Source organism: Macrosteles quadrilineatus, unplaced genomic scaffold (genome assembly GCF_028750875.1).
Source record: "Macrosteles quadrilineatus isolate MER2022 unplaced genomic scaffold, UCM_ALF_1.0 Scaffold_6__1_contigs__length_79288215, whole genome shotgun sequence".
Classification (NCBI taxonomy): domain Eukaryota; kingdom Metazoa; phylum Arthropoda; class Insecta; order Hemiptera; family Cicadellidae; genus Macrosteles; species Macrosteles quadrilineatus.
In genome coordinates, this window is record NW_026542599.1 from 64,501,560 (window position 1) to 65,062,055 (window position 560,496).

The window sequence follows — 560,496 nt, forward strand, 5'->3', positions numbered from 1 at the left end:
GCGGTGATCTTAGAATACGACGATTATCACGATATTACTTTGAGTTTTCTGGACTGAAAATATTAGGCGGGCACACCCACGGCCACCTTTAACTACAGGCCGCGGCCTTGTAGAATTGGCAACGTTGCAAGTGGTGTTGTTTAGTGTCAGACGTCCCATAAGATAACATGGCAGACAGGTGACATCAGCTCATTAATTTGCACTTTATTGATTTAAATTTAAATTTATGAACATAAATTTATCAAAATATTGAAAATAAAACATACAGAATTAAAAACCGAAACAATATGAATGAAAAATCTATATCTGTACATTATAAGCGGAGTCAAAATTGACAAAATTGCCATAGTCAAGTAACCAATCTTTTAGTAAATCCGCAAATACCATTAGCTGCTTCCAAACAAAACAGCTGTTACAACACCACTTGCGACGTTGCCACTTCGAAGGCCGCGGCCTGGAGTTAAAGGCGGCCGTGGCACACCTCTATATAGTACACGCGGCCGTGATATAGTACCTTAAAGGTAGTTATTGGATGTGATAAGAAGGGTAAACTTGGAAATTGGCTATTTAGAATGTTTCATTGCTGCATACATTTTTTACTTGAAAAACACCCTATTAGTCTACCTAAAACTTGGGTAAAACTATTGAGATTTTTTTTAGGTATCGGTATCGAGAATCGATAAATGTTGGTATCGACCCATCACAAATTTTATCAAATATCTGCTGCAATATATTTTTTTGATTTGAATGTGTAGTAGTATATACTTAAAATTTAAAATAAGGTGCCGATGGTACCGGAACCGAGAATCGATTTTGGCTAGGTACCGGACGACCTTCTAGTCGAAGGGGGAGGTGCAAATGTCGCGCATGCGCACAAGCTGTCACTGTTGTTATTTTCAAAGTAGCAGTAGCAGTTTTGAGAACCTATTGCGTTACTTCCCGTTCCCGGTCACTACACCTTGTAACGTTGTAACCGTTAACGGAGTTGCCACGCATACTCACTCAGTTTGACAGATATTTTGGTTTGTTTGTTTTGTTTCCTTTAACAACCTCGAACTTCTAGTTAAAGTTTGCACTAACTTAGACCAAGGATGAGTTGTGTTAACTTTGATTAATTTTTAAATATGGAATGTAAAACCTGTAATAAACTATTTTCTTCGGCGTATTCATTAAAAAGGCACCAAAGAAATGTGCACAGTGGTACTAACAAAAGACTTACCTCGTCCAAGTTGTTATGCCCCGAGAAAGAATGCAATCAACAATTTCTCTGGTGGTACAAACACCTTAGAAATCATATTCTACAAACTCACAATATCAACATCTCACTTGAAGCTGAAGAGTTTGTTTTTCAAACTGACGAATGTATGTAGATGTATCTCTTATAGGCCTACCGGTACTTCTAAGGCTAAATTAACTTGTATTTCCAGGACTTAGCACAGTGTTGGGACATCGAAACATCAGTAACGTCGATATTAGTATCGATCGACCTTTAAACATTGATGTCAAAAGAATATCGAAGTCAAAATATTGATAGATATTGGAGAAAAACATCGAGGTTTAGTAAAACAATAAAATGATGGTAAAAAATAAATATCTGAGTTAATATACTAATTTATGCGCTACTAAAAAAAAATATTGGAGTGAAATTTTGATAGTAGCAATATCGGAGTAAAATATCGATACTAAAAATAAATATGTGTACTAAGCTAAAAAGGGTGTAAAAGTGTATACCAACACATCCTATAGTAATATAGGCATAAACGAAAATAATAATAAAATCCACCACTTTTCATTTTCATTTTTATTAAACGGCAACACCATTTTACAAGTGGGTTTAACAAGATTACATTATACATTGTGCATTATACATACATACCAACGACAGAGCCATTTGAAAATGAGCGAAAAACAGTTTCCAGCTTAAACACAAAATCAATAGACAATCGATAAAAAAAATGGCTGCACTTTACTTGACGTCCTACACTCATTCAATTGTTTTTTTCGATTCGATATTTTCATTCGATTGTTTCATTTGATATATCGTTTGGTTAGTTAGGTTAGGTTAACCTTACCTAACTAACCAAACGATATATCGAATGAAGCAATCGATTAATCGATACATCGATCGATATTTTCATTCAAATTAGTGTAGGACGTCAAGTAAAGTGCAGCCTAACAATCTATCTATACTATTATAAAAAAGAGGTGGTGTCTGTGTGTGTGTATGGGAAAAGTAAACGCGAAAACTACTGGTCGGATCGGGCTGAAATTTGGCATGATGATAGCTCACATTCCCGATTAACATATAGGCATATTTTTATCCCAAACATCCTTTCGGGCTCCTCCCCAGTGGCTCTGGAGTTTCCCATGTTAACCTTATGAGAAATGAAATTATTGAATCTTAACAGCTGTTTCAATTAAACAAGTTGGTTCTGTTCTGTGATGTTCAATAGCATTAAAGTTACAAGGATTACCAACAGGGTGCAGCACTAGCACTATTATTTCTTTTACATTTATGACAACAGCAAAAGGTGAGTGAGCGTAGCGAACGAACTTCAACCTGGAGGCGAGTGAGCGTAGCGAACGAGCTAACCTGAAGGCAAGTGAGCGTAGCGAACGAGCTAACCTGAAGGAAAGTGAGCGCGGCGAACGAGCTCCAACCTAAAAATGAGTGAGCGTAGCGAACGAACTTCAAAAAGAACCGAAATTTCTTAAACCATGTCCTCACTCATAACTGCTATAAGCATTTGATACTTTTATGCCAACCCCGTACGAAGGACGGGTACTCTGCTAGTATAATATAATAAATAACCACTAAATGGTTAGCAATATAATTCTAGCCTAGCCCTAGAAAGAGACCTATGCTTCACGGATTTAGTCAGTGCCAGTGGTTTGGAGAACTTTACTTTTAACCCCTAACCCTGCAAACAGCTATAACGGTTACACGGTGGCCGTGGAACGGAACCAAAAGTTTACTACTGCTAAACTGTGCAATAACAGTGACATCATAGCAGTGCTTGTGCGCATGCGCGACAGCTGCACCTCCCCCTTCGACTAGAAGGTCGTGGAACCGGTACCGATACCGACTTTGAAAAAGTAAGTGGTACCGGACCCATTACTATTTCGAAGAATTAATGAAATAAAATTACTTATTTGGCCATTCATTCAATACAGAAATAAAACATACACAAATCAAACTAAACCAAACCACATAATAAAGTAAAGAAAATAATCAGCTGAATTAAAGCGGGGATCTTAGAGATAGATTTGGGAGGGAAGGGGTCTCTCCTGGATGTTGGCAAAACTGACTGGAGCCGACACGACACGACCTGGACCAACTGGACTGTGGACCGACTGGACTGGACCTGTTGTCGGCGTTGTCGGCTACGGTACGGCTATCATCAACATCAACTGTCACTGCAGACTCTACTGACTGCGACTGCTTTTGTCACTTTGTCAGTGTTTATCTTATGTGTATTTTCATTGGTCATTCGTTGTCAAGGACTAAGAATTTGAGGAATACTATTCACTATCAATAATTATACGTGTTATGCTTCAGTTAATTTATTAGTCAGTTTTCTACTTTAAATTAACAGTTACTGTACTAGGTCAATTACCAAAAATGTCTGAAAGCAAGGAACAATCAATCAATCAGTTATCAACTGAACCTCCTCCTCTCTTTGATAATGTAGATATTTTTGATAAAGACGAGGATAATGATGATTTGTTTGCCTCTGCCATGGATGTGAGTTTATAAACCTTCTAAGTTTAAGCCTATTTCGCATCTTATGACCACACAATAAAATTAACTAATTCTCTCATTTCAGCTTAGGCCTATTTCTCATACAGGCTAGACCTAGCCTATTTTGCTAGTTTGTTGAGTATTTAGGAATAGCGAAACATATTAATTAGATATAATATTCTATATTTTTATCCTGTTTACTTTGGAGGACACTCCGGAACTGCAACTCGGTGCTTATGAGAATATTAACCTACTGGAAACTAACTTAAGATTGACATCATCAACTTAGCCTAAGTTACAAAAAAAAGCTGTAACGCAATAGGTCCTCTCACTCTAGGAACCTAGATCGGTAGTCTTGGGATGATTTAAGTTAACTTAGGTGAGAATGGGTGATGCTATCGCTTGAAGTAATCCTTCAAATAATGATGATCTGTCTAATTTTACAGGATATTGGAACTCTGAACAACGAGAACAGTCACTCTCCTAAACCTTTATTGACAGAGCTACCCAAACTACAGTTGAACTTTGTAAGTTTTGAATAGGTACCGGTAGTTCACAGAGTAAGTTCTCATTTTCATTGATAGGCCTATATCCATTGAACTTTGCTACTGTCAACATTTGATTACTATATTCAGTTTTTAGGTTAGGCCTTATAAGTTACGCATTTAGTTTAATGTGGTGTACCTCCTCCGAAACTAAACAAAACATCTTTGTAAGTGTTGGTCTACATTTCAAAAATCTAAATTTTATTGACAAAGTTAGGGGCTGCATGGGCTGCACTGTAGTATCTGTCCTACACTCATTCAATTAATATAGCGATCGATATATCGGTTATTTCATTCAATCCCGGTGTATCAAGTTTGGTTAGTTAGGTTAACCTAACCTAAGTAACTAGATGAAATAATCGATATATCGAATACCTAATCTATATATCGATATTTTTCATTCGAATGAGTGTAGGACAGATACTAAAGTGAAGCCACTATATGTGCCTGTAATAAACATAAAGTAAGCACTAGGCATATGAAATAAATTTAAATTACAAAAGTTATATTGTATACAGTACCGTACTGTAAATACAGTGCTCTCTAGGCCTACATACTGTCCTAACTTATCTTTCCTAGTTACGGAATGGCGCACTTTATTCACATGCTTCCACTGTTGTTTTCTACTTATTAAAATATTTTTTTTACATCAATTTGATCCAGGATAAGTTAGTTGGAGTTCCCGGTTCGGATAGTTGGACTCACGTAGCCTACTTTGTTTAGGTCTATTATATTACTAACTGTAGGGCCTACCATACAAATTTTAATTTGAAAATTTAATATTTTTTACATTCAACGTAATTATTTTACCTGTATTAAGGACAAAGGAGAGCAGTCCACGCCAACTCCAGTCGATGAGTTTGATGAAGAAGTTAAGCTACAGAGTCCTGAACCTCCGAAAGCCACTAAAGCTTCGGCCGAAGAGGTAAGTGGCTGGAAATACTGTTTTATTTTAGTAATCAGCCTAATTCAAACAGACAAACCATTTAAAAATATACATAAACAAATACAAAATAAGAGGTAGTCATTAATTAAACATTTTCTGTGATTAGCCTAGGACATACTTATATAGCAAGGTGTTTCTTTCAACAGCGTAGAAGATTACAAGTGTAACGAGAAAACAGTGTGTGTATAAGCTGGAGAAAAGATGGATGGTTATTGAAAAAAACCTTAAAAAATATCCTTCAAGACTAAAGTAAAATTGTGTACATTCCAAGAAATAAAAAGGATGAGAGTCACTCTCAATTATACACTGACTTTTAAATGATTAACTCAACCCAGTATGGGCTTAGAAATCTTGTTGATTGTTCAGTAATACATTGGATATTGTGAATATGTTAACAGATTGAGAAAGATGGCAACGATCAGTTTATCGAAATCACCATCGGCGAGCCGAGTCGTGTGGGAGAAGGAATGGCTTCCTACGTCGCCTACCGAGTTCATACGCATACCAACATTCCATTGTTCAGAAAGAAAACCTTTGCGGTACATCGGCGATTTAGCGACTTCCTCGGACTCCACGACAAACTTGTGGACAAATATTTGCGGGCAGGAAGAATCATTCCTCCGGCTCCCGAGAAAAGCATGATGGGTAAAATAGACTAGTTACAAGGCTATCATTTTACAATGAAAAATTTTTAATGTGGCACAATGTAGAAGTGTTCTATACTTTAATATTACAATACCTTTAACATAAACTCATTCCTCTAACCGTTACTACTACCAAATATTACTCAAATAATACAAAAAAATATGTTTATTGAAAAAAAAAAATGTGGACAAAACATTGAATACCTTTGCAATCTTTTGCTGTAGCCGATGCTACTTTCTTGGTTGTTAAACCCTGCTGATTGACAAATGCTTAAACTGATGAAAGTTTGAAGCAATCAAGTGCATCTAGGAAACACTTGGCTCTTTTGCATTGAATATCAATACTGTTTTCAATGGTTACAATGGCTGAAAAAACATTACCACCAGTGTCACTTGATTGTTCGATAAAATTGCGAATGGTTTCTACCGCACGCCGCGCTTCCTTTATTGTAACGAAGTGAAGCTGGTCGTCTGTCCCCGTCTCGTCGTCTCCACCCAACCCATCGTCGTCTGCTTCTGCCTCGTCCCTGTCGGCCACTGCCGCCACTATCTCGTCTTCTGTCAACGTTCCGGCGACTGCTACATCGTTGTCGACTTCAACAAAATCTTCAAATGCTGTGTCATTTACATTACAGTGAGTCATTATGGCATTCCATTCGCTCTCGATTAGATCTTCAACAGGATCTGGTGTAACTGTGACGATTTCTGGTTCAGTTTCTCCATTTACAAATCCACACGTTTTAAAACAATTAGCAATTGTTTCTTGAGTTACATTTTCCCATGATTTGTTTGGCATTCTCATCGCTTGTAGGATATTGATTGGAACGATGGCTTTCTCTTCTTCGATATTTGATATATGTCTTACAACTTCTTTCCTGTAGAGAGTCTTGAAATTTTGTATTATTCCCTGTAAATAATAAAGAATAAATTCGAATTGTAGAGGCTTGAGTACGTGCAAATTCGAATTATAGAGGCTGCCTAAAGCGTAAAAATCACTTTGAATTATCGGTATATTATTTTTCGAATTTTAGAGGTTTTCTGATGGGAACAGACAAAAGTTTCTAATTATAGAGGTTTTCGAATTATCGAGGTTCGAATTAGCGAGGTTCTACTGTAGAAGGCACAGATTGTAATCTGTGATTCGCAGAGTTTATCTCCATTGCTAAATTAAACTAAATGTAATAATTCTACTTGATGATAAAGAAACTTGAAGCTAGTTTAATGAGTTTTGGGGCACCATAGTGTTTTGAAAAGACATTCACATGGCCGGCTAAAAGCAAGCGTTCACTTAGTCGAAGAAATCCGACAATTCTACATCAGAAGTCCGAAAAATTTGATTGGCGATTGAAGTGTTCAGCTGAACAAACCTAAATTGGTCACTTTATGATGTTATCTGTGAAAGAAAGAGTCTTTGTGCCTAAAAAGATTCAGTTAAAACATCAGATAAACCCGCCGATCGCCTTCAGCGTACAGACATTGCCAGTTTTTTGCTCATATAAGATTGATGAAAATCTGAATTTTACTAAATCATTCTGAATCGTAAAAAAGAATGAGAAAAAAACTTTGTTCTTTTTCCCTTCAATTTGACGTTTAAATCGTTTATTTATTTTGAATAGTCCCTGAGCAACGACCGTTTCAAATCCCGGCATTCTTTTAAAAACACCCTGTACTTTAAACAAATTTTATTGGACCTACTTCTATTCAAAGGCTTTATTTATTCTACCTAATAATATTTATTAGTTCTATTAAATAAATTTATGTGAAATCACTACCATGTGGTAGGAGTAGAAAAGAGAGTTCAAGGCCTGAAGAAAACTCTTTATAACCTTTCTCAGTTGAAAGTAGGCACTGTAAGTGACAATGAAGTATTTTAATGTTTTGTGTAAGTGTAAAGTTTTGTGTTTCTTGAGCCAGCTTAGACTCTTTTCCAGGAAAGCCTGTTATCCTAAAAAAATTTAATAGGCTACAGTAAGTCATTCGGTTTCTTTTCCTATGTAGGAACGACCAAGGTGAAGATGTCTGGGCAGAACGAGCAAGGCCCCTCGTCAGAGTTCATAGAGCGGAGACGTGCTGCGTTGGAGAGATATCTGCGGCGAACCGCAGAACATCCGACCTTCAGAGTAGACCCGGATTTCAGGGAGTTCCTGGAAGCGGGTAACTATACATCAGCAACTAACACCCCTTATAAATCATCCTTGTAGACGTCCAGAGGACGATTTAAAGTTAGTCCATGTGGTTTTTTGTGGAGAATGTTTTGTTGTTAATTTCTATTTTGCTAGTTAAATCAATTAGTGGTCTTCCACGATTGAAGAAAAAAAATGTTTTTACCTGAAATCAGGGCATTTGATAGAAAATAGGCCAAGCCCAGCATTTACTATTGCGATTGCAGAATGCTCCTACAAAGATTTTGCAGTAAAGAATTCACACTTATGATGTAATTGCAGAGGATGATGATTTTGTGACTGCAGGTGACTAAGATGATGTCTACACTACTGCGGGAGATATTCAAAATTTTGCCTCAATCACGGCTTTTGCCATTTTTATCAAGGATAGGCCTACTGTAGTTTTAGGTTTTTAAAAATTGTTTCTGTGAGCGATTCGGATAGTTGGAATAACAATCCATGCTGTACTACGGTGTCTAAAATAAGCTACAGATTTTACAATCAGACGAGAGATCTACTTGCGCTGTTCAAAGTCGGTATAGGTTTGGAAAGTAGGCTACTGGGGCTGTTAATGGTCAATTGTGAGACTGGGTTTAAAAGCTATCTGTAGTATGTAAATTTCTAGGTTTGAATTGAGAACCTTTACATTTTTAAAAGAGCTCTTGAAGAGGAATAAGAAAGAATTTTTAAAAGGATTATGTTAGAAAATTAAGATAATTTTTAAAAATTATCTTGTTTTATAGAAACTTTTTTGTCCAACCGTTTTACTAAATCAAATTTTTAGTGAATTGTTTGAGATTGATGAATTAGTTCAATTTTATTGTGTTGTGTAAACTCTAAGGTATTTTATTTAGGTTCTTGATTTTTACACCTGAGAAAATATTATGTACAGTATTAGATTACTCAATAAAAACAAAAAGCCTAGTGTACTAGTAAAACTGATGATTTTATATAGTTTGTTAAAGTTTAGTTTACCCTTCTTGTACTTCGTGATAAATTTAACTTTATCTATATAAAGTTTTGTATATCCCCTTATTACCTTTTATTCACCTGATTGTAAAAATAAGCTTTCACTGAAAGTCAGTTAAATGTTATCGACTCTTGGATAGGTTTAACCTTAAGGTTAGATTTTTTTAAATCCATCCAAACACTAGTTGTTTATGTATTGCTTGTTTGTTCAGATATGGAACTGCCTAAGGCCACAAATACATCGGCTTTGAGTGGTGCTGGCGTTATGAGGCTGTTCAACAAAGTTGGCGAAACTGTCAATAAAATAACTTACAAGATGGACGAGAATGATCCGGTAATCATTTCAGATTTGTCTTTGTTCAGATGGTACATTGAAAGCGAGGAAAAACAGCTCAGACAGTAACTGCAGCTTAGTTGGAAATTAGAGAAGTTAATAAACAGCTAAGCCTATCAAAAAAATATCAGCCTAATCAAAATATAACTGGATATTACAAAAAACACAATTTTATATTAAGAATCAAAATCTGGGTGATGTGAAAAACTTGTGCATTTTCAACCCAGTGAAAATGCAAAATAGGCATAAGGGTTACATTTGAAGGACTGTTGTTCAGATAGCAGCTAACCTAAATGAGGAAAAGTTTGTCCTGGTAATAAAAACTCACAACTGTTAAACACTATACACACACAACATTTTAAATATAATAAATCACTGAATTGAGGAAGGTCTGAGTTAGGAAGCTGGGTTTAGTATAAGACTGGTTAGAACTGGCCTTAATATCCGAGGATTGCCAGTTAAAGTCTGTGTGTAGGATAATTTTTTATCCTATCGTAATTAGTAATTTCTGATCAGAATTAATGCTGCCTTTTAACGTTGTAAACTAGTAACATCAAGGTTCAACTTCCTAAGTTAAGGAGTTGGTCGTATTGAAAACTGGTATCACATGAGTTGTAATTAAACTTTTAAATTCACAGTGGTTTGAAGAGAAGGTGCAGCAAGTAGAAAGTCTAGACGCTCAGTTGCGCAAACTATTGTTGAGTGTTGAGACGCTAGTGATGGGCCGCAGAGATCTGGCTCAACTCACATCTGCGTTCGCTAAGTCTGCGGCAATATTGAGCAACTGTGAGGAACACTCTTCGCTGTCTAGAGTCCTGGCTCAACTGACTGATGTGGAGGAAAAGGTACTGTAGATAAATGCGGGGTTTCCTAGCTACCGAATTTGGCTGCAGAATTGTAAAGGCCGTGAGAGGTTTTGGTGCCCGCATTTTGGGTGAAGCCCCTGCCGAATGTCGTCTTGTGAAGAGTTAGTGCTGAAACAGGCAACTGTATTTGGCAGCCGAATTCGCTAGCTAAGAAATCTCCCCTTCAGCTGCAGAAATGGGTAGAAATTACGAGAGCTGTGTAGTAAATAAAAGGCCTCCATCGAGTTTCTGTAGCGACCATGTGAGCTCAGATTCCCTTTGCCATGTGCTTTACTTTATTCACTACAGTTTTTGCTAGTTTCTACCCATGTACAACGATTAGTCTTGTTACAATAGAAAAATAATAAAATATATATGTATGAATTTTGTTTTGTGATTAGATTTCTGTAGTTCAAGACACCAATGGCTATTGAAGTCCATTGTCAGTTGAAGAATGAATGGAGCAAAGTGAAAATGTGCGTAGGGGTTCAGAATAATTGGTGGTCGTAAAATTTACACAATGTTTCAAATGTTTTACATAGTGTGAACCGGCTGCGATCATTCATCTATCTTGTTTGAGACAGTGACCAAAGTTAGAGGAATTTTGTGTGTGTGGATTGTCAAATTAGGGGATGTCTTTACGCAACCATCATGGGCAATGGTAAATTAAAGTGGAAATGTGCGTAGGGGGTTCATAATGTTTGGGGTTGGTCGTAAAATTTACCCAGTGATTAAAGTGTTTTTCATAATGTGAACCGGATGCGATCATTCATCATTGTCTTGTTTGAGGCAATGACAAAAGAGGAATTTTGGGTGTGTGGATTGCAAAATTAGGGGATGTCTTTATGCAACCATCATGGGCAATGGTAAACTCTGCTACGCAGATATCTTAAACACACTGATCGATCAGCAAGCAAATTTTTATCAATTCTAACCTGTCTTGATGGTAGCTGATAAACGCCCGCTGTCAGGAAATATGTGCCAATAATGTGATAATGTGTCCTTCTGCAAACGTAAGTCACTCATTTAATATGTTTAAACACTTAAATGCAAACATATCTGTCAAAAGGCAATGGGTTTCAACCTAATTGCAGAAGGTAGGCTATGCAGAAGCTAATTCCTGCATGGCAGAAGCCCCGATTTCTCCTCACTTCATTTTCAGCTACAATAACTAAAACTAATCTTCACATGTGTGGGAAATTTTTAGTGTTGTAGTGAAAGTTGTTTACTTCAAAGTAAACACAATGGTGATGTTTTTATATTTGAACTAACGTGCTCGGCTACAATGGGAGCTTAATGTAATTTACGAACAGCCCTAGGGTTAACATTTTTATAGAAGTTTTTACGGACAGACTCATTGTAGTTATTTGTTCCTCTATCACAATTTATCGTCTTTTATTGTAACTATACATATGCTTATAAATTTGATCTGAACACAGGTTGCCAAGACTTTACCAGTGGAGTTTTTTACCAGTACTTTGTTTGCAGGTTGAAGCGGTACATAACGATCAGTCCAACACCGACTTTGCGATTCTCTATGAGCTGCTCAGAGATTACGTAGCTCTAATCGGATCAGTCAAGGTGAGTTCAATATCAGAATCATTTATTGTTCTTTAGCAATAAACAGCAATTCATTGTTATACATGCAATAGACAGTGTCATTTTAACTTACAAAATAACATACAATACAATAATAGATAGGTTATGAGTAAAACACAGATTATTAAAAACTAACAGAATACACTTCATAAAATTCTTGTAGGCTGTAAAAAGGGGTTTGGTTCAGCCTTTCATTAAACAACAACACTCACAATCTTTCATTAAACACTTTAACCTCCGGAAATTTACAGCAATGATTTATCTTGAATAATTTCAATCTTACTGTATTAAAACTATCTTGACATAGAATATGGCAGGTCTAGCTTTAAATAGGCCCTAACTCGAGTCATTTTGGTCCAATTTTGATGAAATTTGGAAAGAAACTTGTAGTGCTGGATCCACTTAAATAAGTTGATGACCCGTCAAGATTGGGTCGTGGGAACCAGATGGTTTGAAATGCTTCAAAACAAATCCTAACCAAACAAATGTAATTCACTTAGTCTGTAGGTTTGCTGCAGCGGGAGTATTGTGTAATTTTAGCCTCTGGTCTGTAGTTCATAATGTTGTAATATTTTTTCTAGGACGTGTTTCATGAACGTGTAAAGGTTTACCAGAATTGGCAACATTCCCAGCTGATGCTCAACAAAAAGAGGGAACAGAAAGCAAAGCTGGACTTGGCAAATAAACCAGACAAGGCTACTGTGGCTCAGGAGATCGTTGAGGTAATGTTGGTATAACTGCTGTACTTCAGTGCTACTGCTAAAAAATAGATTTTGAACAGGTTATTTGTGCTAGTAGTTTGACTATAGACAAACAAATTAATTATAGACTGACAGCAGTGCTGTGTTAGCATTCTGGCTTTCACCTCTAGGAGTGCCGTGTAGTTTCGGCGCACACTGCTGCAGCATCAAGCGCTCGCGAGCTTTGCAATGACAAGTTGGTAGTTGGAGCCAGGTATGCCAATTTCTGGAGAATTCCCCGGAATCCGGGAAGTAGGAGTTTGTTCTGTTATATTTTTGTGTTTTAAAAACGTAGGGGATTTAAAACAAAATTTACTGTTTCCTTAAAATTACGGAATTTCAGAATTTTGTTCTTCAACCAAATCAAATCAAATCAAATATATTTATTTCCATTCGGTACAATAAAGTACAATAGGATAGGTCAGATTGCATTTTACAAATTGTCATGAAGCAAATTAAAGTAGATGTAAATATAAAATTAAACTTAAATTATATAGTATATAGAACAAAACAATTAAACAAACAATTTCTCCTTCAAGCTGGCCTGGAACATCAATAACAGATAAAATAGAAAATAATTTCTGATAACATCATATCTTAATAAAAAAAAGAGAGGATTAGTTTTCAATAATAGTTTTAATGTGAAGAATGATTTATAGAGACTATTAATTAATAGAGTGTGGGGATTTGTATTTAAGTGTATAGAACGATCTAGAAAGCAATTTTGCAAGAAAAAAACTCATTAAGTGAATAAAGTGGGTTTATTAATAACCAGTTATAAAACTTTCTCTTGAATTGTTTGACATCATATTTTGAGATAAGGCCAATGAGTTTATTGTAAACCTTTGGAGCTACAACAACATGGCTGTTTATAGATTTTGAGAGCCTGTGGTAGTCAATGGAAGTATGATTTTTATTTCAAGTATTATATCTGTGTTCATGGAATTTTAGTATTTGTGTGTTATTTATTACATATACAGTTAAATCAAAGATATACAGATTAATAATAGTAGGAATTTTCATTCAAACAAAAAGAGGTTTACAATGTTCATCAAGTTCAGATTCAGCGATAACCCTAACGGCTCTTTTTTGGAGAATTAAGATTTCATCCACTCTACTGCAGTTACCCCAGAGAATTAATCCATATCTAATTATTGATTGAAAGTAGGCAAAATAGGCAGTTCTAACAGAATTTGTTTCCAAGCAATGAACCAGGCGTCTTAGGAGAAATATTGTTCTTGATAGTTTTGGTGTTATATAATCAATGTGAGATCCCCAGGTAAGAGTACTATCTATTTTTATGCCCAAAAATTTCACCGAATTAACTGCGATATTAATATCAGTCCCGCTATTAGGGAGGGGTCTTAGGCTGAAAACAACATTCTGTGTTTTACTTTCATTTAAGAGAAACCAATTTGCTTTGAACCAGTCTGATGATGTGGTGAGGGTATTTTTTGATAATAAATTTAGCTGTTCAAAATCATTATTACTGTGGAAAAAGGTTGTATCATCTGCATAAAGAATAGTTGAGGAATTAACTGAATTTGGGAGATCATTAATGCATATTAAAAACAAAAGTGGACCCAGGACCGAACCCTGGGGCACACCCACATTTATTGATATTTCTTGAGACCAGAGACCATCAGTGTAAACCCTTTGTCTTTGTTTAGATAAGTAAGATTTTATGAGCTTTAGAGCAGAGCCTGTAATTCCATAGTAATTTAATTTTTTTATTAGGTCATTTGGATCAACACAATCAAATGCCTTGCTAAGATCACAGAAGGTGGCCTGGGCATATGACTTGGTCTCAAAGGAAGAAATAATTTCACGAACTAGTTTGTCTACAGCTTGGACTGTTGATTTGTCCCTTCGAAACCCGAATTGACAATGATTGAAAATTTTATTGTCTTCAAAAAAGGAATAGATTTGATCATGAACTATATTTTCATATATTTTTGAAATTACTGGAATTATTGAAATTGGGCGGTAGCTTAAAGGTTCGTTCCTTGGGCCCTTCTTATGAACTGGGCATATCCTGGATATTTTTAACTGATCTGGAAAGACTCCCTCAATCAATGAAAAATTTATGCAATATGCCAAGGGTACTGAAATACTAGGAATAATACTTTGTAGACAATTGTTACTCATATTATATACATCACAGCTGTCTGAATTACTAAGTCTTTTAGCAACCCGTATAATATCTTCAGGATTTACAAGTTTCCATTGGAAAATATGTGGGGTTATAACTGTATTTCTTAGAAAATCACTGGAAGTAAATTTAGTGTTACCAATTTGTTTTTTAATATTTGCTACACTTTCTACAAAAAAAGTATTAAAGACATCAGGTGCAATGTGATGGTTGTTTGCTTTATGTAAACCACAACTATGAGTTTTAATTATGTTCCAGGCCGCTTTACATTTATTTTTACTTTCTTCGATATATTTGGCATTATACACCTTTTTAGCCTTATACAAAGATTGCCTGTACTTTTTTGTTTTTTTTATAATCATTTAAATAATTCATAAGATTTAAAACTGGCTGGCTGGAAGTTTTCAGCAGGCTCTTCAGAAACACAATTCTTTCCTTCATAGCTTTTAAGTCCTTGGTGAACCAACCAGATTTTTTGTTTACTTTACTTTTATGAAGTTTATTTTTTTTTACAGAAAATTGCAATATGTTGTTAATTATTGTGTTAAAAAGCATATCAAAGGCTTGTTGTGAATTTGTGAAGCAGTTACCAAAGAACTGTTTTTCCCAATTATAAGACAAGAGGCTTAAGTTAATTTTTTCAAAAGCAGACTTAGGAACCACAAAATCTATACATTTACCTCTCTCATCATCGATTGGGTTGTCTCTAATTTTTTGAGATGGGGGTTTATTTTTCCTAAACTCCATTCCTACTAAAATACCATCATGATCAGAAAAGGGAAACTTAAATATCCTGGAAAACTTAACCTTAGGTTGTGGTTATTCAACCATATTAAAAAGTGGGTTTGATACGTTGGTAGAATTTCGTTTGCAAGGGTAATAGTACTGGTAACAGACAGTGAGTTGACGACAGCAGCGAATCAACGAACACTTGAGTACGCTCTAGCGGCACATCGTGGAACCTTCCTTGTCAGTCTACAAATGTATGTTAAATAATTTTTTTGTCCATGGTTTGACTTCCATAGTCTGCTGTCATAATAAAAAACTAAAGTCTTCAGGCACAGTATACTATCAAGTCATTAAAACTGCAAATTGTATCACATAACATGCAACGCGTTGCTTATTAATAAAAAAAATTAAAAGTATTGCAGTTTTATCGTTTGGATTTTTTCAGTGGGAAGCAAAGGTTGAAAGATGTCAAGAGGAGTTCACAAGCATTTCCAAAATGATCAAAAAAGAGCTGGAAAGATTCGACGTGTCTCGTGTGAAAGACTTTAAAGCCACCATAATCAAGTATATGGAGGAGCAAATGACGCATCAACAACAGGTAAACATATCTAACTTGTGGCTCAAAGCAGTAAAATATAAAAGAGACGTTGTATTAAACAATTGTGGATATTAGTAATGTGTCAAAACCGAATCTCAAATCTCAAAACCATCAGAACTTGGAATGGTTTTGGTTTTGAATTTCAATAGGCGAGTTTTGGCATTTAAAAGTTTCAAAATTGAAGGTATGGCCATTTTTGGTTTGGAACTGCTGACATTTTTTGTGTCATGATTAGTCACTTATTATTTCAGGGGGTGTCAATTTCTTTCAGTTTTGAATGCAAAATGAACATTTTATTAGCCTATCTGTATTTTTTAAGGCCTTGACTCGGCAATTATACAATTTTTACGTTTGGGTTTCGAGAATCAAAATTCGGGATTTGATTTTTCAAGTTTAGATTTTGTGATTCCAAAATTCTGGGTTTGACCATCAGTAATGAATATAGTTATAAATTGTATAAATAATATATTCATTCCAAAACTTAATGAAATGTTGTTAACCCTTCAGGTCCTAAATGCTTGTACATTAGTCATCTTGTATCATTATAAAACTTCCACTTCTATTTATGAATTTATGTGTGCCCATCAAAAACAGCCTAAAACTGCACTTGTCGTGTGTTCTAACCTGGGTGCCTAGAACACTGGGTGTTGGGATTTACCAGTTATGGAAGTGTCGCAGGCCGTTGGGTCTCATCAATGGCCAAATAATCATTGATCAATGATCAATGTCAGGCGTTTCCATCCAACCAGAGTAGCTCTAAAGATAAAGGGTTGAATCGTGTTACCATTATTAAATTGGACTTTTCCAACTTTTGTTGAATCATATCTCTATCAAATCTGGTGCAACTCATGAAGAGGTTACTATCTTCTGCTGAGGTTGGTGGAGACTTATCGTAAGTAAACAGGGGACGGCTTTGGTGAGGTTGAAGATGGATGTGGATTCCTTGTGAGTTGCACCATTGGCTTTGGTACGCTGAAGAATACATCCCAACATCCCATCTATATGGACCAGATACATCAGATACATCTATATGGACAAGATTTTTATTCAAAAAGAATGTAGCCTATAGTGAGCCATTCACAGAATGCACTAGTGTTTAAATTTCTACTTTCTACCTTATTTATTGGTAGTGAGATGATTGAGTTTACATAAACGATGCTATAGCTAGTAGTATTCCTATCAGGTTTGACTTGGTTAAAAAGTCTGCGTATGGGACAGAAATCAGTAATTTACATCAGAGCAATCTGTTGGTGGCTCACTTCAACTACATCCATTTTGATAAGAAAATTACAACAACTTTAATATAGGGATGGAACGTTTACGCAATCTATCATTCTGTTTTTAGGTTTACAGAAAACTTATTTTTGTAAGAATTGCGCTCATAAAATTTGGTACTAAGATGATAAATATAGGTGTAGCTAAATCAATTAATAATCCCTTTTACTCAAAGAGTATGGTACTTAATCTGTCTTATTGTTAATTGGCACAAGATGTAGGCCTATTCAATCATGCAAGTAAATCCCTGAAGAAAGCTGGACCCCCCCCCCCCCCCGCCCCAAGTTTTGGAGAAGTCACAGATGTTTAGATTTCCAACCCCTTAGAGTCAAAGTAAAAGAGTGACCCACTAAGCTAGTTGTGCTACCTGTGCAAATAACTAATTTATCAATATCATGAATAGTTTCTGGTTGATTTTGCTGTCATTTAACAGCTGTATTTACATGTTTCAGCTGATCAAGCACTGGGAAGCATTCCTGCCAGAGGCCAAAGCTATTGCATGAACAGTGTGGCACGTAAATTCTGCGACCATGTATTACTGAGTTTTGTAGCACTCGTTATATTGTGCTGCAACAAGTTGTTTTGAACGTTGAAGATACTTCCAAAACATTTATTAATCACACTCAAGATGTTGTGCAAAAACAAAAATTTTCCCCATTCTCGGTGATTTGTTAAAGATGTGTAAGTAATTTTGTAAATTAACATGATCCCAGAAAGGTAGATAAGTAATTTTGCTTATGCAATGTCTATATCATAAAACAAAATTGAAGATATACCTAAGATATACCTGACATTAAATGGCTTGCAACCTCTACAATCATTTCATGATTTACATGAAATGCTGAGTCCAAATATGTTTATTTGTGGAACGTCTTGAGAATTAAGACTGCTCAAAGCAGTTTTTTTGTATATAAGATTTCTATGATTTTGTCTTTTATTTACCCTTAATATAACACAATACTTCTGATAAGAGAATATCGAAACCTTGATTCTATGTTGAATATTTAATCAAAAACTAGAACATAATTATTGTTTTTTCAAAGATTACTTTATTTTTGTGTCTTGTAAAATCACATTACTAATGTTTGTTGTTTATTTTATTTGAGTTTAAGCTATGTTTATGCCTTTTGTAAAGTATGATAATTTTTCTGTGCTTATTATATCTTTGAACTTGATAATCAACTCGAGTTTTACCATAATATTATACTGTGAATTCAATAAAAGTGCATTATATTTAATAATTTGTATTCCTTACTGTGTTCACATTTTAAGACACAATAGTGTCAACAATATACTTTATTTGTACGTTATTTAAAATAAATGTATATCTTACCACAACATTATTTTTGTTTCTCAACCTGTCCAAATCAAACTCAAACCAACCTCAATGTCGTTGGATGATACTTTTAGTTACATTTGTGCATTTCTTTGCTTTTGAAATTTTGTGAAGGTCTTATTCTTAGAATACAATTGGTACACAAATCTATCTTTTATAAAACTTTTTACCTTGTAGTTCTTTAGGCTACACAGTCCAATATATTCTAACATGGAGTATATTACAGGCACAAAATCAGATGTGTATTTCAGAAAATTACTTGTAAGAGGAAAACACTTAGACACAAAACTTGGAAACAAGAAAGAGTTGAGGGCTGTGTTAAGAGTAGTCGGTTGAGTGGAAAGTTTAGCAAAACGGAATAAACAAAATTGTGAATGTCAGATTCATCTTGGGTAACGTCAGCAACAACAGGGGAATATTGAGTTGAGACACTTTGTCAGAATTAAACTGTGTCTTAGTTTAAGTTATACAAAGATATAAAGATGCCATTTTTCATTGGACTATTATATCAATTAATGATGCTTTCAACAAAAAATAATTTTATTGCAACAAGACCAGGGTTTGGGTTGTTCCCAGTGTTCCCCATACAAATAAACGGTTTCAGCAATCTGACACATACTTTCTCCCATTAGCAACCTTTATCATGGGTAAGCAAGCACCTATGATATTTTATAGGGGAAATCACAAAATTTGCAATTACTTTTGAACCATAATTTGTACAGCAATGGTGGGTTGCACTATGTTGTTTAGAATTATAAGGACCATCAAATACAAACTTCAAAACGGGAATTTTTTGAAAATCCTATTTTCTGTTAAATTTGATGTTACAATAACTTTTGAACCGTACTTTTTACAGAAATGGGAGTTATACAATTTTGTTCAGAATTTAAAGGGCTATAACATACCAAATTTGTATCAAAATTGGTCGTGCTATTTTTGAGAAAATCTAATATTTCCATTATTTTATGGGTTTTGATGGGAAAATCACCATTAAAAATCAAAATTTCACAAAAGTGAAAAAATGCCTGAAGATACCATAAATTAGTATCTACATGCCAAATTCCATCAACTTTGGACAACAGGTGTGGTCTTGGCAATGCCAGTCACAATCAAACTGATTAGATGGAATCAGATAAGATGGATTCAGATGTCTAACAACAAACAATCTCAACCCAAGATTAAACCGGAACTTATATAAACAGTATATAAAGTTGGGCTGAACGAGTTCTTTAGTTAATTTGTGCTTCCCGAAAGGTATTTATAATTTTTATATTGTTCTTTATCTGATTTTCTGTTTTTTTTTATGTTACAATAACTATTGAATCACAATTTTTACAGCACTAGGAGTTATACAATTTTGTTCAGAGTGTGAAGGAATTTAAAATACTAAATTTTTATCAAAATCGTTTGTGCTATTTTTGAGAAAATTGAACTTTTTAGTTGTTTTTATGAGAAAATCACCATTAAAAACACAAATTAAAAAAAGTTAAAAAAATACCTGGAGATACCATAAATTAGTATCTACATACCAAATTTCATCAACATCGGACAAAAGGTGTGGTCTCGGCAATACCAAATGTACCAATCAAACTGGACTAGATAGAATCAGATATCTAACAAGAAACAATCTCAACCTTTCCTTAAAATTTCAACAAGATCAGACCAGAACTAAACAGTATAAAAAAATCAATATTCAATTGAACTAGACTACACACGTGTTTTAACGTTTAACATCGTTTCCCTAAATTTACTGTTGTAAATGAAACCTAAAATAAGCCTTTGGTCTATTGATTTAAGTCAGAGTTTGTTACCTGCAGTTCAAGGTAGCACAGTCAAAAAAGTTTTACGAAGTTGAGTTTTTCCAAATAAAAAATTGACGAAAAAAGAAACCTGGATTTCATAAGTAGTCCAATATGTTAAAATGTTTGCATAAAATATAATATGCAAAATAACTTGTTGGCATAAATTCATCCAATACATCTCGAGACAATCAGCTGTTTGTCTATATCTAGAATATCTAGAAGGCTTTTGGCTTAGTCATTGTTGCAATGCCTTCTTCGTTTATAGTTTCGTTGGTTTCGTCATCTTCGGCAGTTATAAGCATGTTACTTCTTTGGTTCTTAGTTCGTCTGAATGAGTTCTTTAGTTAATTTGTGCTCCATGAAAGGTATTTATAAGTTTTACATTGTTCTTTACCTGAGGTTTTTTAATGTTGTTTTTTTTTTTATATTTAAAGCAAAGCAACAAAACTGTACCTTCCCAAAACAAATGAGGTTAGTTCCCCTAACATTCTTTTCTGTTGCAAGTGTAAATACAATACTGATAAAATAATATTGTCTGCAGCAGATGATAGCTAAATTAAATTTTAGGCTTAAGTATAAAACAAAACAGAAGGCAAGAGTTAACTACTATTTAGTGGAAATAGTTTAGATTTTCGGCTAAAAGGACTTGATAATGGTTTCGCTGTTGGTAAAACATTTTTGGTGTTCAGACGTGTGGCTTTTTGCTGCAGACCTGATATATATTGATTTAAACATAGATAAAACACACTCCCTTAGTAGATTTCTCATCCTTATGGAACAGTTGAAGCCAATTTTATTGGTAGATCTGTCTGTTTGCACTGTAGAGGTCGTGTTTGGTTTACCATTTGTTTCTTGTTATTTCAGTAATTTAAATCTCGTTTAACCAAATAAAACGATCTAATCAGAAAAATAACTCGTCTTCTAGTTATATAACCAAACAGTAAAGCAAAAATCATTAGATTTACCTTTAAAATAATACAAACAAATGTTTTCAACACTAGCGATCAGTGTCACCGTACATGAACTAGACACGAAAAACGAGTTTCAAAATTTAAAACGGGATTAGAAGTCTACTTGTGTTGGTTAGTCTATGATTTCACTCAGTATCTGGAGTATATTATCCAAGGTTAACCTCAACAGCAAATAATCTGCAATTTAACTGCTTTAACACAGTTTATTATTCTCGCACATTCTTATCAGCTGATTTGAAACTATAAGTTAATATTCACATATTGCTAGTAAACATCATCATAATCAGCTGATATTATTTCGAGCGCTGTGATTGGTCTACTAACACGTTCAACAATTCATTCCTGTTTATCATGACTCTACATGTCTGTTTAAATGTTTAGTGTTGGATATAAGGTCAATGAATTTAAACGCAATTTCGTGAAGGTATAGAAGTGTTTAAGCAATTCCCGTTGTGCGATTTTCCCCATGGGTTGAATCAAATCATATTAGTATGTCAACAATTCTATGTAACCAATTTGAATGAGGTAAGCCTAACCTTTTTTAAATAACATTTGTTTTCTGTATTATCTTACTTTTACTATAGGATATGGCTATTGAATGGATGTTATGGTATTTTTTTAAATTAATTGAAATTTAGGCAAGTACTAGAAGTGAAAAGTTATCAAAAGTTAGTGGTGTAGTTCTATTACAGAAATAGCATGTCTTTATTATGGTACTTTATTTATTTCAGTATTTTGTTGTACGACTGAGACAATTACTTGGAGCAATGGAAACCTTTTTTTAATAATTTTTCTAGCTAGTTATTTTAGTTTAATTATTTATATTCACAATTTTTTTCCCAAAGATAGCAAGCCTGAATAAAAATTACTATAAAAATTTACTAAGTGTATAATGCTTTTTGCAGTGTTATATTATTGATTGATAGGCCTATCGATTTCCAATATACTTACACACTACACTTTCCATACATAAACCACCATCTTAGTAATATATACAGTATATTTAGCACGTTATTTGATTGTTGCGGATATTTTTCATGACATTAAAAAAACAACAATCGAAACCGATTTTAGGTCCCTAAACGCGAAAATCCTTTTACGAACCGCGATGGCAAATTTCCACAATAACTCCTTGAATAGCATTAACCTATTATTGCCCAAAGATTGAACTTAAATTAACGTTACAGCTCCCCATGTTAGTTGTCCACTTCACAATTCACGTTGCCAACTAAAGTCAGACAGTCCAGTAGTGCAGGGTTGATCACGTTGTCAACTAAAGTCAGACAGTGCAGAAGTGCAGGGTTGATCACGATTCCAACTAAAGTCAGACAGTGCAGTAGTGCAGGGCTGATAACGTCGCCAACTAAAGTCAGCCTGTGCATTGTGCAGGGTTGATCACGTCGCTAACTAAAGTCATACAGTGCAGTAGTGAAGGGTTGATCACGTCACCAACTAAAAGTCAGCCAGTGCAGCAGTGCAGGGTTGATCACGTCGCCAACTAAAGTCAGACAGTGCAGTAGTGCAGGGTTGATCACGTCGCCAACTAAAGTCAGACAGTGCAGTAGTGCAGGGTTGATCACGTCGCCAACTAAAGATAGACAGTGCAGCAGTGCAGGGTTGATCACGTCGCCAACTAAAGTCAGACAGTGCAGCAGTGCAGGGTTGATCACGTCGCCAACTAAAGTCAGACAGTGCAGTAGTGCAGGGTTGATCACGTCGCCAACTAAAGTCAGACAGTGCAGTAGTGCAGGGTTGGTCACGTCACCAACTAAACTCAAGACAGTGCAGTAGTGCAGGGTTGATCACGTCGCCAACTAAAGTCAGACAGTGCAGTAGTGCAGGGTTGATCACGTCGCTATCTAAAGTCAGACAGTGCAGTAGTGCAGGGTTGATCACGTCGCCAACCAAAGTCAGACAGTGCAGTAGTGCAGGGTTGATCACGTCGCCAACTAAAGTCAGACAGTGTAGTAGTGAAGGGTTGATCACGTCGCTAACTAAAGTCAGACAGTGCAGTAGTGCAGGGTTGATCACGTCGCCAACTAAAGTCAGACAGTGTAGTAATGAAGGGTTGATCACGTCGCTAACTAAAGTCAGACAGTGCAGTAGTGCAGGATTGATCACGTCGCCAACTTAAGTCAGACAGTGCAATAGTGCAGGGTTGATCACGTCGCCAACTAAAGTCAGCCACTGCAGTAGTGCAGGGTTGATCACGTCACCAACTAAAGTCAGCCAGTGCAGTAGTGCAGGGCTGATCACGTCACCAACTAAAGTCAGACAGTGCAGTAGTGCAGGGTAGATCACGTCGCCAACTAAAGTCAGACAGTGCAGCAGTGCAGGGTTGATTAGAGGCCAGAGGCTATTTTAATCCCAGCCACGCTATTGTACTCAACTTTTCATTACGGACTATTTTATCGCTACAATTGTGCCTCTCCTAGTGCGCCACCTGATTCAAACTGCAAACTCTGCACTTGACGCAGATTGAAATGTCAAGATTGAAAGATTCACTTGTATGGGAAACGCAAAAAACGCCACGCAGTTTTGTAAAATGTGTTAAAAAATAATTGCGTCGTCTTCATAGTTGCAAAAGATTTTAGGAGCAATGAAAGATTTTTCTATGATTCAAAAGTAATCAATATGCTAATGTCCATTTTGTAAACTATTTATCTGTTTATTTTGTTGAAACTTCATTGTAATATTTGGTTTGTGTTTTTCTTTGAATACAAATCAATAACTTGAAACGCAATAAAGCATATCAGTTAGTAAAAATTCTGCCTTGTGTACGTTCTAAAACGGCTTTATATATTGAATGTACAGGATAAATTAATTAATGTAGGATTATAAGTTTTTATAAAAAAAAAAAAAAAAAACAGTTAAAACTTCTAAATTTTTGGGGTAAATAAAACTAAAATAATTAAACCTTGAAACTAGTTCACTTTTATCTGTAATCCTTAATTCTGTGTTATATTTTGTTGTTTAAACGTTAAAAGTACTCAAATTATTTATTGTATTGGAAATTTTTTATTTTATTTATGCTAAATATTGTAAAATATACATATTTAATTTTATAAGTCATTTTGTAAGATTTTAAATACAAATATTTCAAACCTTAAATTTTGTAATAGTTACGATTTTATTCAAATACATACACTTACTCACCAGTGTTTCATATAGCAATAGAAATATTATTGGAGGTTTGAAAATGCACGATATCGGTAAACATACTAACCTACTGTGAAAATTGAATAGATACATTCTCACGTTATACAATACCAAACATTATTTCGACAGTTTTGGGATTCACCTTCACAAAGTAGAGCAAGCCGCCTTCAATGCCAAGTTATGTGATATAGGTACAGTAGCTATATCACATCACTTCACAAAGTAGAGCAAGCCGCCTTCAATGCCAAGTTATGTGATATAGGTACAGTAGCTATATCACATCACTTCACAAAGTAGAGCAAGCCGCCTTCAATGCGAAGTTATGTGATATAGGTACAGTAGCTATATCACATCACTTCACAAAGTAGAGCAAGCCGCCTTCAATGCCAAGTTATGTGATATAGGTACAGTAGTCATATCACATCACTTCACAAAGTAGAGCAAGCCGCCTTCAATGCCAAGTTATGTGATATAGGTATAGTAGCCATATCACATCACTTCACAAAGTAGAGCAAGCCGCCTTCAATGCCAAGTTATGTGATATAGGTACAGTAGCTATATCACATCACTTCACAAAGTAGAGCAAGCCGCCTTCAATGCCAAGTTATGTGATATAGGTACAGTAGCTATATCACATCTTTCAGATTGAAGGCGCTCCCATACTTCGCGACCGCGATACGTTCTTACTATATGAATAACCTCTATCTTTGCAATACACAAGGTAATAAAAATTTAACTATTACGACAAACCTGCTTATACAGGGTGTTCTGTATGTAAAGAGCCAAACTGAGAAATGGTTCTATTGATTAAAATAAAAGAGACAATCTAAAATGTTTTTTTAAATCGCTTAACCAGATAATGTTTTATGCAATTTTTCACAATATAATTTTTATCCTTGACTTGTTATAGAACTTCGTATGTATGTTGAGTTAGAAGAGACCTATGTTACAAATAAATTCACTAGGTTCATTTAAAAATTGTGGCCATTTTAATTTAAATAAAAAATGGCTGAATTTATGAAAAATGTCAAGTACACTTTTGTTTAGGATTTAAAAATGTTCTTTAAAACAACACCAGGGTCAAAATGATTGAATGGAAGAAAATGAAATATTGCGACTTTTAGTGATGTAAAATAAGGTACAAAAGACTACTAAGTCTGGTTATAACTCAATTTATAACTAAAAATCATGATTTTTCAGTTATTTGTCATTCGATCTTTTTAAACTTTGTCGTTCGATAGGCAATTTAAAATACTAAATGAAAAGGTTCTTGAAATTTTTAAATATAATTATCCATCTTTTTTGGTAATTTAAGTTATAAATATTGACCTTAACTTGTATACCAAAAACATATTTTTTATAATAATTTGTTCGAAAACAGTTTAGTACTACTTTAAATCGTTTGCAAAATGTCATTAATACATCGTAAATAATTTTAGAAAAATAAATTTTAAATTGTAAAAAAACGAAGGGTCACTTGCGTCGATACAGCTAAAGCTATAAAAACTTTATTCAATTTATTAAAAAGTAAACTTTCTCAGTGCCAAAACCGTAGTTCTGAGTCGAGCAATTGATGCCTTCCTCACTAGTGTTGTTGCAGACAAGCATATTCTCAAGGGAAAGCTGTAGGATAGTAATCATCGACTGGCTATGTGCTCTCTTGGCCAGTCCGTTATAATACAAATACACATATACAAATATATCGTATACAGGGTGAATCAGATCACCCGTGCACAACGGTTTTGGCCCAACTAGCGTTAAAAAACGACAATTTTCCATTGAAAATATGCCGTTGAATTTTTTTGTAGGTTACAATATTTAAATGTTTCTTTAGGCACTTTTCATTCAATGATGGTATCATTAAAAGTACAAATATATTTCTGAAAAGTCATTTAAAAATAAAAAAAATACGTCGGAAATCCAAGTCATTTTACACATTTTAAAAGTAGGGCGTTTTTAAGGTGAAGCAGTGCGATTTCCGAAAAATGCCGTGGTGTGTCTTGTAGAAAATTTAATTCCTGACTGTGAAAATTCTTTCAAATGTTTGCTAGCTCTTACAGTTTTTGAGCTATAGCCGTTTAAAAACGCGTTTTTCTAAAAAAAGGGGTTTTAAGAGATTTGGGGGGGGGGGGTGGAATTTAAAAATGTAACTATTTGGGATTTTCTGTTTTCAACCGAGACGGACCTCCAAAAAAATCTTATTCCTAGCTATTCTAGAAGTGTGTATGTGTAGATGAGTGAGTCAGTGAGTTACACAAGCGGCTGTATATCCCGTTAAAGTATGTGCACGGGTGGTCTAATTCACCCTCTGTAATAATCTAATATATATAACCTTTTTTTCAGCTCGTATGCATCGCAGGGAAAATCTACGCCTGTGTCTACACTTACTTAAACCTAACTTGTTCCAACAGTACGTTGGAAAGAAATTTTCCTGTGTGCAGAATCCCTTTGTAAATTAAATTGGCTGAAAAATAAGCTAAAAATGGACCTTGTGGGTTGCCCTGCTGGCAGACGAAATAACAACGAAATATTTAAACAGAAGATCAAAACAAATGGAAGAAATTCCAATCACATGTTTTATTTACAGTGTGGGGTGAAAATAGGGATTTTTGCACATTAAATATTTTTGGTCAAGTTTTCGACCATTGGATGACCTCTAGTACGTATTACTCTATATTCATAAAGTTACAATATGTTTTTATATTAAGTATAACAATGACGTCTTATGCTTTTTTAATTTTCAGCCTAAAAAATAAAAAGTGAATATTCCAGTAAAGCAAATTTAATTCGCACAATGTTTTGCAATGACGTAATACCCTGACGATCAGCTGATTTCATTGTTGCGCGTATACGAACCAGCTGTGATCAGTGTTTTACTCGTGTAAGTGTATAGCTCATCGTGGATGTACATAGTCGAGGTACATAGGCGAGGTACATAGTGTCGTGGGGGGAAGGGGGGGGGGTCAAGAGACACTTCAACCTTCGAGTAATTGCAGAGGTCCCAAGCGTGCTCTTTGGGGTTTGTTTTAAATTTTAATTACCTGTCACATTTCTAAGGGACTCGAGACATACTAGGACAGAAAGCTAACTGAATTCATAATGAAATATCTCGCTGGTTTCTTCTTCATTCTTTTCTTACATTTTCCTGCGTCTGAACCATCTTTGAAGTATCTTTATGGGTTGATGACACGTAAAACGTATAACTTGATGGATATATATATTTTTATTAGGGTTGCAACTGTATTTTAAAAGTATTTGTGCTAAATTCTTGTGTTTATGGCTACCGATCTGCAGTCTACCTATGATTTATCACCTGATGAAGTATTAATTCAAAATTAATATCGACTAAACTATTTCAATCTATATTATTTAATGTAATTATTAATTTTCTGTTATGAAAATTGACTTCTTTGTAAAATGATAGCTTAAAAATGTTACACACTATATACACTTTTGGTTTTATAATTTTACCTTGTTTCTTATTCTTTAAAATAAGCTAAACTTAGCCAAACAGAAATTGATCCAACCAAAACTAGCCGCACCACAGCACAGTGTGAAAAAGTCTTGAAAACATACCATCGACATTTTTATATCGCGTGGAAACTATTATATATATCCAAAATGATATAAATATCGAACGTAGCCTATCTCTGATAATAAATATCATAATATAAAATCATCTGATAATACATATTAGGTCCTTTGCGATTTATTCGCGTTTGGTTAATTATAAATGCAAATTGACTGGATCAGTTCAAACGATTTTGTAATCTTATTGATAAAAGCTTTATATAATCATTTTGGTGAGTTGGTTGTCCAAGAAGCGTTAAGAAAAATAGCATTACAGCTTCAGAATTTAAAACACAAAAATTTTCTTCAAAGTACGGTTGAATTTTTTTCTGAAACCGTTAGCGGATGTGTAACTAACTTATACAACACATTTAAAAATGCATTTGGTTTTCTTTCACGTTCTGGTGTCTTAGGGAAGTAAAACGACAAACCCACTAGGGGTTGCGCAACAGGTTCACTAGCTGTAAGATTAATGAAGAGATTCATGACAGCGGCTGTTTCAACCCTAGGGGAGTGATTTAATCTTTCTGTTGCCTTTAAACCACCTCTTCATTTAGTAAATGCGCAGTTAAAAATAATTTGAACCGAGGTGACCGATAAAAACGGATTTATTTACTCTAAGTCTCCTTTGTTATATTGGTCTGACACAAGACAAATTGACTATTTATTTATCCATCCTGGCCGGGTTTGGGCCACAGGTCCACTCTTACACCATCATGTACATTGAAAACAAAACAATTAATTGTAATTATTTTTGATAATCACGAAACTAAAGTTAATTCGCATTTGAACACTAGTTAAACATCATAACCTCTTGATCTTGAGTTTAAGTACAGTTTAGTACAATTTAAAAGCTAAATACAGTGTGGTTGTGTATTTTGGCGCGTTGTGAGAACATCAAAAAACGACGATTGGGCGATTTCAGCTATCCTGTCGTTTCGAGATACTAACCTTCTCTACATGGATGGATGAAAAGTGAGGTTAACATGATACAGCACTGACTGTTTGTGATCCTAAAAATTGTTATTTTTCTAAGTTTTAAAGAGGTTTTATTTTAAAATTTGTGTTGTATAATCAAGTCTTACCAATTTATTGCAAATTGAATGGATAGACTGCATTTTTTAGTGAAAAGTTTTCTTTAGAAGCATGCAAATAACACCACATAACCTACAATGAAATTTAGGTAAATAATCTACATGTATGATATAACAGCTATAAACAAAAAGTGCACTTAACTGTCTCCAGTGAATATTAAGTGAACCACTGTAACTGAGATTATCAACTTACTAAAAGATAGGCAGAGAAATCAACATAAACTGCAAAGGTCATTGTGCCTAGGCCAACAGTGAAACAGAACTAAAAGGTCTTATCTCTTATCAGTGGGCATATTTTGTCAATTAGCAGGCAATATTCCTGAGTTTGTGTAAACCTATTGACCTCTTATTTTTTATTTAAGAGAATTTTAAGGAAAGGAACAATTTACAATAATTTACTTTGGTAAAATAAAAATATAACCCTATCACCCTACAACTATTTTAAGTGCGCTTCGTTTTTGTAAATTGATTATGTCTCTTTTATAATATTTGATTTCTAGAGAACTAAATATATGGTTAAAATATATGGATATTTGGTTTGCTTATTGTAAAACTGAATTGAACCATATAACTTATAATATTTTGGGGTACTGGTATATTTAACAATGCAGGGACAATAGTTATTATAATGGAGCACAAATTCCATAAAGGTGATAAAGTATTTGCTAAGGTCAGAGGACATTCACCCTGGCCTGCTCTGATAAAAAACATAGATACCAGCAATAAGTTACCTAAATATGAGGTGTACTTTTATGGAACCAAAGAAACAGCTACAGTCAAAGAAATTGACATTTGTTTATTTATAGAAAATAAATCACGCTTTGGTAAGAGAAAAAATCAAGATTACATACAAGCTCTAAAAGAAATTGAAACTAGTTTCAATAAATCACAAAATCAAAATAATTCTTACACCACTCTAGAAAAAAGCAATATTGAATTTGACACCACAGCACTTTCACTCTCAACAATGCCAGCAACTAGCAGTCCGATAATTTGCTCAAATCTACAGTCCCCAATAATCGTGGCTGATATGACCACAGATAAACACAAAATTGACATCAATGAGACTCAAGAAAAAATAGGCACTGGAAATGTTGTGAGCTTATTGGGACCTAACTGGATAGTTGACGATGTAATTAGACAGTATTATGAACTGTTAAGTAACAGTATAATAAAAAGCAATGAAATAATGTGCTTAAACCCTGTTATCTGCCAGGCCGTAAAAATGTTGGAAGATTATCAATTTGTTTTGGAACCACTGAATATCAAGCAAGCCAAATATATTTTTATTCCTGTTAATGATAGTACAGATGTAATGGACATAACAAACAATGAAACAACAGAACCATTGAAATGTGGATCACATTGGAGCCTCTTAGTTTTTGATAAAAATAATGCCAAGTTTTTTCACTATGACTCTATGAAGAATTATAATCTGAAATCTGCACAGACTCTTGCAAATAAGTTCTACAATTTTCTGTATCACACTCCAGGAGAGAAAGCTGATCTATTAGTAGTAAAGCAGTCACCCCAACAACAAAATAGCTACGACTGCGGTGTTTTCATTCTTGCGATTACTGACCTTGTCATTGGTCATCTACTTTATGGTGGCAATACAACAGTCAATCTAACCAACCTCAAATTTCCTACACATTTTACTGCAGTGGAACTAGTTACAAAAAGATCTCAAATTGCTTATCTTTTGGCAAACAGAAATAGCGTTTCTGAACAGCTGGTGAAATCTTTATTGACACAACATAAGGTTTCACTGAGTACACAAGCAAGCAACTGCCAAATCCCGAAAAATAACTGGGTATTAGTAGATAAAGGTCCTAAAGCCACTAAACTAAAGCAAAATGAAACCGTTAAGTGTTCCAACAGGTTCAGCGTTCTGAAAACTGTGGGTGAGGATAAATCGGAACTGCCATTTAGATCAGAAGCACTGCCCACGTCTCTCTCAAAAAAATCATTTGTTCCTCATAAGAAAAAGCATAGAGTACTGCTGTTGACTGATAGTCATGGACGCAAGTGCGGAGAGTTGCTTCAAGACCAGCTGGGTAGTGCTTATGGTGTTACATCTATAGTAAAGCCTAGCGCACCACTGAGAGAAATCACTTCAGATGCTGAGAAACTGTCAAAAGACTTCAGTACTAAAGATTATGTGGTGGTTGTCGGTGGTACAAATGACATTACAGATAAGAACAACCAATCTGTGAATTTGGACTTAACTTTTATCAATGAGGTCTCTAAGAAAACAAATATCTTAGTTCCAGGCATACCGAAAAGATTTGACAGGCCAGCACTGAACGGGACCATAATTGGAATCAATAAAAGTGTTAATAAACACATCCAACAGCTCACAACAACTAATGACAACATAATACCTGTTAACAATTTTAAATTGAATATTAAGGATCACACTAGGCATGGATTGCACTTTAATAGATCTGGGAAAGTCAAACTCTGCAAGGCAATCTCAGCAGCAATTTTAAATAATTCCAATCAGAGGCGAAGAAGAGCAAAGATGGACGAAAACAAAGAAGAGAAAATTATAAATAAGGTGGAAAATTTGCTCTCTGATCATATCCAGAACTCTAGTGAACAAAATAGTACCATTTTGCACCCTACACATTTCTCTACACAGGCACCAACACAACAGCAAGATGAATATGCAAAAGAAAAAAAGAATTGTTTTGAAAGAGACCACCTGACTGCCAACCTACCACTTGAAGGAATTCATGTTATTAAAGCTGACATGAGGGATTTTTTCTCTAAATTTAAAGACAATTCTCTCGTGGCATTTAGTCATTGCATTTCAGCAGATCTAAATTGCAACAAACAAATGAGTGCAGGTGTAGCGCAAGCCTTTAAAGAACAATTTGGGAAACCTTTAGCTTCCGACCGCCTGAGTAACCATTTGACATGCCAGAAAATCAGTGGAGGGACTACAGTATATGGGTTGGTAACCAAGTCTGTTTACAACGGCAAACCAAACTTAAAAGACTATGATTTAGCATTCAATGACTTATGTGAAGATTTCAGGACAAAAGGACTAAAATACCTATTTTGCTCCCCAATGGGATGTGTACGTGATGAGGTACCAGTACAACACTTCGCAGCTAAGCTGGAAGAATTTCAGCAGATCACAGGAGCAGTCATTCAAATAGTCACATGCGATGAACGTTCCAGCAGAAAACTGCGAGGAGGCCTGTCCCACCCAGACTTCATACATCACCTGCGAGACATCTTCTCAAACATTGCCAAGAGTAACCTGCCGTGTAATAATGTGTGTGGTGATAAAATCATGGTCAGTCCAGTGTCATGTGCGCAGGAGGGGGAAGCTTTGAAAGAAATGTCTGTAAATAGCTCTAACTTAGAAAAAAACCATAATAATAGTTTGAATAAGGGTATTTTTGATAACAACAGCAATAGTAATAGTCAGTCGGAAAAACCTCACCAGACCCAATCATGTAATTTAAACTCACAACTGACCAATGTCATCAATCTGACCTGAGCTCAAAAATTCATAATAGGTCTAAAAATTTAAATTCATCTGACAAAAATTCTAAATTCTCAAATTTTTTACAAATCTTTCACCAAAATATTCAACATTTGGATTCCCGAAAGGAATCTTTAGAGATCGTTCTAGAAGAAATTAAACCTAATATAATAGTATTAACTGAACATAATATGACAAAATGTGAAATGGAGAGATTTAATTTAAACAAATTTTCAGTAACTTCAGAATACAGTCGAACAACCACATCTGGGGGAGGAGTGGTGATATTGTCAGAGGTGGGTTTGAAAGCTAAATCATTGAACCTACAAAAAATAGATGATTTGACAGAGGATAAACTTTTTGAATGTTGTATAGCAAAATATAAGGTGAACAATTTTAAATTTGTACTTGTAGGAATTTATAGAAAACCTCAAATGCAAAATGTTGAATTTCTATCTAGATTAGATAGGCTATTAGAAATTTTACTTGATTTGAAGGATGAAACCAACTTTATAGTAGCTGGAGATTTTAATTTTGATGTTTTGAGTTCAAAAGCAGAGGTTAAAGATTTTAAAAATATTCTTTATGCGAATGGCTTTCATTATTTGGTTGATTTTCCTACTAGAATAACTCCCAATTCAGCAACTGCAATAGATAATTTTATTACTAACTTAGATAAATCTCAAACAAATGTAACAGGAATAATAACTGCTCTTTCCGATCATGATGGCCAGGTTTTAGAAGTAAATGTGCCCGTAGACCATAAGTTAAAAATTAATTTTAAGTATATTGAGAGGAGAGATTTCTCAGAAAGGAATATGAATGTTTTTAACACGTTGTTGCATAATGAAAACTGGTTACCTTTGTATATCGCCAATGTAGAAGATAAGTTTACAGTGTTTGACAACATATTTCAATATAATTTTAATTTAGTTTTCCCTAAAAAGTGTGTAAAAAGGTTTTCAAACAACAAAAATGACTGGATGGATTCAAATCTGATACATGAAAAAAATGAAATAGCGGAATTAAAAAAACAAGCCAGATGTACAGGTGATAATGAGCTTCTCCATATTTGTAAGCAGAGAAACAAAGATTATAAAAATAAGTTAATAAGACAGAAGAAAAGCTTTTATGATGGAAAAATTAAAAACTCTGACAATATTTCTAAGAAAACTTGGGAAATAATAAATAAGGAAACAGGAATAAATGCAAATAAGTCTAATAGTTCAATCACTGTTTTGAAAAAGGAGAATAATATTATAAATGATCCCTTAACCATCTCAAACACTTTTAATAATCATTTTATTGGAGCCATTGAAACATTGATACAAAAAACAGCATTAAATTCACACTCAGCTACAGGAACTAACCTACCCAAAAATGCAATAACAAAGCCATTTCGTTGTAGCCCAGTAAATGAAAATGAAATAAGTAAAATAATTTTATCTTTTAAAAATAAACTATCTTGTGGTCATGACGAGGTTCCACTAAAATTAATTAAATATGTCAGAAAATCTATTTTAAAACCTATTGTACACATAATTAACTGCTCTTTAATAACTGGAGTTTTTCCTGACAGTTTAAAAATTGCTAAAGTGATTCCAATTTTCAAGACAGGGGAAAAAACTGAGGTAAAAAATTATCGACCTGTGTCCTTGTTGACTTCCATATCTAAAATATATGAAAGAGTAATGTACAACCGTGTTGTGGATCATTTAGTAAATAACGATTTCTTTGATGATGAGCAACATGGTTTTCGAAAAGGCAAGTCCATAACTACTGCTTTAATGGATTTTACAGACACTATAATTGACGCAGTTGATAAAGGAAACAAAGTAGTTGGTATTTTTATGGACCTTACAAAAGCTTTCGACAGTATATCACACAAAATACTTTTAAATAAATTGCAAAATCTGGGTATAACAAATCGTTATATAGATTGGTTTGAATCATATCTCTCTAATAGAAGACAGTATGTTGAGATTGTGTCTGAAACAACTGGTAAAATCTTAAAACATAACTCAAAAATGATAAACATCAAACATGGAGTTCCACAAGGCTCTATTCTTGGGCCTTTGTTATTCTTGTGCTATGTGCAAGGAATGCCCTCTATATTAAAAAGCTTTAAAGGTAGCAATAGCAAGTTAGTTCTGTATGCTGACGATTCAAATTTAATAACATCATCTAAATCTTATAATGATCTTGAAATTGTGTGTAATGAACAATTAAAATGTTTTCAATCCTATTTCTCAGAAAACAGTTTATTTTTAAATCGTGGAAAAACAAATAAAATGTTCTTCTCAACAGTGCAAAATAAAGACAATCCGGAATTGTCCATATCAATAGAGCAAAGTCAAGTAGAGACAATAAAATTCACAAAATTCTTAGGTTTAATTGTGGATAACCATTTGAATTGGGATCTTCATGTTCTTCATTTAGTAAAAAAGATTTCTTCAGGATTATACGCCTTAAAAAGAATGTCATTTTTATGTAATCTAGAAACACTAAAATGTATTTATTTTGCTCATATACACTCACATCTGTCATATGGTCTAGCAATCTATGGGGGCACTAGTGCACAAAACCTAGATAAAATACTTAAACTTCAAAAAAAGGCTTTGCGAATAATGTTAAACCTGGAACCTAAAACATCTGTAAGAAACCACTTTTCACAATTAGATATACTAACTGTCTATGACCAGTATATTTTAGAATGCATTATCTCTGCCAAAAATAACATTCATAAGTATGTGTTTCGCAAAGATATACACGTATATAACACAAGAAACAGAGATCAAATAGATATACCCCGGCATAACCTCACTTTTTTCTCAAAGAAAGCAACACAAATCGGATGTAAATTTCTTAATAAATTACCATCAAATCTGAAAACTAATATACACACAAAGGGATTTAGGAAATTAGTAAGAAAATATCTCCAAGATAAAACTTGTTATTCTATAGAAGATTTCTTTTTATAGCTCTATTAATCCATCCTATAATCAAGCTTATTTGCTACCAGCAAACTAGAGCTGGTTGTAGGTATATATTTACAAAAACGATTTCAATGATAAAGAAGAAAAAATACAAATTGCAAGATCTAGTGACTGGTGAGCGAATTTAATAAATTTGTCTTTAGCCTTTTGTTATGTAGGACTAACCAAAAGAGTAAAAAATGTTTTAACTACATTCATAAATACACAGCATTAATAAAGGATTGTATTGCATAGATTTAGCAATGTATGTAAATAAAATAATGTTAAAATAAGAAACATAATGTACTTGTTAGTTCTTATTTCTGTGACTCTATTCATGTATGTATGTACAGTTTGAATAAAAAAAAAAAAAAAAAAAAAAAAAAAAAAAACACGTCTGAAGATGATATAAAAGGTACTGTACAAGTAGACGTTGGAACAAACACCGAATGATATACGCCTAGTATGTTTTGGATTTTAGTCGAGGCAGATCACTTGCGAGTTCACAACCATCAAGGTAAATAATGAATGACACTTAAAAATGCTACTTCGACTCACCAGGGATCATATTTTAAGGAAAATATGTGTAAAGGATGAGTATGACATCCTAAATATCTCAAGCAAAAGTTCCAGTCTATTAAAACCTGCGATTAAAACAAAATCTGGAAGACATGTACGCTTTCCCGTGCGATTTCAAGTTAAATCTTTAGCAGAGGAGTACTGTGAGTGCACCAAAATACTGTTTAAAACCAGCTGGACAATGGTTTATTTTGAATAATTTGTATTTGTTTGTTCTTCAACGTTTCCATAGTTACCTAACAGTTAATTCCTGACTTCTATAAATCCATCCCTATTAAATTCTATTTTATGTCAATTCTTTTAATAATTTGATCCAAAAAGGAACAAAGAAGAACTTACTTAACCCAACGATCAAGAATTGCTGGTTCCTGTTTACCATCAAAAAGCTACTGACTCCCTGAAGTTGGTGAAGTTAAAATCACAGGATTGAACTAGTGACCTTCTGATCAAAGGTGAACACTCGAGCTACCCAAGATGGATAACTATATTTCTACAGTTTTTGATCATATCAGGAATGTTTTGTCAAAAACAGCCGGGAAATCTGGATGTTCCCCGTCAGCTGGGTCGTGTGGCCGGGTCTGCGAGGGGAGGAAGCTGCCCAGCGAGGGGGTGGGGGGGAGGGGTGGCTGTGACGTCACTCCCGCTGCGGATCTCAGTGTAGCCCGTGCCGCGCCGTGTCTCACAGTGTATGTGTACAGAAGTCTTCTGGATTCAAAAATCTTTCCAAAATCACATCAGGTGAGTCAAAAACACACTCTGTAACTGTAGGAAATTTTAAAGTATTTTTACTCTGGGTAAGGCGATGTTGGTAGGACACCTGCAAAGTTTACGGGTAGAAATAATAGTGTTCCGTTAAAAAATACAAATCAAGTAGTAAGGAATAATATTTTAAATAGCCTAGTTTAGGATGTGTATTTTAAGAGATATAGAGCGTATCAGGTACTATATTAACCGGCGAAGTGAGCATGTCAACAAGTGTTTTCCGATCTGAATTCAGCAGTATTGACATCGTGAAACAATTTTCCTAAATTTTGTAAATTAATTATTAATGTAAATTAAATAAGCATAACCTATAGCATTTTGCGAGTAGGATTGGGGTTTGTTAGCAAAATTATAGCCTTAAAAATACTTGAAACGAAAAGTTCCAGGAATCTAAATAATTTTAATAACTATCCTATTTATTGGGTAAACATCGATGTGTACGAATGTTTCCACTAGTGGCAGTAATATTTTATACATTTCGTCCTCAACACAACTGTTCCCGCGACAGTTTGGACGTGTACCCTAACTACGTACTCAGTACCTAGAATGTGGTCGGGTCTGTCTGCAGTCAGTTGTGACGTCATGTATCGACCTCGGCTTCATGACGACCTCTGTGGTCGTGCTGGTGGCAACAAACTACCAATCCACCACTGTAAACTCCAACTCTATCATTGTTGATTCTAATTTTATCCTTACAAAATTCGGCTATGTCATTTTTAATTTTATTATTAAAAAAAATCTAAATTTCTGACATAACAACTGCTGATGTTAACATTTGTTAACCGTATAATTTAACCATATCACGAACTTTTGCTTCGTATTTAAAATACAACATTCTATAATTTTTCTTGTTTGCTATGTAGGCCTAAACATTTCCCCCCCCCCCCAAAAGTACTGCTTCTGCCACCGCTAAAAAGAACAAACCTTTGAACATCGCTACCTCTAGCATAGGATGCAAACTCAGATTCATAAAATGGATCATGAAAATTAATTATCTTTGAATTTTACCTAATTACTCTATTATCATCATCATATCAAAAACTGAATGGATGCACGGCTTGGCGTAGGATGTACTAAATGAATTTTAAACTTTGACCTAAGAAGACTTGGTAAAATACTGGGAAAGATCAATCGAATTGGTCGATAACGTTAGGTAAGATCGAATTAGGTTAGTTTGGTTTAGTTTTAAAACTATAAACGTTCGTATGGTATTTTATTTAGGCTTTTTAAGCGTTGGGCAACAAGTCTCAAGGGGGAAAAGGTAGAGAGACGTGATCTCAGACGACAATATTTTATAGCGGAAGGTTGATTTGTGGACCCGGGATTATATCCATTCTTTTAATGTCAGCACTTGACTTAGGTATATTCTATCTAGAGTAAAGTTTAAAAGATTACCTACCACTTCGATTGGAAGTAATGTAATGCCACAAAAGTGTTATTCTTCTAATTATTGTAATGAAGTTTTCCTCACTTCCAGGATTAAGAGTTAAAACTTTTTTTAACATTGCAATTTGAACAATCTACTTACTGCATCACTACTTTATCGATCGGTACTTGACCTTGAAATGATGGTGGATATTTATTTTAATTGCATCAGTAGGTACTTGAACTTTAAATTATGTTGGATATTATTTTACTTTGATCGGTAGGTACTTGAACTTGAAAATATGTTGGATATTCATTTCACTTGCATCGGTAGGCACTTTAAATTGAAATCATGGTGGATATTGATTTTACTTGGATCGGCAGGTACTTGAACTGGAAATGATGGTGGATATTTATTTTAATTGCATCAGTAGGTACTTGAACTTGAAATTATGTTGGATATTAATTTTACTTGGATCGGTAGGTAGTTGCACTTGAAATAATGGCTGATATTTATTTGAATTGCATCAGTAGGTACTTGAACTTGAAATTATGTTGGATATTAATTTTACTTGGATCGGTAGGTACTTGAACTTGAAATGATGGTGGATATTTATTTTAATTGCATCAGTAGGTACTTGAACTTGAAATTATGTTGGATATTAATTTTACTTGGATCGGTAGGTACTTGAACTTGAAATGATATAGGATATTCTTTCACATGGATCGGTAGGTACTTGAACTTGGAATGATTGTGGATATTTATTTTATTTGCATCGGTAGGCACTTGAACTTGAAATTATGTTGGATATTAATTTTACTTGGATCGGTAGGCACTTGAACTTGATAATATGGTGGGTATTCTCATTTAGTTTGCATCGGTAGGTACTTGAACTTGAAATGATGGTGGATATTTATTTTAATCGCATCAGTATGGTAGGTAATTGAACTTGAAATGATGAAAGTTACTGTTGAATGAACATAGTGTAATGATGAGCAATAGAACCTTAATTATAATTGTATTTGAGTAACTAAATTATAATTTTTAATAATTCAAAATTGATTTTAATTTCAAAACTACCATAAGTATATTTGAGTTTTCTTTGTTTTGACAAAATTATTAAAAGCCTAGATTCAGTTATCTCATGGGCCGCGCTAGTACAGAGGAAGTTCAGTTTCCTGTGAGGCCTCCCCACTGTTTGGGAAAGCCATGACCAATCAGAGCAATCCTTTTCAAGGATTCTCCTTATAAGGCATATTTTATTAATAAAATAATTGTAGTGGGGGATCCCATCGACGGACTCTCCTAAATGAATCTTACATGTCATTCTCACATTAGACTCTGATCTAGTAAGTAGTTCTCTCTCCAAACTCTCCAATCATTCTCTCTCTTGTTTAATTTTGAGACTTGTAAAATTTCTATCCTTTTAGAGATGAATTCACTTGCTTGAATTTAAATCTTAAGTTTTTGTAACTCAGTTTCTATTGCAATGTATTTGTCATATTTTATTTTGTGAACAATTAAAAACATGTAAGAGATTCTCGTTCTTTTCTATAAATCCTGATGTTTAGTTATCACACTATATACTCGGCCATGTCAGGCATAAAAATAGGCTACACAACAAAATGTTAAATGTAGGCTACATATTTTATGAGTCTCGCACGTCAATCAGCGTTTTTCAATTTATTTGTCGTAAAAGTTACAATGACAAGAGTACATTTGTTAATAATTTAAACCGTAATCACAGGGGTTGAGTTTATAAAGAGTTAGTAACATGTGAACACACGACTGAACATGTCGATAGCTGGAGTGTTCATAAGAAGCCAATACATCTTGTGACTCAATCCTCAAAACAGGTGTTGCTTTGCACGAATTATTTCGCCCTTCCATACTGCATTTTTGCTTCAAAAATGTACACCATAGGAATAACGTCTGAAGTTAGTTTGTAGAGTTGAATTGACCTTTCTTTTGGTTTAGAGCTTTTGAATTTGATCAGGAGTTTAAATATTGACTTTTATATGAAAACAGCAGTACAAATACCCTTTTCCCATACACTAATGTTTATTTGAATTATAAGTTATAGTTGTATAGTAAAATTTCCTGATGGACACGAGTCGTATATAATATATATGACTCGTGTCCATCAGGAAATTTTATTTTCATATTATGTTCTCCAGCTCTTCAGTCACTGTGATTGTGTGTTTCCCGTCCGGAGTACAGGTTTTCGTGGAATTATACTCGATAGTTAAGTAAAATTTTCCATGAATTTCAAGTCACCATTGCGCGTTTTTTACCATGAGGTTTTTATTAAAAATTGATAAGTAACCTATCAAAAAATTTGAATTTTTTGCGTATTTCGTACAGTAGGTGTGGTATATGTAGTAACCACGATTACTAGAAAAATACCGGTATGGATCATAAAAATAAACAAAATGACGTTGTTGGCCCGAATCCTATACTAATAGCATTGAACATATGTTTTGGCACTTCCATTTAAGCAATGTTAAATAATGTTTATTTTCGGTGGTAGTAACTAACCAGATCAATATAGCAGTCGAGGCATAGAACGACTTAGATTTAGATTTGTTGTCATGAGAGCCGAAGCCCCCTGACTGCTTACCCGGTACCTATCCTTCAGGACATACCCGGGCCCCATGATGTAGGCCGAAGCTTACGCATCAACCTTTAGCGCATCATGGGCGGATGACTTAAGGTCATCAGGCTCGCCGGCTGCCGAAGCAGACCCTTCGGAAAGAGGGTTGCCCCTCAATCCTAACCAGGGATTCCGGCTGCTTGTTTAAGCGTCACTCCACCTGGGTTCCACTAGGTCGGAACCTAGAGGTCCATAGTAGAGCGCCCCGACGCATTTAGTGCAAGCAACACTCGGGACCTATCTCATCCCTGACAGGCAGAACCCGCCATCAATAGCCAGGAGGAAGGGGACCATCAGCACGCTGACGGGGGGAACCCCAACCTCCCATTTACACCGCTGCCCGATCGAGGCCTGACCCATTGCTGGGAACCAGAGATATCCAGAGCGATAGATCCCCAGATACCCCTGGCGGGCTCGGACCCAGCACCCGATCTACTTCGTTTGCCCGTCAGACCCAACATCACTGCCAGGCCATCAGGGTTTCCCAAAAGGAGGCAGGTATAGAAGTGGGACCCACCCGGATGAACCTATCCACCAGAGGTGGCGACACCCTTGACTCAATTGAGGTTCCGGGAAGAACCCCCCACACTCAAGATAACCATACCGTCCGTGCTCAGAGACAGGGATAGGTTTGCATAAGTACCTACAAACCGTTGCCCTCACAACGGCATAGAACGACTACCATAAGGTTTTGGGTAGTTAAGGAAATTGAATTATTTGCTGACAAAAAAAAGCTTTTTCGAAAAATCAATGAGTAATGTTCCGCCAATTTAAAAAATCACCTTGATATCTTAGTACCAAGAACACAGCGTTGTGAATAATTGGTGAGGAAACTGTTCCATTACTTAAGTCACTGTGATTTTTCGCCGGAGGTGCAGTGTTGCGTGGAATCGCTAAGTAACCTGTTCCACGACTTGAATCGAACCTCGACTGCGTACTTAGTACTCCGAGTAGAGCGTTGTGTGAAATCTGTGATTAAACTGTTCCACCACTTAAGTCACTGTGATTTTTCGCCGGAAGTACAGTGTTGCGTAGAACCGCTAAGTAACATGTTCCACGACTTAAATCCCCTTGACTGCGTACTTAGTACTCCGAAAAGTGCGTTGTGTGAAATCGGTGATAAACTGTTCCACCACTTAAGTCACTGTGATTTCGCCGGAAGTACAGTGTTGTGTGGAATCGCTAAGTAACCTGTTCCACGACTTAAATCACCTCGACTGCGTTAGTACTCCGAGTAGAGCGTTGTGTGAAATCGGTGATTAAACTGTTCCACCAATTAAGTCACTGTGATTTTTCGCCGGAACCACAGCATTGGGTGGATTCGCTAAGTAACCGGTTCCACTTTAAAATCACTGTTTAGCACCAAGAGTGTGTTGAGTAATTGCTAAGTGACCTGTTCCACAATTTACAGTCACAGTGATCGAGTTCTATATTTAGTGGTACAGTTGTGTAAAATAAGTAACATTTTCCATCCAGTCACTGCGATTTGCGTGTCTGCAACGTTGCGTGGAATCAATAAGTAACCTGTTCCATGGAAGCAACTCAAAGCAATCCGGCAAATTGGCTTCTCATTGTCTTAATAGTGTAACAAAACTTGGCATCCATTAGTAACTTAGCTTGTGTAAGCTGTTACTTGTTGAAGCAAACGTGACTTGTTTACTGAATACAGATGACTTGAGGTAGAAAAATATTGTCAGTTGGATATTCTACTTTAGTACACGTTGGAAAACATATGCTTTATCGTTACTGTTCACATTATAAATTGTTGGATTGAATGGATATTGCACTGGATTTATTTTGCCTAGAAAAAAGTGTTGGACCCTGTTGAACTGCCCAATTTGCGCACGGACCTCCTCTTATTTTCTTAACTGTGTGAAATCAATTCCCTATGAAAATAAAATTAGGTTTCCTGATTCAGGTGAGAAAACGAGTGTTTAATGTGTAAAGTCTTGACCAAATTTGATCAAAATATGTTCATAAACAAGCCAAACTACAGTTTACTTTATTCTCCATAAAAATAGCATAACAATTTTAAATGCACAGTTTTTCCATTACCTTTTATCATGCTTCAATATGCAAAGTCGTTTGTTTTTAAGTTTGTGTTTTTTTTTGTTAAGTGTTGTTTTATACATGATGGCTATTAAGAAATTGGGCCTTTTTAAAGGGAAAACATTTGGGAAAACAATAATTATTGAATAATACTGTAAACCACATAACATCCGTCTAATCTTGCTGGTTCGCGAACTCATTAGGTTAAATCAAGCTCCACACATTCATGCAAAATTCCATAAAAATCAGAAAAAAATTATTTGAGCTATCGTTTTTTCAGACACACACACATTGGCCTCAAAACAAAAACGTAAATTGGTTCCAAGTCTAGGTTATACCACGAGGCCCATGGTAATAGCCATAACATAATATATGATACGTCTATTCCCATATTATAAGAAAACTAATAAGTACATGGGAAATTTTCTCAAACAAATTAAAACATGAAAGCCAGGGTCGCTGTAATGACTTCACTCAACTGATGATGTAGTCCACACTCGGGATTTTATAGTCTGTGCTCTAACTCCACTTCGGAATATAGGTCAAACGAGACGTGGGTTGGTTATTGAGAAGTTCTTACGATGAAAAATAAGATATTTCTGCAGCATGGTGATAAATATGTTGGTGTTTCCCGCATATCTTACAGTAGCTGTGAGGTTCGACTGGCTGGCATGAAGCCAAGCGACACTGCGATGAAAATGTATCCCTCAAGTTAGTGGAAAATCCCTCTTAACTCCACGGTTTAACATAAAAAAATATCCCTCAAGTTAGTGGAAAATCCCTCATAACCCCACGGTTTAACATAGAATAATGTATCCCTCAAGTTAGTGGAAAATCCCTCATAACCCCTTACGGTTTAACATACAAAAATGTATCCTTCAAGTTAGTGGAAAATCCCTCTTGACCCCACGGTTTAACATAAAAACTGTATCCCTCAAGCTAGTGAAAAATCCCTCATAAACCCACGGTTTAACATAAACATGTATCACTCAAGACATCTTAACCCCACGGTTTAACATAAAAAATGTATCCATAAAGTTGGTGGAAAATCCCTTTTGACCCCACGGTTTAACATAAAATCCCTCAAGTTGATAGAAAATCTCTCATGACCCCACGGTTTAACATAAAAAATGTATCCTTTGAAGTTAGTGGAAAATCCCTCTTGACCCCATGGTTTAACATAAAATGTATCCCTCAAGTTAGTAGAAAATCCCTCTAGACCCCACGGTTTAACATAAAAAATGTATCACTCAAGCCATCTTAGCCCCACGGTTTAACATAAAAAAATGTATCCTTCAAGTTAGTAGAAAATCCCTTCTAACCCCACGGTTTAACATAAAAAATGTACCCTTCAAGTTAGTGGAAAATCCCTCTTAACCCCACGGTTTAACGTAAAAATGTATTCCTCAAGTTAGTGGAAAATCCCTCATAACCCCACGGTTTAACATAAAAAATATATCCCTCAAGTTAGTGGTAAATCCCTCATAACCACACAATATAACATACAAATTTATCCCTCAAATTTGTGGAAAATCCCTCTCAACCCCATGGTTTAACATAAAAAATGTATCCATCATGGTAGTGGAAGATCCCTCTTAACCCCACGGTTTAACATAAAAAATGTATCCCTCAAGTTAGTGGAAAATCCCTTCAAACCCCATGGTTTAACATAAAAAAATGTATCCCTGAAGTTAGTGGAAAATCCCTCTTGACCCCACGGTTTAAGGTAAAAAATATATCCTTTAAGTTAGTGGAAAATCCCACTTAATGGTTTAACATAAAAAATGTATCCCTCAAGTTAGTGGAAAATATTTCTTTGCACCACGGTTTAACATAAACAATTTTATCCCTAAAGTTAATGGGAAATCCCTCTTGACCCCACGGGTTAACATCAAAAATATATCCCTCAAGTTAGTGGAAAATCTTTCTTTGCACCACGGTTTAACATAAAATAATGTATCCCTCAAGTTAGGGGAAAATCCCTCTTGACCCCACGGTTTAACATAAAACAATGTATCCCTCAAGTTAGTGGGAAATCCCTCTTGACCCCACGGTTTAAAATAAAAAATGTATCCCTCAAGTTGGTGGAAAATCCCTCTTAACCCCATGGTTTAACATAAAATCATAAAAAAAAACTCGTTTTACAAGGCTACAAGGATTATGATCTGTGATCTATATTATAGATCGTGGTATGCTGTCTTCCATAATAATTGGTATCTTAATCAAAATTTATATAAACTTGTCAATGACAGTATTAAATATACCAGCTTATTAATTTTATCCAAGAAAATTATTTTAAACTAGCCTATTCAATTCAGTTCTTAGGATTGAAAAGATTCACTTAACAGTATTGTTTACTTACTTTATCATTTTTTGTTACTTTACAGTACAAGTAAGGACCAATGAGGTTCGAGAGAAAATAAGTAAAATTGTAATACAGTACTTTGAACGTCAACTTATCAGCTGTTAAGACCAATTTAATTGATTATACAATGAGTGAGTGGTTGGGGAAATGAATCTTCACATCGTAATCAGTGGTTATGAGAGGTTATAAACGAAAACATAACCTCTCTTAGACGTTATAAGTAGGGACTGATAGTAATAATAAAAAAAAACAAAAAAAAAAAACTGTTGTAGGTGTGAGTAGAGTACGCTACGCAGCTCGCTTAATTAGCCTTTAAGGCACTCGTAGAAGCTTTAAAGACACTCTCCAAGGCTTGTACCTTAAATTTTCTTTTCCTTACACGATCGTTGCGTAAACTACTATAACAATATTGATAACCTATCTATCATTCCATTTGGAAACATGTAATAATTTAGCCAATGGATAGGTGAAAAACTAATGACCAAATACACGAAAACTCTTAGTGATTAAAGTACTTAACTTTCATAATCTAACTTTATAACTTTCATAAACATTTGTAATATTTAGTGACGAATGTTAGTTCGCTAAATGTTAAAGAGCGAGAGAATCTAAAGACGCTGCCATTTGGCGAGTGTCTCCTTACCTGTTGAAGTCAAGTTCTTTGAGTCTTCTGTCAAAGTAATGCTGAACATCTGCTTCGTCCGGGAATAATGTCCTTTTCAGAATGCTGCTTTGTACAGTTTAACGGTGAAATGTATTAAGTTAATTAATGTGTGTACTTTTTAATGATACATAAAATTTATCGTTTTTTGTCATTGCATACAAAATGGTTCAAATGGCGAATTTTCCATATGAGGAAGATGCTATTACCGTAGGTCTCATGGTAAGACCAGGGACCGATCTACCTTTTTGTTTTGATGTCCCAGAGAATTAAATGTTTTCTACGCCGATGGATTTTTTTACGTTTTGAAAGGGAACAGTTATAACCATGGTCTGTTACTATCCAACGACAATCTTTGTTAAAGAGTTACGTATATAAAACCCTTAAATTCCTTATATGATTATATTATACATATAGGCCTATGTTACTTTAACTTTTTTGAGAAAAAGTGAGTATAAAGCCTAAATCTGTATTCCAAATTGTTATTTTATCGCTACCGAATACTTTAAAAATTAAATGAAGAATAAATAAAATGTGCCATTTGAACATTTAAGCATGAAAGTTTGACTCTATGTTTTGCATAAACGTTTTATCAATAAAATTCCTCTCATCCAAGGTAAACCCGATAATGATTTGGAAAAAAAGAAGCATAACGAATGTTTTCGTCGTTAAACCAGCAATTGTATAATGAGTTCTAAAATCAGTTTATCTCTTTCGTAAATCATTATTTGACCAACGCAGTAGAGATCTATTAGTTTGGTCAGATAAAATAATTGATTAACGCTGAACATTGGGAGTTTATATTGATCGGATAGTGAGCGATGCAGCCTTGAATATACGTAAACTGTTTATACGTCCCCGTTTATACATTGTGATTAATTACACTACGCTTTCAGTACAAGATTCAATTATGTTTTGACGTATGCGCTATACAGAGTGTTCATTTGGAAACTTTCTATATCTGTTGTGTTGCTTTTAACGATTGTTCGTTCTCTTTTCTTCCTAATTTGGACATGCCGAATCGAATAAAACTATTTTAAATTTAAGAAATGTCCGAAAGGGCTCAATTTGAGGAGTAGGGGTGCTTTTTGAGAAATTTTTCAAATGTAAACATGGGATGTGTGATACATCAATTTAAAGGTCTAATCACCCCGATCATTTTGGTGCAAAAAATGTAATTATCTTTAACCGTATTTACAGGGTGGGTATAAAAGTAAAAAAGATTTTGAAGTTAGGCCTAAGTACCGTATTAACTTTGAACGGAACAGTGCCTAATTCCGTTCCAAGCTTATTCATGAGCTAGGTGTTGTTGCATCAGTTGGATAAAATCCATTGGTGATTGGCAGAATTTGAACCGGGAACTTTGTAATGCACAATGGTACACAAAATATGCTTACTTTACAACATATACACAAAAAATACAGAAAATTTTGAAGTTTTTCGCCCCTCCTAGAGTTAGCACAGGGTGCTAGAGGTTGAAAACCCAGGGTATACATCCCAGAGTACCCCAAGAAAACATGTAAAAATTCCATTAAGTTCGGAATACTTTCCAGCTACCCCCAATATTTTTCATTATATCGATCAGACTATTCAGTAACTATTACCATTGACTATATACAATGGTATTACTACAACTGTACACAACTGTTAAGGCGCTCAGAGAAGTGCTTCAAAGGACTCAAGTATCGTTACCGTGGCAAGCAGCCAATACACGAGCAAGGGACTTGGACGGAGAACAGTATTTGAATGTATTAACTACACACACATCTACAGCATCTTGGGAACAACATCGAGATGAATGTGAGAGTTTATACATATAGAATGTTGTTTTATCACTAATAATTCACAATTAATTAACTAAACGTTAGTAATTGTGTTAGTGTTTTAATTCTTTATGTGTTTGTAGATAGTAACTGTCGTGCTTTAATTTGTGGCTTTCGCTATATTGTAGTGAATTTTCCTTTGAAATATAACACTGAATAAGCAGAATGTTATTGCAACTGCAACCGAGATACTAGTAATTTACTTAGGTTCTCGTTGGCTTTGAGGTTGTATTATGTTGGGGTGGTCAGTTATTTTTGTAACGTATTTAAATATTTTCAAATTGTTTGTCAAATTTGGCCAGTGACTACGTAGGAAGAAAATGTTCATTGAATAGTAATATCTTTTACACATTACCTCAGATTACATCTCGAGGATCACAGAATTATTTTATAGCTAATAGGCATTGGTGACTAGTGGGATTCGAACCCGGGACCTGGACCACTAGACCAGCCTCCCTAGACTCTAAAAGTCTGTCTCTGAATTGTATCGTATTATATTGTAATGTATGATAAAGTATTTAGGATATCTTAGTGTTGTGGGTCTATTGATTTGTTTGTGTTTTTTAGCATGTAGATGACATTTCAAAGAGTTTGTGAGGTTAAATTTGTCTCAGTTGTGATGGTCATTAGGTTTTGTAAGAAGTCAAGAAGAGGATATATTTTTAGTCCGTTTCAATCCTTAATTTCTGGAGATAATTTTCTAAAGTGGGTTTCTCCGAACATATTCGGATATTTAACTCTTGAGAGAAGCCTGATCTAGGTGGCACATGTTGACGGAAGGAATTGTTTAGTGGAATTTCTATAGGTTTAGAATCTTGAAGAACCGTCAGTCTTTTACCTTCTGACTTGCCTCTAACAATTGAATTTGAATTAGTTTTATTTCAAATTCAAATAGATGTAATAGAAGAACTAGTAATAGTATGAATTTGGCAGATTTTGAATAAAATTAAACACACAAATATGTTTACAAATCAGCATACTAAATATCGTTCAAGTAATAGTCCTAATGCGAATTAATAGCGTCCGAAAAGTAATATGAAAGAGATTCCCGTTATATTTATTTGCAATTCATAGTTTTACATCCGTTCACATAATGGAAACGCGCAAAGATGAAAGCAAAACACCCAATGTAAAGTGCCGTTGGCTCACTCTCAAAATCAGTCAAAGGGTGAAAAGCAGGCTTGTATTTAATCCACGTTTTCGTCGTCGAGGCTATCACGTTTGACTATAACTGTGTCATGAAGTGTTATACTGTTACCATGTTTAAGTTTTGTCAGGTTATAAATTGAAAAAAAAAAACATTACAATTGATCCACCAATGCAATGCGCTGCAAAATGTTCATTTATAAACCTTCATTTTAACCATTACAAACTCAAAGGACAACTTGTAGATAGACAGCACATTTGTATCGCCAACACACAACAAACGTTTACTTAATAACCAAAATATTATACTTTAATCCAATGTGAAATGCTGCCCATACACGGGTAGGTATTTTAAGCCAAGTATAAATGGAGATGAGTTTAGGATGAGTGGTGATCTTCTAGTCTTGTTAGTGACTACGGCCGACATGTTCCTTAGACACAGCTGTTGAAAACAGCCAATGGCATCTAAGGGACCTACAGTTTTTGTGGAATCCGAACCACATGTTTGCCTTGTAATTAACAAATTGGTCTAATTATCAGGATAGTACTGCGGATAGTAGTACTCAGTAGTGTGGACGTTAATCCACACCAGGGAGTATCGCATCCACAGTGCATGCCTATAAATATCCACAATTCGTGATCTTCTAGTAGTTGGATTACAGGACGACGCCACCAGTCATAAAAATACAAAAGTGTAAAATTAAAAAATAAAACACTAAGGCATTCAACTGTGTTCTTTTGAATAACAAACAAGATGATCCATGAAAACCTCACAATCCATAGCTAATTGAAACCCATTGAACACCATATGGTTCTCAATATACTATAATTTGGCCGAGTTATTAAGCACAGAATGAAAAACAGTGGCACGCATAGCATTGATTTGAAGTATTATGAAGTCCTGACATGTGCTGGAATATCGCCAGCTGTTTAATTGCAGCATAAATCAAACGCCATGTTTGCGCTACAAGTATCGTCTGCGTCGACAATTCCCATAATGTCACGTGACCGTCAGATTAGCATATTTCAACATGTATCCGCATTGTAGTGGGTGTAACACAGTTTTGTTTTGTCTGGCGATTATTTGAAATAATAGCTATCACCATTGACTATTGGATAATAATAATAATCAAAGCTATCTCATGGCTTTAAAATTAAATTTGGCCACACGATGATTTTATTAATCAGCTCTATCATAGTTTTTTGTCTTAAGACGTTAGGCATGAGCCCGGGTTTGTTTTTCACACTACTTCAGGTTAGACATAGGGGTTGCGGCATTAACACTTAGATAAAATCCAATGGTGATTTGGCGGGATTTGAACCCGGGACCTGAGGCACCGAAGTCCCGCGCTCTAACCACTAGACCAGCTCACTACCCCCTCCTAGCTCCATCATAGTGCTAAGCAGTAATTTTATAAAAAAACTACATCAGCAGTATTTTATGAAAAGTATCATTTGGGAGACACATACTTTCTCCTATTGCCAACAACCCAATGGGTAGGTGGGAGTTTCACAGTTTCTATTGTGTTTATGAATATAATGAAAGAAATTGCTATAACATTTGAATCGTCATTTTACAGCATCGGAGGTTTACCATTTTATACAGAGTTTAAAGGACCATAACATACTAAATAATCATAACCATTCTTAATCTTTGAGATAGGCATGGTTAGTGTAACTTTTAAAACTCACTGTCGGGGAAATGAAACTAAGCTTTTGGATTATAAAACTGGCTAAAGCTCTAAATTGGAATTAAATGTGTAAATATCAGTCGTGTATTTATAGTCGATTACAAAATTTAAAATGCGAAAGTGATTTATTTTAAGGTAGCTGACCTTGAAAAATTGAATATAATTTTATGTAACACTCATGTCATCTGATTTAGTTGGGTTTAAGATAGCCCCAAATTTAGAGGCTCCAAAGATGAGTTTTAGTAATGCATTGCAAACTGTTAATGTACAGAATAATTTGCATGGTTATTAATTTTTATCTTTGCATGTTATATGCTTTAACACTGGACTATTTTATATTAAAATTGACCATGGACACATTGTCGAATAGCTATAGCTTATTATTTAAGCGAGTATTAAAGCGCGAGACCTCGCTCCCCAAGGCCACGGGTTCAAATCCGCCTAGTGACCAATGGATTTTATCCAAGTGATGCCACAACCCCTAAGCCAGAAGCAATGTCAAATGCGATCCTAGACTCGAAACTATCGTTTCATGACAAAAAATTGATCCAGTAGGTGATCACTCGCTGTCTGCTGGGAGGAACATCCATAAAGTTTGTCCTGGCGAAGTTATCACTTCTACATAAATACCAATCGCGAAACAAATCGTGGTCAATAAACATGTATGTCACATCGGAGGTGTATCTATCAATTTTGTCGTATCTATGTTGATAATATCTCACAGTTGGTTACTTTTGTTGGATTGTTTTCAATGTAGTATTTGTTACAAAACGGTATTCAAACATATAAAAAAGTCATAATGTATATAACTTGTGTTTCTGGTTTATCTTTAACCATTAAAACCGTTAATCATAAACTGATCATTATTGGTTTCAAATTAGTTTTACTCATAAGTATAAATAAGGATTTATTGACAGTGGTTTTCCTAAATATTGTATTTTAAGTATTTCCAAGAAAAGTTTTAATTTTATACAACAATTCCTCAAAATTTTGGTTGCAGGCTTTTAGCTCAATGACTAATCATTTTTAAATTAAATAGTAAATAAAACATTAAAAACGAATTTATTCTTAAATGCTAAAGTACTAAACTACATTGTGGTTTCGCAAAAGTTTGAATCAACAAAAGTGAGTGAGAAATTAAAGAGAAGTTTGTTCGTAAAATATTTGTAAAAGTATTTTATTTGAACGAAATTCCAGTTGTATATAAGCAAATCAGTGTTTTATCAGATCATCATTAACACTTAACAAAATAATTGTTCAGTGCACTTCTAGAAATACTGTACGATCCCAATAACTTTGGTTTAATGGATTTAGCAACGTTCGTTTTTGGTAAAAAGCTGGCTATCTTTTTTAAATAAAATTCTTAACCTATACTTCATTAATCATTGTAGACAGGACCCTCTTTACCCAAGGTAAACGATTCTATGTAAAAAATATATTGAGTTACAGAAAGTATTGCAGCGAAAACACGTTTGAGTACGGTGTCCAAGAAACATCGGCTTGCTTTATAACTTCATTTTGTTAAGTTGTTTTTACTTTATCTACTCTAGCAATGTCTCTGGCAGCTCTAGCATCTTATTTACGTTGGCAATCATACACTTTTAACATCAAAATATTAACTAAACAGCATATTAAACATACCTGATATATTGATCGTCATTATGTAGGATCGGATAAGGAGAATTGCAAGGAATGTACCCGGCAAAGTTTTGAGTACTGATGTACTTTACGTATGGACAATTTTACTGCATTTAAATGATTACCAAGCAAAATATTTTTTTGTAAAGTAGTGTTTTCCATTTTTCACTATATCCCCAGCAGTAAAACTCAACCCAAAATGATTGAGCAACATTTACTTGATATCGATGCACTTAAAATCGTTCTTAGGTGAAACGCACACTAACACAAGCAGATCAATCTGCTACAAACTGTTTGAAGTGTCAAAATTTGATTATTTTACAAAACAGAAAACCAACAATGTGTCTGATTGAATTTGTAAATAAACATTCACCTACAAAATACAATAAAAAGTTATATTCGGACTTTCGAAGAATGCGTGGCAGACGTTTAAGAGCCAAGAAAAGTCTAAGATTTCCATGTAAAGCTAGAGTCTCGTTACTTGCAAGTCGATAACTGTTTTAACCTGGGGGGGGGGGTAAAACAGAGGGGGGCTCTTACCCCCCCCCCCTTCACCTGTCATCCAGCAGCACGGTTACTATTGAGTCTTACGTATCCATTCATTGGGGCTCAACATCATTAGTGTCGCACGTGTAAAGAAAATCTCAAAATGCCTTTTTGGGAAATCAACCGTGTTCTTGTCCAATCTCTTCAGCTTGTATGTTTTAGTTGTGGAAATTCGGGAGTAGTTGCTGTGTTGTGTAACGAGTTAAGTCAATTTTTTATTCATTTTTTTTTAGGTAGGCTTTCTTGAATGGGAAAAACTTCTCTATGAGAAGGGGTGTTGATTTGTGAAAATTGGAGTAACTGTCTTAAAGAAACTCTTAAGACTGATCCTGCATTGAATTAAAGTTGGTAAAAAAATTACTTAAAGTACACGTTTTTAGGTAAAGCTATTTAATCCTAAGCACTTATCTTTACCTAGTCAATGTTTGTTGGAGTTAAGATACTAGGGTGAATTGAGCCTGCATTTCAAACACTTAGACAATTCTTTGAAGTTCATTGTTGGTGATGGGGTGGTGAGTTAATGTTGTTCAAAGGTTGAGGTTTGGATTGGTTCATTGGTGGAGTCATTGCGAAATGTGCGAATTAGTGTTCCATTGTGTGAGCTGTTTACCTTACACCTTTTATAGCCTATAGTATTTTGTGATTGGTTATTATTTGCATGTCGTATCATGACTTGACTGCTAAACTGTGCATCTTTTGACTTCTACTCTCTGAAGTGTATCCCAACTTAGGTTGGGCGTTTGTGTATTGTTAGTTGTAATGTGTTTAGTTTTTTCACCTGAGGACGGGATCAGATTCCAGATCCCGAAACGTTGGGTATTGTTTTTTACCTTCGTGATGGAAAATGTCCGCAATAAACCTTTGAAGAACTTAGACAATATTTCCATTATTAGATAATATTTCAGCAAAAAATCCATCAGTTTCATATTATGTTTGCCAAAATTATTTTCGATCTAATGTGGATTAGGTTTTTTTCTTTTATGCAAAGGCGTTTGGATAAAATATTAGGCATTTGTCAGTTAATTTTCCGTATTATATCTTAAAAAAGAATAATTACTTATGTGGGTTTAAACTTAAATAAACATTTTCAATAATTTAGAATGGTTATGAACAAAACGCTGCAGTTGAACTATTTTCATATATACTACGAGTATTGAATATCATGAAATCCTTCCTAGATGCCTCGAGTGGTTATCGTTTGCAGGCTATAAGTATAAGGGACGAGAGCCATAAAACCATATTCATAGTATATATAAGAAAATGGAATTGTGGGTTTAAAAGAAATGTCTCCTCGAGTCTGAATTCTCTATTCAACTGCTTATTTTTATAAAGTAAAGATTCATGCTTGGTTAGTAAGAGGAGGTATAGTAAATACCCTTGTTGTGAATATTTCTAATGGCTTTCTAAAAAAAATGTGTGGTTATTAATAAATTCAAAATCAAGTGTACGCACACCGCTGGATTTACTCAAATAAATACTCCCAGACAAAAATTCCTAATTATTGTAAATTATAACTACAAATTACAAAATTTATTTCATTTCAACGTTTCTTTGTTTTAGATACAATTTTTTACTGTTGGATAGCACAATCCAATAAATATTACTTAAGTTCTAGAGGTACAGATTTGATCATAAATAACATTTTGTTCGTTCAATTTTGTATTAAATATTGATAATGATGTGTATTCAATGATCAAAACCAATTCATTAAGCATGGCTTTTAAACCGAAAACAGATTTATGTCAAATGCTAGCAAAAGTTTTGATTTAAAACTGCACACACCTTTTAGACCAGGCTTGCCAATGGTTGTTGCACACTAGTTAGCATTTTTATTCAGTAAGATTTTAATAACTTTACATACATTTAGATTTTTTTTCTAATAGAGTACGACTTTAAGTCCTCATAATAGATTATTGTCTGAATGTTGAGTTCTAAATATTTACCTCTAGATCTTAGCCAATCTTGAATTAAAGCCCGATTGAAGATTTCTGATTGGTTTCCCCTAGGGCAATCTCGCTGCACTTCCGGTCATCTTTACAAAAAAATTAGTAAAGTTCTCAGATGAAGTTATAATTATATGATTCAATAATCTCAAACAATTCAGCACATTTGTTGGCAGCTTACGTATAACATCTTAAATCAACGTTAAAAACATCTTATATGCTGACATGTTGCATCTAAACGGTTCTCAATACGTCATTAACGAATTCCTGATAAATCGAAATTGATCACATTTTACTTGTTCTGTGATGGAAGAACGATCAACATAAATAATAACCACGAATATCAGATCAGAACGGTATGGATCATAAACATAAACAAATGACATCACAAGAATGTCTATACTAATAGCCGTAACAGCTGGTTTTGGACTTTTTTTTACAGGATTGTATGAAGTTCCAGATCCTGAAAAGCCGTGAACACTTTTTACTAATCGTGATATAAATTATCCTAAATATCCCCTTAAGCGATACAAACTACCAAGAATGAACTTGTCTTTTTATGTTAAAGTAAGAATACAAGGCAATTAAAACGATCGTCAATTATCATTCTACACCCCCCCCCCTTGTGATACAGATTTCATACAGGCAGTACGTGGACACTGATACCGATAACAGCTGGTTTATGAGGGTTTATTGGAACAGTTCTACCAACTGTTGGAATATTTCATCGCTCTGTATCAGTTGATAATGGTTGGGTGTCGATCAATGAACGCTTTTGTTGCTACAGAAAGGCTGCATTGATTGAAACAGTTTTGTAGACAGTGTTGAGCTGTAAACAACCTTTGGTGGATAAAAAACGCTTTCTAGCTTTGTGATACTAGTTAATGCATATTCAATCGTTCTTGCCACCACGACTGAGTGTCAGAAGTATATAAAAAGGTTACGAACCACGTATTACGATGTAAATAGTTTTATTCCCACTCAAATAATTTCGCCCAGTACTAATTAAGAGTTAAAACGGACCAGGTATAAAACCAGTTTTATATGCATCAAGATTTTTTACGATTAGATCTTTAAACTTTTGTAATTACAATTCTAAAGGCTGTAAAATGTGACACATACGGAAAACAAAACAGGATATCTTTCAGATACTTCCTTATTCCAAATGAATATTTTTTAAATTTTAAACTCTCCAAATATGTATTTTTGTATAATAAAGTTCTGTTCAATACGGGAATCATCTGGGCATTCGAGTTCTTTTAGTGCTCATCTCAAAATTTACAAGACAAAGATGTCATTTGTCACTGGGCAATTAAATGTCAAAACATAAACTAAAGACCTTCCCAGGAAAGTACGATTTTCGGACATCCACCTCATAAATAAACTTTAAAAGGGAACATAAAATATTTTGAATACTTTTAAATGAACAAACTAAAATTTATCTATATAAAAGATTTCATCCGCATCAATTTAGACATGCTACATCTTTAAACAGAGTTCTGTATCTCATAACAAAAGGCTAACCGCATCCAGAGATATTTATATAACATCACAAGAGTTATTAATAAGATTTATTGGGACAATTTAATGCTTGGAGAAAAAAAGTGGTTTATTTGGAAAACAGCTGATCCATGCTAATCTCACCATCACATGACATTACGGGAATGTCAACACAGATGTGTAGAACGTTTGATTTATGCAGCAATTAAATAGAAATACTGGCGATATGCCTGAAACATGTTGGCTTTGATTACAATAAAAGGGACCAGGGTGATTCTTTTATTCTATTATGCTAGATAAAATTGAAATACTCCAAATAACTTTGTACAATATGCATAGTTGTGTATACAAATAATGAATGTTGTGAAAACTATCGTGTAGATCATACAATGCTTAAAGAGCTGCATAACTAACTATTTTCTAAATAAGGCAAGATCCTTTACTATTGACTTTTTTGCTTCGTTTTAAGACTTGTCTTCACTAAATATGTGTGATATTTGCTAGTAAAAATAAACTGTTTACATACCAGTACATAATGGATATATTTTTATGTAGAAACATACGTAGAACTTACAGCTGTTTACTACTGTACAAAATTATTACTGTGCAATTCAAACAAATAAAATGACAGTAATAAAGTAAGGTTGAAAATTTGTTTGCTGGCGAAATCCAGGTGGGATTGGATCTTTGTGATTGACTCGAATCTTTCTCCCCTCTCTAACTCTCTAATCCTGATAATTCCTCGAGCAAACATTTCGGAAGGATCGACTTTACACTGTAAACCGTGTTGATCCTCTTTGCGGCCTTCTAAAGTAACATTTGTTTTTAAGAGAGCTTAAAGTTTAAAGACTAACCCAACCTAACCTAACCTAACCTAACCTAACCTAACCTAACCTGACCTAGCCTAACCTATCCTAACCTAACTTAAGCTAACCTAACCTGACCTAGCCTAACCTAACCTAACCTAACCTAACCTGACCTGACCTAACCTAACCTAACCTGACCTAACCTAACTTAACCTAACTTAACCTAACCTAACCTAACCATAAAGCCATAATATTGGTTTGCATATTTAGAAACTTGAATAGCTAATTAATCTGGAGGGAAAAGAATATTTTTTTGTTGTTTACGCGGGTAGTTTTTTTTACAGGAGGATTTATTTAAACATTTTCAAGGGAATGCGGTCCAAACCCATGTGTTTTTTTTGTCCTAGGACGCTAGGCACGAGCCTGGGATTGTTTTTCACATTAGTTCAGGCTAGACCTAGGGGTTGCGGCAATATCACTCAGATAAAATCCATTGGTGATATTGCGGGATATGAACCCGGGACCTTTTGGACCGAAGCCCCGTGCTCTAACCACTGTTTTGTGGATGTGTCGGGAATTGAACCCATTGCCCCCTTACCCGAGGTGCGAGACGATAACTACCAAGCAATCCACCCACAATTAAAATAAGAAATGATTCAAAATATAACTGTTTGCCTTGGTAATAATGTTTTTTAAAGCGTGCATGAGTAAAACCATTGACTATTGGATACACTCACATCAACTAAGACAAATTTTATTAAAAACCTGGCTACAACTTTAACATGGGGATGGAATGTCAAGTTGTTGTATTAATAGTCAAAGGTAAAACGAAGGTATGTGGTGATATTTATTTTTGATCTTTTAAAGAACATTTTGCGTTTATGATATTCTTAGTTTATGAAGGTAAAACCATAGACCAACCAACACTGGTAAAACATACTCCCATTGGAAATATATCCTATTGGATCAGCTGAAGACGATTTTCAGATGTTCTTAAGTATGAAAATCGCAACGAAAAACTGTTTTTAAAACAAAAAATATTAGCTTCTCCTCTAACTTAGTACTAAAACCAAAGAGTTCAGCTCTGACTTGAAAACCTCCACTCAAATAAAAGACCAGTTTACACGCGAAATAAATAAAAGAAGCTTCCAGCACATCATTGTCAAATTAATGCACTGTACTTATATCATACTATTGATGTACGTCCAGGAGCTCAAATGGTCATAACTAGGACGTTACTACACAAAAATAAAGATGAAAAAATTAGTTTTAAGGCGTAAAGTGTTCCCTGGTAGTAGCATACGGTGTTGCGTCTCAAATACGAGTCCTCCACTTGTCATAAATTTATAAATCCACTCTCAGTACTTGACTCCCCTGCTACAAACACAGCGCAACTTCTTGTATTTCCCAGAATGTAGAATACTAGTATCATTGACTATAGATAGAACTAGAACATTCATGCGTATGCTACAGAAATAGCCTGTAAAAGAAAATACCCCCGTCACTGCAAACCTACAAAGCTTTCGAATTTCATTTTACCTGGTTGGATGTTTACTAAAATATTTACTTAAAATTCACAGATTTGTTCCCTATTGAAATAAAGTTAATTTGTATGGGAAATTATGTATGTTGGTACAGGAAAGGTAATTAGGTGGGGGTTTAATTGAGATGTTGATATGAAATAAACAAAATTTCAAAATTTGATCAAAATATATCCTAAATAAGTAAATTAACACAGGTTATTTTACTTATCCTCCATTAGAATAACGTGAGAAAATTATGTATACAGTATTTTGCAATTAATCCCTATCCGGTAGGCATACAACACGATTCAGTATTCTTAATTAAGTTTTCCACCAATCGAGTATAATTTTAAACACACACAAAAAATTGTTTAATCAAAGTTGTTTGTTTACAAGTTTGTGTGTGTTTCGTACTTTAGTACTAAATTAACAGTACTACACATGATGACTGGACGACCAATACTAAAATAAAATAAAATGACAGGTTAAAATAATATATGACAAGTTAAATATAAAATTCGGTATCTCACATAACTGAGCTAATAAGATTACACATAATCCTATTAAAAACTAAACAATCAACATAAAAACAGGGTAAACTTATCTGGAGATTTTTAGGCTTTTATTTTTGACGAGGTTGAAAGGGCGGTTAGTGATCTACCGACTGGAAAAGCAGGAGGCTTGGATGAAGTTCCCTCTATATTGATGACGTCCCTGTTCATGAAAAGTGTTGGATTTTCTTAGCTATTAATACTGTAAAAAAACATACTATAAAAAACATGATCAAAATATTCCGTCTGAAAATTCAGTTTTAATAATGGGTTTTAGCCAAAAGTAGAATACACGGTATCAGCAATCTGACACATACTTTTTCCTATTACCTTATTTATAACCTTGCCCATGAGTTACTGATATTTTATGGGGAAAATTATAAAAAGCTGCAAGAACTGTTGAAACGTAATGTTTATAGCTAGGGAAAATGACAAACAACGTTTGAATCAAAATAGTTTTAGTCGTTATTGTGAAAATACAATTTCCCGTTATTTCAAGAACTTTTTATAAAAAAATCATAAAAATTAAAAACTAAAAAATGGAAAAAACCTCCTGAAGATGTCATACACTAATGCGCATATAGCAAATTTCATGAAAAGTCGTTTCAGCAAAGAGATTGCTTCAAAAACCCCTATTTTGGTTTCGGTTTTTCCGCAACTAATGCTTTCTTCATATATCAAACTGATTCCTATATACTTATTGAGATAGGGGGAGGAAGTAAGAAGAAGGTAAATCGGTAAACACATCTGGAGTTCATCAGGCCTTTATTTTTGATGAGGTTGAATCGGTGATCAGTGATCAACCGACTGGAAAAGCGGCAGCCTTGGATAAAGTTTTCCCTGAACCTGTTCGCGAAATGCGTTAGAATCTTTTTATCTATTACTGTTATCAATATGATGATCAATATATTATGTCTGAAAATGGCGAATTTATTTTTGACGATTATACACGGTGTCCCGGAACTATCTACCAAAATTTTAGAGCATTGTTCCTGAGTAAGAAACATATATAAATACCATATTTAAATTGTCCGGAAGTCCTTATTTACTCACATATCCGCAATTTTGTATTTTTTTAAACTTGTTAATTATATTCTAACGAATAGATAAACATACGAAATGGAAACTTTGCTCAAACATTTATATTATGAGATCTAGACAAAGCCACCAAAAACTTATGACAATCTGTCAAATTCATAAAACAAAATGGCAGCAATTAAAAGATATGTTTTTTTTTATGACTCAAAAACAGTTGAGTTTACAATAGATTTGTAATGAAATTGCCTTAAAAAAGTTATTCTTGTAAAACTTTTGAAAAAAATTAACGGGTTTTGAGCTATTTAAGAAACTAATGTTAAATGGCCGCCATATTGTTTTATGAATTTGAAATTTTTTTATAATTTTTTGGTAGCTTTGTCTAGCTGTCATAAATGTTTGTGCTAAGTTTCCATTTCGTATGTTTAACCAGTCTTTGAAAAATAATTTTTAAATGAAATAAATAAAATGCTGGCTGTTTGAGTAAATAATGACTTCCGGACAATTTAATATGGTATTTAGATATGTTTCTTACTAATGCTTCAAAATTTTGGTAGATAGTTCCGGGACATAATGTATAAACGAAGTCAAAAAAAAGAATTAAAATCGGAATACAGTACTAACATTTACCCTACACTGCAAATAAACAGTCATCATACTCTGATGCAGAGAGAAATGTATTGTGTATTCGATAATACAGTGAAAACTACATGACATGGTAGGTTGTGGTCCGTGTTTGCAATAGTTGCGGTGGATGTTATTGTTTAACGTGTCAATATTTTAGTCGCCCGATGACAGCGGTCGTCAACATTCGCGCGCAAACTGCTCCTATTCCCGCCAAAATCCCTTCCTGTTGAGTTTCGGGCAGTGTAGTGAACGCGGACAGAGTGTATGTAGGGTCGTGTAGGGTATGAAGGTAAGGTATAAGTGAGACAATGTGATGTGTTAATCGTGATGAGTCTTTAAAACAATTATACTGTATTTTATAAAAAATATTTTTTAGCAAATTTCTCATATAGGAAATAAGCTATTACCGAGGTACTCATGGTAAGACCTGGACCCGGGACGGATTTACTTTTTCGTTTTGAGGTCCCTAGAGGCCAAAAACACCATCAGTTCAATATATAATATATGTGTCCGTTTGCGTGATTTTTCGAGCAAAAATGATCCGATTTTAATGAAATTTGGTACAAACGTGTAAACTTATGTTTATTCGAACGAGTTCGCGAACCAGCATGATCGGACAATGGGAACGATAGGGGGTTTTTTCTAATTTTTCACCCTAAAAACATAAGATTTAGCAATTTCTTTCCAAACCATTTTGTAGAGGTTAAAGAAAACAAATAACTTATTATATTATGCGCCTAATGGTTACGGAGAATATTCAAAACAAAATTGTAAATTAAAAATTCCCATGTTATTCTTATGGATAATTAGTAAACTGTTTTTGTTTGCTTGCTTATGAACATATTTTGATCACATTTGGAAAATACATTCATTTCTTACTAAACTATTACAACAATAAAAACTTTTTACCCTCCCTCTTGCAGCAAACCTAGAGTACTCGTTAAATTAAAGCTATTTAAATTGGGATTCTAAATGTGATATTTTAAGGAGGCATTTTAGTAGAAATCCAGCAAGGTAAATGGGAATTTGCTTAGTCTGCAGGTTTGCTGCGGCGAGAGTATATATTTTGTATGCGGTTATAGTTACGGTTTCACTGTAACGAAGAGAAAACTCAAAACAACCAAAGCCAAGCCACGGATGTTATGAATGTTATGAATATATGACAAGAAGGCGTCATTTTGCTTTGCTGTGTATCCTCGTTGAGAAATCTCGTTTAAAATCTGTTATTTCATCCACCCTGTTGCGCGAGAAGTATTTGGCATCTTCTACGTGTTGTCGAATAGTAATATGTTGTTTAGATATTATAATCTGCTTGGAATATTTTCACCATGTTCATGTATATTATTGTGTATTTTTATTAATTTAATTTAAGTTCTTCTTTCAAATGGAATATATTTAAAAGTCTGATATATTTGGGTTAAAATACGCACCTAGGTGGCGTCCCCATCTATTAATTGTAATTGATAGTTAATTGCAACGGTTGGTTTATATTTGTCACTACGTTTGTACTATGTTTGAAGTCAATCTGTTAAGGAGATTCAAAAGTAATGGATGCAATCTAAACAATCTCAGACAGAGAAAACCAGGCATTTTAGACCCCTGTTTTTGGTCTAGGGAAAATAAACAGAATCTTTTAAGGGAGTTTTCATACACAATGTAAAACGGTGATCTTAGACATATCGACCGAGAAAGACAAAGGAAAAACTTCATGAATTGATAAAATACTCCGGTTTGAATTATGAAGTCACTCGTTATAAACGCCACCTGAACCATTGAAGATGGCTTGGATAGGTTAATATAGTTTAGAATGCTTTCCGTTCTCTGTGCCAATATACCTGTTGAACAAGCTAAACATAGACCTTGATGCATCCTTAGCGAGAAATGTCTCGTTTCATTATAGATTGAACTCTGGATCGTCTGAATTGACTAAGAGGTTTAAATTACCTGGTTACTGTCAAAACTATACTTGGTAGCCGTGCTGTCATAAAAGAAGCACATCTCCAGGCTCGAATGTCTTGCTTATTTGAATCTGAAGATGTCTTAAATGTTTAAGAGCACAAAACAGCTGTGCCGGTAGTAGCTGTGACAGTAACTGGGTTATTAAAACATTAATTCCTGTGATTTTTTCGACGATGGAGTATCAGGAGAGTATGAAAACATGTGCGTTTTAATTTTACATAACTGCCTAGATATCTGGACATCCATGAAGAGTAGCTACAAATGCATTTAAGTTCTTTCTAATTCCATTTTTATGGAAATAATTTATCGTTTCACACCATCTTACAGTTCTTTTCCGTCACACATATTCCATGTATATTGTTCAGATTATATATTTTTCGATACAAAAAGTTGTTTGGCTGTTTAAATTCTATGTGATGGAACCAAACAAGTAAATAGTATAAAAATTGCCAAAATATATGAAGCTAACAAGGATCTGAACTTTTGAGAATACCATAAGCAGCACACCAGTCAACCGCAAACTTGAATGAAAGGTGAAACCTGTGAAACCCTAACATCAAAGTTTTTCGATAAACCCTCTCCTAAAGACAGAAACCTTATTTTAAGTACTGTATTTATTCAATCACATTTAAACTATTAAAGATACATCAGCTGTTGGATTTGTTTGGTTTTAGTTTGTTAGTTTACTTTTCCTAGGGTTAACCTTTTCCTTTTGATTGTACCATAGATTTCTATATTGCATAAAGTGACGGTAAAGTTTTCTTATAACGTGGGATAGTGTTCAAATCTTTGAATTATGTTACAATTGTTTACTTATTAGTTCATTTTTTATATATTTTTAAATCAGTAACTGATGCTGGAGACAAATGTTGTGTAATCAAGTGACACAAGAACCATTGAGTTTGGACGGAGCCTTATGTGTTCCAACTGGCGAAAACGCACCTGTAGAGTATTTTTCTTGTGACATGGATATTAATAAAACTAATTTACACCAAGAACAAGCGCTTAATCAAGCAGCAGTTTGCATTGGATGAAGCGGTGAAGGATCACAATCTTCGTTGCGTTCTCTTCTCGTGGCGAGGCACAGAACAGCTAGTATACGGTAATTAGTTAAATTTCGTGTTTCGTTTGATAAGATTGCATTGAGTTACTTCGGTTCGGTCTTGGGGTACTGTAAAACATGGTAGTTATTTAAACCGAAGCACATAATGTGGTTTATGCAGAAGGTTCTGAGTATTGTTTTCGTTTCATCATTTCATAAATTATTAAGCGTCCATCTCGAGATTCGAAGGTCAAGATAGATAGAAATATTCGAAAAACTGAAGACAGATACCGTAGTTGGACAAATCTCAAACCAGTTTTAAGACAGTCTAAATATAAATAAATGTCACAACTTATACGTAATGATGTCTTAGCCTAAAAGATCTTGCTCAAGGGGTTTTTACTATCGAGGATTTTTAAACCACCACTTCGAGTGTGGAAACATTTCACTGTGTTTTTACGTGTAAAAGAGGGATTTGAGAGTTTGTTTCTTACAAAGGTCAGCAAATCCTAAAGACTTTAAGTATCCTTTAAAAGGCAAAGTCTGTTTGTAGCTAGGGTTTTAATACGACATTCTTTTACAATTACCTTCATTGTAGGTCCAGGGGAACGAGCTGGTCTAGTGGTAGAGCATGGGACTTAGGTATTGAGGCACAGGTTAAAATCCCGGCAATCAGAAATAAATTGGATCTAAATGATAATGCCGCAACCCCTATGTCTAGCCTGAAATAATGTTAACAACCATCTCCGGATAGAGCCTAGCGTAGAAAAAAATGAAAATGGCCAATGAAAATATTTTCGTAATTGTTTTTCGAAAAAAGAACAATTTAATCCCTGATTAGGTAATTATTGTTTGGAAACACAAATAGAAACGAACACTCAAGTTCCAGTAGAAATAAAACATTAGAAACTACACACAAATTATTATTACATCTAATTGAGACGGTGGTGCCATGTTGGTGCATAATTTAACCCGTGATGTGAGGATGAGTGTATAATACTGTTAATACTGTTCGATGAAATGGCGACCATAAGTGAGGTACCTTGTGTTCCTTCAACTTTTCTCAGGATCGAACCGGTGGCCTTTTGATTACGAGGTGAGCACCATGATCACTCAGCTGTATAAAAAATGTATTTTTGTGTAACGTGAGATCATAAAACTATAGGTCAGGTCAGATAGTGACCTGCACGGGATTTGTCCGACCTATACCTACTTAGGACAACAAATTTATGAAACACAAACAATTTAAGATTCAACAGATATGAGGTGTCATAGCCACCTCATAACTGTTTACAAAGGTAATATAAATTATACCATTGATATTGGTGAAACCCATGTTTGAATCAAAATAATTCCGCTATTATCTTGCTGTTCGGAGACCCATATATTATCCATTGTAGAGCTTTGGCCAATCCTGTAATAATTAAACGGAGGACGATATGAATCCGGTGGGAAATACAGAGCACAAAGCGAAGGATTAGGTGATATGATATGGACGATCCGAACGTTTACGGCACGAACAATTATAAATGAGTTTGGGTACAAATGGGTGCAGGACCGAGTGAAATTTGTCTAATTATTTTCAGTATAATGGTTGAGTGAAAAATGTAACAGTTAATGATTTAGAAAAATTTTAATATGCTAAATAATCTTCAGTATGGAAAGGATAGTTACTTCACAGTAAATATAAACACACTTAAAATACTCAATTAGGCCTAGTTTATGCCTATTTAGGGTGGTTTATAACCAGTTAAAACTAATACCGGAGTCATTAAAAAAAGATTTAAATATGGACCGACAGCAGGCAGTGATTCCTAGAGGGAAGTAGCTATTACCATAAATGGCATGGTAAAACCTAGGGCCGGGACCGATTTACTTTTTCAATTTGATGTCCCCAGAGGCCAAAAACACCATTTGTTCAAATTTTAAACGAATTTGAATTTTATATATTTTTTATATAGGTATAGGCCCTCAATATTACGTCCGTGAACGCGATAACTGGAGTAACTTTTGCCCGATGTTGATGAAATTTTGTTTAAGATAAAGTTGAATTAACTCGCAAACCAGCATGATCGGACCACGGGCACGAGGTTTTACAGGGGGTTTTATGGGGTAAATAACGGGTTTTCTTGACCCTCAAAAAACAATTTCTTTCTAGACATTTTTAAAGAGCTTTAAAAACAATTAATTTAGTATATCAAAGTGTTTTTGTACGGTTATTGGTAACAGAGAAAATTAAAAAAAATTGAAAATTAAAAATACCAATATTATTCTTATGGGGAATATTGTAAAAGGTTGTAGTTTGCTTGTTTATGGTTATATAATGATCAAACTTTGTGAAATTTGTTTAAATACTAAGCTAATAATATTTTACAAAAAATACACTTAATTAGTTTCCTTGTAGCAGCAAACCTAGGTACTCGTTAAACCTAATGTTATTTAAATAAATTTGAAAATCAATTCAGACAAATGGAAATTCGCGTAGTCGGCTGGTTTGCTGTGGTGGGGGTATTTTCTACAAAAACATTCATAACTCTTCGACGTTTTAAGCAATGGCGTTGAAATTCGTATACTAAAACGAAATCTTGACCTCGGCATGTTACGATTCAAGAGGCTTGCACAACGCGAGCAGAGCTGAGAGTGGAGTGGAATCATGAATTTATGACAAGTGAAATCCTCCGAGACTACACCGCAATACTCCGGCATTCGGCTGAACTTAAACCTCTACACACACAAACACACAAGCAGACGCATGCACATAGATATACAACATTGAATACAGTAAACATGCGTTTTGTCTCCCAATCACTGACATGAATGTGAACTTTTTTTGTGACTGAAGGTGAAATTTTTAACATTCCACTTTGCTCACTAAGTTTCCTCACTTCGGATGACAACTGAACAAAACAAAATTTAGTTTCTTTTATTGTACGGTTAGTTTACAATAGGAAGTATGTAGATTAAATTGATACTTACCTCTAAATGTTACAGATAAAATAGATATGGGATTTGGCATCGTTGTTAATAGCATCCTTCAGAACGACACAGACTTTGGATGGAATGGACACTCATCTACTAAGACAAACAATTGTATCTTGCTAAATAGCTCCAAAGCGTGTAAATGTAGATACCACAAATAAGATGATGAGTCTCAAACAAACCATTTTAAGAAAGACAAATTTTATTACTTAAAACAATAAACCATTTTCATTTAATTTACATTTCGTCGACAATAAGTCCTCAGCAGAAAAGCGGTATTTGAAAAGGGCAATGGTAAAACAAATAGGAAAGAATATTTTGAGAGTATTTAAATGTAGATTTAGGTCGCATTCGCATCTGAGTGGCGTTGCTAACGGCTTTTTAATCTTCTTCAGCTCTCTTGGTATATAAATACATGTCCATAAATGTTCCTCTTGGTATATAAATACACGTCCATGTGAATATTTCATGCTTACAAATATGTAGCCCTACAAATCTTTAACTTATGAAAAATTATTATAAATTATAGTAGGTTTTTTTAATTTTTATCTAGCCAATGAAAATGTTAATGTTTTAATGGAAGTTAATACTATTTTTTACTCAATGCTAAAGAAAATTTTAAACGCTGTGCGACATATTTACAATAAAAAAGGTATTCTACACAAGGAATTCATGTAAGAAACCCCATACTTATGGAATACTTAAAATCCAATAAATATTTGGTACTTACGTATTAAACGGAGGCCACATTTTGTCAGCGTGCTGCGGCGGTTATTTTAGGTTGGGTTATTATAATAGAAAGTATAACTCGTCTGGTATCGATTCATAACGAAGCGAGGAAAGTCCTACACACATAATATTTACGATAACCCAACCTAACATAACCGCCGCAGCGCGCTGACAAAATGTGGCCTCCGTTTAATACGTAAGTACCAAATATTTAAACACAACTTTTCATTGGACGGGATTTGTTATTCTAAATGGAGAAATGTTTGGAAAGTTTGAAACAGCACACCCATATACAACATAGTTAAAGAGTAGTTTCGGCCACCAAAAGTTTTTAAGTTATAAATGCCAGTGGGGCTTACAGATGCTCATTCATAATCCTAACCATAAATAAATACCCCCGCCACAGCAAACCTGCAGACTAAGTCAATTTCTATTAGTCTGAATTGATTATAATTAAATCTTTTTGAATAAATATATAGCTGTTAAACACACATAATCACAACTTATAATGGTTACCTAGGTGACATTTTCTTCCCGCTGAAAAGTACGGGTATAGCAGTTAACCATGTATAAATTCGCGAACACAATGATAAATCCATATTAAATTTATACAATTCTTTTGGATTCCAATTTTACACTAATAACCTGCCAAAAGCCAGTTAACCAAATGATTTAAGTTGACCTAATATAACTATGCACTGTGTTTGGTTACGTTTATTAGGTTAAATTATTAGTTCACCTGATCTAACTATGTGTTGGGTTGAATTGGTTAGGTTAGCTTACGTTAGTTTCGGTAAAATTATTAGTTTAACTAGAACCATTCTAGAACCTAACTTAATCCAAACAAACCTAACCCACTTCAGTGAACCTGTTAAAAACTATCTTTTCCGTCGAAAAAACAAAGAACAAAATTAAAGTTGATAACCCGGACTAGATCTTTTTTATCTTTGGGGGTTAAAAGAGCTACTTTAGCCCCAAAACGAATATACTAGAAACACGCGTTTTTGCTGCAGTATGACAAAAATAAATTCCACTCTGTTATTCAAACAGGACTTGTTTGGTGTTAGAGATAAACACAGTGTTGTCGTGAGTTAAGTCTCGAGCCGTGGAACTGGCTGAGGGCAAAACAGAGATCAATACACGAGGCGACCTTTGCCCTGTACCAGTGCGTGGCTAAATGAACACAATACAATAAATACAAGTGTATTGTGTATCGTGATACAATATATAATATACAATTATTGTATTGAACATCACTTGTTTAGTTGAAACAGCTGTTAAGATTCTTTAATTCCATTTAAATATGAGTACTCATAAGGTTAACATGGGTAACTCAAGAGCCACTGGGGCAGAGCCCTTTTGCCGGATCTGCACCAAACTTCACACAAACCATCCTTGAATAATGTTTAATAATGCCTGGAAGTTTCATTGCAATCTGTCGAGTGGTTTCGGAGTCCATCGGGTACATACATAGATACTTCCTCTTTTATAGATATCTATACAGGGTGATTGATATAAGTGTGCCAGCCGTTTTATTCGAAAACTATAAGAAATATTAAAAAAAGTTAAATGGTAAGTGCCTTGGATTTTTTATTTAAAAAATTATAGTCAAGTCCAAAAAATTATTTTAGCCGCCATTTTTCCAATATGGCCGCCAACTTTGATTTTTCTTACAGAATACCCTGTATTTTATGATGTATTCTGGTAGAAAAAGTAATTTTAAGACGATTTTATTCTTGTGATTTTTTTCATAAACCTAACCGTTTTAAAGATAATAATGGTTAAAGTTTTGAAATTTCTGCATGAGAAAGAGTTTCGAAGCAAGCATGCCAGCTGTTTTGCTCGAAAACCATTCAAAATTTCACAACTTAAACCATTATTATCTTTGAAACGGTTAGGTTTATGAAAAAAATCACAAGAATAAAATTGTCTTAAAATTACCTTTTCTACCAGAATACATCATAAAATACAGGGTGTTCCATAAGAAAAATCAAAGTTGGCGGCCATATTGGAAAAATGGCGGCTAAAATAATTTTTTTGACTTGACTATAATTTTTAAAATAAAAAATCCAAGGCACTTACCATTTAACTTTTTTTGATATCTCTTATAGTTTTCGAATAAAACGGCTGGCACACTTATATCAATCACCCTGTATATATAAAAGGCAAAGCCCTCACTGACTCACTCACTCACTCACTCATCACTAATTCTCCCACTTCCCATTTACCTAGGAGGCTGAAATTTGGCACACTGATTCTTTAGGCATTAAATAGGAAAACTAAGCTATTTTTATTCTGATCGGACTCTCGGGCTCCGCCCCAGTGGCTCTGGAGTTTCTCATGTTAACCTTATGAGTACTCATATTTAAATGGAATTAATGAATCTTAACAGCTGTTTCAATTAAACAAGTTGGTTCTGTTCTATGATGTGCAATAGCATTTAAGTTACAAGGATTACCAACAGGGTGCAGCACTATTATTTTTTTAAATTTATGACTACAGCTAATTTGCAACCAAAAGGTGAGTGAGCGTAGCGAACGAACTTCAACCTGGAGGCGAGTTAGCGTACCAAACGAGCTAACCTGAAGGCAAGTGAGCGCAGCGAACGAGCTCCAACCTAAAGGTGAGTGAGCGAAGCGAACGAACTTCAACCATGCTTCAACCAGGACGTGATTGAGCCATGCGAACGAGCTCACTTATGAAGTAAAACGGGGCAAAGCCCGCGGGTACAGCTAGTAGAAGATAAATGCAATTAATTAACTAATATAGTTAGCTGAGGAGTTAGGAAACGCTGCAACAACTGTTTATTTTAAAGGATAGGGTTTTACCCTGAGGCTGATAGTGTCTATTGCCGTAAACACCTTTTGATCAGCTGTGATTACCTTATTTATTACTTGAAAACCTTGGCTAAACCACCTGGAAATCTAAGAGCTGCGTTGATATGAATGACTAATAATGTGTAACTAACTATGGAGTACTTAAATGTTAATTGAGGTTATGTTATTAGGGAATAAATTACTCGGATTGAAAGTAGAGAACAACTGAACAGTTTAGTACTAAGTGATTTTGTTACACCGTTTCAACAAGTTCGTCTTAAAGTCCAAGACTACATCCTAAAGCCCCTGGTTTTCTCCCTGGCAACCCCAACCAGAAATATCAGAATAAACTATCAGTACAATTTGGTCCAAACTTAATACTTATCTCCTTTTATCGAAATACTTATCGAATATAGTTCCTAGATATTAAAGGTTGCCAACATTGGAGTGGGTAGAGGCCGAGAGAGGTTAGCCGTTTTAGTCCTATTATCTTCTGCAGCGCTTTTCAGTCTGACATTGGTTGTAGCACTGAATGAATGGGATTTTGGATTTTGGCGAATACTTTTTGCTTGCGCCTGGGTATATATGAAACGGTGACAAGTACGGCTCAGTGTATTTTAAGTAAGAGTAGTTTGAATTGTCGGTGCCGCAACGGTATATTTATCATTGCATTCCGAACCACTAATAACCTCGCAAAAGCCCTCCAAATGTCTTATAATCGAAAAAATTGTTAACAAAATGATTTAAGCTGACCTAATCTAATAATGCGTTAGTTTGGGTTGGATAGAGTAAGGTTAGGTTATTGCTATAAGTATAGGTAACTTACAGTAGACCTGTAGCTCACGTCTGCCAAGTGCATATGGAGGGACAGTAGTGTTTGCGTTGGCGGAGCCGCATAGCACGCCAGTATCGATGCAGTTAGCAAGATACTCTACTGCTATGTGTATAGGTAACGTACAGTAGACCTGTAGCTCACGTCTGCCAAGTGTATATGGAGGGACAGTAGTGTTTGCGTTGGCTGAGTCGCATAGCACGCCAGTGTCGATACAGTTAGCAAGATACTCTACTGCTATGTGTATAGGTAACGTACAGTAGACCTGTAGCTCACGTCTGCCAAGTGTATATGGAGGGACAGTAGTGTTTGCGTTGGCGGAGCCGCATAGCACGCCAGTATCGATACAGTTAGCAAGATACTCTACTGCTATGTGTATAGGTAACGTACAGTAGACCTGTAGCTCACGTCTGCCAAGTGTATATGGAGGGACAGTAGTGTTTGCGTTGGCGGGGCCGCATAGCACGCCAGTATCGATACAGTTAGCAAGATACTCTACTGCTATGTGTATAGGTAACGTACAGTAGACCTGTGGCTCACGTCTGCCAAGTGTATATGGAGGGACAGTAGTGTTTGCGTTGGCGGAGCCGCATAGCACGCCAGTATCGATACAGTTATCAAGATACTCTACTGTTATGTGTATAGGTAACGTACAGTAGACCTGTAGCTCACGTCTGCCAAGTGTATATGGAGGGACAGTAGTGTTTGCGTTGGCGGAGCCGCATAGCACGCCAGTATCGATACAGTTAGCAGGATACTCACTGCTATGTGTATAGGTAACGTATAGTAGACCTGTAGCTCACGTCTGACAAGTGTATATGGAGGGACAGTAGTGTTTGCGTTGGCGGAGCCGCCTAGCACACCAGTATCGATACAGTTAGCAGGATACTCACTGCTATGTGTATAGGTAACGTATAGTAGACCTGTAGCTCTTGTCTGACAAGTGTATATGGAGGGACAGTAGTGTTTGCGTTGGCGGAGCCGCCTAGCACACCAGTATCGATACAGTTAGCAGGATACTCACTGCTATGTGTATAGGTAACGTATAGTAGACCTGTAGCTCTTGTCTGACAAGTGTATATGGAGGGACAGTAGTGTTTGCGTTGGCGGAGCCGCCTAGCACACCAGTATCGATACAGTTAGCAGGATACTCACTGCTATGTGTATAGGTAACGTATAGTAGACCTGTAGCTCTTGTCTGACAAGTGTATATGGAGGGACAGTAGTGTTTGCGTTGGCGGAGCCGCCTAGCACACCAGTATCGATACAGTTAGCAGGATACTCTACTGCTATGTGTATAGGTAGTATAGTAGACCTGTAGCTCACGTCTGCCAAGTGTATATGGAGGGACAGTAGTGTTTGCGTTGGCGGAGCCGCCTAGCACACCAGTATCGATACAGTTAGCAAGATACTGCTATGTGTATAATAGGTAACGTACAGTAGACCTGTAGCTCACGTCTGCCAAGTGTATATGGAGGGACAGTAGTGTTTGCGTTGGTGGAGCCGCATAGCACGCCAGTATTGATACAGTTAGCAAGATACTCTACTGCTATGTGTATAGGTAACGTACAGTAGACCTGTAGCTCATGTCTGCCAAGTGTATGTGGAGGGACAGTAGTGTTTGCGTTGGCGGAGCCGCATAGCACGCCAGTATCGATACAGTTAGCAAGATACTCTACTGCTATGTGTATAGGTAACGTACAGTAGACCTGTGGCTCACGTCTGCCAAGTGTATATGGAGGGACAGTAGTGTTTGCGTTGGTGGAGCCGCATAGCACGCCAGTATTGATACAGTTAGCAAGATACTCTACTGCTATGTGTATAGGTAACGTACAGTAGACCTGTAGCTCATGTCTGCCAAGTGTATGTGGAGGGACAGTAGTGTTTGCGTTGGTGGAGCCGCATAGCACGCCAGTATTGATACAGTTAGCAAGATACTCTACTGCTATGTGTATAGGTAACGTACAGTAGACCTGTAGCTCACGTCTGCCAAGTGTATGTGGAGGGACAGTAGTGTTTGCGTTGGCGGAGCCGCATAGCACGCCAGTATCGATACAGTTAGCAAGATACTCTACTGCTATGTGTATAGGTAACGTACAGTAGACCTGTAGCTCATGTCTGCCAAGTGTATGTGGAGGGACAGTAGTGTTTGCGTTGGTGGAGCCGCATAGCACGCCAGTATTGATACAGTTAGCAAGATACTCTACTGCTATGTGTATAGGTAACGTACAGTAGACCTGTGGCTCACGTCTGCCAAGTGTATGTGGAGGGACAGTAGTGTTTGCGTTGGCGGAGCCGCATAGCACGCCAGTATCGATACAGTTAGCAAGATACTCTACTGCTATGTGTATAGGTAACGTACAGTAGACCTGTAGCTCATGTCTGCCAAGTGTATGTGGAGGGACAGTAGTGTTTGCGTTGGTGGAGCCGCATAGCACGCCAGTATTGATACAGTTAGCAAGATACTCTACTGCTATGTGTATAGGTAACGTACAGTAGACCTGTAGCTCACGTCTGCCAAGTGTATGTGGAGGGACAGTAGTGTTTGCGTTGGCGGAGCCGCATAGCACGCCAGTATCGATACAGTTAGCAAGATACTCTACTGCTATGTGTATAGGTAACGTACAGTAGACCTGTAGCTCATGTCTGCCAAGTGTATGTGGAGGGACAGTAGTGTTTGCGTTGGTGGAGCCGCATAGCACGCCAGTATTGATACAGTTAGCAAGATACTCTACTGCTATGTGTATAGGTAACGTACAGTAGACCTGTGGCTCACGTCTGCCAAGTGTATATGGAGGGACAGTAGTGTTTGCGTTGGTGGAGCCGCATAGCACGCCAGTATCGATACAGTTAGCAAGATACTCTACTGCTATGTGTATAGGTAACGTACAGTAGACCTGTGGCTCACGTCTGCCAAGTGTATATGGAGGGACAGTAGTGTTTGCGTTGGTGGAGCCGCATAGCACGCCAGTATTGATACAGTTAGCAAGATACTCTACTGCTATGTGTATAGGTAACGTACAGTAGACCTGTAGCTCACGTCTGCCAAGTGTATATGGAGGGACAGTAGTGTTTGCGTTGGTGGAGCCGCATAGCACGCCAGTATTGATACAGTTAGCAAGATACTCTACTGCTATGTGTATAGGTAACGTACAGTAGACCTGTAGCTCATGTCTGCCAAGTGTATGTGGAGGGACAGTAGTGTTTGCGTTGGCGGAGCCGCATAGCACGCCAGTATCGATACAGTTAGCAAGATACTCTACTGCTATGTGTATAGGTAACGTACAGTAGACCTGTGGCTCACGTCTGCCAAGTGTATATGGAGGGACAGTAGTGTTTGCGTTGGCGGGGCCGCATAGCACGCCAGTATCGATACAGTTATCAAGATACTTTACTGTTATGTGTATAGGTAACGTACAGTAGACCTGTAGCTCACGTCTGCCAAGTGTATATGGAGGGACAGTAGTGTTTGCGTTGGCGGAGCCGCCTAGCACACCAGTATCGATACAGTTAGCAGGATACTCACTGCTATGTGTATAGGTAACGTATAGTAGACCTGTAGCTCTTGTCTGACAAGTGTATATGGAGGGACAGTAGTGTTTGCGTTGGCGGAGCCGCCTAGCACACCAGTATCGATACAGTTAGCAAGATACTGCTATGTGTATAATAGGTAACGTACAGTAGACCTGTAGCTCACGTCTGCCAAGTGTATATGGAGGGACAGTAGTGTTTGCGTTGGTGGAGCCGCATAGCACGCCAGTATTGATACAGTTAGCAAGATACTCTACTGCTATGTGTATAGGTAACGTACAGTAGACCTGTAGCTCATGTCTGCCAAGTGTATGTGGAGGGACAGTAGTGTTTGCGTTGGCGGAGCCGCATAGCACGCCAGTATCGATACAGTTAGCAAGATACTCTACTGCTATGTGTATAGGTAACATACAGTAGACCTGTAGCTCACGTCTGCCAAGTGTATATGGAGGGACAGTAGTGTTTGCGTTGTCGGAGCCGCATAGCACGCCAGTATCGATACAGTTAGCAAGATACTCTACTGCTATGTGTATAGGTAACGTAGAGTAGACCTGTAGCTTTTGTCTGCCAAGTGTATATGGAGGGACAGTAGTGTTTGCGTTGGCGGAGCCGCATAGCACGCCAGTATCGATACAGTTAGCAAGATACTCTACTGCTATGTGTATAGGTAACGTACAGTAGACCTGTAGCTCATGTCCGCCAAGTGTACATGGAGGGACAGTAGTGTTTGCGTTGGCGGAGCCGCATAGCACGCCAGTATCGATACAGTTAGCAGGATACTCTACTGCTATGTGTATAGGTAACGTACAGTAGACCTGTAGCTCACGTCTGCCAAGTGTATATGGAGGGACAGTAGTGTTTGCGTTGGCGGAGCCGCATAGCACGCCAGTATCAAAACAGATACTGTAGCAAGATACTCTACTGCTATGTGTATAGGTAACGTACAGTAGACCTGTAGCTCACGTCTGCCAAGTGTATATGGAGGGACAGTAGTGTTTGCGTTGGCGGAGCCGCATAGCACGCCAGTATCGATTCACTTCGCGTGATACTTCGCTGCTAACTCATTGCAGGAAATGTGTTTCAATGCACAACAGATTCCAACACTTGTGTTGTAGCGATCATGTAGCTCCATATAGCTGATGGCACTACGATCAGCTGTTGTGAGTGTCATCATTAAACTCTTCTAGACACATTTTAACACAGGGGCTGGCGTGTATCTAATCCATTGTTGATGCGGGGTTGGAAAATTTACTAGGAGTATGATTTCGTATAGGTTGTCACGCCAACAAGTTATTTGGATCTCGTGCTATGCATCTTATTTGCACCTGTTTTGTGGCTGGTAAGTTTATTTTTGTTTAATTGAACAATGATTTGCTAGTTAAGTTTTATTTTGAATTCAAATAATTAGTACAACCTAGGAAAGTGTCAATTTTAATGTTTAATCGTCCCTGTTCACAAGCTGTTGTCCTATTCATTGAATCGTGAAGTATTTTTCCCAATTGATTCTGATACAACTATAGTTCGGCCGCTTAGAAAGCGACCTCCTCCAGCATTGGTTTAGCATTAGCGCGCAGGTCGTTTTCTAAGCGGCCGAACTATACTTGACGGGTTTTTATGATTCTTCTTTTGAAGGAAACATAGTTTTGAAATAAGGACATTTTGAAGCTATAGTTTTTATTCTGTAATTTTATAAGCTATTTTAAAAATGCAACTAGTGGCCCATGGCAGCAATTGCTGCCCTTCACCTCCGTTGTAATTTGGCCTAAAACCATTCCCTATGCTGTGCACCATTCTTTAATACTCTCCTTCGTAGTCGCGGTCTTCCCCTAAAGATACATTTCACTGCATCACCATTCTAAGCTAAAAGCAAAACACTTTAACAAACAAATACGCAATGTTTACATCAGCTGGTATTTAAAACAGCTTATAGAAACAATGTTGCAGTACTTCCATTAGAAAAATGACTGGATCTTTGACAGCCTGTGGAGAAAAGGGTTAATTTTGGACACTTCTGATATTTTTCCCACCGTCCTTGGACCTTAAGCTTTAAAATGAATCCTCAACAGCCATGCTACCTTATTCCTAGCTCGAGATTTTTCGTGGGGACCGATCCGCTTACGGAATTAAATATATAGAATTTTTTTAAGTCTAGCAGCCGACGCTAACATTTTTAATTAGTTATTGGCACAAAACCATGTGGTTTAATTTCATAACTGCAAATATTCAGGAAATGTGAAAGAAATTCTACGGTTAAATATGAAATATGTAGCGTTAATTTACGCACTGATACTATAAATTCTCCGATGTAACGGCCAATTATTTATGTATATAAAAGGCAAAGCCCTCACTGACTGACTGACTGACTGACTGACTCACTCACTCATCACTAATTCTCCCACTTCCCACTTACCTAGGAGGCTGAAATTTGGTACACTGATTCTTTAGGCATTAAATAGGAAAACTAAGTTGTTTTTATTCTGATCAGACTTTCGGGCTCCACCCCAGTGGGTCTGGAGTTTCCCATGTTAACCTTATGAGTACTCATATTTAAATGGAATTAATGAACCTTAAGAGTCTTCAATAGCAAAGTGGCAACTCAAACGCGACCCTGCGACCCAATTCTGGTGGCGCTCTGTAGAACTACCTGAAAGTTTTTGCCGGTATTACGCGTGCCGCATCACACAAGTAGTTCTCCCGCGCCCCTATTCAAACGCTTGTAGGCGAAGAAAAAGAAAGCGAGTTGACGACCGAGGCTAGGTCGACCCGATCGACTTGGACAGCTGTTTTACTGTCTCTCTTTCTTTGCATGCGTAGGGGTGGCGAGGGTTGTAAAATTGCTGAAAGTGAAAGGGACGTCGCTGGCGCTACATTCCTAGTGTTTGGCCCCTTGTTGCTAACACTGGGTCGGCTACTCGAGATCATACAACAGTGTGTGTTTCGTACAAAATTGGGCCCACAGTCACATTAAACTATTATTTTGAGAGAACAGCTGGGCGTAAAAACTTGATAGAGGTGTCCAAAGAAAGGTCTTGGTCAGTAGATGAGTTATCAAAAGAAAAACTAAGTAAAATTGCTACGGGCTCTGCCCCAGAAGCCTTTTAAGTAGGCCAATGCTCAACACAGATTTGTTTACGTTTTGGCCATGTGGATAATACTTTTTAATGAAACGGTTGTTAATTTTAAAATTGTATTTTAATAAACACACATTTATTGCGAGTTACTAAATTGCCCAAAAGAAGTATTTGCAATTTTATTTTCTGATTTTAAAATTAATTTTCTTCTGTATCATGTCATGTTTTGCAATATAACGTGTTCCATTACGAAATCAGTGGAAAATCCTTTTAACACAGTAACTACAATTATTTCTCATTGAACTATCTTATATCTATTTTACGGGTTTGTTTCTACCTTTTTCACCGCTTTTGCCTATAGTTTATCATATTATTCTAGACAGATCATCATAGGTTCATGAGATTATTGTCATACATGTTTTCAATCATTGGAAAAATCTTTGATTGTGTAATACAATACAAAATAATACAAGTGCAGAAGGGCACGGTGCACATTTGGGCCGTCTCCATATTTTATTAAATTTATAGTAGTTTACAGCAACTGGATAAACATTTTACAATATTTATGTAGAGATATGTGCATGACTTAGAAAGTCATTAAGCTGGAAAACTGCAATATACTGCAGACTTTTCAGAGAGGTTGTATTCATTCAGCTTAGTGAAAACATAATATAGATATGTGTACAAATAAGAACTTGAACTCTTTGAGAGCCATTGAATGTTATTAGACGAAAAGGGTTGTGCATGTTTACTATTAGCGCTACTCAGCAACAAAAACCATTTAATTTATCTCAAAAATGTATATTCTTAAAGTACACTGAGCAGCAGCCTAAAAAAATCCATGTAACTTACCCATATAGTTCCACAATGCTCAAACTCGCATTGTGACATTATGATTCGGCTTATATTTCTACAACAGATAATTCACCTGCAGAGAATAATTTGATTGTACTCTTACCGTGTCTAATAACATCCAAACACAGAAACCTTGCCTAAAAATAGCACCTATCTTGACAAATTATTTGCAGTGGCCTATATTACGGACCGTGGCTCACTGGGTTGGTAACATTATTGAAAATAACACAACATTTTGGCTGTAAAAATGGCCCAATTAGTAAATACTATTTAAGCAGCTACTGTCATGACAGAAAGGTCATATTCCTTTTAAACTAAATCACACCATCCTTTATAAGATACGTTGATTAACAATGCATGTAAACGTCAATAAATTACGTAACAGCCAATTTATTTTTTTGCTTTTTGGAAATGCCAAATTGCTATGTCATTTCCATTATTTCTTGTTAATGAAGCCGCACACCCATATAAATGAGGAGGCCCCTAACAGTTCAAGAATAAAAGCCAACTTCACTTCAAGTATATTCCACTACACCTAACATTCCGTAGAGAGATTATATTGACAACTTTATGTAATTGATAAGGCTGAGACAATTAACTGACATCCCTTATGTCAAGGAATTCCAGCTTTAACAGTAACCCCACAACCAATTTCTCAAAACTGTGCTAGAGGGTTATCCATTGGCACAGATGGATATGCGACGTGACGAAGGAAAAATCAAACTTAGCCTACGCTGTAACTGTTAAACCTTTGAAGTTAAAACATGTCATCCCAACAAACAGATATTTTTTTCAAATAAAATCATAGATTAATCTGCATTAGGCTACACTGATGAAATACGGAAGTGTTTAACTACAAAACATCCACAATACGATTTTAACACTATTTAAAGGTTCTTTCCAGATAACATACTAATAAAAACTCCGATGACGTACAATATGGGAAATATTTTATTCATTGAATGATCTTATGATGATTGATATTTGGTAACTAACGCAATTAATATCATTATTGTTTTTACACTTATTACTCTTTAAACAATGCTAAATGCTCAAAATATGTATAATTTCACTCAATTTATCGCAGTTAGATGACTTAGCCTTGAAAGTAACCGTCAATTTCGACGGGTTTCACCTAGTTGCAACAAATACAGAGTAAACACGACATAACAATGGAACAGTGTTCGAACATTTATGAACTGGATTACAAATATGATATAATTTTATACTGTGTATACAATTTAAGTTTGTATTGGTTTCTCTATGAAAATAATTTGAACAACACATAAAACAGTATAATAAGGCCTTACAAAAGAACAGAAAGCATTAAAAGATTATAATAAGCAAAATCAGAATGATTAAATTCTTAGTAACGACAAAAATCCCTACAAAAAGTTAACATAAAACAATATAACGAATAGAGACTAAACACACTATAACAATGGAACAGTTCCAACATTTGTGTAAAACTGGTTTACAAATTGTTATCTTCTATATAAATAAAATTAGAGTTTTGTCTGTACATTGGTCAGAATCATAAATTTTAATAAAATTATTTTTACGTTTTATACATTAAAGAAGCCGAAACAAGTCTCATCTCAATTTCTGTCTGTCTGTCTGTTACGGCCAAAGAGCCATTTTACGCGGTCTTCTCTTGAACAACTAGAATACCTATCAAGATACACCGTGTTTCCTTACATAACGGATTTAATTATTCGTAAGTGCAATAATTTTTAGGGTAAACGTACATGAAAATAGAGAGTCTTTGTGTATAAAATTGTTCTTGAGTTATGATAACCGGGAAAAATACCATGAATCAGTGTTGCGTATATGGCCTGGAAACTTACATTTTTTTAAATTAGCGTTACCAATATCAGTTTACAAAAAAAGTTTTCAACTCATTGACGGCACTTCAATTGCGGCTGTGTAAAGTGTAAATGTAAAGTGACAACTGCAGTGGATGATTGTAACAGAGGTTTACGAATTATGCTCAACTCACTTTTCCAATGTGTCTTCTCACCACTATGTGCTGCAATCGCTGGACCATACAGCCAATAGACCAATTGCCCATCTCTTGGGTTCGTAGGACTAAACAATTATTCATAACCAAATTCGACGACAATCCTTGATACCAGTACTTTTATCTAGAATACATGGCCTATCTACTTAGGAAATAAACTTAAAACGTTCAAAAACCCAACATTGTGTTATTTTTTCACATTTCCTTCTAATGTTTACTAAGATTTTTACTTTCTCCCCCTATACCATAGTATATGGAGAAAGTATTGTTTTCGTCAAAATTTTCGAGTTTGAGTTTTGAGTGGATATATTCATTTTGGGTCCCCCTGGACCCAAAAAAGTGGTTTTCGAAGTGATGTCTGTGTGTGTGTGTGTGTGTGTGTGTGTGTGTGTGTCTGTGTGTCTGGATGTGTACAGAGCTAGAGACTACACCTGTGGTCCGATTTCGATGAAATTTGGTATGTAGATTCTAATTCATGGTATCTCCAGGCGTTTTTTTCATTTTTTTGAAATTTTGATTTTTAATGGGGATTTTCCCATAAAAACCCATAAAAAACCGGAAAAATCGAATTTTCTCAAAAATGGCCCGAACGATTTTGATAAAAATTTAGTATGTTGTAGCCCTTTAAATTCTGAACAAACTGGTGAAAATCCCATTTCTCTAAAAATTACGGTTCAAAAGTTATGGTAAATTATGTTATTTTCCCATAAAAACCCCATAAAATGACGAAAAATAGGATTTAAAAAAAATCCGGTTTTTATTCAACATAGTATGTTCTGGTCCTTACAATTTTGATAGTTTTTTTTTCAATTTTTTAGAACTTTTGATTTTTAATGGGGATTTTCCCATAAATCCCCATAAAATAACGGAAAATAGGTTTTTCCCAAAAACGGCCCGAACGATTTTGACAAAAATGTAGTATGTTATGGTCTTTTATGTTGTAAACAAAATGGTGCAAATCCCATTTCTATAAAAATTACGGTTTAAAAGTAATTTTAAATTATGTTATTTTCCCATAAAAACCCCATAAAATGACGGAAAAATCGGATTTTTCAAAAATAGCCCGAACGATTTTGATAAAAATTTGGTATGTTATGGTTTTTTAAATTCTGAACAAAATAGTACAAATTCCATTTTCGTATATTTACTCTCACCGCTTACACATAATAAAGGTTGTTGACAAACTTATGGGAGAAAGTATGTGTCAGAATGCTGACACCGTTTATTTTACTTGAAACTGTCAGATACTGTATTAGTTTATATATGATAGTTTCGCCAGCATATCTGAAAATATGCAAACCAACTGCTGTTCTTTATATAAGACTAGCTGTTTGCCCGTTCTACGTACGGGAATCTTGTAGTAAGTTGAAACCTTATATTCAGAACAGGAGTTGGTTTGCATATTTAGTGTGCATTTTTCCAGATATGCTGGCAAAACTATTACTGTATAGGAATACATATAAACCTTCGCAAATACAATATCTGACAGTTTCAAAGCCAAAACGAATGCTTCGCAATTAAATGTCACCCGTTCGTGTTAGTCCATATTTTATATCTAATGATAAAAGGAATTGTTTTATAGATCTATGAGGCATATCCCTAAGGTAGGCCTGTAATTGAAAGTTACTTTTCACACTGGTTAAAAGTAGTTAAAAAACTACCTCAACCTCACTACTGCACACTTTATTCGGGTTGAAATTTTCATTAACAAAGGTGCTCTTATCGTTTCCAAGAAACACTGAGAAATAAGGACATTAATGCGTTACCAACAGACATACACACACAATAGCAGAATTGAATTAGGGGTTTTGTTACGCTTTCACCAAAGCAAATTACAAACAAAATAATTATTTGAAAGTTTTGATAGTGTAATCTATAATGTTATGATAATCGTTTTTAGGCCTAATCAAACTGTAAAATTTGTGTAAATTCGTTGGCAAATATATAAATAAGTAAATAAATATACAGTCCACAAAAAAATTATTCGTTAACAACGCCAAGCTTTAAAAATTCATGATGGGCACACAGCTAGTATATAAGGTTTGAATATAAGGCTAGTATATAGGCCTACAACTTTATTTTACTTGGGGTTTTCTACGAAATAAACTAAAACAAAACCATAATGCGACAAGATGGTAAGGCCATAAGAATGCTAGAATGATAACATCATCAACAACTACCAATAAAAATATTAAAATCAGTGTAATAACAGTGTAACAGTGGCCTAAGCCGTTTGAGTTCCAGTAGGGGATGGGACTGGTTCTGAAGACTAGGAGTTTCCTTATTTGTTAGGCATTTCTAGGAAGAGGCACTTTCTAGTTTACAGCCCCAATGTGCGGCTGTTTAGTTTGATCACATTGTTGCCACCCTTTTCGGGACACTAAATCATAATCTCCACAAAGGCAACACAAAACACTACCATAGATAAAACATACTCCCTTAGTATATTTCTCATCCTTATGGAACATCTGAAGACAATTTTATTGTTTTTATAGCACTCACAGACTCTGCTGATTTGGGTATAATAACTATACTGGTCAGCGATCCAGTGTTGTATATATATGCATATGGTATTGCCGCGATCACGGCGTCCAGTTGTCAGTATAAGAAATCTGATTCTATCTTGCCTTGCAAAGCAATGCAAGGTGCGATTAAAGCTAAAAATGTTATACTAGTACGTTATCTTCAATCTTATAAGTAATTACACATTATCAATGTGTACATTTAGATTTTGCAGTTTTTGATGTTTTTTTGTGGGATGTGTATTCTGTAACTTGATTTTCTGTCTTGAAATTAGTTAAGACTCCTTGTTTGAAAAAAAATATTGGGATTTGTTCAAATCTGCAGTAGGCTACGTAAAACTAACAACTACAATCTTCGCGAATGTAAAACACTCTATATTATTTATCACACACGATATAGTACTTCTAACTACTATATTCAGTAAGATATATTCAGCTACACAGAATTCATTAGGGGATAAGACTGGTCCAGACGACTTGGAGTTTCCTGTTTGTTATTCATTTCTATGTAGAAGAAGCGCTTTTTAGTTCACTGCCCCCTGTGCCGTTATGTCGTTGGCTTACATTGTTTGTGTGCCCCTTTCCGGATTACTAAATCATAGTCTTCACAAAGGCAAAACAATACATTACATCATTAAATTTACTCATACACTACATACGTAGAAGAATTCTCGCATAAGTACTTCCTGTGGCTTTCAAAATCAATCCGCCTAATCGAAAGAAAAATTAATATTCATTACAGTATTTTGAAGCACAATCATCTGATTGCTTAAAGCAGCATCAATCACGTCTAATAAGTAGTACCAAGAGTTCTGGATACATAAAAAAGTGGTAATACAGCAAACGATTGCCCAATAATTTGTAGTTTTTAAATTATATGGGCTCGCGCCACTCTCTCCGAAACTTCAGTGTATCACTCCGCCTTCACGAGTTTCCCCGCTTGGCCACTCTGCTGCGCTCCGATCAGTAAACTCAACGTAATTACTTGTCACAAAATTACACAGTTATTTATGGAAATAAAAATTCCAAAATTTAGTATTATGATTATAAGGCACGTTTCTAGCTAATGTATTAGTTATTTTTTGAAAATATGGTTTAGTTTGTAGTTAAAAAATATTTGATTTATAGCTCACTAATTTATTCATATTTCAAAATTTAGCCTCGTAATGAACAATTTACGCAATACATTAGCTAGAGGACTACCATACCTTTAATTTGACATAAAAATTATATCTTTACAACAATCGGAAGAGACGTAATACCGCCACCAAGTTAACATTAGTCTTATGGGACTAAGATTCAAGATGGCTACCACTGATGAAGACTCTTAACAGCTGTTTCAATTAAACAAGTTGGTTCTGTTCTATGATGTTCAATAGCATTAAAGTTACAAGGATTACCAACAGAGTGCAGCACTATTATTTTTTTTTTAATATTTGACAACAGCTAATTTGAAACCAAAAGGTGAGTGAGCGTAGCGAACGAACTTCAACCCGGAGGCGAGGTAGCGTAGCGAACGAGCTAACCTGAAGGCAAGTGAGCGCAGCGAACGAGCTCCAACCGTAAAGGTGAGTGAGCGTAGCGAACGAACTTCAACCAGGACGTGATTGAGCCATGCGAACGAGCTCACATATGAAGTTAAACGGGGCAAAGCCCGCGGGTACAGCTAGTTATTTATATTACCAAGAAAGATTAGATGTTCTAAATTCATTATGAAAAATTCTAGATAGTTAATTATAAGGGTGTAGTTTTTAATCAACTTTTAATTCAACCACGAGTAGCTTAAACAACACTTTGTAATAAACCTTCTACGCCACGCTACACAGAATCTTTGTAAGTAATGCGAGTTATTGAAGTTATTAGTTAATAAACAATACCTACGTATACTACAGTGCTTTGTTTTACGTTCTTTTTCGTGATGGTGGGCTTTTGGTGTTTTGGAGGCTTATTGCGGACTTTTATATCACTATTGGTATAAAAAAAAAACAAGTTTTAACGTTTCGGGATGTGGAATCAGATCGAATCAGAGAGATTACCTAAATACCCCGCCCCAGCAAACCTGCAGACTAAGCGAATTTCCATTTACCTGGCTGTATTTCTACTAAAATATTCCCTAGGAATTGTCAGATTGATTTCCTAATTCAAAAAAACATTAGGTAATTTTAGTAAGTACTTAGGTTTGCTGCTGCAGGGAAGATATTGAGGTGTGTTTTTTTTTATTGTAATGTTGATAGGTATGAAATAAACCAAATTTCTAAATAACTTAAATTAAATTATATCCATAAACAAGCAAACTACAACCGTGTATTTATTCTTTATAAGAATAACATGGGAATTTTAAATTTACAATTTTTGTAGTTATCTCCGTTGGGCATACAACAACGCTTCAATACCTATACAAAATTATTTCTTTTTTAAGGTTTACACGTTTGTACCAAATTTCATTAAAATTGGATCATTTTTGCTCGAGTTATCGTGCTAATGGACATATTGTGAATTTAAAAGGATGGTGTTTTTGGTCTCTGGGGATCTCAAAACGAAAAAGTAAATCGGCCCCGGGTCTAGGTCTTACCACCCTACCTACTGTAACAGCTTATATGGGAAATTCGCTAAAACCACACCGTAATAGTAAACAAGCTCAGCTAGAGCTGAAAAATCACATAACAGTTTTCTGTACGGCTACTCGCTACTCTACGTTAGTTAGCCAATGTTAGGTGATTACAATGCATTAAATGAGAACGATGGCTGGCTCCATCAGCGTTGTTTCTGAACAGAATATATTGAACATCGCGGTTGATTCAACCCTAATTAACAATTCATGCTGAACATCACAGTTAAACAAACGGATTAGCTTTATAAATTAGCGGTGCGGGCGATTTATAGCTTTGTTCTATATTTGAATCGGATTTATAGATTTTGTTTTGCCTTTTTTTTTCACCAAAGCTTTGCTTCTCAATTAATACAACATAAATATCTTTTCCTACAGTCACCCGACAAAGTTGGCTTCCTTGTACTGTTTATAGTACAAGGAAGCTGCTAATTGCTGCATATTTGCGGAGTGATACGGACCACGGGTACTACTTTCTCTAGGGCACCTATTTGTATTGCCAGCTGAACCTAAAAACGTGTTGTATAGTGTTTGAAAGACTAATTATTTATATGCTTTATAGTGACTGTAGGAAAAATATAATGTGTAACACGAGTGAAAAAGGCCTTTGCTGCACTCCAGATCATTCCTCAACACACAGGACACGGGACAGGTTGATCACTCGTAACCATTGCTCTCGTGTGCAGCAAAGTGCCACTTTCACCACTAGTTACACAAATAACTATTTCGTACGGAATACGGTCGAACTCGGATGATATTTTTATTGAGTAGTAACTTTGTTGATAGTTTAAGTTTAAGTTTAAGAGGGAAATGTGCAAAGAAATACCGTAAAATTGCTAATATGAGGTGAATCATAGAGTTAATTTTTTGCTTGGAAGTTTAACCTAAGAAAATACAATAAAAAATAATCAACAAATTACTTTTCTGAACGTAAATAAAATACGTCAAATAACACTTGTAATACTATATTTACATTTATACTGTTCACTCACAAGACGGTAAATGCATATAAAAATGGTAAGTGGTAATCGATTTCGATTGGACACTCCAATCATAATCAGACCCATGGGGCGAATGGGATTCGCCAATTGGGTCTCATGATGATTGGAGCGTCCAATCAAAATCGTTCACCACTTAGGCTACCATTTTTCATAACATATATACCGTTTTGTGAGTAAACAGTGTAAGTGTCAATATATTATTACAAATGTTATTTTACGTATTTTTGGTAATTAGAGATATTTTAATAGCACGTACGATGCTAACAAGAAGTTATTTAAATCATTTTAAAAATCACAATACATCTGGTGGTATAGTGGTCAATAGGTTGTTGACATTTTCCTGTACAAACATCTTTAATCTGCGTTTAGTCATGTGGGAGCGAACTAAACAATACGAGGCTTTGGTCTCGGAAGTACCGTGTTCAATTCCAGCCAATGGATAGATTTTAGTTTATGCCACAACCATCTAGGCTTTTCCCAACGTTTAAAAACGGATCCGGAGAGCTGGCATCCTAATACGCGAAGGTGAACATAAAAAAAAGAAAAGTCTAGACGTGGTTGATACAGCAATGTTGGCAGGAGTGCCGTGCTCAAAGGCTATATAGCACGCCAGCAATGCCGGCCGAATATCGTGCTGCCCGCATGCACTGCAGGCTCATTCCTCGTCAAATATATCCAGCTTAATTTCCTTTTCACACCAATCATTCACTTTTCACATTTGTTTTTACGATACAACAGATTGTGTGTTGTGTTCTTGAGAGTTCGAAGAGACACGTTATTTAATATTGAAATTAAACACTCAATGTCGTGCTATTTTTTAAAAACTTTTGACAATGAGATAGTATTTGTATTAATTCATTTTAAATCCAGGGTCACCAGGTTCTATCCCAGACCATACACATTATTCAGGCTTGGCATAGAAATTTGTAGCATTATCACAGGAGTAAAATATTGGTGATTGGTGGGATTCAAACTCGCGACCTCAAGAACTAAGGCCCCTGCTTCTGCCAGTAGGACAGCTATCTCCTAGTAACCTTTATCTTTTTCATTCAAGTGTATCTGCTACATATAGTGTTAAGTAGATATACTTTATTCGCATCATTATTCACACAAAATGTTATTTGTGGGATTTTTCTCCACTACTTTATTTGGGGGGGGGGGGGGGAATTTTTGATATATCTATTACACATCTCTGTCGATCAAGAAGAGAGGCTTCTGTTCTTTTAATGTTTTTAGACAAAGTTTTAAAAGCTCTGAAATGTTTGAAAAATTACTTTTGGTATTCTAAACAACTAAATAGTGCATTTTGTGTATTACCCTACACATACTTATTTCCGATTGTTGTAACTGTAGATGGTGGGGTATTGGTCCGTGAGGTCTTGGGTTCAAATCATCAATGTCTCGAGTAATTTTATAATAATTTAATAATTCAGCGAATCTTTAACCTTGCATGTTGAAGCAACTAGCATCCTAAGGTGTGAAGATGTAATATAAACAAATATAAAAACCCCATATTTAAAATTTGTCTCAAAGTGTTGATGACTCCTAATACAATATAATTCTCAAAGTATTGACCGATGTCTATCTTATCAAATGTCATCAGATATGGTTTGCACAAGCAATGCGAATGATTATAGTTTAACAATGATTCGATCGTATTAAGTCAGCAACTCCAATAACCGTTCAAAGCCGCTTAAAGGCGGATTACGCCAAGTAATCAGTTATGATTAATTCATACCTATTTTGGAGGTGAGCAGAATGCTAAGCGGGGCACAGATCAATGCAATGGGGTATAACACATTTTTAAAGCGTTACTGTAATAAAAAAATGAACAGCAAAAATATAGTAGGCACAATATAGTAAGCTAAAGTTGTATTATTCTCTAATGTCTGAATTAGTAATTAGGTTTTCCACCAGAATCTCAACTCTCGCATTTGTTTATACTTAAACTTATGATGTGTTAAAGAATTAAACTTATGAGTGTTAATTCTTTCGTGTAATACTATTCATTCACATTTCTAATGACAACGTCTTTTAAGTTAGAGTTTTCATACAAATACTAACATTTTTCTGTTACCGCTTCCGGAAATGATTTCACAAGTGTGTAAGGATAGATCCTAGGGTTGAATTTTATATGAATTACGATCAGCTGATTTATCGCAGAAAAAAAGCTACATTCTGCAATGATAGAAAGCGAGCAAGACTAGTGTTTAACTATATTGGCCTTTGGGCGTTAGAAGTCTGTTTCAAGTGATATATGACTATTGTTCTCGCTGTATTTCAACGTTTAACATACCAGAGCTAAATAGAGAATGGACCACTTTGCAAGGGTAGTTAAAATACACCCATTAAGCTTTCGAGCACGTTAAAGATGCTTACAAGGGGTGATGCCATTTATTATAGTCTGTATTACGGAACCTGTCTAATGACCCTTCGTCCATTGACCAACCCCTAGTTAGACAGAGGGCTAGGAGAGAGGTTCAATCATACAGAGTATATGCTTGATGATAAATAGTTAGCGTACACTATTAAAGTTTACTTTACATATACTATTTGAATTACAGTAAATAGTTATTTGTGCAACTAGTGAGAAAAGTGAGCAATTGACTCACTCGAGAGAAATCCTTACTCACGAGCCGTAGGCGAGTGAGGAATGGTTTCTCGAGTGAGGCAATTGTACTTTGAACTCGAGTTGCACATTATACTTTTCCTACAGTTACCATAAAACAAATAAATTGGTGAAGGAACATAACCTATTTTTACACAGAAGTGAACTTTTAATATAACATTTAATGTGAAGTGACAAATACAACAGTACAACAGCTGACCAGCTGATTTACAGCCAGTGCTGCCAACGTATTTCGCGCGCATACGACGTTGCCTGCATGTTACGCGCTCACTATTTCGTGGCTTCTCGTTGCAAATATGGAGTGAGACAAAGTAATTAGAGTGAGACAATGTTAACATTGTCTCACTGATGAGCGAATTGGCCACTTTGCTTTCTCAAATCAGTGAGAGAACATGTACATTGTTAGGTAACTGCAGGAAAAGTATATAAACGTTATGTTGGGGATACAACTGAGTATTGTAAAGAACGAAGATGAAAATGAAGTATTTGTTTAGATTGGTCCAAATGATTGTAAGACTGAAGTAATCCATTTTTATTCCTAGAAAAAATATCATCTTAGCTATATTGGTTCTTGTTTGTATAATGTCAAACAAGTCTGACCCAGCGTTTTTAGAAAACCCCTTATATCATATACCACCATGTAACATTATAAAGACGTTAAAGTAAAGGATGGAAAAGGATTTGAGTTTGTTAAGTCCTTTAAGTTTGTTAAGTCCACATGCAAGATAGATTGTTGCTGGCAGAATAACCTACAAGTCTAAATAATGATGGTCCTTCTGGCAGCATTACGCGTCCGAAACAAATATTTGTATTACTTGACCCATGTAATCTTGTTAAAGGGTTTTATTTTTTGTACCTTTCTGTGTGTGCGTGTGTGAGTGTTTTTGACAACTCTTCTCAATCCTTATAAGGAAAGGCTTGTTAGCGTATCATTATGCTTGACGATGGGCTTTAGGTCAAAACCAAACCTCTCAACCAAAGCTAGGATTTACTCCCCCTAATTAGTGTAACCATCCAAACTAACACTCAGCTGTTTTGTTACAGGTGCTATTGGCCGGGCCAGGCTCAACAGTGACGTCACCATGACGGAGGGAGGGACCAGTGTGACGTAATGTTTCCCGTCAGACTGCCTGGGGCGTTACCGCCTCAAGTGCAGGCGAACCAGCGTGCCGTCCAGGCACAACGGGCGGGGGCCGGGGCCGGGGCCTTGCACGGGGCCCCACCGGGGGCTACGCCGGGCCCCTCGGGCGCCCCCAAGCCCCAAGTGAAAGTGCAAGTGAAGCCGTTCACCCGGGAGAGCCTGGACAAGCATGAGAGTAAGACGATTCAGCTGGTGCGAGACTATGGGTTCCAGCCGCGTCGCAAACTCAGCGTGGAGGACGGGAGTGTACTTCCGGGCAAGTTCGAGCCGTTCCCGACCAGACTGTACGGCCGTCCTCTGGAGGAGATCGACAACTTCATCTATGACGAGGTAAGTGCCTTGAAATGTCTGTAGGTATTACTGATAGGATGACTTCATAGATCTGCTTTGGGGTACGATGGCAACCATGTGATTCGAAAGAACGTGGGCCAATAGTCTGCCAAGTTACTATGCTACTATATAGTCTGTATGATGGAACCTGGCTCTCGATCCTCTGTCTACCAGTCCCAGGTGGACGGTGGGTTGAGAGCCAGGTTCCAGCATACAGACTCAAACTCGAAATGAACAAAAAGGGGAGGAAATGAAAAGCCGTTGTGAGGGAACTCCCTATACAATCCTAAGACTTTATAAACAATGTAGTTTAAAATCCTTCTTCCTGCTGTGCCAGCACCTTATCGATATTCAAATATTTAAATTACTTGACGGAATGTTGGTAAAATGGGTCCTATCTTTGTTCCTAACTGTAAATACGTTTGCTCTTGCTCATGGCTATACACTTTTGGACTGAAAGTTAGGTTAAGGTGCACAATTCAGGGGGAAGGTCAAAGTCTTGGAAATGTTATTGATTGATTTCATATGTATTCATATGATTAATAATATTGAGGACTGTCATTGACTATACACAGAATAGTCAATGGTACTGTTAAACCCGTGTCCAATAACGTATACATTGTGTAATCGCTTGCTTTGTAGTTGTTTCACTTGATGAGTACTCCACTTGTCCAAAACTAATGTGAACAAGCAAATGTATGTCTGATATTGGCCGCCGACCTCTAAAAATTTAAAATAAAAATTGAAATCTACTCATACGACGTATGCGAGCAATCAAACTTATCACTATGAATTGTGAATAAACTTAAATAGATTTTATATGTTGGTAGTGCAGTTAGGATTAAAATTTATTTACTATCGTCTTCGTACCAGGATAAATTAGAAATTCGTAACACCATTTTATGTACAGTTATTCTTTTGAGGTAGCTGAAGACTTAATTTCACAATATTAGGAACATTCTGTTGAATAACACATGGCGTACAACAGGTTCCTCAGAAATTGTAATATCAGAGACCATCCATAAAGGCTGACGTCATAGAGAGGGTTATTGGCTCATTGGTGATATTGTGCTTGTATACGTACTGAGGGAACAATGATAAGTTGTTTATCATTATCCGAAAAAATAAGAAAGCGCTATAGAATTAACACTCAACAGACATAGATGGGTTTTTTGCTGTCTTTCCTGTAGTAACCTATCTTACCTCGAGGGTTCTAGTCCGAACCCGTTTTACGTATTACTTCATGCTAGGTCTATATGGTTGCGGCATAACAACATAGAGCTATTGGCCATCGGTGTGATTTGAACCAGGGATCTTGGAGACCGAAATTCTGTGCTAAACCACTAAATCAGCTTGCCCCCATTAGTTGAGGGGAGAAATTTTGTTGTCTATATAAAACCCAGTTAATTTGGTATCGCTTTTGGTTAGGGAATGCGCTGGTTTTGTACTTCTATTGGATGGAACATTAGAACAGAAACATTAGAGTACTTTATATAAATTTGATATAAAAAAATCACAAATACTTTAAGAATTTTTAAATAAAATTAAAAATTCTTAAAATATTGGTGAAATTTTTATTTCAAATTTATATTCACTCCAATATTACCAGTTCTCCTTGAAGATAGAGTACTTTATGTTTAAGTTATTTATTTGATATGGTGATTAAAAGGCATGATATGATAGGAAATGATTTTTCAGAAAACTTACTCCCATAGTGATATGTTATAATCACTTTAGCTACACACTGTGTGTATAGCTAAAGTGATTATAACATGGGTGGAGTGAATTTTACATAGTTAACATACATAAAGAACATTGAGTTTTAAAATAAACCTTAAAATCTATAAATCATGTTAGTATTGCACCTTGGATGTTAAATTATATTATCAAAGCAGAAATTGAACAGTAAAGTTAAATAAAACACATTGAAAATATTTATGAAGTAGTAGCTTAAAAAAGGGACCTTTAAAATGGAAAGCAATTTATTTTACTTTTTGAAAATATCGTATAATTTGCAGTGTTCACTGAAACTCCGTCTAAAGGTTTGGTGTTCTGAAGAATAAAGATATCAGAAAAATATAACAATAATCCTGTCGAGATGAAAGAGAAATCTAGAATCTTGGCTATGTTCCAACCTTGGGTTCAACAATATACTTACTTCTGTTCTGGCTCTGGTCAGTAAATTCAACGTGTACTTGATGTATGGAGTTTATCTAGTTTCTTGAGAATTCTCTTAAATAAATTGGATTCAGGATTATTTCCAGCTTCGTGGCCACTAAATGATAACAGCAGAAAATATTTCAACATGTAAAACCCAAAAACTAAAGTATCCATTTTTCAAAACCTATTCAAACATCAAAGTAAAGTATAAAATATGGAAATCGTCTTAATGGTTATGGTTGGAAATTATTGCACAGGAGTTTTTATACTTAATAGTAAATTTTGATGATTGACTAGGTTGATTGAGACCGTTAGATGATTTATAAGGGGATGGAAAATGCAATTACAATGTTTAGTATAAAAGTCTACGCACAAAGCCATTATATTGTTCTTTATTAATTACTTACGGAGGATAATATCTTCACATTTAAAACCCAGAACTATCCATTCTGCCAAAACTTGTATATTAATCAAAGGGAATTAGAAACTAAAGGAATCGTGAAAATAATATAATTTGAATAAATTGAGTTTGTACACAAAATAGTGTAAGCTGTAATAAGCTAAACAATTTTTAAACGCTAGTAGACTAAATAGGATATTCTTTCAGAGTTAAGACAAGATGATTTATTTATTAAGGGATAGTTATGATCATACAATGTTTAATTGTTACAGTTGTAGCATTGAACCAATATTTTACTGAATTGCACGAAAGGTTTACGTTTTTTAAGTTAATTTTGTAAACAATACTAACACTCGTTGATTAAAATTTGTAGCCTAATTCGAATACACTTATAACAAGTGGTGTGGAATCAAGCACTGAAAAAATATGATCATAAATATTACAATATATTCCTAACTAAATTTAATTGAACACAAACTCAACTGCCGATACAAAACACTTAAATAAAATCTTTCACCGACAAAAATATTCGTTCTCGCTCTAAAAGTTAAACGATAAAGCCAGTTTAAATGTTGATACAAGTTAGTAGAATAGAAAACAGTTTATAAATCATTGGCAAAATTGTTTCCAATAACCTAAAAGCAATAACGTGCTTTTGAAAGCCGACAATATCAGAGTATAACCCAGTCTCCAACGCTCTGATACGCTTCTATACCCCGATCACTTATATAATAAAATGCAACTGGTTTTCTATTTATTTTTTGTTAGTCCCAGTTCTAGCTGGGAACTGTTTTACACTTTAAAACTTACTACTGAATATTAAATGAAGGGAAACATATTTTGTAGGCTTAAATTGGATAGCAATTCAGGGGTTTTCAGTCTAATTATTCAGATTAAAAATTGTTAATGTTAAAATTGGAATTCGCACTTAATTTATTGCTGGTTTCTCTGTTTATAAGTTGTTTTGGATAGGACGTCTTTCTCCATACCTGGATTCAAATCTTGCCAGCCACAATTCGTTTTTAACCAACGTTGCCAATACCGTAATTAGTTAGGGAAGCGAGCTGGTCTGGTAGAGAAATTAACTTAGGTCCCAAGGATTCCTGGTTCAAATCCCGCCGATCACTAATGAATTGGCATCTTGGAGATAATGCTACGATCCCCTAGATATAGCATGAAGTACAGTGATATAGAAAACAATTCCGAGTTAGAATGTAGAGGGGAAAAATACAAATGCAGTGTCATGGTGTCCCTAGCGAACCCATCTTAATTTGTGAGTCGACCTATCTTGAAAACAGAAAAAAGACCCCTCCACCTAAAACACATGATAACCATAATCATTTCCTTTATAATTCTAAAATAACAATAACATCTATAAAAAGTTCAGAACTAGAAAAATTGGGTGCGAGCTGGTCTCGTAGAGCGTTAAGTTTCGGTCCTTGATGTCCTGGGTTCAAATCCCGCCAATCACTGATTGATTTAGTAATGCCACGAGTCTAAAGATCTAGTCTTTATTGTGTAAAACTGTTACGGATTTGAGTCTAGCATGCGACGCTGCTTTTCTGCACTGGAAAAATAATTATTAACAGTGCGTGCAGTCGCAACCGTTTGCCGGGAATAGCTCAGCCTACAATGGCTGGGTAAAGTTCCAGGGTCTGCGACAAGGTCAGGGAAACCACTAGGCCAAAAGCCGGGTCTAACCGGTATAGGACTGGCTCATACACGGGCACTGTGAACAAGTCAAAAACAAGTCACCAAAACAAACGTGCAATAATCACTACCAGGCCTACGCCGATTCTCCACACTCCTAGGGGGTCGTTGCTGACTACGCAACTCGGGCTTCGTCCTAACTATCCAATAGTTAAGCCCAGAGTGCCTAAAACACGGTGAGTTACACGACGACTTGCCAATAAAAACCACAACGCGTGTTATCACCAGGCGGGGTCTACTAGGCCACTATAATCCAATACACAACTCTATTGCCCAAGCTAACAATCAAACAGTTCACTCAATAATAATACCAGATAACAATACAAGTGCACTATAGGTAGAGTGACTACACCACTAATAGCTGGTCTCAATAAATACCAAGCCAAACAAGCAAAATTAAATGGCAATTGCACTATTAAAATATTGAGCTACTTAGTAGCAGATAAATAAATATTAAATACGTTCCAAACACTAGATAAATATATTATCTGATAGCCGGTACTCCGCTATCCAAGCTACCAAGCTAACGTGTTGGATTACTAAGCAAGCTGTTCAGGTTAAATTAAAATAATTAAATGATTAATCAATACCAACCCTACTGCTATTACCACTACTGCTACTATATCAACGTTATATTGCTTAGCCGGGCTTCTGTTAATAGGCTAATAAAACTAGCTACTAGCCTACTGGCCTCGTGCTTCCAACTACGCACGCTAAATCGTGCAGCCTAGGTTTGTCGGGCCTCAGAGTTATTAGTAATATAACTAACTCTAGGTACAACGCAAAATAATATCTACTACAGGCAATTAAATTATATTATTTGCGCTCTAGCACCTGCCCAGAACCGCCAGGAATACACTTTTTATTCCTGACACCTGTAAATAAATCCTAACTACCGTCAGGCTTTGACCAGCACGGTTACAACTCTAACTCTCTAACTCTCTTAAACCAAAATACAATAAAACGTCGTCCACTCACCCCAAGTGGGTCACTGTCTCACTACCCAACTTGAATGCCGACACTGTTCACCGGTATCACCACACTCCGATGTACCACCAACGTACGCCAGCCGTCTCCACAGGCACAGGACACCAACCGTCACGTACACTCCTCTCTACGTACACCGTACACCCGTCGTCTCCTAGTCGTCCACAAGACACCACACGATCCTCACTGTCCGGGATCCACGACTCGAATGTTCGTCCTAGGCTATCCTGAACATCTAGGATATCCCAGGCTTATCGGCACTGATAAGCCGGGTCAAAGGGCGCTTGCTAGCTTCGCCGCCGCCGCTAGCTGATGCCAGCAATAGGTGCGCGGCCAAAAAGCAAATATTTACCCCCCTAGGAAAAATAACTCGTTACAAGCATCCCAGAAAGTGAAGCGCATAAAACAATAGAAACACGTGTAAAACAATGTAAAAAATATACAATATTGTTTTGACAAAATCTTATGCTTAAAGTGAAGGAGACAAGAAAGATGTTCCGTTTAGAATAATTTGCAGTAAAATTATGAAAGTGAGCGGCAAATTGTCGGAGTATCAGGAGCAGATGAGGATGGTAATTTAAACGAGTCTCAACTTAACAACAGCTGGTGCTTGTTTACCTTTGAGCGACTTAATTAAATGAAAGTCGAAACTGTGCTAAGGATCTATACTGAGTACTGCTTACTTCTACTCTTAATCGTAAATATTATTTACCATACTAGCTACTGTACCCGTGCTTCGCAACGGGAAGGAAAATCAGTTTCATAAACATTGAAATAGATTTAGGATAAATAATGAATCATACAGTTTTAGATTAAATAATCATACCACAATATATTTAATTTCTTTGGATCAGCTGTCTGAAATTGTGAATGAGCATTTTGACAGTTTAATTGTTTAAATTTAAATGTCAACGCAAAGGTTAACATTGTGATTTTTTCATACTTCCATGGAGACCAATAACTAGGCTATTTACTTTTGAAAACCTCACCTAAAAACTTTGGAAATACAAGGGGAGTAGCCCGAAAGGAACTCAGGGAAGTGAAAAGGCCGATGACATTCCTAGATATGTGGACCATCTTTATGCTTAGTTTTTGCTGTATCGTATTTTAGTCGTGACAGCTGCCCAGACAGACAGACACCACCTCAATTTTATAATTGTATAGATAATGGTTAATTCGGAATTTTAGACACCAAATATTGAATTAATTGATTCCCAAATTGTTAATTATAATAGTTGAGTGCGGAATGAGTAAGTCTCTTTCAGGACAAAAAATTCTCTTTATTGCGTCTAAAAAAAGAGTACATGGTTGCACTACACTTGCTAATAGGGAACTCGCCATATTAAATCTCTATGATTTAAATGTTTTTCCTGAAATGCAAAACAACTACTAGAATTCAATCCAAGATTAATATTAGGATCTCAAATATGACTAATGTGGGTTTGAAATATTTTAGATTGTAGTAAACATATAGGGGGTTTCTATGCATGCAAAGTAAAATTTATGTACGTATTGGACTCAGAAAACTTCAAACGTCATCAGTTAACCAATTATTGAAAACAGAGAAAATCGAGTGAAACATAGTTAAAAAAAAACGTGATTTTTCGAAACAAAGTTATGTAATTTATAAGGATTTATGTGAAGTTTAGCTACATATTGTGTATCGTAGAATAGAATAATTATTTTATGTTATATTCTTTCAAATATATAACACTGGCTAAGTAAAAGTTCAAATGCTTCACTTGACGTTTTAAGAAAACTAACAGAAATTAAGTACTCTAGCTAAGGAATTAGTATTCAAAGGAGCAGGAATATTTTTTTTGAATCTACCTATTTTACTGCAGTTGGTGCAAAAATATCGTGTTTGAAAATTTGAGCCACAAAAGAAAGATGGATAATTCGATAAATTCATTCATGCATTTTTTACGGTTGTAATTTTAAACAAACCGTTTCGAATTTCTGTTCCTATAAAATCGTGACCGTGTTATATCGGGACAAAATTATTTTTGTACTAACTTATTCAAAACATGACTGTACAAAGCTGGAGCTCTAACAATGTAGAGAGCAGCCAAAACACAACTTGTAGTGGAAGATCCTCTCGAGTAGCTCTCTAATTAATGTAGCTGCTGCAGCTTCGTCTTTGAGCTCGTCAGCGTTCATAATATTATCAAACAAATTTATCTTCATGACTTTACAAAAGGTAATAATAATCTATTTTAGTAACTTATGTTTACAGCTATGAATTGTATTTAACTATAAAAACAGGTTTTAAAGGTTTTACTATCTAATCATATCGTCAACCTCATATTAAAATAAAATATTAAGAAATGCGTTTAAGGTTTAAGTTGTGTATTTTAGGCCACTACTTGTAGGTTAGGTTAGGAAATTCACGAACTTTGATAGTTTTGATGGACTTACAAGTCTTTACGTTGGGGAAAAATTGAAGCTGAAAATAATAACAAGTCTTATGACGAGGAATAATCAGCAATCCATAATTTTTCTCTGAAACTCTATGATAAACCAAGATGTTTGTTAAAGTGGACAGTTTTAGTAAGACTTTTCCTTTGAATATAACTTAAATAACTATGACTTGCTATATAACCTAGCATCAGCGTTGGAAATATGAAGTAATGAACGTGTCTTAAATGAAAATCCTTCTCCTAATTCTTTACGTATACTTAAATTTTTATAAAGATTTATATTGTGATAATATTGCATAAAACGCTCTATTGTTTTTGTTCTAAATTTATTATAAGATAAACGCTCTCTAGAGCTCAAGTACCGTAACGTATATCATAAACAACATAGTTGATTGAGTTGATGTTTCAGAATGGTTTTTGTGTTAAATATAAATAATTTTGTATTTAATTCACCGTTTATAAATAGCTGGTGCCTTTTGCATATTTTCCCAGCAAGAAATAAACAGTCGTACTGTATCTCGAAGACCTCAAATGTACAGCGCGGCTACATGAGATACAACGGCGCTGCCTAGCAATATAGAGCCATGCGTGTGCTGCGGGTGTTGCGTCAGTAGGATGTCACGGCGCAGTCGGCAAATAATGCTTCACCTACATAGCTCAATGAAAACACTATTAGACTGGTGTAAAATCTCACCAGAATGACTTACACAAGTAACTGAATGAAAACCTAATAAATGAACATATTGTTCTTAATTAAATAAATAGATCATTTACATAGGACATTTGATTGTATAAATCAATTTGTGAATTCTTCAAGTTAAACTTAAATCCATAAAGCGTTTGATATATTGGTACAATACATATTTTTCTAGAGGAAACCAAAACAAAGTTGAAGGATATTATTAGAGCTACCTTGTATAATATTGGTATTATATTGAATTGCCTATAGCATTATGATATCGATAACTTATAATATTGTATTCTACCATGGACTATTGGATACAGACTGTTGTATTAGTAGTCAATGATTCTATACAGTATTGGAAAATTATTGAAACCTCTTTATAGCCAAATGTTAATACTTACTTTTAATTGAAATGGTGACCATGCGATGATAGGTATTATAAGCCAAGTATGAATGAAGATGAGTGGGGTGATCTTGTAGGCTTGTTAGTGACTAAGGAAATAGACAAAAATAATTAAATATAGACCGTCAGCTGTGCTGCGTTTACCATAGGTTCTAGCGCACACCGCTGGGAGCGCCATGTAGTTACGGCCTACTCGCTACGTAACTACACGGAGCTCCCAGCGGTGTGCGCCACTACCTATGGTAGCCATGGTAACTACAGCACGGCTGACAGTCTATATTTAATTCTTTTAGTCTATGCTAAAACCGACATGTTCCTTAGAAATAGCTGTTAATTAATAGTGAATAAAAACAATAGCAACTAACGTACACACAGTTTATAGTGGAATCCGAACCACAGTTTCGCCTTGTAATTTACGAATTGGTCTAATGATCAGAAAATTACTATAAAATATTTTTTTTACAAAACACAAAATAGTCTATAACCGTCATATTATCGTTCTATATAAAAAATATTAAAATAAATTGTATAGACTCTTATACTATCATCTACTCTATTTGTTGGTCAATTTAATGTATACATTTAAATGATAATATAAATCAATAAATTCGTGTATAAAATGAAACGAAATGTTGACAAAACAGCGTATAAATGGCAATCACATGATTGTGTGACATTACCCGGCTCGGACGCTTTGTTTACCTCAGGGACTTGACTTGATTGGATGGAAGTTAAAGCCCTGTTAACAAACTTATAATGCTTAGCTGACTTTGGTCTTTGGCAATATTTGTAACGGATTCAGGGATTAGCTTTATTGAGACCATTATAGAAACAGTTTAAAACTAAACACTTTTTGTGAGAATCGTCGGTGGACGAACACAAAGATTTTACCTACACATTGTTTGTAAATAATGTTTTATGAACATTAAAAATATACATGGGTGCTTACTAAAGCTCCAAAGCTCACTTTGTCTGCTGGTTAAAGTGAGAGAACTACTGGATTTTTTTTAAAATTTTACATTGATATTTTTTCCGCTTATAGTTTTTCACTGCATAATACCAATTTAATGACCGATTTTCAAAAATTCCGTTGGTATCCTAGATCTGATTAGGTTTTGTTGAGGAAAATAAAATAAATGATTATGTCCAAAATGGTGGTGTTAATAAAGGACTCCTCATCCATTTAATACTGATTGCTAATTTTCACATTGAACTACGCCTCTACATAGTTCAAGTCAAGTAAAATAATTAATTAGCAACAATAATTGCCTATTTAAAAAATAAAAATAATATTTATGAAACCCAATTTCGTGGAAAATTTAACATTAGTTTCTGGGTGATTTACAATTTGGCATTGTGTAAACCTGGACATGTTTTGTTTTTGACATAAAACATAGCATTTGGCTTATAAAATAATGTTTAGTAAAATGGTTGGTCCATAAAGGTTTATTTAGGGAAACATTAGACCTACACAAGCCAGCAGCTATAACAATGCAGATTGCTGCCAAAACAGAACTAGTGGAAAGTTAATTAGGTTAATTAGGTTTAATTAGGGTGTATCCCAATTTTGATCCTCAAAACATAAAATTTCGCAGTTTCTTTAGAACAGTTTTGTAGAGCTTAAAAAACTTAGTACATTATATTAAATTAAGTGTCGTTGTACGGTTAATGGTTACGGATAAAATAACAGAAAGGTATAAATTTTTATTTTCTTTTTTGGTTTTAGGGAAAATAAATAAACTGTTATTATATACTGTAGTTAACGTGCTAATGAATATATTTTAGGCAAATTCAGTTTATTAATTTATTTTTTATCAAGCTATTTACATTTGAATAACAAGTACACTTTATGACATTTCTTGTGGCAAAAAACCTAAGTAGGTACTCAATAAACCTAATGTTATTTAAAGGGGAATAAATCTAATCTGTTTTAGGGAATATTGTAGTGGAAATCGGATCAATTAAATGGAAATTCGTTTGGGCAACAGGTTTTCTGTGGTTCGGCTATTTACATTAATCTACAATTCTCTGATAAAGTGTTTTGGAATCTAGTTACTTTACCAATTAATAGTTACTAGAGGTAGTCCAGTGGTCGAAAACTCGACCAAAAAATATCTAATGTACAGACTTCTTTATTTCTACCCCACGCTGTAAATAAAACATACGATTGGAATTTCTTCAATTTGTTTTTATTTGTTGTTTATATGTTCTTGTTATTTCGTCACCAGCATGGCAACCCATATGGCTCACGGTATGTTTTTCAAATTTCAAATTTTGTGCTTTTTTAGCCTATTTTAATTTATAAAGGGATTCCGCACATCAGGAAAATATATTTCTAACAGTATGCTTAGATTTTCCCTGCGATGCACACGAGCCGAGAGAAAAGGTTTTAAAGAAACATGCTCGCCTATAATATATAGATTTTGAAAAGGATGAATTTTCAAGTATCTCCATTGAAAAACCCATCTAAAATTGCAAACCCATCTGTAAAACGATTGTCGCAGCGTATTGTATAACGCACTTTTATACTATACCTCTAAATTGACTATGCCCTATATTATAGCAGTCAACTGTAAAAAAAGGACCATTTTTTTCTTTTTCATTTCTTTTCTGTAAAAAATATCACTCGATTAAAAACCATCTAAATTTGTTTTATATTACGATCCACCAGAAAATTTAGAACTAATACAGCGTGAACAATATTTCTAAGTTATCTGGTTCCATAGTTAATTGTGTGGCTTAATAAGATTGAAGACATTTGTGGTTTGACAAAAGTTTCAAGTAGACCAATGTCTGGAGCTTCGCCAAGCCCTCACTGTACTTGGCGTTTCAGCCATCAGAACAAGTAAAGTAGGTTGCACTTGATTATAAACAACTCTATTATGACCGACAAGACAGCGCTGTAGGTAATTCAATTGCTGGGATAAATATTATTTCCTATCGATACAAATAAAAATTGTTATCCATTTTTATTTATGAAACGTTGAAGTTAGATTAAATTCTCTGCATGGTTTGTTTCTAGTCTAAGTCTAGGAGTTGGTGTAGTATTAGCGTGAGACTTCGTTACCTGAGGTTCTGGGTCCGAATCTTGGAAATCAGCAATGTCAACAATGTACGAAAGTAGGTATCTTAAGCCAAGTATAAATGGATATGAGTGTAGGATGAGTGGCGCGCTCTTGTAGTCTTGTTAGTGACTAGGACTAACAATTTGATCATTCAATTCACAATAGGTGAGAAAGGCCGACATATTGTTTAGACACTGTTAATTAATAACTCAGATAGTTAATGGCAACTAAGGGACCTACAGTTTATAGTGGAATCGAACCACATTGTTGCCTTGTAATTAACGAATAGGTCTAATTATCAGGATAGTACTGCGGACAGTCGTAGTACCCACTAGTGCGGACGTTAATCCACACCAGGAAGTATCGCATCCACTACTATGTCTAGTGCCTCGGCCCTCTGTTTCTAGTCAGAGTTAATATGTAAAGCGGTTCCAGCCTACAGCCTGGCGTCCTAGGATTTGAATGTGGAACAAAAAGATGAGGATGGATCGTGAAAGAGATGGACTAATGTTTATAAAGTTTAGGGAATTCAAAATATAAAGCAATAAGAAAATGAACGAAAAGTAAAACTTTGTTTGTTAATTTTTGACCAAGAATGACTATTCGAGTATTAATGTGGTATTTCCGTTGTTTGGCAGATATTCTCTTGCGATGATAAGTCTAAACGGAAATTAACCTTGAATAAGATACGACAAGGCGATGGTTCTTACTGTAGTTGCCAACCACCAAAATGTAAAATACCCCCGCCGCAGCATACCTGCAGACTAAGCGTATTTCCATTTACATGGCTGGATTTGTACTAAAATATTCCCTAAATATGGTCAGATTTTTTCCTATTTAAATAACAATGAATACCTAGGTTTGTGCTACAGGGAAGGTAGTTTTTTTATTTAAATTTTGATAGCTTAGTATGAAATAACAAAACTGCCAAATTTGATTAAAATATATTTATAAACAAGCAAACTACAACAGTTTATTTATTCTCCATGAGAATAACATGCGAGTTTTAAATTTAAGGTTTTTTTATTTTCTCCGTAACCGTTAGGCATACAGCAACATTTCAATATGCAAAATTATTTTCTTTTTTCAAGCTCTACAAAATGTTTTGGAGAGAAATTATGACATTTTGTGTAGTGTCAAAAATGGGAAAAATATATTTTTACCCCATAAAACATCCCATAAACCCCCATTACCATAGTCCGATTATGCTGGTTCGCGAACTCGTTCGGAAAAAATATAGGTTTAAGTGATTGTACCAAATTTCATTGAAATCGGATCATGTTTGCTCGAATTATCGTGCTAATGGACATATTACCAACATATGAATTTGAACGGTTGGTGTTTTTAGCCTCAAAACGAAAAAGTAAATAGGTCCCGGGTCGAGATCTTACCATTAGTACTACGGTAATAGCTTATTTCATATATGGGAAATTCGCTAAAAGTACTCAGTACTTGTATTGCAATGTTTTAAAATAAAAAAAGTCCTTCGAAAGTGCTTTACTCACTCCAGTCTTTCACATTACCTCTGAAATTCTTGCTTTGCGAACACATGTTTCAACTCCGAATCTTCTCACGAAACTCACACACAGACTGTATGTACATTTCACTAACTGTTCCAGGCTGTTACATGAAGTCCACACATTTGAAATTACAGTAAATTAGAAATGAGAGACAAATTTGTAGACTCAAATATATGTTTTGACATATTTAGTTGCCACATATACAATACAATATTATTTTTACCGAATGAAGTGTGGTCCACATTGAAGTCTAAAATTCCGATAAAAAAACCCCAAAAAACAATGAAATTGGACTTGGGAAGGATATGTAAATTTTTAATAAATATCGATCTCCAAAGCTTTAAAATATTGTATCTCATAATCTGAACAAAGGATTAAAAAAGTGTATATAGCCTGTTACGTTTATTTATATTTTTGAAAAATAATCACTTTTAACGTGTGTTTTAAGAGAGTCACAAAGCCTAAACGTATTGCCTGTGTAGAGAAGTAATTTGTCCTTTAATTTGAAATAACAATATTCTTTGTTTATAAGTGTAAAAAAGATATTTAATAAATATTTAAAACAGTCGAAAAATAATGTCAAAACATTTTGAGAAGGATAAATATAATTTAAGCCATTTTGAGGTTATCAATTCAACATTTCTGAAAATATCCCTCCGATATAAGAGTAAGCTTTCATTCAATTTGCAAACCAAACTGAGTCAAAGAGAGCCTTCGTCTTCTAGAACCGAATCTTATTGCTTCTCTTGAAGAATCTATTGAAAATCGCGTAGTCTTTAAAATTAGAATTTGTATTTTGTCACAATTTTTTGCCTAAAGGTTGAAACCTAATTTCACAAAAGGGAAAATGTAGTTTACTTCAAAATCTTTTTCTAAGCTCTTCAGAAGAAATTCAACTGTGTGATGTTTATTAAAATTGAAACACTAAGGAAATACTCTGCGGACAGTGTTCTGAAACTCGCAGTTTTAATTATTAAAAGGAAAAGTTTTGAAGAAGACCAAAGCTTTATTCCTTAGATGGGCAGCTTAGACTTGTGAAACATTGCAAAATATCTTACAGTTTTATTTTTACACCACTTTATTAATTTATCAAACACTTAACATTCCTTTGACATAATCTCGTAAAGAGGAACTATATATGTATGTATGTATATATGTATGTACCTTATGGACTCCGAAAACACTCGAAAGATTGTAATGAAACTTTCAGCAATTATTAAGTAATAAAATACTGAAGGGGAAAAAACTGCGTCCTATTCTAGTAAAAAATAATATAAAGTTCTGTTACTAACTGTTCAATGAATATTAATTGGTTGGTAATTGTATATTTTGTTTAAATGTGTTATTAGCTGCTCGTAACTATTTTACAATAAAACTATATAAGTTTTCACACTGTATATTTTCCCGTACAAACGGAGAAGAACAAAAAGAATTACAACGAACACCATAGCAACTGCTGTGTATGTGAGCCAATTCCGTACCGTATTATTATGTGATATGAACGTTATGGGAGAATTTGTAGATTGTAAAGTGGCAACTGTTAAGTTTACAATGGGACCTGAATTGATAATTCTTACAGTTTAGAATCCACATATTGTTATGGTTTTCTTTTATACTCATGTTTGGACATGAATCAAAACCACATTTGAGTTATTACACTACACTGGAATACACACAATGATTTTGATTAGTGCCATTATTCTTTGATATAAACACCTACTTCATTATTGAACTGAACCTTTCAATGGTATTGTGAAGGTACGCGATTATTAAAATGATTCACAATGACTTAGGCGTTATTAAAGTAAGATAGTTGCAGAAATGTCCTATACTATGTAAAACCAGGGGTTGTGCTTTTAGCGAATTTCCCATATAGGGTACAAACTATTACTGCAGGTCTCATGGTAACACCTGGACCTGGGACCGATTTACTTTTTCGTTTTGAGGTTCCCAGTAGTCAGAAACACCAACTCATACAACCTAACGTAATTTAAATAGAGAATATATTATTTGAAAGGAAATACTTATAATTGAATCAGTAATATGCAAATTCGGCCAGTCTGTAGGTTTGCAGAGGGGTTATTGTTACATAATCAACATTTCAAACCTTGTTTCGTTAAGTACCACGGATGAAAATGTCAAGTGAATACGTATGTGTTTATACATGTAAAACACACTAAATAAATCTTTATAGTTAGCAAATTTTAACTAAATATCTTAACTTTACTGAAACTGTGAACGTCTAAAACTTTGACTCCTTGTGTTGAAAACCTCAAATAAACACTTGGCAATACAATAAACAGGAAGAGAGCTAGTGGATGAGGGAAAGGAAGAGGGGAAAGAGAGGGCAGTAGAGAGAAGGAGAGAGAATGATTGTTTGAAGGGGGGGGGGAGGATGTGGTGGAGAGGATATAAGTTTGGCTACGGTCCACACATACAACAATGTATCTCCTACACTGCTACAAGAGACTAGTAGAAGTGCTGGCTGTTTATAACTAGACCCTACAGTGTCTAACATAACTCTTACATTCTAAATCATGTGGTGTTTTATGGTGTGTTGAACCAGTTGAACATTCTTTATGAATGAAACACACTACTTTTGAAGCCAATTATTTACTTAAATCTTCTAACAATAGAAAAAATATGTAGAATTTATTTATACAATTTTTCAAAACATTTTTGTGTGTTTATACGCAAATTTTTACGTTTTGATAGGGAACGGTCCAAACCATGGTCTTTTACTACCCAACGTCCATTGAATTCCATTGAAAAATGTCATCTGGATCTGAAAATGATCTCACCAAGGCAAAATAAAAATAAAATATTTTAATCATAGGTAGGTAAAGTTATCCAATTAAATTAACAGTTCAATAACTCTTATATTCACAAACACGATACAGTTTGCAGGTAAGCTTGAAAAACAATTAAAATGAATGTAGAAGTGTCAATTGAGAGTTGGTTATGTGTAGAGTTTTGTGGATTTGAACGACTCAGATAGTTGAATTTGAATACAATAATGAAATTGGGTTCGTTTTCGCAGAGTATCAGAGAATTCGGAAGGAAGCTTATTTAAATCTAACTCTATATCAAGCCAGCGAGATTATCAGCTGATTGATTTTCTTGGGTTTCAAAGTTACATTGAAATAAATCTATTATATATTGTGATAATAGAGGTATTAACAATTAAGTAGGATTTTAAACCAAATTCAAAGCCACTATACAAATTATTTACAAGTAGTCAGCGAAGGCGTCTTTCGACCAATAAATAAATAAATATTAAGTGGTAATCTGTTTAAATTTTTCAGAATCGATCATGACTACTAAATCAGCCAATTACTATATTGACCAAATATAATCAATCATTCTTTAAATAAATGGGACACACTGGTCTAGCCTTATATCGATTTATATAAGGATATATATAGATTTATATTGATGAAATTCATTGATCCATTGGAATTAATCAGTTGTTAAGGCAAATTCATACGTAATTTGGTTGTATGTAACAAACCCATTATTGTGATGGAGTATATAGTAATATACTCCATCATAATAATGCATCGATATAAGGCTGACTATTACTTCTGGATAGTCATCTAGAAGTAATAGTCACAGATAATCTCATAAACATGTTTAATCATTAAACCGTAAATAATAAAACATTCCTGTCGTAGCTGAATGCAATTTGACTATTTTGGTCCATTTTCATGTCCTAGGAACTTAGCTCTGTCCCGGCACAGTTTTACACATTACTTCAGCATAGTTACAACACAACAGTCCCTGAGGTCCCGGGTTCGATCCCCGCTAAGTCACCAATGGATTTCATCTAAATAGTGTAACTTTAAGAAGATAAACACAATTGTACGACCTATTTAATAATGGGAAAGTACATAAACGTTTTTTGTGCATTGTTTTTTACACAACATACATTTTTCATCGTTGAAATTCACACGTTTTGCTACTAAGACAACTCGGTCTTGTGTTGAGTCGTAACAGGGTCAAGAGGTTGTGTAGTTTTCCTCTTTGCCAAGACAGATGTTGTGTTTTGTGTACAACTCCACACAACTCCGCATGCAGTTGCTCTTACAATGTTCACAAACTTCATTCGGTGAGTGGCCGCCGGCCATAGCAACGTTAATGAGTTTTACAACAGAAATGAGGTTACGTTCTCATTGTGAGTTTAAATGAGTAGAAACTTTTACAAAAAATAGTATTAGTTTATGTTGTTATTTGCAGACATTTTCTATCGGAATGGTAAAAAACAATACATGACTTATGACTCAGTTAATATGTTAATACCGTTGAGTTGAGTTTTGAAAGATGTAGTAAAAAATACCCCCGCCGCAGCAAACCTGCCGACTAAGCGAATTTCCATTTGTCTGAATAGATTTTTAATCAAACCTATTTAAATAACATTAGGTTTAATGAGTACCTAGGTTTGCTGCCAAAAGAAAACTAATAAAGTGTATTTTTTTTGAAAATATTAATAACTTAGTATGAAATAAATAATTTGCCAAGTTTGATCAAAATATATCCATAAACAAGCAAACTACAACATTTTACAGTATACTCCATAAGAATGGCATAGGAATTTTAAATTTACAATTTTTTTAATTTTCTCCGTTACCAATAACCGTACAAAAACACCTTGATATACTAAATAATTTGTTTTTTAAGCTCTTTAAAAAGGTTTGGAGAGAAATAAGAAAATTTTGTGTTTTGAGGGTCAAAAATTAGAAAACCATATTTTACACCATAAAACCCCCCGTAAAACCCCGTTCCCATGGTCCAATCATGCTGGTTCGCGAACTCATTCAAGTTTATCCCGCCTTACACCTTTAAACCAAATTTCATCAAAATCGGACAAAAATTACTCAAGTTATCGCGTTCACGGTCATATATAAAATTTGAACGAATGGTGTTTTTGGCCTCTGGGGACATCAAAATGAAAAAGTAAATCGGTCCCGGGCCTAGGTCTTAAAGTGCCACCTACTTTAATAGCTACTTCCTTATAGGGAAATTCGCTAACAGGTTGTATCTCAAGTTTTAAAATTGTATTTTAAATGTTGTGTCACTCCTTCTTATAGCTTATTTTTTACTTGTTGTTCACAAGTAAGTTAGTTATTAACTTCTATTGAGCTAATAAGGTTTTTTTGCAGCTCCTAGTGACTTAAAGTTTTTATATAATAATGAAAGAGGCAAAGAATAAAGTATGAATGAATGCAAAATACAGGTGCAAATTTTGGTGTAGTTCATGTTTACAACAGACAATAATTGAACCAAAATAAAAGTATAAACACAAAAATAAACATAAACAGAACTGTACTTGCATTTTTAATTAAAATTTACGATCACGTACAGACTGATAAAATAAAAGAACGAGAAAATTATAACTTAAAAATTGTCCTTATCCACGTTTTACTGTATAGTTTATTTAATCTTATTAACTTTTTTAGACAAATGATATTTCAAATTTGGTGTATACATATCATGTTTATATTTCAAATTATTTTAACCATTTTCCATATATACTGTATATATATATTGAAATGCAGGTATGTCCTTAAATCGTTTAAAAGAGAAAGTCAAAAATAATTCCGTAATAATGTGGAATAGCAATGTCCATTAAATGTCAGTGCAGTCTAGATTCGGTGCAGAATTAAGCCATTTTACGCTTGCTAACCTGGAACTAAAGCTCCAAACTTTTACCAAAACATATTCTAGACTCGTTTTAAGAGCTATTACTCTCTTCACGATGTAGAAAAATAAACAAATTAAATAATGAAAGATAATACCTGGAATTATTATTATAAATAGGCCTAATGCAAAGTTAGGATTATATAGTTTTGTTATTTTTTTTTATGGTGAACAATTCTATTTATTGTAATTGACTATCGTTACAACTGCTATAATGTGTTATCAGTACTAAATAAAATATGCAGAGACTTTAAATACTTCGTAGTAAGTTTATATTGTATAAAATAAAATCATCACATTTAAATCGATGCTTTTTATAGTCCTTTATTTTCTTTAGATTCTTATTGACATGTAAAAGTATTACTAGCATTACAGCTTTTAAAAACAATAAAATGAGTGAAAGAAGCACACAACCAAAGCACACCGAATCAGCGAAAGCCTGTTTTTTCAATGCTGTATATTTAATGTACAAAGTTGGCAGATTATTTATCGGTGAACATTTTCAGACCACATATTTCCTATATCAGTGGAATAATAAAAATTGATGAGCCAGGCCTGATTGTTTATCAGTTAGCCGGAAATGTAATATATCCATTATCCCTATCCTTTTTTGCCCCTCGTTTCTCCCGATATTTTACAGAGCTTAACTTTTAGTGACATGTTTTATACATTAAAGATTAACTGTCAAACCGTGTATTAGAGAAAGAATTCATGTAAACATTTTGATAAATTACTACAATCGTATGCTTCATCATTGTCATGGTGAACATAAATTTTTGCGTTGAACTTTTCATCACTGCGTTGAACTTAAGGTTAGAGAACGACTTAAAGCCGAAAATGAAAAAAGAGCGATAGTCAACCTACCAAATTGAAGCTGTACCTTATAAAATATATTTAGTATACTTCCTCACTAGGGCGTAAAGTGACTCTTTTTGACCTCAGCTCAAGTTTTACGACCGAGGCGAAGGCGAGGCTATTGCGGTGTTTTTTCGCTAAACTATAAATCGAAAACAAATCGATAAATAATTTCGATCCATACGAATGCTACAAACAAAATTAACAACTATTTACAACAGCTGATGTTTACACCTTAAGGACTAAAAAGGTGAGGGAGTAAAAATGCTACTTTAGCATGTGTAAAGGCATGTATAAATAAACGGTATCAGCATTCTGACACATACTTTCTCCCATAAGTTTGTCAACAACCTTTATCATCTGTAAGCGGAGAGAGTAAATATACGGAATTGGGATACTCTTTTTTGGGATTAGTACAATTTTGTTCAGAATTTAAAGGACTACATACAACATTTTTATCAAAATTGGTCGGGCCATTTTTGTGAAAATCCGATTTTTTCGTTATTTTATGGGAAAATAACATAATTTACAATAACTTTTGAACCATAATTTTTACAGAAATGGGGTTTGTACCATTTTCTTCAGAATATAAAGGACTATAACAAACAACATTTTTTATCAAAATCGTTCGGGCCGTTTTTGGAAAAATCCTATTTTCCCGTTATTTTATGGGGTTTTATGGGAAAATTCCCATTAAAAATTAAATTTTTTTTTAATAAAAAAAAACTTTAAGGACCATAACATACTATGTTAAATTAAAAAAGGATTTTTTTCTAAAATCCTATTTTTTGTTATTTTATGGGGTTTTTATAAGGAAATAACATAATTTACCATAACTTTTGAACCGTAATTTTTAGAGAAATGGGGTTTGTACCATTTTGTTCAGAATTTTAAGGGCTACAAAATACTAAATTTTCATCAAAATCGTTCGGTCAATCTTTGAGAAAAATTGATTTTTCCGGATTTTTATGGGTTTTTATGGGAAAATCCCCATTAAAAATCAAAATTTCAAAAAAATGAAAAAAACACCTGGAGATACCATGGATTAGAACCTACATACCAAATTTCATCGAAATCGGACCACAGGTGTAGTCTCTAGCTCTGTACACATCCAGACACACAGACACACAGACACACGGACACACACACAAACACACACACACAGACATCACTTCGAAAACCACTTTTTTGGGTCCAGGGGGACCCAAAACGAATATATCCACTCAAAACTCAAACTCGAAAATTTTGACGAAAACAATACTTTCTCCATATACTATGGTATAGGGGGAGAAAGTAAAAAACGTTTTTTTGCTGCAGTATGGCGAAAATTTATTTTTATATAATGGCGAAATCTATATCCAACAAAGTGTAGCAATTTCATTCTCACAGTAATTATTTGTTTAAAATCTATATATTAATTTGAAACTGTTTTTCTTTGTCATAGCTAAATTGAGAGATCGGCTGGGCGTAGAAATTCGGTAGAGGTGTCTAAAGAAAGGTCTTGGTCTGTAGATGAGCTATCAAAAGAGAAACGTGGTAAATTCCCTCGGGGCTCTGCCCCAGTGGCCTTTGAATTCCTATCCCATGTTATTCTTATGGAGGAAAAACTGGGTTTTTGTCCCAGCTAATTTGAGAGAACGGCTGGGCGTAGAAACTTGGTAGGGGTCTCTAAAGAAAGGTCTTGGTCTATAGATGAGCCATCAAAAGAGGAACGAGGTAAATTCCCTCGGGGCTCTGCCCCAGAAGCCTTTAAAGTTGCCTCTTCAAATTTGTTTACCATCTATATATTAATAGGCAAGCATGTTTCTTTAAAACCTTTTTTCTCAGCTCGTGTGTATCGCAGCGAAAATCTACGCATACCGTTAGAAAGATATTTTTCTGTAGGTGTGCAGAAACCCTTTAAAAATTAAAATAGGCTCAGAAATAAGCACAAAAAATGAATTTGAAACTTGAATAAAATTAACATGGGCTTTATGGGTTGTCATGCTGGTGACGAAATAACAACGAAATATAAACAGAAAATCAAAACAAATAGAAGAAATGCCAATCACATGTTTTATTTACAGTGTGGGGTGAAAATAGAGAAGTATGTACATTATATATTTTTGGTCGAGTTTCGACCACTGGACGACCTCTAGTATGAATAATTCTACACTACTTTTTAATGAAACAGCTGTTAATATTTAAATTGTGATTTATTGAATTTTTTAAAATGAAGAGTATTTGCAATGGGTTTTTCTGATTTTAAAATCGATTTTATTCTGCATCGTGTCATGTTTTGCAATATGTTCTATTACCAAATCAGTGGAAAATCCTAATATCACAGTAACTCTTTAAACTATTTCTTAAGGAGTTAACTTATATCTATTGTATTGCTTGGTTTCTGCCTTTTTTTACCACTTCTTGGAGATTGTACGTAGGTGATATTCTTTGGCGTATTGCATCTGTAGACGAAACTTGGGTTGGTGAAATTATTACGATGAAAAAAAGCGAGAAATCCTGGACAATTTGATATGGACTAAAAAAAAAACTGAATGAACAATATCCTACATTTCTTGAGCAATCATTGAAATAACCGATTTGCAAACAAAGGAAACATAGAAAAAGTCATAGAACACAACCAAGTAGAAGAAAAGAAATATTTTTTTTCATTTATAATCGTTATTATAGACAACCTAATGCGGCTATGAGAGGGAAAAATTTGTAGAAACACTAAAAAACAAGATCAGCTTTTTGAGAAAAGATAAGATATTTACAAAAGATTTTGATTATATCTAACTGTTGTGTATATCGTGAGTATTTCCATAATCTTCGTGAGTCGCCTGTAATGCTTCGCAATTGCTCGAATTCGAGCAACAGGTACACTTGTATTTTACTACTTGTATTGTTAGATCTGGATAGGATTGATTAGTATATAACCAATATTCATTAATTTCACAACCAAGGAAAATAAGGTTGGGGAGAGGTGAAGGGACTGTCTGTGTTTTGTGTCAATTTATCTTTATTAAGAAGACGACAATCTAAAGCTGATCAGTCTTCATTGAGTTTATTATTTTCTTTATAAAGATTGATTAAAATGCTAAAAAAATGACAAATAGCCTAGACTAACCCTATCTGGTTATCACTCATAACAATATAAAATATTTAATCGCTAAATTATCTTTTTTAAAAAGGAAACCTCCTTTGTTTTAAATGTAAAAGTATAAATATGTATTTTAATTTATATTTTAAATTTGAGCCACTGATAAATTGGAAATGTTTTGTTTGAGTGACGTACACACTTAAAATTAAGATTTTAACAGATTATCCATAAAAGTGCAATCCTTGCAAATAAAAGAAAATTTAAGTGAAAAAAGATATAAATACTCAATGCAAAATTGATTGGAAATATAAATTCAGAATCTTTTTCAATTTCACTTCTTAAGATCAGACAAAGACACCTAAGAACACACTCCAAACTTGTAACACTCCCAGTTTACTGATTATTTCCTCATTTAAAGGTAAGAAGGAAGAATTTTTGAAACGAATACTAAAGCTGTATACTCTTGCTTAAAAATTTAAAACACTCTGGCCCAAACACTATATAAACGAGCAAACGTATAGTTTAAAAGAGGCCACCAACTTTTTATAAAACTTACTTTCTCCCAACCTCGCCAACAATCCACCTCCATTTTCTCTATCTTCTGGCATTTCCTCTCTTACTCCCAATCTTTATACATCTTTCAGTACTTGGTCACTCCACTGCAGTCTTGGTCTTCCTAAAGGTCTTCTACCATTGGGTTTACCATTATAAGTCCATTTTATCAAGCTGGAGCTATCCCTAAGGGACGGTGACGTTGTCCTGTAATTCAGCTACTAGATCACGAATTGTGGTTCCTATAGGCGTGCACTGTGGATGCGATACTCTCTGGTGTGGATTAACGTCCACACTAGTGAGTACTACGACTATCCGCAGTACTATCCTGATAATTAGACCAATTCGTTAATTACAAGGGGAAAATGTGGTTCGGATTCCACTATAAACTGTAGGTCGCTTAGTTGGCATTGGCTGTATGGGGTATTAATTATCAGCTTTTAAGACTACAACATCGCACCACTCATTCTACACTCATCCTTTGATTTAAAAGCCACCAAAGACGTTTACTTGTTATTATTGCATACACATCTCTCTAAGTTCTCTATTTCATCTCATCTAATCCTTTTTACTCCTCCAAATATTTTTCTTATCACATTGTTTTCAAAAGTTCTGAGTTTTCTTTCTGAATAGTTTTTTAATGTCCACAACAAGTGTTAATAACATGCATTTTTATATTGATAAATAAAATAACTTAATACTGTACAAACTCCATTTCGTTATGTAATTCCAGTAATTTTGGGTGCTACGGGTGGAGACTGATCAATCCAATAACACTTTAAGGTTTATGGTTATAACATTTTTGAGAGTACTTACGTGGGATGAATCCTGAATTCATATTACGAAAACTCTGTTTGAATATAAAATTTATAAACATGTATAATCCCCCAGACATTGGCGTGTTTCTGTGAGACTGTTCAGTAGTTTGCGTGTGAAGACTCCTACTTCGCCCGGATATTCTAACATTTTTATTTATTTTTAAACGGTTCACTGCAGTTCTAGTCGTCTTTGTTTTCTTGCCTGAACGCGATACAATCTGATACCAACATCTGTTTCGTTATTTCCTTTTTGTTCGAGTTACTTTCTCGGATATTAAAATTGGAAAAGTAAGTATAGCATTTTGTTTAATTTTACCAGTTGAAGTTTTTAAAAAGTTTTATTTGTATTTTATAAAAATTAATGTGAGATAAAATTTAATAATGTGGATAGAATTCCATTATGGTTTTAGCATAGATAAAACATACTCCCTTAGTAGATTCTTCATCCTTATGGATTAGCTGAAGACAATTTTATTGTTAGTTGCGTCCGGTGCCATTGGGATCGTGTTTAGTTAAAAATACAATTTCTTGTTAATTCAGAACCTCGTTATTCAAAACCTCGATTCACCAAATAAAACGATCTAACTATAAACAATAACTCGTAAAACAGTAAAGTACAATCAATTCATGAAATTAACCCTAAAAACTACGTTACGTCGACAATAGCGCTCAGTGTCACCAGCATGAACCAGACACAAAAAATAAACTTATTTTACAATGGGGTGGGAGGTCCTTTTGTGTTGGTTAGTCTATGGTTTTATTCAGCTTCAGTTGTAGCTGTATCTATCTACCGACAGTGTGTGCAGTTGCCAGCCAATGATTGCAGTCGTATGCAAAGACCACTAATTTAATGGCGGCCTATTTAAAGTTCAAACATGTGTAAAACTAGGAAGGAAAATGCGATATTTAGAATAGTACACTCCGTGAGCTGCTTGAGGGAAGGATTTGGTATATTTGGTCTACATAGTTGGTACTGCTCTCCACTAGTATAATATAAAGTCAATTGTATAGCAACCTTTTAGATAATTCATTAGTTCTCTGGTTGACGTAAAACACCAAAAAGTCCCAAATCATAATAATCTATCTATCCATACTATACTATTATAAAATTGTGGTGTCTGTCTGTCTGTGTAACTGTCACGACTAAAATACTAAACCGATAAAGCCAAAATGGTTGACGCATAAAGATGGTCTACATATCTAGGAATGTCATAAACATATTCACTTCCCTGAGTTCTTCTCGGGCTACGCCCCTTGGGTGTCCAAAGTTTTGAGGTGATGTTTTCAAAGTAAATATTAATTAGTCTCCATGGAAGCATGAGAAAATTCACAAGGTTTATGTTAGTACATAATCAGAACTGCAAAAATGCTTATTTCATAATTTCAGACAGATGATCCAAACAAATTAAATATAATATTTCACACAACTATGTGGTAGGTTGATTTATTCAAAAATTAAGCCATTGATTATGGAAATAAAATAAATTCTTTTCTATAACCGTTGCTGTACCAACCCAGGCTCTGATTTCAATTTATTGAAGCGTCTAATGTAATTGATATATTTTCATGTAAACAGTAGAACAATTACGATGTAGGTTATACTTTTTTGTATATATTTGGTGGCTTTTTGTTTATAAATTCGAACTATTTAACAAGTGTTTAGGTGGTATAGTACATCTCTCCATTGCGAAGCACGGATAACAGCTAGTCGAAGTTAAAATCATAATTTTGAAAGAAAACCACACTTTACAATCGACACTGAAACATCGTAAGCTGTAACCAGTGGATCAGAACAAATTAACAAAGATTATGTGGGTGTTACTCAAATTAATATCCACACCAGTAGCAAGTGAAGGCCAGGCAGCCGCAAGTCTAAATGCCACAACCACTTCCCACCTCTGTACATGCGGGTAATGGTTAGCTGGTCCCGTAATCCGAGGGTCGAAAAAGGTTGGGGCAATAAAACGACTCCACTGGTCCCAAGAGGTCCAGGTAGTTTTGGGGCGGCTAATCCAGTGGGGCAATGAGGCATGAAGCGTGATGCAAACAAACAATAAATACTTGCAGTCCTGACCTCGGCAATGAATGGGGCGAATTTGGGAATTCCCTCGACAGGTCATCATCCCATCGCGAAGCTCTAAACAAAGCACCACTTTACTCTACACGTCAACAACAGCAAATACTTGCAGCGCTCTCGGCATCAAAGAATGTTGCGAATTTGGGGTTTTGTAGCACTCACCTACCATAAGGGGAAGTTGATAAATATACCTTTAAACATCTATGAGAGAAGTAAACAAAATTGAGTAAATTGAGGTAGTACTGTAATAAGAAAAGTTAGTAGGGATATTTATGTTCAAAATCAAATGTTAAGGGGAGAGAAGGAACGTGGAGGAAAAAGAAGACTGTAGCAATGAAATACTTCATCGACAAAAAGATAGAATCTCTTTCAACAGGGGAGATCGACCTGGTCACTTTTAGCGAATTTCCCCTATAGGGAATAAGCTATTACCGTAGTACTCATGGTGAGACCTGGACCCGGGACCGATTTATTTTTTGTTTTGAGGTCCCTAGGGGCAAAAAACACCATCCGTTCAAATTCATATATAACACCACACCCGTCCGTTAGCGTGATAACTCGAGCAAAAATGTCCCGATTTTGATGAAATTTGGTAAAAACGTGTAAACTTATGTGTATTCGAATGAGTTCGCGAACCAGCATGATCGGACTATGGGAACAGGGGTTTATGGGGGGTTTTATGGTGTTTTCCCATTTTTGACCCTAAAAACTTAAAATTTAGCAATTTCTTTTAAACCCATTTTGTAGAGCTTAAACACAAATTATTAGTATATTTAAGCGTTATTATGCGCCTAATTTTTACGGAGAAAATTCCAAAAATCTGTTATTTTAAAATTCTCATGTTATTCTTATAGAGAATAAGTTAACTGTTGTAGTTTGCTTGTTTATGAACATATTTTGATCAAATTTGGAAAATGCATTAATTTCATACTAAACTATTAACATTTTACAAAAAAAAATTGTTACCCTCCCTGTTGCAGCAAACCTAAGTAGGCATACTCGTTAAACTAATGTTGTTTAAATAGGGAATAAATGTGAAATTTTTAAGGATACATTTTAGTGTAAAACCAATCAGGCGAATGGGAAATCGCTTAGTCTGCAGGTTTGCTGCAGCGGGGTGTTTAAAAATGTGTATCAAACGTTTCCTTACCCAGAGTGGTTTAGTCGAGGGAAATAGAGTCTGTAAATATAGTTTTTAGTCATTTGTAATATGGTAGTTTGTTTGTAAAATCTTTGTAAGCATTCAGTTTGTCGTATTTTTCGTTTTTTCGTATATTTTATGAGTTTTTTGTTTTGTTATCAATTGTAAATATATCTTTTCCGCAATTTAATTTCATATATCATCGTATTTGATCTGGTTTTTGATCAATGTTTATGTCAATTTTTGTGAAATATGTTTTAAAATGTACTTAGTTCTTATTAAATCGTAAATATTCATCTTTTAGCTGTGTGCCCGTTCTACGCACCGGGATCTTATAGTGGTCAGTTGAAACCTTCCTATATAAAGAACAGCAGTTGGTTTGCATATTTTCAAATATGCTGGCCAAACTATTATACATACACAAATACAGTAGGCTATCCTACAGTTTCAAGTAAAAAAAAAAAAAAAATGCGTAATAGAACTATAAGGGGTACACTTCCATATCTGTTGGCACAAACAACCAAATGAGTAATATTGATTATTCGATTGTTTAATTCGATATATCGTTTGGTTAGTTAGGTTAGGTTAACCTTACCTAACTAACCAAACGATATTTAGTTAAAATACTATACCTCAACCTCGCTATTAAACATTCAGGTTGGAAATATCACTATCAAAGGTGTTCTTGTCCTGTCCGTACGGAACAGTGAGTAATATAATATGCGCTACCAACTTATGAATAATTGTTTAGTCCTACGATCCCAAGAGATAGGCAATTGGTCTATTGGCTGTATGGTCCATCGAGCAGCACATAGCGTTGAGAAGACACGTTGGAAAAGCGATTTGAGCATAATCCGTAAACCTCTGTTACAATCACCCACTGCAGTTGTCACTTTACACTTTACACAACCACCATTGAATTGCCATCAATGAGTTTAAACCTTTTATGTAAGCTATTGGTAATGCTTATGTAAAAAATGTAAGTTTCCCAGCCATATAAAACACTGATTCAAGGTCTTTTTCCCGGTTATCAAAACTAAAAAATCAAAACTCAAGAAAACTTTTATACACAAAGAATCTCTATTTTCATTTACGGTTACCCCACAAATTATTTAACTTGCGATTAATTAAATCCGTTATGTAAGGAAAAACTGTTTTAATCCAACTTGGTTTGGATTTGCTTTTGAAACGTGATCGGAAATGATTGCGGTATTTGTAAATAACATTAAATGTAAACATATCAGTGACATCTAGAGAAAAATAATCTTGATCCGAACAGCTGTTCGCTATTTCATAGATGATTATGTGATAAAAATTGGGAGAAAACTTGACAAAAATCGCACAAAATTGGGTTTTTAAACGTCCGTAAGTTTATTTAAAAAGTAGTGAGGCCATATTTTAATAGCTAAAGACACTCTCGCCAATCCAGTGAATACATTAAAATGATTCGGATCTTGATAGGTACTCTAGTTTTTCAGGAGAAGGCCGCGTAAATGGCTCTTGGGCCGTGATAGACGGAAGACAGGCAGACAGAAATTGAGATGAGACTTGTTTCGGCTTCTTTAATGTATAAAACGTAAAAATAACCTAACAATGTATGATTCTGAGCAATGTACATACAAAACTCTAGTTTTATTTATATAGATTGTTTTAAACACATGTCTTTGTATATTTTTTCAGTTCTTTTCTTAACGCATTTGTATTTTATAATAAATATTTTCAGCATGAAATAATCGAAAATTATTCACAACACTGTGTATTAGTATCCTTAGGAATTAAAACCCAATGAATTCTATAACATGCCATATTACTGATACTCATTCGCTGAATCACCTTTTAAACACTTGAAAGTATATAAACATTAATGATGTACTTTTTAATGTTACTGGTAAGTGGTAACACTATCTAAATCTATCAAACACTCTCCAAACATGTGTTTTTAGAGACAACGAAACGCCTCAGGCTGCTTCCTCCTACTGATGAATGGGCATTGATAGCTATACACACACTAGCCGTAATCCTGTTAGACAAATTACAAAGGGGCTGCCGACGGGACCAGTGGAAGTGTGGATTAAGAGACCTTACTTGAGACTGGGACCAGTAGAAGTAGGGTACCTGGCTTACGGGACCAGTTGAGTCTGCCCCGTACATGCGAGATGGCGAGGTGGGATCGATATAAACATACCGTGACTAGGGACTACCCTTGCTGAACCCTCACTGTATAACTTGCAGTCTGACGTCATAGTGGTGCTACCAGCTGGTGTCGGTGTTGCAGTTCGCCCGTTCGATGTTACAAAATCGATTTTCTTTACCATCATAGTAGATTTCTCATCCTAGCCTCGGCCACACTGTTTAATGCTAAGAGGGCCGTGATTTGATTGTAAATAAAAACCTTTGGTTATGTTGGGTTTGAACCCGCGTCCTCGGGGACCAAAACCCCGTGTTTTACAAGTCCAACTCACTCCCTAATGGTTTGATTCTGCACCCAACTGACGTTAGATTAACTATTGATGTTATCTACAGTTTGAGTGTATCTACAGTTCCTTAAAACGTGTTTTATAATACATACAAATTACGTGGTTAAGGTTTGATTTTAAAGGGTGTTATACCCTGAAGAGTATTAATAGAACTTCGTGGTCATGATGGTTTTATCTTAGCAATACAGCATCCACTTAACGTAACCATGTTCTAATAAAGTAATATTCAAATACCTTTAGTTATCTAGTAGTTTTAGTACGTGTTTTTCTTCCAGCACTACTCTCGCCTTCAAAATCAAATCAAATAATAGTAAATATAATAATGAACAAATAAAAAATACCCCCGCCGCAGCAAACCTGCCGACTAAGCGAATTTCCATTTGTCTGAATTGATTTTCAGTTAAATATATTTTAATAACATTAGGTTTAACGAGTACCTAGGTTTGCTGCTACAAGGAAACTAATAAAGTGTGTTTTTGAGTAAAATATTAATAGCTTAGTAGAAAATAAATAAATTTGCCAAGTTTGATCAAAATATATTCATAAACAAGCAAACTACAACATTTGACAATATTCTCCATAAGAATAACATGGGAATTTTAAATTTAAAATTTTTAAAATTTTCTCCGTTACTAATAATCGAACAAAAATACTTTCATATACTAAATTATTTGTTTTTTTAAGCTCTTTAAAAAGGTCTAAAGAGAAGTTGGAAAATTTTGTGTTTTGAGGGTCAACAGTGAGAAAAACCAATTTTTACCCCATAAAACCCCCCGTAAAGCCCCGTTCCCATGGTCCGATCATGCTGGTTCGCGAACTCATTCAAGTTTATCCCGCTTTACACCTTTAAACCAAATTTCATCAAAATCGGACAAAAATTACTCAAGTTATCGCGTTCACGGACGTATATACATATATAAAAATTTGAACGAATAGTGTTTTTGGCCTCTGGGGACATCAAAATGAAAAAGTAAATCGGTCCCGGGTCTAGGTCTTACCGTGCCACCTACGGTAATAGCTACTTCCCTATAGGGAAATTCGCTAAAAACGAAATTAACAACAATTACCCTTTACCTAAATAATCAGAGAACGATTACCTATTATTTACAACCTGAAAAAATGTGCTAGCATAAACTTCGAGGCCAATGGGGGAAGTGGTTAGAAATCTTTGGACGAAGTACAAGAAGTTACTTCTTCAAAACTAAGCAAAAAGGAACAGCCCAAACCTGGTCCTTTGGAAATTTACAACTGCTTCTTGTTAGATAACAGCTTTAAAAAATCACAACGGAGTGTAGAATCAGTCGCACCGGGTATTGAATTAGCAGCCTTCACATTTGAAGGTAAATTGTAGTTGGTTACTTAACAATGTGTTGATTTTAAGGTTATGTTCTAGGCTTACGTCATTGTCAGACCCAAGGTGTTATGCACGATGTGGCTCGTCATATGGTAATACACCGGTGACGTAGTGCTCTCTGACGTCATATACTGAATATTATCTACGCTAATTAGTCGAATAGCTCAACTAATTATCAAACTACCGTATAATATGTTGATATTAATAGCATTGCAGGTGCAGAGCATATTAACAGGAAGGTATGTGGCGATGATTTTCCCGATGACGAAATTGGATATAATTACAAGCAATTACTAGGGAAAGAAAATAAATACTAATTAACTTTTACTTACTAAATACAGTTTCAACCGCTTTCTTTTACTTTCTTCCATAATAAATAGTGTATTTTTTTGTAAATAACCGTATCAGGTCCCCCTGAACATAAAAAGTGGTTTTTGAGGTGATGGCTGTGTGTGTATGGATGAGTACTAAGCTACATATTATAACTGTTGTCTGATTTTGAAATTTTGTCTGTAGGTCTTTTATGATACCTCCAGGCCTCCTGGGGGTTTTTTGTAACGTAAAAAAGGATTTTCACAAGAACGGCTCAAACGGGCTTGATTCAAATTCAGTATCATATGGTCTTTTTTATCTAAACAAAAACGTACAACCCCAATGCTGTAAATTATGGTTAAAAAGTGATTAAAGTGTTTGAGATTTTACCTATACAATTGTATAGTTTATTTCACAATTTATATGATAATTATTTATTGTTGACAAACTAATGGAGAATGTATTTTGGTGTTCGTATGCTGATACTGTTTATTTTCCCTTTTTAAACGTTATTGGAATTAATTAGTATTTTTCATGGAACCAATCGAACCCTTGTTTGTTTTTAAGTATCTAACTTCGAATTGTAAGACCATCATGATTTGAAAACCCAATGGCAAAAAGCATCCAGAAGTATACATTATAGAATCCAGTATTGTTCTCTCGTGGTGTTCAGAATTGAAATTGAGTAATATAAACACTCCGATATGAGATTTTCGATTTTTTTCATTTCAAAAATTGCTATTTCGTGTGTCACATAATCCTTTTTGTAAATAAACAAGAAGCAGACAGTATTGAGCTAAGTAGGCCACACATGTCAACCCCGGATGTCGGGTTTAACACGCACCACTTTACATCCCCTTGATTATACAACTTTCACTGTGACTAATTTCAGAGGAGTAAGTAAACCTGAAGGTCATACTTTAATAATAACTGAAGGCAAGGTTTACAAGCTACAATAGTATAAAAATCTACCTAGAACAGAAAATAAATTGTATTAAAAATAAAATAAATTAATAGTTGTATTTACTATCGCTCAAATCAAAATACCTCTTTAAGTTCAAGGGAAAATTTTGTGTCTTTTTGTATTAACACACAATTATATCATACATAGATATTCTCACATAAGTTTTTTTAGCGAATTCCTCATATCGGGAATAAGCTATTACCGTAGTACTCGAGGTAAGACCGGAACCCGGGACCCATTTACTTTTTCATTTTGAGGTCCCTAGCATTGTAACTCGAGCAAAAATGATCCGATTTGGATGAAATTTTGTATGAACGTGTAAACCTACATTATTCGAACGAGTTCGTGAACTAGCATCATCGGACTATGGGGCCGGGGATTTATGAGGGGTATTATGGTGTTAAAGTTGGTTTTTCCAACTTTTGACAAAAAAAACATAACATTTAGCAATTTCTTTCCAAACCATTTTGTAGAGTTTAAAAAATAGATATTTATTTAGTATATTGAAGCGTTGTTAAACTAATTCTATTTAGGGAATAAATGTGATATTTTTAAGGAGACATGTTGGTGTAAATCCTATCAGGCAAATGACAATTCGCTTAGTCCGCATGATTGCTGTGGTGGGGGTAAACCAACGAATGGAATCAAAATAACCAACGCTACAAAAGGTCAATAAATGCATCGATTTCTTTTGAGTTGTTTTGATAATGATTAAAATTATACCAAAAGCTTTTGTTTAAGCCGAGGATCTTTTATACATGAAGTGTCTGGGGAATTGAATAAAAGGTTTCTCTTATATTGGATGAACATCTTGAGTGGTTTTTTACTAAAACTCGTTGAAAAGATTACTCCTGAGTTGTGGCGGATCTCTTTTAAAATAATGTTAGGAGTTTTCTTAAAAAATCATGTATAATTAATTCAAACCCAATTTATTTTAAATTTGGTATATAATTATCATATACATAACGATGATACTTTTAAAGTTGTCAATAGAGAAGGTATTTAAAAAATATATTTCTTTCATAGGTGCGTTTAACTCACCTATAAAGTTTATATTAGATGTACTGATATAACCATGGCATATAGAAGTACTAAAACTTTTATTACAACATTGGAAACAATAAGTAATGTGTACAATATACATATTAATACACCCTGACATACAAACACAATTGATAAAACAATTGGTAGCGTTATGAGTCCTGTCTTACCATCACATGTTGATGTCATAACAATGTAAACGAGTATTGAGCATTGCAGCACCAACATGTTCTGTATATTGACACATTGTTGTTTATTTATTTATTCTTCCAACGGTACATGCTAGTAAAAAAAATATTGTATTTAAGAGAAAAAAGAAAAATACAATAATTAACAATTGAAACACAACAAAACAATAATAATATATGAAGCTGAAGTAACAATAGTCAGACTATATTTATGATATAGAAATCAATGACAAGGAAATACAAACAGTACCCCCGCCGCAGCAAACCTGCAGACTAAGCGAATTTCCATTTGACTGATTGGATTTACACTGAAATGTCTACTTAAAGATATAACATTTATTCCCTATTTAAATATAATTAGTTTAACAAGTACTTAGGTTTGCTGCATCAGGGAGGGTAAAACTGTTTTTTTTTGTAAAATGTTAATAGTTAGTAAGAAATAAAAACATTTTCCAAATTTGATCAAAATATGTTCATAAACGAGCAAACTACAACAGTTTACTTATTCTCCATAAGAATAACATGGGAATTTTTAATTTACAATTTTTTGGAATTTTCTCCGTAACCATTAGGCGCATAATAACGCTTCAATATACTAAATTATTTGTTTTTTTAAGCTCTACAAAATGGTTTGAAAAGAAATTGCTAAAATTTATGTTTTTTGGGTCAAAAATGGGAAAAACCTATTTTTACCCCATAAAATCCCCCGTAAACCCCCGTTCCCATGGTCCGATCATGCTGGATTGCGAACTCGTTCGAATAAACGTAGGTTTACACGTTTGTACCAAATTTCATCAAAATCGGATCATTTTTGCTCGAGTTATCGTGCTAACGGACACATATATATATATATATATATATAAATATATATATATATATATGAATTTGAACGGATGGTGTTTTTGGCCTCTAGGGACCTCAAAACAAACAAAAAATCGGTCCCGCGTCCAGGTCTTACCATGAGTACTACGGTAATAGCTTATTCCCTATATGGGAAATTCGCTAAAAGCAATACATATCATAACTATATAAATAACATCAATAAAATCAGAATGAGCAATTATAATCAACTGAATAAATATCTAAGAACAATAAAGTAACAACAACAATAAATGGCTCTAATAACATTCAACGTATAACAAGAAAGAGAAGAGGAACAAAGACAATTTTCTAGGAACTACTATTACTACTACTAATACAGTAGAGTCCCGCAAACTCGGCACTCGATAACCCGGCAGTCTGGATAACTCGGCCATCACCTGGCTCAGAAAATTAGTGATATTTTGAGTCCGAGTTAAACATGGACTCAAGCCAGCTCAAGTAAAATCATTCACAACTCGTACCAAGGATTTTTTGTACTATATCTGATTACTTAATACTGACTTGTAATACAAAAAAAGGAGGTTAAAAAGCTTAAAAATTGTATTGTCCTTATTTTTAACCCTAGTTCCCGATAACCTGGCATTTCACAAACTCAGCACCCTTCCAGTCCACATTACGCCGAGTTTGCGGGACTCTACTGTACTACTGATATAGCTGGTTGAAGGAGTTTCTAACTGTCTTTAGAGAGCCGGAGAAGAAGACGACAGAAGCTGCAGTCTCTCCACTAACCTATAAAAGTCTATTGTCGGGACCACGTAAGTTTGCAGTTGAGGGAGGAGCCTATTTACCATATGGTTTTGAATAAACCAATAAGAACCGTGCGGTGTTGCCAAATCTAATAATACCAGCTGATTTGAAAATATTGCTTAGTATATTTTATTAGTGTTGTCAACGGGCGATGTGGCAACGTCGCACTAGCCTTGTCTTGTGATTGGCTGCCACCAACTGCAAACTTACGTGGTCCTGACAATAGTCAACCATTGTTGTAGGCATTATTTGTTGACTCAAACCTCCTACCGAAAATATCAATCTGGTAACTCTTGGGATGTGGAAGCTGATCATTCTCAGGAGTTTGGAGCACTCAAACTTGACTAGACTTGTAAAGAAATAGCAGGGCAAGCATTACTCTTATGTTGTTGAGAGATGGAACATTAAAGTTGGTTTCCAATTTCTTGATGGGTGTAGAACGATAATCAAAACCAATTCAAGTCAACATGTTGACAAAATGTTACAACGTGTTGTCAACATATTTGACCAGCACTACATGTTGATGTCATAACAACGTATATGAGCTGAGCTGTTCTATGGTGGTAGGAAAAATCTGGAAACATATGGCCATCTGCTGTTTTACAGTTCTTCTACAGCCAATGACGTACTTTGCACTTAATTCACAAATACCAATAGCTAAGATAAACACAAACTAAAACAATAAAAAAAGAATTAAATATAGGGTACAAGAATCGAATTTATACTAAAATTGTTAGTTAAAAACAGAAATTGACAAGTTCTATAAGGTTACGATTGTAGAGAAGCTATGGGCTGCTTAAATTACCGAACCAATCAGGATTTTCCATGAAAACAGTTAGTGCTGTGATTGATTCAAATTGAATGTAAAGTTCCATCAGAACGATTCAATTGACATGTAATTCCATTCCATTGATGGTCGGGTTGAAGAAATTTACTGTCGCTTGTGTTAGTTCGTCAGTACTTAGTTCTCTTGCAGATCCCTTCACTATCGCTTATCTTTAGTACAATGATAAATTAAACTATACTTACGTAATCGCAGCTTACGTTACAATTACGTTGGGAGCCTATTGTACGTTGATAAATAAAATAATTACCTTCAAAATTGATCCGTAAACGCATACACACAATATTACGCATGACTAGTGTAAAGAATCACGTAGACTAGAATTGTGATCGGTGGGTGCACGATCAATATTAAAAATTGTATTTTGCATGATATTAACAGAAAATCTACTTTTAATATCTAAATTCGTCGAACAAACAATGTATGGAAATAATTAACAATGGTAACTTAAAAAAACATTTTTAGACCTATTTCACTCGATATTTCAGAATTTTTCACGTTAAAAGACATAATTTTAACTCAGTAAGAATTTAACTTCATTACGTAGTTATTTGGGCTATAACCTTTACTTGTATACTTTCAAAGTTGAAAAACACGAACATCGATTTGGTTTAGTCACGATACTGTTAGTAAATAAAGTGGGAGTAAATAGTATCACTATTAAACCGTATGATAATGTTGGAGCGGGCAGTGGAGATAGCAACCGTCATTCGGCTTTATAGCTACGACCAACTGTTTACTTTTGATACCCTTAACCAACCAACACTGTGGAAATTAACACCGCAGTCTAGTAACCTAGCAAAAATATAAATTTATTTCATATACATTTAAATATTTTAATGGAAATGTTTATAGAAATATTTTAATGGATTTATGTTGAAACTACGAGAATATTTTTTTTTTTATTTTTCTAATGGATGTTATAATGGGAGGTAAAATTTTATTGTTGGTAAACCTGCAATAACACACAATTTGTGAGTTTCTTAAGAATGAGTTAGTCTTGCAGTAGGGTGTGAGGCCGCGGGTTCAAATCCCGTCAAACCAAAGGCTTTGAGCCCTGTGATAACTTTGTGTCCTACTAGCTCTAGCCAAATAAAATTTGTATCATAACAGTTACGAAATTGGGCCTTAGGTTGTGAATGTAAAACATTAAAAATCTTAATGTTAAAACAGCTGTTTCAATACGAGCGTTGCACGAAAGACAATTGTAGAGAAGCTATGGGCTGCTTAAAATTACTTACTTACTCTTAAAGTACCGGTAGCTCTTTTAAACCATATGGAGTACTGTAAAAGCCTTTTTAGCCCCTGAAAAGTAAAAGTCAGCTATTGTTGACTCTCTTTTAAACTTCGATTGTAAACAATCGCACGTATCGAAATGGCGTATAGATCGATTTAATCGGTTGTAGGTTATTTGCATTCTTGTCAATGGTTCGACAGATTGATAACTATTGTAATAAACGAAATTTAAAATAGGTGATTCGGTGGCTCAGTTGGTAGCATCACGGACTTCGGGCCTTAGGCAGCGATTTCGGGTTCGGATCCTGGTCACTGCCCTTACTTTTTATCAGCACAGTTCACCTTTGTACTGCACCGGCTCACCCCTTGCATTGCTGGGAACGTTCCACGCACATACCCATAGCCCATGTGGACGGGCAAATGCAAGGTAGAGCTGCCAACCTCTAAAATAAAGATTGAATCATTCACTAAACATCTGCTCGTTTACATTAGCAAAGTAAAAAAATAGTTTAAAATTGTGTTGAGAGGTTATCTTTACATAAAGTATTTTTGTTTTCTAACTCAATATTTTAAATCAATATAACAAAAAAAAATAGTTCATCACAAAAGCAAAACATTTTATTTTCAACACGAGTACAAACATTCGGAATATGAAGAAAACGGGAAAAGAGTAATTTTGCGCCCTAGTGATGAAATATACTATTTACACGACTGCATCACGAGATTAAACATAAGCGTTGCCTTTTCTAAATTGAAAAACTTAAAATAAATATATATATATATATACATATATATATATATATACATATATACATATATATATATATATATATATATATATATATATATATATATATATATACAGTGGCTAAGCCGAAAAAGTCACCAGACATATTGATTGGTCACCCGGGCCGTACTAAATTGCAAAATTGCAAAACAGCTAAATAAGTCCACCTCTGATCTCACGCCTAACAGCGTGTTAGCGTGCTTATCTCGTAATCTGACCTACTTAAACTTCCTACTGCCTGCTTCTCATTTGTATGGGTAAGGGTGGAAAATGTGGTTTGTATACGTAACACCTCTCAAATGTGAACAACAATATTGTGAAAAAGAAAGTGCCCCTTATTACATAAATTTGTTTGTGTAAGTTTATGGTATTTAAAGGGACTGTTTCGGAAATATTCAATCGAAATGGTAAAATATTGAAGTTTCAGGGTCTGGAATCTAATCGTGCTTAGAGAGTACGTTACATGTCAAACATAATTAGCACACTAACCCAGTCAAAGGTGGAAATTACGAAAGATAGCCTACGTAGAATATTGTATAGGACTGGAAATGAAAATATACACCCCCGTCACAGCAAACCTGCATACTAAGCAAATTTCAAAATTTCACACATTTCCCCTTAAAACTGCCCGGTTTATTTAATATTTGAAGAAACATAAATTTGATTGAGTACTTATTTTGTGCTACAGGGAAGTATGTACAGTGTGTTTTATAGAAGTGTTAATATCAATAAGTTAATGTTTATTGTGTGGAAAAGTTTTGCCAAATTTGATCATACAATAAAACTTAACCGGCCAACTACAATATGTTATTCTTTATAGGAAATAACATAATAATTTTGAACTTGCATTTACGTAATAATTAATTGTTCAACAACGCTTCGATATGCAGACTTATGTGTTTATCGGTCCCGGGTCCAGGTCTTACCATGATACCTACAGTAATAGCTTATTCCCTATATGGGAAATTCTCTGAAATGTTTGGTACAAAGCTCGGGCTTGAAATTAGTTCCCAAACAGAAGTTGTATGACCATCTCAGTCTAAATAATAGAGGCCGAGTTTTAAGGTCCAGGGTTATGTCTGGTTTATATCTGAACTTAATGTAGCCACTTTATAGAGGCTCTAGACGTCCTTGAATTATACACATTCCTAGGATTGTTAGATCTATATATTTTTTAGCTTGTTTGTCTTAACAAGTTTCTTTATGCAAGAACTGTTTTTACACATCTCTTCAGGCTAGACGTAGAGGGTCCAACCATTATCACATGGATAAAATCCATTGGTGATTGGCAGGATTTGAACCAAAGACCTCTGGGACCAAACTCCACGACCCAGGATCTGTCTATTCCCACTATACGTTATATATATGTCGGTGGTGAAATACATGGACAATTTAAATTTATTTCAACTTAAAGCTTGGAAAAAACAAATGTCTGCTTCCACGTTAAAAAATATCCCATGGATTCACAGTTACTCTAGTTTGTCTTAGGAATTGCATTTCCATTTTGAAACTTGTTTTTAACGTAGATTTTTTTCTTTTCCTAGTCTATGTTCAATATCTTACTTTCTAAAGAAAACTTTATTTAGAAAAACTTCATTCAGAATATTAATTTATATGACTAATCGGATTAGCGTCTTTTTTCTAGAATGAAACTTCAACCTCTAGATAAGACTTCTACCATCAGGTTAATTAATGGAATATTTATTTATGTTTTAACAAAGAATATTTCCACATACAACTCATTATGTTAACAATGGATTATGATTATTACTATGTTTAAATTGCATAACCTCTTCCTAATATTATGTACTCAATTTTCATCGAAGTTTAAACAGTCTATACTGATAATTTTACTGCCGTTAATCAAAGTACATATCCATCGAAGGAGTGCTATTATTTTTATAGAAAGAAATGCCCATCTTATTACAGCACAGCACTGTTTGAGGTTAAGATGAACGAAGCAATACAAACCACAGCTTGGTTCTGTTTAGTTTCATGAATACATTTGTCGGCCTGACGTACACTTCCCTAGAATCCACACCCACAATCAACTATGTGTGCTTATGCCTACTACTTTGTTTTATTGAAATTTGCTACACAATATTGAGTTAATATACATACTACTGTAAAAATTGACTAGTGATTCGTGAAATAACACTAGTTTTCTCTGTGCAAATATTACGATTTCTAATTGTAACTTATTGAAGATATAAAAAAATCCTTTTACTCAATTATTGAATGTTGTATAGCAACCGATTCTAGTACAATTGGTGTAAATCATCTGTCAAATCTTACTTAAATGTTGGCCAGGTCGATTATAGTAGTTTACGCAACGATTGCGTAAATATAGTGATAATGAAACAAGTAGAAAATTGAAGAGCCTTAAAAACTTCTACGAGTGTTGTTATTACTATTTACGTGAGTTGCGTACACTACTTTACCTACAGTGTTTAAATTACTAAAAGTCACTACTCATAACTTCCAAGAGAGGTTTACCTTTTCGTTTATATTCTCATTGCCAATGAAAGTGATGCAACGAACATTGTACAAAACACTAATTTTACCACTCATCAATTAAATAAGAGTGAACAGCTGATTAGTTGAAGTTCGAATTACAATTTTACTTATTCTCTCTCAATCCTTGAATCTCATTGGTCCGTTACCCGTGTTATGAAAAACTATGCTGTTTTGAAAGTAAACAATGATGTAATGAGAAACTTTTCAATTCTAAGAACTGAACTGAAATACTTTAAAAAACGGTCGTAGGTAAACGTATTTATGAAACGGTGAAACAGAACCAGCCTTTGTTGTGGTTTGTATTGGTTTTCACAAAACAAGTTGTAATGTTGGCAACCCTGTGTTTCCATCATTAAATATGTGTTTCACTGTCAGAAATGTTGGGGCGCCGGAGTAATAAAAATAACAGTTAACGATGCAAAGTCCAGTGTTAAACCGAAATTGGATCATTAAAGGGATAAAACAAGTGGTCCGGCCGTAAAGTTGGCCAGTAAAACAAGTTGTTGAGGGCCAGTCATTTGTACGTCCCGTGCGAGAGATTTGTAAGAAACTTTATCACTTTGGGAACCAATCTGTTGCAAAAATGTATTTAGTTTTGACAAATCAAAAGCCCCTAAACGTTTCTTTATATAAACAACTAGAGTTATTTCATGATGTATTTTCAACGAGTGTTTTTTGGTTTTGGAGAATATCCCATTCATGGAATATTACCGTCATGGTAAGATCTGTCCCCGGCATCGATTTAATACTTTTTTTGTCAAAAACACAATCCGTTCAGATTCCATATATATTTATGTCTCGATTACACAACCCGAGTAAAAAGGATCCGATATTGATTGAATATGGTCAATACGGTTAAGCCTGTGTTTGATTAAATGAGTTCGCTAATTAGAATGATCGGATTATGGAAACGAGGTTTTATGGGCTATAAATTGGGTTTTCCCATTTTCAACCCTCAAATATACAATTTAGCAATTTCAATAAAAAAAATCTTTTAGATCTTAGAAAAAAAAATAGTATGTTGAATAGTTGTTGCACTGGTATGATTAATAGGTTCGCATAAAAAAACTTTGAATCTAAAAAAATCCCACATTATTCACTAGGAGTTTCACTAGGAATTCACACTATTCTTAAAATGTTTTTCTTGTTTATGGGCTATCATTTAATAATGCTACCTAACAAATGTTGACGTTAGATATTAAAAACACCAGTGCCTCCTCTGTATCCTTGCAAAACCTTCAAGGTGCAACGGGCGTGACAAAAAAAAATTAACGATACAAAATATTTAAAAATGCATAAAAAGAATAAATAAAATTGCTCTGAAGTACTCAGTTGTCTTTACAATACAGATTGTATGGAAACTAAAATATATTTCACTATAAACTAACGTTTCAAGAATGTTTATGGAGGCAAAACAATACAATAATTAGCCCAGAACGTAACACTTCGTACAGTCAGGTTGGTACGACTGAGTCAGTAGTCACGAAACTGTAACTACGACTGAATTCATTACTGTCACAATAGTCCGTTAATTAATTGTCTCTAAAGCTGCAATTCCGTGAAACTCCTCGCCTGACGAAGCTCGACACTTGGAAAATTAGGTTCAGTTCTTCACCTGAACTTCACTATCTTGTTAGGACTTGATGTACTTAAGTTTCGGGGTTTGGTGTGTACCAACGATTATTTGGGAGAATGGTCTTAATAAATGTTAATTTATACAGTAAGTGTGAATGTAAATTATCCAACGTGTCTGTAGGGTTCGCTGTTTGATTTGAGGAAAACCAAAACTGAAAGATAAATTAAGAAGTATATTTTGAGTTGTATGCAAATGAAATTTTAAGTTTGTGAATTCCTTTTTTGAGCCTTTGAAACATATTTAGTAGTTTTACGTTCATTAAGGTCTTATTAGGGGGTGGTACAGCTAAATCCCACTATATCGCCAATGGATTTGATTTAAGAGTCCTTGGAACCTAGACGTTCTAACTCATAAAACAATCTAAGAACTACATAGAACATTTCCAATCCCACAGCATACTAGATATTTAAATTATAATCACTTGTTTATAATTTATAAAAAAAAATTGGACGATAAATAACACTTCAGTAGATGTTTGAAATTATCCAAGATGACTGCTAGCCTCCAAGGACTCTTAAGTGATAATGCCGTATCCACTAGGTCTAGCCTGAAGTAATGTGAAAAACGATCCCAGACTAGAGCCTACCAAAAAGGGTCTCGAAAAGAAAAAGTTAATCCTGACGATGTTATTTGAGTAAAGTGTTTTTTTTGTAAAAGAATTTGTATATTGGTTCAGAGTAAAATTATTCATTGGAGTATTTATATTAATCCGTACTATTTTATCGTAATTTTTACACAGCTCACATTTTCTTAAAGGTGATACTCTACGCATTCAAAGTTAAACGGTTCACAAAAATATATTTTATTTTATGCATCGTGTATTTAATCAGTCTTGCTACCACTCGAGTTCTAGACGCTGTTCAGTCTATTTGTTTTATGGATTAGCAACGTACCTTCAATGTTAACTGGACAGGTATAGTTGGTTTTAGGGTTAAAATAGTCTATTTGGACTTTTAGTTCGGTTCAAATCGATGGTCCAGTATCGACAAGTTTGGTCGAATCCTGCAACAGAACTAACATAAAATAAAATGAGGTTCAATGCAGTGAAATGTTTTCACATCGTGATTAATGGTTTTATTTGTCAGTGAGTGAAACATCGGTTAACAAATTGTCAATAATTTATTCTGAGGCTAGCCAGAAGAAGCTTTGTCTACAAAAACCGCAAGGTCAAACTCATGTTGAGTAAAAAATACAATAAAATTAGGGTGTTTGTATTTAAGATTTAATGTAACTTATAAGTGTTGAGTGATGATATATTAGCAGCATTCAACTTTTTTTATGATATAAATAATAATGTAATGTTATAAATGTCTCTTTGTGCTTTTCACGTAATTTCACCTCTACAATTACTTTATTGAATGAGAAAACAAAACGAAACATAAGATAGTATCGTGCAATACGTTACATATGAGTACATAGTACAGTACTGAATATGTTTTCATGAGAATTTTAAAAGAATTATTGGAGATAGTGGTAAATTAATGCCTTTTGTACCTTCAAGTTTAGTATTATATTATAATTATTTTTTAGCTTAGAAAAAAAAATCACCATTACATTTTTTTCAAGGTACGTGACCTTTTAAATGTTGCATTGGAAATAACTCGTGAAATGAATAGTCTATGTTACTTTTGATGAACGAAAGGTATACAATCTGTAAAGTTGGTTGGTTAGTTAGTTTGTTCAAACTCAAAAATTATTTTATGGACATATACTTATATCATACTTGTTAATTTTAATCATTTCATATTCAGTATATCATTTACATGTTTTTAACGTGTATTGTTTTTGCAGGTATGTAGTGATGAGTCAATCCCATGTAGTAAGTATATTATATTTATTTAATTGTAATTTTGATATATTGACAAGGGTTTTTACTACCATTTTTAGTATTTTTGACTATTAGAATTATTTCAATAGGATTTATAAGTAGAAAAAGTGTTTCAGTACATCTTAAGAGGTTTCTGATAAAACGTGGATTGCTTGTAAGAGAGTTGAGTTTAGGTAGTCAAACTTGGTAAAAAATAACAAATCTATAATTGTAATTTAATGGATAACAAAATGCAAATACATAAGTTGATTAATTAATATTCCCTCTTTGGTTACCACAAATTTATTGTTAAGCTGTTCTATTGACATTCGTCGATTAGAATGTATTTTTAGACCAAAAGTTACCGAACCAAACTTCTCTCACAAGCAGTTTTCAAAACAAATATTTCATGGATAATATATACAGTCTAGCGAAGGGACCGAGATGATCTATGTGAAGTCAAAAGTTATAAGTCTAAAGATAGATTGGAAGGATTGTATATCAAAGTTGTCCCAACACAAGTGATTCAACTTCGCCCTCAGTTGTAACTCGGTTCTGTAACTCGGTTCTATAACTCGGTTCTGTAACTCAGTTCTTTAACTCGGTTCTTCAACTCGGTTCTGTAACTCGGTTCTGTAACTTGGTTCTTTAACTCGGTTCTGTAACTTGGTTCTGTAACTTGGTTCTGTAACTTGGTTCTTTAACTCGGTTATTTAACTCGGTTATTTAACTCGATTCTGTAACTCGGTTCTGTAACTCGGTTATTTAACTCGGATCTGTTACTCGGTTCTATAACTCGGTTCTGTAACTCGGTTCTGTAACTCGGTACTGTAACTTTACGAGTCTCGTTGTTTATAATTTCAATCTGTGTATAATTTCAATCTAAGTGTATTTATTTATAATAATATTCATATTTAGAAGTTCATAAGTGATACATAGCAATTTAGTTTTGTTTCTAAGGTTTTAAGATTAACAATAATTACTACGCCTTAATTGATCAACTACAGTGACCTTTCAGTTCTGCTTGTTTGGCTTGGTTTTAGTGTTTCTACATTTTAACCTACTAAAATATCCCGTAGCACCTCTTGACTAAGAGAATTTTAATTTGCCTGGTTGAGTAATATATCTGTGAAAATCATTTTCACTTATCTATATATAATTCTGTAAGACAAAATTTTTACCAGAAAATTGTGGACGTCTGGTAGGTCGCAGAAAAGTGGGAGGGGTCTTAAATTAAAGGTCTTGACCCCAAGGACTCGGGAAAAATAGCAGAATTCCCATAAAGTTACCATAAAACGAGATATAACGTAAAATGTTCTTCATAAGAAAAGCATTAGAAGCCATTTTCTGCTGATTTTTGTTTACTTCAATACAGCTGATCGTGATTTATCATCAAGCCAGTATAAGCAATGATAACATTAATTTGGATTACTTATTTGCCAGTCAATTCTGCAATGTAACCAAGGATAACGTTACCTGTAAGAATCAAGACTTTTTAGTTACGTTATGGAATGGGGAAATAAATAATTTTACTGTGAATCTTTTCAAATTTGTGTATTTTTAAAGTTTAACATTAAATAACCACATTGACTAAATAATTAACGATTCAAGATTAAATGAAAAACTTCTGCTTTGTTTTTATTTCAAAACATATGTTCTAGATTTATTCTACACTTTCTTTCTTTTAAATTTGAGATATATTGTAGTGTTTAATCAATACTTTGTATGACGTGGAGGCTTTAGAAAATAACCTGGAAATAAAGATTGAATAGGTTCGTACAGGAAATATATATTTGTTAATTAAGTAAGTACTATGACAAGTTCAAATGGGAGGAAAAGCAATATGCTTGGAGATTTTAAACAGGTACTGTCTGTTGCTCGCAAAAGAGTTAAGAATCAGCCAATGATTAGGCCTAATTTGATAGAATATGTAACGTCAATCGCACCTTAAAGAGGAATACCACCACATAAACTTTCACTAATTGTAGTTTTTTATGTTCATCTGAAGAAATCTAGGGTTAAGTTTGGTCATAGGGATGCTTTTATTTTACACTAATAAACCTTAACAAAAGATGTATAAACTTAGAATTATAAACACGTTTATTATTAAACACCTTTATTTGCCTTTTCTTATTTGACGAAGACAATTTCCAAAGTTCCAATAAGGGAGGTCTTTTTTATCACAATCAACCACAAGACCAAAGCTACCTTAATAAACCAGTATTTATTCACAAACAATTATATGTTTGCTGTCTTTATCAGAGTTAAAAGCTATGTAGTTATTCAAAAGATTTATTGAAAATAACATCATCAAAGGCAAACAAAGACAAACAACAAACTGTTTTTTACACAAAAGATATGGCGTACAAGGATATTTATTCTGACACAGCGATAATATATTTCTTAGTTTGTTAAAATATTGGAATAATTTGTTTTATATTATTGAGCTTTCTAGGGACTTATGTCCCTACAAGCCACTAGTATACTAATATGTACTTAAACAAGTCACATTAATACGCTATTTGTTGAAATACAACATTAGTTTTAACGAGTACTTTGGTTTTCTGCTACGGGGAGGGCTTATAATGTTTATTTTTTTGTAAAATGTTAACAGCTTGGTATGTAATAAATAAATTTGCCATATTTCATCAAATCACTATTGGGAAAGGAGTTTATACTTATATTCTCAGTCAAAGAGCTGTACAGTACTGTACTTCATAGTGCTAAGAAAATTATATTTAAAGACACAACTGGAAATAATTTGAAGTTATACTATTTCGGTAGTTGATTCGAAAGAATCCTTTAACTCCAGCACCACCGAAGGCTACTCAAAACTACTTCGTTTCGATTTCCAACCTAGTTTTCTTCAAGTTCCGGCAAACGGCTGCAACAGAAACTGTGGAGGTAGTTTACACGTAGAGAAATCAATAGGCAGTTTGTCGGCGGCGGTTTTAACTGCTTTCCGATACCAGCATTATCCTTCAGCCACCTGTTAACCGGCTTGGAAAACGTGGGTAGGTTAGTGTTTGCAGCCGTACTCACTTTGGTTATAACCTTTGATATTTTGTTGCATATTCACATCAAAGGACAGTAGGATTTTGGTTGGTATCGTCTCACATTACTTCAGACTAGGCCTAGGAGAAATTGTTAAAATCCATTGGTGATTGGCGAGATTTGAACCCGAGACCTCAGGGAATGAAGTCCCGTGATATGACCATAAAACCAACTCGCTCCCCATAGCTTTGATTGGGACTCTATAGTCCGTATGATGGAACCTGTCTCCAAACCCTGCGGTCTCAGATGGATGGAGGGTCAGAAGACAGGTTCCATAATACAGACGCTTTTCAAAAAGAAGTATGTTAGTAGCGATTTTATAATTTTTCACTGCTACATATGTTGTATCACTTCCAAAATAACTGACGGAATGTTAAGCTAGTGATTTAAAAAAAATGGGGTTTACCCAGCAGCCTGAAGTTCAATTCAAGACGACGGATTATGGATTGAAATATCATTCGGGATTGAACATGCCTCTATTGTACAAGCTCTCCACATTCTAAAACTAATTTATTGCAAGTGTTTTTTGTGCTCCTAACATATGAGAGCTTGAAATGGATGGGGGAAATTTATATTAACTATTATTTATCAGTAAAAATAAATTGTAAAAAGACTAATATATGGGTATTCAAAATGTTTTTGTAAATACTTAAAGGCAAACTACGAAGTTTACGTTCAGCCGCATAGTTTGGATCTTTGTGAATATTTTACAGTTTATTTCAACTCGATAAACACTTTAATAATGCCAAGAGGTTTTTTTTTTTGTTGGACCGTGTTCACGTGGTAACCAGCCGGTGGTTGTGGAACCCTTTTAAAGCACCTTTTGGATTCATAAATGCCATATAAAAGAGCAACAAGTTTTAAATGTATTTTTATGTTTATCATTATGTTCTTTATTTTACGAAGGAATATTATAATCGAAGTCGGTTGTTTTCGCTTAATAGACATACTTTATATGATAGACACCACTCGTTGAAGACTCAATTACATAGATAACGGCTATTGGAGGAAAGCCAAGAGGCATAAAAGGTTATTGGTAAATCCATAATCCGGGCTTCATAATCCTCGTTTGAGGTTCCCCTACTACCACATTTAAATTTTTTCTACTGAAATAAATGTTTGCGTGAGGTAGACAAGAAAAATAAGAATCCGTAGGCTGTTCAAAAGTTCCCAATGTAGTTTTTTGAATGTACATATCGGCTTAAAAGTCTTGTGGAACATTGTATCTCAAATGTATCTTTATACTTTGTGTATCAGGCATGCCATGTATATGTGCATACATATAACTACGTCTGAGTTAATTTAACAAGAATTCTCCCTTCAAACCTCACAAAATAGTATCACGTCAGTGAAAACTAACATTGCATTAGCTTTAGGAAGATTGGGTTCTAGTGTGCCTTGAAAATAGTGAAAATTTGTAATGTATACGTTTCATTCATGGGTACTTTGGTATTATACCGACTACACCTAAATACCATACCTAATAATTATAACCTAATCTAACCTAACCTAAGGGTGGCTAGGTTTTTAGGTTAGGTTAGGAAGTTTTTGTTATTTAAATTAATTAAAATCTTATTTGGAAGTCGATCCATCGATGCGGTCGGTATAATACCAAAGTACATACATTATATACAATTATACATAATTAGCTTGAAAGTGCTAAAAACTTAGATAAACATGGTTTAAAGTCGTGAAAACTTTGTTTTTTTACTGATCGTAATGAGAAATATCCCCAATTTGTCAGATAATTATTTTTGAACCAAATGAAACGAAACTATTAAAGATAAACAACTCGTAAGCAAGGAAATATTTTGTGTACGGAAAATGAAACAACACAGAAGATTGGTGAACAAAACACAGCTTGTAAGTTTGTAAAAGACATCAGAGGAACGTAAATCAAAGTTGTCCAGCGGAGTCCGACTGCTTGACTTTGAGTTTGCAGATGAAATAACAAGGAAGAAATACATTCTGTTCTGTCTCCACTTTTAGAAGTACTTTATGATTTCTTGTTTCAAATTTACTAAATTAATAGTCTATTGTCTTTGACTATTAATACAACTAGACATTACATCCCCATGTTAAAGTTGTCGCCTGTGTTTCTTAACCAACATTGTCGTAGTTTAATGTGAGCCCCCGACAGATTGTGCTGATCTAAATTACAGATTTTTGTCGAATACACAATATTTTTTACCAATTCAAACTAATGGAATGACTTATTGTGAGCTATAGCAACTGTTATGACCCATCAACTTGGCCAGCAACCAAAAATTAGGTAGAAAATAGAGTTTTAGTCACTAGCGCATTCTGTGACTGGCTTACACAACTACGTTCTGTTTTAACAAAAATTGGCTACAGCTGGTCCGTATAGATGGGACGTCTACTTCTGTATCCAATAGTCAATGCTATTATTTTATGGTTGAAATATGTTAAAAACAACACAATTTTCAGATTATACTTCTGTCAACTAACAGTTTGTTTTAAAATCAAAATAAATAACAGTTATGTAAAAAAAGTATTTGGTATTCTTCCATAATCAAAGTAGGTTGGTAATAGCCATAGGAACGGTTGTGTCATTGAACTGAAAAAACTACATTTCAAAAACATTGAGTCATCCATTTTTACTTCAATTGTCACTTATATTCGATTGTATTAGTTTTATATCAATTGACCGTGTTTATTCTCTGGACTTGTATCGTAAGTGTATTTAGTGAACATAATTTAATGATGTTCCAAGTGTTCAGCGGTCCAAAAAAGTTTTCCGATGCAATTGGTTGGGTCCTCATTGAATCGTATTTATTTCTTACACAAATGTATTTTGTTCACACACCGCTGGGAGCACCATGTAATTACGGTACGGCGTACGCGCTACGTAACTACACGGCGCTCCCAGTGGTGTGCGCCAGAAACTATGGTAACCATGGTAACAACTGCACGGCCGACAGTCTATGTTTAATTCTTTTTGTCTATGCTATTAGTCTAATACGATTGATGGTTGAGTGTTGAATTGATATGGCTACCTTGTAACTGTCTCGATCAGCTGGACCTTGAGCAAATACCATCGGTTGAAAGATCAATAATGCAGTACAGCTGTATCCATTTTGAAACTAAAGCTTACTCTCAGAGGTAAACGGAAGAAGTTCAAATTAGAAGTGAAGCACTATATCCACTCATCCATAGAAATTGAAAATTAGAGTGGCAAACGGGATGAGAATGAGTACAGAAACCCTCACAACCGTCTCTTTTGTTATTTTGTATAAATAGTTTAATAGTACACTTAGTGAACTATATATAAGATGTTGTTTGAAACCTTTTTCCTCGTCCCTCTTTCACGAATAGTTATCGAGACAGTATTTAATTTCCTAAACCAAAATTCAAAATTTTCTCTGTTGTATCGTACCTATCCAAAAGAAAGAACATACTATTGTGTTACAAATACTAAACACACCTAAGCAGCTTGTATGTTAAACATTACAGCCGGTATTTTTGACTTGCTATATTAAGTAAGCGTAGGAGAAACACGTCAAGTTTCCTATCGTTAACGATATTCACGTAACGAGTCAAACCTCGTATCACAGCGGCTTCTGTAAACGTATGTTTAATACATGAACGGACAAAGCGACTAATGTATTCATGAAACAGAAACGGAACATTCTGTGGTCTCTGCTGAGAAGGTTTATCTTAGTTCCCCGCTCTGCTAGTGCTCATTTCTAACCTACTAACCCATCTGGTTTTAATTAAAAACTGAAACTTGTGTGGTTGATTCTATATAGTCATAATATCTATATGAGACACTATTGGTTTTAAAATATACTTGATTATAAAGTAACTATTTCTAGTAGTTTTTCTCCGCTAACTTTTGCAATGAAACACTCTAACCCCTTACATGTTCTCTATCAGTAAACACAGCTACTGTTTTTATTCGAGGTGGCAGCTGTTTCTTGCACTTTCTATCTCTCCGGAAACGAACCCTTTACCCTGATCTATGTTACTGAGCCGTGACTTGTCCACCAAGCGTCCCACCAATGTCACGCCTCAGTGTTTTTTGTATAGTGCGAGTACTGGCTTTGCGCCGGAACTCAGTCGGTTTGGGTCGGGCAGCAAACCTGCAACCCAGAGTCAATGTCCGCCTGACGTTTGGGGGTCAGAAGGCGTGCGACTGTCAACCATCTCAGACTTGGTGATTGTTTGCATAAAAAAATTGTATCCGTGTAAATCGTTTTTATGCCGTTGTTCCTCATGTTGTTTTATTCAACTTTACAACGTTTTGATCCAGTCATGTAGATAAGTGTTTTGCCAGTCGTCAGATGAGGTCCCGGATGGAGGGTTTTCAATCGGCTGCTGTCCTCAGAGAGGGTCGCCCGGGGGGACACTCTACCTTCTCCCTCCGCTGCCTACAGCCCTGCTTCTCTGGGGACCATTATGTCGTCTTCCGCCATCCACTTTCCAAGATGGATCACCGCCGCCCACCACTAGTGTGATGTGACAAAAATGTGCCACCATAACCGCAAGTTGCCTTGAACTTTATGAACTTTTTTTAATAAGAAAAAAGGATTGTTTTTTAAATGGGCCCCAAAATAATTTATTATTCCATTATTGAATTTTGATAGTCAACGTTATTTATTTAATTGTTATTTCTTTATTGTTAATCTTTTTAAAGTTTAATACGTCATAGTTACCATCCTATTTATTTAGTTAGACCAATTTTTTTGTTACTGGTACCAGTTTTGTAAATTCAGAAGGGTAGACATAAATTGATATTTTATTTAACTTTAAAAGAAATTCTTTGGATGGATGGAATTTGTTGTTTGTTGTTATTGTTGAATTCATTGAAATATTATAGGCCTTGTTGACAACTGTTTGTTTGTTCTTATATTCACCCACGGCCTTTCACTTTTGTTAGGGTTGTGGGGCGACCACTCGCACTGTCACTATGGGGGGCATGCTTCCTTTAGTTGTTCGTCTGGGGGCGGTGCGAGGGGTCGGCTCAGATGGTAGCAGAGCGTGGTTTTTTGTGCTCTATCCACGAAGGGCCGTGGTTGGATTTGATTTTTGGGTGATTCTGGTCTGGCAGTCTTAGGAATTTTTTGAAGAAAGGTTGTTGTGGTGGGGTAAGCACACTGTTGTAGTTTTTTATTAGGAGCTCGCCCTTGGCCGAGTCACCGGGTGGAATCTGGTTAATGACTTGCATCCTTTGGGAGCAAGAGTGTCAAAAGCATGGCCAAACCCTAAATTGAAACTGTGTGTGTGTGTTTACCTCATCACACAAATGTTAGGTGTTGTTGTTTAGTGTATGTATGTATGTGTGTATGTCGTGAGTGTAAGGTCCGTGTTTTTGTTTTGGTGGCTTAGGCGGTGTGTATGGGCAGGTTCTTCTGTTTGGGACCTCATCTGACTGTAGGCATTTCAGTCCAGAGTCTTTAGTTAGTTAAGTTTGTGAATTGTTTGTTGTAAAATTTTTTGTGTGTGTTTTGGAAGGTAGGCCGACTGACTGAGAACAAAATGGGTTTGTTTGCTCCACTGCCCAATCCCATTGCTGGGGTTTTGAGCGACATTCGCCCAGTTGATGGTTTAGAGGTGGAACCTTTGTTAGAGTTTTTGGGAAAGGTGTTGCACCTGAAGGAGTTCCCAGGCATGGAGGACTCAGTAGTGTTGGAACTGCTGGTTCCACTCTGCCTGAGACCTCTTGGTGACAAATTGTTAGACTATTTGAAACGGGGAGTAAATTTTGACAATTTTCACAGTGAAGTGCTTGAGCTCTTTGTCCCCTTCAGGGTCATGGAGAGATTGAAGGTTGAGAGAGTGTTTCGACCTCAAAAATTTGATGAAACTCTCAGTCAGTATGTGGGTGACATTTGTGGCGTGTGGCGTGTCCTACGGCTGGACATCCCTGAAAACCAACTGGTGGACATTGTCTTGCAGGGGTTGAAGCCTGAGGAGCGGTCCAGACTGATTTTTGCTCCAAAGCCTTCTTCTTTTGCAGACCTGGATAGGTTGGTCATCCTTTCACGGAGCGTTCAAGACGCTGATTGTCAGAGGGAGCACGTTGCGGGGCATCTTCCCCGGACTGGTCCCCATCCCGCTGTAGCATCCGTGTGTCGAGGTCCTGAGACACCGCAGAGACAGAGGCATCCTATCGTTTGCTTTGGCTGTGGTCAAACAGGTCACATGAGACGAGTGTGTCGTCAGAGGGTTAATCTTGGGACTTTGTCCAAAAACCTAAGTAGCTCACAAGGGGAAAGTTTGCCTAAACCGCCCTGTGAGAAAGCTGTTTTGGAGAAAGTCAGCAGGAATTTGGTTTCTCTGAGTACTGCCCCTTCTGGGAGTGCTGGTTTTGGGGAGCCTCTGTCGCGGGGAATGAGGGAGCTTGCATGCATGGGAGTGAAAGCGGCGCGCTCAACTTGCCCACGACTCAACATCTTCTTAGGTAAAACGGTGCAGAAGGCCCTTGTGGATTCTGGGTCAGCCCGTTGTCTCATTTCCCTTTCCCTGTTTGAAAATCTAAAATCTTCTGGGCTAATCAAGCAAGTTGAGCGAAGTACCCACATCTGCTGGACTGCATCGAAATCCCCACTTCCAATCATCTATGAAGCCAGTTTGAAATTCAAGATTGAACATTTTTCTTGGGTTTGGAGTTTTTGGGTAGCCAAGGACCTTTGCATTCCTGTCATTTTGGGAGCGGATTTCATTAAGCATTGTGGCCTGATTTTGGATTTAGGCAGAGGCCAGTGCTTCTTTCGTTTCGCAAGACGGGTGCTCATTCCTTTTGCAGATGAAATCGTGGATGGTGCAGCTGTGGTCGAGCCTGAGACACCCAGCAAACCAAAAGTTGATCCTTTAGGGCATCTGACTCCTGGTGAGGCTGAAGCAATCAGAACATTGTGTTCTCGTTTTCCTGAGGTGCTAACGCCAAAGCTTGGAGTCACCAATCTTTTGGAGTACGAAATCCGTTTGACTGACACCCGTCCAGTTCGTTCTCATCCTTACAAACTTGCTCCACCCAAAATGGAGACACTCCGTGGAATCATCAATGAGCTTCTTGAAAATGGGGTAATTGAGCCTTCTCGCTCAAGTTACGCAAGTCCAGCTTTTCTAGTTCCAAAGCCAAATGGCAAGTCTCGAATGGTTCTAGATTATCGCAAGTTGAATGCTCAGATTGAAATTGACTCTGTCCCTCTCCCTGATTTGCACTCTGCGTTCGATTGGTTCGGTAAGGCCAAGTATTTTTCCGTCTTTGATTTGAACCAGGCTTACCATCAGATTCCTTTGAAACCTGAATCTCGACCTCTCACTGCCTTCTGCGTTCCGTGGAACTTGTACCAGTTCACACGTGTACCCATGGGCCTAGCTGTGGGGGCCCAGACCCTCACCAGACTTCTGGACTCCATCTTTCATGACGTCAAGTTCAAATTTGTGTTCAACTATCTTGACGATCTTTTGGTGTACAGTGAGAGCTTTGAAGACCATCTGGTTCATCTTGAGGAAGTCATGAATAGGTTGCTTAGGGCTGGCCTTACCGTAAATCCCGAGAAAGTTAGTTTTGCTCAGGCTGAGATTTCTTTCCTAGGTCATCTAGTATCATCTCGAGGTGTCTGTATCGATCCGGCTAGAACCCAGGCTATTAGGGATTTTCCTCCTCCCAGAGATGTCAAAGGCATTGCCCGTTTCATCGGCATGGTGGGTTTCTACCGGCGCTTCATCCCCAATGTGGCTGAGTTGGCGGCTCCTCTCAATGAGCTTCGGAAGAAGGGCGCCAAGTTTGTTTGGGGTGAAGCACAACAGATGTCTTTTGATCTTCTGAAAGAAGCTATCATGCAACCTCCAGTTTTGGCGATGCCAGATTTCAGTCGAAAGTTTGTTTTGCAAACCGATGCTTCCTCCGTCGCTATTGCGGCTGTGTTGTCTCAAGAGGTAGATGGTGTTAGGCAGCCAATTGCGTATGCCTCACGCACTTTGAACCCATGCGAAAAGAAAAGCTCTTCTGTGTATGAGTTAGAGTGTTTGGCTGTCGTGTTTGGAGTGAATAAGTTCAGACGTTTTTTGGAACATAAAGAGTTTTTGCTGGAAACCGACAACCAAGCACTCTCGTGGCTCCTTGCACATCCTCGCCAGCTTGGGAAAATTGGTCGTTGGGTGGTCCAAATATCTTCCCTCAAATTCCAAGTGCAACATGTTCGAGGCACGCAGAATGTGATTGCTGACACTTTATCCAGGATGTATCATTCACCTGACGACCAACCTTCTGATCAGGAGGAGCACACTGGGTGTGCCGTGCTCCTGGAGTTTCCCCTTGCCTTTTCTGAGTTCATCCCACATCAGCTAAAAGATCCCGAGCTGGCTAAGATCATTGGTGAGCTTCAAAACGGGGGAGCCCACCCCCCGTATTTTCTGTCCCAGGGTGCCCTTTGTTGTCGAGACCGACAGCGAGGTAAACCCAAGGTTGTGCTGCCTAGTCTTCTTGTACCCATGGTCTTTGCGTACTTTCACTCTTCCCCTGTGGGTGGGCACTTAGGGATTCACAAGACCATTGCAAAGGTTAGGGACATGTTCATCTGGAAGGGTATGGACAGGGACATTGCGGCACGAGTGCGTTCTTGTCAAACATGCTCGCTAAGCAAGCCTGCTCAGAATACCAAGTATGGGTTGTTGTCATCTGAGGTGGCGGAGAGACCGTTGGAGAAGGTTTTCATAGACTATGTAGGGCCACTCCCACGTAGCAAGTCAGGAAACAAATTCTTGCTTGTTTGTGTGGATGCCTTCTCCAAGTTTTGTTGGCTTTTTCCTTTGAGGAACGCCACTGCACAGCTCACCGTGCAGGCACTTCGTACCCATTTGTTCCAACACTTTGGAATACCCGCCACCATTGTTTCCGACAACGGAACTCAGTTCGTGTCTCACCTTTTCAAGAGAATGTGCTTTGGGCACGGTATCCGCCATGTGACCACTTCTCCTTACTATCCACAGCCTTCCCATGCTGAGAGGTTCAACAGAAATCTTCGATCCGCTCTCATAGCTTTTCATGCTGACAAGCAGACCACCTGGGATCAGGAACTTCCTTGGATTCAATTTGCTTTCAATACTGCACACCATGAGAGTCACAAGGCGGTCCCTTTCGAGCTGTTGTTGGGCTATCCACCCAATAATCCTTTGGCAAATGTGTGGAAAATTGGCGACCTTCTGCCACCCCCTGGTGCTGCCAATGTCAAGGCAACTTGGCAGGCGGCTAGGAGGAACTTGATCCGAGCTAGGGAATTGGTCCGGAGGAAGCACAATCGAGGTCGGTTGGACAATCCTTTCCAGGTGGGGGATTTGGTTTTCTGCAAGGCTCATCCGGTCAGTTCGGCCGTGGACAAGAGAGCCGCTAAGTTGTCTCATCGGTGGTCAGGTCCCCACCGCATCTTGAAGTTCTTGACTCCTGTCTCCGTGCGGCTGGGAGATCCGCAGACTGGAGAAGTTTTCCGGAGGGCTCACATTTCTCATCTGAAGCCTTTCCGGGGAACAATTCCGTAGGTCATCTTTCATTACTCTTGTGTCTGAGTGGGAAGTGCACTGGGCCAGAGAGCTTGATCACCTCTTCTGTCCCTTGTGCGCTGCTGAAGATTTTTCCCTAGTAAATTTTCCAGCACTGGCCAGTGCAAACCCTGGGGGTGAGTAGTCCCTCCAGTTGAAAGACTTTTGGCGTTCCCCACTTCAGACACTTGAGTTGATCTGTTGGTGTTGAGATCTTCTAGAATTGGGAGAGGTTGTTTTTCTTTTTTTTTTGGAGAGGAAGTCCTCCTTTGGGGGGGGAGGTTGAGCCGTGACTTGTCCACCAAGCGTCCCACCAATGTCACGCCTCAGTGTTTTTTGTATAGTGCGAGTACTGGCTTTGCGCCGGAACTCAGTCGGTTTGGGTCGGGCAGCAAACCTGCAACCCAGAGTCAATGTCCGCCTGACGTTTGGGGGTCAGAAGGCGTGCGACTGTCAACCATCTCAGACTTGGTGATTGTTTGCATAAAAAAATTGTATCCGTGTAAATCGTTTTTATGCCGTTGTTCCTCATGTTGTTTTATTCAACTTTACAACGTTTTGATCCAGTCATGTAGATAAGTGTTTTGCCAGTCGTCAGATGAGGTCCCGGATGGAGGGTTTTCAATCGGCTGCTGTCCTCAGAGAGGGTCGCCCGGGGGGACACTCTACCTTCTCCCTCCGCTGCCTACAGCCCTGCTTCTCTGGGGACCATTATGTCGTCTTCCGCCATCCACTTTCCAAGATGGATCACCGCCGCCCACCACTAGTGTGATGTGACAAAAATGTGCCACCATAACCGCAAGTTGCCTTGAACTTTATGAACTTTTTTTAATAAGAAAAAAGGATTGTTTTTTAAATGGGCCCCAAAATAATTTATTATTCCATTATTGAATTTTGATAGTCAACGTTATTTATTTAATTGTTATTTCTTTATTGTTAATCTTTTTAAAGTTTAATACGTCATAGTTACCATCCTATTTATTTAGTTAGACCAATTTTTTTGTTACTGGTACCAGTTTTGTAAATTCAGAAGGGTAGACATAAATTGATATTTTATTTAACTTTAAAAGAAATTCTTTGGATGGATGGAATTTGTTGTTTGTTGTTATTGTTGAATTCATTGAAATATTATAGGCCTTGTTGACAACTGTTTGTTTGTTCTTATATTCACCCACGGCCTTTCACTTTTGTTAGGGTTGTGGGGCGACCACTCGCACTGTCACTATGGGGGGCATGCTTCCTTTAGTTGTTCGTCTGGGGGCGGTGCGAGGGGTCGGCTCATTACTCGGTAAAACCATGATGGGTGCAGAATCTATCATCGAAAGTTTTGAAAGATGTGACGCCAGCTTGATCGGGCGATAATCTAAAAGATATTTGGAGTCGCCAAGAAGTGCGAAGCCAAGCTTAGATTGGGTTTGATCTAATAAAAGCGTCCCTTCCATTCCGTTCGGGATTCAGTTTGAATGCGTTAGCTATAGAATTTCGTAGCTCAGTGAAAAATGGCATCTTAGACCCCAGAATCAATATTTTTAATACAAAACAACACGCTTCTGATTTTAAAGTGATCAACATAGCTGTGGCTCCCAGAAAGTTCTTTTTGTGTCAGGGTGTCCACAGAATATTTGTCATTAGTTTTCATGACTTTCCATCACTATCTATGACCATTGATTTCTATGACTCACGAACCTTACTAGAAAATTATAATATAACATACACACACGAATAATACTGCTTGGACAAGTTATTTCACAGAAAATACTAAAAATATTAACATAAAACAATGGAGTAATATGTTTTGGAAAAGATTTGTATTCGAAATAAGGAATGAAAATAGAAAACCCTGCTTCTGTAATAAATTGAATCGTCGTACATTTATGAAAATTCCTGAAAAATGCTACAATATACAGGGCTACGGCCGACTACAGCATTGAAATGTCCCCTCTAATCCATCCATCATTGGTGATTTTCACGTATTTCCATAACGTTTTGCCTTTTCCATGACTTTCAATGACCAGAATCTTTTTCCACGACTATCCTTGACTTTCCAGAATGTGGACACCTTTAGTGTGTTTTCTCAGCTATATACCTCATCTATTTAGCTTTGAATGGACTTTACTAAAGAAATATGACGTAAAGAACTAAACACTGTTGTTCCATAATAGACTGAATTTCATCGATGAAGTAAACCATTTCAAAAGGTTTTAAAACTAAATATGAGAATTTTATTCACTTTGAAAAATTGCCAGTGGTTAAAACCGACTAATATCATTACTTAATACTTATTTAAACCTTTATTTTTAAACAGAAAACTTTCTTGATTTTTTGTTTTAAGGCTATATTTGTTAGTTTGTTTACATCTATAATTTGTTTTATTTTGCATTTTATAGAAGATTATTTTAATTTCACCAGTTTATTGTCAATTAAAAGTTACGAATTTGTAACGGATTTAATTAGACTCAAGATCTCACAGAACCAATTAACGCCAAACGTCAAAGTTATTGACTAATTGGTTGAAGTTAAAGTAATTACGGAGATCATTTTTCATGGAATGTTGAAAAAGAATCCCTCGAGGTATTTTGAAACAAAATCAGTATTGGCTAAGCGATTAAATAGGATTGTTATTTCCTGCTTTGAAATGTTATTGTAGCGGTTTTTATATAGGAAATTAGATTGAAAATCATAAATATAATACTGATTAAATAACATTTCACAACTAGGTTAAAGATAATATGCTCAAACTGCTTAAATGATACGACGGGAAATTGAAAATAATATTACAAAACCTGTGATTTTATTTGAAAATCCTGTAGCTTGATTGGATTTTGAACGTGTACACAATAGATTTTCCCAATTTGTTTGAACACAGAGATGATTGGGTGGGAGGGGAGGGGGTCGTTGTGGCCCCAAAACTAATAAAAGCTTGCTCCACTCCGGGTCGTTGTATGGGTATTACCTGGTATCATATGGGGCGAGCAGACTATCTAGACGGATAAACTGTTGCATTTCTTCAGTCTTAGTTTTAAAATACTTACCATCACTTTTACTTTTATAAAGGAATATAATTGGTTTACAATATATACAACTACAAAGTATCAAGTTTTACCAAAAAACATGCTTGTAGCTTGTTAATCGACCACTTCATATTCTAAACTAATTTTTTTCATATACAGCAGGTATTTTATTTAATCATTTTGGTCTCTTCATTATAGTTATTGTTCAATACTGGCTTTCGTTATTACTCATTTTGAAATTGTCTTTTAAACTAACTAAGAAAAACTTCATGGCATATAGTATTTTCACTACTAGACGAGCATGGGAAACACTATCTCGCCCCGAAATGGGACTTTCGTGACGAGTATTGAACGATACTTTTTATCACGATGAAAAAAACTACTTTATCAAACATAAAAAAATTAAATTTAAATTTTGACAGTTTGTAGCTATTCTTAAAAGACAGTTAAATGAGCCCCTTAAGAGTGTGTGACATTCCAAAACGTACCTAGTTAAGACATTAACCGAATAAGTCGTCTATTCAGTATTCAACATAAATCTTTAATTGAAATAATCACATTCAGTTGGTTATAAACTACGATCATTTTTTAATACACAAAAGCTCCACACAAGAATCCGTAATGTATTATCATTATTCAAAGGTATTGAACGCCTTATTTAGTTTATAATATATTGCGTGCGTGTGTGTGTGTCATTTATTTTTTAAAGCAATGAAAATGAATATTCCCTTATTATGTTTATCTTAACAAGGTAGTGAAGCAAGTGGCCAATCTAACTGTATATAATTACAAGTAAACAGTTAAACAGTGCATCCCATGTTTAATAAACAAGCCAACTACCCTACACACCAGATCATGTGATAGCCCCTGGGTATCCGGGATGTTTTTCCATATATCAGAGTTGCTGTATCCCAGAAATCCCTACTTTAAATTTACTTTATTATTACTGATATTGGAAAATCTTTGATTTGTGAATCGTTGTCTATGAATTAATTTGATGGATGTTATCGAATAAAAGGTCGAAGTTGGATGGTTATCAAGATCAGAGTGTTACCAGAGTTTCCTTAAAACACAAAGAGTACTGTCAATTATATACCGCAGCCGCAGCAAACCTGCCGACTAAGCAAATTTCAATTTGTCTGAATTAATTTTTAATAAATCTGATTAAAAACATTAGGTTTAAATTGTACCTAGGTTTGCTGCTAAAAGCATATAAAGCGTGTTTTTGGTCAAATATTAATAGCTTAGTTTAAAATAAAGAAATATGCCAAGTTGGATAACAATATATCAAACTACAACATTTTACAATATTCTCCCTAAGAATAATATGGGGTTAATTTTAAATTTTTTGAATCTTATCCGTTACTAATAACCGTACAAAAACACTTTGATATACTAAATTATTTGATTTTTTAAGCTCTTTAAAAAGGTATCAAGATAAATTGGGAAATAAGCACATCGACTCAATTCGACAACGTCCATATTTAATTCTAAAACTTTGAAATGAAATGCCTATTTTTGTCAGAACTCAATATTTACACAAACATGGGTTTTGTAAACTTAATGTATAGGTTTTTCAGAACACGTTGTCAACGCATCTGTCTAGGTAAGGGCGTTGACTATATAACACTACTAGTGTTATATAGTCAATGGTATGGGCGATGTAGGTTGCAACGTCAAAGGGCGCCTTTTACAAGAGGCATATTTTAATTAAATTCCTGCCCAGTGTCCGAGAAAGGGGAAATGTTATGAAAATGTGATGAGAGCTCGGCGCTGTGACGTGGAAAATGTCATTGAGCCTCAAACCACCATTCATTTGATTGGCTAAACATCACCAGTGTTGATTTTGTTAATCGCAAAACATTTTTAACGACACGCTAGTTATTAGGGTACAGTTTTTAATGAATGAAAATGAAATGAAAATCTTTTTTGGTGAACTTAGGCCTTACTGCTCTCTTAAAATTTAAACGGTCAAAATAATAATAACACCATAAACAGACAAAATAACAAATGTAATACTAATAACTTAAAAGTGGGACCTTTTCCGTAAATTAACTTTCACTAGTTTTTAGAGCAATATATTATTAGCAATAGAAGTGGTGGTGAATTAAACTTTGAGTAGATTAGGTTAGGTTACGTTAGTACAGCGTTTAATATAGAGTTTGAAAAATCTAACCTAACCTAACCCAAGTAATATTAGTAAGATAAGATTTATAACCAATTACATGATTTTTGTGACGTAAGCAAATTTAATCTAATTCAATTAAATTACCTATAATAACATATTAAACACTAGAGTATAAATCAGTTTGATAATACAATTTAGAATGAATAATCGCCCTGCAAAGTCCAATAAGAGATATATGTGTAATTATAAGCTTATTCAATACAGAAATCAGATTATCTATAGATTTACTTCGCTGTACTTAGTTTATATCTTCAAAAACAAAACACTTCTGTGATTAAAAAAAATATACAATGTAAAATTAATGTTTGGAAATTACAATTCTCGGTTAAACCATATCGCAAGAATCAGGATTTAAAGTATTTAAATCTATTCTCCATAAAAGGTTCGGTATGTTAAAAAAAGTTAGGACTTGTAAAAAGCTAAAGGCTATAAATATTTCATTTTATCATATCTCAGTTGTTCGCTTTAAATATTAGTGCTGGATGAAAAAATGGTAATTTTAAGATAATTCCAATCTTGTACGGTATAACTTTAAATCACGGGTAAACTCATAAATATTAATATTTGCGAAAATATATCCTTCGGCTAGTTTAGTTTATATTTTAAAACATCCATGGAATCATATTAGATCTATTTCAGGTATATTTGGAAATCCAGTCACAAGTTATTCCAATATCCAGCAAGGAGGTTTAGTAGGTTCGTGCCTTTATACATCATCTTCATGTCTGTAATGTGCTGATCGATGCTATATCAACTACTGTCGATTCAGCGTTCAGTTGGCTCCACCTTTAGCTTGGGTAAGGTTTAGTAGGTTCGTGCCTTTATACATCATCTTCATGTCTGTAATGTGCTGATCGATGCTATATCAACTACTGTCGATTCAGCGTTCAGTTGGCTCTACCTTTAGCTTGGGTAAGGTTTAGTAGGTTCGTGCCTTTATACATCATCTTCATGTCTGTAATGTGCTGATCGATGCTATATCAACTACTGTCGACTCAGCGTTCAGTTGGCTCCACCTTTAGCTTGGATAAGGGTGTGATTTCACACCATGAAAGAGAAAACGTGATTTGATAAGATTTAGTGTGAAAAACGTCTCAGCCTATTTTAAAAGCTGTACATTAGATGGTAAATTAAAAATTTGCATTTAAAATAATTTGTCGTTGAAAAAACTGTGTAATAGATCTTAAGGATCGGTTTTACCAATCCTTTTTACAAACTTGTAAAACATCCAAAAGAACGCGGTTTTTTTACTGTAAGTAAAGAGAATTTGAAAAATTATCTCACTCAGCCCATTAATCTTGTTATCTCTTTGAGCTATTCAGTTTGATATTGCTGTCAATAGTTGGAATATATTACTCTGCCTTTAGTGTTATAGTAATGTATCACATATTACGTTAATAGTCCGAAAAATATGTGTTTATCGGAAAATAATGAATTTTGACGCTATTATATTATTTCTGTGAAACAATAACGTTTATTTGATTCGATTCTATTTGTAAATTTTGTTACGTTGATGATTATTTACGTTTATGAAATATCTGAGGTATTATATGACTACACATAGGCTAAACTAAATTAGATAGTGTCCGGATAAATTCAATAACACACAGTAATGAAATCCCTTTTGGAGCAGGTGGGAAACAGCTGTTTCCGGACTAAATTCATGCTTCCTTAATAGAGTGTTGTGTGGCGAAAATATTCTGTACCTTGTAAGTACTATAACAACAGGCTAAATATCCTCATTTCATCGATGAATAAACTTCAACAATAGATTAATGTGTGGGGTTTCACATTCAACCGTACTGGCGCTATTCAACCAAGCATTATAGTAACTGTCATTGATAATATAGTACAGTAGGCGTAAGTACCCAAGAGATGGGCTATGGGCCTATTGGCTGTATGGTCCAGCGATTGCATCACACGGTGAGTAGAAACAGAAAGTGACACATTGGAAAAGCGAGTTTGCCATAAACCGTAAACCACTGTTAATCACCCACTGCAGTTGTTTACTTTACACTTTACACAACCGCCATTGAAGCGCCGTCAATGAGTGGAAACCTTGTTTGTAAGCTATTGGCGACAATCATTAATAAATTTAAGTTTCTTAGCCCTATACAACACTTATTCAAGGTCTTCTTTCTGGTTATCTAACCTCAAGAACAATTTTATACACAAAGAATATCTGGTTCCTGACCTGGATAACGCCTAGTTATTTAATTTCATTTACTTTTACACTATATTATTCCACTTGCGATTAATTAAATCCGTAAGAAAAACTTTTTAATCTCACTTGGTTAGGATTTGCCTTCAAAATGTGTTTGGAAATCGTTGTGGTATTTGTAAACAACATTTGTAAACATATCAGTGACAGCTAAAAAAAATAATATTGATCCGAACAGCTGTTCGTTATTTCATAGATGATTATGTGATAAAAATTGGACGAAAACTTGACAAAAATCGCACAAAACTGCATTTTTGAACGTCCGTAATTTTATTTACAAAGTAGTGAGGCTATATTTTAATGGCTAAAGGCACTCTCGCCAATCCAGTGAAAACATTAAAATGACTTGGATCTTGATAGGTACTCTCGTTTTCCTGGAGAAGATTGCGTAAAATGCCGCCTTGAGTGTTATAGAAAGACAGACGGACAGACAGAAATTTAGATGAGACTTGTTTCGGCTTCTTTAATGTATAAAACGTAAAAATAACCTAAAACTTTATGATTCTGAGCAATGTACAGACAAAACTCTAATTTTATTTATATAGATAGCTAACTTAACATTCCTGTCCTCTATTTTCTCTTTTATTGGTTTTACAGTTAACGGTCTTACGTATAACACATCATTAATGAATCAAAGAAGATTTTTCATCCGTTTTAGTGTGAAAGTTTTTCATAGTATTCCATTAAAGCTGGAATGTATTACATTTTTATTCCACAACATAACCTAGGAGCATAAGGTTATTTTCATATCGTGTAAAATCAAGTTACACAAACGAATGTGTTTCTAAGTAGAATACGTTGCTACCCTAGGGAGGCATAACCACGTGACTTATTAGGGTTTGTTGCATTAACATATCATACATTTTCTCTACTGTTTCAAAATGTGTTTAAAAGTCATGATATTTGAGCCTGGCTTAGACTAGACTTAATTATGTTAAATATTGATTTAGGAAGTAATATTCGTCAGATGTATTTTAATCTATCTTAGTTAATATTTGAAAATAGTAAGACCATTTTGAATTTTTGTTAAATATTTTTTTATCTAAGAGTAAAATAAATTACATTTAGGTTTGAGCCAGTATCACAGTTAATCTCTGTTAATACATTTTCATATTCAACTGAAAATATAACCTAGCTATATATTAACGATAAATTTACACGTGATTCATTTACTAAATCTAGTCTAATCAATACTCCTTATACAGTTTTGGTACTAAGTTTTCTTTAACCAATGTCATTTATATTATTTTGTCCTAGACTAGGAACTTGTCCTGGATTGTTTTTCTTTACTTCAGACTAGTCCTAGAATGATGGTTGCGGCTTTATCACTTGGATAAAATCAATTGGTGGGATTTGAACCCGGGAGCTCAGGGACTGACTCTATGGCGATCAAGGACTGGTAGCTTCGGTTTCGACCTATTACAAATTTCTGAATTTTCTTATGATCATGTAATAAAATGTATGAATGTTGATAGAATTATTTGACGGACGAAGTTACATGAATATTAAATATTAAAATATACAATTTTGAGGAAATAAATCCCTTTGTTTACACTTTAATGAGTCGGTAGCGTCGCGGACTTCGGGCCCAAGGCAGCGATGTCGTGGATTCGGATCCTGGTCACTGCCGAAAAAATTTTATCAGTAAAGTTCACCTTTGTACTGTACTGGCTCACCCCTTGCTTTGCTGGATACGTTCCACGCACGGTCAACAAACAATATTACAGTGCAAAACTTTTGGCGAAAGACATTTCTTCGTATACTTTGTATTCATCTAAATTTAGCAGTCAAAGTAGTCTCTTTTACACAAAACGATCATACATTGGTAATCACAAAGATTCCAGTTATATAGTAACAATACCCCCACCGCAAACCTGCAGATTAAGCGAATATCCATGTACATGATTCGATTTCATTTAATCGAAATTTCATAATTTATTCCCTATTTAATGACACTAATTTAACGAGTACATATGTTTTCTGCTACAGGATTAGATACTCTTTCGTTCGTGCGGTGTTTTAGAATAAATCATCCACAGACATTATTGACAGAGCCTGTCACTTTGTAGCGTTTGTCACTTACACCATCAATCACTAGAAGATTAACAGCTGCATGGTAATTGACTGTTCACACATTTCATCACCAGCTTCGTCAGTTAACTGGTGTAAATACCAACACTTTTTGATGAAATTAGCTATCTATAAGATATTTTTTTGTCCTAGGACGCTAGGCACGAGCCTGGGATTGTTTTTCACATTGCTTCAGACTAGACCTAGGGGTTGCGGCATTGTCACTTGGATAAAATCCATTGGTGCCTAGGTGGGGATCGAACCCGGGACCTCAGGGACTGAAGTCCCGCGCTCTACTACGCCAGCTCGCTCCCCGTCTATAAGATGATTAGCAGTTTACTCCACAAGCGTTTAAGTTAAGAGCACAACTGAGCGGTTTCGAACTGAAAAATTCAATTTTAGCAAATTTTCAATAAAAAGGGAATGAACTATTACATCATGGCTCATGGTAATACCTGGACCCGGGACTGATTCACTTTTTTCGTTTCAAGGTCCCCATATTGCCAAAAACACCATCTGTTCAAATTAATTTATATGTGTCCGTTAGCACGATAACTCGAGCAAAAATAATCCAATTTTGATGAAATATCGTATAAACCTACATTTATTCTACGAGTTCTCAAACCAGCTGATCGGGCTGTGGGAATGGGGGTTTATGGGGTATTTCATCGGGTAAAAGTAGGTTTCACATTTTTGACCCTAAAAACACAACAGTTAGCAATTTCTTTCTAAAACATTTTGTAGAGCTTAAAAAGTTAAAATATTTGAAAGCGTTGTCATGAACTAAGACAAATATATACAAAAACTGAGCATTTAAAATTCGTATTGTGCTTTTTGTATTGACAAAAAGTAAATTGTTGTAGTTTCCTTGTTTATGAAAATATTTTGACCAAATTTAGAAATTGTTTAAATTTTATACTATGCTTAAAATTTAACTATAAAATCACTTTATTACATTCCCTGTAGCAGAAAACATATGTACTCGTTAAATTAGTGTCATTAAATAGGGAATAAATTATGAAATTTCGATTAAATGAAATCGAATCATGTACATGGATATTCGCTTAATCTGCAGGTTTGCGGTGGGGGTATTGTTACTATATAACTGGAATCTTTGTGATTACTAAAATGACTACTAACCACTCAGCTGTCTTGCTAGATTTTATAAGTCTTTAAAAAAAAACTTTTACGAACTTGAACATTTTACGCCTCAAAATTGGTGATGAGAGTAAAATAAAGCAAGAACTTGTAAGGTTCCAGCCCAGCAGTATTCCAATACATTACCAATACTAAGACTGTGACTTTGCCAACTTTAGAAACTAGGGCGATTTTCCCGGCGTTTCCAATTATAGTTTTAAAACAATACTTATCTGTTTTGTATACTTCCAAACTACAGACTCGGTCTAGCGTACTTTAGAAAGAGATTGAGTTTAAGTACCAAGCCGTAGTGCATAAAAGTGTTATTTCGTATCCATTCAATCATAATGGAAAAGCAAATTTCCATAGGATGGCAGAAGATTTAACTATTTCCATAGCACTTGTGCCTTTATGAGTTATAGTGTTTGATTTATTCTAAAAACATGGCACTAGTTTTATTAGCTATTAGTTATTTATTTTATCATTCGTGGTTAAGCGTTTTGCTAACATATGAAACACTTAATAAAATTCATTTATGTTTGGTTTTAGAATTTTTTTTTTACCACCAATACATATTTTGGTACAATCTTCAAAATAAGGAACATCTTCAAAAAGTAAATATTTTAAGTTTTTTCGAATAACAGTAAAAAAACATATATGTAGATCATTTGGTTCATATTAGCACTATAAACATATTTGATCTTCATTATTTATTAGGCAACACTAGACGAGTTCATCTAGCTACCTACCTATTCATGAAAAAATGTTTAAACATGTGCTATATATATTTGATATATATAGCACAAATATATAATATATATATATTTTTATTATATATTTCATGATTATTTGGTGGTCTTTTAAAATTTACCCAGAAACAACGTTGCAGTTTTCTTAGGAAACAATCTAACTTCTTATCTACTTTGTGAAAAGGTAAAGAGACCCAAAAAGGTTTTCTTCCAACTTCAGAAACAAACATTCTTTATCAATCGCACGCCTGAACCTTTCTAGATATTTTTAACGTTAAAAGGAAAACGAAAAGTAACAACTTCGAAAGCTCTAACTTTAAATTAATAAATAAAACATAGTATAAGATAGTAACATTTAATGAAAATAACGAATGTGTTTTAAATAACTCAATGAATGATTACGAAAAAAATTTAAGAAATTTAGGTAGGTTTAAAAAATTATATTAATATTACATTTTGAATTAAATCATACATTAGTCCCTAATAACTAATTTTTTAAGAATTTTTCTCGCTTAGGAGTTCGAAAGAATTTAATACCTAAGAATAGTGGTGGATAATCTTTCATACAATTGATTTAAAAAAACATTAACTCTTTTTCCACTTCCTCTCCCCGTTGCAAAGTCCGGGTACAGTAACAAGTAATTTTCTACAAAGGGGTATCCAGTATAATAAAACAAACAATCTTTTACAATGTTGCCTTCCCGCGAAATATGTCGCTCCAGTTTCTTGTCCATGTCGTCAGCTGATTTACTGACTACAAAATGTGGTTGCTACCCTGGACGGCCGGGTCAGGTCATGTGACCCATGGAGAAGCGGGGGAGGGGAGTTATATATCCTGTTTATACAACCAACAGCTGATGTATTGATTCAATTTTTCTATTCACATGAGAACCCTCACTAAGATTAATCAGTTTTATTTACTTTAAGGTTAATTTATGGAACCTAATATTTGTAGTTAGTAACTTGTTAGGAAATATTTGTAATTTGTGTAAAAAGAAGAAATACAGTACAGTGGAGCTAAAAATAATTTACCATTGTTAATTAAATAAATCCTAGGTAAAACGTCCATATCGACTGTTCAGTTACATTAATTGTGTTTGAATTGTTACAAATTTGCTGTTTAAACGGGTTTCATAAGAAGGTGGGGTTTTCATTACCACCCTACTGTCGTTTTCAAATATTTTAAATTATTAGGAGTTTTATTTTTTGTATTAAAACTTCTTCTCACTCTGTCATAATATATCCCCATAATATTATGTCATAATATTAAAGGGGTATGTTTTGGTTGGGGTATGTTTCAGTTGTTTTATAGTTTCAATATTACGATTATGTACTGTAAACTGCGTTGTAGTTCATAGGAAAGGCAATCTTTTAAGACTGTTTGTTAATGAAGATGACCTTCAAATTATGGAGCTATGTCGTTTTACTTTCTCCGTCTAAACGAGTAATATTGGAAAAATAATGATTTCATTAAAGTTTTAGAGTTTGATCTTTAGGTGGAAATAAATTGTTATGGACCCTATTGAACCCAATAAAGTGGTTTCTAAGTGATTTCTGTGTGTGCTACAAAATTCACATGTGGTCCAATTTTAACGAAATTTTGTATGTATAGTAGCACCAAGCTCTTAATTTTTTGAGAACAAAACCCATGGAATAACCATTTTGTGCAAATACAGAGAAATTCTACAACAATCTTTCCTTGTCCCTCCTAAATATACTTATAGTAATAGTTATTGTAGTATTGAAATAGACAAAAACGCGTAACTTTATTTTACTTATGACTTGAACCGGTCAATTGGGAATTGATATCAAAAGGAAAGAAATCTGCACCGTTTAACGTAAAACAGAATAAGAATATCTTTATTGTCATTAAATACAAACAAAAGTACAATAGACAACGTCAAAATAAATACAAACTTTCTATGGATTAGGTCAATTGTGTTGAAAGAAAATAAGTTACAGCATGATTTGAAAAGGGAAAAAACAATGAACTATATATTAGGTATTAGGTATTCTAAAAATTCTTTTACTGAAAAAAAAACTTCTGTCAAGAAGCCAAACAGCCAATTTATTTTTAAATTTATTAAAGCTAAGCTCTTGAAACGATACAGGTAGCTTATTAAAGAGCTGTATTTGGAGGAATTTGTGACTATTAGTTGATTTTGATAATCTTACTATCGGAATATCTAGGTGGTTACTTGTTCTAGTATTATAACTGTGAAATTCATTACGTTTTGGGAATGATGAAAGATTTTCTTTAACAAATAGCAAATTTTGAAAAATAAATATACACGGTAGAGTCATTATTCTGTGTTTGCTAAAAAAAGGTTTGCTGGTCGTTCTGCGTGGTATTTCAAAAATTATTCTCAGTGCTTTTTTCTGCCATGAGAAAACCTTTCTGGCTCCAGCGCTATTGCCCCACAGAATGTTTCCATACAGAAGATGAGAGTGGAAGAAACTATAATAAGCAGTAATGAGCATATTATCCGAGACGCAACTCTTAAGTCTTCTCAACAAAAAGCAGACTCGGGAGATCTTAGAGACAACATGCGTAGTGTGGTGTTGCCAGGTAAGCTTTGCATCCAAATGTATGCCTAAAAGTTTCACTGTTGACGGGATATTTGAACCTTCTAAGTGTTTTAGCGAAAAGCAAATCCGCTCAGTTTTATCATGATTTAAGGTAAGAGAGTTTGCATTAAACCAATTAGAAGACAAAGTAATTGCGTTGTTGACTGTGGCTTCAGACTCAGTAAAACTACAACTTGAGGAAAATAAAGTGGTATCATCGGCATATAAGAGTGATTGGCAAGATAGGTTACTAGGTAAGTCGTTAATCATTAAGAGAAACAGAATAGGCCCTAACACTGACCCTTGAGGGACTCCCGCTAGAATTTCCTCAAACTCAGATGAGTCCTGCCCAACAACCACTTGTTGGAATCTGCCACATAGATAAGTATTGAAGAAATTTAGCTCATTTTTTTGGACTCCATAAAATTTTAATTTATGCAAAATAATTTGGTGTGATGTACTATCGAAAGCTTTACTGAGATCCATTAAAGCTACGTTAAGATATTTTTTGTCTTCAAAAGATTTTAATACCTCAGAAATTAATTTGTCAACTGCCTGTATTGTTGAAAGACCAGGTCTGAAACCAAATTGAGCTGGGCTCAGAATTTTGTGCTTATCAAGATGACTGTAGAGTTGAGATTTCACATGATGTTCAATTATCTTTGAAAAGATTGGAATTATAGAAATTGGCCTAAAATTATCAATAACTGTTCTGTCTCCCTTTTTATGAATTGGGTGTGTTTTGGAAAATTTTAGGCTATGGGGAAATGTACCTGAAAAAATAGACAAGTTTGTGAGATAGACTAATGGTTCTAAAATGAAAGGGATGATTTCCTTTACGACATTATTTGACAAACCAAATATATCTTCGGATCGGGAGGTTTTTAATAATCTTACAAACAAGTGTAAATCTGCTTCACAGAGTAAAAAAGATAAACAGTGAACAGATTGTGAGTTAAGCTTGCCTTAGCCACAGCAGATATTTGTCCCAAATATCATCAATCATCCCCCCTCCCCCCCAACAACTAGTCCTGATGATTGACTCTATCATATCTCGCTTCGATCTGTAAATCAATAATAATCCATTAGGGTCGCAAAAATATCGGTTGGGAAATAAAAATGAGGGCTGGTTTTTTCTTTTAAAAGGATTTACATAACGATTTATTTACCAAAGTTACTTTATGTAAATATATTTTAAAATACGCCACCTTAATTATCCTTTTGTTATATGTCTTCATTGACATTTTGGATGAAACTTTTTCTAGTATTGGGAACTTTGACGATCGCCTTCATCTGATTTAGGCACCATTTAGTCAACTGTAAATCCCTTAATGATAGGAGATGCAAAATGCACTATACACAATAGGTCCCGGATGTTAACTGAACATCTACTAGCCTCCTGCCTCTCAAATACGTATTATCTGGTTGCTACTCTAAATTCACCTCTTGGAGAGTTATTCCCCCCCCCCCCCCACCATCAAAACATGCGCTGAAGGACTTAGTTTATGTTTTAGATCAACCGTTCTTGCCACAATTATGAGAATATGTAACCATTGCATTTCATTGTTGTTTACTTTCAACAGATAAAATTTGGATATTTCCAATTAGAAGAAAACGTAGATAATGCAAATGCGATTTAATGTTTGGGGATCATAACTATTGTGAAATTCTATTATAGTTCTGTATTGATATATGATAGAACGCTTGCAAAAATAACTACTTAAAATTCAAACAATGTATCATAATATAACATCACATGTCTTAGCTGTCTACATACAGCACTTACTACCATGGGAGGGTTTTTTCTGTAACATACCTATTTCAGCCCTAAATAACCGTTGTTTCGATTAATGAGTCATGTTAAAGCTTATAAACTAGTAGAGGGACGAATAACTAGAAAACACTCAATTTATGGAGCATTTTAATGCAATCTCAAACAAGATTACGACAGAACCGTTACTAAAAGACCTTTGAAACGAATTATACGAATTACAGACAGCTTTTAGCTACTGGGCACGTTAAATAACGTCAATAATAATATTGGAGACGAGGAAGGCTGGGATGGGAACAATCAGAGTGGAGCCGTAGGCTGAGATATGGTGTATTGTACGCCGTTAAATTTGCATACGCCATTACGCCATCATTCTGTGCGACACCAACAAAGATTCTGTTATCTCCAGGCTCCATTGTATTACCACTTGACTGTCTGGAGTTTTACATTTTTTGCTATGCAGCGTCAAGTATGAGTTTTTAGATTTAATTATGGTTGAAGAGATGTTGTTTTATAAGTTTTAGGTTTAATGTGTGCTGGAAATATATATTTTCCTCATAATATACAACCAAAATTAACATACAGAACAAGAAACAAATTAACAAACTTCCACAATCAAAAAATAACACAACAGACACAAAAGACAAATTTTGGCATATACAGATTAAACTGTAGTTCCTTCTCAAAATTCTATATTGGTCAAACAGGATGAAATTTTTAAAGTAGGTACAAAGAAAATATTGAAGCCATTAAATCAAACACAAAAATCTACATTTGCAGAACACATACTCTCTACAGACCACACATGTAAAAATTATAATGAAGACATTAGCTAACAAAGGAACCAAAATGAACATAAAAGAAAACTTCCAAATTTATAAACACTACAAAGAAGATAGAGACACATTTTTAAATATAGTACACACACAAACCACTAATCCTATATTTAACAAAATTAGTATTAGAAAAATCAACAAAAAATATAAATGCAATCACAAGGTAACAAAATTAACAACTGTATTTATTCATAATGCAATATTTTTGTTTGAAATTATAGATTATATAAACATGTCGTGTAATTTTATAAAAAAAGAGAACAAAGAAGTTCTTATGTTATTAGTTATTAATCTTTTCCTCAATATAGTTGGATTTTAAAAAAAATTTTGGATCTCAAATAATAATTGGTTTCAATTTAATTGGTTTTAATTTGGCTTTTTATACAAAATATGCAAAGGTCCTATATAAGTGTTTTAAAGGATTAATTGTATGTTTCATTTTCTTCTCGTCTAAGACATAGATAGCTGCATAGCTGAGTGGTAATAGTTATCAAGAGGTTTGCTGGTTCGATCCTGAGAAAAGTCTGTAGCTTTTTGATGGTTCGAAACCGAACTCAGCTGTCCTCGATCATTGGGCTTTTAATAAATCACCCTGACTGATGAAACAGCTGATCTTAGTCAGTAACAAAGCTACACAGATCATCTCACCCCATTCTACACTCACCTAGATTCAAATACGCACATGAGTTACGTCCCCCATTTAAATAACGATAATGAAAGTGCTATATTGTTGTAGAAAACACAGAAACTGTTTTTAAATGCTTTACACACACAAGCGAACATTGAAGTTTGTATTACGACAACCCATTGCAACATTTAAACCCATAAACTTAGAGGAATGCTCTACCCCAAATTAAACGTGCCATCTCTACACCTGGTTCCTGATATATCTTTCGTTAGACCTTAAGACACCTGAGCTCTTTATATGTAAGAAATGAAATGTAAAATTTAGGATACAGAACTCATTTTAAACTTTATTACCATCATTGCAGTAAAGTGTGTTACACATTTCACCAGTCAATATTTAAAATGCTTCAAATGGTTGGCATACAATAAAAGATCCGTAAGCAAATTTGTATAAAATGGGATTCTGTACATCAATGTTATTATTTCAACGTTTTCATAGTGTATTTAGTTAGCGGTACCAAAATTGGCTTGACCTGCCAAAAAACAGTAGAAGCTTAATATAACTCACTGGGTTCCCCTTTGAATACATATTTTTACAGGAAGTTTCTCTTCATACTTTTAAAATTAAATTTAGTTAACAACCTGAATTCATGGTTGAACATAAAGAGTATAAATGGGAATAATATTTGTAAAATCCTTTTGAATATTCATCTATCTTTGCCAAATCTAACAAAATGACAACTGTATTGATATTTCCCAAATTGATGTTATAATAGCATCACTTAGTGTAATTTATCCCAATGTTAATTACCATAAACAATCCCATCCAATAATCAGTAAAGGTAATATTACCATTTAAAATTTCTTTTATACCCAAAATAATCTATTTATTTTTTCCGCTAAATGTTTGCAGTAGTTGTCATCATTATAGTTTTTTCTTTGTTACCATCAGTAAATACAAGCTGCTATACCCGTGCTTTGCAACGGGAAGAAAATGTGACCTAGAGAGCTATTAAAGTGGTGCTGATGTGTGTTTTAAAATACAGTAACTCTATGATTTATTTTGAAAATAGAAATTGATTTAAAAGCGTAAACCTACTTACTTTCAAACTCCTACTTTTGATGTTAATAGATCCCTAAGAATATGCCAACATACCTTAGTGTAGCAATTCTAAATCTACATAAAGCATCACAAACATCTTTTTCGAGTAAATAAACAAACACCAGTTCATTGTACTGACCAGCTGTTTCATTAACTAAATTTAATTAAATCATTTAAACATTGAAAGCATGCCAGGCGTAGCCCTTTGGAAATCTGCCTGTGGGGCAGAGCCCTTAGGAAATTCGTCCATATTAATACTTTTCGGCAAATCTACACACTCTAAACCTCATTTTGATGTGCCATATGCCTATATTTTTATTTGGTAAATGACCTTAACCGTTTACATAAAATTTAATTGTATCACTTTAATAATATAATAGATGTATGCTTTCTTGGTAAGTCTTTTTCAACTGTAATTTGTTGTCGTACACAAATAAAAAAAGATTCATAAACACCAAATAAATAATTTAAAATATTTTAATAGTATATACAAATGCAAGGGAAGTATTAGTCATGTAAAAGTCATGTCAGTGAATAGCTCTTGTTTATTTATTGATGAGGCCTGGCCCAGTGGTCTAGGGATTATGTGGGGGAGTGTTGAATGAAACTGTGTATGTTTAATGTTCATTTTCGATGTGTGTTGTGTGCGATATATATTACAGGTTGTACGCAAAACACCATGAAAAATTTGTAATATTTATTTACATGTGACCTTAAATTTCCAATTAATTTGTTTGAGTTAAGACCGTGAGTTTTGAAAATTTTATCATGGATATTTTTATTGAATATGTTTTATAATGTTAGTTTAAATAGAATGATAAAGTCAATTTATCAATTTCTGAATTTCTAATTTTTAAAAGTATTTGGATTAAAAGAGGAATAATTAGCTTCACGATTGTTAGAATCACGCCTAAAAAGAGTTGTTGAGCTAGTTGTGCCTCACCAATCGTCCGGTTGGATTATGCATTTTATGATATGAATCCAAAATTGTGAATAAACAGGATTAATATTCCTAAATTATTTTCCAAATATATAGTTTTTACCCGGATGAATTTAGATTTTTATGTATGTTTGTTAGTATATTTCTAAAGCAAACAACAAATGTGTTGAATATTTTCCATAGTTTTTTTCAGAATATTTTTAAGACTAATATAAATTTTGACTAGTGAACAGAGTCCCAACGTTTTAACTTATCTTACGAAAAGAAGCATTTTAAATTCCGACAATTGAGACTTTATTCTAAAAGTGCATAGAAAACCTAATTTTGGAGAAAACATATTTTTAACTATAAATACTTAACATTTTTGCAGAAAATTAACTTGTATTCGAATCCGTGCAAAACATTTATTCCATTATCGTATATAAAAAGTTACTGAATTCCCAACTGAACTACAAGAACTTCATGAAGATACAAAAAATATAGTGCAGACATTTGTTTTTATAAGTGAATAAGGCACTCACTAAATCACCAGGGAATAAAAACAATTCGATAATTTATACATAGCCAAAGCCAAGTTCTCAACTTCTATGTATTGCAGACACAAACGGTTTAGCTAAATTTGGGAACTAAACTTACTTTAAGAATTGCTCGCCACAACTTCATCTTAGAATATACACTGAAGATGAATAAAAAGCACTTAAATAAATTTTTAAACATAATAGATAATTTTATATAACACAAATAGTTTACAGGAAAAAACAAACTATAAGCCTATCATAAATTACACTTAGACTATTACAAATGCATAGTGTTAGGTAAAAACGAATCCACACTCATTTTAAAGTAACGCTATTAAATACGGTTATTAGAAATTGCTAGATTTAACTAATTAGTTTCAGCATTTCATTTGTTATAAAATGATAGATGTTATAATTAATTTTATACATTGAAATCGTGTTACAGCCAACGTTAAAATAATGCTAATACACAGCGCGGTCTCTGACAGTTTTCCAATAAAGGGTTTTAATTTTTGGTGCAATTTATCACCAGTGAAACGTATCTCGACGTTACGATCATTATTGATAAAGTTTTATTGATTCGAATAAATCATTTTTATAATCAAATTAGTTGTTAAGTGGTCTGAGTTATTACTGAAATAACATTTAAAATGCAATTTATTGAAGGTTATATTGTTTTGATATAAATTGTCCAATTAAAATTCATAACATAAATATAACTGTCTAAATAAAATAGGTTGTTGTCATAAATACAAAACACATTAATAGTGCTGCACCCTGTTTGGTAAACCTTTTTAACTTGTAAACTTTTTAATGCTATTGCTATAATAGCTATTGCTATATAACTATAAACCAATTTATATAGTTAAAACAGCTGTCAAAATTTTAAAATTCCTTTTAAATATGAATATTTATATGGTTAAAATGGGGATACCAGAGCCACTGGGGTGGAGCACAAAAGGATTTTTGAGATAAGGATAGGCTTATATGTAAATCGGGAATACTATCATAATGACAAATTTCAGACTAGTAGATAATTCGTGATTGAACTTCAAACAAACACACAAAATTTCACATTTATAATACTAGTTTTATAATAAGTTTGAATATAGGCATTTTCGTAAATATAGTATGTTTCAAGAGTGTTATTAGGAAATATTTTTACTTCTTGTAAGTTTAGAATGTTAAACAGCAAACGAATCTTGCTAAAAATTGATTACCTTCAAAATAATTATCAAACAGTTTACACTATTTCACACATATAATATATTGCCAACATCACATAATATGTTTAAGTAATGCAGTCATTCTGTGTCTAGCTTCAATTATTCAACCCAGGTTGACCTTTGAACTTTCCGTTCCTCGCACCGCGGCAAAGTGGCCAGCTATGTAGGTCATATCAAATACCAGCAGCAATAAGCAGGCCTGATAGTGTACATTTTTATAGAACATATTTTAAATGTGTAGAGAGAGTGTTTGATGAAAAAGGGGATGTAAAATAATTAGAATAATTGAATCATGATCCAAGAATATTCACAATTAAAATTTATAATATTTATGGTTCGCGAAATACCAAATTTTCTATATATAAAATCCATTGCATGTTTGTCCTTTATGGACTACGAAACCGCTCGACAGATTGTAACGGAACTTTCTGACATTATTAAGAATTATTCAAGGATGGTTTGTGTGAAGTTTGGTGCAGATCCGCCAAAAGGGCTCTACCCCAGTGGCTCTGGAGTTTCCCATGTTAACCTTATGAGTATTGATATTTAAATGGAATTAAAGAATCTTAACAGCTGGTTCAACTAAACAATTTGATTCTGTGATGTTCAATAGCATTCCTAAAGGTGAGTAAGCTTAGCAAACACAATTCAACCAGGACGTGATTGAGCGATGCGAATGAGCTCATCTTGAAAATGAACGAGCATTGACATAAAACCACATTAGGACAGGACGACGTCTGTAGGACCAACTTGTATTTCATAAGAATAAAATGTATGAACTTTGAAAAATTAAATTTTAAGTTTCGATCATAATAATCTCCTTATAAAAGAAAATGAAAAACTGAAAAATATTTAAATTTCAAAGTAAGAAGTATAATGAAGAATTTGTGATTTATTAAACAGTCACAAAGGAAGTATATACAGTTTTCCCCTATAAACGACTGTATCTAAACAACTTCATACATTATATTGATGATGTTACCCATTATTATAAACAACGTCGTTTTGTCCAAATTGTTTATTTTATGGAGTATCATCTTTTGATTTTTAATAGAACTTCAGCAGTATCCGAAAGTCAATGATATTTTACAAAACACTTTTCCGGTGAATGCTAATTATGAGTTAAACAATACCTGTTTAACGTAAAATTCGATTATTTGCACAAGTATTTAGTAGTAAAATTGTAAGAACACACACATAGTATATTCATGAAATAACAATGCTCTGCAGCTTTAGTTTAGCATGTAAATTGAATTCAGTACAGATTGTATAACTAGTTGACAGGATGTTAATTGCAAATTCTCTTTCATCACTCTGCTAAATACAACCTGAAAACTACGCTTGAAATTCGGAAACATCGTAAACATGATAGCTAGTAATATCGGAAACTCTATTCTTTAATCCATTGTATACTGCATGTCGTTTGATAGAACCATTCCATTCTGGCGATTATGGTGGGATAATAAACTTTTATTGCACCTAAACACAGTTGGTAAACAATAAAGGAGTTGTCACTGTATAAAAAAATACCCCGGTCATATCAGTAATAACTTTTCAGTTAAAAAACTATAGACTAAATTAAAACCACAACTTAAAAAAAAAAAAAAAAAAAATAGACTAAACAGTCAAGATATCTTTAGTACAACGAAATTGTTTAGCAATTGTTTTTGGTTTTAGCGAATTTCCCATATAGGGAATAAGCCATTACCGTAGGTCTCATGGTAAGACCTAGACCCGGGACCGATTAACTTTTTCGTTTTGAAGTCCCAAAAGGCCAAAAACACCCTCCGTTAAAATTCATATATATTGAACACTTGATCCAATTTTGATGAAATTTTTTACAAACGTGTAAACCTACGATTATTCGAACGAGTTTGTGAACCAGCATACTATAGACTATGGGAACGGTGGTTTATGTTTTATGGTAATATTTGTTTTCCCAATTTTTGACTCTAAAAACATAAAATTTCACAATATCTTTTTAGACCATTATGTAGAGCTTAAAAAAGAAGTAATTTTGTTTGTTGAAGCGTTGTTGTAACCTAATGGTTACAGAGATAATAAAAAAAAATTTAAATCTCCATGTTATTTTTTATGGGGAATAAATAAACTGTTGTAGTTTGCTTGTTTATAGATATATTTTAATCAAATTTGGTAATTTTATTTATTTCATTCTAAGCTGTCAACATTTCAACCAAAAAACACACCTCAATACCTTCCCTGTAGCAGCAAACCTAGGTACTCTTTTAATTAATTTTATTTAAAAAGGAGATAAATCTGACAATTTTCAGGTTATTTTTAGTAGACATTCAGCCAGGTAAATGGAAATTCGCTTAGTCTGCAGGTTTGCTGCGGCGGGGCTATTAATAATATTAATGTTCTCTTCAAATCTCTTCATTAAAGGGAATACAGATAATTTAGTTAGTGATTATAACTTAAATTAAAGGTGTAGAACGAAATTCATTTCCATGGCATCATTTGTAATAGAAACACCCGAGTTATTGGTAGAAGACTTTAGGAAAGCAATGAACATTTTTACGAGTCATAGCATTTTACAATCTAGTGTAAATCTAAAGAGAAATGGAGGTCTTAAATGTGATTGGTTCCTTGAAACCAAGTATAGTGTCGAGGTATTTGTAGTCACACTATAGTAATGCTCTGCATTCTTATGATTATCTCTGGCTTTAGGATGTATTGGAAACATTTAAATGAAAACTTAACAGTTTTGAGAAAAGTTTATTGTAAGCCAGATATATTGTATCAGATAAGTGTTGGATATGGTACCTGCCGGAAAATATGTAAAAAAAAATTCAAACAGTTGTTGCTTAAAACGTAGAAAGCTTAAAATGACTGTAGAGCGAATATTGTCAAACAAGTCTAACATATTTTTAAATATCCACAATCATATGTTCAAGATGATAAATATATGTATGTGATTTGCGATAGTATCGAAGTTGGCGGAATTTGTTTCTAAACTTTCGTAGAAACAAATATATATTTTTTACTCTACATTTTGCCCTGACGATGGCCCGTTTAGCTTGTAAAAAAAGCGTGTCTTAGTGATGATAAAAAATAATAAAATATTGTAAATGTTTGGTTTAATGTAGATGCATTCAAAAATGTTGTAAGACAACGACAGTACGTAAAATGTCATTTGAGTTATTTGACAATATACCAGAAACCAATCTGACAAACTTTAATGCACTTGTAAGCTATGCTCTAGAATTATAATTGGTGATTATGAATATTTGCATATAACACGTGATGTGACTAAGCCAATAATCATCGTATCGTGTTGACTTGTGACTAGCTTTAGGCGTCGAGCCAGCAAATGTGAACATCATGCCTATACAGAGAATGAGTTATAGATACAACCTATCGCATCGCTATGTGGTCAATGCGTTCACGTCGTGGTAGGCTATATGGATGAAAATACCCTCACCACAGCAAACCTGCAGACTAAGTTAATGTCCATTTACCTGGCTGGATTTCTACTAAAATATTCCCTAAAGATTTTCAGATTTATTTCCTATTTAAATATAATTGTAATGAGTACTTAGGTTTGCTGCTACAGGGAAGATATTGAGGTGTGTTTTATAATGCAATGTTGATAGTTTAGAATGAAGTAAACCAAATCTCAAAATGTTATTAAAATATGCCCACAGACAAGCTCAAGCTACAACAGTTTATGGTGATTTTAAATTTACACTTTTATGGATTTTCTTTCCATACTGTTAGGCATACAATGCTTTAATATACTAAGTTATTAATTTTTTAAGCTCTACGAAATGGTTTGGAAAGAAATTACATAATTTTGTGTTTTTAGGGTCAAAAAATGGGAAAAACACATTTTAACCCCATAAAAACCCCCATTGACATCCGTAGTTCCAAAATGTCCATAATGTTCCCGTAGTTCAATCATGCTGGTTCACGAATTCGTTCGAATAAATACATGTTTACATGTTTATACCAAATTTAATCAAAAATTGGATAACTTTTGCTTGAGTTATCGTGCTAACAGACACATCTATAAATGAAATTTGAATTTTAAGGCTAAACATCCCAGGTTTAGTTCCAAATTCTGCCACCACGTCGCAGCACCAAAATGGAGTCATTTTGTGTTGGTGTTTATTGGCGGAATTTTCATCCGATTTTCATTTTGAAAACTGATTTGTGAACGGGATAAGATAACAATTCACGCCATTGAAGATAAATTTGAATTAAGTTGCTGGTTAAAAAAATTTTAGTTAAATAATTGTTTTACAAAATAAAAAATGAAAATGGCAGGTAGTCATTTTAATGACAATAATTTTTCATTAATTTTACTTTTTAAATTTTTAAAATCGCTTGACTGGTTCAGTCGGTATCGTTGTTTAAACATTTACAGTAATTATAACAAACGCGAGAGAGACATGAAGCAGGTGCAGGACAGGGCCGCTGTGACTCATTCCAAGGTCACACTCACATTTGCTACCACTCCACCTCACAACAAGGCTGGGGTGTTGCTTGTACACCGGTGGATGACGGTTTCCCGCGCTTCCAAACACGAACAATAATACGGAATTGAATTAGGGGTTTTGCTACGCTTTAACCAAAACAAATTGCAAACAAAATAATTATTTAAAAGTTTTGATAGTGTCATCAAATTTATAATTTTATGATAATCGTATTTAGGCCCAAATCAAACTGTAAAATTGGTGTAAATCCGTTGGTAAATATATAAATCTATATAAATAAAATTACAGTTTTGTCTGTACATTGCTTAGAATCATGCAGGTTTTGGTTATTTTTACGTTTCATAACATAAGAAAGCCGAAACAAGTCTTATCTCAATTTCTGTCTGTCTGTTTGTCTATTCCGTGCCAAAATGTCATTTTGCGAGGCCTACTCCCAGAAAACTAAAGTTCCGATCAAGGTTCTAATAATTTTTCCGTATTTACTGGATTAATGAGAGTGTCTTTGGCTATAAAAACATGGCCTCGCTTCTTTGAAAACAAAATAACGAACCATCAAAAACCCAATTTGGTTCGAATTTTGTCAAATTTTCTCCCAATGTTTACTAGTACATTTTATGAAATAACGATCAGCTGTTTGGATTAGTTCTCACTTCTAGCTGTCACTGATATGTTTACATTAAAAGCTGTTTACAAATACCGCAACCATTTCCGATCAAGTTTTGTTAGCACATCCTTTCTAGTAATCGTGGCACATCCAAACCAAGTTAGATTAAAAACGTTGTGCGGCCTTGGTTGTGCCTTACTTAACCGGTTTAATTAATCGCAAGTGCAACGATTGTTCTCGAGTTTTGATAACCGGGGAAAATGCTGTGAAACAGTGCTGTATATTAGTGCTGGGAAACTTACATTTATTTATCATCGTCACCAATTGCTTACAAAACAGGTTTCCACTCATTGACGGCGCTTCAAAGACAGTTGTGTAAAGTGCAAAGTATAAAAACAGAACTGCAGTGGGTGATCGTGGATGTTCCTGCGATCTTGGAAGATCTTTCTGATTTCGCTGTGGTCGTAACGGTACAGATGTAGCTAAACTCACTTTTCCAATGTGCCACTGGCTGCCATTTTTGGTGTCTACTTACTTACATTTCCACAACGATATCGGTACTTTTCCTATTTAGGAAGCAAAATTACTAACGTCCGAAACCCCTGATTTGTGCGTTCTTTGTCACATTTCCTCCGAATGTTTGCTAGATATATGTACCGATTATCGTTTAGAGATCACGTAATCTTAAGAAACCTTTGTTTGGATAACGGTGGTTTCTTAAAACTGTCATAATATGTTAACATTAAAAGTTGCTTACAAATAATACTATTAATGGAAAATAAATTTGATTTTCGAAAACTTAAAAAATGTAAAACCAAGGGAGATTAATAACTTCTGAACTGCACAACATCAAGTGAAAGTTTTTTTTTTAGAAAACCATATAGTGAGTTTTTAAAGCTTTACGTTGTTAACGTTACATGTTACATAATTTGTGGCCTGTGTATTTATTTATTTTTATATTTGCCAACGGATTAACACCTATAATACAGTTTAATTAGAGGGACAGTTTGAATTGGTCGTAAGTAGGCCTACTATAGTTCTTTTCTTAAATGTAAACGTTGGTTTTTGGTGCTGCTACTTTTCCTTAGAACCACTGGTAGTAGTAAGAAACAGTTTTACGTACAAACACATTACTATTTACAACTATAGTTATCGTTAGTGCTGCACCTTATTTCTTATTAAATTAAATTGATGTCTTACTGTACAATTTTTGCGTTTTCTGTCTGGACTCCATAATGTTAGAGTATGCTATGAAAATGAAAAACCATTAGTGAAAATGTTTTTTTTTTCGTAGGCCTACCATCATGAATTTTTAAAGCTTGGAGGTGTATTTATTTACTTATTTATATATTTGCCAACGGATTTACACCAATTTTACAGTTTGATTAGGCCTAAAAACGATTATGATAAAATTTGATGACACTATCAAAACTTTCAAATAATTACTTTGTTTGTAATTTGCTTTGGTTAAAGCGTAGCAAATCCCCTAATTCAATTCTGTATTTTTGTTTGTATGTCTGTTGGTAACGCATTAATGTCCTTATTTCTCATTGTTTCGTGGAAAAGACAAGAGCACCTTTGTTAATGCAAATTTAAACCCGAATAAAGTGTGCAATAGTGAGGTTGAGGTAGTATTTGAACTACTTTTAACCTGTGTGAAAAGTAACTTTCAATTACAGGCCTTCTTTTAATGCAAAAAGCACACTAAATATGCAAACCAACTCCTGTTCAGAATATAAGATTTCAACTTACTACAAGATTCCCGTAGGCCCTACGTAGAACGAAAAAATATTTCACTAATGTTTTATCATTTTCATAGCATAAGCTATTATTTTGGAGTCCAGAAAGAACACGTAAAAATTAGAGTGCGAGAGTGTTTTGCGCCAGCCAACTCTCGCAATGCTGTTTTAGCGCTAACACAGCTCGCTATTTTAGTTATCGGAATGAGCATTCTCAGTTAAAGAAACAACATTTATGATTAGGCCTACTGTAATATTAATTGCCTGACACAAGTATTCAATTTTTATATATTACTGATAGGCTTTATTCATAGGCTTTCTTAGGCTATGAAACGTAAAAATAACCAAAAACTCCATGATTCTAAGCAATGTACAGATAAAACTTCAATTTTATTGTCTCTTTCCGACTTACAGAAAATACTTGTTTTTAAATCATAAACTAGTATCTGTTAAAATCAAGAGTCCATGTGTCCGGTCAGAGTATGAATGTGAGGTGTGTGTGAGATGACGAAGCTACAGTCGCGTTGCAGGGCCGGGCAGAGCGGCTGGCACTGGAGCTGCGCTATGTGAGTGGGAGGGGGGAGGGGGGAGGGGACCGGAGCGCGAGAGAAATAATGATAATTTCTTTAAAAAAGGATTCCGATACAACCATTTGGCCGAATTAATATCTGAAAACGGCAAAATTCTTTTAAAATTTCTCTTTACAAAATGACTACCTGCGATTAAAAAAAAATAATTATAGCAAAAAAATTCTTTATAAAACTTTTTTGTAAATAAATTTTAAAAAACATTAGCAAAATAGCGTGAATGTCTTATTCATATAATTTACAAAACCGTTTACAAAACAAAAATCTGATAATAAATACGGAAATTATAAGTGGTGCAAATTTGCCGCAGAGGTGCTGCTATCTATCGGGCCAGAAACACAACTTTTTCAGGGATGTTTAGCCTTAACGGACGGTGTTTTTGGCCTCTTGGGACCTTAAAACAAAAAAGTAAATCGGTCCTGGGTCTAGGTCTTACCATGAGACCTAAGGTAATAGCTTATTCCCTATATGGGAAATTCGCTAAAAAGGAAATAAATAACTACCTTGAGGGACACCTGTAGTTACTGGTATATAACGAAGTTATGTCTATAACGAATAATATACAAAAAAAATGTTAATAGTTTAACTCGAACTAGACTTCAGCGTTGTCAATTTTAATAATAGACAACATACGTTGAAATTATAATCAGAGTTCGTCGTAGGTATGTTACACTTTATCCCATACTGTGGTTTTTTAAACTCATTGACTCTTTTATTACAAAGGTAAGCCATATAACATGTCCACTGTCCAGAAGCTAATGCCTTTTTAAAAGCCATCGTTGAAAAGTACCAGGAAATACGTTCACAAACCTCAATATCATTTTCAAGGCAAAATTTCTACTGCTGTAATGATTGCAATTGTTGTTAGTGACCACTAACCATTTTTTAGGTATCGTAAAATTTTGTTCTTTGATCATTTTATGTCCTGCAACTAAATTATGTCTTACACTTTCAGACAGCATTTGTGTTCAAAATAAAAAAATATACAAAAAGATATATTTCAATACACATATTTCTCTTTCAGAAACATTGAATATTCGTGTACAACGAAATGCAAAACCCACATTGCCAGAACCGTCAGTCAAACAACCAGTCTTGAATGTTTAATATGATGAAGAGATTAACAATGCATCGTCGCTCTTATTGGCCACAATATACCAGAGTTGAATAAGGATTGTTGTAAATTGTTACACATGTGAATATTAGGTTGATCGGTGTGGTATTGAACATTATATGGGGATGAGTTCACATTTTATACGTCAGGCTATAATGCATTTACATAATGTGCTACGAATTAGTTTATAGTTTGTAGTCAGAATGGTCTCCAATATTTAATGTGGTATTGGTTCTAATATGTGGTTACGGGGATGAGATGAGTGAGCCATTTGGTCTCGAGTATGTTAATAATAATTAATAAAAGAGTAGGCAAATTTCGAAAGTGCTAAAGAACAAATCCTCATCATATAACCAGCAGACGAGCCTTTCTATTTTCAGTCATCCGTCCCAACATTATCTTTCCACACTACTTTGACAGACCAATATTACTATATTAACAACTTTGAAATATCAAAAAATCATGCCTTGTGCTACCCTCCTACTATATCCCCGGATCCAGAACCAAAAAAATACGTACACCATGACCCAACTTCTCATGATTTTATCAGCTACCTCAACCAGAAATACCTTGGCCAGGCTATAACCTTTAAAATGTTCAGAGTTAATTCATGAAAACTCTTTACTATCTTCCTCAAAATCTACTATACCTCATCATCATGAAAACCAACATAGCCCACACTAACCACACCTAAGACAATTAACTATTGACTTTCATAGATGATACGTAAATTGTAACTTCATGTTGTTTCTTGTCTCAGGATTACTGTTTTTAGATTATAAAAGGTATAATGTTACCTGGATCTGCCAGAGTAATCCATAGACTGTCTGTCGAGACTACGCGTTTCGAAGGAATAATAGCTTCATCATCAGGTCTTCAAGAACACTTATCACTCATCGGAGGTCGTCAAATAAATATAAATTATTTCAAATAATTTTATTATTTGTCATGACAAACCTGTCTAGGTGCGCACACGTGGTTCGTAGGCCTACTATTTTTCGTATATGTATGTTTGTAAAAATTATATTTATTTGACGACCTCCGATGAGTGATAAGTGTTCTTGAAGACCTGATGATGAAGCTTATATTGCTTTGAAACGCGTAGTCTCGACAGACAGCCTTTGGATTACTCTGGGAGATACAGGTAACATTATACCTTTTTTAATGTAAATTGTAACCTGCTAAAAGACCAACCATAACCATTAAATAACCATATATCATAATCAATAAACAATGACCTCAAATACAGTAAATACACAATAACTGAACCATCTATCCCTACATACAACCTGATAATACCAAGACAGCTCGCTAATCAGCTGATTAGCAGTCTTTGCTTGATAATATAATTAGTTGCACGGGTCTGTAATAGCATATCCAAACCTTTATATCTTGTACAAGGCTTTTGAGGAACAAAGTGGACTCGATGTACCACTACAACCATAGTAAACTACAGGAACACACATAAATATCACAACCCACACTTAAACTTCAAGATTGAGGGCTCTCTGATTGAATAAAAACACAACTCATTTATAAACGACTTGATAAAACAACATTACAATTTGTAAAAATACTAAGAAATTTATACTGCTGTATTGTATGGTCTCAACAGCACAGGTTAATATAGTGTTGGATACAGTCTTTGGTAGTTGGAGTTAAATATACAATAGTGATATCTACTATGCTCGGAGGCAAGCGAAATTAATGGTGCATACGTGTGTGAATTTTCAATCCTCCTGTTTAGTTAATAATTTTGTTCTCATAATTCAACTAATACTTTTTACCTTTCAGAGATCTTATACGCCCAGTAATTGCATAGAAAGTGTTAATTATAACATAAAATATTATTAATTTGTTTTATATTTGATTTATAAAATATGCTATTGTAAAATTGTTTTTAACAAACATCAATATTGCTGTACGTGGTTTTTTCATCCTAGAAATATCCACCAAAAGATTCAATACTTGTACTCTACAATGAATAGAACTTTCATGATAGAACACTATGATTCGTAAAGACTAGTTGGTTTTATAATGTGCAATTTACCCGTACTTAAACGAATGAAGACCCGATTTTATAAAATATCTGAGTAATCCAAAGAGGCGCAATGGTACAAAAAGTCAACTACTAAAACTAACGGTTTCCAAACGCATCTAGAATCATTTAAACTGACAACCCCTTTTGAACACTTGACGATAAATTACTCAAGTTTAAATATTTGTGCAAGCGTAAAATATCAAACGGAACGATTTAGCTTTTTATCTCACTCTTTAACCGTCAAGACGTTTAGTTTGTTTTTGAAAACTTTGCAAAGTTTAGTTTGTCTTTGGCATCCTTAATTAAAAATCTCCCAAAGATATCTTAGCTAAGTAAATGTTGACTGTAACTGTAGTTGACTTACGAAGGTTTTAATACTTAATCGCATTTTTACTTTGAAATTATTTTTCTCTTGTGGCATGGTGTTATATGCTTGTGATTGATTTTTATCAGGTCAATAAATATTTGAACTCTGTGCTTAAATCAAACAATTACAAAATGCTTTTTCAATCCAGAAAAAAAATGAAAAATTAGTCAACAAAGACAAAAGAAAACGGCAATAGGCAAATGCGGTTTACGAAACTGTGAAAAATGCATGTTAATCGGATACCATCCGAAGGGTAGAAACGTCACCCATTATTATCATGGAATAAGGGGAGTGAGGTGGTCTAGTATCTTCGTGGCTTATGCCACAAGGCTCCGGGTTAAAATCCCGCCAATCACCGATTGCCTTACCTTTGTGGTAAAGCCTCAAGACCTAGTCCAAAGTAATTAACGGATCCAGTGTAGAGGCTAGCGTCCTAGGGCATGAAAGGGGGAATCACCAAAGAATACGTATACAATATGTGATCATTAATAGAATTCTCCTATTATTATAAAGGATCACTATCGGTCCATGTTAGAATAATGCCAGAATCCAAAGCAGATTGTGAGCATTGTAAATGCTCACGAGGGAGAAATAATGCGAGACACGTGCTCGCCAAAGTAGCATTGTAAATTGTAATTCCAACCAGAGTCCAAGGTAACCTTATCTGCGTCGCTGGTACATTAGGTAATTGTTTGTGGGTGGAAATAAAAATAATTTAGACCTACAGGGTGACTGGTCATCAGTGTTGCAAGTTTTGTTGGTTTAAGTACAAAGTAGTGAAGTGTGATGATGCATATAAGAGGTTCCAAGTCGAAAAAATTAGCTTCACAAAGAATTATTTTAAATAACCATGTTTTTAAACACAATTCAGCAATTTCTCAATTACCTGCAAACAGATTTGAGTAGATAATGTCATTTTCGTGTTCTACATTAAATTTTGAATAAGAATCCTTGAAAATGTTGGAGGATCAATAATACAAACTACATTGTAAATAGTTCCAAAGATTAAAATTAAGGTCTTCAATAAGAATAAAAAAAACATTGGCCTATTTAATTTTTCTACACCCTGTATTCAAGAAGGTAGCAAAATATGTTGAAAACTGTGCCATTATATAGCTTTCCTACCATATGCTACATTATTGAGGGTTACATCTGCTGATATTCGCTTTAGTGGTTTGAATACTCCAAAACACAGGGTTTTTAACATGTTGAACACACATAGTAGGCATGTATTCAGAAAAACTTGTATTTTAGTTTCAGTTTGAACAGTAAAAAAGTTCCCTGTGTTTTCTAGTATTCAAACCACTAAAACGAACAAAAGCAGATCTAAACTTCAATAGTATAGTGTATGGTTGGAAAACTTATTAAATGGTGCGGTTTTCGACAAATTTGGCTACCTTCCTGTATACAGGGTGTAAAAAAATGCAACATACAATTTTTTTTAATATTTATAAAAAACCTTAATTTTAATCCTTAGAACTGCTTACAATGGAGTTTTTACAATTGATCCTCCATAATTTTCAATCATTCTTACTCAAAATTTAATGTAGAAAACGAAATTGACATTATCAACACAAATCTGTTTGCAAGTAATTGACAAAGTTCTGTATTGTGTTTAAAAACATGGTTTTTAAATTAATTGTAGACATTTATAGGCATGCACTGTGGATGCAATACTCTCTGGTGTGGATTAACGTCCACACGAGTGAGTACTACGACTATCCGTAGTACTATCCTGATAATTAGACCAATTCGTATATAGGAAGGCAAAATGTGTGGTTCGGATTCCACTATAAACTGTAGGTCCCTTAGTTGCCATTAGCTGTATGGGCTATTAATTAACAGCTGTATCTAAGGAATATATCGGCCTTAGTCACTAACAAGACTACAAGATCGCGCCACTCATCCTACACTCATCTCCATTCATACTTGGCTTAAAATAGCTACTTTGTATGGTCGCCATTTCATCAAAAAGTATTAAAGTATATGTATAAAGTATTAAAATAATTATTTGGGAAGCAAATCTTTTGACTTGAACCCTCTTTATGCATAAGCACACTTCATTTACTTTGTACTTACACCAAAAATAATTTGTAACGTGGATGACCAGCCACTTTGTATGTTCGTATAATATTACTCACTATATATGTCAAGTAGTAACTGAATATGCTTTAAAGGATGAAGCACCTTTCAGGAGTCCTTGACCTGTTTAGCTCTTGTATTAATTCATTGACATACTCCTCATACTTGTCCTAGATTGTATACAAGAATATAAGGCAGTTAATGAATACACGTTTTGTTTGGTGTAAAATAGTTTTATTAGGTAGAGAAAAAAGGTTATTCAGAATGTTTAATTTACTAGTAGTGTTTAAAAAATAAATCGCAATTTCTCACACAAAGTGTGATCCATGAGGTCGCTTTAGTTCCACAGTAATTGTTTATTTAATCAAATGTAAAAATAATTATTATGACTTGTATGGTGGCAACTGTTATTTTTTTGTAACAAACAGTACTTAAATGCCTTTTGAAATATACCTTATAGTAAAATGTTATAAGGCTAACAACAATATAGTTGTGTAAGTATAAAAGAAACAAATATTATGATCATTAATACGTGGTTAAATTTAACTGCACAATCCAGATGACAATGAAGAAATGATTTTAGATGTATAAATATTTACATTATTTAACACAGAAACTGATATTTTAGAAATATTTCTCACAAGGAATGATACTTAATATGCATATCTTGACTAGCGTACAGTTCATAGATTACATCTCACTAGTATTATTATTGTTGTACTAAACTGTTTCTGGAGGGAAGATTTATAAAAACGATTCTCTATCGATAGTAATTGACACCCAATTATTATGTCAAAGCTTATGTTATAATTGAACGTTGGCAAATTTAATTAAGTTTCAATTCGATGTAAGTTATGTATATTACAGTATTCTATTTATTTATATAAGTGATGTACTAATTCCTGTAGCTCACAATTTACCAAACCAAACTGGGATAGAAACCTTTTTTACAATAGTATATTTTTAAATAATTGAAGTATTAAAAGGAAATCGAATTTTTACAATATCTAACTCTATGAGTGGCTACATTGACTACATATATTTAAAAAAAAAATTGCTATACCTGGTCTATATAAATGGGACTTCTACTAGGTATCAGCATTGAATATTGGATACTGAAGCAGATACCGATATGGACTACTGTCGCCAAAATTTTGATTAAATAAGAACAAAGTTGTGTAAGCCAGTCACAGAATGTGCTAGAGTCTAAAATTATATTTTTACATTATATTTTGTTAATGGCATAGTTGATTGGTCATAAAAGTTGCTATAGCTCACAATAACTTGTTCCACCAGTTTGACTTGGCAAAAAGGTCTGTGTGTTCTACAGAAATCAGTAATTTAGATCAGCGCAATCTGTCGGTGTCTCACAACGCTGATGATTTTGTTAAAAAAAACGGTGATAGCTTTGGGGATGGAAAGTCGAGTTTTATCAATATTCAAAGGTATCAGTCAGTGATAAACCTCCTAAACATATTGCCTGCACGTCTATGTACTAAGGAAGTAACAAGAGATCAAGAGCGAAGGAAGGGTTAAGAGCCTCGAGGGTTCTCCAGTCTTCTTGACCTAGTGTTGAAGACTTCGATGCGTTAATCCATCGAATATCCTTCACCTTTGTCGATAAAGCTTCTGAAAATAAACAATTAGTAACAAAATTACAAGTCATATATTATAGAACAAAATCGTTTAAAAATTTATTATGTTTTGCTCAATGTACTTGATTTTAGAATAACTTCTTTATCTGTGTGGTACGCGTTATGGTACTGAAAAAATAACACTTTGCAGATTTATGCATCTTTATGATGTATACTTAAATAATTTTCTAGTGATAAATTTTAAATGGACGCTGCAATAAGACATTGAATTGAACTGCGCAATGCAATTCTTATCCTTTAAAACCCACGTATAAATATTTGTGTCCAATCAAAATTCATCAAATTTTATCCTACCTTACATAAAAAGTATAATGTAGGGTATATCAAACATGGGTAGACGTATATTCCAAACTTTGATGTTTTCCGTTATGATCCGTTATTTCCATCGTTATATAAATAATCCTCAGTGAACTTAAGGAAACCTCTGTGGCTGGTGTTTTACAGCTGTTTATAGAGGAATGACTGGTATACAATACAGAAGTAGGTGACATTAAAGGCTTAGGCCTTAGATTTGGCTTAGTAAGGTTTAATTAATCATTATAGCATATTTACCATAGCCATAATGTTCCACCACTGCACCTAAACCATAGATAAAAGTAAATTTCTCATTGTGTACCAAAGCTTTTTGTTGCTAGCTGGTTGAAATTAGCTTTTTTCATAGATGAAAAATTCTTCAATTCCTTTTAAATATGAATACTCGTAAAGTTAACATGGAAAACTCCAGAGCTACTGGGGCGGAGCCCGAAAGGATTTTTGAGATAAGAATATGTCTATATGTTAATCGGGAATGTGAGCTATCATCATGCCTTATTCCAACCCTGTCGGTTTAGTATTTTTCGAGTTTACTTGTCACAAACATCCATACATCCAAAATTGCTCACTTATAATATTAGTAGGATTTCTCTATCACTGTAAAAGATGTTTCAACCAAAATGGTTAGATGCTAATTGTAACACATAAGAGATGAAATGGCATAATTTACATTACAATTAATCCACTTTTAGAAGCATCGACTTGCAAGCGGTTAGTAATTTTCAGCCTGGTCTGTGATAATGGTACAGAATTGTAAAATGAGTATTAATTGAACTAGGTTTTAGGTTTTTCGTAACTACATCCGCAGTTCACGACGGCTACACGAGGTTCTGACAGTCAATCAATTAATCATTGTCATCAGTTTTCATGTTCATTCATTTATGAAAGCTAAGCAAGTTAGAAAAGAATTAAAAATATGTGTACTTTTTTTAACAATTAATGTAAAAAGATCATGCGTAAAATCTACTTTCAACTGCAAAACTTAGGCGTCAATTCCAACAGTGTTGGGTTGGTTTTGAGTTCACTACATATTTGTTGGTCTTTGTTACGAAAGAAGAACAATTCCAGTCAGTCGACGGTGGCGCGGAGTCAAATTAATAAACAACAAGCCCTTTGTTTGAGCTCAAAGCCCCCCCCCCTCAAAATGGGCAAACTCGCTCAAACGAAACTTGCCAACAATGGTGTACATTGTCCGCGCCAACACCTGTGAACATGTAAGGTATGCGGCTCCTGGTTTCCATGGTAACGTCAGGTAAAAGTTTTTTGAGGTAAAAAGTATTTTTTGTCAGGTAAAAAGTAGCCTTATCTTCGACTGAGAATAGAACTAGACATTTTGTTCCTATAAATATTGTAGGTGGGCTGAAATGTGTATTGTACGATTTTATAGGTACGTAGAACATTTAGGTGCTGATAGCTGCTGTATACACTTACTTTTTAAATACGCGAAAGTGTAAGATAAAACTACTTTCAAAATATCTTTTCAAGCCATAAGATTTATCAAAGTGAAAGTATCAAAATATTAGAAAGATAATATAGTTTTATCGTAGCTCGATTAATTAGTGGTTCAACAACGTTCTCAGAAAACGAGACTAGGTACCACTGATGAGTTATTACAACACTTAGTCATTTAATATGAAAGATTTTCAAAAAAGATTGTTAAAAAGGTCTATGTATTTTTAAATATTTATGACATAGGAAAGGTAACGTGCTTGTATTTCATATTCAATTTTTGAAAATCATTTTACACTTAGCCCTGCAACGAGTAATACTTAATTGCTGTGGAAAAACACTTTCATAAATTTATTCGTTTGAAGGCTATGTAATCGAATGGTTAATAATTATCCCCCTGCATAGTAGTACACAAATTGCTTAGTTATTAAACTGAACTAAAATAATATAAACCGAATAAAAATAAACATTTCTGCTCGTTTGGTGTTTATATGGTGTGACACTGACTTATTAATATGTAATTTGCGGCCAATTAGTATCAAACGAAATATTTCGTGTCAGACCATCCGTTTCAGCACAAATGCAGTGGAAATAGAGGTAATTACTATTTGAATTATATGTTTGTATAAATTTAACATATTTAACATATTACCATTATATTTTATATCATACTAATATTATTAATGTAAAAGTTTGTGTGTTTGTTTGAAGTATTTGTTTGTTTTGAAGTTCAATCATGCATTAACTACTGGACGGATTGGATTGAAATTTTGTATGACGATAGCTCACATCCCCGATTAACATATAGACATATTTTTATCTCAAAAGTCCTTTCGGACTCCGCCCCAGTGGCTCTGGAGTTCCCCATGTTTACCTTATGAGTTAAATTAATAAAAAAAATTATTTCTATTTTTTCTCCTTGGTGGTGTTCTATGACTTATGACTTATGTCCTATGTTTCTAAAGTTTGCAAATTGGCTCTTCAATGATTACTTAGAAAAATGCAGCCCAGTGTTAATTCAGTTTTCTTTTTAGTATATAAAACTATGCAGGCTCTCTAGCTTTTTTCCTTTGTAACATTTTTACAATTAACATAATATTCTTCTTCTCACTTTTAATTTCCGACAACAGCTGGAGTTCCATAACAACATTTGTTTCTCGTATTAATCTTATGGAGTAATACGAAACTTTAAAGGGCTTCAGGGCCTCACTCTCTAATTATTTCCCTAAAAATAAAGTATCCTGCACAACTTCACGTTACGCTCTTTCCAATGACAACAAAAACATGTAAATCGGTTCAGTAGTTTCGGAAGAGTAATTGTCACAAAAAACCTGCTTGGGTATTAAGTATAGAATAGATAGATAGATATTTTACCCAAAAAGTGACCATATAATGTCAAGAAGTCTTTTAGCGAATTTCCCATATAGGGAATAAGCTATTACCGTAGTACTCATGGTAAGACCTGGACCCGGGACCGATTTTTTTTCGTTTTGAGGTCCCTAGAGGCCAAAAACACCATCCGTTCAAATTCATATATATAAATATATTTATATATATATATATATATATATATTATATATTTATATATGTGTCCGTTAGCGCGATAACTCGAGAAAAAACGATCCGATTTTGATGAAATTTGGTACAAACGTGTAAACCTACGTTTATTCGAACGAGTTTGCGAACCAGCATGATCGGACCATGGGAACGGGGGTTTATGGGGGTTTTATGGGGTAAAAATGGGGTTTTCCCACTTTTGACTCAAAAAACATAAAATTTTGCAATTTATTTCCAAACTATTTTGTAGAACTTAAAAAACAAATAATTTAGTATATAGCAACCTAAATAATGCACCTAATGGTTACGGAGAAAATTTCAAAAAATTGTAAATTTAAAATTCCCATGTTATTCTTATGGAGAATAAGTAAACTGTTGTAGTTTGCTTGTTTATGAACATATTTGGAATAAATTTTGAAAATAAATTAATTTCTTACTAAACTATTAACATTTTGCAGCAAAAAACAATATTTTACCCTCCCTGTTGCAGCAATCCTAAGTAATCGTAAACTAATTCTATTTAAACAGGGAATAAATGTGATCTTTTTAAGGAGAAACTTTAGTAGAAATCCAGCCAGGTAAATGGAAATTCACTTAGTCTGCTGGTTTGCTGCGGCGGGGGTATTTTAAGGTATGTCTATGTTACCCAGAATGGGACCAAATTACACGGAAGCGGAATGTTTAGGTTGACCTGTGTTAGGGTTGCAGCCACAAACACCGCAAACTGCGAGGCCGGACGTTCCCCGCATACTGATCACAGCTCTTATCTCGGCTTTGTGCTGAATTGATGTCAATTTGGGTGATTCATCGCAGAACGACGGTGATACCTTCTGATCAGTACGAGGCTGATCACTTATCTCGGTGTACCAACTTTTGGTAATACAAATACCCCCGCTGCAGCAAACATGTCGACTTAGCGAATTTCCATTTGCCTGGATTGATTTTCAATTGATCTAAATAATTAACATTTATGTTTAACGAGTACCTCGGTTAGCTGCTACAGGGAAACTAATAAAGTGTGTTTTTTAATTAAAATATCAATAGCTTAGTATAAAATAAATAATTCCGCCAAGTTTGATCAAAATATATCTATAAACAAGCCAACTACAACATTTTACAATATTCTCCATAATAATAACATGGGAATTATAGATTTAATTTTTTTTCTCCGTGACCAATCACCATACAAAAACACTTTGATATACTACATTTATTTTTGTTTTTTAAGCTCTTTAAAATGGTTTGAAGAAAAATTGATACATTTTGTGTTTTAAGGGTAAAAAATGAGAAAACTTTATTTTATCCCATAAAACCTTCAGTTCGCGAATTCATTGATGTTTATTTCGCCTTACACCTTCAAACCAAATTTTATCAAAATCGGACAAAAATTACTCAAGTTATTGTCTAGACGGACACACACATGTATACAAATTTGAACGAATGGTGTTTTTGGCCTCTGGGGACATCAAAATGAAAAAGTAAATTGGTCTCGGGCCTAAGTCTTACCATGAGACCTACAGTAATAGCACTTCCCTATAGGAAATTTCGCTAAAAACAATTTAATTGTATTTGAGAATGGAGGGTGTACATTGAATCTGTAACTATTATTTCGTTCATCACTTTTAGATAGTTTGGGGGTAAGTTGTATATTGCTCAACTGTTGAGTTATTATTTTAAAGGTAAGGGTTGAGTGGGGAGAATATATTTCTTCGCCTAAAACCGCCTAAATAGAATGAACGAATTATGCACATAAATACAAAATTTTAAATATCTTATTTCCTTTCAGGTTAATGTAAAGATCTTGTTTTATATTTAAGTGACTGCGGATTCGAATTCAACCCAATATAAACATTCTTAAGTGTGAAAACAAGTTTTTTGAAAGATCTTTTCCATCTTTGTGTTTATGAAATTTTGTCTCAAAAATTATATGAACGACAAAAATATTGAACAGTAAACAAATTCAACACACATGTTTTTCCGATTATAAAACCGAAAGCAGTGTAGCCAGTAGATTATGAGTCAAGATGATGATATTAAAATTTGTTATGTTTATCAAGTTAAAAAAAACACCTCAGAGCAAGTAATTTTTTGACTCAGAGATTTTTTAGGCAGTTGAAAATCAAACTAAATACAAATGAATGATTTAGATTTTTGTTATAATATAATATCAAAAGTAATCATTTATTCCATAGCTCAATGACATACTTTAAATTTTCTGTACCTATAATCCGAAGAAAACCCCACAGAATCGGAAAAAATCAACACACACTTTCCGAATTATAATACTGATAATGGTGTGTATCACAAGAAAAGATACTAAATTAAATCGAGTCCAACAGAAACCTAAAAACCTAATAATTATACATTTGTGAAATAATCTTATATCTTAGGTATTCTAGTCTATTGAAGCCTGCCGACATACTTGGCATCTTCTATTTAATTTGGCTCGTCTATATAATTCTACTATTGGTTATGGACTTAAATAACTTAAAAATCTACTTCAACCTACATAAAAACTCTAGAGGTATATAACAAAATAGGTCCCGGAATATTAGGGTTAGTTGGGTTGTATTATGCCACAACATTGTATTAACCACCGACCATTTAAGTAGAGTGTGTTATCCGTGTAATATTGGGCAATATCCCAAGCCTAGTAAATTTGGCTATTCCCCAACTATGCACGGGAAGTTTTAATTGTTTTAGAAGCAATAAAAATTAAATTGTTGTAGTAAAATCTTAAGATATAATGCCTATAAACATATGATCATAACAGTAATAGCTATTTACCTTACAAGTGTAGTAAGAGCGTTTTTACCTAAGTGATGTAAACACGCTCTTGCGTAACGTGTAACGTACAAGATTTTACCTGACCCGGCAATATACAGGAGGTTACGAACAATATTTTTCACTACCCATTTCACTCATCTCCTAACAGTAACGTTCATTTACAAACAAAAGCTAGGTTAGGAAAATTCTTCAAAACATAACAATAAAATTCAAGCGCACAGCTGATTTTTAGCGTTGAACGTCGTTGGCTCCATAGAGGTATATTTTTTAAGTTAAGCACTCAATGTTATTTAAATAGGTTTCATTACCGGAATGGATTAATGTATCTGCAATACTAAGACTGCTTTCATATTAAACTAATGATTTTACCTGAGCAAAGCTCGGTCCCCAGGTACTGTTATTTAAATAGGTTTCATTACCTCACCGAATGATTTTTTTTCAACTTTACATCACTCGAGAAGTAAGGAAGTTGTATACATCACGCTTGGGATAGGGAAGTTTAACATGGCGGGTTAGGTAAATCATATTAACCTAAAGAAAATGAGAAAATTGTACATTTAAATCCCAAATGAGTTGTAATAAGGAAATATTTATAAACAAATACCAATAGAGAACTGTACAACTACGGTTTATCTAAAAGACTTAAGCTTTTTATTATTGAAGGGTAACTTTTAACGAGAGCTTTTATCCGCTGTGGCACGTCAGCTCAGATCGTAAATTCAGTTCTGTTCTGTCTGATTAGAATACTGATTGCATCGCATTTTAATCCAGCTTTTCCCCCTTGGTACATTCACTGTTAATATTTGTATACTTAAATGGATTTGCTATCTCTGGTTATATTCGTACATGGTATAACATTGGTAATAATGCTCATCATATACTGATATTTACTTTAGTGATAGATTTTTTCATCCCATAGTGTATCCATGAACAATGCTAAATTGCCCAAACGTCCCAATCAAAGTTTTTTTTGGGGCTCGTGTAAGGGAAATTGGTGGTAGCATTATACTGTCCCACGAAATTTACTCTTTTCCAATGGATATACATTTCTTTTAAAGAATTGCAAAGAAATTAAAATAAAGAAAGAAAGAAATTAAAATTTTGTTGATTTTCGCATTTAGTTTTTATTTTTCAAAAAGGTAAGGAAGTAGAATAAGGGAAAAACTAATTTAACAACTAAATAACAACAAATAACTATAACTTATTTAATAAATAATTTGTAATCATCTGTTTCAGGTGAGGCCATCTGCTTCTTTATTATTCTCTGACCATTGGTAAGTTTAAAAAATATAATATTTGTTTTCTAATTTTAAGAAGAATATTTTTGTAATTTGGCTCCGTTGGGAAAATACGAAGGAAAGAAGCCTTTCAAAAGCATTATGTAATACTATTTATAGTTTATCACTGGTTATGTATAGTTTAGTTATGGTTAAGTTGAGCTTTAGATATGAGTTAACAAAATGGACTTAAATGAATAATTCCTAATCAAAGAATTCGTCATCATTACATACATATTTGATGACATCCTGTAACTGGGTACATGTACCTAATGTATAGCATAAATGAAATGTATAAAACACAGTTTATTGAATCTGAAGTAAAAAAATTTTAACTTATTTCAGCAATTAATAAAAAAAAATCAAATAACTACGGAATGTTTTCGACGAATTTAAACCTCTATTTCTCTACACATTTAACTGTAGTTGATTCTTTTCTAATATTGCCACATAGATTTTGTTTTTAAATCGTTTGTGGCGAGTAACATTTTATAATCTAAAGATAAATTTAATCTTGGAGATTAAATGTTGACTTAGACTTCACAGTTTACTTTCCTTTCAACTGAGAACAACAAAGAATTTACACAAAGCCTAAAGCGGAACAATCTTCTCTTGTTCAGCAACAGAAACTAAGAAGTAAAGTTCTTAATTACGCAAGCATTCCTTTTTGAGGCGAAAATGCGTGTAAAAATTAAAACACAGATACGTGTGTGTTGGTGGTTAATACTACTTGCATTAAAATATCTTATACATAAACATACATTTTGTGTAGCTTATATTGAGTACAGTAATTCGATGTTGTTAACATTTCCATCTTCAACAAGTGTGTATCATTCTAGATTAAAGTGTAACCACTTCATAATTTAAGAAAACAAATATCAAAAAACCTTTTGTTAAATAACTCGAGTTGGTTAGTAGCTAATTAATTTTATTGTATTTTGATAATAGATGTAAGTTTAGACTTTCTTTGAAAACACATGTTACTGTACGTATAATTTTGAATTTAACTAATTTCTTTCTGCTCATGTTACAGTTCAGTTTAATAATTGTAAAAATAATAGATGATCTAACATTTTGAACCCTACCACATTACTAGAGGGATTGGGTTTTGTATGAAGTCCAATAAATAACAGTAATTGTTTACCAAATTTTACTATCAACCAATAAAGAAGGTCTTTGGACATTAATTGTTTAGTTAAATGTTTAAAAACCTTTTACCACCATCGTAGTGCCCGAATTAAAATATAAAGTCTTAATATTAAAAACATAATACAATTATTGCACTGTTGTTTTGACGATAAATTAAAAGTGCACTATTAAACTACTAATTATGAAATTTAAAGCTAAAACAACCATTCTTCCTGTCCGTAGTATCCAAATTCTAATGCTAGTATTAATTAGTAATTATTATTAATATTTAAAAAGTACCAAATATAATTTCATAAGAAAACCACAGGTAAAAATGCCGCTCATCTACTCCGAAAAAGCGAATAAAAAAGCTAGCAAAGTCAACAATAATAGTTTGGTTTGTGGAAGTACTAAACTTACAAATTACAAACTTGAAGTTCTGTACATTGGTTTCAGGCCAAAGGTGTTAAGTTAAAGCGTTCTACTAACCTATTTGTGCTTTCGTACTAAGCATACGCGTCACATGGACAAATACAGTTAATTATATTGTTAATTGAATTGAATTACAAGTTGAGTCCAGTTACTAATGATCGATTTCCAACCCAGTGATTCGACAGGACGTTTGTTGGTTTTCACACAGAGTTGGGGACAGTTGAAGCGTCACATTGACTCTGTTCGGCTTGCTGAGCCATACAAATGGACCTTCCAATAGAACAGTTCAACTCTCATTAAATGACAACAAACGACGAAGCCTAAGTTACTACAAATATTAAATTTAATCTTCTTTCAGCAAAACGAAATACAATTGTTCAAAATTATCACAATCGCGTTAAGAAAACCCGGAGATGAACTCCAAGCTGGCATAACGTCCTTTCAAATCGACTGTAAATAGCAATTTGTGTATTAAGAGCGCAAAGTACGTCAAGGACTGTTTGTGCTCATAATATACAGATTTTCCTACCACCATAATTAACTTAAATATCACAAGGATTAACTTTTTAGTTGAATATAAAATGCAATTTAGGTTATGTTTGCTTTTTTTGTTATGTTATTTACTTTGTTTGGTTTTTAATGTACCCAGTTGCTGATTGGTCTATAAACGCCAACAGTGAAATCAGCTGATTAGCAAGCGCGATGATCCATTCCCGCTCTAGAGCGTAAATGAGCTATTTTGTGCACTGTTTACAGCTGTAGCAATGGAATCATTTTCACGCAGTAGTGGAGAAAATGTTAATTATTTTGATGAATTGACACAATCATTAGGGATAGTTTATCCTCTCCTGTAACATTCTCATTTTTCGATTAGCCAAACTTAAAAAAAAACTCGCTGACACATAATCTAAAAAAGTATTGCTCCAGAGTAGCGAAATAAATTATAATCAATCGATTAGAAACAAAACTCTAAGAAGTTTGTTGAAAAAGCAAATTAGTTCAATGGTGCATGAAACAACGTTAAACAAAGAAGTCGATTTAACTCTTAGTTTACTTTGGTAGCTTTGTTTAGTTTACTCAGAACAACTTAACGTAGTATCTAAAAAACAAATAAATTTAAATAATAATTAATAATGTAATACATAATAATATATTATGTGTTAATTTATGTACAATATTATGAATATTATTTATTATTATTTAATTATTTATAAAATTATTTTAACACTACAATTTAAATAAATAATTTTAAGAAATAAATGTTTTTCACATTATTTTTTTTATATTTTTTATAGGTAAGAGAAGAAAGTGTTGAATAGAATATAATTTTTTACGATTGTTTTCTCTCAGAAAATAATTTTCGATTGAATTTAATAGCAATAAATTTGAATAGTGTTTACTTAACAAGTTGTCGAATATTCGTGGTGCTTTACGTAATACGGGTCTAAAAGTTGTTAAATGTGTGTTGTAGTAAGCGATTATAAATAATTTGACAAAATTTAACAACAAAATCCATCTGTATTTTTTTACTTAAAACAACAATAATTTTAAATATTCCCCGAGAGTATAGTAGCACACGAAGTAAAGTGTATGATATTTGCGTAGGCCAACAGTTGAGTGAGGCTGGGTCCCATAACACTCTGGCTATGATGTGAACGTGCCGCTGAATTTATTACAAGGGATACAGAATAACACACATGTAGACTTTGCCAAGTGGAATATCGAATACAGAACACCGTGATGGACCAGTAATCTTTATATTAATAGGGAAGCATGATTCTTTAAAATCTTTTCTCAGCTCGTGTGCATCGTAGGGAAAATCTACTCATACTGTTAAAAAGGTATTTTCCTGTAGATTTGCAGAATCCCTTTAAAAATTAAAATAGGCTCAAAAATAAGCACAATAAATGAATTTAAAATTAAAAAAAAAATAAACATGGGCCTTATTTCGTCACCAGCATGCAAACATAAAATCAAAACAAATGTAAGACATTCCAGTCACATGTTTTACTTTCAGTGTGGGGTGAAAAATAGAGAAGGCTGTACCTTTGACTATCAGTCAATGGCTGTACATTGCAATTGGATTTTTTTTAGCTAGAAGCGGTTAAGCTGTAGTGGAATATCTTTGAAGATGAACCTTTTTAGTGCTGGTGCTATCATGTGTTCGTACGTGTCAAATTTTGAGGTTAAATCAAAACAAACAAACTGGCATAATAGGTATGTTCTCTTAATTAAAAATAGTTAAATATACTTACTCAACATTTCATTAAAATGTTGATTAATAATTTAAATATAATAATATGAAGCACTTAAATAAAATCACATGGTCATTCGAGAATATTTACTGTGAAATAGAGACGCGATTCCTAATTACAAATCAACGAATGAATAAATTGTTATCTAATTATTGTCTTCAAATTAAGTGACTTTTAATAGCTCAAATTAAGTCATAAAATTTCCCAACTTCTCTCTAGACCTTCTTAAAGAGCTTAAAAAACAAATAATTCAGTATATCAAAGTGTTTTGTACGGTTATTGGTTACTGATCAAATAAAAAAAAATGCTCATTTAAAATTCCCATGTTAGTCTTATTGTATGGAGAATATTGTAAAACGTTGGAGTTGGCTGATTTATGGATATATTTTAATCAAACTTGCCAGATTTATTAATTTAATACTCAAGTATTAATATTTTAATAAAAAACACACTTGTTTAATTTCCCTGTAGCAGCAAACCTAGGTGCTTGTTAAACATAATGTTATTTAAATTTAATTTAAAATCATTGAAGATAAATGGAAATTTGCATAGTCGACAGATTTGCTGCGGTGGGGATATTTAAAACGTTTTAAATTACTACTTGTTTCATATGAATATGAAACTATTCTACTTAAAATTCGAGTGTATCTGCTCGTATACCGTGGTATGTTTTTGTTCAAAGGTTTACAATGCTGTATTAAAATTCCCCGCTGGTAGTTGCCGTATATTTAGACAAATGACTTCCCAACTACGACACCACCCTGTGCATATAGATCAGCAACTGCAGTCAAATGTCTAATGTCAAATGTCAAGATTGTAAATATAAAATTACCACGTTATTCTGATGGAGAGTTTTGTAAAATATTGTAGTTTGCTTGTTTATGGATATATTTTGATCAAATTTGACAAACTTTTGGTTCTATACTAAGCTAATCATTTTACTTAAAACACACTTTATTAGCTTCCTTGTACCAGCAAACTTATGTACTCGTTAAACCTAATGTAATTTAAATAGATTAAGTGAAAATAATTTCAGGCACATAGAAATTCGCTTAGACGGCAGGTTTGCTGTGGCGGGGGTATTTTTGTTTAGAATATGTAAACATGTACTTATAATTGAAATATTAATTAACACATTTGCTAAGTTTAAATTTATTACAGTGACAGATGTTAACCGAAAATTCGAGCAGTGATGTTCATAGTGTATAGTGTTTTAGGGTGTGTTTGTCAAAGTTTATTTCCGCCCCGACAGCGAAGCTCGTCAAAGTTAAGCACTGAACGTAAAGTGCTGATAAGAGTCCTGATAACTTCGAACTTTGGGAATGTTGCAAGTTGCAAATACTACAACGCTATGCAACGGTCTTTGCTTTTTGCAACAGAAATGCAATGACCTAATTCATTTCATTATTAAACATTATAGATAAACAATAACAAATTGATTGGACATAGTAGGTAATGTTACTTGTTTTAGTTAAATTATTAAATTTCCAAACAATAGTTTGAGCGATGCGGAACTCTATATTTCTCTGACAGAGTTTTTGAATAAAAATGTCAACAAACAAAGATCACTTTGTTTCCCGTTGCGGGATATGAATAATTCCAACTCTAATTAACATATCGGATAAACATATTATTGCTTTAGACGATAACTCGCTGGTATATTATGTTAATCATTTGGTCTGTGTTGTATTCGTTACGTGTGGTCGCAATTTTTCCAAACTTTTGTTTAATTAACTCGTGTTTGTAGTTGAACACGTACTAAGGTTTAAATACAAAATAACTCGGTTAAGAACACATTTAATTCCAATTTTTAAAGTTGTAGCTGGCTTAGACTAAAAAATTAGTTGATTCTAACCTATGGCAGATTTTACGTATGTCATTTTATCGACCACGATTGAAAAGGGTATCTTTCGTATACTGTGGCATCTTTTATGGCCAATGTTTGGTTTGATATCCAGAATAGGAATATATTTAGAATATTTACATACACTATAAGGAACTCGTTCAATGTTACGCCTTTAAGCTTTAATAAATGAACGGTATCAGAGAACCAAAACGTACTTTCTCCCATAGGAAAAAAAAATGGATATTGGTATATTTTATAATCTAAATTAAACGCAATAACAGAATGTCGTACGATACCATACTATCGTAAATTTAGTTTGCTGTTAGATATTGAAATCACATCACCCCATAACATTCTCATAAACAGCGTTCTCATGATAGTCCAACCGATCTGGTTGGTAAACACTGTGAGTTTTTTTAACCTCTGGGCTCATAAAAAAATAAATAATAATAAATAAATAAAATAATTCCCTGGTTTAGGTAATACCAGAAGACTTGTGGTAACAGCCTTTCCCTATATGGAAAATCAAACAAATAAATAAATACAATACACAACATTTGTTATGGTGTAAAACATATTAATAGGCTTAATTTGAGCATGTAATTAGCTTTTAATTGTTACTCTGGCCACCTCTAACCTGACAATATAAGTTACTTTGGTAGTTAATGTGAACATTTACAAAGTCCCAGCAACGGAAGGCTGGCCTAGGGTAGCGTAGTCTGCATAGCAATGAGCTGACATCCCTGTTTCTCAAAATAACACCTTTATAGACATTTCTTGACAAAATACAAAATATTTTTGGTTTAGGTGTTTTGTAATTAGCAAACATTACAATAAAAATATGTATCAAATGGTTTTGGAATGACTGAGAGTTTTACAGAAAGGCGTTTACACATCATTATCTTGTATGATTCTGTTTAAAACTATTTAATTTCTATCTTCCTCACAATATAAGGCTGTGGAGTGTTGAACGAACATTTTCGATCTTTCTCATTGTATCGCCACCGATTTTCGAATGCATGTTTATTTAAAAACAATTATTATAATATAAACAACAATATGTGCAGTCCTAAAATGGGACATTTCCTAGTATTCCCATTCTTTCTTGAAATAAATTTAACCATAGTAATTTCAAAGAGCCGTACATAAAAATGTAATTAATAAAAAAATTAAAATGGTATGACTCATTTGGTGCATTTTATTAATTATTTCCTGACGATATTCCAAATTTAAAAGCTGTAGGACTAAGTACCGTCTTTTTTAAAACGTTATCAATCACTACGGTGTACACGATAGTTTAAGAAATTGACTACAATATGAAATCTATTCCACTTAAAATTCAAGTGTGGCAATCTGCTCGCATACCGTGGTATGTTTTTGTCCAAAGGTTTACAATGCTGTATTAAAATTCTCCGCCGGTAGTTGCCGTATATTTAGACAAATGACTTCCAAACTACGACACCACCACGCTGTGCATATAGATCAGCAACTGCAGTAAATGTTCTAGATTATGTTTCTTACTTGGTGTAGTGTGAAGAATATTGCACTACCTTGTCTGAGGTTAGAAAAGTGTGATATATAGGCACGCGACTGAAAGAGTGCGTAGAATGTGGAAAATTTATGCTAGGACCTAGGTTCAATACCTAAAAATCACAAATAGTTTTAACTATCTAATAATATTGGAATCGGTGGGTTGGAGCTCTTAATAATCTGTATGTCTCTCTAAGAAAAAACCATAAATCCCCGCTGCAGCAAACTAGCAGACTAAGCGAATTTCTATTGGCCTCAATGAGATATTTCACAAAAGTATTTCACATTAAAATAACATTATTTTAACGAGTGCTTAGGTTTTCAGCTACAATTGAGTAAAACAGATTACTTATTTTTCACAAGAATAACCTAAGAACTATAAATTAACAGTATTTTTTATCTTCTTCTCGACCATAAGGCGCATAACAACGCTTCAATATGCGAAATTATTTGACTTTGGTAGCTTTACATATGGGTTTAGAAAGAAATTTCATAATTTTATTTTTTAAGGGTAAAAAATTAGAAAACCTAATTGTTACCCCCTAAAAATCCCGTTCCCATAGCCCGATCATTCTGATTCGTGAACTTGATCGAATAAAGTAGGTTTATACGTTTTTACCAAATCTCATCGAAATAGGATAATTTTTGCTCGAGTTATCTTGCTCATGGAATAACTTACTTCTTATATGGGAAGTTCGCAAAAAAAATCTCAAGAAAAGGACAAGATTGTTTTAAGACTCCATTCTTAAGACAGTTTAGTATTAAAAAGTTGAGTGTATGTCAAATTATCATAATACAAAACTGGTAATTACCCAAAAGCAATCTAATAATGATTTTTTTCGCAATTCAGTTTACTATACTTGTGTCAAATATGATTATTCTCCAGCACAAAGGGATATACATGGAACGAGTTTGCAAACTGTTGATGGTCCGCATCTTGTATGTAAATAACACTACAATGGTGAAGATAGGAGAACAAACTGTGTTGCTCTTCCACAAACATCGAGCGAGACACGGTTTAGAAAACTATTTGAGTTAACAGGATGAAATGTTGATATTGATTTTTTTAGTTTTTTACGTTATTATTTTCTGTCTAAGGTTGGATAGGAACCGTCCAAACCCTGGTCTTGTATAAAACGTCAAATACATGTTACCTCAATGAAAGTAGCATTTGGGCTAAGTTTTCGATTTCTTTTGGAATATAACCAGTTACTTTCAGATTTGAAGGCGAGTTGTAAACTACTTGGCTGTACAGAAATTAAAGTCCTCTAACTTTTCGGTAGAGTAGTATAATCTATTTAAATAAAAATGAATCCTTTTTTATGGTATTCTATAACTTGGGAACGAGTTCACCGAACTGGATAATTCTTTTTTCGTCGTGTTCCTTAGTGCCAGGGTAAGGTTTTTATGTAAGGAAGTTTATAATCCGTCCAACCGTTATTTTGTAATTTGATTTTTTTCAAATGCCTTAACATAAGTATTGGAGGAAAATGTTTTTATTAAACTGTGGGATACTTTTATAATTTTCATTGAAATGGCGACCATACAAAGTAGGTATTTTAAGCCAAGTATGAATGGAAATGAGTGTAGGATGAGTGGCGCGATCTTGTAGTCTTGTTAGTGACTAAGGCCGACATATTCCTTAGACACAGCTGTTAATTAATAGCCCAAACAGCTAATGGCAACTAAGGGACTTACAGTTTATATTTGAATCCGAACCAAATTTTTGCCTTGGTTTTAATGAATTGGTACAATAACAAGTGTTAAAAAACATGTCTTTATTTTAAACCAAAGGAGAGTGTTCGTGGCGAACGAACTTCAACCAGGACGTGATTGAGCGATGCGAACCGACATATTCAATTTTCATCTTGAAAATTGAACTAGCATTTGACATAAAACCACATTAGGACAGAACGACGTCTGTCGGGCCAGCTATTAAATTATAATAATGTTAAAATGATTAGTTGTGGCAAAATCGGCCTTTAAAGCTTTATGAATTTGTCCACAGCACTTTTTATCTTAATTGTACAAACACTATCTTCTGAATCGGAAGTAGATTAAAACCAAGGTTTATCTTAGGTATGAAAATATTCAATGAATAACAAAATAATCACAGCTGAAAGAGTTGGATTTAAATTTAGATGTTAAAACTTGAGTGTAAAACGCAAAGTAATTTTAATTTCCAACTCCGCCGGGCAGATGTTTTAATCTTCTCTCTATTCAGAGATATTCACATTAAAATGTTTCCTCTTGCTTTCCTTAATCTATAGTTTGTCATGAATAATATCACTTGAAGTTTAGTGTTTGGTTTAGTGTTTGATTTAGCAATATCTTGATTATGTAATATTCGTAAAATGATTTACGTCTTCGATGTGACAGTTTATTAGAATTGAAGGTTATAGATGATCCTACTGCTTTTTAAAGGTAACTACTGGGTCGTGGATATGTTATACAGAGTGTCTCCGAACTCTCTAATGGCTTTTTAGGGTATCATTGATGGACAAGAGACAAAACTATAATATCACTTTAAAAAACTCCAAAACTCTAAAGTACAGCTTCCATTTGTGGTTTTTGGGTAACAACACTACTACTATTGACAAAAGAGTGAAATATAGACCGTCAGCAGGTTTTGGCGTCCACCGCTGGGAGTGCCGTGTAGTTACGTAGTGCCTACGCCGTAACTGCACGGTGCTTCCAGCGGTGGACGCAAGAACATGTATTAATTGCAGCATGGCTGACGGTATATACTGTATTTCATTATTTTTGTATATGCTACTACTTAGCCAAAACAATCAGATTTCATAATCGTTAGTTACCTAATGACCTAAAGTGTTTTTGTACATAGTATGTGTAGGCCTACTGTAGTCTAGGAATGAGGTCATAACCGTAGAGATATCGGGAACACCCTTTATTTTCTTCGTTTTTCATCGATGAAATTCAAGTTTTGAATTCAACTTGCCAAGGGTGAATCCCATGTTTTAGCATACCTTTGTCATATGCATCGTTTGAAATCTATAAGTATAAAAGAGGATGTTTGTATAAATATATATTTGGCAGTGATAAACTCAGCCACCGCTGAACCGATTGCCACGAAACTTGGTACATACGTGTAGAATTTCATGGAATAGTTTTATACACCATCAATTTCGTGATCCGTCCAATCGGCTCCGCCCCAGAGGCTCTGGAGTTTCCCATGTTAACCTTATGAGAAATGGAATTAATGAATCTTAACAGCTATTTCCATCAAACAAGTTGGTTCTGTTCTATGATGTTCAATAGCATTAAAGTTACAAGGATTACCAACAGGGTGCAGCACTATTATTTCTTTTACATTTATGACAACAGCTAATTTGCAACCAAAAGGTGAGTGAGCATAGCGAACGAACTTCAACCTGGAGGCGAGTTAGCGTAGTGAACGAGCTAACCTGAAGGCAAGTGAGCGCAGCGAACGAGCTCCAACCTAAAGGTGAGTGAGCGTAGCGAACGAACTTCAACCAGGACGTGATTGAGCCATGCGAACGAGATCATCTTGAAAATTAAGAAGTTAAACGGGGCAAAGCCCGCGGGTTACAACTAGCCAATTATAAAATTTGATATAAAACTTCTTATTTTAAGCAAAAGAAGGAGGACATCTAAATTATACTTATGTATATATTTTGTATAGAGCTCGTTTAGCTATCGTAATATTTAATTGGATTTTGGCAAAACAGTGAAAGGCTTTGCTTGTAGACACCTTAGTTAATTGTTTTAATCTTATAAACATCCCCTAGAATAAAACTATAACTTCTGAATAAAACTATATTAAAAATAAACAGCTCAATGCGCACTGTTGAAATTGAAATATAATTTAGGTTAATCTGAGAAATTTCACAAACAATCGACCTTTCATTTATTTTTGCCCGCCAGTCGTGTGAACATGCGATCCAATCATCAGGAAGGATTATCTGGGAACCAATCAGAATCAATTTGAGTATTTATTTACTTCATCACTTTAATAATTGCAGTTCAGTTGTCTTTTTATTTAGTATTACTAGTGGTCGTCCTGTGGTCGAAACTCGACCAAAAATCATTAATGTACAGACTTCTCTATTTTCTCCCCACACTGTAAATAAAACATGTGATTGGGATTTCTTCCATTTGTTTTGATTATCTGTTTACATTTGGTTGTTATTTCGTCACCATCATGGCAACCCAGTTGTTCCATGTAAATTTTTTGAAGTTTTCAAATTCGTTTTTTGTGCTTATTTTTTAGCCTACTTTAATTTATAAAGGGATTCTGCACATCTACAGGCAAATATCTTTCTAACAGTATGCATAGATTTCCCCTGCGATGCACACGAGCTGAGAAAAAGGGTTTTAAAGAAACATGCTTGCCTATTAATATATAGATAGATTACTAGTTTCAGCAAACTAACTAATATTTCTAGGGCTTACTACTTAAGATTGAATAGTCTGAGAATTAATAAAAAAAAAAAAAATAAATAAAACTTAACTAAACTATAAATGTTCTTTATATGCCAATCAAGGATATTTATAGATTAAATTGGTTATATTTGAACTGTTTACTATATAAAACAGACTATTTATGTATCGTTGATTAGAACAAATATTAAATCACTTATCCATAAACTGTGCAAATCAACAATCCAGTGTAGTTGCTATATGAATTAACTTGTTCTTTATAACTAAGCAAGCATAGAAACACCATATGGAGGCAAAATTACTACTAAAGACTTAACAAAAGTCACAACTGAAAAAAACATCCTAGTTCTTTAAAAAAAAAAAAACAAAAAAAAAAAAAAAAAAACTAACACTAACTATTAAAATAAAGTACCCAAAAATTGGTGTTGGTTCCATCTAGGCCAAAAAAGTTTTCAAAATACAGAAAAAAGAGTGTAAACTAAAAAGTAATAGGAAATACCAGTTTCTTATATTTTACTGTAAAGTGACTTAAATATTTCAAAATAACATTAGTCCTGGCAAACAGATAAGATTTACATGCTAGGTAATGCTTAAGTGATGATAAAATGACGGAGGTCAAGTTAACTACACTACCGTACAAATGCTACTCAACTATGAAAACTGTAAGGTAAATTCGGAAATATTAACGAAGTAAAATAGGCATTATTTCTAAGTAAAGCGTCATATACAGTGTGTAAATTAAGTCTTGAAACAATTTTTTTTTTTTTTAACCGAAATAGACAGAAATGTTCTGTTTGTTGCATTGATGCTTAACAAAGGTTTCGTAATTTTTTACACCAAAAATTGTTTAACCGCCCTAAGAGGGTAAACGGTAGGTGGTGACTTTTTTTCAAATAGCAACCCCTATTGAGTGACCCCTCATTTTGAAGGGCTTGTAAAAAGTAACAAAATGACGCAAATCCTAGGTAAATATCTCACCTCTAGCCAAATTGGTGCTTTTTCATATAAATCAAATTTTGGAACACCCACCATTTAGGCTAGGAATGAAATATCTACCCAGAGTTTGCGTCATTGTATATTTTGACAAACCCTTTATCACTAAATAGGGGTGGTTATTAAACAAATTAATCATCCCCACCCCCTACCCTGTTAAAGGGGTTAAAAAATATTGTTGATGTAAAATGTTACGGAACCTTCGTTAACAATCAACGCCACAAACATAATATTTTCATCTATTTCGGTTTAAAAAATACAAATTTGTTTCAAGACTTAATTTACACACTGTATACGTATATCCATTAAGATTGTCCTTTACGGCTAGCCATTTCAATCACCGAACGTAAAAATAACGAATATTCTTCCTCCAAGGGAACAAAACAATCGTCAAACTGTAAACAATGCTATTCTGAAGCTGACTGCCCAAGTTGCAAACTTCGGTTGAAGTCACACCGACAAACAACAGTTACAGCGAACCTGTAATAAAATCATATTGTTGCCGAATATAGCTTACCTCACAACCATAACCTTTGGTAGTAATTTCGCTACCTTCTGTAAGTTCTTCCAAGCAACGTCTATATCATACAGTTTATTAGTCAGAAGTTATTTGTTTGGTCGAGTAAAAGATCTGAAAATTTGTTATCAAATATCCTTATGATTTGAAAATTCACTCTGTTGTCCATTTTATTATGGTGTTTGTGTGATTATTTAGTATTCATGAGTCAAAATGTTTTTACTTGCCAACATACGACCTCAGAAAAACATGATGATACACATTGAAATAGTATATTTCATAACAAGAGTAGAAAGTGAGTCATTACATATTATTTGAGACCATGTATGAAATCTCGAACTTTAATGGTCGAGAATATGTATTGACCCACCTTCACTCGTGTTTTGCGCCTTACTTTTCGCTACTCTACAAAGACTGATTATTATCTAAATTAAAACATACTTTGCATACTTCTTAATACACCAAAGAACACTCATAGCACTTTTTAATTTCTTTAATTTAAAGTTAATGTTTACTTTTGTTGTACAGGTTCGGTCGTTGAAAATTTAAACAGTTGATAAAACAATAACATATATTTGTTACTTTGGCAAAATCCAAAAAAAGATAGTAAACATTACTTTCACATAGTAAACATCATTTTTGGTAGTAAACAATGTAATGATGGATTTTTGTAGGTGATGATTATGTAAAGAAAACAGGTCATTTCACAATAGTGTAGCGAAAACTCCTTTTGTAAAATCACTTTAACATGATGATAAAAACTCAATATTATTCATCAATACTGGATTAACACCTAATAACTTCCAAATTGAAGTCCAGTATGATATGATTACCAAACAAAACCAACTTATGTAAGGTTTTGGTTACAAGTTTATCCGAGCTAAAAATCTTATGATGAAAGTAGTGGTTTTCAAAGTTACTGTATTAATAGTTATGTAAACTATTCGTCATAAAAACTAAATCTTTGAAAATCGTGGGAGCTAGAATTATTACAATACAAATAAAATAATGAAGATTTCCTCGAGGGAACAGCAAAATCTGTTGCCAGAAAAGATATCCTTTTCCGTTATTAAGCTCAGAATGAATGTCTGGATTTGTTATAAATGTTTTTGACCACCGTGACCAAATTTTAGTATAGTTGGTGAGATTTATAAAGGCATACTCAGTCATTGTTGTAGGTGTTACATAGTTGTCTATTAATCATGATTGCTAAAAATATAATAACTAGATACTATTTTATTTCAGTAATAATAAGATCTGTAAACGTGTTCTAAGGCTTTAAAACCGGCGTTTTTGTGTTAGTGGTATTAATCGACCTCGACATTTGCGAAGATTGGTGAAGTTAAGTTGAAAACATGTTTGTGCGCGAAATATTTTTTCATGAAGTTGATAATGTTATATTGATCAAAGTTTACACTTAAAACTCTTAACTTTATTCTAGTTTGAATTTATTCCTTTAGATCATATGGTTTTATTCAACAATTTTCTAGCTGTCAATATGGTTGAATTAATTGAGGATAAAACATTATTAAAATAAGTTTTTAACTCAGTTAGGAATTTCAAAAATATTTACGAAACAAATTCTATTGAAATTTTGGACTTCAAAATTTTGGTAACTCAAATAAATTATAACCCTTCACAATTTCTCCAGAATTTTCATTTAAGTACATTTCCGATATTTCTACCAAGAAAATACACATTTTGGAGCATTTTATAGAATCTTAGATGTTTGGAAGTAGTAAACACGAAAGTTTTAGAGTTTACAGGTTTACAAGTTGTTTTATACGCTTTTGCACAGAGCGTGTTTACATTGTAAACATAGGAAACTCTCCATCATTACAATGTGTACTTGTATTGCATTTTCAGATCACATAAATTCCTACCACTTTATATTAAAACTAACTCTTATTCCAATTGTATGAGATACAAATAATTTTAAAATGTTAAAGGATGTTTAAAAAAGCATTGATAATTCAACCGTGTTTTTTCAGCAAGAAAGAAAATTATTGAGGAGTTAGCCATGAAAATTACCATACCTATGCCTGAAAATATGCTGGTATGAATTTGAAAGGATGGTATTTTTAGCCTTTTGGGGACATCAAAAAGAAAAAGTAAATCGGTCCTGGGTCTAGGTCTTGCCATTAGACCTACGGTTATAACTTCATCTCTATATGGGAAGTTCACTAAAACTTTGCGCAAAACTATCCATTATTTCATAAATTACCCTTTAATTGTAAGGTCGTAATTCCTTTCTAAAGGGATCTTTCCATATACCTAATGTTAAAAATACCTCAGCATTTGTTTGTTATTTTTTCAATTTCTTACCTTATTAAAATTAGAAGTGATTATTTTTTTGTATTACTGTACTCTGTTCTGTTTATTTCAGCTTAACTTAACCTATCAATAATGCTTATGAAGTCAATCAATTAATGCTTATGAAGTCAAACGGGGTGAAGCCCATGATGGGTAACAGCTAGTATGAACTAACTTTTCAAGTAACAAAACATTTTAATCAGTTAAAGTCAGAAAATTGTATTTATTGCAAAAAAATGACAATACCTGCGTTTAACAATACGACTGCATTCAACTTTTACATGTCTAAAAATACATTTTAACATTTTAAACCTAAAGTTCACAGAAGTAAAGACCTCTCAGTCACAGCCGTCACGTATACACCGAGCCTCATCGCTTTAGTATTCCCTCTTTTGTGGACTCTGAACAGTTGTACTCTGCGTGTTGTGCATGTTAAATTCTGGAGAGTTTTTTTACGTGTTAAACATACATTTTCACGTTCACAGTACGAGTTATACTCTAACAGTTAAGTCCCTATTGCTCATCTAGTGCCATTGTTATACGCATGTAAAATTGTAATCGGTGTTGTTTTGATAGCATTGAAATATACAGGGTGGAATGAAGTTAGTGTTACAAAATTGTATGTGTTCAGGTATTAGAGGTATTTAGGTGGAAATTTACTGTTTTCAAAAGTCATAAACATTAGGTGAACAACAACGCCTATTTGTATTATATTATGGTTTATGGACCCTATAAACTAGTTTATAAAGAAATTGCAACGTTTGATGTTTTAGGGATATAAAAAGGGACAATCTATTCCCCCCCCCCCCTTATACTTATCCCCTCATAAAATCCCGTTCTAGTCCGATAATGCTGTTTTGTCAACTCCCTTTGAATAAATGTAGGTTTACACGTTTGTGCCAAATTTAACCAAAGTCGAATGAGTTTTACTCAAATTATCCTGCAAACGTATGCCTGATGTTTTTTTGGCGTCTGGGGGTCTTATTAAAAAGAAAAATCAAATCGGTCCCGGGTCTAGGTCTTACATGAGCTTACTTTCCCGGTTTAATAATCGAATATTCGAATATTAAGCGAATATGGGATACTCGCTAAAATAACACAACAAACCACAATAATAAACATCTTTATTTCATCGTTTACCAAATCCGTCTTTTTAGGTACAAATCTCAACACGTCAGCATCAATGCCATAACCCTTCACTAAGAAAACTAATCAACATTTTAACACATTGTCAGACAGTGGGTTGTATAACAAATCTCTAGAGATGTAAGCGATTCACTATGCTGTAACATGTAAATTACACAGTCAAGATCTCACATCTTGTTAAGCCGTCCCTCCTTTACCTTCCAAACCACTAAACCTTAGCTTGCCACAGCATTCACCGTGCTTATAAAGGGAGCTTAATGAATTGATATGTTGTAATGATATTTGTTACGACCTTACTAGATTCTCAAACGTATACACTGCAGAAGTTAACTTGTCGAATAAAACCTCTATGTTTATAAGGGGTGATGGGAGTTAGGAATGCAATTGGTTTTGATGAGTTCACTGATAATTTGTAGTTAAGACCATCGTAAGTTAGTGTTTTTTTTTTTAAATATTCCTCCAAAAGCATTGATTTTACTACTTATCGAATAAAGTTTCTACTGTAGTTATTTAATTAAAATGTAACAGTGGTAGAAAGTTATAAATTTTTAAGAGAAAATCTGTAATTTATGAACTAACATTATTTTACCTTTAAGTTCACCAATACATTTATGAAATAAAAGTTTTATGTAAATTATGTAATCATTGTTTAAGCTAATCTTATTTTCAGGAATGAGGTCAAATACTTGATTTGTATTACCGTACTTTTTCATTATTGCAACCATTCATTGATTTAATTGCCTTAATCATCATATAAATGTGGCAAAACTGTAAAGATTGTAATGTAACTTTGTCTAGTTTTATGAAGCTATTTATGAAAAATTGTTTATCGGTGTATATTTAAATGTTTAAAGTCTAAAATGTTATTATGGTTGCAGGTCAGTATCCAGTAGGCTTTCTCTGAGAAGGTTGTGTAATGTAAGTACCATAAAAAAATTATAACACATTATATTCTATTTCTACATTATGTACTACCTTATTATTGCGGTCAAAAACGAGCTGTAGCAGGTAAATGCAGTAGATAATATATTATACTGAAGATGAAGTATATTTAACGTAACGTATATATAATTTTACCTATGGACCTTTGAGCTTTTAATGTCAATTTTATGTTATCTAACAAATAACAAATGCTTAAAAACAATAATGATTGGTGAGTAGTTTTGTAAAATATCTAACGAACAAATATTGTTTTTATTTTCAATCCGGTGACAGAAACATAAATGGCAAATTAAAAACCCCGTTATGACCATTTAGGGACTCTCTCGTGCATAGTAATTCTTGCGTGCAAACTAGTGAACATAATATATACACCAGTGTAGCCCGGTAATAGTGAAGCTAAATCAATGAGCAGAATGAGACTGTTTTCTGTTCTAAACATCTCATATGTTCTAAACATTTAATCTGTTCTACACATTTCATCTGTTCTACGCATTTCGTCTGTTCTACACATTTCATCTGTTCTACACATTTCATCTGTTCCAAACATTTCATCTGTTCCAAACATTTCGTCTGTTCCAAACATTTCGTCTGTTCTAAACATGTTATCTGTTCTACAGTAAATATTTTATCTGTTCTACACATTTCATCTGTTCTACACATTTCATCTGTTCTACACATTTCATCTGTTCCAAACAATTCATCTATTCTACAGTAAAAATTTCATCTGTTCTAAACATTGTAACCGGTTGTCTAGCAGAGTTTTAGTAGGACCAGGCCTAATAAAAAATTGTTTTTAACATATTGATCAAAATTATCAAAATGCAGACAGTAAAAAATTGTATTTCTACAAGTTTTGAACCGAATGTTTATTATATCATTGAAAACATATTCTTGTGTTTGGGGAAAGATTTCTAAACCTCAATCATCCGGTTTGTATTATTGGATGATCTTTTAAGGCACCAATTTGGACCCAGCTAAAATAAATTTAAAAAAGTACTCAATTAATTTTTTAAGTTTTTATGTCTAAACTTAATAAAATTATACATTTTACGTTATCCTAAAATACTTCACCTTCCATCCATCAAGGAAGGAATTGTATTTGTAAATTATTCCTTTCTCCTGGCAAAAAAATACAGCAAAATAACAAAAGTATGCCAGAATATTTCTTACATCAGTACATTACATTCCACAGCTAGAGTGGACAATGTCGAGTTATTTATGCAATATTTGCCTAAGCAAAGTTGGTCAATGGTTGGGAAAACAATACAGGGATGTTGATATAAGATAGAAAAGTAGGTGTACAAACGAACTTGTGTCAAAATAAATAGTTGATAGGAAAATAGGATTTGTTCTGCAAATGTAGCATTGTTATAAGGTCAAATTAATACAAAAAGAAGGTACGTACTTTCGTATTATACGGAGGCCATTTATTTTACAGCGCGCTGCGGCAGTTAGGTTAGGTTGGGACATACTATGTTTGTAGTACTTTCCTCGTTTCGTTATGAATCGAACGATACCAGATGAGTTTAAATCCAGATGAAAATAAATGGATTTTAGCTACCTATGTAACAAAGCCGTAACTTATATTTAGTCTGAAGTATACAGACACTTCCAAGCTAGACAAGAGCGTCTTAAAGTTTGAAAATTGAGAAATAAAAAAAAATTTTGCACTACCTTTCACATGTACAGAGTGATTCAAAAAGGACTTTACAACTTTTAAAATTCATATAAATCTTTTTAAACAAGGTACAGAGCTGGTTTTGGTGTTGTTTTAAAGGAAAACACTTCAAGTTTTTTTACCTTAAACTAAAGATGTTCTATGTGACTTCCGTTGGATTTGGGGAAAATAATTATTTAGGTAAGAAAAAATAGTGAAAACCGTTAAAAATTTGAGAGAAATTTAAAAAATTTTGAAAGTAGGGCGTTTTTTGACGGTGAAGGAGTGCGATACACCCACTTCTAGATGTGCTAGGGAGTTGAAATTTCGCACACTTGTAGTTCTTGGTCCCAAACCACCCATAAAATCCCAAAAAGTCGCATTTTCAAATTTTAACCCCCCCAAAAATCCAAAATGGCGTACCTCTGAAAACGACAAAACACATTTTTTCAAACGGCTATAGCTTGAAAACGGTAAGAGCTATAAAAGATTTGAGGGAAAACCCGTAGGTTCGGAATTAAATTTCCTACAAGACACTAACTATACGTTTTTCGAAAATCGCACTCCTTCACCGTCAAAAAACGCCCTACTTTTGTAAATTTCTCTCAAATTTTTAACGGTTTTAACTATTTTTTCTTACCTAAATAATTATTTTCCCCAAACCCAACGGAAGTCACATAGAACATCTTTAGTTTAAGGTAAAAAAAAACTTGATGTGTTTTCCTTTAAAACAACACCAAAACCAGCTCTGTACCTTGTTTAATACGATTTATATTAATGTTAAAAGTTGTAAAGTCCTTTTTGAATTACCCTGTATAATTGGCTTAAAAATCACACAAGGGTCCATAACCAGCTCATAAACGGGTAAATTGGCTCTCGGACAAAATATGATCACGGCTACTTTATAACCCACGTGTAAGGACAAAGGCCTTTTGTCAACTCATTATCGTTATTAGCCAACACCCCCCCTCCCCCCCTTCCAACCCTTACACAAGACCTCATACGACCCTTGTATCCCTACCGCAATACATGACCGCGCATTAATCGTATTTCATCCGCCCTTGTGATACAGCTCGTTGTGAAATTAGGGGTCGAGTATTGTTGAAATACATTATATACATGAAATACATTTCGTGTATTTGCAATTCAGGATGAATATTGTAAACATTTACTGGGTCCCATCTTTAATTGTAACAGTTAAACTCACGAGCAAAATGGAAAGTTGGTGGTTTATATATAAAAAGTGTACACCTGGTAATTTTAAGTGTTTTTGGGTGATTTGAGTAATAATTTAAAAACCTATTGATCAGCATCGTACGTGTTATTACCTGAAAGTACAACAATACATCAAATAAAACTTATAATAACATATTTACACTTATACTGTTTACTCAAAAGACGGTAATTACATATAAAAAGATGGTAAGTGGTGATTGATTTCGATTGGACTGTCCAACCATCATCAGACCCAATAGGCGAATTACAAGAATCTCAATGGCGTCCCTTTGAGATTAGAGATAAGATTTCGATATTTCGATTTGAGATTTGAGATCAAGTTATTAATATTATAGATTAAGTTAAATTTGGATTGGGTACATTAGTACAAATCTTTTTCTTTGAATAGGTATGTTGAGGATATTTTTGGAAAACAGTTCTTCTGGTTGAAATCAAATGTCCGGTTAATCACAAAACATTTGAGTGAAGTTTAAGCCGTCTTTATTTGTTTGTTTCTGGTTTGGTATTAAAAATCCGAACCTTTGTCTAAATAATAATTAACAAAACTTTCTATATATTCACGAGATATATTTAGAATTCAAATGGGTTTCTCGAAAATTAATTAGTTATTTATTATATTCAGTGACGTTGACCCAGAAAGATTTTACATAACTGGATTTCTACATAATCTGTAATCAATTCATTTGCTTGTTAAAAATAAATCTGGTATCATTATGTGCTGCTAGGGGTTTATATAACATTTACAATACAAGATTTTGGTTATGTTTCGGTTATATAGAATGTACTGTAATTATAACGTTTTGCCATGAAAAACATGTTACTGTAGTCATAGCAGAAAAATCATACTATTTAAATCCATGCTTATCATAATTAATGAACTACGAGTCCAATATAAACCGACAACAAAGAGTCAGATAATCCCAATGATAAACAGGTATTGAACCTCCCAGGGACCAACAGGCTTACTGTTCGTCGATATCAACACGAATAGTTAATGACTCACTACCAGCTGTTTTGCAGCGCTGGGAATAAAATACAACTTTATGAATATTCTATTACTCATGTAGACTTGTCGACGCTATTTCTACCTTGATTTAACTCCAAACATTTTAACCGCTCATACATATTCAACTTTTTTTATTTTTACACATTCATTAAACCATAATATTTTTTTTTGCTATAAAATTATATTGTTTTAAAGTTACAAGACCTTAGAAATTCGTAGAGTATGAAAATCCTGAATATTTACTTAGCTAACAAATTATGTGAATTAGTAAACTCATTTTTGTGTAAAATAATAATTGAAAATCGAGTTATTTGCATATGTCAAGTTTCTTTTAAATTATTTCGTTAAAAAAGGATACGAGGCCAATTTTGTACAGGCCTTTTTGTGTTCTAGTTTTTAATACTAAAACCATGTCATTTAGTTAGAATTTCCTAAATAGTCTTTAAACACCAGTTGGCAAATGCTCTACAAAAGGGAAAGAGAAATTAATTATTTTGAGAATTTTGTAAAAAAAAGAATGAATAAACAGTAAGCTCAACAAATATATATTCATTTTTTAACTTATTTTATGTAACTTTAAACAACGTAAACGCAGTTAAATAAAATCAAGCTATTAAATTCAAATAGGCAATATGGCTGGAATGGACTATGGAATATTTCTGTACTTCCAAACCTATTATTTATGAATCTACAATATTACTTTTGTGAAATTATTCGCAGAGTATATGCTTGTACTAAGTAGAAGTAACGCTTGAGGAGATATATAGTTCCATTTAGTTGATAGCCACCCCTCTCACCACCCCCCCTCCCCACCCCCCTTTAGAACCCTTAATCTATCCCACTATCCTAACATTCATACCTCTTGAAAACTACCCCTATCCTTGCACCATCGTGGTATGGAGGACATAGTTAATGAACTATTGTAACTAATGTTTGGGTGAAATTCTATCTCGATGAGGATTTATATCTTTTATAACAAATTATGAGAAGAATTTACTGTTTAAAATATTTGTAAATTATCAGTATTACTTTTGTTAATGTCTTTAAGCCTTTGTTTTAAAGAAGCCGACCAAGAAACAGACCTACGATGAAATTTTACTTAGCACCAGATTTAGTTAAAACTCATCAAAATAATAATAAATATTAATACAAATTTATAAATTCTAGAATATATTAAAGTTAAGAACAAGCTGCGTTCAAAGATACATTTCATATGTATACACAAACTAAAAAACACTCTTTAAAACATACTAAACACGATGACAATTTATTAAATATCTTATATTCATCAAACTCTTTTAGCTAAATTAAAATGAGCACTTGAAATAGTATGCATTACATAGAAAATAATCCTTGAAGTTTTCAATCATTTTAGCCTCTGGATTGCTTATATATAATCAATTAATGATGTAAACTCTTACCTTAGCAATTCTTTATTAATAATAAACTTTAATTAATAAACTACTAAATTTCATAACCACAATTTCAACTTGAGACGTTATTATGATAATTTAGTAACTTGAAATATGATATTCTTTGTAAAGAGACCCAACAGCTGGATGAATATGGCATATTTGTTAATCAAAAAATAAATTTTACAAGGGTACACATTTAATTATTGAGTCAAAAATAATAAATTCTATATAGAAAAAAGTTTTGTAAGTCTAAAATAAAAAAGTAAATAAATTAGTAGAAGCAATCAAAATGAATGTTTCAAAAGCCTTCAGCACAGCTGATCGTTACCAAAGTCAATGACGGTGTTGCAGTCAAACATTACAAGCTTAATGTTTCACCCAGCTGCTTTATATTCTACAAGCTGTAAGTCAAAGACTTTTGTCGACTCGTTATTGTAATTAACACCCACCCTCCACTTCCGTGCCTTCTTTAGCCATTCGACCTTTACGTGGTTGTTAAATCATGTTTTCTCTAAAAGACAACTAAACCTAACATTAAATAGTGTCTATTGGTAATAGGCAAAGTTACACAATAAGACAAAAATTATATTTAGTTTGGTGGTTGTAATTTGATTCTAGGGAGGAATAGTGTAAATTATAATCAGGGCGTAAAGTGACTCTTTTCAAGACGGACACAAGCTCAATTTGGAAAATATCGAGGGTTGAAAAGGCACATTTTGCTCCGTGTGATGAATATTTTTTATCATAATGCGCCAATATTTAAGCAAACTAAGTTATAAAACGAAAAGGCTTTTCCTATACAGATAAGATAACGTAAAATCTTCCATCATATTTTCTACTTACCTACTGTGAACAAGCATCTGTTTAGTAAGGTAATTGCTTGGATGTAATTGCATTTGTAATTGGGTAATTGCTGTTAAGGTAATAATTGCGTTTATTACTATTGTGTTCGTGTCCATTATACTATCGACAGTTATTGTTGTGTCGAACTATTTATACATCAATGTTCATTTTAGAGGGTTTTCAGTGCAATAAACGGTTTTCCTTTATCATCGATATTTTTCCTAGATTTGACATAAACAAATTCAATCCAGTCTACAACAATGGACTACAATCCATACAACTAAAACTTTCTTTAAAACCAATTGCTTACAACCAAAGTTAACAAGTGAGCAAAATGTTCTGCTGACGTCATAGACTCCAAATTATTTTACTCCCCAGGGAGTAAGAGGGATTTTAACTCTGTAAGGAGATAGAGCTACTTATTATTAAAACACATGTATTGAAAGCAGCTGTTTTTGCTGCAAAAAGTATATCATCTGGTGCATAACATATGATCTTAGTATAATACAATTAGTAATATTATAATTAATAGTAGTACATACTCATCAGGTAAATTTTACTAAAAAGTTAAACATTAATGTTCTTTGGTTATTTAAATTTTTTTTAAATTTTAGAATATTAAAATTACTAACGGTTTAAAATATTTTTAAAGAAATTCGTTGCATGAGCCACTCACGAGTGTGCTTCTGTCTAAAACTGATATTCCCGCATCGACGTTACTGATTTAGTTGATGTAATGATTAAAATTATATAATTTAGAATATTTTGTAAAGTTGAACAATTTTACAGAAACCAGTGATTTACATGTTGATTGCTCAATTCTGCGTTAATTTTTACTCTTAAACAAGATACATTTTCACATAGAATGTCTAGTCTTATTGTTAGTCAGGGCTGTGACACAGTGTTGTAATAGACAATGAGGGTAAGATAGTGTATGTTGGCATATTTAAAAAAATTCCCCCTTCCCCCGCCACTTTGAAGAATCATTCAATGTTATCATGGCTCGTGTCAGGCGCGGAGTTAGGCTTAAGCCGATTTAGACCTAACTCCATTCAATCCGATTTATATGTGATCAGGGTTTATGTCAACAAAGCGTTTATTCACGATGAGAGTTGGCTGAGTAATACGTTTTTTTAATAATACTTGTATAATTATTTAGATTTATTTTACTGGTTTTATAGTTGTTTTCCTAAATCAAAATAATAATAGTGCTGCACCCTGTTGCACCTCCCAACTTTCTCACTTATAATATTAGTAGGATATAAGAGCACGGAAGGTAATTAAATATAAAAAAAACAAACAGCTACTTTAAAAGCCATAAATGTTGAATAGTCTGTGGCATATTTTAAATGTTGGCATCCAAAGATTGGTTAGTTAAACAAACCAAAAATATTAAGTTAATAATAAACAGTATCTGTCTTAAAAACATAAACTTAAAACAAAAACGCACGTTTCATCTCACAGCTTGGCCATTTTGAATGTTTTCATAACGACGCGAAGCGATGTTTCGAGGTGAGTTCCCCTTTCGCTTGAGTTGACTTTTCCTTTTCATTGAGCAATACGGTTTCTATTTCGCCATGGTTAAGGTTAGAGGTTGTTTATCTTTATGTCGTTACTTTTGTAAACCTTTTGCTTAGCCTTTGATGGGTTTAGAAATTTACTGTCAGAACAACTAATATAAGAAAGAGCGTTTTTACAATGGATTAAATTATATTATGTAATCAGTTTTACATTAACGTAACCGTTAGATTTGAAAAGTAAATAGTGGCATTCCTGGGAGACAAATTAACGAACTTTAAATTGTGTATTTTGAAATGTACTACACAAGGTTAAAATGTGAAAGACGTCATTGCATCAGAAATTAATGTACCTGTTGCTCGAAATCGACCAATTGTCAAGTACCGGAATTGCAGATTATTTTAAAACCAATAACAGTCATAATTTTCTTGTGTATCTAATATAAATACTCACGGTGTTAATAACAGTTCGATATAATGCATTTTTTTTGTGTGATAATTTTATAACTTTTCAGAAGCTGGCCTTGTTTTTATTGTTTTCTACAAATATTTATTTACTTACCCATAGCCGCATAAAATTGTCCATGTTTATATTCACCGTTAATAATATGTAGCCAAATCATTGCAAAATAGTTGTAAACGACCAAATAAAGGAAATATTTAATTTCAACCGAGTCAGTAAATGTTTGTAGAACGTTTTCCTTTAACTGCAACTTGAATGTTAAGATCATTCGAATTATCAAGCTGATCTAAATTGTTTGTATATAAACAAAAAATGATAACATAGGAACTTTAAAAGCCACTGGGACAAAGCCTATGGGACCGTTTCAGCATGTAAGACCTTATATGACATCTACTCAATGAGATATTTCTAGTGAGCCAAAAACTAACCAAATTGGTTAAAAAACCAAGGAGGATTTCTGCCAACAGAAATCGTGCTTGCTTATTTTATAAATAGATAGATAATCGATATGTACATACTTTTAATAATGAACAACCCTTTCTTATCCACTGCAGCAAATAAAATAACTGTCCAATGATTAACACAATCTGATTATGATGAATATTTTCAAAGGCAAAGTCTCAAACTCTGTCCATTGCTAATGAAATACTCTTTTTAGACAATACTTAACTTAAATTGAACGACATAGTACAGCCTAGTTACCTAGTTAAGCATAGGAAACTAATAAGTCTGGACTTCACAAATCGTGACACTTTATCGTAGGGAACCAACTACAAACACTTATAAACAATGTTTCAGATTATTTAAAACCAAATTTATATTTTAGTAATATGTAAATTCAAATACAACTAAGCCAAAACTTTACAAGCCCTAATGCAGACTGGTTTTTAATTAACTAAATAACATTTGGCACATTATATTTTAGAAAATACTATACTTTTATTAAAATAATAACTTAGTTGTTTTTGGAGTACCAGAACAGATTAAATTAGCCTAGCAGTAGTTTTAAGCCATAAATAGATCTACAAGATATGGTGCTATTGACTGTATAGTCAAAAATACATATTTTTATACGATAAAAATACATTTTGATTTGTTTAACTAGTAACTCTAAAGGCAAACCAATTTAGCATTCGATGACCAACTGAATTCCACATACATAGATAGATATTTAGAAGGTGAATTACGTATAATAACTTCAATGTCTAATACAAAATAATACACAGGTAAAGTCATTAATACAACAACCCAGTATAAAAAATTAAACGTTCCTTTTGATTTAGTATCAAACTTTTCTTTTGGTTTCAAATGCGTTAATTTGAACGTGACTTCATTTCCAGGGATATATAATTTTAAATATCTTATTTATAGAAAAATGCTGCTAACTAGAGATTTTAGTCTAATTTTTTTAAATAACAGCGACGCAAACAAAATATTAAGTAAAATATAATGGCAAATATTTATAATTTCATTCTATTAAAATAATGATGTTAAAATGATAAATAGAAGGGCTTCTGCAGTGTATAAAGGTATAAAAACACGTGCCAACTTGACGAAGAGAAATGTCTGAGTGTGTCAGAGACTCTACAGGTGTAAAAACATGTCAGCACAAAATGTCACTCTGAACTCAACATTCGTGCTTGTTCATAGATGTAACCAATAAAGTCCATCTTTACCTATTGTTATTGTTATGAGAATAATGTATACAGGGTTTTCAAAAAAGGTGGTGACATATTTTACTTACCGATTTCTTAGGTCAAAAGAGAAAATCAGGAATAACATTTTTTCCCAAATTGCTTCGTTACAGATGTTTGTTTGTTAGACAGATGTTAGGAAAATTCATCTTGTTTTAATTAAAGATTAAAAAAACGGCGGCCGTTTAAAATTTTAAAACTTACATTACTCACAAATGGCTGATTTTATGGAACAATGTTAAGAACACTTTTATTTCGCATTTTTATTTTTTGTATCAAACGATACCAAGTTCAAACGGATCAAATAACAAGTAGCTTGAATATACGAAGTTTACTTGTAAAATGGGGTAGAAGAGGCAGAAACTAGACAGGTTTGCCTCATTTTACAACTAAAAATCGTAATATTTAAGCTATTTCTTATTTGATCTTTTTGAACTTGGAATCGTTTGATAAACAGAAAAACTACGTATTTTGATCCCGTGTTTAAACAAAGTGGCAATTACGATTCAGTAGAAAATACGTTTCCAATCTTTACGTATAAGAGAAACATAACACTCCATTATGACGATTTATAAAAATTCTTTTACCAACCTAACAACAAAATCCAGTTTCATAAAATAATTAATTTCAATTATTATCTAGAACATGATAAACTCGGCGATGCGAAATGGCTCCCAATGGAGTTTGAGCATTCCATTAGTTAAGGCAAAGGCGATTAAAACCAAATCCCGTTCATCCTATTGGTTCCTTGTTACAACTGAGTGGAATAACCATTAATCGACGATTTAAAACACACTGAATCATAACATTCACGTATTTATCTGGATTGGAATAGAGTGTGTATTAAACATCCTTTACTTGTGTAAAGTAAAATGTGATGATAATCAGTCAGTAAAAACGATTTGTTGGTTTTATTTTTATGTTCATTATTCTCCATTTATATTTATAATAGTTTGTTTTTCTTATATTTAGATTGTTAGTTATAAACTATTTAAATATGTAAGTACAAAGTGTACGTATTGAAATGTAGTTAAATTGATAATGCATGAAGAAACCGATTCGAGTTAAATTGATACCGCATGAACTGCTTTTTTAGGCATTTAATATATCCTCCGTTAATATCCTCCGTTAAAAAGCTTGGATAACAATATATAAACAAATAATAAAAATATTCAGTTGTTAAAATCAAGTATTTTAACGAATTTTTATTGTTAGAAGTAAATTTCATTGGAGTATTTTATCGTTTTCTAAATTTTTGATCATCATCAAAGTAAAAAAGTGGCCTATAATATATAAATAATCTATTAATGGATGGTGTAAACCTAATTTAGTTTCAGATGATTAACAGCCCCCCTTCCCAAAAAAGTTTTCCATTTTAAATATACTAAATTAGACATTTTGAATAATTGTATTATTTTGTATCCGTCCCATTTCATCAACATAACTTGCAGAAACTTTCTATAGTAATTCGCTTCGCTTATAAAAAGTTGTATCCTCGTTTTAAAAACAATCCAACTATGATGCGATAAAAATGTTGGGGTTGAATAAGCAAAAATATCAAAAGTAGCCTGATGAATTGAAAGTAATAATGCATATTATGTAGTCTAATATCAGAGAATTATGCTGAACGAGTCAACTTGAACGACTCATTAATCTGATCCCCTGTCAGACGCAGTCGTGAAGCGTTCACTTGGGTTGATAATCGATTTCGATCAAGTAAAATATATTCCATTACACATTTGTCTGTGTGTTACCTCGAGAAATATTCCATGTAATAAAACATTTCAAACTGATTTTGTACGAAAATTAGATTTTAAGCAATAGCCAAGCAATGTTATTGCCCCTCAATAGTTTGTGACGGAATTAAGTTTGCTTATGTGGCTCACACTATAAGCTCTATATTTGAATATTAAAAACACCAAAAATGTAATGCTTTAATTTTTGTTATCTTTTAATTCTTAGTATAAACTACTATTTCTTAAAAGGACAATTTAAAACTCTTGAAGTTAAAAGAAAGTTTTTGTACGAATCAAATAATTAGGAATATATTTTATTTTAAAGGCTTATTTTTATGTAACCACAGTAAGTGGTAAAGTAGAGCTGCAAATGAATTTGGGAACATTGAAGATGTTGATAACCCTATAGTGCAAAAAGGGTATGTCAAGTAAAATTATTCAAAAATCTTTCTAATAATTCCAGTTATACCTTAAAATTCGTAAAATGTATCTAACTTGCGTTTACGCTATTGCTTGACATTCTTGCCTGTTTATTGAGGTAAAAGGTCCGCTCATGACCTTTTATCTGTCGTTGAACTATGATAACCCAATGGATAATATTTGTACGCGCGATCGAGACAGCTACCTTGAGATTTTAAATAAGCGAGCCCAATCCCTAGACAATTACTTGAAAGGTTTTCTTGACAAAATAATAATGTCAGAAAAAGTATTGAGATGGCACAAAACAGAAATACAAGCCATCTCGGGTTAACAATTGGTAGGACTTGTCAGATCCAGACAACGACAAGCGATGATAAGGCTCTCGTCTCCTCGCAACGCTACGACAATTTATCGCAATTGTCAACTTTCTTTTAAAAATGTTATAAACTAAACTAATTTGTATCCTTATTGTTATAATTACAGTGGTAAAACCTTGTCAATACTGAAAGAAAAAGACTTATTTCTATTTCATTTGTTTTTTCAGCTCCATTTATTATTGAATTAAATTAATTGTAGATTAATCGATGTTTGCAGTATCTAAAATCAATGGGGGTTTTAGAGCCCAACATTAACAACCCTGCCTGGTCCGAACACATGTGGAGCCATTTTAATAACAAACTAAACTCGTCAAAAACACTGTAGTTCAAAACATGTCATGATTGCTCAAGTATTACTGTTTCTACAAAACTAAACCGAAGAAATAATTCGCAAAAGTTAAGTTCAAACCATAGATCTCTATATAGAGATCTATGGTTCAAAACTGAAGAAGCTAGAGGTTAGGTTGCTAAGGCAACGGTAATACAATATTACTATTTCCTATATCAATGACATATTTCCTATAAGCGATATTATCATTTAGTTAGCTTAGATCAGCTGTATGTACCTAATTGTAAAAAAGAGTGCATTTGACAGTTATTCTTGTTCTACTTGTTTAAATTGATGTGTCAAAACATTGTGAGTTTTCTAATGGAGACAATATCTGAATTTTTATTTTTATTTGTATAAAAGTTGAATTGTCTTATTTATTTTTGCATTTACTTAGTACAAATGGACAGGCAAAAATGCCACAAACACACGCACCACCTTCTTGTTATAAATTAAAGATAAATATATATTTATAGATGTATAGATTTGTTTCCCACATAGACATAAAAATATTTGTTGAATATCAAATTAACTTACATGTGCGTATACATTTTATCAGGGCAGTATTTTTCATATGTTAGAATCAGCATGATTATTGCTACTGATATTGGACCTAGTTAACAATGGATACGTTGAGAATTGCGAGGTATAATCAGGAAATTTAGTCGCGTTATTTCATCTCACTGGCTGGGCAAACTAGTGGAAAGCTAATTGATTATCTTCTCAGTCCATATCCCGACCCAATGTCCCGGAAAAATGTCCTTTTGAATATGAAGCTATCTCCTCTGTTAACATTGGTCTTAAAGATAGTTTTAAGCATGGCTGTATTACCATGGGTTTCGTTGGCTTTACCATAAACAAAAAAACTATTTGGAGGTTGTATCAAAGCAAAATATAAAATTAATTAGGGATTTTTTTTATTGGATATAGATCTACTATTAATCAACTATTAGTTGAAAAAAATATTTAACCACTTTGTAATCGTTGTATTACTAGGTGTTGGGTACCAAATTTGTATTAACCGATACTACCAAAAACATTATCAACACTCTTCTTTAAATTAATGTCATTCTTCAAACTTAAGCTTCAGTAAAACTACACTTGAAAGGTTTAGGTTGTGTTTTTGTGGCTCAATCCATATTCTCTAAACAGCTGTTTAACACATTCATATACACATTCAACGCAGTAAAAAAAAATTAAAAGCAATTTCTTTTAAAAGAAATAACTTTTTTACATAAGACAAATTAGCAAAATCTTCAATATGCCGACTATTTGTTTTAAACATGTAAGGAGGATAAAATTTTAACATAATATTATCAATGTGTGCTTTATAAATTACTAGCATAGTACCCGTCCTTCGTACGGGGTTGGCGTATAAGTATAAAATGCTTATTGCAGTTAGTTATACTCGTGCTTTGCGTTTGCAATGGACAGGGCACGGTTTAAGAAAATTTTGTTCTTTTAATTTATGGTATACTATAGTATAGCACATCTACCATAGCCACAATGTTCTTTCACTGCACCTAAACAATAGAAGAAAGTAAATTTATGTATCACAGCTTTTGGTAAAAAAAATGTTTAGTGCTGCACCCTGTTAGTAAGCCTTATAAGAAGTTAATGCTATAGAATATCATAGAACCAACTTGTGTAGTTGAAAAAGGTGACAAATTTCTTTAATTCTTTTTAAATATGAATACACATAAGGTTAACATGGTAAAATCCAGAGCCACAGGGGCAGAGACCGAAAGGATTTTTGAGGTAAGAATATGCCTATATGTTAATTGGGAATGTGAGCTATCATAACACCAAATTTCAGCCCAATCCTACCAGTAGGTAATGCGTGATTGAACTTCAAACAAACAAATAAACAAAAAAAACCAACAAATAAATAAACAAACAAACCCACACAAAAACTTTCAAATTATAAATGTTAGTATGATGTAAAGTTTAAAAACTGTCGGTGCGCAAATGAGCTAGTAATGTATTAAACGTCTAACTTCTTACACACCCTGTACACAATTCAACGCATCACCTGTCACTATTGAATGTCAAGTCGTGTGTAATAGGTTTGATGAGCTCAGAGTTGGCGAAGCGTTGACTGATTAAACGCAAGAGATTGTGTAATAATCAACTGATTGCAGCACAGTCGGCTTTGATTACCTCTTCGTTTATACAAACCATTTATGCTTTTATCACTCAGTTTGTAAGAAATCGTTTGTGTTTTTCCTTATGTTATGACGAGTAATTTTCTTTTGAAAACTTTTGTGTTTTAGACTAAGGTTTTATACCTTTAATCTTTTGCGTTTTTATAAATGTTTGGTGTGATCAAGTACTATGAACGCATTATACTTGTGAATGTTTACAAAGAGTTTTGTTAATTATAAAACAAAATTTTTACAAATTAATCAAGGATGATTGAGAGGAAATCTGTGTTTTGCGAGGCAAAATGTAATCTAGTGTGCTGTTCTTGTATTTTCGCCGGGAGAATTGATTCTTGATGTTTCTAAAAAGCTTTCGGATGCCAGACAAAATACCAAATTAATGTTCGCACTCTGTTTTGCTAGATTAAATTTTATTTTTACGACATCACATCAGATGCAGAGGCTAATGTTTGGATGATTGATTGTTGAAAATAGTTAAATTTCACCTTTGTTACCGACTAAAATGAGCAATTTAAGCCAGGGTAATTAATTACCCAATGGTCAATGAAGCTGGGACCAGTTTCATTGCAGAACAATCTACCTTTTCTAACCGAAAAACGAGCGTCCTTTCTATTACTTGGTAATTATAATACCCATACCCGGGTATTCAGCCTAGCTAGGTAATTTTAGGTTAATACTTTTACCACTCAATAAGAAATTACTTTATTCGTTTTAGTCTATTACAAAAACATATCATGAGCTTTATGGCTATTTTATGTCACTGGTAAATCAAATCAAATCAAATCAAAATCTGCTTTATTTCCAAAAATTTTTACAATATATACATATACAAAATACGAACAATAGTCCCGCATAGGCCGTAAAAGACCTGTGCGCGGGACGAGCTCTATTACAAATTAGAAATATTCTTAAAAATTAAAACTAAATTAATCAAAAAACTATTTACAACTAAGCTATGAGACAGCTACAGGAACAGTTAATGCTAAATAAAAGGTAGTCGAGTGAGTGGAGTTGCAGTTACTGATATATGTACGCTAAATATTGTTTGGTGTACTTGTGTATAATTATAATTATTTTAGGTCATGTATACTGAACCGATAAGTGTCTCAGACTGATCGAGCCCAATATCCGACAGCCAACTGCTTACCGAACGTTTGTAAACTGGAAGAGATACCTGTAGATCTCTAATCTCTGATGGTATATTCCTATACAAAAAATTCGCAATATAAAAAGCATTAGTAAGGTTTGCAGACTTGAAAACTCGGGGTACCTGAATACCTACATTTACAGCTCCTCTGGTGAAATAGTTATGTGTGATTGGCGTCACTATCAAATCTTGATTAGAGTAGGTATATACAAGTAAAGTTTTGATAAAAAGTTGACGCACCGAAAGTAATTGAGTGTTTTTGAATAATACATTTGTAGGGAAACGCCTGTTGAATTGAAAAGCTATTTTAATAATTAGTTTTTGTATGACAAACAGAGGCTTTAAAATATTGCTACTAGCTCCTCCCCATACTATAATTCCATATTGAAGTACTGATTGGACAAATGCATAGTATAACTTTTTTATTTCATTAATGTTAAGAATTTCGCGAACGTTTCTAAAAACATAAATTAATTTCCTAAGTTTTGTCTTTAAATATTCAATATGGGGTTCCCATCTTAACCTACTATCCAATATCACTCCCAAGTACTTGTAATGATCTACTCTCTCTAAATGTAAACAACCACAGGTAGAGACACCTGGATCTCCACAAACATGCATCACAAGTCTGAGGTTGGTGGGAGGCTCACTACTTTGTCTGAGGGAAATTGGCATATATTTTGTTTTTAAAACATTCATTGATAATACATTTTGGGAGAACCATTTTTGAATAAGGAACATATCTGTTTGTGCTACATTGAATGTTTGGTCCCAAGTATTACCTTTGAATATAACTGCAGTGTCGTCGGCAAATAAAAAGAGCTTTCCTGTGATTGGAAGTTTGTCTAAATTATTTATGTAAATCAAAAAAAGGGATGGTCCCAGCGTACTGCCCTGGACAACTCCATAGTCTATTTCACGTATATCGCTAAAATTGTTGTTAATAGAAACTAACTGGCTTCGTTTATTCAAATAACTACTAAACCATTTTAGGGCCAAACCACGAATTCCGATGCATTCCATTTTATTTAAAAGAATATTTCTATCAATGGAATCAAATGCCTTTGCAAGGTCAATGAACACAGTCAATGCTTTTTCATTTCCGTTAATACACTCCGAAATATATTTATTCATAGCGAAGAGAGCATCACTAGTATTTTTACTCTTCCTAAAACCATACTGGCATTCTGATAACAAATTATTATCTTCCAAATAACAGTGCAATTGTATTTTGACACATTTTTCTAAAATCTTAGACATAACATTCAACAGGGATATTGGGCGATAATTGTTTAACTCTTGCTTTGTGCCAGATTTATACAAAGGAACTACTTTCGCTATCTTAAAACGGTCAGGAAATTGTCCTGAGAGAATGCTTAGATTAACTAGGTGTTTGAGTGGAGGTATCAATGCCGGAATATTATTTTGTAATAAAATCGCCGAAATTCCATCTATTATTGGAAATTCCATCTATTATTATTGGTAAGTGTTAATTATCTAAAAAAAGAATTTAATCATAGTAACAGCTTCACTCATAAGACACTGTAGTCAAGGAGACGAGGCTAGACATTTGCCAGACACTAAGACAAGAGGATGGTCAGTGTGTGGTTAACGTTAGCTTTAATTATTTCAGAGATATTTACTTCGTTAGATGTATATAGTTACATGTCCTCCCGCTGCGAGGAAAATTAAATGGGCTTTTAAAATTTCAAGTCCCCCCCCCTTAAGACCTCAAATAAATATCAGTGTATTAATAATAAGAAAATAAATGGCGTTTAAGATTTTATGAAATTATTGTGGACCATTTTCATGAATGATAACGACTTTTCCCGTTCTGGGTTCTGGAATCTGATTCCGTCCTCAGGTAAGTAAGAATTGGTGAAAAAATTCAGCCAAATTTGGAAAATCACATAATATTACTATACAGAATACTGTAACCTAGTACAAACAAGAAACAAATTATTACTTGAAACTTCGATGTACTGTATACTTTTTAATGTTTAAAAATCTAACGGATAAACATGTTAACCATTTGTAACCATAGACTTACTTAACCGTGTGGTGATCCAAAGACAAGTGAACTTCACTGTCAGTAAATAAGCCTTTCAGTAAAGACTTGCTTTTGTTTGGAAAAAAAATCTGTTTATATTTTTTTTATTCAAACCCAAATTAAAAACTTTTATCCATTTCATGTTGATACAAAAACATAGATGTTCGGTATGCTACATAGAAATCTGTCGAGTAATACTGAAGTATACAGCATTTTTTTGAATTTTTTTTATGAAAAAATATATAATTTACCTTATTAGCAATTAAACTTTTCATCAATTGGTGTCATCAATTGTTTTCATTGATATTTGTAAAAATAAAATTTAAGAGTAACTGCAATAGTTTTCATAATCAATGCATCATTAATTGTAAAGTTTTGAACAATAGTTTGTCTTGGTTACTTCATTAATTCTAACTGTCTTTCTCAGCTGTTAAAAAGTCTCGTGGTTGATCATTACTCTTTTGTTGGAAAAACTCTTTCAACTTTCAGAGAAACTTTTTGGAATATTCTTTTATATTATAAACTAGCAAACCCATCGTGGCTTCGCTCACGAAAATTTGAATTAAAAAGTTAAATGTTCGACCTGAGTAGGGCCTACACTTCTTGTTTTTTTTTTATTCATTTGACTATGAAACGTGTGTTATGCAGTAAAACACTTTTTCAAGCCACTAAAGTAATGTAAATATTTTCATTTCATGTAATAAAATATAACCAGCTGTTCCCTTAAGTGCATATTCAAAAGTATGCATGTGTTCAAATGTAAAAAAATCTTTTCTCCATAAGGATAACGTGGGAATTTTAAAAGCCATTGGGGCAGAGCCCTGTTGGAACTTCTTGAAAATGCTTCTTATTGCACACGTAGAGGTTGATTGGAACCTCTATGCCAATTCCTGAGTTTTTATGTCATATAGCTTTGAGATATAGTGATCATTAAGTGAGTGGCATTTGACTTTTTTTAGATGTAAGAAAATAGTTAATTTGTAATATTGTGAATGCTATTTATTTCTTTTGCTATTACGTGTTGTAAAACTTTGTATTACAACGTTTTGTTGGTGAATCTAAAACTTACACTTCAAATAAGAATCATGTTGTAATGGCCAATCAAATACAGATCAATATTTCTGGCAGTACGAAATTCCAGTGTTAGTTTCAAGATATAACATTAAATGTTAAGATTGAGTTAAAAAATGAAATCATTCAAAGAGAGCATTTCAGATTCATTCGTACACAATTTAAAATAGTTTTTCGTCATTATCAATTCACATAGAGGATTTAAAATTAATGCATTACCTTTATTATGCAACAGAGTGAGTAACTTGAACTTGTGTGAAGCAGTTGATACAAGTTTCGTCAAGTTTGTTACAGCGTTCTCATTTGTGATGGTAATTAGCTAAGTAATTACACAAGCTCATTACGACCTTGACTCAGCTGGTACGCTTATCTGAACGACCTTGACTCGTCCAAACAGCTGATAACGTTGTCTTGATCTATCTGTGTAACTGTCAAGTTTGTTACAGCGTCCTCATTTGTGGTGGTAATTAACTAAGTAATGATACAAGCTCATTACGACATTGACTCAGTTGATAACGCTTATCTGAACGACCTTGACTCGTCTAAACAGCTGATAACGTTATCTTGATTTATCTGTGTAACTGTCAAGTTTGTTACAGCGTCCTCATTTGTGGTGGTAATTAACTAAGTAATGATACAAGCTCATTACGACATTGACTCAGTTGATAACGCTTATCTGAACGACCTTGACTCGTCTAAACAGCTGATAACGGTATCTTGATCCATCTGTGCTACAGTCAAGTAAGATGAGTAATTCAGACGAGGAAAACTGCAGTAATTACTGTTACAGCTTAAAGTAATTGGATGTAAAACCTCTCTTCTCATTTTACTACCGAGAAATACTGTTTAATCTTTATTTTTAGCCATTAAGATTAACACTAAAACAATTACGGGAATTGCTTTGGTAGTTTCATTTAACGTTTTATTTCAATGTACAACAACTTTATGTTATGGTCATAGTTTATTATTTTCTCGCTCCAAATAGGTTTTTAATTCTGCAAACCCCATAAGAGATCAAAGTGATTTCTCTTCAACTGTCTTGGATGTAAATTTTTGGAATTTTAATGTTTATTTATGAGTAAGGTTAATTCCAGTGTTGTCACAATCTTTATGAAAATATTTTGTAGCTTTAGAAAATACGTTATATATGGCTTATCTGTTTTCTGGAGTTTTTAGAGTAAATTTTTCTTTATAACTTGAATTACATTTCAGGCCTTTTTTCAATTAAGAAAATTGTGTACAAACAGTGTCGATTTTCTAAGCATTTGGAAACAGAAACTTTACTTTATGACTTACTTAACTAAACAAAAATCATGCGATTAAGGAAGTAGTTAAAGGTAGATAAGTAAGTATAAAAGGAAGTAACGATTAAGGAAGTATGTGTGCACAAAGTCAAGTATAATCTAACCTAAAAGAAACTACGGCTTAATTCCACTTCACATAATTAATACTGTGCGATGTTTATTATTTTCCATTGTGAACAGCTGTTAAACAATAAATACTGTAATCAGCTGTTTTACTTTAATATGTAAATGAGTTGCTGCGACCGTACTAACGCTGTGAGTTTAATAAAAAAAATAGGATCTAAATTTGAATTACCGATATATTTTAAGACCTATGAAATCTTTGCGGAAAATATGTATACTAAACTATGACGTAATACAGGGTGGCGCAGAAGAATCGGGTGGTTTTAAAATACTCGTCAAACTGTCAATTTTAAAGGTATTGGATTGAAATAAAGTGCAAAACGTGTAGTTACAATGGAAATTTATTGACAAAAAATTAGTTAAGTTAGTTTTTAAAAATTACATCCATCAAAAATGCCTTCCTTCTCGAGCGACGCATTCTTGGAGTCGGCCCTTGAGGATCCGCATTGCTCGCTCAAGCACATCACCATGAATTAATGTGATTTCGTTGTGAATTGCAAACTTTCAACTCCTGAAGCAAGGGTCTACATGAACAAACCCCGGACCATTCAGGAGTTGAAGGCTGCAATTCACAACAAAATCACATCAATTCCTGGTGATGTGCTTGAGCGAGCAATGCGGGACCTCAAGGACCGACTCCAAGAATGCGTCGCTCGAGAAGGAAGGCATTTGATGGATGTAATTTTTAAAAACTAACTTAACAATTTTTGTTCAGTAAACTTCCATTGTAACTATACGTTTTGCTCTTTATTTCAATCCAATACCTTTCAAATTGACAGTTTGACTAGTATTTTAAAACCACCCGATCCATCTGCGCCACCCTGTACCATAAAACCATTATCAATTTTTTGAAGGAGGTCCAGACAAAATACCTCCTTATGTATTCAAAAATGATTAATCAATTTCAATTTTAAGCTCGTAACAACAAATTATTGGTTTATCCACAAACTTGAACGAGTAGTGAAATATGAGATGTTATTTGTTCATTATATTGTCAATTTCATAATTCTACCTCCATATTTATATTAATAACACTAACATAACTAGTAACAACATAACTAGTAACATCTTAACTAAGTATCAGTGATGTTGCAAAGCGGAGTTGATAAGACGCTAATATCACTAAACTTGGCAACCTTCTCTCATATCCTTACCGCTTCGTGGTTATTTAAACTTTACTCCTCAAGTCATCATTTGTTGGAACGAAAATTACTTGTTGAGGCAATGAGTGTTTGAAGATATCACTTTGCATATATAATTATTCACAGTAGTAAAGTGCACGATGCAAAGATTTACAAATAATGTTATCGTTGTATAATTAGCTGTGTGGTCACAGTTTAGTTATGTCATGTTTAATAATTAAATTAACTGTGCACCAAAATTCTGCTGACGTTTTTGTAACTTGTGCGTTTATTGTGTTAATAACGCATCTTTACTAAATATTTGTGTGATGTAATTTATTATGCAACTGGCAACCGATACACGAAGCGGTCTATTGTCGGGAGATCAGACTGTCCAGATGTGCTATCTGAAACTACACGACTGATTGACTATTGTACACTGACATGACTGTACTCTGATCTAAGTTCGCTATTCTGTGATTAGTTTCCATTGTTCTTTCGCAATCGTCCATGTTGTAATATCAACAGCACTAACACTTAATTTTGTTCAGCTATAATTCGTTTTTATATTCTACTAAATTTACAATTTTTTTTAAAGTTATTATACAATTCTTGAAAAATTGGATCGGTATATTTGATTTTTATTGAAAGCATTAAATTAATGTGTATTGACTGGAAGAATGTAAATAAATCAATGATATAAACTGTTTGATTCTGTTGGAAGTTCTCGCGGCCTAACTACTAGCATTATATATGGACTTGTGCAAATTTACTGAAACTCATGGAAAGTAAATTAACTTAAAACAAAATATCCGGCTCGAAGGACCATGTTTGAATGACAAATGATTTTATTGAAATACCTGAAATTAAAATGGAGATTAATGAAACTCACAGTTCCATAAGCAAAACATAAGTGCCTGTACATATTAAATTAAATTATTTTCCAACAACTGAACATTGAAATTTTTCATGTGTTAAAGAAAATGTGTGATACAAATTTACAAAAGTAAATATAAATGTAGACCAAACGGAATAAGAGTCAGCTACTGCTAGATAGTTATGGGTAATTTGGTACTATACCGACCACACCTAATAATTCTAACCTAACCTAACCTAAGGTTATGTTTTGGACTAGGTTAGGTTAGAAAGATTATGTTACTTAAACTGGAAGTCGATTTATCGGTGTGGTCGTTATTTACCAAAGTACCTAGTTATTCTAAAACATTTACAACTGGTTTTTTGTGCAGGATGAATATCGCGTTGAATTTCATTCACAGTCGACAATGGGGGATTATTAGATAATTACGTTACCACAGGTTGAATAAGCGCTTTGGTAGGGGGGACGGTTTAACGCTCAAAAGATGATTGAAGATTGACGATATCACCTAATGACGTCAGAACCGAGCGCTTGATATCACAAGGAGTGGGTGGGGGGGATGATTACCTGGAAGGGGGGGCTATGTCAAATACAATAACTTTTATTATAACCTAGCTACTCGATAAGTTCGTTAGTGTGTCAAAACAGCACACAGAGTATTCAACGCGTTATTAATATGCAAAAAAATTGAAGTCTCTTCACTTTTTTTGTATTCCCTACATTTAAGACCTATGCTGGATAGGAAAGTAAGACCGGAACGTTAAAACATTACTTCATACCGACCTAGATGGTCTTCCCACTATCATACGTGTCATGTTGTTTGCCAGGATTTGAACCTTGAACCTCACGGACTGAAGCCCCGTGCTCTTGTATCTCATGGGTTAGAGATTTTTTGACAGGGAAGAGTGGTTGTAAGTATACGTTTAAAAAACTTAAATAGTAGATAGGGGACCTATTTGAAAAAAATTTCAACTGGTACAGCAAAGTAGCAACAGGTATAGCAAAGTATGTGTAATTAAAACAGTATGTAAAATCTTACCAAAAGTATTATTTTTTATGTATGTCCCTAGTTATTCGGTATCTGACTTAAATACCTTAAAACCCTTTTTAGTTTTTTTTTATTAAAATTCTAATTTTAGTTTTGGTATCTTTGTCCTTATTTATTTAACAGTCTAAGTGAATACATCGTTAACATTTTACCGATGAGATAATTATTTACCTAAACAATCTTTTTGATAAAAAGTTCCCTAGTAATTTTGATTTAAATTTTTTTCATAATTAACTATGAAAAAGGTACTAATTACAATGTGTTAGCATTAACGAAGTTCTGTGTTGGCCTTAAATAAGTACAAATTACGAAATTATTACTCTGCAGAAGCAGAAAGGCTTTATCAGCAGCACTTGGCCTCCTAATGAAGCCAAAGTACAATACCCTTTACATAAATGACAGTGTTATTGCCACTGTTACGCCAACGGTTTGTAGTTAGGTTTTTTACTCTAAAGTCAACAGAGAATAGTAAATTCTCAATATAAGGTTGTAAAATAGATGTTATGTACAATTTTATCTCGAGTTTGGAAAATGTTTCGATGATTGTAACAACTGAGAGACTATTCACCTTAAATTATTTTTCAAGAAATGTTATTCGTACTTCAATCTAAATTCAATTCAATAATAAAATTAGAACAATTTCGTACCTCGTGGTCTCTTTAACAGTTTTCCTATAAAAATGATAATAACACAACACTAACAAAAACATAATGTAGATTTTGAAAATTACTCGTGTATAAACATGTAGGGATTTTAACCGCTCTTTTCTAAAATATTTATACAAAATGCTTATGTCATTGAAAATACAAATAAACGATAAATTCCTTACAATCGTTGCTTAAGCTACACGAGATTTTTCGCGCGTTATTTTTGGCTAGCTTCTTGTTCAAAGTTAATGTGTCTAAATGTGCTTATTTGGTATCTAGGCGATAAATCATTGTTTTCAATAGATAGTTTCTTTATTTGCAAGTATTTGCTGTCATACATATTTTGCCTTATTGAGATTTACAAAATAAGGAAACAAAACATATAGTGCATTATGTATTATGTGTATTCCTATACTTTGTTAGCATTTTAACATTAAGTAATGTAATTAAATTGTTTATTTATTTTTTAACGACAGTTAATATTTTTTACAACTATTTATTCACATTCGGAGGAAGGTGTTCCTAGTAAAATAATATTTAACATTTCATGATATTAAATATTATAAGCAATTCAAATAATCGTCTCACCAGACCACTGAAACTCAATATTCGAAGAAAAGTAAATTCTGGAAGATATTCTTTGTCAGAAATCAATTCGTACTGAAATGGATTTCAAAATGAATAAAATATTCAGGTAAAACAATGAGACTGTAGGAGGGATGCCGCTGGGCACTGAGAAGTGGGCGGAGTCGGTGCTTTCGAAACTGTTTTCACTGGAGAGTATTTTACCTGTTATCTTTAGTCATAGCTTAGCTAACTTGTGAGGCTTAAAACTGTCCAATACCCCAACTTTTGGATTTTAAATAGAAATTTAAAGCACAAAACCATCAAATATTTTACACAGTTCCAATTTTGTATTTTTATCTGACATTAAAATCAAATATCGATTTAAACTGTCAGTTGAAACTATAGTTGTGAAAAGCCATTTTTTTTTAGATAAGTTACTTCTTGGCAATACAAAGCAGTTTAATCTTTTTTCATTTAGGAGGTTGGCAGCCTCTTTTAATTTTGCATAGCCCTCAAATATATGTGTATGACGTATACAGCGAACCAAGTGGTGAGCTGGTACAGTACAAGAGTGAACTGATAACATTTACTTGCACACACCGGTACTCGAACCCACGACATTACTGCAATAAGTCCTTCACTTTACTGCGCAACCGACTTACTGTTTAACGATTCGTACATAAAATAATATTACATAATAATAATACATCCAAATACAAGCACAATTAGTCAATAAAATCGGCCAAATCATACAATTCAGTTTATGGAAGGATTCAATTAATTTCTGAAAATGAATTAATTTCTGGAGTCGTTTACTTGCATCTGAATAATTTACTATTGCAAGATCACTTGTCTCATAAAGTTTTTTTAAATTTGGAAATAATTGCAGGGAAATGATTTAAATATGACCGGTCTTAGGATTAAGTAGGTAACATAGCTTCTAGTCGTATCTAGTAAAAGCACAAAATTATGATACTATATGATTTTTAACAATGAAGTGTAGTGGGTCTATCAACTATATTTACTGAATGTTAAAAATAACTCGCGGAAGGCTTCCTCCGCTGGTCTGGGCTATTGTTAGTTCCCTATTGTTCTATTGTTCCGAAGCTATTGTCCGAAATTACCCTCTGGCTAATGTATGGACACAATTTGTTTCTTCTGGGTACGGTTTGACTTTTTAAAATTCTAATCTTACGAAAAATACATGTAAAAAATACATTTTTTATCAACTTTCATGTAAAAGATTAATTATTTTTGTCAATCAAATATAAATTAGTCTATTCATATTTTATAATGTTCCATAATATTTTATGGATACGTTTTTGTGTTTAGCCTATTTTTTATATTCCGAGGGTTTCAACTTTTTGATGTGCCAAAGATCCAATGTTAACCGGGGGAGATGATTTTCAGGTTTACTGACGTTAAACATGTGATCTCTACCGCTTTTTGTGGGATTTGCTTTAGTGTAATTTGCTATCATTTCACCTAAACTGAAGATATAAACTTGGCTAATTAAAGACCCTAAGTAAATAGTTGCTTTATATAATCAATAGTTTTGTTACTCATCCTACACTCAACTCCAATCATACTTGGCTTAAAATACCTACTTTGTATGGTTGCCGTTTCATTAAAAAGTATTAAGTACTATACAAAAAAATACTTAGGAATTTGTTAATAGTTTTGCCCAATTTTATTGCAGTGTGTTACCAAGATGTCCTTTGAAATCGCAGAAACGCATGACGACTAAGCCAGTAATGAAAAATATCATAGATATTAGCCCAGGAACAGTATGGATCATAAACATAAACAAATGACGTCACTGACTTGAACCTTATACTAATAACATACGGTTTAGACGTGTTTTGACAGTTACGTTTAAATCATGACACAAACATGTTACATTCGGGCCAGTGACGTAATTTGTTTATGATACACACATGTTCTGTTATAATATTCGTGGAATATATTATGTTTCAGTGTAAAACAGCTGATCCTACAGTCAGCTGATGTTATGTTTCGGTGTAAAACAGCTGATCCTACAGTCAGCTGATGGTATGTTTATGTGAAGGTAGCTCGAAGTGTGTTGTAGATATACTGCATTGCCGAGTCGTTTGCATGTAAGAGGGATATCGACTGCACAATAATGATGATACACCTCGTTATATTTACTGTTTCGTTTCTGGCGTATGTGTTCCCTACTACATTGGTATAGTTATAGAATCGAACTTCAACAAAGGTGTTGCTAGAAGTGCCTTCTGTTAAAGCGTAAAGTTAGTTTTGGTTTGTATTAACTAAATATCTAAATCACAGACACATTTAATCAATTTATTTCCTATTATTGTCCTAAACTTACCTTGTTGTAAAACTCACGTTACAAACGATTAAAGTTTATTGTTAGCAACCAATTATTGCTTAATCGATTAAAGTTGTCAATTATCTGGAATAATGTTTCTTATTTGTTACAATGTTTTTCTTTTACATAGTGTGGCTTTTAAAATCCAAACGAATTGTCATAGATTCGTTTTTGTCACAGTTAACTAATTCCATCTAAACAATAATACAATAAAAATACAGGGATTGAGAAAGAAATAGATTTGTTTTGACAAATATAGATTTCTTTATTTGTGTTGTAATTAAGTAAACATATCAATTGTTTGATAATTAAAATTGTTAATGTTTATGATGATACACATAGTTGATTCAAAGTATCTAATGGCTTTTGTTGCTTACTTTACTACAAACAAAAGTTCAATTTACTTGAAAACTAGTATTCCGAATTCCGAGGAGACGTTAGTTTTAACTGTTTACCAGCTTCTGGTAGGTTGAAGTAAACATCTTAAATCACCTTCACCAATACTGTAAAGTCGTTGGCAATAAATAAATATCCACTGGTGTTTTCCATTCTTGAGAAACTTCTAACTTTAATTACAGTTTATTTGAAATAACATGAAGTCTGAGTTGTTATACCTATCTTGAACCAAAAAAAATAATGTCTAACTATCCCTTATATTTTACCATCCATGCATAACGTTCTTGACTATTAAAAGTCATAGTACGCCCTATTGTATGAAGTAAGTAAGTTGTTAACGTCTAGCAACAAAAATCTGTCTTGATTTCAGCATTTTGGTATATAGTTTACATTTTATGTTACGAAAATGACCAAGGGAAGGTGGGAAATGGAAAATAAGGTAACAAAACACACTCTACACCCTTGTTAAAATTGTTACGACACTGAAAACGATAAATAATTAATTAAGCTAAAAATATATGTATTCTTTAACCTTATAAACGTTCAAAAATGGATTTTTAATAGTCTTGTTGGTTAAATACCATCGAATTTTAACGCAGTACTGAACTTTGGTCTATACAACTAAGTAGCTCTCCGCCCTGAAGACACAGTTCAGAATATTCTTCAGTAAAAAATAAAGTAATAGTTAATAATTATTTCTTTGCCAACGCAAAACTCGTTTATACTACTTTGATGTGTATACGTTCAATTTCAAATTGGTTAAACCTTTTATTATTGGAATAATTAATCTAAATATCGAAAAAGAGGGTTTTCTAGCAGGGCACAATTTAAAAAAGATGATAGACTAAACACAAACGAATGATGATAACGATACGAAATAAAGTTTAGTAACAAAAAAATTTTTTTTGAAATTTCTACAGAAATTTTCCGTAAAATTTCTGCTTCAGATATAAATTAAATTAATAAATAGACCAATTAAGAATAAACCAGACTGTAGGTATGAGAAATTAAATATTTTTAACAAGCTATTTTCTACCACTGACCCAATTACACACCCCTCGCACAGGATTTGCCTATGTGGGGACCATCCATTGTATGGATATTATAATTTACATAACATACATTTGTTTATTGAATAAATTATTTTGATTTTATTCTATTTCAGTAATGTAGAAATGAGGATTGTGCACGCTACATTCGGATCTGGAGAAGGAACGCTAGTTCTGACGGGCATTTCTCACTCGCCAGACCCTATTGTTCTCCATTGTACTCCTTCCATTGTTCTATTGTTGAATCTGGCCTCTAACTATTGTGTTGGTCTGTTGTTTTAGTTGTAACATTGTGTGTCTGTCCCTTCACTGTCCTTCGACGTTGTGATTCAGTTGAATCAAATTAGTTTGTGAATCAATGCAATCGTTGTTGGAAATCTTAGGTTGTAAGTGAGGGGTTTGTACGGGTAAGGTTTGTAATTTGAAAGTAATAATAATAGAAACTGTTTTCAAAATTGTTTGGCTGTTGGACATACCTTTAGTCTGTCCCTTATTTGTGACGGTGACTGTACTTGCTCAGAATTGTGAGGACATGGAAAGTTTAAGCTGTGAGCAATTGGAAAGGTCATTTATTTTAGTTTTTGATGTCTGAGAATCGTGATAGTTTGGGAATTATGACGTATTTAAGTATAGAAGCATTCATCTGTTGGAATTCAATTTTTTCTAAGGTAACTTAAACACAAAATAGGTAGTCATTATAAGACGATACCGTTTTAATAATTTCATTTAAAATAATGTTCGTCAATTTAAAGTAATTTGGGTGTTCAATTCAACGAACGAATGTAGAAAACTACGTTAACTTGATTCTCGCTCGTAATTCGAGTGAAATACACCTACATTAGTCAAAGGTTGAAACAGAATGGTGCGTGTGACGTCACCATGCATTAACATGGCAGACATGTCACAGGACAGACCTTTGATTTCTATTCCACAAAGGAGCGAGTAAAACGAAACTTTTTCATCTTAAATGTGTAAAAAATACAAAGACCTTCACAGGATCACGTTAACCCTTTGTATTTAACGAGAGACAATTCTTTAACACAAATGATGTCTTTCACCACATAAGGGTTTGTCGGGTGAAGATCGAGTTACGTTTGCTGATTTTTACGATCCACAACGATGTACGTATTTACTTACGGTTTAAACGTAAACAGTAAAACTGTAAAATACAGTCGTGAGAGAAGTAATTTTGCTGCCATTAAACTCTTAAAAAACCCCCTGTCGCTTCATATGAATATCAAATTAACTACGAATTAAATGTCAAATAAACTTAATCATGACAATTTTCAACGCATGGCAGGTCATTTGAGGTTAAATTCAAAACATTAACAACTAGTTTATTTTACAACCCAAATCACTTGTTACAACAATAACGCATTGAAAATACAAAATTAGACATAGGGTTATTGAAAGCTGATGATCCTCTGGCTGGCTCGGGCCTTAAACTGGTTGTGTCCATTTTGTTGTCAAGGGTAAGATCTTCCATTTACCTGTGAACCCAAAAATATCGTGGGTTGCTTGAAAAATATTTTTTTGGTCCGTGGTACGAACACAATTTTTCACCTCACTACTACTATTCACAATAATAATTAATGTACACTGATAGTCAACGCAACTTTAAGGTTATGTGAAGAAGAAATTTCAGGTATCAGAAAAAATAATAATAAACAGTTGCTAGGCAACGGTGAAAATAAAACAATTCTATTTCAATGCTATGGGACTGTTTGTGTATTTTTAATATGCAAGCGGGCAGCTGATTTTGCGGCCCTAGGGATGTAAAAACCTGCTCGGTCCCCAAATGACGATGACAGCTGGCATGGCCAGCAAAACGTAACTTTCAGCTTCTAATTAACGTATGTAAAACATCATAGTGTGGTGAAAAATATTTTTACTGGGATTGGCTAGTCCCCATGTAGACCTGGTCAGGAGAAAGATTTCATTATACAAACTATAAAGTTCGGAACGTATAATTATAGAAAAACAGTATTGAAAACGTTACAAAATACAGTATTTGGTCGTTTAATCCGTACTACACATTTTACATCATGACAGTTTCACGTATAAATTGGCCTACACTCAATTTTCATTATTTTATTAACAGCATTGGAAAATTGTGAGATGTTATGGAATCAAGAATCAATAGCTGCAAGCAAGTTTATTACCAAGTTTATAAAACATCGCCAGTCTTCAACTTCTCTTGTTAATGGGCTTGGGAGGTAATTAGCTGGGATTAATGTATTTGGAAGGATCTTATCTTGAGCCCCGTAAGCACTGCACTTTGGGATAATGTTTTTACACCAGCAACTCACAAATTCTTTTGCAATACATGTACGTATTGTGCTTTCAATGTAATTTGAAATCTGATGTTTACCGATGTATGTTGTATCTGAGATTCATTTTTTTCTGCGGTTTGGATTTATAATCTATTTCGTGATAAATCAAAATAAGAAGGTTACAATACCTACAGACTGCCTATAAGTGGTCCTTAAATATCCAACAGGATTACGCGTTTCAGTATTTGTTATACCATCATCAGATCCTATACAAAACTTGAAGTTTTTCGACTCGTGATGTCACGTCACAGTTTTAAAACACAGTTACAAAACATTTAAACACGAAATAGTAGTTTACGCAACAATTGCGTTAAGTGAGTCTTTACAACACGAGTAGAAAATTTAAGGGACGTGCCTTGGCGAGTGCCTTAAAAACTTCTACGAGTGTCGTAAAGACTATTAACGCTAGTTGCATACACTACTTTACCTACGACCGTTTTTTAATTACTATCAATCTGGATTTAATTACTAACAATCACTACTGATAACTTTTTATAGAGGTTATGTTTTCGTGTATTGTCATTGCCACTGAAAGTGATGCAACGACTTGTTGTATAATCAGCTGATTTCCTGTAATTACGTGTTTGTTAAACTTCGTTAAATATTACATTGCTAGCAGCATTCTTACCATAAATAATATTGTATCAGGTACAATTCAGAAAATATTTAATTTATTTTTGGACTTCCGCCAGAGCATCAACATGAACAAGTCGGATCAACAATTAAATTGGTCAACTGATCAGCTGATCAGCTGATTAGTTGACGTTCGAAGCATTACAATTTTAATTATTTTCTCTCAATACTTGAACCTAATTGGTCCGTTACCTGTGTTGATATGAGAAAAACTATGCTGATATGAAATGAAACTATGCTGATATGAAAGTAAACAGCTGTAAAGTGAAACTTTTCAATTCTAAGAACTGGACTGAAATGGCTACTTTAACAAACGGTCGTAGGTAAAACTATTTACAGTAGGCTTACTGATTAAAAACGAGAGACAAAAGGGAAGCAATGCATGCATTTCAAATGTCGAGACCCTCGTTTTTAATTAGAAGGCCTACTGTCAATAGTTTTACGCCACACTACATTATTTTGACGAACTTCCCACGCAAGGATTTAGTCCAGAAAACAGCTGTTTGCCGCCAGCTTATTCAAATGGGGTTTCATTGCGTACTACTGTACTGCAATGAGTTTTGCCGGACACCCAATCAGTTGATTATACTGCATTTAGGTGGCAGTGAGTGGTTATACACAAAAACATAGGTTATGATTAGTGATTTTTAGTACTTTATTTGGTGGAAATATATAAGGATTTGTACGGATTTAGTAGTATGGCGTAAACTATCGTACGTAACTCGTCCAAAATGTGTGTACCGGACTCGTATGGTAATCCCGTACTCGACTTCGTCTCGCACGGGAACGACCACACTCGTCCGGTAAACACTTATTTTCAGGACTAGTAACGTAATATACTATTTCGTGTATAAATGTTTTGTAACTGTGTTTTAAAACTGTGACTTGACATCAAGAGTCGAAAAACTTCAAGTTTTGTATAGGATCTGATGATGGTATAATAAATACTTTGAAACGCGTAATCCTGTTGGATATTTAAGGACCACTATAGGCAGTCTGCAGGTATTGTAACCTTCTTATTTTGATTTGCATGAAGTGGCCTAGAAAAACCACTAGAACATGAAATATTTCGTGATACATTAGTGACACAGACGATGTTGGATTCGGTTTGAACAGAAACGTCTTCGACCTTAAAAATTCTCTATTCAGTTTCTACAAGAGGTTAATACATCTGCTAAGATGTCAAATTATATATTTTCCTGTGAGTTATTTGAAATCCTCACTATCCCTGGTGTACTGAAGAGGCATTATACATACACAAACTCAATAACACATGATCGCGAAACCAAAACAGACGTTTGTCAAAATAAAACTATTGACACTAGATTTTGCTGATTGTGATTCAAGACCCTAACAATTTTCATCCACTAGTTTACTATAAATTAAATAAATTTCTCCCTTATACCTTGAGCTTGTTACCGTACAAGTAACTAAATGCTAAACTGTTAAACACGATTTATAGTCTCCAAACGGTTCCACAAGAACTACATCCACAGCAGTTACCTGCTCTATAAGTAACCAAGAACTGTTTTGTTTCAGACGTTTTACGTGGTCTCCAAACGGTTCCGCAAGAATCCACAGCAAGAATCCAAGGATCCACAGCAGTTACCTGATCTTCTATAAGTAACCAAGAACTGTTTTGTTTCAGACGTTTTGCGTGGTCTCCAAACGGTTCCGCAAGAACTACATCCACAGCAGTTACCTTATCTTCTAAATATAGCTAACCAAGAACTATATTTTGTTTCAGACGTTTTGTGTGGTTTCCAAACGGTTCCACAAGAACTACATCCACCGCAGTTACCTGATCTCTAAGTAACCAAGGACTGTTTTGTTCCAGACGATTTGCGTGGTCTCCAAACGGTTCCGCAAGAACAACATCCACAGCAGTTACCTGATCTTCTATAAGTAACCAAGCAATGTTTTGTTCCAGACGTTTTCCGTTGCCTCCAAACGGTTCCCCAAGAACTACATCCACAGCAGTTATCTGATCTATAAGTAACCAAGGACTGTTTTGTTTCAGACGTTTTGCGTAGTCTCCAAACGGTTCCGCAAGAGCTACATCCACAGCAGTTAGGCCTACCTGATCTTCTATAAGTAACCGAGAACTGTTTTGTTCCAGACGTTTTGCGTGGTCTCCAAACGGTTCCGCAAGAACTACATCCACCGCAGTTACCTGATCTATAAGTAACCAAGAACTGTTTTGTTCCAGACGTTTTGCGTGGTCTCCAAACGGTTCCGCAAGAACTACATCCACCGCAGTTACCTGATCTATAAGTAACCAAGAACTGTTTTGTTCCAGACGTTTTGCGTGGTCTCCAAACGGTTCCGCAAGAACTACATCCACAGCAGTTACCTGCTCTTCTATAAGTAACCGAGAACTGTTTTGTTCCAGACGTTTTGCGTGGTCTCCAAACGGTTCCGCAAGAACTACATCCACCGGTTCACCGCCACTAACGCATTCTTCCTGTTCTCCCCCTGGAACACGATCAGAAGGACTTGCATCTTCCTGTCTACGAACCAATACTTCGACTACGTCGTCATGGCGACCATCCTGCTCAACTGTGTCTTCCTTGCCAAGACCGATCCTGTCGAGGAAGCTGAGTAAGTTATATTTTTAGTAATTGTATCTATTAAAACAGTACTTTGGTATTATACTGACCACACCTAATAGTTATAACCTAATTGTTTTATTTAAACAAAATAAAATCTTATTTGAAAGTCGATTTATCGGTTTGGTCGGTATAATCCCAAAGTACCTACTAATATTTACGGTGCAGTGTTTTCATTCAATTTTGATTTTAAGGTTTTGATTTGACGAGAGGGGTTGGAAATGGAAAAGTTTGTATTTTATGTTCTGCATCATAAATTTTCATAGCTCTACCAAACGTTGGTAAACTATAACATAGATATAACCTGTTTTGCTGAATTTGAAGCAATTCATTATTGTTTGGTTTAAATATAAATGCCTAAATTTATGGTTAACGTTGACAACCTGGGTATTTCATTCTCTTTCAATCTTTGCTTACATCAAGTAGGAAAAGTTGGTAAAATCCACTGATAATCTACAGTTATTTAACTACTTAGATTTACTAACCCATGGTTAGACTTCAGTATCTGTTGTCAAAACAACCGAATGAAAATATCGAACCGAATGAATATTTTTATTTGATTGTTTCATTCGATATATCGTTTGGTAACCAAATTATATTTCGAATGAAAAAATATTCATTCGGTTCGATATTTTCATTCGGTTGTTTAATTCGAAATATCATTTAGTTAGTTATGTTAGCACTAACTAATCAAATGATATTTCGAATGAAAAAATCGAATAAAAAATATTAATTCGGTTCGATGTTTTCATTCGATTGTTTGACAATAGATACGGAAGTGTACCGTAACTCACTATCCTGTGGCTCTAAAATAGTTATACTATCATTCAAAGTGGGTTAGATAAATTAAAATATTCACACCGAGAACCGTTAATATAAAATATTTTAATGTGTAAAACCACAGTGTAAAAACGAGCCAGTGCCATATAAATCGCGTTGAATATCTGATGTTATTCATCGCCGTTGCAGCGTTGCAGGTCATTAGGCAGCCACTAATGACTTTACCCTCGATACAGCGTCAATGGTTGTTGGTCGCTGTTTTGTTGCTTCTTGTTGAGGTTGTTGAGGTTGTTGTTCAACCCGTTTAACATGAATATCGATTAAACTCTCAACACACATTATCTTTGGATCGTAAATGATATTTAAATATAAAATCTTACGTTGCTTGAATGTGAAATGGTATTGGCCGTCTAATATGAGTAGTAATGGGGATGTGCTCGCTTTGTAGCCAGAAGGTAGCTAGTTCGATCCTGTCAGAAGTCAGAAGTTTTTTAATGATTCGAAACTGAACCGAGTTGTTCTGTATAATCAACAAGTACTCGGGTTCCTAGTCTGTAATGAAATAGGGAGCGAGATGGTGTAGTGGTAAGAGCGCGGGACTTCGGTGCCTGAGGCCCCGGGTTCAATCCTGCCAAATCACCAATGGATTTTATCTAAGTGATAATGCTGCAACCCCTAGGTCTAGCCTGAAGTAATGTGAAAAACAACCCCCGGAGCATGCCTTTCGTCATAGGACAAACAAGTCTGTAATGAAGCTTTCAGCTCATTAAACACTTATTCTTCAATAACTTTCCCACAAAAATACGCACTTTTTTGTGTAGGTAACTCCGTTGTAAAAATCCAACCTAATTTAATGCAATACAAATCTATGTCTTTCATATGTCCAAGTTGAAATTGAAAATAATATTTTCTCGATAATTTTGTAATAGTATTTTTAATGATTATTTATTTTAATCACTTGTATAATCTACCTTGCCATAAACATGCTACGAGTGTACTTTATTGGTAGTAAAGGTTAAACTGGCATTGCTACCCTCCGGTCATCAATTTACTCGGATCCTTACAAATTACAACACAAATCAAATTGTCTATTTCGATTTTCCACTACGATTGTGTATAATCCCAGATATATGTGGTCGTTTGTCACAGCTGATACCTTACTAAAATTATATATTTAGTTTTGTACTAAAATGTTTAAAATGCAACACAATTTAGACTGAGCACAATCATTTTCGAATATGTAATTGAAAAAGTATACTTTTGTTTTGGAAATCCTTATTATTAGTCACGGTGGGGAGTGAGCTGGTGTAGTGGTTAGAGCGCGGGACTTCGGTCCCTGAGGTCCCGGGTTCAAATCCCACCAAATCAGCTATGGATTGTATCTAAGTGATAATGCCGCAACCCTTAGGTCTAGCCTGAAGTAGGCTCGTGCCTAGCGTTCTAGGACACAATAGAAATTTTGAGTCACAAAATTACTCGTATAAAATTGTTGAAACGAACAAAATAGTAGACTTTTTGAAAAATGAATACTTGGAAAATAAAGTAAACAATATACTTAACAAAGAGGTCTTTAATATTATTGATGTAGTTTCTACCGATAACAAGCTGTGGCTTAGTGGGACTTAAGAGTCTTTCGTATGACAAAGAGTCAATGATTTCCCTTAAGTACCTATTTTTATCTTTGTTCTTCTTCTCCATTAAGCTTGACGTATGGTCCGACCTACTGCGGAGGAAAGGAAACACACCGATTTAACCCTCCTGCTTTCACTTTCAGTATTTTGTAAACACACTAAATTATTTGAAAGGAAAACATAGATATTTGTATATCTTTCGTTTTGGGATTCTAAATTATCATTAAGACGTGATGATAATCTTGTGGTTGTAATATCTTTCATTTTACACAAATGACCAATTTATTGCTTATGAAACAAACTTACATATTGTAGGCCATTAAATTTAGACTACTGATTTATATCTTGCATATTTCCTTTTCCTGTTTCTAATAATTCGACGTTGTTCAATTTTCTTTCTATTTTTATTCAATCTACGCCCACTAACGTTAAAACTATGTTCTTTGAGTTATATCTAATTGCATTCTTTTTTATGGTAACTACCCCCTTTCCCATCTAACTTTTTTTTTTTTTTTTACCACAATACCACAAATTCTAAAGATATCAAATGTTTTAGAAACAATATCCGTTTCATATGTTAAAACTTTTAAATATTATATGTATTTTATGCAATATATTTTTATAAATAAATATTCATATTGGTCAGATGGCTCAGATGTTAAGGTTGGCTGTCAAACTCAACGATGCCATAGAGTACAAAATATCGGTGTTGGATAACTTATATTACTCAAAAATGCAACTATCTTCGATCCAAGCTTAATATGGATGACCATAATAGTGTGTAATAGGTTCAAGGTTTTTTACTGATATTTATTCCACGATTATGTAAAAATTACCAAAACTCCCAAAACGTTTTGAAAGTAATTTTTTCCAAAACCCCTTAAAAATTCATATCACAATATAAATGTTATGTAAAGGGTGTTGCATGTAAACGTTTTAGCACAGGTGCCATTATTGCATAATACAGCAATAACATCCATTTTGGAAATGATGAATGATATTTATGCATTGCATCCAGTATAGCAGCTGCATAGCTGTAATCATAAAACCAGTTTTGGTTCAAGCATTATAAAACTATTAGCCATAAAATTGAATTATTCTTGTTGAACTTTTAGTAGTTTCACCAGAAACTGAAACTTTAGTTTTAGAAAGGTTCTAAGGATTTACGTTGGACAGCCATTATTTACGAAGACTATTATTTCAATAATAAATAATTTGTTTTCATTACTTAACTAATACGAAAAAAATATATTACTATATGACAACGTCTTCACTTTTCAACTTTTAGAAAAATCTGTATTTAATAAATCCTGTAATTCGTAACTCGGTTTAAAATATTAATTGAATTTAATTAACTACGATATACGATACCTAAAAGTTCCTATTATGAATTTTAATATAAAAATAGCTTCATGTTTCTCAAATAATCTCCAGTATTTTAAAAAGCATCTAAAGATTTTTTGTCTCGGTAGCGCTGAGGACTTTTAGCCTAGGACAGTGTTGTCGTGGGTTCGGATCCTATACCTGCCACTACTCTCAGTACAGTTCAACATAGACAAAAGCTAGATATTTCTTATAATATTGTATGGTAAAATATGGGATTTATGATATTTAATTCTTTTGTCTACGACTTCACTCTTGCACTGTACCGGCTCGCCCCTCTCTTTTAGTGGATACGTTCCAAGCACTGGTCCGTATGTGGACGGGCAAGTGCAAGTTCACTAACATCTTTAAAATATATTATCATCTATATATTAATAGGCAAGCATGTTTCTTGAAAATATTTTTTCTATACTCGCTTGCATCACAGGGAAAACCTACGCATACGGTTAGAAATATATTTTTCTGTAGATGTGCAGAATCCCTTTATAAATAAAAATATACTCAAAAATAAGAACAAAAAATATTTTTAAATTATAAAAATTAACATTGGCTTTATAGGTTGCCATGGTGATGAAATAATAATGAAATATAAACTGAAAATAAAAACAAAAGGAAGAAATTTCAATCACATGCTTTATTTACAGCCTGGGGTGAAAATAGAGAAGTCTGTACATATTTTGGTCGAGTTTTCGACCACTGGACATCCACTAGATGTAATTATTTTACACTCACAAACTAACGTAAAGTTTTACAATATTGCCAGAAAATTATTACCTACAATCTTAAGACAAAAAATTAAAGAATAATGAGAATGTATGTTTTAACGATATGTAAATGTAATTATTACTATCGAGTTGTATTCGACTCGTTATCTTCACACTGATAACATGGATACCGTGTACAAAGCAAGGACAACGAAGGGACAAACAACCCTAACAATGGAATAGGAGGGTCTTGTGCTACAAGAGATTATCTACAATCAAGGCACATTGAGTCCAAATTGTGTCTTTGGTGAGTCTAATACAGGGTGTGAGAGAAGGCATATCACCGTTTGCAAAATCAAATCAAAATATTCTTTACTCACTCGACGGAAATTAAACCTATAAGATTTTTACAAAGGGAACTCTGAAATGTATTTTAATTTGTTAAGTACAAATTTGTTGTTGAATGAATGTGTAGTAGTTTACGCAACGAAGGCTCGTACATTATATTTTCTACTAGTGCCTTAAAGACTAATATGCGAGTTGTACACTTCTTTCCATATGACCGGTTTTTATTACTAACAATCACTACTAATAACGCCTAAGAAAAGTTATGTTTTCGTTTAAAACCTCTCGGTACCGGGGGCCGAGCCTTGCTGGGTTGGGGTTGATTTGGTTAAATTGTTAAATCAAAATCGTAAACACATTTTATAATTTACGTATAGATATTTAATTACAATCCATGGACATTTGATTGCTGAAATAATAATAACTCTGTAATTTTAAATTATGCAACCAAACAAAAATAAGATAATCTTTTATGATCATTCTGAAGTAGATAAAATCTATTTCTGCCTCTGTAATCTTTCGATCTAAAACTACATAGGTCCAGTGGACTTTTAGTTACCAAATTAATTTCTTCAGCTGCATTCAACGTTCCCTGCGATACTATTCCACCAATAAATTTGTTAGCTCCGAATCTATTCATAAAATTACAACCATATTCCCCTAACTTTTTAATGCATTTCGTTAGAACATCCACAAACGATAAAATATGACATTGCTCATAAAAGCATGAGGATAAGCATATAGAGATCTATGGGATAAGCTCTCTGGGGTGGGGGAGGGTAACCATTAACGTACTGTAAGAGTAGAACTATTTTTTCCCATATCGAGTAATCTTCAGTGTAATCTTTGCTCAAGAGTTACAACTGATGTTATTCCCTTTCTAGTGTATTTTGTAATTTTGCAGAATACTTTGGATAAATTGATATGAACACATGTTACAAGTCCTTGTTTACCTTTTCCTTGTTGTTTTGTAAAAAAAAAACTTAGCAACCTGTAAGGCCAATGTTAAATTGTTAAATTTTCAAAAAAGTTGTGTAGCGAAATACAGATTTTCCTGAGGTAGTGGCTGTCGCCAATCACGTTTTTTGGGGCCAGAAGTCTCTAATTCCAAAATTTAGTAAAAGTCCTTCCGCTGGTTTTCGAGATATGTATTACAGACAGACAGACATTGCTCGTTTTATAGAATAGGATTTCCACTGGTTGTGATGCAACTACTCATTGTCCCAACCACTCATTCATTGTATAATCAATGAAATTTGCCTCAACAGTTGATGTTTGAAGCATTAGAATTTTACTTATTTTCTCTCAATTCTTGAATCACATTAGTCCAAAATTGTACTGTAAAGTAACAAAAACAATGATGTTAAGTAAGTAAACAATACTGTTACGAGAATCTTTTCAATTTTAAATACTGCATAGAAAATGCTACTTTAAAAACAGTCGAAAGGAAAAAAAAATATCCTCTGTTGAATATGTATGTGTAGTTAAAATGTTTGGAGTTAAATCAAGGTAGAAATAGCGTAAACAAATCTACATGAGTTATCGAATATTCATAAAGTTGTATTTTATTCCCAGCGTTGCAAAACAGCTGGTAGTGAGTCATTAACTATTCGTGTTGATATCGACGAACGGTAAGCCTGTTGGTCCCTGGGAGGTTCAATACCTGAATATCATTGGGATTGTGTCACTCTTTGTTGACGGCTTATATTGGATTCGTAGTTCATTAATTATGATAGGTATAAATTATAAATACCGCCGCCACAGAAAACCTGCAGAAGCCTCAATCTCCATTTACATGGGTGGATTTCGACTAGAATGTTCTCATAAAATTACTGTCGAATTTATTTCCCCTTTTAATTAAAATAATTTTAATTTGTACTTACGTTTTGTGATAAAGAAAATGTTATTAAATGATCATCGTGTAGATTAAAATAAACAAATTGCAAAACTTGATAAAATTGTATCGGTAAACAAACTAAAACTGTATTTATTCTCCATAAAAATGACATAAACATTTTACATTTACACTATTTTCATTTTCTCCTTAACTATAAGGCGCAATACAACGCTTCGTCCTAAATTATTTATTTTTAAGCTTAACGAATATTTAAGAAAGAAATTGCAAACTTTTATGTTTTAAGAGTAAAGAATTTAACTGATTTACCCCCGTTCCCATACTCTAATCATGCAGGTTCCAGAACTCGTTCGAATAACGTAGGTTTACAGGTTTCTAAGCACATTAACATCACTTTAACACCAGGTGAATTTTACTCGAGTTATCGTGCTAACGTACACATACACGAATATTATACATATAAGGTAATGAAGGCAAGTGAGCGCAGCGAACGAGCTCCAACCTAAAGGTGAGTGAGCGTAGCGAACGAACTTCAACCAGGACGTGATTGAGCCATGCGAACGAGCTCATCTTGAAAATTAAGAAGTTAAACGGGGCAAGGCCCGCGGGTACAGCTAGTGTACTGTAAATGTGTAAAAAAATATATGATAGCTGATTTTTGCACCTACGATAAACTTTCAAATTGTGCTCCTGAAAAGTTTACAAAACATGACTTATCAGCTTGTGCCATCTATCCACAGTTTTCAATTACCAAGTTAACGAAAACATAACCTCTCAGACGAGTTTTGAGTGCCCGAAGTAGTTGTTAATTCTTTTAAGTCGGTGGTAACATGGGATTTTGTAATATATATTTTATTTGAGGTTAGTTTAGGGTAGTAAAGGTGAAAAATAACGTCCAAAATGTGTTTACCGCACTCGTATGGTAATCCCGCACTCGACTTCGTCTAGGGAATGACTACACTCGTCCAGTAAACACCTATTTTCCGGACTAGTAACGTACCATAATATTTTAGTATTATTCATGTACTGAACTTACGAAAAATTCAAGAAGGTTTTCATTAGAGTTAATATCTTGTATAATTTTTGTCCATCAATACTATTTGAACACTTCCATAAGTACATAGAATTTAGTTTCAGTAGTGAGTAGTTGATTATTTATAGAAATTATTCTTATTTTTATTTCTACTATCTGTCCATATACTATATTATGGTATTTAATTTGATAAAAAATATGTAACTAAAAAATGCATCCAGAATAACTAGTGAAAAAAAAAAAGACATTTAACATTAAAACTGTTTAGAAATGTTCTTAAACAAAACACAATTCACGATTAACTGAGCAAATATTTCAGTAGATATTATCAACCGTTTTCAAATATTAATACCAAAGAAACAATAAAGTTATAGAATCGCTTTACAAAAACAATACGAAAGTTTAATTTCCGACTCCATTGTTTAATCTAGAAGTGCAGCTTAAATTTATTTACAATAATATTCACTAGGACTTTAAAATCGCTGAAGGAAATTTAGACTGTTAGCTCTGAAATCAGCTTTTGAAAATTTTTTCCCTATAGAGTTGTTTTATGTGTATAGACTCATTAAAGATAACCATTTAAGTTTATTACATTTTTAAATTAAAAGAATATAATTCTTTAAAAATTAATAAAGAATAATCGTTTGATATTGTTTAAGATGATCTCAAATATTTTTGCAAATTTAATTAAATGAGATACAGAACAATTTTTAATTTTTCAGGAAGCACGTTTTCTATATACTTATGTTATATAAGGGGTTACTGTTGACACATTGCAAAATGTAATGTTTTGGAAGTCAATAATGGGAAAAACTATGTGTTATCCCTTTTCACATAGTCCAATCATGTTTTTTCATGAACTCGTTCAATTAAAAATGTAGGTTTATTCGTTTGTTTTTGTACTTATGGGCACAAATAGGCCCTTATATATGTATGCATTTGAACATATTGTGATTTTGGTCTCATCAGGACATCACAATAAGAATAGCTTATTATCCCTATGTGCTTATTGATCCCTATATGGGAAATCCACTAAAAGTAAATAAATCGGTCCTGGGTGTAGATCTTTCCATTCCACATTCATTAATAACTACTTCCCTAAAAGGGAATTCGCTAAAACAATCAACAAGAACCTCCAGTGAACTATAAGCTATGCATCTAGGAAGTTGATCACTCCTAGAGTCCGCAGTTGTTTTTATTGAGCCCCAGAGTATTCAATGATACCCTTGGTGGTACTCGGGCTCAGACATTCAGCTAACTACAACGTAGACAATAACAACGTAGATTCATACAACGTATATTTATACAACGTAAACAATGTATAAACATAGATTCATGTTACACTATCGTATACAGTTGTGCAGACTGACTGTTATTGGTAATAAGCTACTGTATTACGGTACTCATGGTAAGACCTGGACATGGGACCGATATCTGTTTTCATTTTGATGTCATCGAAGGCTAAAATTACCAACTATTCATGTGTATAGATATATTTGTGTGTGAGAGAGACGATGATTTACCATGATAACGTGAGTAAATGAAATTAAATGAAAAAGTCTTTATTTTACCAGGCAAAGTTAGGGCTACATGGCCCTCTCTTACACTTAACCTGACAAACTTAAATATAAATAAATAAAAATACAATGAAATTCCTAATCTAATATAAATCTATATATTTAACACATCAAGAACAGATTAAGATAGTAGTAGAGTAAAGATCTTCGAATTTTGATGAATTTTAGTACAAACGTAATAACCTACGATTATTATAACGAGTCCATGAACCAGCATGAACATATGGGGGAAAATTTGTTTTTATAATTTGTTTACTCCCACAACATAATATGTTTTAATTTGCTTAGTCTGCAGGTTTGCTGCGGTGGAGGTATAAAAAGTATACCTCTGTGCCTCTGTGCAAATATGCAGTAGTTGGATTTTTAGTTTATTTCCAGGAAATGGCTATTTTATTACTCTTATACTTTATTACTACTGTATACAAAATACTATAAAGTAATAAGATGTTTATAAAGACAAGCTATGATGGAACTGCTGACACGATGTCCTTAAATAAAACTACCCTGTATCAGCTAGCAGCTCTGTTTATTTATCTGAATGTGGATCAGTATATTTTGATCTCCAATGTCCCACAACTGTCCCCTTGGGACGTCTTGACCGAGAAGCAAACTTGGAACGTTGCAACTTCTCGATTTATCGCTATGTGGTCAATCTTGTATACAAATACAGCCAACAAAACATCCTTCGCAATACAACAAATACAAAAAATACGTCAAATAACACTTGCAATATATTTACACTTATACTGTTTGCTCACAAGACGGTAAATACATATAACAGATGGTAAGTGGGGATCGATTTCAGTTGGGCACTCCGATCATCATCGGAGGCACATTTTGTCTGATGATGATTGGAGTGTCCAATCGAAATCGATTTCCTCTCACCATCTTTCATAATGTATTTACCGTCTTGTGAGTAAACCGTATAAGTGTAAATATACTATCACAAGTGTTATTTGACGTATTTTTGTGCTTTCAGGTAATTTAATAGTACGTACGATGCTGACCAAGAAGTTATCTAACAAATACAACCAACATCCTTTGCAAACTTATCTTTGGTGAATCTGGTTTGATGTCCACTATTAATCCAGACAAACCGTTAGTCTAACAATGATTAAATAAACATGTCCCCCACTCAACCTTAAGGAACCTAAACATGTTTTTTGGATACAAAAAGGACCAAAACCAAAGTTTGACTAGCTCAAACATCCCAATTTTCAAACACAAACTAATGTCATACTGTACAACATTTTCATCATAGTCACTGGTTTCTCTACTTTGGAACCTGTCTCCTGACCCTTCGTCTACCTGGGATTAGCCCGGGCCTTAAGCCATTGGTAAGTCTCCAGTTAAGGAGAGGGTCTCGAGACAGGTTCCATTATACAGACTATAGCAACAGTTACGTAGGGTCAGTAGCGTGTGAGATTACAGGATTTTTCTGTTGATGTTGTCAATACCAGCTCTTGAAATTTTCTTCTCAGGATGTTATAGAATGTTCTTTTTGCGAAGATGTATAACCAATTCTTTGTACCTATTAAACATAATGTTAAATCCCTCCCTTCCTCCGTTATCTAAAATACTTGGTTTCGATTTAACATAGTATGTTATAGTCCTTACAATTTTGATAGTTTTTTTTTTTCATTTTTATTTTTAATGGGGATTTTCCCATGAAACCCCATAAAATAACGGAAAAATAGGATTTTTCCAAAAATGGCCCAAAAGGTTTTTATAAAAATTTAGTGTGTTATAGTTCTTTATATTCTGAACAAAATGGTACAAATCCCATCTCTGTAAAAATTACGGTTCAAAAGTTATTGTAAATTATGTTATTTTCCCATAAAATAACGGAAAAAAAGATTTTCCCAAAATTGGCTCGAACGATTTTGATAAAAATTTAGTATGTTATAGTCCTTTAAATTCTGAAGAAAATTGTACAAATCCCATTTCCGTACTCTCACCGCTTACACATGATAAAGGTTGTTGACAAACTTATGGGAGAAAGTATGTGTCAGAATGCTGATACCGTTTATTTTTAAATGTGTTTTTATTTCAGTATTAAGTAATATTGTTAACGTCACAACGAAAAGGAAACTGAAAAAACTTTTAGATAAGACATATTTCAAAAGATAATGTGATTCTCGAACAAAAGACATTCCAGCAACACAGAACCACTTAAAGTAAATAGTCTCGTGTAGATCTAATATTTTTCAAGAGGAACGATTCGTATGAAGGATCGACGGAAATCCTCCATCAACCGTTTGACAGGTTACTTCCAAACTTCCTCCCTCGTATCAACCCTGTTCCTGTTCTATAAGTTAATCTTCAAAAAAAGTACAATTTATTTTTTATAGCACATTTCATCATTTACTCATCGTTTGATCATAAACTGTGTTGTCAGTTTCGTGGTGGTATATTTTTTTAATTTAAGTAAACTAACTAAAAGAGGCTTAAATTTTCAAATCGATGCCAGGGTTCACAACGACTACAGCGATATCGGGTTAGGTTAGGTTAGAATGTCAACATGGTTTAGATACGCCATGGTTCCATCATAACCTCTTCTAACACAAAGTCGCGGAGGTGTGGCAACGTCGCACCGGCCGGCGGCATATTGCCATGGTAACATAGCGCAGACGCCCCATTATTAGTGCAGCAGCTTCATAGGCCGTGGGTGCGGCGTTGCCACATCTGTCTCGTCGCGGTCTGAGAGGAGGTCATGCTCCATCCGTAGCACGAAAACGCTGTAGATGTTAACTACGTGATAATTTAAATGTCTCTCTCTTAGTTGTTGATTTAAATTAAGCAGAGGTCATTCCATAATAACATTAAAACACCAAGTGTTCATTATTTTAGACAAAAAAGATTAGGAAAATCTCTATTTACATAAAGTGTTCAACGTTTATTCAACGTGAAAGGTATATGCACAAGCGTTCTCATTTATTAGCAGAATTAAGTAATTGTGTTAGACTGATATATCCATCCCTCAATAACTTTGTCAATCTTTTATTCAACCACCACACTGAAGAATCATTTCATTTGATACCCTCCTGTCTGACAGAATCATATCAGGTATCATATGTTGACCTAATACTGTGTGGGGTTTGGCAAATAAGAGGACAGAGGGTCCCATTTGATCATAGTTCAGGTTTACCACATCAGAGAGATCTTCATTGCTGCTTGCATACATAGAGCTCTAATATCTACGATAGATTGACCTCAGATCGTAATAGGCGCAGAGTTAACTGAGGCCACTAGGAGTAGCATTTTGTTCCACTTATATTGGAGAAATGTTCAAACTTACATAATTTACCTAATTTTAACCAACTTCGAAGTTTTATCTACAACAAAAAATCACACTTCTTAATAAGGGATAACGTCATTGTTGGACACAACGAATAAAAAGGTGTACAGTGCTATAATGTGTAGATTGTTTTTTATTCGTTGATTGGTCTATTTGGAGGGGTTCTAATTGGCTGTGTATTTTCCAAATTGTACTAAAATATATTTATTTTTACTAAGATTTTTCTAAAAGTAGAGTTCTAACTAAAGTGTTCTCTAAAACAAGGTATTACAGATCTCGTTGTAACCACATGACGTGTGGTTTCCAAAGACTTGACGTGTAAGTTAATATTTGATCAAGGCAGCAGTGTGTTCTGTATGTGTATTACTTGACATGTTAAATACAAGGTGGAACGTTTACACTGGATTTGTTAGGTAACAACCTGTTCTTACGTGGCTTACTTTGTAAATGATAAAATCAAAATACTTAAATAATAAGTTTAAATATTGATCAAGATGGCTATGCTGTATGTGTTTGAATATATCTTGACGCTTTGGAATCGTAGCATGACGTTAGTTTTATAAGGTTGTCTTAAAAAAAGTATCTAATTTATGTATGAAAATTGTAAAACAGAGTTAATAGGCAAATCTCAATATAAAAATACCCCCGCCGCAGCAAACCTGCCGTCTAAGCGAATTTCCATTTGGCCGAATTGATTTTCAATTGATCTATTTAAATAACATTAGGTTTAACGAGTACCTAGGTTTGCTGCTACAAGGAAACTAATAAAGTAGTGTGTTTTTAGTAAAATATTGATAGCTTACTATAAAATAAATAAATTTGCCAAGTTTGATCAAAATATATCCATAAACAAGCAAACTACAACATTTTACAATATTCTCCATAAGAATAACATGGGAATTTTAAATTTATCATTTTTTTAGTTTTCTCCGTAACCAATAACCGTACAAAAACACTTTGATATACTGAATTGTTTGTTTTTTTAAGCTCTTTAAGAAGGTTTAGAGAAAAATTGGGAAATTTTTTTGTTTTGAGGGTAAGAAGTGAGAAAAACCAATTTTTACCCCATAAAACCCCCCATTAAACCCTGTTCCCATGGTCCGATCATGCTGGATCGCGAACTCATTCAAGTTTATCCCGCCTTACACCTTCAAACCAAATTTCATCAAAATCGGATAAAAATTACTCAAGTTATCGTGTTCACGGACACATATATATATATAAATATATATATATATATATACACCTATATATATATATATATATATATACATATATAAAAATTTGAACGAATGGTGTTTTTGGCCTCTGGGGACATTAAAATGAAAAAGTAAATCGGTCCCGGGCCTAAGTCTTACCATGAGACCTACGGTAATAGCTACTTCCCTATAGGGAAATTCGCTAAAATAGCTAAACTATGTCTGCTGTGGTTACACGTTTTACATTATTTATAAGAGTTATCTTTCATATTCTACCATCGTAATTGTTTCCAGTCTTAACCATATACAGTGTACAACTAAATTTTGGAAAAAACTACATTGTATTTATTAAGATTCACCAACGTTTGAGATACATAAAGATGTTAGTAGTTTATTAAACATTGTCTTGTGGCGTAGAGAATATTGTCTAATGGTTTAGGAAACATTGTTAGGTGGTTTAGGAAACATTGTTAGGTGGTTTAGGAACATTGTCTACAGGTGTAGAGAACATTGTCGGTGATGTAGCAGACATTGTACAGTTTGTTTCGCCACAAAACGCCTCTTTCAGCCTCAGTCAATACGGATAAGTTCGCCAGATCTGGTCCTCAACACAAAGCCCCACTCTAGACCATTGTTTGGACCTAAGTCTCGGCTCACATTTTGTCGTCGTTTACTCGTAATGGAACTTGTGAACCTCTGAGCTTGTACGTTTGCGGTTTACTAAACCTGTAATATCAAAGAATATTAAATGTGAGACGAGCATATATTTATTTAATATTTGAAAAGAAGAACTATTTTCCACTAACTTACTACATTTATCTAATATAGTAATTAGAATTTTCTTCGTGCAATAAAAAAGTAAGGAGGCAAGTCGATTGGGGTTAGTGAGTCTGAAGAAGGTGTAAATTTGGGGTTCTAAAGAGCATGCGTAGGGTTAGCCGATCAAGACTTCTTGGCTGTAAATCAAAACCTAAAAAATTTAACAAAAGATCTCAATTTTTATTCAAACTTTTTTCAAAAAATAAAATTCTAAATTGTCAACCATTTTCTCAAAAGAATGCTTGTTCCAGATACATTTTCCTGGCCATCTACACCGCCGAGATGATAATCAAGTCCATCGCCAAGGGGTTCATCCTCAACAAGTACACTTACCTGCGCAACCCCTGGAATTGGCTGGACTTTGTGGTGATCACCTCGGGCTACGCCACCATCGGGATGGACGTCGGCAACCTGGCGGGGTTGAGGACCTTCCGAGTCCTTCGGGCTCTGAAGACCGTCTCCATCATGCCAGGTGGGTGTGTTTTGAGAAAGGGGAGGAGTTTATGGAAGTTGTTTGTATTGAGTAGGTGGAAATTGTATTTGTTTACGTAGTTAAGTACGTGGTTATGATTTGATAAGTTAACTATTCGTAAAATAAGAATTGTGAAGACTACATCCTTTATCCCGATCCAATTCAAAATGTGTCCTTTGGAATATAACTAAAGTAAGAACTCTGTAACTTGATAGATTCCATCGTATCAAGATATAATATTATTAGATGTTATACTCGTACATATAATCAAAGCTGTTAAGCGCTCTGTTGTGTCGGTTGTAGAACAGTTTGATTGACGCTGAATAATCAATCAGAGTTAAGCCTTTGATCAGAACTGTGGCAGATTAGTTATTACACAAGTACAGTGTTCTGTAATTTAATTTAATTTGTCATATATCAAAGGTTTCTCATAGATTCAGATACAACTCTCTGAAAATCTGAGTTATAACCAGGATTAACAGTTAAATTAAAATTAAATCTATCCATTCAAGGTGTTTACTTCAAGGTGTATAACTTGTGTTTACTGATAAATACATTTAATCAGCCAACAGCTCTGACTCTAAAAGAAGTATACTTAGTATTCCACTGGCAAACCTGTAACCAGTTTTAGAATACGGACATCGTCAAATTGACCCACTGGCAAAGTGCACCAATGTCAATTTCTCCTGAAATTACGACGACAAAGTGTACCAATGTCAGTTTTCCCCGAAAGTACAACTTACTAGAAACTGCACCGTATTTTAAAACCCCCTGAACTCTTACAGCAATAATAACAATACTAAGGGAGGGATATAGTTTGCACATTAGTACTCTATTAAAATGGCTCAATTACGTATCTTATATTAGATTTTTATGTCAGGTTTTTAAAGATTGGGAGCAAGCTACTCTAGTGGTTATCGTGCCTTCGTCCCTTAGGTCAAGGGTTAAAGTCCCGCCAAACACCAATGAGTTTATCCATCATTCATTCCTTAGCGGTGATTAGGAAAGTTCTACGCGTAGTATGAAATGTGAAAATCGGATGTAGGCCTATGGGAATTGTAAAAAACATAATTTTACAGTGGCGTTTAAGTTATGTTATTTGCTCCAATTTTAACTTAAAATGTTCACAGCACGATTGGTTTAGAATACATTTTTGAACGATTGATTTTTTATTTCGAATTTCCACGAATCAACAATGATCATAATAGTGATCATTTAAAGTCGCACGTATTGACATTGACGAAGTCAAACGGTAATTGATTGGTGGCTTTGGTGTAGTTAAACCCTCGTGGGAATCATAACCACCTGATCCGTCTAACATGGCCTGGTAATTAATTACTGTAATGGTAATTCATGGAGATATATGAGAACACAGTGTGGCAAAACAATATAACATTTATCTCGGTCATACTAGGAAAAACCAACAACTTTAGGCTCATTAAAACTAAATGCATTATGTTTAGTTAAGGATATGGTATGTGAGGAACTAAATGACTTTCATATCAGTTAAAAATAATTATTAAATGAATTTAAGTATGCTTCATATCTGTTTATATCATACGTAAACATTAAAATTGAAATAAGGTATAAGATTTTACAAATAAATCAAAATCATTGAAAGTTTTGAGTTTAAATTAATTACTACGCAGTTTTGAAACGATATTATTCATCTTATCGTATTTGTATTTATACATTTTCTGGTTATAAATTTTGCCCTTGGAAACCGGAATTTAAGCAACAAAAATACCTTTTACGCCGAAATTGTGTTGTGTTTAAATAGGACGTTTGTGTTTAAGATAATTCTAACAAGTCCACAAAAGCATAGCAAATAACGGATGGGTTTATGGTATGGCATCAGTTTTGTTACACGAATAAAGTTTAGGCGATTTATTAGAATGTTTATGGTTTATAGTTTAAGGGTTATGGCGAAGTTGAGGGTTTTAACTGGAAAATACCACTTCTTCAAGTTACTACTTGGTGAATGCCGTACTAAAACGGTATTATCTATCGGAAAGAAATTTTAGAACCACTACTAGTTAAGGTTAAGTAAATAATTAATAATATACCATATAAAAATGTTTACAGTGTGTCCCTTAATTACACTGTTTAACTCCGGGAAGTAGTTATATGGGTCGAAATAAAGAGAAAATAAGAATTGAAATGTTTTCCTCTTACATACAAATTTTATATTTTGATTTTTCCAATTTATCTTTATAAAACTTGGTATGAAAGTTAAGGTAGAAGAAGCCTAATTTAGGAATTTATCTTGTCCAATCCTTGATTTCGAAATGGCATCCATATTAGTTTTTATTTAAATTACACAAATAGCTGATTTTATGAAAAGATTTAGTTGTAAAATATGGCACCTGGTTAATGATGAATTTTGGAAAACAATTAATTCTTGATTATCTCTTTATTTTGACCCAATAACCATTTCCCAGAGCTTGAGTTTGGCTGTTTATTTGCGGGGCAACTTGTACTGTATTATCAACATGAATATTTTGAATCAATAGTTCAATGTCCATAGCTCTTCTCTAAACAAAAAAAGTAACATTTGATAGTTTATAGTCTTAATGTGACAACAACAATAACCTACGTTAAGGTACGCCTAGGCGGAAAATCGTCGTTGTACACTTTGCAAGAGTATATTAAGTCAATCACTATTATTAATATCATTATTATTATTATCATAATCTCTGATCAAGGGGGATACAAATATATGCATATCGAACGTGTTTTCTTCGCTGCAACTTCTATGCCGTAAAAATACCAGTAGAACTTTGATTTATTTAAATATTTTAATTGTAATTAGGCCCCTACAGTAAATTATTGTTCCTCAGGTATTTAATCACATGTGTTGCAGTGATAATAAGTTAAACCTCAACATCAATCAGCTGTGAATATCAATTGCCAGCTGTTTAGTGTCATAAATCTTCTAATTTACTTTCCTTTTGTTATCTCATTTTCTAATCCACGTGTTCTCTAATCTGTTAATAGCCATATATACTCATTGTAATGTCATAGATGAAGTATTGATATAATAAAATTAATTTTGAAGAATTTATGTTATTCGTGATTAAATATTCGTAAAGTATCGTTGCGTAAATATTACTAAGATCACCATCAGTGTGATTTCTTTTTAAATCGGCATTCTTATCTATATTAACCATAGGACCAGATTTTTTTTTACTTTTTAGAAATTTCTTATTAGCATTTAATTTAATTTGTAGTGCCGTAAGAAAAGATTTATTTGAAAAAACTTTTTTAAGCAAACAGTAGCAAAAGTAAAATGTTTCTTATCAGCCAGGAATTTAGTTAACACTGCTAAATGTAATTGGATGTTCCAGTGTAAATGCCACTGGGGAAATGAGTGGCCACGTAGCGCGGGAATGGCGACAATAACATTCAAACTGCGCTTAATTTGGCGGGAAAAGGCGCTTAGCTTGATGGATATATACATTATACGTTATAAGAACATCTTCTAGGGAAGGTGTGTAGAGCCTTGCAGATAAAGGTCAAATTTAAATCATATGTCGCTAAGAACACGAACAGAAACTAATATATTTGGCTAAACAAAATTATAAGGTGAAAATTCATTAATAGTTGTGAAAAGTACCAACAGAACAAAGACTGATGAAGAAGTATTGCCAATCGATACACGTCAAGATAGGGTCAAGGTATCTCATTATTGTAATTTTGTATAGTTTGTCCTTTTTACGAATACTAAACATAAAGTTTTGTATTATTTAAAGGTTTATAGTTAGTGTTAGGTGTTTATAGTTACAGTTTATAGTTAGTGTTTGTGTTGGTGTTTTGTTTAGTTTATAGTTAGTGTTAGTGTTAGGTTTATAGTTAGTGGTAGAGGTACTAATGCAATAATGGTATGAAATATGTATGAAATCCACCCGAATTCAATTAGTTATGAAAATGTGTCGTTAATCATCATAAATGTATATACTTTAAAATTTATTGATATTTAGATGAGTTTTGTATTTATTTTTTTGTTAGTTGTTGTTTTAATTTCACTACCTTGATATTACCGTGACGTATGATTTAATGGTTTATTGATGTCTAATGATTAATTATTCAACAAATAAAATATTTCGAACTAATTTTATTTATGAATAATTTTGTTTTTCTTCAGCTTCCCTGGTAGCCTCAGCCAGAGAGTTTGTGTAAGTGAACTAGTCTAGTGGTAGAGCACGGGGCTTCGACTCTTGAGGTCTAGGGTTCGCATTCCACTAATCACTAATGAAACTTTTCCATAGATAATCCTGCGACTTTATAATTTCCGAATGAAGTAATGTGTAAAATATGTTAGAGCCTAGCGTCCTAGGGCGTAAAGGTGGATCTTAAAAATAATCATAAAACATAATTGAAAACCATAAAACTATTAATCGTATAGGTACTCAAGCGTTATTGGGCGTATTTTTATTTCATTTTTGTATAGATATGTGTAGTACGAAATTACAATAGTAACACACATTACAAAATAGACTTATCTGGGCCTCACTGAACAATACTTTCCACAGGGGCGGGTGTAATTGGAGGAGAACAAACAATTCTTTCTCTCCAACATGTCTTTGATCTTTCCACTCTGTTAGTTGTTTTACCTTCCACAATCCAGGAATTTTGTTCTCAAAGCAAAAGGTTTGCGCGTAATGCAGCTTAGGTTCCACTGGTCAGTTCATACAACTGACAATTTAGGAAAGTTTAGGAAAATTTGGGAAAGTTTTAGTAATTGAAACTAAAAACCGTTCACAATTTGAATGATTATTAATTATGAATGATTAACGTTGTTTTATTTTTAAATTGAATTATTTTCAAGTTTATATTTTAGCGAATTTCCCATATAGGGAATAAGCTATTACCGCAGTACTCATGGTAAGACCTGGACGCGGACCGATTTTTTTTCATTTTGAGGTCCCTAGAGGCCAAAAACACAATCCGTTCAAATTCATATATATATATATATGTGTGTGTGTGTGTGTGTGTGTGTGTGTGTGTGTGTGTGTGTGTGTGTGTGTGTGTGTGTCCGTTAGCGCGATAACTCGAGCAAAAATGATCCGATTTTGATGAAATTTGGTACAAACGTGTAAACTAAGTTTATTCGAACGAGTTCGCGATCCAGCATAATTGGACCATGGGAACAGGGGTTTATGGGGGGTTTTATAAGGTAAAAATGTGTTTTTCCCATTTTTTACCCTAAAAACAAAAAAATTTGCAATATCTTTCTAAACCGTTTTGTAGAGCTTAAAAAAAGAAATAATTTAGTATATTGAAGCACTGTTGTATGCCTAACGGTCACGGAGAAATTTCAAAAATAGTTTAATTTAAAATTCCCATGTTATTCTTATGGAGAAAATAAAAATGTTGTAGTTTACTTGTTTATGGATATATATTGATAAAATTTCGCAAATTTATTTATTTCATCCCATACTATTCACGTATGGTCAAAAAACACTTTTTACCTTCCCCGTAGCAGCAAACCTAAGCACTTGTTAAATCTAATGTTATTTAAATAGGGAATAGATATGTCTTATTTATGGAAATATTTGAGTAAAAATGTAATCAGACAAGTTGAAATTCGCTTAGTCTGCAGGTTTGCTGCGGCGGGGGTATTTAGATATTTAATATTCAACGGTACTTTTGAAGTGTTAAGGATTGTAGCGTACTTTTCTGCAGTATTGTGTCACCTATTGTATTGAGTGTATTGTGGTATACCAACTGTGAGATGGGAGGTGGTCAACTACCACTTGTGAAGTGGTTAGCCGCTTGCACCAACCACTGCTGTTGGTGGTACACCATTTGGTTGACTGCAGCACACTATATGTTTGGATGATCGGATTTCGTTTGCCTAGTAAATAGACGGAGTGTCGGGAAACGTTTAGATAGTTCGAAACTGGACCCGACTTTATCATTCCAAGACCTGCCAAGACCTGACAGATTAACAAGTTGATCTTAGTAACAAAGCTTTCATTGTATTACAACACTCATCTTCCACCACATCAACTTAACTCATATCACTCGACTTAAAGTACGCAAAATGATGTGTTGGTTTCGAATAGATCTATTGCTACACGTTGTCAAATTGTAATATATACAGCATGACGGCACTACTATCAAAATATTAAACACTAATAACACTAATAATAAACTATTTAACAGTAATAAAACAACGGTATAACCAAACTGACACATACTTTCTTCTATCAACAAACATTATAAAAAAACAGTGGTAGTAACTATAGTTCGGCCGCTTAGGAAACGATCTGCGCGCTAATGCTAAACCAATGCTGGAGGAGGTCGCTTTCTAAGCGGCCGAACTATAGCCTCATTCATGGGGAAAGTCTTAAGAATGTCATTCACTTTTGAGGCGCAAGTGTTGAAGCTCGGGTGTTTTATAATTTCGTTTAAGGTAAAAAAAAACCATTACATACTAAATTTTAATCAAAATCGTATGAGGTGTTTTGCGAAAAATCTAATTTCCTTTACTTTATTGGTCATATAGGAAAATCACCACTACAATCTATAAATTATTAAAAACGTAAAAAGACTTAGTGACATATATATATATTTTGCAAGGTTACAAAATTATTAGGTGAAAATAAATTAGGGCCTATAAATAGTTGTAAATAGTTGTTAGGGCCTTGATCTGTTGTTTTATGATGTTGAAAATTACAAAATATAAATACTTAGATACCTAATTTCACAAAAATTGGACCACAGGGTAGTCTGTAGCTCTGTTCACATCCACACACATACACATCCAGACACACACACAGACATCACTTTAAAACCCACACAAAACTCGAAGATTTTAACGGAAAATATACTTTTCCATTTACAAACAATAGTTAATATCATAATCATATTTGAGTCCTAGCCAACGTCATTCCTTTACAGCTCCTAAATGTCTCGCACAAGGTAATATACCATAGTTCATACCCATGTAGCATGTATTGAGATACCAGCTAAATACCAGTGGTTGATTTATAGTAGCAGGCCCGTCACTGTATTGTCATATTAGCAGAGAGAATAACACATGGAGGCTACATAGTTAGGAATTTATGACGTTTTCTTTTTTTACTCATGAAGGTATTATTTTTCTTCTGCTTTAAATTATGTTACTTTATATGCAAATATTTTTTTTCGTGAGACGCCAAAAGGTTTGGTATGCGATATTTCTCCGAATGTTTATGAATTTAGTCCTTTTTCTCAGTTTTTAATTTTAGTAAACGTTTAAGTACGTGAAGATGTAATTTTGACCGAATTTGTTTATAGTTTGGGTGTCAGGCTAGTTTAAGGTAAAACCATGCTAAAATATATTTACAATCTCACTTTCCCAAATTAAAACTCGTCAATTAATTTATCCCCATTTATGTTAAGAAACATTTAAAAAGAAACATTTAAAACGCTCGTAAGTGTATGTTTACAAAAATTAATATTAATACTCACAATTAAATAAAGTATCAAAATGCATGCATAAAACAATGAATTTCGGTGTCAAAAATAGCAAATATAAATAAATATTGTGTAAAACCAATGTTCATGAACATTTCGGACTCCTAGTGCACCAAATTGTATTTTGACGAATTAAATGCAAATGTTAATCCCAATTTAGGATGTTAACGTCTGGGTTTGAGTTGGATGGTGAGCTGAAAGGATTATTTGTGTAATGAAATGTTTTATTCATTTTTCAGAGATATTGAATTTAAACATTATCGATTTACAGGTATTATGACTAGGGAATGCTAGGCCACGTTTTAGGTGGCCTTAATTGTTGATTGTATGATGTGGTAGGTTTATTACTGACTATGATCAGCTTGGTCCTTTGCCAGAACCATTTAATAATATTAGATTAGGGCAGATCGATCCAACATAGAAAAGCTTCTAACTTTTTCCACAGTTTATTTGCATCATTTTGATTTTAGAGGAATTATTGTGGATATTTTCATCAAGGTTAGCCCACCCAATTTTGTTCTAACCTATTATATTGTTTCAGATTTTATTTTATTTTGTGCATTTTCTGACCACTATCATAGAATCAATACCAACTATACAGTTTTATGTGTAGGTTTCCTATGTGATTTTTCAGCTTTAGCTGAATTTGATTACTTATTTTGTTATGTTTAAGGTAATTCCTACCTGAGGATGGAATCAGATTCCAGATCTTGAAATGTCTTGAACACTTATTTTTATAATTATTTTAATGCAAAATTTCCGCAACCCTCAATTTCCATAAACCTAACTTCACCAAAATAAACTTCTTACAACGTTGTCATTATTTTCATTCTAACGTCTCATATAGCATCATTGATTCCGTCACTAGGAGGTATGGTTACAAGTAAGTGTGTAAGGGGTGGTATGGGAGGGGTAGAAAGCAGGGGAGGTTGCGTTGGTGTCTAAGAGCATGATTATTTGAGCCGCGTCTTTCAAAATGGATGAATACTTTGAACAAAACCACCTGGGAAATCCACACCACATGAAAACATCTTACGATACACGTTACAGCATAACGTTGGTTTCACTACGAATAACATGGGGAAAGTGGATTTATGCTGAAGCACTAGCGTGTGGCTTTTTTAGTTGACAGTATAGCATTCTTTAACATGTGTGACTAGAGTTAGTTGTTAGGATTTTTTTTAGGAAAATTAATTTGAAGGTGTGTTACATGCTGCTTATGAGATTTTGTCGAAATTCACCAAAAGGTCGACATTTAAGAAGACCAGGATCTGGAAGAAAATCCAATACGTGGACAAATAAAGAATTCATAACGCGATTTCGTGATGAAAAACTGTTTAAACCGAATACTTGATTCCCATGCGTTGGTAGGGCCCAAAGCTAGTAATTTTTAATATTATAAAATAATACTTATAACTAATAGTTGTTTAGTTTTTTTTATTTTTTATGTTGGTAATCTAGTTGGTTTATATATCAGTAGCAACGCGTTTTAATGCATTTTAACTGTATTTCTCAATGTGAAATGTGTAAAAAATAAGGATGAGTCGAAGGTGTTCGAAGAGTTTCGGCGAAGGACAAAGTTTGACGTGAAAACCTGGACAAATCTCGAGATTAGTTGTGTCACATCTTGAAAATCAGTCCATTAGTGACTTATTATAAGACTGTATAGACTAAATATACGATAACAGGTATACAGTGTGACAAAACATTATAGTTGTTAAGTCAAAATATATTCGAATATATTAAATCTTATATATAAAATGGTGGGTTTCAAAAACAAAATAGAATTAGAGACTGAAGTCGGTTATGCGTGCTTATCTCAATCTTTTTAGATGATCATTTGGTGTTACAATACTAATGGTGTTGCCTAAGTACTGTACCTGCTTATCTGTATGATTTTAATTCATATCTGCAACATAATTCTCTATGACTAATATGATAGTCCAATTATTTTCGTCAAATTGTTGTAAAAGTTTGGATGACAACAACAATTTGGATTACATGGCGATGTAAATTGTACCATCAGATTAGTCAATACTTTTTTATTGAGGCGATCATTAGGACCACATGATCCTTTCTTACAATTAACCTCTTATGTACTAAATATAAACCGAACAATGCATTTTTATAAAACTTTTAAAACTATGAACAAAATAATAAGTAAAAACTAAAGTTATAAATCTTTGTCCCTAATATATAGCTTGAAAGTAAGTCAGTTTGTTGATACCGTTAATTTTAGCATAGACAAAAAGAATTCTTTTTGTCTATGATTTTAGACTACAATCTTAACATTGGAATAGAATATAGATACTATTCACTGTTCTAGTTTTCGAATGAATGAATCCATTAGGTACCAAAGTGATGTATTGTTTCGGTTCTACAAACTCTGATGATGCATGGGATATACAAGCGACTCTAGCATATTACTGAGGCTGCGTTGTGTTGATGAATTATACTGTTGTGGTGAGGTTTACATTGGTCACGGTCTGTTAACCCTTGCAGTATACATGGTATATAAACTAGTATATGTGCGGTTGTGTGATTAAGTTGGTAATCGTGGGTTTGAAAATCGCACTGATTCCTAACGTCCTACATGCAGTAATGGATAATTTGCTGTTGTTTGGATGTATCACAACCAAATAAGTTTTTATTTGTTTACCCCCAATAGCTTGAAATCTAATCCTAGGTTTGTTTTTTATCACTCTATACAGAAATTAGATATTTTCGAATACAGCTGATTTGATAGAAATTGTTTCCCAAATTTAGATCAAGAGCAAAAATTAGATGATTTCCCCTTGCTCTAAATTTACTTTCCCTTCCTGCCAATCATATTAATTGCCCAATGAGCATAACATTAAGCTTGTACAATATTAAAGTCGTTATGTAGGTTTGCCACAACCTTTTTGCTTTCATTTTTATTTTAAAATTATGTTAATTAGGAAATATAATGTTTTTAATTTTATTGGCGTCCCTTATTCTGTATATGAGAATTTTTGGGTCGCGATGAAAGTATCGCTAATAACTTGTAGGTACCAAAAGTGATTTCCCGGCAATTGTTCCAAAATTTGGTGTGAAACTTGAGCGCGCACCAAAAAAATCCTCTTTTGGTACTACTAATGACGTTTACTATTGTAGACATGTTGCAGAGTTTGTTTGTAGTTTATTCTACTCTATTCTTTCTTATATCTTGTATATGAAATGGGGAATTCCCACCAGTTTCAAAAAGTCATTACACTACAAACTATTGAAGAAGTTAAGTTAAGTTAGACTGTAGTAGCATAAATAAACTAATATAATAATACTAGCTTATCTATGCTTATAATCAGGATGAAGAATCCATCCATAACCACCTCCTCTGATACAGCACTGTCTCTCTCTACGCCTCTTATCTACCCATAATCCTCAGCGTCGCTAAGCCGAGTGACCGCAGGCAAAGCGGATCCGGAACCGCAGCCACATCCGGCCCCCCCCCCACTTCCGCTTCCCCTTATTCTCGTTAGTGACGTCTTATTGTTGTCAAAACTCATTGTCAACGAGGTCATTATTTATATACATAGATATTCATCAATATTGTCAAAATAAAGTATTCCATTCATATACTTCTGTAATTTGCATTTTTATGGTACAGCTCTTGTAGAATATATTTTTCGTCAGATAAAACAAAATTAAAAGTAATTCGTGCAACCATTATTTTTTTCGTGTTTGTATATTCACATACAGCACATAACTCTCCATATAAAATGTGTTGTTACAGAAATCTTTGGAATAAGCTATCTTTTAAATTACAGTGAACCTAGATTTACTGTAAGGAATCAATTATACATCCAATGGTAGAGGGCCTGGTTTGTTATAAGAATAGTTAGGACATTGGATTAGGACGTTATACCCTTACATAGCATTGGCCGGTACTCTGGTGGTTTCTCTTTTTGGAGGTCTGGAAACCATCAACAACCATTTCATTCCTCCCTTTGGTTCACACCTATTGTGTGCTCATTAGGAATATTATCTCAAACTGATAATTTCTTCGAATTTGTTGGAGGTCTGAAGACCATTAAAACCATCTTGTCCCTTCCTTTGGTCCACTACTACGAATTTTATACTCTGTGGGAACTTTTCCTGTAACAGCTTCTCCTCATCTATTGCAGTATCTGAAAACTCTAATATATGTTTTAATCTTCTTCTTCAGCCCACTCTTAAGTCCAATTGATAACCATTGTCATGATAGTTCCTCATCATCCTTTAAGGTCTAAAGACCATCATCAAACATCATCCCTTCCTTCGGTCCACTCCTAAGAATATTAGAAACATTTCCTCTGACAGTTTCCACTCATATGTTTAATATATCAAGACTTCAGTTCACTTTCCACCCTATAATAACACTTCCTCTTATTCCTGGTTCCCCATAATCTTTTGAGGGTTTTAAAGACAATCAATCCTTTCATCCCTTGTTTAGGTCCACTCCTATGAGTTATACTATACGGGAACATTTCCTCTGACAGTTAGGTCCGAAGACTTTCATCAATGTTACAATCTTCCACTTCAGTCCACTGTCATCTGCACCTGATAATTTCTTCTTTGAGGTGTGAAGACCATCATCAAACATCTTGTTCCTTCCTTTGACCCACTCCTAGGAGTCTTAAGCTCAGGGAACATTTCCTCTAACTTTTTCTCCTCGCCTGTTGCAGGTCTGAAGACTATCATCAACGCGCTGCTCCACTCGTTCCGACAGCTCGCTGAGGTCATGACCTTGACCATCTTTTGCCTGATGGTGTTCGCGCTGTTCGCTCTTCAGGTGTACATGGGCGAGCTTCGCAACAAGTGTGTTCTATCACCAGACAGGAACACCACGCATGAGGCTTGGAGGGAGTGAGTACATCTTACATTCTTAAATAGTCGCTAAAGTATTACAAAACCTACAAGATATGTCTACATTGCAGCAATACTATAGTCTATATGATGGAACCTATCTCTTGACCCTATGACTACCTGGAACTGGCCCGGGCCGTAAACTATTGGCCATTCCTCAGATAGACTTCTGGTTAGTAGAGAGGTTCCACCTTACAGACTGTAGTATCATATAATAAATAGGTTGGTGACTTCTTTTGTCCTTGTGTTTCCCCACATAAATTTCGAGACTGTGCGTGTAGTGTATCCAAAGTGAGAGGTGAGTCGGTACAGTATTAAAATGAATTAACCAGACAAGAGTATACTAAAGAAATTTAGTTGTGGCGTTTGTATACGTGAACCTGAAGATAAAGGGAAAATCCAATATCCATCCGCCTAACTAGATTTTCACTGAAATATATCCGTAAACATGCTAAATTTATTCCCTATTTTTGAAAAGTTTTGCGTAAAGAGTACTTAGGTTTGCTGCTACAGGGAAGGAACAAAATGTCTTTTTTACTAAAATCATAATATCTAAGTAAGAAACTATCCTCTTGTTGTATAGAATATTTCGTACATTTAATCGTCTTATGAAAAAGATCTGTAGCTCGGTAGTGATGCATTTCCCATTAGTGTGGACTGGTGTGACTTCCATTTCCTTCTTTTCAGTGTTGAGTTCAAATTTTCGTACTCGCTGATGGGTTGTTTCTATGACAATCTACAGATTTTCAATTTAAATTTTCATTATGTTTAATGAACATAAAAAGACGTGGTCTTATCATTCATTACAGTAAATAAAAGTATTTTCAGTGGAAAATTAGTATCATAGTTTTCAACGTGTTTATAGAAATTATTATTATTTTTCCACTCTATGATTTCTGACGAGCTACATAAAAACAATACGACTTTGTGATAAAAAATGTTCTTCATAAACTGTATTCATATTCATCTCAATACGCATACTTTACTTAATCACGTACAAAATTATTGGTTAGATTAATATCTAGTTTAGAGACAATAATAACAACTATTCCACAGGACTTAAAGACTTTGGTATTTTAATAAGGTCTATTAATATTTTTGATAGTTTAAAACAAGGTAAAATATCCCCACCGCAGCAAATCTGCAGACTAAGCAGATTTCATTTACATGGCTGGATTTCAACTAAAATATTCCATTTAAATTTTCAGATTTATTTCCTATTTAAATAACATTAATTTTGATCAGTGCTTAGGTTTCCTGCTACAGGTAAGGTATTGAGTTTTTTTTGTTGAAATTTGATTAAAATATATCCACAAATATATCCGCAAACTAAACTAAAACAGTTTATTTATTCTTAACAAGAATAACATGAGAATCTTAAAATTAACATTTTTTTTATTATCTCAGTAAACGTTAGACATAAAACAATGCTGCCAAATAATTAATTATTTATTTTTTAAGCTCTACAAAATGGTTTAGAAAGAAATTGTGAAATGCTTGTGTTTTAAGGGTCAAAATGGGAAAGACCAATTTTACCCCATACACCCCCGTTCCCAAAGTTTGATCATGCTGGTCGCGAACTCGTTCGAATAAACGTAGGATAACCCGTTTGTTCCAAACCTAATCATAATCGGATCATTTTAGCTCGACTTATCTATAATATATGTGTATATGAATTTGAACGGAGGGTGTTTTTGGCCTCTGGGGACCTCGAAACGAAAAAGTAAATCTGTCCCGGGTCTAGTTTTTACCATGAAACCTACGGTAATAGCTCATTCTCTATAAAGGAAATTCGGTAACAATTTTTGTCTTCTTAAAACAACGTAAGAGTCTCTGAAGATTTCTTAATGATTTCGTTTTAAGAATAAGAATATCTTTATTGTCATTAAATACAAACAAAAATTGTTTGTATTCAACTGTTTCTTCTTATGATGTATATTTTATGTCAGGTTTAACCGATTCAATCACATTTCAAATATCCCCCGTGCTATTTACTATCATAAACATGTTCACTTTAGTCAAAAGAAAAACTTATCAATTATTGTACTCAGTGTGAGATTATAGACTTAAAACTCCTATATTACTTTCGCTTTGGTGCGGTCGTAAAAAAAAACATAGTCACATGAAACAAGACCTTAGAAAACGTAAATATTCAAATAAACACGCTCTTTGTTTATTTTATCACATACTCCAGATCTAGAGTAAGAGGTTTCAACTGAAGAAAACAATCAGCAAAAAGTGTTGTTGGGGAAAATCTTGTCCCCAGAGATTACCAATTATGACGCTCACTTCTCAGAAGATTGCTTTTTGTAATTACATATTTGTCCAAAACGCAATGCTGGGGTTAAAACATGACCTAATTTATACACAGAATTCACTTTCTTAACTTTTAAAACTATGTGTTTTTAGCATATTGTTTCTATGTTCAGTTTGATTAAATTTGTATACATCCGTTTGTATTAATTTATTATACACAATTAGTGTAAATGTTAAACATAAATTTATATAATGCATTGACTATAAATAAGACATCCAGAGTCCTCAGATTTTGTTAAACACCTCATACTACTAAGTAACTAGACATATTTTTCTTTAAAAAATTCAGAATTTAAAATATACAACAACTTTAATAACATTTAACATTGGTTTTTAAAATAGTGAAGCCAAAACTAAAATATTTATACTGTACTCTAGAAACATGAAATTAATATTTCATTCTACATTGATGTTATATCAAATATAATAGAATCATTACTATACTGTCTTGATACGGATGTCAAATTCAAAGTTTGACTGAGAGAGCTTCCTTGGTTAGGATAGCAATGTGATGTTACCTTATTTTGGTCTTGTTTTTACTTTCCACTTTATTTTTGTGTGTAGTAGTTTTACTGAAAGATGTACTTATTATATATATGTTATATTTTGATATTATATTATATATACAAATATAATATAATATAAAGTATAAAATATAATATGTTATAAAATTAAGGTTAACTATAACGGGACATTTCTGATATTAAGTTGTACCACATTTATTTTTGTATTAGTTCAAATAGCAATGTGTAATCAGTAAAAGTAAATACTCTCCCTCCACTTATTTTTACAAAATTTATTAAACAAATCAAATTTAGATTTTCAATTGTTGTTTAGTATGTAGTCTATATCTCCAAATAAATGTTTGTTTATTTTTAATAGAATCCTGTTACATTTTATGTTGAATTCCGTCGTGTCTAAATCTTGAATGTAAGATCCTTTGGATATTAAATAATTGACAAGTACTATATTTAATATCTAACTACCACCTAATGCAATATGAATTGTTCCTAGACTATATGTCGGCCTCTATATTTTGAATAATGTATATTGGGTCAACAGAGTGCGGGTCATCGGTTCCTGTGGTCTTGGGTTCAAATCCCGCCAAATCACCAATGGATTTTATCCAAGTGATAATGCCTTAACCCCAAAGTCTAGCCTAAAGTAATGTAAAAAACGATCCCGTGCTCGTGCCTAGCGTATTAGGACAAAACATGATAATAAATATTGAGTGCCTACATTTTTCTAGCAGGCAATCTCAACTGTGTATCACTATTGACTTCTCAGAAATGAAGGCGTTTTTCATTTTAAACTTGCATTTTTCATGCAACTTACTGACGAAGTAAACAGGTTTTGTTCAAAAAATACATACATTATACATCTGTTCAACATTTTACTTCATAATCTTTATAGTTAACAGTTTTAATTTGATTTTTTTATTGAAATATAATTAAATTTTTATAACATAATAGTAGGCCTACTTCAGACGTTTTCGATTGAATTGTTAATATTAGTTTCAAACCACTACAAGGGGAATGATTTGATACGTGTACGATTATTCTCACGAGTTTTTCTAGCGTGGCTACCAACTGAGTACAGAAGAGAAAATGTGTTTCTTCAAATTTACTTTTAAAACCAATTACACACACTTGCTCTGCAAATTATTCAGGCAAATCTCAATCGTACTTATTGTTCCAATGAAAATATCTTGTGTATTTGTATTAAACTGTGTGGCATAATTAAAATTAATAACTTTATCGTATTGTAATCTTAGTCAATATGTAATAAGACCCAAAGGTTTTACCAAGAAAGAGTAAACAAACAATTACAAATATAAAAAGGCTCATGGGTGTTTAATATTTTAAATAAAATAAAATACTACACTTCAATTAAAGTTCGTGCTCATAGGAAAGGGTTTATTGATAAACTAATATTATTCCGGGAGGTTTCTCTTCAAGACCTTTCTTTCAAGGATGTGGTTGACAAGTGGGCGGCTTACTGTTGGCCACGGTTGTTATTTGCTGCATAAATAGATAATGGTTTTTAAAATGTCTGATTATAGTTCCTATGAACACGTAATGTATCCCTTGCAAGTATGCTTTATATTGTGTTAATGCTATTGAAACCCAAGTTTAAAGAAGAAACTAAAACTGTTTATATAAGGAAAATCACAGATAAAACTCACTTTATTTCCATACACATTCTATTGGGAACTGTTTTAGAATAATAAGTTTTAATTAAATAAATCAAATTGAAAATTGAAAACCATTTAATTAGGCATTGTATTTTACTATGATGTATTTTTGACATAATTTGCACATACTTTATACTCTAATGTGATAATGTTTTCAACAAACTGGATAAACTGGTTAACAAAATAAATAAACAACCATTCATAACCCATAGATAATTAATTGGGTGTTTTCAAAACAATCCCTTTAGGAGGCAACAGGAAATATAACAATGATAAATCGTTATAAAAATACTCTCTCTCGAGACACGTTGAGCCTTCTTTCAGGAAATTAAAACTTTATCTTTAGAAAAAGAAGGGAAAGCATAACTTGATTTTTAAGTTTTATTTTATATGACTAACTTTGAGATAGTTATGTTTAGTTTGTGTAGTACATCAGCATGTCTTACGAATTCTAATGGAAATATACCACAAAAGCATAGTACCTCTTTAAAGCGTATTGTTTACATTACAATCACATAATGCACAATCACATACAATACAATCAATTTGTAATAACTTTTTTACTAATACATTAAACTTATTATTATTTTTATTACTTTTTGAGTTATTTTTTTGAATTATATGTATTAAATGAATAGATTGACTTTGATGTGAAATAAATTTGTTAAAATGGCTTACCTTTATAATTCGTTTTCTGTGAACAAAATATGAAATTTTTGACATTTATTTAGTTCAATTTATGAACAAATTTATCAATTGTAATATTTGTATTTTAATAGTTAAATAGTGTCCAAACACTTAAAAGATATTAACTGTTTATCTGAGATGAATTCATTTACGTCTCTTTCTCGACTCTGTTTTAGTAATTTGGATCCATTTTACATTCATGACTGGATAATCTTGAATAAATAAAGTAACTAAAAAACTATTTTTGTATTAACTGTGTCATTATTGCATAGTATTTCATAACATTGTCTTGTTAGTGTTCTAAACTTTTCAGTTTGTCTTTGTTCTATCATTTTACCCTGTAAATAGCAAGAATCGTATAAATAGTTTTTAAACTATGGAGTTACCACTTCAATCCTATCCAGTCCTTGGAGGCTAGCGGCCATCTTGGATAGTTTCAAACAGCTGCTGAAGAGTTAATTATCTTCAAAAATAGTTTTTCAAATACCAAAGTGATTATAATGTAAATATCAAGTACACTGTGGGATTAGAAATGTTTGTTGTTTTGAATGTATTTCCAAGGAAGTCCATGGAAGCCAAAGGTGATTTTTTATTTACCCGCCATAAGAGCGATGTTATTTATGTTTTTTTCAAACAGCCGCTGAAGAGTTATTTACCACCTCAAAATATTTTTTTCAAATACCAAAGTGATCGTATTTTAATATCTAGTGAGATTAGAAATTTACTTTGTAGTTTTTTATTTGTTTTAGAACGTCTAGGCTCCAAGGACTCTTAACTTACTAACCCCAAATAATATACTAAGAGAATTAATGGCTTGTCTGGGTGACAAGTATATGATGTTGTATGGGATAAGACAAGATTTACACAAGAACCCTCACTAAAGAGAAGATTGTGTGAAAGTGGCAGGGTAAGCCGGGTTGTCCAGATAATTCCAGTTGAAGTCGTCGTCGCTTTCTTCTTGATTTTCGCCACTCTCTACAGATTATGGGAACTATTTCTTTTTACTTTTCTGGCGAAGTGTAATCTGAGTGGAATTATTATTGAATTCGTAGGATTTTATTTAAGTAATGATTTTTTGCAATTGTTTCAAACAAGTCAACTCAAGTACAACAACAAACAAAAAGTAGTCTTTATTTAGGTTTTATTTTGGAAAATGTCTTTGACTACTCGAAAAACCTCCTAATGAAAAAATGTATTTATAAAGCTTTAGAGTAGTTTAATTTAGGGTGGAATAGAATACATTCAAACCAGGCGATTAAAATTAATTGTTATTTATGTGTTGTGGTTTCTACGTCTTTGGAGTTTGTTCGTTTTTTGGTAAGGAATGAATGCAAACACTAGTTCTGTTACGTGTAACGTTGACCTTTTTTTAGATTTTTTCATGTTTAACATATAGTTGACTGAACTGACATCAAGTGTATCCTACACCGCTTACTGCTTTTTCATTTTTTATTGGCTTTTTCTGTGCTTACAATATTGATATGTACTTCACCATTTTCAAAGTATAATCCTCCAATTTATTTCAACTAATCTGTTATCAAATATCGTTCAATCGTCAATTTTCATCATTATAAACTTGATTAAAACAAAAAGTAGATTTATGTAAAAAATTATTGCACTAAAATTAAATTTAGTAAAAATTTTGCGAATAATCAGCAGTAAATGTAATAGGGTTAGAGCGTTTCCATTACTTCACTATTGGTTATGGGATAAAATTCCTCCACATTTCTATCTTCAAAAGACGATTAGAGGCAATATTGTCGAGCTGAGGAGTGGAGGATATAATCCTGGCTTTGCCAAGTGATCGTTTGCCTCAATGGGCTCCAGCTTGCCTCTTCATAGTGGCCGGTCTCTGCGGTATAAAGTCAAATAAATTACTTTTTAGTATAAGTTGTTTTTTAACACATACATGTAATCTTATCTTATTAATATTATAAATGTGAAAGTTTGTGTGTTTGTTTGTTTGTTTGTTTGAAGTTCAATCACGCATAAACCACTGGACGGATTGTGAAAGTTTGTGTGTGTGTTTGTTTGTTTGTGTGTTTGAAGTTCAATCACGCATAAACCACTGGACGGATTGTGAAAGTTTGTGTGTTTGTTTGTTTGTTTGTGTGTTTGAAGTTCAATAACGCATAAACCACTGGACGGATTGGGCTGAAATTTGGCATGATAGCTTACATGCCCGATTAACATATAGGCATATTCTTATCTCAAAAATCCTTTCGGGCTCCACCCCAGTGGCTCTGTAATTCCCCATGTTAACCTTATGAGTATTCCTATTTAAACGGAATTAAAGCATTTAGTCAGCTGTTTCAACTAAAATAAACGGTATCAGCATTCTGACACATACTTTCTCCCATAAGTTTGTCAACAACCTTTATCATGTGTAAGTAGTGAGAGTAAATATACGCAAATGGGATTTGTACAATTTTGTTCAGAATTTAAAGGACTATAACATGCTAAATTTTTATCAAAATCATTCGGGCCATTTTTGGGAAATCCGATTGTTCTGTTATTTTATGGGGGTTTTATGGGAAAATGACATAATTTACAATAACTTTTGAACCATAATTTTTACAGAAATGGGATTTGTACCATTTTGTTCAGAATGTAAAAGACTATAACATACTACATTTTTATCAAAATCGTTCGGGCCATTATTGGGAAAATCATATTTTTCCGTTATTTTATGAGGTTTTATGGGAAAATCCCCATTAAAAAAAAATTTCTAAAAAAATAAAAAAGACTATTAAAACTGTAAGGACTATAACATACAATGTTAAATCAAAGCTGGGTTTTTTTCTGTCATCCTATTTTTCATTTTTTATGGGGTTTTTATGGGAAAATAACATATTTGACCATAACTTTTGAACCATAATTTTTACAGATATGGGATTTGTACCATTTTATTCAGAATTTAAAGGGTTACAACATACTAAATTTTTATCAAAATCGTTCTGGCCGTTTTTGAGAAAATTCGATTTTTCCGGTTTTTTATGGGTTTTTATGGGAAAATCCCCATTAAAAACCCCCATGGATTAGAACCTACATACCAAATTTCATCGAAATCGGACCACAGGTGTGGTCTCTAGCTCTGTACACATCCAGACACACAGACACACACACGCACACACACACACACACACAGACAACACTTCGAAAACCACTTTTTTGGGTCCAGGGGGACCCAAAACGAATATATCCACTCAAAACTCAAACTCGAAAATTTTGACGAAAACAATACTTTCTCCATATACTATGGTATAGGGGAGAAAGTAAAAGTTGGTTCTATGATATGGAAAATCATTAAAAAGTTATAAGATTTACCAACAGCAGCACTATTTTTTTACATTTATGAAAACAGCTAATTAGAACTAAGCAGTAACAAAAAACTGTGATTCGCAATGAGAACTGTCCAAGTAAGATTGTTTACAGTTATGTTTATGTTTTTCATTTCATGAATAATTTGTGATATTTAGCGAATTGTTGATAATTTATTTTTCTCTATTGTTTAGGTGAAGTGGTAGAACATTATGGCTATGGTAGATGTGTAATACTAGAATACTGAAAATTTAAAAAAGCAAATTTTATCAAACTGTGTCCTCCCTTATTGCAAACGCAAAGCTATACTTAAATTCCAACCCCTTACGAAGGACGGGTACTCTGCTAGTAGAAAATATAGCTAGAAATTAATTTAATTAACACTAAAATCCTTACAGGTTTATTGGTTAATAACTGTCAGGAAAACTCAATATGGGGTCACAAATGGTTTTAGACTGTAAAAATGTTGAGTACTTGAAGGCTAGACGTTCTAAATCGTAAAACAATTAAAAGCTACAAAGAAATTTCTAATCCCACGGTTTAGTAGATATTTAAATAATATTATTCATTCTGATAGCCCCTGGACTACGAATAATGACTTTATAGGCTTACCTCCGTAAGTAGTCCAAAATTGTGTCTTAATTCAACTAATGTTGATCAAAGCTGACATGTTTCGTTGCATTGCAACTGTCACCACTCATAATCTTTACTTTGGTTGTTGCTTTTGTGTTTTATATTTAATATCATATGTTCAGCTGTTTAGTGTTTATTTATATTTTGTAAACAAATATTCAATTACATTCTGTAGTTCAACCAAACAAGACCTATCTCTTCTCTTTCTTTTTATAATATACTGTTACCATATCAAATTACCAACAACCTGCGTTCTGCCAACAATAATATTTAACTATGATGTCCTCCTCCGGTTTGGAAGTGGTGGAGGATAAAACCAATAATATTAGTGATGGCGGGGGCAGCAATGTTAACAATGGTCCTTCGCAAGAAATAACGAGCCAACCTATGGATGATATGAATTCGTTGAGCCTGAGAGGTAGGAATATAAGAAGACCTGAGAGCAGAGTAGATAAACAAAAATCATTGAGAAACAAATCAATTAGATCCTCGAGAAAAACAGAAGCTGAAGATGAGCTACAAGAACTAATTGATTTACAAGAGATTGAGAGGGAGAAGGAACGATTAGAACAAGAATTTAAGATCAAGGAAATGGAAGAACAAAAGAAAATGGAAATGGAAAAAGCAAAAATGGAACTTGAACGAAAACTTAAGGAATTAGACAGACTGAATATCTTAAAATCCAAAGAAAATGAAATCAGAAAATCAAGTTCATCTCATAGTGGATCAATTCTGTCAAGATTGAGTGTCACATCATCTCACCACAGGACTTCAGATTGGATTACAAAGCACGGTCACTACAACGAAAAACCAGGATCAACCTTGAATGATCGTCCGGGATGTTCTAGAGAAAATCCGAAGAAAGAAGAGACAGTCCCACACGGTCAGGACAACCAACAGAGACGAGATGCTTCTGTGAATTCACGTAAGGAATCAATTCCAGGAGAAAAAAGTAAGTCCAACACTGTCAAATTTAAACTCTAATCTTGAAAATGGAAATAATTTGAACCTTAAGACTTTGTTTTCACGACAACTATTAACAAAGAGGTTCCTATTTTTGATGGTAATCCTGTTGAATGGCCTCATTTTATTTCAGAGTTAAAGAGAACTTCATCACTTTGTGAATTCACTGATGATGAAAACTTGATTAGATTACGTTATGCTTTGAAAGGAGAGGCTAGGGAATGCGTAGAGTCACTTTTGATGGTGCCTGGTAACTTAAATACAGTATTAAATCGTTTGGAAAATAAATTTGGAAGACCGGACCTAATAATAAGTAATTTAATTGGGAAATTAGAATCAGTTATGTTGAAGTTTAATGGAGCAAATGAATGCAATCTAGAAAAACTGGCAGATCATATTGAAAATCTTGTAAGTACAGTAGAATTGGTAGATAAGCCAGAGTACTTGTTTAATCCCATATTGGTAAATCAAATGACGAGTAAACTTAATAATAGTTTGAAGTTACAATGGGGAGAGTATCTAAATGAGTTGGGGAATGACTGTATCGATCTAAAGACATTCAGTATTTGGTTGCGTAAGAAATCAGATGCATTTTTACGTGTAAACACTAACTTTTCTCAACATAAATTTCATGACATTACAACTTACAAGAGAGATGTATCGATTGGAAACAATACAGGAATAAGGAGTTTTGAAAATAAATTAAGTTATAGTTCTGAAAACAAGTGTTTAGTGTGTAAAGACCAACATTTGTTGTTCCAATGTAAAAAGTTTAAAGAACTATCTGTAGATGAACGGGTTAAATGGGCATTATCTGAGGGAATTTGTTTTCTTTGTCTGAAGAAAGGTCATACAGCACCCAGTTGTAAGAGTAAGGAGAGTTGTAAAAAATGTAAGAAACGCCATAATACTTTTCTACACCTCCCAAATAAGATTGATTCTGGTACTAGTAATGTAATAAACTCACCAAATAAAGACCAAGTTTTGCTGCGTATTCTTCCAGTCAAACTTCATGGACCTAAGGGAGATCTGGAAACTTATGCGTTCTTAGACGATGGTTCAACATTGACATTAGTAGAAGAGGAAATTGCAGGTAAATTGGGAATTGAGGGTCCAGCTTCTGAGTTGATTATGCAGTGGTCAAACGATGTGACTAGGTCTGAGGGAAGTTCCATGAAAATATCTCTTAATATTTCGGGACTTGAAGATAATGCTAAAAAGTATTATTTGAATAATGTAAGAACAGTAAAAGATTTGTCACTTCCAATTCAGTCGATTAATATGGAACATCCTTCAGTTAAGTGGAAACACTTAAATAAGATCAAAGTCTCTTCTTTCAAAAATGCTAAGCCTACCATTCTAATTGGCCAAGACAATTGGCCTCTCCTTGTCTCTAGGAATGTTGTACATGGTCCATGGCGTGGTCCAGCAGTAAGTAAGACACTTTTAGGTTGGGTTGTTCATGGAATAGTTTCTGATAGGAAAGAAAATACAACATCACAACAAGAACATGTATTCCATCATGTAAATTTAATCGAAGAAGATGAGTTGGTAGAGCCAAGAGACTGTTGTAAAGAGCTTAGAAATTTAGTTGGCAAATCCTTAGGTGAAAATTGGCAAGATGACGTGAATGACAACGAACTACTGTCTGAAGAGGATAGAAGAGCCGAAGATATATTTCAGAAAACTACAAAGAAGGTAGGAGATCGATGGGAAACAGGTCTATTGTGGAAAGAAAATTTTGATTTACCGAACAATTACTCTATGGCTAGACAAAGATTATGCAATCTGGAAAGAAGAATGGATAAAGATAAAGAATTTGGTGAAAAATATGTACAGAAAATGGAGGAATATATTACCAAAAGGTTATGCCACAGAAAGAACTTTGGAAGAAACAAGACTATGTCGATTTTTAAGCCCGCTACACACGGTCAGTTCGGTGTGTCAGTTTGGTGTGTTCATTTCTAACTGTCACTTCTAACTGAACGCAGCATTTGCATCCACACGGTCAGTTCGGTGTGTCAGTTCAACGTGCTACCTGGGGGTGAAATCCTCCCAGGTACGCTTCCCTTCCTGGGAAGTCGTACTCGTTCGTATGTATTTTCATAACAATGTTTATTTTCCTACACACGACAGATTTGTTGATGATGAAATGGATCTCATTCACCTTTCCCACAATACCTAAAAGAATTATATGATTACTAAAGTTATTATTTGTTGTGAATTGTATGACTTAAATTACAATAAACAAACTGTAAACAAAAAATGACATCTACAGTACACCGGACAGAACTAACAAATAAATTTTCTTCAGCTTATTCTTAAGTATGAGAATTCTACTAAGGAAGTGTGTTTTATCTATGGTATAGGTTATATAATGACGCTGCGTATGCTCAAATGCTAAAATTTGACTAACTGAACTGACGCAGCGGTACACACGCTCACTTCGGACTGACATCAGTTCGGTGTGTCACACCGAAATGATGAATTTTCATCAGTCCATCAGTTCAGTTTTTTTATGTGAGCTCACATCAATTTGGCGTACACACGATCAGTTCGGTGTGTCAGTTCGATGTGAACACACCAAACTGACACACCGAACTGACCGTGTGTAGCGGGCTTCAGAAAAGGTATGGTACCTCCCACACCTTGGAGTTGTAAATCCTAAAAAACCTGGAAAATTCCGGATTTGCTTCGACGCTGCTGCAAAATGTAAAGGTGTTAGTCTGAATGACGCTTTGCTAAAAGGACCTGACTTATTTGTTGATATTCTTGGGCTGATATTCAGGTTCCGTCAACACAAAATAGCAATGACAGCAGATATAAGAGAAATGTTCCCACAGATAATGATTAGACCAGAAGATCAATTAGCACAACAATTTCTTTGGAGAGGATTTAATAGAGAAACTGAGCCAAAAGTATACATCATGAGAAGAATGATATTTGGCGCAGTGTGTTCACCTTTTTCTGCTCAAAAGGTCAGAAATACAAATGCTCTAGAACAGATCCAGTCATATCCGGAAGCTTGTGAAACTATATTGAGAGATCACTACATGGACGATTATGTTGGAAGCTGTCCATCAGAAGCGGAGGCACTGAAGCTAGTAGAAGGAGTAATGGGCGTTCATGCCAAAGGTGGTTTTGTTATCTGCGGATGGGTTAGCAACAGTAACACAGTTTTGGATAGCATTCCAGAAGATCTTAAATCAACACCTGGTAAAGAAGCCAAGGTTTTGGGAATCAAATGGAAACCAGGCAATGATTACCTCAAGATTGATTGCAATAGAAGCATCGATTTAAGTCAAAACAGCAAAGAGAAGCCACTAACGAAAAGAGAAGCACTGAAATTAGTACTACAAATATTTGATCCTTTAGGTTGGGCTGCACTTTATTTGGCTGAGGGGAAAAGAATCATGCAGGAAATATGGAGAAGTGGGATAGGATGGGATGATATTATTCCTGAAAACTTGGTACTGATGTGGGAAACCTGGTATACCAGTCTTCAAAGAGTGGTTGATTTGGAAATACCTCGTTGTTATGGAAGCGGCCTTCACGATTGTGACGATATTCAGTTGCATGTCTTTTGTGACGCAAGCGAAAAAACTTATGCAGCAGTAGCTTATATAAGGACAACCAAGGGAAACAATATTGAAGTTAGTTTAGTTGCCAGCAGACACAGAGTTGCCCCACTTAAAGTTATAACAATACCAAGACTTGAACTTATGGCTGCTATTCTGGGATGCAAACTTCGAAATGTCGTTCTTCGGGAACACTCTATTCAATTTGATCAAGTTGTAATGTGGTCAGATTCAAAAACAGTAATCCTATGGGTAAGAGACGATGAGAGAAAGTTCAAAACATTCGTGGCCAACAGATTAACCAAAATAAAAGAAGATACTGAACCGAAGGAATGGAGATGGGTTCCGTCTGAAGAAAACACAGCTGATTATGCAACTAAGACAAGAGAAATCAACGAACACGTAGAAAACCAATGGTTCAATGGTCCCAGTTTCCTGCGTGAACCAGAAAAGTTTTGGCCTCAAGAGGATTTCAGCACAAAATACCAACCACTACCTGAAATCAAAAAGAGATATGTTGGCCTGACGACTGAAACTGTAAATCCAACAATTTTACCGGACATTACGCGTTTTTCATCTTACAGTAAATTATTGAATGCAACTGCGGCTTTATTTAGATTTGCAAAAATCTGGAAGAAACTGTTACCTAAGGGTTCAACAGTAACAGCCTCTGAGTTGACAGATGCAGAAACTCTTTGGATTAAGAAAAGTCAAATGGACAGCTTTGAAAAGGAAATATCAACACTCCAAGCAGGCTTTCAAATAGAGGGATCATCAAAGTTTGACAAAATAACTCCCTTCCTGGATGAAGATGGAATTCTTCGAGTTCGAGGACGACTGGAAAATGCAGAATGTCTAACATTTGAAACAAAACATCCAATTATATTGGACCCAGAACACCGTTTTACAAAACTGTTGATTGACAAATACCATACGATGAATTTTCACCAAGGGCAAGAGACTGTTGTTAATGAAGTTCGACAACGTTACTGGATTTTTCGTCTGATAAAAGCAGTAAGGAGTAGCTGGAATCGGTGTAAACTCTGTGCTTTACGAAGAGCTAAACCCTTACAACCTAGAATGGGAGATTTACCAGAAGCAAGAATCACAGCACATGTAACTCCCTTCTTTAATACTGGAGTAGATTATTTTGGTCCAATAACAGTCACTGTTGGTAGGAGACACGAGAAGAGATATGGAGTTTTATTCACATGTCTTAGTACTCGAGCTATACATTTAGAGATAGCTCATTCTCTAACTAGTGACTCCACTGTAATGGCAGTAAGAAGATTCATCGCAAGAAGAGGTTCACCAAAAAATATTTATTCAGATAACGGGACAAACTTACGAAAAGCAAATAAAGAAATCAAAGAAGCTTTGGAGGAGTTAAAACAATCCAAGATAGAGTCCAAACTTGCACCTAATGGTATCACCTGGCGATTCATACCACCAGCAGCTCCTCACATGGGTGGAGCGTGGGAGCGGTTAATTAAAACTGTAATAATTGCCTTACAAACTTGTCTAACAGAAAGATTTCCAAAGGATGAAGTGTTACAGACAGTGTTTGCCGAAGTTGAGAATGTGGTGAATAGCAGACTATTGACACGAGTTTCAACAGACCCAAATGATGATGAAAGCCTAACTCCCAATCACTTTCTCATAGGAAGGTCAGGTGCAAAATCTCCTTGCACAAAAATACCAGAGAAGACCAGACTTCGCAAATCTTGGAAAGTTAGCCAGCAAATTACTGACAAGTTTTGGCAGAGATGGATAAAGGAATATCTACCACAGGTAAATTATAGACCGAAATGGTTTAAAGAAGCCGTGCCTATTGAAGAAGGAGAATTGGTGCTAATTACAGATCCGAACGGAGCTAGGTCTGATTGGAAAAAAGGCATTGTATTTAAAACATACCCTGGAAAAGACAATCAAGTGCGAGTGGTTGACCTCAAGACCGACTGCGGAATTCTGCGACGTCCAGCAACAAAAATTTGCAGAATTACACATCATGAAAACTTGTAAACTAAAAGAAAATGTATAGTTCTCTGAGGTGGAAGAATGTCACCACTCATAATCTTTACTTTGGTTGTGCACTATTAATTTTCCTTTTGTGTTTTATATTTAATATCATATGTTCAGCTGTTTAGTGTTTATTTATATTTTGTAAACAAATATTCAATTACATTCTGTAGTTCAACCAAACAAGACCTATCTCTTCTCTTTCTTTTTATAATATACTGTTACCATATCAAATTACCAACAACCTGCGTTCTGCCAACAATAATATTTAACTATGATGTCCTCCTCCGGTTTGGAAGTGGTGGAGGACAAAACCAATAATATTAGTGATGGCGGGGGCAGCAATGTTAACAGCAACATCGTCGGAGCTTTACGTCAAAAACATCAAATAATTTAAACATAAAATACAACACGGGACACGGAACATTTAAACACGAAATAACACGATAGCGCTATCATGACACGGCACGGCAGCGGTTGTAGGTAGACTGGCACAAAATTTTACCAACAGGGTGCAGCACTATTATTTTTTTAAATTTATGACAACAGCTAATTTGCAACCAAAAGGTGAGTGAGCGCAGCGAACGAGCTCCAACCAGGACGTGATTGAGCCATGCGAACGAGCTCATCTTAAAAATGAACGAGCATTTGACATAAAACCACATTAGGACAGGACGACGTCTGTCCGGGCCAGCTAGTATTATATAAAATGTTTTGAGTGTCGAGCTTGTGTATGTATGTGTTCATCAATGTGTATGACATTGAGCTCAAGATTTTTTTTTTATTATTTGATACCACGAAATTTAATGCTAGAACTATACGTGTAAAACACTAAACACTTGATTTTTTTCTAGGATTATGAACATGTACGTGGTTTAAGTTTCGCAATCATATACATTGCATTGAAGTTTATGAATATAATTTGAGATATAAGTCAGTTTTATCACTGTAAAGGGGTAAGTCGGGCCACTGGGGACAAAACTTTGGTGATAAACTCGCCGCGAACTGATGAAATATGGCAAATACAAATCATTAGCATTCATCTGGTGTTTAGTAATGAACAAATATTGCTTAATAGTATTTTCTAGTACTTTTAGTAACAAATTTAATGTTTTGTTTCTGATATTTTCGGTTGTGCTGTTTTAGCGAATTTCCCATATAGGGAATAAGCTATTGCCGTAGGTCTCATGGTAAGACCTAGACCCGGGACCGATTTACTTTCATGTTTTGAGGTCACCAGAGGCCAAAAACACCCTTCGTTCAATTATTTTTATATGTGTCCATGAACGTGATAACTTGAGTAATATTTGTCAGATTTTTATGAAATTTTGTTTAAAGGTGTAAGTCAGGATAAACTTGAATGATTTCACAAACCAGCATGATCAGACCATGGGAACGGGGTTTTACGGGGGGTTTAATGGGGTAAAAATTGGTCAAAACACAAAATTTCAAATTTGTCTCTAGACCTCTTTAAATAGCGTAAAAACAAAGAATTTAGTATATCAAAGTGTTTAGTAGGTTTATTGGTAATGGAAAAAATCTAAACAAATGAAAATTATATGTTATTTTTATGGAGAATTTTGTATAATGTTGCAGTTTGCTTGTTTATGGATATGTTTTGATAAAACTTGGCAATTTTTTTAATTTTATACCAAGCTATTAATACTTTACTAAAAACACACTTTATACTTACTAAAACACACAAGTATTAATTTGACTTGGCTAATGCATGTATATGTTGATCTGGCCTAATAAATGACTTATTGACTTATAAGTTTCCTTGTAGCAGCAAACCTAGGTACTCGTTAAATATAATGTTATTTAAATAGATTTAATTAGTAAATCGACTAAGACAAATGGAAACTCTCTTAGTCGGCAGGTTTGCTGCGGCGGGGTATTTTAGTTATCGGTTTAAAATTGGCGGAAGGATGGTAATGGACTATTCTAAATTATTTGCATCTTTGTTCAATAATACTTGGACGTATTTAATTTCATAAATACATTTATGATTTAAAGCGTGATCCAATGCTTAACTGTCTTTTTTGCTAAGCTTTTTTAAAATGTAATTACTCCAAAAAGAAAAGTACGACCCCGTGTGATAGATGTTGATAATCTAGTTTAAGTCTTTGGGACACGTAGAGAAGAAGAACAACATTGCATACTGATGATGTCTGGGACTGAATCCGACTGAAACTAGTTCTACTCTGTATTTTATCTGCGTTACAATACCCTTCTCGCATTTTCTCACCTTTACATCGTGATAAACAATTATAAATTTACGATAAAGATATTTTTCACTTGGGTGTAAAATGTCTAAAAATTGTCTAAAAAGTGTAAAATGTCCGAACGGTTGATTGTTTCATGTTCTTGTTGAAAAATAGTTTTCTTTTTGGAGCAAACAGATTTTCTGAAGAGGGGCTCAAAAATCTCAAAAACCATCGAGTCAGTGTAGTAATCAAAATGTTATGATATTTTGTGTTTTAAGCAGACTAATTGTAAGGTATTTGTAGACTGATGTGAAATGCTTCTGCAGCTTTGTTACTAAGATCGGATGTTACTTTAAGCCTTCTTTTCCCCAGTCAGCAGAACAGCGGTTATATCTTTGACCACTGATATAACGACACATTATATTTCCAATTTAAAGTCGTAGCCAGTTTAAAAGTAATTATAAACAGGCCTCTCAGGGGCCTTCCGAAAATTCACAAACCAGATGTCCCAATTCGACCTTTAGTAAATTTCATGCCTTCTCCAGCATATAAAGTAGCTAAGAGATTAGATAAAATTATAAGGAAAGAAATTGTGCTGGAAAATAATCACAGTGTTAAGAACAGTATTAAACTCGTTGAAAAAATAAAAAATCAACAAATTAGCGGAAATTATAAGTTGGCATCTTTTGATATTGTTAATTTATACACGAATGTACCCGTCAAAGAAACCGTGCAGATTCTTGAACAAAACCTTCGAAAAAATTCCAAATTGTCACCCAACGCCATCAATGAATTAATTTCACTATTAAATACGATATTAAAACAAAACTACTTCCAGTTTCAAGATAAGTTCTACTTACAAAATGACGGCCTAGCCATGGGCTCCCCCCTCTCCAGCATTCTTTCTGAAGTATTCTTAAACCACATCGAGAACCAGCACTTGTTTACTGACTCCAACCGATATAAGAACAAAATAATTTTCTACTATCGATATATAGACGATACCATTGTCCTGTTCAATGGTAACAACAGACAGCTATCCCTTCTAAATGCTTATTTATGCCATATTCACAATAATATTAAGTTCACATTAGAAGAGGAGAAAAATAATTCCATTAATTTTCTGGACCTTACCATATCAAAACATAATGACAGCTTACAGTTTAAAATCTACCGAAAACCCACCTGCTCCGACCAAACAATACATTCAGACTCACACCATCCATTTTCACAGAAATTAGCCGCATATCATTGTTTTGTAAATAGATTGTTATCAATTCCAATGAGCACGGACGATTACAACGAAGAGATAAACATCATAAAACACATTGCCGTCTCCAATGGATACACGACCACGTTAATAGATAAATTAATTTTGAAACACCAAAACAAAACAGAAAGAGTGAACCAAAATAAAAAGTTCTTATCAGCTGACTATAATTCGTGTCTTGGTAATAAATTCAAATCATTAATGGGGAAAAATAACATAACAGTATCCTTTAGAACAAAAAACAATCTGGGACCACTTCTGAAAGAAAGACCAAATACAACTAAACTTAAATATGAAAAAAGTGGTGTTTACAAAATCAACTGTTCAGATTGTAATAAGTATTACATAGGCCAAACTTCCCGCTCTTTCTCCAAACGCTTTAAGGAGCACGTACCAAAGAAGACCACCTCAAAACAAACTTCAACCTTTGCCGAACATTTAATTACTCATCAGCATAATTACAGCAGCATTAATGAAAACATGGAAATTTTACATACGTCACAGGACAAGTTTAAAATTAACACCCTGGAAGAATTCGAGATATATAGAGCCGTCAAATCAGACATGGATAATGTTTTAAACGACCAACTTTATTTTAATTCAAACGTCATATACAACACTGCAATAGAAATACTGGAGAGGGAAGGGGAGGGCAGATAGACCATGAGCCACCAATATGAAACCCTCCCCCCCCCCCGTGGGAATTTATGACTTATACTTTTTTTTGTTGGTATTACCTACCAGATTAAGAATTCAGTTGTTTGCCTCTTTTAAATTACAGCGTATTCCGGAAAATAAAGAAAAACTGTTCAATTTAAAAACCGTTTTATTAAAATTACATAAGGGTAGCCTACGTTAATTACTGGTGAAATATTTTTTATGGACTTCTTCAGTATATATTCAAAGGCTTCAAATGAAAATAAAAAAGTAAAAAAAAATACCCCCGCTGCAGCAAACCTGCAGGCAATGCTGATTTCAAATTGGCCTCAATTGATTTTCAATTAAATCTATTTAAATAACATTAGATTTAAAGAGTACCTCTAGGAAAGCAATTTTAAGAGACTCTAATTAAATTAAATAAATTTTATTTGAGACATTTTAGACGTAAATTTTACTGGAATGTAAGGTTCTGGTAAAATTAACGTCTAAAACTTCGTTTTCCTCGTATCAAAATCGGATTTGCGGCAATAATTTTATTTTTTTAAATCTCTTTAAAATAATGTGCCGATTGATATGGGTTGCCATTTAAAAAATGTCAACCCTGTTTGTGGGTGGGGGGTGAATTTCAAAATATCACCAAAAACAACCTTACATTACCCTAGAAACGTGTATTGAAGCTTGTTTGAATTTATGAATATTTGTGCTGAGACCATTCATTATTTAGCATGTTAACCCATTGTTCTTTATTTTTACCATTAGCTAGGATTTTTTCCAATCCCGTGGGATCTTGATTTTGGACATCTCATTAAGAACGTTTCTCCAAATCCTCTTCTCTCTTTCAATGTTTTAATACTTACATCTAAATAGGTATCCGCACTAAAGTATATCCTGCTGAAGGCAATCTGTGCTAGTTCACCAGAGGTTTCTGGAATATTAGTAAGAACCTAAAAGTAAGCCATACCGTCAATTACATACATACATTATTCTATCTTGAGAGGCTCGTCTATACCCTTGTTCTCCAAAGCATGGAGCAGTTTGGCCTTTTCTGTTTTGGTTGGGCATCCATCGACAGTGGCTGATGTCCATGGTACTGGATCTAATGGGTATGTCATCAGCTTCTCAAGGTTAATATCACGTTCTTGGGACAGCAGTAAAACTCCAGAAAAATATTTTTTATTGCTCTTATCTCAACTAATCTGTTTGCATGCAGCTTTCCCTAGATTATCTACATTGAGTAAATTGTCTTTCACCGATTCGGGTACAGGTCTTCCAGCTGATAAACAGACCATCTAGGAATTCTGATCACAGTTTTCAACTTCAAGCAGAATAATGCATTGTTCAAAAGCATCAAGTACAGTACTTGCAAAATACTTTGCTCACTTCGTTTCATTTTATTTGCTTGAATGTCACTGAGAACAATCTGATGACTTCACCATACTTGCATTTTTTAATTCTAACTTGCTGTGGGTCCGTCCTACGCACAGGAATCAACTAATCAAATCAAAACAAACTAAAAAATCTATACTAAAGGACCCATGCTGCACTGTGGCGTTAAAATAAATATCATATCCGAGAAATAATCAAATTGATTATTTTTTATTGTGTAATACAGTATCTTAAACTTAACTGATTCAAACGATCAAACGATCAATAGCTCAAATTAAAGCCTATAATTGACTGATTATTTTGAGTCTAAAACATATAAAAAAAACTTAAACAATACTGGAGCTATTGATATTCAATCATAGAAAAACCTTATAATTTTTTTTTATGTTGGATGTTCACCTTGCGTTTGCTTGAAAACCGTCCGATTTGAATAACTAATATCTTAAATGCAAGCCGGTATTTCACTGAAGGTTCTTAGACCAAAATATATAGGGTTATATAATTACAAATGGTAAAATACCGTACAATTTAAATTGAAATACGAATTAAAAAATATATCAAACCTATGTTTTTTGGTCGAGTAATAAAGTAGATAAATATACGATGATGCTTGATGTGAAATATATGTGTGCATACTACCAATTTAAGACCTCAATCATTAAGATCGGACGTGTAGAAGAGCCAAAGAAACTCGGAAAAGAAAAAAAAAACTAATTTAACTCCCTTTAGAAATACATGGGGGGTAAATTTAATTTACGTATAAGCCGAGTGGGACTGTTGATAAATATATACTGATGCTTGATGTGAAATCTGTGCGTGCATACCTTCAATTTGAGACCTCGATAATGAAAATCGGGTGGGTAGAAGAGCCAAACGAACTCGGAAAAGAAAAACCAAATTTAACTCCCATAAGAAATACATGGGAAAAATGTTGTTTACGTATAAGCCGAGTGGGACTGTAGGCAACTATATGCCGATGCTTGATGTGAAATCTGTGCGTTAATACCTTCAATTTGAGACCTCAATCATGAAAATCGGTCGGGTTGTAGAGCCAAACGAACTCACTAAAGAAAAACCATTTTTTTAAATATATATATTCATGATATTTTCGTGTTTTCCGGAACATGCTGTAATTCACAAGTGGCAAACACCTAAAACCTTAAAGTACATGTCAATACAAACCAAAAAATGTATATGTCGAAAATTCCCACGGGGGGGGAGGGGGGGTAAACGCCAGCCTCCGCTCTAAGAGACAATGGGAATGGAACCGACGAGCGATAAGAAAATGCGCGTGATGCTTGACCAGCTGTTTACCCTACAGTCTAGACGCAACTTCCGCATTATCAACACGGGTCCGCTTGTCGAGTTCAATGTTTTTATCGGCCGTATATGTGTGCGCACTATGTGTTTATTCGTCGTGTTTGTGTGAATGTGAAAAAACTGTTACTGACGACCTTCATATGAAGTAATATCATCCTTGTACTCACCTGATGATGACCTCCTAGCAGGTTGAAACTAGTTGTGAAGACAACAATTGGATTGCAAGAATAAGGTATTTAAACCACTATCATAGTAATTATAAACGTTGAATTGAACCGCCAAAAGTACTCTGATGTGAATTATTGATTAGTTAAATAAATTGATTATTTGTTAAATACGCCGATTATTCAACCAAGACAAACATAATGGACAAACTAACCTTTTGTCACATCGCATATCAGTACAATCTTTGGGAAAATATAGTCCTAATCTGTAACACTAAGTGAGTGCCAGATAGAACAATGATTCAATAGTATTGCTTTCTCCTCCTATACACAGTATATGGAGAAAGTATTGTTTTCGTAAACATTTTCGAGCTTGAGTTTTGAGTGGGTTTATCCGTTTTAACTTCTTGGTCAGCATCGTATGTGTTATTAAATTACCTGAAAAAGCAAAAATATATACGTCTAATAACACTTGTAATAATGTATTTACACTTATACTGTTGACTCACAAGACGGTACATATAAAAGTTGGTATGTGGTGATCGATTTCGATTGGACACTCCAATCATCATCAGACCCAATAGACTACATTCGCCAATCGAAATCGATCACCACTTACCAACTTTTATATGTATTTACCATCTTGCGAGTCAACAGTATAAGTGTAAATATATTATTACAAGTGTTATTAGACGTACGAGTATATATTTATTTTTATTTTTTCAGGTTAACCGTTTTGGGTCCCCCTGAACCCAAAAAAGTGGTTCTCGAAGTGATGTCCGTGTGTGGTGTATGTGTGTGTCCGTGAACACCATAACTTGGGGTAGTTTTGGTCCGATTTTGATGAAATTTGCCATGCAACTGTAAACCTGGATGGACATGAATGAGTTATATATTTGCAAGCCTGACCAAGCCTATCCCGCCCTACACCTTCAAGCCTATCCTGTCCTACACCTTCAAGCCTATCCCGCCTTACATCTTCAAGCCTATCCCACCCTACACCTTCAAGCCTATCCTGTCCTACACCTTCAAGCCTATCCCACCCTACACCTTCAAGCCTATCCTGTCCTACACCTTCAAGCCTATCCCACCCTACACCTTCAAGCCTATCCTGTCCTACATCTTCAAGCCTATCCCGCCCTACATCTTCAAGCCTACCCCACCCTACACCTTCAAGCCTATCCTGTCCTACATCTTCAAGCCTATCCCGCCCTACATCTTCAAGCCTATCCTGTCCTACACTTTCAAGCCTATCCTGTCCTACACCATCAAGCCTATCCTGTCCTACACCATCAAGCCTATCCTGTCCTACACCTTCAAGCCTATCCCACCCTACACCTTCAAGCCTATCCTGTCCTACATCTTCAAGCCTACCCCACCCTACACCTTCAAGCCTATCCTGTCCTACATCTTCAAGCCTATCCCGCCCTACATCTTCAAGCCTATCCCGCCCTACATCTTCAAGCCTACCCCACCCTACACCTTCAAGCCTATCCTGTCCTACACCTTCAAGCCTACCCCACCCTACACCTTCAAGCCTATCCTGTCCTACATCTTCAAGCCTATCCCGCCCTACATCTTCAAGCCTATCCTGTCCTACACTTTCAAGCCTATCCTGTCCTACACCATCAAGCCTATCCTGTCCTACACCATCAAGCCGAATTTCATCAAAATCGGACCAAATATACTCGAGTAATCACATGCATCACTTATGCTTTGTTACCAAATACTGTATTTTATTAGACATCCTCTAGGCAGTTTTAATCTGCCATAAATCCCATTATTGAGCAACTAGACCGATTCTTTGGTTCCTTTGAATACTTGTTGGTTTAATGGGTTAAAATCTAATCACACCAATAGAAATTCGCCTGGTATGCAGGTTTTCTGTGGCAGGGGTATAATTGTTTGTTGGTTATATCTTAAACTGTGTTAGCTCGTCAAGAAAATTGTTGTAATGTGATGATGGTAAAAAAAATATAACCACCAAAATCCATCTTCACACTAGTTTTAATTAATAATCTGGCACAACTCAAGTGTACATGTTTTTGGACCAACACCATGAAAGAATATTAGGCATGGCTATCAATAGGTTTACGAATTTCTGGAATCTTGTTTAGTATTTACTGGTCAGTTTTACTGGCCATTTTGTTTCCGACAAATTAGCTCACGACGTGTTTTCTTTTCACCGCCTACTTCATGCTCTGTCAAGACTTCTGTACATGTGAGGCGTCCTTTACATCTATCGTAAGCGGTTACTCTTTCCGGCGAATAGATGTGTTCTTTCATAACGCAGTGAATGCAAGGTTGATCTAACCCTCCATGATTTTGTTGGTTACCGTTAGAGGTGTATCCCAATCCACATTTGAAGAAAGCCCCACAGAGTGTACCTGAAACATGACAGTTATATAATACCGTTGTTTACACTTCAAAAACACAACTCTGACATCCGCATCTATAAATAACTAATTGGAAAGTATATAGGCTTAAAGAAATTCTAAATTTTTCCATAACCTAACTCAACAATGTCTAGTAGTTTTGAATTCCGAGTCGAGCTGAACCTATACGCTCGGATGATCGAGGACTAGGTCAGAAAATTTAGCCCGAACTTTTAGCAACAAGACTGCGAAGATTTTGAGATCGAACATTTCCAATGTTATCGAGTTAGAGTAGATAATGATGGTGTCTACTAATAGGTAGCTGGAATTTTACCTCCCTTGAATGCCTATTAAGAAAACCATTGATATGGCAAAATTGATATGGCGTAGCAAACCGAGCGCTGCCAAACGCGGAATGATAACCCTCTTGACACGGGGTCTAAAGAAAAACCCCAAATTGTGGATGTATTAGATTAGCAATAAAAGCAGGAATTTTACCCTATTCCCCAGGGTGAATAAAAAGTCAAGACCCCCCCCTCTAATATTTTTCCAAGTAAATATACAGAAATATCCTTTTAGTGATCGTGTAATATTAGCAGGAAGTTTCATTATATGATTTTGAAAATTTTGAGTGTCCCCCGAAAAGGGGGGATTTGGTGGGCAACTCAAATATTTATAATGTAAACCCCCTTAAAGTGACACCTCATTTTAAAGTGTTTACAAAAACTTAAGGAATGGTGAAAACTAGAGGTCGCTTTCTCTTCTCTATTCAAAATGGTAGCCCGTCAAATGTTGTGGAAAATCAATGGTAAAGTTGGTTCGTAATGGGAATATTGGCTACCATTTTGGATAGAGAAGAAATAGTGAACTCTGGTTTTCACCATTCTTTAAGTTTTTGTAAACACTTCAAAATGAGTTGTCACTTGATGGGGGTTTAAATTGAAACATTTTTATATGCCCCCCAAATCATTCACCCTGTATAACCAAGGTTTTGGGGACTGTAGATGTACGGCCCGGAATTTCACTATCGAAATTTTTCCTCCAACCCACGTAAAATCATCCGAGTGCCTAATTCGGAATTTTACGCCTTGACAAGAGAAATCGCGCCTGTAAATTTCGGTGAGAATTACAAATTTTGTACTTTATTGGTTTTCTTTCCATGAGAGACCGTTAAACAGTTAACTAAAGTTTACCGCTGAATATATTAATGTCAAATCCTCACATTATCAGGTTACGGACCTTTAGTGCGTATTATATTGAATTGTAGTTTATAATGAACAGATGTTTTATTTGCTTTTTCGTTCGAGTACAGGATTACCATACGAGTCCAGTAAACACATTTTGGACGAGTGACGTACGACATTTTACGCCATACTACTAAATCCGTACAAATCCTTATATATAATCACCGACTAAAGGACTTACAATCACTAGTCATAACCTCTAAGAGAGGTTATGTTTTTATCTATAAACTAACCACTCTCACTCATTGCTAAATACAGTATAATCAGCTGGTTGGTGTCTGGTAAAACTCATTACAGTACAGTAGTACGTAATGAAACCCCATTTGATTAAGCTGACGGCAAACAGCTATTTTCTGGACTAAATCCTTGAGTTGGAAGTTCGTCAAAATAGTGTAGTGTGGCGTAAACAGCTTTTTTTAATGCAAGCGTTGTGGGTGTAAAGTAGCATTATCGTTTTCAGTCCTAGGGAGTAAAAATTAGCTGATGTAAACAGTTGAAAATTTCGATAGTGGCAATCGAATCGATCGAAATTATTTATCGATTGATTTATTAGGTAAGGTGTTAGCCTAGTTGTCGATTGCTCGACATATCGATGGTATACTGTACTGTGACACAATCATAATAGACGAAATGATCAAATCACCTACTAAACAGCTGCTTATTTGCAATAGTAGAATTGAAAACAAGCTGGAAGTCGTTTTGAGAGGTTATCTTTAAATACAAATTATTTCGTTTTCTAGCTTTGTTTGTTAAATAATGATGCAATATGACGAAAAATATAGTTCTCCACACGGACAAAAAGTGACTTTTTATCCGCGCTCATTTTTAAGTAAAACTAACCTCGGGTCAAAAAGAGTCACTTTATGCCCTAGTGATGAAATATACTATTTTCTTCCCAAAAAAAGAGTGAAGAACAGTGACCAACCAGCCGGGACATTTAATTAGATTTCCACCCCTACGAATTAATAAAGTAGTTATACTCTTTGACTTAGTATATGAAGAATACGATAATTAATAATTGTGTTTAATGAATAGCGTTGAAAAATATAACATGAGTTAAAATAGTTCCGCAACAACGGTCAAATCGTTGTTGATGTAAGTATTTTGAGATTTTTTAATACTCTTTTGATGTCCATTTAAGAAAGTGGGTGATTTAGTATTGTGCACAGTAACTTAACTAAATTAGTATTGTAAGTAACTTAGCATTACCCACCATCTAATATTAATCCTTATTTAAACTACTGGTGCAATCGTAAATTACAAAAAGTATTTTAACACTTACACATTAGAAGCAGGAGAATCAAGTTGATCAAGTACATGTTGCGCTATGTAGAGATACTTTGAAAATGTAAAATGATGGTTGCAAGAGTACAGCTTCTGGTAGGAGAAAATTACTCTAATTAGATGGTGAACTAATTTATGTGACAAGTTTATGATGATCGATACATTCTAATCGCCGTTTATCTATTTCTGTTTGCAATTTAACCATGTGCAAGTGGTGCAAATTTATATTTTGTAAGTACTCCTATTATAATTGCTAAAAAACGTTTATTCACTTTACAAAAAATAATTTACAAGTTCTCTTCGTGAAAATTAGTCACAGAGATAGCTTTGACAATGTTATATTGCTGATACAGTTTATTTTTGTTATTTTAGTGAAATATTGGATTGATCGATAAAGATGGTACGTATACTTCTGTATCCAACAACCAATGTAAAATTTTAAACAAAATGCTCAAAAACCGTAACCAATTCTTTACAATGGTTTAAAAATTAATTAATGAGTGAGAGTACCTGAGAACAATACATCACACAATATACATCTACAATATTCTACTAATTTCACTGTAGACTACGGAAAGGCCACAGAGTGTAAGTGTTTGGTTAATTAATCAACTCTGTTGGTCTTGCTTCAGCTGAACCATTTGTCTGCAACAAACACTTCTAACCTGAATGAGGCAAACGCAATTCAGAGAGATTGAGTTTGTAGTAATTTCCATCAATGTCACTATCATAGAAGTTATTTTAAAGTGGAAAATTTACCTTTTGACGTGATTAATGTTAATGTGGTTGTAATGAAGGAGTTATACGGCTTAAAATTAAGTTTTCGCCACACTACTCTGTGGACTTTCCATGCATGAGTTTTATATGGGAATCAGATGTTTACCGCATGCTTAATTAAATGGGATTCTATTACGTACTACTGTATGGTAATTAATTTTTACCACACTACACTGTTTTAGACTTTCCACGCATGAAATTAGTCCGGAAAACAGCTGTTTTCCGCCTCCTTAATCAGATAGGATTTCATTACCTACTACTGTACTGTGATGAATGTTGCCGGACAACAGCTGAGTATAGTTTTGGCAATAATTTAAAAACGAAACCACTCTTAGTCGTTATGAAAATTGTGATTGTTAAGTCTTTTAGTTGGTTAGAATAAATAATAATTATATAACGAATCGGTACTGCATGTTTTAGTGTTAGAGGTTGAGAGTTGTAGCCTACCTATGGCTAAAAATATCATACGTCACTCGCCCAAAATTGTGTTTACCGAACTAGTCACGTAATATAAAATTTTACTACATGTCAATGTAAAATCATTACAAGCCTGGAAGCAGTGTAGGTCTAAGCAAAATAGCTCATTTCCCCTTTATTTCGTACGGGAATTACCATTCTCGCTCACTAAATCTGCTGTTTCTATAAAACAACAACATCCGGTAAGCAACCTTACATAACCTTAGAAAAGCAAACATAACCTAAATTACATATACAACTAATACGTCCATCGCAGCAAACCTGGCAGACTAAATGAATTTCCATTTGTCTGGCTAGATTTGTATTAAAATATTCCCTTTAAAATAGTCAGATTTATTTATATATATTATTTATAGGTATTTTCCCCCAGAAGTATTTCAATCACAATAGAATAATTAAGTACCTAAGTATGAATCACTTAGTTGCTTTAAAAGTGTAATACTGTGATAATGTAATTATTAAGTCATTAATATGATCTGAATCCCTTCTCGATTAGTATGGATGGAAGATTGTTCATTATTGAATGCCGTCGTGTCGCCTGTGGTAGAAATATCTTAAGAGTTATTCTTGATAGGATTCCAATTGTTAAAAATAATTTCAAAGATAGTTTAGTCTGTTGTGTATGTGTTTTACTTACAAACATACACTATTAGTTAATTAGTGTGTGAGGGACAGGTACGATTCCCGGCGAATCCACAAACATTTTATAGAAATGCCACTGACACAGACACTAACAATAAAATATTGGATTCATAGTATTAGTTCACATACTTGTGTTGTTGGATGTAGCTTTCAAAATAAACTTATAACTCTATTATGTGTTTATAGCCATTTTACAAATACAGTGGTTAATTACTTTTATAGAAATTAACACAAGTCATCCCTTTATACTCTCCATTTACTCAATTTCAAATACCAAGTAACATAATACTAGTGTACCTGTTGCTCGAATTCGAGCAATTGCGAAGCATTACAGGCGACTCAAAGATTATGGAAATACTCACGATCTACACAACAGTTAGATATAATCAAAATCTTTTGTAAATATCTTATTTTTTTTCAAAAAGCTTATCTTGTTTTTTTAGTGTTTTCTACACATTTTTCCCTCTTATAGCCACATTAGGTTGTCTATGACAACGATTATGAATGAAAAAAATATATTTCTATTTCTTCTACTTGGTTGTGTTCTATGACTTTTTCTATGTTTCCATTGTTTGCAAATCGATTATTTCAATGATTGCTCAAGAAATGTAGAACAGTGTTAATTCAGTTTTATTTTTAGCCTATATCAAATTGTCCAGGATTTCTCGCTCTTTTCTATTGTAATAATTACACCAACCCAAGTTTCGTCTACAGATGCAATATGCCAACAAATATCACCTACGTACAATCTCCAAGAAGTGGTAAAAAAGGCAGAAACCATACCATACAATAGATATAAGTTAACTCCAAAAGAAATAATTTTAAGAGTTACTGTGATATTAGTGTGATTTTTGTTTATTATTTGTGATTTTGTGTGTTACTGTGATTTTCCAATGATTTGGTAATAGAACATAATATTGCAAAACATGACATGATACAGAAGAAAATCCATTTTAAAATCAGAAAACCCCATTGCAAATACTGTACTTTATTTTGACAAATTCAATAATTCACAATTTAAATATTAACAGCTGTTTCATTAAAAAGTAGTGTAGAATTATGCATATGGTCGTAATGTAAGCAAATCTGAAGAGGCAACTTTAAAGGCTTCTAGGGCAGAGCCCCAAGGGAATTTACCTCGTTCCTCTTTTGATGGCTCATCTACAGACCAAGACCTTTCTTTAGAGACCCCTACCAAGTTTTTACGCCCAGCCGTTCTCTCAAATTAGCTGTGACAAAAACCCCGTTTTCCTCCATAAGAATAACATGGTATGGGAATTCAAAGGCCACTGGGGCAGAGCCCCAAGGGAATTCACCGTGTTTCTCTTTTGATGGCTCATCTACAGACCAAGACCTTTCTTTAGACACCTCTGCCGAGTTTCTACGCCCAGCCGTTCTCTCAAAATAGCTGTGACAATGAAAAACAGTTTCAAATTAATATATAGATATTCAATCATATGTTCGAAAGACAGATGTAAATATTTTTTGAAGGAATCACAAATTTTGTCTAAGATAAGATATTGGAAAATGTTTTGAAACTAAAGTTCAGAGTCAGCTCAACTCAACATACCCTCCGCCCGAATAAAAGTATAGCCCGATATTATACCGATAGCCCAAATAAAAGTAGATTATTTAGACAAAAACAAAACAAAAAACTAAACGAAACGAAAAAACGAAAGCTGATATCTATACTCAATTATTCTAATTACGTTATCCTATTTATTTTCATATAAGAACCTTCGGTAAAATTCCGGCATCATTTGTGTAATTAATTATGATAATTAAGATTGGCAGAGTGCTGAATCAATCACAAACAAACCAAATGGTTCCAAAATAGAATTACCTCAACAGTACCTGTTGATTTCGACGGGTTTAACCTTGTATTTTTTTTTTTTTTTTTATTTTGTATATTGTATCTTAAACCGATGCTTGTTGTGAAATCTGGACATGCATAACTTCAATTTGAAAATTCAACCATGAAAATTGGTCGAGTAGAAGAGCCAAACGAACTGGGAAATGAAAAACTAAATTTAACTACCAATAGAGCAAATTTATTTTACGTATAATCCGGGTTTGGACTGTAGCTACATATATTCCAATGCTTGATGGGACATCTGTGCGTACATACCCTCAATTTGAGACCTCAATCTTGAAAATCGGTCGGTTAGAAGAGCCAAACGAACTCGGAAAAGAGAAACAAAATTTAACTTCTATAAGAAATACATGGAGAGGAAATTTCTTTTACGTATAAACCAAGTGGGGTTATAGATAAATATTTGCCGATGCTTGATGGAAAATCTGTGCGTGCATACCTTCAATTCGAGACCTCAATCATGAAAATCGGTCGGGTAGAAGAGCCAAACGAACTCGGCAAAGAAACCCCAAATTTAACTCCCATAAGAAATACATGGGGAGCAAATTTCGTTTACGTAGAAATCGCGTGGAATTATAGATACATTGATGCCGATGCTTGATGGCAAATCTGTACGTGCATACCATCAATTCGAGACCTCAATCATGAAAATCGGTCGGGTAGAAGAGCCAAACGAACTCGGCAAAGAAACCCCAAATTTAACTCCCATAAGAAATACATGGGGAACAAATTTCGTTTACGTATAATCCGCGTGGGATTATAGATACATTTATGCCAATGCTTGATGGCAAATCTGTGCGTGCATAACTTCAATTTGAGACCTCAATCATGAAAATCGGTCGGGTAGAAGAGCCAATCTAACTCGGCAAAGATAAACCAAATTTAACTCCCATAAGAATAACATGGGGAGCAAATTTCTTTTACTTATAAGCCCGAGTAGTATTATAGATAAATATATCCCGATGCTTGATGGCAAATCTGTGCGTGCATACTTTCAATTTGAGACCTCAATCATGAAAATCGGTCGGGTAGAAGAGCCAATCGAACTCGGCAAAGATAAACCAAATTTAACACCCATAAGAATAACATGGGGAGCAAATTTCTTTTACGTAGAAATCGCGTGGAATTATAGATAACTATATTCCGATGCTTGATGGCAAATCTGTGCGTGCATACCTTCAATTTGAGACCTCAATCATGAAAATCGGTCGGGTAGAAGAGCCAATCGAACTCGGCAAAGATAAACCAAATTTAACTCCCATAAGAATAACATGGGGAGCAAATTTCTTTTACGTATAAGCCGAGTAGGATTATAGATAAATATATGCCGATGCTTGATGGCAAATCTGAGCGTGCATACCTTCAATTTGAGACCTCAATCATGAAAATCGGTCGGGTAGAAGAGCCAAACGAACTCGGAAAAGAAAAACCAAATTTTTTTAATATATAAGATTCCTAATATTCCTTTATAATATTTTAACCATTTATCGTAAACTTTTTGGGAACTAAAATAAGATAACTAACATGCAACCTCCTCTTAAGTTCTTTTTTTGTTTTTTTTAAGACCCCAAATGAGGAGAAATCTGTAAATACGACAAATTAATATAATGATCGTTGAAAGATCAATTCGGTCACTGACATGTTTTTTATATCACGAAAAAGGAGAAAGTTTACTTACCAGTCGATTGTAGCAGATAGGCCCAAATGTTACCCTCTCTTGGTATAGTCACATTATCTTCACCCCCGGGACCAGAGGGGGTAACTGAAGTTTACCCGGCATGTGGGGAAAATTTTGTTTTTATCATGTAGTCTTGTAAAATAACGTTACAAAACCTTCACTTTATTAAACATGTTTGCGAAGGGTTTCTTGGATATTTACCATAACCCTTGTGACAAAATTGGTGGTGTACGTTAAAAACTGTTAAATTAATGAAAGAATATACCCGTACTTTTGTATGTGAATCGTGAAGTTCACTTAAACGGATGGAAATATTATACAAAATTCCATATATTTTATCGTAAACTAATAATTAATTTAAAGTAAAATTTGCATTAAACCAAACGAATGTTGGATGTTGATTTCGACCATTTTTGAAGAAACGTAAGCAAACATTTATGTAGCCTACTTGAAATTAACCAGAGGAATCTGAATATACCATAACGTTAATCATAATACAGACAGTTAATATTTATTTTAGCAATAAATTAAAATATTAAACTTCGAAGATTATTTCAATTAATCATTGTTAACTCGCTCTCCATCATTTCCCATGCCCAGTCTTTGCTGATGTGGGAGACCTTTCATTTTCAATTTTTTTTACGGTATGTAATTAATTATTGTTCTTTTTGCTATAAAATTATTGACTGATTAAAATGGAGCTTTTTAGCGAATTTCCCTTTCTTATATACTAAAAAAACATTTGCAAAACTAATGACAGCTAGCCTGACCATACTACTGGACCGAATTACACGCGGATTGTACCAAATGAAATATATTTTCCTATGTGCAGAATCCTTTTATAAAACCTTTAACCTTTCCGTTTACTCTCTCATATCAACACACGTTTGAATAATTAGTTTTTAAAAATTATTTTGTAAGAAACCATTATGTAAAATTATATCTGCATTCAATTTTGCCACACAAAACTATGGATAAGATTATTAACAATCAATAAAACACTCTAATAGAAAATAACTCACAAAACAAGTTTATGATAAAACCCCACAAAAAAAAGTCAAAATGTAAAGTTTAAATAAGTTTGGAATTAAAATATAAAAAATTCAAGAAACCAGTTGGTGATGCATCAATGTGTCGCACAGACGAGAAAAACGTAGTCTTTTCAGTGAAAGAGGATGGAGCTCACATTTCACCGCACTTAATTGAAAATCTTTTCCTTTACTTCAAAGATTTATTTATCTTAAGTTTGAAATTATCAGATCTAGATAGGTAAACCTATTTATTTTATGTCTAAAAATATATGAAGTTAGTGCCTTTTGTAATTGATTTAAAAGTGTTAAACATATCTTACCTCTTGCTTGTATATTGTTTACCTTAATTGTTTACATATCTGTAGGGATAGAGATAGGGCCTACTCTATACTATTTTTGGAGTAGTGTTAAAAAATGCTTTAAGCGTAAAATGTACATACAAATAGTTCGAATAAAATCAAGTAAAATCTAGAAGCAAAGGTTTAGAGGCTCTGAATTGAATTGAAAATAAATTGTTGATTGCACGGATTGGCCGATTTGAGGGATAATAAAGTACATGATAAAGTGTGGGATTACTCCACCGTACTAATAGGCCCTACGTATTAATATACAATATACAAATTTTATACAATTTTGCAGTTTCTTTCCATACCATTCTGAGAGCTCGAAGGAATTTAGTTTTTACCTTTACCGTAGGATTACGGAACAAATACCAAAAAATTAACTACACATTTAAAATTCTCATGTCATTCTCATGGAGAAAAGTAATCTGTTGTAGTTCGCTTGTATATGGAAATATTTTGATCAACTTTGGCGAATTTATTTATTTTATACTATACTATTAAGATTATACCCAAACAATTTTTTTCTTTCCCGTAGCAGCAAACCTAAGTACTCTCTATAAAGTTATTCAAGTGAATACATTTAACAGGATTGCTACGTTGGTGGTAATTTGTTTACCTTGACGGGCGCTTAAAACTATTTTGACAGTGTTTAACTGTAACATAATTAATTACTAATTTTCGTTGTATGTATTGTTTCAGGTGGGTGACGGATGAAGAGAACTGGTTGCTAGACGATGAGTTGGGAGAACCGGTTATCTGTGGGAATGTTACAGGAGCAAGGTTGGTAACACCGATTGGTTGGCAGCACTGCATGTTTTTTTTTCATTTTCATTCAACCACCAAGCTAGAAACACAACAGGAGGTAGGCTAACACGTTTGTCTATGCACGGCAATTCTGCTAAGAAAATTGTGACGCTGTAATTTTGTTAGGTTGGCACCAAACAGCGGAATCAGCTCATGGCTTTAAAGCATTGTTATTTATTTGTGTTCAAGAGAAGGCTATGCTAACTACAATATACCATTATGCCCTAGTAGTAGTACAAAACAAATTACAAATGGCGGCAAACGTCTCGTAGTTCTCTCATTCAGTGCTACTGCTAACTCCAATATCAGTCACTCCATGTTTGCATGGGTATGAATGTTTAGTAGGGCAAAAACAAGGCGTTTGGGGCAAACATACTTTCTGATCAGCTGTTTCTGTTGTCAAACAACAATTTGTTTTGTTTTGTTGGCTAGCTAACCTCTAAAGCTCGGCTTTGTACTTTGTAGGGTGTTTGTTTTTCGAGATAATTTGACACAATTTTAATTATTTGTTCTTATCTTACAAGTTCTCTCTAACCTCTAACTCAATGGTTTGTTGTTGTTTTGTGTCAATATTGTTTAATATCCAACCCCAACCCCAACCATTGAGGTTATGTATGACTGAGACTGAGGATAGTGCAATTATTTAGTGTAAGAAGGTCAATTTTCGACTCCAAAACACATAGGTACAGTATAAATCACTTCTAGTAAAAAAAAAACAAACAATTTTGCCTGTTATCGGTTAAAATCTATATCCAGAATAAAGCCTATTAGGTATCTATGAACAGTGAACTTTGTCAATTTTTGTCATAACAATATTTGGTTGTTGGAGGTTGAAAAGCGGAATTACACAGTATCTTCAGCAGTGTTTAAATTTGGTAGGTAACCTCGAATCATGAATAACATCATTGATTGCCCCTTAGTTGTACTTTGTACTTCCAAAGAGGATTGGCCAGTCTTTGATTGACATGATTTTGTACCATGGCTTATATTTAGTGTTGAGAAGGAAGTTTATTCATTTGTTGACTAACACGGTTTCAATAACTTTGTGTACCTTTAGAATTTCATATTACTATTTTTATACACTTACTATAATATACCGTACGCTTATAGAACCAACCTTTGTTTATCAATTGTTTTGTTAGGACCAATAAACAAATCTCGAAACGTAAATGAAAAAACTGATGAAATATAACCTATATAATTTGTATACAAAATATTACTCGTAACACAAATAGCAGTGATTTACGATAAAACAATCCGAGGCTATTTCCAACAGGTAAAAAAAATTTGTAATGTTCACACAATCTTAGAGATAAATATACCCTCGATACTGTTGCTGTAACATGTCAAATTAATACCAGAGTAAAATTAACTTTGGACATAAAAATTCCACAGATTTTGAAAACTCCACTGTGTTAGATTTTTCACAGGATTTAACTTACCTAGTAAGTTAAAACAATCAACATAAACTTCACAAGTGTTGCATTTTTTGTAGACATTGTCCGTTCAACTACACCTGCATACGAGTGGGGGAGAACCCGAACCACGGGTATACCAACTTTGATAACTTCCTGTGGTCCATGCTCACCACCTTCCAGCTGATCACGCTGGACTATTGGGAGAATGTTTACAACATGGTAAGAACCATCTTTTCCTTTGTTAGGTTTAATTTTTTCAGTTAACTTAAGTGCTGGCATAGACAAAAAGAATTAAATATAGCCGTGCTGCGGTTACCATGGTTACCATAGATTCTGGCGCACACAGCTGGGAGTTACATAGCGCGTACACCGTAACTACATTGCGTTCCCAGTGGTGCGCGCCAGAACCTTTGGTAACCGCTGGCTGACGGTATATTTAATTCTTTTTGTCTATGGTGCTGGGTTTCCGAGCTGATTGTTATTTTTGTATGATCAAAACTCCAAACCTGTTGGTGTCTGCGTATGTAATATTTTAGGATTAGGTAAGATAAATGTTTTCCTTGAAGTACTTATCTGGTTACACTATAGGGTAACATAAGAAGTTTACGCTGTGAAAATGTCTAACCTAAAGCCACGAAATATACACAGTAATAGTATTTATCTTTTGGTTTTTTTAACTGGATGCAGTTTTTATAAAATCATACAATTTATAAAAAAATAAGCAAACAATAATGTTTTGTGTACCAATTTATTTTAAAGGTACACTTAAATAGAAATATAAAAAAGTATGAGGGCTCAACATGTACTGTTTGATTCTAAAGACATATTGGTAAGATTAATACGAAAATTAGATGTCAATACAAAAGCTACAATACGGACACATTAATGATCTTTGTTTAGACCTTGAAGACAAATACCATTTAGTTAAACAGATAATTTTTTTTATGTGGTAAAATGATGTTGCATAATAGTAGAATTAGGTGAAGTACAGCATTAAGTTACTATAACTTCAGCTTTCAGAGAGGAATTTCACTGTTTCACTAACAAACGCTATAAATCATTCCGTTTCAATAGTGGTTAGCTGATATGAAATCCATTGAACGGAAACTCTGGAAATCTAGTTGGTGTTTGTGAACTGTACTTTCCCATTAGCCTTTTCATATTCCAGTTCGTTTTAAAATCCATGTTGACTAACCAGAGGATAGTATGCTAATGTCCTATTGTTGACCTAGTGTAACTCATATAATTAGAATAACATTTCAAACAAACATTTTCTAGTTATTTCTTCTGGTTTGTTGCAGGTCCTGGCGTCATGTGGACCGCTTAGTGTCGTATTTTTCACTGTTGTTGTTTTCTTTGGTTCTTTTTATTTGATAAATTTAATGTTGGCTGTGGTAGCTTTAAGTTACGAAGAGGAAGCAGAAATAACGCAAGAGGTATGTAATGGACTAATTTTTTTTAAGTAGAACATTTTTTTTTGTCTCTTGATTGAGAAAGGAGTAGGGCCTACATGGGATTTAAATTGTTTCAACATTTTGTTGTCTAATTGCATTATAAAACCGGTGGGGAAAAGTGTACCTAAAGGGGTTTCAATTCATGGACACCTTCTCATTCCTTTAAAATAATTGTAAAAAAACTTCTTTATAAATATTTGTGGGAGATTTAATTCTGAATAGCATTTTGTTGTCATAATACTATGTACCCTAGTATTGTATATCTATATTTATTAATATTTATTGTTGATTCATGGTCCTCAAGCGACAAAAGTGTCAAACTAGATCAGAAATCAGAAATCAGAAATCCTTTATTGTCCTTAAGCAAAACAATCTTGCAATAGACATAGTCACATATTGACCTCATGATGACCTGACCTCACAAGATGACCTCATGTACCGATGTAGGGTGGAATTTTCAGGGTGACTTGACTTCCGTACAATTGCTGTATCATTCGATTTGATAGTCATCTGTAGGGAAGTCAAGCCACATCCATCACTCTCTATACTACAACTGAATCACATGCTGTAATACTCAGAACTAGGCTTGTATGAGTTCAACCACTTGTCGGTAAACCATCAGCTATACACTTCATATGGGGCTACCGTGTTTTCATTGATAAAAATTATAGATCTTTTATTGCTTGATTCAAATACAAGTTTCACCGTTGTACTAATTTCAACAGTTAACCTTTGTTTAACGGCTAATTTTACATAAAATACATTTTGGTTTAGTTTGATATATATCGAATGTAGCTTACAACCAAATTACTTATATATAAAATCTATTAAATAATCTCTGCTTTATCACGTATATTACATCAGTGTGAAAATGACTGATGAAGTTATGATCAACGCTTATATTTGACTGGACTTATGCTTAATATTTTATAAATCTGAACATCAGCTGTATTTTAATTGTATAATTTTGACAGTTGATTTATGTTTACTTTTTGTAAGTTTTCTAGAATAAAACAATGATGAAAATGTTACATTTAAAAAAGAATTGATTTTTTCTGTGATTTAGTTCGAACGGTCTAATTTCCACAAAGGTTGAACCGTACAATGTTTAATTGTTTCTAAGCTTGATTTTTTTCAGTAATTAAAACAATTGAGAACAATTCTAATTTTATTATAACTATAAGAATTGTAAAACATGGCGACCGTGACAGGATCAGAAATTATCGAAATAAATCGACTTAAGAAACAGAGAACGGTAATTCGGAGATCGTTTACAACTCTTTCGCAAAGTATCTTGGACAGATTGAATTCCAACGACCATGATTACCCTGAAATCGAAGCAAGTATGAAACTATTAGAGAAAAAGAACGACCAACTTAATGAACTCAATGATAAGCTACTGGAAAAACTTCTCGAATCAGACTGTCCGGAGGAGCAACTCACCGAAGAACTCAGCGGATCGGATGAGTATTTAAATAAGTTCTTTCTGATAAAAGCTAAATTTGACAGTTTGACTTTGAAATCTAATGAGGATGTAGCTTCAAGTTGTAGTAAATCATGTTCAAGTAAACCGAATACCTCAAAAGCTAGAATAAAACTTCCTAAAATCGAGTTTGTTAAATTTGATGGAAATTTGAAAAATTGGCTACACTTTTGGAGCCAATTCCAAAAGATTCATTTAGACTCTGAACTTAAAGATGAAGATAAATTTCAATATCTTATTCAAGCTACTGAACCCAAATCTAGGGCTAGGGAAATAGTCACTAGTTTCCCCCCTATAGTTGACAATTACCCCAAAGTAATTGAATGTCTGAAGTCCAGGTTTGGGAGAGAAGACTTACAAACGGAAATCTATGTTAGGGAACTTTTGAAAATAACTTTTCAGAACTCTATTGATAAGATTCCTATTTCAACTTTGTATGATAGGATTGAAACTCAACTTAGAGCTTTAGATACTCTGGGGGTAACTACTGAAAAGTGTGCAGCCTTACTGTACCCCTTAGTTGAGTCATGTCTCTCTGAGGAACGTCTTAGGGCATGGCAAAGATCACTTTGTAGTTCAGGGGATAAACCTATAGATCATAAAACAAAGTTAGAATCCCTTGTTCTCTTTCTAAAAGGTGAAGTTGAATCAGAAGAAAGAATAAGACTAGCTATGGATGGCTTTGAATCTTGTCAGTCGGTAAGTCAGCATAGGAGTGGTTCTATTAGGAATAAATCAAATTCGACACAAAGTACGGGTAAATCAGTAGGAAGGCCAACCTTAAATTCGCCTAGTACTAATGACTCTAGAATTCCATCCGCTTCAGACTTAGTTGATGTACCGTCTAAATCAACTCTGAAATGTGTATTTTGTGAAGGTTCGCACGGTAGTGAGAATTGCTTTAGTGCTAGAAAACTCTCCTATGATGAAAAGTCAAATATTCTTAAGAAAAGGGGATTTTGCTATTTATGTTTGAAACCAAAACATCTAGCCAAATATTGCAAAGCCAAATTGCAATGCAACATTTGCGGTGGAAGACATGTCCCTTTAATGTGTAGGCAGGGAGTTAGGCCTAAGCAAGATGACAGTGGCAATAAAGTCTCTGAAGCCCAAGTTGAAAATTCATTGTCTGCTAATACGAGATCAGAGGTCTTATTGCAAACGCTAAGTGTATGCATCAAAAGCGATGATAAGGTTAAGTTCGTGCGAGCGCTAATTGACACAGGATCGCAGCGATCCTATATATCTCAGAATCTTGCAAAAGAAATGAAGTATAAAGCCATTCGAAAAGAGAGGCTACAACATTCACTGTTCGGTGGGGTTAGTAGTGAAGTTGAAGAACACACTTGTTATAGAGTCAGACTTAGTAACCCAGAGACCAACTACGCTTGCAATTTTGAAGTTCTAGATAAAATAAAAATATGCAATGCTTTACCAGTTGCGGGACTGGGGAATTGGATGAAGGAGTTACAGGAGTTAGGGGTAACAATTTCTGATACTCATTCAGGGCCAATTGATATTTTGATTGGTGCAGATGTCGCTGGAAAACTTTTAATGGATGAGCGAATAATTTTGAGTTCAGGTCTCGTTGCAGTAAGAACCTTGTTAGGATGGACCTTGTTAGGAAAGACTCCATCTACAGCAGTGGTATCTACAGACTCCCCTAACGTCATGACTACTCATACAATGTTGCTGAAGGACAAACCAATCTCACAGCTATGGGAATTGGATGTCATTGGAATTGAAGATCCGAATTCAAGGAAGAACAAGATTGAAGAAGAAGTTGAAGCTACAGAGTTTTTCAACAAATCTGTTCAGATCAATGATGACGGACGTTATGAGGTGCCTTTACTTTGGAGAGAAGGGCATCCACCCTTGCCGACCAATGTCAACATAGCGGTCAAGAGACTTGAATCAACAGTGAAAAAACTCCAGGAAAAGAAAACATATGATGTTTATGATGCCACGTTCAAAGAATGGGAACAAGAAGGTATAATTGAAGAAGTCCCATACACCGCTGACTTTGGTAAGTTGGGACATTATTTGCCTCATCGGCCCGTCTACAAGGAAAACAGTACAACAAAGGTAAGACCTGTCTTTGATGCATCCGCTAAGGAGTATAATCAACCTTCATTGAATGACTGTCTCAGTAAGGGATCTAATTTGATTGAATTAATTCCTTCCATTCTGTTTCGCTTCAGATTAAAAGAAATAGGTGTCATTTCTGACATTAAGAAAGCTTTTTTGCAAATCAGTTTGTCTAAGTCCGATAGAGATTTCCTAAGATTTTTGTGGTATGATGATGATGGAAACCTCAAAATTTATAGACACAAAAGAGTAGTTTTTGGTGTGACCTGCAGTCCATTTTTACTGGCAGCTACCATTAACTATCATTTAAGTTTTGCTATAAGGGGAAATGGATATTCCAAGCCTTATGTCAAACAGCTCATGTATAGTTTCTATGTCGACAATTGTGTAACAAGTGTGAGCTCTGAAAGTGAACTGAATGATTTCATTTCCCAAGCAACTAGTTTATTTTTAGACGGGAAATTTGAGCTTAGAGGGTGGGAGTTTACTGACAAAACTCTCTCACCCACTACTCAACCTGTTGGTGTATTAGGTATGCTGTGGGACAAGAGAACTGACGTGCTTAAACTTAATGTTGATTTTCTCAAATCAGTTGACTTGCAAGTAGTTACAAAGCGTAAAATGCTTTCTATTACTCACAAAGTTTATGATGTTGTTGGGATTTCTTCCCCAGTAACACTGCTCCCTAAGATTCTATTGCAAAGGACTTGGTCCATGAAATTCAAATGGGATCAAGAGGTTTCAGATGACATAAGATGTGACTTTCTGAAATGGTTCAGAGATCTGGGATATTTAAGTGAGATTAACATCCCTCGTTTTTTCGCTGGAGAGGATGGTACTTTTAGTTTGCATATATTTTGTGACGCTAGTAAATTCGCATATGCTACTGTCGCATTTCTAAGGACTGAGGTCAATGGATCAGTCAATCTTCATTTCGTAGCAGCAAAGTCACGAGTAGCACCAGTGAAAGACCTATCAATCCCTCGACTGGAACTATTAGCAGCCACAATTGGAGCCAGAATTGGAAGGTCAATCTTCGATAGCCTTAATATCTCTGATTTAGAAACACATTTTTGGAGCGATTCAACCACAGTCATATCTTGGATTCAACGAGAAGACAATTGGGCTACTTTTGTTTGGAATAGATGTCAAGAAATAAGGTCATTATCTTGTAAAGACTCTTGGAGGTATGTACCTGGAAACCTAAACCCCGCTGATGTAGCTAGTAGAGGATGCTCGGCTAAGGGTCTAGTTGATTGTAAATGGTGGGAGGGCCCTCAGTGGCTAAGACAGCCTCCAGAAGAATGGCCAAAAGTTAAAATGATTTACAACGACGAAGAAATCCACAGTGAAAAGAAGAAAGGAATCGTATCAGTTTGTACGAATGCTGAAGAAACTAAGTCAGGCTGGTATTATAAATACTTCAGCAATTTTGAAAAGATCGTGCGTATGGTAGCATGGATAAATAGATTTTATAATAATTGCCGTAGAAGTGAAAAAGTAAATGGTTCCTTAACCCTGGAAGAAATAGAAAAAGCTGAAGCCAATGTTTGGAAACTAGTCCAGAAAGAGAGTTTTTGTGGGCTGAAAGATGCTAAACTTGCAACTTTATGTCCTTTTGAAGATAAAAATGGTTTGATTCGTGTAAAGTCGAAGCTTACTGACAGAAAAGACCACGAAAACTTCAGGACACCAATAGTACTACCATCGAAACATCCTGTTGTGCAAATTTTAATACGCTCTAAGCATATCAAGGTTTGTCACGCAGGAGTTCAGTATTTATTAAGCATTTTGCGTGAAGACTATTGGATATTAAGTGGGCGAAAAACAGTAAAATCTGTAGTATCGTCTTGTGTGAAGTGTCTAAGATACAAAGGGAAAAGTCTACAAACTGGGCCCATTGGTCTTCCAGAAGACAGAGTAAAAGATGCTGCAGTATTTCAAATTAGTGGTGTCGATTTTGCAGGACCAATATATTTGCGAGATGGTCAGAAGGCTTGGATATGTCTGTTTACCTGTGCTGTTTATCGCGCAGTTCATTTAGAACTAGTTTCAAGTTTGTCAACTAATGCATTTCTACAGGCTTTGAGAAGATTCATAGCTAGAAGAGGCAGACCCTCAATTGTATACAGCGACAATGCGACCAACTTTGTTGGCGCAAACAATGCCTTTACACAAGTTGACTGGGATAAAATCCAGGAGTACAGTTCGGTCCAGCAAATTAAATGGAAATTCAATCCCCCTTCATCACCTTGGTGGGGTGGCTGGTGGGAGAGATTGATAGGGATGATGAAGCAACTTCTTCGAAAATGTTTGGGCAACTCAAGTTTGACTTATGAAGAATTCCAGACTATCCTTTGTGACTGTGAATCAGTTTTAAATGCACGTCCCCTCACATACATCTCTAACGAAGTAAATGACTTAATACCTTTGACTCCAGCAATGTTCTTGACTGACATTAAAGAAACTGGAACACCTGATGTGGACAAAATTAATCACGGAGAGTTGAACCGCAGGGTCCGGTACTGCCAAAAGTTAAAAGAAGATCTGAGAAAGAGATTTAGGAGCGAGTATTTGGGAGCACTAATGATGAAGTCGAAAAGGTCAACAAGGGACATACAAGTTGGAGAAGTTGTCATTGTGGAGACGGACGACAAAAGACGTCTAAATTGGCCTTTGGCAGTTGTAAAAGAACTCATACCGGGTAGAGATGGTAAAATTCGTCTAGCAAAACTCAAGACGAATTCAGGAATAATTTTGCGAACTATCCAAAAAATTTACCCTCTTGAAATACAAAATTGTGAGAAAGAAGAGTTCCTGAAAAATGAAAAAATTAAGAACAAAACGAAGCAGGATAATAAAGTGATAGATAAGAAAACTGTGACTAGAAGTGGACGGATGGTTAAACAACCAAAACGGTTTCTCCAATAAAAACCTTGTGTTGAGGAACAAGTTACCTTACATTCCTCAAGGTGGGAGGATGTGAAAATGACTGATGAAGTTATGATCAACGCTTATATTTGACTGGACTTATGCTTAATATTTTATAAATCTGAACATCAGCTGTATTTTAATTGTATAATTTTGACAGTTGATTTATGTTTACTTTTTGTAAGTTTTCTAGAATAAAACAATGATGAAAATGTTACATTTAAAAAAGAATTGATTTTTTCTGTGATTTAGTTCGAACGGTCTAATTTCCACAAAGGTTGAACCGTACAATGTTTAATTGTTTCTAAGCTTGATTTTTTTCAGTAATTAAAACAATTGAGAACAATTCTAATTTTATTATAACTATAAGAATTGTAAAAATCAGTGTAAATTAATTGAAAACTTATGGACAAAGTATAGCGTCTTTCGTGTACGTGAACATGGTAAGAGGCAATGTGTAAGATAGTGACCATTCCGGTTGGACAGAAACTTCTAACAAAGAGTGCACTATCCAGCTGTAGAGATCCACAGTCATACACTGAAAATAGAACTACATCTAGGACACAACTTTGCAAACTTTGTAAATATAAGCGTTTCATCTATTTTCACACGAGTGTTGCTTAAAGACCATGAATCAACAGTGTGTGACTGTGGAAGCATATTTATGAAGAAAGCTATTTATTGTTTATTAATATTTTTATTGTCTGTCTCTAAGTTTCTACTTCATTGACATTTTTAAAGTTTTTTTGTAAGGAAAGGATCCAACCCCAGGTCAACCTTCTTAGTCTAATGTAAATTTGTTTAATAGAACCTCTGGTTGATAGCTGGTGATTTTATCTGTGCTTTCAACTTAAAGCATTTAAGGTGTTCTGATGGATACATTATTAGTAAATTTATTTATTTGGAATATTCAGGAAAGAAGGAAAGACTTGACGGACCACCGGGACGACTCGACGTTCAGCTTCGACCCGAGCAACATCCCCGTCAAGACTCTGGAGAAGAGCAACAGAAAGCGGATAGACTCTAGAAAGGGGGTGCTACTGTCCTCGTACACTCGAAAGAAGACTCGTCGACGGAAGAGGCGAGGAGCTGTGTCGGGCAACGGAAACGAGCACTCAGCTGCGGGCAGCCGCAGTGTGTCTCCGAGTCCGAGACACAGCTTTGCGGAACCGGTCGCCTCACCTCCGCCCCCGCCACCTCTGCCGCCTCCGGTCGTCCCGAACCCCGATACTCTGCATCCGGGTACTTACAATAGCTAAGTGGATAACCTATCAAGTAGATAGCAGATCATCATGGAGCTTAGCATTCTCTTTACTCATTCTAGGATGCTAGCATTGACTATATAACACTACGTAGTGTTATATAGTCAATGATGCTAGGGTCTAAGAAGCATTAGGCTAGGCCTAGAGACACTATCACATAGTTTAAACCATTTGTTATTGATAGTATTTTTTTAAACCCAACTCAAGTTTGGCTCTACTACTAGCCCAGCTCTTTCATCTCATATCAAAATAAACTTTGACTGCATAGTACAATAACTAAATAACAAAATAATCTAGTTTAGTATCGACCATTAAATATTGGACATCTATGTCTTTCCCGTGGTTAACCGGGCAGGACACTTTTGTACCTTCCGTATTTACAGTATTGAAGAATTTTTAATTCATCCTGACTCCTTTAGATAATTCTTATAGCAGCACAGCACGTTTTAGTGGGTTTTATGATTTTTAAGAGTAGAACCACACTATAGAGAATTGTTTATCAGTACTGTTTCAAAGGTGGGAAATTTTAAGTTGAAAGAGGGAGTTAAAGTTTTCTAAAAGGAAAGGATAGCTTATTATTATAAGTACCGGTACCTTCAAAATAGAGCCAAGAACCAAAATTCTAGCTATCACATTATTGCTTGGTGAAGTGACATTTTTTGACAAAAAGAATGAATTTAAGTTATTGAAAAGACGAAGATATCAAAGACAATGTATTTTAGTACTCTACTGGAAACAAGTTTATCTGACTTGACATAAAATAACCCTTTCCACAGTGTTTCCTCTAAAAGGCATAGTTAAAATATTTACCCATTTACTAGTTTGACTCATCTCTGATAGTAAATTGTTGTGTTGTTTGCAGGGCGCATCAACAGAGGACAGCTGAGCAGTCGTCAGGGCAGCAGCAACAACAGCGACGGCAACAACCGAGAGTCTTCCTTGGACGATTCAGGAGTTGTGGACGATCACGAGGAGGCTGACGGAACATCGGAGGACCAGACCAACCTACCTCTCCAGGTCAGCTTTTTGTACAGCTTAATTTTAAGATTTATTCAATTTTTTTTGTAATTTTTGTTGTAGGTTTTCTTGTGGTTGAATCTTATTCTGCATTTTCTGTTAATGTGTCTTCATCCTCCTAAAATAACCACGTAATATACAAGAAACATTTATGCTCATGGAACCTTTAAAACACTTTTGGCTGACCAAATAGTAAAAAAATCCAGCCTTAGACAATGAGTCAAAAGCTTAAAACCACAGTAGGCCCTAATTGCAAAAATAAAAATAAAAATTTACACCAGTAGGTAACTAAACCTGTTTATTTCACTCTGTGCTGTTTATTTAAATTAAAATACTAGTACAGCTAATCTATCTATCTAGGTATCTTGTATATCCTCAAGTATTGTTCAGCAGAAATATGTTGCAGAAAGTCGAGTCACTGAAGAGTCACGGAAGGGAGAAGGAGGTGAAGGTGATCAAATGTAACGGAGTCAGTCCTCTCCATCTGCAAAAACCTCCTGTGTACACGTTGCCTTCAGCAGACTATATGTCTCAAGTTGTAGTATTAGGTAAGTATAAGTTTATGTGAAGTTTTCAAATATGTAGTATAAGTAGCTCCAGAAGTAGTTTCTTGTACCATTGACTATTAATAGAACTAGTCATTTCATCGTAAAGTTGTCGCTAGTTTTAAAATCGAAATGTACATAATTGAAGTGAGCGACCGATAGATTGCGCTGATGTAAATTACTGATTTCTGTCAAATATTGGCTTGTATTATTTGATCATCCTAATAACCACTGACTTATTCAACCTATACCTGTATTTACAACACATCACAAACCAGGTTTGGTTAAAGGCAATTGTGATCAAAAAAGTCCAGTAGAACCTCCAAACTTATCACAGAGTGTTTGTGTTCCAGATGACTTAGTAGACCGTAACTGTGATAAGTGTGTGGAGTGCTGCGTGGACTACGAGGGATGGCTCAGATTCCAGAACTGTCTGTACAAGGTGGTACAAGATCCTCTGTTTGAGCTGTTGATCACTCTCTGTATCATCCTGAACACCCAAACTTATCACGGAGTGTTTATGTTTCCAGATGACTTAGTAGACCGTAACTGTGATAAGTGTGTGGAGTGCTGTGTGGACTACGAGGGATGGCTCAGGTTCCAGAACTGTCTGTACAAGGTGGTGCGAGATCCTCTGTTTGAGCTGTTGATCACTCTCTGTATCATCCTGAACACCCAAACTTATCACGGAGTGTTTATGTTTCCAGATGACTTAGTAGACCATAACTGTGATAAGTGTGTGGAGTGCTGTGTGAACTACGAGGGATGGCTCAGGTTCCAGAACTGTCTGTACAAGGTGGTGCGAGATCCTCTGTTTGAGCTGTTGATCACTCTCTGTATCATCCTGAACACCCAAACTCATCACAGAGTGTTTGTGTTTCCAGATGACTTAGTAGACCATAACTGTGATAAGTGTGTGGAGTGCTGTGTGGACTACGAGGGATGGCTCAGGTTCCAGAACTGTCTGTACAAGGTGGTACGAGATCCTCTGTTTGAGCTGTTGATTACTCTGTGTGTATCATCCTGAACACAAAACTCATCTCAGAGTGTTTGTGTTTCCAGATGACTTAGTAGACCATAACTGTGATAAGTGTGTGGAGTGCTGTGTGGACTACGAGGGATGGCTCAGGTTCCAGAACTGTCTGTACAAGGTGGTGCGAGATCCTCTGTTTGAGCTGTTGATCACTCTCTGTATCATCCTGAACACCCAAACTCATCACAGAGTGTTTGTGTTTCCAGATGACTTAGTAGACCATAACTGTGATAAGTGTGTGGAGTGCTGTGTGGACTACGAGGGATGGCTCAGGTTCCAGAACTGTCTGTACAAGGTGGTGCGAGATCCTCTGTTTGAGCTGTTGATTACTCTCTGTATCATCCTGAACACCCAAACTCATCACAGAGTGTTTGTGTTTCCAGATGACTTAGTAGACCGTAACTGTGATAAGTGTGTGGAGTGCTGTGTGGACTACGAGGGATGGCTCAGGTTCCAGAACTGTCTGTACAAGGTGGTGCGAGATCCTCTGTTTGAGCTGTTGATCACTCTCTGTATCATCCTGAACATTCAAACTCATCTGAGAGTGTTTATGTTCCAGATGACTTAGTAGACCGTAACTGTGATAAGTGTGTGGAGTGCTGCGTGGACTACGAGGGATGGCTCAGGTTCCAGAACTGTCTGTACAGGGTGGTGCGAGATCCTCTGTTTGAGCTGTTGATCACTCTCTGTATCATCCTGAACACTCAAACTCATCTGAGAGTGTTTATGTTCCAGATGACTTAGTAGACCGTAACTGTGATAAGTGTGTGGAGTGCTGCGTGGACTACGAGGGATGGCTCAGGTTCCAGAACTGTCTGTACAAGGTGGTGCGAGATCCTCTGTTTGAGCTGTTGATCACTCTCTGTATCATCCTGAACACTCAAACTCATCTGAGAGTGTTTATGTTCCAGATGACTTAGTAGACCGTAACTGTGATAAGTGTGTGGAGTGCTGCGTGGACTACGAGGGATGGCTCAGGTTCCAGAACTGTCTGTACAAGGTGGTGCGAGATCCTCTGTTTGAGCTGTTGATCACTCTCTGTATCATCCTGAACATTCAAACTCATCTGAGAGTGTTTATGTTCCAGATGACTTAGTAGACCGTAACTGTGATAAGTGTGTGGAGTGCTGCGTGGACTACGAGGGATGGCTCAGATTCCAGAACTGTCTGTACAAGGTGGTACGAGATCCTCTGTTTGAGCTGTTGATCACTCTCTGTATCATCCTGAACACCCAAACTCATCACAGAGTGTTTGTGTTTCCAGATGACTTAGTAGACCGTAACTGTGATAAGTGTGTGGAGTGCTGCGTGGACTACGAGGGATGGCGCAGGTTCCAGAACTGTCTGTACAAGGTGGTGCGAGATCCTCTATTTGAGCTGTTGATTACTCTCTGTATCATTCTGAACACCCAAACTTATCACGGAGTGTTTATGTTCCAGATGACTTAATAGACCGTAACTGTGATAAGTGTGTGGAGTGCTGCGTGGACTACGAGGGATGGCTCAGGTTCCAGAACTGTCTGTACAAGGTGGTGCGAGATCCTCTGTTTGAGCTGTTGATTACTCTCTGTATCATCCTGAACACTCAAACTCATCTGAGAGTGTTTATGTTCCAGATGACTTAGTAGACCGTAACTGTGATAAGTGTGTGGAGTGCTGCGTGGACTACGAGGGATGGCTCAGGTTCCAGAACTGTCTGTACAAGGTGGTGCGAGATCCTCTGTTTGAGCTGTTGATTACTCTCTGTATCATCCTGAACACTCAAACTCATCTGAGAGTGTTTATGTTCCAGATGACTTAGTAGACCGTAACTGTGATAAGTGTGTGGAGTGCTGTGTGGACTACGAGGGATGGCTCAGGTTCCAGAACTGTCTGTACAAGGTGGTGCGAGATCCTCTGTTTGAGCTGTTGATTACTCTCTGTATCATCCTGAACACTCAAACTCATCTGAGAGTGTTTATGTTCCAGATGACTTAGTAGACCGTAACTGTGATAAGTGTGTGGAGTGCTGCGTGGACTACGAGGGATGGCTCAGGTTCCAGAACTGTCTGTACAAGGTGGTGCGAGATCCTCTGTTTGAGCTGTTGATCACTCTCTGTATCATCCTGAACACCATGTTCTTGGCGACGGAACACCACGGCATGAGTGAGAACATCAGGAACATGCTGGACGTCGGCAACAAGGTATGTAGACATCTGTGGGCTTAATTTTGTTTGAAGAAAACACTCAAATGTATGGTGAAAAAAAGTAACATTTTCAGCCATCTGGGATAATTCAAGTTGTGAAAGAACCTTCACAAAAAATCTGCCTCTGTTAATTTTTCTAAATAGTAGGAAAAGAAGGTCCACTCTTCACAAAGATAAATCGAAGGAGCTTAGCAATCGATGTCCTGCTTCATTTGTACTATGAAGACTGAACAACTAATTATCTATCAAAGGGCAATCACCTCCATGGTTCACATGTACACCATAACAAGCCAGCTCACTGATTACATGCAGCATCATATGTGAACAGAATCACGTCATTTGCAGCTCTTTAGCTGATGTGTACGCTTTTCTGTTTTGTCTAGAATTTTGTTTTAACTATTGAATCTCCTGAGCGAGGTCTTGCAAGATAAGGTCAGTTCCACCCAAAACTTAAACTCAACAGTTTTGACGAAAACAATATGTTCTTTATACTGGAGGGAAAGTAAAAGTATGTGCGAGCGGTGGCAACCTAGTATAATTACTCAGCGCATAGACATGGCTAGGAAGTCTATCACAAAAAAACTCACCACCATTTTTGATTTAGTCACAACAATCCATGATGCAGTGTAATCAAAGTTAAAAGATGATTTATTGTCGCTGTATTTTTGCAGGTGTTCACCTCCATCTTCACTCTGGAGTGTACGCTCAAGCTTATGGCCTTGAGTAAAGAGTTCTTTGCTTGTGGTTGGAATATTTTCGACCTCATCATCGTCACCGCTAGTTTGCTGGATCTCTCTTTCGAACTAGTGGATGGACTCTCGGTGCTGCGAGGACTCAGGCTGGTAAGTGAATGTTAACCTGCACATCACCTGAAACTGAATAAACTGTATCAGCAATCTGACACATACTCTCTCCCATTGGCTTGTCAACAACCTTCATTGTGCGTGAGTGGTGGGATCATCTATAGACCTATCTTTTGGAGAAAATCACAAAAGCTGCAATAACTTTCAAACCTCAAGGTTGTTACTTCAACGAATATACAAAGATGTATTTTCAATCTGAAAAGTCAACTATGAAATATCAAAATTTGCCAATTTTTCTGAAGATATATGAAAAAAATAAACAAGCAACCTATATTAAATGGTTTATTCTAGCTCTGGTTCAAATGGGAGTGTATGGTAGTTACTACTTGACTGTTTATCACCTCATTATCCGTCAACCAAATGGTGTATAGTTGTGGGTAGTTTATATTCTAACCCAGCTGATGTTCACAGTTAAGGGTGCTGAAGCTTGCACAGTCCTGGACTACTATGAAGGTTTTGTTGAGTATTATCATCTCTACCATCGGAGCCCTGGGAAACCTCACGTTCGTCTTGGTTATTGTTATTTATATTTTTGCTGTGATCGGAATGCAGTTATTCTCCAAGGACTACACGGCCGAGAGGTTCGCTCCTGATCCTGTCCCTAGGTGAGTCATGTTTAAGATAAATCTCGAAGAATAATAAAAACATTGAAAGAATAGGAAACACTACTTTTTGGTACTAGCAATGAAAGATAGTTAGTTGTGAAACTATTTCATAAAGTTTTGGGATCTGAAATCTGATCCTGTCCTCATGTGAGAAAGCATTGGTCCTCTGGTCAGTTTGTTCATGATTGAAAATTTCTGCAATAAATTTCTTAATTAAGGTCTAATTTAGTGTTTGTAAAAAAAAGTGCATAGTAATTTTAGTTAGGATTCAGTGTTTAGGGAGTGATAAGAAATGGAATAATGGATCTTTAATCCTGTGCTTCCACAAATCAAAATGAGATCCAGAAAACCCCTCCACTGATGATACTTGAGACTGAAAATTTATTAGGCTTTATTACAAGATTTTTCTGCAAAAATACAAATTGTTATTATTTATATATAGTGTCAATTTCCACGTCATACGAAAACATGAACTCAACTGTCCTGTATTTTCACAGATGGAATTTCTCTGACTTCTTTCATTCCTTTATGATGATTTTTCGGATATTGTGCGGAGAATGGATTGAACCACTGTGGGATTGTATGAGGGCTGAGAAAATTGAGGTTAGTGTACTATATGTGTTTGTTATGAAATCCTTAGTTTAAGAGGGTAACTTACTTTTGGTGCAAGTGCTGTTTTTATCGTACTACACTACTAGACTAATACAGTAAATTTATTCAACTTGACAAGCCAAAATAATCCAAATCTCTTTGATAAAGCTAGGTTGTTTTACAAAATAGATTATTTAACAAAATGATTTAATATTCAGCTGTTAAAGGAACAATCCACTTTAGTTAAATACATACCTATCAAATTAGATTGTCTGATATTTTTTAGTTAACTCTATTTATCATTATTCTAAAATGTTGTGAATTTTCTGACAATTATAGTATTGTAATTAAATTGGAAAAATAACAATAAATATTATTTGAAAACTTGTATACGATTTCAATTTTCAAAACAATCAGAATGAATGATAAGCGATTGCCCCTAATTCTTCAGTGAATGATTACAGGGTCCAGGGACTTGTTTTGCGATATTCCTGCCAGCTCTAGTCATGGGAAACTTCATGGTCCTGAACTTGTTCTTGGCTTTGCTGCTTAACAGTTTTAACTCAGAAGAACTAAAATCTAAGAAGGAGGTAAGTGACAGTATGCTCAATTGTGTCACTATTTATTGCATAATGTTTATACAATTCCAAGCTGAAATCGGTCTTGCCTAGGAATTATGTAGCTTCACTGACTTGATCAGTAAAAAGTATTTACTCTGGATTATAGCAATCATTTCATTAGACAAGGAATGGCTAGTAAATTTGCTCTCATTGCATGGGAATTGTTCCTTTTCTTTCAATATATCCACATTATACAACATATAGTACAGAAAAATCGATATAAAATATGTCTCAATCACATGGTAGAAACAAAAAAGTAATTTCGATTTTGCATTTTCATTATGTAACAAAAGCTTGATGAACAGCCAAAGATCTATTTTAATTTAGTAGGTACCTATAATAAACATACCGTATTTGTCTTTTGCATTTCCCCAACAGTGTACATATTATTTTTCTTAAATAAATTACAATATTCCAAACAGCAGACAGATAATGCAGTTTACAGTCATTAAAAAAATAGCACCTTACGTTAAACACCTTGCTGTATTTACAATTTGAATACAAAAAACATTAAATGCGGAATCATTACAGCTCATGTAATAAATAGGTTACATACCTTAAACTCATCAATCCAATTTAATCTCTGGCGATTGGTTTTGGAACATTTATTGTACATTTTCAAGCGTTTTCCTCCCCTTCAAATTAATTGAACTCATTGTCGTTGTTAAAACACAAAAACATTTTAACACACACAAACAAAAAGTTTATGGTAATTGGTAATTTATTAATAGTATTAATTTTTTTTTTTTTTATTGACAACGATAATGAGCTTAATTAATTTTAAGAAGGCTCGAAAACATAACAATAATCTGAAACTCCTTGCCTGACTCTAGAATAGGATTGAGATTAAGGTAATAGGTAAGTAACCTATTCATTATGTCATAAATCAATACTAGGCAATGAAGAATTACCTGCCACAACTGAATACAATAACACCCACTGTTGCTCGGAACTTTTTACGCTGCATGAGTTTTGTTTGCATTTTGGAATACGAATGCTTACTGGTAGTGTTTTCCGACTATTTACCTTTGTTGTCGTGGACCAGTTTGGAATGCTCGCGGAGGAAGACGCCGAGGTAGCTGAGATGAAGGCGTTGTGGTCTCACCACGTACAGGTTGCGTCAAAGTTGTGTCGACGTTGCGGCCTCCCCCTCCCTCTCCCTTCTCCGCCCCCCACTCTCAGCAGACCTAAACACTCACAAAGACGAACCTTTAGTTTTCCCGTAGAACACATCACCTCCTCCAAGACCCGGCGGTCACTTCCCTCTCCCGTAGAACCACTGAAGGTATCGGAGCGATGATCGGTGTGTTCACTGCGCACCCTGTGTGTTTGCACGTGAAACTGTTTCAAATTTGTTGTGGTTTTCGACACGAGTAATTATTTTGCTTTTGAATCATGAAGTGGGTTATGATATTCCAATAGATTTTGCTTACAAAAATTCTTAGTCTTTGTTACATAGTGATATTTGTGCAATAAATAAAGAAATAAAACATTTATTTATTACAAAACTTTCACTTGAACTAGAAACAACAAACTAAACCTAGACAGTAGCATTACAATCAGCTGATCTTTAAGACAGTAAATTAGGAATTTTACATATACTTCAAATAGGCATAAAATAATTTGCTAAATTTTAGAAAGGAATATTGTTAATGGATTTAGAGTGGCTTTTTAAAAGGAAATATTTTATTTTACTAATCCACATCTGTAAAGCATGCACAACATAAATTGAGGAAATATTCATAATTTATTTCAGTTACCTAGTCTAAAGTGCAACTATTAAAACTATAAAATATATTAACTTATATTTTGTAAATAGTCTCTAAAAATTTGCCAAAAATATTAAAAAATAAATATAATAGGAGTTTTAATAGTTTGGAACGCTATTAAGCAGGAATCACAATCGGAAGTTTTATCAAAGCTGACATTTTAATAATTGAATATTATGAAAAAAAACTAATTGATAAATAAAAATAAAAAATTGTTTGTAAAATGTTATGAAAGTAAACATGAAAATGAAGACCCCAAGTGAATTTGCGTCACAATTTCAGACATAATCACCGCTTGGTCGGTTGAGGCACTTTGCACCTTATGTTTGTCATACTTAACACTCCAGAGTAGTCAACGAACATGGTAAGTATTGTGTGTTGAGTAGTTCCAACCCATAGATAGTGTGTGTGTATAACCTGTCCACTGTTGTATTGTAACTGGCCGTACAATGAGGGAGCAGTGATAGTGATAACAAGGATTTTAAATCTAATTTGTTCATGTCAAACACTAAGTTTTTTACAACACAAATACAAACCTGCTTTTCAAAAACTATTAAAAAAAGTTTTGTTAACAAAAAGGTGTCACTCTCAATTTTTTTATATTTTCAATGAGTTACCATTTGGCGAGATAATTTGAATAAATTAACACGTTCGCTGCGGTTGCGGGAACAGCTTATGTGCTACGTGGATGAGTGTGTGAAAATGTTTAAATTTAGTTTCATCTATTAGAAGAGCATATTATAGCATGTACTGTATAGGGTGTGTAATCTGTATGAATTAATTTCACCACTATATGAACGAATATTTAATAATGATTTATTTACAAACGAATAAAGAAGTGTACTGAATCATAACATAGTCAAAACTAAATGTTTAACAAAACTAGCAACAGCTGTTACATAATAAATATTAAATAAAGTATAGACCAAAGGCATCACAGATGTGGCTAAGTTGACGCCACATCAGCCCCCCGCAGAGACTGGAAGTCCAGGAAGCTTGAGCTTTACATTTCGACCGGACCGAGTTGTATAGTTTCTGAACAATGATGCCGGGTTTGGAGGCTTGAGGGATGTGTTTGAAGGTTGAGAAGCCTCTTTGATTGTTGGGTGATTACATTTGTCAGGTAACACATATGCAGGCTTCACCCTGTCTAAGCTCACTCTCACTTGTTTGCCATTCTGTGAAATTACTAAGGATTTTTCATCAAGAGAAATTACAGGATATGGTCCGTTGTACGGAGGCTGTAGGGCACGTTTCACAGAGTCATCTCTTAGAAAAACATCGGTGCACTTTCTAAGGTCCTGAAATACAAAAGTTTTGGGTTTGACATGGCGTGAAGCTTGGACAGGTCTGATTGAAGACATGTGTTGACTGACGGAGACGTACAACATAATCAGAAGGATCTTCATGCCTGGGTCCGTCAACAAGGAGATCAAACAATTCTCCTGGAAGTCTCAACTGTTGGCCGAAAACAATTTCTGCCGTTGATGCTTGAAGATCCTCGCGGTATTGGAAGAGCTTCCAGCCAGGATGAATCGTGATGACACATCAGTGAAGCTTTGAGATGACGATGAAATCTCTCCACCAATCCATTTGCACAGGGATGGTAACTGCAAGTCCTGATTCTTTCAGAGCCGAAAGTTTTTCCAAGGGACTTGAAGAGGGATGATTCGAATTGGCGGCCTTGATCAGTAGTTATTTTTGAAGGAGCGCCATAACGAGAAAACCAGCAAAAGACTAGACCTTCGGCGACTTCTTCTGCAGTAATCCCCTTTAAAGGATGAACCTCAGGCCATCTAGTGTAACGGTCTATGACTGTAAGACAGTATTTGTATGGTCCTGCTGGTGGTAAAGGCCCAATTATGTCAACATGGATGTGCTCAAAACGTGATGATGGTAAAGAAAATGTTCCTAGAGGAGCATGAACGTGTCGTGTTACCTTGCAACGTTGGCATCGCTCACAAGTACGAGCCCAGTTACGACAATCTTTTTGAATACTTGGCCAGACAAATCGATCTGCTACAAGTTTTGCAGTAGCTTTAATGCCTGGGTGGCTGAGGTCATGTAGCGAATGAAATACCCTCTTCCGTAGTTCAACTGGAATATAAGGTCTTTGGGTCCCTGTGGAAGTGTCACAAAAGATGAATGAGTTTGTTCCAGGGATTTTGATCTTCTGAATTTTGAGAGATGAATTGTTGTTGTTTATGAGGTTGATGATTTCGTCATCTGAGCTTTGTGCTTTGGAAATTGACTCAGGATCCAATGAACATGAAATAGCCTCTACACGTGATAAAGCATCGGCAACAATGTTTTCTGAACCTCCGATGTGTTTTATGTCAGTAGAAAACTCGGATATGAATGAAAGCTGACGTAGTTGAACAGGTGGAAGTTTCTCACGACGTTGATGAAAAGCAAAGATGAGTGGCTTATGATCCGTAAAAATGGTAAATGCCGTGGTTTCCAAAAAATGACGAAAATTCTGAACTGCTTCATACACAGCTAGAAGTTCACGGTAGTACGCCGGCCAAGAGCTTTGCTTTGGTGAAAGTTTCTTAGAGAAGAATCCAAGTGGCTGCCAGGAATTTTCAACAAATTGTTGAAGGCAAGCTCCTACACTAACGTCAGAGGCGTCTGTAAACAATCCAAGAGGGGCGTCATGTTTCGGATGAAATAGGAGAGTCACCGACGACAAACTAGCTTTGCAAGCTTGAAACGCTTCCTCAGTCTCTGGGGTCCAAGGCACAGGAAGTGATCCCTTGCTATTTGCACCACCAAGCAGAGAGTGTAAAGGTGCTTGGAGTTCTGCGGCTTTAGGTAAGAATCTACGATGGAAATTGATCATACCTAGGAACTGTCGAAGACCACGCATTGTCTTAGGCAGTTGGTACTCCTGAAGAGCAGATATTCGATCTTGTGGAGGGTAGACACCTGATGCTGAAACTTTGTACCCTAAAAACGTCACTTCAGGCATTGCAAAAACACACTTGGACGAATTTACAATAACGCCATAGGAATGGAGTCTTTTGAACAAAGTCCTAAGATGTTGCTCATGCTCTTCAATTGATCGGGAAAACACTAAAATATCATCAATGTAGCTGGACGTAAAATCTAAGTTTAAGGTTACTTCATCTATGAAACGCTGGAATGTTTGGCCAGCATTACGTAACCCAAATGTCATGAATGGAAATTCAAAAAGGCCGAATGGAGTTGTGATAGCAGTTTTGCATAGGTCATCAGGGTGTACAGGGATTTGTTGGTATGCTTTTACTAGATCTATGACAGAAAATATGTTACAGCCTGAAAGGTTATTTGAAAAATCATGAATGTGTCGAACAGGATACCTGTCAGGAGTGGTGTGTGCATTTAATGCACGGTAGTCTCCACATGGTCTCCATCCATTTTCTCCCTTTGGCGCCAGATGCAGGGGTGAAGCCCACGGACTGTCTGATGGACGAGCTGTACCACATTTTACCATGTCGGCAAATTCACTCTTTGCAATGCTGAGCTTTTCAGGGGCCAGTCGTCGTGGTCGGCAGAATACAGGAGGTCCTGGAGTCGTGTGTATATGATGTACTGTCTGGTGCTTCACTTCTCGAGGCAATCCTGGAGGGCGAGTAATTTCAGGGAATTCATGCAAGATTTTAGAGAGGGGAGAAGTAGTGACTACGGATTTTACGCTACATTGAGTCGTAACGGAAAGTTGTCCTCCTGTGATAAGTCCTGTTTTGGCATCATGAAGTCGCAACAAACGACAGTCAGGAAGCAAATGGTAATAACTGAGGAAGTCCGAGCCAATGATTGGAACACTGACATCTGCAACTGTGAACTGCCATGCAAAACTACGGCGAAGGCCTAGGTCCAAAGTCATGGAACAAGTTCCGTAAGTCTTGATAGTAGTACCGTTGGCGGCACTTAGTTCAAAGTCTGTAGATGTGCGACGGTCTCGTAAAAGACGTTTTGGATAACATGATACGTCAGAGCCTGTGTCGATCAAGAACCGGAGTTTCGAATTTTGATCCATGACAAAAATTCTGCGGCTGGGTGCTCGACAGTCAGTCGCCGCTGTTACTGGCCGTCCTTGGAGTTTCCCGCATAAGAGCAAGGAGAAGTACATTTTGACGCGTGCTCACCAAATTTAGCATGATACCAGCAGATTTGACTTGTAGATTTGTGCTAATCTTTATTCGCGTTCTTTGATGTTTTCTTGTCATGATTGGTCGAATGATTGTGCTGAAGTGATACTTCGAGTGCGTCAATCCTTTGCGTCAATCTCGAAATAGCAGCAGTGAGGTCGTCATTAGACTGTGTGTGTTCAAGTGTTTTTGTAGCATTTACTGATACTTGTGGTGTTCTTGTAGAAACTTCAATGACTTTATCCGCTATATCTGCAAGTTTATCCAGTGGAAGTTCATTTTGAGCTGTGATGATCGCTTGTATGTTAATAGGGAGACGACGTAGCCAGAGTGCTCGAAGGATTTTGTCCTGTAGTTGGGCTGGACCGATCAGAGTACGTAGGTGGCGTAAGAACTGCGATGGCTTGCGATCTCCGATATCTTCGTAGCTGATCAACTGGCGTACACATTCTTCTTCACTAGTAGACAACCTTTCAATAAGCTTCGAACGAAGTACAGCGTAACGATTCGTTGCAGGCGGATTTGTGATGATGTCCTCTACTTCCACTGCGTAACGTGTTTCAAGCTGAGAAACGACGTAGTGGAACCGAGTGTCATCGCTTGTGATGCCTGAGATGGCGAACTGGGAATCTACCTGAGCAAACCATAGACTAGGTCGATCGGCCCAGAATGGTGGAAGCTTTACTGCAACTCGATTCACTGATACATTACCAGGGTCGTTGCGTTGCTGAACGTTGGTAGATAGTTCATCTTGTTGCTGTCGTAGATTCGCTAATTGAGCTTCGATTTCTTCTAGCGACATTGGTAATATTGATGAAGGAATGTCGTGTTTCTGGTTGTTGTTGTTCGGGGTCACCAATATATAGGGTGTGTAATCTGTATGAATTAATTTCACCACTATATGAACGAATATTTAATAATGATTTATTTAAAAACGAATAAAGAAGTGTACTGAATCATAACATAGTCAAAACTAAATGTTTAACAAAACTAGCAACAGCTGTTACATAATAAATATTAAATAAAGTATAGACCAAAGGCATCACAGATGTGGCTAAGTTGACGCCACAACTGTATTCCAACAATAGTTGTGGACATAGCTTTATAATAACCGAATATAGCAGCACTAAACAAAAGTGCTAACAGGCCCTCAGTATTGCCAAATGGGGGAAAAAGCTAGGGCAAAGTACCCGGATACACCATAAAAGGTATCAAGCACAATTTTGAGGTTAGGTTCCTTCCACAATGCTACACACTGCACACTACAGTCGTTATGCTCTATACCATGTCACTATATCTAAGCCAAAACCCCACACTACACCGTTCAAAAAGGACTGACACAGTAAAATACAAAAATGGCCGATCCGAAAACGAAATTGCACCAAAATGACGTACAAAACGGACACTACACGCGACAACAATAGCAACGTTCCCCACCGATTGCTAGGCTCACACCGAGGGAATTTCAGTAAGGGGAGCACAGCGCTACATTTATAATAACAAATAAACGTTTTATTATAATTTATAATATTTGTTGTTGCGTGGGATGTTCAGGTACCACAATTATAGTAGCCCGCAGCGAACGTGTTAAACTTAATAAACTATAATTTTTGGTTCATAAATTTTCCCATTCATCTGCTGCAATAAAAGCTTGACATTTAACAATTTCTTCTAAAACCCATGATGAACTGCTTATGATCCAGACTAACGACTTGTTTGTGCTAAATGTGACCTGATTCAACTTGAATACATGGCGTTGTGTACAAAGTTTATGTGACAGTGACTTTTGTCAAAGTTGTGTAGGTATAGTATATTAATCTTCTGTCAACAGTTAGAGATCTACATACGATTGAAAATAAAACAAACAGTAGGCCTACTGAAAGACAAAGTAATTAAACCGGATCTGTCAAAATCCTAATACATAATCTTGTGTCATAGTCATAATATATAATTATGATTGTGTGACATAATTTGAATACTTTATTTCATCAAAGTAGTACACATTTTTTCGTCTATGTTTTGTAAATATAGCTTTCTGCCGTAAGCTGCACAAATCATTTTTCAGCACAAGATGTCCATGTACTGGAAAAGTTGCATTGTAAAAAAACATTTCTCTGAGATAAAATGTTTAAACTCTCCCTCAGTGTTAGTGTCTTGTGTAAACACTTGATTTGTATTGTATTGTAAAGTATGTTTCATTGTGAAGTAGGTAGTTGGTAACATGTTGGTGTTCTAGAATATTATTTGATTTATTATGGTTTTAGTTCATTTGAGTACCTACCTTTATTTTACAGAAAAAAACTTAGATTGATACTTACTGTATGTTTATTTGAAAGTAAATTGTTGAAAAAAAAAATTGGCAGTCAGTTATTGGTGTAAGTTATGTAAAAAAAATCTTTCAAACATGATAATCGTTGTGTTGGTTTTTAAAATGTTCAAAAATGTTTTAGAGTGACTCTTCTTAAATAGTTAATAGTGGATCAACGAGTATATAAAAATTCATACCGAGCTTTACTCTCTAAAGATTGTAAATTAAGTTCATGAATGTACTAATTTATTGGGCCAGTGGTCAAAAGTATTTTATAATAAAACAGAAATACATTAAAAAGGTTATCCAAACGCAAATATAAACATAACAAAGGCATTTTGCAGACTGGTCTCAAACAGTAAATGATTATTAAAACTCTATATGTAAGTAAAAAATAAAATTAAATTTTTGTATTAAATTTCCCATTTTTCACCTACTCATGTAAGGTAGGATAATTATACCTACCCATAAAAAATTTTGAATATTGAATAAAACTGATAGTAGCATACAAAATCATTCTTTTTGATCAAATAAACTACAGTGATAGGTAAATATTGTAACATTACCCTTGAAAAACACATAAATGAAGAATGAAGTGTAAAACTGTAACCTTCAGTTCAGGAATTTCAAAAGCATACTATGTCAGTAAAATGATTTTTAACAAGTTTAAAAAATGTTTTCACGTCTTGTAGGAGGTTGGAGAGGATTCCAAAATCGCTCGAAGTTTCGAAAGAATCAAGTCAATAATTGCGAAAAACAAAAGAAAGAGAAAAGAAGCAATAGAAAAGAATGAGAATGAAAAGAACTTCAGATTGGAAGAACTAGTGAGGGAAGTTGTGTCTCAGAAGAAAGAGTGTGGTATTCAAGAGACATCTATCAGCAACTCGCCGAGAGATAGTGTGAGGTAATATAATATTTAATTTTTTAATGTTCAGAAGTGCTGCAACAAATTATTGCTTCTCGCTCATTTATAAAAACATCTTGAAAACTTGATAGAAGTGTTATTGGACTGTCGTCCAAGAGGTTCATAAAACCTTCTTTCATTTTTTCTACCGAGAAATATTTCATTTGAGGATATAGAGGATATACCTTGCTTCGCCAAAAGATCAATGGTTTTACAACAATCAGACCACAATAGCTTAGTGAGTGTGTCTTGAGCGGGAAAGCCACATTTCTAGGTTAAAGAGAGCGGACTGGCGAAATGCAGTTATCATTGACTCGCCCATCGATAAATTTGTCTATCATCACAAATATCAGCAAGTCCATGGTGACAGCCACTTAAGCTAACAATAATTTGTTATAACCAATGCATCGTGCACCATTTGCACCAATTTCAATGCACCATTTACTATGCTTAAGTTTCTCTTACTACAGGATTCTACCATAGACTAACCAACACAAGTAGACTTCTCACCCCATTGTAAATTTTGAAGCTAATTTTTTGTGTCTAGTTCATGTCTGGTGACACTGATCGCTAGTGTCAACGAAATTTTGTTTCTGTTATTTTAGGGTTGAGTTCATGATTTGTGCTTTACTCATTCGGTATTCAACTATGGGACGAGTTATTGTTTACGATTAGATGGTTTTATTTGGCTAAACGAGTTTTAAATGACTGAAATAACAAGAAACATATTGTAAGCAAACCACAACCTCTACAGCGCACCGGACAGAACTAACAATAAAATTGTCTTTAGCTGTTCCAAAAGGATGAGAAATCTACTAAGGGAGTATGTTTTATCTATGATTCTAATCTCAGGTCTGATCGCCTCTCGGTCTCTCATGGTAAAATAAAAGAAATATTGTAGGGATGGACGAGATTGGATTTTTAGTTCGAGACGAGACGAGACGAGATTTTTTATTTCTCATAAAATTTCGAGACGAGATCGAGACGGGATTTCCCTTCTCATACACAACGGGAAATGCACGTTAAAATTTTTACCTGATTTTGTAACATTGTTAGATGACTGTTTAAATACAAAAATAATGATAATAGGCAAGAATATTTACAATCTTTTATTAAAAAACATCAGCATAACATTTTTTTATTAATCACGCCTAACTTATTAAAAATGCCTACGATTAGGAAACATAGTGATATCAGTTAGGATAGAGTTCAACTTATCCCAAAATAAAATAAATCATAAAATAAAAGCAATATTAATTTTTATAAAATAGTTACTTGTTACTTGTTTTGACTTTTTATAGTAATAAAACATTCCTTACACTGCTTACACTTAACAAAACTACTTAAATGTTATTAAAGTAATATTATTCAAATAAAAAGTAATATTTACATTTAAAGAATTAATTAAATAAGAACGCCTTCGCAAAGGAAACGCAACTACAACACGCTCCTGTATTGCGGGTATTGCATTGACTTTCTGCAGGCGTTTTTAATTTTTTTTTTTTTTTTTTTTTTTTTATTCTCGTCTCAATAAAAATCTCGGCCAAAAAGAAATCTCGTCTTGTGTAACGAGAATTAAAATTTCCCAAAAATTTCCCGAAATTTCGAGACTTGACCATCCCTAAAATATTGTCAAAACTACAGAAGTTATTACCCTAAGCAAATCCAGCCTTTTGCAGAAAAGTAACTAGTCTTTTTGGACAGGTACATGGATGACCGAGCCTACTGTCGGACTATACAACAGGTGATGGAAGGGAAGACTCAGGTGGATTCTCAGTGTTACCAACAGAACCCGAGCTCTCACAGCACTCCTCAGCGCCACTCTGGGTATAAATATAAATACTTTTACAGCTTCTTTATTACTGAGGAATTCTGTTTACTTAAATCGCATGCAAGTAAAATTAATTTTCATCACTCCGTAACGAAAGTAACTATTTTCGATAACAGCTGACATCAATGAAAGTAGTCGTTTCCCAAGCTCTAATTAAGAGCGAGGGAAAATCGAACAGCTGATTTTCCCTCGCTGATTTTTCTAAATTTACTTTCCCTCGCTCTCAATTAGTTCTCCACTTATTCACTACGCGCGCTAGTGTTTTGTTACGGTTTAATTTAATTATTTGAATCAGCTGTGTGTATGGTTGACAAATGTTTTATTCTTTTATTTTGATGTTTAAACCAAATTTATTGAAAAATATACGTAGGCTACCTTTAGAATATTTTCTCCTATTTTTTGTTTTAAAAATTAATCAAAAATAAACCTAGGTTTCTTTTAAAAAAAAATTATTTTATTTTGATGTCAATCTAATTAATTGAGAAGTAAAACAGTTGCAATATTACTGAGGTCTGCTATTCTGTGTTTGTGTATTTTTGCGTCGTGATGAAAAGTATCGTTCATAACTCGTACCGAAAGTTATTATCCGGCACTTGCTCCATTATTCCCGTCCTCGGCTTCGCCTCGTACGTTGAAATAACTCTCACATACTCGGCTTCGCCTCGCACGTGAAATTGGGGTTCCCTGTGTGAGGCTTCGCCTCACACAAAAACTAGAGCACGCGCCGGAAAACGCCACTTTCGGTCCTAGTAATAAAATATACTATTGTGTAATGCAACACTTTATTTCAGTAGTACTATGATGTCGTCGAGTTGGTATAGCTGCTTACATTGGATACTGATTATGTTTTTGACTTCTTAAATTTTACTATATTTTATTCAGCTATTCACTGAAGTAAGCCATTAAACATCAAAACATCCTCGGATTCTAGTCCAGGAGTCCAGTCTGTAATGGGTCTATAGTCTGTATGATGAAACCTGTCTTTATTTACCTGAGACTGTACTGGGCCTTAAATAATTCTCCATTCCCCAGTTAGACGGAAAGTCAGAGTAAGGGGATTTGCACTACCTTCATTCTAATTTCACTTAATCAGTGGCATTATACCATCATTCGATAACAAAAATACACTAAAAAAACCATGACATGCTTGAAATGTTTTGTTAACATGCATTATTTAATGTGGGAATATTCAATTGTTTTAATAAGGTTTGGTAATACATTATATCAAATGAAAATTTTGTCTTCAGCACATTGGGTGATCAATAGTTAATATTTTTCAATATGTAGAAATACATTGGTCAACCGATATTTGTTTGTTCACTGAGAGATGTTTTACATTACCTAGCTACTACGAAGTGACATCACCTCCACCAAGACTGCGCGTGGAGACAGTCGCAACTCCTTCCCCGGACAACCCTCTCTGCACTGTTATTCCACTGCACGGAGACGACGTAAGGATACGCATAGACGAGGAGGAGAGGGAGAAGGGTGACATAGACATCAGAGAAGACGAGTTGTACACGAGCATCATGGCGGAGGCGATGAGTGTCGCTCCTACCATATCCGCTCCGGAACTAAACCTGCCGAGGGTGGATGATTCGCCGAGACTTGTGGAGCGAAGACGATCACTGTCGTCACCGGCGCATGGGCTGCACCGACGCTCCTACCAACTGGCCACACGGCGCGAGAGTTCAGAGGGTAAGACGACGACCAGACAAAACGCAACCTAGGCTAATTTTACTGTAAGATCTGTAGCATGATCATTTTCAAAGTGGCTCACTGTCGAGTGAATATCTCGACACACAACGAGCATGTATCTCGAGTGTCGCTAACACTAACGCTTCCACTGGGTTTCTGGTTTCAACCACATTTGCATTGATGGACATATGTAATGATTTATCGTTAAGGTTTTAAAAATATCAAACAATTTAGACTGATACAGGGTTTTGCTTAGAAGCTATGGATTTGATTTTAACAGTATAGTTATTGGTAATGAAATAAAAAATAATGTTTAATTTGAATGAGTGAAAGCTATAATAATTACAGAGTAGATTTTTTGTTTCACCTTAACAGTATTTAAATAACAGATTTTGTTAAGTTTACAATCAAGTAGTATAAAGATAATTTTTTTTTTCTTTGTTAAATAGCTTTTATATAAATCTTATAAGTTACTAAGTAAATACTGTAACAAATTTCAGTAGCACTATTAATGTTTGACTCATTATACCGTTTTGTAACTTTCCAGTTTCTAGTTGAAAACATCCATAAATTAAAATATATAAACTCATATAATGGAAATAAAACATATGTTTGTAATTTAAAGTAATCAAATGGTAATCCGCAAATAAAATAACTAATAAACTTACGTAGCTCATGTTGAACTAATGTGTTAAACAAATGCCTTAAATAATTAGTGAAAACCTGGCGGACCACCGACTGTAGCCAACAGAAGGAAGTTAAACGAGAGGTAATTACTGGATGACTTCTGGTTGACGCATGCATCTGCCTTGTGGAGTGGTCCTACAGCATTAGTTTGCTTTGCTTTTGGACAAACTTTTGGCATTTCTAGCGTAGAAGTGTGGAATTTTCTGGTTTGAATTTTTATACAATATGACATGGTAGAATTTTTAAACCATGACTCTTAACAGCATTGTGACGTACAATAAGAGTTTATCAAGCACATTTTAGGGTAGGGGTGTAAAAAATAGTGAGAAGATTCCTTGGAAATCGGTACAATAATAGAGTTGATTTTATGGGTTAGCGTCTCAAACAAGGGCAAGTTTGATCGCTGGAATATCCTTGAATATTGCAAAGATCTGAACTTCTTTGCAGGATCTCCTGCAATAATTTTCACAATCATTTTTCACTCATATATCACTATAGAAGTATAAAACCAAAATGTGTTAAGGATTAATTGCAAAGACTATCGGACTTTTCAATCTCACCCATCTACTGTGTATCTCTAAACCAAATTGTACCTAGGTAGTATGGGAAGGGTTACCTGCAGATAGGCAGGGTTAAACTCTAATCTTACAATTCATCATATGAAAAAACATTATTTATGATCTTTTATTAGATTATGTGGCAGAGAGCACAATCACAAATTAGTGACAAACTTTTAGTCTAGAAATAGTTTTTCACAGTCACAAGCACTTGGATGGTTCGGTTAAATAACAGTTGTGAACACTGCTCGATTTGTAAAAAATTAGGTGTCGAAACTGCAACCTAATGGGAATTATGACCCCCTCAACAAGTTTTTGAGAGGTACCAGAACGCTGTTCCTCTGCAAATCGAGCATTGGTTGTGAACGATGGTTTAAGGTTTTTACCTGAATTTGAGATGGGGTTTGATTTAAAACTCTCTTAATACTTGGCAATTTAAATGGTCGATTTTGCTTGAGTACGAATTGTAAATACTTGATGGCATGTTCCGGTACCGGTATGTCAACCTGAGAGGTATGTCTGCTGAGAGGTTACATCTTGTTGAATGTATATTTATATACAATTGGGATTTAAATAGATTATTTGCCCAAATTCTGTCTATTCCATAAAAACCTCTTAGACCTAAAAAGGTAAAGGGACAAATCAGAAAAGTAAAACAATTTTAGGGAAGCAGAAAAAAATACAAAAGAAGGAAATTAGGATTATTTCATTATTGAGGGTTTTGGTGTTCAAATTTTACTGTATTTGAAAAAGGGAGATAAGCATTTAATACATGTACCATATTTATATATCTTGAGAAATTTGAATAGTCTTCATTCAAAGTATCTTAGTTGTAATGTAAGATCAATTCTAAACATGAGAAAAGTAGGGTTTACATTTTTCAGCCTTTGTTTTACCATAACATCGCTGTTCCTCTACCTACCCCTCGTATACTTCATCTACAGCTTGCAGTACATGTCAACGATTAACTTTCAACTGTGTTAGTTGGATTTATACCTCATTTAAATTAAACAAGAGGAAGTTAAGTTACGTTTAGTGTCCGATATATCAAAGGTTGGACCTGAAAGCGTCAATTAATACACTAAAACCAAATAATGGTTTTGTACACTTCGCACTTGTAGATACAAACGATTTTCATTGAAATTTGTTTTCATTTTCTCCTCTGCTATATAATGCAACAATATCTTCTAGAAATTAACTTTCTTAATTTTAAGGGTTGTACAGTATTTTGAACTTTTGCTTGTATGCTTGAATACTCGCTAAGCACATAAGACTGGTCCTACAAAACTCGCTACTTGCTTGCTTTTTTGCTGCATTTGGTATGACTTCGCTTGCAGCAAGCGAGTGGATTTGACAAAACTGAAACTACTCTAGCTTGTACATACAGCAGGGATTTGCTGAGTAGACTTTGTAAATTTGGCACTTAGACTTCCGAACAAGAGTGAAGTATTTTTACTTTCATGCACGTTAAATTTCATCATAACCCAACCCCCTTGCCAACACCAGATATCCTTGTCTTTACTTACCTACTACGTTGGAGAATTTACCTTTCCATCTCGGTGAGTTGTAATCACCAATTAACCCTTTGAGTGTAGAGATTTTATGATCCAAGTTTGAAGTTTTCTTGAAGGATGAAAATTGTAAATTTAATATTTCACCTTGAAGAAAATAACTGTAGTAGGAGTAATGTGATAGAAACTATTAATCTGTCCACAAATTCTTTATGACAATCACAATACATTCTACAAAATTGGCAGTTGAATTAACGCATAAATTAATTACAGTATAAGGTTCATCATTGTTGAACCATTTCTGTAATTTTTTAGGCTTCACTCCAATGCATTCTTATTGTACCAAAGCCATATAAAAAAATTTAAACCATCTCACTAGCTGAAGTAGGTACTGAGTTGTAACTAATCTTTTTCAAAACTAATACAAGTCTGAACTAGAGTCAATCTTGTACTCTGCTTGAACCGTCTGTATAAAAAAGAGGACATAAGTGAAAAAGTCAAAAAGCACTCAAAGGGTTTATTGTATTCACAAAACTCCATGATTTGACTCGGAGTAATAAAGTCACATATATATGGACGAGACTCATGCAAGGTTTTATCGTAGAATTGTTGAGTGTGAGACCTACCCTTGAGTGAAATACTTTTTGAGGTTACTATTTTTATAAATGCTATATTTTTTTTCAATTTTTGAATTCATTTTCATAATATTTTGTATTTTTTGATCTGGTAGTAATTAATCTTTTGTTTGTGTTTTGGTATTTTTCATAATTCAAAATACTTTTAATGATTTTTATTTTTAAATAGTGGATTAATTTGAGTAGTCACCACATGATGGTAAATTAAACATCTATTTGCTTTAGGTAGCTTTAATAATCACTAGCTGAATCATCATTTATTGAAAAACCACCATGAACTTTTATGTGTTTTATGGAAATTGTTTTATTTCAGCTCATGGCTTGTTTATTATAATAAAATCATTTTTACTTATAAACTTTACATTTTTGATTGGGATTGATAGTTTATTTACATTTACAGACTTATTAATTTAGCTGAAAAATGTGTTCAGGCTAATAATATATGTGTTATATTTTTTTATTTCATCTCATTGGAATCTCATGCAAAGTTACTCATGAATGGAAATTGCCTCAACTCTTGATCTTCACGTAACTAATAGTTTTTTTCTCTTTTTTCAGAAAACGAGCTGAAGAAGAAACTGGAAACTTGTTGCGAAGAGGAGCCAAGTCAAAAGGAAGCGACTCCGCCGAATAAAAAAAAACCCTGGTTAACTCTAGTTTCTTATGTTGATGAACTTACAGTTGGCGGCCGACGAGACTCGCAAGGGAATTACGTCGATGGGATCGGAAGCTTCCCAGGCTTTGGCCAAAATAAGACTGTTAAAGTGCCACAAGACTGTTTTCCACAGCATTGTTATCAGAGGTGAGTCCGACCTGCGTTGATCGTGATTCCGTTGAGAGCATTGATATATGAATATATGATACAGATACAGCAGTTAGTTGAAGGAAGACAGTAGTGTAGGTACTGACATAGTTTCTAGTCTTAAGGTATCTTCACAAAGCTTGTGTAGGTATCAAACAAAAATTTATCGTAAACAAACTTTATTATGCAGCATTGCTACAAAAACTGGAGAAATTTTATAACTGGTTAAGCTTACATTCTGACGTTCCAAAAAAGTAAAAATAAATAACTAAGTATTTTACTAATCAGGGTTCACTTATTAGCGAGGGCTGGATAGCCAATTGGTTGAAGTACTCCTCTATCAATTAAATGGTCGCCGGTTTGATCCTGAGGAAGGTAAGGATCGAGGAAGCTGGATCGATTCCAGCTTTTTGATCGTTCGAAACTGGACCCAGAATTTACCTGAATTTATTTCTGATAATTTTTGAAGTGAAAAATGATCCTGACTGATGAAACAGCTGATCTTAGTCAGCAACAAAGCTACGCAGATCACCTCACAACATTCTACACTCATCTTTTACTTATATTTGGGTTAAAATATGCACCTAGGTGGCGTTACCATCTCATAATGATAGTGATAATAACCCATTGATAGTTTTTATCTTGTATGTTGTTGCTCAGGTCACACTGCTGTGATGACTGTATGAACACCTGTCTGGGCCAGTGGTGGACCAACATGAGAACCTCTGTACTGCAAGTGGTGGACACTCCAGCCTTTGAGTGGGTCATCCTCGTACTCATCTTGTATGTTGTTGCTCAGGTCACATTGCTGTGATGACTGTATGAACACCTGTCTGGGCCAGTGGTGGACCAACATGAGAACCTCTGTACTGCAAGTGGTGGACACTCCAGCCTTTGAGTGGGTCATCCTCGTACTCATCTTTGCGTCGAGTATCACCCTCTGCTTCGAGGACATCTACCTCGACAGAAACGTCTTCCTCAAAACCATTCTTTACTGGACTAATTTCGGGTTCTGTTTGCTGTTTATCGTTGAAATGGTGCTTAAGTGGATCGCATTGGGGTTTTATAGATACTTCACTAGCTTTTGGACAGCTTTAGATTTTATTATTGTTTTTGTAAGTATAACTCAACGATTCTTCTATTATGTGAGATGTGTTGTGTTAATTTAGATTGAATTTTACAATTAAATTACAAGCATGTGAAACACTTCTTGATGTGAAATGTACTTTATATGAAACAGTGCAGGTTTAAATTATGCAAATAATGAGCTGGAGAATATCATTAATAAATAGTCATCATCATAGGGTCAGAAAATGTTTAAACAACACAAAACTTGGGTTTCTTGTTTGTGTTTCTTAACTTGGGTTTCTTGTTTGTGTTTCTTAACTTGGGTTTCTTGTTTGTGATTCTTATTTCGGGTTTCTTGTTTGTGATTCTTATTTTGGGTTTCTTGTTTGTGATTCTTATTTTGGGTTTCTTGTTTGTGATTCTTATTTTGGGTTTCTTGTTTGTGATTCTTATTTTGGGTTTCTTGTTTGTGATTCTTATTTTGGGTTTCTTGTTTGTGTTTCTTAACTTGGATTTCTTGTTTGTGATTCTTATTTTGGGTTTCTTGTTTGTGATTCTTATTTTGGGTTTCTTGTTTGTGATTCTTAACTTGGGTTTCTTGTTTGTGATTCTTATTTTGGGTTTCTTGTTTGTGATTCTTATTTTGGGTTTCTTGTTTGTGTTTCTTAACTTGGGTTTCTTGTTTGTGTTTCTTAACTTGGGTTTCTTGTTTGTGTTTCTTAACTTGGGGTTCTTGTTTGTTTTTCTTAACTTGGGCTTCTTGTTTGTGTTTCTTAACTTGGGTTTCTTGTTTGTGTTTCTTAACTTGGTTTACTTGTTTGTGTTTCTTAACTTGGGTTTCTTGTTTGTTTTTCTTAACTTGGGCTTCTTGTTTGTGTTTCTTAACTTGGGTTTCTTGTTTGTGTTTCTTAACTTGGTTTACTTGTTTGTGTTTCTTGGAATCGATGAGAGGGGGTAATGGTAATCCATCAATGTGATGAAATCAATACAAAGATTTATTTTAAACAATTTAACACAAAAAATAGTGTTTTACCGCATAAAGAGAAATCAGAGAAGTGTTTGTTATGAAATAAAATATAAGTGCAGTAATAATTGTATCATTTGTTGTTTTTATAACTAACTGTTATACACACATACAGTTACGAATTTTTAAGTTTAATATCATTACGGATTGTTTTACTTAGTTGTTAAAACCAACAATTGGATTCAGTTTTAATGTATAGAAACTTCAATCTATCCTGTTAGAGTAAGGTGTTTATAAATAATAAAATGTATATGTTTCCAGGTATCAATATTTAGTTTATTAATAGAAGAAAATGAAAATCTCAAAGTACTGAGGTCTTTAAGGACGTTAAGAGCTTTAAGACCGCTCAGAGCAATATCTAGATGGCAGGGAATGAGGGTATGTGGTGTCTGCTTCAATTCCGGATTTTGGTTCTAATTACATAATTTAAATTTGATTTATTTTCATTTCTTTTATTTTTCACAACAGTTCAGAGTAGAGTTCATGAGTAATTTTATTTGTGGTGAGTAGGTAGCAAACATTTTTGCATTTTGTACATTCTTAACCACCTAGGTAACATATCTATAGAGTTCTGTGAAATTATCTCTTGTTTCTAACTCCTATGATAGGAAATACATTTGAATCGTTTATTTCACAAACCCCATAACCAACTATTTTCCCCAGTTGTGTGATTTCTGCACAAAACGATGTAGGCTTATTTCAATTTGTACATCATCAATCAAGGTATACATCAAGGTATACTGAAAAGTCAAAATTTAAAAATTGTTGCTTATGGGGTTTCTGCAATAAGCAACTCAATTATATTCCAAAGCTGAAACTGAAAAAAATATGTAGGATCACTACACTATGATTACTGTATAATCAACATAAAAATTGGTTTACAGAAAAAAATCAAAATAAAGTGGCTTTAAATTTAATTTTTCATAATGTCCTGTTGGACAATTTAATAAAATTGAAATGCTTAACGAATGCTTCTGTTCACAGATAGTTGTGAATGCGTTGATGTACGCCATTCCCTCCATCTTCAACGTCCTGTTAGTGTGTTTGGTGTTTTGGCTCATTTTTTCTATTATGGGTGTTCAATTTTTTGGAGGAAAGTTTTTCAAATGTGTTGATGACGACGGAGAGCTTCTTCCAGTATCTGTAAGTCATCCTTACAGTTTTTTTCTTAATTTTTTCTTTTGTTTTTCGTTTACATCCGTTGTTGATTTTTTAAAATTAATTTTAATACATTTAGATTAAATTTTTAAAATCAAATATTACCAGGCATGAAATACAGCGTGTAAATTAAGTATCGAAACAAATCTGTATTTTTTAAACCGAAATAGATAGAAACATTCTGTTTGTGGCATTTATTGTTAACAAAGGTTCCACAATTTTTTACATAAAAAACATTGTTTAACCCCTTTAACAGGGTGACTTATTTTTTTCAAATAGCAACCCCTATTGAGTGACCCCTAATTTTGAAGGGCTTGTCAAAAAAACGTAATGACGTAAACCCGAGGTGGATATCTCGCCCCTAGCCAAAATGACGGGTATTCCAGAATTTAAAATAAAGTCACCCAAAAATAAGTCACCCCCTACCCCTTACCCTGTTAGGGGTGTTAAAACAATTTCTTTATGTAAAAAATTGCGGAACCTTTGTTAACAATCAATGCCACAAACAGAATATTTCTATTTATTTTGGTTTTAAAAATACAGATTTGTTTCTATACTTAATTTACACACTGTATGGATTTCATTTTGCATTACCATTGATAAGATTTACTTGAGCAAAACTATGATTAGTGGACTATGACATAAAATATTCGGTAAAAATATATTTCCCTTTCATAATCATAAACACCCATACAGTAGTAAAATTACTGAAGAAATTTTAAATACTGGTAAAAATCAAGAAAACATCATTTTCTATGTATCGGTATATTATGTGTATTTATGGCTAATAACTGTTGTTGTTGTTTCAGGTTGTAAAAAACATTCATGAGTGTAAAGATAATAATTTTACGTGGATAAATTCCAAAATTACTTTTGACAATGTTGGAAACGCTTACTTAGCTTTATTTCAAGTGGTGAGTAGAAACTTGTTTGTTAAAAATACAGGGTGAATCAACCCACCCATGCACAACAGTTTGTCCCAACAAGCGTAAAAAAACTCTTTTAATTGAAAACCTGCCATTAAAATTTTTTTCTGTGGGTTGCAATTTGAAATGTCATTTAAGCATTTTTTTTTATTGTTAGGATCATTAAAAGTATAAATATATGTCCGAAAAGTAATTTAAAAAGTTAATAAAAGGTTGTAATAAATCCAAGACATTTTACAAATTTTAGAAGTAGGTTGTTTTTTGATTGTGAAGGAGTGTGATATTCGAAAAATGCAAATAAAAGGTCTTGTAGAACATTTAATTCATGACCATGAAAATTACTTCAAATCTTTGATTGCTCTCACCGTTTTCGAGCTATAGCCGTTAAAAAAATATTTTGCTCAAAAAAAGGGGGATTTAAGAAAATTTATTGGGGGGGGGGGTTTGTAATTTGAAATTGAACTTTTTTAATTTTTTAGGTGGTTTGGGACCGAGACGGTTCTCTACAAAAAATGTCAGATCCCTAGATTGTGGAAGTGGTAAACATTTTTATACTGTAACTGATCAGTGAGTCTAGTGAGTTACACAAGCGGCTGTATAAAGTATTAAAGTATCCTGTTAAAGTATGTGCACGGGTGGTCTGATTCACCCTGTATATCGTACATAGCTGTCAATAGACACTCTTAGAACAGTTTACATGTTTTTAGCACAGCAAAAAACTGCATTGCTAAAATATCAAGCTTATACTGCTTGATAAATCTCACACTTCAAACATTGTCTCAAATATGACTCACTTTCTACTCTTGTTATGAAATATACTATTTTAGACTACTTATCTGATGCAAGATGGAACGTTTCAGGCTACATTCGAGGGATGGATGGAGGTGATGGCGGATGCAGTGGATGCTAGAGGAGTTGATGAGCAACCTGAGTACGAGGCCAATCTGTACGCCTACATCTACTTTGTTATATTCATTGTATGCGGGAGCTTCTTTACGCTTAATTTGTTCATAGGAGTAATTATAGACAATTTCAATATGCTCAAGAAAAAGGTATGTAAGGGGCGATTTTCTATTTTTTGTGTGAATTTTACATGCATATTGCTGGTTTCAAACCTAAAATACAAGGGTTGTATTAATGTCTACAACTTAAGTCATGTCCAAGTGAGCTAGTTGTGATCTGACAGCAGTGCACACTTTTATTTTCGCCTCACTATACCAGCTGTTTCTCACCCTATGCAACTATTGTCGTAGTAACTGTAAAAAATGCCGAGGAAAATTTAGACTCTGGTCAAGGAAAATTTTATTTGGTCTCTGTGTAAAGAGTATCAATCCTTAAACAAATATTTTGCCAGTTGACGGATGTGCATGCAGAAAAGTGCTTAGACGAAAAGAATGTTCAAGTGGGTTAAAAGTGTGCAGAAGGCTATGTGAATTTGTACGTGCAGCTGGTGTTGATAAGTTACTATCGTGACAGAGATTTCAGTTGGGATTAAACTTTGCTTACTGCCGTGTTTAAGACCACCAAAGGTTTATGATACTTGGTAGTGTTAGTGGTGTTCCTATCAAAAAGGTAATGTACAGTACAGTAACAAGCTCTAGGTTAAGAAAAATTAATTTACATACAACCCGTGTACAAATATGTAATTACAGTAGTTACTAAAAAAAGTAGTGATTACATTTTTTATACAGGTACTTTTGGAAGTCTAAAGCGATACAAACATGTATTTCTGGTCTAATACCATATCATCGTTGTATTTATGACAAAGATAATTTAAAATCAATCGTTCATTATATTTTCAGGTTTTCTCTTTTGTTTCAGTATGAAGGGGGAGTGTTAGAAATGTTCCTCACGGAAAGTCAAAAACATTACTACACAGCGATGAAGAAGCTGGGCAGAAAGAAACCACAGAAAGTTATAAAGAGACCTTTGAATCAGTTCCTAGCAATGTTTTATGATTTATCAAATTCTAGAAGGTAATGCTATTTGTTTGTTCTACTTTTGTTGCTTTGAGCAAATACGCTTTTCACTATGTTAACAATAACAAACATTCTTCTAAACCTAGCTATTATAGTTTTGTTGGTTTGAAGCAAAAACATTTCAATAGAACATGGTGTTCCACAGAGGTATGTTTTGGGACTCCTTTTGTTTATATAAATGATCTGCCGTGGCCCATTCGCTGCAGTTTTGTGATGATACTATTTATTCAGACGTGTCTAAAAATGTTAGTGAACTTAAAAAATCTACAAATTAATACCTGTGTAATCTAGCAGAGAAACAAATACAGTATATTTTGTCATGAACTCTCATTATTTAAATATATACGTGTTCTTAGATGTTGTATGGGACCAATAAAGTAAATTATACATGATACAATATACTGTCAAGATTAAAGTAGCACGTTGTTCAATCTGTTTCAGGTTTGAGATTGCAATATTTGTTTTGATCTTCCTCAACATGTTGACGATGGGTATCGAGCACTACAACCAACACCATGCAATATTCTTTGTGTTGGAAGTTAGCAATGCCTTCTTCACCACGGTTTTCGGCTTAGGTCAGTATGAAAAGTTGAATTGGCATGATAAGCTTACTGGATACAGTAAAACACTGGTTCTTTCAGTAAAAAAAAAAAAAATTTTTTTACATCAAGTTATCTTAAAACTTGTGATGTTGAACATATTTAGGTGAGGTCCACAAGTTTTATGAAAATATTTGTATGAAACAGATCAGGAAAAATCAGTCAGCTCTCCTCTACCATTCCATTATCTTGAAGGTTATTTGACTAGAGTTTAGGCCTGTTGATAGACATCCTATTTCCATGTTAACCCTCCGAGTGTTATTTGTCGCTGCAGCGACACAAAACACTGTTTACGGCAAAGGCTCTATGACTGACAAAATCGGATTGAACTGGATCGAGTTAGGTATCGTTTTATTTGACAGATTCAGAGCTTTCTCCGGAGGTCTGTCTCTAAGCGCTATTCATTTTAGTTCCGAAAATATTGTAGAAACAAATGTTCCTTATGTTCTATGTATAATATTGAAGCCCATGATTTTCCAAACAAAATGGTATATAGAACAGTAGAATTAACATTGTTTTAAGCTTCTCAGATCCGTTTTAATAAAACCTTGCAAATGAGCAAAAAATAGGCAGACATTAAGGCCAAAACAAGGGACACTCGGAGGGTTCAATAAAGTTGAGACGTTGCTGTTATAGAATTAAAACTGGATGTAATATAATTGAGCTGCTGCTAGTGTGTAGCTATCAACTAAATGATTTCTTTTGTCTATAAACAGACTTCTTAACCAATCCAATCTGAAAGGACGATTTACTCGAAGCTATAGCATCTTAATTAAACTAGTTTCTAAATTTAGTGTTAACACGATATTAAATTGTTTGTAGGCCTAGATGGAAAGCTAAATAGAAAGAAGTTAAAGTAGAATAAGAGAAATAGTACTGATAAAATCTAAAACTGTTTTCAGAGGCGATGGTGAAGATAATCGGACTGAGGTATCACTACTTCACCGTCCCTTGGAACATGTTTGACTTCCTCTTGGTTCTGGCTTCCATCCTCGGTATTCTCATGGAGGATATCATGATTGACTTCCCAGTCTCGCCAACACTGCTCAGAGTTGTCAGAGTCTTCCGAATCGGCCGGATATTGCGGCTGATTAAGGTATCGTTTGCCTCATAGAAACACTATTACTTAAAATAACAGATACATGAATTTAATTATTGTGGTCCTGGTACCAAGATAATATTTGTTTGGATATTATGTCCTCGCAAATCATTGTACCTAAAATATATGTTATGATGTCAATTGAAGCATCCTTAAATTTTTATTTGTTTACATTAATTTGAAAACATTTCATAACTAATATTTTCAAAACTGTTAATTCCACTATTGCCGTTGTCTTCATATTTCACAACTCAGAACATTGCAGAGGATCAAATGTTGATTTATTTTACTTTGGATTTTTTATATAAAAACAGATTCAGCTTTGCACCCTACTAGTATATGTTGTTCGGTCTAAGTGTATGATGTTTGGTTCATGTTTGTTTGCAGGCTGCCAAGGGTATACGGAAGTTACTGTTTGCTCTAGTAGTTTCTTTGCCAGCCTTGTTCAACATAGGAGCTCTCCTGGCTCTGATAACGTTCATCTACGCGATCATTGGAATGTCCGTGTTTGGTCATGTGAAGCAGCAACGAGCACTCAATGACATGGTCAACTTTGAGACATTCGGACGCAGTATGCAGCTGTTGTTCAGGTAATTTTCAGTTGCGTGGAGAACACACCATTGCCATTAGTGGTGATTTTTATTTTTAATGAGTTAGATTTTTTAGCTCAGTTAAAAAAAGTAGTATCAACTTACAGACAGTTAATTTAAAAAATACTCAACCCCATGAAATGCAGTTTTACTTCACTATACTAGCAACAGTAGCAATTAGCAACTACTATAAATTCACACCCCTACCCCACCCCCACCCACCAAAGGATGGCAACAACTGCCACATAAATCTTTCAAAATTTAACTTGATGGCTGTCTTAATGTTATAAGAATGTGTGAATGTTTTACTCTACTCTTTTTAATGACCCCCCCCCCCCCCTGTAACCATTTGACCAGACTGATAGCTTTGGCGGGATTTCACGAGTAATCATTTCCACTTTCCATCTAAAGACTAATGTCAAATGAGGCAGAGTGCATCATGAATCATCTCCGTTGTCTAAAGCTAATCACCTTTTGTCCAGACTGATGACGTCAGCAGGGTGGAACGACGTGTTGGAATCTCTGATGATCCAGCCGCCTGACTGCGACCCTAACTTCAACGATCAGCCCAACGGAAACTGCGGCCATCCTCTCCTAGCCATCACATACTTCACCTCCTTCATCATCATCAACTACATGATAGTCATCAACATGTACATCGCCATCATCCTGGAGAACTTCAACCAGGCTCATCAAGAGGAGGAGATTGGCATTGTGGAGGACGACTTGGAGATGTTCTACATCCGCTGGTCCAAGTACGTATCTCAGAACCTCTCCTTGAACAGGTCGATTGTGAGTTACAAGTCATTGTTAGCTTTTAAAAGCTGTTCCCCCTTAACAACGTAAACTAAATCACTAAAAGTTATCCTCTTTTGATCTGGTCGTTCTGGTGGGGGCAACAACTTGGTCTCTCCGTTTAATGGAGATGGGTTCAAGACTCATACTCATGGATATCAGAGAATGAGTCATATAGCCTTTGCGAGCATTACTACATAAACTGTTAAGAATACTTTAGCTCTTGGGTTAGCTGGTCTTTACAACCTAGATAAAGCAGCACTACTTAGTTTGGCTTTGCGGTGGCATTCCTGAAATTTCTGTATTTATTTTTTATAATATTATAAATAATTGACAGGCTACTTGACCAAAGGTATGTTATGATGGATGGATACAATATGGTTGAAAATTATGCAATATTTCATGAAGGAGCGATTAATTATAAAACCAACTTGTCCGCAGGTTTGATCCGCACGCAACGCAGTTCATCAGGTTCGGTCAGTTGAGTGATTTCATCGCGAGTCTTGACCCTCCACTGGGCATCCCCAAGCCAAACATCGTGGCGCTGGTCAGCTTCAACTTGCCGATCGCGCGAGGCAACAAGATCCACTGCCTGGACATCCTTCATGCACTCGTCAAACACGTGTTGGGACATGTCGAGGAGACTGAGGAGTTCAAGAAGGTAAGTTAGAGTTTTTAATTCCTGCTACGCACTGTATTTTTTTATAAAATATTTTCTAGTTTTAAAACTTAAGACAACAAGGCGTGTATCTTAAGGTACTTAATGCAGGGTGAGTTTAGAATGGAGTGGGATGAACTTTTTGGCATGTTAATTTATTTGTTTGTATTGTTATGGAGGTTTTACCAGTTTTACTGTAACTAGAAACTGCTCCCATTGATCAATTATCATATAAATCGCAAAAAACCTGAGCCACGTTTGAGGATTCAATACAAACACAGATGTGGTGGTAATGGCAATAAGCCGTGGATTAAGGTGGGCAGGACATGTTTGTTTATATTCGATAACGATAATGAAGAGTCTCTTCTTTAAAACTCTGGATGATGGCAGACCACTTGACACATCAATAATGTGTCAAAAAAACAAATCACATTGATAAACTTGACACTACACTTCAAGCAGCAAAATACAAAAGAGATTGAAGGGCATGGTTATTCAGACCAAAAACTTAGGTACTGAGGTTTCCAAAACCTATAATTTTTTTCCAGTTGCAAGACCAGATGGACATCAAGTTCAAGAAGCAGTTCCCAACGAGGAAGGAGCTGGAGATTGTGTCCTCAACGAGGATGTGGAAGAGACAAGATAAGGCGGCGAGAACAATACAGCGAGCGTTCCGAGACTACAAGAGGTAAGTACAGAGAAGTGTTGGTTGTACATTTATTTTTGTTTCTACCTATCTTCTGCTGAATCATAAAATGGATATTGGAAAATTTCCATGTTTGTGAATCATCCTTCATGTAAAAAGTGTAAGTTTTCTGTCTTTAAATTTACTGCTTTTGAATCCCAAAATTACAACCACACATTTTGGTGAAAATAGCCGGACTATATTTTAAAAATCTTATACATTTACAAATCAAGTTGCAAATCAAAGAAGTATAAAATAAGAAAAACACAAATTGAAATACAGGTGACACTGAAGAAAAAGAAACATCATGATTCAGTAAGTTTTATTTAGTCAGTGGCAGTAGTAAGACAGTGCTGGCCAGCCTGTACAGTTTTAATCAGTTTTACCAATTTTTATTCCATTTTAACTTCTTTATCAACATGGCAAGTTTCAGTTATTGTGATTGTGACAGTTTTCTTAAAGAATCTAATTGACATACCGCAATGTATTAAATACATTGATAATGTGGTTGCATTTAAAATGACCTGATGAAGTTCAAAGGAACAAAACTAGTCGTCATACTGTACCAACAACTGTGGTTGGATAAGATAATAATTTCATTTCATCAAAATTAAAGTGTTAGACTTATTAGGACTATTCCAATACCATTACAACTCACTGTCCTTACCTTTCATGTTCTAACTTGTTTGAGTAACGTACATGTTGAAACTTGCAGAAGAAAGAAGGAGCAGGAACAACAGGATGCTGAAGATGAGAATACTCACAACTCTAGCCCCGGCGGATGGCAAGGTAAGTGAAACATTCACCCAGCCTGCAAGAGCTAATCAAATACAGTATTTTAAAACATTCAAATAAATCTTTAAAACTGAATGTGATAGGGATATAATAGTTGGTCAAACGTGCTGTAGTGAAACTAATATGCAACAAACTAATAATGAACTGTCAAATCTTCCTCTTTGGATGGCTGCACCAGGATTTTTGGCAGATAATTTCCTGAAGACCAAAATTTGGTAGTTTATTTTGACTCTGTTAGTTTATCTTTTAGATTAAATTAAAAGTGAAACTGACTAAGTTTTAAAATTGGGACCACATAAAGGAATTTATATTTATGTATTTTTTAGTTTTACAAAATAACGTATAAAAAAGAGGTATATGTTTAACCCTTTCCTTTAAAACATTTCCCAGATTTTCCTTAACTTTTAAAAACAAAATTACATGGAATCTGTTAGGTAACCAAGTACGGATTGGGTAATGGGTAGTAGGTACATATAATTATTTAATTTAAAAAAAATATATTTTTTTTACTGCGGTCAACTATTTTGTTTTTAACTTTAAAATGTATGACTAAGCTAGAAATTTAACTATTTTAAAATTCGAAGTCAAATTACTAAATCTAGTCCAAAATCTATTGACAAATTTTTCTTTTAAAATAGGTAAAAGCAATATTATAAAACTAGAGAATTATTTTCAGAAGCTGTAAGATAGAATTAATTCATGTTAAATATCCCAAAAGATTGTGTTGCATACCTTTTGCTTCCTGTGGTGTCAAAGAATTAATTAAAAACATTTAAAGAGTTGAGATCGCATGATTGCAATAAAAACCTTTTCTTAAAATCTAATTTTAAATTTTAAAACCTCTCACATTGGATGATCGTCAGATTAAGATCACCTGCACTTATATTTCTTACTGTTTATTTCCATGCCTACAAAGCCCCTGGTAAGAACTTACGTACGTGTCACGTTATCACAGACTTCTGTCCAACTCCTTCACTCCTCATACAAAATCCCAGTATTGTCCTCTAGTATACTTGCGTTCCTTGTAGTGTATTTGCCGAACAGCGAGTAAACCAATTTGTAAACGCTTCAGAACTGACCCTAGAGATTAATCTATTGTAGAAACAACTGCACTGTAGTAGCTTTGATTTTATGTATAGTCAACACTGGAATTGAAAAGCAAAGTTTTGCTGTTTGAATTACTTGTAGTTCAGGACTGCATATATGACTATGTGAAGTCCCAAGGCTGAAAAGCTACCGCCCTCAAATTGAGCACAAGTTTACTGCTAATTCTATATTTTTAGACCTTCATTGTTTATATTGTAACTAAGCAGAATAGATTTGGCTTTAAGAAAGTATTTTTGTATTATGTACACAAATTGTTAAAAGTTTTGAGACCAACTGTCATTCAGATCACAGGATCAGAGTTTATAGTTTGTAAAACCTCTTAGAAAATGTAATTTTAATTTATATTTATTTACTCTTAAAAATGTGTTCAACACCTAATAAACATAAGCCTACTTATTTTAAGTTGACATGTTTTTTTATATAATTCCAAAAAAATCGTCAAATAATCTTTTTAGGCAATAATTATTAGGATTTGTTATGCAAAATAATCTAGCTTTCATAACCAGAAAAACAACAGCTATATCTTCAGCTAACAGCTAACGGTAACTGTTTCTCGGCGTGATCACATAGCTAAAACTCATTGTTGGTTGGGGAAATATGGATCCAAGCGATCCCTAAACCAGCGGTGAATCAATGTTGGAAAATACAGGGTGGTTCTAATAAATAGATGGAGTTCTTTACACATTATGATATCTGTTACATAAATAATAACATTTAAGTTTTAAATAATTCATCAAATTGAATATAAAGTGGTTAAGCATCACTGCTAAAAATTGGTGGTACACGATTAGATGAATTTTCACCATACCTGACCGTTATTTCTATCTTAGCGGGTTCATGGAAAACCATTTGAATAAAATGGAGTATTCCTTTACTGCTGACTGAGCTCCTTGAGTTGTGTCAGGTCTGGTGTAGCATTTGTAGGTAGCTTTTTTAACAAATTCAATAAATTTTACTTGGGAAGATTGGTATGTGTAGATACTATATTTACAAAATCCAAAACGTTGCTGTAGGACAAGTTAAACTATACCTAGTAATCAACTAATCATTCATGATATCAATTAAAATACTGGATTGGGATTAAATGACACCAGTTTAACTCGAGGAGTAAGGAGTAAGAAACAAAGGAAAGACAATCACCAACATTTTGCCTGCCAGTTTAGACTTGGTTTCTGTCCGATGTGACCTCCTTTTTTAGTTTTTGGCCGGTTTACGTGTGTTTAACTTTTTTTTATCGTGTTGACAACCTTCCAATGAAGACACGACATACTGTACTGAGACTATAGATGACATTGGTTATGTTATAAATGAAATAAATTGCCCTAAAGCTATATTTTGGTCAGCATGAACATACACAAGCAAAATGCATTTGCAATGGGATTTGGTGGCCCAATTCAAAATGAAATCGGGGAAGAACTTTCTTATCGGCTATGAAGGATGAAGCTCTCATTGGACACTTTAAGATTTTTAACAAAACTATTTTTTTTGTCTGATTTGTGAGTTTGGAAGTTAAAAACCAATTAAAGAGCTTAAACCTTGTCCATCATTTAGAAACACCCTGTATAATCCTAAATACCAAACTGTTACAATCTAGACTCCCCAATATTTGTAACATTGCACTCCTCTGGTCGACAGGAAAGTTGTCAGCGTTCCTGCACGTTCACCGTGGCTCCCGAGCGAGCAGTCGTAAGTCCTCTCGAGCCAGTGATGCCAGCGACATCTCAGAGCTCGGCACCATGTGGCTCAACCTGCCGTTGCTGCTGCTCACCGGCACACAGGCCAACGGAGAGGAGGAGCCAGACGACGTACCGACAAGGTGAGTCTCGTCCCAACACGTCCACTCACCCCCCCCCCAGCCCTCACACTGCACAATGAACATAGTCGAGTGAAACTGGAAGAGATGTTGAGATAACTTAGCGTATTGACGATGGATAGAATTAGACATCCCGTGTCACTAAAGCTTTGGTCAGCTATTGATACTTAGTTGAACCACCAATAGAGTACACTGATTTTAGTATTACGTATTGATTTTTGTTGAATACCCCGAGTTTTATGGCAGTTTGACCTCTGGACCCTTAAAATTAGCAAAATTACATTGGGTACTGTTGAGCGATCCTATGTAATAAGAAACTACAGCTGTTTCTTTTGTTATATGACAACATTATAAATGGAATGCTTAACTTTATGTGTCGGTATTTACCAAATTATGGATGTATTATTTTATTTACCACTGATATTGTCTTCTAATCTGAGGTCCTGCGGAAATTATTGCAAAATATTTAACCAAGCCCAAAAGAAATGGCGTATTGTGAAAGCATGTTTCATGTGACACTTTGACTATCACTTTGTATCAGAAAATAGTGGAGAAATTTGAGTTTTACCAGTTTCTGAGAGTGGCTTATTCAACTGCGTACAATTTGAATGAAATTTAAATTGTGATGGACATGATAATATAAATGAGGGGAGCGAGCTGGTCTAGTGGTTAGAGTGCAGGACTTGGATCCTTGAGGTCCCAGGTTCAAATCCTGCCTAATCACCAATGTATTTTATCTAAGTAATAATGCTGCTACACCTAGATCTCCTTAAGTAATGTGAAAACAATTCCGTGATGTGCCTAGCGTCCTAGGACAACAAAAAATTTATATATAAATGGGATGTCTACTTCAGTATCCATAAGTCAACAACGTAATGGTAGACATAGAGCTTTTTATGGTTTTTTATTAGCGGTTTAAACATCTGTTAGCGAATCAATTTTTAGTACTACAATCAAACAAAGTACTACTTATTTTGCTGTAAATCTATTTCAGCCATAAATTAATAGATTAGTACGAATATAGATGTGATTAAAATCTCATGAATACATTATTCATTTTACAAATCTTACTCCCATAGAAGATAAATTTACCCCTATTTAATTGGTTTGAAAGTGGTTTGAACACCTTTTACTGCAATGTTTGAAAGCAAAACTTGCTTGAATGTGCATTTCCATGTTCCTTTGTCCAGTAGACCAATTGAATGTGCAAGTCCAGATTTGCTGAACTAAAATAATCCGAACCTTATTTAGATCCCAATTTTTAGCTTTGCGTGGATTTATAGATTTCCAATTTTACCATCCTGCATTTGCCCTTGATTTTTACCTGTTTTGATTTCAGCACATAAAAACATGGTCTAGGTATTGGTGCTTGGCAATGTTTTGAACTTTGAATACAAAATTTTAACTTGTTGGTAAACCGTTCATTCTTATCAAAAATCTTAAACTAAACATAATTAATAACACTCTTAGTTTTACTTAAGCTACTAACTTTACACACTCATATTTATTATACTTAACATTAAATACTAGCAGCTTAGTTTATGGAATAAATGCAGTTAGAAGTTTTTTTCAATACAAGTGATTAATAAATTTGAGAATAGTCCCTGTACCGAAGTAATGAATTAGAATATTAAAACAGTATGAGTTAAATAGTTCATTCAGAGCCTAAATATAATCTTCATGCACTTCTTTAAACTAGCCTTCGTCAGGGATGGTAACATTTAAGTTTATTAATGAGTGACCGAATAAATTTTACTCATTTTAAAGTGTGTTTATCATGTAATGAAATTCCGATGAATGAAATTTAACGTTGAGCGAAAATTAACTCTCTCAATGGACAAAAAAGCTGGGTGGATTTAGTGCTCGCCTTCTACTCAGAAAAATATTTTCAATGGTTCTCCCAGCTGGTCTTTGACAAAAGAGAAAAAACCAGCTGATCATAAGTCAGGGGGAAATTGTCATATGGTTCATTAAACACTTATCCCGGTTTTAAAATACACACCCTGCTTTGTTGGCATCGTAAAAATGTAATGTAATCTAAAATTGGGAAAGCTAAACAAGGAGAATTCCTTGTCGTTGTGTCATTGAGCTAAATGTAAAAAGTTAAATACTATTCCGATGAAGAAATCTTGTCATTGTGCATGTGGCCAAAGTGAAATCTCAATAGTGACCAAAATTTATCGCTGTCCTTGTACTTGTAGCCAAAACTCGATTCTTTGAAAACACAAAATAGTAATTTAAATGTATTGTTACCATCCCTGTGTTGTATTACTGTATGAGACCGGGCCAACAGAGTGTATTGTTGCCTACAGCCTGTCCGATCACTCACCTTGAAGGTAAGGTTTGCCAAGTATTCAGTAGTCATTGCGTTTGCGTAGTAGCATGAGCTTCTGCAATACGCAATCACTTCTACGCAGTTCTCGCCTCTTCAACTCTTTACTCTTCTGAGCTTCCTCTCCAGCTATAGGTCTTTCGACTGGTTTCTGTAGCTCACAGTGATAGTTTGCAAGCTAAATGTGTCTTGTGTAAGACATGTAGTTGACTAGTATTTTTGACAGATTTTTCAATAGTTTGTTTTTTAGTACCAAAAGGTTAAGCTTAGTCTGGTTAAGATTTGTGCAGTTTCGTTTCGATGCACTGTGTATGGCTTAAAATGAGTTACAGGTTTATTTCGACACAACATGTATATACATAAATCGGCTTTTCAGTTTTAGGCGAAGCATTTAGTTTATTGTAGGTAATACTGAGGAGAATACAAATAATATAAACAGATATTTTTGTTACAAACATGTAACAAAAATGTATTCGTATTTTTAATTTTAGTACCGGTACCTAATACTAAAAAAACTAGTTGGACCAGTTTGTATTTATGTTCTTTTTTATGGATACCATAACTTTACGTTGTTATAATTTGACAGTTTGTCAATTTTTCTTATTTTCTTTTACTTGAACTTGGACATGACAAAAATTAAGGAACTGTAAGTAAACAAACCCAAATTGTGTCTAGAACACTAAGATACATTTGATATGGCTATTTATGAAACTTATATAAGTTTATCTTTGATTTCAATGTGGTGTTATATTTTCTTATTTTCTTTCAATATTTTACTGGGTATTTTATTATTCTTTTTATATTCAAATTTCTGTGTTTTTCTTAAAGCTCAATTATTTGTTTACCTTATAAATAACTGTATTTTTATCATCGGTGTTTATTTGGTGCTTTATTTGTAGTGAATTTATGTAACGATAATGTTTTAAAGATGACAAAAACCATCATGTGGTGTGTGTTTTCCTTTTTTCGTTACATTGTGTATAAGTGGGGGATTTATATTTAAACATAGTCTGCATCTATAGAATCGATGTTCATGAATCGTGCCTTGAACTTTAAAAAAATGTTCAGTTATTTCATTTTAGAAGGGGAAAATGCATCATAAAAGTAATTTGAAATAATTTGTCTGAATAAACATATTTTGTATTAAACTTATCAAAGTTTTCTTGAGCTGTAAATATTAAGTTTACGACTAAATTAGGTAAGACTAATACACTTGAAACTGTTATTATGAAAAAAAAACATGTCGTGGATTAGGTTAAATCAAAAAAGTTAGAAGGGTATTCTATGAGATTATGCATACATTACTGTTTAAAATTATTTAAGTAGCCCTCATAGGTGAATTGATTTACGTTTAATTTCCATACATGTAATGTAAATCTCCTTTTGTTTGGTTGGTTCTGTAGTTAACCTAAGGTTTGTAGCCTACTTGAATAGAGATGGATTGCGTAAAAGTAATTTTTAGCTTTTGGAAACAATATTTGCTTTCTCGCTAAATTATTATTAATTTTTTTTGTAAATAGTTCATTTATACACACTAAGCTACATAAATAGTAAACATTTACTTTATTAAGAGTAAGTAGATAGGTATTATGAAATTTCTAATCAATATTGGGAAAAATACAGGGTTAGGTACTAACTTTTCAAATTGAAGTGCCAATCAGGCCTGAAACCAGTGCTTACACGGGTTTAGTTTGCTGCAGCGGCAGGCGCTCAGCCTTAAGACAAAGAAACACAAATAACTTACCAAACAGGTAGAGAGAGAAAACTAAAAAAAATCCAAATACTTGGAAATCCAACCTCTCTTGGTGACAGATCATATTGCCTGGTAAGCTGATGTAGTCATAATCTGCTTAAATGGCTTTTGCGCATGCGCAGGTGCATTGAAGGAAATTCTTTTTACTGTTGAAGGAATTGTTGGTACAGTTTATAGATAAAATATGGTTTCAAATGACAAAATCTGTTTACAAATTTGATTTTAAAGTTGAAAACTACTTTTAAAATTAAAATTTATGATTTTGTTCCCTGGACTATTTTTGTCTTATTAGTTTTATAGGCTATACAATATTTACCTAAAAGTTAGATTTTAGTAAATTTACAGCGTGTTTACACATCTTTTTGCAAAATAGTTAGACAATCTTTTCTGCTACTGGGGTATAGTCTTGGGAAGCGAGCTCGTCTAGTGATACTTGTGGTAGAGGGCGGGCCTTTTTTGGCCTCCGAGGTCCGGGGTTCAAATTCCTCCAATCCCAATGAATTTTATCCAAGTAATATACTCTGTATGGAACCTGTCTCCTCAACAGACAAAGGATCAGGAGACAGGATCCATAATATAGACTATAATGCCATTACAATCCAGGCCTAATCTGAAGTAATGTAAAACAGTTCCAGGCTGGTGCTTAAGTCCGAGGATGTAAATAAAACATGAAAAAACAAAACACTAGGGTAGTCTTGATTAAATAAAAAATATGCGTTTGAACTGCTCAGCCTCTTATCGGAAGAATATTCTACAACTACAACCATAACAAATAATTTACAGAAACCACGACTTCACCCTAAAAGATACTCATTTAAGGTAAGCAAATGTTGGCAAATCGTAAATTGACGAAACTAAGAGTGATTCTTTTTCCAGAAACGACGTGTGTATCACGGTGAGTGAACCGTCGCCTGAGTCGCAGCCTCCCAAGACTTGTACTCTGGACCTCCCCTCGGACGCGTCTGTGTGTATTACTGTGACAGAACCATCCCCTGAGAGTCCTGCGCCGACCACTACACACTCTCCGCCCATCCCCCTGCCTCGGCCCAGCTCCCCCCTCCCCGCTCACCTGCGCCGGGCAGCGTTCAGACGTGCCAGCGAGGTACCGACCATCGTCCACGCGGCGCTGGTACACCGCGAGTCAGAGGAGTACGAGTTAGAAAGCTGATCTTCAGTTAACATTTAAGTTTAGGTTGCCTTTTTCCTGACAGGTCAGCTCACGTCGTGACTGTTTCTGGGTTTCATATGTAGAGGCATATCAGTGATTTCCAACCTTTTCCCCTGGTGTACCGCTGTTGACTTTTGGAAACTGAAGTAACTTCTTGATTAGCATTGTACGTGTTATTAAATTACCTGAAAAATACGTCCAGTAACACTTGCAATAATATATTTACACTTATACTGTTGACTTACAAGACGGTAAATACATGTAAAAGTTGGTAAGTGGTGATCGATTTCGATTGGACACTCCAATCACCATCAGACCCAATAGGCGAATCAGATTCGCTCACCACTTACATGTATTTACCGTCTTGTAAGTCAACAGTATAAGTGTAATAGTATATTTCGTACCTAGGGCCGAAAATGAGGTTTTGCTGGCTCGAGATAGTTTTTAAGTTCGAGACGAAGTCGAGAACTTAAATCGATCGAGAGCTGTAAAACCATTTCGGCCCGTGGTACGAACGCTATTTTTCACCACAATATACCCTATTATCACTATTCACCACTATAATAATGCACACTGATAGTCAACACAACTACAACTTTAAGGTTATGTAAAGAAATAATTTGAGGAATCAGCAAAAATAAAAATAAATAGTTGCTAGGCAACGGCGACAATAACACAATTCTATTGCAATGCTATGGATTTTGATTGTGTATTTAAAATGCATTCATGTTTTAAGTAAGTAAGCGGACAGCTGATTTTGCGGCCCCGGCCTGTAAAAACCTGCTCGGTCCCCAAATTTCGATGACAGCTGGCATGGCCAGCAAAACGTAACTTTCAGCCACCAATTAACGTATGTAATACAGCCAAAAACATCATAGTGTGGTGAAAATATATTATTGCAAGTGTTATTAGACGTATATATTTCTGTATTTTTCAGGAAACTGAAGTATACATCCCTTAAGCAAGGATAGATAGATCCTTTCAGTCTCGCTTGGTTGACAAGTTGGGGTTTCCGAAAAAAATCAGTAATTTTAGCACACTCCGTTGGTAACTCAATCCAACTACTAAAATTACAACTTTAACATTGAAATGTAATGTCTAGTTCTTTCTAACCCAAAGGTGGTGTAGGGCCTATATGAACCCTAAAATGATAGACTGAGATGCGTTTTAAACTTTGGTGATCTGGTTATGCGATTCAACTTCCTGACCAAATCGTTCATGTTGGAAACGTTAACTGAACACATTATTTAACCAAGAGGAGACAATTTACCGCAATTCACAGGCCCTAAGAGCCAGCTTTGATGAGAGTTTGATTAATTAAAGCATTATAACACTGGAATACGTGGATTGTTCAACATATTGAATATTTAGTATATAAGACAACTGGACACAACGTGAACTAAGATTTGAATTAATAATCAACAATAAATGACGGAATGAATGAAATAGTGAATTTGACTAGATGATCTGAAATTACATATTATTAAAATACTATTACTACGACACAATACCTCAAGGGGGCGTCCCCCCGTATCCCAACGAATTTACCCTTCCATTCTTGAAGACAGCAGACACACGACAGAGAGTTGGTTCACTGCTTTTACCCGCCTGCTCCCTGTGCATGCGCGAGCAGCTCTGGGGTTGAGATTAGGCGGGACATTTAAATAGTTGCTGTGCTGTGGAGATTGACTCCACAAGATGCCTCTTTTGTAACTAACGTTTGGATTTAAAGGTCAAAATAATTTTCTGACTCAACTTGAATGTTTAGAAATTCTTTTCCTCTCAATGACTTGTCCGGTCCTTTCCTGTATAAGATTACAGAGTAAATGTTGATCTTCTAGGAAACGTTAAGGTTCAGGCAATTTAATGTAATTTAGTGTCAAATTTCCTTTGAAACGGGTGAGATAGAATAGTTTTAAAAATTAAATTTTAAATCCCTTGTTATTTTTGCATTGATATGTGTCTGTGAGAATAATGTTACAGGTTGTCAGCGAGTTGACAAGAATTCTTATTGAAAGAATGCCAATAGTAGGAACAATTATTCGAGCATATCTAAAGACTCAGAATGAATTACCGGATTCTGGTTTCTGTGTTGGTTAAAGACAATCAAGTTTCTCAGTAGATGACCTGACCTGTCTAGGACCTAAATCTCTGCCTATCTATGAATTAGTATTTTCATACACTTTTCCTGCCTTTCAAAGCTTTTATAATGTTTTAGATAGTTTAAAACAACAAATTGAGTTGTAATTAGAAATTGTTTTGTATATAAGTATATAGTAGTATAGGATAGCCATGAATAAATAGCTACCGGTAATACAATTCTTGATTTGCATAGTAATGATAACATTTGTTCGTGGCATTTTATTTACTGCCCTTATTCTCAGAAGTCAAATTTTTCGGTGAATTTCAATTTTACTATTTGCCAGCAGCATCTTAAAAATTATTTGTGGTATAGGAAACAGTTTTTCATAAACATTTTTTTCAGTGATAAATTTTTGGAAGGATAACTGTTGGTTAATTTTGAGGACTGAAATGCTATAAAAGCAATCAATTGAGTGGCTTGGATAGTACAAGATATTTTTATAAATTGGTTCAAGTTTTTTTGAACTTCCAAGCCCTGATTTTGAAAAATATTTTAATCGTAAACATAAATCTATTCAAACATTTCAGCTATAAATAACAAGTCTATCACATTTAGTGTATTTGAAAAAAAAGCTAATGGTCTAGTAGTAGATTTTATTTTAAAATCTCAATGCATGAGCTAAAAATGTAAACGCAATAATATTTCTACGCTAAATTTGTATTTACTTTTATTTGAATCAGTATTATAATGAACTAGATGGAAATGAGTGGATGTTTTTATATATTTATAAGTGAAATATTGTTAGTTTTCTGAGCACAGTTACTGTTCTTTTTGAGAATATTTTGTGCATAAAACAGTAAAAGTAACACTTTGCTTTAGTAGTGGTGCCTTGATGAATCCCTGAAATGAACAACTCAAATATTATCGTAACAAAATTATTGAAACTCCATAACATTTTTAAAAATCAACCCAGCGGCTTTTCCTGTATATTTTGATTTTGATCTATGATTATCAAAATGAAAATAGTGCTAAATTTATTAGTCTCAAATTGTGAGGTTTTTATAGGTTTAAAATATGTAGAGTTCTTAGTTGGCTAATTTAATGGCTTTAATTTGTTGTATCAAATTATTAAAGCAAAAAAAAAAAAACTTTATTATTTAATCAATATTATTCTAGAGCCATCTCAATTTATAAGCTTTACACAATTCAAATAGCTTATAGAGAAATGGATTGAAATAAAATACAAATTTGTAATTAAATTACGGCTCAAGAACTAACTCACTTACCCACAGACGAATCAAGAACTTCAATGACGAGTTGTGAACTTAAATCATAGTAAACAAACCATCAAGGCACGACTCGATAAACTTTTTTTAAGCTAAATACTTTTTAGAAATTTCTTTGTGGTGTTAATAGTTGTGTAATTTTTATATTTTATAAATGTTTTCAAGACATTTATTAGATGCTTAGCAATATTTTTAAGTAGGTTTAGTTGGGCCATGGAGTTACCAATCTCTTTATATGCGGAATAGTTACGATTAGTTATTGTCTGGCGTTACACTGTAAAGATATTGTGTTCACTTATAGTAGACAATATTACTTCTGTGGCCACTGTTAAATTTCATTAGCATAATTTATACACAATAGTATAGAGAAATATAGGCCTAATCGCAGAAACCTGTTTGTGTCAACTGTACAAATGTCTCATATGTAAAAAGTTTTCTATCGAGTTTGTTTTCTTCTCCGTAAAGGGTCGAAGGTTATTTTTTGTGATATCGTAAAGTTGTAAATACAAGTGTAGATAGTTTATACAAACGCTTGATTTTATTATATTGTTACATAGATGTAGAGTTCGACACTAATAATGTTATTGCTGATATTTAGTTTAAACGGTCGGTTGTGATATTGATATTGTAAATATATTTATAATATATTTAATAATTTGGTTACCAATAAAACCTTATACTGGATGCTTTTCAACTCATTTCATTACTTTTTCATCTGATTGTTTCCTTTTTTTACCTAAAATATGTTAAAGCCTTGAAAGATTTGTTTCAATCAAACTACTAAATTTAATCATTTTATAAGAGTCCTTATCATCTCAATGAATTATAGTTAGGCTAGATGTTTTTTTTAGAATTTAATTAATTAAACTATTTACTGAATCATTTGTTATGTAGAACGTATTAATAGTCAAAGGTAGAACCAACACATGAGTCCTCGTTTTATCCTGCAACTAAAATCTTATAACTAAAGCAATACTCAATAAATAATGTATATTTATACAGTGTGTAAATTAAGTCTGGCACACATTTTTTATCTTTTTTTCTATAGTAGATAGAAGAAATCAATTTGCAAGACTGATTAATAACAAATGTTAGGCACTTTTTACAAATTTTGAAAATAAAAATTTCCTTAAGGGCAAGGGGGGGTGGGGGGTAACTAAAAATTTTCAAATGACAACCCCCATCTTGTGACCCCTCATTTTAAAGGTCATTGGAAGACAAATCCAAAGATGTGTCTGAAAAAAAAAAATTTGCACCCTATCCAAGATGGCGGTTTAAAATGTACTTAGGGTTGAACGGGTAAATTAGGTATGGCACACATTTCTTATCTTTTTTACTCTTTGTAGGTATGAGGAATTAATTTGCGGGACTGAGTGAGAACAAATGTTTGGCACTTTTTCATAATTTTGAAAAAAAATCCCCTTAAGGGTAAGGTGGGGGTGGGGGGTAACTACAAATTTTCAAATGACAACCCCCATCTTGTGACCCCTCATTTTAAAGGTATTTGGAAAAAAAATTTAACGATGTGTCTGAAATTTTTTTTTGCATCCTGTCTAATATGGCGGCTTAAAATGTACTTAGGGTTGAACGGGTGAATTATGTCTGAAACACACTAAATTTTTTTCAGACACATCGTTAAATTTTTCTTCCAAATACCTTTAAAATGAGGGGTCACAAGATGGGGGTTGTCATTTGAAAATTTGTAGTTACCCCCCACCCCCACCTTACCCTTAAGGGGATTTTTTTTTTCAAAATCATGAAAAAGTGCCAAACATTTGTTCTTACTCAGTCCCGCAAATTAATTCCTCATATCTACAAAGAGTAAAAAAGATAAGAAATGTGTGCCATACCTAATTTACCCGTTCAACCCTAAGTACATTTTAAACCGCCATCTTGGATAGGGTGCAAATTTTTTTTTTCAGACACATCTTTGGATTTGTCTTCCAATGACCTTTAAAATGAGGGGTCACAAGATGGGGGTTGTCATTTGAAAATTTTTAGTTACCCCCCACCCCCCCTTGCCCTTAAGGAAATTTTTATTTTCAAAATTTGTAAATAGTGCCTAACATTTGTTATTAATCAGTCCCGCAAATTGATTTCTTCTATACTATCGATAAAAAGATAAAAAATGTGTGCCAGACTTAATTTACACACTGTATAATTGATAATTTAGCATACAAAATATTTTGTTTTAAAAATATTTTTGTAAGCCTATTGATAAATGTGTTAATAAACACAAAAACTAGATAAAAATACTGATCAAACCCCGTTAAATTTTATCATTTAGTTTCCCTACCGGAGTAATTTTCATTATTACTGTATATAAAAAAAAAATAATGCAAGTGAACCATTAAAATAATATTTTCTTTAATCTATATTAAAATGTATTCAGTGAGCATTGTATTTTTAACAGCTACACACAGATTAGATTTTTATTAGGAAAGCATTTTAAAAAAGAACATCACAATCACATCTAAACTGCGAAATATAAATAAATGTCCTCATGTTTATTTCAAACGGTGTACACATTTTTTCAAGTTAGGGAATTGAGGATTTTCAAAACGTCCAGTTACTTTTCCAATTCAACACATTATACCGCTTATCCCTCTAAATTGCTTGGAAAGCATCCACGTATAGATTGGTGAAGTAAACCGTAGCATAGCAGTAGTCGAGTTATCGTCAATTACCAAACCAAACTTAATAAATCTTTTAATTAACTAGTCAATTTTTGTAACCAAGCTCGTTCCTTAAGATACACAATCATAACAACGATTCAAAGCCTGTAGCATTTGTGATATTGAGTGCATTAAGCATTCTCATTAATAAAATTATTTCCTTTAATAAATTTTGTCTCATTGTTAACCTATTTATGCACAAAATGAAATTATGAAAGGGTTTATGTGTTACAAGATAACTGCCATGTTAAGTTGATCCTGGGGTATGGTCAATACCATAGAGGTGCGTGTTATTTAATATAATAGAATTAATAATACTGTTACTGAAGTGTCACTTATTACCTGGTAATAGACTACTGAGAATTCCCTATTATTTCAATAACATCATCTGGACTGCTTAAACAAACGAATGAAATAATATCCCGCTGGTCAAGTATTCCATTAACAGCGACCGTCACAAAATAGAAGTACCTTGGTTGAGAATACGTGATTATTTTTGTAACAATGACTAAACTGATAGACCGAGCGAATTAACGCCGATTTTTCTTCTATTAATGGCGAGCATCATGAAATATTATGGCACCTTGGTAACGATTACATTTGTAATGTTGTTTGAACTTTAGAATGAGCAACTAAAATAATGGTGATCCTGTCTTCCTATTAATGGCGGTGATTGGCTGTTATGTTCTTGAGGAAGTAAGTTATTTCACCTATTAATTTCTGGAAAACTAAGGAGCGTTCCAGGCTATTATTGCGAAGTAACGGTATTTCCCATCTCTAATTGACCGTACGCATTGCTATGAATATCGAATAAGCAAGGACAATCGTACTATTTAAACTATCAAATTATTTTACCCTTGAATAAGGCAGTTTAATTAGTTTCTCTAACACATAAATAATTTATTTACATTATAATACACTAAAATTTAAAACATACATTTACACGTCTTATACTTTCAAAATTTTGAAATAACTGTTACAACCAGTTTGAAATAACTGTTACGACCAGTGATCACTGCACCAGGTCTATGAGCGTTGTTGGATGGGAAGCACTGAGATAGTTGACATGTTGTTGTAGCTGAATTATTCGATTTTGAGAATCATGGAAGTTTTCAGAAAGCAGACAAATCTCCATTTGCAGTTTGGATCTTATCTGGAACAGATTTTTGGATGAGAAGTTTTTGTTCAATGCACTTGTCTAGTCTGGATTTAGCAGCTAGTTATCGCTAAGGAAATAGGTGATCTCTAAGAATAAACTACAATTAAACACTGGCTATCACAACGAAACCAAGAATAAAAGCTGGTAATCACAAAAAAATATACTTTCTGTTGATTAATAAGAAACTAAAACTGAACACTATTTTTTACCAAGAAACTACAGTTGGCAGCTAATGATGACTGAGTAAATACAATTTGCCGCTGGTAATGACCAAAGAAATATTAATTATAACTAGTCTCCGGAGCTGTTTGATAAATGCAAACCAGATTATCTGTCACAGCTCCAACTCGTCTTTTGTTGTGGGTAACCCAGACTTTCACCATAGTCATACCATCAGGGGCTTCAAATTATCCAGCTTTCTATGAAATCAAACAATTTTCACTTGTAAAACACAGAAGCAAAAGAAGTTATAGTTCGGCCGCTTAGAAAACGACCTGCACGCTAATGCTAAACCAATGCTGGAAGAGGTCGCTTTCTAAGCGGCCGAACTATAGTACATGGCAAAAGCGGACTTGATGGATGACACAAAAAAACTAGGATGAAAAGATATATTCTAAATAGGGGTCAAATGGGAATAAGTTTGGTGAAAGAGCTGTTGTGTATTGTGTCTCGTGTCTTCAAATGTGATTTAGTATTTTGTATTCTACAAGTGAAAATCCAAAAGGTGAATAGTTTGAAGACCATGACATATATATGATTATAGCTTTACAAGAGCTAAAACAAAGGACACCCACTTCAAGAACAAGTCAGAGCTGGGAAGGATTTTTTTAATTTTTGATATGTACAAGTAGAAGATGATAATTACTAAGAACCCCATCTTGTTCGTTAGGGTTTTTGAAAGATTCAGATAATGAAAAGACAATTCTGATGGATAATACTGGTGGCACGGAGATGTGTGTAACATACCTCGTCCCTCTCCCTGTTGGCAAAGGCAGCGGCCGCTCGGCACTGAGCCACCTCTCTCTCCATCTCAGCTATCTGAGCTTGCAGACATTTGCGGATCATCTCACTACGCTCCTTCACTCTCGCCACCTGACCAACACAAACATTTACCAAACTGTAGAGAGTGCTATAAACTGACTTATACAACTAATGTGGTCAAATACCTCTCAGGGGTGGTTGTCTGTCAACTATACGGGAGGCCTCTTGTAGGATAGCAACCCTGAGGTGCCTTAGCCAACCCACAGATCCCTCCTCCTCTTTTTTCTGGGTTCTATGACCAGCATACTTCTGTTTCTGGCTCTTCATTCTTCTTTGGTTTCCTATTGAAGAACTTTTCTCTTTTCCCTCCTTTTTCAGCCAAACCTCAGCGGTGTCAAGCGACTCGTGATGAAGAGGTGAATGCCACCCTCAGCAGTGGTTCGTACGGAGCCTCCAGGATACCAGGCGATCTCTTGGAGTAACTAGCCTTACCTGGGAATGTAGGGCTCTGCCTGGGCTCGACTTTCACCCTCACTTAACAGTTCCCTGGTGGGAACGTTATGGTTTCTTGAAAAACCTAAGCTCTGCCAGAACCAAACCTCAATGCAGCTCTAGAATCTGCATCGCTAAAACTTCAGGAGTTAGCTCATCCAGAGCAAGACCCATATCTCGAAGAAGTCCCAAAGAACAGAGGATCGCCAGGCCTAACTGTGGGTCTGGATGTCGGGACAAGGGTGGCCAAAGGGGTGCAACGGTCACTCCAGCCTCGGCAGAAGACCTTCAAAGCAGGGGCCAGAGGTTCAACACGTAGGTCTGATGAGGGTCAAGACACAGGTGTTTTAGCAAACACCTTCAATCTCTGGGAATCAACAATGACAACCAGGAGTGTCAATTTTGCAACCAGTCCAATGAGCCTGCAAAACACATCATTCTGGATTGTGTACGCTTGGTGCTACAACGGCCCAGTTTGGTCAAAGCCAGGTGATGAACCACACGCTAACATTGGGCAAAGCTCCGGACCTGGTCAGGGACATGGGAAAAGGCTTGCCTAAGCAAGTGGGGCATGCATAATAACCCTGACTATGGCGTATTGGGACCCTAATACAATACAATGTGAAGGAATAGGTAAACAAATACAATCAATATGGGCATTAGCTCAATTTAAAAAAATATAGTCAGGATTGCAACCTGACCTTTACAGGCCCGCTTTTATAAATGGGCAGACTGGGCATATGCCAGGAGTCGTCGGAGGTTTGGGGGCGCCCGCCGGGTGCCCCTCAGCCACCACCTGCCCGCACTAGGAAAAAAGGGGGGCACTGCTTCTGGGTTTGCCCAGAGCTCCACTGACTGGACCTTTTACAACTTAACATCAGCATTACCTGACGAGCAGACTCTTCTCGGACAGTTTCAAGCTGAGACACCATCTGCAGTAGCTCATGAGACTTGGCCTCCAGCTGATCCTTCTGTACAGCCTGGTTGGCTTCCAGTTGTAACACTACCTCCCTGTAAACATACAAATGTTACATCTCATAGGTACATCAAATAAAGACCCCATATTGTTTCTGTAGACTCTAAGTTGGTACTATTTAATAATACTACCAGTTCTCCTTAATGCAACAGAAAATTTAGTCCTCAGCAAAAATTCGGACAAAAGATTTATAGTTTTTGAAAACAGAGTTTTAAGGATATATATGGCCCAATAAATGGAAATGGTAAATTGAGAATCCGAAGAAATCAAGAACTAAGAACTCTGCACAAACATCCGGACAATGGCCATTATTAAAAGTAGATTGAGATGGGCAGGCTAATAGGTGAGAATACACAAAAATGCTCTTTTAAAGAAGTATTTGAGGGGAGGACAGCAGGCACCAGACCACTAGGAAGGCCAAGATTTAGATGGAAAAATACCTGATAAGAATAGTAGTTACCTGGGAGCAAGCCGAGGACCGGGAAGAGTGGAAACACATTGTTGCGGAGCCTGAAAACCTACTTTGGTTTGAATGGCCACAGCGGTAAGGTAAGGTAATGTAACTCTATCATTCAGATACTCTAGCTAAAATTAAGACATTTACCTCCTCCCCAACTACATTTTTTACTCACTTGAGACGGGTATTTTCACTTTCCAATTCGGTCATTCTTTTCTCGGCCACTTCAAGACTGTTTTTCAGATTTTCTTGCAACTCCCCATGGCCTTCTATAGCAGTAATTTTATCCTTCATGGATTCCATCTGAAACACATCTTATTGTAATAGCATGTAATGTAAGCAGAGGTGATTTACCATATTTGTTTATTTAAAAATATACCAGAGCTTATATCGTTAGCTGGAATACTGTTGGAAAAATAAAATCACGTCATGAAACCAATCAAAAAACTTGATTGGACCGTGAATGCTTTAGTGATGAATGATTGACTGATATTGCATTAAGTACCTGGCCACGAGCATCCTCCAGTTGTTGTGACATGTCTGCTATGGTCTCCAGTGCTATAGTGTGCATCTGCTCCGTCTCTTTCAGCTTCTGCTGGGTCATCTTCAGCAGATCCTTGATGGGTATCAGCTCCTCCAGCTGTTCTTGCATTTCTTGCTGGAACCAGAAATCAACATCACAAACTTTAAGCGGTTGACACAAACTATTCATTTATCAAACACTCAAGAGGTTGGAAATACTCTTTGAATGTCACATAATATTTTGGGCATATCGTACAACTAGCCTGATTGGGTTTTTGATATCAATCATCAATCCTAGTACAAGTAATAACATATTGTGCCTTTGACTTGAGCTTATTAGCCAGTTTTACCTTAAATACACCCATATTAGTTTGTAACATTCAAACATTCTTGCCACCTAGACTCATTGTATGAATATATGATAGGTTACATACCTTTACCTATGACCGTTTTTTAAAGTAACCATTTCATTAGTTCTTAGAATTGATAAGTATCTCATAACAGCATAGTTTTACTCAAAACAACACGGGTAATGGACCAATAAAAAAATTGTAATGATTCTAAATTCAACTAATCAGCTGTTCAGGCCAATTTAATTGTTGATTGGTGCAATTAGTATTTGATACAATGTTTCGTTGCATCAATGTCAGTGGCAATTAGAGGTTATAAACAAAAACATAACCTCTCTTAGAAGTTATGAGTAGTGATTTTTAGTAATTGAAACACCGTCGTAGGTAAAGTAGTGTACGCAACTCGCATAAATAGTGTTAACAACACTCATAAAAGGTTTTAAGGCACTCGCCAAGGCTCGTACCTTAAATTTTCTACTTGTGTCATTAACACTATATTTACGCAATCGTTGTGTAAACTACTATTACTCCTCTTCACTCTGACTATTTATAGGACTAAAGACGGACAAACATACACAACCTACCTCTATCATACATTTGCAACATTCAAAATCAAACTGGTTTGTGCAATCACAATGTGTAAAGTATAAACAGTGTTTACATTATCGATAAATAAAATCAATGACACTTGACAAATGAATACCTTTACTCGTTGAATTTCCACAGCGATCTGGTCAGCGCATGCCTTTTCTTTGAATTCATTTTCCTTCTTCAATTCTTCCGCAATTTGGAGTGTTCTCATATACTGGAAAAATATTTCCACTTTAATTGTGTTAATCTAAAGCTGTCTACTTGTTATTTTTACTAAAAGAAAGTTTTATGTTCAATTTCAAGCTGTAGTTGTGAGCTGTTATTGTTATCATTTGTGTGTGGTAGCTAGTAGTTGTGTGTTGTAGTGAGAAGTGGGTTCCAACACAATGTCCACTCACCTTATTCCTGTACTCGTCCAGTTGAGTAGCTTGATCCTCGATCAGTGATCTCATCTCCTCCATTTCCTCTTGTGAAGACTTGAACATCTGCTTGGCAATGCTGGCTTGCTGCTCCAAATCCACTATTTGGTCTTTGAAAGATTGGATCTAGAGCAAAAGTTCCAAATTATACTTCAATGGAAAATTCGCCGTGTTCAAGATAGAGATGTCATAAATGTTGATAGTAAGTAAAGAGTGCAACGAACGTCTTCCACAGATTATTATGCAATTGATTAAATGCACATTGAATGTAGCGATTGCTGTGAAAACTATTGGTTAAAGTTTGAAACATTGAGCTTAAAATTATTTGTAGCTAATTTCACCAAAATGCTGGAGTCATTGAGCTGGAATCCTGCATGAACATCCCAGTAAAATGGCTTATATTTATAAAACCTTAGGTCTGTTCCCGAGTATTTTATCCATGGATGTAATCCCATACATGAGCAGTGGCTATGCGTATTATGTGAGCTGTCGTTATGATTTGAACTAATGTCCTACGGCTGTGTAATATTTTTGTAGTTTTTACTTACCCCCTCCTATACATACTTAAGTTAAGAAAACTTTTTACATTATTTATTTCTAAACTGTTGGTTGCAATGAAAAAACTAAAACATCTGTAAGTTTTGAAAAAAAAAAATATATAAAAGTAAGATTTAGTGTGCCACGCCAGTGGACTTTACGCCAGTGTGGGAATTGTCCCTCCCACACCAAAATCCAAGACACTAACCACTAAGAAAATAATTACACAACCATTTTAGAGCTACTTTATACCTGTTCTACATTTTAACTACTAGCAATTTACTTACGTAAATACCTGTGAGAACTAAAACATAATAATCGTGTTACACTACTACAACTTTGTCAGGTACACAAGACATGTTGAGTCCCACCTGATTCTTCTCCACCATCAGTGTGCTGTTGTCTTCAACCTCCTTCTGATGCATCATCTCCAGCTCCTGATGCAGGATCGTTATCTCGTCCAACTCCTTCCTCGACTTTTCCAACTCCACTCTCAAAGCAGCCACTTCCGCCACTTTGTTTTTGAAATCACTGTGCAGCCTTTGGTATTGCTCTCTTAGGTCTTTGAATTTAACATCTTTGTCCGATTCGAAAATAACGTCTTTCTCTTTGTCTTCATCCGTTTGCGTTCCAACTTGTGGTAGCTATAATGTGAAGATAAATTTGTAATATTTCAATTAACCTCTATTGAGATTACAATAATGGAATAACTCATCAAAATAACAAGTTTGATCTTGTCCTACTAAAATTTAATTTGCCTATTAATTTAACAACATCAAAATTCATTTACGGCTATTAAAAACCTTTGTAAAATTTGTGGATGTTTTCGCAAATGATATTATGTACAAAACCAACACTTTAACATTGTGAATCAACAATAAAGTTCATTTAAAATTAATTTTTGTATAAGAGATTGAGTTTATGTGAAACTGAAACTATAGACTCTAATGACTAGTACACAATAAAAGTCCTATATTACTGATATCCCGAAGCAGTGCTTGATTTGTGAAAATTGAGATGCCGTAACAGTTGTAACCAAATTAATATGATTAGTACCTATTTATGCTAATATTTTCATCTTTCCGAAAGAGGTACCGGAACTCCGTTGCACCGTGTTCTCCCTCAAATCGAGCACTGTCCAGAAGTATATACAGAAGTTCTTTATAGAGTGCAGTAGTGAGAAATGTCATCATTCAATTTCTCATCAATATACATCACTGTTACTGTTACATTATGAGACTTTTTACTGTATTAAGCTAAGTCTGGGCTTAAATTTTCTCAAGTCAACTCTAACGTGTTCTGAAAAATTCCTCACGCCTCTTGGATTTCAACAGTACTTTACAACTTCATTGTCCCTTCAATACCTACTAAATTAAGATTTACAATGCAGGCAAGTTAGTAGTCCTCACCATCAATTTGCACGTTTTCCTAGGACTTGTCGGATAGCCCAGGTTCATTTTCTCCCTGTGAATGTTGTCCAGGTCGTTGGCAATCGTCACTATGTCACCACCCATCTTCATCAGCTCTTGTTCCTGCAGAAGAAAAACGTGCTCTAATTGCGATGGCGGTGCAACTAGGCTAACAGGGTTAACAGCCAAAGTTAAATAATGGTATGTGGACAGTCAGTTTTAAATTCAAAATTAGTTCAATTCAAAACAATAACAAATTTTAATTATAGGCAAAAAAACATTTTTTAAAAGAATGTTCGTTTCTAAAAATTTTAAACTACTAACACATAGTATATGCCTTTAATTTGCTTTAATTCCTTAAGTTACCCATTGATGCAATGTAGAATTTCCCGCCAAATATTATTTCCTTACACAAACCAAGGTCTGATACTATGAGTAAAATGTACACCAATCAAAACGTAACTCCAAGAACTAAGGCAAAAAATGGTAGGTTAAAAAATTCTTTTTTATATCATAATTATTTAAAGTAACTATAAGTTTCTCTGTCAAAATGATAAAAAACATTTTATTCTTTATTTTTACAGAAAAACTTAGTTACTCTCAATACCTATTGTAAAAACAATCAATATATTTATTTTGTACAATTATCCTAGCTACTATTAGAGGGTGATAACGATTACTTAAATTTTTTCAGTTAACCAGAAAAAATCAAAAGGAATAAGGTAATATGTAAAATTTGAAACTTAAGACAGTTTGATTTTCTCAAAATAGATGTTTCGCATTATTTTAATTGTATAAATATTAACAATAGTTTTTTTATATTTGTGTAGTATAAATTTCAATTTTTTTAGCTTATGATTCTTTCATCTCAAAAAGCATTTATGGAACGTCAATATATTTTTTAACAGTTAGAAATTACATTATAATAGCACAACTTGAGATTTGAGTTTCCTCCTATCCATTTCTTTGTGATAAAGTTATTAGATACGTCCTGACTGAAGTGAGCTTTTTTTACTAAATGTAATTGAAAACCAATTTTTTTAAACACACAGCACTAGCAGGACTCTCAATTAATAAAACTTTTCAACTAATCTGTTTTTGAAAAATTAAAGTAGGCTACAACTGCTAAGACTGGAATAAAATCTTTTCCACCTTAGTGATGATGGGTTAAGTCTAATCACAGATTTGTTTTCTTTTGATAGATGACTGTGTCAAAATAGAGAAACACACTTTATTTTCCAATGTTTTGGCCTATATATGTTGTGCTATCTTAGAGGTGATTCGACTTCCTTTCACAGTTGATGTATCAAGTTAACAACTGTCCGGAAGTCAAAATCTCCCTGAAGATGACACTCTACAATACAACAGAAGTGTTTCGTCTATTTAGACACGGTCGTCGCCTGAAGACCGCAAGTATACAATGTGACCGTGCAAGTCTAATATCTACCAAATGAAAGATGGTATGTCTTAACAAATCATTTACTGGTGTCAGTGTACAAAGTGTTGTTGGTGTTACTGTCTCCTCTTACATGGACATACCAAGCCCTGCATGTTGGCTTCCGCTGGATGTCCCTTGTACTGCATGTAAAGATCTCTCTTGCACATCTTCACGCCTGGCACACTCGGCTACAACAAAGATACAATCATTATATTCATGTGTAAGAAGGATCGTCACCAAAAAACTGGGAAACTGGTTTTCCACTCTCGTACAGCATTAAAGGTAATGCTGATACATAGTCCTCCCTGACACTTGAAGGGTAGCAATTGCTACATTGGGGGTAAAGAGAGATAGAAAATGCAGGGTGAGAGGGAGGAGTGAAAGTAGTCAAAGTATGATAGGTAGGTAAGAATTAATGCTCTGCTCTGGATGTCTGCCGTTAGTATTGTGAATGGACTTCCATTATCAATTACTGTTGTTTAGCTTAGTTTATTTTTCCACTGTAGGCGCATTATAACCCCTAATGGATCAGATTTGGTCTGGTTCCTCATGGCTGAACTCTTTCTTTCTCTTCACCACTTATTGTTTTTTCTCTGTCTACAACTCGCACTAACTCTGCCTTCGTCAGAGTCCTACCCCTTCACTATCCTACAATTATTCATAATCAACCACACCAACAAAACACAAAATACTGACTGGTCAACTGAGCTTCATAAGAGGATCAGCCAATGGAACGCTGACTTATTTTACAACACCCAAACAAAAAACAACGATATCAAAAGTGAGATTAAGCAATTCCAGAGTGGAGTACAAAGTTTTAACTAAATTAAGATTTCTAAAATCTTGGGTTTCAATTCACTGTAATATTCTTGATCACTCTTAATTTACTTCTCTAATTTACTTCTTAATTTACTTTTCTTAATTCTTATATATTTATTTTTATTTTTTTTTTTTGCAGGATGGAAAAGAGTCCACCCTGGCATAAGAAACACAAATAATTTCACACTACGCACAAATATTTTGTTTTTGTGTAAGAAAAACTACAAGTTTCTGTATTTTATGTGGCAAAGAGGATTCTATCCTGAAATAATCCTCAATCTAAATTCAGTTCATTGAGTCTTTCAAGGCCATACTTCAAGGCCAGTCACAGGCTACTCTGTTGTCAATATAATGAATGGGCTAAGTTGTTCACCTGCGGAGGAGGCTGCACTCTGAGCCGTTGCTGCAACTCTTGGTTCTCCGCAGTTACTCTGCGGTTGTCCATCTCCAGCACCATCATCCTCTGTCTCATACTGTCTAGAGTCTCCTGCATGTCCAGCAGTTGCTGCTGCTGCTGATGCCTTCGCACAACAAATACAAATTAACAATACAACCTCCCCATGCTGCATATCACAGATATACTAAGGTGTTTTCAACTGCAACAGCCACACTCGCAATTAATTTTAGAATTTTAAGTTTTCAGTTTACAAAGTTTTAGAACTTCACCCAGAAAAATATGTATTACATCTGCTATTGCACATGGTGTCAAAGTCTTAGCCTAGCCACTGAGATATACTTCACAGCAAGCGTGAAACAACTGGCGAAGAATTTCATCTAACAATGTGATTAATGCCAAAACCCACATTAGAAGATTGAGAGGTTTAAAGAGAATCGCCTTGCAAGTGTTTTTTTTTAGGAAATAATTCAGTTTACTCAGAATTGTTGATCAAGCTGGAATGCTATACAATTTTTACTTTTCAAAATTGTCCGATGTCGATGTGTACAGTGTAGCCAATGTGGTTGCAAGGATGCACTTATCAAAGTACGCAAACAGTTGTTATTTTCAGAAGAGCCTTAGCTAAAAAAATTCATTCTTTTCTCGTAATTGTTGCTTTAAATTTGAAAGCTACTTTCAATTTGACAACTATGGTACTCTGCAATTACAATTTCTGACTCTTATAAATTGTAAATTATGACTACTGGATATAAAGTAAATCATAATTCTAAAATGTTTGAATTCAGAACAGTTACTTTCAGGGTTCTTTAAGTTTCTTATCCTATTCATCATACCAAAGCTGCCTCGTAAATTGTTAATGTGGGATTTATTGTGAACAAAAGTTTGTCATAAACTCAAGGTTTCTCTCATCACAGCTTACCATTTAAAAAAATTGGATTCCCCACAGTGTTTACTAAAATCATAAAACTAAAACTAAAACCTAGACCGTGGAATTCTAAATAACCTTATTCTCTGAACTTCTGCGTTTTCTGCAGCTAGTCTCTGCTGGTTCATAAAACATTCATTCAGCTTTTCAATCTAAAAAAAAATTAGAAAAGGATTGAAGTATTAGACAAAAATGCATCAAATAGTGTATATTATTTGATTATACAATACAAAACCTACAATTTTACTTAATAAAACTGTCAAGATTGCAAACTTTACCGATACCAAAACTTCATATTCTCAGGCTGGGGTTATTTCTTAATGAATTACAGTACCTAAACACTTTGAATTGAACATTTTTCTACTATTTCCTCAAATTTCATGTGTGTATTGAAAAATTGTTTTAAAATATGTGTTTATCCTTGTTCTTAGACAAATTCATAAACATTATTACAAAAGGTAAAATAAATATATCTATGGCTAAAAAGTAAGGCAAAACTATCTAATTTTGTAACAAAACATTTTTACTTTTTGACAGATTTTTTACTTGTGAAAAGTGTAGGCCTGGTTATTAAATCATGCCATCAGGTTTATAGCGTGAAATGCTTTCACCTATGATATTTATTTTCAAAGTGTTCTAGAAGTGTATATGCCTGAGGTGTGCATGTGACGCTAAGGGCCGAATAATTGCTCCTTCGTCCCCTCTTCTGCACAATGGGATTTTTCTCTTCATTGTGCCCCCAAACCTAAATACCTCTTGTGCCCCTGGGCCCATGGATAGGCCCTGGAAGTGTACAACATCCCACAAGAGACTTTCACTCACACATTCGCCAGGTTTAGCCTTATCGCTCCAGGGCTCCAGGTCCTTCTTCCGCAGAGGTTCACACACGATGATCCTGGGTACGTTGTCTCCTGTGTCTGCTCCACACACCACTAGCTTGGGCAACTTGTCCTCAATGTCTTTGAAAGGCACCACCTCGGCACTGGCCGGTACCTTGGGCTTCTCGGGCTCAGCCACCTGGCAGGAACAGAGAGAAGGCAAGAATATAACAATGCATTATAACAACTATTGATAGAAGTATACTTCCCCTCCCCATCTAAAAGCTGTAGCCATAAAAAAAGGAAAACAGATGTAGCTGATGACCACCAACAGATTACTGTAAATTTATGTTGATTAACTGATTTCTGTCAGATTCAAACTTTTTAACCAATCCAATTTAAAATGATGTCTAATTGTAAACTTGTTTATGTCCCATCTTCATATTCTAGGATGCTAGGTTCTTGCCTGGAACTGTTTTACACATTACTTCAGGGTAGTCCTCACTGCATTGTCAAATAGATAAAATCCATTGGTGATTGGGGGGATTTGAACCCAGGACCAGAGGACCTCGGACTTTGGAGTCCGGAGCTTTACTAGACCAGCTTGCGTCCCTCCTATTTTAAACCATAGCTTATTTTGTTACTGATTGTTTCATCTACATGAAATATATCTACTCTTCAGTAGAGTAATCAATTTACCTTTATTTATTGTATATATTCCCAGCACAAAAAGTTAGTTAGATTATGTATCAAAATACTTCTCAATTTCAAAAGTAAACCTGATATTGGTACATTTCTTGTAGTCCAGAGAGTTTTCTTAAGGGACTCAAACTTTTCCACTACCCTGGTCACCATAAAAACTTGTCAACTACTCCTTAACGTTTAATTGTATCATTTACGTGTTACCTTTAACCGATTACATTTTTACAACTAAATCTGTCAACATTTACCATACCTTCTGCTTAGGCTTGCTAGGCATTGGAGGCCCAGACATCTTCATGTCCAGTTGAGACGTAGACACGTCAGCCATCCCCATCAGCTTCTCCAGGTTCCGTGTCATCTCTTCAAACTCTCCCAGCTTCTCGAGGAACTGAGCGTGGTAGGTCTTCAAGTTGGCGGTGTCTTCGTCAGTGGGATTTTTTTTCTAACGGCAAATCGATCCATTGATGAGCAAACAAAAAAAAATGTCAAATGGTTTGTGCAAACCCAAATAACTATAGGCCTATAGGCTAGATCAAACAATAAATCTGCTTATTAAATCTAAGCTTTACAAATAGTCACTTATAAAAGATTTTAAGATTGAAAAATTATTAAATGGATACCAATTGAAAAAGAACATAGGCCTACTGTATTTTTATTTGATTTTAAAATCTAAAACACTTAGATAAAGTAAATATCACTACAAACTATGTTCCCAGATAAAAAGTGAAGATTTTAAAAATGAACAAGGTAACATCTAAAAGTTAATAAAATGGTTTATATTACCTGTCCGTCAGTGATCCTATTGTTGTCGTCTTAGGCGACCGGTTTCAGGATAAAAATCCCATCATCAGGCTGTCAAAAATGTCATGTCACTCAAATTGAGGTCGTCGGTAAACATATAAACACACACATACAACACGAAAATACGGATTGACATTGCTAGCTACTGGCCAGTACAGGACACTACGACGCGGCACGGGTAGTTGCGTGGTCATGACTGAGGTGTCCTTGCTCCTCTCCCGTTATCTATGGAATGCCGGTGGTATTGTTGTCCTATTCTAATCGCTGCGTCATAGATAATGTTGGATTTGAAAGAAGTCTGTTCATTTAAAATGTGTTGTGGCTCAATCTTGATGGATTTGTATATCTCGAATTCCTCTAAACAATCTAAAAACCGTCCTTTTTTAGGGTAACTATGTAAAATGTGTAGGTTATGGTCAAGGCTAGAGTAATTATGGTTACTGTCTGCGAGGTGGTTGGCGAAAGCGGATTTTTGCTGGGCTATTGTTTTGGATGGAATGTGCTCTTTAAATCGTTGCTTAAATGAGCGAGTAGTCTGGCCTATATAATATTTAGGGCAATCATTACAATTGATCTTATATACTCCAGTCTTATTGGCTTTATCAAGACTGTTCCTTTTACGCTCTTTGAATATGGAGTTAAGTCTATTGTTGGCCCTGAATGATACACAGACGTCATTTTTTGCTAGTTCTTTCTTTATGGTGTTGTTAAGAATATTGCCATAATTAGCAGAGGCGTACAATTCACGAGGTTTATCAGGTGGTTGGGGTCTGGTGAGTGGTTTGTTTTTATGCTTATGTATTAGTTTATCAATCATACTGCTTTTGTATCCGTTAGCCACAGCTGTGTGTTTGATGATGAGGACTTCTTGTTGATAATCAGTTGGGCTTAGAGGCAGAGACAATAACCTGTGCACGAAACTATTGTAGGCAGCCATTTTTTGGTTGTGAGGGTGGTGAGAAGTAAAATGAATGGTCTGGTCGGTGGCGGTAGGTTTTCTGTAAATGGCAAACTTTAACCTGGATTCACATTTTTCAATCTTTAGATCTAGGAAATTGATGGAATTGTTACATTCAGTTTCAAGCGTGAAAGTGACGTTCTTATGGATTTTATTCAGGGAATTGGTCATCAGGTTGAGTTGCCTGTTGTTACCATTAAACAGTAGCAAAATATCGTCAACATATCTATGGAAAAATATTATGTTTTTGCTGTAACGATTTTTATCAGAAAGGATGTGTTCATTTTCAAACTTGTTTAAGAATATTTCCGCTAAAATTCCAGATAGGGGGGATCCCATTGCTAGACCATCATGCTGAATGTAGTAATCGCCATTGAAATGAAAATAGTTTTGTTTAAGGACCGTTCTGGTTAGGTTCACCAGTTCATTCACAGCTTGTTCTGAAAGTTTGGAGTTGGTTCTCAGATTTTCATTAAGCAAATCAATAGTTTTGGATACGGTACTGGAATGTTCGTGTACAAGTTTACTATATCTAATGATGCTAATTTGTGGCTATTATTTATGTGGATGTTCTCAATTTGGCGTACTAATTCAATACTATTTTTTAGGCTATGGTTATTTGTGATGACAATTTCATTCCTAATTATTCTTTCAAGTTTCTTGGCGATGTTATACGCAGGTGAAGGGGTGAAATTAACCAATGGGCGTATTGGAACTTGGTCTTTATGAACCTTGGGCAAACCACGCAGTTCAGGGGCTTTAGGATTGGTGATTTTGCAAAACATGATTTCATGTGGTGACAGTAATTCAGTGCTGTTGTTGATTACTTTGTTTATTTCTTTGGAATATTTAGATGTGGGGTCATTGGGTAATTTGTCGATATTGTTGGTGGAGATGAAGCTGAAAACTTTGTCCAAGTAGTCCTGCTTGTACATAATGACGACAGAGTTGCCCTTATCTGCCTTCGTTATCAGCGCTTCATTGTCTGCTAGCTTCACCTGTATGCTTGTGGCAACTTGTCGTTTAGCTTTAAATCTAGAAATTAATTTGTTGTTGGATCTGGGATTTTTCAGTATACGATCAACTTTGTTGTGGATAGCAACACGAGCAATATTTCTATTATGTTCGTGTTTTATGGTTTTGATAACTGCTTCGGACTGAAAAAGCTCATTTAGCAGCCCTTTAGAACTACTAGTTGGGAAATTAAAGTTCAAACCTTTATTTAATAAGTCTATTTCATCATCATTAAATTCTATGGTAGTGTAGTTGGTGACTCTAGGGAAGAAAGTATGTCCACAATTTATTTCCATTTCTTGTACTTGAGTTTTGAATAAAAGATCCAGTTTGCGTTTTTGGGTTATCTTTTTAGAAATTATGGACCTGTCAATCTGGGACTGAAGAGCACATTCCATCCAAAACAATAGCCCAGCAAAAATCCGCTTTCGCCAACCACCTCGCAGACAGTAACCATAATTACTCTAGCCTTGACCATAACCTACACATTTTACATAGTTACCCTAAAAAAGGACGGTTTTTAGATTGTTTAGAGGAATTCGAGATATACAAATCCATCAAGATTGAGCCACAACACATTTTAAATGAACAGACTTCTTTCAAATCCAACATTATCTATGACGCAGCGATTAGAATAGGACAACAATACCACCGGCATTCCATAGATAACGGGAGAGGAGCAAGGACACCTCAGTCATGACCACGCAACTACCCGTGCCGCGTCGTAGTGTCCTGTACTGGCCAGTAGCTAGCAATGTCAATCCGTATTTTCGTGTTGTATGTGTGTGTTTATATGTTTACCGACGACCTCAATTTGAGTGACATGACATTTTTGACAGCCTGATGATGGGATTTTTATCCTGAAACCGGTCGCCTAAGACGACAACAATAGGATCACTGACGGACAGGTAATATAAACCATTTTATTCTATAAGTGATCCTGGGCCACTAAGCATAATGAAATCTAAAAGTTGCCATGAATTAGAGCTCTGCCGTTCTTAAAATTGTCGTTATACATTCTTCAAATAGAAGATAATACCAGTAGTTTTAAAATTGTATAGACACACCTACAAAACACAATAAAATTTTGACACAATTTATGCAGCTATATTACTAAATTTTTTTTACTTAAAACTTAATCACATACCGTACCACTGACTCTGCTAAAGGATAATCTAGTATTGCCACTCACCTCTTTATAAGCCTTGACTTTAGCCTGCAGATCCCCAATCAGTTTCGCCACTGTTGCTCTCTTCTCCTTGATTTCTCTGATTCTCTCTCGGACAAACGACTGCGTCTCTAACAGACTGCCTTTGCTATCAAACAGCGGTTTAACTTCAGGCTTGTCGCTCTTCTGGAAATTAAAAATACAATAACAGTATTGTTTGATTGGTTTTAAATAAGGTTATAGATGTTATTTCAGTTTTAACATCTGTGAGTGCTTAGATGAATGTAGATATATTTTGAAGCTTTTGGCAGACTTATCACTAGGCTATAGGTTCATAATAATTTTTTTCTTTGTTTGAAGTACCGGGTTTTGGTAAATTTCCCAAAAAATCCCAGTCAAGACTTCCAGGTTCCCTCCACCATTGCTATTGTAGCCACTGATGCTTCTGACATCTTATAGTTTATTCCATTTAAACTTCTATTGATCATAAGCACAATTTAAAAAATAAGGTAGAGAAAAAAAAATGTGGGAAACCATACAGAGAACGTAGCACATAAGTAATGAAACTGTGTGCCACTTATTTATGATTCCCTAATATTAACCAAGAAGTTTCATTACCTTTTGTTTCTTTTCAATCTTATCTGCAGTATCATCAGTTTTAGGAGGGGATTCATCTGAAACAATAAGAATGATGTATTTTGCTATACATTCAATGTTCAGGTCAGAGATAAAAACTGTTTGTGTAAAAATACAAAATGGTAGGTAGATATCTAAGTATCAAAGCTATGGTAAAACATTCTTGAATTTTCCTTTACTTTGATCCATAAAACCATTTACTGGCGTTCGACTGTTTACTTACGGGACACACTGTATTGTGCTAGAGGGAAAACTACCTTTTTAGTCCATCGGCCACCACATAATTCTTGGTTTTCTTTTACAACTCTTGCAGTGTAATTCTGGGCCTTCTTAGAGATTATAATTTGCATACGTGTGCATTAAGTGTTGTTACGTTATTTTACAAAAGGGTCTGCCTTTGTTGCAACCGATTGGTCACTTTGTAAATACAATCCAGATGACAATACTGTTTTGACAAATACTTAATATGTTACAAAGAAATTATATTAAGTATGGTACAACAAGAATACTTTGATTACAGGAAGACAGCTGCGTCCTGTTTTGAATAATCAAAAAGCTACTAACTTCACACAGGGGAGCGAGCTGGCGTAGTGGTTAGAGCGCGGGACTTCAGTCCCTGAGGTCCAGGGTTCAATCCCCGCCAAGTCACCAATGGATTTTATCTAAGTGATAATGCCGCAACCCCTAGGTCTAGCCTGAAGTAATGTGAAAAACAATCCCAGGCTCGTGCCTAGCGTCCTTAGGACAAAAAAAAAAAAACTAACTTCACCCAGCAACCTTTTAATTGCTATGCAAGTATGTGAGCACCAACCACTCGGCTAAACAGCTGCTTAAGGTGTTATTTTTCATAGTATTTCTCCACCAGCTATTTTCTAATTTACCTTTAACTGAATCCTTTTTGGCTTCAGTCACAGCTTCTTCCTTTGGTGGTGGTTGTTTTTCTTCCTTGGGTGGTTGTTTTTCTTCCTTAGGCGGTTGTTTTTCTTCCTTAGGTGGTTGTTTTTCTTCCTTAGGTGGTTGTTCTTCCTTAGGTGGTTGTTTTTCTTCCTTTTCATCCTGCTTTACTTCTTGTACCGGTGTTTCTTCTGTAGCTTTTTGTCCTTCTTCCTCTTTAGGTGGTTCCTCTTCCTTTACTTTTTGCTCTTCTTCCTTTACACCTTGGTCTTCTTTTACTCCGGCATCCGGTTTTTCTTCTGTAACTACAATGTTGTGTATTTAAGATTTGTAGAAACGAAAATCATCTATCATTCCTAGGCAGAATCAACATTTTGAAAACATATTTTTACAAATCAAAGTTGTGCAATATAGTTTGTTGCCTATTAAACATTAAACTGAGATTTTGTCTAGAAAATGATCAAAATAAATAATCATCTGTGTTCTTAAATTTGTCAACTAGAGCTTGCTGCTATAATTTAGTTGAATTAGCTCTCTGAATTTCTTCATCCCTACAGAGATTATTGTGTTGATGAAAATAGACAAAAGAGTTATACTTAGCTCACAAAAACTGGCAGAACTGAGAAAACCATTAGAATCCTGCTTATAGTAGCCTTTATCTATGGTATACTATGTGAATTTCTTATGTATTTATTCAACTAAGTACGCAAAACCATTTGCTATGCTGAGTGCATGGCAACGCTGATGGCGCTGCCTGCGATTGACAGGCAAAGCTCTCTCAAAACACTTAATGCTTTTTACCACGCGGTTGGCATTCTGGGTTATAGTAATATGTTTTCTGTGGCAAAACTCACCAGCTTTTTCAACCGGCTCTGTTGGTTCTTCTCCTGGGACCTAGAAACATTGGAAAAACTGTTAAATTTTTTTATCATTACAGCGTTACTTTTTTACATAAAACTCAATAGATAATGATATCAAACCTGACAGTTTCATTCTATACAATAAAAACTTGTTACATTCTGACAACCGTTTGGAAAAACATGACAAGCCTAATTATTCTCCTGTAATCTGTGACATTTTTTGGTAATTTTTATAGAACTCATGGTTTGGAAATTGTGTATTTTATGACTAATATGAATAATAATAGATTTTTTTCATTTAGAGCTGGCAAAAGAGGAAGTGTATTGTGCATAAGAACTTTTCCTCACTTCTGTCGCTTTTGTAACTTGTACAGCAATCTCAATAGTTACTTGTCGATGGACTAATTTAATAATTCTAGATGTGTACGAATCAGTGTTGTTGGTAGCTTTTTCCCACGATCCCTAACATACATCATCATAATTCATAATAATATTTACCTGTAGGCTACTCAATCTTAAGTAACGGTACAAGTAATAGTTGTTTTCACTCTTAGTATCGTTTTGATTATCTCTAGTTGAGTTTTGATTATAAAATCACATACTGTATCATGGAGATGAACGTACATCACTAACAAATAAGTTAACCCGCTTTTATTTCAAACTATAGTATGTAAGATGGAACCTGCCTCCTCACACTTCGTCTAAATGGGACGGGCACGGGCCTATAAGCCGTTAGCCAGTTCCCAGGTAGTTGGAGGGTCCCATCTACAGGCAGGTTCCATCATACAAAGTAGCCGGTAGCCTTTAAGTTACCTGTAATGGGGCAGGCTCTGCTTGGTCTGCCATGGTTACAGGGTTGACAATCGAGGAGCTCAATTTATGTTATGTCTGGAAATTTAAATAGAGTACATTATTAATTAGACTACATTTTTATAAATAGGTACCCAATTAAATATTGGCAAATTCAGGCGCAATTACAATTAACACAATAGCATTTGATGAATAAATGCAAAAAGGCCTGTTTTTGCGTGCAATATAAGCTTACAGTAAGTTAGTCTATACATTACATAAAGGCTTAACTGTATCTTCTATAAGAGTATGGCCAAGTGAAAGTTTCACCTTCTTCATCCAAGTTAGACATTGTACAAATATGAAAATAAACACTAGAACTTCTAGGTTTAGGCCTAACTTATTTTCTGGCGAACGGTTTGGATGTACGCGCTTTTAGGCCTGAGAGATACTTGCACCACATTTCAACCCTTCCTTGAGGTGGAATTTTCCACTTACGTGCGCTCCAAAAAACCTTAAACCTCTCGAGTTCCATGGCCCAGACCCACACCGGGCCCATTTACTAAAGCGGTCCTGGGTAATATACTACTGAAGTTATACTACTAATGTTATATTGCATTTTTTTGCCTTATCTATCAAAATTAGGTTTTTTAGGCAATTAGGCCTACCCGGTCCTATTTATAAGAATTTTGCAGGTTTTGAGAACAGAAGTTTTAGATGCAATTAAATGGGTTGTAGGTAATGAGAAAATGATGGATACAGAATTAAATACTTACAATAGCATATTTTGGTTAGACTGAATAAAATTGTATCCCTAAATACTCTAGGTCTATAAATTTAAGATATAGGCTATTTAGGCCTATAAGTTAAGGCAAAATTTGCCTTATAATCCTTGAACTTACTAAAATGATAAATATAAAGAATAAGCTATTTCGTGTAAATAGTTAGGCCTAAGTTGTACTTGTATCTTTGACTGTGAATTGACATCACTTTGATTTGACCATCATTTTGGGATAACTTTAGCACACATAAGTTAATTACTTAGCAGATTTGATAAAAAAACAATCTAGCGATAATTTAAGTTAAATTTATGAAACTAGGCCTACGTTTTTGTTCAGATCATGTTTAACTTATTTTACAAACCTAAAACAAAAATTACAAAACCTAGTTGGTTGGCACAAAATGTTCTGAAACAATCAAAATACAAAATTATGGTACCCACAAAAAGTTGAGGTTTGGAAGAAAGAGTTTAATAATAAATAATAATGGTTTAGTCTAACATAGATATGAATATAAATTTACATACCTGTAAATTTTAAACTGTGCAGTTAAATTTGTTTGTGTTATTCCTTACCCATATTCATATCCCCAGGGGAAGGATAATGAATATTTACACTTCATTCAACTGTGATAGTGATTTTGAATTGGGCTCATCTGACAATCCCATTGTTGAGCTTTTTGCTGTGTCTACATCTGTTGAATAAACTGCAAAGACTTACAAAAATTATTCTAATTTTAAGCACATTTTATCAGCAATGATTTTGATCAATTATAATCAATGGTGCCTGCAAACGATGCTAGAAATCGTGTGTGAATTTCGACTGGTAAAAGAAACGAATACAATATAAGTTGGATTTTTTTTAGCTAGCTAGAAGCGGTCAAGGTGTGGTGGAATATCTTTGAAGATGAACCTTTTTGGCACACGTACCTATGTAAAGTTAACGAACGATTAAAAAATATCGATCTATTTTACTAACAAAAAACCGCCGTAAATAACTAATTTAGATTTTGTTGACCCTATGGCGGTTTTTTGTTAACAAAATAGATAAATATTTTTTAATCATTACCAAATTTTACATACGTGTAGAATACATGTTGACATGCCTTCGTTCCAAGTTTCAAGTAAATATCTATACATTACAAAAGTGGTTGTTTTGCTAAATGTATTGAATTTGTTGACCCGGGTCAACAAAATCACGGCCACCGGAGTTAAAGGCGGCCGTGAACAAAATAGGGAGTCCCGATTCCTAATTCCAAATTAACTACCGGTAATGAATAAGTTGTTATTTAATCATTATTGTCTCCAAATTTTAATTGATGTTTGCTTTGAAAATAGTTTTATAATTATATGAGCAAATATTAAAATATAGAATTTTCTTGCATTTAATTCCAGTCATTATATTAACAGAATAATGTGGTTGCTGTGACTGGGATACAAAATAGCTGTTGGAACAAACTGTTGCTAAAGCAATGTCTTTGAAACAGCTGTTGTTTTGTTTACTTTTGGTTACTATGGAAATACTTTGGATTGTTAACTTAACTGATACTGAAAGAATACTAGAAAGAAAGTTAAACCCATGAAACTTTTTAAAAGCAGGTAAACCCTAGGGTAAACCTGTAAAACACAATATATAACTTTAACTGATCCACTGATCCACAGATATTCACAATATGATTAACGTTTAGCTTCCCGCTTCTAGCAAAAAAATCCAACTGTAACCAAAAAAACAAAAAACAAAAATAAACATAACCTTACTTCTTCTAATCTAACCTCAATCAAAGTAGTTTATAAATAAACAGTTTTAATAATAAATGGGTGTGATCGTTGATAAGTCTGGACCAAATATTTATTGACATTCAAAGTGATTTTTTTCTTTTTGTGTGAGTTTTAAGTTTCAAACGAAAAATGGATTCATCAGATGAAGATATACCTTCTTTGATTCCGGCTGAATTCAAACCTGTTCCAGTTACTATTATTACTGGATATCTAGGAGCGGGGAAAACTACCCTTTTAAATTACATCCTTAAAGAACAACACAACAAAAAAATAGCTGTCATTCTGAATGAATTTGGTGAAGGTAAGTTTTACTAACATAGGCTAGGCCTAGGCCTAGTTTAGAACAATCAAGACTAAGCCTACAATTTTACACGTAGGTCACTCATTGACAATTTGCTTAATTTAAATGTCTTTAGCTTCATTCTTTTTGGAACATCAAATTTTATACTTCGTTACCTTTTCTATCGATGTTCAATGTCTTTTACATTGACGTTCAATGTTTTTACATCGATGTTCGATGTTTTATTGATAGTAGGTTAGGCCTACCGATGTTTTTGGTTTAGCCTACATCAATGCTTTTGTGTGTATTGAGATAGCCTATCGATGTTTTGCATGAACTTAACCTTAGTTAATGGAGAGTACAAAAAGCAGACAAAGAACTGAATAAAACACAGATGTTTTACACTAGTCCCAAAATCATGGATGTTTTCGCAACAATGTCATCGGTACATTGATGGTTGGAACGTCTATGTTACCATCGATGGATAACCAATCGATGCTCATCCCTAACCCTTACCTACCTAAATTAGGGCTATTGCAATGAAGTAACCTAATAAGCCTCTTCAAGAAGAGTTTCTGGCATTTAGATTCTTTATGACCTACACCGCATCCCGGTCAAGATCGAGCTTCTTGGCGTGGAGAATACCCTGGATGTAATGTGACACACAGGTCCAATTGTCCTCACCCTCCAGGTCATCATCGGTATGACTGTGTCCACCGTCAGAAATCCTATGAACTGTTGGCCTTTCCCAACGCTGGCAGTGGAAAAAAGTATGTTCTACGTCATCGGGAATGTCAGATGCCTGGGCAGTATATACAATTGGGTGACACGGCTTTGCCCATCCTGAACAGGTACGACCGGAAAAAGCCCCTCGTCAGGTAGCCTACATTATCCATCAGAAATTGGGTGAGGTAGAAGTTCATCTCTCCGCATCACCATTTAACGCAAGGTTGAGCTTGCTGTATCAGTTGCCTGGTTCAGCGTTCCCGTGACTCCTGTTCCTAGTTTTCCTGCCACAGCTGGTAGGTGCTGGTGTGCTCCTCTGTTCGTTAGTGCTCCTCTCCACGGTGCTGATAAATTGCCTTTCTCTCCGCCACCAAAAGTTTGACGGGGATGACTCCAGCAACCGCCAGGACCGCGGGTTTGACACTGTTCGGTAGGCAGATTAGAAACCCCTTCAACTAGGCAGGCATTGTACATGCTCAAAAGGAACAAGGGATTAGTAGTCAAAACTTTTTTGAGGACTGCGCCGGGTACCCCATCGGGTCCAGGATCCTTACTGTTCTTCAGGGATAGGACGGCCGCCTTCATCTCTTCAAGACTGAACAGTGGGACATCATCCTCCCTTCCAAAATCCCGCAGTGGGCGCAGCGTATGAACCAGGAAAAGGGACTCAACTATCCTCTCGATAGTAGCCCTGTCCATGACGGAAGGTGGAGAGCGGGTTCCAAGTTTCTTGGTTACAAGTTTGTAGTGAGTTACTTACTAACAATAGACCAAGATTTACACTGTTTTCTTTCAAATACGTTGAAAAGAAAATTCCAATAGTGCAGAAACACTAATAAGCCTACCCAGACAGAGATAGATACTTTTATAAAGCTTGAGTTCAAATTTAATCAATTAGGCTACCTGCAGGCCTACCAAGTTTAGAGCAAAGCTGTCTTCACTTTGGTAACTTAATTTGACATCCATTTAATATGAGATTGACTAAATCATTTTGTAAACTTTCAGGAAGCGCTCTTGAAAAAAGCGTGTCCATAACGCAAGAAGGAGAGCTATTTGAAGAATGGCTGGAATTGAGAAACGGTTGTCTTTGCTGTTCAGTCAAGTAGGTTTTAGTTTTTGAATCAACATCTTGTAGTCAATGCCTTAGTACAGTGGTTTGTGATTTGTTTGCTTTAGAAGTTTTTACAAAAATCGATGTACAGTAGGTAGAGTCCCGCAAGTCAGTATTAAGCCATCAGTCATAGTACGACAAATCCTTGGTACGACTTGCGAATGATTTGACTTGAGCTGGCTTGAGTCCATGTTGAACCCAAACTCAAAAAATCATTAATTTTCTGAGCCAGGTGATGAGTTTGCGGGACTCTCCTGTATTATTAAATTTTGAACAAAATAAAGCTGCACTTACACCAGAGCTTGGTATAAAATGTTTGAGCGTTTGTCGGCCTCTGGTTTAGCTTATTCAACGACACAATCACTAACCAAAGATTTGACCATTTCTGTAAATAGTTCAGGTTAGTGTAAGAAAGGACCATGTAGCCTTTACTTAGCCAGGTGAAATAACAAGTTTTGTATTTTATTAAATATAACTTTTGTAATTCACAGTAGGCTACCTCAAAATGTCTAACCTATCATGAAGTCAAAAACCAAAAAGTTCGCCCATTAAATTACCTGGACGACTACTGTAAATAAATTACAGCTAGGCCTACATACAGTTTGAAAGCTAAACAAACAGTTTGTAATAAAATGTACTATTAGGTAAAACAAAAATACTCTCCTAAACGTCAGTTTTATTGTTTTTTCAGGGACAACGGAGTCAAAGCCATTGAAAATCTTATGGCAAAGCGAGGAAAGTTTGACTACATTCTACTAGAGACAACAGGATTGGCTGATCCCGGTAAGTAGGCTTGGTTTTCCATAGCATAAAATATAGCCTGCTGGACTATCATTACTCTTACTCTCAGGGCCATGCATATCTAAGAAGATATTTGGCCGCACCAACAAAGCCTCTCCATCTTGCTCTATCCTCTGCATCCTCCTCAGTTGCTCCTAGTTGCTCCATGTCTTTCTTTACTTGGCTCCACCATTTTTGTTTTGGTCTTCCTCTCGGTTGTCTTCCTTCAGGATTTCTTAGTAAAACTAATTTTAACTTATTTTGTCCTCTCTTCGTAAAACATGTCCAGCCCATCTAACTCTTCTACACTTAAATTCACACACCACATCTGGATCTCTGTAGAGTTCTCTCAGTTCTCTGTTGTGTCTCTTCCTCCATTCACCACCTTCATAAATTGGTCCATAGATTTTTCTTAAAAAATCTTATTTTTGAATGTGATTAACTTCTTTCCTTCTTTTTTATTTGGTTTCCATGTTTCAGCTCCGTATAATAATACTGGGCTGATTATTGTCTTATAAATTCTAACTTTGGTGTTTTTAGAGAGTAACTTAGAGAACATCAGTCTGTTGCAAGCGTAGAAACATCTGTTTGCCAGATTTAGTCTATTTTGAATTTCTATTTCTTCTTTGTTTTCCCTGGATAAGATAGGCCTAACCCCCAAGTACTTAAAATGTTCTACTTTTTCAAATTTATGGTCATCTACCTGCAGTGGGTCTTGGGCTATACCTTGATTTCTTGAAAATTGTATAGGCTATTTGGTTTTCCCATCATTTACTTTTAGTCCTAATTGTCCTGTTTTATCCATAAATACTTTTGTTAGTTGGCGTAGGTCCTCTAAAGTTTCTGCAAAAATGACGACATCGTCTGCAAACTGGATGCTGGACTATCATTAGTTGCAATATTTCTTAATATAGTTGAGTTTTCCAGGAATTGGTTCTGCTGAAAGACTGAAATGAGAGGAAATATAAACACATGTGAATTGGGTGTCTACTTCTATAGTTATTACTATACTATCTATAGTTCTGTAGTTATTGTGCCAGACAGAGCTCTTAACACATTTTTCTTTGAAACCAATTTAGATTACAGAATTACTACTGAGCCCAATCGAGGCACTTACGTCGCTACCACTGTGAAATATTTTCACTTTTAAATGGCTCCTCTGTTACAGTTACAGTTTTTAGTTTAAATAAGATGCCTGCAATGACTGATTGTGTATTTCAACTTATCAAAGTATTGTAACCATGACTAACTGTGGATGTTCTTCCAGGCCCAATAGCGACCATGTTTTGGCTGGATCAAGACCTTGGAAGTGACCTATACCTTGATGGTAAGTTCTAATTTTTGGGATCCCTTTTCTTTAGGTGAGTCGGTGACTCAGTCGGTAGTGGGACTTTGAGCCCTGGTCAGTGATTTTGTGGGTTCGGATCCTGGTATCTGCCACTACTTTTTATTAGTACAATTCTCCCTTGTACTTTACCTGCACACCCCTTGCTTTGCTGAATACGTTCCACGCACAGGTCCGTAGCCTATGTGGACGGGCGAATGCAAGGTAAAGAAGCTGTTAACCTAAAAAAATATGATTTTTGTAATTTCCTGTACCTAAATACAGTGTTTATAAAACTTTGTGAATGTCATTCCAAAAAAGATATTTTCTTGCACGATAAGCATTTTTCACACTTAATGCTAGCCTCTATGACAATGTTTATTCAATTTTTGTACTGTACCTATAAAAATGTGTTATCATGGTAAAACAGTTGAAGAGAATTCAAACGTCAAATAAGATTTTTATTGCAAATTTGAATGTATTAAATACCATAGACCTATGTCCTCAACTCCTACAACTAAGAGTGCTAACTTTATCTTTTCTATTGTAGGAATCATCACAGTGATCGACTGTAAAAACGGCTTATCGGTAAGTTTGTTTCTTTTTTTACTAATCTGTTTATTTAAAAAAAAAATGATGTTACACAAAATTACAATTTACAAATACATAGGTAATATATATGTGTGTTGAGTTAGATTGAAATTTTTTTTGCCAGTAGCAAATAAAACTCTTTTTGTCATCAATTGTAGCATCGTGTACCACCGTAATTGTATTTTTACCTTTGTATTTTTATTTCTTTACCTTATATTTATATTTGTCAGGTTAAGTGTAAAAAAGGGCCACGTGGCCCTAACCTTGACTGGTAAAATAATAATTTTTTCTTTTAATTTAATTTAATTTAATTTTCATGATGGGCATAATTGGCGTACATTAAACTATGTAAGAAGCTACCTCAAACACAACTAAAAAACCCCACCCATGAACTATTTTCAAATTTGTAATTTTTTCTTGAGAGGATTTAGATAATTGATCCAGATGATTACATAGTTTGGTTGGTTAGAGTTCTAAGAAATCAGCTGATTGTCAGGTTTGTTCGCAATTAAGAAAGTCATCTTTCAATACAGGTGGTTTTACACTCGTTAAGTCGTCAGCCAATAATAGACTTGTCTGTTAAATACAGTGCTTAGTTTTTATGAGGCCATAATTAATATTAATCTCATGTTGAAATTTTTCTTCCAACAACCGTAAATTACTCTCAGGAAATCATAGCACTTTACTCACCATTTCCTCACATGTCTGATTGCTATTCCAATTACCATTGTTTTGAATCACCTTTATAGGCAATTCTCACAGTAAATTATCTTTTCGCAAATCGCCCATTATCTGTTGTTTTTAGTTGTGAAATACACCCAATAAATGTTCTTCTAGCACATATGTTATGTGAGAAGGTCACCATTATTAATCATAGTTAAATATTCTGAAATCTAAATAGTTGCAGAACATTAATAAACTTGATTTAATTCTACAAATCCTGGTTCTCGGTCTTTATACACATGTGCTGGGTAAAAGTATCAGACTTAACAATACCCAAATTGATCATGTCCACTTTGATTTACAACCATTTTTACTTGAAAATCATGGTAAAATAAAAAAAACATGAACAATTACAGTGTTTATTTCCTATTACTAAGTATAAATTATATCAGTTTGATCTTTTGATAATATATACAATTTTTACAATCACCAGTAAAATACTAACACCACAGTTTAATCTCAAAATTATTAAAAAAATGGTTTTAACGTGAATGAAAATTTTTGTTCTCTTAGATGATGTTTGTGTTTCATCTCTTAAACTCCATCAAGCACGGTGACACACTCACAACTTATTTTGAATTGTTTCAATATTGTTCTATCGGTGTTAAATTCTTTTTTGCTTATCGATGACTAACCAACGCTGATTTGAGCTTGCTGGTTGTCTTGTTAATTTTTTTTGCATCTTGAATTATTTGATTGTTCTATTGATTTCATTCAATCAATGTTGAGTTTGTTGAAAGTTCCGTTGATGCCAAACAGCTGTCCATGCACGTTTGTATTGTCTTTTGGCCTTTTAGCTTCATCTGTTCTTCTCTTATCGTCTTCAATGAGAAAATCTCTCATGGACTCGATTGTCTTTTGCCATGCAGCTGAAAATAATTGACCAACGATTATTAAAGGCTCTTAACAAAACAGTTGACTATTACTAACACCTTAAAAAAAAGTCCTGGAAGGAGTTTCATTACTGGTGATGTCACTAAAATCAATAAAATTTAATTTATGATATGCTCTTTAATATAAAAATAATTACTAAGAATTCAAGTTAATTTATAGCTTTGGTGTTATGTTACGAAAGATTAGTGTTTATTGAATACAAATCATGATTAAAATTCTAGAATGGCGGCCAACATCTCGTAATACTCTCATTGAGTGCTACGTCCAATTGTATCTCATGCTCAGTTGTCCTGGTCCTTGGTCAATGGGCTAGTAAATAGTTCTGGCTAATGAAACAGCTGATCTTAGTCAGTAAAAAAGCTAAAAGGAGCTAAAAAAGCTAAAAAAAGCTAAAAAGGATCACTCAATCCACACATCTACACTTACATTCTTATTCAGCTTATATATACAGTACTACCACACGGCAATGAAAAGCCAGGTTTTCCTAGGCGCGGAAGTGGAGAGCGGAGAGAGGAACGCGGAGAGCGGACTCCACTTGTCTTAGGTAATTTAATGTTAATGTTAATGTATTCCTAGAAGCGGAGCGGAACACCATGTTAATCTCTTCTGCGCTCTCCGCGTTCCTCTCTCCGCTCTCAGTTTAAACGCTTTTGTTTGCCGCATGTACGATTATGGAAATAAAGAATATTGTCTATTGTCTATACACATCTCTAGGCTTTGTCGCCTCAAAAGAAATGATAATGACTATTTTCGTGGATTTATTTGAGGTTATATTAGCTTAAAAACAAAACCTGAATTTCAAAATTTTGCAACAAATGAAGCTATACTCTGTATGATGAAACTTGTCTCCTGACCCTCCATCTGCCGAGGGTTTAAGTCCAGTCCCAGAACATATGGCCAGGGGACAGGTTCCATCATACAGACTATAGGTGTGATGAGTTACCTGTTTGTTCCACAATGCTAGGTCCATCTCCACCGTAGTCCTTCGGTAGCATCTTCTGTGGAATGTATTTGTAGAGGCTGGTGTGATCTCCAGACAGTACGTGAATCTAAAATATTAGACAAAAATGCAATAGTTTAAGAATTATAGTCTATATGATAGAACCTGTCTCCTGGCCCATCCATCTACCTGGAACTCTACCAAGCCTTAAACCATTAGTCAGTCTCATCGAAGCATATACTTCGATGGTCAGTACACAAGTAGATGGAGGGCTAGGAGACAGGTCCCATCATACAGGCTATACAAGGATTGTACAAACTCAATAAAAAGCTACTCTGAATGAAAATTCAACTAGAGTGATAGTTTTGGTGCCTTTATACATAACTTCAAACCACTTTAAGTTATGATCAGTAAAAAAAGTTGAAAATAATTTTTTAACAGCTTAGGCTCACCTTCAAATTATAAGGGTTTTTTATAACATATCAAGGCAGTGGAAGATCGGTTGTCGGTAAAATGTTTTGTTTTATTTATTGTTAATTAAAATTTAACAGAGCTCATTATTTTGTTTGTAAATAAACAGTTCGCAAAATATTTGTTCATATAATGGATCATTATCTTATACAGGCTAAACATCACTATAGGTTGTTGACAAGCTGATGGGGAAAAAATGTGTCAGATTGCTGATACCGTTTGTTTTTAAAAGTAATTATATAAAACCCAAGATTGTGTCCACTACCCTTTCCAAGTAGTGGAAAGTACTAAACTTCAAATATATTATAAATTAGGGTACCCCAGTTATTTTGAAACAGAAAATTTCCTGTTGGACTATTTTGATTTTGTTATCCATTTCCTATTTCTTCACACTGAAACTAATTTATTTCAAGGTCAACAAGTTTTTCCTTTGACTGAATAACCAATAATTATTTTCAGACACACACCTATGAGATATTTATGTGACCAAACCAAAGCTGTAAAAAAACTCATTATCAAAGATTTTCTCCCTTATTTTTTTAGTTCCCTATTATAGCGAGCTATATACAAAAATCATGTATACTATATGACAGATTTTTTATAGTCTTCCTAAAATCTTTTTCATATGCTACTCTATTAGTATTGATTTCCAAAATGTAGGGTAGAGCTCAAGAAATTGACTATCACATTATTTAATTTCACAAGAAAACACCACAGCTAGATTCATAAAAAAATATCTGCAAAATCAGAAACAAGCAAATCATTTTTTTTACATCATACTACACAGAAACGGGTACTTTTCCCTCCGTATTGATAGGCTGGAAAGTTGCCCTTTGCCGTGCCTAAACACGGAAAAGTAACGTACTGCACCGTAAAATCTTTTTACCGTGCACTTAGTCAGCTGATGAAATAAACAGCTAATTGCAACGGCCTACTTTATTTTCTGAAATATAAAAATGTTAATTTATGTAATGTCCTAAATAAATTGTGTTATCAGTTTAAAATTATGTAATGTATCGTACCTTACTCACCCGGTAAGATTTACTGTACTGGCATGAAAATCCCGCATTCGGCTACGCCTTGTGCGGGAGCTGTTGTGCTTGCACGGTAAAACACCACTTACCAGGCTAGTAACATAATATACTATTACACGTCATCTATCCATTACGGTATTCATAGGTTACTGATAAACGTCGTCTTACCCTCTTGCGGACTTTCTCCTTGAAGCAGGGTTTGAGGATGTTCAGAGCCTGTTCCACATAACTCACATTGTTGATCATGTAAACTCCCTTGATTCTGATTGGAAGTCCTTCCTGCAAAACACTCATAGCAGGATAAGAAAATACCAACAACGCCAGTACCTTTACGTGGTCTTTGGACTAAGGATAAAAATATAGCAGTTCAAACCAAATTATATTTAGTGGGGAGCGAGCTGGTTTAGTTGCCAAGAGTGGAGCTTCAGAGCCCAAAGTCCTAGGTTCAAGTCCCGCCAATCACCAATACATTTTATCTCTATAAAAATTCCGCAACCCTCAAATATCCCGAAGTAATGTTTAGTAACAGTTCCGGGCTAGAACCTAGCATCCTAAGATGTGAAGGGAGGTACATACAAATAATTATATTTAGTACAATTTCTTTTCAATGTTTAGCTTCAGTACTGTATCAATGAGATTGATTCTTAAATATTAGATTATGATAATGATCGCTATAATTAATTATCACTACTAGAAAGTTTGAGGGCTGTAAATAATTTATTACAAAAGTGTTTGTACAGTTATGTTTGCAGAAGTAAATAAATAAAAATAATTTTTTAATCGAGTATCAACATACACAATAAATAGGTACAATAAGGCCCAATAAGTAGGTACTACGATTTGGGTGATCAAAATCAATAAACATTCTTGATATGAAAGCTATTATTTTGTCTAGCCTGGACAACAGTTTACCACAGTCCCAGGAATTCTTTAGGGGTGAATAATATTTAATGTAGTTTTTATGAGGGATGAGTGGCCAAGAGTCAGCTTGATATTAGCAAATGACTGGCAACATTCAGCCCTGCAGGAAAGGAAGGAAGTAGTAAACTCAAGGTCACAACACTCTGAGGATCCTTAATGATTTGTTTATGTTTGGAAATCTCTTGGTGGTTCATCTGAGCCATTTGTTCTAACTTGAGCCAACTTTTAGTGTTTTGTTTTTGTATACCAAAAGCTGCAAGTGTTACGTAGTTGTAGGAATTTATTCACTGAATTACTGCATCGAGAAAGGAATTAACTTTCGTGTTTCTATGCATTGGGATTATTATGTTTTTTGTAAAGGAACAGTCGAAAGCCTGTTTTCAATACTATCTAATGTCCTGGGGAGCGAAGTCAAGAGGTAGAACGCAATCTTTGGTCCTTGAGTTTTCAGGTTCAAATCCCGCCAAATCTCCGATGGATTTTATTTAAGAGATAATGCCCATGTCTATCCTGAAGTAATGTGAAAAACGACCAAGGGCTTCAGCCTAGCGTCCATGAACAATAAAACACCCAAACAACAATCTGAACGTCCTCCTTTTGTAACATGAGTACATTAATTAATAGCCTAATGTAAAATGGTATATGGTTTCAGAATTGACCTCACTGTGTTGTTAACACTTCCTAAATGGCTTTCCAAGCTGAACAAATAAAGTCCTCTATATTTGAGTTATTCTGAAAGATTGTCTTTAAATGCTATCCAACCTATCGATGATGTGGCCAAACTAAGTGTGTTAGTTGCTCACCTGAGCTAGGGAGGTGAACTTCTGTATGAACAGCCACGGCAGCTCTGTCAGATGGTTGAGGTAGAATCCCCGAGAGTCGGAAATGAGCACCTCTCCGCAGCAAAACTCGTCTTGCATGACTCTCGCAGAGGCCGTAGCCATCATGCGCTTGTAGAATCCCTGTGACCAACAGTGTCACAACGTGTAGATTTATCAACATTGGTTGGCTTATAATTAACTTATCCATTTATCCGTAAATTCATCCATCCACTTATTCAACCTGTCATTCTTTAATCCTATCCAACCAGTCATACATTCATCCACCCATTCACTAATACAACCAGTAACTCATCCGTTTATTCATAACTCATTGGTCAATCAATTCATTTATAAATCCATTCAGTGTTAGTAATTATAATAATTTTTCCGTGATACTTTTTTTATCTGAAATAGTTTCTTGAAAAATTTTATTTATGAACATTTTAATTGTGGTTAATTGACGGTTATATCACAACATTGTAACAGATAAAACATTTCAGCTCTACCTTCAAATCCTTCCCAGTGAATCTTTTCTCCTTATCTTCGTCATTGTAGTTAAGTATGTGTACTCGGTAGCCTTCTGGAGTGAGGTCTGGGAGGCATAAATATCGTCTGAAAAAAAATGATTGTCACTAATATCAAATATATTTCTTACATTTTAGAATTGAATTCAAATCACATTAAACATATAATTCATTGGCTAATTCGCAATTGCTCGGAAACATTTGCCACGTTTCAAAAATGTTCATTGTGTCATCTAATGTTTTGATCATATTACTTTTCGTAAAGTTTTTAGTAAACATAGTAATGTAACACTATAGTCTTACACTTTGTCAATGCTGTCTATGACATCCTTTTGCAATGGGTCTCTGGTGCAGAAGATCTCAGGAAGTTGATGCCTCATGGAGAAAAATGTGTCGATTTTGTATTTTGTCACTTCTGTGCTGAACTTTGTGCCGATCAGGTACTGCCGGATGAATTTGACTGCATAGTCATCTGAAATAATCATTACAAAGTGGGTTTGATTGAATGGTTTAAATTTCCATCAAAAATTTGATTCGATTTTACCACCCTGACAGACATCACCTTACCTCCTTGCCTGTGGCATGTGACACGCTATTTTTTGTGAGATTATTAATTGTGCCCTTTTTCCCCATCCTCAAGGGGAAATTTTTCTCTTTCTTGTTTCCTCAACAATCCTAAAACCTCCTAGTTCCTTTATATTAGCTCTCTCACATTTTTCGGCAGAGTGAAAATAGAGCTTGCATAGAACTCAAGTTTCACCAGTTAAATCCTGAGTTTATTTGGAAGCTTATTGGCTGATCCAAATTGGAAACTACTAAAACCATTTTTAGCTGTTTATTTGTGCCATAAGTATTCTTAATCTGTGACTAATGCCAGCCTAACTTCTAGTTTTACTCCGACTAATTCAGATTACCGGTAATTAGGATCTTATAAAAAAAGTGGCAGTTTATATTTTCTTATAAAGTTTATAATTTAATTATATGTTACTTTAACAATTAATATGCATACAATACTACTTATAACAACCTAATGCATATATGATTAATCAAGTATTCTTCCATAATTTTGCATATAAAATATGTTTATTTTGTGGTTAAATTTATTTAGTTTTCCTTTTTCTCAAGGGTTTTCTTGATCCTAATATTGTTATTGTTCCCCCTTCTTGGCTTCTTCAAACCATGGATCACATTCATAATTTGGCTTCATTAAAGTTCCTAATATTTAAGTCAAGTTCCTGGTGAATTGGTTGTGGGCAAGGTCATTTCTGATAATCTCAATCCCCGGCCTGTAGGCTACACATTCGGCAGCCCTATAATTATTCTCAATTAAATTCCCTCTTGTTGTTGGAAGCAGGTACAAAAAACTCGGTAGTTATTACAGCCAAGGTTGATTTATTAGTTCAAGGTTTGCTTCCTGTTTCCAATTGATCGCGATTTAGTTTCATTCTTGTGTTTTTACCTTTCCACCTAATAACAGTTTTAGTTTATATTATTGTAGAAATTATTATTGTTGTGGTCTGTATTTTATTTGTTATGTAACTCCGACCACAGTTAGCACTTGTGTTTTTAAATCTTCATTACAATTCTGGCTGAATTTTATTGTTAAGTGTTGTCTCTTAGAGGTTTGTCAAAAGCTCATAAAAAATTTTGTTGTCTTCATATTTTACTTACTTAGAGATTAATAATTTAATCAAGATTTGCTGGTAAAAATCAAAACAACACTTAAATTAAACGTCTTGCTAAAAATTTCGCAGAATTGTTCGTTTTCAAGCAAAGTTCTTTAAAATTTAAGTTACAACATTTATTAATTGAAATCAAATCATTACTGCAAAAGCGACAATCAATTTTTTTCTCTTTAGATTTTCTGGTTTCCTTTCTTTGGCTGTTCAGTTTTAAATCCCTATCAATATTTTAGTATAAAAGGGGGGGATGTAGATTAAAACCTTATAAAACATTTACATTTTTCATTTTTGATTAATGCAAAATTAAATATACCTTAATCAAAAAATGCATACAATATAATTCAGTTTTATCAATTTCTCAAGGAGCGTTTTACTACTTTAAGAATAAAAAAAAAATGCTCTCCAGATAGTTTAAAGATGTTAAAAATGAATAAATTTTCTATTCACTTAAGTTTGGACAAATGTTAAAATCTTGCACTGCATGATACATTCTGTTTTACAGTTTTCCCACTTATTAATTGATTAAATTTGAATTCACAATTTTTTTTGCTATATAAAAGAACGTTTTCATATAAAAATAAATAAAATTAAACATGAAAATGATACTATTATTTACAAACTTCAGTTACCTGGCAAAGATGGTAAATGTGGTTGTTTTTTCATCCAATCTTTGATCTGTTCTATTTTCTTTTGCACTTGAACGTCATCGTAACCGAGTTCATCCTCGACAGTTTTCCGCTGTTTTACAGTAATTGGTGCGAGTGCCATCTTGCCTAGGCTGAAAAATCATGTAATTTAATTTACACTTACATTAATTATTACGTAATCTTGTAGATTAATACCATTCAAACAGAGTTTCTTGTCAAGCTGTGGTAGTTTGATAGAAAAAATATGAGCAAGCAAAAACATTCTTAACCAAATATTTTTTGTGAAATTATTTAAATGTATTTGTGAGTCATCAGGTCCTTGACATCAATGTAAAAGTATTATTTTAGCTATGCACTATCAAATAAACCATACAATTCACAATTTGTGATGAATAATGTTTGTACATACATTGTTTATGTAAATACACATTGCTTCCTATCAATAAGATAAGGCCTAGTGTAGATCGTTGAGGAACTCCAAAAAGAGAGCATTGACAAGTGCATTTCACAACATCAGGAATGCATTGCGTGAAGTTTCCTCAACCTCACACTTGAGTCAGGTTTACCAAGGCCAATGCTCTGTGTGGAAGGTCAGCATAGTAAATCTCTTTGACTGTAAATCTATCAGTTTTAAACTCAACCACAAGCAACTATTGTACTCTCATTTACTGGTGACCATAAACACTAGATTTAAAATCGTTTTACCACAGCATAATCTGGAATTACTATTCAGGGTTAACATTTTTACAACACCTACCGGTTCCTTTAAAGAGAGAAGAAAATATAAATAAATTCAAATACATACTAAAAAACTTTTTAATTCAATTTCCTTACTATTCGAAAACAGAATTTTTAAGCACAAAAATTAGCACGTAATATTAAATTTGAATTCCATAACATAACTAAGGGAACTTTTTTATTTATTTACTTTTTTTATCTTCACGGTGCTTAGAAATACATTATTGTTTTTATTTTATGTAAGCCCTCGACTAAACTGGGACAGGTGGTGTCGTCCTGCAATCCAGCTACTAGGAGGTTGCGAATTGTGAATATTTATAGGCATGCACTGTGGATGTGATACTCCCTGGTGTGGATTAACGTCTGCACGAGTGAGTACTACGACTATCCGCAATACTATCCTGATAATTAGACCAATTCGTATATACCAAGGCAGAAATGTGGTTTGGATTCCACTATAAACTGTAGGTCCCTTAGTTGCCATTAGCTTTATGGTTAATTAACAGCTGTTTCTGAGGATATGTCGACCTTAGTCACTAACAAGACTACAAGATCGCGCCACTCATCCTACACTCATCTTCATTCATACTTGGCTTAAAATACCTACTTTGTATGGTCGCCATTTCATTGAAAAGTATTAAATGTTTACTTTCTAATGTTATTGACTTGACTCTATTCAACACATGTACTCTGTGTTTTATTGAATAAAGAATGATTTGATTTGATTACAACAAAATTGTCAATCTAAATTAAGTCTCTTTTCAAAACAGTTGATTAACAGTTAATAGAGGAAATGTATAAGTTTAAACCCATTCAAATCAAATCAAATCAAATATATGCTACATAAGTACAGTTTTGTACATTGAATGGCGTCAACTAAATCTATATTAAATTAATAATTTACAAATTTGCATATCTTAGACCATTATTTACATTAAAAACCAAGAACCAGTAAATGAAAATAATCAAAACTTTAGTACACTGATCTTATTAAGCTTAATCAAGCAATAAAACTATGGTCACAAATATTTTAAAAGCACTAACAAATTTAAAATATATTTTTTCCATCAATTAAATCTGCACTTCAAAGGGTTTATTTACTTTAAATTTAATTCCTCAAATGTACAAAAATTTTAATTTTTTTACCAAAAAATAAACTGAATTGCTATTATTTTGGAGGAAAAAATTGTTTTAGTAATTTTTAAAATTCAGTTATTTATTTTAACGATTGTTTAAACGATAGTTTTTTGTTTAAACACACAATTATATCTGTTCTAAAATATCTTGCAGACTGACCAAGTTTAATTTGTAAATATCTATATGCTTAATACAATAATGGGATTCTCTGTTACACCCCTTTTCCATTGGTCCTATTAAACTGATTTTCACGATTGGGTTGTCATTTTAGAGCTTATGATCTAGTGGAGTGACTATAATGGTAATTACAAAGGCAATTTCTTCTAGGGCTCTTCCCCCCTAGTGTTTGATTTTTGTCTTAAGTTCAAACATTTTTCAAACATTTCAAACATTAAAATATGCTGGACCAACATTCTTTATAATGTTTTAAATGTAAATCGTTATTTAACAGCTGATCAGTTGAAATTTTAAATACAGCCAGATTGTAAATAAGAGACAACTTGTGAAAATGGATTAAAAATAAGTTACTTTATGATAATTGTAACCTGATTGAGGTAGGTAAAATATTTTTTTATTTCCACCAAAATCGTCATTTAGTTTCAAATTAACATAAATAGTTGAGCAAAACACTTATAAAAAAAAAATTAAGGGACAAAAAACCCCAAAATCAACCAAAAAATAATATCCTTAGTCCAACAGAAGTACATGTTGAAAATCATGAAACAGGGAATAAAATAAGTATTTAATTGAATGTAACCAACCAACTTAGTATGAAAAGTCAAATTTAAAATATATCCCCAAACAACCAAACCACAACCGTTTATTTTATTCTCTATGAAAATAACATACAACTTTTAAATTTACAGTTTTTTTTTTAATTTTCTCCTAACCATTAGGTGCACAAAACGCTTTAATATAAGCTATTAAATTATTTTTGTAAGCTCTAAAAAATAGTTTAGAGAAACAATTACAACATTTATTTTTTAGGTTTAAAAATATGAAAACCCAATTTTTTACCCTATAAAACCCTGTTCCCATAGTCCAATAATGTAGGTTTCCTAGAAAATTCGCTAAAGTTAAATTATTTAAATACACCAAAAAATATTGATCATAAATCCATGTAAAAAAAAAATATAAAAAATGGTAAAAATACTCACACAAATATCAGACAATCTTCATTGGCCAGGTAATCCAGGGGTGTGAGCCAGTTGATTGAGCCACTGACTTGTGTATGTGTGTGTGTGTGTCAGTGAGCCACCGACTACTGACTAGTGTATGTGTGTGTGTCAGTGAGGTGACTGATGGCTGATACTTAACCAGTGTCTGACTATCAGGTTCACACAGATCATTAGAAGTCCATTTGATGACCTTGCAAAAGAGGGGGGGGGGGGGGAGAACTAGCCAAGGATATGTCCAGCAATTATAACATAGACAGTTGTGGATGTTGGGAAACACTAGGCTGTTGGAGGTTAGTGTTTCAACCAGGTGAAGGGTTGGTGAGAGTTCAAAACTAGTTTTTGAGGAAAAACAGAAATTATACAATACGGTTTTACCTGAAGGTTATGATTATTTAATATTAGGTGAATGAAATTACAAATTACAATAAATATAATTTTTTTAGTAGATTTACACCTTATAATAAAGTGATTTACCTTACTCAGTCAGCTTAATTATCAATAATAGTAGCGTAATTAAAATCCATTTTCATAAAATATTTCGTTTCTTGTTTACTATTTGACTGTGGTTAAAGATTTAACTAAAGGATCAGCTGTTGTATTACAATTCACATTTAAAACACAGCTGGTTTACATGTGTTAGCAGCTCTGAATATTTATACTAAATGATCCTAGGGAGTGAAAATGAAATTAACTTTTGACTTACTATTCTTCCCTTGTTAGTTTTTGTGGTTCTTTCTTAACAAGAAGCACTTTAACTTTTCTGTGAGCAGCATTCTACTCAAGGATGCCTCTTTAATTTCATGAGTTGCTTAATTAAACAATCTTATACCCGATACAACTCTATATTTTGTTTGAAGTCATGCAAGTCAGTAATATTTATTTTGTCCCCATTAGCAACTGTACAAAAATTAAATGTAGATAAATTCATTATGTAGCCCATGAACTGTTTAAATAATAAGACGATATACCTTACATCAACAGTTCAACAAGTGGTGTTCAAATTCACGGCATGTTTCGCCTATTCATTCAGGCTTTGTCAAGTGATCTTTACAAGAATGATTCACCCAGATGAGGTTTGTCAATTACGAACAAATAAATGCACATTATAGACACACGAGATAACATCTAAACATTTAGAGTAGTATTAAAAAGGTTTAAATACCTGCTATCAAGCAATCCATTTAATTGCAATTAAATGGATTGCTTGATAGCAGGTATTTAAACCTTTTTAATATTATTTGGCAATCCGGAGGCTACATCCACAATGAATTTAGAGTAGGCCTACTATTGTGGTTGCGGTACGGAGGCAGACTACTAGGTACTGTACTTAGTAACACCACTTGTTGAACTGTTGACGTAAGGTATGTACCTATGTCTAATTACATACTTTCACCAAACTGCATTAGATCTGAACAGTAATTATTTAATTTTCTTTGAAAGCAAATTTTCTTTTAGTGCTTGATAATCAACGCCTGATTTATGACTTGCCTAAGCTCACATAACCAAATACAGGAAACACAAATCTCAGTTGCTCGGCTTGGATGAGTTACTCCGAGTTGTTATAATTATAATTACACTCATCCAGGAAACTATAACCTTGGTAGGTGTTAGCCCGAGTGTCCTTGGTCGCTACCAATTTATGAGTCTTCCAAATTACTTTAACGCTGTGATTGTTTTTCAGATTTTGGTTGTTTTTTTAATGCCTATAATTTATAAGTAGTTACCCATTATACATTTAGTATATGTATTGAATCACTATGGAAGTTTGTTTTGACGTTTAACTTTTTATGTGAGCGTGGTTTTTATTTTAAGTTTTATTTTAGGTTTGGTTTGTTTTAAGTGGTTTTTAGTATTAAATACCCCTCGCCGCAGAAAACCTGCGACTAAGTGAATTTCCATTTGCCTGATTTGATTTTCACAAATCTATGGTTTAACAAGGGTAATAAAGTCTGTAAAATAATAATAGCTTAGTAAAAAACAAACAAATTTGCCAAATTTGAGAAAAATATATATCCATAAACAAGCAAACTACAATAGTTTACAATTTTCTCCCTAAAAATAACATGGGAATTTTAAATTTACAATTTTTTTTAGTTTTCCCTGTTAGCAATATTTAGGAAACCAAAAAATGTGTCAAATAACACTTTTAATAATATATTTACTCTTATACTTTTTCATTCACCTATCAGGTCTGATGATGATTGGAGTATCCAATCAAAATCTATCACCACTTACCATGGTTTTAGCGAATTTCCCATATAGGGAATAAGCTATTACCGTAGGTCTCATGGTAAGACCTGGACTCGGGACCGATTTACTTTTTCATTTTGATGTCCCCAGAGGCCAAAAACACCATCCGTTCAAATTCATATATATATATATATATTTATATATTTATATATATATATATATATATGTGTGTCCGTCAGCACGATAACTCGAACAAAAATTATCCGATTTTGATGAAATTTGGTATAAACGTGTAAACATACATTTATTTGAACGAGTTCGCGAACCAGCATGATCGGACCATGGGAACAGGGGTTTATGGGGGGCTTTATGGATTAAAAATGGGTTTTTCCCATTTTTGACCCTAAAAACATAAAATTTTGGAATTTTTTTCTCAACCATTTTGTAGGGCTTAAAAAAGTAAATAATTTAGTATATTGAAGCATTGTTGTATGCCTAATGGTTACGGAGAAAATTCAAAAAAGTGCAAATTTAAAATTCCCATGTTATTCTTATGGAGAAAATGAAAACTGTTGTGGTTTACTTGTTTATGGATATATATTGATAAAATTTGGCAAATTTATTTATTTCATCCTATACTATTGACTTATGGTCGAAAATGCTTTTTACCTTCCCTGTAGCAGCAAACCTAAGCACTCGTTAAATCTAAATGTTATTTAAATTGAGAATAAATATGTCTTATATATGGAAATATTTTAGTAAAAATGTAATCAGACAAGTTGAAATTCGCTTAGTCTGCAGGTTTGCTGTGGCGGGGGTATTTATGTATGTCTTAGGTGTAAATAATATACTATTACAAGTGTTACTTTACGTATTTTTGTGCTTTCAGGTAATTTAATAATACGCACGATGCTGATAAAGAAATTATTTAGAAATAATTGTATCGAAACACTTTATTATCTATATAATTAATACGCTACATGAAACTTTGTCGGTTGAACTCCTCCGCCATTTCTTAACCGATTTTATCCATTGACGTCTCATTGGAAAGAGCGGGTTGCGTAGATTTGCAAACTGGCCTTGCATTTTTGAAAAAGTCCCTTGGGCTCTGCCCCAGTGGATTTGAAAGTTCCCATGTTATCCTTATGAAGAACATAATTGTTTACATTTTAATCAGCTGTATAATTTAATTATTGTTATTTATTTTTCGATTCAAAGTCTTTTAAACTCATCGGAAATTATGATGACTTTTATTTGTCTTTAAATAACTACTTTACAGTACTTCTTTGCAATTGCTCGATTTCGAGCAACGTGTTTACTAGTACTAAATTATAAGCTCTACAAAATTGTCAAAGAAAAATTGGATTGTATGTTTTGAGGATCAAAAATGAGTAAAACCTATTTTTATCCCATAAAACCATCAATAAAACCCCATTCCCATAGCCTGATCATACTGGTTTGCGAACTCGTGTGAACAAATGGAGGTTTACATGTTTGTACGAAATTTCCACTCACACACACACACACATATATATACATGCTATATACATATTGCTGTATATATAGAGGCCTAGATATGAATTTGAACGGACTGTGTTTTGGTCACTAGGGATATAAAAATGAAAAGTAAATCAGTCTCGAATCTAGGTCTTACCATAACACCTACGGTAATAACTTACTCACTATATGGGAAATTCACTAACATGTCTTGAATCAAGAGTTTAGCTTGGTTCTCCGTTCTCTTAAAAAAATTCGAAACATTTTGGTAGTTATCATTGACAGTTACATGATTTTTAAGGAAAAAATCAATGGAAAAAATTATCAATTCAATTCAATTCAAATATCTTTATTTGTTTTTATGTACATTGTACAATAAATAGTGTCAAAATAGTTCAACAGGATAAAAAACAGCAAAACATGAGGAATGGTTATAAAAACAACAAATACATTTTACAAATCAAAGTAAGATAATTTCAACTATCATAGCGACTGAGGGAGGTAAAAAAATCTTCAAACGAATAAATCGCTTAATTTATTAAAAACTCTTTCAATATTTTTTTAAATTTGTTTGGATCTGTTTCTTTTTTAATATTTTTTGGAATAAATTTAAAAAATCTATTACGGTACCTGCATAAGATGGGTTCTTTTCAAACAATTTAGTCCTGTGTGGTTGTACATTTTTGTTCTTATTTCTTAAATTATAAGAATGGGATATTTTTTTTGGTTCCAAATATACTTCTTGTTTTTTTTGCAATTGTTATTGAATCATATATATATACTGCCCGTAAACAGTAAAGATTTTTAGGTCCTTAAAATGTTCTTTAGCTGACTCATCACGCTGCAGCTTAAGCATGATTCTAACCGCTCTTTTTTGCTCCTTTAAAATGCTATCTAGATTACATAATTTTGTTGAGCCGTAGAGTGCTATGCCAAACAAGATATATGTGAATGCACATGTGCAAAATATATATTTTTTACAGTTTTTAAATCACAGTAAAAAGTCATACTTGATAAAGCATGAATTCCGGAATTAATTTTAATTAAAATTTTGTGGACATGTTTATCCCAATTCAAGTGCTGATCTAGTGTTAAACCTAAAAAATTGATACTAATTTCTTCATCAATATTTTGTAAGTTATAGCTTATTGTTGTTGGCTCCTTCTGTCTATTTTGTTTTGTCTTAAAATTTATAAATTTAGTTTTTTGTAAATCCATCATCAAGTTATGGTTGCATAACTAAATAATAGTTATTTGCAAATAAAACTATTTAATAATCTTCCAATATATTTTAGAAATCAGGAAAGTATTCATGTGTATAGGTCAAAATTATCAGATTGGCTTACAAGTCGTGCTTTTTATTCAGTTGAGAAGTTTTTGCAGAATGTAGATTTTTCAACGCTTAAATGTGAGGCCAAGCAGTCTTGATGATTCTTTGTTCTTGTTATGGTCTTTTCCCTGTTAATTTCAAAGTTTTTATTATTACTGATGCTTTATCCTTTTAAGATTCTTTTAACTTTATTTTAACATTTTCTGTAGAATATTTAATATTTGATATAACATATGTAACAAAACATGTTGACCTTGTCTATTGTAATGTTTATATTACCAAACGACAATAAAGATTTATTATTATTATTATTATGGTTAGTAAGAACATTTCTGATACTTTCCAAGGTTAAGTAGAGCAATGCAAGCAAGAAAAGCCAGACAGTAAGTATTATATTTCTACATAGACAAAGTTACATCACAAAAGGTTTTAGCTCATTTTACATACATATATAATATTGACAAAAAATAGCTCAATAAAATAAATTACAAAACTTTAACATCGATAGTTTTTTTTTTTTTCCACTACAAAGGCTCATGTAGTATGTTTCTGACTGTGTACCAAAGACCAAGGGTGAGCCAGTAGGCTAACTGCCACACCAGATCCATGCTGAACCCGTTGAACACACCCAAAATACCCAAACTGTAAGCTACAAACTCTGCAGGGCCAGTAAGCTTGTAGCGTATAACTGATGAAATTACATTTCTTGAATATGAAACTTGGTAGGTTGTAGTTTGTTGGCCACTTGTATCTTCATGACCGAAATTTGGGTTTAATTCAATAGACACACAATCTGTAGGACAATCACACTTACATCTCTTGTCTTTGTACAAATGCCAGTGGAAAAACCCGCTTTTCTGTAAACAACTTCTAGACACATGGTTGCTACAAATGTTAAATGAGCCGTTGAAAATCGCAAGATGGTATGGTACACAACCACATTCTGATAGTGAACAGTTCATTTGGCATTCAAAAATACAGTTGTTGTAAGTATAAAAGGTGAAAAGAGACAACTTCTTCTCGCGTGAAAATACACAGTTTCGTTTCACAGTATCTACTTCAAACAGGTCTTTGCGAGCATTGATAATCGATGGATTTAGGGTTCTGGACAAAGTTGTACCTCTACTGATAAGGTCATGAGTCATAGTTGTAATTGATGGATAGTTAAAGTTGTAATGAATAATTACAATATACTTTTCAGTTTCCCTTTTAGATTTGCTTATGAGAGTAATGTGCGAATTTTCTTCATCTTCGTTAGTACTAACAGAGCTAAGCTCGTTTAAACCTGCATCATCAAATTCTATCTCCAAAAAATTATCAGTGTACAACAGATCAAGATTACAACCCTTTTCCAACGCATTTTCAGGATTACAGAGGGTGTTTTTTCCATGATGATTTTCAAGATCATCACTTACCTTCTTTGTTTTTATCTCCTGAGGACCGTGTCTTATAGCATTAAATGTTTGACATATTCTAATTCTATCTTGAATGTGTCCGCCTCGTGTCATTAAAATCCTTTGGCTACTTGAACTATTAATTGTATTTGTGCGATAATGACCATCAATAAAGTCCGGATTGTATATTTTAAACTGACTCAGGTGTTGTTTCCCCAGTTTCTCAATGTATTTTAGATACTCGCTCTCACTGAACGTCTGGTCAAGATCAACTGGGAGCGTCTTTATTGAGTGATCAAATATTGGATAATATAATCTTGTGAAACTATCCCTATAACTTTTATTCATCGGCAGTAGATCGTATTCTATCGGAGTGATATCAGTTGAAATTCTCAACAGATTCAGCTCGTCCTCACTGCACAGCCAAGCAACGCTATTTTCTATCGACACACATCTTTGTAATATTTCAAATCGATTGTAATCATCTTTCAACCCCAAGGGCTCGCAGATAGTGAGGGCTGGGAATGGTATGTCTTTGGGTCGGGTGTAGGTCAGACTCTGCACTATCAGAGCATTTTGCCAGTTTTGATATGCATCCTGGATGTAGAAGGCACTGATCAGAAGAGCTCCTAAATGGATCAACAAACTTACCATTACATGCATTTTGGGCACACTTTCAAAAATGGCTTTGTGTACACCGGGTAAACTGATGTTACGGATTTCTTCGATATAAGATTTGTGGTGTTGAGGGATTTTTGTCATCATATGTCTTGAGTGGTCCTGAGTAGCTTTGATTTCCTCCACTGCAGCAGTCACAATCCCCAATTTCTCTGACACTTCACTAACTTTTCTATCTATACTATTCATCCGATGGTTGATAGTGTCCTCAAATGGAATAAACTGATCTTGCCATTCAAGATGAGAATCTGATATCTTAGTGGGTGGAAGTTGGTATTTTTCTTCATTTGATACCTCAATTTGAACATTCATCTTTTACTTTCTTGTCTAAAAACTAATTTAAATTCAGGAAACCTTCTGTTAATCTGCAGTAATGCTTTTTATTTACCACTGAATGTTAAACATTACACAATACTGTCGAGTCACTTACCCTTGCATGTTATTAAGGGTGGCATTATAACCTCACATGTTACTAAATAATTCAACTCACTAATGAAATGGAAATTAATATGCCTACAATTAGGCTAAGTGAATTAATAATTCAAGTCTTTGCATCTGCCTTGTAAACTACAAATTGTTGCTAATAAATTGCTCAAAATATTGGGTAATGGTCACATTACTTCCCTATTGAACATATAGTTAGCAAAATTTATAAATTAAGATTGACTGTGATCCAGTTTTGTACATTAACAAGGCCCAGGTGCCCAAGTAAATATTTTTAGGGTTATGATGTATTTTTTACTTTGGGAACTACATATCAAACTATTTTTGAACACCAAACTAGTGGGTTTGTTTGCTCTTTGCATATGTAGTTTTTTAAATAATAATAAATCTTTATTTTTATCGGATATTATTTTCTCAAGTTATCGTGTTCACGGATAGACATAACTTATATACAAGGTTTGTTTAAGTAAGTGCCGGTTTCACGTATAAATTCTTAGTTTGCTTGTTCACCGCAACGAGGCTCATTATCATACTGGCATCATTTGCAAACAGAATGACACAAATTCTTGCTCTGTAACTGTCATGTACGCTTTTGCTGTGTGTTAAAAAAATTTTAAACAATCAAATTTCCCGCCACATCTGAGGTAAAGACAGTGATTTGTGTTTTTTTTTTATTTCAAGAAACATGTCCGATGCTGAAATTGATTCATTATAGTATAGTAGTGCTGTGTAAATTGTTCTGCATCCATAATGTATAAAATCGAAATTTGGAAAAGGTTCTGGATCCAAATAATGAGTAGAAATTTAGAAAAAACTTTGCTCGTCACCAACTATTGTGTCTTTGAATAAGAGTTAATAATTGCACAGATTTGAACACACTCCTTTATGAATAGAACATTTTAAAACTGTTAATTTAAACGGTAAACATTGAATTGCATTGTTTCATTAATTGATAGATGAGCAATAAGGAATTATAAGAAAAAACGTTGGCTAGCCTTAGACTTAGGCCTTAGTCAAAGTTATTTCTTATAATTCCTTATTGCTCATCTACTTTCAAAACAAGGATTTCCTATATTTCCTGGATACAATTTTAAGTTTATCCCCTTCCTAGTGTCTAAAGGCTCTCGGCTTTAAACATGAAATCGGTGTATATTTGAATTTATAAAAAATTACACTTTTTAATTTTAAGACCAACGTTGATTTAGTAGGCCTATCCTTTGCTTGTGAGATTTAAAAAATCTTACTTATTTATTCAGTAAATAATCAAATCGAACAATCACTTAAATACTACTATATTTCTTGATATAGACAAAACACTTCTAATTTTCGTTTAAAATGTATCCAACAGCTTGCAAATTGAAAACATTGAGAATATTTGCACAGTTTGACTAGAGCAAAAGCTAAGTTGTTAAAGATAGTTTTGTTTTGTTCAGTATCCTCCTTAAGCATAAACTATTATTAGTGTCTACATTCAGTCAGTGAGGTCATAATAGTGTTTACCTTTCTAGGTAAACGACCTTTGTTACTTTGTTTACATACCTGCAGCTAGTGACTGTATTTGTTATTATTGTGTCTGCCCAGTGTTGTTTTTATAGTTTGTCTTGGGTTTGAAATGATTTGAACCACATTGAACTTATAATTGATTGTTAAAAGTGCTTATAACATGACTCAATAGAGCAGTTGTGCTCTTCTACACAGACTTAGTTTTTTGTCCCAAGACTAGGTTCTAGCACGTAATCATTTTTCACATTACTTCAGGTTAGACCTAGGAGTTGTGGTGTTATCTCTTGTATAAGATCCATTTTTGATTTGGCGGGATTCGAACCCAGGACCTCAGGGAACAAAGTCCTGCACTCTACCATCAGACCATCTGAGTTGGTGGTTTGTCGGTAGCGCCATGCTCAAGGCAGCGATGATGTGGGTTCGAATCCTGTTAGCTGCCACTACTTTCAGTCCAGTTCACCCTTGTACTGTAACAGATTATCCCTTGTTTTGATGGTTAAATTCTGGTCCTATGTGGATAAGCAAATACAAGGTAAAAGAGGCCGCCAACCTCGCTCCAAAAATGCTTGCGCCTTTAAACATTACCACTATTATCACAAAGTATATTTTCAATTACAATAATCTACAACTCCTAAAAGTATTCCAGTGTTAAAATCAACTTTTGATTAATCCTGATATCATGAAATTACTAGGTGGTGTCCACAGACGCGTCCACAAAGTTTAGCGAAGTCATCAGACCATTGATCCTCACCCTTAAGCTTCAAAATTATTTTTACCTACAATTTCAAATAGACAAAAATTTGTGTGGAGATCAAATTTAGGATGATTAATAAAATAGTTAGAAATTATTTCCCAGTGAAGAGAAACAATTTGCCAAAAACACAGAGATGTTATTATATGGCTGCTGGTGATTACAGTCAACCCAAACAGTTTTGGCGTATACCATTTTGGTTACCGATAACTGCATAGCAGTTCAACTTTATGTGATAAGTGAATGATTTCACAAAAGATAGAGCATTCTCTTATATCCTCCAGAACTAAAAAAACCAACCAGCCAATTACATTTTAGATATTCAACCAGCCAATTAGATGGTTGATAATTATTAAATACCGTATTGAATTAAACAATTGAACATGAATTTAATACAATGTGAATTTTATTAATTTCAACAAATGTGACCATTTCAAACTAAAACTAAAAAATCTGTATAACATGATATTAAACGTTGATATTTGTCTAGTTTCTTTCTCCAGACTTGACTTACTTGACTTATTTCCTTGAGCTCCTAGGGGGAGCATAGGGCCTCGACGAACACTCTCCAACGGTCTCTATCTTTTCTTTCTATTTCTTTCTCCAGACCGAGGTTTTATTATTGCTCATTAGACGTTCTTTTGGTAATACTGGGTGGAAAAGCAGCCTATGTATCGTTCGGACGTGGCTCAATGCAACATTTAATTCTCTTGGTCCAATATCAACAACTGTTTGGTCAGTGTCATGCCTTGGGATTTGTGAATTGTGAGAGAATAGGCAGGTGTCAATGGAAATTGTTTCCGGGTTCACTTAATGCCACGTTCTACAAATTTAGTTACAACAGGGAAAATCAGTACCACATTATTGTATATCATCTATAATTACTCAATTCAATCAATACACATAAAGGCTGCATAATGTGATAAGAATTCTTCACATTCGTATACAATATTATGGACAGTGTCAAAAGCACCATTGACTAATCCTGCATCGGTCGATAAGTTGTGGCGTTACATGACTTTGCTTACACCCTTTGGCTAATCTGAGGATGTTTTTGAGAGATTTTCGACCATCATAAATCACGTTTGCGGCTATTGAAGGTTTGTTATGGCAATGACTTGCAGGGCAGTGTGATTGGTTCTGACTTATTCATAAGCTGACAAAGCTAAGATATTTGACATGGGAGAAACTTCCAAATTTTAGGTGTGACGTTTTAATATAGATGGACAAAATATTTATTTGTTAAGCTATTGCATTAATACCTCAGGCAAAACATTTACAGTCGTAAATCAGATGTTCAGTCGTTGTAATATAATTTAAGAAAGCTTTAATCGAAATATTTTAATCGAACTTCCAAATGAAAAAACATAAGAAGGAAACGTATATTTCATCTTTAAATTGCCCTTGTGATTTCATATTACTACCAGCTTACACAGTTTTTATTGAAATCGGTTTAAGTTTAACAAAAGTTGAACTTTGTTGACAGTAAATATAATGTTAAATGACAGTGCTAACAGCACCATTGACCATTGACATAAGTCGAGGTGTAACATGACTCTACATTTGAGGATGCTTTCAAGAGGTTGTCATTCATCAGAAATCACTGTTTCGGCTATTGAAAATTTGTTATGGCAGAAATGAGAGCCACAGGACTTTGCAGCTTAGCCAATTTGCCAATTGCCCAATTGGCCAATTTAGGTTGTCAGTAGCCACGTCAGCACTTCTTCTTGCAAAGATGATTATACAAGCAGCCTTGCAAAAATAAATCTGATGACTTTGTTCTTCACCGGATTGACGCATAATAGGTTTTAGTTGAAAAACTTGTTGAATGTGTTTGTATACAAACCGTCCACGTGTATACCACTGATTTGAAATATCAGATGACATGATTAAAGCTTGATCTTACCCCGGTACAAATACAATAATACCGCCAAATACTTCATCTTGGTTGTCAGGTTTCATTCGTCGTAAGCGTTTCTTTGCAAGTAGCTTCTGGCCACACATAGATATTTCATCGTAAGGCCGGGGCCACACGACGCGGATCATCCGCGCGGACGGACCACGCGGATGATCCGCGTGGTGCGACAACACATTGAATCAAATGAGGGTGGCCACACGGGGCGATCCTAAGCCGCCTGGGCGGATTGTCTGCGCCATGTCGCGGATTGTCCGCGCGATCATAAGCCGCGTTGGAGGGGATGACACACGTAGTCTTATGAGAGTGGCCACACGATACGGATTGTCCGCGCGGTTGGAGCTCATTTTCAAGCATTTGTAGTGTTTTTTTTTTTTTTAGTTTGTGCTTGTGCATTTCGGTTTATAGGTGTAAAATGTTCGATACAGACAAATCAATAGAACTTGTTAAAGATAATTTGTGTTTTCTCATGTTGTACATTTCTCATGAGTATAATCTTCCTTAGTTATATGCGGTCAAAGCAATTGAAGTAGCTCGTCAAACTATGCTATCTACATGCGATAGTAACAAAAAAAGACTCCGAACTATGGTTTCGCATGTGCTCGTAAAAGGTTTGGAACACATACTAATATACTATCTAATATACTAATATACTAATATATTTAAATTTATTTTAAATAAATTTTTGTTATGTTATGGTTTATCGGTTATGAAATGATGGACCCAATGATTTTGGTTTGCCTTAGGCTCTAGCTCACCACACGCTTCTAATGCACAAACTAACATACGTGTTTCTTCCACGACTACAACGAGAACGAGTGAATTAAACCATGTTAGAATCTCAGTACGTAGGCTGGGAAACCTCAACCGGAAGCGGTTCATCCGCTCCGTGTGGCCGGGACATCGTCGCGCGGCTTATGATCGTACGATCATAAGCCGCGCGGACGATCCGCCACGTGTGGCCCCGGCCTAAGCTATGACACAGACGTTATCGAACAAAATCTTAAGATTTAGATTATTCAATCTTAATGCTGAGTGAAATGTTTGGCCATTAACATTAGAAGCAGCACAACCAGTTAGTGCTAATACGAGAACACTGCCGTCACTGTAGGTTGATTACGTTGTATTTACAATATTATTTATAACTACTGATTTTTGTCTACAGCCATAACAATGTTTAATTTGCAAGATAAAACAAATGGAACACTTATAGACACGTAATAACATGTTCCGTAGGTCTTCAGAGTAGTTATTTAATCATGTTCAAACTTCAAACTGAGACTAAGGATTAATCACACACTTAAATAATACATAGGCTAACAAAATTATTAACAGCAATAATTTTAGAATAGAAAGGATGTTGATCATAAACAAGACATGTAAATGACACACTAGCTTTAAAGCAAACTTATTTGTATTATTAGTTAAATTAAACTGTCAAAAAACTTCCAAACCATATGTTAATGTTATTGGTGGTTCGAGCTAGTGGCGTCATTTGTTTATGTTTATGAGCCATTCCATTTATTTTATTATATCTGTAATAACAGTTACAACAACTAGCCTACTTACAATTGCCAATTTTTAATTTTTTACTGCTATATTCTGTATGATGGAGCCTATCTCCTGAATCTTCGTCTACCTGGGGACAGGCCAATGGTTTAAGGCCAGGGTTAGTCCCAGGTAGACGAAGGGTCAAGAGACAGGTTCCATCATACAGACCGTAGTTATACAACAGACGTTTGTGTAATACTCATCATAAGAATCCTACTTCTTACTTTTAGCGAATTTCCCTATAGGGAAGTAGCTATTACCGTAGGTCTCATGGTAAGAACTGGGTGCGGGACCGATTTACTTTTTCATTTTGATGTCCCCAGAGGCCAAAAACACTAATCGTTCAAATTCATATATATATATATATATATATATACTAGCTGTGTACCCGTTCTACGCACGGGGATCTTATAATATTCAGTTGAAACCTTCTTATATAAAGAACAGCAGTTGGTTTGCATATTTTAAGATATGCTGGCCAAACTATTATACATAGCTTCATTTTATGTTGTTTTTTGTTGTTCCGGATCGGTATGACAATCAATAAAAGGTTAAATTACCTCTGTGTCTGCCGGTCGATCCTATAACGGTAGGCTTACTTTTATTTTTACTATCTGATCTCGTTTGCATGGCTCAATCACGTCCTGGTTGAAGTTCGTTCGCTACGCTCACTCACCTGTATGTTGGAGCTCGTTCGCTGCGCTCACTTTCCTTCAGGTTAGCTCGTTCGCTACGCTCACTTGCCTTCAGGTTAGCTCGTTCGCTACGCTCACTCGCCTCCAGGTTGCAAATTAGCTGTTGTCATAAATGTAAAAGAAATAATAGTGCTAGTGCTGCACCCTGTTGGTAATCCTTGTAACTTTAATGCTATTGAACATCACAGAACAGAACCAACTTGTTTAATTGAAACAGCTGTTAAGATTCAATAATTTCATTTCTCATAAGGTTAACATGGGCTTCCAGAAATTCCACGTCAAAAATCGACAAAAACTTGATTTTCAAGGGTTTACTGTTAAATATCTAACTGTCTCATATTCGATGAAATACGTCTAAAACCATCTCATATATGTATAGTATTTGGAAAATAAGTTTCAGGCGGGACAGTGCTATAGTTATTGAGGAGTAGTTGTAATAAAGTGCGTATTTTAGCGTTACCAAGAGAATGACAGATAGACAGACAGACAGACAGACAGACAGACAGACAGAAATTGAGATAAGGTTTGATTCGGTTTCTCTGACCTATGAAATGTAAAAATAACCAAAAAGTTCATTATTCTAAGCAATGTACAGACAAAACTCTAATTTTATTTATATAGATATATTATATTTATATATGTGTCCGTTAGCGCGATAACTCGAGCAAAAATGATCCGATTTCGATGAAATTTGGTATTAACGTGTAAACCTATGTCTATTCGAACGAGTTCGCGAACCAGCATGATCGGACTATGGGAACGGGGGTTTATGGGGGGTTTTATGGGGTAAAAATGGGGTTTTCCCATTTTTGACCCTAAAAATAAAAAATTTTGCAATTTATTTTTAGACCGTTTTGTAGAGCTTAAAAAAAGAAATAATTTAGTATATTGAAGCGCTGTTGTATGCCTAACGGTCACGGAGAAAATTAAAAAATAGTGTAATTTAAAATTCCCATGTTATTCTTATGGAGAAAATGAAAATTGTTGTAGTTTACTTGTTTATGGATATATATTGATAACATTTGGCAAATTTATTTATTTCATCCTATACTATTGACGTATAGTCAAAAAACACTTTTTACCTTCCCCGTAGCAGCAAACCCAAGCACTCGTTAAATCTAATGTATTTAAATAGGGAATAAAAATATGTCTTATTTATGGAAATATTTGAGCAAAAATGTAATAAGACGAGTTGAAATTCGCTTAGTCTGCAGGTTTGCTGCGGCGGGGGTATTAGTTTAATTAATATCATTGACTGACTATAAACCATAATATAATACATGTTGGATTTTTAAGGTTAGGGAATAAGTCATGAAAATATGTTTTACAAGAATTTTCATTTATAATAAATTTTATAAATATTTTAACAAACTTTATACAAAAAATTAAGGTCTCTTAAATCCTAGTTAATGTAAATTACATTTCTTCTTTGTACTGTTCTTCATTATTTCTTTTCAAAACAGTTGAACCCTTGCTCTATCACAATCACCTGGATTTCTTCAGTCAATAGCAAGAGCTTTGAAAGATCCCTGCATCTCTTCAAACTCCTTCTTTTTCTCGGTTGGAGCTACTTTTATGTCAGCTTTTAGCTGTCCTTCTTTCAAAAACCAGTCTTTATTATCTCTCAAACACTTCATCCAGGACTCTGTAAAGAAAAGTTATAATTAGTAGAAATTAGAAATGTGACTAAGTTTCTGATGAAATATTGACGCTGTAAGGGCTATGTTAGTTAAGCCACAATGTTGTTGCGCAGATGTCACGGGATTCAGGGTGCTAAATTTACAGGACGCTCTGAAGGCAGCAGGCTACACGTATGATGATGCGACTCGTAAAACCTACATTATGGATGAACGATTGCACCAATGAACCGATATCGTAGCGTCGTTAAATGGGAAGAGGCATTGGCACTCCTATAACATGGAATCCTCCAAAGAAATTAGAACTCCTTTGGAAAAGATGTGTTTCATCGTAAGTTCTGTAATTACGTCTTTATTTTTTTATCGTACTGTAGACTATTTATTTTACTGTGAAATATGATTGTCTTAGGTAAAGATATTACTCAAGTAAAACAAACATATTTCGAAATTAATCAAAACATCAAAATGATAAACCATTAGGGTTTCTCTTTGATCACTTGCTATGAACGAATCAAATTCGAGGTAGGGCATCAAAACTTAGTATTGTTTTCAAAATATTTAAATCGAACTTAAACTCAGTAAAAAGGGAATCATTACTCAGTAACAACTAAATCTCAGCCAAGAGAAAACTTTATATCAAAGCTTATAAATCTAGCATGAGCTTCTAGTGTTAAAATTATTTAGAGTTTATTGTGGTTGTGGGTGAGCTGGGCAGGAGAGGCTTGCGTATAATATATCGTTGAGAGCTCGGTTGAAAGTTATCGGAATGTAAGGGTTCTGAGTTACACCTCTGATACATCTTACTTATCTTTAATCGTATAAGTGTCCACTGATATATAGATTAATTTAGCGAATTTCCCTATGGGGAAGTAGCTATAGCTACGGAAGTAGCTAAGTAGGTGGCACGGTACCAATTTTTTTTTTCATTTTGATGCCCAAGAGGTCAAAAATACTATTCTTTGAAATTTTTATTTGAGTATACACGTGTGTCCAATAACACAATAACTTGAGTAGTTTTGGTCCGATTATCAGGCAAAATTTTGGCCTGAACAAGTAGGGCTAAATACACTTGAATGAAGTTACGAACCGTCAAGATCGGGTCATAGGAACACAATTTTATGGGGTTTTAATATCTTTCAACAAATGTTTTTTTTCTAACTTTTCAACCCCTTAAACATAAAAATTCCCAATTTTCATTAAAGCCATTTTGTTGAGCTTAAAATACAATTATTTTGTCTATTGTAGTGTTTTTGTACAGGCCAAATCTTCATGGAGAAAATTCATAAATGGAAATTCGCTTAGTCTGTAGGTTTTCTGCGGCAGAGGTATTTTTAATAGGGGTCTTCATTTGATGACATTTTCTCTTTCACTAAGGCTACAGCAAGACTATGTCTGAACCATCTTGCTTGTTAATTATATCTGACATAACGAGAGTTTGTAAAAGACTTTAGTTTAGAATTAACTTTTGCCACACACCATTCAGTAGGTCACTGTTGTCCTCTTCTCCTCCGTAGTCTTTGGGCAAGAGAGCTATGGGGAAATACATCTCCAGCACTTCTGGTCCCTTAGTGTGTACATGGATCTAGAACACAATTGACCTTGTCACCCTTTTTAGTGAATTTTTCATATAGAGCATAACATTCTCCGTCAACTTAATTACACACCAACTAATTTAATCCAATCACCAATTAGTTTAGAGTAAGCAGTCTACTTTTGGTTATTTAAACATTCAATTGTTCAAAATAAAAGCTCAGTCTGTAGAGAATCTCTTAATATTTTGAAGTTTTACTATGCATTTTGATACACTCTGTATTTTGAAGTCGAAGCAGAGGGCAGTCCGATTTGGAACACGCAGTGATTCAAAGTGTCTCGGGAAAACACTCTATAATTGGAAGGGAGGGATTCCTTCCTGTCATAACAGAAAACAATACATCCTGTTAGCCCAGTAGTTTGTCAATGTCATTGACGACACAAAAATAAATAGTGAAATGCAAACAAAATTTGAAGAAAAGTAACAAAAAAAAAAGCTATTTGTTGTATCTTAAATAAGCTGTAATCGTAACGTTCTGAACCTTCCGCAATACAGTAGGCTATTAAATATTAACTTTTTGTAATTCAAATGGTTTATTTTCCTCTTAATAAATTGATACTCTTCATAACTCAAATTTATCTGCTTGGCCCACTAATTTTGAATTATCAAGAGTCTAATTAACATAGGTCTCATGGTAAGACCTAGACCCTGTATCGCTTTCCTTTTCCGCTTTGATATACCCAAAGGCTAAAAACACCATCCTTTCAAATTCATTTATATTTTGTCTAGTTTATTCAATAACTCAATTAAAATATTATGCAATTTTTATGGAATTAGGTACAAACATGTAAACTACGTTTATTCCAACGATTTCGGGAACCAGCATGATTGTACCAAGGAATGCAGTTTTATGGGAGTATTTTTTTTCATTTTACACCTTCTAAACATAAAATGTTGCAATTTATTTCTAAATCATTTTGTAGAGCCTATAAACATTTAGGCTAATTTAGTATGTTAAAGCGCTGTTATATACCTAATGGTTCCAGAAAAAATTAATAAACTTTAAATTAAAAATTCTTATTTAAAATAAATCAACCGTGGTAGTGTGCTTATTTATGAACATATTTTGATCAAATTTGGAAAATTAATTAATTTCATACTACTTACTTTCCCTTATAATGTACCGGTAGCTAAAAAATATGTACTTGTTAAACTAATCCTATACTTTAATACAAACTGTTTGTTGGTCTGTAACATTTATCTCGATATCCAGCGGAAGGATTTTGACTAAATTTTGGAATTAAAGGTCTAAAAACTTGATTAGCTCAAGCCACTACCTCAGAAAAACTTGTATTTGGCTACACAACTTGATTGAAAATTGAAAACAATTACCATTGGCCTTATGGGTTGCCAAGTAGCAACGTTAGGTAAAAAGTAAACAAAAGACGTGTAACATGTGTTTATATCAAGCCATCCACAGTATCGTAGCCTCCTTCACAAGGCTGCAGCAAGACAAAAGTGGCAAAACAGCTGTCCCGTCAAACCAAAACAGCTGGTGCACTAATTTATAATGGACAGTATAGGAAATGTTTATGTTTACACTTTTGTTATTTCTGTTATTACGATGGCAATAGACATGTTGTTGTAGAGAAGGTTATGACAGTACCCTATACTAGTAAATAACATAATAAAGTAAAAAGGGAAACACATCTGATAACAATAATTGTCTAGAATCAGCCTAATATAGTGTGGAACAAATATCTTACCCTCTGGAACAGCTTAATATAGTGTGAAAAAAATATCTTACCCCTCTGGAACAGCTTAATATAGTGTGAAACAAATATCTTACCCTCTGGAACAGCTTAATATAGCGTGAAACAAATATCTTACCCTCTGGAACAGCTTAATATAGTGTGAAACAAATATCTTACCCTCTGGAACAGCTTAATATAGTGTGAAACAAATATCTTACCCTCTGGAACAGCTTAATATAGTGTGAAACAAATATCTTACCCTCTGGAACAGCTTAATATAGTGTGAAACAAATATCTTACCCTCTGGAACAGCTTAATATAGTGTGAAACAAATATCTTACCCTCTCGAACAGCTTAATATAGTGTGAAACAAATATCTTACCCTCTCGAACAGCTTAATATAGTGTGAAACAAATGTCTTACCCTCTGGAACAGCATAATATAGTGTGAAACAAATATCCTACCCTCTGGAACAGCTTAATATAGTGTGAAACAAATGTCTTACCCTCTGGAACAACATAATATAGTGTGAAACAAATATCCTACCCTCTGGAACAGCATAATATAGTGTGAAACAAATATCCTACCCTCTGGAACAGCTTAATATAGTGTGGAACAAATATCTTACCCTCTGGAACAGCTTAATATAGTGTGAAACAAATATCTTACCCTCTGGAACAACTTGCTCTTCATGAATGGTCTCAGGAAGCTCAGTATTATCTCTAGGTATGAAGGAGCGTTTATAAAAATAATTCCCCTGATGATGACTGGCAGGACATTCTGCAATATAGATTTTAAACTGTAAAATTTTATTGGTAACGTCCTGGTTTAGGTTTTACAACATGTCTAGTTTGTTTTAGTCAGACTCGACCACCTTGAATAGTTGAATGACTATGTGAGATGTAAGGCCTTGATAGCAGGAAACTCGGAGTTTGAAATGTGAGGAGAATTTGATTTCGGATTTGTTTCTAAAATAAACATTTTGGGATGTATTCAATTAGAATAGAAAGAACCAAATTTCCAATAAATATGTGTAGTTTTTAGCAGTAAAACCACCGGTTTTTTCCCTATATTTATTTTTAAGATGGATTTCTTTAACCTTGACTTTGCTTTGTGTGAGGATGAGTTGGTTACAGACCTTGACTTCCACTCAGGAAAATTACTTGACACAATATTTCGGGCAGTGAAAGAAAACAATTTCTAATGGGCACTAAATTAAGCTTTTAAGGGAGCCAGCTGGTTTAGTGGTAGAGCTCAAGCTTTTGAGCCCGAGGATCCGTGTTCAAATCCCACCAATGACCAGTGGATATGTGATTATGCCGTGACCTTCTAGGACTAGCCTGAAGTAATGTGTAAAACCGTTCCAGGCTAGAACTAGCGTCCTAGTATGTGAATGTGGGACATAAAAGGGGGAAAATGGGCTTTAATACAGAACAAAAATACTATTCAAAATTAAATGTAAGCAAAGAAAACATCTGAACAAAAAATATTTGCCTGCATCCTCGTGATATTTTTGGGTTGAAATGTTTGTAATTCTGAATCACAGTATGTTTCCCAATTACATAGGTATGGGGTAAAATCGAAGGTCTCTGTTTAAGTTTTTAGGCTCCTTTTTACTTTCTCTTCCTATAGAGAAAGTATTGTTTTAGTCAAAATTATTAAGTTTGAGCTTTGGGTGGATATCTTCGTTTTGGGTTCCTCTGTGGCCTGATCCAAAAAAAACTCTTATTTTGAAGTAATCTTTGTGTGTGTGGATGTGTACAGAGCTATAGACCTGTCATGTAATTTTGTTGAAATTCGCTATATGGGTACTAAATAAAAAAAAATTAGTAAATTTAGTATGTTATAGTCCTTTTACTTTTAAACAAAACCATACAACCCCTAATGCTGTAAATATTACGGTTCAAAAGCTATTGAAACCTTTGTGATTTTCCCCATAAAATATCATAGTTACTCCCACTGTCAGTAATAGTTGTTGACAAGCTAACTGGAGAAAGCATGTGTCAGGTTACTGATACCATTTATTTAGGTACGGTACCATTTATTTGCTAATACCATTTATTATTTTCAGAAGCTTAAAGTGTGTTTTTGGCGTTACATACCTGGGCACAGTGTACCAAATTGTAACACATACGGGGAGTCACTTTCATCACATGGCTCATCGACATGAATCTTCCGTCAAACACAAAATAAGCTCCGTTCACAAACGCTTCCTTGTTGATCTTAATGTCTTCGGCCATCAGCGTTCTCTTGGAATAAGCGTTTGTGTCAAACTTCTTTGCCTCTGTGGTTCTGAAGCCGACCATGTTCACTCTACAGCCGTCCGGAGTCAGTTTGGGAAGTGTGTATATGTGTCTGGAATTATATAAGTATAAGTGAGTCGGAAATATGAATACTATAACATTGGGGAGTCTAAAATAAAACCAGTGGGGAGCGAGTTGGTCAAGAGGTAGAGTGTGACGCTTTAAATCCGAAGGTTCTAGGTTCAAATCTTACCAATCACCGATAATGACGAGACCCCCTCTAGAACTAGCCTGAAGTAATGTGTAAACAGTTCCGAACTAGAAACAAGCATCCTAAGATGTGAATCAACCAATCAATTATTTAAGATGGGGACACCACTAGGTGCGTATTTTAATCCAAATATGAGTAAAGGATGAGTGGTACGATCTTGTAGTCTTGTTAGTGACTAAGGCCAAAATACATTTTTAATTGTTTGTGTACAACCTAACTTGACCCATATTATTTGCCTACATGTCTACATATGATTGCCTCGTGATTACCTATGATCACCTACATGATTTCTCCGTCAATTGTAATTTTCTGACTGGTCGGATCTCTATCAAAGAATATCTCAGGAAGCTCAGCTCTTGCGACGTAGTAGTTCTCTATTTTGGTTTTGGCTCTATCCATTTTATTCTTGCAGGCTATCAAGTACGCTTTTAACATTGTGTCGCCTGGAAAAAGAAAATAAGCCAAATTACGCTTTTTAAATTATTAGGAATCACCTTAAGTTGTAATATTATTAACCCCTCGGTTGATTTATGGGTTATAACATACCACGTACCCAAAAACCAGGAACCTTTAAACCCATTGTAGATTCATAAGCAACTTTTAAAGTGGAAATATCTATGATAGAGAAGACCATATTATAGTAGGTTAGACATTTGAGCAGTTGTTGGGTAAAAGTAATAAATACTTACAGCTTAAAATATTGATATCATTTTTTTAAGGCCAACTTGAAAAAAATTTACTAACAGTTTACCAAAAGAAAACACCAACCAAAAATATTGAAAAAGAGACAATGCTGTTGTTAATAGAGTACTGTACTTAAAAATCACATAAAATAATTTTACTTTTGTGCTGTTTTCATTCTGTATTGAGGTTTAGTACAAACATTTGAGTGTTTTATCTTTCATTTCATATAAAGTGTTCGGTTTCATTAAGAAATATATTTGAGCTAATTTCCCTAAAAGAAAATTTAGCTACTAAGTTGACATGTTTGGTACCAATGTACTTTTAGGTTTCAATGGCCCTAGAAACCATAAACACTATTCATTGAAATAATTTTTTTGTGTGTTAATAGCTCTTATAAAACCTCTCTATTTGAACTTAACAAGTAAACCCATACCTGTTTTGACATATGTTATTACATAAATTCGTAATGTAGCCCAAACTTACTGATAAAGAGAATTTTTCCAACTTTCAGAAGACCAAAGTTAAAAAACCAGTTTAGATGAAATTTTTAAATTCAATTTTTTCCCTTTCATTTCTCTGATACTCTCCTCCTCTGTGACTTTAGCCAGTCAGTGTTTGTGTGTTGTTGTGATTGATACCAGCTTCGGTGTTGATCTAACACTGCTTCAGGCCGTATCTAATAGCACCATCTTCCTGTTCTATTTCCTGTTTACACTCATCACTCAATGTTTCATTAACCAGTTGTTAGCAGCTTTGCCGTGACTGCGGGCGAATTAATTTTTGCAATCTCACGTTACATTCTCGAGATCATCTCAGATTCATTATCTTAGATTTAATCTCCACACAAGAACTAAGAAGGGAAGACTTAATCGTGTTAACAGCAAATTGCTTATCGTAAAATTAATTTTTAATTGGTTTTTGTTTGAATACTAGCTTTCTTTTTCCTTATTGGATCCATGGTCACATATGTAGTTCATGGTCGTTTGGGGAACATGGCAAAATCGACAAAACGCTCTTCATTGATGTTTCGGCCTTGATGTAGAGTGTCATAAAGCGACTTGACTTCCGCATAGTTGATTTTATAAGTCTAGATACATTTACAACTGTGCGGTAGTCAAATCATCCTGATACTTTAAATCGAGGCCAAATTGTTGGTGAATGGTGTTCATCAATTTTGATACAGTACAGTCGTCTCACAAATCCACAACATACTTTTGATCCTTCCTTAACTGAAAAATAATTTGACAATGAATTGTTGAAGGGTTGTTGAATTTGAATTATTGAATTGTTGAGAGGTTCTGTGTTCTCTTGCCAAGATTAAAATTTGTTTGAATAAACAATATCAGCAATCTACACATACTTTCTCCTATTAGCTTGTCAACAACTCTTATAACCTGTAAGTGGGAGTAACTATGATATTTATGGGTAAAATCACATAAGTTTTAAAGTTGCCATAACTTTTGAACTTTTGCCATTTTGTGTATGGAGCGAAAAGAACCCTAATGTTCCAATTTTAATTTTAATCCAATTTCCAATATTTTATGGGCTTTTATAAGAAAATACGGTAGCCATTAAAAATCTAAATTTTTAAAATATGAAAAAAGCCTAGAATTTCCATGGGTTGATTTTCACATACCAAATTTCATCAAATTCAGACCATAGATGTGGTTCCTAGCTCTGTACATATGGTTTAAACTCCTTTGGTTTTAGTTACGGAGTTTTAAAGCGTTGAGGATTGTACCACTTTGTGTATGGAGCGAAAAGAACCCTAACGTACCAATTTTCATTTAAATCGTTTTAGCTGTTTTTGTGAAAATCCAATAAATTTCCAATATTTTATGGGTTTTTATGAGATAATACGGTAACCATTAAAAATCTAAATTAAAAAAATGTTGAAAAAAGCTTAGAGATACCATGGGTTGGTTCTCACATACCAAATTTGTTTAAATTCAAACCACAGAATGATGTGGTTCCTAGTATATATGGTTTACTCCTTTAGTTTTAGTTACTGATAAAGTTTTGACATAAAGATACCATAACAGCTGTAGTGTAGCTCATGATAAGTTGTCCTATCAATCAGTTTGGCCAGGTGAAAAAATTTGTGTTGACATAAATCAGTAATTTACATTAGCCAGACAGGGGTTCAATTCAACCATGACCATTTTGATTCTAAAAACGGCGACAACTTTAACTTGGGGATGGAATGTCTAGTTGTATCAATAGTCAAAGCATAGACAAAAAGAATTAAATATACAACAGCAATGCTGCGTTTAGCATATGTTCTGGCGTCCACAGTGCCGTGTAGTTACGGCGCACACTGCAGAGTCTGCTGGTAGCATACGACGAGGAACCGATGACGGCAGCGAATCGAACATCTAGCGGCCCATCGTGCAACCTTCCTTTGACAGTGTATATTTATTCTATTTGTCTTATGGTCAAAGTTAACACTCACTTGCGCACTGAGGTAGATGTGTCTGAGACTTCAGCCATTCTCTGAGTGAAAGAACGTCTTTCTCCAGCTGTTCGAGACTCGTGTTGAAGTTCTTACACACAGACTGCTTAAACTCTTCTGTAGGCTCGGACAGGTTTATACTCTGGAAACTAAAAACACAGAATTTACCTAGCCTATAGGGAGATGTATATAAATTGTTGTTATCTAGTGAAATTAATTGGTCCAAAAATGTTTTACAAAAAGCATTCTCAATAAAATAAATGTTAACATTTAAGCAAAATAATTGTTGTATCTAAATGTATAGGGCCAAAGATAATGCTTATTTTTGGCAAAGTCTTCTTAATGAATCAAATTCCCTTTTAATGTGCAAATAGTTACCCTGTGTACGTTAATTGACTAAACATATTAGACTTTGTTTTTGACGATTTTATGATTTTTTCTATTTAATGGCAGACCTTTTGCTCATTGTTTATCATACTTTGTAAGAATCAGTGCTCGATTTAAGGTGGAACAGTGTTCCGGTACCTCTTTTTCGGAAAGATAAAAATATTGGCAGAAATTGGTACCAATCACATTAAATAGGTTACAGTTCCGGCACCTCACTTTTTTACAAATTGAGCACTGGTAAGAATCAAAGTTTTTCAGGAAATTTTACATATTATCATCATTATAATTAACTTTAACATTTGCCTCTATTTTTTAGTCAGTGAATCGTGTTTTGTACTATTGTTTTGCAGATACCGGTACATTGAATTATTCCGGGGTTTACACAAAGCAAGTCGATGGGCAGGTTATTGCCTCAGGTAACTTGAATTAGGCCTCTAGCGGTTCAGTTATAATATTTGTGTTATCTTTATTATGGAAACAAGGGAAAAAAGAACAAGTTCAGTGTACTAGTTTAAGGTTTATGTGACTGAAAAGGTTAACTGACATTATTTGTAAATAAACATTGTGATAATGACATAAAGAATAGCAAGAAATTCTCCTTAAAAAAAAAAAAATCATTTTACAAATAATACTAAGTAAATAATTCTTTGAAACGCCCAAATTAATGTCAATACAACTTAAACAAACACACTACTTACACATGAAAGCATACCTAACAGACAAACTAAACTTGAAATATATTTTTTTATATTAGAAGAGTTAAAATTAGATTTACTAACTTCAGAGACATAATGAGTCCACATTATAATGACTGTAAAAACTATAACATAGATGTAGGCATGTCGCATCAAAGATACAGTAGAAGAAGTAAGATGTTACTTTTAGCTTCAGATTTAGGTTATTTCAATCTAGTTACTTGTATGTACTTACTTGAGAGACATGGTTATTCCACACAACGTTTCCACACTTTACTGGTGTAAGCTGAAATATTAAACTGTTAATTATCATTGACAGTAAGCACAGTGACAGTATGGAACAAGTTAGGTTATGTTGTGTTGTGGAGTGCATGCAGATGTAGAGCTCTCAAATGTTGTCAAGGTCATTGCTGTTAAGCCTTGCTGATTACAGCCCAATCCAGTTATTGCCCCCCCCCCCGCCCCCGCCCCACCACAATATCACTAGTCTCTCTTGACCCATATTTTTATTATTTACATATTTTTTGCTTGGACAGATCATTTAAGATACTAAACTTTTTTAGTATAGTCAATGCACAAATGGACTCTAGATCTTCTGACATGGATTTTATTGCTTACACTAAGTATTAATGCAAAGTCAAATTTGGTATTTTACTAAGTTTCCTTATTTTTGTTGTGTTTTTCCTTATAACATCCTTGAATGTCTTGGTCAAACTTTGGATTCAATTTAAATAACATTTTTTATACACTATTGAATTCAATAAATATGATGTCTTACAGTATACCGGCTCTGGCTATGAAAACCTTATTTAATTGTTGGCAAAAAGCTATTTAATCTTAAATCAATTTTTTTATTTGTTATTTCTCACAGTTAGGTTTTAAGTATTCACCATTTCGATCACAAACAATTTAGATTACACTTTACTGTGTAATGGTCCTTTCAACTCTAAGAAAAATGGTATTAATTTTTTTAGCATTTCAATCTATTTTTTGTCAAGTAAAATCAATTTGTGAAAATTGTCAACCAAATAGCTGAAACCGCAGAAATTATTTAGTTCCACTGGAATTGAACCTGTGTCGTCTGAACCAAAGTTGAAGTATAAATCTCTCAACTACACAACTGATAAGGTTCGTGAGACATCAGCTTACAATTAAACACAGATTAAAGAGATTACAGACTTGATTTAATCCATGACCTCATATACAAACGGTTCCACTGTGAGTTTAAACTTACTTTGCAAATAAATCTCAACAGCTTGAGTAGTATCTAATCTTACCAGTGTAGATTGCAAATGTCTGATGAATCAGTCATCTATCAGTCTTGTGGTAGATAATGGTCACATATATTTAACCAGTAACTAATAAGGAAAATGCTTATAAGCTTGAAAAGTCCATTTTTTTATAGGAAATTGTTTTGGAAGATGTAGAGAGTTTTTAATGAAATGGAATGACAACAACAAAATGTATGGCCTATAAGTTCATACAAACCTTGACAGAAATAACCCTTTATCAGTTTTCAATCAAGTTTAACAAGTAAATAAATTAAAATAGATTCCATATAGTCTGATCATGCTAGTTCATGAACTCTTTAGAAAATACATAGGTTTACACTTTTTAACCGTATTTAATCAAAATTGGATCATTTTTACTCAAGTTATAGTGCTAATGGACAAAAATATAAATATATGAATTTGAACGGATGGTGTTTTTGGCCTATTGGGGTCCTTTAAATGAAAAATGACTTCTTTTACCAAGCCAAACTGATAGAATGACTTATTGTGAGCTACAACAACTGTAATTACCCATAAACTTAGTCAGCAACAAAAATTAAGGTAGAAAATACGAGTGTAGGCATAAGCGCATTCTGTGACTGCCTCAGAAAACTTTGTCCTTTTTTTTAAATTGGCGACAGCTGGTCTATATAGACTTTGATAAAACATACTCCCTTTGTAGATTTCCCATCCTTATGGATCAGCGGAAGACAATTTTATTGTTAGTTCTGTCCGGTGCACTGTAGTGTAGGTCGTGTTTTGTTTACTGTTTGTTTCTGGTTATTTAAAAAATTAAAAATCTCGTTAAATCGATACAATCAGAAACAATAACTTGTCCCCTAATTATATAACCAAACAGTTAAGCACAAATTATGAAGTCAACCAATAAATAATAGAAATAGAATTTTGCCGACACTAGCGATCACCAACATGAACAACACGAAAAATGAGCGTCAAAATTTACAATGAGACAAGAAGTCTACTTGTGTGGGTTTATGATATAGATTCCAATGTCTACTCCAGTATACAATAGTCAATGCTGGTAGATAAAATCCCAAAACAATTGATGTAAAACCTATTTAATAACAGAAATGCAACAAAAGACTGTACAATTGTCAAATGTATTTCAACTTTGGTTGAGCACAACTCTTCTTGCAGGCTAACTTGTGTTAGTCTATCGTTAGAGTCTTGAAGGATCCCTCTACGCCGAACATTTGCTCTTTGGGTTTGTATTTACTTTTTTCTGGCCTTAAGCTCTCGTCGACTTTCCGTTTCATGTCGTTCAAAAACCATTCTCGATAACTCTCCACCTTCAGTTGCCAGGCATCTGGAAATATAGATTTAATCAAAATGGTACTCTCAAAACAATCAAAGCTATCTAGTAACAAATTTTTAAGCATAACAAGCATATATTTTATCAGATTCATGCAATTCTGAGACATTACAGTGTGTCTTTAGAGGCAATGATGTGGAATGAATGTTGAATGTCTGAGAAAACTGAGATGATAGCTTTTTAACTTGCTTACACATGGCAAGAAAACAAGATACAAGCCAACAAGTAAAAAGTAGGCTTGTCGGCGAGTACGACATACATCTCCTGGTTTTAACCAATTCCTCCTACATCATCACAAGACTAATCCTACTTGTTGATTGTTCGCAAACAATCATTATTTCACTTGTTTAGTTTTGGATAGTTCGCTCAAAATCCAAGTGGCAAGTTCATTTGCCAAAAGACTAAACTTTTACAAAGCTTTTAGCGGATATTGAGCAAGTGCAGTGGGTACACTCATCTACTTTACGAGCTGCAAGTAAAAAAGCAACAAACTCAGCCTGTCTCATCTCACCTTTAATGATAAAGATCAGCTGGTTAGTAAGCTAGGTCCATTTATTCAAATCCCTATGATCAAGAACAGATGAGTCCTGTTTGAACCATATGGAATGCTTAAAGGTACAGAGTAAATGCATTAATTATACTCAAGTTTTAAAGAGAAAAAAATACAAATCATGTTCAAATATATCACTACAGAACTAAATACAAAAGCACTAATCCACTTGAGTTCTGCCTCATTCTTTTAAGAGACCCATCGATACTCTAGCAAAAATCTGAAATATAGCACTTATTTGTCTATGTACTCCGTAGTTTGAGACCGCTACCATCCGAGATCAAGACCGAGATCATCTGTTATTCTCCTTTACATTTAAAATTTTACACCTAATCCATTGCAGAACCAGTTTACCACAGCTGGCTTAGTAAAGTTAGGTTAATTATTATGAATTTAAGTCCTATCAAATAGAAATAGAAACATTCATCGCTGTACATACCATTCAGTTCAGTGAGTTTCCCGGCTTTTCCTCCATACTCTTCTGGCAAAATGTCTTGAGGAACGTGGTTGTATAGGAATTTGTGATCTTCTGATGTCGCTATTATCTATAAAGTAAAACAGGTTGTTTATTTGATACTCAAAAGCTTGTTAGAAAGAAACAAATCCTATGACTCTATGAAGTTCTAATAATATTATCTGCAAGATACATATAACACTGTTTAGTCCACCACCGTTATTATTCCTTATGAATTTTATGAAAAATGTAGTATTTTAGTTGAATTTACACATGTGTACTTGTAATTTTGGTTATTACAAATCTATTTTAGTAAGAATACACATAAATACTCACTCTCTGGGCTATTTTTTGCTTCAGCAGAGGTTTTATGGTCTTTAAAATTATTTCAACCACAGGCGACATGTTAATGAAAATTATTTTCTTGAATCTCACTGGTAAAGTGTTCTGGAAAATAACATCGATTTACTTATTGCAATTTCGATACCTAAACCTTTCAAACAAATATCGGTCTTTAATATTTTTGAAGACACAATTGCCTAAAAATTCTTGATTACAAATTTTTTCCAGGCTGTGCAATTATTTGTGTATAACCTTCAAGAAGGGTATAACAAGTCAACCTTAATAGTAAGTAGTCAGCTAAATTGCAATTTAACCAGGGTACTCTTGGTTGGCATATTATCCTTGAAACAATCTAAAGTGTTTTTTTGATTTCGTAGAGAAGAGGTAAGGTACACAGGAAACATTCAATGAATGTGACTCAAGTGGTGTCTTAGCACTAGTGATGGTGTCTAGGGCAAAATCCGAACCCCCCCTTAAGAGTGGACTAAAACACTCTTTGGTGGAGGAAGACCCTGTGCAATCAAAATTTCCACACAGTGCTCCCGTTCAGGCTCTTCCATGCCCGTCACAAGTAAATTTTGAACCTACCAGAGCTGAAAGCTCACAACAGTCAAACAAGCGAGTTTACTCTGTATTACTTCTCTGTGACTTAGTTAATATAGTTTATGCAGTACTGTAGAGGTTTCGGAACGGTGACCCCACTCTCCTTTTTCCAAGAAACATATTTATTAATTTAAAAAAATCAATAAACTCAACAATGGTTGAATGGATGTAACAAATTTTAGATATCAACAGAATAGCTCTCCTGCGATGGTAGCAGAACCGTGTAAGTACCCTGCAGTTGCGACAAAATCAGGAAAATGTCCTATCGCAGTGTAATCATCATCGTCTCGTGACGTGATGAAACCGTGTAAGTATCCTGTGTATGTGCTATCGTGAACGCCTCCTTCAGTCAAGTGAAATCCTAAAAATCACTGATCTTAGTTCTCAGGCTATATTGAGCGTTACTGTCTCTACACTGGGGAATTTATGATTACTAAGTGTAAGCGCTTACATAGAGTAAGTTTCATAAGTGACCCGGTGTATGTACTCACAGTGACACAGTGTATGTACTTCTTGAGCACAGGCAACACCATTAATGCAGGCAGCTGGGTGAGAGTGTAGTTTTTGCTATCTATAACAATGACATCTCCTGCCCAGAACGGATCCTCGAGGAATCTGACGTCGTAGGAACACAGGACTTTGCTGGCGTTGAGACAGAGGTCAATGTCTTTAGCTGGAGTGTCTGGGGACACTAGACTGTATATTGTCACTCTGTAGCCCTCCGTCGTCATCCGCGGCAGTGTCACGTATCTCCTGCAGACATAATCTTTTACGTTAGGGAGTTTTTAGAAAATTTCCCTATAGGGAAGTAGCTATTACCGTAGGTGGCATGGTAAGACCTAGGCCCGAGACCGATGTCCCCAAAAGCCAAAAACACTATTCATTCAAATTTTTACAAAAATTTTGATGAAATTTGGTTTGAAGGTGTAAGACGGGATAAACTATAATGAGCTCGCGAACCAGCATGATCGTACCATGGGAATGGGGTTTTACATGGGGTTTTTTGGGGTATAATTGGTTTTTCTAATTATTAACCCTCTAAACACAAAATTTCCCAATTCTTCTCCAGACCTCTTTAAAGATCTTAAAAAAACAAATAATTTAGTATATCGAAGTGTTTTTGTACAATTATTGGTTTTGAACCACATTTTGCCTTATAATTGACAAATTAGTCTAGTTATCAAGATAATACTGCGGATTGTCATAGTACTGACTAGTGTGGACGTTAATCCACATCCACACCAGGGAGCATCGCATCCACAGTGCATGCTTTGGGTTTGAATGACAAGTAGAGTTCTAGGGCAAGTTCAATTTTTTTCAATCACTAGTGAATTTTAGAAAACTTCATTAAAATGCTGGAATGCATGGGTAATAGAGATCATGTTGAACTATAGATATTCTTTTTCTTGAAAAACAAGGTTTTTGTAGCCAATGAGTATTTTCTCTTTTAGGACTCTCTACCATGAAAGACAATAATTAATTTCTTTTATTTATCCATCCTAGAAAATAGTTTGCTCTATAAGATTTATTCAACCCTTACTAATGTGTACTTTCAAGAAGTTTTGACTCCATCATGTAGCTAATTGTGACAAAACAAAAAAATGCAAACTACTCAAATCCCACATTAGGTGTTTATAACTTAACAGTCATTGAACATTGAAAAACTTAAATTTATATTACTGCAACTCCTGAGATAGTTGACATGAGGCGTGAAAAGATGCTATAGCTTATACAATAAGTCGTCCTGTAACTTGGTTCAAAAGTGTGCATACTCAACAGAAATCAGTTATTTGGATCAGCACAATCTTACGATGGTTCACTTCAACTACGTTCATTTTGGTAAAAAATGGCGAGAACGTTAACTTGAGGATGAAATGTCTAGTTAGTCTAGTTCTATCTATAGTCAAAGGGGTTGATTTACTATTTTTAAATTACTTTGCAAGATGTATTTGACTATACTCACACGACCCTAGACATCTTCCTGAAGGCCGGGTCGCACGGGTCTCTGTGTTGGTAGAAGTCTGGACAGGTTGTTCTGTTGGTAAGATAACTGTCCAGGGCTGTCTTGGCTCTCTCCAGACTGTTCTTGCAACCAACTAGGAAGCTGCTTAGGAGACTGTCGTCTGCAAAATGTGTTTGACAAGATTAATGATTAAATTAAACCAATGTGTAAAGTCCATGTAAGGAAGAATCAAGTTTGATGTTGATGTTAGCCAGTGGTGCAGTCATAATTTTTCCTGTGAGGGAACTATTGTTAAGCAAAATTACAGGCTGGCTACCAATAAATGGGTTCTTTGGAAAGTTTCAAGTAATATGACCCACTATCAAATATCAAATCTAACATAAAATTACATTTTAAGGTTTTCAATAGACGTTTTTGACACCCACCCAATGATACAACTAGATGCACAGAAAACAATTTAAAACACTACAACTTTAAATAGATCGACACAGGTTAATGCAGCAGACTTAACCCAATTGATTGAGTGAATAAAATGAATGATCAAATTATTTAAATCCTATATTTCAGCAATATAATAAAAAATATACAAAACTAGATATGTTATATTGTATCTTTGACTATCAACAAAACTGTATGTACCGGTACCAATTAAAACTCTAGAGACTCTAAAATTTAGAGACAAAAAATAAATTAATTGTACCCCTTTTTTACTTTCTCCCCCTATACATAGTAGCCTATATGGAGAAAGTATTGTTTTCATCAAAATTTTTGAGTTTGAGTTATGAGTAGATATATCCGTTTTGGGTCCCCCTAACCCAAAAAAGTGGTTTTCGAAATGGTGTCTGTGTGTGTGGATGTTTACAGAGCTACAAACCACACCTGTAGTCAGATTTTTATGAAATTTGGTATGTTATCCATGTTATCTCCAGGCGTTTTTTTTCATTTTTTGAAATTTTGATTTTTCCATACAAACCTATAAAATAATGACAAAATAGGATTTTCTCGAAGATGGCCCGAACGCTTTTGATAAAAATATAGTATGTTATAGTCCTTTAGATTCTGAACAAAATCGTACAAATCCCATTTCCGTAAAAATTATGATTCAAAAGTTATTGTAACTTATGTAATTTCCCCATAAAATAACAAAAAACCGTATTTTAGAAAAAAAAGCCGGTTTTGATTAAAATTAATGTGTTATGGTCCTTATAATTTCATAGTTAATCTCACCACCTACCCATCCATGATAAAGGTTGTTGACAATCTTATGGGAGAAAGTATGTGTCAGATTGGATACCGTTTATTTGATAAATGTCTCTTATAGTGCAGTAAAAATAAGAGAAAAATTCCATAAACCTAAAAAAAATTAGCACAACCGGGGAATTTGGTACAGATGTTGGGTGTACCTTCCTTTTGAACATACTAAAAGTCCCCTAAAATTGAAGCTGTGCTACGGCCGCCATATTGGAAAATGGCGGCATTTTTCTGTATTTCTCGCTACAGTGATTTTATTATTAGAGATACAGGAAAAAGCTAAATATACAAAATGTAGGTCATCTAAAAATACACATTTTTTGTATTTACCATCTTTCTCTAAACCCAACGGTTTTTGAGTTATTTGTTATTAAGTATATTTAGTTTTTTCTATTTATCAAAAATAGGCGAAACACATGGAATATGACCGTTACTTTCAAGGATTATGATAATTTATCCTATTTAGTTAAATAGTGTGATACTATAAAATCTTAAAATTTAAGCTTATTTTATGAGTAAAACAACTCTGCCATAGGAAACCTGCAGACTCAGCAAATTTCCTTTTGATTGGATGTTTTATTAAAAAATGTATATAAATAAAATTAGGTTCAACAGGTACCTAGGTTTGCTGCTACAGGTAGGTTATTATAGTGTGTTTTTTTTAGTAAAATATCAATAACTTAGTATAAAATAATTAATTTTCCAAGTTTGATCATAATAAATCTATAAACAAACAAACTGCAACAATTAACTAATTCATAATAATAGCATGGTAGCTTAAGATTTACAATTTACAAATTTAAATATACAAATTTTGGTTTTGTTTACTAAAAATATGGCGATTATTCGTCACGATTCGAATACTAACCGAAGGGGTTTTCAAAAGGAGATGAAGCAAGTAATTTAAGTACTGTAATATTAACTCGTACCATTATCGGAAATATTGTATGGAGTGAGGAAATCAACCATATTTTGTAAACTACGCAATAGTCATATTAATATTTTATACTCATTTGTACCCATTTAATAAATTAACATTTTAATATTTTGATGGCACTACCACTATCACTCTGATATCAACTAAGTGGGATGAATAAGTGTCGTAAACCTTGAAAGTAACCATCGATTGCGATGGGTTTCACCGATTTTTGATAAATAAAACTAACTATACCATGCTTAATTAGTCACCAACATGAACTAGACACGAAAAACACCCTTCCAAATTTACAATGGGATGTCAAGTATAGTTAGTTAGTGTGGTGGTGCCATCAAAATACTAAAATGTTAACTATTAAATGGATAAAAAATAAGATAAAATATTAATATGACTATTGCGTACTTTACAAAATATGGTAGATTACCTTACTGCATACAATATTTTCGGTGCTTGGTACGAATTAATATTACTTAAACAACAGGCTCCATCTCCCTTTGAAAACCCATTTGGTTAATATTCTAATCGTGACGAATAATCACCATCTTTTTAGTAAACACAACCAAAATTTGTATATTCAAATTTGTTTATTGTAAATTTAAATCTCCCATGCTATTCTTATGAATTAGTTAACTGTTGCAGTTTGCTTGTTTATAGATATATTTTGATCAAACTTGGAAAATTAGTTATTTTATAGTAAGGTATTGATATAAAAAAAAAAAAAAAAACACTGTAATAACCTTCCTGTAGCAGCAAACCTAGGTACCTGTTGAACCTAATTTTATTTATATACATTTTTTAATAAAACATCCAATCAAATGGAAATTTGCTGAGTCTGCAGGTTTGCTGTGGCGGAGTTGTTTTACTCATAAAATAAGCTTAAATTTTTAGATTTTATAGTTTCACACTATTTAACTAAATAGGATAAATTATCATAATCCTTGAAAGTAACGGTCGTATTCCATGTGTTTCGCCTATTTTTGATAAATAGAAAAAACTAAATATACTTAATAACAAATAACTCAAAAACCGTTGGGTTTAGAGAAAGATGGTAAATACAAAAAATGTGTATTTTTAGATGACCTACATTTTGTATATTTAGCTTTTTCCTGTATCTCTAATAATAAAATCACTATAGCGAGAAATACAGAAAAATGCCGCCATTTTCCAATATGGCGGCCGTAGCACAGCTTCAATTTTAGGGGACTTTTAGTATGTTCAAAAGGAAGGTACACCCAACATCTATACCAAATTCCCCGGTTGTGCTAATTTTTTTTTTGTCAAAACATATTTTTACTGTACTATTAGGTTTGATAGAATCAGCTGTGGGGAAAATAAAACTAATTACACTCTGCATAATGGAACCTGTCACCTGACCTTGTGTTTACCTGGGGACTGGCCAATCACCCCATTCCTAGGTAGACCAAGGTTCAGGAGACAGGTTCCATCATACAGACTATATAGATAACATTACCAAGATTGTGAGGGAGGTGAGGCTGTGAGTTCAAAGCTCAGGAGACAGGTTCCATCATACAGACTATATAGATTACTGACCCAGGTAGTAAGGGAGGTGAGGCTGTGAGTTCAAAGTTCAGGAGACAGGTTCCATCATACAGACTATATAGATAATATTACCCAGATCGTGAGGCAGGTGAGGCTGTGAGTTGAGCCATGTTTTGAGAAGCTCTGTGTCTCTTCTGTGCTGTTCTGTGTTGAGGTTGATGCTTTGGAAGATATTCTTCAGAGTTTCCCTGGAAGGTGGAACCAACTCCATGGCAGTGTCCGTACAGCTAACATAAACATACACATGTAATAGAATGTAAAGGGTTTGACACTACTATCATATATGGAAGCAGACATCAGTAAAATAAAAGTCAACACGTTTAAAAAAGATTTAACAGTATTACCATTGATGAAACATTAAAAAAAAACTCCCTTGTATTACCATCGACTGTAGATATTGAAGCTGTAAAAGTAGATATTCCACCGATGTACGGAATTTGGCTATTATGGCCTGTAAACCTTCTATCCCTATTTTTAAGTAGATGCCAGTTTTAATAAAAAAGTACATAATTGGATTAAGCCACAGACAGTGTTGACGAAGATTACCAATTTATGTCCTTTAAAAATTCTGTTTTACCGAACCAAACTCGCTTGTGTGGCTAGCCAGTGAGCTAGTGATTAGCGTCTCAAACTTCGGTTCAGGAGGGACGAGGTCGATTCCCGGCACATTAATAACACATGGTTTTAGACCGTTTTCCCTAAAAGCGTTGAAGTAGGTACTTCTTACTGCAGTTCCTCATGTAAAAAATACCACCGACAACGTAGACATAAAGAAAAAAAATTACAACTTAAATTGAGAAAATTAGGCAATAAAATTTAATTATATACTGCATTGTACCATGTGGAGTAGCTAGTTTAAGTATGATGTTAAAATAAAACAATGGCTACAGCTGATCTATATTGATGGGATATCAACTTCAGTATTCAAAAATCAATGGCAATATAGGCTACATCACAGTATGGGAAAGGAGTTTTGAGGTTATTTTTGTCTTTTTCCTTGTGCATTTATTTTATTAGCATAGTTTATGTTTTTTGTTAGAAACCAGTTGTTAGATAGCATTTCCAGTCAATCGCCCAATATGAAAAGGAATCTAATTTTAAAACATACCAGCTGCAACCCGCGGGCTTTGCCCCGTTTAACTTCTTAATTTGTAAGATTATCTCGTTCGCATGGCTCAATCACGTCCTGGTTGAAGTTTGTTTGCTACGCTCACTCACCTTTAGGTTGGAGCTCGTTCGCTACGCTCACTCACCTTTAGGTTGGAGCTCGTTCGCTGCGCTCACTTGCCTTCAGGTTAGATCGTTCGCTACGCTAACTCGCCTCCAGGTTGAAGTTCGTTCGCTACGCTCACTCACATTTTGGTTGCAAATTAGCTATTGAACATCATAGAACAGAACCAACTTGTTTAATTGAAACAGCTGTTAAGATTCAATAATTCCATTTCTCATAAGGTTAACATGGGAAACTCCAGAGCCACTGGGGCGGAGCCCGAAAGGATTTTTGAAATAAGAATATGCCTATATGTTAATCGGGAATGTGAGCTATCATCATGCCAAATTTCAGCCCAATCCGACCAGTATTTTTCGCGTTCACTTGTCACAAACATACATCCATACATCCAAACTTTCTCATTTATAATATTAGTAGGATACCTAGTGATTTGGAAGGGCACATTTTCTGCTAACTCAGAATTTGGCAACTTTTTGTTTCTAAGTACTCTGAATATTTTCTTCAAAACACTATCACTTTCACCCACCATGTTTAAATGGTAAAAAAAAAAAAAAAAATATCAGATGTGTCTTGTTGACTCTCACCAACACTAAATGCTGTTTATTAGCATTCAACTAGTCTTGTTCTTGACCTTAGATATGGCTGACAGTTGTCTACTGAGATGTTTCACCAGTGCTATCAGTTTTTTTGGTTGATGTATGAAAATTAAATTCCTGAGCTATACGACAAATGTGTTTAACACTACTTTAAAATTCAACTGAAACCCATGAAACATTGTAACTGTACTGTTCAGTTTAAAATGCACACAATTTGCATTCTTTTTTGGTTAAAATGTGGTAAATACTTCTAAAACAACCAAGCAAGTTTGGTACACAAATTTCAGAACTCAATGCCTATTTTTAGGCTGTTAACTTCAAAATTTTGTGCAAATACATATTATTATGTACAGGGGTTTTCGTCCAATATTATAAAATTTTTATTTACCCACATCAGCCCACCAATCAATTTTTTGTCAAACATTTACTTTTGTATTTTGATTTTCGCTTCGTAAACCGAGAACTTGTTCATTATTTTTATAGTAGGCAAATACAGTATAATATTTTAAACACAGCCCTATTAAGTATATTAGTATATTATATATATAAGTATATATAAGTATATTATATAAGTATATTATATATATAAGTATATATAAGTATATTAATATTAAGTAGTTTAGAAGAATGGTACCTACTGTAATACTAATAATCTTGTGTTCCCAAGTCATTTTAAACATTTTAAAGGAAAATGGTCTTACCCCGGGTTGGGTTGCTATCTAATGTAAACCTTGTAGCAATATACAACCTAATTAATCTTCAACCCAATGAAAAATTGCATCCATCTATATATTAATAGGCAAGCATGTTTCTTTGAAACCTTTTTCTCAGCTTGTGTGCATCACAGAAAACCTATTCATATTGTTAGAAAGATATTTTCCTGTAGATGTGCAGAATCCCATTATAAATTAAAATAGGCTCAAAAATAAGCACAAAAAAAGAATTGAAATTTTTTAATAATTAACATAGGCCTTATAGGTTGCCATGCTGGTGATGTAATAACAACGATAAATAAATAGAAAATCAAAACAAATTGAAGACTGCTACACAATCATCACATGTTTCATTACATTATTTTTGGTCAAGTTTTCGACCACTGGACGTCCTCTACTCGTAAAAATTAAATAGGTTTATTCAGATTTGAAGGCGACCACTATAAACACTGGCTACTTATTTAATCGTTTTGAAAATCAGAACTAAGGCGTTTCAATCAATAAAAAATAAATATGTACGTAACACAGTTATATATAATAAATTTTGACTTGATATTGCTTAACTGAGAAACATCCTTAGGCTTTCCAATGTCTCAAAATAGCTATTATACCCTAGTGGAAGACATCAATAGAAAACATCTATTGATATCACTAGATTCTTAGTGATATCAATAGATGTTCATGGATATCATTACAAGTAAATACAAACAAATAGACATCACAGAAAACTTAGTCAATACATATCAGTAGACATCTATAAACATAAAATATATCAATATAGATCATTTGAGCAAACAAATCGTTCATTGATATCAATAGAGAATATTTTTTAAATATGTTAGATGTAAATATAAGTCAATAGACATCAATACGGATAAATAAAATGCAAAATATCTCTAAAATGTATCACATATGAACATTATGGATTATACAAAATACCAATGTAAACTTTGTGAAATAAACAGTACCGGTAATAAAAATGTTATTTTATGAAAAAAGGAAAAACTCTAGTTCTAGGTCATAGGCGTTAGCTGAGGTACCTAAAACTCAATATAGGTAATTAAAAAATATATAATTTTAAAATTGTTGTAAAACAGTTACAACTTGTATTAAAACTTATTTTTTAAACTGCCAAAAACTGATTGCTAAACATTAAAATTGTTGTTAACTGGTAATAAAACAGTTTTGAAACATGCAAGTTAAATTATGAGGCCTAACACAGCTTCTCGCATTCAGAATGGCTATCATTACTTCCATGCTGGAGTCCCCAGTTCAAATCTCGGGAATCCACTGAACTTTTTGCCAAGAATTTTTTTACTTTTTAATTTTTATTTTATTTTTAGTGCATAGTTGATATTATTTAATGTTTTAAAACAAATTAAAAATGGTTTTTTAACAAGCTACAAATTATTTTCAAATAAGCTAAAGCTAATGACTCGGATCCTATTTACTTGTATTGATATGTATTGATGTGTATTGATGTGTATTGGCCCAAATACACATACGTATCAATACGTATCAATATACAATTTTTGTATTGATATATATTGATCTCTTCCACTAGGGTATCCCTAGTTACAATTATTGAACCGGTAATAAATCTATGTAAACATAAGGAATCAATATTGTACTTACTTCAATTCTGTAACTGTCGACTGCCTCACCGAGGTTTATGGGTTTATTTTGGACACAATCCACGGGCCTCGCTTCAGTAATTCCCAAGGTCACCCGGTTTGGTGTCCTTAACGCTTCCTAGTCAATCAAATGCACCATTAAGCAGTAATTCAGCTTTTCCTCGCATTACACAATAGAGGTACTAACTATTGTTTACCATGTAAAAAATACCTTGATTGCAACGTTTTTAGTGATTGCTGTTCAATGTTTGTTACGATGATATTTTTACTGGCTTGTAATGACTTCAGTGACAATGTTTGAAGAATTGCCGCTGAGCTATCGTTACACATGTTCTGTAGATTTGCATAATCTTGGTATTTAGTCACGGGTTCTATTTTAAATGCTGATTGAGTAAATCACAGAGTTTTTAAATTTTGAAATCCTAAAAATTACTATATGGAAGGGTTCAGATCATGGTAGGTGCCAAGGCCAAAGGGGGAAGAGTGGACTTCCCTTCCTAACCAGATAAGATGGATGCATCCATCAAGGCAAGGGGGCCCGAGTCTCTCTAGAGGCCCGAGACCCTTACAACCAAAACAAACAATTAGGAAAAAAAAACAACAATAAATTGGCAATGCATAAAGCAAACTTAGCCACAACAATTTGGTGAATCCCCATTTTTAATATTTCCCGATTGAGGATCCCTCCCCTTTTTTACTGGGCTGTTATGCCGTACCCCAAGTCCTCTCAAATGTCAGACCCCTTTATGGAACAGTTAGATGGACTCTCATGGGTTCCTAAGGTTTGGAAACATAAGTTTATAGTTTGCACAATACTCGAAATATTAATATAATACAATGGATTTTTGAACGCAAGGTTCAAACATCTTTATTGTAATTTTTACAAGTAAAATTAGATGAATAATTGAAGGTATGCACGCACAGATTTCACATCAACCATCGGCATATATTTATCTACTGTCCCACTCGACTTATACGTAAACGAAATTTGCTCCCTATGTATTTCTTATGAGAGTTAAATTTGGTTTTTTCCCGAGTTCGTTTGGCTCTTCTACCTGACCCATTTTCATCATTGAGGTCTCAAATTGAAGGTATGCACGCACAGATTTCACATCAAGCATCGGCATATATATTTACCTATTATATTACTCGACCAAAAGCATAAATTAGATTTTTTTTCGGATTCCTACTTAAGACGTGTTTCACCAGTTATAATTATATATATTTTGGTCTAAGAACCTTCAGTGAAATACCGGCTTTCATTTGAGCTATTTTTTATTGAAATAGGACGATTTTCAAGCGTTGCAAGGTGAAAAACTAACATAAAAATTATTTTTATAAGGTTTTTGTATGATTAAAAATAAATTACTTTATTTACACTCAATCACAAAATTTTAATTTGAGCTATTGATCGTTTGAGTCAGCTAAGTTCATGAAACTGTAATACTAAAAAACCCATAAATTTGATTATCTCTCGGATATGATATTTATTTTAACGGAGTAGCGTGGGTCCTCTAGTTAACATAATAAAATAATAAATCTACACACACTCACCCAGTGTTCCTACAGTCAACGTGTCCGCAGCAGGTACGCCACCCACACATACGCAGGTGACAACAGGCGTCAGAGGTGTTACACAACATCAGGCTAGTTATCTGCAATTACTACCTATTCCAGTTATACTGGTGTGGTTTTATCTAATGTAAATAACACAAATATCACCTCCTTTATCTGAAGTTTTTAGCGAATTACCCAATTAGGGAATAAGCTATTAACGTAAGTTTCATGGTAAGACCTAGACCCGGGACCGATTTACTATTTAATTATTCGTACGACTTCGTGATCCAGGTCGTACTCACTACGGTAAACGAATTATGGAGAGTTTGTGGTAAAAAGTTTGTGGTTTACACATTCTTAATCCCAAAAACATAAAATGTTGCGATTTCTTTCGTGAACCATTTTGTGGAGCTCAAAAGTAATAATTAAGTACATTGAAGTGTTTTGTATGATTAGAAATTACGGGGAAAATAAGGAAAATATTGTAAATCTAAGTTTTTTATGTTAGTCTCTAAATTAACCGTTGTAGTTTTCTTAATTATAGATATATTTTAATCAAATTTGATACATTTATTTACTTAACACCGATTTATTTATTTAACAATTCACAAAAAACTTTATTGCCTTCCTTATAGCTGCAAACCTAAATACTCACCTAACTTTTTTTAGGGAATAAATCTAATGTTTTGGAGAAAATCCAATAAGGCAAATGGAAATCACATAGTCTGCAGGTTTGCTGCGGTGGGGGTGTTCTATTTGAGGGATTATTGCTGACGTTTCCATCACGATTAAAAAAAAAAGTTTTCATGAAGATTTCGGATTTGGAATATGAAACCGTTCTCACGCAAGAAAGTTTAAGCCTCCATTGTTCTTTGTACTGCTTTTTTTCTTTCATGTTTTTTTTCGACAAAGTAAAACTTCTCAGTGTGCTTTATTTTAAAATTTTTCAGCTTTTTGTGGGTTTGTGAACTAATCGTGTCATGTAGCACTTATACACTTGAAGATGGGATCTCATTACTCAAAACGTTGTGTAAGCTTAAGCATATTTGTTACTAAACGTAATTGAATATACCCGCAATAAACCTTATACCAATGATAAGATAGTCGAGTTTGCAATATGTTGCATATCGATTGTTTATGCGACTGATCGCACGATGATGAAGACATTGTAGACGTATCTCTCACATTATTGGGTGGTGACACAATAGAAGTCCATTGTTCAGCGACGCCTGGGGTGCAAAAATGCCAACTCATTGATTGCTGGAAGGGTTGGCTTAGCAGGGCAATATATTGGGAATTAGCGGGACAAAGGGACTATCTGTAGGTTGATGTGGGAGATGTCAAGGGTCCAGGAGCAGCGGGTGGCTGTATCATTTTTGTTCCGCGGGTGAAGGATAATTTCTTCTTACCACTTTTGTTCCGGTGGTTAGCAGGTAGATTTCGGGACCGAAACATTGCTTTTGTTCCGCGGAAATCTATCTTGTTCCGCGAGAGAGGGACTGTACTCTCTCTCTCCAAAATCCTCATCCTAAATTCTTTCTTTCATGTGGGCTTTAAAATTCGTTAAATTATCATTTTCTCCTTAACAAAAATATCAACAATTTAACCTTCAATAACCTTTCTTAACCTATGACAGAAATAATTAGGAGGAGAATGAAAGAGAGGATTTGGGGAGAATGTAGCCACCTCTCTCGCGGAACAAGGGAGATGTCCGCGGAACGAAAGCGATGTTTCGGCCGGCCCCGAAATCTACCTGTTGGCCCCCGGAACAAAAGTGATGTGAAGAAATTAGCCTTCAACCACGGAACAAAAGCGACACACGCCCTCGGGCGTGAGGAAATGTGGGTAAAATAAGGATAAAATGTAGTGTAAAATATGGGATATTGAAAGTAGTGTAGGAAGAGATTTGGGGTCTTTTCAAGACGAGGTCCACAATATTCCCTATGCAAATCAAGGTGGTGTAAACGAACAAGAGGTGGCCTGCTGACGTATAAAAATTACCAAACCTTACCACTCAACCTCACCTTTCTACATCACCTTTATTTACATTGCGACAACTATAAGTGGTCCACTTAAAAATACTCAGTGACGGTTAATTTGTTAATTTTTTAGAGGTTTGCAGACTCTCTAAAAGTTGGTTTTGTCCAAACATTGCATCAAACCGACCCCCGACCCACCAAATACGTTTGAAAAAAATAATTCAATGTTTGCATTTAAATATATGGTGCATAAGACTAGCTCCAGTATTTTCTTGAGTGATTATTTTCACTGGAGGGCATTTCTTCTCGCAGTACCTGCTATGGGAATTTCGTTTACTTTCCAAAGTGAGGCTTGAAATTGAGATTAGTGGAACTTCTCGTATTTCTTCCCTAATTGTACAATAGAACTCACCTACAATCTCAAGGTACAAGCGGATGTCACATGCAAGTTAAAGCTGGTAGAGTTACCTTCCAGGACACCTCGAACCTGTTTCTCATTCTTGTTGTTAGCTCCTACAATTAATTGTTACTGTTTACTGTTTGTGTGTATTTTACGTAGTTTTATGTTGAGAGTCGCATTGCAAAAATGTTCCTGTTCCGAGTACGTTGGATGAAAATCGCCAACCTCATGTATTGATTTGTTTATCAAAGTTTGACAACTCTATCAAACCACCAACGTCGGCGAGTGTACGGCAGAAACTCTATAGCAAGACTCGAGAGGTCGGTGTATATAAATGCACTACTTGATGGTTTAATATAATGTTCTATCGTACGATATTCAGAGAAACGATTAGCGCGATGTTTAAAATGTACGAACGGTGTGAGACTTTTATTACAACCGTAGCTTGTGCTTTTGAAGAAGTTGCAGTCGTTCAATTTTCCGTCTGACCTTCGTCTGTACGTGAAACCACAGAACAATAGGATCTTCCTGTTTTATTTGCAGTGGAACTTACCAACCAAAACTGTGGGTACCGGTAAGCAGATAAGAGTAGAATGAACACAAATTTTTAACATGTACTTACAGCATTTTTGCACGTTTGGACATTACGTCCAACATTACGTCTTTCTGCAAGACATTCAATAAACCCACGAATGTTTGCATTCCCTGGCTATTACAGTATGTGAGTCAGGAACCCCTTTCCTTTCATTCGTCTTCATTTTTAATTGGGTGTCAGCGTCAACATCGAGATTCAGCGATTATATATTTGGAGATGTTGTAACAAACTACTTCTCTTAAAATAAGTTAATTACAGTTAAAATAAATGAAATAAGTAAAAAAAGCAAAAGGCATTTTCTTATGAGCGAGATAAATCAATTCCAAACGATCCCGAACACAATCGCAATGATACTTTCCAAACAAAACCCCTTTTCGATTTCACAAAACACGTCTTACATTTTCATTACGAGCAAATAACTCGTTGTTTGCCAAACTCTCGACAAACAGGAGGAATCGAAACAGTATTAGTATTGATACTACAAGAAGCTCAATAATGAACGATTCTAATCCGTGTGTACGAACGTGTTGACAGTGTTCAAAGGGCGAACAGAAATTAATTGACTCGGAGGAAAAATGGCGACCAAGACAAAGTGAAGTTTCATTTGGAACGTTGTCGCCCGCGGGGGTATACTCGTGTATCCCCCCCCCTACACCCCGGGCGAGTTGATATGTATTGTATTTGTATGCCCCCTTCGCTTCTGCTATTGGATTGGCTGAGAGAGTGAGAGGTAAGGGGCGGGGGATTGATACGGTTTTGTAATTCTTGGTTTTGTAACTTGGTTTGCATGTTTTGTAATTCTGAGTTTGATACTTGGGGGTTTTAAATGAAAAAAAAACATTTTGCGGGTTTCATCCTGAAAAAAGTGAGTAGCTAGGATGGTTCGAAATTCTGAACATTGTGTTTTAAATGATCCTGACTGATGAAACAGCTGATCTTAGTCAGTAACAAAGCTACAGAGACCATCTCACACAATTCTGCCTATACTCATCCTTCACTCATAGGGTTAAAATTCGCACCTAGGTGGCGTCCCCATTGCAATTAATTGATAATTGATCATTTTCACCAAGACTGAGAAAGAATATGTAAAAAGATCTATATGCTATGTCTGAGTTAAAACGAATACAGTGAACTATAATATAAAAAATGAGTTATTCATGTTGAAGCCTTCCGGAATTGGTAATCAATTATAACAAGTTACGTACCTTGACGTCCACAATTCCTTAGTCGGTATCCGTTGACTATAGCTTCGACTACTACGATTCTAATCCGTGTCATCATTAAAATTTGTCATTCATCGTCGTCGACCAGTTCAGTGACGTGTGCCGGCCGGCCAATTATGTTTAATGTCTACCGTGTTCGTGTTATGTTTGTTTGTGTGTTAAATGTATTTAAGATTTGACGACATTCAACGAATGTAATTATTTTAACGTTCCGTTTTTGATAATGACTACTATCATGACTTTAAAGTATAAAAGTGCAAAGACATGACAAAAATTATGTTTTTATTTCAACTGCTTTGAAAGATGATTTATTTGACGTGTTTAACAGAAATATTTTGTTTCAGCAACTGAAGGAAAAGCTGAAAGAAGATAGTGACAACAAAATAAATGCTGCTATCAGGTATGTGATTTGGATTTTACGTTTGAATGCAAATTTAATAATGAACTTTGAGTACGTTGCTATGAACAGTTTCTATGTCCAAGTCTTGTTGACTGTGGCTTTTTGTGCCACTTCTTCATTGAATCTGCCAGACTACAGAGAAGTACGATTTATTTCTTACATTTCTTACTTCTCTGTGGTGATACGCAGACGCCACAGTCAAATTTGATACTGTTCATACCACTAACGTATTTAAGACAGATTTGTCTAGGTTATAAACGCACAAATCCTTTGTAATCTATTTTGTCGTACAGTTGACTCTAAAACATAAATGAACATTATTTTATGTAACTTAGTTCAATAATTAAATAAACGAACAGTTTTTGTCTCTTTGAAATAGAGAACACCTCGCAAAACTTGGTTGTTTAACGAAGAATCATGTTTGTGGAATAATCCGTAGCTATGTCTTTCCCCAATACTTAGACAATTATTTGTTAACACTATCTAAACATCTGATCGTTAAAATAATTATAATGACAGAAACAAAGGACTACCGAAGAAAGTGGGTTGCATCTTAATTTAGCATCCGTAAAATGCTGACGTATAAAATTAACACTTTGGTTTAGTAAAATTTTGTTAGCTAAGCACTACTGTTCAAAAAATAACCATCGGTGATATTTCCCTCCGAAAAATGTTGCACACAACTACTTTATAGTCTTGCATATGTTAATATTGTAGTGTAATGGACGGACAATGGCATCATTTCCCATGTAGCCTGTAAAATGGTTATGACAGTAAAAACGACCCGTTAAATTCATAACACTCAAATGAAAATTCAGAAAGTTCCCCCTGAAACATCAGAGTATGGACGATGTAATTTTTTGTGGTGTTCAAAATGGCCGCCCTGAAGTAGGAAGGGGGTGGGGGAGGGTAAATGACGTTAGTAAACTGTTTTGCGAGAAGAGAATCTGCTGAGACAAATGATATGGTAAGTGAGTTGTCGTGATTGGGTTAGTCTCCCAGTGCGGGACGTAATGTTATCAACCTTCATCGTACATTGTACCTTCCTCGATACGATACGATAATCGATATTGACACTGCGATATGCGATGCGATAACTTTTGTAGTGAGTTGTCGTGATTGAATTAGTCTCCCAGTGTAATGATTCATCGTACGTACTTGGTACCTTCACGATACGATACGATAATCGATATTGACAATGCGATATGCGATGCGACAACTTTTGTAGTAAGATGTCGATAACTTTTGTAGTAAGATGACGATTGAATTTGTCTCTCCAGTGCGGGACGTAATGCTATCAGAGGTACCCTTCATCGTACGTACTGGTACTTTATACCTTCAATGCGATAATTGATAATATTGATAGACTAGCTGTAACCCGCGGGCTTTGCCCCGTTTAACTTCTTAATTTTCAAGATGATCTCGTTTGCATGGCTCAATCACGTCCTGGTTGAAGTTCGTTCGCTACGCTCACTCACCCTTAGATTGGAGCTCGTTCGCTACGCTCACTCACCTTTAGGTTGGAGCTCGTTCGCTACGTTCACTCACCTTTAGGTTGGAGCTCGTTCGCTGCGCTCACTTTCCTTCAGGTTAGCTCGTTCGCTACGCTCACTCGCCTCCAGATTGAAGTTCGTTCGCTACGCTCACTCACCTTTTGGTTGCAAATTAGCTGTTGTCATAAATGTAAAAGAAATAATAGTGCTGCACCCTGTTGGTAATCCTTGTAACTTTAATGCTATTGAACATCATAGAACAGAACCAACTTGTTTAATTGAAACAGCTGTTAAGATTCATTAATTCCATTTCTCATAAGTTTAACATATAACTCCAGAGCCACTGGGGCGGAGCCCGGAAGGATTTTTGGGATAAAAATATGCCTATATGTTAATCGGGAATATGAGCTATCATCATGCCGAATTTCAGCCCGATCCGACCAGTATTTTTTGCGTTCACTTGTCACAAACATACATCCATCCATACATCCATACATCTAAACTTTCACATCTATTATATATATAAAATCCAATGTATGTTTGTATATTTGTATGTTTGTATATTTGTATGTTTGTCCTTTATGGACTCCAAAACCGCTCGACAGATTGTAATGAAACTTTCAGGCATTATTAAGTATTATTCAAGGATGGTTTGTGTGAAGTTTGGTGCAGATCCGTCAATAGGGCTCCGCCCCAGTGGCTCTGGAGTTTCCCATGTTAACCTTATGAGTACTCATATTTAAATGGAATTAAAGAATCTTAACAGCTGGTGCAACTAAACAATTTGATTCTGTGATGTTCAATAGCATTAAAAAGTTAATAGGTTTACCAACAGGGTGCAGCACTATATTTATTTTTAATTTATGAGAACAGCTAATTTGGAACCAAAAGGTGAGTGAGCGTAGCGAACGAACTTCAACCTGGAGGCGAGTTAGCGTAGCGAACGAGCTAACCTGAAGGCAAGTGAGCGCAGCGAACGAGCTCCAACCTAAAGGTGAGTGAGCGTAGCGAACGAACTTCAACCAGGACGTGATTGAGCCATGCGAACGAGCTCATCTTGAAAATGAACGAGCATGTGACATAAAACCACAATAGGACAGGACGACGTCTGTCGGGCCAGCTAGTTTATAATATTAGTAAGATAATATTGATAATATTGATAGATATTGCGATATGCTATGCGATAATTTCTGTAGTGAGTTGTGATTGAGTAGTCTTCTAGTTTTGAACCGGAACGTAATGCTATCAGAAGTACTTTACATCGTACATTGTACACAACGATTGTACCTGCTTCCTCGATAATCGATATTGATACTGCGGTATACAATACGATAACCTTTGTACCGGCATTTACAGGTAGTTTTTACACTGTACCATCCCTGTAGTGTGATATGCAAGTCGTACTGTGTGTATTCTGCAATACTTGATGCGATTAACTTTATAAATGTCTACAGTATGCTAGTATATTATCTCCTCTTTCAAGCGATGTCATGCCGATGCGATTCTCGAAATTGAATCCACGATATTCAATGCAATGGCTATTGTATTTCCTCCAATTTTCATTTTTGCCACTTGGTCCCTGTCTGAATGCCATCCATTCCTAACTATTTTTTCTGTGTAGTATTTATTAGCCCGCCTACTGTTTTTTTTACGAAACCTCTTTTCTCTTTATCATGTTTGCCCAAACCAGACAAACCCAAACTCAGCCCGATACATTTAACCATCCATCCAGATCTTTACTTTAGCCTAACATCAACTATTTGCACTAATAACTAACTATACAGTATTGCTGGTACAGGAAAAATCTGTATAGTACCTGTATAAAGATTTTAGGAATTTTAAGACTTTGCTTATATTTCAGGCAAGTGGCTCTTGCAGATTTCGTCATTCTGAACAAAACCGATTTGGTAAAAAAAGAACAAAAGAGTGAGCTCATATCCGCAATAAGGTAAGAACATAATCAGTAGATTGGTTTTGTTGTGTTAAGTGTTTTTTGTAACTGTTTAAGTAGGTATTCCTTATTATTATCCATTGTCTACATGTTTTACCATTGATGACGATTTCATTGTTTTTTTATCTTGTGTTGTATACCTTACCATGAGGTCTACGGTTATAGCTTCTTCCCCAGGGAAATTCGCTAAAAAACTTAACATTCACAATCTACTCGTTTATTACTAATTAAATTTCAACAACGAACTTCAACGCATCTTACGATCCCCATTCACCTTCCCTCCTTTACAATAGAATCCGATCTTTCAGGCCATTATAACATTTATAACCTTTTGAAAACCTTTACAATAAAAGGATATCACTTGTGATTCAGTCGAGCAGTTGGTAATAACAGGAGTCTGTATCGCCTTTGACTATAGATTAATATCGGCATTCCTGATCCTTGTTTGATGTCTGATGTTACAGGTCTATCAACGCCGGCAGTCCATTGTTGGAAACTGTCAAATGCACGTGAGTTCGCACATTCTGAACATTTACTCACCTTGTTAGATTGTTCCTTTTGATGATTTTCGTTATTAAAAGTGCTTTTCTGCTACAATGGGTTTTTCATAAGGTTTCTTTGAGAGGAGTTTTAGTGTTTTGGTTGTTTTGTATTGTAAACCTTTTTAAATATAATTCAGTAATCCGGAGGCTCAATAATTCTTTGAAACTCAAATTTAATAATACTAATAATAATTTTGCAAAATACTACTCTTAAAATAGTTGATTTACCATCCTATTTTAAGTGAGTAATATAATTTCGTTAAAAGAAAAAATTTTGAAATGATTTTTACTAAAATGTTTTTCAACCCAAACTAGAGGACCCATGCTGCTCCGCAGCGTTGAAATAAATATCATATAAAAAAATACATCCGCCGCAGCAAACCTGCCGACTAAGCGAATTTCCATTTGTCTGAATTGATTTTCAGTTAAATATATTTAATAACATTAGGTTTAATGAGTACCTAGGTTTGCTGCTACAAGGAAACTAATAAAGTGTGTTTTTGAGGAAAATATTGATAGCTTAGTACAAAATAAATAAATTTGCCAAGTTTGATCAAAATATATTCATAAACAAGCAAACTACAACATTTGACAATATTCTCCATAAGGATAACATGGGAATTTTAAATTTACAATTTTTTTAATTTTCTCCGTTACTAATAATCGAACAAAAATACTTTTATATACTAAATTATTGGTTTTTTTAAGCTTTTTAAAAAGGTCTAAAGAGAAATTGGGAAATTTTGTGTTTTGAGGGTCAAAAGTGAGAAAAACCAATTTTTACCCCATAAAACCCCCCGTAAAGCCCCGTTCCCATGGTCCGATCGTGCTGGTTCGCGAACTCATTCAAGTTTATCCCGCTTTACACCTTTAAACCAAATTCCATCAAAATCGGACAAAAATTACTCAAGTTATCGCGTTCACGGACGTATATATATATAAGTCTATATATATATATATATATATATATACATATATAAAAATTTGAACGAATAGTGTTTTTGGCCTCTGGGGACATCAAAATGAAAAAGTAAATCGGTCCCAAGTCTAGGTCTTACCGTGCCACCTACGGTAATAGCTACTTCCCTATAGGGAAATTCGCTAAAAATCAAATTATGATTTTTGATTGAGTAATAACTTGAACTTAACTGTTTCAAACGATCAATAGCTCATATAAAGCATATAATTCAACGATTATTTTGTGTCATAAACATCAAAAAAACATAAACAATCCTGGAGCTATTGATTTTTTATCATAGAAACCCTAATAAAAAAATTGTTCATGTTGTTTTTCTGCTTGAAACTCGTCCGATTTGAATAACTAATACCTCGAAAGCTTTTATTTCACTGAAGGTTCTTAGACCAAAATATAAACGTTTTTAGAATTATAACTGGTGAAATACATCTGAAGTTGAAGTGAGAATTCGAAAATAAACCAAATTTATGCTTTTGGTCGAGTAATACAGTAGATAAATATGCCGATACTTTGAAATATGTGTTTGCATACCTTCAATTTGAGACCTCAATCATGAATATCGGTCTGGTAGAAGAGTCAAACTAACTCGGAAAAGAAAACACACATTTTTTAAATTTATAAGATGTTCAATAACCGTGGTATTCACAGAATTATGATACTTAATGCTAACTTTGTTAACTGGGTGTATATCTCTAGGTTTAGTAGCATTAACTTTAAGACACTGAAGTAGAATTCCCATTTAATGGGCCAGCTGTAGCCAATATTTCGTTTAAATAGAAGATTGTTGAATAAATTATCGTGTAAAAAAAGTAATTAACATCAAGGCATTCTATCGGTGACTTCAACTGCGTTCATTTTCATTCTATAACTGACTTTATCTTTGACATATTGTTGTATACTTCTAAACACTCAAATAAATTAATCAGCCTTTTGGATGGTAAATTTTAATTTTATTGTGGCATCCTTCAACATTATTCACCGTCTACTTAAACGTTTCAGCGTAGGTAGTTAATTAGGGATAGTTTGCTGTATATTACACTAAAGTATTTTTTTTGTCTCATTAATTTTCGCTTTAAACTATCGGTAAATTGGCTTTGCTGTAAAGCCAGCTTGATAGTTCTGCCAAAGTGATTGTATTTAAGCTCAACTTAAAATCTGACTTTCTTGCTTTGAGAAATGATTTTTAATTTCAGAGTTTCACTAGACGACATTTTGGACCTGAACGCTTACTCAGGAAATAGACAAGACAGGTGAGTTTAGTTACAATAATCTTGCTTTTTACGTGAAAGAATTGTTTTTGGATTTTGTTGAAAATGTAAGCATTCAAACTCAAAACGGTGATTTAGGGATTGAAAATCATTAGTTTTCTTTAAAAGGTTATTTAGTTCTACGGTATCTGTGTTTTCAAACGAACAATGTTTCTTAGAAGCCATTTGTGAATCTTTCAAAGTTAACTTTTTATGTTGTATGCTATTTTGTTATTGCTACCGTATTTACAATTAATTGTATAGCTACAAATAAGTGATAAAGAGCTCATCTAAAAATCTTATGGTTCCCGGTTCGGTTCTGGCAAAAGTCAGCGGCTTTTAATGGTGTGAAATTGGACCCAGCTGTCCTTAAAAAAAAAAACAGCTGATCTTGATCTTAGTAACAACATAACTACGTAGTGATTCCTGGGGTCAAAATAAGCAAAAAAAAGTTTATATGAACACAGATGTCATATTTCGTTTCGCTTAGCGTCTGTCTTTCTGTATGTGTTTTTTATTTAATTTTTTTCTATTGAAACATCTATACAGCGTTACAATTCTGCAAAAATATATTATTTGCCACTGTTTTAGAAAAATAAAAATTTAAATTCTTAAACTGTTTTTAAATTACGTATATATTAAATATTTTATGCTAAATTCCACGAAAACCGAAAATTAGATAGGAGATTTCAACGATACAGTATAGGAGATAGGACATTGTTTATAAACAGTTTTTTGCTTATTTTGAACTAAGGAATTTAATTACTACGTAAATTATGTCCCCCACCTTTTTGAACACCCTGTATAGATTTGCATACCTTGAAACAAGCGGTGTGCCTGCCTAAAAGCACTACTTCGGAAATTTGCTTCTGCATATTTCGGAATTACGCCTTTCGGAGCAGCACCTCTTGTGCCACTGTGAGCACGCAAGCCAAGCTACCCCACACATGGACCAGGGGTTGCAGCGAATGGGTGGGATTAGATGTTAATAAAGTGAGCAAATAGCAGGGGTGGGATGCCTAATAGCAGGATCATGTAAATGGTAGCGCTAATGAAATATTGTACACACCATTGACTAGGCTGCATAGGGAATGTCTGTGGTTATATTGGATGTATGTTTAATGGGTTTAATTATAGGGGATTGGAATTATGTCCCAAAGGTAAATGTTTAAGATGACTTTTTGCGATGGGAGATGTCAGGTAGTTTTATAGATACAGTCAGATATTGATTTATTTTCTGATCGTTCAGCTATATTCTATCGCTTCTATTTAAATGGAATGTCAACTTTGCAAACATTTTTGAATTTCTATTCCGGGAATGAGTGCTATCTACGTTAAAAAGATTTTTTTTACTTATTACTGTCACATACATACATAAGTTATAAATAAAGATCTACACCTTTACGTCACTTAGCTTAATGTTTGCTTGCCTCTAGAAGCCTTGTTCTTTAATATCGATGTATTTTTATGAATACTTATTTCTTTTGCAAATTCCTAAAAGTATTCTCTCAAGTTAGATACTACCAACAAATGACTTGTGAATTTTAAAGTTAAATGATAATTTGTTTACGTTAAGCCAGTCGCAAGTCTACATTTAATTTGATATTTATTAATATATGAATCGATTTTGATTGGAGAATAAAATGAAATATATAGTAGAACCTTGACATCCTTACTCCAGAACCTTAATCAAGACTCTCATAGGGATTAAAAAATAAGACTTGTTATCATGGTTGACTTCTTATCGAGGTTTGTAATATAATGTGATTAGGGGTAAAATAAACTCTAGGGGATTTGAAAATTACCCTTGTTATCGAGGTTCTACTATACTAGCATTATTTCAAATAATTTCAAACCTATAATAACGTCCTTTTGTTTTCTTAAACAAGTCCCCAACGACTAAAAATAACCACAAATATCAGTACTACCCTAGTTTCTAAAAGGTATGTAAATAATGTAACAAAATACGTAGTACCAAAAAAAACTTGTGGAAAAACATTATATCCACGTAAAAATCTCATCGAGTGCTTAGAACCACGACTATTCTAAATAAAATACAATTGTACAGTTAATCAATCTACATTCATGTAATGTAAATTATTAAATTAATTACCCGTCAAAAAAATTATAAAACAAAGAAAATGAAACTATTATTTCACTTCTGAATCCCACATTTAGCTTGCGCCCTCACTTGGTAGCAAGCTTGTGTCCAAGCCGGTGTGTGTGTCTGGTTGTATCACTGAACTGCAGGCGTTAGAATATGTCCGTCTGCAATACACTTATTTTTGTAAAACATTTTTTGTTTGTTGATAAACATATGTTGGTGAATTTCTTCGTAATGCACATCCAACATAGACCTCTATATATTTATGACAAACCCCTACACTTATCAAATTGTTTTATTTTTTTCTCAATGGGGTGGAGTGTGACTTATTCAGTCGTAAAAAACAATTGGTAAACAGAATTATTATTGGTTTGAATACGTTAGACATGCTTAAAATTTTGTTGAAAATCTATTTTACGATATGATAAGAGTTTGGCGGATATTTACCATTACGTTTCTTACATAGCTCTTACATAGGATTTTAAAGTGTACCTATGATTGTGCTACTTAATTGTCCAAGCTTTCGCGTATTTCTACAATTTCTATCTCCACAGGATCGCCACGTGTGGTCGTTTAATAACACGGCCATAACCATAACAGCCTTAATAATCCGCAGTAATACGACCAATAGCCGTAGATCAATAATCGGATCACTGGTCAAATGATCAAACCCCAAGTTAAACACTATTAGATTCCCCCATTGCCTCATGCCTTATGATCCCTTCCTCTGTTGGATTTTATGCATTACCGTAGATAAATTACTCAAAATCCTGTGTGCCGATGGGTATGTGACCTACAGGCACCTTGGTACCGGTACCATTTTAACGTGTCGGTACAGGTTACACTGTAAAATAGTTGAAGCCGGCACTTTTTCCTAGAACCGATGGTGTTTGGAATTCTTTTTTAAGAAATACATATCGCTTATTTTAAAGTAAGTTTGTATTCAGGGATTCTGTATCGCTTGTGTGTTTATGTAATCTCTTTAAATGAACGGTTATGCCACATATTTACTCTAATTTGTGGTTTTACCTAGTTAGCAAATTTACCTATAGAGAAGTACCATATTGAAAATAAAAGATTTATTTTCAAGCTCTACATAATGGTTTGGAAAGAAATTGCGATATTTTTTGTATTTGGGGCCAAATATGGAAGACCCCATTTTTTCACCATAAAACCTCTTTGCCATATAGTCCAAGCAAACTAAACAAACTTACATAGGGATCGTTAAAAAAATTGCAAGAAAACGTTTTATGGTTTTATTTTGTAGAGTTGGGTTTGCAGAATGACATACTAAAAGTTGCCAAAAATCAGTGCACGATAAAACCACTAAAATCACAATTTAAAATGGCGGCTATTTCCAACATTGGACAAATTAAAAAAACACATTTCACATGCATTTGTTATGCACATTTTTCGAGATAATGACTTGGGACCACCGCCTGTATTTATTGGGTGGTTAGTATTTCATTTTGATAGGGAACATGTTTTTGGCCGCCATCTTGGATCCGCCATATTGGACATAGATAATTTTGTTTCAATGTAATGATAGTGTTGTGACACATCATTACCAACTAAATTTTTACACTGATTTCAATGCCGAAATCCGTTTTTAAATATCTTTATTCATTTAGAAGATATTCAAACGAAAACTCTCCACCATACATTTCTTATGGACGTTCGTAGTTTGATAATTGTTTTAAAATTATTTTTCTTATATCTCCCGTTCTTATTGACGCTTGTAGTTCGTTCTAGGCTTAAAATATTCAGTAATGTAAGGGCTTTCATTTGAGCTCTTGATCATTAAAATCAGACGAGTTAAAGACCAGCTACGAACCTCAGAACAATATTAAATTTATCTTTTTATAAATATATTTTTATTAAAAGATTTGTAACTCGGGTTGTTAATACGTCACCAAGTTCTTTCTGGTCTCAAATTACTCAGTGAATGTTAAGCTTTGATTGTATTAATCACTAAACAAAATCTGACAATTTTAAAATGAGTCATGGTTCTTAATTTAACATTAAAATGTATTTGTTTTGAAATTTGTCTTTAGTTAAGGACATATCCCAAACCCTAATAACTCCCGGAAAGTAATCCATGTCTAAAATAAAGGTCAATATTTTGGCGAATTATTTAAGACTATAAAGAGTTTTGGGAGTTATTTAGAATTGGGGATATACGTCTTTAACTAAAGACAAATTTCAATATAAATACATTTTAATGTTAATTTATGGTCCATGACTCATTTTAAAATTGTCAGATTTTGTTTAATGATCGATAAAATTAAAGCCAAACATTTACTGAGTAATTTGAGACCAGAAATAACTTTGTGACGTATTAACAACCCGAGTTATAAATCTTTTAATAAAAATATATTTCTAAAAAGTTAAATTTAATATTGTTCTGAGGTTTGTAGCTGGTCTTTAACTCGTCTGATTTTAATGATCAAGAGTTCTTACGAAAGCCCTTACATTACTGAATATTTTAAGCCTAGAACGAACTACAACCGTCAATAAGAACTGGAGATATAAGAAAAATAGTTTTAAAAAAAATTATCAAACTACGAAACGTCCATAAGAAATGTATGGTGGAGAGTTTTCGTCTGAATATATCTTCTAAATGAATAAAGATATTTAAAAACGGACTTTGGCAGTGAAATCAGCGTAAAAATGTAGTTAGTAATGATGTGTCACAACACTATCATTACATTGAAAAAAAATTATCTATGTCCAATATGGCGGATCCAAGATGGCGGCCAAAAACATGTTCCCTATCAAAATGTAGTACTAACCACCCAATAAATACAGGTGGTGGTCCCAAGTCAATATCTCGAAAAATGTGCATAACAAATGCATGTGAAATATGTTTTTTTAGTTTGTCCAATGTTGGAAAAAGCCGCCATTTTAAATTATGATTTTAGTGGTTTTCTCGTGCACCGATTTTTGGCAACTTTTAGTATGTCATTCTGCAAACCCAACTCTACAAAATAAAACCATAAAACGTTTTCTTGCAATTTTTTTAAGGTCATATCCTATATTTCTCCGACTAATAGTCTGAGCATGTTTGAATTGGAACGGATGGTAGTTACTGCTTTGGGGCCATCAAAATGAAAATTTAAATTGGTCCCGGGTCTAGGTCTTACCATGAAATCTTCGGTAATTGCTTATTTGTACGGGAAGTTTGCTAACAAACTTGATACTTACAATAGAACGAGCAGACCACTTATACTATTTAAAGTAAAAGTTGTTACTGTACATCTGACCAGATCATCAATGCCAAAATTACTATATTATCTACATATATGGAGCAGAACGGTTAACCTGCAAATGTACAGGGTTTTCATAAAATAATTTTGGGGTTTTAACTGTCTGCAAAATTGTTATGAGACAAATAAAATATTTCTATTGGTACCCCTGCATCCAGTAGCTCAAACAGTTTTGTTTACATTAATTGAAACAGCTGTGTCGATTGTTGTGCTAATCGAATACCTACTTAATCTTTTAAATTAACTTCAAGTTGTATTTTCTTATAATAATGTTTTCTGTTAAGAAAAGGGTAAGTGTGCAACTAAGTGAACTAAAGTCAGGGACTCTAGAATAACGGCAATTTTAAATATCAAAAACATAGTTTATTCTAAAATAAAAATAAAACTCAAAACTTAGCCCATCTACTATAAATAACCAGAGATGCACTGCAGTCTCCATTGTAACAAGAGAAATTTGCACTTGTGTGCTGAAATAGATCATCGTCTGGACGCCTGTATAGCAAGAAATTGTTGTCATTTTGAATCTTATTATCTATGTAAAAATCTTTTTGATGTCAGGAACCCAACAAAATAAATAGTTTTTTTGTATCTTTTCTCGTTTTCTTTTTATTTTATAACTAAACCCCGCCATTATTTTATGAAAACCCTGTATATTATCCACGCCAACTCAGCCATTTACTCGAAGGACCAACGTTATGGTGGTAGTTGCCAGGGATGGGGTAGGGGGGGGGTTCCAGGGTTCTGATTAAATTGGCAAGGTACCAGTTACACGGCAGATGCCTCCGTTTTCACGCCCTCTTGATCAATAAGCCGCAGTGGCCGTGAATAAAGCCACAACTGCCTTCCCTCTACTGGCGGCTCTCCGTTTGGTTGGCTCTGGGGAAGGGTTCAGTATTGCCATCTGGGATAATTCGTGATTTCGTGGTTGTCTACTTATTGTGAATTAAACTAACGGTGTCTACCACTTACTCAGTGCCTTTTTTGGTCAGACCATATTGTAGTCACGAGTTATACGTAAAGGCGAGAGCTCTTGGTCGGAGGGTTTTTAGTTTGCAGTCAGGTTTAAGATAAGAATTATATAAAAATTTCCGATAGGTTAGGTTGGATTTATTTTGGTGAGGTAGGTTACTGTTACAAAACATAAACTGTTACAAACATAAACTGTTACAAAACAGAAACTGTTACAAAACATAAACTGTTACAAAACATAAACTGTTACAAAACATAAACTGTTACAAAAAATAAACCGTTACAAACATAAACTGTTACAAATATAAATCTGTTACAAAACATAAACTGTTACAAAACATAAACTGTTACTAAACATAAACTGTTACAAAACATAAACTGTTACAAAACATAAACTGTTACAAAACATAAACTGTTACAAAACATAACTTTACTTTGTGTCTCAACGTCAATGAACAACAATCGTAACTATGAAAAACATCAATAAGTTTACACTCACTCTCCTTAACGTCAATAAATCAACAATCGGAACTACAAAAAACATCAATAAATTAACACTCACTCTCCTTAACCTCAATAAATCAACAATCGGAACTACGAAAAACATCAATAAGTTTACACTCACTCTCCTTAACCTCAATAAATCAACAATCGGAACTAAGAAAAACATCAATAAGTTTACACTCACTCTCCTTAACCTCAATAAATCAACAATCGGAAATACGAAAAACATCAATAAGTTTACACTCACTCTCCTTAACTTCAATAAATCAACAATCGGAAATACGAAAAACATCAATAAGTTTACACTCACTCTCCTTAACCTCAATAAATCAACAATCGGAAATACGAAAAACATCAATAAGTTTACACTCACTCTCCTTAACCTCAATAAATAAACAATCGGAACTATGAAAAACATCAATAAGTTTACACTCACTTTCCTTAACCTTTCAGTATTCACCAAAACTATAGTCTGTATGAAGGAACCTACCTCCTCAACCTCCGTCTAGCTGGGGACTGGCCAATGGTTTTCCGATCCAGCTTCAGGTAGATGGTGGGCGAAGAGTCAGGTTATATCATACAGAGTTTAGCTGTAATAGGATTGTATGTATCATTCAGTTTAGTTTCGTTGTGGGATTTATTTTTGTCCGGATAATTTTTGACACGAATTCTAGCCTTGCCTCCTGACCAAGATACAATGACTTGTGTAAACCAAATCTTCAATTAATTGTTTATGTAATTGTCTTTGACCTTAAAAGCTTGTCAAATTTAATGTACATCGAACTTTTACCAATAGTTTTTGGGTTGCATGGTTACAAAACATGTGTTTAGCAAGTTGAGGATACACATTTTGTCCTTGTGCTGTATGGGTGTGGACCATTTTCATTAATGAAGAGAATATATTAATAACTTCTAAAAAAAGTCAAATCAAAATAAAAAGCGTTATTTTTCTCATTTGTTGGCTTTAGTGGACACAAGTAAAATTGAGTTTGACGTCATCACTAAATTCGAAGTTAAAATAAATACGGGGTGTTCAAAAAAATGTGGACACATAATTTACGTGGTGATTCCTTGGGTAAAAATAAGCATAAAAGTTCTCAACTCTACAGTTGTACAGTTCAGAGTAGTCGCGTTATGCCAAAGACTTAATGCTACTAAAATAACAAATTTCATGAAACAACCCGAATCACTTGATGAACCTTTCAACGCTGATTGTGACTTTCCACTCTGAGCTTTCGGTAATCAAACGTAAATGGGAAATTAGTAAATCAATTATATAAATCCGCAGACAGAGGGTGAATGTGTGGGGTGGCATCTATGTTAAGCTGTTGATTTATTGTTGTGGATCTGCCGGGGTCATTTATGGCTAGGGGTTAATATGGAGTTGTCCAAATATTGCGGCTTTGTACGTCTGATATTGTTAAAGTTTAATATTAATTGTATAAAATACTGTTAATGAACTACTGGTATATGATTACCAATGCTTGATTTCCTACTATGATTACCATTTTGGAGGTTCTTGTTTTTAGTTTTGAGGTTTTCTTTGAGGCCAGATCTGGTTAGACACCTTCTTTGGTAATCGGACCCTATGGGGATGGCGGTATTTTTCTATAGTTTAAAACATGTTATAAGTCCGCTTTGATTAAAAAAAAAAAATTTTTTTACTATGAGCATTTCAGTCAATAGTTTAACAGTATAAGGTAAACAATATAAAAGTTTATTAAGATTTTGGCGGTCTCCCCTACGCTTTGAATTTGTCCATCCACATGGGGTGGACAACTAGCAGCTGATTAGTTGAATTTCGAATCATTACAATTTTACTTCTCTCTCAAATCCTTGAACCTCATTGGTCCGTTACCCGTGTTGTTATGAGTAAAACTATGCTGTTATGAAAATAAACGTTGTTATGGGAAACTTTTCAATTCTAAGAACTGAACTGAAACGGCTACTTAAAAAAATGTCCTAGGTAAACATTATAATTTAATACACAGTAGGTTACTCCATTTCGCATTCATAGGTGGCATAGCAAAATTTTTGAATGAATAGTTTAATTTTTTAGGATTCTATTTCTCATTGGGATTGACACTAGATTGGATAAAAACTCTTTACATTAATTAACCATAAAGAAGTTTTGTTTTGTATAAACGCCATTGTTGAACGTCATTTGTAAATGTGTGATACTAAAATAAGTCTTTACCTAATATCAACCTATTGTCATATGATTAGTTGAGAGCAAACTGTGTCTGTGTTCAGACAAAAAAAATTAAATATGGACCGTCAGCTTTGCTGTGGTTACCATAGGTTCTGGCGCACACCGCTGAGAGCGCCATGTAGTTAAGGCGTAAACGCTACGTAACTACACGGTGCTCCTATCGGTGTGCACCAGAACCTATGATAACCATGGTAACCGCAGCACAGCTGACAGTCTATATTTAATTCTTTTTGTCTATGGTTCAGATTCCACCTAGATTCAAACCAGCAAAATTTAGCAACCTTCAGCTATGAAGCTGATAACACCTGACCAAAGACGTATATCTTAATCTAAGCACTACACAGTGTAACAAATCCCCTCCCCCGCCACCACAAATCGTAGCGTCATCTGTTACATATTCAATCGCGGCGCTTAAAGGGCAAAATGGGACAAGTAGGCTGACAAATTGACAAACAGCACTTCACACGACCCCCGTGGTGGGGGGGGGGTAAGTATCGGGGCGGGATTACGGAGCTTCCCCTGTCAATAATGAATATGTAATAAAAGAGGGCCGTAATTTGTTTGCGAGAACGACCAGCTGCGTTTAATCCTCGCGACTCATCCAGTCCGTTAATTGAGAGAATTGAGCCGCAGTCCGCAGGGAGTTCGAGGATTTGAGGACAGTTATCATTTCATTATCAATTGAGATGGGACGATAAGGACCTATGTGCGTATTTTAACCCAAATGAGTGAAGGATGAACGTAGAATGTTGTGAGATTATCTGTGTAGCTTTGATGACCAAGATCAGCTGTTTCATTAGCCAGGATCATCCATATAAATCCTAAAGTACCCATGAACTTTTGAGAAAACTACAACCCCCATAAACCATATACTTAAAATGTTCGCCATGACGAGAAACCTTGCTCTAAATTAACTATTATTTAATAAATTGCCCTTTTAGGTCGTAATTTCTTTCTTAAGGGAACATCCCATATACCTAATTTTAAAAATACCTCAGCTGAACTCATTTGTTTGCTATTATTTAAATCTATCACCTTACTAAAATCAGGTGTGATTATTTGTTTGTATTACTGTATTCTGTTTAGTTTATTTCAGCCCTAACCAATGAATAGTTTTATTAATGCTTATGAAGTCAAACGGGGTGAAGCCCGTTGGTGACTTCATTGACTATTGGAAAACCTAATGATCAGGGACAGCTGGGTCCAGTTTCGAATCATCAAAATACTACTACCTTTCTCAAGATCGATTCGGTAAACTTTTGATTGTAAGTGCTCGCCTTAACCACGCCTCTATAACCACTACCCAGTTAACGCTTAAAGTTTATACTGTCCGTTTGTTGAAGATACCTTATATCGCCTACTGCTGCCTACTACGGACCTGAAAAATACAGTTGGAGAGTTAGGGAATCCTTGAGATCTAAAGAATCCAGTGGAGATAATTGAGCCACAGTTAGTTGCGTCCGTGGTGCATTTGAGGAGGATTTTAGTAGGGTTATCTTCTTAAAATGTTTGCAATTGTTGGAAATTTGAGGACATTTTTGGAGAACGTGGACATTGTCAGAATTGAGTGGTGGTGCTTCAAATTTGAAGTTTGCTTGTTTGATAAAAAACAATATGAAATCTGGCATTCTGGGCCCAGGTGTTGTTTGACAGATAATGCCTCTAGAAAAAGTTAAATTAGGAACAATATCAGAGTTTGTACAGGTTTTCCCACAGAAAATCCCAAATAATTACTTTATCGTTGATACAATAAACAGAACTCAAATGGGTTAGTTAAATCCAATCATACACAATATAACCTGAAAATCCTTATCGAAATGTCCAGCTTGTAAGTTTATTGATTGATAAGTTTTAAATGCCTAAATTTATTTATTGTTCCATTTTAAACAGATTTGCCATAAAATATTATTACCGCCTAGCAGTTAACCTTTTACACATTTAATGGCGAATAAGACTAGGTAGGCTCGAGATGCTGGAGACATTATATTGGCCAAACCACTATAAAATGATCAAGCAAATATTTGAAAAATATCTGAGATGTGCAATGGTTTGCATTAAGGATCGATAGATAACTTGTGATATTCATCTGCCGGAACTCAATATTTGGTTTATTAAATTTTTAAACGCGTACCTTCAACAACTAGGTACGCGTTTGGTTCATAATAAACATATGAAACGTGAAAAATATACCGAATTCATATTTTTTATACATATCAAAACTTTACAAGTGTTTTGTCTTAAAACTTACCTATCTAATTTGAGTTTTCACTCTATGTCCACAGGATAACTTCCATAGTTGAAGAAGTGAAGAGGAACGAAAACTCGTCACATTTAGACCAGGTAAATCTTTCTTACGTTGCAGTTTTGGCTGTTTTGTCCATGTGAATTCGTACTCCTAAAAACATTCACTTTTTCGGTGTCAGGTGCTATGAACTATTTGAAAGGCTACCTTTATTCCGCTTACTGATACATTATCAACACTACCATTATATTTGGGCAGCATGTTGATTTTATTGGTTTTTGTCCGCTTCATACATCTCTTTAATTTTGGTTAATAAGATCCACGGTTCACCTTACAGCTTGATAATATAAGCATAGGCCTACGCTATAATATATCGTGTATTAGTAGTGACGGTTAACTGATTTATCAGATATATTTAAGGACGTTGGAACGATTACTTAACACCTAGATTAGGGACCAACAATTGTATCACTGGAACTCTACCTGTTACTTTTCTTAGAGTAGAGACATAGGGTTTGTTCTAGTTCACGGATTCAAATAAACGTGCCTGTTACGTTTACCTGTTACTTATATTTAACTGTTATTCCTCATCTGTTTCAGGACGTTGGAACAGTTACTTTGGAGCTGGAGAAGGGTGTTTCCAGAAAGTGCTTGGAACTGTTCCTCCAGAGATTACTGTGGGAGAAAACCGTTGTTGACAAAAAAGGAAATCCGTCCACGATAATTCGGTTTAAGGTAAATTTAATCAGCTTATTCTGAAGAAACATAAAGTAAAAATTAGTGCAATAATTTTCATGTTTTTGTTGTATGTTTGAATACTTTTTCTTGTGTGTGTCTATTATAAGTGGAACTCAAATTAATGTTTTTGTAGAGCAAAACTAGAGCTTAATACAGCACACTACAGTTTTAATTTTGTATATGTTTATGTTGTATAAAAATTTGCAATTGTTTGTTTTATTCCTTATTTCATGTTGGGTTCTCGTTATTTATGTTTATTTCATGAAGTTTATATACGATAAACAAAATTAACTGCATGTCTATGCTTTAGTAGACAGTATCTTCTAAACTCTTTCCATCTTTGCATTCAGTATCTTCTAAACGCTTTTCATCTTTGCATTCAGTATCTTCTAAACTCTTTGCATCGTTGCATTCAGTATCTTCTAAACTCTTTGCATCTTTGCATTCAGTATCTTCTAAACTCTTTGTATCGTTGCATTCAGTATCTTCTAAGCTCTTTGCATTCACTATCTTCTGAACTCTTTGCATCGTTGCATTCAGTCTCTTCTAAACTCTTTGCATCTTTGCATTCAGTATCTTCTGAACTCTTTGCATCGTTGCATTCAGTCTCTTCTAAACTCTTTGCATCTTTGCATTCAGTATCTTCTGAACTCTTTGCATCGTTGCATTCAGTCTCTTCTAAACTCTTTGCATCTTTGCATTCAGTATCTTCTAAGCTCTTTGCATTCAGTATCTTCTGAACTCTTTGCATCTTTGTATTCAGTATCTTCCAAACTCTTTTTATCTTTGCATTAAGTATCTTCTTAACTTCATATTGTACTTCACACAATTATATCAAAGAAGAACAAGTAAGTGGCTTACCAATGGTAATGGTTATTGATAAATTAATTGGAGAAATTATGTGTCAGATTACTGATACAGTTTTCCACATTTCGCCAACTCGTTGGCTTCCCACTACAGGTAGCCCAGTTGATGAGTCTCCCAGCGTTCCCACCAAAGTGTACAAACCCTCCCATCCCGACATCCGTCCATCTCTCCCATATTAACTGACAGTCTGATCGCAGTAAACAATATTTGTGCTGGATGAATAGCAAATTTGTGTTGAATCCAGAGGGTCGGATGAATGGTGCGGCTCAAAAACAGGATTTGGATTTGCCCTCGTTCCAAAATGGCGTCCCTCCTTGTGTCCACAATTATCATAGCTTGCTAAACGTTTTGCTGCCCCCCTCCCCCTGTGCTCGCGGCGCAGCTGAACCCGTCTTGATTTCTTTAAAAGGATTAAATACGACAAAAAGCGGGCTAGCGGCATCTGGTGGATTCCTCGGACAGATTACGATGTTTATTTCCTTTGTCGCCGTCCTGCGCCGTTATCCGCGGTTCTTTTGGCGGGTTTGGATCGTTTGAGCAAAGTGGCGGTAAAAGTGAACTCATGGTTCATCAACTCGATCGTAGGTTCCTTGAACATTAACACTTGGATTATTTCCTTGAAGGAAGTTTGATATTGAACAATCTTAAGTTCGTGTTATTTTGTTGTGGGCAATTTCCATAATGTTAAGAATATTTCGTCGACATTTCGAAATCTAGAATCTGACCCCGTCCTCAGGTTGGAAAGTACATGAAAGAACACAAGCTAAAGTTAAAACATTGGGATTTACATATAAATTTCCATTCAAATCACCTGCTATGTTTTCAAATTCTTTTACGTATCAAGGAATCTTCGAATCCCCTTAGGCACACTTTTTATCACCGCAAAAATTTTATAATCTGCTGGAAATTATTGATTTGTTTTAATCATTCACAGTTTTTATACTTGCCACTGTTACAATTTTCTCTATTCAATCTTTGCTCGTCATGGCGTCTGAATATGAAACCCATACAGTATGAATTACATTAGTTTTATCATCCTGTGTACTGTAAAATTCACTGAGGTGACTTCGTGTTAAGCGATAGGCAATATAATACAGTATCTGTTTTGCATATCCACTCATTGAAGGCGAATTAACTTACTCATTTTTAACGCTCAACTATTTAATTTAATTAAAAGCTTTTTATTATTTAGTAGTAGTTTTACACGTGTTTCGCAAAAGGGCAAGGTCACAATATTGCCCCACTCCTAACAAAATTTACGTACCTTGATTTAAATCAGCTGTTTGACGGAATAGAGAGCGAATCTTGGAAACCAATCAAAGCCATCATGGACCTTTGAAATCTTTGGGCAAAGTCAAATATCGAAACGAAAGTAGGCCTGCCTGTGATACCTTTTGTTGCGTATACTACCTTTTTGTAGAACTTTATACAGTTGGGTAGATATACGAATAATAAACGGTATCGGCAATCTGAAATTTAATTTCCCGCATTTGCTTCTGAACAACGCTTATCATAACCTGCGGTGAAGGTTATATTTTATTGACAAAATCTTAAAAGTTGCAAACACTTTTGAACGGTAATTTTTAACAGCATTTGGTGTTATACCAATTTGTTTGAAGTTCAAAGAACCATAACATACTAAATTATTTTATAACATTTTTTGGAGTTGTGAAAATCAGAGTTTTCGTTATTTTGAGGGTTTTATGTCATATTCACAATTAAAACTCGAAATTTCTTAAAAAACAAAAACACCTGGATATACCATGGATTAGTACTCACATACCAAATTTCATCAAAATCGGACCAGAAGTGTAGCTTGTAAGCTCTGTACACATCTACACGCACACACATACACACTTACTTCATCTCTTCGGAAACCACTTGTTGGGTGATCCAAAACAAATATTTCTACCCAAAACTTGAAACTCGATAGTTTTGACGAAAACGATACTTTCTCCGTATACAATTTCTATACATAGTAAAGTAAAGTGTGTGCGAAATTTTTACGAGGTTCTCAATCCACTTTACAGCCCACTTAAAGTATACAAGACGAGTTATTTACCTGAGTGTGAGGATTATATTACAGTTACTTTAAATAAAGACATTTTAGGTAAGAAAGTAAAAGTATTGACAGGCAACCATACAGAGACTCTATAATATAACAGTAATCTAATATTTAACAGAAATTTTTGCTTTTATAAAACTGCTTTGTAGGAATCATCAATTGCTCAGCTGATTTGTACGAATCATCAATTGATCAGCTGATGCAAACGAGCCAATCAAGGGAAAGCTGATGAAACATTTACGTTTGGACTTTTACAAATTAATCACTCCCAATCAGCTTTGTAGTATGAATCAATTAAATGTCGATTTCCCTTTGAAACCGTCGCATCGCTATGCTACGCTTGTTTAACACTGCTCTCCGTTGTCTTTGTACATCGAAATTTTAAAAGAGCTGTATTTAAACTTTATACAGTGAAATTGTTGATAGATTCATTGATTTGAAAGGTCAATCGTAAATTTAATTTTGAGTGTACTTATTTGTATTAAATTACTCCAAGAATGGTCGTATTTTAAAATTTACTATATACTAATTCCTTATATTATAGATTGAATAAATGCATGAGTGAATAAGCCAAAGTTTAAAGCATTTTTGTAGTTTATGTCTATCTAAACCAATCTGCTTTACTAATAAATACACGATAAAATAATACTCTCAGAAATGTTTTACAATAAGCACTTATAGTACAGCTTCTATTTCCTGCCTAATTGCATGATTGCTACCATTAAGTGTTATTGGAAATCAACTAATTGCTTCAACAAGTCACAAAGTTAACATAATTTTTACTGTAGTTTTAATTTAATTTAAACCCCCTAATTAGAGTAAACGATCCTACATTCCAAGATCTTTAATTCATAGTTTAATGAACTCCGACAATCATCCGGTTTTAACCAAAAAATATTTAGATACAGTTCGGGTTTTTAATACAAATACTCGTAAATATTGTTACGTCTTTTAGTCTTGACATAAAAACAGTAAGATTCTACTATGGTACTGTATAGGTAAATTTACCACTCCGTGGCTTCGCTCTAGAGATAATTTTTGAAAGGCTACGATAGAGTATGTACGGTCAGGCATATCTTCGAAACATAATTCTCTAAAAGGGTACCATTCCGAAGATAATATGAGTCTTAAGAACTACTACAGAAGAACTACTCCAGGATAATTACTCTAGAAAACTACTCCAGGATAACTACTCCTGGAGAATCACTCCAGAAGAAGTACTCCAGGATAATTACTCCAGAAGAAGTACTCCAGGAGAATTACTCCAGAAGTACTCCGGAATAATTACTCCAGAAGAAGTACTCCAGAATAATTACTCCAGGAGAAGTACTCCAGAATAATAACTCCAGAAGATGCACTCCAGAATAAGTACTCCAGAATAAGTACTCCAGAATAATTACTCCAGAATAATTAGTCCAGGAGAAGTACTCCAGAATAATTACTCCAAAAAAGTACTCCAGAATAATTACTCCAAAAGAAGTACTCCAGAAGAAGTACTCCAGAATAATTACTCCTGAAGAAGTACTCCAGAATAATGGTCCTTTCCTGTTAAAGAGAACATTCATTATTATCGATGATTCATTTTCCATATGTCGATATTTTTGTTTTACTTCACGATTGGTATTCCTTCTGTATTAATATCTAAGAACTAACCTTGTTTAGGCAAAAATAATAGCCTATAATTGATTGGATTGGGACATGAAACTATTCTAAACTAAACATAACTAACCAACTAACCAAACTTGCTGTATAGGCTAAGTTACCGTTTCAAAATTCCATTTGATAACAGAAAAGGCATATGGGGAATAGGCTATAACGGATTTTTGAAATGTTACAGCAAGTTTGGTTGGTTAGGTTAGTTTAGAACAGTTTCATTTCAATATAATATTTTTTTTATTGTTTGTTGATCTTGAATAATATTTATTTACTATATCCTATATCGTACTTGTCAGCTGATATGTTTCAATTTGTTACTATCAATATATTGGATGGAAAACAAAACTATCGATATATCGAAAATAAATCATCGATAATAATGAATGTTCCCCTTAACAGGAAAGTACCAGAATAATTACTCCAGGAGAAGTACTCCAGAATAATAACTCAAGAAGATATACTCCAGAAGAAGTACTCCAGAATAATTACTCCAGAAGACTCCAGAATAATTACTCCTGAAGAAGTACTCCAGAATAATTTACTCCTGAAGAAATACTCCAGAATAATTACTCCTGAAGAAGTACTCCAGAATAATTACTCCAGAATAAATACTCCAGAAGAAGTACTCCGGATGAAGTACTCCAGAATAATTTCTCCAGAATAATTTCTCCAGAAAAGGTACTCCAGAATAATTACTCCAGAAGATATACTCCAGAATAATTACTCCAGGAGAAGTACTCCAGAATAATTACTCCAGAATAATTACTCCAGGAGAAGTACTTCAGAATAATAACTCCAGAAGATATACCCTAGAAGAAGTACTCCAGAATAATTACTCCAGGAGAAGTACTGGTACTTTCCTGTTAAAGGGAACATTCATTATTATTGATGATTTTTTTTCTCGATATATCGATATTAACAAATTGAAACATATCAGCTGACAAGTACGATTAATATTGTTCAGTAGATGAAACTGTTCTAAAAAAATAATTTAACATAACTAACCAAACTTGCTGTAACATTAAAAAATTCCGTGTTTAACTTGCCTTTTCTATTATCAAACCCAAACGGAAGTTTTAAATGGTACAGCAAGTTTGGTTAGTTATGTTCGGTTAGCTTAGAACATTTTCATTTCTTAATCCATATAGACTATTTTAGCCTAAACAAGATCAGTTAGTTGTTGTCAATTTGTAATAGATCTGATCGGAAAACAAAAATATCGATATATCGAAAAAAATCATCGATAATAATGAATGTTCCCTTTAACACGAAAGTACCGAAGTACTCCAGAATATTTACTCCAGAATAATTACTCCAGGAGAAGTACTCCAGAATAATTACTCCAGGAGAAGTACTCTAGAATAATTACTCCAGAAGAAGTAGTCCAGAATAATTTCTCCAGAAGATATACTCCAGAATAATTACTCCAGGAGAAGTACTCCAGAATAATTACTCCAGAAGATGTTCTCCAGAAGAAGTACTCCAGAATAATTACTCCAGAATAATTTCTCCAGAAGATATACTCCAGAATAATTACTCCAGGAGAAGTACTCCAGAATAATTACTCCAGAAGATGTTCTCCAGAAGAAGTACTCCAGAATAATTTCTCCAGGAGAAGTACTTCAGAATAATAACTCCAGAAGATATACTCCAGAAGAAGTACTCCAGAATAATTACTCCAGGAGAAGTACTGGTACTTTCCTGTTAAAGGGAACATTCATTATTATTGATGATTTTTTTTTCTTGATATATCGATATTAACAAATTGAAACATATCAGCTGACAAGTACGATTAATATTGTTCAGTAGATGAAACTGTTCTAAAAAAATAATTTAACATAACTAACCAAACTTGCTGTAACATTAAAAAATTCCGTGTTTAACTTGCCTTTTCTAGAATAATTACTCCAGAAGAAGTAGTCCGGAATAATTTCTCCAGAAGATATACTCCAGAATAATTACTCCAGGAGAAGTACTCCAGAATAATTACTCCAGAAGATGTTCTCCAGAAGAAGTACTCCAGAATAATTACTCCAGAATAATTTCTCCAGAATATATACTCCAGAATAATTACTCCAGGAGAAGTACTCCAGAATAATTACTCCAGAAGATGTTCTCCAGAAGAAGTACTCCAACTTTAGTTAAGATGTACTCCAGAAGAAGTACTCCAGAATATCCTATATCGTACTTGTCAGCTGATATGTTTCAATTTGTTACTATCAATATATTGGATGGAAAACAAAACTATCGATATATCGAAAATAAATCATCGATAATAATGAATGTTCCCCTTAACAGGAAAGTACCAGAATAATTACTCCTGAAGAAGTACTCCAGAATAATTTACTCCTGAAGAAGTACTCCAGAATAATTACTCCTGAAGAAGTACTCCAGAATAATTACTCCATGAAAAGTACTCCAGAATAATTACTCCAGGAGAAGTACTCAAGAATAATTACTCCAGGAGAAGTACTCCAGAATAGTTACTCCAGGAGAAGTACTCCGGAATGATTTCTCCAGAAGATATACTCCAGAATAATTACTCCAGAAGATGTACTCCAGAAGAAGTACTCCAGAATAATTACTCCAGAATAATTACTACAGGAGAAATACTCCAGAATAATTACTCCAGAATAATTTCTCCAGAAGATATACTCCAGAATAATTATACTCCAGAATAATTACTCCAGGAAAAGCACTCCAGAATAATTAATCCAGAATAATTACTCCAGAATAATTACTCCAGGAGAAGTACTCCAGGAGAAGTACTCCAGAAAATAACTCCAGAAGATATACTCCAGAAGAAGTACTCCAGAATAATTACTCCAGAAGATTTACTCCAGAATAATTACTCCAGAATAATTACTCCAGAAGAAGTACTCCAGAAGAAGTACTCCAGGCAGAAGAAAGACTCCAGGAGAATTACTACAGAAGAAGCACTCCAGAACTCCAGGAGAAGTACTCAAAGAAAATTACTCCAGAAGAAGTACTCCAGAAATTGATGTTTTGGCGCGTCCCAAAATCTTTCTGCTGACCCCCAGAACAAAAAAGTGATGTGAAGAAATTAGCCTTCCACCGAAGAACAAAAGTGATACAGCCATTTCCACCGAGGAACAAAAGTGATACAGCCATTTACTAGCGCAGTCCTCGTCACCCTAAGTTGAGGCAGCCCCAGGCCGCACGGCGTGTATCTATAGTGTGGCCTTTGGCTGCCTCAACTTAGGGTGGTGAGGACTATAGTGATATTTATGGTAAGATGCATGCTGGTGGTTACGAATACGTACACCTTTTTAAAATGCTTATACATGTTTATAAATGACTATCCGATGGAAATTTCCGTCAAATATTTAGTGCAAAGTTCACTAAATGACGTAGCTATACCAGGTAAGATCAAGGACTATGTCGGGTGCCCCACATTGTGCTCGTGCCCCACAACACTACTGACATGACTGGAACAGACATCAAGCTTCGCCACAATACCCGGGCTAATTTAATTTGTTCTGAAAGCCAGCTGCTTGCTTTTTTACCGGGAGGTCTCTTGTCAAAATAGATGTGTAATTTATTCATTACGGACGAGCCAGTTCAACCGTGGACTGGTTCTTGATGTTTTGCGACGTTGAATGGGTTAAGGGCTGGGTGGGTTTGTTATAGTTGTAGTTTTTTGTTTGTTGTTTGAACAAAGGTTACTTTAATATCGGTGTTAAGAATGTGCAGAAGATGTTGGCGAATAAAAATGTATACGTCATAATTATCCGCTCTCATTGAAATTTGGTAAAAATAGGTAAATCTACGTTTTACACGAACGAGTTCGCGAACCAGCCTGGTCAGGGTTCCTAAAGAGGGTTATACTTGGGGTAAAAATTAGTTTTTCTCATTTCTGACCTTAAAGGTCAGCATAGAATTTCATAATTTCTTTCTTGGCCATTTTGAAGAACTTGGTTATTGGTTGCGGAGAAAACTCCAACTAGTAGACTCCCTCTTATCCGGACTCCTCGGGACCTCAAGCAAGATCGTGTAGTAAAAAAAATGTGTTATGGGGTTTTTAAACTTTTCAATTTTTTTCAAGTATTTACCCTTTAATATTTGCCCTATTGTATTTGCAACCATTGTAGTTAGCTCGCTTATGGGTACATTTTGATCAAATTTGGCTAATTTATCTATTTATTACTAAGCTATACTCTACATAACATTTCACGAAAACACTGTATTTATTACCTTCCCTGTAGCAGCAAATCAATTTACTCACAAAACCTAATGCAAATAGGGAATAAATTTAATATTTTTTAGAAAATATTTTTGTTATAATTAAATTAGGCAAATGGAAACTCGCTTAGTTTGCAGGGTTGCTGGGGCGAGAGTATTCAATATATTATTTTGTCCAATCAAAAATTAACCAACGCAATTTGCGTTGTGCGTTTGTTTTGGAGTTCAAATAAACTTAGGTTTACACTTTCCAATTTCATCCATATTGGATGGGTTTTGCTTGAGTTATCGTTCTAACAGATACACACATACATACAGTTTACATATTGATAACACCTGTGCACACCGAAATTAAAATATATATGAATTAAAACGGATGGTGTTTTAGCTTAGATGTTAAGCTTAGATGTTTTAGCTTTTCCCCAGAGGTTGTTGTTGTCCCCATCATTCAAATTATCATGTAAATCGGTCCAGGGTCTAGACATAATAGTAGACAAAAATATTAAGACCCAGTCTTGTCGTGGCACCTACGGTGAAAGTACGTGTAAATTCTCTTAGAAAAAAATCTAAAAAATTCAGATTTAACATTCAAAGGTCAATACGGACAGACGGCGCTCTCTCAGATAACCTTTTCCCCCGACCACTTCAACAGACAATAATGAACAAAGGAATTACAATACTCAAATGTGAATTGTAAATGTAAGCACTGTAGGGCGGTAAGTGGTGGGTATGGTGGGGTGGGGGGTAACGAGGCATCATTATACCCTCTAGTTGGGGAAGTGGGGGGGGGGAGTCCCAGATGTGGCTCTGTGCAAATTGATGTTATTAAAGCTATCGTGAGCGGCTCAATAGCTAAAGCTACCCCATACCGACATAACCGGTCGGAACCATTCGTATTATTTCTGCGAGTACAGTGTTTTTTAAGGACTTAATCAAATATGCTTAAATTTGTAATTACAAGGGGACCTGTGCAATCCCCCCCCCTTATGTGGGGATGTACCTTATGTGCAAGTTACGTACGTTGTTCAAAACTTGATTCCCAAACATAAAGGATCAAAGATACACATAAATTATTCAAAGATTATGTGTAGGTGAATTAACTGCTAATTTACAATGAATTAAATTTGTTGTTTGAATATCTATATGTCATAAAAATGATTTACCTACCTCAATTAAGTTACTTGTAGTAGCCTTGACCATTTAAACCCAAATTTCATAAACAGTTTCGTCTCTTGTTTACCATATATCTGGGGTTAAACATTCCACTGAAGGATCAGCTTTTTATAAAATTCGCCTTTCAAACCCGTATAAAGAAAGTTAGTCAGCATCACTGGATCTTTGAAAGTGAACTTTACACCAAACGCGTGGGGGATTTAGCTCTAAATAAAATAATTAACTTTTTAGTTACCATTCGTAATTCTGCTACATTATAAGCTTTTAAATGACATTTAAGTCTTTGTTTAAGTTAGTAGGACGTTTGGAAAGGCGATGTTACAAAAAGTGTATTAAGCTATGTTCAGTGTATTAAGTATAGTGGATAGATAGATAGAATAGATGGATAAATTCATTCCACTATTCAAGGTTCGTGCCATAAGGGTTATCGTGTTCAACAAATTACAATTCTTAAATAAATTAAGGAAATTATTGCACGATTGAAATATTGTGTGATGGCTACTCAGTATGTGAATATCGGTTTATTTGTCACACAAACGTCTTTGGATTTTGATAAATTTCCGACGGGACTCCGTACCGAAAAAAACTGCTTTTATTCATTTTCAAATTTCTGCAGGTGTAGAGTTTTTTTTTGAAACGGCTTAATTAATTTTAAATTTAAGCAAGCAAAGTTCGTGTTATGCGGCCCTTTCTTACACTTATTGATCACACAGTAAAAAATAAAAAATAAAACACAATAATTGAAAGGGGAATCAAATTACATTGTATGCTTATTACTAGCTGCTGTAGTAGCCGTGCTTCGCAACGGGAAGAAAATTCAGTTTCGAATAATAGGTGTAGAAACATTAGCTCTCTTAATTTTGCTAAAATTACAATATTGTCTTTGTTTTGAAAAACATCTATGTACTATACGGCATAATTCAAACATATTAATCAAAACATTGGAATCGTGCAGTTCGAATTGATAAACAAATACCCCCGCTGCAGCAAACCTGCAGATTAAGCGAATTCTTAATTGCCTGATTTTCTTTTCACAAATTTATGTAATTAGCATTAATGAGTATCTAGGTTTGCTGCTAAAGGGGAGGGTAATAATGTTTTTTAGTTGAATATAAATAGCTTAGTATAAAATAAATTAATTTGCCAAGTTTTATCAAAATATATCCAACCAAGCAAACTACAATAATTAACCTATCCCCCCTAAGAATAACATGGGGTTTGTAGTCGTCTAACTATATGATGTATTTTCTCATATCTATCTCTTTTATATCTTTTAATTTATTTCTTACAATATAATTGAAAATATAACACCATTTTTATACTCTTATTTTATCATAATTTTAGACCGAAACAAAATAACTGTTACTTACAACCTCATAAAAAGTAACTTGCTAGGGCAAGGCTATTACGAAATGACATAAACATTCGGAAAATCCTCCATCGACAATAATGTCGGGGACGATGGTTGTCAGTAGTACCAACGACGGCGATGATGGGACAATATTGAGGCAAGGTTGGCACCACTACAGTTGTCGGCGTGCCTGGGCGAACTCGGCTCTGTTATGGACCAATTCCAGCATTCTTTTGATTTACCGACGTATAACAACGGTTTAGCGGCGGATTATTGCTTTGCCGACGAACAACTGGATTATATTGTCATCTGGAAATGTTTATTAAATTTTCGTGTTTGGATGTTTAATGTGAATTAATGATTTTAGATGTGAGTGGCAACATAGAGTTAATTATGGTGAATGTAACTGCTTAAGGACCTAATGATGGGAAGTGCGAATGTCTAAGGACCCCAAATACCTAATGATGGGGAGTGTGAATGTGTTAGGACACCAAATACCTAATGATGGGAGGTGTGAATGTCTAAGGACCTCGTATACCTAATGATGGGAGGTATGAATGTCTAAGACCCCAAATGCCTAATGATGGGAGGTATGAATGTCTAAGGACCCCAAATACCTAATGCTGGGAGATATACATGTCTAAGGACCCTATATACCTAATGCTGGTAGGTGTGAATGTCTAAATACCCCAAATACCTAATGATGGGGGTTGTAAATTCCTAAGGACCCCATATATCTAATGAGGGGAAGTGTGATTGTCTAAGGACCCCACACCTAATCATGGGGAGGGTGAATATATATCTAATGATGGGAGATATAAATGTCTAAGGACCCCTAGGTCCTAAGGATTGAAAATGTGAATGGCTAAGTACCCGTCACACGCAACGATGGGAAGTGTGAAGGCCCAAGACCCCCTGCAGGACCCAGTCGATCGATGTGCATTGTAGCTGGAGGGCGGAATTAAGTTGTTTTGCGGTAAATTTAGCTAAACCCTACGGAGGGTGAAGCTTGATCACGGCCACCTGGACCTTAGAAACTGACACAGACTGTATCTACCACAACAGAGTGTTGGAGGACCAGGCACGTAATAGGTCCAGTCTTCTATATGAATAAAAATGTATGACATAATATTTTATTTATGTGTCATTGATTTTATCGGTCGGTTTCCATGGAAACGGGGAAGAAATTAAAATGATTACAATTGCTAATATGGGGACGAATTCGGGTGTATATTTAAACACTTGTCTAAAAATGCTTTGGTGTTTTACTTTCATCCAGCCAATTAAAATATATTATTTGTTAACCTAAGGTTGTTTTGTTTATCTTATCTTTGGCGATTGCTCCTTTAGCAGTAACATCCGCAGTTGGAAAGCACAGGTTCAATAAGGGTGAATAAAAAGTCAAGAGTCACCAATCTCCTACTTTTGTAAGTAAATCTACTACAGATACAGAGATGTTCTTTTGGTGGTCGTGCAAAAAGCAGGAAGTTTTATTTTATTATTTTGAAAATTTTGAGTGTCACCCAAAACTTGATGATTTGGGGCGGCAATTACTTCAAAATCATAAAATGAAACTTCTTGCTAAGATTGCACGACCACCAAAAAGGGTGCCTCTGAATATATACTTGGGAAAATGTTATATTGGAGACTCTTGACATTTTATTCACTCTGTATAGGCAACCAGACCAGTTAAATATAAATATAGGGTAGAAGCAGAATGAGTATGTGACGGATTTTTTTTCAGCCAGATACTAATTGGTGTATTTGACTTAGTTTACTTTTCTATAATTTTACCATTATTAGTTTGAAATTGTTTGGTAATTGAAAGTTGTTGACTTTCGAGTAATCTCGAGTCGCCAAATTCGTCACTGTTGAATCTGTCTTTGTCCCACTGTATGTGTCAAAACCTTTCATTTCCCAACCCTACAGTTTCCCCTTGTCAAACAACTTTCAATTGGAGCGTTTTCAAACAGCCCTTCACACCAACACCTCACCACAAGACACAATAAGACGAAGGCAAATCTTTGACTAGCGGTAAACAATCGGAGATGAAAGCCAAAGACTTTAATTTGCACAAGCGGCAACAATATAATGTCAGACAGGTGCGGACATGTTGGTTGCCATGGTGACGACGCACGCGCACTCAGCGACGCCGCCATTGGTCGCCCGCTCGCATAACATTACTGTAGTCCTGCAAAGCGGTATTTTATTTTGGTAACCCCATTACCTATTATTGCTGCTAAGTAAATTCCTCTGCCGCATCCCCCCTCTCCGCGTCTCTTCTCCCTGTTCTCTTTCGCTTCTAATCCCTTTTCGGCGGTTATTATTGTAGAGACGCCAAAGAGACCGCAGGTTTTACGTTTTACGTAATGACAAAGGGCGATGACAAATTCCCAAACAGTTTGCGATTCCCTTGTTTCTCGCTGGAGCACTTGTACGCGGATCGATTCTGCAATGTGGAGTTTGAGGAATAACGTCCTTAGAGTGGTGGAAATTACATTTGTTCGGTGATCAATTCACAGGATAGCAATATGCTTACTTTCGAAATGATTTTTTGCTGTGTCTTTGGCAACGCAATAGAATCTGAACTCCTTCAAGTGCTCTGGAAATTTAATTTAATAAAGTAACTGATTTTCTACCCAGGATGGGTTTAGACTCGTCGTCTACTCTGCGCTTCGGCTTGTGATGGTCTGGTCTGACAATATTGATACTGAAGTCCTCTGTTCCATTGATCACCACCAAAAGATCAAAGCCTGGAGACTATTGTGTTAGCTCCCTTTGCCACCCTGCGCTTCACAGTACACACCTTCGCTTACGAACATTTCTATGAACCACCATCTAACCGTTGAATCGCACTAGTAATGAGCGATATGAATTGTTTTGGTATAGTTTGAATAATTTAGGTGTAACTTGAAAATTGGCGTGGATACACAAGTTTGAGGTTGAGACGATGAAAACTTAGTTGTTTTTCATTAATAATGTTTTAGCTGTGAACCAACTTAAACCTTTGTTTTCAACCTCCAAAGCACAAATTTGTCATCCCCATTCCTCCACATATTTGATATGTTTCCCCACATATTTGATATGTCTCCCCACATATTTTTATGTTTCCCCACATATTTTTATGTTTCCCCACATATTTTTATGTTTCCCCACTTATTTTATATGTTTCCCCACCCACATTTCTTATACGTTTTCCCACATACTTTATATGTTTCCCCACATATTTTATATGTTTCCTAACATTTGTGATATGTTTCCTCACGTCTTTCATATGTTTTCCCACATACTTTATATGTTTCCCCACATGTTTGATATGTTTTCCCCACCAACACTCCAGATCAAAGTCGCAGCTCCTTCACGAGTGTTTGGCCGCCGTTCAGTGTTTACTATGGTGAATTAATTCCCGTTCGGTATTAAACATTCCCCACACTCAGAGTGTCAAGTCGGCCGTGTCGATTTTACACTTGCCAAAACACCAGAACACCCCCGACATTAGTGATATTAAAGTGGCGCGTGCCGCGTGTTTAGTTGTAATCAAGTCATCCAGTTGTACATTGTCATCCCCCTAGCCACGCTCCTGTAACGCGTCTACATCCCGTGGGACACGTGAGATATTTTTGTAGTTTGTGGGATATTTTTTTATGTTTACAGCATATAGTTACTGTGTGTGTAGAAAGATTAACTCATTTCCTTCTAGGTAGGTTAATGCTGGAATTTGAAAGAGAGTATTTTGTAATAGATTGTTGGATATTTTTTATGTTTTTGCCATGTACATGCAGGTATAATGCTGGAAAACCCATATTCCCGTAACTCTTAGGTATTGTGTTGACCTCCCCTTGCTTATGTAAGGGATATCTTTTGTAGTTTTTGGACAATTCATGGTGTTGTGGCAAATCCACCAGCCAGGTGAAATCCACCAGGTGTTGTGGTATAATCGGACCAGTAAAAGTCCTCGAAGTAAATGAATTTTAGCAGTGCCTAGAGTGTTTTTCCATGGAGTTTGTGAATTTTTACACATTTTTTCAAGGTTCTTGTAATTTCCAGGCGCTGTGTAGGCTATCAGATGAGCCCCGCCCCGTGCTAGTCCAGGCAGTGTATGATATGTACGATTGTCAATCAGTGGATTCTGAGGACCAAGTCGGCTGTCGCTTCATCTTTATAGGTAAGAGATTTTTACGAAAAAGATTTCTCAATATACATACTATGTATAAGTGGAGAAACATGTGGTGAAAGTATTGTTGTCAAAATCAAGTTCGAGTTTTCGGTGGAAATATCTGTTTTGGGTCCCCCTGGATTCTAAAAAATTGTTTTCGAAGTGATGTGAGTGTGTGTGTGGATGTGTAGAGTGCTACAGACTACACCTGTGGTCCGATTTTAATGCAATGTTGAATGTGAGTACTAATACAGGATATCTATAGATTTTAATTTGGGGGGGGGGTTGAATTTTGATTTGACAAGTAGGGTCAGGTACCAGGACCTGCTTTGGGTCCGAGGTTTGTGACGCTATCGACTCATCGCAGTAACAATAATTATACTCTGTATGATGAAACCTGTCTCCTGATCCTCCTAGATGGGGTTTAGCTCGGTTTAAGGCCCGGGACAATCCCAGGTAGCTGGTCAGAAAACAGGTTAAATCATACAGAGTATAATGGTTAACTACTAAACAACAACTAACTTAGATTCTTCTGTTTCAGGTACGCATTTAGATAAAGAAAGCCTGCACAAACTACTCCTTGAATGCATCGAGGACTCGGATATTTAGCTAAGCCTGTTCAGGCGTATTTGTAAATACTTTCAAATAAAAAAGACCGTGTTATATTTTACCATTTCTGTTCCTCTCCCCATTGGAAAAACATACATACGAACTATGAAAACAACTTCATCCTATTTTCGTGGAGGAAAAGTTTTTGAGGTCAGTGTATATGTTTGTTATCCATAGATTTTACGAATAATGTTTTTGGCCACTGGTGTCATCAAAAACCGAAATCGGTCCCGGGTCTAAGTATTTTTCACCTACAATATCTCCTCTATAGGGGAGTTCGCTAAAACATATTACACAAATGTATAAAACAACTTTTCAAAATTCCACCGGACAGTCCCCCAATGTCCACGAGCACAGGTGTCGCTTATGAGAAGTGGTAGGTGGGGGTGGGGGGGGGGGGGTTACAACTGTTCTGTAATTGGTTGATCCATCTGACTATCGATCGCTTCGGCCGAATGCAATATCCGACTAAAACAATTGTTTGTCCGTCCGTCCACTCCATAGGTATTGCATACCGTGATTGTGTTCTCTGTTTGCGTTGCTATGGGATCAATGCTGCTTTCTGGTGCCGGGTAGCGAAATGTGGATAAACGTACAAAATGTACTTTGGTAAACGCAATATTAATGTAGAATAGTGGTAGGGTTGTAATATATACTGTATATGTTTGGGCAGTTCTCGTACAAAGCATTATTGCGGGCTGTAAATATTTTGCATTTCTAAAGTGTGATGAAATCAATAGAAACTTTAAAAGAATATAAGTACAATACAAAATATGGAAGTCTGCAAGTCTGTGGTAGGAAAGAGCCCTTATCAGCAGGAAAACTGATTTAGTTTATTATTTCGTTTACAATTTAATTTTTTTCTACCTTCACATCCTAGGACGTTAAGTTTCAGCCGGGAATTTTTTACACATTACTTCAGACTAGTCTTAGACTCCTAGAGGTCGCGGCATTATCGTCATATCCATTGGTGTCTGGTAGGATTTGAACCCTGTACCTCTGGGACAGATACCAGGCCCTCTACCAATAGATCGGTTTGCTCACCATTTAGCTTACAATTGATTACGATCTGACGCGAGCCTCAAAATTATAAAATTATGTACACAAAACGTTTTAGTACAAGGAACTATAGGACACGGAAAGACGGATTGCTGAAATTGTTTTTTATATGTTTTAAAATTATGTCTTAAAGCATCGTCCGTGGACGTTGAAAAACATACTTTTTCGATAACTAATTCCCAATAGTAGAGGAAAAATATATTCAAAACAAAACACCCTCCCTATCCTCTTTAAATAAATCATTCTCCTTCGACGGATAACAATATATTCAATTTTAAGAAACAACCGTATCTTCGTGGACAGATAGAGAACACCCTTCGTTTTATATTTAGAACACCATTATTGAGTAAAATTGACACCAAACTTGACCTTACATTCTGCTATAAATCCTCCTAATTTAAATTGGTGTCTAAATAAAAATTAAATGTTATAACGTATAAAATAGTGTTAAATTACACACAATTGATAAAGAATGTTAATAACACTATATTTACACCCCTCCGTTACAAGTGTTGTTGAGAGTTTCAATGTAAAATGACGCAATAGCTGTCTTCCCCACTCAAATAATATTGTTTTCTTTTAATATAAATGTTCTCGCCTGCTTTAGTGTGAATTCAAAACTTGTTTCTCTTCAAATTAAAATGGAAGGGGAAAATACAACTTCGTCGGACTTGACAGCTGCATAGCATGTTTACTAATATTACGATTTTTCAGTCTCTAATTTATTTCGTTGCCTTCTTTTTAATATAGACTTACAAGGAAAGTGGGGGAGTTTACATAAAAAGTAATATTTTTCGTAATGTAGGGGGAGTCATCACGGATATTTCTTTGTGTTGTATCTTGGTTTGGTTGTAAATTAACCAATAACCAATAATAAATCTGCATATGCACTCACAGAAGCCCATTTAATATTTTTAGTTTTACATTTTGTAACGCTGATTGGTTAGTTGTTATAGTATACTAGCTGTTACCCACGGGCTGCACACTGTTTGACTTCATAAAATATATTAATAAAACTATTGATTGGTTAAGTTATGGTGAAAACAAAACGAATACAGTAATACAAACAAATAATCACACCTGATTTTAATAAGGTGATAAATTGAAAGAATAGCATACAAATAAGTACAGCTGAGGTATTTTTAACGAAGGAAAACAATAATGTTACATATTAATGCTTGAGTATAGCGGTTTTATTTACTTTTATCGAAATTCAGTTTTATTTGATCAATATTCACAGTTTTATTACTAGGGATTTTTCTTATGAATTGTAGAAATAAATTCACGATTTTGTTTCCATTATTATACGTATAAAATACCTTTCATATTTTTCCCTGTTTCAACAAGGTATGCCTGAATATTCACAGGCCATATGTTAAGGACTCTGGAAGCAGGATGAGCTAGCATAAGTATGTTGGGTTTGTGGTTCATGGTATGGTTAAACATAGAAAGCATTTCTGGCCAGCATTGTCCTGGCGTGGCTCACATACTTATCACGTACGGGGGAGGTTTATTTGTTTAGCGAAAAAGAATTCAAAAGGAACTGTGAATGAGTGACTTGACGCTTATAAACACTTAAATTTGCATTTGAAACTTGTTTTATGTGCATGACTACTTAACTTGAACCATGGATTAAATATACATATGATGGAAATCTTTAAAAATGCATTTGTATATCAAAATAGTAGCCCTATTCACTACGGTTTTCATAATATGATGGAAAATATCTCATAGATCTTGCTTATACATCAGATGACAGTTTTAATGTTATACTATGTATAATGAAGCCTGTCTTGTGAGTTCTAATTCTCCTGTCCTATTTATACGAAGGGTTAGAAGACAGGTTCCGTCATACAGACTATAGTTCCGTCTGGTATAGGGCTTTTTACTGTTTACTTTTTTCATTTCTCGCCACTATTGATGTGTACTAAATACAACGTTTTACATAAAATTGATTGGTCCTGTGCCTTGTGCAGTAATAACCAAAATAGTAAAAATATCCAACAATTATCCACTATAAAATAAGAGTAAAAAACATACACTTCACCAATTTGTATACACATAAATATATCTTAAGACTTTGCATAAAAATTATAAAACTACTACTATTTAATACCAACGCACAAAGTTTAATTATGTCTGCAAAACAATTTAAATCTGATAACTATAAATCAATTGTAGTTTTAAAATAAATTATTTGAATTGCAATAAACTCTACGAGAAACAAATTAAAATGAAACATTATCTGAGAAATTCGTGAAAAGCTTTATTGATTTACTTTGGACGCTCGAGTTGAAAATAAATCCATTCTAAGATTTATTTATCTTTGAAGTCACATTGAAACGTTTTCCAAGTTTATTCAATAAGATCTCAAGTTGAAAACATAAACAAAGAACCGTTTCAGTTCATTAGACAAAGCAATAACAAAGATATAATCAAAGTAGCTTGATTTGATTTGTCAAACTTTGCTTCGATTTCTTGGAATAATATTTTTACGTAGCTTATAGTAAGATTTGTTTAGTTTTTTAACGAATTTACCCTTATATGCAATGATAATATGTTAATTTGAAAACACCAAATATTGGTAGCATTATTGGTGAGTTTCAATTTCAAGGATTACAATATAAATTTTTACTGGACATTTTTCTTGGTAAAAATAGATGGAAATTATTTTTTGGATTTATTTTAAGTATAAGATATGAATTTAACTCGACGACGTTCAATGCACAATATTGTTGATCTATTTAGTATTTTTTGGTACAAATGCATTTATAAACAAGTCACATACATCTTTAGCTACACACCAGTCAGTCCAAGTAAGGTTAATCCGCCTTCAATACTGGATATGCAAAACAGATACTGTGGCCATATTGCCTATCAGCACTGAGCGAGTCGATCTTGTAAAAGCTATAAAGTAGGCCTACCTTGGCCCAACATTAATTAATTTAATAATTATTGATAAACTGTTTACTGTGATAATTGATGACTTAACACGATTTTTTATCAACGTAGGCAAATACCTACAGAACATACGAGCTGTATTTATTAACTAGTTACTCTACCCGTGCGCAACGGAATGCGAATTAGTAGAATAACTCCAATTTCTTAGCGATACCTTTCATTCAATTAAGTAGTTTATTTCTAAAGTAAAATACTAATATTTGTTATCCTATTATTTTCCTTAAAAGAACAAATTGTTACTTTGCAAATATTGATACGACAACATTTACTTCGGAGTCCTTCAGCGTAATCTATCTATTATATATATAATACGCTAAGCCGATTTTTGTAAACAGAACTCCTCCCTCATTTTTGGACCGATTTTGATGATTAAAGTGTCAAATGAATGACCCTGATCTGTAGTTTTGCAAAGTCTTTTTCGTTTTTTGAAATCTTTATTAGTTTGGGCAGGATCCTCCACCAAAGTTGGATTTTCTCCCATAAGATTAACATGGGGGAATCTAAATATTTAATTGGAAACTTTGTCTCCATGAATTTGAGAGAACGACTGGGCGTAGAAACTTGGTAGAGGTGTCCAAAGAAAGGTCTTGGTCCCTAGATGAGTTACCAAAATAAAAACTAAGTGAATCCCGTTAGGGCTCTGCCCCATAAGCCCTTAAAGATCCCTCCACAGATTTGTTTACATGTTGTCCATGTGGATAATACTTTTTAATGAAACAGCTGTTAATTTAAAATTGTATTTTAAACAACACACATTTATTGTGAGTTACTGAATTGTCCAAAAGAAGTATTTGCAATGTTATTTTCTGATTTTAAAATTGATTTTCTTCTGTATCATGTCATATTTTGCAATATAACGTTCCATTACGAAATCAGTGGAAAATCCTTTTATCACAGTAACTGTTATTTAACAATTATTTCTTATTGAACTATCTTATATCTATTGTACGGGTTGGTGTCTGTCTTTTCACCACTTTTGGCTATATTTTATCATACTATAAGATTATTGCCATACATGTTTTAAATCATTGGAAAAATCTTCGATTGTGTAATAAAATGCAAAATAATACAAGTGCAGAAGTGTCTTATTAGCTTCAACATCTCCCCAACCAATTTCCCAAAACTATGCTTGAGGGTTATTTATTGGCACAGAAGTACGATATGAACTGACGTGACGTGACGAAGGAAAAATCAAACTTGCACTGCAACGGATGGACCTCCCTTTTAAAGTCAGAACGTGTCATTTCAATAAACAGATATTTTTCTCAAATAAAATCATAGATTAATCTTTATTAGACAGATGAAATCGCGGAAGTTTTAACTACAAAAGATCCACCAATATGTTTTAATACTATTTAAAGGTTCTTCTAAAAGAAGATGTACCAGTTAACATACTAATAATAACTCCGATGATGTACAGTATGGGAAATATTTTATTCATTGAATGATCAACCATATTTGGCAACTAACGCAATTAATATCATTATTGTTTTTACACTTATTACTCTTTAAACAATGCTAAATGCTCAAAATATGTATAATTTCACTCAATTTGTCGCAGTTATATCAGTTGCAAGCCTTGAAAGTAACCGTCGATTTCGACGGGTTTCACCTAGTAAATTTAAATCTTTCCAGACGTGATAAAGTATTTACCCAAATGTCACTTTCATTTATCTACCACTCAATGGTGTTATCTTAGAAAAGCTTGTCGTTAAAGTAACTAGACCGTTCTCTCCGTGATTGGACCGTTCCCTTTCAAACAAAAGTAAAAAAATTAATGATGTAGATGAACGAATTAATAAAATAACGAGTGATATGTTCTGTTGACTGTATGAACAACATGTGTTTTATTCACAGCTGTGTTTTATATACAGCTGTGAGATACTGTATTGTTTATAAGTAAACAAAGAGATACATCAGGCTGGAGTTGTTTATGTGATTTGTCTTGTCAACCAACACAGTTCTGTTGGGAGATTGACTGAAGCCAGAAGAAACAAAGTTGAGTTAAAACTGGAAATTGTTGACGAGATTGACATATTGAAGACTAGCTGTAGAATTCATACTTTGGAGACGGTCTTAGACATTAGTTTTTGATCAGTTAAAGTATTTTGTTTTTAGAAACGAGCGAATGTATTGCCGTTGTAAAAAGCGTAATGGCGTGTATACAATTAATATATGTACTTTGAGGATTTTCAGTTTCGAGAAATTTTAATTATGTAGTAAGTCATACATTCAATAACAAAACCAGGGCTGTGACATTGAGGTTGTTGTCGTTTTGGGTTATTTTCAATAACTGTTATTTTATTTAAGTAAATTCTTCCCAAAAATCATTACATCTTTAATCTAGTAGAAAGACCAGTCCTCGAACCAACTTTTATAATTGCTTTAGATTTGTTAGGAAATTCTTTTATATTAAAATTTTATTTTTAAAATTCTTCCCTACAGTCCTTTATACTATCCATAATCGAGGGGAAACGTCCTGGAAAAAATTCTACGACTTCATTGGATTCGTCAAGAAATGGTATTAGATTAGAATTTGTGATTTTGGTCCTAAAAAGTTTTAGAGCTGTTAACGTTAAAAATACAAAACTAGGTTAATCAACTGGAAACTCAAATAGTTATAGTTCTTGCCTTCAAATCCGAAGTCCACTAGTTCGAATCCGAGTAAGTTGATCCTTGACCGCAAGTGATACTCATTGGACAGACAATTAATAAAAAGCTGCTATCTAACAAATAAAATGTTAACTTCTATAGTTACAAGAATATTCTTTGGCCAACTCCCCTAAAAAACATTAAAAATGCCAATGGTGCGGTGTAGTGCCAGTAAATGCCTTTTATACAACAATATCACGCTTTCATAACAAATATATCCACGCTTTAAACACAGGCACATACACATCTTGCAATCCAACAAAGAAGGTACCTACAGCACTTTTACAAAAAATATAAATTTTACGCTACGCCAGAGAAATTATTACGAACCAGTTAAATTAACCAACACCAAAATCAGCAACAAAAGAGGAACCACGCCCGACTCCTCCTAACAATAACAGCTTGTTTGTTAAGTTTGTAGGTTTGGTCGGATGTGGACCAACAAATTGAGGCGTTCACAGGTCCGAGCCCGGATGTGCGCAGATTTGAGACATTGTTGTAGGCAGGCACGGTAGGTAGCTGCCGCTATTGATTTTTTACAGGTACTTCTGACATTGATCGCGAGATACCTTTTGATCGCGTATGTGATCGGCTTAAGGAGGTTACAGACGATCGAGCAAGGCCTAATCGTTCGCTACTTGCTTTTTATTGGGTTCGGGATTTAGACCTTTTGGCTTAAAGAGGCCAGGGTTTGAAAACATTGAATGCAATTAAATTGTGGAGTTTTTATATGTGTTTTTATAAGGCTTATAGTTTGGCATGTCATTGATAGAGACTCTAAAAAATAAGAACGTAAAGAGCTAACATGTTTATTGATGAAAAAAATTTAAGATTTTAAGAACATATACCTAAAAGATCACAACATTTGCAATCCAGGCCGAACGGAATCCCACAAATATACATCTATTGATAAGAACATGGAAATAGTTGAAGTATTTTAAGATTGATGAAGAAGAATTCACCATCTAAAAAGCTAAAAACTGGACCCATGGACATTTTAAATTATCAGACTTCTTTCCAGTCAAATAACTATGTTTGATATGTACATATATTGACAAGTTACAAATCAAACAAGTATAAAATAAGAAGAACAAAATAAACTGAAATACAGGTGGCACTGGTGAGAAGAAGAAACATTATGATCATGATTTTGTCAGTTATATTTGGACAGTGGCAGTGATAAGACAGTGCTGGCCAGCAACTATTTGATCAACATGACAAGTTTCAATTATTGTGATTGTGTTATTTTTTTTAAGAATCTATTGACATACCACAATGTATTAGTACATTGATGATGTGGTTGCATACATAATTACCTATAGTTCAAGGAACGAAACTAGTCGTCATACGAACACGGAACAACTGCGGCTGGAAAAGGTAATCATTATATTTTATCAATAGTATATTCCAACCAAGGTTCGCAATGAATAATAATAATAATAATAATAATAATAATAACGTTTATAGTCAATAATACTTTAAATGTGTGTATATATTTCTTAGAATTCAGTTATATCATAGATTAAACATACTAGTATGTTTAATCTATGGTTATATTGTCGAAATTTTGGAAGATTTTCATGGTTTCCAATCATCGGAAAAAAATTGAAATGAATGAAGTTATAAATTAGTGACATTGAAGAAAGTAAGGAAGCCATGTGGCAACCTAGTTCAATTCTTCAACATCAGTTAAAGCGGAAACTTTTGTGGTTGTTTATAGTTGACACATAACATTCATATATAAAGAAAACAGATGGACAGGTTACCAGCGTAGACATGACCTATCTTTCTGTCACAACAAAATAATTAAAATTAAGTAAATCAATACATTTTTACTTTTCAACTTTTTACATCAATACGTTTTACTATGAACAAAAAGAAATTATTTTAGCTTTTGCAAATCAAAATTAAATAAATTCAAAGAAAAAGTTACGTTTTTAAAGAAGCTTTACACAAATTATTCTGGAACACATTGCCTGACTTGGATACACTGTTGAGCAGGTTGTATAGTGTATAGAGTCGGTGTGTAGTGTATACACAACCACTTACAGCCACACAGATGCCGGTGTAAGAGCAGGTTGTATAGTGTATAGAGTCGGTGTATAGTGTATACACAACCACTTACAGCCACACAGACGCCGGTGTAAGAGCAGGTTGCATAGTGTATAGAGTCGGTGTATATTGTATACAAAACCATTTACAGCCACACAGACGCCGGTGTAAGAGCAGGTTGTATACTGTATAGAGTCGGTGTATAGTGTTCACAACCACTTACAGCCACACAGACGCCGGTGTAAGAGCAGGTTGTATACTGTATAGAGTCGGTGTATAGTGTTCACAACCACTTACAGCCACACAGACGCCGGTGTAAGAGCAGTTTTCTTTGACAAGAAGGAATTTGCTGAAGCCGAGTCTCAAGCTTTGTCGACAAAGTCGAATAATGTTTGCCTTTGCTGGCTTAATAATCGTATGCTTGGATAAGCATGGGAGAGAAAAGCAATATTATTGTTCAGCTGGTAATGCACAGCGCCATATTGTACATTCCGTTCTCCTTGGTTGGTCGCTATTGGATTCAAGACGTCCCCCCCTACCCCCCCCCTACCCCCCCCCCTACCCCCCTTACCCCCCACATCGTCCTTGTCTTGTCTTCGTTTGACGTTCATTTGTAGTCCGTGTTTTCCTTACTTACTCACTTGACTTTGGGTTATTGGAAATTTGGAAAAGTTGTTAACTTATTGGTTTTTGATTTACTATATCAAATAATATATTTAGAAATGATTTAGTAACTAAATGTCATTTAGGAATTGATAGTGTGTTAAGACAGTGGTGCAGCTTATGTATTTAAACACAAATATTTTTTAAGTTGGTTTTTTGACAGCAAATAGAACATTCTGGTGTAGCTCTTCTATTAAAAAAATAACTAATTAAAAATAATTGAATATCGCCCAGAAATTGATCAAGTAAGATTGTGGTGCTGTGTTAAATACAAAGAAACTAGAATGTAAAATAATTTTTGAACTATATTCTCGATTATAAACAATCTCAGTAATAGCATTGACTATTAGAGTCAAATTTAAGTTAATAGGTTTCCAGTAAAAATTTTGATTCAAGACTCAAGATTATTGATTTATTTAAATTGAAATACATAAAATAATCTTTACCAATATTTTTCCAGACCGGCCCCCAAAGATGAGAACAAACTGCAAAAATTGAAGAAAAACTAAAATCATTTGAAAGTGAAAATCCTAGGACCTTAAATAAACGTAGACTAAAAAAGTGATCAAAGTAAACGAGTCTTCCCCGCTATATCAGTTCCCATCTAGTCACCAATTAGCCGGTGTTAGTTTTGGCGGGAGTGACAGAAGATTCCCGCGCTTTATCCGGTCATCGAGGACAAACACCTGTTAGTCATCCACCCAAACCAAACATTCTACCGGATTGGGTGTTTTCACTGATAAGAACGTAAATGTTATCTAAGTCGGTGTCTATTATAACGTTGTGGGAATTCACCATCTGAGCTATGTCAACCTCATTTCTCGTACGATTCCACAGAATCTGTGGAATCGTACGAGAAATGAGGGTGACATAGCTCAGCGTACGAAGTTGGATTGTTATATAGTCAAGACATGGCGTTGTTTGAATTTAACCGTTGATTATTTTTTAATTTCTATCAGCTGTTAAATGGTGAGACAAATTCTCTTTCCAAGCTTGACAAAATGTACCAAGAATATTAGAACAGAAAAGGTATGAATCGTAAATATAAACAAATGACGTCACTCACCCAAATGTCTATATTTATAGCCATAACAGTTGGTTTCACAATTCCATTTAAATACTAATAGAATTGTAAGTGTACTTTCACGCCAACGACATAATTAGTTTATGTTTATGGTCCATACCATTTCTGTTCTAATATTCGTGAAAGGTGCTGAAGAACAGAAAATACTAGTTATTCAACAGTAACTGATAAAAATACAGTATTATATAGTTAGTTTTGTGTTAGACCAAGCGTTTTGCTACCATGGAAATATGAGAAAAATTTACTGTATGGGTCACAAATCGCGAATTTATATCGTAAAATAAAAGAAAAACGTTACCTACAGAAAGCAATTGTAAAACCATTTAAAGAAAATATTGACACTGAAGATTAAAAGACACAGTTATGCTTATTATTCCATTGTAAAATCGAATGTTTCCATGTGTATTCCATGTCTGTACACTAGTATATACGAAATGTAATTTCTCTGATGGATTTCATGGTTCTTTGTCAGAGGACAAGTTGTTGTATAAAATATATAATTTACTTAACTTAAAACAGGTTTAAAATAAGTGAAGTGACAATAAACAAACGTAAAACACACACCCTCTTCGTAAAGAAGACAAATAGACAAAGTAACATGAACAAGAAGCAAAAATTATTCGATTAACAAGAGTACACGTTAAAAAGCTTCAACTGATCCACAAGGATAGTTAAGCTATTAAGTTGTAGCGTTTAATCTACACAAAAATCGTCATCTTCACTAAACGATTTCTATAGAATATAAACGGAAAGGGAAAACGCAGACCCGTGATATAAATATGCAGGGACGCCGGCTGTATGTTTGCTGGTATTATTGTTTTATTAAACAGGGTGGCGCATTCCGTGGCCTCCCTAGTGTCAGCTTCATCCCCCTCTCCCTGTATATTGTACTTGGACCTGGTATTAGCATTTCGCCTCACTTTATTAAATAGTTCTTAGTCACCCTTGCGCGTTGAACGCAAAGGTGTTGAGGGGTTAAGTTTTAAATAGATTTTTAAATTTAGGGACATTCGGCTTGTGTCTGCAAATAAGATGTATAAGGTGTTTTTGTAAAGCTTGAGGTATATAATTAAGGTTTAACCTAGTAATTTTTTTAATGGAAACCTTTAAAAATGTGTGTGTGTCCGTAATAACGATTGCTCGAATAATTTTTCTGATAGTGTTTTTGATGAAATTTGGCATGAACGTGTAGGCTGAATGGGTTCGTGAACCAACAAGATCGAGGTGTAGTGGGGCTTTGAATTTCCCAATAAATGCTCAATATTTTAAGGCAAAGATTAGCGTTTAATAATTGATAAGACAGATGTGTTACTGACTAAAGTCAGCTGGCTCCTTAGACAGGATCATTATTAAAGCAAAAAGGTCAGCTTCCAATTTCGAACCATTACACAGATTTTGGCATAGGATTGAACCGGCTACCTCCTGATTCCCACTAATCTACCCAACTATTCACCATTCAAAAAATGTTAGTGGTAGAGGAAAAATCTATCTCCTTTATCCTAATTTTTAAACAATATTGTAACAGCTGATTGCCAAAACATTAATCAGCTGCAAAATATACAATAAGCAAAAAAGTAGTGGGGGAACTTCCCCTCAGACCGTATAAACTTTGAGAACAGACTATGGTACGATATGATTGTAAATCAACCCACAATCCTCAGCGTCTGTTACAAGTATCCAATAGTTGTCATCGATCCCGTAAACCTACCCAGAATCCTCAGCGTCTGCTACTAGTATCCAATAGTTGTCATTTATCCTGTAAACCTACCCAGAATCCTCAGCGTCTGTTACTAGTATCCAATAGTTGTCATTGATCATGTAAACCTACCCAGAATGCTCAGCGTCTGTTACAAGTATCCAATAGTTGTCATTGATCCTGTAAACCTACCCAGAATGCTCAGCGTAAACCGACGTCAACAACCCGCCTTTGACACCGAATACGAGTAAACAACTCAAAGGTCTGTGTTTGTAGCGATCCGTGATCGTAAACGTTATTTTACAGTGGAACAAACGAATCGTAAAATAGATCGATCTAAATATTTCCGTTTCGAATTTCACGTTTGGAGTCGGTAAATAAAGTAGCATTGGGAACTGATTGTTGATCGTCGGTTTGTTCTATAAGACAAAAGTAATGAGATAAATACCCCAGCCGCAGCGAACCTGCAGACTAAGCGAGTTTCCATTTGACTGATTGTGTTTTTACTTAAGTATTGCTTTCAAAGAATCAGATTTACTATTTAAATCACAGGTTTAACGAGTAACTAAACGAGGTTTTTTGCTGGAGGGAAAATAAATTAAAATAGTTTTTTTGTAAAATGTAATAGTAGAGAATTCAAAATATTATACTAAAACACACTTGGCAGCCTTTCATGTAGCAGAAAATCTAACTACTCGTTTAACATTAAACCTAACGTTTGATTAAAAAGGAAATAAATTCAAAATTTTTGTGAAGATTGAACATTATCAATGGTTATTCGCTTAGTCTGCAGGTTTGCTGCGACGGAGGAATTTTATGAATTTTCCCATTTCATACCTTCGTATCAGGGCTAGAGATCTTCGTATGACTAACAATAAATGTCCTGTGTAGTTTTTATTAACTTTATAATTCTTGACATTTGACAAATAATGGCCAAACTTACCACGTCAGACAATCCTTATGTAGTTACGAGTGCTACATATGTTTAGGCGGTTATTTAAATATCTCCGCCATCGTCAGGCTAACAAGAGGATCCATTTATGAATAAATAAATTAAATAAATAAAACATTTTACACAAAACATAAAAACGAACATGCTATGCCTATCAATTATTGTACACACATTTCCGTGGACATGGCAGAGTAATCTTGACATTTACGATTATTAACATGCAGTCTTTTAATCCTCGTAGATATTCTGAGAGAAAATGCCCAGTTCCACATGAAAACAGTCGTTTACTTATGAACTTGCAGTCAAAACTCAAAAGGGGTCAAACCAAATATTGTTTTTGCCATTGCCAAATGCATAAAAAGATCTGGAGAAGTTTTCAAACTCACCCCAATTATCCACCATCTTTTTCAAGTTGAATTGTCATTTTTATCTACAAATCCATTTTATGTTTAGGTTAGATTAGGTAAAGTTAGGTTAGAACCAAACGTAACCTAGAACAGAACTTCAAGTTGGTTAACGTATGTAAATTGAATGAAATTAAACCGTATATTGTTCCTAAAAAATCCATATGAATCCATAACGACTTCCTTATTATTTCACTCAACTTACCACATGTTTATGAATACTTAGACTCCAAAGCAGCCCTATCACTGTAAAGGGAACGACAAATGTTCTTCTTCTCCTCCGGCTTGTAATAATAAATTAGCCCAAGTCCTCCCCTCAAAGAGCCGCTTGTTTGTAAACTAGTCCTCGTGTTTGTCTAGACATTTCTTTGTTCGTGTTTGGACTAGTCATATTTAGATGCTTTGAGCAAGTTTTTACACGCCGTAAAAGAAAACGGAGACCGGCCGGTCACCACCGATCAGCTTGTAGCAAACTTGTATCAGCTGGTAGCAAACTTGTATCAGCTGGTAGCAAACTTGTATCAGCTGGTAGCAAACTTGTATCAGCTGGTAGCAAACTTGTATCAGCTGTAAACAATGCTTTTCACTATTTTTATGGTAGTTTTGTGGGGGGAAGTGAACACTTCGGTTTTGGTTGAGATGTCTTTGTATTTTGCCGGCTTGTACGGTCAAAAGGAGGTTCTACGGGAAAATGTCTCATAATTTTCTAGGATAATACCTTTGATAATACAGAACTAAAATACAATTTAATTTTTGTTAGTTTGAGTGTCATAGTCACAACGTTGTTGTTGATGGAGTATAATGTATGTTTGTTGCAATTGTGTGACAAATTTTATTCATGTTTAGCGGTGCACGGAGTAAGAGCATAGACTAACCAACACAAGTAGTCTTCTCATCCCATTGTAAATTTTGAAGCTCGTTTTTCATGTCTAGTTCATGTACGCCACACTGGGCGCTAGTGTCGACGAAATTTTGTTTCTATTATTTTAGGGTTGATTTCTTGATTTGTGCTTTACTGTTTGGTTAAATAACTAGGGGACAATTTATTGTTTATGATTAGATCGTATTATTTGGTTAAACGAGGTTTTAAATGACTGTATTAACGGGAAACAAATTGTAAACAAAACACGACCTCTACATAAACCGTACAGAACTAACAATAAAATTGTCTTCAGCTGTTCCATTAGGATGAGAAATCTACTAAGGGAGTATGTTTTATCTATGGTAAGAGTCTAATTGCAAGATCAATTCAAATTCAACTATACATATCATAACATAAGATTGGCCCCACCAAGAAAGAAAATCAAATGGTTAGCACAAACAAAAAGTTAAGAACGTTATTTGAAAAGATTACACATTTGTACACCCCTAACTTAAATTTTTGGAAGCTACAATTTCTAAGCTACCGTAGTTTCCTGGTTAATTCCTACACGAATTTGTAAAATTAATGGGTTTGGAGGTTCCTATTTTTACTAAATAAAACCATTAAATATTAATGTCTAATAAAACAAACTTGCTTTTAATTTATTATTTATTGATCAACGTTTTTAAGGGAAAAGGTTTTACGGCGGCTCCGTAAGGCACTCCAATCAAAATGTAATTAATAAAATTTTTTCACTATTTTGTGCCATTTTGTACCACCAACTAAAACGATTTGTACCACTCCCTTTAACGGATAGTCGTAAAACAAAGAACGGGGACAGGTAGAGATGTGCAACTAACATCCAATAACATAATATTTTTTACCATTTCAATCTGTAATACAACAAATTTAATCGATGATTACCTAGGGACTAAGTTGACGGACTTGACAGCTGTAATCAACACCATTACTTACTGTTCGGGTTTTTAAACTGTTACCATTACGTCATCACGTTACTGTACGTTGAGGAATCTTTATTCACTTATTCTGTTATATAATATAGCAGATAAATACAAGTTGCCTTAACACATAAAAAACAGTCATTACTTATTTTCTGTGTCCCAAGGTAGTTTTTAACTAGTAAAACGGGTTGCACCGTGCATTCATATCCACACAATGTTTTTTTTTAAAGTAACTTATTTCCAAAGGCCACCCATTGTCCACTTCATAATTCTCCCATATCCTAGGCCCACAACATGTGTACCCCTGTATCAAAACATTTGTCAAGTCTGACCCCCCCCCCCCCCCCCCCGGGGGTTGTTAGGGTCTACATAAGCAGGTAATGATGGTTCAAAGCCGGCGGAAGCGGCGTCTTTTGGGGCCAGATGTGCCTCAAAACTCAAAACCCGACGTTGACCACCCGGCTTCAGGATATCCACGTTTGGCATTGTTAAACGACATCCTAATAAACATCTCTTCTTTCTGCTTCGCTCGCTTCTCTCAATGTTAGTTTTCACCCGAAACATCACAACAAAGTAATTAACAGAAGAACCTTGCTAACGAAACTCTCATGCGGGTTAGACTTGTTATTTTACTTTTTATCTAGGTTTGCAATAAAATTTGATTAAGGTTAAGATAGATTCTAGGGGATGTTATCGAGGGTGTTCTTATCGAGGTTCCACTGTAATGTTTAATTTACGGGAACCACAATATGTGTGACAGGGGAGTTTGACATGATAGTTTAAAAACTATCTAAGTATTTACGGAAAACTACTTTACTGACAAGTTGGTAGGGACCCTTAATTTACACTAAATTACATCTCAATTTCTATCTCATATATTCATAAGGCAGTGGCTTTTTGAGTATACTAGTGCTCATGTAATGTATAGACTTTTCTATTTTCACCCTACGCTGTAAATAAAACATGTGATTGGAATTACTTCCATTTGTTTTGATTTTCTGTTTATATTACGTTGTCATTTCTTCGCCAGCATAGCAACCCATAAGGTCCATGTTAATTTTTAAAATTTTAAATTAACTTTTTGTGTATATTTTTTGGTCTAATGTAATTTATGAAGGGATTCTTCACATCTACAGGAAAAAAATATTTCCAGCCGTATGCGTAGATTTTCCCTGCCATGCACACTAGCTGAGAAAAATGGTTTTAAAGAAACATGCTTGCCTATTAATATATAGATTAAGGGCCCACAGCAGCAATTGCTGCCCTTCACCTCCGTTGTAATTTGGCCATACCATTACCTATGCTGTGCACCATCCCTACCCAATAAATACTCTCCTCATAGCCACGGTCTTCCCCTAACACGATACATTTCAAAACTGTATTGCCATTCTAACCTAGAAACATAACACTAAAATCAATAAACAAACAAATAGGCAATGTTTACATCAGCTGGTATATTTAAAACAAATCAGCTTATAGAAACACTTTATCAGTACTTCCATTAAATAATGACTGAATCTTTGTCGGCATGTGGGGCAGAACAAGGGTAATTTTTGGACACTTCTGAAATTTTTCCCACCGTCCTTGGACCTCAAGCATTAAAATGAATCCTTAACAGCCATGCTACCATTTTCCTAGCTCGAGATATTTCGTGGGGACCGATTCGCTCACAGAATTAAATATTTAGATTTTTCTAAAGAAGAAGAAGAACGCGATCAGCTGATGACGCTGCCACGTAAGACAGTTACAATTTCCTCACCTGTGAATATCACAGTTGTTTTATCAGACTGTACACAACAGATGATAACAGGAACAGAACAAACACCGTACAGAGCGAGTAGCGAAGTGTGTTTGTACATCTAATACTTTGCAATTGCTGTGGAAACATTTGCGGCCATTTTATCGCAGAGCAAATACAAACAGTTATTTTTATTGCATCTCATGTTATTCTACTCCGGAATCGTATATTAGCTGAGTTTAGAATGTGGAATTACATTTGTGTGAGATATGTGTTTCACAAGATTTTTTAAATATTAAAACACTTTCTTGGCTTTTAGAGTGTTGTAATATTGCCTTCGCCAATATTATTTGGGGAATGGATTCGGGTTTGGGAATATTAAGTCGATCGAAAGCCCACCTATGATATAAATTCAACAATGTGTTATACAGTAAATACTATACTGTAACATATTATGCTTGTTCCAAACTCAACCTAACATTATGATAGTTTGTGATAATTGTAGGTCTAATATGGTAGGGGTTGCAGCTCATTGGGCATTCATTTTCATCAAGTGTATTTAAAATCCCTTGAGACGGTAACAACTTTTAACTTTGGAGATCCGAATTTAACCCTGTATATTATATTTGTGATTTGCATTCAATAAAATGCTAAATGTTTTGTAGCACGCTACACCGTAAATTATAATGGGCATTACATTTATTACGTTAATATTTTTCAAGAGTGTTCCTAACATTTTTTAGATCACAACACCCAAGATGTTCATGGTATGAAACCTATATATATCTCATAGCCGAACCATTCTATTCTGTTTACCACCTGATATTGCTGTCGTAGTATATCTATTTTTAAGAACTTTAAAAACAAAACTGAAAACTTTGAATGATAAATCTTAGAAATAATACGACTAATCAGCTACTGCACTAATACTCCTCAAAGAAAGCAGAAATTTATTTTATGGCAGCTGATATTAAGGATCACCCAAGCTCGCATTTTAGAGAAAGAGTCAAATCACTTGCTAATCACTATGTTTTATCTATGCTAATATGCATCCCTTCTCTTAATTTTCACTTTCCAAATTCCTTTGCCTGCTTTCATTCTTTCATTAAGCATACTGATGTATCTTTTCAAATCAGCATTTTCTAGGATTTTAATTTTTCTCACCTCTTCTAATGTGTTGCATAATGGAAACATCTGTCATAATATACTGGCCTAAAGTGCATCTCCTAAACTTGCTGCAAATATTCCCGTGTAAATGGTGAAACACACATTTGAATTTGCGTTGTCGGATTCCCCACGCAGGATAAATTCAAAATTTGCCTGGTGGAAATCTGGCGTGCACGCAGATAATGTCACTTTAAATGCCTTTGAATTTGTGATTTTTCGTCTTTTGGTATCAGGGATTTTTTCTAAAAACAATAAATGAAATTAAATTTTTTTCTGGGGATAACCACTCTGGTTTTATATTTGCAGGTATCTGGTCAGTTCTGGATCTGTTCTTGTCAACCTACCTCTATAAGGTAAGATGGTTTCTGTTTAGCCATGTACCCTTAACGACACACAAGATGGATTATTTCAAGGTCCCAAAGAACGATTTGATCATAGCCTGATAGAGGCCACAATTCTGGTCCTCCACTTTGTAACGTCAGGGCCCTTGTGGAAATTTTCTCATCGACTGGTGTTTTTCTTCCATTGAAGTCATGGAATTTGAATCTTTCAGTGAGAGAACTATCTGAATCCGTATGTGGGGGTGAGAGTTGCAGAAGTCGCCAACTTGTCTGCTCCAAGGAATGCCCTAGGACCCAGGTGTCCACCACACATGTCTAGCTGCGGATGTAGGCGTGTCTAGTGTCTACGCCCCAGACTGCTCGACGCCGCGTGTTTGGACAAACGCAGTTTGTGTTTCGCATCAAACAAGTCTTCGGATGGGAGACACATGTCAGCTATTTCTGCCTCTTGACACCGTCGGCCCTGCTTCAAAGTTGTTGGTCGTTCACAATTCTGTAAGTCACATTCTTTCGGAGTAGTGACGCAATCTTTTTGGACCGGTGGTTTTCGGAGCTATGCTATTTCGGAGTAATGCGGCACTCCGTGACTCTTCATGGCTGCAATTTCTGCCTCTCGACTCTACAGCACTTGCTCCATGGTTGTCGCTCTTTTGCAACTCATATTCTTTCGGAGCAGTGTCTTAGAGGTGCAATATTTATAGATCAATGCTTTTCGGAGCTATGCTCTTCCAGAGTAATGTGACACACCGCAACTCTCCATGGCTGCAGTTTCTGCCTCTCGACTGTACAGTCCTTGCTAAACGGGTGTCGCTCTTCTGCAACACTTATTTTTTCGGAGAAGTGTTTTAGAGGTGCAATATTTTTGGATCATTATTTTTTGGAGATATGCTCGGAGCTATTTCCAAGTAATGCGGCACACTGTAACTCTCCATGGCTTCAATTTCTGCCTCTCGACTCTACAGGCCCCGCTCCATGGTTGTCGCTCTTTTGCAACACTTATTTTTTCGGAGCAGGGTCTCAGAGGCGCAATATTTGTTATCAGTGTTTTTCTGAGATATGCTTGGAGCTATTTCGGAGTACTGCGGCACACTGTAACTCTCCAGGGCAACAATTTCTGCCTCACGATTCTTCAGCTACATGGGTGTCACTCCTCTACAACTCTCGTTCTTTCGGAATAGCAACATACGCAATCTTTTTGGATCAATACTTTTCGGAGCTATGCTCTTCCGGAGTAATGTGAAACACTTTACCAGGGCAGCTTATGCCTCTCGACTTTACAGGCCCCGCTCCATGGTTGTCGCTCCGGTTCATCTCTCCTTCTTTCGAAACAGCGCTTTACGCAATATCTTTGGAGCAGTGAAGTCGCTGATTGGGTTTTAAGAAATTACAGTAGCTTTTTTAGGGTTCAGAATATTGAATGATTGACCAGCTCTCCAGGATATACACAGTCCAGGCTATACATACAAACAGCTGATCTTAGTAACGCTACTGCCACTGTCTTAAAAAGTAATAATGATTAACTGAACATCAAATTCCGTATCAGTCGTTGATTTCGTAAACCAACAGTAATTCACTATCGCTGTACAAACTGTTGCAGAATCTCGTCTGTACATCTTGGTTTGTGTTAGTCAGAAAACAGAAGCAGTGTATATCAACAGCATGACGTTATCTTCGGTCGTTCCTCTCTTGAACAAACAGTTGATTCAACGATAGAAAACAGCGTTCGTATCAAACGCTACTTGCATCGATATGAAGTCTAATATGACTTTGTGTGTTTCCCGAATACGTGTTGATTGAGTGATGATAAGACGGTAGAATATTAAAAAATATACCGAATTTAACAATGATATTAAATGTCCCTTTGATAAATGCTATAGTCTGCAAAAAATCGTACGGGTTAGGTATGAGTAGTTCCTGGGTTTATTTTTCTTTGCCCAGTATCAGTTTGCTATGTTTTGTTTCGCATATCATTTCAACTTGTAATAATGAATCTGTTTTACGTAATTAGATTTTTGCAGCAGTTTTATTAACAGTAAACACGTTTATAGGTCAGAAGTAAATTATTTACAACATATGAAGGAAATCGTCGAAGCCGTTTACGAGATCTTTGTGCAAGCATATATACAAACATCTAAATATACATACAAGGAAACATTACTCATATAAGAGTATAAGATTAATACACAAGTCCTGGTCGTGGTTTGCTTTATTTTCACAGTCTAAAAATACTACAAAGTAAAACTTGAATTTGTCAATTAATAGCAAATTAAATATTTAGAACAGTTTTCTATCCTTCTCCAAGGGACGTGTTTGTTTACACACTCGGAAACATCAGCTGATTTGTTTTATCAGCTGTTTCACCAGCTGTTTAGAGGGTGTTGATCAGTTCTGCAAACCACCGCTGTTGGCGCTGGCGACGCGTGTCGTGGCGATTGCTCATGTAAATCACCCTATCAGAAACTAACTACATCACCAAATACAAACAGACCGTGTTTTGATACAGCCGGGAGATGATGGGAAACTTATTTGGAAAGGGATCACTCTGATTTTCTGTCAACTTGCTGGTAGCCAAGACCGTGTGAGCAAAATCAGCTGTTTAGTGACGTCATCGGGAACCTCGCTGAGCTATTCATCCTACATTCAGTTTATTTATGTGGGAGAAACATCGAAACATCAACTGAGAAAACACGCCAATTGCTACAACGGAATTATTGTTCCAATGTTGAGTAATTGGGATATAAAAAAAAATATATAAAAAAACAAAAAACTTATGGTAATTGTTTCCAAGAGGAAAATAGTATTGGTAGAAGGAACGGGCCAATTAAACCATTGGCCAGTCCCTAGGTATACGAAGGGTCAGGAGACAGGTTCCATCATACAGGCTGTAATAGCCCAATGACAAATTGAAACTTGCATAGACTCGAATAAGAGATCTTCAGATTTATAGGCAAGCAATTGAACCATTCGGACTATGTTTATCTTTGGTTATTTACTCAGAAATGTTAATAAAAGCAAAATCATCAATATAGCAGTAATGAAAGTAATTATTGACAATAACTATCAATAAAAGAAAATAGTATACATCATTGAACGTTGTAATAGCTTATAGTAAAAAATTACATAACTATTCATCAAGAATATTCCATGGTGTAAAATGTCTTAACATTAATTCCATTTTGAGAGAATATCAAACAAAGTTTAATTTCCAACACCCTTCAGAGGTAAGCCCCTTTGGAAAGCCCGAGGTAAGCTTAATACCTGTGATTACATGTCGAGAGGCGTCAAACATTAATAAGCCATGAGCCCCGGGGGGAGGGTGCTACCTCATCATTTTGGCGGGTAATTGATATTCGCGCGGGGCGGTTTGTTGGTACAGCCCTTAGCGCAGCCTCTTGTCGCTTAATCACTGATTATAACGACTTAAACTACCTTACTCGCCACTTTGTCGCCGTGAGGGTGAGTTTGCTGGTCCTCAACCTTGGTAACCCTTAACCACTTTGGTAACCTTTAAACCTCTGTAGTGTGTTTCTACCCCAATCTTGGTAGCACTCTAAAACCACTTTGGTAACCTTTAAACCTCTGTAGTTGACTTATACCTAAACCTTTATTTATTAAACCTAATAAGGTTACTTAAACATCAACCTTTGTATATTTAAACCTCTGTAGTCGACTTTTACCTACCTAAACATTGGCCTCCCTCTAAACCACTTTGATAACCTTTAAACCTCTTGTAGTTAGCTTTTTAACAACCTTGGTAACCCTCTAATCCACTATGGTAATCTTTGGCAGCCAAACCTCTGTAGTTTGCTTGTATATATTATATACTAAACCTTTGTAGGTTACTTAAACTTCAATCTTGGTATATTTATACTTTGGCTATTTGCTTGAAGCTGAACTTTAGAGCTATATTTATCTTTGTAGTTTGCTTGTGTCTATACCTTGGTATATTTGAACCTTTGCCGTATGTTTGTACCTCAAGAATAGTATATTTAAATCTTTGCACAGCTGGATTAAATTTCTCCAACAATACAAATTAACGATATTTAGGAGGTTTAGGAAAAACGTTTCCCCAAGACTTTTTTGTATTTGTATGTTGCTTAACCTGTTGAGCAATTATTTTAAAGGATGGGTCACGTTGAGGATATTTTCTTCCCCTAAATCCACCTAAATATTGTGAACGAAGTATAACCACTATACCTTTACATTTTTAATCATAACTCCTATGATTTTTAAAAGGGAAAAAGTTACACAGTACAACCAAGGGTGTATTGAGAAGCTCTTGCAAAGCCGAAAACAAACCAGAAAATATAAGCTTGGCTACAATTTGACTCATTATCGTATCAAACCCAACTTTACAAATTGTGACGCACAACCCTAAAAGCTGCAAAACAGTGGAAACAAGATTACAACGACTCTGACAAACACAGAAACGTGACGCAGCAGATTCACTAATCGCGAATCCAATCACCACTAATTGTGCGACAAAGAACGTGGCTTTGTGATGAATAATATTTGGAAGAGATCGCAATCAGGGATTATTTGTGCAGATGAACAAATAATAGCGAGAACTTGAGCAGCGGGGGTGGAGTGGTGCGGGTGTGAAGGGCCATAGACCAACTGCCGAGGATAGCAGTGAGCAGTGCTGTATAGACGCACTTGTGCCGGCCTCTTGACAGGAACAACTGTTACACATGTGTTATCGTATGTGCAAACCACTGCGTGTAATGCATGGGTTTATTTTTACTGTCCCATCTTAATAGGACAATAGGTGGTACCCAGGAACAGTTATTAACATTACTTCAGGCTAGTCCTTGAAAAATACAGCGATAAAACATTCACTAGAAGCTTGATAAAATCCATTGGTGATTGGAGGGATTTGAACCCGGGACCTAGGGCTTCGAAGCCCCGCACTGTACTACTAGACCACCTCGCTTCCCACTTAGTTTATTCTACTGGTTCCAGTCTTTCCACCTTTATAATCGTATCGTATTACGGTCACCATTGGCTTGTCAATGTAGCTTAATATTCCACTGTCGTTGGTCACCTCAAGGTTAGCATTTTTTATGGTAAGTCAAAGTTGAGTTCCAACGAGGGTGTTTTCTATGGGGTTGAACTGTTGACAAATTTGATCCTGTGTAAAAAGGTGCCTGTATTTTGTGTAACTTAGTTATTAATCATTTTTTACCTGCCCCTTTAGTAGAAAAGGACCTTTTACATTAGTTTGCTACCCCTATATAAGTTGTATGTGACAATACCCAAATTAAGTTCTAGGGATATGCCTCGGTTCTAAGATAACGTAACCCAAAATGACTCAACCTAAAGTGGGTTTAGATAATTATAGTATTTTAAACACTTCAACATACGTAGTGGGTAACGTTTAATTCCAAAGAAAACTCTAATTGTGGTAGAGCGTGGGGCTTCAGTCATCGAGGTCATGGGTTCAAATCCCGCCAATCTCCAATGCCTTTGGGTGTGTGGGATTGGCACAGCCTGAAAATGTGTATAACGGGTCAGAGGCATTGCGTCATACATTCATGTAGGCACTGTTTGTGGTGAAGCAGGACCGAGTAGTGGATTCGAGGTGTAACATGGGTTTACGGAGGGAGATTAGTAGCCAGGTTAGCTCAGTAGTGTTGGGCCCGATAACGTTTATAACACCCTAAAACCATTACAGTTACCCAACAAATAACACTGCTATCGCAGGTTGGGAAACGTCTACTTGAATAACGGACGAATACAACTGTGGTGGCCAAAAATAATATAGAGAGGGAGGAAGATCAAAGATCATGAATTGATGAAAATGAATACCCTCCTAAATGATAGGTTTACGTTAAATCTGAGACATTTTCTCGTGGATAGCATTATAAACTAACAAATTTAGAAATGTTATTACGTATGTACAAGACTATGACAACACAGATATATAACACAAAAATAATATATCGATGGATGACATCCATCAGGGTCTTAGTCATGGTGGAAGGAAAAAACATAGGTGTGCTATTCCCGTCAATTCTGACGTCACTCGGATTGCAAACAAACGGTCACCTGATTGTAACTGTCAAATTAGTATAGGCTATGTATTTGTTTTGATTTGGTTGTTATTGTTTTTGTAATGTTTTCAAAATAGTGGAATGGCGTTTTGTGCAGTTGCCGGTTGTAAAAATTACTATCGCAAAACTAAAGACTACCAAATAAAATATTATAGATTTCCAGAAAATGATTATCTAAAACGACAGTGGTTACGATCGTGTGGTCGGGTTGGCATTAATGTGAAAAACGCACGGGTCTGTTCGGAACATTTTACTGAGGACAATTTCGTAACACCTTTAAAATTCAAAATTCTAAATTATAAACCAACCAATTTTAGGAACCTAAAAAAAGATGCAATTCCAACTTTGAAGATCCAACAATCAAACGAAAATGGCACTTTGGAAACGAAGAACACTTTGGCAACCTCACAAACAACAGAAGAATCGTCATCAAATGATATTGAAATCCAACACCAAACTTTACCTAACGAAATTGAAGATTTGCAAGAAAAATTGAGATTAATGTCACAAAAAATTGAACACCTAGAAAACGAAAACGAAAAACTAAAACAAGAAATGAAATCTTTAGTTTGTAAAACAGTTTTAGAAAAATCTTCTTTGTACGAAGAAATGAAAGAACTAAATGCTCAGTGTAAACATAAAGATGAGAAATTAACTGCTGTGTTGTCCAAAGTCTTTACACCAGGACAAATAAAAGTTTTATTAAATCCGAAAAAACGGGTCCGTTGGTCAAACGAGGACATTGCTTGCGCCATCAGCCTCAGATCGATAAGTGCAAAAGCTTACCGCTACATGCGAAGCAAATTAAATTACCCTCTTCCTGCTTTGAGCACTCTCAGAAAATGGGCCTCCAAATTTGAATGTTTGCCAGGAATAATGAGACATGTGTTACTGGTCCTTGAACAATATGCTAAGACAATGACCGAATTTCAAAAACTCACATGTCTTTCATTTGGGAACGCGCCAAGGCGCCACCACGTCAACCCGCCACCAAGTCAACCCGCCATCAAAAAGAAGAAGAAGTTTGAGGTGGCGGGTTGACGTGGTGGCTCGTTGTCGGGGTGGCACGTTGACTCTAGCGTGCACGACAACCCGCCACCTCGGAAAAATGTGTGGTGGCGGGTTGTCGTGGTGGCACGTTGTCCTGGTGGTGCTTAGACATGTTCATACACGTCAACCAGCCACCTCTTTAGTGTGGTGGCGGGTTGACGTGGTGGCTGGTTGACGTCTACGTGCGAGGTGGCGGGTTGACGACACCGAACATTGAGCGTACACGACAACCCGCCACCTCATAAAATAGTGATGGCGGGTTGACGTGGTGGCACGTTGTCGCTTACATGCGAGGTGGCGGTTTGACGAGAGTTAACATGGGGCGTACACGTCAACCCACCATCTTTGTTGGCAAAATCCGCTGTTGTCTGTGTATTATAAAATGCATCACTTTTTGCAGTTTACCTGGACTTGTGTTATCTAGTTTACTGTTAAGTTAACTATAACAGATATATTAATTATTGATCTATTTATTATTGATGATTGAGTGATATTAGTTATTGTGAATTCATCAATTTTCGACTCGTTTTCCTAAAAAGATCTGCCATAGAAATAAAGTACACGCGCATCCACGCAAGACAATTTTTCCTTTTAATCAACGGTTATTGTTTAAAAAAACTTTTGTAAGATAAACTCACTACAAATTAACGACGTAGGGTCATTCTAGAATTAAAATAACAATATTTGTTATGTTTTCGCATATTTTTATTGAAGACAAAAACATTAAACTTTACTAATTTTGAAAAATAAGTTATTAGTTTCTTAGGATTTTTTGTAGGTGTATACCTGGTATAATACCCATACTTATTTTCTTTTTCAGCATTATGACAATGAATTACAAAATAAGTTACCTAACAACTTCATCAATTAATTCTAAAAATCTAACAATACAACATGAGTGACGATACCTGAGATACAGGCGGTGACAGGTAATGCGCGTGCTCCGGCCATTGGTCAACGACCTGACCTTGGCCTACTTGGAGGGGATTTGGCGATGGTATGACTCATCTGGTATCATTCCATCCATAACGAAACTAAGAAAGTTCTACAAACATATATTTGTGATAACCCAGCCTAACATAACCGCTGCAGCACGCTGTATAAGGGTGGCCTCCGGATAATATCAAAATCAAAGTAGCATTAATACCGTACTTTTACACTTGGCACAATGGGTTCGGGGCATTCCACTAATGTACTGTTGAAAATTGTATGAAATAATTGATTCATATTTAAAAGTATCTTTACTAACTAAACTAAATCTGTGTACAGCTTGTAAACAAATCAAATATAAACAATAACAATAATCACATAATAATGACATCTATCTATCCATCTATCATCTACTAAATCTATCTATACTATTATAAAGAAGAGGTGGTGTTTGTGTGTTTGTATAAGATAAACTATAAGCTACTGAACCGATTGGACTCAAATTGGACAAAAATCAAGCTACCGCTCCGAGGATTAGAACAGTATAATCCGACGACTAAATAAAATAAATTAATACAAGGAATAGAATAGTTTTATCAACAGCAGAATATTAGTTTGGTTCTCTTTTGTGATTACTACGTGAAATGAAAACAGTATTTAGGTTGGAAATTAAAGGACAATCGCGATCTCGCAACTACGGGAAAGTGAACTGGCCTGAGTGACCCGACACCTCAATAACTGGAATGGCCTGTTGATGTAAAAGAAAAATCTAAGAAATGCCAGATTAAGTACATTCGTAGAAACGTGCGAGGGGATTAACGGGACACCCCTGTATTCTGTTCGGTCGTACTGCTTTTGCGCTCTAATCCGGACCCCCCAAAAGGATTAGCAAGGGTCACTTAATCCCCGATCTCGTTTGCGCTTTCTTCGGGCCAGGTAGCCAACGTGACGGTATTCCCCGCTGGACAACTATTTGTAAACAAACCCTTACACACTGGATAAATATTTGTAAATACGTCTAACCCTTGTGTACCCAGCCGTGACAAAAAAAAAAACTGATCTAAAGACCAAGTGGCTAGGAGAAAAGATTGTTCAGTTAGGAGAAGGAAAAATTGGGAAAATGGACTTTATAAAATGTGTGGGGTACAGGGCGTGTGTAGAGAAATAAGTTGTAAATATAGGGTTAAGTATTATGTATATATTTCTTGTATTGTTTGTATTGTAAATAGTTAAATCAATAACATCTATAATATTTCAATTACTATATATATATATATATATATATATATATATATAACATACTCTTTTTCAGATTGGTTTTTGTATAAATATGTTTACGCATGGGAATGGGGAAATATACTGAGTTAAAAGTATAAATGTGTAATGATTTAATAAGCCCATAATAGAATACAAAGAGTAAAGCCAAAGAAAATACTAGGCTAGTACTTAATGTTAATATAGGCTTTTAATATAGTTCACAATCGAGTATGATATTCAATAAGAAAGCAAGTCATAACTCTGACCCATTCGACTCTGCATGTTAGGTGTCTCAAACTACTTATACGATAGAGCAGGAATTACAATCCGCATTTAATACAAAAGGATATATTTTACAAATGATGCCGCCAAAAAGCGCAAACGAGATTTGCCTGACGTGGTACCTGTGGGCCCGTCTGGGCTTGAAGCGCAAACGAGATCAATTTTCTACCTGACAGAGGATTAGAGCGCAAACGAGGTCCGCCCTCTGTTCCCTAATATTTCCTTTAAAGTTCCCAGTACTGACTGTTATGGGTTTGTTTATATTAAACAATCGGCCAAATACTTTGCACCAGGGGCCCATTTCATAATAAAGTACAAACTAATATTATTAGTAAATCAGCTGATCGCCCAATGCAAATCTAATGGAAATTAAACTTGTAACTTGTAGTTTATTATGAAATGGGCCCCAGGTGTCCATGTCTACATTTTACAACATGCATTTCGTTCACCTTTCCCAGTAATAATTCGTGGTTCGTTCCTGATTTTTTAATAATGAGGCATACTGTGCTATTGTTCTAAATACATACGAGAGATATTGAAAAAGGTAAAAAGAAAGAAAACAGTTTTGAGGTAATAACAAGCCTATATTTTAATCAGGAAAGTGTTATCATCATGCCAAATTTCAGCCTAATCCCGATGTGCCCAATGAATTGTTATTGAGTGATTGAACCCCAAACATTTGTAATATTAGTAAAGTAGCACTGTACTTCAACGTATGAATCAGGCCGTAACTTGAAATAAACGGTTAGGCCAGTTACATTTTTAACATCCAAATGTAATATTATTTCGCCATAAACAGCGTTGATCAGTTATTAAACGGAGGCAAATGGTACCAAAAGTCATTATCTTGCGAAATAAACATTTTTTTTAACAAAAATCAGGTTAACAAAAATAAAGGACTTTGGCTTTGACTTTTTTCAGGTTATAATCCTAAGTCAAATTTTTATCTAATCGTATAATGAAACTGCTTGATGCATAATTAAGGTTCAAATGAATCAGTAATATTATTTTAACCTATGTAGATACGATATACTGCGCATTGTGAAAATTGTTTAGTCGAGGATACATTTACACATAAACATCATCATTATTTAAATATTTAATTGGCCAACACAAATGTTGTGATTATTGTTTTGAAACTGCTACACATCCGATCATCAAGTTTAAGGTGTCGTTGGATAGGTCGTGACATGTAAATTTGCCATAAAACAAAACACATTTGAAATTCCATCAGGGCTCTAACCCAGTGGCCTTCAGCCAATTGAAAGCGTCAATATACGTGATACAATTTATTTAATATCACGGACGATTACTTAATATCAAACATTAGAAATGACAAAATAAATGTAAAAATAAACGGTATCAGCATTCTGAAACATACTTTCTCCCATAAGCTTGTTAACATTCTATATCATGAGAAAGCGGTGATAGTATATAGTTAAAAATCACAAAAGCTGAAATAACATTTGGACCATAATTGTTACAGCAATGGGGTGTTGTATTATTTTTTAAACATCATTTGTTTATGTTTATAATCCATACCGGGTCTCTTCTAGTATTCGTGGTCTAATCACAGAATACCGATAATTTCACCCGAATTAACTTTTGAATTCAAGTGAATACAATTTTCTTTGCGTCTTGCTTTCGCAATCACCATTATAAAATGGCACAAGACTTAAGACTATCCCTGACTATCGCCGGTTTAAATGTATAAAATCTTTGACTATTAATAAATAAAATGCATGTTTTTCACACGTATGTTGCGTGCGCACGTGGTGGTAGGTGCGCATAAAAACTTATATATATATATATATATTTATACGCCTAATGAAAAAAATTGTTTATTCACTGGCAATTAAGTAAAATTAATAACTATTCTATTTTTGTTTTTGGTATACGTTTTTATCATCTCATATTAATACGCGAGGACTGTGTTTTGTGAACACTACTCCTCCCTTTTGTGGACAAATTTCAACTTTTAAGGTGTTGGTGTTAAAGGATTCGGACCAATTCGTAGTTTTGCATTAAGGTTTTAGAATTTAAAAGTTCCTACCCTTAAGGGCGTGAGACCCTTTCAAATGTCGGGTTTTCACCATGTTAATAATTGTACAGTATTACCTATCAATCTTTCTTCCGAAAATAAACTAAAATGTCCAGAAATGCTATTTAAGAGTTAGGTACATTAACTTTCTCTAAATTAACTGAATCAAAGTACAATATATTTAATGCTACAGAATATAAATCCAACCGATTTATTTATTGATAAATCCAACCGCGAGGTGGTGGGTTGTCGAGGTGGCACGTTGTCGCCTATGAGCGAGATGGCGCGTTGACGGCACCGAACACTGAGCGTACACGTCAACCCACCACCTCGTACAAGCGTCTACAGCCTGACTGATCACTTATTGCAAACGAAAAAAACTGGCCATGAAGAAGAAGAACCATCTTGTTGATGACTGCGGTCTGTCGTCTGTTACTTAGGGATAGCGCTGGGTTCACAACGATATGGTAGGCATTCGGATAAGAATCGACCTTGTTTTCTACCGGATGACAGACATCGACTTTTTAGTATCGGATACGGCTATCTCATGGTGGAAGATCGAAGTAAATTATTGCCAATGCCTTGGTGCCTTCTGCTGCTGCTTCTAACTCCTCTCCTATGCCTGTCGTCACAAACGTCATAATGTGGCCTTTACGGGAAGACCATAATTTAATTCACAATATTACAGTGAATGCAAATAAATAAATAAGTACAACATAATATCTGAACCTGGCATAACATTTGCTAATGAAAATGTTTAATCCTATTAACATTAAGTTACAGTATAAGTAGCCTACGGCTGATAACCAGCATGATGAATATAAGAACTTGAATATAAGAATATCACGGAGGAATTTAAAAAATATTCCAGTAAACTTGCGCAATTTTGGCGTAGATTAGCCTAACTTGTCTAATTCAATAACAAATTGAGCTGTCTTGGGAATACACATTTCTCAAAAAGCCCGTTTCTAGGGCTCAGATATTGCAAGGAAAGAAATTTTTGAATTCTCAAACTGAGCAGAGGGCATATTTCATGAGTTGAGTACTGGGTTGTTAATAGTCAAAGGTAGGCCCTACTGGCTATTAAAACAAGCTTAAGTTTAATCCTCATAAGTTATAAAACAGCCATTAGGCAATGGAACTGATCAAAAGGAACAAAGTTGAAATAAATTAAATAACTAAATACTAAATTAAAAATAATAAAAGAAATATTATCCTCTTCGAAGGCTAGTGCTAGTTCTTAGTTTTTGTTGTCTCTCTGTCTGTCTTCTCTTTCTCTCTCTTCTCTCTTTGTGTGTCGAATCGAGTCGGCTCGGCTGCTCGGCTCTAGCGCTCTAGGAGGCAATCGATTTACGATGTTCGATAGTAGTTCATTTCATACTACGACGATCGATACTTATCCGAATGCCTACCATATCGTTGTGAACCCAGCGCTATCCGTTACTTAGCAGCGTAAACAAAGTCAGACTCCCAGATAACATAACCTCAACCCTCAAAACCAACTAATATTTTGTTGTATATTATTTCACCTTGAATCCTACTAGTTATAGGTATAAATATATTAAGCTATTTTTAATGTTTACGTTATCATGTATCTTATTGTTCTTTAAATTATTGCTACACCATTTGTTACTTTGATTCCCAAATTAGTAAGTTAGGTTCAAACAAACTAGACATGTTCATACTTTCTTGGATAAATGAGGGTTAGAGGATTAACCTAGTTTTAACCTACCAGGATAGTATACTTTTATGTTAACAAACCAAATTTAATTCTGATTAGATGAAACCAATGGCAAATCTATAACACTAGTCCTAATGTGTTGAATTGAATTGTCCTCTATGCTAGGCTTGGCTAGGAAATAGGAACTGCATGGGTTGAAATCATTAAGTAATCACTGTTTTTAAGTAAATTTAATTTAGCGTAAATGTTCCGTCATCAAAGCTACGAAAATGTCCCATTAAAGTGGTATCTACAAAAATCAATACAACACAAATTCTCAACTTAAAATTACAAATTTTTGAAGTAGATTGTAAAACGTTTCCTCTTGTATTCACTTCACTGGAATTGGGGTTTGTAACTATTATTATTGTTATTATTATTATTTTATTGTTTATACTTCCATACTTAATTTTCAAGTATTTAAATTACCCTTTTTTTATTTTTGGAAGGAAATAACTTACAAGGTGGTGTGTTGCTAGCCCACTTAGTGGTTAGTGTCTTCGACTTCAGAGCAAGAATGACAGGTTCGATTTCTGACACATCCACAACTTTTGATGGGTTTGGACCACTTTACCTTGAATGTTTTTGTGATTAGCTCTCCTACAAAATGCCTCTGGTATACAGACAACAGTGACAAAAAAGAAGATACAAATTTAGAAATTCGTAGATATTAGCCTAGACACCTATTTATTATGAGTATTTTTACCTTTTTTGGTAGCCTAAGGTGTCCAAAATCCTTATCTCCTGCGAGACGCGTTTCGCATTAATTACAATGCATCTTCAGTCGCTGTCGTTGTCAGGTTTCAACATTGCCCACAGAAGTGGTTGTCACGATTTTGTTGTTTAAAATCGTGACAACCACTTCTGTGGGCAATGTTGAAACCTGACAATGACAGCGACTGAAGATGCATTGTAATTAATGCGAAACGCGTCTCGCAGGAGATAAGGATTTTGGACACCTTAGGCTACCAAAAAAGGTAAAAATACTCATAATTTAGAAATTCATTCCAACTGCAGTTTTTGTGTATGGCGGCCACGGCCACTATTAGAGTGATTAACTAAGGGCATAACAAACAGTTTACAAGTACACCCTTAATTACATTTGAATCCAAGAATACAGAAAGAACTTTTCCAAATACAAATTTCCTTCCACCAAATACTGCTCTAACTTGGCAAAGGTCAGATTTTTAACAGGAGTTGGCAAATTGTATAGCACTGGGTTTTCACCAGACCACAAAGTTTGTTTGGGTACTTTCCTGTTCAAGGGAACATTAATTATTATCGATGATTTCTTTTTGATTTATCGATATTTTTGTTTTGGCTGCACTTTACTTGACGTCCTACACTCATTCGAATGAAAATATCGATCGATACATCGATTAATCGATTGCTTCATTCGATATATCGTTTGGTTAGTTAGGTAAGGTTAACCTAACCTAACTAACCAAACGATAGTTATATCGAATGAAACAATCGAATGAAAATATCGAATCGAAAAAAACAATCGAATGAGTGTAGGACGTCAAGTAAAGTGCAGCCTTTGTTTTACTTCACGATCCGTATTCCTTCTGTTTTTTTCTTTATCTTCAAACACATTTAAATTACAAATTAAGAACTAACCTTGTTTAAGCAAAAATAATAGCCCATAGGCCTATATTGGAGTAGGAAATGAAACTATTCTAAACTAACCTAACATAACAAACCAAACTTGCTGTAGGCTAACGTTACCATTTCAAAATTCTGTTTGATAACAGAAAATGCATTATGGGGAATAGGCTATCAAACGGGGCTAACGGAAAGTTGAAATGTTACAGCAAGTTTGGTTTGTTAGGTTAGTTTAAAAGAGTTTTATTTCATTACAATATTTTTTTGGCTGCACTTCACTTTAGGTCCTACAGTCATTCGAATGAAAATATTGATTAAGTTATTCTATTGTTTCATTCGATATATCGTTTGGTTAGTTAGGTTAGGTTAACCTTACCTAACTAACCAAACGATATATAAAAATGAAAAAATCGACTAATCAATATATTTCATTCGAATGAGTGTAGGACCTAAAGTAAAGTGCAGCCATTTTTTTAATTGTTTGTTGATACTGAACAAAATTTATTTACTGTATCCTTATCGTAGTTGTCAACTGATATGTTTCAATTTGTTATAACCAATATATCGGATAGAAAAAAAATCGCGCAGGCCTATCTGTTGGCACAAACAACCGAATGAAAATATCGATCGATACCCCATATCCATTATTCGATATATCGTTTGGTTAGTTAGGTAAGGTTAACCTAAACTAACTAAGTTAAGTTAACCAAACGAAAGGCTATATCGAATGAAACAATCGGATAATCGATATTTTCATTCGGGGTACACTTCCATATCAGTTGGCACAAACAACCGAATGAAAATATCGATCGATAGGCTGTATATCGAATTAAACAGTCGAATAAACAAAATTACTTGTTGTTTGTGCCAACAGATATGGAAGTGTCCCCTTGTTCGGTTGTTTGTGCCAACAGATACGGAAGTCTACCCAAAAATTGTATTAAATCTCCCAACAGTTTCATCCATTGCACTATAATTGTAACTTATGTAGCCTGCATTCAGGTAAGTTAAATAGCATTGCCTATGGTGAAGAACTCAACGGCCATTTTAAATGTTTTAGATCTTTGCTATGGAGTGTAAAATATTGCTAAGGAGCAAGAATTCATAGGCTTGGCCGGGAGGTTAACCATGATAGACATAGGCCTAGGCTAATGTCTTATTTTTAATTAAGTTATCATTAAGAATAAAATGTAAAAATTGAGTAGGCATAGCCTAGGCATACACTAAAAAACAACAGGGGCAAAATTACAAAAGGATAAAAGTACATTTTTATAAAGTTTAGTAAACATGCTATTTATTTACAGAAATGGATTTTAATCTATGCAGTAAAAATGTATAACACTAACCACAAGATTAATATTTTACAAAAGACTACACAATAGGATAAAAAAAAGTAAATATCACAACATCTACATGTCCAGAGAAATATCACAAGAAAAAGAACTTCTTTTTAATTATTACATGGAAACAAAATGAATAATTGCCACATAATTGCAATGAAATAGACAAAATCAAAATACTACACTCGTGATGTAATGGAAACAAACTAAACACAGCCGAGAGCCGACAGCCAGTAGCCAGAACGATACTTCACGTCATAAAATCAAGCAGACAAATTTTTTTCTTCTTCTTCAGTGGCTACTGGCCAGTTTTTTTTGTTTGCAATAAGTGATCAGTCAGGCTGTAGACGCTTGTACCACCTCGTAAAAGAGTGGTGGCGGGTTGACGGGGTGGCACGTTGTCGCCTACGTACGAGGTGGCGGATTGCCAACATCAAACATGGAGCTTCACGACAACCCGCCACCTCTGATAAAAACTGGTGTTGGCGGGTTGTCGTGGTGGCATGTTGTCTTGGTGGCTCATTGACTTGAGTGTGTACGACAACCCGCCACCTAGGAAAATTGTGTGGTGGTGGGTTGTCGTGGTGGCCTGTTGTCGAGGTGGCGGGTTGACCTGTACGTACACGTCAACCCACCACCTCGGTTTTTTTGTGGTGGCGGGTTGACGCCTCTGACCAAAACACCGAGGTGGCGGTTTGACGTGGTGGCGCATTGACAGCGACCCTTTCATTTGACGAAATGAGTGTGAGTGGTCGAATGGGTTTCGATAAAATAAATGAACAGATTGTTGGTCCTCATGAGCAAGTGCAAGTCGCATATTTATCAGAGGACTAACAGGAAAGTGGAAGCAACCTGTTTACTACGAGTTTGACAAACCAATAACGCTTGGAACTCTAAATGAGATAATCACTTCAGTTGAAAAGACTGGATACAAAATTGTATCAGTAACGTGCGATTTGGGCGGTGAAAACCGAGCAGTTTGGAATTCATTAGGAATAACTACAAATAAAACTTATTTTCCAAATCCTTTCGACAAATCAAGAAACATTTACGTTTTTGGTGACGCTCCACACCTCTTGAAACTGGCTAGAAATCACTTTTTGAACAAAGGGTTCATTACTGTTGACGGAACTCACATAACCTCTAAGTGTCTTGAAGAAATTATGGAGCTTCAAGATTCCGACTTAAAAGTTGCTTTCAAGCTGAAAAGTGACCACATACATGTCAAAAATAAACAAAACGTCAAACTGGCTGCCCAACTAATGTCAAACTGTACCTCTAAGGCTGTGGAATTCTTAGGAGAAAAAGGTCTATTGACGGATCCTAACTGGAAGCTCACTTCTGAAATGATTGGGTTATTTAATGATTGGTTTGATGTACTTAATTCCCAAATACCAAATCACAAGATTCCTGAGAAATGTGCATTTGGTGTTCAGATCGAGAAACAGACTAACATATTGGATAATATGTCTCAGTTCATTTCAACCATATTAGTATTTGGAAAGAAATCCTTACTGCCATTCCAAAAAGGAATTCTAATCACGAATAAATCACTCAAAGATATGTTTGATGATCTACACAAAAGATATAAAACTAAATTTATAATTACATCAAAACTGAACCAAGATGTCTTGGAAAACTTCTTCTCCTACATAAGAAGTATGGGTAGGGCGTATGACCACCCAGATCCAATGCAGTTCTCGTATAGATTACGATGGTATATCCTAGGCAAACATTCCTCTACAGCCTTTGCTGTGAAAGGAAATGTCCAACCGGATGATGAAACGTGCTTGGTTTCAACCTTTGAAACATATGTACCTACAGCTTGCGAAGGAGTTGAAATGGAGTTCTGCCAAAGCGCAAAGATTTTAGGCACTGTGCTTACAACGCCTCCAGATGACGATATGGACGATGACGAAGAAGATTTGTCTCTAGATCTGTCATTCATAATACCTCCAGAGTCAAAACCAGCAGACATCATAGGGGACGAAGGACTGCGATATGTGGCTGGTTATGTCGCATTTAAGTTGAAGAAAAAATATCCCCACCTGGGAACACCCTCAAGCCACATATTGAGCGTTGATCCAGAAACATCTCAGCAGTGGATCGAGACTGTTTCCAAAGGGGGGTTAAGCGTCCCTTCAGACGATTTCTTAGGCTTTGCCAGACAGATTGAAAATGCATTCAATGAAATTCATGGTGAATGTGTTTGCAAAGAGCGTGGTATAATAAACAAAGTGTTTGATAAAGTGATTAAAACCAAAGAATTGTATCCAAATATCCCCGATGAAGCGGCGTTACGACTGATACAAGTTAGAACTTATATACGAATAAAGCACCTCAACACAAACTCTAATGCTGCATTTGAGGAAGGAAGGAAAAAAATGACAAATAAGTTAAAGAAGTTAAAAAGGTAGACGAGCCTGTAAGAAAACAAAAAGTTTTAATGAGTGTTTAAAAGTTTGTTTGATATTTATTCCAATGTTTGTAATTTTCAATGTTAAATATTTAAAAAGTCATAGAGTTAGAAATTTAACAATCATAACTAGGCTAATTAGTAACTATTGAACACTGTCTTTATTGTAGGCCTACAACTATCACACACTGTACAGTACTGCAATGTCTTGTTTGTTTTTTTATGCCATGACTTAGGGTATTTTGTCTTATGTATTGTATCCTAGTTCAATTATAACAATAAACCTAATTTTTAATTAAACCTTTACCGACTAAAATGAACTCTATTTTAATGAGAGGTTGTTCACTTTTATAACCACAATATATTGAATTCGATACTTTTAACAGTCACTTATACAATAAAATGAAAGTTTAACGTTGTTCAGTTCAGTTTTAGAAAGGGTTTGTCGATCATTACATTTTAAGTTGTTATCCGATTTCTTAAAACGCGGTTACGAATTTTAAAGGTGTTACGAAATGTTCCGAACAGACCCGTGCGTTTTTCACATTAATGCCAAACCGACCACACGATCGTAACCACTGTCGTTTTAGATAATCATTTTCTGTAAATCTATACTATTTTATTTGGGAGTCTTTAGTTTTGCGATAGTAATTTTTACAACCGGAAAATGCACAAATCGCCATTCCACTATTTTGAAAACATTACAAAAACAATAACAATCAAATCAAAACAAACACATACCAAAATGACAGTTACAATCAGGTGATCTTTTGTTTGCAATCCAAGTGACGTCAGAATTTACGGGAATAGCACACCTATGTTTTTTCCTTCCACCATGGGTCTTAGTATCTTTTCTTGTCGAGATTGAATCTGGGACATATTTTTGTGCGCATCCCGTCATAAGCTTACAATAAATACGATACCACAAAAATGGACATTGATGGTTACTTCAAGCTGTATTGTTCGTGTTCTTCAAATATATTTAAGTGACAAACGATTATTGGCGGATTCTTCAAGCTGAATTTAATAATTTAATTATGTGGCTGTTATAGAAGAATAATTTTGTTCACTAACAATATCCCTCATAAATGATCAATATAATCATTTTTTCATTCAAAAGTGATTTTCAAAGACTTTTCTTTTTATTTCTTATGTTAGCTTATCTCCTCGGCATGTACTGGTTTCGTCCCTCTCAGTAAGCCAAAATATGTCAAATAAAATTGACCAATACTTTTTCAAGGCTTCAAATACCCCGTTTCAAAATCCCTGTCTGAATTAATATTTATACTTCCTTAAACACCACAGGCACAAATAAAGGGTGTGTTCATCGTAACATTTACTTATGAAACGATTATAGCAAGGGTAAAGTTGTAAACGCGAGCCTCCCATTGGTCCCACGAGGGCATTGTTGATGGGGGTTGTAGCCAGTGGGGCGAAGTCCCCCATCACCTCGCACCTGCCTAGGGCCGACTGGGACTTCTGGGAGTTACTATAACCGTTGATATAGTTAATTTAATAAACTGAGTAAAATATAGAATGACTTTGAGAGTGAAAGCTAGGATTAGCAAACCTAAGGGTACCTACCACTCCTATGTAATAAAATCAAAATTAACTAAAAATATGAGATTGAAAAAATTTAAGCAACACGTGATAACATAATTAAATGAAAATATGGCTAATCCTAAGCAAAATCAAACGCAAACTCGATAAATTAGTAGTAATGTAATCTCGGTTCCAAAACTAGCACGTTACGATGGTTTTAAATGGCAATGAAGACAATCCTATATCATAATTGCATTATAGGAACGTTTTATACAAGCCAATGATTTTTTAAGGCGTGGTTTTTAATTTTTTCAAAAGTTTTTTTATTTGGTTTTACCATATATAAAAAGAGTAGACATGGTTTTACAGTTGAGCGGCGCATATCGGTCGACAAGAAAAGGGAACCTCTACGAGTGATACGGGTGCTAATATCAGATAGGCAAAGAATATCCTCAGACATATTTGACACTTTTTTGTCGATCATAGATCTTTGAATATACCTTCCTTATCAGATTAAAGAAGGAGAGCCATGCCATGAAATCTTGGTCCTAGACCAAATACAAATCTACATGAATATTTTGGTCGACGTTCCTGTTAGAAACCTCAATAGCCAAAATTATAGCCATTGAGCCTAACGGATGTCGTCTGGGACTTCGGTGCAGAAATAAGAGGTTCAATACCCGGCACATCCACAAAACTTTAAAGGGCTTGGACCGCTTTCCCTTGAAAACATTTAAATTTACTTCATTATAAAATGACACTGGTGGAGACACAAGAAAAAAAGAAAGTGGAGAAAGTGTTCCAAGTTTGAAGTAAAGTTTACCTTCTACTGCATCACTGCTAGACCTGTGTTTGAAGGCTTACCTTATCCCGCTATCAGTATATACTTAGCTTGTTAGCTCGGCAAGTATTGTTTTAATCCTTGCAGCCAACCAACAATCGTAAATCTCGTCATATCTCTCACAAACACTCTGACTAGACTCGTTCAACGGTTCTCAGTCACCGGCTTATAAATCACGCCCGAGTTCTACGCGGAGTTTGGTTACCTCAAATACCGCTTTGCTGGTGGGTGGCTTGTGGCTGTGAAATCATAGTGTTGCATGACGTCCAAATGGACGTCATGGCACTGACTTATATCATTGGACGTCGTGGCGCTTGGACGTCGTGCAACGCATCCAAAAATTATATTGTGGACCTCGTGACACTGACTTATAACATTGGACGTCGTGGCACTTGGACGTTGCATCCAAAGCATATACCGACCTTTCCGAAGTTGAGTGTGAACTATCTGGGAACACTGAAATTGGAATTTAAACTGTTTACAACTAAACCTTTGCATTGACACCTTTATCGTGCTTTATGCTTGTGGTAAACTTGTGATAAAATGGAAATAGTGTACTTCTTTTGGCTAGGAAAGTCAATAACATTTTTTTATAGGGTTCCCATCTGCTCGTTTGGTTCCAAAAGAGATCACACCAAGATTTCACTTGTCATTGTGCTCTCAATTAATGATCCATCGAACAAAATGTCATCGGTAGCAAGACCAATATTTAGTCCGTTTTCTACAGAAGAAAAATACTCTGGTGTTGTTGTTGATAAACATTTAGATTATCTGAAGTAGGCCTAGTGATTAATTAGTGTGAAAACAACGAATCACTCTAAATGCTTGAGTAAAATATTGGGGTGCGTTCATCCAGTTTCCTACAAACTGTACAATAACTATTTCTAATATTCTAATATTCTAATTAAAAAGCGCCAGATAATTTTATAGCAACACAAATGGAAAGGTATACATAAAATGCAGGATATTATATGGTCATATGAAAAGTTATACATACATATTTAAAGCATGTAAAACATTATTACTAAAACAAATGATGGTATTTGACAAAAAGTGCCGCCGTAGAAAGAAATATCGGACGACAAACAAATAGACTGCGGACAATCCGTGTGACAAACGTCCAATCGGGACAATGGCCTGTGACAAATCGTGGCAAAGGCGGAACATTTACCTCGAGTGGACAAAGTTGCTGAACACCACAAAAACCCGCCATATTGGACGAGTAATAAGATTGTTTCATCCCCTTGTGTCTCTCTCCCTCTCTATTCTCTATCTGTCTCTCTTCCCTCCCCTTATGTAAATGTGATACATTCCAGGACCTGTAGATGACATTCTCGCCAGTGCAGTGAGTCCATCTACATCTCACTATTGGTATTCCTCTGTGAGATATCAGATAATCCTTGTTGAATTAAACTTCTGAGATAATTTACTGCCTTGGGGTGGTTTTGAATTATATGATAATGAAAGGGCAAAGTCAATAGGTTTAGATTTATCGGCGCAATATGCTGCGGACATCAGTTGATCTTCAATTACATGTAAATTTGTAGTATAAATGAATATATTGTGTATTATTGTAATGTTGTGACCTAATGTGTCATGCTAAATGTTAAAAAGGAAATATCTCGTAGACCGTATCAATAGTGTGCTTTAGATTTCCTCTTTAAAAAACACTTAGAGCATATTGTTCTAATCATAGGTTGCTAAATTTAAAACAGCACCTCTGTATAATCTAGTTTCATTTAAGGGCAACCCTAAACAATAGAATTGCATAATATTTTGTTAAGAAATTGTGCATTTTATGCAAAGGGTTTATCGCTATCGGGGAAAAGTCATACAATCAACATGAGTGAATAAATTTTTCAGCATTTGTTAGCTGGTGAGTGATGCTTGTATACTACTTTATTAATTAGAATTAGTTCTCTCAACAATACGAACTTTCGTAGCCTTGTAAATGAGTGTGATCGAATGCTAAAAACAGGCATGTAAATATTTTAGTATGTTCAGGAATCACTTATGTGTTTTAGTTTATGTTTTGAATGATAACACTCATAGCATAATAAATTGTAAGCATTAACAAAAAGCGCCTGAATATACTGAATTATGTTTTAATTGATCATTTACCGGCAACAGCTCTTGATCAAATTTTTTCTCGGTTCTCGGTACCCGTAATCGGTGCAAGACTAAGCAGTACTTAGTACTATGTTATAAACATAAGTATGATATAAACATATTTATTTCCAGGATATCTGTAGAGTTTATTACATGTTGATGTTGTATAGAACCAAGGAGTTTTATTATTAACCTATAGCTGAGCATTTGTTACCGACGTGGTGTTCCTTCGGTTCTCTTTTAACGTCATCGCTTCATGCAAATCGCAATCGCAGAAAATGTTACCGTGACCGCGGTGGATATTCTGGTATTTCCGTGATCACAAAAGTTGATCACGATGATCGTCACGATGGCTTTTTAACTCGTCGATTTTGAATATCCGTGCATATACTTATTACACTTTTAAGTATATACTATATAAGTAAATTGGCAATTTAATTCTGATTTACAGTTGGTGCGCCCGTATCCTCGCAATTCCGTTTCACGTAGCTGTAATAATCAGAATATATCGCCAACCGAAATTACAGTACCGATAGTTCCATGTCGGTTCTCTGTACCAGTATTTTCCCGAACTGGTTGTTCTGTGTAGTTGGTAATACGGTTCAAAGCCTAGAGTTAAGTTAGGACAAAAGTACCGGTGGTATCAAGGATTGTTTACAAGACAAATCACTATAACCATAGCCTTCTCTTATACAAGGGCATGGCGAGACAAAAGTGGCAACGCCGCACTACCGGCCTACCGAAACAGCTGTCACACTAATTCATCCTTATATGAGACTTCCTTGAGCGTTTGCGCAATGTTTATGTTTACACTTTTTTTGCTGTTACCAAGACAATATGCTGGCCGGTGCGACGTTGCCACACCAACGGCCGCTATACACACATCTGCAGCACAGTGTCCCCGGAATCGTGTTTTGTGCGTGTGCGTGTGTGTAAATGACTCTCTATCTCTGTGTGAGTGAGAGTGGTTGAGATCGATGACTACAGCTCTGTTGAAGGTGCGATCTTGTCTCCGGTGATTGACGTAATAAAACTCACCCTTTGTCCCATCATCCCCTGACTGAGCCTCCCCTCACAAGTGGCTCTCCACTCTCCACTCCACCCTTCACACAGTGGTCCGACGCTGCACCAGTGGCGCACTCACTTCACTTTTTCCTACTGCGAGTGGTAATAGTGGAGTTTGGTTTAAAAAATGTTAGGAAAAATTATTTTTTACTATTTTTTTAAAATTTTTAACACTTTGGGTATTTCCTCGTTTTTCTGTGGGACGTAATAATTTGTAATTATTTTTTTGTGGGGATAATTTTTAAAATCTATATCTGGTTTAGGTCGAGCATTAATCGCGCGAAAGTCTTCCTTAATTGCGCCAAGCCCTAAAGGTCCCCAAAAAATGTGCCTTCGTTGCGCCAACACAGGTAGGGGTGAGTTGCCGACAGAAGGAATGTCATAGTTTAAGTGTCATACTAAATCCTAACATAGCCTAACATCCTAAATTATACAGTCAAAGAGGGTGCCACTTGGCGCAGTCAAGGAGCGTATCGGGTGGTTCCCTGGATTTGGCGCAATTCAGCAATACCCGACTCCTGACTCAGGTCAGGATATTTCTATATTCTAGATTTCTATATTCATTTTTGAAAACGACTACTATAACCAAATTGCAATGGTATGTAATTAAATAAATCAAAAGTAATTTATTTCAAGTTTTATTTGATTCTATCCCTCACGAAGTGGCTATAGTCAACTGAAATGCAATCCAGCAAAACAATAGTTAAGTGGATATAGCAATTTTAAGCTACTTTAACCAAGACAAATTGTTCCCGCATACATCCGTGGTCCAACGTAACAAATCCCATTTTTTCTACTACGATCATCGATGTAGCTGGAATATGTACATCGATGACTACAATCCACAATCTACGGCATTGCGAGCAAAGCATTCTGTATCATACAGCGTTTTCTGCCTGAGGCTCGAGGTACGTTTGCTCATCACGAAAATGTTCGAACATAGTTATAAACAGTGATTGTTTACTTAATATTTAAACAAAAAATTGGTTGTCACAAAACTCCAACGCGTGAAAATAAAGTTGAACAAATTTATACGAACGCCTTCAATAAATCTAAAATTCTAAATACATTGTGATATCAATTATTATTTATCAATTATTTAAGATGGGACGCCTCTATGTGCTATTTTTATGTCCTTCATTTACCAATTATACTTGTAGTATGTATTGCAATACTAAAATTACTTACAAGCATTACACACCAGCTAACAAATGCAGAAAAATTTATTCACACGTACATATTAGAGACGTGTTGATAGGATGATTTGTTTATGCGTTTTTCCCTGATAACAATAAACCCTTTGAAAAATTCATAATTCCAAAACAAAATATTATACAATGCTAATTTTTTCAGTGTTGTCCTTAACGAAACTAGATTATTCAGAGGAGCTGTTTTAATTTAGCAACCAATATGCTATAAATGTTTTGTAAAGAGAAAATCTGAAGCACACTATTGATACGGCCTAGTAGATCTTTTAAATGTCTACATAAGACAATTAATTTTAACATTTAGCGCGGCACATTAGGTCACACCATTACAATAATGCACAAAATATTCATTTATACTACAAATTTACATATAATTGAAGATCAACTGACTGTCCGCAGAATATTGCATCAATAAATCTTGACCTATTGACTTTGCCGTTTCATTATCATATAATTCAAAACCACCCCAAGGCAGTAAATTATCTCTGGAGTTTAATTCAACAAGGATTATCTCACAGAGGAATACCAATAGTGAGATGTAGATGGACTCACTGCACTGGCGAGAATGTCACGTACAGGTCCTGGAATGTATCACATTTACATAAGGGGAGGGAAGAGAGAAGGATAGATAGTAGAGAGGGAGAGAGACACAAGGGGATGAAACAATCTTATTACTCGTCCAATATGGCGGGTTTTTGTGGTGTTCAGCAACTTTGTCCACTCGAGGTAAATGTTCCGCCTTTGCCACGATTTGTCACAGGCCATTGTCCCGATTGGACGTTTGTCACACGGATTGTCTGCAGTCTATTTGTTTGTCGTCCGATATTGGTTCCTGTAGTAAAAAATTGGTAAACTACTGTTAAGTAATAATATTTTTAGTTCATTTTAGTATTACACTGTGGATTGCTCAATTTACCATATGTATTTCACTACTTGTAGTTGAAAAATGGGTAATGATCTTGACAACGTTTGTAAGAAGCAGTGTAACACAAAATATCCTATGCATGACTCACAATTAATCTGAAAAATGCACTTATTACATTACAACATTACAACCACAATCAATTTACTCATATAGTATTCCCATTTCGGCACACAACACATATTTTCATTGAGCATTTTCTTTAAAATTTTATGGGGATGACACCGATATTGACACGACGTTTTATGATCATAATGATAAACTCATTGGATTCACATTGGCCACATTCTATTTGTTTGTTACTGTAAAATTGAATGTATTCTTCTAAGTGTTTTCCATACGATAATTAGCAGTAATAATTTATCTTTTTGCATACAATTTGATGAATATTACAATTTCTAGTGAAAATTTTACTTTATTCAACTATAAATGTTATTTTTATTTTATTAAGCCATACCTACAGCTTCAACCTAGGTAATTTTACTTTCCATAAAAAGAACCTGCATTATCGCCTAAGAAATACGTAAACTAATTATTGGTTCTTATTTAAGTTTTCTTTTATATTTGGAGCTTTCATAGTACAGTTTATATTTTTTAGGCATTCAAATAGAACAAAAAAATGTTTTTTTTAGGGTACGCTGTTCTTCGATTAATTGTGGGTTCTTATCCCTTTATGTGTATAGCCCCGGTTATATATTCGGGGTGGTGCGTGCTAATTTCCCCATTGCTCCGTGCGCCGCATGCAAATTTCACGAAGGTGGGAATCGTTTTTATCTGAACCGACTTCCCCGAAGTGAGTCGATCCCTTTATGATTTCGTTGTCAAGTAATCTGTTGTTATATTCTATCTCAGGAAACCTTTTTTTTATGAATTTTTCAAAATGAAATTGATCAAGTGCATCACATCAAGTGCAATTTTTCACTAGTCTGAGTATGCAAGTTAAAGTAGTATTCGGATCAATATCGTAGGGCAAGCTAGGCCACTCAAGAACCTGTAGGTAGCTGTGGATATTTTTTGTAAGCAGCTGAAGCCTGTACATGGTGACAAATTAAGAAGTTATTTTTGCATAATAGTATATTTAATCGCCCCCTAATTTTAATAATGAAATTTAGAGCACATACATAATTTCTGGTAAAAGCCATCAATCAAGTAGTAACCCAACTCACCATATGGTCGCCATTTATTATAAGAAACTATTAAATAAAAAGTATTAAAGTATTAAAGAAAGTATTGCCAAAGTATCACAAAATACTACCCAATAAGCTTGTACAAATTAAATAGCTTAAAAGATATTAAGGTGAAATCAAATATCATTATCGGACCAATCTCATTATATTCCTTTAAAATTAATTCCTTCATAATAAATGGATCTAGCATAGACGCTAACAAAATTAGACCCACAAAACCCTGACAAATCATGAGAACGTCCAGAATAAAAATTAAAATTATCACACTTACATTTGTCACATTAACAAATACGAAGGTCGCATGCACTAATGTAATAATTCTCTTCAAAGTAAATGTTCTCAGTTTTGGACTTTATTGTTTAAGGGACGTCGTGTTCAATCCCCATCAAATCCACAATCATAAGAGGAGATAGGACAATTCCAATAAAATCCTTTAAAATTAATTCTTACATAACGAGTTTTCTAGCGTCGACACTAACAAAAAAGGGCAACTCACAATCTTCAGAATCAAAATTAAAAGTATTACATTTACAAATATGAACGTCACATGTATTGTAAACGCTTGTAAATGTTCGCAGTCCACAAACCCTTTGTCATCTTGAACCTTTTGATCTCCGATGTTGACAGTCGTCTGTCCCTTCATATCAAGTCTTCCAACTTGGGGTTGTCGACAAATATGTGCTTCTGGGATATTGCTCTGTCTCATCATTGTTCATCAAAGTTGCCATCTGAATATTGGATTATTGGAAAACAAGTTCAATCGCGTCCCTTCATCTCGTAACATGATATTGTTTGATTGTAAATGAGATTTTTAGCTTTTTAAACTTATGTTGAGTATTTTTGTACTAAAGAGTATTGTTATTTGAAATGTTGAAAAAAATTAATGCTTGTTATTTTCTCTTGTGTTTAACTTAACCTTAGACTAAACCACATCATGATATTTTATAGACAGATTTTGTGGTTGCATTGACACAAAAAATTTACCTTGAATAAAATAAGATTAATGTCCTTAACGACTTAAGCATTAAAACTATTCGTTATGCTGTTTTGCTGTGGCGAGTTGAACTGAATCCATTGGGTCTAATGAAGGTGTGTTAATGAAATTGGAGGTGTTAAAACTATATCAATAAAGTTGTAGGTGCTGAAGCTGTAAAAATTGTAGGTGCTGAATCTGTATTGATAAAAATAAAGGTGCTGGAGCTGTATAGATACAACTGAAGGTGCTGAAACTGTAAGGATAAAATTGGAGGTGCTAAAGCTGTATTGATACAATTTGAGGTGCTGAAACTGTATTCATCAGATTGGAGATCATAAATCTCATCTGCATTGATAAAACTGAAGGTGCTTAACTGGTTTGATTAAATTGGAGGTGTTGTAGCTGTATTGATAAAATTTCAGGTGCTGAAACTACATTGCTCAATTATAGATACTCAAACCGTGTTACTTCTGTCTCAGAGGTGCTAAATATGTATTGTTACATTCATAACTGAAATTTGATTGTAATTGTTGAACGTGCTGAAACCGCGGTGCTAAGTCGACAGCTAACCTAAAGGGTTAAAACCATATTAAGAGTTTCTGAAAACGTGCTGCCACCATAGATGCTAAACAATTCTAATAGAAGCTGAAACTACCGCGGTTGAAGGTGCTCAGCGTTTTATTGCTTTAATCCCACTCGGGTCGGTTTCTAAATGTTAATGTAATAAAGCCTGGGGTGGCTGGTGCCGCTGCAGGGGGTGTGTTATTATCTCGTGCTCGGCATGATTTGGTTACGGACAAACAAGTCGATCCTTTGTCTGGCTATCGACGCTTAGAGGGATATTAGTCGAGGGGGGCTTTGTTCTTGGCCATCGAGTACCGGACATCAGCAGTATGATTTCAACAGCAGATGACTTTGACGTGAGCTTACTCAGTTCCTTCTAAAGTAAATATTTCAGCATACAAGTTGTTAAATTGCTCCCAAGGTACACCGATTATTTTCATGTAATTGGACAGCTATAAATATGCGTGTAACAGACACTACTTCATGGTTTACTGTGAAAAATTAATGATTTGGTGAAGAAGAATAATTTAAAAACATGGTTTTGTGTCTTGGATAAAAATCTATTTCTTAATACAATTGATTTTCGAAGTTCCGTAACTTTAGTCCGACACTCTTGGTAATCTGGCTCTGCTGTAGATGATCCATTGGCTGATATGTGTACAAGACTATAAAAATATATGGGGTTCACATTGAAAAAGTCTCCGGTTTTTCTAGTCGTAGTGACAAGTTCGATTCGTGGTCCTTGCTGTTTCCTTATTCACATAGAATCTGTTCTTTACTGTGTGGTTATTGGTCAAAATCCACATGGTCCCAAGCTTATAGCTTATAATAATTTATCTCTTCTGTCAGTGCTTATGTATGCTATGCTGACAGAATCTGTTGGTTAATGATCTATGAATTCTTTTGTTTTGGACTACCAAAATAGTTTATATATTTGGGATCCTAATTTTATTTGGTAAAAGTTTCGGTGAAATCTGTCACTTTTAATATTTACGCTTTTGTACTCCTAAAAATTGAGGTATTGGCGTATTTTCGGTTTTGTTCTCCTAAAAACTGAGGTATTGACGTATTTACGCCTTTGTTTTCCTAAAAATTGAGGTATTGACGTATTTACGCTTTTGTTCTCCTAAAAATTGAGGTATTGACATATTTACTCTTTTCTTCTCCTAAAAATTGAGTTATTGACGTATTTACTCTTTTGTTCTCCTAAAAATTGAGGTATTGACATATTTACTCTTTTCTTCTCCTAAAAATTGAGTTATTGACGTATTTACTCTTTTGTTCTCCTAAAAATTGAGGTATTGACATATTTACTCTTTTCTTCTCCTAAAAATTGAGTTATTGACGTATTTACTCTTTTGTTCTCCTAAAAATTGAGGTATTGACGTATTTACGCATTTTTTTCATAACAATTTATGTATTGACGTATTTACGGGTTTGTTCTCCTAAAAATTGAGGTATTGACGTATTCATTCTTTTGTTCTCATAAGAATTGACGTATTTACTCTTTTGTTCTCCTAAAAATTGTGGTATTGACGTATTTACGCTTTTGTTCTCCTAAAAATTGAGGTATTGACGTATTCATTCTTTTGTTCTCATAAAAATTGACGTATTTACTCTTTTGTTCTCCTAAAAATTGTGGTATTGACGAATTTACTCTTTTGTTCTCCTAAACATTGAGGTATTGACGTATTTACTCTTTTGTTCTCCTAAAAATTGAGATATTGACGTATTTACGCATTTTTTCATAACAATTTATGTATTGACGTATTTACGGGTTTGTTCTCCTAAAAATTTAGGTATTGACGTATTCATTCATTTGTTCTCATAAAAATTGACGTATTTACTCTTTAGTTCTCCTAAAAATTGTGGTATTGACGTATTTACGCTTTTGTTCTCCTACAAAATTGAGGTATTGACATATTTACTCTTTTGTTCTCCTAAAAATTGAGATATTGACGTATTTACGCATTTTTTCTCCTAAAAATTCTAATTTTGCTCAAAATAATGTTTTATTACAAACTACAAAAGTTACAGATCAAAATCTGGTTTGTTCCGGTAAAATCTAAATCCCTCGTGAAGGTTCGCCATAGAGTAAAGAGATAAAGAGATTTGTGCAAAGAAATTAACAGTGCCCCGAGCAAGCCGACCACTTAACCAACTTGTACATTTAGAAAATTTGATTGCAAGGGGAGTTGTTTTGTAAAAATGTCTCTTTCAAATAACTTATTAATTGCGAGCCCGTGGGCTGGTAATTATGTACTTGGGGGTTTTAAACGGCTGACACAACTTTTCTGTAGCGGTTAAACACTTAACGAAATAATCCGGTAAAACCCTCCACCAAAGTGGCCCTGGCGAAATGTCTTTGTTGAAAAGGCTTAAGTAGTCAGGTATTTGAATTTAACTCTTTGTTGTATTGTTTGGTATACGTTTAGACATGATTATTGTGGACTTAATGTTTATGAATATAAAACATGTACATTAGAATTAACACTTTTGTTGTTTGTTTTTAAGGGCGTCAATGCACCAAAATTCTTTTTTTTATGTTTTTATATTACCATTTTGTAGCCTGAAATTTCCCGTTTCCCACGATATCGAACAATATGTAAGTTATTGGCCCTAAATATAATATAACAATTCTTTCCTAGGAGTATGTCAGCTGTTTTTCAGCTGGACAGTGCCTCCAGTTCTTTTGTGGTTTTCCGAAAGTTAATTTTTTTTCAGCACATATGTTCATTTTACTGAATAACCGCTGAATCAAATTGGTATTTTTGGGCTTGTAAAGTTGCCTAGATACACAATAATTTGAAATAATAAAAACATAATAATTACCAACAATAAAATTTTTATAAAATATTATAATTTTTAATTAAATTTAAAAAAAAATATATTTTTTGGAAAAATCATAAAAAGTTTAAAAAAAGTTATATTTTTAACCGACTTCCCACTACCAACAAAAGGAGGAGGTTCTCAATTTTTTTGTGGCAATGTTTTTTTTTCTATGTATGTTCACCAATTTCTCTGTGATTCTTTTACCAATCAGCGTGAACATAGACGTTAACATTGATAAGGATAAGGCGAACTGACCCCCTTAATACTGATTATTATTTATTGTTACCAATTTAATAAATCGCTTGTCTTCTATTTTCAATTAAGAGTTCTGATTCCGATAGTTATACTGTTTTGTTACTTGTGTGACTTAGGGTTATAGAATAACTGTTATTAATAATTAATAATTAATCTACTGTGTTAACTATAGGGAGGAGATTTTCTAGTACATTAAAATGATCTCAATGTCTGATGGATTTGCCTTTTTTAGAAAATCCCCTTACAAAAGAAGCTATTACCGTAGGTGGCACGGTAAGACCTTGACTCGGCACTGATTTGCTTTTTAATTTTGGTTCCCCAGTGACAAAAATACCGCTATTAGTTTATATATGTGTCCGAAAACAGGATCACTCTTTCCGATTTTAATGAAATTTGATATGCACGTGTAATGCAAAAAAGGCATGCATGGCTGAAAACACATGAGTTTGCGAACCAGCATAATCGGGCCATTGGGAACGTTATGGAGTTTAAAATATATTCAATTTTGACTTTTCACAGTTTTACTCATCAAACATATAAATTCACAATTTTCATTACAGCCTTCGTTTTGGCTTGAAACAATTAATTTTGTACATTGAATTGTTGTATAATTAAATGCTAAGAAATATATCCCAACAACTAGACATTTCAAAATCCCATGTTATTCTTGTGGAGAAGTAAACTGTTGAAGTGTTTATCGTCAAACACGTATTAATACAATTGTTTCCTTCAAAGATAAAAAAAATCCGTGGTAAACCATTTCAACAATAATTGTATTCCAAAAGTTTAATTTTATTTCCCTGGTTTAAAGTAGAATTAAAAAAATTTCGTACGACGTAACTATCACGAAAAGGATTTTTTATTTGTTCTGTATTTTGATGTCACCCAAATTTCCAATAAAATAGTCCACAAAGATTTAATATACTCATCCATGTGTAGATGAAACAAAAAAAAATATGTTACAGACTTTTTTACGTAAAACAAATCGATTCTGCTGAAGAAAAACCAGCAAAGCCAGTAAAAGCTCGATATGAAAGCTACAAAGTTCATAAGCGATATACTGCGGCGGTTCGTATTGGATGGTCGAATAATAATTGACATTAACTAATATTAAATACAATACCGTCATGGTTTTAATAACGTTATATTGGTGTTTGCGTCGATCGCAATATGTGATGTTTTGCGTTTGTTTTTGCCGGTGCAAACAGCTGTTTGATATTTGCGGATCGCTTGTTGTAATTATCAGATGTTATATGTGTTTGATATTAGTTTCGCGGATGTAATATTGTGCTGCAAAAACCGACTGGACGTTTAAATAATATTGAAAGCTATGAGGTTTACATGTAAGCTTATATAAAATTTATGTGGACATTTTATTTTACGTTGTTAACCGTTATTATCGTTTAATATTACTGTGGTAGGATGACTAAATTAATATAGATAATTTGGGACCTTTTCCATTAATTCACTACCCCTAGTTGAATGTGGTTAGGTTAGTCTAGGTTAGGTTAGGTTAGGATATGCTATAATAGGTTAGATTTTTCTTGCTCTATAATAAACTCACCAAAGTTTTATTCACCACCACTTCTATTGCTAATAATCTATTGCTCTAAATACTAGTGGTAGCGAATTAACGGAAATGTCTGAGTTTCTTTTATAATGATGTGGAATGTATGGCATCTGACTGTGATCATATTTACACTATTAATAGACTAATGCAATTTTGTGATAAACATGCTTTAGATATGCAAACCAAAATATAAATTAGGTGCGACATACTCTTGTTTGTTAGGAAATTACTTGATCGTTTGTTAGCACTTAAATGCTCAAAATATTTTTTGAAATTTGGAGAATTAATGCACCCAAGCTATAGTGGCTTTTATATTATTTGCCACATAGTAAACAAACATTAGCACACGTCAGGATTTGAACCCGAAGGTCTTCAGGATGGCGCGGCACTTAACGCACAGACCATCCAAGTAATATGATAAACTCAAGTTATTTTAAATATCATTGACAGTGGTATTAATTGGCTTGTTTTTTACTATATTTTGCTAAACTGACAAGATGCCCCGCCGATTCAAATTCCTTTGCACCAATCTTCAACTTCTTTAAGAAAACTATTGTTGTATTATTTTATGTAAGTGTAAAAAGAGGACACAATTGAAGTCCTGACAATGATAAGTAATGATAGTGTATTTACAACTATTTCACTTATAATGATAGTCGTTAACAACTAACCTAAAAATAAATTGTAAGTAAAATCTGAGCATTCTTGGTGTTTGGCTGTATTTTGTAATTTCTTTTGGCAAAATTTATCCCATAAAAACTGCCAAGTTTAAAATTTGACAAACATTTTTCATACTCCAATCATCCGACCCCAAACATTTGCGTTTTTCCCATGCGATTAAAATACGAGAGGAAAAGAATAAAAAAACTAAATTCGTCAGCCCGGATATGTTGTTTGAAAACTGCCCTCATGAAGTTTTGTGGTTTTTAAAGCCTAAAGTACACAGCTTTTACAGCCTTTATAAAACTGCTGCCTGCTTTTTCATTTGTTTTAATTATTTGATGACGTTCGCAGAACGGCCACATTTTTTTTTGTTTGAACCAAAGTGGAAATAGGGGATTGTCAATGAGGGTGGCACAGTGTATTATTACATGTAAATGTCAATTTTTTTATTGTGAAAATTCAGCTTTACACATTATTTTTTACTTGTCACAACTTTCTGTTATTCGATTAATAGTTTTACCACCAAATAGTCTAGTGGTGAGCAAAGTACATATTTTTGGAAAATCCTTATTGGATCCGATCACAAAGTTTGTTCACACCCATTAAATATCCGTACGTTATTTGCAGTTGGCATGCAAAAATATTTTAATTATTTTACTAGCCTAATTAAGGACTTCAAATACAATTTCTTCGATTTTTAAAAGGTTCTTACACGGAAATAAAATTTAGCGGACACTGCTACACCATATAAAAACATTTTGATTTTATTTGTTTACTATTGATACACAATACACAAATTAATTGTTGTATTGGATATTAAATTATAGCGGAACCCTATTTAAAAGGTTTCCATTTTAGCCCAGTTGTGCATAAGCAACGTGAAACATTTTTGTGAAAACATTAATAATTTAAGATTAAGGCCCGTCGATTATGATGAATAATTGTAGCCGATTTTTCGTTCTTTAACTAAGTTGCAAAAAAAACCAATCTAATAATAAACTCTATCAGACGCTGAGACACCGCTTTTGCAATAAACAAACAATACAATTTTACAACATCTCCATTTTAAAGTATTATGAAGTACAAGTTCTCACTCAATCTCGCTTTTCATAAAATAAACAAGAAGAATATTAAATTCGCAAAATTACAGTGCCATTTTTTTATTAGATTAGGCAATTTTCAATTTTTTATACCTATCATTCGCGAGTAAATTTAATCAGTTATTTTTCCAATATATTTTGGTGTTATTGGTTGATAAAATAAATTTAAACTAAAAATACTTGTATTTTACATCATTATGGTACGAACTCAATACACATATCAAAAAGTAAGTAAGCCTGTGCCTATTTATATTTCATATTTAGTTATTTTTAGTGTTACTAGGTTACGTGATATATTTGCATACTGTATGCATTGTAGACTTTTAGTATTTAAAATCAAATGAATCCCACTATTTGTTAAGGGTGTGTAAAGATTAGTTTAGTGAGGTTAATGCTAAGCCAAAGTATGAGTCTATCGCAACTATACTCGGTGCTACACACAAGTGTGAAATAATCCTCTTCGACAACATCTCCACGTCGAAACGGGAGGAAATTTAATTTAATCGAAATCCCGCGAGACATAGCAAAGCCACAATAAAACTAAAGCACAAATAATGTTTACTAATAAAGGGGGTCGAAGCTGCGGTATCTCTAGTGGGGGGAGGGGAGGGTCTAGATAATAGTCGGCTTTATTAAGTACTGCTTACCACTACCACTTACCTGGAGAATCCATAAGACAAAACAGGGCTTGCGGCGCGGGACAGTTAATTTGCTCAGCCATAGCGACCGAGCCCCGCCCCCTGTGTGGACCAATCAGAGAGCAGGAGCGTCCCCCCACCCTCCTACCCGCCCATACACCGTGACACCCGGTACATCTGATCAGTTGCCCGTCGGACCCATGTGTGTAGACATGGACGATACACGCCTGTTCTTGGGCTACCACGTGCCGTCCGCGCAGAACTTCGAGAGTCCTTTGGATCTGAGAGGACACCTGAGCCCACCAGCGCCTCCGTCCCCGGGCCCCAGCACTGCCGAGGAGTCCGACGCCGACATCAACGTGGACTCGGACGACCCTGAGGACCGCTACCGGTACGACTTCCATAGATACCCGCAGGAAACGCGGATAGAAGAAGCCCCTACTGAAGACGCTGAGAAGAAACCTTCATCGAACCTGGTGAAGCCTCCGTACTCCTACATAGCGCTGATCACCATGGCAATACTTCAGTCGCCGCACAAGAAACTAACGTTGAGTGGCATTTGTGAGTTCATCATGGCGAGATTTCCCTACTACAGGGAGAAGTTCCCCGCGTGGCAAAACTCTATAAGACACAACCTCTCGTTGAACGACTGTTTCATCAAGATCCCCAGGGAACCCGGTAACCCTGGCAAAGGTAACTACTGGACCCTGGACCCCATGGCGGAGGATATGTTCGACAACGGGAGTTTTCTCAGGAGGAGGAAGCGCTACAAGAGACAACCTCCGGAATTGTTCCTGCGTGACCATCACATGGCGTCGTTCCTGGGGCAGGACCCGTACCACCCGCTACATCTGCACCCTCCCTACCCGTATCTGTCACCTCTGCCGCCCGCGGTGCCACTACTTCCTCCGGCCGACCTCGCACGGCTGTCCCTTGGACTCAACTTCCTGTCTAGCTCCGGGAGTACACTTCCATGTAAGCCTGTGCCTGTGACCGCCTCCTCGCAGCTGCCTCTGCCCAGGCCGGTGTTCAGTATAGAGTCGCTCATCGGCAAGTCGACCCCGAAGATTCCCAAGCCCGCGGCCAAGGTGGCGGAGCCCCTACTGCCTCCTGTGACTCGCTCCCTCGACTCCGCGTTCACCCCACTGGCAGCGGCTTGGGCCAGGTGAGCCGCCCTAGGCCAAGGTAATCTTTTCCACGTGTAAGTACCAAATGACGATCCATAAGCTGTAATATTTTAGTGCGGATAGTTATATTGCAGATAGCTTTATTGAAATTGCGTTAGAGAATGTTTTGGTTAAAATACAGCAACTGAGGAAATCAGGTATGAAATAGTTGAGAAAATACATAAAATACCAATCATCAAAAATTTTTTTTAAATAATTCATTCTAACCAATTAGGAAGTGTGCTATAACCATTGAAACGATGCGAGCAGAAAAAAAATTGCAATGCAAATACAGTATCCGATTTCAAATGTTTACATTTAAAATTCACAACTATGTTAATTCGTAGTATATTAGTAATTTTTTTTATTAAATAGGGTGATTCGTATAGCAATTGAGTCAAACAATCGATGTTCAGTACTCATTTAGCAGTTTTTTTCAAGCTCAACCAGTATTTTAAACATTCGACGTTTGCCTACTGCACCATATGCTCGAGAATCCAATGGTATTTGCAATAAAAATTTTTATCACAGTTTTGAAAACTTGCAAAAAGGTCATATAATTAAACCCACGAAAAATACAATACATTTTATAGATAAGATCGTCATTTGGCGCTGCGGAAAAGTGAATTAAAATTGTAATCTAGTTTTCACCACGATGTAAATGTGTTCATATTAAATGTAGAGTTTTGTATAGTATTATATGTATATTGCGTGTATATAAGACAATATTTATATTAGTTTTATTCATAAAGACATATCGTCAAAGAGCATCTTCGTTTGATCTCAAAATATAGTTGGTGTGATTTGCTTTTTAAAGTTATGTATTACAAAAATTGTAACAAGAAAAGATTAAAAACTAATTAGTATTTTATAAGTTTCTTTCATTAATTGTACATGGATAGGCTAAATTAGGTTATTTTATACGCAGTGTTACAAAAAAACGAGATTACAAACATTGTAGATTTTAAAAATTACGCTCTTAACCGGAACCATTAAAAAACAGTTTTTGTAAAAAAAAGGAAGAGAGTCACTTAATTTCTTAGTTGTTATAAAATTTTTGATCGACTAAACAAAATTACGAAACTAAATTGAATTACTAACAATTGTAAAATAGTAATTCTTAATGTTTTAATGGTAAAAGAAACACTGTTTAGCTATTTGTTCGATCAATTAAAACTGTTAATCATTCGGTAAAAATATAAAATAAGGTTTTTTTTAATTACCGAGTTTAGTAAATCTTTTATTTACTATTGCCCTTAAGACATTGAAAACCAATAGGAATTTTAAATCAAAATTGTGTACACTATTTTCATACGAAAAAACTATGATTCAAATTTATTCTTTGGAGATATTTGATTTTAGAATGAAATACAGTACTATTATTTTACAAAGCTCTTTTCTCACTAAATGCTTTAAAAGTGAACAAGTAAAATTAATATATAAATACGAGTAAGTCCTTATCACATATTTGAATATTTAAATAATATTTATTGACTTCAAGTCCAGGCGGTATAATTAAATAAAATATTTTGTTTAAGATAAATTTAATTTACATTAATTTATTTTCATTAATCTATTTACATTAATCGATTGTTTAATAATAAATTGAAAACAAATTGAATAGTGTGAATCCCAGCTATGTACAGTGTTTATTAATTGTACATCCGTCACGTATTTATATACATTTTTCTGATTTTATTATATTTTAATAACTATGTTATGCAAATCCTGTACTATGTAACGATTGTATTTTGGATTTTTACTTAACTAACTAATTAAATTAAACTAGAATTAAAATTCAAATTGAAATAGTTGAAAGAAATACGCGGTCATAGCTGAAATAATTACAAGATTTGCGATCCGTTAAAATATATTTGAACAAAACCACGGCGTTGTATATTTATTTAACATTGGAAATTACTTTATTTTTTCATAAATTGTTCTTATATGTAGTTCCAAAAATGATCAACAAGAAAACTAGACAAAAAGCTCTTGTTTTTATAAATTTTGGATTTGGGCATTATTTTAGTAAAAAATTAGTTTAATGAGGCATTTTTATATACATGTTACAATTATTTTAAATACACAAGTTTGGTCTAATTAACATCATTTTTTTGTTTCACTTTGTTTGTTTTCGAATCTTATTGTACAAACAAAGTATATTCCTTAAATTAACTCAAATTAAGTGTTTTAGTTTAAAATATTAAAAGTTGTTCATTACAAGAACAGCATTTTAGGCTACTACAATTTAAACAATATGTTAGATTGCCTGTGTCCCCAAATTTAGACAAACTACACACTATTTATGTTCCTCTTATTTTTAAGCTTTTGTATATTTTACTATTATTTATTCGTTAGTTAAGGCGCATTTTAAAACACAATGACCAATTTGTTTACACAACTGGTCTGTGAGTTACCAAAGGTGTTGTACATAATGCATAGAGTAAGAGGTGTAACCCCTTTAATGTACATAAAGTACGTTAGCGATTGTAATGTTTATATGTAGTGTTATGAGATTTGTAATTATGTATTGATAGCTCAACTATTACCATGTACAGACTCTATGTGATAATTATATTGACTGAATATATTACAGTGAACCTAAACCTATGTATTATTTAGCACCATAAAAACCTTGAGCATTTCGAGCTATTTATTGATAAAAAATATAACTTTAAAATTGATAAAGTTATTAAATTACTAAATTGGTGATTTAATAATTTTGTATTTACTAAATTACAAAATTAAGTATTACTTTGGTATTCTAGCAGTATATAGTGCGATTTTAAAAATGGTGTTTAATTTTTTTAGTATTTTATTTTTTTTACTATAAGTTGCTTGTAAGTTAATTCAATTTTAAAAGTGGAACAACAAGAATTTTAATGATTTTAATTATATTTAAAATTATTATGATGATGATTTTAATTATTAAACTGAAAAACAACCACTTATTACATATTTACAACCAATTTAATCAAACATTTTTTTGTAATTTTTAAAATCATTTACATTATTTGTACTTTTTTAAAATAATTTAAATTGTGTTGCGTATGGTACAATTTTAATCTCCTGAGAAGACACTACATAATAAACAACTTTTAAATCTTTTAAATCATCAATCTTTGCACTTATATTAGCAAATATAGTTTAGATAGCTTATGGTAAAGATGTTTACGTCTCATATGTGTTAAATATGTTTGAATTTTTTTACTAACAGAATATTGTTGCTAAATTTTAATGGCAAAAGACCTTGTGCCGAATTATGTCAATATTTTAAAATTTTATCTACTGGACGAATATTGGATAAAATTGCATACACATTATTCACTTTTACTACACTTTATAAGAGTATAATATGCGTTCCTTACATTAACAAATAAAAAAAATAATATAAAAATTAAGTTTTTAATGAATATTTCAAATATAAAAATTACATGTTTATTTTTTATCTTCATTACTGTTATTGAAGGTTTTCAGGATATAATAGATATTTAATGCAACTATGGATTACTTTTACTTAATTATTAAAAATAATAAATTGTTGGAAGAATATCCTAGGTTTTCTGGATATTGTACCGGTAGTATGAATAAACGGTAGTTTTTATAAATAAGTTGTTTAAATCTTTTGGCAATGCTACAACCTCCATGTGCTATGGCTGTATCTTGTCTAAATGAATGCGTTTATTTTCATTAATTCCAGTCATGCAATTAGAAATGATTTCTCTATTATTGTTATGTGCATAGAATGTTTTTGGAAGAAGGATCATCGCTCTAGCTGCACTATCTAGATCTAGATTATGGATTTAAATGAATATTCTAGCTTGTAAATAAATATTCCTAAAGTTTGTGGCAAAACTACAACAACTAGACATTCCATCCCCATTTTAAATTTTTAGCCAGCTTTTTTTATCGAAATCGTCGTAGTTAATGTGAGCCACCTACAGATTGCGCTGATCTAAATTACTAAATTCTGCCGAATACACAACCTTTTTAACCAAGTCGAACTTAGGGAATGACTTATGATGAGTTATAGCAACTGTTATGACCCGTCAACCTGGTCAGCAAGAAAGAAATAAGGCATAAGATAGAATTTTAGACACTAGCACATTCTGTGACTGGCTCACACAACTACATTCTTTTTTAATAAAAATTGGCTACAGCTGGTCCATATAGATGGGAAGTCCACTTCAGTATCCAATAGCCAATGCTACTACCAAAACACCATTGATTTATAATATACATAATATTTATATACAACATTACCTTATGGGTTTCTTACTATTAAAACTTGATGGATTTCTGTTCTCATCCAGCAAAAAATCCAAATCCCTAACTTTGTATTAAGTATGTTACTGGTTACTGGTACAGTACTAGTATATTAAGCTAGAATCTAATTTCATAGTAGAAACAATGAAATATACAATTTCAGTCGTGTTGGTTGATATATGGACCTCAAACAATCAAGGTGTAATCTAATGTGGTGAAATCATTGACTTAAATATTGAAGTAGACAATTTGGCAATTCCAAATCCAATTGTGTACAGGATAACAAGACGTCAACAGATTGTTTGTGTGTGCGTGTGTGTGCAGCAAGGAGGGGTAGGGAGAGGATGGCACTTACAAGTTGACAAATTAGTCAAGTGTTGGGCCACAAATAACTCCGTAGACGTTTAATTAGTTGCCAGTCTGTTCTAACCGATTGCCCTCTCCGTCATCCGCTCCAGAGAGGAATGGTAGAAGGGAGAGGGATAGAAGGTAGAGAAATAGAGGTCGTTTGGACACGGAAGAAAAGGTAACAGAGATTCCACAAGAAATGTAATTGCATTAGCTTGTTACATGTGGTCATGTGATTTCTTGAACTTCTTGTTAAAGAGCTGAAATCTATCAAGCCCTTTCCAATCATAACTAGATGTGTAGTCTGAATCAACAGTAGGAAAACGGCTGAGCGTACACTGGTACATAGAACATGCTGCTCGTAATTTGGTGTTAGCATAGCATCAGTATCGGAATAATCAGTATTGACTCAGGAAAGTTTGGACTTGCAAAGTGTTAAAGATTTATAGCTTTTAACATTTTGGAAGATGGTTTAATAAAAATTCAAACATGAAATTTATTTTTACAGTGCAAACTCGTATTTTTATAGGAAAATCATTTTCATATAAAATAAATAAGAATTTTATATTTTGAAAGATTTACATGTACTACAAACTTTTAACTTGCAAAAAGTTTGAATATAAAATCAATAAGAACATGTTTTACATTTTGAAAGATATTTACAAACTTTTAACTCGGCTAAAGATTTCATAAAAAGTTTGACATTAAATTGATTCGAGAAAAAAACTTTTGAATGTCAAATTTACAAGAACTTTTTCACATTTTGAAATATTTATATTAACATTTTGGAAGACCTAATTAAAATGGAGACTGTAAATTTAATTTTTACAGTAAATTTAGCATTTAACCGTCAAAACAACAACACATTTTTTACATTTTAAAAGATTTATACAATAAACTTATAGTGTTTAGCATATTGAATGACTTTTTAAATTTCAGTCATAAAATTTTATGTTTGCAGTGCAAGAAAAACATTTCAATACCAAATCGATAAGAGTTTTTATTTTTACATTTTCAAAGATTAATACACACTTACAACATTTTGGAAGATTTAATAAAAGCTCAAACAATAAATTTATTTTCTCACAGTGCATGAACAGCATTTTCATATAAAATCGACCAGAAATTATTTCATTTTGAAAGATTTACATTATTTCAAACATTTATCTTTTAAACATAAGTTTAATTTTTAGAGTGAAGGAAAATGTTTGAATATAAAATCAATAAGAACATTTTTATAATTTTTTGAAAGATTTGTACAAAATTTTAACATGTTTAAAGACTTCATAAAATGTTTGACGTTAAATAGATTTTTTACAGTTCAGAAAAATGTTTAAATGTCAAACCAACAAGAACGTTATTTTACATTTAGAAATACTTAGATTAACATTTTGTGGAGGTGGTAAATTTAATTTTTACAGTCAATTTAGCATTTAAATGTCAAATCAACAACACATTTTTTTATTTTAAGAGATTCATACTACAATCTTTTAGTTTTTAACATATTTAAAGACTTTTTTAAAAATCAGTCATACAGATTTATGTTTGCAGTGCAAGAAAAACATTTCAATGCCAAATCGAAAAGAGTTTTCTTTTTACATTTTCAAAAATGTATGCACACTTTGAACATTTTGAAAGATTTTATAAAAATTAAGACGTTAAATTTATTTTTTACAGTGCATGAAACACATTTAAATGCCATATCTATATATATAAAAGGCATCTACAGTAAAATTTTTACATTTTGAAATATTTATACAACAAACATTCAATTTGTAATTGTTTGAAATATTTTATAACCATGAAGACGCTAAATTTAATTTTTTACAATGCAGGCAAAATATTTGAATGTCAAATTGACAATAAAACGTTTTACATTTTGACAATAACATTTTTACATTTTGAAATATTTATACTTACTTATAGCATTTTGGAAGATCTTATTAAAATCCAGATTGACAAAATATTAAAGATTTATAAAATCTTTTAAACTTTTAACATTTTGGTAGGCTTTATAAAAATGGAAATATTAAATTTAATTTTTGCAGTACATCCAAACATCCAAACATGCAAATCACCGAGAAGTCTTTTTTCATTTTGAATGATTTATAAAAAAAAATATTTATATTTGCAATGTGTGCGAAAACAATTTGAATATAAACATTTACTTTTACATTTTTAATAACTATACACACCCAGACATTAAATTTAATATAAACAATGAATGCAAATGGTACTACGTTATGTACAAAACTTAGACAGTAAATTTAATATTTGCAGTGAATACATAAGTTAACTAGTTACAACAACTCGAATTTTCAAAGACTCCACACAAAGTTAGGTATATTTTAAAATTAATACAAAATATAAACACAAAACTGAATGCATAAATTAAGTATAAAATGTTCATAGAATAGTCTTGGGTTTTAAACAATCAAGTAAGCCTTATACTTTCACTTACTATTTAGAACTGTCCACCCCTGTAGCGGAACGCTTGCCTCAAGAGACAACAGGGGTGAGAGTGAGAGTTGTATCAAAGTTTTAAGATAGCTACAAAACTAACGTTTAAAATTTGAAAAAAGTGTGTCAATATTTCTTATAACCACTTAGTTGTTGTTGTTTTCAAACTAACAATCCCTCATACTAATTAATCATTGGTTAATTCTCCAAACAGCATCCTCCATGTACCAAAACTCATGTTGCATAAAAATTACTGATAAAATCCGTTGGTGATTGGCGGGATAAGAACCCGGGACCTCGAGACCGAAGTCCCGCGCTCTACCACTAGACCAGCTTGCTCCCCCATCATGAATATATTATATCATCTATAATACGCGAAGTTCAGATATTATATATCTAAACAACTTACTATGCAAACGTGTTCATTCATGTAATACAATCTATATAAATAGCATTCTAACTTTAAACTTTGAAAAACTTTAAAAAAATTTGCGGTAAAAAAACTCTATTTTGGAAATATATTTATTATGACAATTCATACAGGGTGTCCATAAAAAAGGTTTCGTGTCTTTGGGATATGAATCTCATACTAAAAGGAAGAACAAAGTTTATGTGAAGGTATGCCCGAAAATTCATATTTACCTAGTTATCCGTCATTTTGTTTTTTATACATAACTATTTTTTTCCTCGAAGTTTGTCAACCTATGATTATGAAACATTGTAAGTGCGTTAACGTACAAAAGACCTATTATAGAAAAAAATTATGTTGGTCTGGTAAGAAATTTCAAAATGGGGCTGTTTTAATTTTCATAACTTAAATAACTAAAAATGGATAATTTTATCAAAATATGTCAAGAACACTTTTTTTATAATCCATATTTTCTAGCCCCTAAGCTGGTTCTATAACTAAATTGAAATATTACCTTCGTCAGCCAGCTCCTGTATTGTTACCACACTGTGCCATCGTCAGACTCTTCAGCCTAAAGGCGTCGTTAGAACACAAAAACATTTTTACACAAAACACACACATAGTCAAAACGGGGGGGGGGGGGGATTTCGATGTCGTTTGTTAGGGTTGCAAAAAATGCAAAAAATTGTTTAAAAAATGCAAAAAAAGTGTTCTTGACATATGTTGATAAAATTATCCATTTTCGAGTTATCTAAGTTATAAAAATTAAAACGGCCGCCATTATGAAATTTCTTATCGGACCAACATTATTTTTTTCTATAATAGGTCTTGTGTACGTTAACAGGCTTACCAAGTTTAATAATAATCCATTGGCAAAATCCAAAGATAAATGGTGGATATATAGGCAAATATGAATTTTTGGACATATCTTCACATACACTTTTTACTTCCTTATAGTATGATGATTCATATCCCAAAGTCCAGAAACGTTTATTACGGACACCCTGTATAATTGTGAAATGTTAATGAAAACCCAATTAAGAGAGAGTTATATTCAATAATTCAATTATTATATTCCAATACTAATTGAGCCAAACCGCTAACCATAGCTACACAACGATATGTGATGTGATTATGTTTATTTGTTCTCTGTGGTCATTTTGTGAATGTTAAACAGAACAGCTGGTTGGCCCACCATGTTATATATAGAGTGTTTACAGTGACGCCACGACAAAGCGTTGAATTAAAACACTCTTAAACAACAACATAACAACACTCGACGAGCTGGGCGACTGGCCAACTTCATTATCTACTGTTTAACATCTTTTGCTGAAATAGCTTGGCATTATTTTTGTTAGGGAAACTTTAGGAAATTATCTGAACTGTTAGTCAATGGCATACGTGAACTACAGGTTACCCAAAGATGTTATATAGTCAACAGTTTTAATAACTGGTTAGTGGTCATAGCCTCCTCTAATACACAACCTTCTTAAAAATTATAATGATTTTTTCCTAAATCGATTCGTTATCTACCATTTTTTGTATTTGTATACAAACATTTTGATCTTAAATTGGTTTCAACTAAACTTTAGGAAATTGTTAAGTATTTTAAAGTAGAAGATACCTATGTTAGAGAACAAATAACTTGGCAGCAGTTTTAATGTTTAAAATTTAAACTACTAATAAATAGATAATTTACATGAAAAAATATCAAGTTGGCCTACACTTCTTCTATACAATACCAAACTCAAAAATATCAAATGAAAAATAGCTGATTGCAATTTTTAGTTGTAAAATAAGGTGGGAAATCGTGAAATTTCACCTATTTTCAATTCCATTTTAAAATTTAAAATTGGTCCAAGTTAATTTTGTATGGGTCCTTACTACCTTAACATGCAAACCTAGCTTCATGAAGATTGGTTGGAAATATCCAAAAATAAAAATGTTTTTGTGAAAAATACAAAATGGTGGATAGCGTAGATGTTTTAGAAATAATTTCGTTATTGATTTTCTTTTTATACTGTACTGACCCATAGAACCGTTTCCTGGAGACCGGCTGTATACTTGGACAACATTACAATTCTACTTGTATACCTAACCTACCATACCTTACCTTGTATACCTTTCCTAACAAGTATACCTACTTGATAATATAGCCGTATGACTTAAATGATTCGTATTCGGTAAAATTAGTTGTTAATGTAAAACTGCAAATTTGTCGACTTCTACATTTTCTACATTTTGGTGTAAAGTTCAAGGGTTCACTTTACTCCTTCGAGATATTGATTGCATAAGATCACAAACAAAGTATAACTATTTTATAAGAGTGACTATTGTAGCTGTTAATTCTTAGTTTTAACTATAAATTTCGTTAAAATTTATCTTTTTAGAGTGTCAGTGGCTCATAAAAAATTGGTACGGAAAATATTTGGATATCTGAGATATTTGAAGGTGCAGTACCCTTTGCACCGCTTAAACTTTTTTTATATTTCAAATATATTAGCCATTTTAATAATTTAAATTATATAGGTTTGTAATTCTGAACAGCATCGTTTCGTTCTTCACTTTTGTATTACAACTAAATGTTCATGTATGGGTATAAATTATATTTTACACAGTATCAGTTCCTGTTAAATTTCTTGTCCTGTTTTCTTCAATGTTGGCAGATCCTGTAGTTTGTATTTTAAAGAAGGGAAAATGTCCCATAATGTCTCTAAACAAGTTCCGGGATTCAAAGACCATTGACCATCATAAAATTATTCCAGTGTCAAAGTGCTACAAAGTGGCGTCATCGGAAGTTTATTCGCGTCAAAGACCAACAAAGTGGAGGTTTTACGAGTGTGATGATTTACCACCCAGTTCGGCGAACGATCCCATTTGTCACAAGCTAACGCGGCCAAGCTAATGTTTAGAGCGCATTACTCTATGTTTAACCTCATCGCGGCATGGCGGGAAATGGAGCGTAACTCCCGGCATCCTCTGCGACGGTGGAGGGAAAACGTTATTCTTACCACCTCGGAATGCCAGACGTACTCCGGAATTAATTTTCCCTAACGAACCGACTGTCGACATGTGCGGCCATTTTTTATGTGGTTAATATTTCAAAATGTGATAAGATGGGGACGCAACGAGTTATTGTGGCTACAATGCGTAAACATCGAATTCGAACATCAGGGTTTTTGTTAAATTTTAAAAACATAAAATCTTCTCAAATTACTCAACAACTAATTTTAAAATTGCATCTCAAGGTTGTTCGCAAATTTCTAGATCTTCCTCGACCACAATTATTGTCTATAGCCTACCTTCAGGTGACCACGACTCCTGGTAGCTTTTTGTCTACAAAACAGCACCCCCCACAAATAACCCCCTTGATGATTTTTTTTTTTAATTTGTGGTGGCACTGAAACATTTTTTTTAGTTAATCTTCTTGTAAGGCGTCTCTTCTGTGCTTGAGAGTAGTTCTTAATTTGGTTTGTTGTTATATTTATTATTTTTTTCTGATGGTGTAAGATAATTTTAAAGAATGTTATTTTTAAGCATTCGGTCGTAATTTTATTATTTCCTCATATTTTTCAGGGCAAGTTTAAGGCCAAGTGCCCCTAACTTTTCTTCCTTGAAAAAAGTGTTTTCCATTTATTCGTCGATTCACTATCAACGAGCAAAGCTCGGTCTCCACTATTTTAGTTCCCGATTCAATATTGTATTTACCACCTCACTAGTTCCAGATGCGGATTAGGCCTACCAGCGTATAACCTAATTCTGACCAACGGACCGTAACAGCGGCAGATCAGTTAATAAACAGGGTTAGGCTAATCTCTTGTTTTGACCTTCATCGGCATCGGCCCCGGATCACACCAGGGGAAAATATTTGTCAAACCGACCCAAACATCCAGGTGCAGCCCTTAATCCTCCAACCCTTTGGATCTACCTTTATAACAATATTTGGGATGGTTTTGTGGGAGTTTCAGCAGTGTAAGGAGCTGAACCTAACTTAAAATCGAATTGGAATCCTCATAATAGGGGTTTAACGGAGCCCTATAATATGTAGGGGTTTCTTACGAAGTGAGTCCTGAGAAGGAGTGATTTTCATTTCACACCAAACTATGTTCACCTAATCTTACTGTAAGATAGAGTAAAATCTAATTAAGAAAATATCTTGCAACACTGTTCCATCAAAGTTCCCTAGCAATACTGTTTGTTCCAACAAAGTTACCTAGCAATGCTGTTTGTTCCATCAAAGTTCCCTAGCAATACTGTTTGTTCCACGAAAGTTCACTAGCACTACTGTTTGTTCCATCAAAGTTCCCTAGCAATACTATTTGTTCCAACAAAGTTCCCTAGCAATACGGTTTGTTCCAACAAAGTTCCCTAGCAATAATGTTTGTTCTAACAAAACTCCCTAGCAATACTTTTTTGTTCCATTTCAGTTTCCTAGCAATACTGTTTTATCTATCAAAGTTCCCTAGCGATACTGTTTATTCTATGATTTTTGACGATGATTCCACCTATTATAGTCTTGGGGTTTAAAACAGTTACCGGTACTTGCAGAATCTTTCCTCGCTTATGAATCTACAATCAATTTTGAACACGTCCAATTTGTAAAAAAGTCCATAAATATCATACATTACTATACCTCCTTACTTGATCTCACTGCCAAAGACCACATGTAATGTTGGACAAGGTAAATATTGGAGTAGGCCTATCGCGGCAACAGCTGTACAAAGTTGGCAGCCAAAAACGACAGCGTCTGCCGCCGACAAAAGTTATAAAAATATCTATAAATCAGGGGTATTAGACTTTGAGGCCGGGGCGGGGCTTAGCCAACTGTCGCGGCATCACTCAAGAGAGAGGCTACAGAGTCCAAACAACCCTAGCCAATGTATCATTTAGTCTACTGTTTGTTCTACCGAAATTTAAATCTTGTGTTTTGTGAAATTTTGTTTTGACTCTGGTTTAAAATAAGGGTTTCGAGAAGAAAACATGGATATTATAGTTTCGTCTAGAAGAACGCGTTGGTGTGTGGTAACGTCACACCGGCCGGTCTATCCTAGGAGAATTGAACATTAATGTTAATCCTACAAGGGTCTATCGTCACAGAAGATCATTCAACTATGTTTAAAATAATTAAAATCTTATGCAACTCCATGTGAATGAGTTGTCTACTTCTGTATCCAATGGTGGCCCGAATCTTATACTAATAACCTCGACAGATCTTGAAGTTTTTGACAGACTCGTTTAAATAATAATACAAACATTTTTAACTTTGGGTCAGTGACGTCATTTTTATGTTAATGTTCCAAACCGTTTCAGTTCTTAATATTTGTGGGTAAAACACATAACAAAATTATAACGATTGAGATAATACAAACAGCTGATCTAATTGTTGCAAAAGATCACCATATGACTCCTTCCTACAGTCTGAAAAGTTCTAAAGCGAAACAGAAAGATCGTAAGTAAAGTAAACATTGCTAGTGACAACAGGGATCTACGTGGACCAGAATGCTGGAAATGCCTGACACTCGATTATCCACAAATATCCCCTCGAACTGCCTCCAAATATAAGTCTGTCTACACTTCGAGGGGACCATGTTTCCAATTATGTTGCAGTGATACCAGCATTCCAACATATGGCTCGAATAACATTGTGTTAGTTCCCAGGTCTTTGAAGTTGAGTAAAGAGTTTAGAGTCATATGAGTGATGTTCTCATGCTCATGTGAAATGATACGATTTGTCGAGGTAATAATGAACAATATATTTTATATTGTAATTTATAAGAATTTCGATTTGTTTTTATGGTATGGCGACTCATAAGTCCTTATTGTATAATATTGTAGGTGGTAAAAAAAATACGTATGACCTTAGGTCTATAATTCCATTTCTAGGTTAGATGACATTTATAATGACTTGTCAATCTTATCGATAACATTTTATGATTGTTGAATAAATTACTACAAGTTAAGAATTATTACAATTTTAAATTAAGAAAATCTAAGTTTTATAAAGTACCTAAAGCACATGCAGTTATCTTTGTATGAATAAACAATATACTTGAAAAACAGAACAAATTGGTTCTTGTACACTATACGTTTTAACATAGGTACAGGTACATACACCAGTCATCATAATATTAGATAGACCAAACGAAATCGGCACGACATTTAGTAATTGCAACAGATTATTATAGAGTTTATAGAAATTTGGCAAAAGAGCATCAAATGTAGATAAAAATCATAAAATTTTCCTTTTAGTCTATTTTTTAATGTAACACAATACTTGTTTATGACCATAATTTTTTCTAATTTAAAATATGCACAATAATGTCTACATTGGTAATAGCACAGATAAAATATGCATCAGGATTTTACCTAGCTTAAATAATTTGTTTGAAGAAAACAGATAAATTTAACAGTCTTAGAAATTGTTATTATTAATTATTTAACCGGATAAGATACAGCTAGTAATGTTTTTCTTCATTCTTTCTGATGTTAAAGAAATAATCTAATATTAAAAAAAAAAAAACCAACTTAATTAGCTAAAGTCTTTTCTACTCATGCTAACGAAAAAGTGATTATAATTAGGATGTCCTACAAAACTTATTCCTTCCAATTTTGTGGACCTACCTAGGATCCTTCTGGAACTCCTATGTCCTAAATATGTCCTCCTATGTCCTAGATATCTCCTCCTATGTCCTAAATACGCACCCCTATGTCCTAGATATGTCATCCTATGTCCTAGATACGCACCCCTATGTCCTAGATATGTCCTCCTATGTCCTAAATACGCACCCCTATGTCCTAGATATGTCATCCTATGTCCTAGATACGCACCCCTATGTCCTAGATATGTCCTCCTATGTCCTAAATACGCACCCCTATGTCCTAGATATGTAATCCTATGTCCTAAATATGTCATCCTATGTCCTAAATATGTCCTCCTGTGTCGTAGAATGTCCTAAATATATCCTCCTATGTCCTAAATATGTAAAACATTCCCTTCACAAACAATTTCCTCCAAATATCCACTTTGACATCAAATCTTCACGAAAATCGCACTCGAAAACCCATTAACATCCTTTATCGGTAGAGAGCAAAATATAAACGCAAACAGATTAGCGACTGGGGAGACACTTGCAGAGGTCTATTGTGACGAGGACTGTTTGTACCTCGGATTAGACATTGTCTGCAACAATCAAGGACATCAGACTACACTTATGATCTCAGGACCCTCTGTGCTTCGGGGCTTTCACCGACGAGGATTTCATTTGTATTTGCTCTCCACACTCCACACATGGGGGCTGGGGGCTACAGCTGTGGATGTACCCAGCATTGGGGCACGAGGTGAGTAACTCATGGTATTTTTGTGTTTTTCAATATACATATTGTAAATCCCCAAGGTACTGAAATCGAAGTAAGTTTACGAGAGTGAAATTGTTTTCACCTTTTTCTATGCACCACCTTTTACACCCTTTGGTGATTAGTGGGATTTGAACCTAGAACCTCGGAGACTGAAGTAACATGCTTCTCTCCTACAAAGGTAGCTTTTGTAGCTTCGTTCTCAATGCTATCACCCGTTAACGCAGTCGTAGTTTATTATTTATCTCTATATTCCATATGAACAAATTTAAATTAGTGCATTGATTCTGACCAATTAGTTGGGGTCTCAGAAAGCAACAGATTAACAGTGCAGAAAACTATGAATCAGTGATGTTTTTTTGTGTGTTGTATATTGAATTGTTAACATAGAGGAATTTGTTTTTAAATATTAAATTGCCTCTAATTCCGAAGATCTAGTAAGAAAGCCTCATTAAAGTGGTTTGGGTGAGATTGCTATTACTGTTAGCATAGTTGATATTGTTAATAGTCTCTGCAATATCAACATCTTCAATACTTTATGCTTTAATTTAAAAATACATTAAATGGATGATTTTGACCGGTTTACTGTTACGTAGTTCAAAATATTTAACATGGATTGTTGTGGAAACATAAAACAATTGTATAGGAAATAGTTATATTTATAGGACATAGTTTTGTACCAAGGATTTAGTGCAAAAGATGAATGGCAGTTTTAGACAAGATACACTTTTAAGTCATAATTTAGTGAAATGTTACACTGAAAAGTGTACATTTTTACAAGTTTCAAATAATTTGTAATTGTGAGGCTAATTACTTTATGAAAAAAAATAGCGTTACAAACGTGATAATTTAAACGCTCTATATTTGAGACCTACGTCACATTAGTATACAACTTAAGGTGCGTCCTACCTAAAAAGGTATGTTTGCCTATTCGAAAAGCAATAAAATCTGTGAGGACTCCCTCCGAAGATTGCTAATGCAACAGAATGATTTGTTTGTGTAAAATATGACCATACATTATGATTTAGGTAATAACCTAGTACAGTACTAACACTCGCTGCTGTACCACCCCACTGGAGGTGGCCATCTTGGATGTTACATGTTGTATTCGATGTTGCAGGAAGCGATTACTGACGTCACGTCAAGTTTGCGCGGAAGCAACAAAGGTCGCTAAAGACCTATTGTTTCCATTCCCCATTCCTTCCCATTTAACTTTGAATGAGTCAAATTATCATCACTCTTTGTTCCAAGGACTCCAAAACGTTTTGACGCCAGATTTCGCGACTTAATGAGCTGCTTTCTTTACCGTAATGGCGACTCTCAGCTCTCTGCGGCGTTTGAGGATTAACCCGTTCTTTTTCACACCCTGTATGTGAGCTTTCAATACACTCAAAACACTCGATGGTTTCAAGCGTTTGTTTTCAGTGTTGAGAGGTGTTGCGATTGTGATGTGTGAGTATGATTTTTCAATTGTTGTGTAAACGTATGCATTAGTATAGATGTTTGAGTATACTACAAATCAGACGAGATACAAATAGGTAAATATGTTTATCAAGCTATAACGTGAAAGTGAAAGTATATTAAATTAATTGCAATTGTTAAAGAACTTCCTCTTCAGAGCGAATTTAAAGGCGCGAAGATATGAAAGTTTTGAGTGTGTGTGTGTGTTTAGGTGTAATTAAGAAAGAAATCATTGATGATCTGCTTAATAGTTTACTGTGTATAGCACTCACATGACCTATAATTTTAATTACCGATTTGAGCTTCAAGTTATTCTACCTAACTATTTTTAATGGTGGTTTAGTGAACTCCTCCGTTTTCGGGGAAGATTCGTTCCACCGTGTATATATCATTGTAATCCTTGTGGTTGTAATTTAATGGTTTTATCTAGCTCAATTTACGGGTCGCCGGAAGACTGTCCCCGGAAAACTACCCCCCCAAGCAGGTCCTACGTCATATTGACGTCAGAGACCGGGGGGCAGTTTTCCAGTCACGGACACTCAAATTTAGTTGTCAAACAGTTCTAATCTAACCTAACCTAACCAACCAAACTTGCTGTAACATTTCTAAAATCGGTTTTATATTCACCACATGCCTTTTCTATTATCCAACGGAATTACTCGAATTAAAATTAAAATTACATAGCATGATTTGTCTAGGGGGGGTAGTATTCCAGTCGCGGACACGGCTTCCATATTGGTTGGTTAGCAGATTTTGTGACGTCACGTTTCACCTGGGGGGTAGTTTTCCGGGGGATAGTATTCCGCATTCCCCAATTTACAAGGCAAGCGTTCTAAGAAACATTAACGCAAAGTAAGTATAAAACGAAGTGGTGCATTTTGTTTTCTTTGTTATTAGACCGTTTTATCCAGAATCACAGACCAAATTAAATGGCTCTTGTGTATATTTCCTTTCTTTTAATACCTAAAATTATATTCTACTGCTTTTTCAAATTTACGGTAATTTGTTTTACATATCTTTTGGTCTAACATTAAAAATACAGTTTTAGTGAGGTTACTTAGGTTCTTCTTTCTCGAAAACTTAATTTTGTAACATCAGCGCTGTTTAAAAATATATTCTCTACCTAAATAAAAAATGAAAAATATTTATTATACCCCCGCCGCAGCAAACCTGCAGACTAAGCGAATTTCCATTTCCCTGAATGGATTTACACTAAAATGTCTCCTTAAAATTATCACATTTATTCCCTATTTAAATAGAATCAGTTTAAAACATACTTAGGTTTGCTGCAACAGGGAGGGTAAAAGTGTTTTTTATGTAAAATGTTAATAGTTAGTAAGAAATAAAAACATTTTCCAAATTTGGGCAAAATATGTTTATAAACAAGCAAGCAAACTACAACAGTTTACTTATTCTCCATAAGAATAACATGGGAATTTTAAATTTAAAATTTTTTGGAATTTTCTCCGTAACCATTAGGCGCATTATAACGCTTCAATATACTAAATTATTTGTTTTTTTAAGCTCTACAAAATAGTTTCGAAAGAAATTGCAAAATTTTATGTTTTTTGGGTCAAAAATGGGAAAAACCCATTTTTACCCCATAACAGCCCCCATAAACCCCCGTTCCCATGGTCCGATCATGCTGGTTCGCGAACTCGTTCGAATAAACGTAGGTTTACACGTTTGTACCAAATTTCATAAAAATCGGATCATTTTTGCTCGAGTTATCGCGCTAACGGACACACATATATATATATATATATATATATATATATATATATATATATATAAATATATATATATATATATATGAATTTGAACGGATGGTGTTTTTGACCTCTAGGGACCTCAAAACGAAAAAAAAAAATCGGTCCCGGGTCCAGGTCTTACCGTGAGTACTACGGTAATAGCTTATTCCCTATATGGGAAATTCGCTAAAAAAACAGGTTAAATATTTTTACCATCCTTGTCCTACAATGATGGTAAAGGGTGTAAATAACAATTTTTATGATGTCAATTTCAAATAGTCTAACGAAACTTAAATTCGTAGTTTAATTCGATCCTATTAACAATTAGAACCAATCCGACTTAAAAAGTATATGTAAAAAGATTGTGTGGATGGATACCTTATACATATAATTTTTAATAATTTATATCTGAAAATTGTTTTGAACGTAATTGAAATCTTTATTTACAATGAAGTTTTTCACACAATTATAATTTTTACTTTGTGGACGAGGCTTAAATGTCTGGAATGCCACAAAATTCAAGTATCTTCAATATTTTTTTAGGCTAAAGATTAACAATAAATTAGTTATTAATTTGTTATTCAGTAAATTTAGTTTAATTTATTTTCAGAGGAAATAAATGAAGTGGATTCTATAGAGGGATACGAGTTTCTAAGGGAGTTGCTGCGACTGGTAGTTTGAAAGAAAGAACAATTATTTGCGGTACAAACACCACTATTTTCCTCCTCTTCTTTAGACTCGTTCCGGTCTTTTCCTCGGAAAATTATTCTCCACTCAAAGCCGATAGTCAGCAAACTTTTCCCTCCTTCTACAAACTCTCTTACAAATGTGAATGCTGTAAAGCCATGCATTCTTAAACTAGCAGATTTTATTGAATAGACACTGTATTGAACAAAGATTCGGTAAATGGTTATTGACGTTGTAAAAATGAAAACTGTTATATTATTTTGACATCGGTTGTGCGTGTTTTTAAAATTTT

At 34.5% G+C, this 560,496-nt stretch overlaps 8 protein-coding genes across 8 annotated transcripts; 4 read left to right on the plus strand and 4 right to left on the minus strand.

The window, feature by feature from the left end:
- The first annotated feature begins 3,468 nt into the window (after positions 1-3,468).
- On the plus strand, positions 3,469-18,606 carry LOC128996399 (sorting nexin-2-like). Its single transcript, XM_054421710.1, has 11 exons — positions 3,469-3,745; positions 4,189-4,269; positions 5,108-5,212; positions 5,632-5,878; positions 7,876-8,031; positions 9,221-9,342; positions 9,981-10,187; positions 11,676-11,768; positions 12,368-12,508; positions 15,853-16,005; positions 17,733-18,606. Exons 1-11 carry the CDS (start codon positions 3,623-3,625, stop codon positions 17,781-17,783), a joined length of 1,479 nt encoding a protein of 492 aa, XP_054277685.1. The 5' UTR covers positions 3,469-3,622; the 3' UTR covers positions 17,784-18,606.
- Positions 18,607-36,957: 18,351 nt separating this feature from the next.
- On the plus strand, positions 36,958-354,545 carry LOC128996508 (sodium channel protein 60E-like). The gene is made up of 34 exons (XM_054421885.1): positions 36,958-37,003; positions 90,589-91,015; positions 242,422-242,630; positions 257,514-257,734; positions 269,884-270,064; positions 305,207-305,287; positions 306,807-306,948; positions 308,031-308,165; positions 315,600-315,927; positions 316,810-316,964; positions 317,371-317,512; positions 320,511-320,725; positions 321,400-321,570; positions 322,003-322,196; positions 322,694-322,799; positions 323,252-323,377; positions 332,310-332,521; positions 334,226-334,348; positions 335,698-336,050; positions 339,999-340,242; positions 341,042-341,357; positions 342,596-342,712; positions 343,319-343,477; positions 344,302-344,406; positions 345,279-345,474; positions 346,247-346,394; positions 346,839-346,972; positions 347,899-348,092; positions 348,483-348,685; positions 349,168-349,440; positions 349,922-350,141; positions 350,687-350,826; positions 351,539-351,612; positions 354,361-354,545. The coding sequence occupies exons 2-34, from the start codon at positions 90,656-90,658 to the stop codon at positions 354,543-354,545; spliced, it is 6,162 nt and encodes a 2,053-aa protein (XP_054277860.1). The 5' UTR covers positions 36,958-37,003; positions 90,589-90,655.
- Positions 354,546-366,847: 12,302 nt separating this feature from the next.
- LOC128997582 (golgin subfamily A member 6-like protein 22) lies at positions 366,848-387,369 on the minus strand. Its single transcript, XM_054423221.1, has 20 exons — positions 387,254-387,369; positions 385,972-386,046; positions 385,153-385,192; positions 384,286-384,597; positions 383,387-383,442; positions 382,793-382,954; positions 379,081-379,269; positions 378,130-378,324; positions 377,386-377,459; positions 376,359-376,506; positions 375,268-375,354; positions 373,729-373,851; positions 372,691-372,963; positions 371,762-371,908; positions 371,476-371,577; positions 370,406-370,558; positions 370,076-370,203; positions 369,355-369,478; positions 367,961-368,086; positions 366,848-366,988 (listed from the first exon to the last, which is right to left on the minus strand). Exons 2-20 carry the CDS (start codon positions 386,002-386,004, stop codon positions 366,848-366,850), a joined length of 2,613 nt encoding a protein of 870 aa, XP_054279196.1. The 5' UTR covers positions 386,005-386,046; positions 387,254-387,369.
- Positions 387,370-388,452: 1,083 nt separating this feature from the next.
- LOC128996772 (zinc-regulated GTPase metalloprotein activator 1-like) lies at positions 388,453-485,605 on the plus strand. Its single transcript, XM_054422235.1, has 13 exons — positions 388,453-388,805; positions 390,516-390,612; positions 391,313-391,404; positions 392,669-392,728; positions 393,276-393,313; positions 451,165-451,220; positions 454,575-454,661; positions 455,129-455,173; positions 457,376-457,432; positions 468,767-468,824; positions 469,327-469,461; positions 484,827-484,944; positions 485,477-485,605. The coding sequence occupies exons 1-13, from the start codon at positions 388,634-388,636 to the stop codon at positions 485,542-485,544; spliced, it is 1,083 nt and encodes a 360-aa protein (XP_054278210.1). The 5' UTR covers positions 388,453-388,633; the 3' UTR covers positions 485,545-485,605.
- On the minus strand, positions 394,385-405,148 carry LOC128996773 (alpha-tocopherol transfer protein-like). The gene is made up of 8 exons (XM_054422236.1): positions 405,006-405,148; positions 401,956-402,104; positions 399,948-400,116; positions 399,627-399,732; positions 399,103-399,261; positions 397,547-397,657; positions 395,877-395,982; positions 394,385-394,908 (listed from the first exon to the last, which is right to left on the minus strand). Exons 2-8 carry the CDS (start codon positions 402,092-402,094, stop codon positions 394,754-394,756), a joined length of 945 nt encoding a protein of 314 aa, XP_054278211.1. The 5' UTR covers positions 402,095-402,104; positions 405,006-405,148; the 3' UTR covers positions 394,385-394,753.
- LOC128996774 (alpha-tocopherol transfer protein-like) lies at positions 420,373-431,001 on the minus strand. The gene is made up of 7 exons (XM_054422237.1): positions 430,864-431,001; positions 429,547-429,695; positions 426,694-426,853; positions 425,999-426,251; positions 424,566-424,676; positions 422,088-422,193; positions 420,373-420,619 (listed from the first exon to the last, which is right to left on the minus strand). Exons 1-7 carry the CDS (start codon positions 430,872-430,874, stop codon positions 420,474-420,476), a joined length of 936 nt encoding a protein of 311 aa, XP_054278212.1. The 5' UTR covers positions 430,875-431,001; the 3' UTR covers positions 420,373-420,473.
- LOC128996775 (alpha-tocopherol transfer protein-like) lies at positions 432,983-446,675 on the minus strand. Its single transcript, XM_054422238.1, has 8 exons — positions 446,621-446,675; positions 445,068-445,184; positions 440,965-441,119; positions 437,145-437,304; positions 435,673-435,934; positions 434,573-434,683; positions 434,222-434,327; positions 432,983-433,226 (listed from the first exon to the last, which is right to left on the minus strand). The coding sequence occupies exons 3-8, from the start codon at positions 441,101-441,103 to the stop codon at positions 433,069-433,071; spliced, it is 936 nt and encodes a 311-aa protein (XP_054278213.1). The 5' UTR covers positions 441,104-441,119; positions 445,068-445,184; positions 446,621-446,675; the 3' UTR covers positions 432,983-433,068.
- A 54,758-nt stretch (positions 485,606-540,363) lies between the features above and the next one.
- Positions 540,364-541,546, plus strand: LOC128997184 (forkhead box protein D3-like). Its single transcript, XM_054422781.1, has one exon. The coding sequence runs from the start codon at positions 540,504-540,506 to the stop codon at positions 541,470-541,472; it is 969 nt and encodes a 322-aa protein (XP_054278756.1). The 5' UTR covers positions 540,364-540,503; the 3' UTR covers positions 541,473-541,546.
- Positions 541,547-560,496: the final 18,950 nt, after the last annotated feature.

Coding starts and splice junctions, on each gene's coding strand:
- LOC128996399 (XM_054421710.1), top strand. CDS start 3,623: ATGTCTGAAAGCAAGGAACAATCAATCAATCAGTTATCAACTGAACCT. Junction 3,746..4,188: donor TGTTTGCCTCTGCCATGGAT/GTGAGTTTATAA, acceptor CTAATTTTACAG/GATATTGGAACTCTGAACAA. Junction 8,032..9,220: donor CAGGGAGTTCCTGGAAGCGG/GTAACTATACAT, acceptor TTGTTTGTTCAG/ATATGGAACTGCCTAAGGCC.
- LOC128996508 (XM_054421885.1), top strand. CDS start 90,656: ATGTTTCCCGTCAGACTGCCTGGGGCGTTACCGCCTCAAGTGCAGGCG. Junction 340,243..341,041: donor CCACAGCATTGTTATCAGAG/GTGAGTCCGACC, acceptor GTTGTTGCTCAG/GTCACATTGCTGTGATGACT. Junction 351,613..354,360: donor TAGCCCCGGCGGATGGCAAG/GTAAGTGAAACA, acceptor TCTGGTCGACAG/GAAAGTTGTCAGCGTTCCTG.
- LOC128997582 (XM_054423221.1), bottom strand. CDS start 386,004: ATGGCAGACCAAGCAGAGCCTGCCCCATTACAG. Junction 376,507..377,385: donor GCAGAAGTTCAGAGAATAAG/GTTATTTAGAAT, acceptor TGTTGTGCGAAG/GCATCAGCAGCAGCAGCAAC. Junction 370,204..370,405: donor TGGAGGATGCTCGTGGCCAG/GTACTTAATGCA, acceptor GATGTGTTTCAG/ATGGAATCCATGAAGGATAA.
- LOC128996772 (XM_054422235.1), top strand. CDS start 388,634: ATGGATTCATCAGATGAAGATATACCTTCTTTGATTCCGGCTGAATTC. Junction 388,806..390,515: donor TCTGAATGAATTTGGTGAAG/GTAAGTTTTACT, acceptor GTAAACTTTCAG/GAAGCGCTCTTGAAAAAAGC. Junction 469,462..484,826: donor CCACGATAATTCGGTTTAAG/GTAAATTTAATC, acceptor TGTAATTTCCAG/GCGCTGTGTAGGCTATCAGA.
- LOC128996773 (XM_054422236.1), bottom strand. CDS start 402,094: ATGGCACTCGCACCAATTACTGTAAAACAGCGGAAAACTGTCGAGGAT. Junction 399,733..399,947: donor ATAGACAGCATTGACAAAGT/GTAAGACTATAG, acceptor ATTTTTTTTCAG/ACGATATTTATGCCTCCCAG. Junction 394,909..395,876: donor TAGCATTGTGGAACAAACAG/GTAACTCATCAC, acceptor AATTATTTTCAG/CTGCATGGCAAAAGACAATC.
- LOC128996774 (XM_054422237.1), bottom strand. Junction 422,194..424,565: donor AGAGCAAGTTGTTCCAGAGG/GTAAGATATTTG, acceptor ATTGTGTTCTAG/ATCCATGTACACACTAAGGG. Junction 420,620..422,087: donor CAACAGTGACCTACTGAATG/GTGTGTGGCAAA, acceptor TTTTCTTTACAG/AGTCCTGGATGAAGTGTTTG.
- LOC128996775 (XM_054422238.1), bottom strand. CDS start 441,103: ATGGAGTTGGTTCCACCTTCCAGGGAAACTCTGAAGAATATCTTCCAA. Junction 437,305..440,964: donor TCACCTGCCTCACGATCTGG/GTAATATTATCT, acceptor CACATTTTGCAG/ACGACAGTCTCCTAAGCAGC. Junction 435,935..437,144: donor AGGAAGATGTCTAGGGTCGT/GTGAGTATAGTC, acceptor TTATGTCTGCAG/GAGATACGTGACACTGCCGC.
- LOC128997184 (XM_054422781.1), top strand. CDS start 540,504: ATGTGTGTAGACATGGACGATACACGCCTGTTCTTGGGCTACCACGTG.